We start from the raw sequence: 488,711 nt of genomic DNA on the forward strand, positions 1-488,711 counted from the left end.
TCAGCGCCCTCCACGCCCGCAGCTCACAGGTCCCAGGCCTCCCAGAACAGCCCCACACGCCGTGGTGGCGCCAGGGGCACCCGACACGGCAGCCTCTGCAGCTCCTTTGGTGCTGGGGCGGCGTGTTCTTGAGACTCGGCTTTATCCCTGGGCTCCACAAACAGGGAGCTGCAGTGCTTGGTTTGAGACGCTCAGCTGTGGCTAAGGACGTGTCCCTCTGTGAGACTTTTAAGGAAAACTATCGATGTCACTGGCTGCCCCTGCCATCCTGGCCTCCCTCCTCATCCTGCCCTGCAGCTCAGAGCCGGTCCTGCCAGAGCTGAATTGTTCTGTCAGTCACCCCTAATGCCTGGAATTTACTCAGCACCTGCTTCTGAGGAGCTCAAAGCCATTTGCAGATCCTGCTGGTATAATGGCTGTCCCGTGGTCAGCTGAGCTCTCTGCTAAATTACTTCTGGGCAAAGAGGCAGTTCTCAAAACTCACCGAGACCTGGGGTGCCTTTACCAGCAGGCTCTGTGCTGGCTGGAGCCCCAGAAAAAAGGCACAATTCGTCCAGGCATTACGGGATTATCCAGAAGGGACAGTGTTCACAATTATAGGAGCGTGATTACCTAGGTGAGCTGATGCACCTGCAGACAAAGCCACGCGCCGGGCTGTCACTCTTATGTGGGAGAGGGAAACTGAGGCAGGGCTGAACCTGAGAAAGTGGGGCAAGCTGGCAGCAGAGAAAAGGGGAGTGCATTTTGGTTGGGGAGGCTGGGAGGCAAAGCAGATGGGGAGAAGCCTGGGACACAAAGGAGGTTAAATATGTTTCTGTTTTCAGCAAGGGATCCCTTGGCGGTCCTCCCAAATGTGTCTCCCAAGCAGCCCATCTTGGGCACCAGGCCCATGTGGGCACGGCCTCAGACACCCTGTGGGCCCCACCCCTTCCCTCGGCCTGCAGAAAGATCAGGGGTGAGTGCTCGGAGCCGCTCCCCCCACCGCAGCCTCTAACCCAGCTGACTCCTGCTGGTCCTTCCTTTACTCAGGCCTCTGGACACTGTGCAGGGAGCAGAAGGCACAGAGAAGAGTGAGCTGCAGGCCTGCCCACAGGCTCTCAGTGCCAGAGCAGGCACACGGGTAGGATGAGCCTGAGTCCCCAGGTGAGGGCCGTCCACCTGGTGGAAACACCGGGGAGCACGGAAGTCAGGGCACAAGAAAGCCAGGGCGTGGCAGCACGGAGGGACCAGCCCCCAGTGGGTTGGGCAGGTACCCCTGGCCGCTGCCTCTCTCCACTGCTGGGCTTTCCCGACAGCGCCACTGCCCCATCCCTGTGGGTCTGGGGTTTGGGTCGGTGTCGGGGCCTGGCAGCGGGTGTGGGAACCGTCAGCGCGAGGGATCAGGCCTGGGAGCCAGCGTGAGAGCTGGCTCAGCGTTTGTGTGCATCTGTGATTCACGAACCTGGACATCCAGACCAGGCAGCGTCCCCCACGTGCAGCACGCAGGAAGTGCGGGTGCTGTCTGTCCAGGCTCCACGGGGCAGGAGAGGAGTTCAGGAAGAGAGGGAGCAGCCCAGTGACTCGAGGGAAGGGAAGTGCTCTCCGTGCCGGTCTCCCTCCTCTGTGCCAACAGGCACGGGCTCCCCGTGACAAGAGAGGCCGTGGATTTGGGAGCATGTGCCCGCCCACTTCCCACCTCGCCCAGAAGCTCCCACGAGACACCTCTGACGGCTGCGGCTCCCTGCGCCACCCGGGGGGAACCTGTCGGACCCACACCAGACCCCCCGGAGGCAGACGCTGAGGGGAAAGCCCTGGAAATACAGGCCTCTGACAAGCGCCTCTAACAGAGCCCGGCCGTCTGTCTCACTGCCCTTGGCTGACTTGGAGACTGAGGGTCACTGGCTAAGCCTGGAGTTGAATAAATCTTGTCATTTATGGTCCCCACTCCACAGGGAGCAATTAGCTGGGGCAAGACCTCCCAGCTCCGCAGACGGTCCCGCCCGGACTGCTGTTTGCTGAGTCGTTGGAAAGGAGTGTCACAGGGCTGGGTGGGTCCTGGCACCACCACCTGGGTGGGTCCCACAGCACCTCATCACCTCTCCACCCCTCGGAGAGGCGGCCTTCGCCATCCACCTGCCCCATGCACCCTCTCAGGGCCAGGAGAACCATGTGGCACCCTTAACTTTCACCAGCCAGAAGCTTCCATGGCCCTAGGACAAGCAAAGCCTCCCCAGTCAACTACAGAAGAGGAGGTGTGGCCACGGGGCCCTTCCCTGGGACCTACCGACCCCACTGGACCACCTGCCAACCCAGGCTCTGACGGTACAAAACCCCCAAGCTGAGGGGCCTCCTTTCTCCAGGGGCGCCTGCGGCAGGAAGCAGCACAGCCACTGGTTCGCCAGCTCGGGGCTCGGCCAGGCCTGCGGTGACACTCATGGCTTGGCCCCAGGCTGCTGGCCCCAGAGACTTAGACTGCCGGCCACTGGAGAGGCCGAGGAGAGAGCCGTGTCCTTACTTGGCCCTTCCCACCCCAAGCAGAGGGGCCAGAGGAGCAGCGGAGCTGGGCCAGTGCCAGGACTGTCCTGGCGCTTTGATGCGTGTGGTGACAACAGAATTCTAGAAGCCAGGATAAGTCTGGGAAAACTGCCACCACGGCCATCTCCCTCCCGACTTCCAGCTGCGCCTTGGGGCTCCCTCCTCGGGTTCAGCTCCGCCTCCGCTCCAGGCATTAGAGCAGCTCTGTTACAAGAGTGATGTGGTATCTATCGGAAGTGGTTGGAGTGGAGATACTGGGGCAGAGGCCAGGCTCGGCCACCAGGGTTTAGTTACCCCCGAGGACTGCGCAGCCCCACACGTGGCTTCCTGAAGCATTCCAGCTCTCAGAGCCCCACGCAGCTCTAGGAAGAAAGTTTCTAAGTTTGCCCCACAGCGGCGACAGAGCGCCCCATGGCCTGCACTGGGACCTGGAAGGGAGGCTCCTGGTGCGAGCAGCAGCCCCTGGGTGTGGCTACCTCTCCAGCCCAGTCGCCAACAACGCCAAGGCCTCTGGTTCTCCCACTCGGGGCCGCTGTGTTCTCAGCGTGGGAACCCATACACACTGTACCCTCTACGCCCAGCTCCACCGCCTCTGCCTCCCAGGCTCCAGGCTTTGATTCCAGGAGCATCCTTTGCTCCTGGTGGAGGGCGTCAGAGTCGAGCCTTTCAGTGGTGCTTTCATCTGAACTCCAGAAGGCTCCGGCACTAGGCCTGCGAACTGCTGGGAGGAGAGGCCCGTCTTCTCTCCGAGAACTGGTGTGAACGGTGGCTCCGGGTGGGTTTCCCCGGTCTGAGCAGATGCCCTTGCCAGGGCTAACTCGGGTCTGACCAGCTTACTGGAAACCCCTGGTCTGTCTCGGCCAGGCTGGTGCTGTAGCCCCGCCACAGCTCTCGGCCACACGTGAAGACCCTGCACCCTCCACCCGAGTGCCACGCAACCATCCGGTCCCGGCGGCGGCCTGCCGGCGGTTTGAAGCGCCCAGGCCAGGATCAGCACTGCGTTCTTGCCCTGGGGCTGCTTGTCTGGCATCTCACGTGGGCTCCACTGGAGCACAGCCCCCTCCCATCACCATGGTCAGGGGTGCCCCCACCCTGCTGTGGGGGTGCTGTGAGGGGCTGCGTTCTGCTCCTCCTCCCTGAGGTCCTGCCTGCTTGGAGAGCTGAGACTGCGGGCGACCCTCCCACCCCTCCCAGGCTCTCAAGTCATCAGGTCAGCCCTGCCTGTAAACCCCATGTGGTGACCAGCGTGCCTGACACACCCAAACTCTGAGAACCCCAGTTCCAACCTCCAGACATCTCCCCTTCTGTATGTGAACCACTTCCCAGCATCCCCCGACGCTGACCCTAGCGTCACCCCCTTGGACCCCACGAGAGTCCCACAGCTGCCGTCCCAGGACAGCCTTCCAGAAATCGCCCCGTCCTCCCTCCCGTTCCTCCCCTGTCTGGTTTGGATGCCCTTATGCCTGGGCCCCGGTTGGCCCAACCCTCTGTCCTCGAGGCCAGAAACTGGGGATGTGAGCCAGGGATTAATGGCACGGAGTAAGCTTCCGAAAGCCATGGGGGCCATCGGAAGGCCTGAGCTTAAAGATAATTTCCCTTCTCTGCAAAGGCCAGGCATTTAGTCCAAATGGGCAGAGTCAGGAAACAGTTGGCCAGCCAGGGACCGGGAGCAGCCACAGCCCAGATGGCCACCCGAGAAGAGCGAGTGACTGTCCCCAGCCGGAGGCACGAGACGGCCGCCGACCTCTTCTCCTAGAGGTAAGAGTTGGGGCGCCGGCAGCCTTGCAGGGGCTTCAGCGCAGGGCGTGGAGGGAGAGCAGCCTGGCCCCCCTGCTGTGCCCCTCAGACCCCCAGAAGGCTTGGGGGAGCCCCTCTCTGTCCTCACTGGGGAACTCCTGCCAGATGCCCAGCCTTGTGCAAGCACTTTCCTGTTCTCTTCTCTTGAATTTTGAAAACCACCTTTATTTTCTAATAGCAGAAGACACTCCTGGGTTTGTGCTTTTGTTTTTAACGTAAAGATTATAGGCGTTCATAGTCAGGAAGAGGTGGCAGTGCCGCTGCTTCCCACTCCCCCCACCCCACGTCACCAACTAAAGTCAGTCTTTCCAAATTCAATGAAACGAGGTATTGAAATTAAGTGACACGTGGGAAAGCCAGTCGACTTTCTCTCTCTGTTGGCTGCCAGCGCCTGCAGGGAGGATGGTGTTTCCCAGCCGCGCAGATCACTTTTTCTTGGAGGAGAGCTCGCTGCCAAGGAGAGACTCTCCGATCGTCCAGGTTTTGTCTTTGGGCCGCAGGGAGGCTGTGACCCCCTCACTCCCCAGCTCAGGTAGCCGGGGGCTTCCAGGGAGGGAGCTACACTCTGGGCCCCAAGGCAACTTGAAGGTGGATTTGGACTCGGAACTCCCTCTTCTGTGAGGACCCCACGCAGCTGAGTATCTTTGTAGGTGGGAGTCGTGATGATGGGCCTGCGTTTACTAAGCTGCCTGGACCTGGTGTGTTTGGAGGTCTCCTAACGTCTGCTCTTCCAGACGGGCTCGTCTGTCCCGGGGCGAGGGCCGGGCACTGAGGCTCCCCTGTGAGCCACCTGCTGCCAGAGTGGGCACCACCTGCTCTCCAGGGAGTAGTCGGCGCCCTGAGCACTGGGCACTGATTTGGCACTTGCAGACTTGAAAAATAACCTTCAGTCTCTGGATAAACGAAAGAGAATCTGCACTGATCAGAGGCATATACGAAAGGGGTAAAAATGCCAGTTCTGACCCTGGCTGGCTGAGTTCAAATCCCAGTTCCACCATTTACTAGCTGGTGACACTGGTAACCAGCTGGTGGCTTAACCATTCTGCCTCAGTGTCCTCATCTGTAAAATGGGGGCAAGGATGCCTCCCTCTTGCCCTTGATGTCATTAAGTCAGTTCATTCATGTTTGGCACAGAGCCAGCACTCAACAGTCACGACTGTGACTGACTCAAAGTTCCTATTACCAGCTGCTGGTCATGGAAAGTGGCCACATTTTTGCCCCACATCAGCTCAGTGACACAGGTACTCTTATCCCATCTCTGAGCTGTGGGAATTGAAGCACAGAGAGGACAGGTGACTTTCTCAAGGCCTTTCAGCCATTCATATTTTTCATTCAGCACGGTTTTAGTTTTGTTTTATGAAATATTTCAAGTGAAGAAAAGTACAGAGACCGCTTTAACCTGTACACAGGTGCCTCACCTGTCTTAGCATTTGGCTGTATTTGCTGGATTTCCTAACAGAGAAAATGTTGAGATAAGACCCCCTTGGTCCTCCTGTCCCACTCCCCTTTTCCTCCCCGCTTCCCAGAATCCACTGCTCATCTGAAGCCGGTGGGCGTGCCTCTCCGACAGTCCTGGGCGGTCACATGTGCAGTGAGGTACCGCTTTCTCTCTCTCAAGGCGTTCCCACTGACCTCACACCATATGATTTTGCTTTCTCCCACTCAGTGTGCTTTCGAGTGTTCCCCGTGTAGATGCAGGCAGATGTAGTTCACTGCCCTTGGCTGCTGGGCGGTCTTCCATCGGACGAATAGGTCCTAATAATATGCCACAGATTGTTTGTTTGTCCTTCTGACCAGCAGAGTATTTCCAAGCTCACTGTTTCACACAGGACACTGCAGGGAACAGCCCCAGGCCCCTCCTCATGCTCACATGTGCAGGCTTCTCTGGACACAGATCCTTCCATGGGGTGGCTGACAGAGCAAGGGGTGAGCTTCCCCAGATGGTGCACATTGCCCTACAGTCTCTGCATTTCTACTCCCTGAGCAAGGAAGGCAGTTCTCAGCTCTCTGGCCAGGACCAGCACTTGTAAGCTTTCAATGGAGTGGCATCTCCTCACAGCTAATTCATTAAGTGCTTACCAGCAGCCAGAGTTCACCAGGCACCGCACACAGTTACCACGTGGCAAAGCAGGGACCAGGAGCCCAGTGCCCTGAGCCCAGGATCCCACGTGGGAGACTGTAGACAGAGGGTCTCTGCTCCCCCTTCCTGCAGCCCTTACCAAGCTCTGATTTACATAATCGGTTATTTACAAGTCTGCAGCCACCACCCCCTTATCCCTCATCCCTGGGGCAGTGATCCCCTCCAACAGAAGGTCTCCATGTTACTATTTTTTGCATCTCTAGAACCGTGCTGTCCCATATGGCAGGCGGCAGCCACACGTGGCTTCTGAGGACTTGAAATGTGGCTAGTCCAAATCAAGATGCACTCTAAGTGTAAAATACACATGGGCTTTGGAAGACTTAGCATGGAAAGAAAGAATATAAAACTATCTTATTAGTAATTTTTATATGGACCACATGTTGAAATAATTTTTGGATAAATTGGCTAAATGAAATATGCTATTCTTTATACTTTTTTTAAACAAGGCTACTGGGAAATCGTAAACGGCACCTGGGGCTTGAGTGAGATTTCTGTTGGAGAGCAGAGCCAGGCTAGCGCCTTGTGGCAGGGCCTGGGAAAGTTTGATGAGTAAGTGAGTGACCAACGCTTTGAGAACAGAACCATGGTGTGTCTGAGTCCCCTGTGGCCCATTCCTGGTGTTCTCAGACTGTGCAGAGCAGCTGGTCCCTTACTGGAGACCCCAGGGGAGGGAGGGAGTGACCGCAGGAGCCGACAGCCTGTGGAGGGAAGACTAGGCATCTGCTGGGCCAGCCCCCTAGAGCACGGCCTCCCGGAAAGCCCCATATTGGCCAGAGAAACAATGTTCTGCAGAACAGCTCCGGCGCCTTTGGAGTCTGCCCCGTCCCAGCCGCTGCATGTGACACCCCACTCTCTGGCACTGTCCCCTGTAGGTTCATCCAAAGCCCTGGGGAGGCCAGGACCACACTGAGGGTTGCAAGCCAGCACTTGGCTACCCAAGTCCTCCCGGAAGAACGCTCAGCCCCGGGCACAGTGCCCTAGCCCTGCGCACCAGGCGCCCACTTTGATGCCTCAGAAAGGTTACCTTTGAAGATGCCAGTCCAGGCGGCTGAGCCAGGCGAGGCTTGAAAAATGAGCCCTAAGGCTCTAGCCCGCCGCATTCTGAGGAGTTGCCCCTGAGCAGATGGGGAGCCCAGGCTGAACTGGGGGGGAGGTCCCTCTCTTTCCAAAGATGTGAGGAAAGCTTTCCCATCTGGAATCTTTGGGAAAAGTCTAGTTCACTTAAGCTAAGGTTTCAGGTCACTGAATCTGACCCCTTCAGGCCCAGCGCTTAAACATACTTTAATGGTTTTAGATGGGAAATAGTTAACAATGGTGTTTATCCTTTTCTCTGTGATGAATGGTGACACCCCCAGGGTCTGTCAAGCACAGGATTGTTTGTCCCTCCACCGCAGTCCCCAACGGGCACACTTTCTGGGTCTTTGTTCTCCTTCTCTGGTACCAGGCTCTTCACCAGCTGGTGCTTCTGGCTCCAGCAGGGCCCCTGACTCCCGCATCCCCCCAGCTCACTGCCCCCTGGCTTTGAAATGCTTCTACTAAGCTGAGCTGGGAAAGCCAAGCTTATTCGAGAACATGTGAAGTAAGTCTTGCCTCTGACCCCTGCTTTTCTTCACTTGAAGATCTTTCCACTTCCAGACCTGAAGAGCTTTGCCGTTCTTTCTTGTGGCTGCAGTCTTGTTTGTTTTCGTTTACTGTTTTTCTCTCCAGCTCTGGAACCATTCGTAGGTCATGGAGAGCCCACTGGGCCTGGTGCAGCCCTGGTCCATCCGCCTGACCAGTGTCTCTCCCAGCCCCTCCAGCCCAGCCTCCCTGCAGCAGAGTGGGGCCAGCTTTGCAGCCCTCTAGTCTGTCCACCACCCGGCTGAGAACGCTGCCAAACTCCTCAACCCCCGGGGGCCAACTGGTCTGGCCCCTCTGACCTTCGGCATGGCTCACGCTGCCCTCCCACTCTGGGCTCCTCCGCCAGGCCTCCCAAGGGACTTCAAGGCAGGGCCGCCCTGTGGTCACTCCCATCCTGCCACCTTCCCTGCCTTCTTACCTCATCCCTGAACCCTGCCATCTGCCCTGCCGCCCCCGACCTTTGCCCCCATAGCTCCCATCGTGCTTGCCCCACACATGGCAGGGCTCTCTCCCCTCAGCCTGCAGACTCCACGAGGCAGGGTCCTCCTTGTCTTTCCCCCATACCACCAGCACCGAAAAGTGCGGGCACCTGGGAGGTGCTCCGCACGTGAGGAGCTGAAGGAATGGGCGGCTGCCCCAGCTCTTCTCTGGCACAAGTGTGGGCTGGGAAACACCAGACCTGGTTCCTCTGCCCTCGTGTGCCCCTCCCTCGGGGCCGGGCTGCCCAGCCTGCGGCGCCTCGGGGGTGCTCTCCGAGGTGCCGGGCGCCGCCGCCCTCTCCTCTTCCTCGCCCTCTCTGCCTCCATTCCTCCTCCTCTGTCTCCTTCCGTTCTCCTCCAGGCGCTCCTGCTTTGTGTTCCCTCTTCTTTCCACACCCCCTACCCTTCTTTGTGGGGGCCCAACCTTTGCCTTCCCGCTCCCCTCTACGGGTGCTCCAGCCCCTCCGTAAGACTCCAGGGCTCGCTTGCTCTGCTGCAGAGCTGCCCTCAGGCTGGTGGTGTGGCTCAACCACCCATACCTCTTAAAAAGCCCAGAGCTCCAGAAGCCCAGTCATTCCAGGGCCTGGTCCCTGGCGGGCCGTGCCTCTTCCTGCATCAGCTCTCGTGGCCGAGCCCAGGAGGTGTTAATGCGGCAGCTGGTGTCATTGCTGTTGTCATGTTACAGCCTTAATGAGGTGTAACTTACACACGTAGCATCCACCTGCTTTATGTGCCCAGCTCAATCATTTTTAGTAAATGTACAGATCCCTCTGTCCATCTGCAGTCCCTCCTCATTCCCAGCCCCGGCCCTAAGCAACCACCAGTCTGCTTTCTGTCTCTATGCATTTCTCCGTCAGGACACTTCCTATACAGGGAATCATCCTCAGTGTGGCCTTCCGTGTCTGCCTTCTTGCACTGACATGTTGGTTTTGCGGTGCACGCATGCCGTGGCAGGTGTCACTGCTTCCTTCCGACTTAAGGCTGAGTAGTATCCCACGTCCGGAGGGACACGGTGTAGGTAGCCCTGCTCAGCGGGGGGCTGTCAGGTTGTTTCCAGCTTCTGGTTCTTGTGGATAGTGCTTATACAGGCCTTTTCTTTGCATGGCCACATGTTTCCATTTCTCTTGGGCCGGTAACTAGAAGGGGAATTGATGGATTATTTGGTAAATAAATATTTAACTTTCTAAGAATCTGGCAAGCTGGATTCCAAAGTGGCTGCATCATTTTACATTCCCTGTAGTAATTTAGTAAGAGTTTCTCCACATCCTCACCAGCATTTGTTACGTTCCTTTCATTTTTCTGTTATAGCCGTCCTAGCGCACGTGAGGGCGGGTCTCACTGTGGTTTTGGCTTGCCTCTCCCTGAAGACTAGTGATGTTGAGTGTCCTTTCATGTGCCCCTTGACCATCTGTACCTCTTCTCTGGTGAAATACCTATGCTAATCTTTTAAAAAATTTTTAAATTTAAATTTCAGCTTTAATTGGGTTCTTTGCCTTCTGGTTATTGAGTTTTGAGAGTTCTTTATGTATTCAGTCCCTAACCAGGTATATGATTTGCAAATGTGTTCTCCCTGCAAGCAGCTTGACTTTTCATTTTCTCAACGGCGTCTTTTGAAGTTTTTAATTTAGATCAAGCAGCCATCGATTTTTGTGACCCTCCAGCTCTTGGTGGGCACTGCTTTTCCTGCTGGGCGTGATGACCTGGGCCTTCCTGGGGCTGTGTTTTGCTGTCTCTCTCACTCACGCAAAGGCCCTGATTTTCACTCAGCGAGCACTGAGGGGGGCACCCAGCAGAGTGAGGATATCAGGCTCTGTCCCTCATTAGCCCAAGACCCCGGGCAAGTAACAGCTCCTCTCTGGGCATCGATCATTTCGTCTATAAAAAGGGGGTAACGATAGCACCCACTCAGAAGGCCATGCAAAGTTAGTGCTTAAAACAGTGCCTAGTACCTACTTAGCTATGGATTCTTCCCTGCTAGTGAGACAGACCACCGGTAGTGGCGGTGTGAGCCCTTGGCAGCCTGCGGTAGCCTGGCAAATGGACACCTGCTCAGAGCTGTGAAGTCGGGAGGAGTTCACTGGACATGGGTGGGTGGGGGGAGGGGCATTTCAGGAGGAGGCGCCGTTCTACTGATCTGGTCATTTCTGCCTTCCTTGGGCCGCACCCTGAACCCAGAACCCCGCACAGCAAGTGTTTTCTCCTGATATTTACACGGCTCCCCGCTCCTCCAGGGGCTTAGTCAAAGGCCACCTTCTCAGAGTCTTTAATTGTCCACCTTGTCTAAAGCTTTAGCTCCCCACCCTTTATAGCCTCCTCTGCCGTTTTATTCTCCTTTAGCACTTAGACTCTAACATCCATAAGGGGCAAGGGTTTCTGACTGTCTCATTCACTCACTGGGTTCTCAGAGCCTAGAACTGTGTCTGGTACATGGCAGGTGTTGTCACCGCTGGAATCCTTGATGAATCATACACAGGAAGTTGCTCTCCAAGCCTTTAGCCCCCAGGGGAGGGGAGGGGTGGAACTGCTCTAATTACTCTCCTCCTACTTCCTCTGCAGACCCAGGGGCTCAGAAGGGAGGGTGCTGGGCACAAGTGTCAGGGACCTGACTTCACAAACCACTCCCGGGAGCCCACACCTCAGGAATCCTCCCTCCAGCACCTGCCTTTTCCCAAAGCTCCAAGTGATTCTGCTCACAGGCAAGTATGGGGCTGCCGCCCTGCCTTCATCTCCAGGCTCTGTGGGTTCAAGGCTGCCCCCTCCTCTCCAGTCGCTGCAGCTGCTTCCAGGTGGGTGGTAAACCCACTGAGCTCCACGCTCCTCCAGAGCCCCTGGGGACCCCAGCTTCCTCTCCCTGCCCCCACCCCAAAACTAAGACCAACTTCCTCAGGGTGGGCACCTCAAGTGGCTGCCAGGAAAAGTGTCCAAGTGGGCTCTCTCTCACCAAAAAACCACACACACACAAAAAAATCACTTTATTTTGGAAAATTTCAAACACAGAGAAAAGTAGAGAGACTAGTATAATGAGCCTCCATGTACCCATCACTGAACTTCAACAATTAACATTTTCCACTGTTTTCATCTCCCTTTACTCCTCCCACTCTCACTCTGCCACCTTTTCATTTTCCTAAGTCTTAAAGCAAACCTCATCATCACACTAATTCACTCATAAATGCTTTCCCATAGGTATTACTGACAGATCGCAGATCAAGGCTTTAAAAAAGTGATGCCACTGTCACATCTATTCATATTAGTGATAATTTTTTTAAGTTTTTTTAAGTTTTTAATGGATACTGGGGATTGAACCCAGAACCTTGTGCCCACTAAGCATGTGCTCCACCACTGACCTATACCTACCCCCCCAATATTAATAATAATTTCTCAATATTGTCTAATACCCAGACTGTGTTCAGTTTTCTACTAGTGTCACAAATACCTTTTTCTAGTTGGTTGGTTCAAATCAGGATCTGCCCAGGCTTCCCGCATGGCATTTGGCTGATTCGTGGCTCAAGTCTGTAGTCTTCCAAGTGGGCTCTGACTCTACATGTCCACACAAGCAGCCGATTAACGTTGCCTGGGAATTTTTACCAAACACCCATACCTGGGCCCTACCTGGACCATTCAGGTCAGGGTCCCCAGGGTGAACCTGGGTCTGGGTGTTCGCTTCATTCATTTTTATTCATTTATCGATTAAGCACCAGGACTGGGTACTACTGGAATACACTGAGGGGTTCTCAGCTGTGCCCCCCAGGGGACAGGTGGCAATGTCTTGAGATGTTTGTGGTTGTCACAACTTGAGGGGTGCGATGCCACGGCATTTAGGGGGTGGAGGCCAGGGAGGCTGCTGGACATCTTACAGTGCACAGGATGAGCCCCCATGGCAGAGAATGAACCTGCCCCAAACGTCAAAGTGCTGACATGGAGAAATTCTGATACTGAAGCCCAAACTCCACTGTTTTCAAGGGGCAGAGGCCTCCTGGGAGAGGAAGCAAATTAAACTGGATTCTTTCCACTCCTCCTCTCAACCCCAGCTGACAAAATGATCCAGGGGCTTCTTGTCATTAGCCCCTTGTCCCCTGTGCTGAGTTGGGCCAGGCTCCCTCAAGAGACTGGTGAGACTGGCCTCTCCTTTCTCTGCTTACAGGAGAGCAGGGCACAGGTCAGAACTCACAACTCACCTGCCAGGTGACCTGTGACTGTCCTGCGCCTCAGGCCCCACACCTGGGAAACAGAGAGGAGGGCCATCCTGAGCAGGGGTGACATGGGGCCAAGCGCAGAGGTGATAGTCAGTGCCAGTTATGCTGTTCCCTGTGGTACCCGGTGCCCAGCACAGAGTAGGTGCTCAAAAGGTGCTTGTAGAAATTAATGGATCCCACTTCTCCTTGTGGAAACCTGGGCCCAGAGACAGGCCGAGCTCACAGCCAGCTCCCAGCACTCAGCCGGCTCAAGGATTCTCCGCCAGCGGAAAGGGCTGCGTTTCCGCGACAGGAAGATGGGTGGCTGTGCCCGCTGTCCCTGGGGGCTTCCCTACCCCTCTGTTGTTACCATCACAGGAGACCATGCAGAGCAGCCCTGCCCTACAGCTCCCTGGGGAGGAACATGGACGAGGACCATCACACCCCACCTTCCCCCAGGATGATGGGGGTGGGGATGGGTAGTGGGGCACCCTGCCCCTAACCCTGTCCCACTCTGTCCTTCTGCTTAGGGGAGACAGGAGACATTTCCTGCCTGTCACTCTCACCTTGATGCAGTCAGGGGAACCAAAAGATTGCAATATTTTTAGGAATGACTCAAAGGGAGAACACAGCTGGGGTGCTGACTCTGTTACCTGCAACCTGATTCTTTCCTGTGCTCCCCAAAGGAGTGTCATTGTCTTGCTCTGAGACTCAGTTTCCCTTCCTAAGCCTTCAGAAGGACACAGAGCACAGGGTGTGGTGACCTTGGACTGGTAAGATGGAGCTGGTGTGACAGGCTTGTGACAATGACATGAAAAGCACTTGGTAGGGGATGGCTTTGTTATTCCTGGCAAGCTGGGTAGGTGCCTGCAAAGGCCTCCTCTCCGTGGGAGGCCTCCTCAAGAACCCATTTGGATAAAAGGTCTCTGCACCCACACAGTCGGGAACCAGGGAATTACTATCAGCTGGGCGTCCTCAAAACCTGAAGCCAGCCCGCAGCCAGGAGGCAAGTCCTAACACCCCAAGCTGGGCCGCACCGTCTGGTTCACCCCCAGAAGTAGGGGGCAAAAGCATGTGTGCAGAGCCAGAGGGCCAGAGTCTAACACCAGGCCATCTGAAGCCCCACAAGCCTGCGACTAAATGGGGTTGGTGGGGGAAGCTGCGCGTTGCTAACGTGTCCCCAGGGGCCCAGGGCAGGGGTGGGAGGCGGGGGGAGGGGGAGTGGCGATATGGTGGAGCCTTTCACTTCTCCCCTCCCCTCTCTGCAGCCTGGAGGTGGGGCCCTCTCAAGCACGGCCATCTGGTATGGGGGAACCCCCGAGGCCCACCTTCTACCACCCAGGGGTGCACGGCCGGAGCCTGGTACGCAGCCTTGGGGAGGGGCGCGCTGTGGAGAGCCCCCCCACCTCCCCGGCCGCGGCGCAAACTTGCCCCGGCTTTCACCCCTCAAACTCACCCGCCACCTTAACCTTACCCCTCCCCGCACCCCGCGTCCCGGCCGGCGAGAGGAAACTAAGGAGGGCAGGGGTACTCCAAGAAGCCGGAGGCCGGGCGCTGGGCGCGCCCCTGGCTGCTCCCCAGGGAGGTGGCGGGCCCGCGCCGCGCCCCCCGCGCCCCCGACCAGTGCGATCCTGCGCCCGAGGGCGGGGCGGGGCTGCTGTCAGCTCCGCCCCCCGGGGGCCGGGCGGGGGGAGGTGTGCGCGCGGCGGCGGCGGCTGCGGCCCGGAGCCCGGCCGCGGCGGAGCGGGAATCCCCGCGCACTGCCCGGCCCGGGCCATGACCCCCGCTGCTCTCTGTTGCAGGCTCGTCGCCGCGGCCCCTCGAGCCAGGCCGCCGCCTCCACCAGCTCCCGGGCGGGCCCCGCAGTGAGCCTATCAGGAAGCGGTGAGTGCCCCGCGCCGCGCGCCCGGGTGCCTGGCAGGACGTTGCCCACCCCACCCCTTCTAGAAGACGGTGCTCTTGCTGAGAGCCGCAGACCCGCGGAGCAGCGTCCACGCCCCGCCAGCTCCCGCGGCGGGAGGGGCGCCCCGGGGAGCGGTGCGGGACCCTCGCGGGTTCGGGCGTCCCCTCAACTTTTGCAGACTTTTCTGCGGAGACGCGGATTTGGGGAAACTTAGGCCCTCTGTGGCCGGGTTACAACTTACACTGGGCGGGGGGGGGGGGGTGGTCCCCGCGCGTGGAACGCTCTGGCCCCCTACTCTCCACCTGCGCCCCGCGCTGTCACGAGTTCCTGGGGAATGGACTAGACCGCCATTCCTGAAAGCTGGAAAGCAGCCCGGCCTGGGGGTGGGGGCAGGAGGCCTCAAGAGGAACCATTTCCCCTCTATCGAGTATTTCATAATGTATTATTTATGCACCGCCTCACTTAGGGGCCCCCTTCGCTCCCAGGGCATCAAAGCGGGTTTGCAACCGCAAAGGGCGACCAGTGTGAACGCGCTCGCGACTTCTCTCAGCCGGCTGAGCTCAGCGGAACCGGGGATAGGCACTCATGGCAAAGTGGGACCCGCCGCCCCACAGGGCCAGGCTGGTGGGCAGGGTCAGGGCCGTGGGGACTTCTCTCAGAGTGCCCCCAGGCTGTTAGGCCGCGACGGAATCAGAGAAGTCTGTACAGGCTGAGCCACCTCTGCCTCACTGAGAAACAGGGAGGAGGGGAGTGGAAGGCAGCCTGATGGAGGAACTTCTCTGATACAGCAGTCTTTGTGGAACAAACACCTCATCTTACAGATGAGGAAACTGAGGCTCAGAGAGGCACACCTGGATTGGCAGGCTATGGCCTTTCCTGCACAGCCCCCAAAGGTGCTTGCGGAGCCCACGTCCCAGGCTGGGCTAACTCCACAAAGCACTTCCTTACCTGTCCAGGCCACACCCACCTTGGGTTCTGGGTCCCCACCCTGGATGGGAGGGAGGCAGTGTATTTATGGAAACACTTAATCCCCCGGCCAGGCCCAAGGAGGCTGAAAGCTCCGCCAGTTTAATCTCCTCTCCCTGGAAGCCTCTCTCTTGCCAGTGGGGCGCTCTCAGTGGGCCCTGAGCCCAAGGTTTAGATCACCCCTGGAGACTTGAATGGGAACTTCCCCTCAGTGGACACGGAAAGACAGCGATACCTAACGTTTATTGCACTGAACGCTGGTGCCCATCACCTGTGTTTTCTGTTTTCCTTCTCTGACCATACATTGTTGTTATCCCCATTTTACAGATGAGGGCACAGAGACTTGTAAAGATACAGTGACTGATCCCAGGTCACAGGGCGGGTATGTGGCAAGGCCTGGCCTTGAACCTCTAGCCCTCATAGTGTAGGAGGTACACCAAGTACACACATCCTCCCATGAAAATACTGTTAAGATATACACACAAGAATAGGCACACATTGAAAGTGCACACTCAGATCAAGAAACAGAAATTCCCCCAGAATTCCCTCTTGCCCGTTGCAGCCACAGTCTCCCCTGGGAGCCAGGGGGTGGTGCTGGGTCTCCCACAGACAGTGCCACACTTTTTGTTTGGTGCAGAGAACAAGTTGTCTTTTCTCTTTGCGTTGCAAACCTGTCGTGGCAGGGTGGGGGAGTGGGGGGTTGGTTGGAGCTGGCAAGCCCTCACTGCTAAGGGCTGGTAGTTTGTGGCTCCTGACTTCAAGGGTGCTGTAAAAACAATGACATGTTTCCTAATTAACCCCATGATTAATTAACCATTAACCCAACTTCCAATAGAATACCCCTTTATTTTTAAATTAACATTTTTGGGGGAGGGAGGGTATAGCTCAGTGGTAAAGCACATACTTAGCATACATGAGGTCCTGGGTTCCATCCCCAGTACCACCATTAAAAAAACAGAACAAAACTCTGAAAAACGTTTTTATGGACCTATAATGTATGGAAAGTTGCACAAACCGTGAGTGTTGCACTGGATCTCACAGAGGCCCAGAGGGGCACTGGGCAAGTATTTAGCTCAGGCTTACATGGCTAATCAGTGGAAGCCCACAGCTAGACGCCAGGTGGCCCAAGACCCTGCCCAATGACAGCAAAGCAGGTGGGGATTTTGGTGGGCACCTTGCCCCACCCCACCCCCACCCTCTCTCTCTTCCTGTTGGGCCTCTGTGGGCCATTCAGTTGCGGGGCCTCCCCAAGCAGCCTCCTGCAGGTCTGTAGGCTAAAGCCAGGGAGACGCTGGGGTTTGCACTCTGTACCAGGATGGGAGGCGAGTTAACGCTTGTAGCATCTGTTCCCTGCACAGTCCCTTTGGCTGTTATTGTAGGGATTCTGATCCCGTGGCAAAAAGAAAGTGCCTTAAAAAAAAAAAAAGGGGAAATGGGGGAGGGTATAGCTCAAGTGGTAGAGTGCATGTTTACCATGCATGAGGTTCTGGGTTCAATCTTCAGTACCTCCTCTAAAAATGAGCAAATAAATCTATTTACCTCTCCCCTCTACAAAAAAAAAAAAAAAAAAAAAGAAGAAAGAAAAAAAAAAGAAAACCAAAACGTGCCATGTGCCTGCTGGGAGGCCCGACTGGCCATTCTGCCAGTACCACCTTCCTGGTGTTTGCTGTGAGGAAACAGGCACAGAGAGCTTGCCCAGAGTCCCCCAGCTGGGCGTGGGAGCTGATTCCATTTAGTCTGGTGGGTCCACCCACCCGGGCACACTGTCACACTCCTCAGCTGTGACTCTTCACCCCTGCCCTCTCCTTGGTCCTCAAGTGGGGTCTTTGGTAAGGATGTGAGGCTCCGTGCCCCGTGTTGAGCCATGACCTCCACGGGGCTATTCTGATTTCATCTGGGGGTTGATTCTGCAGAGACCAGGATCAGATCTCTCACCTGACCCTGCCTTTCCCTCGCTTTCCCTCCCTAGGCCTGCATGGTCTCATCTGGGAACCCCTCGTCTGGGTAGGGTCACCAGGGTTAGCAGAGCAAAATACAGGGTGCCCAGTTCAATTTGAAGTGCAGATCAGCGGTGGGTAATTTTTAGTGTATGTCCCATGCTGTAGGGGCATCCCGTGTTTTATATGGCAGCCACTTCCAGTTCCAGATCTGTGTGATTCATTCCGGGAAGGGTTCAATCCGTCCCCCAGAGCCCAACCTTCAGGAGCCCCAAAAAGAGAAACTGCAGGGAACTGGCCAGCGTTGGAGCCAGAATTCTAAAAGCAGTGTCCCTTCTGGCCCTGAGTGGTTCTTGTGTCTCCCACATGCAGGGCTCCATCTTAATTACTTTTTACTTTGTGCAGAGAGCACGTAAGTTGGCTGTTGTCTTCATGTGGCAGGCCTGCGGGGGGTGGGGGAGAGAGCTGGTAAGCACTCCCTGCCGCGGGCTGGGGGCTGGCGGCTCTTACCTTCAAGGCATCTATACAGGCTGTAACAGACAGCCTGGCCCTGTGGGTCCTTTCCCCTGGAGATGCTCGGGGCTGTAGAGAGGCTGTGTGGTGTGCAAGCAGCTCTCCATTTATTTCGCCGGCTTGGGGAGGGGCAGACCCCTGCAGGAGGAAGTACCGGTTTATCTCTGCCCAGGACTGAGAGGAGCCTGTCAAAGTGGCCATTTGGCGGTGGGGAGGGTTTTTTTTTTACCGGGTACAAGAAAGAACCTGTTCTCCTTCAAGCTGTTGTGCAAATAATTAACAATCTGATGTTTTGAAGGGGACGTAAACAGAGCCCGATTCAATAGGAAAGAGAAATTCTCACCCCCTGCAAATGTGTGAAAGAAAGAGAACATTTATACCTAATCGCACGGTTCTCTTGGGCCCCACTGCTTTCTCAGCATCTTGCCAAGCTAAGGGGGCCCTCTCATTAAGTTTTCTTTCCTCCCATTAAATCTTCATTTTCTAATTGTAAACATGTGTATCTTGGTAACAAATTCAGACAGTAGAGACCAGTGCATGTGGAATGCTGGCGCACTGAGCGGTGGAGGGGTCGGGGGCTCGGCCTCCCAGAGCTGCTGCTCTGAGCCCCATTCCCTCATCTGAGAGGCAGGGGTGACGATCATGGTATCTCGGAGGGTGGAGTTAGGGTTAGGGTTAAATTTCTGTGATGAACTCAGCCAGGACTCCACCTGTTGAAAGCATTCACTCGATATCTGTCAGCTGTCATGGTGGTGCCACTGAAGTTCATGGGGTAGTCACCTCCGTCCCCACAGTTAGGCGTCTGGCTTCCATTCGGACGGAGGGAGAATCACGCTTTCACACCTCCTTCCCAGACATCTCATCCCGTTTACAGGAGGGGGCTTCTCCTGTGAAAGCATCTGTCGTCTCTGCAGGGGGCTGGCCCTGCCCCAGTACCATCCTCTCGAAGCCCTGTTCATGGAGGGAGTGGAGTGGGCAGGGCTCTGTCCACAATCCTACATAAATTGCCCCTGGAAGCGCTTCCTCCTGATGCAAGAGGCCGCACCTCGGAATCAGGGACTACAGGACAGCACCGGCAGAGGAGCACTGGATCGTGACATTAGGATGCTGATAGTGAGGTGATGAGAGTGACGACTCTCCTAGGCCCTGTCCTGGAGGCTGGGTCAAGATGCCTGTTTTACAGGGTAGGACACGGAGCCTGGGGGCCAGAGCATCAGCATCTCAGACTCAGAGAGGGCAGTGACTCGCCTAAGGTCACACAGCTCCTACACACCCCCGGTTCCTCCCAGCCACTCCCACGCCCACCGCCTTCCTTCTGTGCTTGTGGGGAGTTACAGCAACAGGCACTGGGATAAGAAAAGTCAATTTGTGAAAGCTCCATTCAGGAAATTTAGAAACCTGAAATAGAAGCGCTCCACGTAGACGTGACCTCTAAATGCAGAGTCTGCCTGCCCCTGCCCCCCGGTGTCCCCTGATCCACACTGCGGCCACTCCCAGGTCCTCCTCCTTTATTGACTTCCTTCTTTCCCTGAGTGTTTTGAGATAGCTTTTTTTCTTAAGTCACTAGGCAGCTTTGGGGGCAAAACCTATGCATTTGGGACAATTTTCTGGGAGGTGCTGCTCCAGGCACAGTGTAACACAGAGCCTCCCCCGAGCCAGAGCCCTGTCCCGGCCGCCCCTCCAGCCCCGTGGGAGAGGTTGCAGGAGAGCAAGCCGCAGCCTGGGTGCCGCTGGGGGGCGGCGGTGCCGAGCAGAGGCAGAGGGACTCCACTTTTCTTTCCTCCGTTGAGTTCTTCTCTTGAAATAGTTTTGAGCTTGCAGGAAGGCTGCAGAACAGGAGATGCGACGAGCATCCTCCACCAGACATGAAGCTTTCCCCGCAGTTGTTTTCTTTGTCTGCCTGCTTGCGTGTTAATGATCCCTGGCTGAGCTCTTTGAGGGTTAAGTTGCAGAAATGATGGCCCTTGGCCACAAACACTTCAGTGTGTTTCCTAAGACTGAGGACCCTCTCTTACAAAAATCCAGCCCAATGATCAAAATTAGAAAACTCAACATTGGCCCCCTACTGTCACCTCCTAGACAGTTGTCTTTCTTTTGACCATTTTATTACTTTTCCAACTGACACAAAAGTATGTGATGAACTTCCATCTCCCAGCTGCAGCAGTGGACAGCACCCTGTGCCCTCCCCCTCACTGTTGTTGTTTTTCTGGAGTATTGTACAGCAGAGTCCTTCATCACGTCATCGTCAGTGAGGACTTTAGCATAAATCATTTTTACAAACTGTGGGGTGGGATGTCGTAAAATCTATTGGGTGGGCTGTGATCAACACTTACCCAGGACCAAGTGGAAGAGAGCAAACTGTAAACTCAGAGTGCGCTACACGCAGCGTCTGTATGGTTGTGATGTTAAGGGTGGCCATCGGGTCCTGGGTTTTATCTGTTGATGGTCCTGACCTCAGAGCTGTAGACCCCTTGGCAGGAGACCCAGGCTGGGTGGGGTCGGGTGGGGTCAGGGAGAGAGAGAGAGCTAAGCTGAGGTTGGAAATATGGGCTTCGAATCCTGACCTCGCCACCTGCTGCCCATAGGACCTTTTTGCAGGTTAACTGACTTCTTGGTGCCCGTTTTCCCATCAGCAAAGTGGGGATAGAATGGTCCAGTCTCAACGGGCTGTTGTAGGGATTAAGTGACCGTGAGTCTCTGTGAAGGAGCTCAGAAGGCTGCTGGGCACACGCGGATGCTCAGGAGAGGCGCCCATTACTCCCCCAGGCCTGGTCTGGGGCTCTCTTTCTGCAGCGCCAGCATCCCCCACCTTTCCCCTGAGGGAGGACACACTTTCCCTGGCATCTCATCGTGCACATTAGAACATTAGACTCCCCTCCCCAGGGGCTTTTGAAAATCCCAGTGCCAGGCCACACCCCAGGCCAGTTACCCGGAATCTCTAGGGGAGGGGCCCAGGCGTCAGTTTTTTTACTTCAGGTGCCCAGGCTCCTAGTTTCCGGCCCAGAGCAGAGCTGCTCCCACTTTGACCAGCACGTGGATCTCCAGGGGCTTTGTCAAATGTCTAGCCTGGCTCCGTGCAGCCAGGTGCGCCTGGGTGCTGCACTGTGGCTGCTGGTAGTGAGGGCCTGGGGAGCCCTGGCCCGCATGGGCCCCTGGAATAAAGACGCTCCTGTGTGCGCTCAGAGTAACTTCTCAACTACGGAACCAGGCTCTGTCCAGCTCAGTTCTGACCCTTCTGTGGCCTCTTGCTGCCTGGACTGCCCACACCCTGGTTCCTCCCATGGGCCACGCCCCTCTTGTGTACATTCTGTTCCTGAGACCTGGGAGGCTGTTTCCTACTTGGTCCACTCCTGCCTGTCTTCAGGGACATGGTCCCTAGGCCTCCCAGGCTGGGGCAGGAGCCCTCCTCTGTCCTCCTGACCTCAGTCGGCTCTCCCTGGGCTCACCACACCTCTGTCAGCTGCTCCACCCCTCCCCCAATCATCTGAACAGCCTGTATCAGGCACAGGGCCCCATTTGGCCCTATATCCACCTGTGTTGGGTCTTCTGGGACCAGATGCCAGGATGGGAGGTGTGCAAGAAGTGTATTAAGGGACGTAGGGATGGGGGCTGGGAGGTCTGTGCCCAAGGAATGGCAGAGGCAGAGAAGGCAGGAGCAGGGGGCATCCGAGGACCCTTGGCAAAACCAGAGTTGGCCATCGGGGCGCTTGTGTCTCCCAGTATTGACCTGCCTTAGATCCCAGCCTCCGTGCAGGATGAAAAAACTTGCAAGGGTGGGGCTCCCATTCCATCACACCCACATCAGAGGTCTGGGGGTGCTGCCTGTGGCCGTCCCCACCCCCTCACCCACCAGCCTGGCACACTGGTTCTCCCAGGAGTGAGGGGATCCCTGCCCGCAGCCTCTCAGAGACCCAAGGACCCTCCGAGGTGGAAATAAGGGCCTGCAGAGCCTCTGGGGTGGGCCGCAGCCAGGGGTCAGGGCAGTCCTGGGTTGGAATCCCAGCTCCACTCCTTGTAGTCAGCTGGGTGGCCTCAGGCAGCTGCCACCACCCTCTGAGCTTTGATTTCCTCCTCTGTGAAGTGGGGATGGTGATAGCACCTCCTAGCACTGTAACTGAGGCTGGAGAGTCAGGCGCGCCCTCAGGGGCCGCCTGTTTTATCAGTAACTCAGTGCGCAGGAGCCATCACGTTGCAGGAAGAGCATGGGAACGCTGCCTGGGAACACTTTAACACCCATGGGCCAGGGGCTGGGTTCCCTTCCTCTGTTAGATCTCCAAAGAGCCTGCATTTTGGAAGAGGGACAGCATTATAACAGAAGGTGTGCCCATCATAAGGGCTCAGGGCCCCTCCACAGCTCGCCCAAAGGTCCTCTTTTCCCTGAAAGAAAGGCAGGTGGTCCTGGTTCTGCCTCATCGGCCCCGGCCAAGCCGTCACCTGCAACTTCACTGGCTTGGCCGCCGCACTCGGCCTCCTCTGATATATTCAGCTTTGAGGAGGTGCCTGAAAGTTTTTTCTACCAGCACACACCCGTCTGTGAGCAAATTCAGCCCAGATGTAGTCAGTGGGCGCCATCAGGTCGCGGTTTCTCTCTGCCACTACTTCCTGTTGTGCACCCCTCAGTCCGGGGGTGGGGGCCTGGCCGTGTGCGGCCCGTACAAAACAAGCCTCTCCTGTCTCCCCAGGCTGCAGAGGCACCGACATGGGGCTTAAGCTGACCTGCCTGAAAGGTAAGCGCTGGCTCTTCCCCTCCAGCTCTTGTGGGGGGTAGGGCAGGGGCGTGGAGGTGAGGGAGGGAGGCAGGAGTCAGGGGAGACCCAGAGTCCCCAGTGTTGCTGCCTCAGGGTGGGGAGAGGGGACCACCACTGAAGGCAGCACCTGTATACAGTAGGCTGTGCGTAAGTGCGTGTTCTGACTGAGCATTCCTTCAGGGTTTCCCTTTCACTGGAGTCGGGTGATGGGGGAACGTCACCACGCCCCTCACACCTCGGTTCCCCCTGTGGAGGGATTGCTCCCAGGCTGTGCAGAGTAAGGGGGTGAAGGGCTGCGGAGGAAGGTTCCAGGCACACACCGAGGTGTTCGCTCTCCGCCCCGAGGGCCTGCTATCACCAAGGCAGGCAGTCCTGCCTGCCTGCCGGGTACTGGGGAAGGAGGACTGGGAGAAGGGAAGGCCACTGGGAGAGAGTTCCACAAGGACACAGAGTCACTGAGGGCACTGTAGGTGGTGGCCGAGGCAGCCCGGACCTCTGTCTTGTGCTCCGGACCTTTCTGTCCAGCATCTGAAAGACCTGGGGACATCCTAGACCAAGATGGCCCGCACAGACCCCTGGCCCTCCAAGCCCATCATTCAGTGACAAATGCTCCCACCCAGCGTCTCCCCAGCCTGGAATCTGGGAGTCGCCCTGTTAACCCTCGCCCACGTGCAGCGTGCCCCCCAGCCCTGACTCCCCACCTGCCTGTCTCAGGCCGGCCCCAACTCCATCCCTCTGCCACAGGCAGTCAGGAGGTACCTGGGATGAGGGACCAGCCTTCAGGTCCCCTTGCCAGGATGAGGGAACGCCAGGAGAGAGTCTGGTTGGCCCTCAGAGGGGGCGGGGCGTCTTGATGGACAGCTCCTCCAGGGTGGGAAGCAGTGGTTCCCCTGGAGGAGTGGGGGGAGGTGTTTGTTGAGCAGGTGGGCGTCCAGGAGGGTTAGGGGCCTGTGGTTGGGTCCAGAGCCCCAGCCCTTCCCTTAGCTCAAGGACCGACTTCCCTTAGACTTTGCTGTAGAATCTCCCTACAGAATAGGCATTCAGGACAAGCTTTTTTTTTTTTTTGGTTTTTAATTGTAATAAAGCAGACAATGTAAAATTTGTCATCTTGACCATTTTAAGTGTACAATCCAGTGGCATTAAGTACATTCACATTGTTGTGTAACTATCACCACCATCCATCTGCAAAACTTTTCCATCTTCTCTGACTGAAACTCTGTCCCCAGTAAACACTCACTCACCCTTCTCCTCCCCCAGTCCCGACACCCACCACCCACTTTCTGTCTCTGAATTTGCCTCCTCTGGGTGCCTCATATGAGTGGAATTATACGGCTTCTGTCCTTTTGTGTCTGTAATGTTCTCAAGGTTTGTCCATGTTGTAGCAGGTGTCAGAATAGTCTTCCTTCTTTTGTTTTCTTGAGGTATTTTATTGAAGTATAGTTGGTTTACTATGTTAATTTCTGGTGTACAGCATCGTGATTCATTTATACATATATATATATATATTCTTTTTCAGATTCTTTTTTATTATAGGCTATTATGAGGCATTGAATATAGTTCCCTGTGCTCTACAGTAGGACCTTGCTGTTTATCTGTTAGACTGTCCTTCCTTTTCATGGCTGAATAGTATTCCACCATGCATGCAGACCACATTTGGTCTATCCATTTACCCCTCAGCCGACACTGGGCTGCTTCCACATTTGGCTGTTGTGTCAGGACATCTTTAACAAACCAAGATCCTGGAGGGACCTGTGGGGCCACTTTCCTTCCCTTTCAAGACCGGGGGCTCGGCCAGGGGAGGAGACCCAGGAGCTGTAGGTGCTGAGAGTCCCTGGGAGACCTCCCTGCCCCACCCCCGCCCCCGCCCCCACCCCTGCAGGACTGATGCCCAGGCAGCAGGGAGCTTTTAGAACGACCACCTTCAGGCCCTGGAGGAGCTAAGTGCTGGGTTGGGTGCGGGGCCTGAGGCACCAAGCCAGGGAGCGCATGCATTTTTTATTGCTGGCTCTCTGGGGCCGGCCCACTGGCCTCTCCCACCCCCAGCCACCCCAGCCTTGGTCTCTGGAGGGGATGAAGTCAGCACAGGCTTGGGTGTGACTCAGGGCATGGGCGGGGGGCGGGGGCACAGAACCCCTCACCGCTCTCCCTGTGCTTAGCCGGGAGGACTCAGGCCCACCAGCCCAGGGGTCCTGCATCCTGCTCTGCTGAGCCTTGTTTTTTCGGGATTTGCCCCGGACGGGAAGTGGCGGAGGGCTGGACAGCTGTGCCCCGTGATGGTCACCCTGTCTATGTCCCGTCCCTTGCTGCCCGGTGCTTCCACCTGGCTGTCGGCGCTGGGTAGTGCAGTTCTGTGCGCTGCCTTGTGTTTTTTTGTATTTAACGTGTGGGTGCGAGCGCTGCACGTCTCCGGGCAGAAGCCCCTTCTTGGTTCTTTAAGGCCTCTATTCCGTTCCGCCAAGAGTCGGGCTTTGGACTGTTCACCACATGGAGCTTTTGTGGATAGTGCCATTTTGAACATCTTTGCTTTCTGATTTTTAAAAGTTATTTCTTTGGGATAAATTCCAGAAATCGGAATGACCTGGTCCAATAATAAGGACAGGCGGTGAATTCTTACTGGGGAGTTCACCTGGGCCAGGCCTGGTTTCGGGCATTCTGAGCTGGTCCACTCATCCGTCCCTTCTCCCGCCATGAAGTGGGTGCTTTGGGGGTTCCCGGTTTCCAGAGGAGGAGGCTGAGGCACAGAGAGGCAGTGCAGTTGCCTGGGGCCACACAGCTGGGACTCAGGATGGGTGTGAACCCAGGCAGGGCGGTCCCAGAGGCCTCGCTCCAGTCACTGCTGGTGTGGCCTCTTTAGAGGAAAACATTTTAATTCAACCTTTGAAGTAACCGCGGTAGCCAGGAGCTTGGTTTACGTCATCTCTTAAGTCTTCCCATTAACCTGTAAGATGGTGTTTTAGTTTCCTGGGGCCACTGTATCAAATGATCACAAACTAGGGGGCTTAAAACCACAGAAATCTATTTTCTCTCCATTCTAGAGGCCGGAAGTCTGGAATCAGAGTGTCAGCAGGGCCAGGCTCCCTCTGGGAGCTCTCGGGGAAGGCCCCCCACCCCTCCTCTTCCAGCTCCTGTGGCTCCAGGCATCCTTGGCTTGTGGCCGCCTCCCTCCCACCTCTGCCTCCGTCCTCACATGGCCTCCTCCCCTGTGTTTCTCTGTGTCCTGTCTCTTAGGAAGACATCGCAGTCTCCTTTGTCTTCTGAAGATGCCAGTCTTTCGACTTAGAGCCCGTCTTAAATCCAGGGTGATCACATCCCAGGATCCTTAGCTCATTATATCTGCAAAGACCTTATTTCCAAATGAGGCCATATTTTGAAGTTCCGGGTGGATGTGGACTTGGGGGGCGCTTAACCCACCACAAGTTCCTTCACCTCGGAGCCTCCTGCGCGTGAGATGAGAAGGCTCCTCTCTGTCCTGTTGCCTGTCTGCCAGTGCAGTGTCAGCCCCAGGCGGGAAATCACGACAGTGTAACACTGGGGAGAGGACCACAGCTGTGCTGAAATCCTTTTGTTTCTGGTTCCAAAGGAGGGCGGGCACAGGGGTGCACTTTAAGTGGGGTCCTTGTGCTCACGGGCCTGGCAGTAGCAGCTGTGCCCTGTGGGACTGGTCCACTGTCCAGAGAGCGTCCCCTTATGCCTTCCCATGTAAAGGTGGGCGTGTGCTGGCGTCCCTGTGATCCAAGCCCTGCTCCCTAAGCCACATCCCCTGAGTCACTCATCTCATCCTCACTAAAGCTGGGCAGCGGAGGTAACTTCACAGGAGCGGAGACCAAGGCACAGGGAGCTCCCACTGGCTCCATGCCCCACTGCCGGTCAGGAAGGGCTTGGCTCGGTGGACGGCAGGGAGGGCGCATGGTCTCCCTGATTCGTGAGCACTTTCTGTCCCCGTCAGCAGTGGTGGCCCTGCCGAGGGAACAGCACGGTGGGGCTGTGTGGTTCTCAGTGGGCAGGGGTCCCCGGACCTGCAGCCTCCACGTTACCTGAGAACCAGACAGATACTGAGAATTCTCAGGACCCACCCAGACCTGCTGAGTCAGAAACTCTGGGGGTTTTTAAGAAATCCCCTTTGGGGGATTCTGGCGCTCAAGGTTGAGAACCACTAGTGAAGTAGCTCTGGAATTAGAGATCCAGGTTCAAATCCCAGTTCAGTCCCTAACCAACTACAACCTTGTGCAGGATCACTTCCCTGCCCTGCCCAAACCCGTCTGTGAAATGGAGTGATGAGTGGCACCATCTCCTGGGCCAAGTTTCAAGAATGATGAGCACTAGAGACGGTGCCCTGGGTTTCCTGGCCCTTGGCGCCTTGCCAATCCAGAGGCAGCCCCAGCTGTGTGGGGACCCTAGCAGGGGAAAGTTCAGCTGGAGGTGTGGGGTTTCCCGCTGCAGCCACCTCAGGGCACTGGTGTGGTCTCTGGGAGTCCCCAGAGGATGCTAGCTCCAGCTCCTGCCAATTCCAGCATCACCATGGAGACAGGATCCTGCAGATGGGTCCAGGTGAGAACTGCAGGGGCCAGATGCGGGACAGGGAACTGGGGTTTACATCAGCGCGACGGGAGGCCCCCACAGAAGGGAGGCACAAAGGTGTTCATTTGGCTAATACATTTTGAGCATACCTTAGGGGTTTCATGCATTTGAAGGGAAGGTCCCATGGTGGGACCAAAGACAAATCTCTTAATTTACTGAGCCTTAGTGTGCCCATCTGTGAAATGGGCAGGGGCTTCCTGCCCATGGAGATCCTGGGGAGGGGAGGGCCCTAACCTCACTGCCAGCTTGGGACCAGCAGGGCAGCATGATTCCTGACCCCGCGGAGCCTGAGAGTGAGAGGAAAGGGAGGTTAATCCTGTGTGTGCCGTGGTTAGGGACCACGACTCCTCTCCCACCTGCTGGGAGACTTGAGGCCCTCCCTCCCTCCTTCGGGAGGACAGCAGGTGCTGGGTTTAGCTTAAGCCTGACAAGGGGCTAAATCCCTGCAGAGAGCCAGGAGGGCTGCAAGCTCTCCCGGGTGGCAGGGGGAGGTGGGGGCAGGGGCGGGGTCAAACTAAGCCCCATCTGCTTCAGCGAGCCCCTGTCTCCTGGGCCAAGATCTGTTCAGAAGTTTCTAGAAAGAGACCTGTATTGGAGCCTACACCTCCCTGAATCGGTGCTTTTTGTTTTTAACTGTGGAATGGGCTCAGTTAGCGCTGCTGGGCCAAGGCTGTTGTTGGGATGGGAGGGCGCGCGTCGGGAGCTGGGTACAGGGCCTGGGGCGTGGTGTGTGTGCAGAAGTGGCCACTGGGGGCCGTGGTTATTGCTAAGATGTGCCCACCCACTCTCCTCACTTTTGAAACATCTTTGAAGCTGCATTTATGCCCGTGAGCCAGGCCCTCCATGGCTGAAGCGATAGTCCTGGCGCCCACCCCGTGGTCACTGACTCAGCCAAGAGTCCCGCACACAAACAGGTAGCTGTCCTCAGTCTGTCCCAGGTGGCAGGGCAGACCGTGGCCTGGGGAGTGCTCGTGGCATCATGCCCACGTGGGCGGTGGGCAGCCGGGCTCCCACGGGTGGGGTTGGGCTTCCGTGTGGTTGTGGCAGGACCTCCACCAGTCCCAGGAGCTCAGGAGCTGAGATGACCCTGCAGAGCTGTCCTGGTCCAGGGGGCAGGGCTCTTTCCTGGCATCTCCCGGACATGGGGAGAGCTGTCCCTGGAAGGGTAGGGCTGAGACCAGGGCAAGGAGAGTGAGGCACGGATCTGGCCTTGCGAGCAGGTGCCTCGGGAAGTAGTGCCCCCTAAGCTTCTTGCTTGTCCCGCTGCAGGCCCACCCAGCTTGATGAACAGCTTTCTTGGGCGGAGGGTAGGTCCTGGGAGGGGCTTAGCCGTGAGCCATCAGCGGGCAGCGCTCTGGGCCGCTGGAGACTATCCTGGGCCAGGAGGGTGGGTCTGGGCTGCACAGCCCAGCATGTACTCAGGCCGAAGACGCAGAGCAGGCCTGGCCCTGCGGACCCCTGACCTTTAAGCCAGAGACCCCAGTCACAGCCACCCACCACAGCCAGCCTTAGCTCCAGGTCACACGCTCTGATAGCCCAGCCATGGGCTTCCCACTTGAGGGTCAGAAGGGTGAGTGGTGCAAGGCAATAGTCTACAGCTGTGAAAAAGGACCAGCAGCTCCACTGAACGCGTAGGAAGCCATTTCCAACACGGGCAGGGAAGGGAAGAGAGCAAGGTGCAGAACGGGGCCTGATGCCGCCGCTGGTGTTGGAAAGAGAACAGGAATATTCCTATGATCGTATGTACACATATATACACAGAATATTCCAGAAGGAAATACAAGAACATGGTAATCATGGCTGTCTCCAAGTGAAGAGGAGCTGGGTGGCTGGGGAGTGAGGTGAGAGCAGGACTCAGGTGGACTTGGGTCTCTCCCAGCTGCCTGTGTCTCTGGCCTGGGGAGGCTGGCTTGATCCCGTTCCTCGGGACTCTGTGGGCTGGACTCCCGGCTTCCCTGGGCTCCCGCGACCACACCCTGGGTGGCGGTCCTGAGTGGTTCAGGGAGAAGGAGTGTTCCTGGTGGTGTTCCCATCCCTTTCCTGTCTCTCCAGGCCTATGCTCTGAATTCTCCCGCAGCCCTCTCACTGCTTGTTACCGTCTCACCTCCTCACCTTGATCAAACCTATCCTGCAGTAGGAGTGCCCTACCTTCCACTTTTCCCCATTCCACCTACTAAATCCGTCTGTGTCAACATCTCCTCAGAAAATGTTTTATTTCTCTTTTTAATTATTTTTTTGACTGTGTAAACCACCTTCAGGGTACAGAACGTAAAATGTGCAGAAGGATCTGTAGTAAAAGGTCAGCCTGCACTCTCCTCTCTCCCAGCCACCTGCTTGGAAGCAGTCGTTGTTACCTCCCAGTCTTTGGTCCGCTCTGCTGTCTGGCTGCACCGCTCTCAGGCCTCTGCCACCCACAGCTGGGTGGACACGTCCCTGTCCCCGGGATCCAGGCACCCCCAGGATAGCACCACTCACCTCCTTCCTCTGGGACTAACTGGAATCTACTTGCTTAATTGCACAGTAATAACAGTAATGTTCTATTCATAGCAGTAATAACTGTTAATAGTAGCAATAACGATATGGCCCCACTAAACACCTGCTACTGGCCATGCTGCCCCAGACCCCTGCCGCCTGATGTCCCATGTCCTTACACATCTTTCTTCTGGCAGGGGGCCAACCACATGTAGCTCCTTTGCAGCCAAGGAAACAAAGGCTCAGAGAGGGTCAGCAGCTTGCTTAGCTCACACAGCTGGCAAAGGGCAGACTGGGGAGGCCAGCCCCTCTGGCCCAGGCCATCCCAAAGCCCCTTCCCGTGGCTCCAGCCATGTAGGTGTGCAGGGGGGGCCACTCGGGACAGAGGAAACCAGCAGCTCCCAGGCACCTGCTCTGAATGCCCAGATATGGTCTCAGTCACTAATGGCTCTGTCCATGGTTCTCAGCTCTGCGGGGATCTTGCCCCCCACTGGATAGAGTTGCCAGATTTCGGAGGAAAAAATACTGTAAAACAGGCTGCCCAGTTACATTTGAATTTCAGATAAACATGAACTCATTGTCAAGGATAAGTATGTTCCCCATATTGCCTGGGATATACTTATACTAAAAAAGTGTCTTGCATCTTACCTGGCAACCCTGCCCCCAGGGGACCCTTGCCAACGTCTGGAGACATTTTTTTGTCACAAATGACAGGAACTGCAGCATCTTGAGGCCGGGCATGCCGCTCAGCGCCCTCCAGTGCCTGGGACGGCCCCGCCACCAGGAATAACCTAGCCCCAAACGCCAGCGGCACGAAGGCCTAGGACCCTGAGCTGCGCACATCGCGCTTTTCCCACCGGCCAGGCAGGTGCCAAGTGCTTTGCGGATTTTCTTTGACTTCAGGTCTCACCGTCATCCTCTGAGGGCAGGTCTATCCCCGAGTCCATTTTAGAGACAGGTAGACTGAGGGCCAGGAGGAGGCCCGCTTGGCCCAGCACACAGTGGAGAGGTGATGGAGCCGGATCTGGCTCATCTGAGCCCTCACCCTGTGTGGCCGAGACCCCGAGTAGCCTTCCAGAGGGGCTGGTGCTGGGAGGAGTGAGGACCATCTGCCGGAGCCAAAAAGGGCTGGCGGGGAGGGAGGGACTGCCCGAGTCCAGGCGGAGGCAGGAAAGCAATTGCAGCCCAGGGAGGCGAACGCTTTCCCCACCTTGTTGGGCCGGAAGCGTCTCTCTATCTCTGGCTCCTCCTCCCAGGTTCTCTCCAGCAGCTCATCCCTGACGCAAGCTGGGGCTTTTTCCTTAATTAAAAAGAGATTTAAAACATCCACTGCCATCTCCATGAGGCCCTGGCTGCTTGGAAAAGGTAAAACCCCCTCCCACCCTGGCTTCATTTGTAATAATGCAAAGCTTTTCCCTTAATTGGAATTAAAAAAAAAAAAAGATTATGTGCATCTGGAACCCTCAGAGGCATTTGTCAGTTTGTTGTTTTGAAAGACCTGCACCCAATCCAGATACTCCATCATCTCTGAGGAATTAGTGCCAGCCCCAGCCTCCGCCCAGCCCCAGGGCCTTTGTGCATGCTGCCACTGACCTGAGTGCCCTCTCCACGTCTCTCCCGCCGCTCCTGCCACTCCCATCTCTTCCCTTGGGGAAGCCTTTGCTGACTCCCCAGGTCTTGCTCCTTCTTCCTCCTATCACTGGCCCAGGCTCTGGAAAGTATTTTTTGCTTCCTGGCCCCCAGGAGGGCAGGCTTTGCATCACATCCCCTGCGATTTCTTTGTGCCTCAGTGTGTCCATCTGAAAGATGGGCTTCTCACATTGCCAGCCTCACTGGGAGGACCAAATGATGAATCCCTGCGAAGTGCTCACGCAGCCCCCAGGCTCCCGTGAGCACTGTCCTCCCAGCTCAGCAGCAGGGGCCCCTCCCAACAATGGCTTGGATAATAGGAGACCCTCCCTATTAATTTTTCTGGCCTCCTCTGAGATCGGGGTCCCAGTTTGCTGCTGGGGCCTGAAGCAAAAGGTGGAGGAAGGCAGTGGGGGTGGGAGCAGAGAAACATCTGCTGAGACTGTGTTGTGCTCTGCTGTGTCCCCAGCACCTGGAACAATGCCCAGCGCACAGTAGGTGCACAACAGATGCCTGTTGACTGAGCACCTCCCCTGGGCCCAGCTCTGTGCTGGGGGCTTATCCCCACGCAGCAAGGGAAGGGGGCATCCCTCAGTGTGCAGGTGAGCAAGCCAGCGGAGCGAAGTCAGCAGGGCAGCAGGACGATGGGGAGTTGACTCAGTTTTTCTTCCTTCCCGAGCCCGTGGCCATGCCAACTCAGTGAGGAAAAGGATCTCCGAGTGTTAAGTTAGACCCAGGAATATCTTGTCAGAGTCACCCCACAAACAGCATTGAGCCTGATGCCAGCTGTGTGACTGCAGGGGTGAGACGAGATCCCTGACCTGCACTGGGGTGGGGGGGCAACACCCAGTAGGTGCTCAGTATTGGCTGAGTCAGTGACTAAGTGCTAAGGTTGGGCTCTCATGCTATTAATAACGGCTCACGTGGATCGTGCACGGCAAGGCTGGCTCTGTGGTTTCCTCACCGGCTAAATGGAAATAGCAGTCAGACCCCTTGGCTCTTCTTAATGCTCTCAGAGCCCCCTGGAGGTGGGGACTATTAAGTACCCCACTTTGCAGGTGAGGAAAGAAGGCCCTGGCTGCATTGAAGCCCAGGAGTACATTCTGGCCTCCTGCTGCACTGTGGGCTCAGCAGGACCACTGTGTGTGATGATGCTGTGGGGGAGAGTGGATGTGGTCCCCAGGACGTGGTCTCTGAGCTGGCACCAGGGTGCTGATCGAGCGCCATTTTGGAAAGAACCAGCAGAGGGCGCCCTTAAGCCACGCTGCCTGTAGAGGGGCTGCACCTGCTCTTGGCTCCAGCCCTGCAAGGCTGTGGCCTCTGGGTGGCCTAGGGGCCAGGAATGGTGCCTTGTCCTCCGAGCCTAGGGTGTCCTGAACAGAGAGCTTCTGAAAGATGAGAAGTGGTGTGGCTGATCCCAGAAGAGGTGATGTGGGTGCTCAGGCCCTGAACCATCTGGCCTCTGCATGTCCTCAGACACGTCACCTCCCTTCTCTGAGCTTCAGTTTTCTCACTGGAGAGTGGCCATGGCCCCAGCATCTGCCCTGAGGGATGGAGTGAGGATTAATGCTATAGGGGGAATGGCGTACTCAGCCCAAAGCCCAGCATGGGGGATGCTTCAGAAGGGGCGGCTGGTCTCTGGGAGGTGGCAGCAACCTTCACCTGTCCCGGTATTTACCCCCCAGAGCCCCAGCCAGCTGGCTCACCTTGGCCACTTCTCACACACTGGGCAGCCACGCGCCCCACGCCCAGTGTTGCATTCCTAGAAGGTTGGTGTCATAGTTCCACTTTCCCAGCCAGGGATGCCGCGGCTGGGAGAGGACGGCCTCGTGTTCCCAGGCACCCTCGCTCTGGGTTTCCAGCTCCGGTTGTTAGGCTCCCATCAGAGCCTGTTGAAGTCCTGGTGGCCCGTGTAGAGCGGTGAAATCAGGCCCCCTGGGAGCAGGGTCCCCCCAACTTGGTATATTTTTTCAACTTCCTACATGGTTGTAGGAGGCAGCCACGGTGGAAAACCACTGCCCTGGAGCCGGGCAAGGGCAGAACCAGGTTTCAGAGGGATTCCGCCTGACCTTATGTCACAAAGCCTCTGTGTTCCAGTCACAGGAAGGCCAGCTCCAGGAGGCCAGGGCTGTCTGGCCCAGCCGGCTCCGTCTCCAGCATGGAGAACTGTGTGTGCCCCAGAGCAGGGGCCTGGTCAGGACTGGTGACAGCCACCAGCCCAGAAGCTTCCTGTGCAAGCTCCTCGTTGCATTGTCTTCAGTAGCTCTGAGGATCTGGGATTCACTGCCGGCCTCCTCCCTCCTCAGGGCCTGGCCCCCTGGAATCCCAGCCAAGCCCTTCCCCTTAGGAAATGGGTTCTTAATGGCCCAAGACCAGCACATAATTAACAAATAACAATTCCGGCTTTAGCACAAATGAACTTCTTGTCTGGGACAGGGTTGGCATTTGTTTTTAATCCCCAGAGTCGGCCTTATCTCCTGAGAGCTGTTTCCTCCTGCTCAGCCACCTCTGCTCTGAGGCTGGGCCGCCCAGGAGGACTGAGAGGGGCTGGGGTCCCGGCATCCTTCTTTCCCACCTCTCCTCCCTTCTCTTCCCCATCCTCCCCATCTTCCTTCCCTGTCCTCCTCCTCCCCTCCCTCCCCCACCTCCTTCCTCCCCCCTCTCCCCCTCCCCTCCCCCTCTCCCCTCCCCTCCCCCTCTTCCCCTCTCCCCCTCCCCTCCCCCTCTTCCCCTCCCCCACCTCCCTCCTCCCCCCTCTTCCCCTCCCCTCCCTCTTCTCTACCTCCAATGTCTCTCCAGGGCCCACCAAGTGACCTGATGCTTCCCGATTAAGAATGTGGGCTTTGCCACAGAACTCCCAGAACAGGTTAAAATGCAGATGTGGGCCCTGGGAGGAGGGTGGCTTCTCTCTGTTAGCATTTATTTTAGGACTTGGGAATATTCAACAAGGAAGGGTCCTAGGAGACAGAGGGGGGAGGCTCCCTGTCACAGATATCAATAATCAGAGCTGGCTTTTGTGGCTGGTGCTCTGAGACGCGCCTTATGGATGATTCTAGAGGAAACTAGCAAGAACTGAACACCCTCTTGGCCCCCCTGGCTTGTTGGGCAGGTGCTTCCCAGGAATTCATTCATTCCATTCATTACATTCACTTGCTCAAGCCCACTGCCTGTCACCCCCCTGCAGCCGAGTTTGGGATGTGGGGTTTGCTTTTGGCATTAATGGGCCTCAGGCTTTCCAGGTTCCACTGTTACCTGTTAGAGCACCAGGCATATCCCTGATCCAAACTCTCCAACTCCTGGGTGTTATAGAGCAGGGACTGGCAGACCCTAGCCCATGGGCCAAGTCTAGCTGCCACTCCTGTTTTTTTGTAAATAAAGTTTTATTGGCACACAGCCCCACCTCATTTACATATTGTTTGTGGCTGCTTCTGCGCTCAAGGGCAAAGGTGAGAAGTCGCAGCAGAGACTGCACAGCCCCCAAAGTCAAACATATTTACTGTCCGGCCTTTGCAGAAAGGCTCCCGGCTCTGTTACAGGGTCGTGGTTGCAAGAAGCACCAGCTTTTGGTCAGACAGACTCAGGTTTGGGTTCAGATCCTGCATCCGCCACACACTAGCTGTTCAACTCTGTGCAAGTTCTTACCCTCTCTGGTCCCAGTTGCCACATCTGTGAGTTCGCACCTTACAGGGCAGCCGTGAAGACTGAAGGAGGAAGTGCTTTGGGGGCACCCCATGTCTAGCACGCGTCAGATGATCGTTAAATGCCGACTGTTACAGGGATAACACGATGGCTTCCTCCAAGTGGCTTCTTTTTATTTGCTTTACATTCCGGGTTTCTGTGTAAGATGGCAGGAAGAAATGGCTCTACTGCTTTAAAGAAGGTGTAAAAACCACTGCCTTCAATCAAGTTGGCAGCAGCCTTAGTGGGTTTTGAAGGATAAGTAGGAGCTCACCACCCTGACAAAGCTGGAAGGAGTGTTCCAGGCAGGAGGAGCAGCCCGTGCAAAGGCATGAGAGGGCTGGGGGGCCCAGGGCACTTGGATATCTGTGAGTAGTTTGGGGAGTGTGGGCAGGTGGCAGGGAATAAGGCTTCAGAATGAGTTTGGGCCAGATCGTGAAGGCTGAAAGCTGGGCTGAGGCTGACTAATTTATGATCAACAGTTCCAAAAGTGTATTTCATGACTCAGGGTTTTGTGAGCTGTTAACAGGTGTTCCTCCAAAAACGGACTTGAGGTTATTTAAGTTCAGGAAGCCTAGGGTTAAGCACAATTAAAGCAGCTTCCTTACTGCAGGACTTCTCAGAGCCTTTAATTCTCGAACATGCATGAGGATCTCCAAGAGAAGAATACAGTAGGTGGGATTCAGCCAATAGTCAAATATATGGGGTTCCCAAACTCATTTGATCATGGAATCCCCTTCCTGAGGGAGCCTGAGGAGGCCAGTGTTCCAGGGAACACACTTTGGAAAATGCTGCTTGTAGCTAGCTGTCAGGAGCCAGTGAATGTTCTAAGCAGGTACAAGGTGTGATCACATTTGCAGCTTCTGGCTGTCATTTGGAGAGTGGGTGGATGAGGGATAAGCCAGGAGCAGAGGCTACCTGGAGGCCAGAGGAAAGAGGAAGGATGTCACAGATACCACAGTGGTGGGATCTGCCGGCTTGGTGGTTGATTAAGTTGGCTGGAGGGTGAGGAGGACAGGAAAGAATTGTGGCCGAGGCTGTGGTTTCTGGCAGATGGTGGTGGCACTGACACACGGGAAGAGTGGAAGAAGGGGTCCACGGAGGAGATGGTGCGAGTACTTTTATGTCAGCCGGAGATCAAAACTGGGCTCGGCCGGGTTATCTGCCCTGAGTTCATGGGAGACCATAGGACAGCGAATTCAGCATCTTGAAGCGGACAAATTCCTTGATAAGTACAGCTTAGCAAAACGGACACGAGTAGAAACAGAAAATCCCCATCTCTATTAAAGAAACCAAATTTGTAATCCAAAGTCTTTGCACAAAGAAAATTCCAGGCCCAGGCAGTTTCTCTGCCGAATTCAGCCCAACACTTAAGGACTAAGCAACACTGATCTCACACGGCCTCTCCCAGAAAATAAGTGGTGGGCGCCGGCTCCCCGCACGGCTCCGAGTCACCCGGGCCCATGTTCCGTTTCCGGCCCTGTTTCTTTCATCCACTCTGAGTCCTGTCTTGAGTTACCTACTGTGTGTCACACATGGAGGTGACGTGAGTGAACAAAGCAGAGGAAAGAGACTTAGGCGAGCTGGGGTGGATCACTTCGCCCTCCTGAGACTCGGTTTTCCACCCCTGCGAAGTGGGGACGTGGAACCTTCGGGTCCCACGTTGCTGGTGGCGGGAGGCGGCAGGTGGTGGGAGGGGGCAGGTGGTGGCGGGCAGTTCCCAGCGGCCACTGATGCTTGTCTCTGTCATGTGTGTACATGTGTGTCCCACGACCTGCCCTCTCAGGCTTAAAAATGTGTGTCAGCAGCAGCGGCAGCCACGACGAAGCCCCCGTCCTGAGCGACAAGCACCTGGATGTACCTAACATCATCATCACCCCGCCAACGCCCACGGGCATGATGCTGCCCAGGGACTCCCGGAGGGCAGGTGAGGACCTCTGGCGGCGGGGCGGGTCTGGGGGTCTGGCTGGGCACAGCTCACACGGGCCACATCTGGACTGCATGTCTGCCCCATCTCCAGTTTATTAAAAATTTATACTTGGATCTGCATATGCTTCACCCGTGGGCCTCGCTGTGGCACCAGCCTCAGCAAGACATGGCCTGTTAAGTAATTAGCCAGACAGCCCCCGCCGGCAGCCGGCCGAGTGATGGCTGGGGCTGGGTGGCCGCTGAGGTGACTGACGGGCGCCCCCCCACCCTGCAGCCAGGGGCCTGGGGCTCCATGTCACTGGCTGCAGTGGTTCAGCTGGACAAGACGGGCTTGGAAACTCACCCACGCCCCGCCTAGGGCTGGTCTCCGGGCCTGGCAGGTGCAGCTCGCTGCAGGGAGAAGAAAGGAGGTGGGATTGTTCCCAGGGAGTGGGTGAGAGGGGGAGGACCCCACTGGCCCCTCTGTGGACACCGGTGGAGCCGGGGCTTCAGGTTGCTTTTATTCATGAGCAGATTTACTGAGCGGGACCTGTGCTGTGTGCTGCGGCTGCTGGTGTTAGTAAGAACAGTAATCGTAATAGTAACAAGTAGTGATTATGGTAGCAGTAAGTGTATTTTTCTCTTGAGGCCTCGCAGTAACTGAGTTAGGTCCAGTTTTCATCCCGGTTTATAGATGGGTAAACTGAGGTTCAGGGAGGTTGAGACTCATTCACTGCACAGCTGGTAAGTTGAGATTCAGACCCAGGTGCTGTGATCTGGAACTTGTCCTCCAGACCCCAGGCTAGACGCCCTCTCAGTGTACCATTGTTCAGCCAACTGACCGTCATGGTGTGAGCCCAGCCTGGCCTGTGCAGGGGACACAGGCCAACAAGGCTGGCGTGGGGCTCGTGGGGGTCTGGTGGGGAACTCGGGTAGGCTTTTCCAGAAGTTCTCAGTTTGGATGCCCACCAGGGTGAGTGACCTGGAGGAAGCCATGGGCTCTGGGCCGGGCCCCCTGCAGGTTCTGGGGCTGGGCCATGTTCAGTAGTGACTGATTGCCGTGGGTCACATTCCTGTGTCACCTTTTCAAGTGCCAGGCACTGGGCTAAATGCTTTTCACAAGTCTTATTTAATTCTCATTCCAACCCTATGGGCTGTGAGGATCACCATTCTCTCTACTTTACAGATAGGGAAACAGGTCCAGAGAGGGGCAGAGACTCAGCCAAGGTCACACAGCAAGGTGGGAGAAGAGCTGGGCTCTTGTTTCAGTGTCTAATGAGAGAGCTCAGCACAGGCAGCAGAGGCCCAGGCTCTTGGCTCTGACACTAAGCTCCCTTTCCTTTCTGAGCCTCAGTGGCCTCATCTGTAAAATTGGATCATGACCACCTTCCCTGCACCAGGGCCGGAGTGAGTGCAGAGGGGGCTCATGGTTACTCTACACAGTCTGTGGGGTGAGAGCCTAGAGGCCCTTGGTGCCCACGGAGACTCCTAAACCCCTTTACGCGTAAGCGGTCCTGGAGTAGGTTGGTGCAGGGGGATCGGCCTCCTGTCCTGTCGGTGGCAGAGCTCAGGTCTGATGCTCTGCTCTTCCCCGTTTAGAAAGGGGTGCAGGAGAAAGGGCACAGGCCATAGAGTCGGGAGCCCTGACCTGGGACCCTGGCCCCGCCAGGCAGCAGCGCATGGCTGTGAGCAGAGGGCTTTGCCTCCCTGAGCTCAGCCCCCCCGTCGCACAGAGAGCGACAGCGCCCCAGAGAGGCCGTGAGGATGCGAGACAAGGAGGGCCTGGCTTCCCACCCAGCACGGTTCCTGTGTTGTTGGTCTTCTCACCAGAGATACTTAGGGGAGAAGCAAAGACCCCCAGACCTGGACGGTGCTTCCTTCCGGGCTGTGGGCTCCGAGTGATGATCAGATACCTGGGGGTCCCCCGACAGTGAGGGACTGGGGAGAGGCCTGCCCAGACCACCCTGCTGACCAGAAGCAGGTCTCCCCATCTCTGGGCCTCCACTTCCCATCTAGAATGGGAGGTGGATGTGTTGACCTCCTGTCCAGCCTGGGGCTTGATGGCATCTCCAGGATGGCACTCAGAAGAGGCTGAGCCAGGGTGGGACCCCGGGGGGGTGGGCAGCAATCCCAGAGACTTCAGCCAGAGATCTGGGGGGCTCGGCACTGGGTGTGGGCAGAGGATGGGAGGGACGTCCCGTGAGACCCAGTGTGGTTGGGGTCCCCTCTCAGAATCTGCCAACATCACTGCCCATATGTGGAAGGGCTCGAGGCCGTGCTATAAGGCAGGGAGCCCAGGGGCAGCGGCCCTGGAGCTCCCGGGAAGGGGGCCTGGATGTGGTGGGGGGTCCATCCAGATGTTGATTCTCCCTCTGCTCCTAGTGTGGCTGGATGAGACGGGGTCGTGCCCGGAGGATGGAGAGATAGACCCTGAGGCCTGAGGAGGAGGCGTGGGCTGGGGATTCATCCGCACCGGCCCCTGCTCTGGCTGCCCTTCACTCCACGCGCCCGGGAGCCTGGGACAGATGCGCTGAGCAGCCGGATGGGAGAACAGCGACTCTGGCACTTGACCAGAGAGGAGTGGCAAGACGCACGGGGAGTCAGCCCTGCCCGCTTCCAGAACAACGTTTCCCAGGCCCCACTAAGTGGGCCAGACTCTAACGCCTACACGTGCTTGCTGACCCCCGGGGTCACGGTGACGGCCATTAGGGTGCCAGGGAGAGGCGTTCTTCTGGACAAACACAGACGCCCAGTGCCCTGGGCCATGCAGATGGCTGCCCAGGAGGTCAGCACACACAAGAACTTACAAAGGACGGGTTCCATTTTTCACAAGTTGTCTTACAGACAGAGAAACAGTCCAAAAGTGATTTATAATTTCCTTTTTGCATTATTATAAATAAAGACCCTGTGCCACGAGCAGTGGACCCTGCTCCTTGGGGGGGCAGAGGAGGTGGCACACAGAGGAGGTAGGTTTCTGAGAATTGCTTGTCACGGAGGGGCTGGTCCATCTGGTGACGGGTCTTTGGATGGTCTTGGCGCCTCGATTTGCTGATGGCCCAGGAGGCCTGGGTGTGTGTGGCCAAGGGCACGGGCTCTGAAGTCACATGGACCTCGTTCGAGTTCCAGCCCCGCCATGCCTGCGCACAGCCGCAGCATCCTGGCGATGCCGCGTCTCTAGGATGGGAGGTGGTGGGGTTTTTATGAACTTGCTGGTGTCGCCCTCTCCTCATAGACTGCTCTGATCGTGCACATGTGTTTCTGTTTATTTTCCGCTGTTTCTCCTGGTCCTGGTTTGCCCACTCTCTCAGCATTCTTCCTGAAGCAGGCCTGGGCCGTGCCTTCGCAAGCAAGAAATGTATCTGGGAGGTGATCCTGGGGTACAGGGGGTTGGGATCGGGGCCCCAAGGCCCCTCTCAGGCCCAGTGATTCACCAGAGGGACTCACAGAACTCGTAGTTTATAGTGGAGTTTATGGTTTATGACAGTGAAAGGATGCAGACCGAGAGGTGACAGCAGGCATGAGTGTCAGCAAAGGCACGCAGGCAGCACACATGGGGGTCACCCCTCCGGGACGCGCACCGAGCTCATTTTCACCGGGGGTTGGCCACGGAGACGTGCGGTGGCTTCAGTCTCCAGCTTCCCCAGAGGTCAGGCTGATGCTGCGGGACCCAGGCCCACCACAGAGTACACTGTTCAGACTGTCCCATGTGGCTGAGGCCCCAGGCAAACAAAGACACTCCTGTCAGGCGGGATATTCCAAGGGCCGAGAGGTCGCCGCCCAGGAGCGGAGGGCAAAGACCAGAGCTCGGGGGACACAGGAAGGAGGGAGCGTGGGGCTCCCGTCCGTCCGTGCTCCCGCTGCCCGAGGGGAGGAAGGGGTCTGCGCACGTCACCTCCACTGATTGCTGGCCGAGGGCCGCCCCGGGACCCCCAGCACTTCCTGCCGGGCTGCCCGTGGACAGTGGGCTTGCGGAGGAGACACGGGCACACCCTGGCCCGCTGACACGGTCAGGGCCTGCTCCGTGGGTGCACAGCCTGCAGGTCCCAACAGAGCCCACATTCTGGAGGCCCCACGCTTGGTTTCCTGCTCCGCTGTTGCCGTCCTGAAATTCTCTTTTTGGTATGTACATACTTCTATTGAAGTACAGTCAGTGTGCTACGTGTCAGTTTCTGGCGTACAGCACAGCGCTTCAGTCATGTGTGACCACGCAGACACTCGTTTTCATGTTCTTTTCCACGTGGGCTACCGCGAGGTTCCCTTAGCTATACAGTGTGAACTTGTCGTTCACCTATTTCATGCGTAGTAGTCAGTATCTGCAAATCCCCAAATCCCAATTTATCCCTTCCCGTCCCCTTCCCACCCCCATAACCATAGTTTGTTTTCTATCTCTTTGAGTCTGTTTTTCGTTTTGTAAATAAGTTCGTCTGTCTCTTTTTTTTAGATTCCACATATAAGTGATATCATACGGTATTTTTCTTACTCTTTCTGGCTTACTTCACTTAGAATGATACTCTCCAGGTCCATCCATGTTACTGCAAATGGCATTATTTTTATTCTTTTTTTATGGCTGAGTAGTATTCCATTGTATAAATACACCACAACTTCTTTATCCATTCATCTGTTGATGGACATTTAGTTTGATTCCATGTGTTGGGTACTATAAATAGTGCTGCTATGATCATTGGGGTGCAGGTGTCTTTTTGAATTAAGGTTCCCTCTGGATATATGCCCATGAGTGGGATTGCTGGATCATATGATAAGTCTATTTTTAAATTTTTTTTTGAATCTCCATACTGTTTTCCATAATGGCTGCACCAAACTGCATTCCCACCAACAGTGCAGGAGGGTTCCCTTTTTTTCAGAGGCAGAATTTGAACCCAGACCCCATAGTCTTACCAACCACACAAACCTCAGAGAGGTTGGATGACTTACCAAGCACATATTTCTTTTTTTTTCCCCAATTTTTTTAAATGGAGATACTAGGGATTGAACCCAGGACCGCATGCATGCTAAGCATGTGCTCTACTGAGCTTTCCCCCGATGGCCCCCAGCACATATCTCTTGTTAATTGTCCAGGCAAACCATCCCTTTCCTCCTGGATTCTCTGCAAGTGAACTGGCACTTTGCCCCAGTCCTGTTTCCTCTGGAACTCGGGGGGTGCTGGGTCTCAGGGCTGGGGCTGGGTGCTCGCCCTGAAGGCTGGCTCAGTCCACAGGTGTGGGGAGCCCCCATAGCTCCGTGGGTACTGTTCAGAGACCTCTAGCCCACTCAGCAACCTGCTGTGGCTAATTACCACTTCATCCCAGGCTGTTAGTGCCCATGGCAACAGGGAGAGGGCTGTGAGCTGGAGATGGGAGGCTGTGCAGCCCTAGGGTGCTGGACCTGGCTTTCTTGCAGGGCCCAGACGAGCCCGTTGCTCTCCTGGGGAAAGGCCTTGGGGCCCAAGGCACCCACACCTGTCTTGGGCTTTTGGGGCTTCTTGAATCTGGAGGGCTTGTCCCCAGTAAAGCCAGCACTGGGGATGCACCCCAGGACAGTGCCTGCTGGGTGAGGGCAGAGACACCCTTCCTGGCGATATCTGCGCCCCAGGCTGCAGGAAACCCCGTGACAGTACTCGCTGTCCAGCACCTGTCCCTGAGGTTCTGGCTTCTAGCAAGCTCTATCTCCCCATAAAGGAAGGGCGAGGTGGAGGGGCCCTGCTCAGTGCAAGCGCTCACCACAGAGGGCATGAGAGCAGGGGCAGAGCACCCCGCTGCAGCCCAGCACCATTCTTAGGAGCTAGGAGAAACAACAGAGGGAGTGGGTTTGAGCAAGGGCTTTGGTGTCAGCCAGACCTGCACTGTACAGTGTGACTTTGGAAAGTTATTCAAGCTCTCTGAACCCTTCCTGCACCTGTAAAGTGAGGATAACAGGACCTCCCACGTGGGGCACATCTGTAGATTAAGGGAAATAATCCATGTACAACCCTGCATGGTGCCCAGCACAGAGCAAATGGTCGATAAATGGGAGCCATGACCAGGCAGGTCACCTAACTCCCTGGGCCTCTGCTTGCTCATCTGGGGAATGGGGACAGCACCACGGGGACCTGAGGAATCCATGACATTGAGGGTGTGAATGTGGGGTAGGTGGCTAGAGCGACGGCTTTGGAGCAGAGCACCTGGGACCACATCCGCAGAGGTGTCATCAGTGCCCCGGTTTATGTGACAGCAGGATTGTGCCACAGCACCCGTATCTGCAAGGGCTTCCTCTGGTGCCAGAGCCGCTGCAGCGTTAGGGGGGCTTTCACGGCACCTGGCAGTCCCCCTGACCCCTATGGATGGGAGTTAGCAGATAGGTACCCCACCTTCCCAGTCCCTTGGGGGGTGGTGAGGCCACTCTAAGAAATATTCTCGTCTACCCAGGACTTCTGAGACTCGAATGTGCTCTCAGGGGGGATCTGGTTCAAATGCAGATTCCGTTTGGGGAGGTGGGGGGGTGGTCTGCTATGGTGCGTCTCTAACAAGCTCCCAGGGCAGCCATGTGGGTCCAGGGACACACTTCCTAGCTGCCTGAGGTTCCAGGGGTCTGAGCCCTGGGGGCAGCAGGAGAAATCTGCTCCTTGACCTGAACCAGCTCCTCTGGAGTATCCCCACCTTCCCAGGACTTCCTGGGCCTGCCTTCCTTCCGAAGAAGCCACTTCCACCTAAAGCCTGCCTCGAGGCCCACTTCCCAGCCTGTGGGTATCCATCCCTGCATTCGCACTGGTCAGCTGGGGCACCTGGAGCAAGTTACTTTGCCTCTCTGAGCCTCACCTGCTTCAGTCTTCAAATGAGGCTAGCAACTAGGTGGTTACGGAACCTAGAATCATGCCTGGCACAGGGTCTAAAAGTTCCTCTAGGATGTGGGCGATTAAGCTGATGTTTGCAAAGCCGTGTTTGAGAAGATCTGTGGTCCCAGCCTTTTGGGGTTGTTGGGTTCTACGGGAACGTGACCCTCCATGAAAGGTCAGGGGTGCTGTACAGGTCGGGGGGGCTCCAGAATGACAGTTTATTTTGAACCCCAAACATGGCTCCCTGATTCTTCTTTCTTGAGTCTGTTCTTCCTTAAATACATTCTGGGGGAATGGCTACTGATGTCTGCAGTTTATTTTTCATTTATTTTTAATGCCAAAGCCACACACACTGATGAAAACCCACAATGAAAAAGCTTGGTAAATGGCTCCCGGCAAAGTGTGTGTGGAGAGGCAGGGAGTGGGGCAGAGGTCACAGACCATGGTGGCCTAAGAGGAGTTAACAGCTCCAAGCAAGCCCATGACCCCAGCCCTGGTGTGTCCCGGAGAAGTTCCCAGGTCCCAAGAGGTGGGGGAACGTTGGGGTCCTCGACTTGGGATTTGTGCTGTTTGCCTCCAGGAGGGAGGGCTGGAGGGGAGAGAAGCATGAAAACAGATGGAAATGTAGTTTTTTAATGACAGCAGCAGATGGTGAAAAGACACACGGGTGTATTCGCACCGTGTTGGAGCCGTTTGAGAGCGGCCGGCTCAGCCGTGATGGGCGCCATGCGGATGGCGTGATGGTTCCCCCACCAAACCCTGGTGGCCAGCGGGATGCAAGGGGGCGGGGGGACACTGCTGGGCTGTGCAGCGTCACAGGTAGAAGGGGAAGACCTGTGGCCACCTTGGTGGGGTCCGGAGGCATCCCCGGCCTGGCTTTTCTGGACACCGGCAGGCAGTCAATGGCTCTGGTTCCCAGCAGTCCCTCCTCTTGGTCCCCGGGGCTGCTGCCCTAGGTCCAGCCATCACCACCAGCCTCCAGGTGAGTCTCCAGCTGCTAGACCGCATCCCCACTCCATCCCCCAGAGTTCTCTCTCTAAACTGCGAATCTGTTCATGTTTCTCCCCCACCTGTGTCCCTCAAACGGCTTCCCGTTGGGCTCAGGATCTCGTCCAGTTTCTGGGGAGCAGCTTACACAGCGGCCCTGGAGAGCTGGCCGCTGCTTGTCTGTCTCGCTTCACCTGCCACGCACCCAGCAGGCAGAACACCTTGAGGGCTGTCGTGGAAATATCACCAGGCGTGGAACTTCCATTCTGGGGCCCAGCTATGTCACTGCAGCTGAGAACCTTGCTTGCGTCAATCCCGCCCACCCTCCAAGGGCTCCAGGAGACGGGGATATCAGGACAGGTCACAGCTGGAGCAGCTGGGCCCCACCCATCAGAGCTGCTGCCGGCCAGAAACAGCAGGTGAGGTCAGGCTTGCAGGGGTCGTGATCACCCCAACCTCAGAGACCGAAGAGGTGCGGAGAGGCGCAGGCAGCGCCCACAGACGTTCAGGCCCCTGGACGTGGTAGGGGTCTAGTTAGGGAGGCAATCCTGTCCTACTGTGAGGGCCCTGCCCGGTATCAGCCTGTCGCCTCTCTCAGCCAGGGCAAGGGATGGGAGGGTTTGGGGAGGAGGTGTTTTCCATCCTGCATCTCTCTTTTGCTGCTATGACTGTAATTCTAGCCCCTCCTTAGACAGGAGACACCAATAGCCGCAAGTCACTGCTTCCCTGAATGTCCTCCGGAGACCATGGGAGAGCAGTTGGACCATCCACTGTGGCCGAGGCCTGGGCCCCACCCGGAGTTTCTGATTCCTTCAGTCCAGGTATGGCCAGGGCATCCAGCGGGTGATTCTCATGCACAGGCAGGGCCGAGAATTCCTGGAGCTTCTCAGTCACCTCTTCGATTCTTCATTTTCCTGGACCACAGCCTCCTCACTGTGAGAAAACCGCTCCCACGTGGCAGAGATTCAGAGCAAGAGGCAGACTGATCCGGGATGGAACGAAGGTGCTCGGGGTCTTTCCCAAATGTGCTCAGCCCTGGGACTCATCGAGGGTGCATCGAAGGCAGGAGTGAGTGCCCTTCAGAGGATCCCAGTCCCCCACAAAACTGTTTCCACCTGGGATTTGTGGCCGCCGTCCTGGACACCATGACTACAGGACATTTCCAGCATTGCAGAAGAATCCATGCCTTTAAAATCAGAAGTCCAGGTTGCTGCTGTTCTGTTCCGTTCTGCAGCCTAAATTCTACTGTGACCACAAGGTATGCGCAGTGCTGACCCCCTGAATGGGGCAGGCGTTTCACGGCTGCTCAGTGATTTAGGTGCCCTGGAACCGGCAGAGGAGGCTTCTTTAAACATTTTATTAAAGAGTAGCTTTAGATTTACAGAAAAGTTGCAAAGATAGAACAGAGGCTTCCGTATACTGCACCCCCAGCCAAGTTTCACCTGTCATTAACCCTTAATCTTGTGTTACGCTGGTCCATTTGTCACAATTAACGAACCAATTGTGATCCATGATTATTAACTAAGATCCATACTTTATTCACATTTTCTCGGTTTTCCCCTAATGTTCTTCTTTGCTCCAGGTTCCCATCCAGGATCCAAGTAAGACATTTAGTTGTCAAGACTCCTCAGTCTGCCCTGGACTGGGATGGTTTTGTAGACTTTCTGACGACCTGATGTTTGGAGGAGGACTGGCCAGTTGTCTGGAACTGTCCCTCTAGTAGGATTTGTCTGATGTTCTTCTCAGGATTAGCCTGGAACTGGAGGTTCGGGGAGGAAGCCCCAGGACAAAGCACCCTCCTCATACACCCTTCCGGGGGTGCCTGCGGTCACCACGGCGGGTCATGGCTGATGTTGACTTTGGTCACCTGGCTGAGGGCGTGCTGGTCAGGTTTCTCTGTTTTTCCCTGTTTCCGTCTTGTCCTTTGTGGAAGGAAGTGGCCACAGGCGGCCCAGACTTTAGGAAGTGGTGAGCATCCATACACACCATCTGGAATTCTGCCCCAGGGACTCTTCCCCATTTGTTTTGTGTCCAGCTCTTAATTCATTATGGGCCATTCTGACCCCTTAGGGGGAGGCAGGTTTTACAACAGGAGACCATGGTGTGGGGGCTCTGACTGCTCCATCCAAAGCAGGACCCCATACTCCCCCCTCCCCCACTTTACTTCTTGTCTGTCTACTCTCTCTTTCCCCCACTTTCAGAGGCCAGGCTCTCAGAAGTCCTCTCTGGGTCCTGGAGTGGCTGGGAGCTGGACCGGATTGGGGCAAATCACTCCCCTCCCCAGTTTTCCCAATTATAAGAACTTCCTGGGGAGTAGGGGGCATGTCAAATGTGTGATTACTGCATCAGAAAGTCTGAGTGTGTACCTTAGGAAGAGACATTTTAAATAAGTTTTATTAAGGAATAATTCACATATTATAAAATTCACCCTTTTAAAGTTTGCAATTCAGTAGTTTTTAGTATAGTTACAGTGTTGTGCAGCTACTACTAATTCCAGAACATTTCCATCACCCTCAAAAGAAGCCCCATGACCATCAGCTGTCACTCCCCACTCCCCTCCCCCAACCCTGGTAAGCATTAATCTAGTTAATGTCTCCATGGATTTTACATATTCTTCACAGTTCCTATAAATAGAAACATGGTTTTGGCATCTGGTTTCTTTCATATAGTGTAATGTTTTCAAGGTTCATCCATCCACACTGGAGCATGAATCAGTGCTTCATTCCTGTTTATGGCCGAGTAATATTCCATAGTAGAGACTACGTGTTGTTCATCCAACCCTCAGCTGATGGACATTTGGATGGTTTCCACCTTTTGGCTGCTGTGAATCGTGCTGCTTTAACAAGCCCCCCCAAGGGACCCTGATGTACACTCAGGTCTGAGACTCCAGGACACTACCGCTTTGCGGAGTGTAAGGCTGTAGCCCTTGCATCTGGTTCTCGCAAGGCCCTGCCAGGCAAGCAGCAAGCGACACTGTCCCCATCTTACAGGTAAGAACACCAGGACACCAGGCTCTGCCAGCTCTCCTACCCAGCCTGCCGAGGCCTCTCCCAACCTCAGCTTTCCCACCAGCTCTTTTCCTTTGCTCTTTTCCAGGCTGTGAAAATCAGGGAGGGAAGCCTCGCCAACTCTGGAACGCAAATATTTGCCAATCAAGAAAACATTCCCCCATCAATCAAAACCCAGACAAGCTGGCACAGACTCTCTGCAGATGCCTGAGGGAGATTCTATTTTAGGAAGGGACAGGTGGCCTGCAGCTTCCCCTCCTCCCCAAACATCCGGGGCTCTTTCTCTTCCTATCTTGCTTGCAGATGAGGAGACCGAAGCTCAGAGGTCACACAGCTTCCTGAGAGATCTTTTATTTATTTTCTTTTAAAGTAATGTCTTCATAAAGGACACAATGAAGAAAATCTCCAGGTCTGTAATGGCAGTTTCCAGTGCAGGCAAGCAACAGACAGCTTTCTAGGTGATGTGAGGGGCAGACCTCAGTTATGGTTTCGTCATCCCAACAGCCTGACCTGGGGCAGGTTTCAGAGGGTTAGAGAGGAAAGAGTGGGGTTTTCTAGGGTGGGGCAGCTTTCCTGTAGGAATACAGAACCCCGAAATCCTGCGTCACATGTGCTTTGTTTTAGAGCCTAATGATCAGGGTTTCAAACTCAGCCCCTTGCCTGATTCCACCAGTCCACCTCTAGTTGCTTCACCTCCTGGGAAGCTTTCCTAGCCTATTACTGACCCATCAGAATCTCTGGTTAAAGTTTAACCCTCTGTCCCCACCCTGGACCCCAAGCGTGTGCATGTGCACACTGGGAATCTGCTGGGAGGGTTTGAGAACCACTGCTGTTAGGTTTCACACTGTACAGGGGGCACCTGGACCAACCAGGAAATGAGCACTTCAATAGTATTTGCTGCAACCGAACAAACATGCCCCTGTACAAGTCTCACCTGGGGAGCCTGCCAATGTGCAAATTCTGAGCCTCTTTCCCACAGTTTCTGAATTGGAAGATGTGGGTGCGGTGGAGGAATGAGCATTTTTTTTAGATATTAACCCATGTGTGTAGGGAGGACTGAAGATTGTAAAGTTAGAAGGAACAATGCCTTCCCTCACTCTGCGACCTATTAAATGCACTTACTCCTGGCTCCGAATCCACCCCCCACCCCCCAGGTTGACTCGTGGTGTTGGCGGGAAGGCGCCCAGGGCAGGGAAAGGGACGCTCAGAGTGGTTCCACGTGCAGGAGGGCCCGCCCGCGGCGCCAGGTGCGCGGCCCACAGCTGGGTTGTGCGGGGACACGGGAGAGGGCGCGGCCTATCCACGAGAGGGCGGGGTCTGCGCGCAGCCTCTTTCAAGCTTGCCAATCGGCGGGCTCGCAGCAGCCGCGATCCCCACCTTCCGCCACCCCGCGGAGAGCGCTGCGTTCCTATAGGCCGGCTGAGGCTCCTTCCGGCCGTGGAAGGGGTGGGCCTCACGTGGTGGCGGGAAAGCGGTGGCCGCGGAGCGTCTTCCCGGACGCTGAGGGGCCGGAGGCCGCGGCGAGTCCCGTTCCGGCCGCTGGCGCCGCCATGGACTCGGCCGAGGTGGAGTTCCTGGCCGAGAAGGAGCTGGTCACCATTATCCCGAACTTCAGTCTGGACAAGATCTACCTTATCGGGGTGAGGAGCCGGCGCCGGGGAGAGGCCGGGGTCGGGGCTTGTGGGGACTCCGCCCGGCCTCCGACTCGTGCGGTCGGTTCTCCTTCCCAGGGCGGAGCCGGGCCCGGCTCCCACAGGTGCCGGCGGGCGGCGCTCGGGGCGCGGGGGGCGGGGGAAACGCCGCGGTCGGCCGAGGTCGCGCGCGGGCTCTTGTTTGTATTTGGGCTTCAGCTTGGTGGGCGGCGGCGATGCTCTGTGCCGTGTGACGGGGTGTGTGTCCTTGGGCAGGGCGACCTGGGGCCGTTCAACCCCGGCTTACCCGTGGAAGTGCCTCTGTGGCTGGCCATCAACTTGAAACAAAGACAGAAGTGTCGGCTGGTTCCTCCCGAGTGGATGGACGTGGGTAAGGATGTGGGGGAGGAGAGGGGGCCCTGGGGGCTGGGGGACACCCTCTCTCTGGTGGGGGCACGGGGTCCTTAAGCTGAAATCAGTGAATGGTTCCAGCCTCACCTCCCAGAGTCTGCTGGGAGCCACTGTTACTGATGGTCGTTGGGGTGGGGTTACCAATTGTAGTTCAGATTTTGATTCTAAGACATTTCGACTTGCTCTTAAAATTTTAAATATTATATAACATTAAAGGAACTTTTTTTTTTTTTTTGAGTTAGGGGGAGGGTATAACTCAAGTGGTAGAGCACATCCTTAGCATGCAGGAGGTTCTGAGTTCAATCCCCGTACCTCCACTGAAAAACCAAATAAACTTAATTACCGCCCCCCTGCACAACGCGCGCGCGCGCACACACACACACACACACACACACACACACACACACACAAGCATGCTGAAGAGTAGTGTCATTATCTTACATTACAGAGGATGCATGAAAATAACGCGTCATCTGTACAAGGAAATATTATATGACCACCTGAAGGGATGAGGTTGTGACACATGGTACGACATGGATAAACCTTTGAAAACATTAAGCAGGAAAAAAAAACCCCACACACAGAGACCACATATTGTATTATTCTATTCATATGAACTGTTCAGAGCAGGAGGATCCACAGAGACAAGGTAGATTAGTGGTCACCTAGGGGTGGGGGCTTGGGGGGGTGAAGGAACAATTATAGGGTTCCTTTTGGGGTGATGAAAATGTTCTAAAATTGATTGAAGTGATGGGTGCACACCTCTGTGAATATACTAAAAAGCCACTAAGTTGTACAATTTATATGGGTGAGTTGTATGGTAGGTTGATTATGCCTCAGTAAAACTGTTGGAAACAAACAATACTGCATCAAAGATGCAGACAGACTTATCCTGAAACTTTGCAGTTGTCACTTAGGAGGTATGAGTGGCTCCTTAGGGTAAACAATCTTAAATTAACTTTATTCGGGGTCGGGGTTGGGGAGCATAGAGAATTTACAAAGCCTGAGTAGTTTTGATTGTCCCCTTCACTTTGGGAGTCACCTGGAGTCCCCCTCCTAGAAGCAAGGACATGGGGAGCCAGGCACACTCAAGTATAGTTTAAGAAAGACTGCTTGCGCAATTTGTCTTCATCCCTGTCCGATTAGGATGAGTGAATCTGGTGGTGCTCGGACATAACAGGAAAGTCCAGTTCCTTCTACTCTGCAGGGCTTTTTTTTTTAGCAGGAACTCCAACAGACTCTGGTTCTGTTAGTACAGCATCCTTGTCTGGCAGTTTTGGCCTATTCAAACCCAAGGAGATACGGCACATGAACCTGCCAGCGTCAGAGAGAAGGTGCAGAGAGAGTCAGCCTGAGCTTTTCACAGGCCTGGGCCGTACTCTGGTGAGAAGTAGTGAAAATCACTGGTGAGCCCGCAGGCTTGCCCGGGAGCCAGCCACTCCTCCTCCTATCTGCCGGTTCCTGGGCTTTGTCTGAATGGAGCCATCTGGCGTGTCAGCTGACTTTTCTGACTTCTTAACACAATGTTTTTGAGATTCAGCCCTGTTGCGCGTGTGGTTGCAGCATTCTTCTATCACTGAGTCGTGTTTCATTCACTGAGTATTCCAGTTTGGTCACCCGTTCCTCTGCTGGTGGATATCTGGGTCATAGTGTAGGCTGCTGTGAATGAGGCGGCGTTGAACAGTCTCAGCTGAGTCTTTCTGTGGGTATGTGTTTTTATTTCTCTTGGGTAAATAAATACCTAGAGCTGTGGAGTTGCCAGGTCATGGGGCAGCCTGTACTTAACTTTGTTAGAAACTGCCACCCAGCCCTCCAGAGTGCTTGAGCCACTCTCATAACAATCCCAGCAGAAATGCAAGGAAGTTCCCGTTTTAAAGAAAAAAAAAGTTCCTGTTGTTCCACTCCTGGCCAGCGTTGGCTGTTGTCAGTTGATTCATTGCAGGGTTTGAACAGAGGTATTTCATACTCTGTCCGATTTAGATGTTAGGAAGGAAAAGAATCAGTCTGCTGTGTAGAAAAGATGAGTGTGGGGAGAGGGCAGTAGGGAGTTACCCTGGCAAGAGCTCAGAGTGACTTGACTAGTTAGTTGACAGAGTTGGGTGGAGTCTAGGCGCATTTGGAAGAAAGGATCAGCAGGATTTGCTAAAGGACAGGCTGTGGGACCTGAGAGATGAGAGTTAAGGGTGACCACCAGGGTTGCTGGCTCGAGCTGCAGAAGGAGGGGGAGGCGCCGTTCCCTGAGACTGGGCAGACTAGGGGAAGTTTGAGGGTTGGAGGGGGAGCCAGGAGATGGATTTGAACATGTGACATTGGAGGTGCCTGTTAGCTGCCCAAGTGGAGACAGTGTGGGCAGTCAGGAATTCTGGGGAGCGGCTGGTCTTGGAGATACAAATTTGGAAGCCACCACGAGTGAATAGATGGCATTTAAATGATGTGGGATGAGAACACACGGGATATAGGTTTAGGTGCGGAGAGGTGCCGGGAGCTGAGCTCTGTCCTCCAGTGTGTCGAGGTCAGGAGGGCCTGGAGGAGGTGGGGAGGTGGGAAGAGGACTCGGGGACAGTGGTGTTCCAGAAGCCAAGTGATAAATACACTGTGAGGATTGACCCCTGTCAGATGTGATGAGGCCCGAGTCGTGGCCATTGGGTTTGGCTGAGCAGAGGTGGTGTGTGTGAGCTGTTTCAGAGGGTGAGACAGGCACCCACCTGAATGGTTGAGGAGAGGCAGTTACCACCAGTGTCAGAGAGCCCTGAAGTTTTGCTGTAAAGGGCACAAGAAATGAATTGGTAGCTGGAGGATTTGGTGTCAGGGGAGGCTTTTCTTTTTCTGATGAAAGATGTTACATAGAGTTTGATAGAATGGTCAAATAGTGAAATACTGGTCACTAAAGAGTGAGAGACAGTTGCTGAGCGGTGGTCTGCAAGTCGGAGAGGAGGGTCAGGGCGGGGGCAGTTGCAGGGGGTTGAGCGATGTGGCCAGAGGGGGCGGGTGGGCGCCCAGTGAGGCAGCAGGTGAGAGATGAGGGGGAGGATGGGCGGCAGGATGGAGACCCCAAGGGTGAGCAGGGCCGGGAAGGGTCAGGGGCAGGACCGCGCAGAGGGGGAGGGTGGCCAGCCATTCAAGGTGAGACTTGGCAGCACAGTGGTGTCTGTGTGGCCCTTTGCCATGGTGGGCGCAGACTCAGGACTGGGGTTTTCTCAGGCGTGGGGGAGGGACAGAGGGGTGGGAGTGAGGCTGTTGCAGTGTGTGGAGCGTTTCCTGCTGGGTGGAGTTGGACTCTGCTGTTTTCTTCAGGTGTGTGGCTGCCAGCCCCCTATTAGCTGTAAGTTGTCTTGCTCTCTTCGGAACAAGGTTCAGTATAAATACGCCTCTCCAGTCACTGGTTCCTTTCATCCCTGCTTGCGTGTAGGTAGAATAATTTGCTCTTTCCCTAAAAAAAGAACTTCTGGCTCGGACATACTGTTTTCATTAATGTATTCTGTAGGCCAGAGCAACGACAGTTCAGCATGAGGGTCTATGTTCAATGCCTTAGAATAACCTCTAATGAAAAAAAAAAGACAAATGCATACGTGTCTATGCATGACGGCCGCTGTGCTGTAGACCAGAAATTGACACATTGTAACTGACTATGCTTCAATTAAAAAATAATTTTAAAAAAAGCAACAACAATAGCAAAAATTTACCACCTTCTCTAAGAGAAGTGTTTGAGGAAATAGGCCGTGAATTACCTAGTTAGCGACAGACATGTTATTCTAAAGTTTTCCCCTCATGTTGTTAGTTGATTGAGTAAGTAACATAGGTGCTTGGTAACTTTTGGAAGGTTTTAAAACTGTTTTGGTTATGGTCATGGTAAATTGTGTTTACTTTTAAATTTCAGAAAAGTTGGAGATGATGAGGGATCATGAACGAAAGGAAGAAACATTCACCCCTATGCCCAGCCCTTATTACGTGGAACTCACCAAACTCCTGTTAAACCAGTAAGTACCTCGCGCTTCCTGGAACCCACACGCAAGCTGGAGCTCGCATTTCTCACCCCCTCCTGCCGTGTTCCACACTTGTTACCGAGGCACGGGGTATCTTTGGCCACCCCGTTCCTCTCCTCGGTCAGTGATCTGGGAGTCATTGTGGGCATGCGCGCACTGCCCCGGGGCCTTTCTCTCCTTTCTCCCTTTTCCCTCTCTCCACCCTTCCCTCTCCCGGTAAACCCTTGGGTCTCCATTCTGCGTGCCGACGGCCACTTGATACCAGACTCCAGGACGGGCCTCTGCCTCCCTAGCAGTAGCCTTTTCCTTAACTGCACATGTTTTGTTGTAAAGCTGTACCCCTTTCTCCTTTGGGCATGTGCATTGGAGTTCTTGCATCTCTTTCATAGGAAAGGCCCAGGGCTCACAGTTGCCTCCGACCCTGAGCTCTAAGGAAAGTGCACTGGGGGCAAAAATGTGCTGTAGTGACTTCTTGTGTCCCCTCGTCCAGTCCAGGCTCCCCATCAGCTTCTAATTCATTCTCCACCTTCCAGCCAGAGTGGACTTTCAAAGGTAAAGCTGCCATGTATCTCCCCTTCTCCTGGGAGCCTCTCCAGGGTTTGAGGTCCTCATGACGGTCTTTAAAGCACCGCAGAGCCTGTCTCCCTCCTGCCTTCTCACAGCCTCCTGTGGCCCGCTCTTCCCTCTCATTGTCCAAGTTCCAGGCTCACGTTGGCCTCTTTCACTTCTTCACACACGCAGAGCTTGTGTGTCCCTCTGCCCAGTTAGTCCGTCTCGTCTCTGCTTCCTCCTTTGGTTTCACGTAACAGGTCCTCCCTCCCAGGTTGAGTGTGCCTGTCCCCCTGGCAGCTCTGTGTACCTCTGCAGCGTTTGTCGGTTGTAATTCTCTAATTATTGTATGCCTGTGCTGTCCCCCCACCCCCAGTTCTAATGGGCAGGGACTGTGTCTTGTGCGTGCCAGCACAGTGCCTGCTGCTGTTTGTTGAATGAATGAATGAAAATCTGTGGAGGGGGCAGGCAATTGTGGATACTTTGCTTAGGAGATACTTGGAGTATGTTATCTACTGTGGTCTTAAAGGGCTGTTCTTTTTTAAGTGGGAGCATTCCTGTGTAGACTGTGTGTCTTAATAGTTTTGTCATGAGGGCTGTTCTTAGTATGGATGGTCACCACGTCTTTCTTCCGTGCGTGCTGGCTGTTACCCCTCTGGGGGTGTGGCTGGTGCCGTGATCAGAGCCTGCCCTGATTGTTGTTGCGCGGGGCCTCCTTTTTCATTCTGTGGTTGTCACATTAGGAGATACTTGGAATGTAATTTGGAAGAAGTCAAGCTTTCGAAGCCCTGAGTACCTTTTCATTGATGGATTCAAGAGGGGAACTAGAACAAAAATTGGCAGCTCCCTACTGCCTGCCGTAGAGCAGCGAGGGTCAGGCGTCCGCCGAGCAGCACTGCGGAATTCAGATAAAAATGTGCATAATGTGGACTTGTCCTTAAGCTGATCCAGGGCTGCAGTTCACAACATTCTGAGTGTACAGTGTGCTAAACTGAGTGTTGCACTAGGTAGTGGAGACAGTCATGCAGGCTTGAGTCCCGGTTTTGTGGGGAAGAGCTGTGACCCTGTTAGCAGGTAGTTACCCTGCAGTGTCATAAATGCTGTTCGGAGGACATTGGATGCAAACCTAACACCCGGCGGTGCCAGAGGGGATCCCTGGCTTAGAGGAGGAGGGATAACTTACTAGGGGAGGGGGCAGCGTAGGTAGAAGGACAGAAGTGTGAGAGGCCATGGTGTGTCTGGGGGACCAGAGCTGCCGGGACACACCCAGACACGTGAGCCGTGCGGGAGGGAAGCCTGTGGTGGTAAGGTCCCTGGGCGGGTGTCACGGGGGATTGAGAGGACCACTGTGGCGGTGGGGGCAACTCAGGGGAGAATACAGAAGCAGAGGTGAGGCTTGTTCATGTTTGGTTTTTCAGTTCAGCACGTTATGTATGCTGTTCCTTTTGAAGCCCTTGTTTTATAATTCCTTACAGTAATTCGCTCAGCAGGGAGACCTTTGTTCTGCAGTTGTTAACAAGAACCCCGGGTCCTTTGTTCTCTAACCTGCAGTTCAGAGCTTAAGATCCAAATGTTTGGATCTCAAATAAAATCTGCGACATAAATTTTCACCACTGATTCTCCATCTACTAAATCACGAGCTAATTTTCGAATGTGGAAAGACCATCCATCTCTAGCTTCTCCTAGAATGTCTGGTGATGAGACGTGCTGGCTTTTGCTTTTGTCTTCTAGTTTCATTCTTCCTTTAAAGATGAGCTTTAAACTAAAGTGTGTCACCCAGGAAGGCAGGCTGTTAGTGCCCCGCACCTGCCCCCGCCCGGACCTGCCCCCAGCGCTTGCTGCTGTGCTGCAGATGCTCAGCTGGGACTTCTCCTGATTTCTGCAAATCTGTGTTTGTTTTCCCTGAAGAGTGGGACACCGCCTGTCCTTCAGGGCTTTTGTGGGGTGGGACTGCTGTGCAGTGCCGCGCAGTGCCAGGCAGAGGTGTGGTCTTCTCTCCCTGGTGGGTTGCTACCCTCTTGGATAACCGATGGGGTATTAGCGTTAGAAGCCATGACCTCTGAGCCAGCCCTTGAAAGAAACTGATTCTAGATGGAAACTCTACAGCACAGAACACTCAGTTATCCTGAGACAGACGATGACCAACGGAGAGCTAACTCTCTTTTAGGTGAGCTTCAAGTCCTGGCACCGCACCTGCCGTGGGACCATAAACAGGAACCCAGATAACTCGGTGTGGATCATGGCTGAATTTTCTTGGCACCAAGCTTAACCGCTAGAAATCCTTACATTTTAAAATGGGAAAAACAGAGCATAACCAATTTGGAGTCTAGAACAGCTTGTGCACTTTGCCTAAATCCAAAGAAACATTTAAAAAGAAACCACTTCCACCTGGATGTTGGTTTAGTTCACCGAGTGCTTCCTTATGCAATTTATGTCACCTTTGCTTCCCTTAGTGCTTCGGACAACATCCCGAAAGCAGATGAGATCCGGACCCTGATCAAGGATGTGTGGGACACTCGCATAGCCAAGCTCCGGGTGTCTGCTGACAGATTCGTGAGACAGCAAGAGTCACATGCCAAGGTGGGTGCACAGCGGGCCCGCCCACAAGGGCCTGACATCTGCATTTCGTCTGGGGGGGCCGTCGCAGGAAGAGATTACTGGCTGTGCTGGGCTCTCAAAAAATTATTTACTCGTTTATTTTTATTCAGTAGATTTGATCTTTTTCTCGAAGGCAGAAACTCAAACCAACCCAGCCTGTTCTCCCTTCTGTTTTAGCTGGATAACCTCACCTTGATGGAGATCAACACCAGTGGGGCTTTCCTCACACAAGTGCTCAATCACATGTACAAACTCCGCACAAACCTGCAGCCTCCTGGAGGTGCCCAGTCTCAGGATTTCTAGGGAGACTCTGGTTTGTAAAGGCCTCGTGTCTGCCGGCAGGAGGCTCCCCAGCTGGTGAGTGCGTGCTCAGGACTTGACGAAGGTACTCACATTTCTGGAGCGCAAGAACTACTTCTGAACGTGTAGGGGAAAAAAAGCGCCGTGAAGCAAGGAATGGACCTATAACATTGGGAAGCAACAGGCTTGTGCTTAGTCCCCAAGGTGCTCATTAATTCCCCGTCTGTATCTAGCAGCCAGCTGTCCTTTTATAGGGGTGGAGGAGAAAAAGAGCTTTGGCAAAACAAGTTATTTTCCCCAGCAGAGACTCAGGTCTCCTGCACAGAACTGTCACAGGCAGGTGAGTATTCACTGATGTCAGGCATTGCTTTTAAAAGATAGAGCCACAGTAGGAGTGGCAGTGGTGGCCTCGGCCTTTTTTCTTTCTTGCTACTGATCACTTGGATTTAATTCAGAATTTCCTTACAGAGGTAGTTCACAGAGAGGATAGCAGACGAGTGGCTGGTGACAGCGAGCCATGTCCATCTGAGCCCTGAGACATAGTAAAGATGGGTTGGCCCAAATCTCTGTTGGGTTTGTTTCCTGCATAACTACCCCCGACAGGGGCGAGCCAGGTGGCTAAAACAGCCTGATCGACCAAATAGAGAGGTAGGTAGCAGGTGGCCGTCAGCTTCAGCCCAGGACTCTGCACGTCTCATTCTCTGGTCTGCTCCTGGGTCGGGTCTAAAGGGTGGCTCGCCATCAAGGGGAAAGTCGGGGAAAAATTAATCCCGTGTTACTGAGTGTGAGGGTGAAGCTGAAACATGACACCAGGAGGGAAAGTGGGGACGTGGTGCTGGACGGACTATTACAGGCAGCGGTGGCTTGAAAGGTATTTTACTTTCTCCCTAGGAGAAAACCATGTAGCTGTAGCATTCTCGAATGGCTACGTCCCCTGTAGAAAGCGCCTTACCTGGAGAGGGGAGTGATGGTCTACTCGCGCGCGTGTGGGTTCAGTGAGCAGCTGTTGGCAGCAGTCGCAGCGGCGGTCAGAGGCAGCGGTGCACCAGCTCGGGGGCTTTTTGAGGCGTGGGTGTGCTTGATCAAATGAGGCTAGAGTGCCTGCTGGTCTCTGCCCTTCAGTGTTTCAAGTTACAAGCCTAAAGTTACTCAAGCACTGTTTCCCCAGCCCAGATTGGTGCCCAGCTGTCCCTCCAACAAACAGCTGGTGGCTCTTACTTGAGCACTGAGGGCCAGATGTGGAGGGATCAGGACCCAGAAGACCTAGTCCTGCCTCTTCAGCTCGCTCTTACGCAGAGTCCTTCAGATGTACTTTGGAGACTCTTCTACCATGAAACGAGCTACTGTGGCAGCTCGGGAGCTGCGCGTGTCTCAGATCTCACCCCGAATACCCTTCTCTTAAAACTTGGCTGAGGTACAATCCAGTCTGCATGTTTTACCTGTAAAGCTATAGAACTGTTGAGCTTTTATTTTTGAGGGGCTTTATTATAACATAAAAGATTTTTTCTCAACATGATTTAGGAAGATTTTATTTTTTGAATGTTGTCAGAAATTACAGCAATATATTCATAAATATCTAATTACTACATTCAACAAATAATATTACAATACAATTAATTCAAACAAGTACACTTAGAACAGGTTTAATTTCACAGCATCTAAACTGCCCCCAGAGTGACCGAGGCACCGTCCCTCCTCCCTCCCGTCCTGGCTCACTGTTCTAGCAGGTAAGCACAGGGCACAAACAGAGCAACACAACCGATCAGCGTGGGCTTCCTCAGGTCAAGGCAGAGCTAAGGGGTTTAAGTGAAGCGCTGGATCAAAAAGTTGGGGACAGACTAATGCAAGTAGTAAGAAAGTCAATAGCTTGGTTACTTGAAAGGAGCACAGGGACTGCTGCCAAGTGGCTAACATACACTTGAGGAGTCACAGCATGGGCGGTGCTGACCGTCTCCATCTGATGGTGGGTCCTTGGAACTTTCTACACCTCAAACCATGGCTCAGAGGGAAAGAGGGGGGTCTGATTTAATTTTTGAGATGTGGTAGCATTGTGAGCTACTTGAAGCACCATCCCATGTATGAACTTTAAGATTTCCTGTTAACAATTCTCTGCTGCTGAAGGTGTGGGCTCCTCTTAATAGTCTGAATTTCCCTGAGGGCATAATCAATGCCAATCAAGTGTTTTATTTACTGTAGAATATAGACTAAGCTGTTGAAAGTCTTATCTTGGTCACCTGTCTGAAATAATCGATTAAGATCATGCTATTTTATGTCAGTTTGGCTCTGATTATATGAAACAAAGAAAGCCTCATTTTCAAAGGATCAGGTTGTGTGGTGCCAAGTTTGGGGGAAAGCTCTGGGTGGTTTCTGACAATCTAACTGTACAAGCCCGGGATTCAGCTTTGGAAGAAATGCCTCACAAGGGTCAGTGAAAGCGCCTTCGGAGGACAGATGGCAGCGTCTCTCCCAGGTGCTGTGGGAAGACGCGCGGTCGTGAAGCACTGAGGTCTTCACGAAAATACTGGCAAAAGTTCCATAATCGATTCGATTCTAGGGCAAATGTGGTGTTTCTGAACGTTGTCATTGCAGTGTGAGCCAGCTGAGGACAGTGGCAGGGATTCCCTATTTGTGAATTTTTGTTAAGCCCAGGCTGGAGAGACTTAGATGCTCCTGCGTTCTTTCAGAATCAAGTGTTTTCAGGTTATTAACTGAAGAAGCCACGACTGGGTACTGTCTCAGTGGTGCACTTCTGTTTTCAAGACACTTTCTTACCTTTTTCTTAGTTTATTCATGCTGCCTCACTGGTTTACATCATATTCTGATTGTCATATTCTTGAGCCCGAGCACATTCAGAGAGCCGCACGGATGGGTGGGGTACCGTGCGGCAGAGCGATGGAGAAGCTCCGGGGGGTGGGGGGGGTGTCACTCGTGTAGAGGGAAAAGGTCGTTAGTTTAGCTCTTGGTGACACAGCTTCCCTGCCCCGGGCAGGCATCCCTTGAACCCTCCCGTAACCAAAACCCAGCTGAGGGGCTCCCCTCGGGTGAAGGGCTGGTCTGTGCTTTTCTTCCCCATCAACTTAAATGGACTACTTTTCCCTCAGTGCTGAGTAGCAGAGGCGGCCAGACCCCTGTGATGGAGGAAGAGGACTGGGGGTGAAGTGTAAGATGTAACTCAAGCCTTCAGACCAGGAACAGTAAGCAGATTATTAATAGAGAAATTCAATGATGTTTGGCCCTGATGGTCGGCCGTGGGGCTCCCTCTGAACACCTGTGCCCACCTGTGGAACACAGTGCCCTGCATCTTCGCAGGTAAGGAGGCCCACAGAACAGCCCTTAGTTTTTGTCAAGTCAAGTCATGTCTGCAGAGAAGAAGGTGCTGGCTGACTGCTGGTAATACTGGCGGCACTTTCTGTCTGAGTTTGCTAATAACGGGAAGAGTCTTGGCAGGCATACAGAGCAAACTGTGTGGGAACAGATAAAGCCACGCGCTGCCATCTGCCAGCAAGCTGTTCCACACAGCTAAGGTCTAGGGCTGAGGGCATGGCCACCGGTCACAGGGAATGGCCTTCCTGAAGGTCAACCAGCCCTTCCCTGGCCCAGGACCAAGGGGCTCCTCCCCTTCTTTCCCGCCAGACCAACCACTGGCTGCTGTGGCCTCTGGTCAGGCCCACTGGGGCATGAGAGCCCCTCCTGATCTGGATTCAGCACTGCTTGAATGAGCGGTGAGTGGGACGGGAAGGAAGCTCTCTCTGCCCGGGCCCTGCACTGATAGGGTGACGCCTGCTCCTGGCTGCTGCTGTGCCGTCACAGTAGGTTCAAGAGGAGTTCTGCTCAGATACCATTTATCCTGCTTTTAGGCTGTTAAAAAAGCTTTGCATCTAAAGCCCCTAAACTTGCTATTTTGCAGCTGCTCTCAGACTGGACACACAAACTGCTCACTTCCCAAAGCCCTGTGTCCGTGTGCCCGTGTGCCCGTGAAGGTGCACCACAGTAGCTACGGTGTTCCCACTGCAGACCAGCCTCTCCTCACTTAATAGCGACTGGTTAGCATCGCCGCCTGCTGTCCTGAGTGGGGAAGGGGCACAGGCGGAGGTAAAAAGCAGCGCAGGGCTTTCTACATGACCTTCTGGTGCGACTCAAAAATGAAGTGATCGCATAGGCGCCAGTGGTAAGCTCTTTTACTTTTCGTCTTCTTTAATTTTTAAAAACGCTTCAGTATTTTAATGTCCTGACCAGCAGCAGTACAAACACTAAAAGCAAGTTTTTGCCCAAAAAAACAAAAACAAATAAAACCCCCAAACAGGAAAACAAACAACAAAAATCCCCCCAAACCACATATTAAAAATGGCAGGCTTTTTTATAACAATAATTAAAGTAATAAAAACATACAAAACTTTGTTTTTTAATATATATACACAGTACAAGGCTGAAGCACCTTTGACTTTTCTCTCAAAATTTACGTTTGTATGAAAACACCACCCACTGCAGTAACAACGCGGGGTGAGTATGTGTATACACAGAGCTCGGTACGTTCTCCCCCCCCCCCCCCGCCCCAGAGTAATAAAAAGGTACCTTCAGTTTGTTGATTTGCTTTATCTTTAGGTAAAGAGCTTTTCCAGGGAAAAGCCTTTGGGTGAGGCTTCAGTACTCTTGCTTTGTGTGCTTTAAGGACCTGTTGCTTTGAAGGGAATTTTGCAGAAAAATAACTGAAACAAACAAATAAGCCCTTTACTTAAAACGCACCCCGCCTTCCTCCAGCTGAAGCAGGTCTCCTCCGCCCCGGGGAGGAACGAGACCGGCCCCGCCTGCAGCGAGAGCAAACTGGGTTCTCGAGGCCTGGGAACACGGCAAGGAAGGGCACAGAAGCCGTGGGGTCCGACCTGACGCACCCAGGGGCTACAAACGAGAGTTTTAGTGTTGGTAATAGAGCCTTCGTTTTCAGATTAAAAAATGATGGCCTGGGAAAAGAATAAAACCGCCTTCAAAAAGAAAAAGCTACGGGCATCCTACATTGGTTGCTCGCTGAATTACAAAGGTGATTCAATTGCATTGAAGTCAAGGCGAGTTCTTTCTTTTTCTGTGGAGCCTGGAATCCTTTGCTTCATGCATGGCACATTCTCATTTTTTTTTAAGCTTCAAACCTCCCAGTGAAAAATATTAAATATTCAAGGTAATAAAATAGATAATATTTCTATACTATAGGTTCGGCCTAGTGCAAGGGAAACCGTCACCTAGGATAGCCCTTAAAGTAGCCCCTAGGCCAATGCATTGCAGGCAACGCAAGGCACTTCCGTAAGTGATCCAGTTCTGCCTGGAGTCGCTCCCTTTCTGAAACAATCTTCTGTTTCTGGCTCCTCAACTCCTGGAGAGAGAGAGGTTCAGGTAAAACAAACTCATCTCACGCTGTGAGGAAATGTGTGGCGTGCGCTGGAGGCCCCGTGGGAAGGAAGCCCTCGCAGCTCGGTGTTCTGGCAGGGGCCTTGGGAAAGCCAGCTCCAGCCGGCCCCCAGCCTTGGGTTCTCACAGAACCCGTGTCTGCTGCTGTCTCGGCTTCAACCCTGCGAGAACCAGCCCTGCTACTAACAGCTGCTGCGTCAGGAGTGGCCACGGTGTGCGAGACCTGGCCCAAGACAGGTGACGAGGGCTGGGATGCGGGTGGGGAGGAAGCTTGTGTGGCTGTCGGGCAGGCCGCAGCGGGGGAGGGGAGCCTGTCCTGCCTCAAGAGCCTTCCTCCTTCCATCCTTCTTAACGAAGCACAGTAGGGGAGTCTGATAAAGGAAGTAAACAGTTCCCTCAAAGAGCATCTTCACCCTTGAGGATCAATATTCTGTGAATTAATGGCAGACAGGTCCTTCCTTAGGTGTATCTTGGGTCATTAACTGATTCTTGAATCTCCCCCTAAGACTACAAGTTTTGATCTCTCAAGAGCAGGGTTCCCTTCAGCAGTTGCCTGTATGGGCGCTCTCGAACCCAAACTTGAAAGGATGAACAAAAAAAGCATGTATTTGCTTTCGGAGACCCTCCCAGGAGCCCACCGGCAGCCCCTCCGGCCAAGGCAGGGCCCTGAGACTCACCGCCACGCTGTGGGAGAGCTGCTCCGCGCTGCGGCTGAGGCTGTAGTGCTGGGCCTCTAGCCGCCTGCACTGCGTCTGCAACACCTGCCGCTCCAGGTTCTGCTCTGAAAAGTCAAGCAATGTTGACACATTTTCTGCAGGCAGGGGCCACGGCCTGGTGGGCGTTCCCCTCCCAGCAGTCCTCTCCTTGGGCCACGCTGCTCCCAGCCCTTTCAATTGTGCTGGGAAATACTTGAGTGCCACTAAAGTAAATCCAGCCCAGTGGAATAAAGACTAAAGGATCTAGCGTCAAAAGGCATTTAAGAAATACAGGTTAGGAAGTAAGGGTAAATTTATGGCCTTAATAAGGATTTTTCAGAAAGAAAGATAAAAAGATAAGAGTTAGGCTTGAAGGCTTTTAAACTGTTAGAAAAAGACCCAAGTAAACTTAAGAAATATCAAGTATAGTTTTAGTTAGTAAAATCTCTGCCTTTCCAAAGGATACTGAACCTGGTTTTAACAGGACTTCAAACCTTCAAGAATAAATGCCTACTTTATATGAAATGTTTCAGAGAATGAAAACCAGGAAGGCTACCTAACTGACTTTACAGAAGCCAGAACCATCATGATAGCAAAATAAAGTACAATAAAATCAGTCTAATATCACTTAAGAACATAGATTAAAACCTTAATTCAGCTAAGAGGAAGCAACGTCAAAAAAAAAACATCAAAGATGAAAACAAGTAAGGTCCTCATCTTGATACATCTAGAAAATACACGTGAACTTTCAACAGCCACACAACCGTAAACCCAGCAGCAAACAGGAACCTTTATTCTTAGTGGAGTGTTTTGAAAGCTTTGCAAACAAGGGCCCCACCAGTGCCCCTATTCAACAGCCTTGAGATCCTAGGCAGTGCTGTGTGACAAGAAAAAGTACGAATTCAAAAGGAAAGAACTAAGGTTCTCACCTGCAGGTCTGATCATCTATGATTATCTAAGGAATAACAATGACGAGGTGATGCCTAAACTAAATCTGAGAAAAGTAAACTGCTCATTGAGAAAAACAGCAAAAATCTATCACAACTTAATGCCATATTTGTAGATGGACAGCACTATCGAAGATGTCCATTCTCGGGGAGGGTAGAGCACGTGCTTGGCATACACGAGGTCCTGGGTTCAAACCCCAGTATCTCCTTTAACAAACCTAACCCCCCCCAAAATGTCTAACCTCCCCAAATCTGTAAATTCAATGCAACTGAAAAATCTAGTGGGATTTTTTGGGGGTGGAACAAATAAAGTGATCATAAAATTCATTGGGGAAAGCCGAGGGCCAAGAACAGCTGAGCCATCAGAAAAGTCCCGGCGAGTTGCCCCAGGCAATGGGGGTGTCGCAAAGCCCCCCGTGGGGAGAGGGCGCCCCAAACCCACCAGATAACAGGGTGTCCAGGTGCAAAAGGTGGGGCTAGATTTCTACCTTAATCCATCCATGGAAATGGAGTCTAGGCCTAAGAAAAGCAGAACTTGAAGACTTAGAAGGAAATGGAGAGTATGTCCTTGGGGTAAGGAAGGAATTCCCAACAAGACCCCAAAAAGCCAACCTAGGAGAGAGAAACTTCACTCTAGTAAAATAAAATATGGTAACATGCAAAATGAGGATTCTAACTGAAAGAGAAAAAGCAAAATGTAGGTGTCGATGCTCTGACTGTGGCTACAGGGACATTCCTTTCGTCTGTACTAATAAGCTGGTTTTAAAATGCTTGTTTTAGGTGCAGTCAAACTAATAATTCTATCTAATAAAACTGGAAAAGGAGAAAAAATTGTAAATGCTTATTTCAAAGTATTACTTAAATGATCACGATAATCATGATAAAAACGAACACTCCTGTACAATATGGTAATAAACAGAAGGTGGCGGTGGCGGCCTAGGTTTTGCGAGCGGTGGCTGGCACCTCCCAACTCTTGTCGGAGCGATGCCTGGCACCGCCAACCTGCTGAGGATGGTGAGCGCAGAGGGGCCCCCGTGGGGTGCCTGCGTCAGCGCTCTGCCCCAAAAGGGCCCCCTGCCCGGTTCACTGCAGAGGAGGGGGGGACCTCCAATTCTCCCTGTGCCAGACTTAGACCACAGCCTCTGTCTAACAGGCACAGAGACAGGAGGTGGTGTGCTGGAGGCACAGTGACAGTGCCTGAGCTCTGCCAGCGTGGGCTGCCCCAGGCCAGGTGGGTCCACACTCGCAGCTGAGCGAGGACAGTCTGCGCTGATCCAGGACCGCAGTGCCTGTGAGGGAAGTCTGCTACCACCCTGAGATGCTTCCAGTGCGGCACAGGCTCAGGCAGTGACAGGCCTGCCTCTCTGGGGGCTCTGTGAAGTTAATCAGCGTTGCATTTTCTGGGACCCTTGTATGTAGCCACAAGTGTCAGGACTGACAGAATATTTAGGAGCGCAGCGAAAACAGCAGAGAGGGCAAGGCCCAGGTTCGCACTGTCATACTGCATGGGGACAGGAGCTTGGTGCTTAAATTCCACCAGTGAGAATGGCCTCAGTTTTGTCCATGAGGACTTCCATCATAAGGAAGCCGGAGGAATAGTTCTGGAAATAGTGCTGAAGAAAAGGTACCTTCTAGTGTTTGTTTCTACTTGTGTCCCGGGAGCCTCCATCAGTGGCAGGGAAATCTTGCACCGACCAGTCTATTAAGCTTTCTTGCACTTTCCCGACTGGGCCCTCAGCCTGCTCCCCGCCCCACCGCGTACCTTCTATGTGTTCCTGGTAAGCTTCAAAAATGGCCTCAATCCCTTGCCACTTGCGCCTGGGGGGGTCCTCATCGTCCTCCTCCCCGTCATCGCTGTCGTCGTCCTCTGAGTCCTGGTCCATCTCCTGCTGGAGGGGGCCCTTCCTCACAGCAGGGGGCTCCTGCTGCCCGTTGTGCTGGGGCAGGGGCAGCCGGCTCGAGGCCTGCAGCTCAGGAATGTTGTAGTGGACGGACGTGTCAACCTTGTGGTTCTGCTCTGCAGACAGCACAGCTGCGGTTCCTGGGGAGGGAAGACAAGCGCGTCACAGGGCCTGTGGGGGCCGCGTGCTGGGGGAGGGAGGGGCAGGGAGCAGGAGGAGAAGGGGCGACAGCATGACTACAGGTCTCCCAGCAGACAAGACGAAGTAAGAGAGGCCCGTACCCTTCCCACACCAAAGACGGCCCCATCAGAAGTGGCTGGAGGAGTCATGAAGACAGCGGCAGCTCTGGGCTCCCACTGACCAGACATGTCTGTGATCTCAGCTGAGCCGGTCTCTGAGCTGCCATGCCCTGCTCTGTAACACGGGAGTCTCAGCTGCTCTGGAGTCTAAGCTCGGCCCTCGCTAAGCATCACTTCCCTCATGAAATGCAGGCCCTTCAGTCCCGAGCACACCCAGGGCTCTGCCCTGACCAGGACTCCGCTGTCGCTGGGGCCTGTTGAGACGAGGTCCGCTCTGTGCTGGCCCTGCTGGAGGCGGCCTACCAGGTGCACGCTGCCTCCCTGTGGACGGCAGTCACCGCACTAGGACAGCTCAGCCTGGCAGGGGCTGGACGACTTTAAAATCCCGAGGAAATGGTCAAATGTAATACCGGAGAAGGGTTGAAATGGAGCAGGGAAAACGTGTCCACTGGCCACAGGAAAGCCTCTGTGGGCGTGTCCTAGAGGGGCACAGAGGGGTTTAACCTAGCCATCTAGTCAAAACATTTCCTTCTTGAAAAACATGATTCAGGGAACGTCACGACAAACACCCAGTAAAGCCCTCCTCCTGACCTGGGGAATTCTTTTTTTAAAATCACTGCAAAACCCACTGCCCTTTCTTTCCTTTTTGGGTATCATTTCTTCTCTCCCGACAGCATTAACTTACCTGAAGGACGCTAACGACATCAGACCTGTATGTCTAAAAACGCTCACCTATCTCCTCCGCTCTTAGACGTTATCACAGAAAACTGTCAACGGTTTTGGTGTGATAAGCAAGCTCTCTTTCTGGCTCCTGGGGAGCGCAACCCTCACTTATACTCAGTAGGATCCCTCATATTCACTAAGGGTTCTTTCCTAGTCAATTTCAGCCTAATCTGATTTGGTGGGAATGAAATGTAGTGACCTCTGTCCTCCGACCTGCAGGGGCTCCCACCAGAATGTCCAAGAGGCATGAATCTGGGGGCTCAAACGTGGGGCTGGAGCAACCATTATGTCACTCAGTGCTCGCCGTGTCTGATCATCGAAGGAAAGGCAGGTTTCCAGGCGAGTCTGTGTGGGGGACTCTGGAAAATGACTCCCTCGAGAAGCATGGATCCTATTTTTGCTGGAAAGGCACCTAGCCTGCCCTTACTGAAAGGGCGGGCCTTACTCAATTCAGATGTAAACTTCCTTCAAGTATAGTCAGCCAGCAGACCAGCATCTCCTGGGAATGGAGCATCCTCGGTCCCCATCCTGGACCCCCAGAGGCAGAATCTGCCTCTAATAAGAACACCAGGTGTCTCTCGCACCCCGCCCGAGGTTTGAGCGGCGCTCCAGAACAAAGCAGCAGAGCGGGCCCAGGTAGCCTCGTTACCTTTATGCTTCTGCAGGGCCTTCTGGGTGGACTGCAGGACGGACTCGTGGAACTGATGTGCAAACTCCTCGGCCACGAAGGGCTCCCAGGGCTTGTTCTTCCCGTTGATGCTGTGGGACAGCGGCACGGGGACGTCCTTGGGCGCGGGGCCCCGGATGTAATGAAGCATGCTCAGGCTCTTCCTGCCCCCGGGGGTCTCACTCAGCCTGGCCTTCTCGCCGCTGGCAGGAGCCGTCTCCTGGACTCGCGACGGCTCCTGGGGCCGGAGCTGTTCCAGTCTCCCAGGCTCCGTGGCCTTCGGGACGTCAGACAAGGAAGCAGCAACACCCACAGGCTTCTCCACATCCAGAGAGGCTTGCTGCGTGGCTGGTTCTTTTAGAGAAAGTAGGGAATGTGTTAAGAGCTGCAAGTGAACAGGCAGACCCTGACCTCTAGAGCTTACACTGAATAGAGATCTAGTGCAAAGGACCAAGAACTGGGAGCCATTTAATTAAATGTCAGTGCACAGTGTGGTATGTTTAGCAGCAAGTCCATCCTTGAAAGGTGCTGCCCCAGGAAGGCATCTAGGAAGAAGAATCTGCAGGAAGAAGCAAGTTGCCTCAGGTCATCCAGAAGGCAGAAAGTGATGTAGCCCAACCCGACAAGAAAGACCGCGTTAGGAGTCGAGGACAGGGCCGGAGCATCAACGTCTCCTGCTCCATTAGCAGCACAGCGAGGTGGAGTCAAGAGTCAGAGCCAGAGCAGAGAGAGGAGTGACAGCAGGTGGCGGAGAGGCCTGGAAGGCGGAATGAGCAAGACAGAGACGCCGGGAGGAGAGCGCCAACCAAGGGCCGACCGATGGACAACGGCCACAACCATGCTGCCCACCGGGCGGGGCTCTGCCGAAGCTGGGACCCCCCCTTAGCTCTCCGAGCCCTGACTCTGGCCGAGGAGGTCCTTCACACGCCCAGGAAGCTTAAGAGAGAGACGGAGAGAAGCGCACGCTGTTTCCAGGAGGAAGACGACCTGGAGTGGACAGTCCCGGTCAGTGGCGGATGGGCTGGCCTTACCGCTCAGGGAGACAGCCGGACTGTCCCTCGGAGAGTTCCTGAGCGGGTCTGCCACTGCTGCTGACAGTGCCTTCTGCTTCATGGCCTGGAGCAGCTCAACAAGTTTCTCTTTGTCTATGAGAAAAGCAGCCTGAGATTAACAAGATGGTTGCATCATTTCTGAGAGGGAAGGGGGCAGGAGTCTAGCCCAGGCCATGACTGGCAGGCAGGCAGTTAAGTCCTTTAAAAGGAGAAACAAAGCCAGGGGGACAGCCTGGGTTTAAAGGAAGAAGCTTCATTTCAGAGCGAGCCTAGATTCTTCCTGGCTTTTACTATGTAACATTTCAGATGTATTCCAAGAACAGCCGTGCGTGTATGGCGAAATAACAGGTATCAACGATCTTCTGAGGTATCTCCTGAGGATGTGTCCTTATTTATAAGATGAAAAAGTTGTCCCCAACACAGGAAACAACCCTGAAGAGCTGAAGAGCCACACCCCACTGTCCGGAAGCACAGGCCGCTTCCAGGCACATTCTCCTTTCCACCGCTCACGTCACGCGAGTGTGATTTCCACGACGGTTGCCATTTGGGGAAAAGAGACCCAGACCCTGTGACATTTGATGCCACAAATTCCTGGTGCACTTCAGGTACCTCTTGCTGACAAACTTAAGTGGCCACGTCACTGGTGGCTTCTAGCAATTAAGTCAGGAAAAAAGATGCTTTTTACAAACAAAACTACACACATTCTTGGGGATCTGTACTGAGAACAACGTGCCACTGCCCCTTTGAGGCAAAGCAAGAATTTCAGCTCGCCGGTTAAACACAAAAACCAAACTGCCACACCCACCTAAAACAAAGGAAAGCAACTAAATGACCGATAAGCACTTCTGCTTTCCTCTGACGTCCCTCCAGAAAGAGCTGACCCGGTGTCAGTGCGGTGGACTCGGAGGTGTGTGCCCCACACAGGCCAAGTTCTCCCCGAGCCACATCCTGGCACTGAGTGAGTGAAAGCGGATGCCCCAGGTGGCGTGCAGAACGCACCACTTCTTCTGCACCAAGGATTCCAGCCCAAGAACCGGCCCCAGCACGGCCCTTGGTGGCCAGACTGATCTGGAAGCATCTCTTCGGAGAAGCCGTCCACTCACAGTGGGTGTCGGCTCTGCCTGGCTGCCACGGACCACCCACCGCCTCCTGGCGTCAGAGTACCCAGCCCAGCGGCCACGGCAGCAGCCCGGAGCTGAGGAGCCTGGAGCGCCCAGCAGAGGAAAGGCGCACCTCCACCCCACGCCCGGGGGTCGAAGGCACTGGGGGAGCCGAAAAGGGCCAAGAGCAACCATCAAGCTTACGGCGGCTTTACAGAGAACAACGGCGAGTCCTCAGCTCCGCCCGGGGGGAGAAAGAGAAGATGGGCCTCGAATGGGGCGACTTGAGTTTCGGGCGGAGAGGAGCATGATGGCGAAGAGACAGTGGGGCAGGTCAGAGCAGAGGGGCTGCTTCCCTGGGGAGCCCAGGCCCCCCCCCCAGCTTCCCAAGGGGCACTCGGCCTTCCAGGCGGCCCCGCCCCCACCACGAGGTCCAGGCAGGCCTTACCTTTCCTCTTCTCCGCGCTGATGTGGGTCAGATTGAAGATGGTCAGGAACTTCCTCTTCTCTTCGAAGTTTGGGCTGCAGTTCATCTCATCGGGGCTGTAGCGGGTGGTCAGCGCCAGCCTCGGCGAAGGCGTCTGCCGCTTGCTCTGAACCGTCGGGGGCGACGGGCTCCTTTCCCTCAGCATCCGCCGCCGCTTCCTCCGCTTCTGCGTCAGCAATTCCTCCTTCTGCTGTTGGGTGGTCAAGCCAAAAAGTTGCAAAAACTCTAGCTTCTAGATTGGGAAAGAAAACAAATGAGTTTGAAACCACTGGCAGTGGTCTGCCTCCACTGACCCAAGGGCCCCTCCTGGGGTCCTTGAAGCCCATGTGCCATGGCCACTCTGTGCCGGGCCTCGAGGGAGGAGGACCCCGACGGCGGGAAAGCCAAGAGGCGGGCCCCGAGGAGGGTGCCAGCATCCAGCCCACAGCCTGACAGTGGCCACGAAACCCCAGATACCTCAGAGGATGTGTCCAGTTTGAGGGGCGGCTGCTCGGCCACACAGCGGAGGTGGGCCCTGACCTCTTCTTCGTCACTCTCATCATAGGAGTCGTCCAGGTCGTAGTAGTATCCTGGCAGCAAGAACACACTGCTTCAGCTGGGCAGGGAGCCTCAATCCTCCAGTGGATGTATAGAGAGCACCCCGTGGAGTGTGCAAACCCACCCATTGGCCCTACTGGCCCTTTGAACACCCCCAAACCTAGATTCCTCTCGTCCCAGGTGGAAACGCACACTAACCCCTAGTCCGAGGGCTTTTCAAGGCTGGGAAGTGGGGGGCAGGAGGCAGGCACCAGGCTTCCCTTGGATCCACAGCCCCCAAATGGTCAGGTGGTCCCTGGGCTGACACTGATCCCTCGGCAGGGGACCGTTCATCGCACAGGCCTGGGGCCGTGTCCAAGGCAGCCCAAAGCTGTCTTTGCACATCTGCTGTCTGCTGTGGCCATCTGGGTCCGTAACTCAGGAGGGGACAGGCACCCTCAGCTCCCCGCTCTCTCAAAGGCACAGAGCATGCACATAAACTCACATGCAAAACAGAACCTCTGCACCTGAGGGCACCAGCGCGCTCCCCGCTCCTCCTCACGAGGTGAATAGAGGACAGCCTTCTCAGGCCCTAAATCTAGCCTAGAACAACCACACAAGACTCACTCGGCCTCGGCCCCAGCTTCTGGCTAAGACACTGAATTCAGCACTGTGCAGAACCTGAGTTTTCCACAGAAGAAACTAGTCTGGAACTTCTCTGATCCCTCCTGGGCAGACGGGGGGTGCAGGTGGGTGCCGGCTCACCTGTTCTCTGGCTCTTTGGGGGAACCCGAGGAACTGGTGTTTAAGTGCCATCCCAGCCCTAGCAGGAGCTGGAATGAGAGGTGACCAGACCTCCCGACCCCCACCCCAGCCCTGGGGCCACCTGCCTGCAATTGTGACCCTGGCCCCAGTGAGAAGCCCCCGCTGGACCCTGGCCCGCTCTCCCAACAGCCTCCTGCTTGTTGTGCTGCACTGTTAATACTTAGGACTGTCTTACTAGCCCCAGTTCATCGTTTATAACTGTGCATGCTGAGTCAGCTTTGCACTATGGCAAGACAGGCGAAGGAGAAGACAGGGAACCTGCTCCCTGGAGCTGCTAAACCTCAGAGCAGAAGCCAGGAGTGGGAGAAGAGAGGCCGAGAGGCGAGAACCACCGCCCCCTGGTCCTGGGGGCGAGGGCCACCTGGGGAGAGCGGACCTTTCTCCTGGGCCTCCCGCCGCCTGCGCTCCTCCAGGTCCAGCTTGCTGACCAGCCTCCGGCGCTGCTGCAGGAGCTCATCGTAGATGTAGGCAGGGTCGGGGCCCCGAGAAGCTGGGGGCCGGGAGGGCGAGCCTGGCTTTAGGGGCCCGGTGAGCTCCCCGAAGGGGGCAGGATGGGCGAGGGAGGCCCGCTGCTGGCCCAGGAGGGTCTGCGTGGACTTCTCGAGCTCAGCCAGGAAGGGCGCGGACCCGTGAGGGAAGGCCGGCTGCTCCAGGCTCCCTGCCTCCCGAGGCGGCGGCTGGTACTTGTCCAGGGGGGTGGCCTCGCGCTTCCGGGGCCCCTCCTCTGCCTTTTCCGGGCAGTAGATCCTCTCCACCTTTACCAGTGGGACGGCCGCCTGGCGGCTGGGCTCAAATGGGGTGGGGTGGCTGTGCAGGGGATGGCCCTCTGGGGCACGCCTCGTGTCCAGCGTGCTGTCCATCAGGGACACCGGGTTCCAGAGGGCTGTGGGCACGGAGTGGTGCTGGGGCTTGGGCGAAATGAGGGGTGGGGGCCCTCCAAAGTGCTGTGGAGGGTCTCGGCTTCCCGGCTCATGGCGGTTTGGTCCCGGCCTAGGGAGTGAACAGAACCAGCCATCAGTCCTGAGAGGATGGTTGCCATCAGCCACCCACTGGCCCCCGGCTACCTGCCAGCACCTGGCAGCGAGGGACAACTTCTATGGCAGCCCAGATGGGAACTCACTTAGCCCGCCAGAGCTGGAGGGGAGTAAAGGCCTCCTGTAGGCCCCCATCCAGGGCCCCTACCCCACAGTGGAGGGACCACACCTCCTCGAAGACAGCCTAAGGCAGGTACACGCAAGCCCGCTCACGAGAGGAGACAGAGACTCCAGGTGGGCTCTGCTTGCTGAAGGCGCAGCCCCGCTCTGTCCTGTTTCTCACTCATGACCTGGCAGTGGCTCATCCTGTCCCACCACTCCCTAACTTCCCATCAACTCCGTGAGGACAGAGCCTCATCTTTACTTTCCACAGGCAGACCCACCACAGGGACACAAGATGGCTCTGGCGCCTAAGGTGTGGCCACAACTTCCTCTCCCCACTGCACGTGGACAGAAGCCAGAGAGCAGCTGCTGGAGAGACCCCGACAGCGAGGGCAGGCCTGGCTGCTGCTGCCCCCCAGTGGTCCCCGGCAGAACTGCAGCAACCCCACAAGCCCCTAAAACAGCAGCTACACCCAAAGGGTCTTCAAGGACCAGGCGGAGTGCCTGACCGGGGAGCCAGGCAGGGAGGGAACTGGAAGGGACCTTCCATCAGACAAGCAGCTTTGCCGGAAGCCAAACTAAATGACTCTTTCCTTGGTGCCTTTAAAACAAAATTCAACTTACAAAAGACAATCTGGGTGTTGTTTTTCCAAAGTTAGTATCTATTTTTTGAAAGAGAAGCCCCATGCCGCCAAGGTGACCCAGGGCAAGGCCTGAGGGGACGGAAGGTGCAGAGAGCACGGCGGGCGCGTGCCCAGGCTCTCAGAGCCCTCCCTGCCAGGCCAAGGAGGGGACGGTAACCACAGCCACCAAGGCTCCTTGAGTTATTCCCCAGCTCAAGCTGGGAGACAGCCCCGAAGCCGCTGCTCCTCTAATGGGCAGACAGACCCTCATTAAGTAAAGAGCAAAGGGATGAGACCCATCAGTAGAGTGAGTGTTTCATGCTCTGAAGCCAAGCACAGGGTGGCTTTCTAGCTTGGAGGATGACGGCTTCAAAGAGCATCAGGTTCGTGCTGCTGGAGGGCCGCGCACGCCGCCAGCAGCCACAGGCACCACCCGGGCCAGGGCCCTATTCCCCACCCAGGGCTCCACCAGGATCTGGGCAGAGGCCACCCCTGCTGGGGGCAGCAGCACATAGGCCCTGACAGCTGCGCTGGGACTCTGGGGGCCCCATGGAGAGGAAGACACCCTCTGGAGTCAAAGCTGGACTCCAGATTTATCCAGAGATGCTAGACGTGTGATGCTAGGAGATGTTGACTGCGCTCTCGGTCTCGAGTGTGCAGGGATTGGAGGAGCAGAGGGCAGCTCACAAGCAGACAAGCCAGCCCCTGTGTGGCCTTGGGGTGGGCCCAGAGCAGCAGGGGGACAGTCTGCAGCAGAGGGGACTCACTGCAGCCATACTGAGCAGGGCAAGCCGGAGGCTGCCGGAGACCCAGCCAGAGCCCAGCCACAGTTCACTCCCAGTCACACCCAATTAGCCATGGAATCTCTCTGGGGCCTAAGTGGGTGCAGACGTGTGGCTGCTGGGTGAGCCAGTGGCGCCTAGGACACAGCGAGAAGACCCACCCGTCAGCAAAAAGCTGGAGGAATGAGAGACAGGGAGCGGAAGAAGTGGACGTTAAAACACCTCAGACCCAGACACCCTAGTGTTTCTTGTCCCCAGACAGCACTTTGGACATTGAAGGCTGGAAGGATGCTCAGAGGGCCTCCCGCCCCACCTCCTTTGTGCACAACTGAGGAAAACGAGGCCCAGAGAAGGGGAGCAGGGTCCAGCATCCCTGAGGGCTGGCTGGACTCTCTCCGCCCACTCTACCTGAGGGTTAGGGTTAGCCCTTTAGAATGAGCTCTGGAGGGATGGAGGGTGGGCTGGGGGGCCCGGGGCCACAGCCGTGAGCTCACAGGGTGAGCGCTGGCAGCTGGGGGTCAGGCACAAAGGCCTCTAGGAAACGCTTTCATAACAAGTCCAGGAGATGGGAATTTTTTTTAAATTATGAAAACAGAATTAATTTTTTGCTTACAGAAAAATTAAAGGCAGCCCCTTCTCATTAAAAAAAAAAAAAGTCTGGGCAGAGAGAAACGGAAAGAACAAATGGAATTAGTAATTGAAGATCCTCCCTTGCCCTCTGCAGGCACCACGGGTGTCCCAGTGGGGGCGCAGCTGGGCTGCATGGGAAGGATCCGGTTCTGGGCACGGGCTTGGCGGCAAGGCAACCTGAGGATGGGCGCCTTCGGGCAACTGCCTCCTGTCCTCGCACTGCTCCCTCACGAGCAGGATGGGGGTCAGAGGACAAAAGGAAATAAGAAGTGACAACATTCAGCAGAAATAAGGCAAACCGTAGGCACTCAATAAATGCTAACCTCAGGGAGTTCCCACACCCTTGGCCCACCCCGCTCGCCAGGCCCCACCTGGTGCTCTCCGGCCTGTGCTCCGTCTCTGTGGGCGCTGGCGGCCGGCCCATGTCCAGGTGCTGCTCCAGCACCTGCTGCCGAAACTCGGACACCTGCGACTGCCGGTCCTCCTTCTCCTGCCGCAGCCGCCGCTGCCGCGCCAGCCACTTCTCCTCCTCGTTGGTGCGCTGGATCAGCAGGGCCGTGGCCGCGCTGCTGCCGGGCAGCGAGAAGAGGCCGTGGTTGGAGAGGAGGCTGGGCAAGCCGTGGTGGGGGGCGGGCGCCGGGTGCAGTGGGTGCTGCACGGGCTTGGGCGCCGGCAGGCCCGCGTCCTTCAGCTTCTCTGTGGGGGAGAAGGGCCGTCACAGCAGGATCTTGGCCCCAGGCTCCTTCCCTCTCAGCCCCCCTACCCCGGGGGCCCTTCAAAGGGTTCTCTCTACAGCCGGAGGGGCATGGATGCTCTCAGGAACTGGCCTTGGCCCTTGTTTAGTTGGAGACTGCCACCAAGTAATGGACTATGGGGCACCAAGGCTGACTGTTAAACATGTTGTTAAAAGTTAAGATTGTATATTTATAATTTTAAAAAAAAGTTACAAATACTCAAAACTATCCCTTCCTAAGACTTCTGCTACACCTTCCTGCGGTGCACGTCCTTAAGTTATCTGCACTGCTGTCTGTATCACACGCCTCTCTCCCCAGCCGCGCCCCCCCCCCAGCCTGACAGCGGGAGGCCTTGAGCCCGCACCACGCCCTCGGGCGGAGCCTACACAGCTGAGCCCCGTCCTCGGGGAGCTGCCACGGCACGTGGCCCCTGGCGCAGCCCTCCCCCTGGTACCTGCTCTGGTTGGGGCCAGCTGCTCTGGGGGCTTGGCCCGCTCCTCGGCGGCGTGGCTCCGCAGCCCGTGCAGCTCGGCCACGGGCAGGAAGGCTGGCTCCAGCGCCTTGGCGGCCAGCAGCTCCTTCTCGCGGGCCCGCTGCTCCCGCTGGCGCTCCAGCTCCCGCTCCCTCTCCCGCTCGCGCTCCAGCTCCTTCTCCCGCTCGCGCTCCTTCTCCCGCTCCCGCTCGCGCTCCTTCTCCCGCTCTCGGTCAGCCTCCCGCTCGCGCTCGCGCTCCCTCTCCCGCCTCAGCTCCTCATCCATCTGCAGCCTGCAGGGTGAGCAGACGGGGACGGTGACCTCCAGCGCACAGGGTGTGCAGGGACCGGGACGGTCCCTTAGGGAGCGTGCCCAGAAGTGAGAGGCTGACTCCCGAGCCCAAGGTTTTCGTGAAAACCCAGCATTCCCATCCGAATACTGATGGGAGGTAAGCCAGGTTCTGCTTCTGTTACTACGTAAAGAAACCCAAAGTCCATTAAATCAAAAGGTGTGTACAAACGCTCTAGAGCCACGAAGAGCTCACAGCCGGGGGCTGGTGACTCCGTGACTCTGAGGACAGAGCCCCGCCAGGCACCAGCCAGGAGCTCCAAGCACCCACTGTCACCGTCCCTTTTGTAGACGGGCAGACCGAGGCCAGGGTGGCTGGCCTGGGCTTCTTCCTGCTCTGACAGCCAGGGCTGGAGGAGCGGAGATCACCCAGCCCGGGACGCGGCTTACCGCTCCGCACCGAGGCTGGACATCCGCTCTGAGTGCAGTGCCGCCAGGGATGAGTGGGAGAGCTCGGGCGGGTAGCGGATCCCGGAGAGGTGGAGGTGCACGGCCGAGGGGTGCAGTGGGGGCAGGGAGCCGGGCGTGGGGATGGGGTAGAAGGGCGAGCGCAGCGCTGACAGGCAGTAGGAGTCGTCCATCCTGTGCCGAGAAGATGGGGCCCAGTGAGCACCGACGTTAAAGGGAAAAGGCAGGGCCCGCCATTCCACCAGGTGCTCCGGCCAGGGCACCTCCACAGAGGTCCTGCAGACGGAGGCCACACCCACAGCCAGCCGCAGAGCCCCTTCCTCACAGCAGCCGACAGGTATCAGCAGCTCGGGGCGCCAGGCCCAGCGGAGGCCTCCGTGGAGGACACTCCACAGCGTAGCTGCAGGCCTGTCAGGTGGGACTCAGGAAGCTTCCACACAGCAGGGGCACCGCTCCATCCCCACTGGGGCTTCCTGGTCACACACAAACTACGGCTCTGTTCTGTGACAGTCACATGCCACCAATGGAGCCAGTGGAAACAAAAGTGGGAAAGGCCAGCAGCTCAAATGCAAATTTTCTACCAGGGCAAACTTTTAACAGCTAATCTGGAAGGTTGGGAGGAGCAGCCCCCGGTCCTCCCCAGGAAGCTGGCCCCGATCAGTGTCTGGGTGAGGGTGGGTGGGGGACGCCTGGGGGCCCCTCACCTGAAGGCCGGGTGGGGGAAGGGGTGCGGGGCCAGGTAGCCAGGGTGGTAGTAGGCAGCAGCAGCGGCCGGGTCCAGGCCGAGGGGAGGCAGGGAGGACACGCGGAGGTCCTCGGCGGTGTGGTAGGGCCGGAAGCTCCTCAGGTAGTCCTCGGGCACTGTGCTGGGGGGCACCACGTGGTGCACAGGCCGCTGGAGGCTGCAAGCAGGATGGAAGGAGCAACCAATGGAGGTGAGCGGAGCTCCTGCTCCAGGCTGGGAAACAGGCCAACCTCCCCGCACCCCTCACAAAGACAAGTCTCTGGGAACAGGTCCAGGCAGGAGGCCCTGGGCACAGAGGTGGGCAGCTGCTGTCCTCACCAGTGGGCGCAGGCCTGCTACCTGAAGCCTGGAGAGACCCCCGGCCCAGGAGCCCAGGCTGGGCGTTTAGGGTTGTTGGGTGGGCAGCAGAGCCAGCCATCAGCTCAGCGGGGAAACGGCCGGTGGGTGCAGACAGGGCTGCCGGCCCAGGGCTGAGCCACCATCTGGCGGCTCTCGGCTCAGCTGGTGCGGACTCACACTGCCGGCTTCAGGAGCCCAGGCCCCAGCCCGCACATCCCAACTGCCGGGCCTCCGACCTGTACTTACTTCAGCGGTGGGAAGCGGGAGTCCTGTACCACCGAGCTGGGGGAGATGCCAAAGGGGTAGGGGGTGCTGAGCAGGTGGGAGGGGATGGCTGGGCCCCCCGCCTTCTCCTGGGGCAGCGGGGGCTCCACGATGAGGCGCTCCCGGCCGCCACTGCTGCCCCGGGAGCCGGCGTCCTGCTGGAGGGCAGAGAGCAGCGGTCAGGGCGGGGCGAGGAGGCAGGCAGCCGGCCAGCTTGCGCTGCTGCCAGCAAGGACGGGCTGGGCCATCCCCCAGACCCCCGGGGCGGGGGTGCTCCTTTAGCGCACGTTCCAGAGATGGCCTTTTCTCAGGGTTCTTGCCCAAGCCCGTGGTATGCGGGGCGTGGGAGGCACAACAGGAAGAAAAGCACACACGGGTTTGCGCTCTCCTCAGTCAACGGGCAAGGATAGACCCTTCAGGATCGGACACAGGTCCCCAAGCCGAGTGCCCACAAGGAACACAGCCACGCAGGGACCTACCCCGCCTCGCACACGCACCCATGCCCATCCAAGCACGATCTCCCACAGGGGCACGCCAGCTCCAAACTGAAGATTCCAGCACCCTAGGAAGAGAGCTCTGCCGACAGTGCGTGCACAGAACCGTCTGGAGGCCCTGCCTGCTGATCACCAGGTGCGCACAGGCACCCGAGGGGCCGGGACATCAGCTGTGCTGGCAGTTGCTGGCCTGCATCACAGATACCTCGCCCCCGATGCCCATGGAGAACGTGGCCAAAAAGCTGGCGCTGTCCCCGGGCTGAACATGCCGGCCTGCCCTGCCATCAAACCCTGGGTGGCCCTGGCACCAGCCAGAGCAGGCAGCTGTGGGGCTTCAACTGGCCAGACTTATCTTGAGGGTGCTGAGGGCTGTGCCCTGCCCCCCCCAGACTCCTGGACAGAGGGCGAGGCCTGGGGCCTGGCCGGCGAGGCAGACACCGGGGAAACAGAAGGGGCTTGCTCAAGGCAGGAACGGGAAAAAGTCGGCCCCCGTCACCCCTGGCCACACAAAGGAACATTCTGCATGCCCATCCGCAGGAGCGTGTAGCTCCATGACCGTCGAAAGGTCCTGTCGCTCTGGTTATTCACGCGGCTTAACGGGAGCCGCGAGGTAAGGTGCAGAGCATTGACCGCAGCCAAGGCTGCATCACCACGAGAGCCCTGCACAGCCTCGGCGAGGATGCTGCCGGCCCCGGCGGCCCCGAGCCCGAGAGCTCCGGAGCCCGGCCCTTCCTGGGGCGGATCGCACAGCACCCCCCGCCCGGGGTCAGGTCTGGCCACTCCTGACAGCAGCAAAGCAGGACACGAACCCAGGCCTGTCCACCTAAACCTGCGGTGTTTCCACCACGGCCCGGAATGCCAACACCCTGAGAAAGAGGGGGGCCAACACGCCTCTGCCTCCTCTCTGAATGGGCACGTACCCAGGAACGACCACCGCACACAAGGCAGCGACAAGAGCCCGTCCCCAAGAGGACGTCCTCCCCTGGTTCCTCCAGCCCCCGCAGCCCCAGCTCTGCCCATGGTCTCCCTCTGTCAGAGTCAGGAGACGGGGCAGCAGAGCCCCCCAGCTGACCTAACTCCCCTCGTGGGCAACAAGGGACGGACTGCACCCACCCCCGTGACCCGTCCTCCATGTCAGGAGGGGTGACGCCGCAGAGCAGGCAGGGCCCATCCGTCAGGCATATTTACCAAACAAGCCAGGGCCGGGCCACCACCCCGCCCTCCTCAGTCCTCCAGGAGACACAGCAGCGACCGTTAATTGAAGGAGACAGGCCGCTGATTGGAATTTTTAATGAGCGGCAACATCTGTTCCCTCCCCGCGCGTCGGCACAGCCCCTCCAGTCTCCCGGCGGGGTCCTTGCGGTGCGTGAACCCCAACTTGCCCTTCCCAGGAGGGGTGCTCACGAGGCAGGTGGCAAGGGTGGGGCACACAGGCGCACCAATCCCGGGTCAGGGCGGGGAGCCCAGAACTCCCACCTCCCGGTTTCAGGAGACGCCTACACGGGCTGGGCCAGGCGCAGGGTGGACTGCGGTCTGGTCCTGGAGACCCAGGACGGGTCCTGCAAGTGCCTGCTCCTCGGTTTCCCTGGCTGTCAGATGGGCCATCACAGCAGCCCTCACAGAGCAGAGGGGACAGCGTGCAGACAGATATAAGGGGGAAGCGGGGCGTGCACGGCAGCCGCGCCACCGAGCCGAGCCCCCTCCTTGTGCTCCTTATCCAAGGGACTGTTCCCAGGTCAGTACTGGGCCCCCCCCACACCCCTCCCTCCACTGGCACCAGCACAGGGCTGACTGCCCCTCACAGGGGCCACTGTGGGGTGGAGAGGCCCTGTGCCCAAAGTCTGGGGTGGACTAAACAAGGAACAGCATGGCCCTGAGACATTCTCCAGAAGGGGACACAGCAGCTGGAACCTGAGGGCCCCCAGGTACCAGCGCAGCTCCTCTGACAAATGCTGCGCTGATCGACAGGCCGGGTGGCCTGGGCTCTGCCTCCACGCTGGCAGCAAGGCCCCACTCCCCCTCGGGCAGGAGTGGCTGGGAGACAACAGCCAAAGGTGTTCTACCCTCAGCCCAGGACAGCAGAGTCCTTGGAAGGGGATCTCAATTTGAGGATAAAATCTGGGGAGAAGCTCTAGGCAAACCAGGCCATCACCCCCTTCCCCATGCTTCTGACTGTGTTTGCTAAATCCAACGGGGGGGGGGGGGGCCCAGGCAGCCCCTGCCACAGAGGAAGGGCCTGGATGCACCACCGCCCCCAGCCCAGAGACGTCCTCAGAAGCCCCCCGCAACCCTTGGCGGGACAAAGCCCTGCCTGAAGGCAGCTGGGCCAGATGGCACCTTCCCGGCTAGCTGCGGACAAATACGGAGCCGGGGGGGGGGGGGGGGCGGGGGCGGGGAGGGCCAGCGGGCAGGGAGTCCAGTGCCAGACCCACGCGTCTCCCGTCTGGCTGGCGCCCTGCCAAGCTTGTGACAGGCACCTGGGAACGAGGTCAGGAGGGTGGGCTGGGGCAGCAGCCCTCAGTCCTGGCCAGGCCTGGGAGGCTCAGCTGGCCCCCCCAAGGCCCCTGACTGCGGCGGCCAGGCCTGCACCATGGGGCATCTGCGGGCGGCTCTCGCTTCTGAGTGGCAGGCGGCCTCAGGCGCAGCTGGAGAGATGGAAGGAGGGAGGATGGGGGGTGGGGGGGAGAGGGTAGCGGGAGAACCCTTCATTCTCTGGTGATTAGGAAGGGTTCCACAGGCAGACGGGCAGACATGCCCTGTGAGCTTTAAAACAGACTATTTGTCATTTCATCTGTCCTCTCATGGCTCCCGCTACCCGGGAAATACCGGTGACCCCGGCGCAGAGGCCCCGAGGCCCCCCACGACTCCCTGCTGCACAGGAGCCCCACCCCCGTGACTCACGTGCCGGGACTTTAGGAAGTGACTCCCTCTCCTGTCCTCACGTCTCCCCTCCCCAGGAGGATTAAATTCTCCGCTGAGCCTTTGTGCGGGAGCTGACAAGCCGTACATCATCCGCTAATCCAGCTCTGTCCCCCCCCACCCTCCCTGGTGGCATCAGTGTTTCATGAACCGCCGGCTCGGTAAACGGCGGGGCAGACCCACCACGGCCCTTCCTCTGGGGTTACTGAGTGTTTCTAAGGCAGTCAGGACCCCCGAGGAGGGAGGGCCGTGCTGGGGGGTAGGAGGCCCACCGTGAAGGCATGTGAGCGTCCAGGAGGGAGACAGCTGGGAGGCTCCTGGGTCTGGAGGGGCAGCTGCTGTGTGCAGGACCACAGGGAGGATTCGGGCCATGGGCACCATCACCAGCCAGGGCTGACCCAGGGACGCATCAGGACCCAGAACCCGCCTGGGCCCAGTGAGTCACGAGGGTCACGTGGTCAGGGTCCTGCGGTCAAGGCTGACTGCCAGGGGGCCAGGGGACCCTCTGGAGGCAGGAGGCTCCGGCGAAGACCTCTTGTCCTCGACCTCAAACCAGGACTTGGGGGGGGCTCAGGCCGGGACCTGCCCGCCAGGCCCAGCCCTGCCGCCCCGTCTCCCAACTGCAACAAAGCCAGGAGAGCAGCCTCTGGGTGGGCACGGGGCCATGGCCAAGTGACCATCTGGGAAGGCCCGTCACCTCTGATGTGGGGGTCAAGCTAGGGCCACACTCAGCTGGGGGTACTGGCCTATTTCCAGGAATCCAGGGATCCACCTCTGTGGATGGAGGCTGGCTCCTCCAACCTCCAGGGCAAAGAGACCCTGAGTGATGACCAGGTGGGGCTCTGGTGCCCGTCCCCCAACTGGAGCCAGCAGGGCAGAGAGCAGGGTTGGGGTGAGGTGAGAGTTCCCCCCTCCCCCTTCCTCCACTTTCTTTGTGGTTTAATTAGTATTTCCAAGTGGTGCTATCCCTCTGGGAACTCGGCAGAAAAATCCAGGAGAGAAGTGCAGCACTAGGGTTCTCAATTAGGAAAGGCCCCTGCAGGCTGGGAGCACCTGGGAGCCGGGGCGGGTGGAGGCTGGCCGGGCTCAGCCCCGGGGCCGGTACTGAAAACCGCTCCCAAGGCCACTGGCTCCTTCTGCTCAACCAGGTCACCTGGGCAGGGCACATCTGGGGACCCCCAAGTGTGGGAAAGGGCCTCCTGGGGTGGGCAGGTGCCAGAAGTTAAGACAGAAACAGGAAAACGTGACGTGTGAAAATATGGGCTGGCATTTTCGCTACTTTAATCCTGTGTGTGCAATAAATAATAACAGCTATTGTTTACCAAGTGCTTATGATGTGCAAACACCGTTTTAAGCTTTGAGTCTACCCCAGATTCATGAGGTTGAGTCCTAACCCTCAGGACCTTGGAAAGTGACCCTACTTGGACACAGGATCTTTGAAGAGGTGATTAAGTTAAAATGAGGTCACTAGGGTGGGCCCTGACTCAATAGGACTGCTGTCCTTATGAGAAGAGATCAGGACACAGACACGCACAGAATGCGACCACGTGAGGACTCAGGGAGAGATTTCAACCCCAAATCCAGGCCTGCTCTGCGGAAGGCCGCCTTCCCAGGAGCTGTGGCCGTATCTGGCCGCCACCCACACACCCTGCACTCACCTGCCGGCTCTCACTCCTCCAGACGCCATTGACGGTCTTGGTGGGGGCGATGGTCACTACGGGGGGTGTGCTGGGGACGCTGTGGCCCCCGGGGGGGACAATGATGGGGCCCATGGGCACACGCTTGGGCGTACTGGCGGGGGAGCTGTGGTTGGTGGCTGGAGAGGACACGGGGGACGACTCGCTGCTCAGTGAAGACCCTGCGGGAGAAAGACACAGTAGCCTGAACAGGTGTCCCCAGCCCCAAGCATCACTCCCATGTGTAGTCCCCCCAGGGAGGTCTGGGGACTTCCAGGCTGGCAGGGGTCAGTTTAGTTCCTGGCAGTTCCGGGGGGGGGGGGGAGAGGCAGGGCCCTAGGGGTTGGGAGGAATTCATTTTGGGTCCCAAGAAAGAAGGCACCCATATTAAGCCAAGCTGGCCAGCAGCACAAGGGGCGAAGAGGAGGGGCCATGTGTGAGGAAGGGGTGACAGGGTTTAGGTGTGCCGGCTCCCCCAAGCCCAGCAGGCACCAGGCTCGCCCTGATGCCTCCTGCCGTGTCTCTGGTCCGTGACTGAGGCATATCCTGGCAGAGGGGTAGCAGAGTGGCCCCTGGAGCTCTGCTGTTTGGGGTGGCTTCCTGAGAGCCACGCCCAGGCCCAGCAAGGTTCAGGTGTGGGCATACCCACACCCTACACTGTTCTGGGCTGCAGCCTGGGGGTGGAAGGGACCCCCGCACATACTCACACAGAAGCCCCTCCGGCACGCAGGTCCGCGACCCAGACCCAAGGCAAACCCCACCTCATCTGAGAGCCACGGAGAGCTCCTGGGGCCCTGTGTCTGGGGCAGGCCAAATAGGGGATCTTCAGATTCTATTCCACAGCACAGCTTCAACAAATTCTAGGCACCACGTTTGCCCACAGTCACAGGGGCTGTGTGGGCTCATGTGGCCAGAGGTGGCGGCACTGGGACCTGAACACTCCTCCTTCTGGCTTTGACTTGGGGTGGGTGCCAGCCTTGATGTGGGCGGATCTGGCTACAGAGGCCCCCCATCTTGCAAATACTCCCCTCTGAGGGGGCCCACTGGGGGCTCCTGCAACCCTGGGGGTTGGGGAGGAAGACGGGCCAGCACGGATACTGAGGGCCCACAGCTGTCTGGACAGAGCTCTGCCCTGGCCAGGGTGCTCCCGGCTGGGCAGCTCCAGTGTGGACTCCCTAGGCTTGTGCACGGCTCACACACTGTACAGGGCAGCCCCACGAAGAGACACCAGGTCCAGCCAGATCTGCCCCCAGCCGAGCTGCTCGGCGACCGCGGGAACACCACCAAGTCCAGGCACCCCCTCACTCCCAGCTCCCACCCATCAGCGTCTGGCAACAAGGGCAGTGAGCCGTCACCTGAAGGCTGCTGCCCCTGAGGTGTGACCCAACTCCCCAGACGGACTCGCCAACCTCAGCCCACGCACCAGCAGTTCTGCAACCCCAAAGTGGCCAGGGCCAACCACTGAGACCGAGCCCTGGGTCCAGGTCCCAGCCATGCCGCCCAGTGGCTGGGGCAAGCTCCGTGGCTCTGGGTCAGATGTCATTACTGCCCACAGATAGCCAATGGCAGACAACAAGGCCACCTTCCTTTCCCAGGGGGGCAGCCCCCGAGATTTTGAAACAAGCTACGCCTGACAAGCGGATGAGAAGCAGCAGGAGGCGGGTCTCAGCTGACCCGGCCAGCCCTGGGGCGTGGAGCTGGCCGCTGCCATCCATCGCAAGTCAGCACAGGGCATCCCTGCTCCCTCACCAGGTTTGCTCAACTTGGGGACACTGGGTACATCTTCCCAAGCACCATCTCTGCCCACACCAGGGCCAGGTAACCCCTTGCCCGGGGACCTGGCTGCCGTCCACCAAAGACACAGGCCCAGCAGCTCTAAAGGGAAACTCAGAACGGGGGCCCCGGGGTGGGGTGGGGGGAGTAAAAAGCCACCAGAGCCCTCAGCCACGCAGGTGGGTGGCACAAATGCCACTGAGCGAGGAAGACAAAAAATGGGATCCAGATGCTGTACCCAGTGCGGGCAGAACGGTGGCCAGGGCCTCACCACTTCCTTATCAGGCGTGGTTCACTCTGAAAATCTGCCTTGCCGGACACTAACGTCTATGTACTTTCCCGCAGATACTTAGATTTTGGTAATAGTCTCATTTTAAATTTCAGGAGAAGGGAGGGGGGAACCAGGTGAGAAATCTTTCTCTTTAAAAAAGGAACTTCCATGGAATTCCCACTGCTCTTTTTTCAGTCATGATGGCTTTACTGAGCTGTAACTCTCTCGTCTGACGCTCACCCACATCAAGTACGCAATTCACCAGTTTTTAGTACATTCACAGCCGTGCCACCAGCACCAGTCAACACTCAAACCTCTCCTTCGCCCCAAAGAGAAACCCTGTCCCCATCAGCAGTCCCTGTCATCTCTGCCAGCTCTTGGCAACCACCCACCTGCTCTCTGTCCCCATAAATCTGCCTCTTCTGGACATTTCATGGAAACGGAATTTTATGGCCTGTTGGGCCCGGCTTTGTCCCCTCAGCATGATGCCTTCATGGCTCGTGTACGGGGACGCCTGAGTCAGGATATCATTCCTTTTCCTGGCCGAGTAATATCCCACCATACGGACCGACTGCATTTTGTTCAACCGGTCATCTGTCCGTGGACACTGGGGTGTGTCCACCTCTGGGCTCCTGGGGAGGGTGCTACCCTGACTGCTGCTCACACTCCCCCCACCCTCAGCCCCAGGTGCATGGACGCCTTGGAGGACCTACTGTGTGCCTGGCCTGCACCCCGGACTGCCCCGTGGAAACTCTGCTTGTGGGGGGAGGAAAGTACTGTGAAGCTAAAAAAGTAAAGAAACAAACAAAAACAAACACAAGGGCCCCCAGCAGTCAAGACAGAGGTTGCAGTGCCTGGAGGAAAAGCTGGGGTCAAGGTCAGGGGGCTCTGCTCCTTAAGAGGCCGGGCAGAGGGAGGGGAGGCTGAGAGCAAACCTTTCAGAGCCCCGCCTGCACCAGTCCCTGGGGCCTCGCAACCAGGAGAGTCTGACGGCTCAGGGGTCACACCATCTGCACGTGGGGACTCAGGGCCACCTGGCTCCCGCCTGGCTGCACCCTGCCACCTCTCAGCCCACCCTCCCAGCCTCTGCCCCCGTGCCATTAGCTCGGTCTCTCCGATTCCCCTCGTTTTTAAATGCGGGGGAGTGAGGAAGCAGGAGGGGCCGGCGAGAGACCGGGAGCCCAGGGGCCGGGTGTGCCCGCCCGCGGAGGCCTCGGGCAATCAGCAGCCTCGCCCCTTGGGGGTGGGCCAGACGGGCTGTCACTCCGCGGCCAGATCGATCCCTTACCATGCACCCGCCAATTAGTGTGATCGGCCAGACCCCCGTTCTCAGGGCGACTGCGAGGGCAGTAATTAACTGGCGGTATGTGGCCAGAGTCAGCAAGACGCGTGTGGATGGGAGATGACAGGCGGCAGGGCGTCACCTCTGTCATCTGACCTCACGGATTAGCGCCCGAGGCCGCCTGGGCACATGTAATTAACAGCTGAGACCCCAACATCGTGGCAAGGGGAGCAGGAGGAAGGCTGGAAATAAAACTACAGCAACACAGACGCCCATGGACTTCCTAGACGCCTGCTCGACCAGCCATGCAAACAGCCACTGAGCACCTACTGGATGCCCTTAACAAGGGCTTCTGTGCCAGGACCACCCCCGCCTGGCACACTGGTGGGTGGCGGTGGTGGGGCAAGGCCAGGCCTCAGTCACACTGCAGAGTGAGTCAGGCCACCTCACTCAGGGCAGGGACAGAGAGCAGATGAGGGACAGTGACAACCTGATGTGTTCCCTGAAACTGGACCCTTGGGACACCTTCCTGAGACACCCACTCCTGTGGCCGGAGCCACTCCAGGCTTCGCAGGGCTGGAGAGGCCCACGCCGCAGAGACAGCTGGGGTGCTGGCTGCAGGTGGCCGTGACAGGTCTAGGGTGGGGATCAAGCAGCAGGGCAGGCAGCCACCTGAGACCCTCCGACACAACCACGTGTGAGGCACAGAGACGAAGTCCCCACCGCCAGCCCACGGAGGCAGGGAGCAGGGTGAGAGCCCCCTGGACTCCCCACAGGCCTGGCAGAGGGGCCAGCCGGGCACTCGGTGTGCACAGGGCTGCCCTCGGCCGCACAAAGGTCGATGGCTCCACCAACCTACAGCTCAGGGAGAACCCCTGGGAAAGAGCCCCACAGGCTGCACAGGCCTGCTTCCCTCCCTGGCCCGGGACACTCCCGGCCGGCCTGCCAGCCTCTCCACGGTCGGAGCAGCCGGGGCCCTGTCCACCCACCACGCTGTCTGTGGAGCTCTCACCCCGCCTCATGCCTCCAGCCAGCGGTACGCTCCTGTCCCCAGCGCGCCATCATGTGATGGTCACTAAGCCCCAACCAGCAAAGGCAAGGGTGATCTTTATCATGAGATGCGTTTTCAGGGGCCAATTATTTGACAATGAGCAGGACTGGGGCTGGGAGGATGGTGGGTTCCCGTGTTGCCTGTGAAGGTACATGAGGGGCAGAGAGGGGGTACACGAGGGAGAAGGGGGGAAGGTGGGCCGAGGGGAAGCAGAGGGGGCTTCTGGGAGGTGTCAGGGGAAGTCACTGTTGCACCAACATGGCCTGGGGAGGTGTCTTGTCCAAATGCCCCAGAGCCAGGCATCACCCACTAACCCTTCCTCTCCCATCTGGCTCCCTGCAGAGGGCAGGCCCAGCTCCTTTCCATAGGACTCGCTCTCCTCCAAATCCCTGGCCTGGAAGACAGAGAAGGACAAGGTGCCAAGACGCCCCTAAGCTCACACCCATGCGACACGACAGACGGGGCTGCAGATGCCCCAGGAAGTGCTGCACCGCCAAGCCCTGCGGCCACGCACCCAAAACACATGCCGTGAGCATGCCGGGCGGGATCTTTTCTCCCCTCATCTGTTCAGCTATTTTCTTTAAAAGAAGCAGATTTCAGGAGGCCCAACAGGAGAGCCCCGCCTCCCGCCTCCCGCCTCACTCCGGCTGGCTGTGTGACGGCACCACTGCTGGGCAGTCACACCCCCAACCTCGACAGAGCGGGGCATGCTCCCTGGCCTCCCAGGAACAGGACCTCGGTCTAGGAGGCTCCGGGGGCCCAACGGAAACCAGACCCAACTGCAAAGCCAGCCACAAGACGAGGCCTGCAGACAGCAGCCGCCTGCTCCCCTCCAACCGCGCTCGGGGCTGACAGGTCACTTCTCTGGCAGGCGGTGGAATCGGTGCCTGTGCTCTTGGCAGACCAGCTCGGTGAGGCCGCTCGGCAACCCCCACGCCCCGCTGGGAGGGCTGGATGTGGGATGCAAATAGGCCTTGTGGCTCCAGAGCCCGCCCTGCCCCCTCTGCCCCCAGAAGAGGAGACTGGCCTCATGGGGACCAGAGGGGAACCGGTCAGGATTGCCCTACGTGCTCCCGGGGGTGGGGAGGCAGCACGGCCCTGAGTCTCACGCGCCATCCCTGAGCAGCGGCCAACACGTCGGGCTCCCACACTGCCCTGCAGCTGGGGAGCCCCCGCCTGGCACTGACAAAGGGTCTCATGGGTACAACCAGGACCACCAACGTGGGGTCAGACCCAAACTGCACCCCAAGGCTCCTTGCAGAACGTGCAGCGTGGGCCTGGTCAAGTCTTGAGACCCCCTTTCTCCAAAGACCGAAGGCGACGGTCTCTGGCACGAGGGTCTCAGGGGCACGAGGGTCTGTGGCGGGGGCTGCCCTGGGCCTGGAAGCACCCACGCTGTCGGGACAGGCAGCAGCAGCCCTGGAGGCCAGGGCTGACCCCCCACCTCAGCCCAGACGGGACAGGTTCTCCCTCAAAATGGGGCCAATTTGGGTCTCAAGACGCACACATGCGCAGCACTCTGCTCTCCCAGCCCCTCCCAGCGAGAGCCCCGGGCTGTGCTGCTGGGGGCGGGGGAAGGCAGTGGGGGCAGGGAACAGGGTGGCCATGGTTGGTGGACCTCATCTGTTGCATGCAGCGCTGTGCCTGGAGCTCGTGTTCCCCCCGGGTCATTAGTATCTTTAAGGCAGGATGTTATCCTCACCCTGAGAACAGAAGATAGCTCAGAGAGGGAGAGCGCCGTGCCAGGACACACAGCAAGGACATGACCAGAGCCTGCCAATACCCATGTCCGCCTGGCTGAGTGCCCACTTGGAAGTGGGTGACAGGGCCGCGCGGGTCCAGGCGTCCCCCTGCGCATGCAGTCCCTTCAGGAGTCCCCCAGGGGCAGACACGCAGGCCGACGGGGGCCCGAGCAGGGCCGTGTGGCTATATAGGAAAGAACGTGTCTTGGAGCCTCAGGAAAGGTAAAATTCCCACCTCCTCATGTCCTCTCTCGGGGGCAGAGCAAGTGATGCGGCGTGTAGATTCCTTCCTCGGAATTGAATTTTTAAACCGCGCCCCGGAGACACGACGTGAGGATAGACACAAGCCTGGGAAGCAGAGGGCAGAGCCGGTTCGCGGCTCAGAGTAAGACGCCTCCGCGGTGGGGGAAGGGGGCGGGGAGGGTCACGGGTAGCCGGAGGCACCCAGGGCAGAAGCCAGAGCCCGGGCGGTGTGCAGCCGATCAGGACGGCCCCACAGCAGGAGGGGGGCCCGCAGCCTCGCCTGTCTCCTCTGCACCGTCAGGCCCACCTCCCACCACCTCCCTGTACAGGTCTGGAGCGATGCTGGCTCTACCTGGGACCGCTCTGCCCGTGAGGACGGGGCTGTTGGGGCTTGGTCATGGGGTCCTGGGTCACCTCAGCCTCCAGATACTAAGATGCTAGCTCCTCTAGGGGCACAGGGGCGTTTTACCCCAGCATCCTGGGGCACCTTAAAGAGATAGGAGGCCTCGCCCTCACAGGAGGGAGGCCTTCAGCAGAGGCCCTGGCTCCCTCCCTATGAGGAGGGGGACATGGGCGTGGGGGGGCCTAGTGGGGGCGGGACACAGGTTCGCGGAGTTTCCAGTCTCCCCTCTGCTGCTTATGACTCAGGAAGCCAGAAGCTGAAAGCTAGGTTTTGTCCAGCGGCAGCAAGATGGATAGAGAGCAAAGGCCAGGCCTGCACTGGGGACGCAGTGGGGGACTGCCTGGCACACAGCAGGCGCTCAGTAGGCCATCACCGCCGTGATTAAGGAGGGAACAGCCCTCACTGGGGCTACCTCCTCACACACCTGGTGTCAGGTGTGAGGTGCCGTCCAACCGCCAGCTCATTCAGTCACCAAAACCAAAGAGACACCGGGCTGAGCGCGGGAGCCGGTCACGGGGCTGCACGAGCCCACAGGTGGCAGACATCCAGACAGCAGACTCAGAGACAGATCGTGGCTGCCGGGGCTGGGCAAGGGTGTGGGGACGGGGTGCTTTTTAGGGGTGACAAAAATGTTCTGGAATTAAGGGTGATGGTCACACAACTCTGAATGCAGGAAAACCCACTGAATCGTATGCTTTAAAAGATCAGTTTCAAGGGATGTGAATGATATCTTAAGAAATTAACAGGTTTAAAAAACTCACACCTTCTCCCCCATCACCAAGCCCAGCAAACATCCCCCTTGGGCTCTCTGGAGGGGCAGGGCACGGGGTCTGGGGCCTGCTGGCTCTCCCCTCGAGCCCTGACTGCATCCAGGCTTCCAGAAGCTGACAGCCCCCACCTCTCTCTGCACCCACCCCCACCCCACCACCAAGCACAGACCCTGCACCACTGTGGTGGGTGCTTGGGGGTGGGGCCGAGGCACCCCTCCCCCAGCCAGGGCCATGCACTCGGGCTTGCCGTCCTGAGTCCAGCTATGTCCACTTGGAAAGGCTTAAGATGCAGCAGCAAAGGACACACACAGGGCACATTCTTGCCACCTGTGTGACCTGAGGCTCACGCCTTGACCTCTCTGAGCTGCAGCTTCTCCATCTGTACAATGGGCCAACTCTGGGCTGCCAGCCCAATCTATAGGCAGGTGAGCTGGCCAGTCAGCACTGGGGCGACTCAGTGCGAAAAACGGGGACCAGGTGTGGGTGTGGCCCAGAGGATGCTCCAAGGAGTGACTGAGCTCATGTCTTCAACCTGAGGCCCCAGTGGGGTTGACCAGATGGAGCATCACAAATAGCGCTCTTTGCTGCTACTTTTAACTCTCAGACTTTGCTTGTGGCCAGAAATGGCGCGTGCCCAGGACACACAGCACGACTTCATACCAGGGCGGCCCAGGGTCCAAATACTGCTCCCCAGGTGCTGAGTCCCCCAGGCCTTGGCCTTCTCATCAGAATGATGGGGTTCACTTTGGGTCAGCCCGCGGCAGACACCACCCTCTGAAGACAGTATGAGCTCGGGCCAGCGTGGCTCACCCCTCTCCTTCTCCTGACCCTTTGCTGCAAAGTCCCTGGGCACCCTTCCCAGAGCACCACGCAGAACACTCGGATACAGCTGGGGGAGCAGGGCCCTCCCAGCGGCACACTCTGTTCCTGGCCAGTGAGGCACGGCAGCCTCTGCCACACTGGCTGCCCACTGGCCTGTCACTCAAGCCGGACACTGGAGCCAGCCTGGGGCAGCAGAGAGGGGACAAAGGCCATCAAGGCAGCTTTGCTCTGTGCCTGAGGCCCTCACATGAGCCATGTCTGCAGAACTCGCCACTGCCTGCCCTTGCACCGCCACATCCTCTGTGCATGAGGGGTGTCACCCCGGGACGAGCCCAGCTGCCAGCAGTGGACACAGCTGGTGGATGAAGCCCTGACACTCGGGGGTGACTCAGCCAGATGGAGCCAGCGTCCTCCCACGTGCTGACGGCCGTCTCTGAAAGCCGCACCGGCCCTGTGTCTCTGCCTCCTGGGATGCCAAGGAGGAAGTCAGTCAAGTCTGCTGGGCAGATTCTGCCCCAGGGGGCTTCTCGCAGACTCTGAAGAAACCCCCAGGTCTCAACCCCGGCTCAGGTTTCCCACTGCAGACACTTCTCCTGTGGGGCTTGCGGCCAGCCTGGGACGAGTGCTCGGTGGGGGGGGGGGGGGGGGCTGCACCGGGCCAGGCAGGGTGCTCACTGCCTCTCTGCTCTCCAGCTGTGTGGTGTGCGGTGGCCCGGAACGGCAGGGTCTCCGGACACCAGCGGGGCTCCTGCCGCTGGTCTTGCCCACATGCGGTCAGGGCGTCCCCTGGTGGGCGTGGAGGCGAGGAGAGGCGCGTGTGCAGGGACAGGGAAGGCCTGTCTGTCTGGGTGGACGGGGCAGCCCACTGCAGGCGGATGCCCGTGGCAAAGCCCATCCCTAGCAGAGCAGGCCCCGCGCATGGCCTTTCCTCCTGGGCCGATATCCACTCTGCCCGTCAGTTCCAGCCTATTCCCTCAACACTTCCTCCTCCACCAGTAACCACGGAAGCAGGAAGGGCCTGGGAACAGGTGGAATTCAGAAACTGGCAGATGCCGAGCCCACCCAAGTCAGGACCAATGTCCGTTCTGCAGAGCTGGAGGCCTGGGGTCTGTGAAAACAGAGTTCCCGCACTCATGTCCTCTGGGTGCCCAAGAGGGCCGCGGAGCCCAGGATCAAGCCTCGAACATTCAGGGCAAGCAGAGCACCCAGGGTACCCTCTTCCTCTGCCTGGGAGGTCGACTCCCTGCCTCTAGGCAGTGAGCCCAGAGGGTGTCTGAGAGGCCTGCACCAGAACCCGCAAGGACCCAGGCCTCCTGGCAGCAAACTGCTCCTGCCACCCTGACTCATCCAACCAGCAGCCCTTCACCAAGACAGGCTGACCGTCACCCCTAGAAGTGCTCAAAGCCAGTGCTGTAGCAAGTCTTGTGGTACAAACAGGAAGGCTGAAGTTCAGAGAGGGTCCGTGTTTGCCTAAAGTCACACAGCACATCACTGCCCAAGTGACACCACGGGATAGGGCTCTGGATTGCTGGGGGACACTTGTCCACGCCACCCAAAACTCCAGCCTTGGGGGGTTAAGCTGTGCCCCTCCACTCTGGGACAAGGAACGTTTCCAGAGACAGCATGCCCTGCCACGTCTGAGGTGGGTATCAAGGCCTGGAGTTCCTGGTCTCCCGGGAAACATGACGCCTGGGAAGAGGTTCCCCCGAGCAGGCTGGGGGCTCCTGAGGCGGGCAGCAGGGCCCAGCACGCCCTCCGAAGTCGCCTGGGGCTCCCGTGGCCCAGCACGCCCACCGCCTCAGCCACGGGCCACCGGACACCCCCGCAGTGGCTCCCGGAGCCCAAGAAAGACAGAAGCAGCAGAGCGCGCGAGAAGCAGGAGCAGAGCAGAGGTGCCGGGGATGGCGGGCTCCCAGGCTCCCGGGGCCCGGGAGGGCCTGCAGGCAGACAGCGCTGTCCCCGCCGGGACCGAGCAGCCCGAGAGAAACAAGAGTAGACGGGGCTGCAAGCATGTGGGCGGGCCGGCCCTGCCTCCGGAGACCTTCAAAGGCGGCGCGGCTCGTGGGAACAGCTGCGTCCCGGGCACCTGCTCCTCGCAGGAGCTGGCGAGGCCTGGGCAGGAAGGAAGGGGCTGCTCTCGCTCTCTCCCCCTCCCTCGTGCCGCAGCCTGGCAGGCGCGCCTCTTACCTCTGGGCTCCTCCGCCTGTTTGGCGAGCTTGCGCAGCGCGGCGGCAAAGCTGGAGGACGGCGCGGCCTGGGCCGACAGCGCACTGCTGGTGGCGGGGCTGCCGCTGGGCACCAGGGCGCCATTGAGCGGCGAGGGGGTGAGGGGGTTGACGGTGGCGGTGGTCCTGGTCGCGGTGGAAAGCATCCCTAGTGAAGGGGACTTGGGCTCATGGCTCATGCCTGAAACAGGAAAAGAAGAACCAGAGGTCACCCAGAGAGCAGGAGGGCCCAGCACCAGAGCGGGGTCTGCAGGGCCCGGGACCGGCACCAGCAGGCGGCATGCAGAGACGGCAGGAGACCCGGGCAACCCGGCAGGACAGGTGAAGCAGAACAGAGCCAGCGCTGCGGAAAGACTGGAGCCTCGCCCCGGCGATCCCCACCCTCTAAGATCCATCCACAAAGAACCCTGTGCCCAGGACCCTGGTGATTTTAGAGGCCAAACAGCTCGTGCCAGCACGACCCGTGGCACGACCCCACCACCTCCCCAGGGCAGCATGGAGATTGGAAAGCGCCTCCTGACAGGGGTCGGGGGAGACGAGGTGCGGGCCCGCATTCCTGCAAGAACTGCAGGAACACCCGCAGACAGAAGGGCGGCATCGGTGCTGATCACGAGAACAGCTCACATTAGAGCACAGCCTGCCCGGCCACCTGCCTGGCACTCTGGGGAGGCTGGCTCTGTACTGTGCCCATCTTCCAGAAAAGGAAACTGAGACTCGCACAGGCAGGCAGCACAGATCTAGGATCATTCCAGGGGATTGGCCAGAGCCCTGTGTGCCACCAACACACCCCGCTGAATCTCAAAGCCACCAGGGACCCGGCAGGTCTGCACTGAGAAGGCAGCTCGGAGGACAGCAGCAGGCGGAGAGCACAGCTGCCCGCAGACTGTGCCGGGGCCCCGCCCACACAAAAAAGACTATAACTGTGGGTCTGCACTGCCATCCGCGGAGAAGCCCCCTTTCCCCCAGGCTGGCTGGCCGAGGAGCTGCCTCCCACATGGGGTGACATCAGACGCCTTCCCAGGAGCCCCCATCCTTTCAAGTCCCAAGGAGGCTGGACCTTCTCCAGCCTCACCGCCCCATCATAAAGGCCGGCCAGGCCCCCTTGTGAGCGGGCGCAAGCAGCACCATAAATAAGTTTTCCATTAACATCTCCTGCCTTCTCGGGGGCACTGGCCCAGTCCCCGTTCCCTCACCATGAGTACATGCGAGGGGCGTGAACCCAGGCCCACGGCCTCACAGGGGGCAAGCCAACGGGCGGGCGTGCGCAGGGAGAGGCAAACCAACTTGCAAAGCCTCAGACGGAGACCTCAGGGGAGCAGCTCCAGGGAAGAGCATGGGGTCACCTGGAGAGGGGTCCGGGGGAGGCATGGAAGGGGAGGGCGGACACAAACACAGAACATTCAAGAAAATAACGTGGCAGGAACGTGTGCTTCCCCCGGCAGAGGCCCCCACCCCAAGAGGCTCTCTGCACCCCCCAGAGCCCTTCTCATCTCTGCAGGGTTCTGTGTTCAGTCCATCTGAAGTCTAACTAGAACCTGCTTCTTCACCCATCCCCATGGGTGGCCAGGTGAGCACAGGAGATCCCCACAGGTGGGCCCCAAGACCTGCCCTGCCCATCTGCTGCCCCCAGAACTAGCCAGGAGAGGCTGCAGGCCCCAACACACATCCCAAACACTGATTCTTGGACAGCCGGGCTAAGGTCGCCATCAGTTTCCTGCCAGGCAGGTGGGAAAAGAAATCTTGGGGGCATGGCCAGGTAAACGGCCATGGCAGTGGGGGGTGGGGGCTGGGGCATAAAAGACAATACCGAGGCAGGCGCAAGCTCGAGGGAACACCATTCTCCTGGGAGAGGGTCTGTACCTCGGAAACAAAGGGCCCCCACAAGAGCCCCTGCGCCCACAGCCAGCAGGCTGGCCTCCCAGCTGCTGGCGGCCACGTGGGCGGTGCCACGTGGGAGGGGGAGGGGGACGGCGCCGGCAGCAGCAACCCCGTTGAGCAGCTGGGGCAGCGCTGACCGGAGGCTGACCCTGTGTGTCTTCCTCTTTCTGGAAGAACTGGGGAGAAGGTGGGAGCGGGGGTGGGATCCACATGCCCACAGGCACCGCAAGCCCAGCAGGGAACGCAACAACCCAGTGGGGTGGGGGGTCCCTGCCCCAGGCGCCCGATGGCTAGAAAATGCAGGTTCCTAACAAGAGTCCTTTCTCAGCCAGCCTGGCACCCAGCCAGCTGTTGGAAGACCCTCGAGCACGACGGACACCGAGCTCTGGAAGGGCAGCCCCAGGCCCCTGTCGGTGCCCTCTTCTCCCAGGGACAGAGAGCGCAGGACTTGCACAGCTGGCCACAGCGCAAGGAAGCAGCAGGAGCCTAGAGGTCAGGGCTTACACCGAACAGGCTGCCAGACGCCGGGGCTCGAGTCCCAGCTCTGCGGCCTCTCGCTGTGCAACCTTGGACAAGTTACTCTGCCCCTCTGGTCTCAGCCTCCTCATCTGTAAGCTGCAGATAAAGACAGAGTCCCTTATGAAATTAATCCCATGAGGGGCTTCAGAGCAGGCCTGGCACACGCCAGGGGCCACTATTATCGTCATACAGCTAGTCAGCTACCGAGGGCATTAACAAACCCAGGTCTGGGTGGGTGAGGGGCTTGGCGAGTCCATACAGGTCAGGCTCAGCAAACTGGGACCCGAGCTGATGAATCTGTGCCACCTGCTACTAGCCCCCCCCCCAACCTGGGGGACCAGAGATGCGATGAGGAGAGGTGACTCGGTGTCAGGAGTCCGTGTGCTGTTTGGGATGGGCACCCCTCACCCCAACCTGAGAGCCCTCCCTGCCACTGTCCCTTGCTCCGACCAGGCCGGGAGCTGCACAGCCCAGCTCTCCACGTCCCTGAGTGGCAGTAGCTGGTGGAAGTTAACACACAGGACACCCCAAGACAGAGGGGGACCAGAGCTCTCGTCTTGCTGCCTGCAGGGACAAGGACATGACCCCAACACGAGCTGATCTGGGCAGCCCAGGAGTCATCCAAGTCTCGCTTGGGACCAGACACCCTCAGTGGATCAGTGGGGTTCTATTTTGGGGGAGGGTGTATACAACGAAGCACCGCCCTTGCAGAGACCCAGTCCCGGCACAAAGCGCACCAGGTCCTGGAGGTCCCACCAGCACTCGGAGGAAGGCACCACCATGCGGGGCTGCCCCGGGGACAGTTCAGCAGCACACCTAAGACTCAAACCCGACTCCCAGGCCCAGATACACGTCCTCACCACTCATGACACCACCTGCCAAGGCCAACCTGTGATGCCAGACCACAGATGCAAACACCGTCAGAGCTGGGATTTATGATGGGGGTTCAGAAATACGTCCAAAGTCTGTCACTCATGCCTTCAAGAGGTGGAGACAAACCCTCTTCTCTCAAACGTGCGCCAGACGTCTCAACTCTCCTGCTGAATAGGGTACAGCAGAGGTATGGAGTGTGCCTGCCAAGGTGAGGTCATCAGAGCCCCTGGCCACCTCCCTGGGCTCCTCGGACTCCTCTCTCTGTGGAGAGCCCCACGTCTGGGGAACTGAGCAGCCATGTGGGGCACCATCTTGGCAGGTGCTCACTCCTCTGACCCCGGGAGTCATCAGACGAGATGGTATCAAAGACGGAGCCAGAGCCTCCTGGCCAAGCCACTCCCAAATCCCACATTTGGCTTTGGGGCAGGTTTTTACGCAGCATCAGATAACTGGTCCAGTGAGCATCACGGCATCCTCCATCAAGACCCTCAATCTCTATTTTCTTTCTTCATGGACCCCAAGTTCAACCATCTCCATATACTCCTGTGTCTTTACCTAGAGCTTCCAAACAGGCCCCTCTGATGCCATCAAAGGCCATTAACCACCTCCCCGTTCTTCCTGGCATTCCTTCAAATCCTATCAACTCTAAGAGAAAAGCATTACTGTGCCCATTTTACAGATGGGAGAATCCAGGCTTAGGCCCTTGGGCCAACACACAGTCAACAGCAGGGCTGGGATTACCTGACCATACATATAGCTGGTCAGGTCCCAGATACACACCCATTCTGGGGCGGTGGGAGAGGGGCTGGCTCTACTCTGCCCCACAGCCCCCACTACACGCTGTCATGAGATGGCCGGGGGAGGGGGAGCAGGGATGTGACCCAGGCCACGCGGTCCTCCCGCCTCCCAGTGACCCGTCTGTCCCCCGAGCCCAGGGAGCAGATGTGAGGTCACTGCCTAGTGGCCACATGACAGGCTGGCCAGCTGGGACCTGGGTGGACACACTGTGGTGGCCAAGTGCCAGCGCTGGGCAGGATGGTACAGAGGTGCTGGAATAAGCAGGGGACAGCCACGGAGCAAGTCGCAGGCCAGACTCCAACACACCACACGCCCCCAAGGCTGTTGGGGGTGGGCTCTGGTGGCAGTAAGAGGCGCAATTTCCTCGTTTTTGGCCTTTTTACCTCCCTATGTTCTACCTTTTCTGTAGCAAACCAGGGTTTTTTTGTTTTTGATTTTAAAAGGGGGCCCTCAAAGAGACAAAGACTTGCCTCACGTGGCTGGTATAACCAACAGGAGCACGGGGCACCCCCCAGACTGGGGCCTCCCACTGGCCGGTCGCAGGAGCCCAGGGAACTGGGGCTGGCCCCCAACCCCCACAAATGGCCTTAGCCCTTCCTGGGTGACCAGGGTCTCAGCAGGAGGGTCCAATCTCTGCCTCCTGCCTCCCTGGGTCAGCTACCACCCGAATGTCATTGTCACCCCTTACAGGCATCCAGTGACACTCTACCCCCAGAGTCTGTCCTCCCTCTCCTCCAAGCCTGGAACCTGCTGCCCAGGCCCCACCAGAGGCCTGCAGCACCCGGTGTACAGCCCCCCTGGCCTCCTAGGGGTCCCCCAAAGCCAGCATTCTTGCTGTGGTGTCAGCTGTGGGCCCTGGAGCAGCTTCAAGCTGGGGAAGCTGCTCTGCTGATGTCAGGTCACTTAAAATAGAATTCCAAATGAACAGCTTCGTTAGGGGAGTCTAAAATTAGCATTCCTCCTCAGCAAGTGTGCATCAGAATGGCCGGGGAGGGGAAGCGGGGGCTTCGGGACCACCGGCAGCCGGGGTGACAGCTCCCTGGCACAAAGGACATGGAAGGACAAAGGCCAAACTCGAGGGACCCAGAGCCCATAACGGGTCACCCTGGACCTGCTGGTAACTGACACAGCCTCCGGGAGCCCACCCCGACCTCTGTGCTTCACCCACTAGTCACAGGCTCGGAGTCACTTCAGGGTTGCTCTGCCCCCTGCCCACCCAGGTGTCCTACCACTGAAGCCAGGCAGGTGCCACCATGACATAATGGACACCCCAGGGGCAAGTAAGGGGGACAGTGGGCCTCAGGGCAGCCCCCAGAGCAGGGGCGCCTACCCCTACCCCGCCCTCATTAGAGAGGTATTTATTAACTTCTGCGGTGCCTGGCCATGGGCTGAGCTGTGTCTACATTATCAGCTCATGTAAATTCATTATCCTAACAGCTGGGAACAGGCTCCACAGCGTGAAGGCCAGTGATGGATGAGGCCCGGGGGCTGGGGCGGCCCAGGGCAGGGACAGGGACGGGGCTCCCTCCCCGCTGTACCAGCCCCAGCATGTGTAGAGCTCAGATGGCCTCCCGGCCTTCCATCTGCATCACATGCTGCTGACCTCCTCTGGACAGGTGCCTCCTGCCACCGCTGGCTGCCCCCGCGACCCCCCAGGAGAAGAGAGCCGCCACAGCCAGATGCCCAGAGGCAAACGCAGCCGCGAGGCCGAGGGCAGGAAAGGAGAAGCCCCCAGCCTGGCAGCACCCGCAAATCAACTCGGCCCCTCAGACCGTGTCCCTCGGGTGGCAATGGCCTAACGCCCGTCCAGCACTGCCAGGGAGGCCCTCAGCCGCCCTGCTCCTTCCACCAGTGTGGTGGCTTCCATCATACTTTTTTCTCGTCTCTGCCTAAGTTTCTAGCACGGCCAGGAGCAGCACAAAGCTTTGGGGGGGGGGGAGCAAAGAAAAATCCAAGGGCAGAATGGTGAGCCCAGCTGGTGGCACAGAGGACATTTTCCAGAACCACCTTGTTCCCAATGCTTCAGAACAGACCTAGATCGATCGGGGTGCCTGCTGTCCGAATGCTCCGAGCAGCAGGACATGAAAAGGGGGGCAGGCCCCTAACACTCCATTAAACACGGCCTCGGCTCCCGCCCCCTCTGCGGCTCCCGCCCCCTCTGCGCTTGGCGGAGGGCGTTACTAATCAGCACGCAGCGGCCTCCCTCCAGCCCCCCGCGGCTCCTGTAATTACTGCCTCCTTTCATCCCGCTCTCCCCGGCACCAGACCTCAGGCCTGCTCCCTCCATGCTCTGTAATTACAAGCTAATAGCTGAGATGAATTTTCTGCTGGCTCCCGGTTCAAGCACCAATCCGCCCCTTCCCCCGACGGCCCCCCCTGGGGTAATTACACCCCACGAGGTTGGGCCCAGCAGGGCTTCACTTCCAGGCCCGCGTGCGCAATCTGGACTGGGTTTCTCTAATCACCCCTCTTGGTAATTTATCATTACCACAGAAAGAAATGTTTGTGAACAAATACAGGGCGTCCCCCAGCTCGGAGCCCCCCATGCCCCGGCTCCCCCTGCAAAGGGGTGAGGGTTCTGCAGCCCTGACAAGGCGGAGGTCACCTGAGCAGAGACCCTGGAAGGCGGCAGCAGCGGCGTGGGGCACCACGTGATCCCGGGAGCCTGAGCAGCTTCATAATAAATTCATTATTATATTTGTCTTCGGCTGTTCTGAGTTCACCCGCACGAAGCAGTTTTTCTTGGGGGTGGGGGCGGGGGAGGCGACTGGAAGAGTCGGGGAAGGTCTTCTTGTTCCTAGATGCACAGGGGAGCCTGCTGTCCGCCTTAACGTTCTTTTCAACTAAGGTTGTAGGTTTCAAAGGGGACGGGGCTTCTTCTGGCCCTGAGTCCCAGAACTGGACGTACTCCCTAAGGCTACAGCCCGTAGCTGGCAGGCAGAGCCAAAGCCACGGCTAATTGCTGGAGCAGGGGCCGGCCCTAGCAGATGGCCTGGATCCTGACCCGGAACCAGAGAGGAGGGTGGGAGAGAGGGGGGGAGGGGAGGGGAAGAAATGGGAGGAGGGGGAGGCCAGCCTGTGCGACCAGAGGGGACCCTGGCCCAGGAGTGAAATGAGTAACAAGGCAGCTCATTTTACAAGGAGTCTGCCATCCTCCCCCGCGCAGACCTATCTATCAGCAGCATTTATTAAGTCACTCCAGAGTAATGAGTGCAGGAGCCCATGAGCTGCAGGAACTGTCCAACAGGACCCCAGTCAATGAGAATGGGAGCCCAGGTGTGAGCCCACCGCCCAGCGCCAGCACCTCCGGGTGAGCTGTTGGCAAAGCTAATTTCTGGTGTCACTGGGCAGCCACTGCCAACAGGTCCAGCAATGCCCCACAGCTGCAAAGAGAGGGCAGCCACATTTCGGGCTCCTGCTGCAAAGCAGGTGGAGGTGAGAGGAGATCGAGGCCCGTGCAGGGGTTGAGGTTCAAGGCTGCAGACAGCCAGGAGTCCAGGAGGTTCCGGTGGAGGCAAAGGACGGAAGTCAGGCAACAGATGGCAGCGACATTTGACGGCGATTATCCTAAGGGCTGCTGCGTCTGGAGAAGCCTGGGACGGACAGATGAAGGGCTGGCGGCAGCCAGGGGGTGGCTGGGCGGCCTGGGAGGGGTGCGGGGTGGGAAGAGGCAGAAAACCTGCAGCCTCGGGGAAGCGCACAATTAAGACAAAAGAGGCTGAGAGACAGGGTCAAGGTTGGAGCCCAGGACCACTGAGGCGTTCCTAAACAGTGCGGGCAGTAACAACAACATGGCCTGGCTCTGCCCGGAGCATCAGTTACCCTTCGTAGCAACTTTAGGAACAGACCCTGAGCAGACAGGTCACCCAAGGAGCCTCTATACAACCCACTCCCTGCCCCCATTCTACAGACGGTTAAACAGAGGCTGGAAGAGAGTCGCACCCCTGTCTTTGGTTGCAAGCCGAGGCTGAGGAGCAGGGACGGGAAAACAGTTTTCCTTGCTGCTGTCCCGGCCACTTCCCTTTAAATGAGGAGACACTGGAAAGGACCCCCCTACTAGGGGTCACCTCCCATCCTGCAGGCTGCTGTGAGCACCCAGCCAGGGAGGAGGAATACAACTGACCTCGGGGTCCACCCGACCCCCGCGCCCCACATTCTGGCAGCCTGGGCTGGAGGGCACCCAGGACAACCCCAGGAGTGACTCCTTTGTGTGCCTGAGGCCCCTGAGCGAACCAGGCCACCTCCAAGCTGAGCCTCACTCACAAAGGAGCCCTTTGAGCAGAGCCTGGAGGCACAGGGTGCAAGATGTGGGTGGGGGTCAGAGGTGTCCAAGGCAGAGGTCCCAAAGGACAGGAACCCAACTTGGCCAGGAGATGGCCACTGGAAGCCTTCAAGTTTCTATGGAGCGAGCAGCAGGCTAGGGCCAGCAGGTGGGGAAACAGGCCAGGAGGGCAGGGGTCAAGACCAGGTCCTTCCTACAGAGGGAGGAAACCTGAGTGGGGGACCAGACTTTGAGAAGAGGAAGCAGGACACTGGGTGTTAGTACAGCTCGTGCCCCGCTCCCCAGGTGAAGTGGCAGGAACGGAGGATTCAAGAGCGTTGCCCCTTCAACACTGAGTGAATGTTGACAAAAGCTGTCTGTGCAGGGCAGGCATCCCACCTGCATCCCTAGACCCGAAGGGCACACAGTAGGTCCACAGCCTGCATAGGCACGTCAGCTACATCTTCACAGGTGCACAGCCGACCAGATTCAACCTGGAGAAAGGCGACACCGGGCATCCGTGCTCAGGCAGACTGGTAACTTCGGCGGTTACGACAAAGGACTGCACCCTTGGTTGGAAAACCAGCCAGAAGACCTGGTCCCCGGCCTGGCTCCCCCTGAACCTCCCGGTGCGGTCCTGTCAGGTCACTATGTGGTCTGAGCCTTGGTTCCCCCATCAGTACTTTGGGTGGGAGGGGGGACTAGACAGGGGGTGCCAGAGGCTAAGCTGGCCTCCTTTCATCCATCCACCTGGTTTGATTTGGCTTGAAGTCAAGACATGTTTAAATGTGAATCAATGGACAGTATCTTAAAACTGGAAGTTTCAAGTCAAAAGACAACATAGTTTCTCTTGAAAAATTAGGAGCCACCAAATCAGAATCCCAAGAGTAGCAACTGTCCCTTAATCTGTCCCTATGTCCCCAGGTTGCCAGAGGCCCCACTACACCCCACTGTCTCAGGCTGGTCAGCTCGCCCAACGCCGGGAGGTCTCTCCAGTCCAGAAGCGACGTGGGTTTGCCTGGGCGATGAACAGTGTTTGTAGGAGCTTAATAAATGCGTGCGCGACCAGGACACTCCACTCAGGTGCTAGTAACATCTGAATTCATCCAGATTCAACAGGAAGAGGTAACCCCATCCACCCTTAGCTTCAGAGGTGAGGGCCCACCAGGAAGGAGGCCGTGATCCCGGTGCGTGTCAACCACAGGCGGGTCCCACTTGAATCAAAGCCAGGACTTGCCTCAAATTACAAAATGTTTTTCTGGGGTAGCAGGTATAGCTCAGCAGTAGAGCACATGCTTGGCGTGCACAAGGTCCTGGGTCCAATCCCCAGTGCCTCCATCAAGAGGGGAAAGAAAGGTTTCTCTGCTTTTACAAAAGGTCCATTCTCACAATGGTTCCAAGTGGCAGATCAGATCCACTCCCCAGAAAAAAACCCCACTGAATTCTGCACTAACACCTTTCCCCAATATGTTCTACCTGGGCCAAAAGGATACTCAGTCCTTAATGGTGCTTCCACGGTCCAAGTTCTAACGGTGTTTCCTCTTCTGGGCTTATGTACCTTCTTCAAAGTCCCATGTACCATTTCCAGACATCAGTAAACACCCCATTGGAAAAAAACAACTACCCTGCAGCCAAAATGGGCTTCCAAGTAGGGCCACCAGGGAAGAGCCTGCAGAAACAGTCACAAGCCACCAGCCACGAACTCCCTCGTCCCAACCCTGGCACACGCCGGGTCAAGCTGGTCACCCTCCTCTGGCCACAACCGTTCTCCAGCAACTGCTGCCCAGCCTAGCCTGCACAACCCCTAACTTCTCAAAAGGAACAAAATCCCCTCCACAGCGCCAACTGGGAACTTGTAAGGCTCCAGGCAGGACGCTGAGGCCAAAACCAGTTCCCACGGGTACCGGCTTCATCCCCCAGGACGCCAGGCCACGTGGCAAGGAGCGACCCAGTCTACCCCTGGGACCCGCTGCAGGGGCAACAAAACCCAAGGTTGATCAAAGGGCTTTCACTCCTCTGTAGGGGGGGGAACGAACGACCTTGGAGGCCAAGGGCTGAGGGGCACAGCAGGCACCCCAACTAGCCAGAATCGGGTGCGTCAATGTCTGAGTTGTACAGGCGGGCAGAAGAGCGAGTCCCTGACATTCTTTCTGGAGGAATCTGGCAACATCTTTAAAGATCCGTCACTCAGCCCTTTCCCCTCTTGAAATCTCTTCAACAGATCAGTCCCGAGGTGTGTGCACACCCGTGGGGGTCCCCGTACGCGGCACGGACGCTGCTGGTGACTGCAGTACGAAACCCCGAGGCCCGCCAAGGGCCCCGGCAGGAGAGAGCCCGGCACGGACACCCCGCCGCGTACACTACCACATCAGGAAGACGTGGTCCTGCCCCTTTCCACTCGGAAACCAGCTGTTTGGTTAAGATGCACTCCCTGTGCTCATGTGACAGCTTCCCAGGTCTGGCACCCCTCCTTAGTCTTACAAAGACACATATTTAGGTGAAAACTGCACGTTGCAAAAAGCTAAGTTGATGTTTTCAGAAAGGAGAGGCCTGGACATCAATCTGACTTAAAACACACCACCTCAGCCCATGCTTCCGTCCCCCTCCATGTCCTAGCAGGGTCAACCAGAAATCCTCTTCAACAGACAGGGCCCCGAGAGCCCAGAGGGCAAGGCCACGGGGGCTGACTGGGGGCCTCAGTTTGCTTATCCTGTTAAATGGGAGCAACCAACCAACTAATGATCACGCAGCCCTTCCACCTCTGGCAGAAGTCCCTCCAACGTTCCCATCTGACGAAGAATTTTAGCTTTATCCACATCCAACTTTGTCTAGTCTAGCAAACCCTCATGTGTTTCAGGGAATACAGGAAGGCCTCACCTCCTACGTAAAAAAGTTACAAAACTGCCTTCAGAGATAAACGGACACCCAGAATTCAGGAGGATGAATTCGCTCATGTCCCTTGGTTTTCCATTTCATACAGAGGGTAGGTAGACAGACAGGCCCCGTGGTGCCTCCATTTCTCCCAGCTAATGGTCAATCCCTACCTGCAAAGACGGACAGCAAAGTAAGAGCACATCCCCATGTCACGTGTGTCGCATGAGGCAGTTGTCCCTCCTGCCCCCTAAACAGGCAGGATGGCGTGGTAGGAGGCGCCCCAAGCTCTGGCTCCGCTGGGGGGAGAGGAGACGGATTCACACGAAGGAGGCCCCCGCAGTCCTGGCCCTCCTCAGCGTGACACGTGGGTCTTCCCGTGTTTTCCTTTGGGACGGCTTAACCAGTCCCACGTCAACACCACCCGGAACGAGAGTCTGCCAGTCGGTACCTTTTATTGCTGCCTGTGGCCACAACCCACTCTGAGCACTGAGCACAGGAAGGGCGGGGCTAGGGGAGGGCTGCCGTTTCACCGCCCTCCTCCCTCCCCATTGGGAGGGGGACACAGTAAGAATTCGTGGTTTCAAGGCCCTGGGGGCAGGCGAGGCCCCAGGAGAAGCCGCCCGCTCAGCCCCAACAGGAGAGGGTCAGCAGGGGCCCACTTGGCACTTTGAGCCTCTGGGTCTTGGGGGGACAAGTGGCCGCAGCCCCTCCCCACACCGGACACTGCCAGGGCGGGGGAACAGATCCTTCCAGGCCTCTGAAGTTAAAATCCTAGGAATCCTAAAGCCAACAGGACGGGGATGATCTGGTGCTGTTTCTGACAAACCTGGACACAAGAGCCCTCAGTGACAGGCGCTGCTCTCTCTGGGTGCTTTGAGAGAAAGCATTTAACCCTCAACAGCCCGAGAATGAGGCGCCCGTCATCCCTACTTGACAGATGAGGAAACCGAGGCCCAGAAGCAAAGCGCGCAAGGCTGTGGGGGTTGAGCCACAGGTGAATGCTAACGCCCTGGCCAGGGACTGCCCCACAGATCCACAGGAGGAAGAGCAGACGCCAGGGGATCATGCCAGGTCCCCAAGGTTTTCAGCCCTTCCCCTGCATGGACCCCTTCAGGGCAGGCATGCAGTTTACGTTCCGTCATAAATCCTCAATTCCGAAAAGGCCTCTGCACTCCCAGTCTACAGGTGGGAAACAGCTGGTTACGGTGGGAGGACCTACGCTACGGCCTGCCCACGCGGGATGCCCCCCCTGTCCTGGGCCTGGCAGCAAAGTCACGGCAACGTGCAACTCTTCACACAGGTCAAGTTCTCCAGCTGGAGGAACCAGTTCCAGAACGGGAAGGCTGGGCCAGAGCTCCAGACAGACACAGAAGCCACCCATCCAAATCCACCTCTGCACTGGACAGCCTCACTAGGAGAGGGGCTCCCAGCTCACCTGGGGCAGGAAGGACACCTACCTTCAGGATTTTACCCGAGGTCAATGCAAAGCCCCAGGCAGCCAGCGACCCAGTAACGGAGTCTCCGGCACTGTTTATCCACTGCCTGCCCAGCCAGGGGAGGGGTGCTCGGCCCTATGCAATTCTGGGGCACACAGGGCAGACTCCAGCTTCCCAGTGAGACCCCACGTCTCAAGAAGCATCAGCCATACTTAAGTTAAAAATAAATTTTAAAACCTCCGCCCCCCACCTTCCCCACGGAAAGGAAGTCCTATCTCCTCCTCCCAACCCCCAGCAGGAGGCCCTTTCAGCTCAGCTCAGCTGGGGGCTTACAGAACGCAGATGTCTGGGCCCCACCCCTAGAGATCTGGGTCTTGTTTGGTCACAGACCCAGCCTGGGCGTTTTAAAGTTCCCCAGGTGAGTCTGAAGTGTAGGCAAGCACCTGGGCTGGGGGCTTCCTGCTCCCCATACATCTCCTTCCTCCGTTAAAAGTCACCTCCTGGAGACCTCCAAGTCCCACAGGGACCCCCCCCCAAGCCTCAAGTTCACCCAAATTCCCCTCTTCCCCCCAGATGTGTGCGAACTCTGGTACCCTCCCCTTCTCTCCAGGCCTGGCCTCCATCCCACCCTCTCCAGAGGCTGCTCTCACTTCCCCCAGCCCTACAGTGGCTTCCTCTCTGAAAGCGCTGAAGGCATCAGGAAGGGAGGGGCAGCTGGTCTGAGGGACCCCCGGGATGTGGAGCTAAGTGGAGAATTCCAGGCAGAGGAGAGCCCCAGCAAAGACAGGGAGACAAGGCACTGAGTATGAACCCCTGAGGTTTCATCCTGCTGGAGCAGGGGCACAAGCCAAGAGGCCAGTGGGGGAAAGACGCTACAGAGGCAAGATTAAAGCCACCCCCCCCCCCGTTTTGGCAGGCAGGCAGAGTGTTATCTGTGTGTGCACGTCCCAGCTCAATAAATTCTCATTGACTAGAATGCTCCCAAACGTCACCTCCCGCCCGTGGCCTCGGCTGAGGAGAAAGGCCAGCGCTGGAAAGTGGAGCCAGCGGCTCAGCAACCCGCACCACACTCAGCAAGAGGAGAGAAATTAAAGCGAGTGGCCAAGCTGAAATGTCACCCGAAGCACAGATCCCTGCAGGTTGGAAAAACAGCTCCCCCAGCACAGCATGGAAGCCGGGCGGGCCGGCCTCAGGCAGCCCTGTGGTTTGGAGGCTGCTGTGTTGCCACAACAGAGGGAACTGACGAGCTACCACCCAGCCCCAGCCCGGCACAGACTTCGAGTAACCCAGGCTGGGAATTCCAAGCCTTCGGATGGGGCCAGGAAAAACCTGCCTTGCTGGCTGACTCCACAAGCCCCTACGAGTTCCTGGGGCAAGAGGAGAGAGGTAGCAGCCAGGTCTTGCTCACCCGCGTTCTTCTGGGGAAGTGAGAGCTGCAGGCACCCACCCCTCTGGTAGGGGCTCCAAGCCCAGAAGTCCTTCTTCCTTCAGAGCAGGAGAAGCAGAGACAACTCCTGCCAAAGGGTCAAGGGCTGTTAGGGACTGAGTGGACTGGGGAGGTGTCAGGCTTGGAGGTGCAAGACCCACGATGGCCACAGAGTGGCGCTGTGCAGAGTTTGGCTCCTCTGGCCAGAGATGCTGAACCCAGGGGCTGGAGGCTTCTGCTCCCAAACCCCAAGGCTCTCTCGGAACTGCAGCTCCTGATCTTCCCGCAGAGGCAGGGAAGTTATCAGAGGCCAAAGGACTGCATAAGGGCATGGCTTGACAAAGGAATCTGAGCTCCAAAGGGAGCAGCTGCTTCTAGCTGTGAGCTTAGGCTCTGGTTCTCAGTTCCAGTCTGCACAGTAGAATCACCTGGGGACCCCCGAGAACTCCCCAGGCAGGGGCCGCGAACCCAGAGGCAGTAGCTTCACTGGGCTTGGGGAGGCCTGGCCACCTGCAACTGTAGAAAACCAGGTTGCAGGATCTATAAACCCATCTCAACTGCAACAAGGAGTTTCAGGATTCCGGAAGCTGTACCCAACAGGTCAGGGCCTGCGCTGTCAAGGACTGCCTGTTACCTTGTTCAGAGCCTGGCCCCACAGATAGGATGGGCCTCCCAGCCTCCCTTCCCAAGGCGGGGCTGACCCTGGGTCACCACCCTGGCTGCTCACCAGCTCCAGACTCTGCACCGCCCCCAAAGTTCACATAAAGGAAGCTTGAAGTGTCAAAACTCTGGCTGGCTGGCTCCTGAGGCCCCGTTCCCTCCTCACTGCAGTGCGGGGTCTACTCCTGCTCTGAGACAATGTGACAAAAGCCAATCCCACAGCACCCTCTTTCACCCTGGCATCAGGACTGCACTGATAGGGGCTGATGTGAAGTATCCATGTAGCTGTTATCTCTGAGCCTGGCCTGCGAGCTTCCTAGTCCACCAGGGCCAGGGCACGGCGGTAACTCCCCTGAACAGCCAGCAGCTGGGATGACACACAGGCGGCCAGTCGGAGCCTGCGCCCTGGGCCCCCTCACCTGTGGCGTGGCCCAGCTGAGTCAGGTTCCACCGTCCCTACGGGTGGAGGCAGCCCGTAAACACAGGCTGAGCAACACTTACATGTCCCAAACCTAAGTAACATCCAGAGGCAGCCTGCTCACCTTGGTCCCTTCACTTTCCACGGGGGGTGGGCGGGGTGGCAGCGCAGAATCCCAGGGGAGAGGACCCAGCCAGCTAACCAGGGGACATTTCTAAGTGCCTCACACCAAGACCTTCTGACCTTCTGTCCCTCTGCTTGGAAATCGGCTTAAGCGGGGAGGTTCCCACCCAGAATCCGCTGGGCCCTTTGTTCCAGTCTTTCACAAAAGCAGCCCTTTTTTTTTCGTCTGGTGGTCCCGCTTTTTGTTTCCAAACCACAGCCTGTGTGGGCCCCAGATAAGGCACTGCAGGGGTTAACAAGGGTTTAATGTATTTTAGACGCACTCCGCAGACAAAGGCTAGTTTACAAAACAAGAGCCAAATCGACTCAACTCGGCTAGTATCCACCACCCAGCAGGTGCTTCCCCGCCGAGCGCATAGCCCTCCAAACTTAAAGCCGGCGCTCGACCAAGGAGCCCCGGCACATCACGTGGGGGCGTCGCAGCAACCCTTCACCCAATCCGGGGAACCCTTTCTCCCCAAGACCCGCGACTCAACCTCCACTGCGCACTCCTAAGTGGTCCCCGGCCCCCCCTCCAGAGCTCCGGAGGGTGAGCACAACTCCCGCTCCGCCTCCACGAAGGGAATTTAATTAGCCTGCTGGAGAGGCGGGCGGGCGGCCGAGGAGGTGTCTCTGGTGCTGCAATATAATTGAATCGGCTCCACTCAGTCGGGCCACTCGCCGCCCATCAGCGCGGCCGCCGAGCTGGGGGTGGGGAGGCGCATCCAGGCGAGGCAGGAAGGGCCGGGGAGGAAAAAAAGGCAGCGCGAGTAGGGGGCAGCGGATGCAATCACCTCCCACCTCCGAGGCCGGGGCAGCCATCTTCAGCAGGGGGAGGGGCAGGGGAACTGCTCCAGCGAGGTGGGGGGGGGGTGGGCAGAGAGGGAGGAGAGAAGCGACGGAGCCCGGGGCGCGCCCTTGGGAAGCAGGGCGTGGGGGTCGGAGACCTGGGAGGCTGCAGTCCCGCCCTCCCGGCAGTCTCCCTCGCTCCGAGGGAAGGGGGAGGGGAGCAAGACAAAAAGCCAAACGGCGCGGCCCCAGGCGGCGAGCAACCCCCTCCCCAGCCGCCGCCAGCACCTGCCGCGGGGGCGCACCGCCGCCCCCCTCGATCCCTCCCCCGCCGCCGCAAAGTTTTCACTCCGGCTTCAGAGTGTCGAGAGCTCACCGAGAGCCCCCCAGCTCCCCACACGCGAGCTCTTAAGCGTCCCTCGCTGAACGCAGCCACCGAGCCCGAGCCTGCGGCGGCTCGAGCCCCCGCCCGGAGCCAGGCGGCCCAGGCTGCGACCCGCCGCGGGCGGGGGGGTGCTTTGGTCGCTTGCCTGTCCGCTCAGCTCTTATCGCCGCTCACACTCTGGGGGAAGTTGCCCTGGAGCCGTTGGCGGCTGCCCCCGCGGAACCCGCGAACTTGGAGGAGAGGGGGGCGCTGGGGAGGGAGGGAGCGCGGAGACCGCCCCCCCCCGCCCCCTGCCCGGAGCGGCGCTCTCACCTTTCATGCCAGGGCCCCGCAGCTCCGCCTCGGCTGACACATGCTGGAGCCACCGTCGCCCAGTGTTTGTCTAAACTGCTTATCTCACCCGGGGCTGCTCGGCGGCAGCGACGACTTGGGCCCGCTGGGGAGGTGGAGCTTCCGGGGCCCGGGCCAAGAAACACCTGCTGCTGTCGCCGCCGCCGAGGACACACCCAAGCGCAACGCCGCCCACTCCCGGGCCACTGGCTCGCTCCCGGCTCCCTGACCTCAGCCAGCGGGAGGTGTCGGGTTTCAGCCGCAAACACGCGCGCGCGCACCGACGGACGCCCGGGTACACCCGCGCGGGCACACGCCCCTCCCCAGCCAGGCCGGCCAGGTGAGCCGAGGACACCAGCTGGTAGGGAAAGTGCCACCCTCAGGCTCTCGGGGGTCCCTGGCTCGACTGGTCAGGGGTCCCCAATACACTGGTGTCCAAGCCTAGCCACTTGAGTCCAAAAGTAGGGAGCAGTCACTTCCAATACGCCCGCCAAGCGAGAAGAGCCCTTGTGCGTCTCACGACCGCTTCCCCGGCGCCTAGAACTGTCTGGAACAAGCAGGCCCAACAAGGAATGAACGGATAAACTCACGTGTTCCTGGAGGCCTTTTGGAGGAAAACTTTCTCGGAGCCGGAGTGTGTGTGCTGGGGGTGGGAGGGTAGTACAAGATAGGCTGTGCGTTTATCCTCCCCACCCCCACCCCTTACTATCCCAACTTGAAATGGCTGAATGTTAAGAACTCGGGCCTACGTGCCTTCCTCTCAAAATTCTAGGAACTCCCCTTTCTCGTTTTGTTTTAAGTAACTTTTCGGAAGGCCACAGTGCGGGGAGGGGCGGGGATAGTTCTTTTAAGAACCCATGTCTCAGCGGCTGGAGAGTCCACGGAGGCGCCGCTCCGCCAGGGGGATCATTAAGTAGCTGGGGTTGCGGTCAGAGGCGAGGCCGCCCGCCTCCAGAAACTGGCACGACCCACTGGGCCTCTGGCCCCGGAGCAGCGCCTCCCCATTCCTGGCACCCCCCCCCCCCACCCTACCTCACCCAGGCACTTGACAGACTGGAATGACTCAGGGAGCGTCCTGAAATTCCTGGGCACCCACAGGCGGCACGGCGAAGGACTGAGGCCCCAGCCTCCCCACCTCCCGGCTCCGCCCCGCCCCCACCAGCAGCGGCGCCGTCGACCCGCCTCGAGCCCACCCCCCACGCGGCCCGCGTCTCCAGGAAGCGCCGGGTTAATGGGGCAGGCCTCGCCCGACGCCCCAGGCCCTGGCGCGTTCCGGCGCCCCAGGGCTCTGACCTTGCGGGCGTCCAAAGCTCCCAGCGTTGCTCAGATGCCCCCGGGTCTCTCCCTGTACAACTCCTTTTGAAAATTCTCTAACCTACAGCTTTCACACCTTTAAGCCCGGAGGCAAACCAGTACCCACCGCCCCCTCCCGCACCGCCCCAAGCAGCCGCCCTAGCGCCGCGCTGCGGGTTTCAACTTTCGCCCACCGGTGCCAGCCCGCGCTTCTGCCAGCCCCAAACCTGCCCCGGGACTTGCCCGCGCCGCGCTTGGCAGGCGCGCACGCAGCCGTCCCCGCGGGCCTAGCCTCCCCCGCCTTCCCTCCTCCCTCTCCCTCCCTCCTCGCGCCAGTCCGGATTGCGACGGGAGGGAGCGCTGGGCGCCTGCCACCCCCCATCCATCTGTTCCCGATGACGCTGGCGGGCCTGGAGCATTCGGAGCCCGCGCCAGCAGGGAGGAGAACCCGCCTGTGTGCCCGCGGGGGGCCGAGGGGCAGAGCCCGGACAGGCGCCCCCAAACCACTCATTCCCCTGATCCACCTTCCACCGCGGGTCGGCCCCTCTCCTTGCACAAGTCTCCTGGCCGACCACAAACGAAAAGGGAAACGGACTCGCGAGGCCGGGGGCCGTTACTGGCTCCTACCTGCGGGCGCTGGCCGGCCTTGGCACCATGTGGGAGGGGCGCTTCTCCACCACCCGCCTCGCTCCGGGCCTAGCCTCCCTCCAGGGGGCCTAGGCCTCTGCCCGACGCTGTAATTTAGGCACCACACGGTGTCTCCGCAGCGCGGCCTCCGGTAATTTATCGCCAGCAGTGGCCGGCATATTCACCGCGGCCCTGGCGGCCAGGACGTGGGGGAAGGGGTGCCTCCATCCCGGTCTAGAGTCTCGGGTGGGGGGAGGGGAGGGAGGAGTTGAGAGACCAACTACCGGCCTAGGGCCTGAAAAACAAAATTAAAAACCTCTGGGGGCGGTTCCAGCCCTTTCCCACCTAGATTACAGGCTGTGGGGGGAGGGGAGTAACTTGCAAATGAAACAACTCGCACCTGCCCAGGAGTCTCCTCCCAGCCCAGTCTCCAGTCTGGGCACCCACGCCCAACCTCCAAATCTCTCTCACCAGGACATGGGCTCGCGATTATTTCCCTTATTCCTTGGGGGGCCCCCGGTGGTGGTGTTGGGGAAAGGTCAAGTTCTTCCACCTGTTTAAGAAGGATCACAATGGTCGAACAAAAAATCTGTGGGGTGGCCACTGCGGTTTATCATTTGGCTAATTTTTAGAACTGGCCGATCCCTCTCTTATAGACATCTGGTTCCACTGGATTGCGAGACGGGCAATCTGAGCCCCATTTCAAAGATGAGGAAGTTGAGGCCAGAGTTGCTCAAGGTCACGTAGGCACTGGTGCGATTGTTGCTGGCTGGGAGCTGCTCGCACCTGCTGGAGTCTCCCTGTTCGCAGCACAGCCGGCGGAGGCGGCTGGGAGCTGCAGGAAACCCCAGCGACCGCCGGGAGGCAGCAGCGAGCTGGCTGTGCGTGCCCTGGCTAGAAAATGCTGGCAGCCACCAGGCGGGCTGGCACGGGGGAAGATGGATGACACTCACTGTCAGTGCGCCCGGCCGGAGGAAATTAGTAATCCGGGAGCTGGCCTCCGAGTTTAAGGGTGGGAATTGCTCTCCCACAGCCCGCGCACTCCTCACTAACGAGGTTTGTAGCTTGACTCCTAATCTCAGGCTGGCCACCCTCCATTTCCCTCCAGGCGTGTTCTTTCTCCTCCTTGGCAGCTCCCACCCCGCAGCCAGTCGTGAGTTCTTCCTTGGCAAAGTGCTCCCTCCTTGCACTCCTCTCCCTCATTCCCATATGCCTGGAAACCTGGCAGAAAGAGGAGGTCCAGTGTAAGAGGGCAAGTTTTACCCAAGGCTGGGGCCAATCCTATGGGGGGCTGTAGGGGGACACTTCCCAGATTGAGGACACCTGCCGTGATGACCCTGCTCACCAGAGGCGATAGATTGCTGGCAAGTGCCTGCCCGCACCCCCAGACTCAGGTCAGTGAACAGTGCCTCCTGGAGCAGGAAGCAGGGGTCAGAAGGCCCTGAGCACTTACTCAGGTGCGTCCTTGTGAAATCCAGCCCACATCCAGGAGCTTGGGACTTGGGAAGCCTACCCAGCCAAAGGCATGAAAAAGCCCTCAGTTAAGGAAAAGCCTCAGGACCCTGTTAAACTTACCCACTGAAGCCCGGGACTGACAAGGGATCTCCTGGGAAGAAAGGGTTGACTCTAACCAACATGGTGGACATTTGTCACTCAACAAACACACTAGCCTTCCCAGATACACAACTGAAAATGCCAGGCCCAAGGGGGAGGGTGCTGATAGGAGGGGTACTTTGAGGCAGCAAGGAATTGAGAAGACAGGAGGGCGTGTTGGCAACTTACCCCTCACCACCACCACCACCACCCAGGGACCGTCCTGGGCCAGGTAAGGTTCCCAGGAGTTGGAGGCACTACTTGCCACTGTCCTCCGCTGAGTCTCAGCACAGGTGCAGCCCCTGGTCTATGATGGGCCCTGGATGCCAGGGACGGGGGTTCTGCAGTCCTGTTCTTTATCTTCCTGCCACTGATCCACAGGACTCATGGTCTAACAGTGTCCTCCACCCTAACCAGCTGTTCCTAGCACATAAGGGCTGCATGTCACCATCATTTTTCCATCACCCCAGACACTCCATTCAGCATCTGAATTGGCAGACAAGCATCAGGGACCTGGACTTCAGTGTGGGTGGGAAGGGAGGTTCCCTTCTGCTGTTTACCAGATACCTAACATGTGCCAAGGCAGCTCAGCTCCTGTCACTTAATCCTCTCAGGCCCTGCAAGGTGGCCTCCTGATCTCCATCACAAAGCCCAGTGAGGAGACCCAAGACGGTTAATTGACTCATCTAGGGCTCACAATTTCGACCCCAAGCCTGATCCAGACTGGGGGTGTTGCCTACACCTAGCAACATTTCTCCGTAGCCTCTGCTGCAGATACACGGGGAAGGGGTAGCTGCAGCATCTCTGCTGGCTGTCCCAGTGTCTGAAACCATTCTCCCTTCCAGGGGACTGAGGGACCCAGAGCCCAGCACCCTGGGATTTGTGCCATCCCTCTGCATGAGTGGTCCACTCACCCCAAGGCCACCGATGTAGAGGGCACCACCAGGGGCACCAAGGGCTGAGGGGCAAGGGGCCTGCCCAGCCGCCCCCTCCATCCCCAGCCCCTCCTGCCCTGCCCTGTGGCCAAACCTCCATCACTTGTACACTGAAGTCCCCTTTCTCTCTCTAGCCAGCTATCACTGGTCCAGAAATCCTCTCCATTCTTCAAAGCCCAGCTTAAATCTTATCTCTTCCAAGAAGGCTTTTCCCATCCCTGCCTCTAGAATTCATCTCTCCAGGGACTGCGTCCCACTCTTAGATAAAGATCGCACAGGGCAGCGGGTCTCAGATAACGGAGAGGAGGGGTGGGAGAAGAGTGTGCGAAATACAGGTTCCCAGGCCACCCTACAGTCTGGGTCAGGGCCAGGGAGCGCATCCTTAGCAAGCTAGGGGCGGCGGTGGGGGGGTGGGGGGTCCTGTGCCTCCCTGTGATGACTGGAGCCCTGGACTCCCCCCACCCAAGAGAGAGTCGGTGCCCAGCGGGGAAGTGACACAGCCCCAGCTTCCAGCCGGCCTCTGCACACTCACATTTCACGCAGACCCGCAGAAAGGGTAAAAAGGGAGGGAAAACCCTGGCAGCCCCTCTCCTTCCCCCTCCCCTTCCCTCCCCAGGCCTGCCCTCCTAGGGAGGAGCCAAGCTCTCCAGGGACTGGGGAGGGGGGCACGTCTAGGCCTGGCCTCGCCATCTCGGCCGGCTGTCCAGCGGCCAAGGTCACCTCCAGGGAGCAGGAAGGGTTAAGGCCCAGACGACCCCTGTGGACAAGGTGGCAGGAGTTTGCCTCTTAACCCTGGGCTGCCCCAACATTTCCTGCCCTTTCAGCGCCGGCTTCCAGGCTGCACCCAGCTCACAGCTGCACTCCTTTACAATCAGTTAACAGCTGTTTTGCATAGATTTTCAATTCTAATTGCCTCGCTTTGTGAGCCGCTGAGCCCCGGTGAATGGGGAAGCCGCCGCACGGCTAGAAAGCAGGCGGGGAGGGGGGACGCTCCAGAGGGACTAAAAGGAAGCCAGTGTGCGCGGGGCTGGCTGCTTTTATTTTTATTTTTTAATAAAAGAATACTCCCACCACGAACTGCCCCGGCTCAGCTCCTGCCTCTCCTTGCCTGGAATCTGAAGATGCCCCCCCAAACTTGGGAGGGATGCCCACCCCCTCCCCACTCTGACCCGGGCCCCACAACCTCCCCCAGACACAGTCCCCTGGGGGCAGCTTCCAGCCCTGGAGCCGCTGCTGGAGCCAGTGCTCCCCTCCCCCCACGCCCCCCCAGCCCCCTAGGCTCTCCAGTACCCAGATATGGGAAGCTAATTGGACAATAAAGTTGAGCAGCGAGGAAACGCGCTCTCTGGAGACAGCTGGCATCTATAAAAGAGAAATATTTGCATTTAAAACCTTTAAACTTTATACAGCGGGGCCAGGCCATGGCAGGGGAGGGTGGATGGATGAGGGGGTTGCTCAGACCCTCAGGGGGGCAGCGGCTCCTGGAGGAGGCAGCCCAGGCTGCCAGAGGTCCACGGAGGGCCTGAGGCTGGTAGTTCTGAACTTCTCTGCCACCCGCGACCGCGACCCCACCCCCACAACACGCCTGCTGTTCCCTGCAGGATACCAACTGGCAGACCCTGGCCTGGTGGCCTCACCACGGATCAAGCACAAACCCTCCTGGCTCCCTACCCACACAGGGGCCCAGGCATTTAATGGCAGTCGCAAGGCCTTTCCAGGTCAAGACCATGAGGCCGGAGTCCACACCCTCGTGGTGGGCCTGGCTGGGCCCTGCCAGGTAAGCAGAGCCTCAGGCCACTCCCCGTCACCCGTCCCTCCCCCTGGCTGCTGGCTGAGTCATGGTGGGGAAAGTGGCCCCCAGGGTGCAGCTTCTGGCAAGAAGACAGTTTGCAAGGAAGGCCCAGGGCTTCCCCACTCGTGTGTGCTCACCTCCGATGTGCAGCTGTGGGAGGACACACCCCTGCTGTGCTCAGGGCCCCTTGGGGCAGCGCCACCCCACTGCCTGGGTGAAGAAACAGAGGCTCAGAGAAGTCAACTGCTTGCCAGGGGCTGGCAGGCACCTCCCCCTCCACGCTGCTGCTGGGGGGAGAGGCAGTTTTCATTTCCGCACTCACATGCCTAGTTCCCATTTTTCATATTTGAGAGAAACCTGGCCACATTTTCCTACTGTCAACATTTGCAGTGTAAAGCCGGGAGAGAACATGTCCCTGAGTGGTCTTATTCTAGCAGGCTTTCATGACATCGTAGAGCACTCTGAGCCTCAGCTCCACGTCCTGTCTACTGGCAGGCTGACATTGAGGGGGTACGGGGTGCAGACTCCCAGCTCTGCCTTCCCGGGCAGCAGCGGAAACTTCCAGGGTGGAGGGGTGGTGGCAGAAAACGTGGCCAAAATCAACAGCACACGCGCCATTTTCAATAATGTCAAGTAAGCAAAAACCAACCAGAAACATCCCCTCTGTTCCGGAGCAGCCTGTCCTCACAACTTCTGTTCCCAGCAGGAAAGTATTTCCAGTCCCAGCAGTGCCAGCTGAGTTCCTGGCTTGGCGTTCAAGGCCTCGGGCAGCTGTGGTGAAACTGCCTTCCCCCCACCCACCCACCTTCTCCAGCCGCTGAGCTCCCACAGCCTCAGCTGACTTTTTCACCGTCGCTTCCTAAACACGACTGCCCGGTCATCTTTGTGTCAACCTCATTCCAGAATCAGCCACAAAGCCAATTGAAAACACGGTTTCTGAGAGAGCCCACTGGCCTTCGGGAGGGATGGGAGTGGGGCGGGGAGCGGGCCCGAGGAAAGACCCCTGGGCTAAGCCTGAGGGGCTGCGGCCTGGCGGAGCAAATGGCCTCCTCGCTCACTGGGCCCCAGTTCTGCCAGCTGTTGACATGCAAGCAACACAGTCCCTTCCCAAGCTTTAAAGTGAGGACGAAACATGACACTAAACCGGAAAGAGCCTTGCACAGTGCCTGGAACACAGCTGGAGCTCAAGAGAACTACTTACATTTGGTGTGAGAAGGAAATGGATGGCAAGGAGGCAGCAAATAAAACAGTTTTACAAGGAAGCAGGTGGGCAGGCAGGGAGGCCACGCCGGCACGATTTTGGGGGAGGGGGACTGAGGCGTGGGCCAGGGCAGCATGGGTCTGGCTAGAGGCCTTAGGGCATCACAGACCCTCCGAGAATCACGCCAGCCCTTCCCCGGGCACAGCCCCATGCTGGCTTCGGGGTCAGTACTACTGGTCGGTCACCTGCAGGGTGTGGGTAGCCGGATGGACAGGAGGAGAGCAAGAGAGAGCCACCAAATTTCTTGGGTTTGTCATTTTTTTAAAATGTTGACAGTATGCAGTTAGGACTTCCTTCTCAGAGATGTGTCTTAAAAATGACCTGGGAAGGGAGGGTTTAGCTCAGTGGTAGAGTGCATGCTTAGCACGCACGAGGTCCTGGGTTCAGTGTGCTGTACCTCAAGAAAGGAAGGAAGGAAGGAAAGAAGGAAGGAAGAAAGAGAGAAAGAAAGATTGTACATCAACTACAATTCAATAAAAAAATTTTTTTTGAAAATCATCCAGCCACCCCAGTGTCCTTCCACGGATGACTAGATAAACAACGGTGTCATCCATCTCTGCCAAGGATTATTATTCAGCCATAAAAAGGAGTGAAGTCCTGATACATGCTCCAGCGTGGATTAATACAGTGAGACTTGAAAACGTATGTCCACACAAAAGCTTGGACATGGATGCTTTTGGCAGTATGTTCAGCGCAGCCAGAAAATGGAAGCAACCTAACTGTCTATCAACTGACAGTGGATTTTAAAAACCTGTATGTAGTCTGTCCACCCAGTGGAATATTATTCAACCACGAAAAGGAAGCAAATACTGAGTGTGTTACAGCACGGATGAACCTTGAAAACAGCATTCTAAGGGAAAGAAGCCAGATACAAAAGACCACTTAGTGTGTGATTCCATCCACGGGAAGGTCCATCCAGAAGATACATCCATAAGGACAATAGATCAGTGGTGGCCAGGGACAGAGGGGCGGGGCAGGGACCGCTAATGGGTACAGGGTTCCTGTTGGGGTGAAAAACTGTCTTGGGCCGAGATAGAGGTGCTGGTTGCACAACTTCATGAAGGTATTAAACGCCACTGAATTGTTCGCTTTAAAATGGTTAATTTCACGTTGTGTGAATTTTACCTCAATTTAAAAAAAAAAAAAGATCCAATCTGAAGGCCCCCTAGGTTGGTCCTGGGAGACGCAGGGCAGGGCACAAGTTTCCAGAGAACCCCAGCATCCCCTGGGAGTTCCCTTTCATGCTGTTCGCCTTGGGTATTTCGAGAGAAACTCGTCAGGTTCGAGCATTCTCTGCTTCCAGGGCGTTTTCCATGCTCAGCCCCACCACTCACACAAACGTGGAACACACTCAGTGCTGTCCCTGCAGACGGGACCTCTGAGCCCTCGAGGTGGGGGTTGGCACTGTCCTCCCCCAACTGCGTTTTTCACCCCCATCAACAGTTCTCCAGCCTCGGGGGCGGGCAGGCCGTGCCCCGTGAGCTCTGAGCAGCTGGGGGTCAGGACACTGAAAGGCACACACCTGTCCTGGAGCAGCACTGCAGCTGGCTCCCGCCACCTGGCCACCGGGCTGGAAAGCAGCCAGCTGTGACCTGGGCAGGCCTAGGGGACAAGGAGGGAGTGGAGGGTGGGGTGGCATGGGGAGGCTAGGCCCCCAGAGATCACCAGTGGCAGGAGAGACCCCAATCCTGGACCCCTGACCTGAGGCCAGCGTGGCCCATTGGGGGTCGAAAGCCGGAACGCCCAGGGAGCTCCCTGCCCCATGTGCCCAGGGGGCAGGCACACTTCCGCCTTCTGAGCCCGGACACCCAGCAGATGCAGAAATCCGGGTGGTTCCCTCTTCAGCTTCTCAGGAACAACCCTCCTCTGTAAAAATTAACCCGCTGTCCTCCAGCCCGGTGAGGGGTTTTCCTTTCTTCTCGGTCTATCAGTCAGCTCAGAGGACAGGGCGCCAGGACCCCCACCCAAGTGGCCACACAGACAGGCCTCCGGCCCAGGAGAGCCCTGGGGCGGCGAGTCACCCCAGGCCCCGGGCCAGGCGGGGCTGGACAGGGCTCCGGGCCAGCCAGGCCCCTGGGGTCCCCAACAGCACCAACTTGAAAGGACCCCCAGAAACTTATGTGGGGGCCCACATTCCCCGATTCTCCTTGCACATTTAAAAGCCTTCAGAGTTCTTTATGTATCAAAAAGCCATGCTGAAGCGTACCCGTGGGGCCCGTGGGTTTGCGCCCACGCCTGCACCGGCAGGCTGCTCCCGCTCCCCCCCCCCCCCCGCCAGGTAGCCAGCAGGGCTCTGGGAGCTGAGATTTGCTGAGTGCCTACTATGTGCCAGGCCTTTGGCTTCTTGGAGCAGGAGGCTAAGGCTGGGGTTTGAACCCAGCTTCCACTCTAGAACTGCACCCTCCTCTCCCCTCCCCCTGCATTCTCCCCGCACCACCCCCATCCTTTCCAGATGGCAGAGCTCCTGATCATTTCTGGATTCATTATCCACTGCCTGCCATTAAAGTCCTAAACCATCACTCAGACAATGAAATCCCAGTTGCCTTTATCGCTGGCCAATTGGACAAGTTGGATGTGGGCAGAGGACTGGCCCTCACCCAGCCTCGGCCCCCACGGCCAGGTCAGGGGCTTCGGGACAAGTGCTCTCCTGACAGACACCAAAGGCTAGACCCCCTCTTCCAGGGTCCCCTCCTGGGCTGCCCTGTGACCTCACCTCCTCGGGCTCCTCTCCCACTGGATGTCTACACCTTCGCCTCTCAGGACCTCACGTGCCCACCTCTCCTGCCACAACTTACAAATCCAGGTGCCAGCCCACGTCTCCACCCTCCCACACACAGGCCTTTCTAGAAGAGTCTAGACACACTGGAATTCTTTCCTTTCTGTCCTGTGCTGACCAGGCTGAGCCAATGGTGGAGAGAAAACAGCCTTCCTTATTTCTGGACCCTCACAAGCCCTTAAATAACTGTTCGCTGAATTCATCTAAATGAATTTAAGAAGCCCCTGGGAGGACGCAAGCCCTCATCAGCAACAAATGCTGCACGAATCCCTCTTGCCCCAAAATAAACTCAGGACCCAGGAACCTCCCAGAATGTACGTCCTCTCTTCCTAGAATGCTCAGCGCCTGTCCAGAGTAGACGAGGACGGGTGTTTCCTAACAGCCCTTACAGAAGCCTACATCTGCAAGGCTGCCCATCCCTCCCCCAAAAGTACAGTATTCTGCACAGAGGCGCCAGGGCAGCAAACGCGGGGGTTCTGTTGTTGTCGTTTTTAAGGCTCCCAGACGACCTTAAAAGAAGCACGCAGAGAGGCACACCACCAGAGCTTTCCCAGCTTCAAACTCAGCCAGCCCCACCCAGCACCAGCCTCTCACCTAGAGTTCAGTCTCCTCTCCCAGGGATGACAGGGACACTGGAGAAAGCTCTCAGCCTGGCCCTCCTGTCGACTCAGGGTGACAGCTCCCAGCCCCTCCCCTTGGCCCACATCTAGGACTCCATTCCCTCCCCAGGCGCCCAGCTCCCCGTGCAGACCTGCCTGGCTAGCAATTTGAGCCCAGGGTGAGCACAGGCCAGCTCAGGAGTTCTATTCCTGGCTCAGCCGGCAAATTGCGTCGTGACCTTGGGAAAGTCCCCACGCTGCCTGACCCCATCTGTGAGCAGGCTCTGCTGGAAGCCATGTAGTTTCGAGGTGACCCTGCATCTCTCCTGGGGGAGGAAATGCTTACCCAACTGTGCCTCCGAGGCACAGGGGGCCGGGGGCACACAGCCGCAGCCTCAGATGCTCCCGAGGTGGGACCCTGCCTGCCGGAGCCAGACCCCTATCGCAGCAGGGAGGACGGCCATCCTCTGTGACTGGGGGAGCATCTCGGAGCCCTGCCCATGGGTTGGGGTGACAAGCTCACCCCTCCTACAGTCTGGCTGGGATCTTAGGAGGAAGAGGAGCCAGGAGGGGGAAGGGCATGGTTCTCCAAGTCCTCCGGCCACCTCCACCCACTTCTGGCCGTGCTTCAGACAGAGAGCAGGCCAGAGAGGTGAAACGCAAGAGCTGTGGTGACAGTTGGCCAGGGCAGAACCTGGACAGGAAGCTGGCTCTCCAAAGCCACCCCTCTGCTCCTTCTCTTAACCCATGACCTCCAAACTTCACTGTCCTCAACCAGGTCCGCAGGTGTCACTCCCCAGCTGTGATGTCCGTTGCCCACATTCTAATTTGGGGGTGGGGTTGGGGTGAAGCCCAGGAATTTGCCTTTTCAACAGGCAACCCGGGCTCCCTCTCCTGGGGGGGTGCCCCGGGGCTGCCCCTTTGAGAACCACCCCTTTATCCCAGCTGACAGATCATCTGACTTGTGGCGTGATCCTCTTTTAAAAATTAATTTTAATTTATCTCTTCCCCGCCTCTCTCCCCCAAAAGGCTTCGAAGCAGCATTACCAATCTCTGATATGGAGACGTGTTTATTATTTTTATGGTTTCTGCAGGAAGCTCCCCGGAACTCAAAGGGGAATTATATTCAGAAAGAATTGGGTCCCCAGCGCAAGTCAACATTATTCATTTAACAACTTCTATCGGCGCATGGAGATGTGAGCAGGGCCTTACCCAGAGATGTCTCCTGTGGTTACTGGAAGATTTAATTCACAACATCCAAGAAAAATAATTAGGGGAGTAGGAGGAAGGAGGGTGTGGGGAGGGGCCCACGGGCACTGCGGTTCCTGGTGCCACTCGCTGCCGAAAGTTCCCCCCAGAATTCCCATGGCTTTGACCGTGGGTGGCAGGTCCCCTCTGGGCATGTCTCATCGGGCACCCCACATGCGGACGGGGTTGGGGCTGGTGCCACCGAGCCTGTCAGGACAGAACTTTGGGCAGAAGGAATCTCCAGGCCCCTTCTGACCAGCCGAGCCTCCCCTTCCCGGCACTCAGCAGGTGGGGGAGCGGCCCTAGCCCTGAGCACCCTGCATGCAGGCTGCCCAGGAGCCCCCTCCCTGCCTGGCCGCCCAGGAGGCACACACCTCGGCCTTAGCAGGGATTCTGCGAGAAGGCTGAGCATGCGGGGGTCCAGGGAGGGGGATCAGAAGTCCCTGTCCAGCTATTTGCAGCGCTAGGGCTTTCTTAAGCTCCTTGTAAATTACACGGGCAATTCCTGAAAGATCAAAGTTGGTTTGGAGTGAGGACACAGAGCTCAGAAAGCCAGGTCTGGCTGGGGATAGGGGTCCTTCTGTGAGAGCTGATGCCTGCTGCTGGAGATGACCGAGGCCCAGAGCACACTGACCCCCTCCCCACGGTGGCCAGGTGTGACGGGGCAGTCGGGCCAGCAGCTTCGTGGTCAGGGCAATGATTTACAACGGAGAGGGGACAAGAGGCAGGGCGGGGACACCTGGGAGTGACCAGCCCAGGCCTGGTGCTGACAAACCCAAGGGCAGCCCCCAGAGACCCAGAAAGCAGGCATCTGGTACAAAGAAACTTCTGGGCCATTGTGTCCAGCCTCCCCTCTGAGAGATGAGATAGTGAAGCAACAGGAGATGGGACACAGGCCCAGGAGGAGAAAGAGAGAGAGAGCTAGGAAAACATCTTTCCTTGCACACTGTTTTGCCCTGAAAATGCCTAGGGTCTGGTCCAAGGAACCACAGCCATTTTTATGTTTTCTGTCACTAACAAGTATGGTTTCTTCTAGCCTGGGGAACACTACAAATCTATTTTGTCCCACATCTCACCTTCCTCTCTATGATTCTGAAAGACAGGACACCGCCTCTCCCAAAGGTCCCCAAATTTGATCTCTACAGCCCAGAGAGGTTAAGTGATCAAATCCAAGTCACACAGCACCACAGACAAGACGGAAATTCAAATCTGATTCCCAGCCCAGTCCTCCCTCCTCTATCAGGAGAATCCAGGAAAATCTAACCTGAGACCAGTAACAGCTGAGGACGGACCATCTTTTAATTATTTAAGACTCTGCATAAGTAAACACTTAAAACAGCACTGTCCAACAGAACTTTTTGTGACGGCGGAAGTGTTCTGTATCTGAGCTGTCCCATACAGTTGTCCCTAGCCACGTGTGGCCACTGAGCCCTTGAAACATGCCCAGTGCGACCAAGGTACTGAATCTTTCATTTCATTTACTTTTAACTAACTTAAATTTTAAAAATTAAATTTTAATAGCTACATGTGGCCAGTGGTTACCATATTGGGAGGCAGAGACATAGAATATAAAAACAACCACATTTTCTGAGCCAAAGGTTGAGATATTTGGGCCTGACAGGGACACGTGGGCTCATTGAGAAAGCAAGGCAGAGTATTTAATTTGGGGAGAATCCAAAGCTTATATCTTTAGTGAGTTCAGACCCCCGGCTGCCTTCGAGAGGGTCTCCTGGAAAGCTGGAGTCTAGAGTCATCACTGGAGTCTGAGTACACTCCTCCCCAGGGAACTGTGCTAAGGCCTCATTTCTCTAGTTAGTGACAGGGGTCTGCAGCTAAGGTTCACCAGGCAGGGGGCCACTGTGACCGTGTCAGACGAGGTAATGCATCCGTCCTGGGAGCTGTGATGTGCACTGAGTGAGGACGCAGAGTCCCACCTTTGGACCAAGTGTAAGGATTGTAAATGGATGGACAGACCGATGGAAAAACAGAAGACGTTTGCTTTCAGAAGTCCCAGCCACATGGACTGTGTCCAGTTTTCCCCACAGGCCTCAGTGGGTTTTCAGGAAGATACAAGTATTCCCTGGTCAGTAAGATCATGATGCCAGTGAGCCAGCAATCTGCCCCCAGGGGTCCTCGGCCGGGAGGCCACCTCCTCTCTCCCTCACTAGGTCTCCGGAAAGGGGCTGGCGCTCTCAGGCTGCCTTTTGTTAGGCTGAAAAGGACAAGAGGAGCCCTCACAGAGGAAGGAGGCATCCTGGATGTCTGAGACGCAAACCCCAGAAGACTAGACACACAAGGCCAGCAGGCTGCCTGTGAGGCCTGGGAAAGGGGCTGTGCTGTTGGGGCCGGGGCCGGTCTGTCCTAAGCAGAAGCACAGATGCCCTGGAGTCAGGGATATCCAGATCTAGGCGGCCCCCGCCTTTCCTCTGTGCACCACCTGGGCTTCCTGTCCCGAGCCCTGTCTTCCCTGGGTCCTGCTCATGGCACTGGGGGCCTCTCCCATCAGGGCCCTCAGCACAGCTCAGGGCGGCCACATCCCCCAGTGACCACACGTCCTGAGCATCTATTTAGTGCAGGCGTCGCTTGGTGGACTTTATCCCTGTCATGTCCTCTGATGCTCCCCCAAGCCCACTGGCAGGGACAATCATGATCCCCACCCTACAAACGAAGAACAGGCTCTGAGAGGTCACGGGGCTTGTTCAAGTTGCCCAGGGAGGTCGGGCTCAAAGGGACAAAGGCTCGAACTTACACTCATCACGCAGGAAGAAGCACACTGTGTGTTTGTTGAATGACTGCATGAGCCAGTGAGTGAAGGACGGACCATTTGAAGCAGTTCCCGGTGGGCTAGGGGACTGAGGCTGGGTGCAAGAGAAGTGTGAAGGCAGGCAGGCTCCCACAGGAGGCCCTGCAGAAGGCCCCCACAGGAGTCCTGGCCGGCCCAGGATCCCCAGTTCCTGGGGAGACTCCTGGGCTCACAGATAGGGCCTGAGACATGGAAGAGCAGATGGAGAAGCTGACCGCAGTGGGCAAGGAGACCTGCAGGTTCTAACCTCTGCCCACCTGCCCCTACCAGTCCCCTGGGATGGGGCCAAGGCCCTCAGCAGCGGGCCTCCTGCCCTAGCTGTCAGGGCCTCTCAACAAACCGCAGGCAGGCCAGGCCTTGGGCAGCCTGTGCTGGTCCACTCCTCCCCTAGGCTCATCTCCTCCCTCCCTTTTCTGCAAAGAAGTCAAATTTGCCACTCAAATGCATTAACCAAGCCGGTAATGAATGGCGACTGTGTGGTGTGCCCGCTTGGAGGGAGAGAGAGACGCAGGCCAGGCACAGACCCCAGCAACCGGGCAATTTTCCAGGCTCTGCTTCTGAGCCCCTCCATTCAACCCTCCTCCCACCCGGCCCCTCCTCCGGCTCCCGCACCCCCCCCCACCCCGCTCCCCATAAGAGAGAAGCAGCATGCTCTGTCATCAGAACCGCATTGTTCTGGCCAGAAGAAAAAACGGGTCCAGCAGATGGCAGGTGTAACAAAAGCAGCTTGCTGTGGCCAAACCAATTATTTATCTAATTATGATTTACCACTTAACCACATGATCTTTCTGCAGAGTTGTGGGCAATTAAAACCAGGGTGACTATGTGGATTATGCAAATGGGCTGGAGCCCAGCGAATAAAATTGGAGATTAGACATTCACACAGGCAGAAGCTGGCACAGGGCAGCCCCCAAGGGAGGGGGGAGTGGAGGGGCTGGTGGGGGGGAGGCTAAGGGGCCGGGCTGAGAGGTGGTCAGGAAGGATGGGGAGCAGGAAGGAGAGAAGAGAATGGAAGGGAAGGGGATGGAGGGGAGGAGATTCGGCTGTGGGAATCACCCCTCTCCCGTCAAGCCTCCAGGCTGCCCCTGGGATGACATCAGGCCCTGGGGAGACAGGGAAGTCAGGGCAGCCAGTGAGACAGGAGCTGCAGAGACCCGGGTGTTGCTAGGCCTGGGGGGAGGCACCTCCAGGGTGACTTGAGGCCTGGCTGGACAGGTCAAGCTGAGGATCCAAGAACCAAGCCCACGGGCAGCCACACTCCAGGACTGTGAGTGGCAGCCGGGGAGTCTCAGGGCAGGGGGATGAGGGGAGGGGACTTGGGCCCTCTGATGAGGTGACATTCCCCGAGGCTCTCTTGAGCACCAGCCCTAGGCTTTGCAGGTTGCTATGAATTATTTTGTTTGCTCCTCACCACCACCTTGGAGGTACAGCACCAGTGGCCCCATTTTACAGATTAGGAAACTGAGGCCTAGCAAGGCTCTCTGCCCAGGTGGCCCATTGGGCTGGTGTGGATGTGGCTGGCCAGGGCAGCCTTTGGACCTGTGCTGAGCCCTCAGGTGGCCAGGGCTGGCTGGAGGGGACAGAAAGGGTGTTTCTGTCAATCCCTGAGCCCATCCCTCCACGGGCTGACTCCGAGTGAGCGCCTCTCAGCCAGCTGCCTGGTGAGGACAGGTCTGTTCAGAGAGGTGGCGACCACCAACAAGGACCTCCAGACCAGGACTCAGGACAGCCAGGATCAGTCCCAGCTCCGGGGCTGACCAAGCAGCTGTGTGACCCTAGTCAGGTCACCTGTCTTTAGGCTCAGTTTCCAAACAAAGGGACCACAGATGATGGCTCCTCCGTCCCTCTGCTACTCTAAAATTGTTGCGATACACACCAACATCCAAATGTGATCCAGGGCTCCCAGAGGCAGCTGAGCAGATGAAAGAGAGACCTGGAGAGGGACAGGGTGCCCATGGGGATGTCCAGGGACCACCATCAGTTTCCTCTATTACTAATCAAAGCAAAAACTTGCAGAACATCCACGATAACTCCTGCTTCAAAGGCTCTGGGTGTCTTACCCCATAAGCCTCATAGCAACCCTGAGAGGTGGGGCTAGCGTTATTTCCATCAACTGAGGCACAGAGAACCCTCTCTGTAAGTAAGTTGCCCAAGGTCACACAGCCGGCAAATAGCAGAGTTGGGGTGGTCATGCATGCATGCATTCATTCATTCATTCATTCATTCAACAGATATTTGAGCAGACCCTGACATGCCAAGTTTGGGGCTGGAAGTTACACATAAAAAGCAACCTAGAAAAAGGTCCCCTTTCTTAAGGAGCTGTGTTCTGGTGGAGTGACGTTTTTGCATCTGCTGTGATTAAGCAGAGGAGGGGGCTACTTGCCAGAAACGCTCCTCCCCTCCCACTCCTGTAGTGAGGGGCAAACCCTCCTCCCACAGACCCATTTGAAGGTCCCCATGACACAGGAAGGGGGTCAGAAAAGGAGAACCACATCGAAAATCAGTTCCTAATACGGGTGTTTCTCCCACTGATCTGCACCTTCTAGGGGGGTGGCCACTGGCCCAGAATGCCTCTCAAACTAAAATAGAAATTACTTAAAATTCAATCAAACAAAAACTTCAGTTCCTCAAACTAGTCCTCAACAGCCACATGTGGCCAGTGGCTACCATTTTGGACATCGCAGATCTAGAACATTCCACCACAGTGAAATCTTGCACTGAAGCACTGCTCCATGGTAAGGTATGGGTGGGCAGGATTTTCGTCTGTTTTGTTCACAGATGAATTGCCAGCATCTAGAGCAGCGCCCAGCTGTTCACTTACGGAAGGAGTGAGTGAATGCAATGCCTCCCCTAAGAAGGACTGAAGTGCTGGTGTGGAAAAGGAGCAGCTGGAGTCCCGGTGAAGTCTGCATGCTGACCAGCTGGCCCCCAACCGCAGCTGATGTCCAGGCGACCTCCCCAGGACCCCCACCCAGCAAGGCCGTGGGGAGGAGGGATGGTTCTTTGTGAATAAGCCCATTCCCTACCAAGACGCAGACCCGGGGAGCCGAGGCGGAGGGAGGGGTGCCTCCTCTCTGAACTAGCCATCCTCAGTGCCTCCCTTACTGAGCCAGGGCCCTCGGATCAGACGCGTGTTGGGGTTGCGTTAGCAAGTGCCGCCCAGTAAGAACTTTGCACTCTGAGGATCTGATGAAAGCATCGGACTTTCTGCTCAAAGACTGTCAGGATAACCCTAACCAAGCTGCAGCGTCAGGGGTCTGTGACCTAATGTGTCTGCACACACTGGGAAGTTCTGGCCTCCCCGCAGCTCGGCCGAAGGCGCAGGGTGGTGGGGTCCCTGCTCCAGCTGGGCTTCAGGTGGCCTTCATGACACAGGCTGTGACCTTGGCCCCAACCTCCAATGCCAGCGCAGAGGGCTGGCAGAAGCCCTCACTGTCCCGAGAAGGGCACTCGCCCGCGGGCCACCGCGCCAGTCCAGCTCTGTGAGCCTGTCCCGTCCTCTAAGAACCTGGTCCTAAGCTCCCTCACTGCCCAGCCACGCAGTACGTGCGGAATCCCTGGGAGACAGTATTGTCTCCATTTCACAGGCTGGAAAACAGAGGTTCCCGAAGGCATGCAAACTGCTGAGGCCCACAGAGTCGGTGGGCGGGGCCGGGGTGTAAGCCAGGCCTGAGCTGGAAGAGGCGGCTGGGGGTCTGCTGGGTCCCTGCTCTGTCCCCCACACCCCTTCCACACTGGCACTCACACCCTCACACTTGATGCTTCCTAAATGTTATTTCCATGGAGAGCTGGTAAACAAACAGTAGCGACCCACCCCGTTCCACAGACCCCGGGGCAACTCAAACACTAGGAACTCCAAGAGTTCTTCCAGAAACGCCCAGAGCCCCACCCACCAGGTGCAAGGCCCCGCCCACCCTCGGCCCCGCCCTCACGGCCCTACCCAGCTGTTGCCCCGGCCCCGCCCACCCGCTGCCCGGGATCACAGGCCCGCCGCCCTCTCCACCCGCGCCCAGTTCAGCCTCTCCAGCGAGTCTGTAGTACAGTCGGGGCGGACGTGAGCCCACCCACCCCTGCCACTCGGAAATAGGGCCCTACCTGACCCAGAAGCCACCCCAGCAGGTATGGACTGCGTGCCTGGGTCTCACGCCTTGGCACTCTTGACCACACTCAAACCGATGAGGAATCTGGGCGGAAAAAAAAAGCTCTTTTAGCTCTTGCCTGGAGGCTGGCGGCACATGGAGGGGGGAGCACCAGGGGAGGGGGCGACGGGGGCCAGGGGGGTCAGGACGACCGTGCCCTCCGGGCGCGCGTGGGCTGGGGGAGGCCGCGGAGGGGCGCGGGCATTTGCCTCCCCTCCTGCAGCCCAAGCCCCCACCCCGGGGCCCCTCCTGACAAAGGCCTGCCTTCCTCTGGGGAAGTGCACCGTATTAATAACGCAGCGGCGGCAGATTCCGCCGCCTGCCTGAGTTGATAGGAGATTTATGCAGCCTGCAAAGTCGGGAAATACAGAAGTATTCCTGATAATACTTCTTGTCCTACCAAAGGTCACGGGCAGGGCCCATCAATCCCGCGAAATAAAGAAGGTCCCGGTTTTGCTTGTTCTTCAGCGAAGGAGGAGAAGAGCCTTTTAATCGCCTCATTTGGAGAGCAGGCTGGGGTTGTATGTCATCCGAATTACAGATTCAGCATTAATTGACCAGATGTGGGGGGCTCGCTCAGGGCCCCGGAGGACCATAAAGCCATTCCCACACTGGTAATTAGCACACAGAGCAGCCCAGGCTGGGCCACCGGCCCCCTAAGGCACACAGTGAGAGGGAGGGAGAGCACCGGATGCTGGGGGGGGGGGGGCACTGGTCATCCACTGAGCGTGTGCAGTGTCCCCTCAAGTCCAGGGGTCCCAGAGGCTCAGAGTCCACCCTCAATGTAGGGAGACTGAGACCTGCCGCCCAGTAAGGAACACTACATCCTAAAACTGCGGAGAAGGGGGTCCTTTCTCCATGGTAGCTGCCCTGGGTGCATCCAGTGGGCCGGCCGGGTTCTGCCCTCCTGCCGGGAACTCAGTGGGATGCAGGAAGTCAGCTGCAGAGCAGGGGCGGCCCCAGTGACCTGCAACAGTGGACACGAACCCACCACCAAAGGGATGGGCTCACCAGCTGACCTCCTGGCAACTGCAGAGGGTTGGCTGGAGAGGGAAGGGGCACGGCCTCCTCTGCAGAGAGCCGGGAGGACCAGAGGAGACAGCTTGGAGGGGCACAGCTACAGGAATAACATTGAACAATTTTGCAACCAGTCCAGCAAGGCCAGAGGCTGAAGCAGGGTCCAAGGCTGCCTATCCTGCAAAACTGTAACTCTTTACTTGATATGGGAAGGTCTGGGGTCGGGGGCCCAAGGAAGCATCGAGGAAGGAATGGGGATGGGGTGATGGGGATCAATAGCCCTGCTAGGACAACTCGGGCAAGAGCCAGTTTTCCCGTGGGAGACCTTCCTGGGGTCTTGAGAGCCTTCCCCTACCCTTCCCTGGGCCTGTGCTCAGTGATGGGGCAAAACCTACCAGGGGCCTGATTCTAGAAGCCCTGCTGCACCCAGGTGTGTCCCTGGACATACCTGGGCAGAAGGTGGGACGCACACCATCGTCCCCAGGACCCCAGCAGGTGCGCCCTCATCTCCTGCCCTCCCCCCTTGGGAGCCCGACCACCCAGAGCCCCACATGCGCTGCCGCTGGATCAATTCTGCTGTAATGTGTTTTATGAACATGCAGATGGCATGGCTAGGGCCAGGGGGAAGGTTTTACCTTGGGATAAGAAATTAACACTGGCAAATAGCAAATTTACTGCATGTATTTTCATTTTCCTAATACCAGCACCATCTGCTAGCAATTGGGGCTCTACATCGCCGTTTTCCCCCTTTATTTCTCCTGCCCGCTCTTTTTTATTTATTTTTTTCATTTTCCGCAGGCGGGCCCTCCAGATGCCCCCGGAGGTGGGGGTTTCATCATCCCACTAGAGAATCCAGGCTGCAGCCAGCAGCCAGCCTGGACCGAGGGGCATCCCTATTTCTGTCTTCTCCAGGCTGTGAGCAATGGAGGTGTCCCCCAATTCCATGCCTTGGAGGGATGACGTGAGCCCAACAAGAAAGACAGGCTTTAACCAACCCACACACTGAACTGAGGCAGCTCAATAAAATCCAGCTACATCAAGACCCCTGGCAGCCGTGGGCACTTATCTCTCCCTTGCTGCTTGCTGGAATTACTTAAAATTAAAAAGCTAGCTACTGTGCATTCCACATTGAGCTCCCACCAGGCAGGAGGAGTGATGTGGGACTGGGGGTCTCGGGGGCTACAGAGGGGCCTGGGGGCATGGATGACTCGTGCACAGAGAAAGGGGGGAGAAAGAAGCTCGAAGGTTCCTTGCAACACAGAGAAAGCAGCCTCTCTGCACCCAGCTGTGTGCCCAGGGTTCTGTGTGTGCACTGGGAATGCTCTCCGTATGCAAGGCCACAGAGCGGGACCGTGGGCACGACAACAGAGCTCAGCGGGACTGTGAGCACCTTCCAGGAGCAGCTATGACTCCTGAGCATGCAACCTTGGCAGAGCAACAGCTGGGGTGGCTGGGCTCCCAGAGGGAAGGAGTCCATCCTGGGAGCCCCGTTAGGACCCACACCTTGACACCAGCTGGTGGGGCACCTACAGGGAAGCACGATGAGAGAGAGGAGTGGGAAGAGAGAGCCCAGCGGGGCAGTGAGGTCCTCAACCCCCAGCAAGGCCAGGGTATGCTCACACCGAGAGCCAGAAGGATTCCTGAGTCCGAGGCCACGCTGGGCTTCAGTTATGGGCTGAACTGTGTCCCCCCCACCCCAACACCAAATTCCTGTGTTGAAGCTCTAACCCCAGGACCTCAGAGTATGACCTCATTTGGGAAGAGAGTCATTGTAGATGTAATTAATTAGCTGAGATGAGGTCATGCTGGAGTAGGGTGGGCCCCCCATCCAACGATGGGTGTCCCTATAAAAAGGGAACATTTGGACTCAGATGCACGTAGAGGGAAGAAAATGTGAAGAGACAGACAGAAGACAGCCCAGGAGAGAGGCCTGGTTCAGATCCTCCCCCCACGGCTCAGAAGGACCAGCCCTGCTGAGAGCCACCTTGAGTTCACACTACTGGCTCCCAGAGCTCTTTGACAATACATTTCTGTCCTTTAAACCACGCTGGTTGTGGTACTTTGCTGTGGCAGCCCTAGGTCAGCTGACCAGCCCTTTCTCGGACATCTGAATTGAAACCAGTGGCCACCTAGGTCAGCCTCAGGCTCCTCATCTATAAAATGGGGATCATTACTGTCTTCCTTCACAGGTAACAGAAAATTCATTAGTGATAATAACTGCATTCTGATGTTCTAGGCACTTTACATGCAGTCCTTGCAAAGCCCCACCTCCCACCGTGAAGTAGGTTCTTCTATTACCACCATTTGACAAGCAAGAGAACAGAGGCACAGAGAGGTAAAGTAACTTGCCTAAGGTCACACAGCTAGTAAACAGCAGAGCCAGGAAATGAACCCAGGCAGGCCAGCTCTGGGTCCGTGTTACTCACCACGTCCCACCCCTGAGCAAGAAGAGGTGTAGCCCAGGAACCTGGCTCAGTGCCTGGCTTGGAAACACTCAGGAAAGACCACTGCTGGTGTCCTCGCCGCCAGCTTTACAAAGGAGGCATCTGAGACCCAGAGAGGAGAGGTGACTTGCCCAAGGCCATTCGGGATGCCAGACAGCAATTACGAAGGAGGGTACTAGACGTGGGCTGGGAAAGGGCAGAAGACGCTCCTCCTCCCACCACCAACAGAGATGCGGCTGGGGAGAGAAACATCCCCAAACCAACAATGGGACAAAGCAAGAGTCTGGAGAAGCTCCCGGCCACGCAGGAGAGGGTCCTGCTGTCCCAGGCGCCCCTGCTGGTGTCTCCTGGAATGTGTCCCCCTACCCCAGCTCTGGGCTCCATCCCTGGTATCCTGAAAATGCCACTTGGGCGGCCACGGAGGAGGGCTACCAAAAAGGGGAGGGGGAGAAGGGAAGCCTCAGGTGGATGGATACGGCCATTTCAGGAGCCACAGCAGCAGGGCAGAGCGAGGAGCATTCCAGACACACCCTTGGGGACTGACGGGTAGAGACCTCTGGACACCCCAGGATGCCGGCGGCACACAGGCTTGAAAGACAGAGCCACGGAGGCTGGCACCTGGAGGCCAGGCATATCTCATTGTCCTGTCCACCTGGCCAGCCGCTGAGACCAGAGCAGGTGGAGGCCGCCACCTCTATCCCTCCCGGCAAACCACTCACTGTTCATCACGCCATTACCCCCACACCTTTTAAAAAAACTCCCCGGCAACTTTTCTTTCCCGCAAAAGGGAGGAGGGAGGATCCAGCCCCACACGGCGGGATCCGGCCCTGGAACACGTTCCCCAGCCTATCTTGGGTGGGTCTGTCACTGGTGTCAGCCCAGAAAATGTGGACAGCACTAGATATTTCCAAGAGGGTTCTGGATGGATGGTGCATGGGAGTCAGGGGGAGGGAGGGGATCGGGCAGGCAGGGAGCTGGCGGGGGTCTCAGCAGCCTCCACGCTGGCACGCGCTTCATCCAAACAGACGGCCCCACCTTCACCCCAGCTCAGCCAGCGCTGCCCCCACCAACTTTTCCAGCCAGAGGGAAGCCAGAGCATGAGATTGGAGGATAAATTTTGATTTGAAAGAATTTTATCGCTCAGCCCAATGATGGCTTTAAATATTAAAAAGGCGTAAAACGGAAGGGGAACGGAAAAGCTGTACCAAGTACCAGCCTCAGACGGCTTTTGCCAAATACGATGCCATCTGAGAAAGAACGAGCGTTCGGAGAGAAAAAAGTGTGCAGGGGCGGGGGAACCATTCTGCCTCCCTGATCCTCCTGCTTTGCAGACATTTTCAAAGCAGCATCCTGGATCTCCCAAACCTTACCAGAGACAGGTAATACATTCATTATTGATGGATCAGTACCCGGAGAGTGTAAATTACTGAAACAAACATGGCATAATTAGGGCATTAGAGGGAGCGTGGAGGGAAGGCAGGGTATGCCACACTTGGCTGTGGCTTTCATCTTTGCAGGTGTTCATCTCGATGGCAGCCAGCATCCCAGCCTGCTTACCATATGCACATCCCGGCTAGCCAGTTCTCAGCTGGGAGGTCCACTGGGAACTCCCTCCTGCCCAAAAAGAGGGGCCACGAACCAGCCAGGCATTTGGGGGAACCAGCAGAGGGGAAGAGAGGTCTCTAAGCACACGCACACACGCATATGCACACATATACTCAGGGCCACACACAAATGCAGGCACGCACACAAAGACCCAAGGCCAGTCTGTGGGCTGTGCAGCTGGTGAGCCTGTGTCCCCGTCCCCATGCGTGCCCTCAGGATTTCATGACAAGAATGAAACTGATCAGGCAGCCTCCAGTTCCATAATTAGGGCCAATTGAAGGAGACAAAGAAATCTATGGAGATCACAGTGGGAAGTGGTAGTGATGAACGCTGGCTTTGAAATAGCATTTTGTACTCACTGGACCATCACTGTCTTTACATAAAAGCTGCCTGCCTCCTTTCTCCCGCTCCCTCCCCTGGGGCAGGGCGGCCAGGGAGGCTGGCTCCAGACAGCACCTACCACCAATTGCCTTTTTGGGGTCAGGCCTCATCTCTGGTGGCATGACAAGGAACGGGGTGGGGAGGGGGTTAGTCCTCCTTTTTCGGTCTGGTCTGCGTGTGTGTTTTGGCGGTGGGAAAAGACAAAAGGCAGGCATGGAAAGCACGCTGTCTCCCAGATGCCTCTGAATTAGAGGGAACTCAGGAAGGTGATGAACTTACTGGCTTTCTGGAACAGGACTGTGCGCATGTGTGCATGCACGCGTGTGTGACTGTGTGCACACATGGGTGTGGATGTGTTGTAACCATGTGTGATGCCTTGTGTGGCTTGTGCATGCACTGCGTGCGGTTGTATGCATGTGTGCACACAAGGATGTGCACGAGTGCATGTGTGACTGTGTGTGCATGCAAGCTCCCCACGCCTGATGTGAGATGTGTCAGTGTGTGTATACGTATGTGTATGATGGGGGGACCCAGGTGTTGAGAACCTTGGCTTCTGAGCTCCTTTCTTGCTCTCAATGTACTTCCTTAAAAGTTAAGACAACAAAACCAGCCCATGCCCAGAACTGGAAACCTTCAGCCCCTGAGGACCCTGGAAGCAGACAAAGAAAGGTGAGATTAGGGGGCACTGGGGCTGCTGGCAGAACTGCAGACTGCAGGGCACACGTGGCCAGGGCTGCCCACGCTGGGCACAACCATCACTCCTCAGGATTCTGGCAGGAGACCCCAGCTGAGAACCGCCACCTGTCTCCTCAGCTGCCTGCTGCCCGGCTACAAGGCACGTGGGGTAGGGGTGCCAGCCTTGCCTGCCGTCTTCTAGAATTCCAGCCGGAGACCCCATGACACCACCCTCCGGAAGGCGGCTGCTGGGCAGCAGCGGCACGCCCCACTGGGAGGAATCAGGGGCTCCAGGAAGCGTCCCCGGCTGGCATCCCCATGATTGTGCCAACCTGCTCACGCACGCATGTGTGGTTTCCCTCCTCGTGCCCGCGGTAATCCTCTGACTTTACAGCAAATTATTAAAACTCACTTATATTTAATCTGCCTTCTGGAATTAATTGAATTTTTACGCTCAGCAAATGCCACAGTTTGTGCTGCCTCCCGATCGCTGACTTGGAACAGCTAAATGACAAGGCGGCAGACCAACCGCAGGCTCTGCAGACGGGCTCTGGGGGTAAAAAGGCATTAGGAGGTGGGGGGTGTCGGGGGGCCTGCACAGGACAGCCTGTCCCCACCTGACACCCTGAACCACTGAGCAAAGAAGCTCAGTGTATCAACACAGGGGGCTGGGAGGGAGACCTGGGCTCAGTACCTGGGGGTACCGTGCTCGACAGGCTCCCCCAGAGACAGAATCAAGCCAGGAAGGACCCCTCCCCTGGCCCTGGTTGACTGCAGGCCAGGGGAGCTTTGCCCTCTCCCAAGGGACTGGGCTCTGGCCAGCCCCCAAAGAGGCTCAAAGAATGCCATCTCCTTCCTCAAACCTGGCATTCACAGCAGCCCAGCACAGGGGGGCTTCCGACCCCTCTGAACCCCGGCCAACTCCTGCAGCGCAGTTCCACCCCGAAGGCGCCAAGGATCCAAGGTCACGTGGAACCCTGGCATGCTCCCTTCTTGCTGGGACACATTAATCTATGGGGTGCTGACACCTCCAGGGGAGGAGGGGCAGTGTTTGCAGAGCCCTGTTTGGGGTGCTAAGTGCATCCTCTTACATCTGCCAGGTTCAGAGTTCTAAGTGAGATGACACCAGGGCTCATGCAGAAGCGGCCGTGTCTGTCTACTCCCACCCCCTTGCCTCCTGATTTCCGCGCCAACAGCCAATAGCCCACAAACCAAACAGAGGCTAGCCACCGATTTAGAAATTCTGAGCCAAGCCCACCCTAGGCATCCCCACACTGGCACTGTCTGCTTCCTGAATATGACTCATTATCCAGTTGGGGTGGAAGGCTTCGAAAAATGCAGACACCCTGCCCCCTCCACCCCAGCCCAGGTCCCCTGAACCAGATGTGCTGGGTGGCAGGGGGCCTGGCGGGGGCACTGGTGGGGAGTCTGTGTTTTTTTTAACTCCGTGAAATTCAGATGCAGCCAGCTGGGGCTGGGAACCTCAGCCAGCGAATTACAACACTGGAGGGGCTGCACACTGAGCGAAGGTGAGAGGTCAGCCCAGTTCACCAAGTGCGGAAGGTCCACGCAGCTGTGCACACGGTGCGTTTAGTCCCTGGGATCAGAGACAGGAGGTACCACAGGCCCAGTCCCCACTGGACAGCCAAGTTACCTGGCCATGCCTGTCCCTGTCCCCTACGCACACACACTTGCGTGGAGTCAGGGAGCAAGGGCCCCACAGGAACAGTTCACCTGCGTCCTGCCTAGTGTCCCTTCTCACAACAGTGGTACAGAAACAGGAAAGACCCATCAACCCTGCCCTCCCCAGCTCCCCCAAACCCTAATCCCACAAGGCACACTCCAAGGTCTGTCTTGGCCCTCATGTGCCCGTCCCCTTCAGATGCAGCAGAGAGCCCAGCCTCCTCAGCTCCCGGCCTCCTGGGCCCGGCCCCTGGGCCCAGCAGGCTCCCACGACACCACCCCACGCGGCCCTGGCCCGGGCCTGGTCGAGGCGGTGCTGGTGTCTGTTCCCTGGAATCCCTTGTCACCAGACACACTGACCATTCTGGCTCCCAGCAGTCTGCTGTCAAAGCCACAACCTCAGTTGTCAACACTGTCACCTACTTAGTTCCCAGCATGGGCAGGGGAGGGGGGTGGGGTGGGAGGAAACAAGGAGTCTTCATCTCTCGGCCTCTCAGGAAGCCTCCATCTGCCTGACTCCAGCTCCTAATGCAGCAGGAGAGGGAGGCAGGAGGGGAGGAGGGGAGTCCCTCCCCAAAACAGGCCATAGGTGTTTCACCAAATCCTTATTAAAAGCATTCTCCAGGTCAGGCCCAGGGCCCGGCCCCGCCCGGAGGCCATCAGCCCACCTCCACACTCCTCTGCCACCGGGCAGGACCAGGAGACAATGCCCAGGTGTTGTATCTGGGGCCTTAGTCACTGTCGTGGTCCGCTCGGGCTGCCATAACAGAACGCCACGGCCTAGGGGCTTAAAAACAAGTATGTATTTTCTCACAGTTCTGGAGGCTGGGAGTCCAAGATCAAGGTGCTGGTAGGGCTCTCCCCTTGGGGTGCAGACAGCTGCCTTCTCCCTGTGTCCTCGTATGGTGGAGAGAGAGAGCGCCAGCTCTCTGTGGCTCTGCTTAGAAGAGACACTAATCCTATGGAGTTAGGGCCCCACCCTTACGCCTTCATTTATCTCTTAGTTACTTCCTTAGAGGCCCAATATCGGAATATAGCCACACTGGGGGTTGGGGCTTCAACATATGAATTTGGGGGGGGAGGCACACACATTCAGGCCATAACAGCGACCCCTTGACACGCATCAGCCACCGCCACCAGGCTGTGTGGCCAGCAGGACACTTGAACTTCTGGGCATCATCTGGTTATCATGTGTCAAACAGAGATAACAGTCTCTCTGGCAGGGGCAGGCAGGTCCAGATGAGGTTTGACAGGCTCCTTGCGCACCTCCCCGCTGGAGGCTAGATGGCCAGGAGGGCCCAAATTCAATAGCAAGGCAGAGACACCAGCCCTGCCCTCCTTCTCTGGGGGCTCAGCCGCAGCGCAGCTTCCAAGGCTCACCACCTCCTCCCAGGTCCTTCTCACATCTCTGGGAAGTGTCCCTCCAAAGGCTCTGCACGTGCTGCTCTTTCTCAGCTCATCTATTTCTCCCTCTCACCACACGTTTTTCCACTGCAGGGCCATAGTATCTGCAACCCAAGCCACCGCTTGTTCCTCTTTGCTTTCCCTATGACTTGAAGGAACTCACTACACATCAGCAGAAGGCTGCCAGTCGGGACACCTGGCAACTTAGTGCAGGAGCTGAGCCCGGTTCCAGCCACAGGGCCTTTGCACTTGCTGCTCCTGTCACTTGGCTTGCTCTTCCCCCAGGAATCTACTGGGCTGCCTCCCTCACTCCCATCAAAGCCCTTGCTCAGAGGCTTCCTCTGGCCATCCTATGGAAAACTCTGCCCACCACTCGCCCTGCTCTGGCCTTCCCCTTTCCCTGCTGTACCTTTCCTCTGTAATCCCATCTAACACATACCTTATCGATCTTGTCTGTTGTCTACCTCCCCAACTATTGTCAGGTCCAGGAAGTCAGGAATTTTCATTTGCTTAGCTCAGTCCTGGATCCCCAGTGCCCAACATTCAGTAGATACTCAATAAATGTTTGCTGACTACATGGAATGAGTGCCCCGTCCATGGAGGTATTCAACCCAAGCATGGATGATCTTTCAGGGCCGGTTCTGACCCAAGACTTGGCAGTTCTGTGAGTTTTTGAGACGGGCTCCTTGAGAAACCCTGCTCCCGTATGAGGGATTGGAGACCACGCAAGAAAACCAGCCTCCAGCAGTCTCCCACGCTCAGGTCTGGGGAGATCCCCTAACCTCAGCCCTAGGCCCCCTAGGAGCGACACAGCAGGACCCAGCCAGACCCTGCTGCCCCCAGGCCTCCAGGACATGTCACTTTGCCCCGGCCTGCCCAGCACACAGCCCGCGCAGGCATGGCTGACACAGGCCGCCTGGCAGCAGGGCCAGGCAGGATTATCATACATTAAGACACAATTACGCCGTGGAAATTTACAATGCAAAGCGCCCTCCCCAACAAGTTGGCTTCAGAAGTATTCCAAGAATACAAAGCACAGCTGTGTCTGTGACTGACCCACCCCCATCCCCACCCAAGCTGGCCCCAGCCAGAATTTCAAAAGAAGCGGGTGGATGAGACTTCGCAGAAATCCCATTCTGCCCCTAAGGCAGAAGCCCTGCCCACGGAAGGGCCCTCAGGGTCTCTAAGCCCCGCCCCAAGGGGAGGGTCCTCCACAGCCCAAGCCCCACCCAGGAAGCTCCATCCCAGAATTCCTCCAGCCCTGGAGGCTCCAAGCTGGCATCACCAGGGTCTCCTCTTCCTCAGACGGAGCCCTCTTTCTTAGGGGCAAGAGAACCACAAATCCCAAGCCACATGCTGGCTGTGACCTGCAGTGAGGCGGAGCTTCCCACTAATAGGTATTCTTGAGGACCTACTGTGTGCCAGGCACTGTGTTAGCGCCAGCTTGCTACCGTGAACAAGACAAACCCAACCTCTCCCTGTTCTGGAAGCGCCTACAGTCCATCTGGGGAGACACACAAGAAAATACACAAAAAATGCACTGTAGGTGTGTGAGGCAGACATGCAGGGTGGGAGAGGGTCAGCATGCACAAAGGCCCTGACGCAGGGCCATGTGTGAAAGCAGGCATGGAGCACAGCAGTGCCGTTAAGACAGCAGGCTTGGGGGTCAGGGGTAGAGCTCAGTGGTAGAATGCGTGCTTGGTGTGCACGAGGTCCTGGGTTCAATCCCCAGTGCCTCCGTTAAGTGGGTGAGGGGAGATTGCAGGCTTTATTCTGAGGTTTTGAGCAGGAGCCACTTGATCTGATCTAAGTGCTGGCTCAGTCTAGATAGGAATCCTTCTGCCACTTTCTGGCCACAGGACCTTGGGCAGGTCACTTAGCTCTTTAAGCCTCTGTTCCTCTCTGCAAAATACAATAGCCAAAGTTACCACATACTCACTATGCAGGACAGGAGAGAGGACAGAAGCAACGGGCTGGCACACGAGGGGGCAGTGGGAGAAAGCTCTTGGAGCCTCAGTTGCCCCATCTGTAAAATGGGTACCAGGGGCAGGGTGACCTGTGTCTTTGGCCCCTCACCTGGGACCCGAGGTGACCCAGAGCAGACCTCCCGTCCCCCTTATCTACACAGGGGCCCAGCAGCTATGCTGTCAGCGGTATCAACAGCATTAAGGTGAAAAAACTGACTAGGAATTATTTACCCTGCGGCCATAAACCCAGGGGCCGCCATGCAGGAGCAGCTGTCTCATCTCCACCCTCCCAGGTGTCAGCACGCAGTCTGGGGCTGCGCTAGCCTCCTGGGAGAGGCTCCTGCCAGTCGCCTCAGCCTGCTGGGCCCTGGCAGGAGGGGCTGGGAGGAGCCAGAGCTTATCTTAAGATTCACAGGGCCTTCCACCAGCCTCGCTGGCTCCAGGAGAACAAAGGCCAGCAGCCTCCTAACACCAGGTGGCTGACAGTTCAGCAAGAGGCTCAGAGAGGGGAAGGGGCTAGCCTGCAGCTACACCGCACAGGTCTGCTGTCTTTCCCAGCTGCCAACCCCAGGCTCCCCGGACATAGGCGCCTGCTGGACAGAGGAGTCGGCCACTGGGCTTCCGACCAGCTTGGCAGGATCGGCTGAGAATCAGAAAGTGCTGGAGACCTAGGGGGCTGGGTGGGGGGCACCCCGACTTCTCCCGAAAACTACAGGTGGAAAGAAACATCAGTTCCAAGTCAAAGGTAGTGCCTTCTGAAGGTGTGGCTCCCAGGGTGAGCGACGCAGACCTCTGGGCCACTGTCGCACCCTGAGCAGGCGGCACTGCCCTCCTCGCCTGTGCAGTGGGGATGATGCGTGGGGATGATGCCGGGGTGGGCAGAGGGCTAAGCGAGCTAATACGCAGGAACTGCAGGGCACGGGGCACACAGCAGGTGCTCAGAGGGCCCCCCCACACCCCTGCCCCCTGTCGCTGTCGGGGCAGAGCTGGGGGCGGGAGGGCGGGCCCTGAACCACTTCCTCCACCACGGTCAGCAGGGCAGTCTGCTCCTGACAGCAGATAAAAAATGAAAGTGTCTTGAATGCACAGCCCACTTCTCTGGAGGGTGGTCACCACGGGGTCCCCTGTCCCCCTGCTCTGAAGGGCTTTGCTGAGCTTCTGGCTGGCACCGCAGGCAGGCCACCCCACCTCCAGGACCTCAGTTTCCTGTCTGGGACAAGGGGGTGGAGTGATATCACGCAGGGCCTGCAGTTAGGGAGGGACCTGCTTGCTCTTACAAACCAACCAGCCCAAAGTAGGTGGGGGCTCCCCTAGTGGCCCAGTGACAGCCCAGGGGGCCCTGCTGCCCGTCCCCAGAGTTTATAGCAAGGCAGAAGCACGAGGCTCCCAAGGTCATGTGGGCATGGCCAAGGGATCCTGGGACCCACATCGCAACCCCAGGACACCACTGCCATTGAATTTCTCCCTGGGCCTCAAAGGAAGCAAAGGGGCTGTGACACCCATAACACAGCCCTGCTCTTGGGAGGACTGGGTTTCTTGGAAGGAAGAGTATGGAGGGACTTCCCGCTGGGAGCAGGGCTGGAACAGTCTACTGGGGGTGTGATGAAGGAAGCTGCTCAGAGGTCAGCCCTGGGGCTCCGCAAACCCAGCTTCCCCCATCACCGGGGAACCCAGCCCAGGAAGGAGACAGGCCGCGCCTGGCTTCTGCTGGCTTTTGAAAGGCAACCTCACCTCTGGACTCATTTTCTTTCAAAGTTCTTCTTAGGTAGATAAACTCTTTCCTCTTGGATTCTGTAAAACCCAGTGATTTTCAAATTCCAGTTATATCTGAGACCACATCCCTGTAGAATGTGCCTTTCTCTCCAGAATCCACACGACTCAGAAGCATTTGGTAATATTGTGTATTAAGGACGTGCCATAAAAATAAATTGCATTGTAAAAGGGGCCTCTTAACAGACAACCTCGGCTCTGGGGTTAAATGTCTAATTTCATACCATTATCCACAGTGAGATCAGACACATCAAAGGGGACCTGGGACTCTGGGCCTGCTCCCGCAGGACACCAGCCTGGCACAGAGCGGGTTAAACAGGGCCCTCGGGTAGGAAACCCCTTCCAGGTAATGCTTCCCCTTCCTCCCCCTCCACTGCTTTAATACCAGAAGACTCCTCGGGACCAAATGCTCCTGAAGACAGCTGTCAGACACATTATAAAACAGGAAGAAAACACACACACACACACACACACACACACACACCACACACACACACACCACACACACACACACACACCACACACAAACACAAAACGAGGCACCATACCAAATGCCAAAATACCATGAAAATTCAAACAGCTAAAACAAATATAACCATAAAAAGACTAGATTCCTAGAAAAGCAATCTCTGCAATTAAGCAGTTTTCTGCTATATAGTGATAATCACCTAATTATACTATTAATGACAGTTCAACCTGCTTTGAAATAAAAGGACAGTCTTCCATAACAGGATGCCAGCTGTTAGTTACAGATGTCAAACATCTTTAATGCATTATTATTAAGGGGGAAAAAAACTCTATAAAGTGAATACATCCGTATTTCTCCCCCAACCCCATGAAAAAAAACATCACCATGAGCCACGTTGCTTTGGCAGTACCCAGGTGAAAATGGGGAAATAAAACGACACCCCAAGGAGGGGGTCCGAAGGGCAGGCAGGGAGGGGGAAGCCGTGTCCCCCTCGCCTGGGTCTACACGGGGCGTTTGGCCAGACAGGCGCCCACCGCAGCGGGAGACGTGTAAGGGGGAGCTGTACACATTCTAACGGCATCTTTCACTCCTTCCAATGAAGTAATCTCCGGAACCAGGGGGTTTATGCCGGGACCAGACCTCTCGGCCATTCTGCCCGTGCTCCCCCAGTCGACACGCACAGTCAGATGCGTGCTGTGGGAAGCGCTCAGCGGCAGCTAAATCTGGAAGGACTCAGGTCACCCAAGGTGGCAGCTGCCTGCCTGCCTGCCCGCCCGCCCGCCCGCCCTGGACCCTGCAGACATGTGCGCAGGCTTACTCCCTGCCGAGATTTCTTCAAACCGTGTGCACCTTTGACATTTGGGAGCCCCGAAGTGTAATAAATATCCAACTTTGTCTTCTGACAATAGGTGGCCCCATTTAATTAACTGGAACATAAAAAGCTGGGAGGAGGGGGAGAGGGGGTGTGGGGAGCAGCCAGGGAGCTGGGGATTAACCGTTTAAGCAAGTGGCTGGCGGGGCGAGGGGGGCTTCGGCCTTGTCAGGAGAGAGCAGAGCACAGACAACCACGATAAATTGGAAACAGGGGCACTCAGGGGTCCCCCACACAGCAGATCCCATCACCCTGTCCAGATCCCTCGAGGGGCCCCCGCAGATCTCCAGGGTGACAGGGACAGACGCCAGGCCGCCTCCCGCCTTGTGCAGATGGGTGAGAAGGAAACCCTTAGGGCGAGTGGCATCTAGAAAGCATGAGAGAAACCCACCCAAATCTCAGCAGAGCTGCAAAGGGGACAGGCTGGCCTGGTGCTTTCTGGAAGGTGAACCTGCCACGTTCCCAAACCTGCTCCCCTGGGAGCTCTTGGCAGGGTGGCCGGGCAGCCCCTTAGAGGCAGGATGGAGATGCCTGGAAAGGAACTGGTTTGGGCATCTCTTCGGTCAGGTCGCTCTGGTGGCCTCATGACCCCAAGTCCTGTACAGGGAGGGGCAGCTCTGTAGAGTCTGGCTGCTGCTGACCCGCGGGGATTAAGCCTCGGGTTTTAATGGGATAGAAGAGGCTATGTCAGAGGGCAAGAGAGGATTTCAGAGCTGCTGAAAGGCACAGACTGCTCTCAGGAGGAGCCTTCCTAGCTCAGCTTGAACTTGCTGTGTGAACCCAGGCAAGTCACTCTCCCTCTCTGGGCTGCAGCTGAATACTGGCCACTGGGATTTTCCCAGGCTGAATTCTCACTGCAGAGCTGAGGAAAAGCATTCTGGAAGGTCATTTATCCATTTTACAACTTCCACGGCCGGCCCTCAATAGCTTCCTTTCTCTCCCACAAGAGCACCAGGGCCAAGCCAGCTCTGCACTAGTTGGACGTCCTCCAAGAAAAACTCAGGCTCGGGGGCTGCCTGTCAGAGCCAGACAGGAGGCCTGGGCGCTCCTACCCCAAGGGGGGTTCGGGGGGCTCTCTGAACCAGCTCTCCGGGAGCTGGTGGGCCCAAGGTGTCTTTCTGCCTCAGCCAAGAAGGCAGCACCACATCTGCCCAAGTTCTCCCCCAAACCCCCACCACGAGGTGGGTGGCAGAGTTCACCCACATGTCCCAGCCCTCATCCCTTTTTCTATGGAATTCAGCTTTGGAGAAATGTCTCTCAAATTCCTAGGAAGTTCCCTAGAAACGCAGGAGGGACACTCGCTCACAGTGAGTCCACGTGGAGCACCGACGGCCAGAAGAGGGGAGGGAGTTCCCAGGAAGGGACTGGCGAGGGCCGGGGTGCTGCTGGCCACCTGCTCTGGCCTCTCCTGCCGGGCAGCCCTGGCGTTGCTATGAATAGCAGATGTGGAAGTCATCTTTTAGTTTCATAGAGTTTCCAATGAATGAGTTGCTTGAGACAGAAAAACAGCGGGTCCCTGGGACACTGTTCCATTTCACAGCAGTAAAAACTGAGGCTCAGGAAAACAGTCTGGCAGGCTCAGCAGCCCCAAAGCTTAAATCTAGAGCCACCATGTGATCCAGAAATAAAAACATGTCCGCACAAACACATAGTACACAACACATAGGAGCGTAGCAACATTATTCACAACAGCCAAAAAGTGGAAACAGCCCTAATGTCCATCAGTGGACAAATGAATAAACCAAATGTATACCAGCCACACACTGGAACAGTATTTGGCCACGGAAAGGAATGAAGGTCTGACACCTGCTACAACATGAATGAACCTTGAGGACATTATGTTAAATGAAAAAAATCAGACACAAAAGACCACGTACTGTATGATTTCACATACATGGACTGTGCAGAACAGGCAAATGCATCGAGATAGAAAGTGGGGGTTGTCCAGGGCTTGGGTGATGGCATAAAATGGGTCCAGGATTCCTTTGGGGTGAAAAATGTTCTGGGACTAAATGGTGCTGATGGCTGCATACTTTGTACTAAAACCCACTGAAGCGCAGACTTTAAATTTGCTGTATGTGAATTATCTCTCAATAATTTACAAAGCCAGTGGAAACTCAGAGACGTGCAAGGTGGCAAGGCCTGGGAGGGGATCCCTGGGTGCGCAGGACTCCACGTGGGGGTCTTGTTTTGACATTATGTACAGTTTGGGGCCATGATCCTACAGGGAGGTGGAGGGGGTGACAACTGAGAGGCTGGAAAACAGGGGGGTCATTACTGCCTCTGGAATCCAAATGTCAGGGGCTCCACTACTTATTGGCTGTGTGACCTCGGGTAAGTCACTTAACCTCTCTGTGCCTCAGTTTCCACTTCTGTAAATGTGGCTGGTGATAGCAGTGCCTGGCTAAGAGCGAATGTGAACGTTGGAGGAACCAATCCATGGGAAGCCCCTTAAACCCCTTCGCCTGGGACTTCAGGCACCCCCACAGGCAGGCCCAACACTCACAGTCAAAACCATCTCTTCCCAGTCCAGGACTCCCCCTCCTTGACATCCAGGCTTCTGCCTGTGATCCCTCTCACGCAGATTCCCCAGACGGAACAGAAAGCCTCCTGGGCACGCAGAGGTGTCCCTTTCCGGGATCTTCGCTTGTACCTGGAAGAGGTCACTGAGGTCTCATGGCTGCGGGGACCCCTAGGATTGAGGGCGGTCCCAGAAACCAGAGTGGGATGGAGAGGGGGAGCTGGGTTCCAGAATAGCTTCTCTCAGGTTTGTGCTCCGGGTACATCGTTTCACCTGCTCTGGAAAATAAAGCTCCCCATCCTCCTGGGCCTCCCAGGGAGTAGTACGGATGGACTAAAGCGTGCATGTACGTGAAACAGAGAATCCGTTTGGAGACCTTCTAAAGAGACATCCCGCTCAGGAGACGAAGTGCGTGTGGATCTGCACATTGTAAATCACTAGAGCTGTGGTCCTCCGGGGCCCACCTGGCCCCCAAAGCCAATGCCACTTGACAACGGAGATCACTCCTTCCTTCATCAAACTGTCACTTGGTGGTTTCTGGCCCCAACCTCCATCCCAGCTCACTTCCCCATCCCACTGATGGGCGCTGACACCGTCTCTCCAGCTCCCACACACCCCTCCCTGGCCCTGTCACCCACAAGGGACACTGCCAGCCTGAACTCCACAATGGCTCTGGCTCTGGGAAACCCTGTTTGAGCTCCTGTTACCTCCGAATTATCCTTCCTGTGTTCAATGTTACAGGTAGGTCCAGGGGTTCCCCATGGTCCCAACACAGCAAAGAGCACCCCCTACCCCTGCCCCAGGCTCTGAGACCCTCCCTGTGAAGACTCAAAGGCTTTCCCAGGCCCCTGCTGGCGTTCCCACCCCCCCACCCCGGCCCAGGTCACAAGCCTGCACTGTCTGATGCACCTTTCTGTGATGATGGAAATATTCTCTTCCTGACCGTCCAGTATGGTGGCCACTAGCCCCACACGGCCATCGAGCTCTTGAAGTAAGGCCAGTGTGACAGAGGAATGGAAGTTTTGATTTTGTTTCATTTTAATTAATTTAATTTTCCATTTCTGTGGCCGCATGTGGCTGGGTCTGGCCCCTCGCTACTCCAAGTGTGGCCAGTGGATCAGCTGCAGCAGTGCCACCCGGGCCTGGGGAGGATGCAGATGACCTTGGAGCGCAAGGGAGGGAAAGTCCCCATCTGGTTTGTCAGGCACCACCTCGACCCACTTGAATCAGAACCTGCCCCTTAAGATCCCAGATCATTTGAGTACACAGTACACTTTGTGCCTCCTCCCTTCACACTTGCCCCATCTTCCCCTTTCAAAACCCAACAACTCTTGAGAATCTCTTTCCAACATCACCTCCTACAGGAAGCCCTCTCAGGTTGCTCCAGCCAAAGGGGAACTTCCCGTCCTCCAAATCCCTGGAGTCGCCTGCATCCTTCTAAGGCCCCAGAGCTTGCAGCCAGCTCGTGGCTCAGCCTCTCCCCTTCTCAGGTGGCCAGGAGGGCCTCAGAGCCTGACCTGTGACTTACTTTCGATCCTCCCATCAGCCCCTCCCAGGCCTGGCACCCAGAAGGTGCTCAGAAACTGCCTGAGCAGTTGCAGTTGCAAGAAGCCAACATCTTTCCAAACCAGGGCAAGGAGAACAAAGTTGGTTGCAGGCTATTTGCTTTATTATTCCTTCCACCAGGCTCACCCCACCGGTCTGACCCGCTGGCTGCCTCTCTCCGAGCCCAAGCACCTGGGAGGTGACAGAGCCCTGAGTCAAAGGCACCAAAACCAGAATGAAAGGCAGGCAGGTGGAGTTACTGGTTTCAATAAACCAAGCAAAGCCTCATGTGCTTTTCATGACCCTCTCTGCAAGCCGGGAGGAGTGCCGTGGCTTTGTCACACAGCAGGTGTCAGCCCTCCAAGATCTGGACCTCGGGACCCCAGAGGCCCCCGAGCATTGCTGGCAGAGGTGGGTCAAGGGCGAGATCTCTCCTCCTCCAGGGTGCTCCCACTCCCCACCACGCACTTGGCAGCCTCCCCTAAGTCCTGGGCTCTGAGCATCTCCCCCTACGCCAAGGCCTTGAAGACCAATGCTGACCGAGAGCCAAGGCTGCCTGGAACTCCCCCACGCTGACCAGACAAGGCCCCAAAACAGGCCTGTGTGCCTGGGACTCAGACAGGCCACATTTAATCCCATCTGGCAGCTCGGCCTGCCCCCGAGAGCCGTGTCTCTGAAAGCTCACTGCAAGGAGCCGCCTGTGAAGCCTGGGAACCCAGGGCCGCAGGTCATATCTTGGCTCTAACCCCGGAAGCCGCCAGAAACCTCGCTTTTCTGTGTCCTCCTCTGCCAGGCGGGGGATCGAAACCCCCGTCTCCACCCGCCGGGGCTCAGGCAGGAAGTGGCCTCAGCTCCACACACAGGCCGTCTCTGAGGTCTGCGACACAAGCGGGCCAGTCCAGGCGGGGGGCAGGTGCAAAGCCCCAGAGACTCACCCAAAGCCACACGAGCCCGCCGGGGCTCCCAGGCCCTGCCCGCGGCACACTGTGGCGACAGCGTGATCTGAAGTCATCGGTTCCCAAGAAGCAGGGAAGGCACACATGACACGAGACTGCAGTCACAGGCCCCCGCCTGTGCTCCAGCGCTGGGCTGGGGAGGCCTGCGGAGCCTGCCCGGAGTTCCGGTCCCAGCTGGAAACGAGATGATGGTGACAAGCACGCTAACAGCAATACCAACAGCAGGCGAACAGCCGCAGAGGGCCCGCTCCGCACCGTGCGCCCCGCTGGGCGCTGGAAATTACAGGCCCCTTTACTTCTCACAGCAAGCTCAGGAAGTGCCATCCCCCACGGTTTACACTTGAGTAAACTGAGGCACAGAGCGTTCCAGGAGCCTGCCCGAGGTCTCACAAGGGAAAAATGGCAGAGCCAGGATTCAAACCCTGGCCACCCGGCTTCTGAGTCCACGAGCTCAACTAGCAGGCTGTGCTCCCTTACATGTGACAAGCTGGTCGGGGGGGGGGGGGTCACTCCTGCCATCACAACCTGGAGGCACAGAGAAAGGAATACCCAGTGCTGATGGGTGAGCCCGGACTAAGCATGGCGGAGGGGCAGAGGTCAGGCTAGACAGACAGGCAGAGGGTTCACTCCCAACGGCCTTGCCTCCCATGCTCAGAAGCCAGTCTCCATCAAGGAAGAGCAGATCCCAGCAGAACCATTCTGGAAACGCTAACCTACTACACAGAGCGGTTCAATATGGCAGAGGCCTGTTAGAGTCCATCTCAGAGGCAGTTTCCATAAAACCAACCGGATGCTGTGCCAGAACCAAAGGGTGCCCATCAGAGGGCATCTCATGTCCCTGGGGCGCCCCAGCAATGACTCCTGGGAGATCCCAGGAGAGCAGCAGTGGCAGAGGAGCGTGGGCCTCGGGTTCCCTTCTGGCAGGTGTATCACTGTCGGTGACTCCGCGATGCCAGTCTCTGTTGTGAAACTTGGTGGGTCAGGAGCCCTCTGACTAATGCTCCCCTCTCAGGCCAGTCCTGGCGCTGGCCTCGCTGCAACTGTGCTGATGAGATGTGAGTTATCAGCCCCATCAGTGGACTGAGAAACTGAGGGAGAGAAGGGCGAGCGGTTTCCCAAGAGCCTCCTCTCCGGGCGGCTCGCCCGCTTCTGGGTCACAAGTCTCGCTGGCTGCTCCAGCCACTGAGCAATCCCTGCGTGTTGAAGTCGAGGATGAATATTCATGAGCCTGTCTGGTTCCACACTTTCATTTCTGGCCCAAATTAATAATTTACCATGGAGTTTCATAAAAATCAGACATAGCTCATTAGCAGCTCCCCAAAAGTCACTCCAGGCTCCTCACCGGTCCTGGTGAGAGGCCGGTCTTTCTTCTGTGACAAGTAACAAGGCTGTTACTTCGAGAAACAACCCTTATGTGAACAGGACTGGTGAACCCGACACTGGGGGCTCCCGCTGCCATGGGAGGCCACCCAGGTTTGAGCACTCCCCCCCCCACCGAGGCCTCTGCGTGGAGCTCCACCAGATCTGCCTTAGGACACTTCGGAAGCTGTCCCTGGAGGAGGACGGAATCCTTCCCCTGCTAAAGACAAGGCTGCCACCTAACTGGACATGGAGATGGTGGGGGGTGGCGTGCGCACGACAGACTGCACCCCACGTGCTGTTCGAGCACCTTGCTGTGCCCCTATCAAAACAGCAGGCTTCACCCTCCCCCAGCTGACCCTCGGGGGCTCATCCCTCACTTGTAACTAACAGAATGTGGCGTAAGTGACACTATGTGACTTCTGCGGCTAGGTCTAGGAGGCCATGCCACTTCCCCCTGTGAGCCAGGACCCCTGTCTTCAGAGCCCTAACCCCCATATATAGGAAGCACAGCTCCCCAGAGGCAGCCATGCTGTGAGGAAGCCCCAGCCACGTGCAAGGGCCCCACGGGGGCGCTCAGACCAAGAGCCCCAGCTGAGGCCTCAGCCAGCAGCCACAGCATCACCTGCCAGACGGGAGAGTGAGACGGGCCCTCAGATGATTCCAGAGTCTAGCCACCAAATTGCCTTCAGCCTTCCAGTCTCCCTAGCTGAGGCCCCAGGCCTTCAGGAGCAGAGACCAGTGGTTTCCCAACCTGCCCTTTCTGAATTCCTGCCTCACAACATCCATGAGTATATTAAAACTATGCTGTTTTATAACCACACATGGGCTTAAGAAGTCCCCCTCCCTCCCAGGGAGTCCTGGTCCCCTGCAGACCCACCCACCAGCCACCCAACTGTTGACATGGCCCGCCCACCCACGGCCAGGACCCTGTGGTTAATACAGAAGTAAGGATGGGTTAAAATCTGCCTGTGCATGAACCTTCCCAAAAGAGAAGTGGTGGGGGGACAGGGACATCCTGGCCCTGGGCCCTTAAGGCCCCAGATAAGGCTGAGACACTCACTCCCAGAGTGGGTGAGAAGCCCGTGTGAGCTGCCAGCCCTGCCTCACCTCACCCCGTCCTTTCTCCAACTGCTCGCAGGCAGGCAGCCCCACCCCGCTGGGCCCCTCCAGTGAGTTCAATTAAGACCCAAGCACTATCTCCTCCTCCCCTTCCTTTATGTTTCCTGCCTGCCCCCCCTTTCTCTTGTCAGATAATCACGGGAAACCAGCAAACGGTTGACACAGTTACCAAGACAACAGAAGTTAGGACCGGCGAGGAGGTCTGAAAGCTAATCCTAAATGAATTATAGGACAAGAGTGACAAGGGGGTGGGGACCAGTGTCGGGCAGCTTCAAAGAAGGCCCCAAGGTACGAGACAAGGTGCCGTCTGCCTCTGGAGGTGGGCTCTGTTGCTGGCTTGAGGGTGACACTGGAGTCCGCTGGGGGTGGGGAGGTCGGAGAAGGCATTCATTAAAATGAAATTCTCCACCAGAGACGATCTGGCCATGCCACCTACCATCCAGTAAGACTCAGGGCCCAGGGTTTACCCAATATAGATTTTCTGACGTGGGGGGCAGTGGGAAAAGGGCCAGGGCGATCTAATCAAGGCGATTCCATTTCTTCTTTACTTAGTTAGAACTTGCCATCTTGTGACCAGAGCGCTATGCACGGCCCCAGCTGGCCGACAGCCATTTCAAGAAGTTGAGCAAAGCAGCCTGCCCAGCCCCAGGGGCCGCAGGCAATGCCCTCCCTGCCCCGGCCACTGCCCTCATCAAGCAGGACTCAGCCAGGCCCCTCGGGAAGGGCCTCCTCTGACGCCCATCCAGAATCTAACACAGGCAGCACAAAGTCCACGGCCGGGAACTACGGATCCAAAGGTAATCGCAGCTAACGGTTCTACAGCACGTGGTCTGGGCTTCCACGGATGAACCTGGAACCATCGAATGCTCATGACAGCCCGAGGAAGTTGGCCCGCCATTGGCCAGGTTTAACCGATAAGTAAACTGAGGCCCAGGGGGAAGGGTATAGCTCAATTGGTAGAGCGCCTACTCAGCACGCAAGAGGTCCCAGGTTCAATCGCCAGTACCTGCTCCAAGCAGGAATCAATGAAAAAACCCAATTACCTGCCTCTCAGAATCCAAACAATACAGGAAACTGAGGCCCAGAGAAAGTAAGTAACCTGCCAGACTCACATGGCCAGGCAGGAGCTGAGGCAGGATCGCCCCCAGTGCTGTCGCCCCAGTCTTTGTTCCAGCCAGGGCTGCAGCATCAGAAGTTTGCTGATCTGGGGCCGGCGAGGCCGCCAGGGCCACCACGGAACCCCAGCTCCCGGCTGCTACCTGCCTCCTCCCGAGTGCAGGCCCTGGAAACCCACACACTTTTTTCCTAGGAGGCCCTTCCTGGTTATTCTACACCCTCTGCCCCCAGCCTCCCCTGACCTTTGTCTAGCTAAGGGCCCCGGTGATAATCACAACCCCATTCTCAAACGTCCCGGGGACCAGCTGCCCCAGCTCAGTTTCCACAGGCAGGCCGAAGTGTTAGACCAGTTCTCACACTTGAGCGAGCATGAGAGTTTCCTGGAGGGCTCGCGAGCACAGATTGCCGGACCCCGCCACAGAGAAGAAGGAGGCGTGGGGCAGCCAGGGTGTGGGCAGAGGGGGGCCACTGAGGCCAGAGACCTGAAGACAGGGAGGTGTTAGCCTCGGTAGGTCTTGTGAAGGGGTCCTCGAGAATCTGCAGCTCGAATCCCTCCCAGCTGATGCTAATGCTGCTGGCCTGGGAACCCCACTTTGAGAACCACAGAAGAGTCAGTCCGGGCTCAAAGGCCCCCTGCCCTGCTCTCTTCCTGCAGGACCCCATCACTCTGAGGGGAACCTCTGCAGACAGTTTGCTTCCACGAGGGAGGCTGTCAGGGCCACCTTCCTAAAACAGATGGGACAAGGCACACCACCATCTGACCCACCTGCATCTCCAGATCCCCCCCACCTCTCACTGCCTCCAGGCTGCCAGTCTGGTCCAGCCTGCCACCTGTCTGGCCTGAGGCCACAGCAGTCACCTCTACGTTGGTCTCCCTACTGCCTTCTGACCACCTGGACTCTCTCTTAGCTCTGCAGCCAGAGGAGCTGCTGAATTTGTACCACCTACCCCACCCCCCAACTCCCAGCTCCATCTCCCCTCCACCCTCTCCCCATGGCTCATGCCCTTCAAGGACTCAGGGCCTTTGTACATGCTGGACCCTCTGCCTGGACATCTCCCCTTCAGCTCTCTCCAGGGCTAACACCTCCCTGTCTTCAGGTCTCTGGCTTCTCTAGCCACCCTCTGCCCACACCCTGGCTACCCCCTGCCTTCTCCACAGCCAGCACTGTGGGATACAGAACCACATGCTCATTGCTAAAGCAGAGGGCACGGTTCTTGGGAGCTTCTTGGCTGTATTTCCATGTGCCTGGGCCAGTGCCTGGCATGTCATAAACATGTATGGAATAAACAGATGAATTTGGCTACTTTAAAGCCCTGGGTTCCCACCCACTTACAGCATTGGCCTCATGACATTCAAGCCCCGCCCCAATGCGGTTCAACCCACCCACTGGCTTCTCTTCCCACCACACTACATCATCCCTCCTCGTCAAGCTCTCCCCTCCCCAAAAACTATCCCTTCTGGCCCTGGGGTGCAGTGCAAGGGCCACCATCTCCCAGGGGCCTGGCCCAGCCCCACCGGGGTCATCTCTGCTTCCCACCAGCTGGGTCCTGTCCACCCTGCCCAGACTCTGAGGGCAAGGGCTGGTCCCAAGGCTGCTGCCTGGCCTCCGGGGTCTGGCACATGGGATGGAACAGAGAAGGGAGAAAGGCTTGAAAGCCCCCTGGGCGGCCAGGGAAGGCTTTCTGTGTGAGCCCCACCCTGCCCGCTCACTCTCTCCTTCCCATGCTTCCCGTCCAGGACCCACCAAGTCTGAAAGGGGCCCTGCTGTCTGGACACCCGCAAGGAGGGTCTTCATCCTCTTTAAAGGACGCACAGGCTTCAGAGCCCTGCCACCAGAGGGTACCTCTAAGAATCAGGGCAGAAGTGGGAGCCTTCCCTTCCAAGTGCTCAGAGCAGAAAGGCCAGCACAAACGTCATCTCCTCTCTGAGGCCTCCTGGATACTGACGCCACCCCTACCTCAAAACCAATCATTGGCTCCTCTGCACTCCTAGAAATTTCTACACACACCCCTGGGCAACATTTGTCACCCTGAATTACTCAATCCGCGTCCCCCACTACCACCAAAGCAGGGACAGCCCAGGGCCCCATTCTTAGCATGCCTGGCGTGAACTCTACATGCCAAATATCTTAACAGTGGCTTCCCTATTCTTGTTCATTCTTTCTCACTGTAATAGCCTCCTTCTACCCAGTCTCAACCTCTGCACCCCTCACTTCCAAGGCCTGCCTCCAATGCCACCTCCTCCACAGAGCCTTCCTGGATTTCTTCCACCAGGGTGATTGATCCTGGGAGACTTCAGAGCACTCCGTCCTTGCTCATCTCGCTCCTTGTGTATTCCTGAAGCAACCTGAGAATGAGACACAGACCTCCTTCACTGTTCCTGACAGGTCAACACAGGGCCCAGCTCCCCATGGGGCAAGCCTTGCCCAGTTCTGGTGGTGATACTTAGGAGGGACCAGATTTGTTTTGTGTCCCAGGAGGACAGAACTAGGTCAAATGCATGTGTGTGCTCCCTGTGAAAAGCAGTGTTCTAATGGCCCATGGTGGAGTGCTATGTCTGACCCTCAGTAACCACCAAATCGAAAGAAGAGAGGGGCTGGGCCATCTGACCTCAGAGATCCCTTCCAAGTCCAATTTTCTGTGACTCCCAACCCCGCAGGCCATTAAACAAGTGGCCAAATGCCCACTGGGCAGCGGTCCAGAGCTGGTCAGAGGGCGCTTCCTGTCTCTCTGTAGGAGGAGCCGGGAAAAAAACACGGAGGCACTGATCCTTCAAGACCACGGGCCTCCGCCGGGGGCCTGGGCTCTAGGGCTGGGGTTGCTAAGGCTCTGGGGGTGAGACCTGGGCCCAGATTAACTCAAATCCAGCCCACCCCCAGCAAGCACTGCCCAGCTGTAATCCGGGCTGAGGGCAACCATCAACCCCAGCGCAGACTGTGGAGGGCCTGGCATCGATGGGAACAAGCCAGAAAAAAAATGCACTTCCCCTAAAGACTTGTAAAAAAAATTCTCACTGATTTTTTTCCCTTTTACCCCAAGCTTTCACAGCTCTAAATATGCCACACTTAGTAATTTTACGAGCAAACTAAGCTATACATCACACGGTTTTATGTTCCTAAATTAACAAAAGGACTTTAAATCTATATGGAGCTCTTAAAAAAAAAAAAAAAAGCACTGCATCTATTTTTATTCCCTCACCCCCAAATTCCCCCTTCCGCTCTAATATACTCCACCCCCACCCCCCCGCCTGGGTGGCTTCGAAATTTCTGCTGATTGCATAGCTAGACCACCAAGGAGAGACAATTCCAAACACAGACGAGGAACTGCTTTGCTAAGGTCCCCCAAGAGGGGGGTCCACTGTCCTTCGGGAAAGGCTACTTTGGGGGCCATGAAAGCTTGACATTTTTTTCCTGCAAAGTGGAATATCCTAGTAGATAAACGCCCTATCTGTTAGGATAGGATGTACCCCAGCAGAAGAAGAGGCCACATCTACCAACCCAATCTCACCAAAAATCTAAGAATTAGAAGTCAACAGGTCCCTAAGGTCTTCTGACATCCGTGTTCTTAGCTGCAAAATGCAGGGCAGACTAGATGACTGGAGGGGTCCATTTGCACTTGACTGTGGAGAGAAGGAAGCACAGGGGGGCTGTTCCATTCACACATGTCCACGTCCAGGGGTAAGATGGACAAGCGACATGGAGCCCTGGACTTGGAACACAAGCCCAGGTCCAGACACTCCATCCTTCCCCTGGCTCTGTCTCTGGAGCTGGGTGGCCCTGGCCAGCTGCCCTCCAACCCTCCACCTCCCCTGGCAGAGAAGGAAGAGAATCCTCCCTGCCCCTGCCCCATTCTGGGGCAGGACTCCAGGTAGCATAATGACTGTTTGCTCCAAGAGCATAAAAGAGACTTCTCCAGACTCCAAGAGTCAAGGAGATAAGAAGTAGGAGAGTTTGCAACTGGGCTGTATCAGATTCCCACCCATGGAGTCAGAGCGACACATTTAAGCAAGAAAAAAAATCTTAATGAGAACCAAATTGAGAAGGGGGGTGGGAACCAGACCAGGCCCCTCGGAGAAGGGCTGGGCCGCATCTGGGACAAAAGGGCCCCTGGCTTTCCCAGCCGACAGATGGAAATGTGGTGGCCCCTCCCCATTTCTCAGGGGTGTCGGAAGGTTAATTGGTGACTGCCTGGAAAGTGCTAGATGGGAGACGAAATCAGACCCCATTAGGCCCAACCTGCTCCCAGAGCAGGCCCTGGATGGTTCCAGAGCTGCCCCCAAAGCCATAGCCCATTGCTCGTGGCCCGGCAGCTTCCGACAGTGAGCCAAAGCCAGGCATGAGCTTGGTCACCGCTGGCAACTGTGGTCAACCCGCCCCCCACCCAGCTTCAGCTCCTGAGGTGGCACCCCAGGATCTGGGCGCCGGCAGCTGGAGGCCCACGGTTCCTGCCTGCTCGCACCTGCAGCCTCATCCAGGGCTTCCTGGAAGCAGTCTGGGGGGTGAAAGTAAAGCCTAGGCAGCTCCTCACAGGCCACTTGGGCCTCAGTTCACCTTCCCAGGCACCCTCAGCCCCCAGCAGGGGAAGCCTGCCTCTTGCAAGCTCTGTCCAAGGATGTGGAGAGCGGGGTCTGGGCCAGCTGACCCTTGGGGGGAACCTGGGGGCATGGAAAATGTTCTAGGGAGACCAAGATTCTCTGATAGCAGACACCAACGGGCTGTGTGGCTTTGGGCCAAGTCCCAGCCCTCTCTGAGCCTCAGTTTCCTCACTGGAAAATCTGGAGTGTCCTTCCCAGCAGTGGACAGTAAATCTACAGGGGAAGCCCGGGTCACCCAGAGTTCAGCATGGGGCCAGGGTGGGGTCAGCTGACAGCCGAGGAGTACTCCCTCCACGAACTCCAGGAACAAGATAAGGGGGCCGGCAGCGCGCCACCGCCAACACCAACGGCAACTCCCTCCCTCACTCGTTCAACAAATATTTATGAAGCAGAGACTCTGGAGCCAGACTGCCTGGGGTCAAAGCCCGGCTGTACCGCTGACTGCCCGTGTGACCTCCACCTCTCTGTGCCTCAGTTTCTTCATCTGACAAGTGGGATTCCATTAACACCATGTCTGGTATGGAGTGGGCACCATATAAAAAGTGACTGCTGCCACTTCTTCCTCCTTATCATTTTTATTATTGTTATTATTGGTCTGATGCTGAGTCAGACCTTTTAAGAAACACACAGTCCCCCCTGCATGGAGCTCACAGCCTGGTGAAGTTCAGGAAAGGCGGGAGCAGGGCGCATGTGCACACAGAGGGAATTCTGAGAAGCCTTAGAGATCCCAGCCACCCACTGGTCCTGAGCTCCTTTCGCACATGCCCAAGTCCCCTTCTCCTGGTACAGGAAGTGTCCTCTGCTAGATCCCAACCCTCCCACCAGTGAATGAGCACCAGAGGCCAGACACTGCATCGTTGGGGTGATAGGCCTGGTCCAAACACCCGAGTTCCAGTCCCAGCTCTACTATTGAGAAGCCCTGTGACTTTCTACAAATAATTGCACCTTAATAATAATAGTTATTATTATAGCTATCACTTGCTAAGTGTTAACTTCACCCCAGGCACCATTCTGAGTGCAGTGCAAGGATTCACTCTAATCTCTGACACCAGATGTTGGCAAATTTCCCCTGTAAAGGACCAGATAATGTATTTTAGGCTTGGCTAGCCTTGTCACAACTACTCCATTTTGCTGTCATAGCTCAAAAGCTGCCACAGATAATACAAAAAAGAACGGGCATGGCTGTGTGCCAATAAAACTTTATTGACAAAGATCAAGCAGTGGGACGCAGATGGCCACCCCCTGCCTTATGTCCATACTGAGGTAAATACAATTATAGACCCCATTTCCCAGATGGCCCAGAGAGCTCAAGTCACCTGCCCAAGGTCATGGCTCGGAAGAGGCAGAGCAGGACCTCAAACCTACAGTGCCCGGCCTCAGGCCTGCGAAGCAGGGGGAGCCATGCTTGAAGCCAGCTTGGCTGTGAATGGACTGCCCCCAGGAAAGGCTGTACAGGCAGGTTCTGGGCCCTGGCTCCCTGGGGTGACAGATACTGTGACAGGGGACAGAACAGGGTCCCAGAGGCTCGAGAGCACCTGGGTGTCAGCCTTCTAAGGCCATGAAGCCCCAGCACACCAGGTTGGCCGTGTCCAGGCCCCTGCTTCCCAGGCCAGCATGGCGGGCAGCAGCCAGTTTCATGTCCCAGCTCCACCATTTCTGAGTTGGGCCAAATGCTAGTTCCTCTGAGCCTCACATTCCTCATCTGTGAAATGGGCAGACACCAGCACTGAGCTCAGGAGTGGGAATGAGAGTTACAGGACAGATTCCCGCAAAGCACACGCAAGGGGGCTGGGAAAGTTCATGAGAACCAGGTCATTCCTTTGACTATTCCCTCCACTACTCTAAGAGGACTTGGCCAAAGCCCAGGGAAGCAAAGCACTTGACCACAGCTCTTCCCAATTAAGCCTCTACACTGTTACAGCAAAATTATAAAGTACAAATCCTAGTGAGGCAATTGAAAAAAAAAAAAGAAAACTCTAGTGGAGGGAGGACAAACCTCCTTCCACAGGCAGAGAGGACGCGGGCCCTGACCTCCCTGGGGTCCCGACCTACAGCCCTCACCCTGCCGCTCAGGACTTCACACCAGCCAGGATTGATTTTGCTTAATTGCTCTGGATCCTAGCCTGACACTTCCTCCTTTTCTCTCTGAGGCTTCCAGTGTAAATAGAAAATCGGTCACCTGATGAATAAATATGCACCAGCAGCCACCCAATGGCAGGTGAAGTGGGGTGTAGATTACAAGCACCTGTGCTTTTAAGACGCCCTGTACTTAAGAAGATTCATTCTTGCCACAAATGCACTGAGTGTCTACAAGGCAAGGCGCAGCTCTGGGGGCGGCGCTGCAGGTACAAAGAGGAAAGAATCCTGCCAGCTTCTCAGCGGCTCCCAGGCCAGGGGGAGGCCGCCTGGAGACACCAGCCAGAGCAGGAATGCCGGGCCACAGCTTGGGTTCAAAGGGCCCTGGGGCATCTCACCAGGCACCAGCTTTCAGCCACCTGGGGTCTTCCTATGGGAGAGACTGGGGGCGGGGGGGGGGGGGGCGGCTCTGAGCCCAAGGACTGGGCCCTGTGTTAGAACACAGCCCTTTTGTAAATTGGGGATTCCGGTTCTAATTCGGGCCGGATCTGCAGAGGGTAATACAGAGGGGAGCAAGGGGCCGGATTTGCATTTCAGGCAGTGAAGGAAAGAAAAAAGAGATCAAGGGTGGAGTGCAGCCCCTGAATATTCTTCCTTTAAAAGTGGTGGAGACACCAAGAACGAGACACAGACCTTGTCAGTTCCTGGGAAGGGCTAGGGACCCAAAACAGCCACAGAGAAACTCACAAAGGGTAAACGTGCGGACTTCACACAGAACTGAGAAGTCCTTCCCACTTTTTCTTTTCCCTCCTAGCCTCCCCCTACTCTTTCAACTTGGTAAAAATATTTGCCCTGATTCAGGACCAAATCTCGCAGATCTGGGTCCTGCCCAGGCCCATTCCCTCCCCCACAGTCCTCCCGGGGGATCCAGGACAGCACTGGGAGCCACAGCCAAAGTGACAGGGGCTTCTGAACACAGAGGGAAAGAAACCAAAACCCAGCACCCAGCCACGTGCACCTTTCCCCAGCAAAACAGTTCAGAAATAAACCTCTACCGGCAGTGTCTTCTGCAGAATTTTCCAAGCCCCAACATGAAAAGCCCAGGAACTTCCCCTACAGCACCCCAACGTCTCCCCACCCCCAAATCCACAGACGCCCCAACTTCTATAGGAAATGTGTGTCAACGCCCAGGGAAGATAAAACTCTCAAAGGAAGGAAAGGGAAATAAAAACAGCTCATTCCTAGGACCAGCGGTCATACGCAGACCAGCCTGCCTGACCTGGGGTCACGTGGCACACCAGGGATAGGCCTGGTGAGTTACTCCCGACCCATGGGGCACTGAGGGGGGGTGACAGCGCAGCTGCGGGGAGGGCCCCAGGGATCGCCAAGATTCCCAACCCCCTCACCAGGAACTGTGGCTCACCAGCTACTCTTCAGCCTACATGTAATTATTTTTAAGGTTTCAAAGTCCAAATAAGGTGGACAGAAGAGGGGTTCCCCAAACCTCCGGCTGTCACCCCCGCTCCTCCTCTTTGGGCTGCAAGCGCGACTCGCCCCGAAACAGAAAGTTACAGGGCAGGCTGCTGTCAGCGCTCAGGAAGGTTAGGGAAACAGGAAGACACGCCAACCACCCTCCAGAGCTTCCCCCGGCCCTCTCCTCCGATCTCGGCAGGCACAAAACCTTCCAGGGAATCCCAGGCAGGAAGGGGGGCGGTGGGGGGAAGACACACCACGCTCACGCGGAGACCGCGCAAGGGGCTGGCTGGAGGGAGAGGAAAATAAGCCCTGGGACTCGGGGCGGGGGTCGGGGGGCGCATGCTACCCGATCGTGGCGGCCTGCAGGAAAGTAACTTCACACCCGGTGCTTAATTCACCTCGGAAGGCTTGAGTGCCCCGGCCGCTCGCTGCGCCGCCGCCACGGAGCCGGCTCCGGGCAGACAAAAGGAGCGAGACGCGCAACCCCCGGCGGCGGCGCGAAGCGGGCGGCAGGCCGGGTGGGCGCTCCTCGCCGCACGTAGCGCACACACCGCCGGCCGGACCGTAGCGGGAGCAGCGGGGGCCGCGCGCGCCTGCTGGTCCGCTGGGGGCTCGGCGGACCCACGGCCCCGACCCAGGCCGGGGGGATCTGGAGGGGTCGGGTGGGGTGGGGGTCTGGGGCGCGCCGGCGCCGCGCGGGACCAGGGGAGGCGCACAGAGCTCGCTTACCTGGTAAGTAATACAGAGGAGGCTTCAATCCAAACATGTTTCAGATTAGAATTCCATAGTGGCCAGAGAGGGATGAAGAAGGAAAAAAATGTTAAAACCCAGTGAGGAGACAAAAAGCGCCGTCCGAGCCACGGCGCTCAAAAATGTCCAAAACAATAAAATAAAGGCAGAAGAGCGATCCTGACAGCGACGGAAAAAAAAAAATCAGTCTTTTTTTTTTTTTTCCTCTCTCCCTAAAATGATCAAAAGGCTCTCTCTCCGGCCAGCACCCGAGCAGTTTCGGCCACCTTGGCCCTGGCAGATCCACAATGAGGTAACTGACGACCAGGGAAGGGCTGGAGCCTCCACGGCTGCCCGGTGTCTTCGCCGCGTGTGTATTTTCTGCCTTTTGGACTTGAGATGCAAATAAAAGAAGGAGGGGGCGCACGGCGGAGGGAAGCAGGCGGGAGAGCGGAGAGGAGCGCGAGAAAAATAAAGGGGGGAGGTGAGGGTGAGGAAATTGGGGGGTTAAGATCTTCAGGGATTACTCATTTGAGAGAGAGCGAGAGAGAGAGAAAGAAGCAGCCCCCAAAACGTGCGAGTAGCAATCTCTCCTCCATTCAGCCATTTGAATGTCAAGGGCGAGGGTCAAGGGACCTGTTTCCAACAGGGTTTCACGTTCAGAACCAGAAGGAAAAAGGAAGGGGGGGCGGCGGGAGGGGGTATCTCTTGTTGCCAAGGAGAAATCGGCTTTGTTTTCGTTTCCCCTTAGCTACTGGGTGAGGAGGGGCGGGGTGGGGGAGAGGAGGGGGTGGGGAGAGGGAGGGGAGAGGAGAAAATTAATACCCAAACAGCCAAGAAGTACCGAGGGGGAGATTTCTTCTCGTAAATAAAAGAGGCAGCGATTGCAAACAAGTCTCGGGCAGAAGAAAGCAGGCCGAGGAGCCGGCTCCCCTCCCCCTCTCGCCACCAACACCACCTCCCCCCACTTTTTTTTTTTTTTTTTTTTTTTTTGGTTATCTCCCTGGCCCGGCGTCCCACCACTGACTCAGAGAGCAAGGGTGGGGGAAGGAGAAAGAACTCGCGGGGGCTCGGGCTCCCGGGCAGAAGGAGCCAGGAGGAGAGCGGGCAGGCGAGAGCGCACGGCGGTGGAGAGACCCTCGATCAATTTTCATGCAAGAATCATTATCGGTAAATTGGAAAGCTGGCTGCCTGACAGCAGATTTGTCTCCCCTAATGAAAGCGAAAGGGTAGGGGCGCAGCGGCGGGGCGGCTGCAGGCGGCGGCGGCTCCTTCCGTCTCTACTCGGCATCTTCCAAGAGCTCCACGCTTCACAGGGCGATAATAATAGTTTCACTTGCGAGCTTCCCCCCGCGCGGCCGCCGAGCCGGGCAGCAGATCCATGCGGATCGGGATCGGGGCGCGGAAAGCTGGGCTCCCCTCTCCTAAGGCGGGGAGGGTGCTGCTGTTGGAGGCGGGGTGCTCCCCTCTGCCCCAAAGCAGGGGCCGTTTGCAAACTGTGGGCGGCTGCGGGCGCCGCCGGTCCCCCCCTCCGGCTGCCCAACTCCGCGCTCTGGCCGCCCGCCCGCCCGTGCGTCCTCCCTCCCTCCCCACCCACGTCTGACAGCTGCGGGAGCGAGGAGTTCACTCGCCGCTGGGGCCTGGGAGGAGGATCCCCAAATCGTGCCCCGGGAGCTCTATCCCGCCTTTTGTGAAACCCACACCGGGCTGCGGAAACACACTGCACCGGCCCAGGGTGAGCTCCTAAGGCGAGGAGCTTCTTTCTCCCCTTTCTTTTCCTCACCCCTCACCCCACCCCTTAAAAATCCCTGCTGCAAGTGTAATCAAATGCTTGATACCATCTCCCACACTCTCCCTGCACTGGTGCATTATCAGATCCGGGAAAGGCATGCTTCCAGGCAAATAGACCTAATAAATGCTATTACTGGGATTCTGCAAGCCCCGGCTGCACCATAGTAACGAGAGCCCTAGCTAATTTGGTTTAAGAAAACGACCAACTGTACAGAGTGTGTGAGTGAGTGTGGAGACTGGATCCCTCCTCCCCACCCGCCTCTCTTTCACACCAGCTCAAGAAGGCCCCATGTGATAATTCCCCAAATCGAAGGGGAAAAAACCCTGCCGCCAAACCACATCCTGTGCACTCATTGTCCAGCCCAGCGATTTTAAAGAGACAGGATCCATTTACCCACGCCCCGCCCCACATACACTTCAACGCGCGCTGCACAGCTGCCTCTTGATGTGACAATTTATTTTCAAGCCCTTTTACCTTCTGAAGGGCTCCTCAGTGGCACAACCAGCCGGAATCACGACTTGGTAACACTAAGGGGTCACCTTTTGACCCCAGGTACAATCACCTTCGTTTGAGGAACGGACCTGAGCCTGCAGGCACCCACCGAGGGGCACCAGGGTCACGCCAGGCTTGGGTTCCTGCCAACGCTTTCCAGCCGCTGCGTAAATTAGGGGTCCCAAGCAGAAGCTGGGGTCCCTGCTAAACTCGAGGGCTTCAGGTGACAATTGGACTCCTGGAATATGATACTCTAGAGGAGAGCTCAGGAGGGCAAATTGGAGGAGGTGGGCGGACGCCGCGTGTCCTTTGACCCTTTATGCCACTCACCACACCCCCACTCCACGTCCACCCCACCAGAAAATCTTAAATGGGCTGGGCGGAGCGCTCGGAGCCAAGGGGAGGGGTGGCGCTCTTCCCCGCCACCACCAAACAGCTGGGTGGGTGCAGCGCGCAGGCGGCTGCCTTCTCCGCCCGCTGGGCCGCCGCTGGTGCGAGGAGCGTCTTTTAATGCCCCACTCCCCGCGGCGCCCCGCCCGGCGCCCCCTCCCCGCGGGCGGCCGAGCGCGCAAGGGCACCAGGGAGGGCCCCGGGGCTGCCGACCTGGAGGAAACCGGCCGCTCGGGGCCGCCGGCGTCCGCCGCCAGCATCTGGCCGCTCCGCCCCGCGCTGACCCCGCAGGTCGCGCTCGGCCCTCGGCGGCGGCGGCCCTTTGTTTCCGGGGCTGCGTGGCGGCGCGCTCGGCGCTCCCTGCGCCCCCCCCCCCCCCGCCCTGCGCCCGTCGCCGCTGGCGGCCCTGCGAGGGAGACGACGGCCTGGCACGGCAGGGTCCGGGTCTAACACCTGCCGCCCGCCCCCGGATCGGCCTCTGCTTCAGTGCCCACTTTCACCTCCCAGCTATTTAGCACCCATTTAGCACCCGTCCAGTTGATAATCTGCGCCTCCCTGGGAGCAGGGGACACCAAGGCGCGCATCAGACAGCCAGGGTGAGCTGCCCCACCCCCTAGACCCCTCAGAAACATAGGGAATCTCTGATTCTGCTTGGGGGAGAAAAATATAACTTTTTTAAAGACCCTAAACTATCAGTTTCTGTTGTCATTCTTTTATTGGTTTTTAATTCTCGGGGATTACAGGAACAACAGTAGCAATTAATACCGAACCTTCCTCTACTGTATATGCTAATGGCAGGAGCCATAAAAATTAATTTGAAAACATGTCATTACACAATAGCTGTACAGGCAATAAACCTGTAATTATGGGCCAATCACAGGCAGGGTACAGAGGGAGGGATGGTCCCCCAATCTGCTGGGCGCCCCCCTTCCCCTACTAAAGTGGAGAAGATGGTGTCAGAAAGAAGCTTGCCTTCTGGGAGCCACCTGTGGAGAATGCTCCCAGACTGGGGGCTGGCAATGGGGGTCTCTAGTTCGAATTCCAACGACCCGGCTTCTCTGCAAGGCCCTCTGGAGACAGCTGCTCCAGGGCCAACCAAGACTGAAATTGTGGGAGGAGAGGCATGGCAGAGCCTTGGAGAGCATGGGGGCCTGGCTCGCTGCTGGTGGGTGAACATTAAAAGCAGTAGGAGGCAGAGAGAAGGGGAGACCCCACACTGGCTGACCAGCACCGCTTATCTTTGCTTCCCTGTCAAAAGGCAAACATCCCCCCACCAGTAAGTATTTGAACGCCTGCATCAAATTATCTCAAAATGCTCAGGCCAAGCCCTAATTGCTTTTGGCCACTCCCTTGGGAAGGAGGTGAGCACTAAGATTCTAGTGATACCCTAAGCCTCCTTGGGCCCTGGGTCTGGGTAGCTCAAAGGAGGTTAGTGACATTTCCTGGTGACAGAGACATGCGTAAGGGAGGAAAATATGAGCTCTGCCATGGAAGGGTGGCTGCACCGCAGCTCCCAACCCGATGCCAAAACAGCTGAAAAATGTAAAGCAACCCCTGCTGTGCCAAGCAGCCTGCTTAACCGGCTGACTCCCCACTGAATGGCTCGGTTGTTTGCCATAATGTGGCTGAACGGGGGAGCTGGAAGGATTTTCCCTTTCCCACCGGCCCTTGTGGCTTGGCTGGAGTTTTTGGAACCCATCACTAAGGCCATTCATTTCCAGGGGAGTCACCCCTCCTGTGGTGGTGCCTATGGACTGGCTGCGGGTGGGAGGGGCAGCCAATCTGGGCCAACCTGGACCAGCTGTCAGGTGCCCAGGTGAGAAGGATAACACTTTTCTGGGGATTTCAGCTCAGTGGGATTCTCTGCAAGGCTGGAATACCATCTCCATCCCCTCTTCTCTCTCAGAGCCTGGCTGTGGCAATACCCTGTCCTCCTGCTCTGTCAGCTCACTTCTGGGGAGCAGTTGGGCACTTACAGAAAAGAGGCAGCGATCGGTGCAAGCTGAGTCTCCAGTGTCCCTTCTGACAGTTGAGGCCACCGAAGGGCAAACTCATCCCCACCTCTCCGAAGACCCCTGCCCAGGTTGCCAGCCAACCCAGGGTCAGAGGGAAGCTCCAAGCAGTGTCAAGAAAGGCAAAGAAAACCACTTCATCTTTCGATGGGGAAACAAGCCGGGGGCTGGCTGCTTCCCTGGAGGTGGCGTGGAGCCCACTAGACCCCCACTAGTGCAGGGGGGCCCCCTCCTTCCCACTCTCCCCAGCTGCACTTTCAAAATGGAGGGGCCCCAGACTCCCTCTAGTGGGGCTACTGTTGCCACAGCATGGAGACAGCCTAGCCAGCCAAGAGCATCAGCTGAATGCAATAAAAATAGTCTCGCAGCACGTGCTGAGAACACAGACTGCGGACGGGGTCTGGAGTGTGCAGCGATGGGGTGTCCGGCTCTGAGCCCCAGAGCTCACTGCCTCTCTCTACCCATTGAAACACTTGTGGCTGCCTGGGCCAGGCTGCGACCTCCCCAAGGATTCCAGGGAAGGGAGGAGAGGGGAGTCTGGGAGACCACATGGCTAACCTGAAATGCCCCTTTGGGCATTTCACTGCCCCCTCCACTTCCCTCTCTAGGATAATTATGCCAGCTGATGTTCCCTGAGCACTCAGTCTGCGCCAGTTGCTGTTCTAAGCACTTTTCATGGATAACTCATTGGATCCTCATAACAACTGTGTTCAAGGTCACCATTAGGAGTTCCATTTTCTAGATGAGGCACAGAGAGGTTGAGCACCTTGCGCAAGGACACACAGTGGGTAAGTGGCAGTTTGAAGCTGAGCTGGGTCCAGAGTCCATGTCCACATGCATCCGCGGTGTGGAGTCAGACAGACCAGAGTGTTCAAATTCCAGCTGGGCTCCCACCCACTGTGTGCCCTCAGGCAGTGATGTCACCACCTGAGTTTCCTCACCTGGAAAATGGGATGAAATTGCCGCTGCATTCCAGGAAGATGCGGGTGTGTAACCACTCTGGTGTCCAGCACAGAGTGAGGACTCTGTAAACAGACCTGGAAATTATGCCAATGTTTTGGGTAACAGTGGTAACAGCGAAAACAGCAGCCACCACGGCGGGGGCCTCGGCACACCCAGGGCTCCGCGCTACGTGCGTTGCTAAGGATGTTATCTTACCTGGAACCTGCCCCCACCCCCCGGGGCAGACCTACACCGACCATCACCCCATTCTGTACATGAGGACACTGAGGCCCCAAGAGGTGAAGTCACTCACCCCAGGGCACGCAGGGAGCGGACACACCCACTTTCTCCCTTCATCCGGCTCTGGTCTTTAGGTGACTGGACGTGTGTGAATGTTCTGTCTCAAGATAAGCAAGTCTGACGTTGGGAGAGAAAGGGAGAACTAATGTCCCGTCAGGGTGACGTCTGCAGACCCAGGCTTCGTTTCCATCTTGGTGTGTTCACTTTTGCTTTCCTCGTACCCAGGGGCTCCAGGGCGCGCCCCATCCAGGGAGTGCTGTCCCGTCTCAGGGGTCTAACTGCGCCTCTCGCAGCCTCCTCCACCTGCCCCATGTAATGATGGGCTGAATGGTGGCCCACCAAAAGATATGTCCACCTGGAACCATGAATTTGACCTTAATTGGGAAAGGAGTCTGTGCAGATGTAATTAAGTTAAGGATCTCAAGATGAGATCATCCTGGATTATCAGGGTGGGCCCTAAGTCCAATGGTAAGTAGCCTTATTAAAAGAGAAAGAGGAGAAGACACGCAAGTGAAAAAGCCCACGTGGAGACAGAGGCAGAGACTGGAGGGGCGTGGCCACAAGCCCAGGGACACTTGGAGTCGCCAGGAGCTGGAAGCGGCAGGAAGGACCCTCCCCTAGAGCCTCTAGAAGGAGCAGAGCAGCCCTGCTGACATTCTTGATTTCAGATTTCTGGCCTTCAAAATATTCAGGAGAGACTACATTTCTGATGTTTTAAGCCACCCAGTTTGCAGTCATTTGTTACAGCAGCCACAGGAAACTCATACATCCTGTCACATCTGTGAAAACGGAAAGCCCTCTATCCTGCCAGCCCAGGGAGGCCCTGGGCCTTGTCCAAGGCTGGATGCCACAGGCCTCGAGCCAGCTGGGTCGATCTGAGCTTCAGGCCTACAGGAAAGGCCGGGATGAAGATGAAGGGCCCAAGGGCAGGTGTGTGCTCAAGCTGCCTGCTCTAGGTGAAGCTGAAGTCAACCCCCTTGACTAGGGGGCTTTCTGGTCACCTACCGGCCCTCTCGTCTCCCCTACCCACGACACACAAGTGTTGGCTGGGGAATGGGCAGCAGCCCGGGTGGCAGGAGATCACTGAGTATGGCTATCTGCTGGTGAACAGAGGGCTGGCCAGCCCAGCCACATTATCCTATGAACTGAGGGCTCTGCCTGCCTTCTGCATCCCAGCCGGCCCCACAAGGCCTGGGGCCACAACAACAAACTACAGAAGCCTGGTGGCCAGCTTTTCACCAAACCTGTTTCCCTTTCCTCCTGGGCTCATACCCAGACTACACTTCTCAGCCCCCCACGCAGATGTGTGGGGCCAGATGACCACATTCTGGCCAAGAGAATGTCTGGTTGAAGTAAGAACTTGCCACTTTCAGGCCTGGCCCAGAAAGGCCTCATGCATGAGCCTCCGCATTCCCCTTCCGGGTCAGCAACAAGGATGACCTTGACTCCACATATAGAAGACGCAGCACCTCCATCAAGCACCCCCAGGTGTTGGTGAAAGCAGAGGCCCCTTCCTGGCTCCCCGTCAATTATACATTATGTTGGGATGTGATTAAGAAATAAACATCTACTGTGTAACTTCCCTTGGGAGTGCATGTGGAGGGTAACTTCTAGTGCCAGAAGTCTTTGAGCTCTCAAGGCCTCTTTGTTAGAGCAGCGAGTGGTAGCTTAATACACATACCAATAGGTCTCCTTTATGGATATTTACTTAATGACTCTCACTGCATTGGATGCTTTAAGTACACTATCTTATTTCATCCTCACAATAAAAATAAATCTATCATCCCATTTTTCAGATGAGCAAACTGAGGTCTGGAGAAGTAAAGTGACTTGCCTAAGGTCACACAGCCAGTAAGAGGAAAACTCACATTCGAACCCAGACCCTGCATTTTAAACTGCTCTCGATGACAACCAAGCTAGCAGGAGCTGGCAAAGGGGCTTTTGCCCAGAAATCTGTGCTCCCCTCCTTTTTTTTAAGTGGAGGTGCTAGGGAACCCAGGATCTTGGGCATGCTAAGCATGCTCTCTACCACTGAGCTCTACCCTCCTCCAACCTTGGAAACCCTTTTTAAGGAAAAGCCAGGCAAGCAAACAAAAACACCAGGAAGGGCAAGAACACTGCACGTTGCTGTCTACACACAGAACTGTGTATCTGACCTCCAGGTTAGGGCTGCCACTGGAGCAGGCTGCCGGCAAGCTCACAACTGGGGAACTCTGCAATAATGGTTTTACAAGACAGACACTGTGATATGGCCAAAGTGCTCCCTCCCTGTGGGCTGCGTGGATGCCAGTGAAATCAGACAGAGACTGCATCTGGGACTGCCAGGGCCACACAGCATGTCCCTGCAAGAAGGCCCTCTGCCTGTCCTCGCGCGCTCCGCAGGGTGCAGGAGGGCCGCTTCTGCAGGCAGACTATTCGTAACCTCGGATGGCCCTGGTTGTCAACGTTCTGCTTCGTGCAGAGCCAGCAAGCACAGGGCTGGCAGGCAGCTGTTGGAAAGCACCGAGGAAGGTCTCCGGGGGTAGGGAAGACACGGGAGTCGGCGCGGCAGCACCTTCTGGGACACGGCGACAGCCCACGTGTGGCCTGCCTCTTCAGATCCTGCTGCAGCCGCTGTCCTGTTTGGCTGCCTGGGGGCAAGCTGACAAGGCTTTCTTCTCCCCACTGGTGCCTGCACACCAGGGATCAGGCGAAAAAGCCTGTTCAAGGGAAAAAGGCATCTGTGAACAGCCTTTCCCGCTGCCTGCCGCTGGCGTCTGCCGGGAAGGAAGGAGTCACCGCCGGGATGTAATTACCTGTTTGTGGATGATGCACAGACCTCCCGCCTCCCCCTGGGCCGAGCCGCTCCAGGTCCGTGCAGCCCTCTGGCTGACATGACATGGTGTTGAACGGCGGCTTCTGCCAGCTTCCCCTCACGCTGGGCACACTTTTCAGTGGGACAGAATCCAAGTGGGGAGCCTTGGGCCCCCTTTTTACTCTTCTCCGCCTTTACCTTGCACAGAAATCCTGGGCGGGCCCCGCCACTCCTATCCCTGTGCCCCTCCCCTGCCCAGCATCTCTCTTCGGTCCTCCGTGGCCTGAGTTGCCCTCTATTTTCTTTCTTTCTTTCTTTTTTCTTTTTTTCGGTGGAGGGAGGCAATTAGATTTATTTATTTATTATTTTTAGAGGAGGTACTGGGGATTGAACCCAGGACCTCATGCATGCTAAGCACGCACTCTACCACTTGAGCTGTACCTCCCCACTGAGCTGCCCTTTCTTTATCCTCCAATGGGTCATGTCTGAACTGAGGGAACTCCTGACATGCCCCCAAGAAGAGACTCTCCCCGCCCGGAGAACAGCTATTCTGCCTAGTCATTTGCAAAGCATGCATGTGGCACCGCTGACATTTGGAGCCAGACAGTTCTTTGCTGAGGGGGCTGCCCTGCGCACTGTAGGCTGTGTAACAGCAATCCTGGCCCCGACCCACTGGATGCCAATGGGACACTCTAGTTGTGACAATGAACATGTCTCGAGACAAGTTCAAATTTATGCCTCACCTGTGGGAGATGGTACCAAAATCACCCTGGTTGAAAGCCTCTGATGTAGCACAGAGGATCCAGCCAGGACGCTGAGGGACCTGAGTTTTAAACCCAGCACCACCGTTGGCCTCGGGCAAACAAATGCCTGCTCTTGGCCCCAGTTTTATCACGTAAAAAATTAGAGGGGCTGAATGGGGTGCTGTGGTCTTCCAGCTGTCTCTGATTCTTTGATGCTGCTTAGAACCAACGGTTCCAAAGTGGGGCTGAGCTTGTGATTCAGGAAAAAGGATCATAAGGAAAGGAATCCAGTGATGTTGTGGTGTTCATATAGAAAAAGAGGAGGGAGGAGCCAGTATGTTAAGTGGGCAACCCTGGTGCCTTGTGGCCTTTCTTCCACAGTCCTCTTTCTCTCTAACCTAAACAAAGCCTGCTCTGAAAAAAAAGTACCTGCTATCAGTCATTTACACTCTAGTATGATTTAGCCCCACTTTACTATCATCATAAAACCAAGGCTATGGCCCTGATTGGAGCCATCTCAGGGCTAACTGGAAAACAGCTGTGGGATATATTTGGGGAAAGCAGGACAAAGGAGCCATTCTGCCCACTTGGGTTGAAATGGTGGTTTCAATTTCATAACATCATGTGAGGAGGTGAACTTCCGGGTTCCCTGTGTTATGGCCCGTTACAACAGCTGCCACGGGGGAGGAAACAGCATCAGTCAAGAGCTGGGGTTGGGAGAAGTTATGCGGCTCCGAAGAACTCTGATAAACAGGCAGGTCCAGGAGGACCACCACCAAACCAGGCGCTGAGTGGCCAGCACTGAGCGGCCAGGTGCCCCAGGCTTCACAACCATCAGTCTCCTGATAGCACCTGGAAAACACCAGCTTGCGCTGAGCTGAACAAAGCACCAAGGCCAGAACATTCTCAGTTGGTGACCACAGTCCTGACCCATGGGTCTCAAAGACAGGATTTCCGGTTGTTTGTGGGGGTGTATTATCCCCGAATCAGTTCTGCTTCAGCTTTTGATTGGGAGGTAGGATGACTTCCTAGGGTAGGGGGAGCATCCACCTATTTAATCCCATAGAGTGGGAGGGGTGTGGGTTCGGAAGAGCGGCTGGGTCCCAGTGCAGCTCCACCCACCCCCATTGAAGGTACAGTGTGGCTGTGGCCATCTCTGGCCTTTAGTCTCCTCCTTGGTAGGATGCTCAAACTAAATGATCCCACAGGCCTTCCAGCTCCGCAAGCCCATGATTAATAGAACTCAGACACACCATCTGCTCACTCTGACATTTAAGAAACAGAACAGGTTTCCAAGAGAAAACTGCCCCGTGTAGCTTGCTTTTTCCTCCTTTGCCGACTGATCAAGTGTGGGTTCACACTCTCCCTGCATCCCAGCCCTGACTTGAAAAATCTCAACACAGACACACACACGATCACACCCAGAGCTATCTCCTCCGCTTCTCCGCAAAGGTCACAGATGCAGAAGTCAGCTGATGCCCCGGTAAAGCTGAACCACTGGCCCCCTTCTGGGCCCTGCACACTTTATGATGCCTTCTCCGGCTGGACGGCGGGCGAGACATGCATCTTGCTAACACAGCCCCAAACTTCACAGCTGAGCTGGCGCTGACTCATCTTTCCCACTGGTTCAGCTCCTCCTCGGTGCTGGGGAGTGAGAATCGCTGCCCCCTTCACAGACGGGGGCAAACTGAGCTCCAGAAGGGAAGGGTCTGCCCTGAGGGCATACAGATGACAAGCAGGGTGGCAGGGGCGTGACCTGGGCAGAGTACATGCATGTCACATGTTTGTGCCACAAAAGGCAAGTTCCCACAGCCTGGCTCATCACAGAGGATGCCCCCGAGGCTATGTCCTACTGATGGCCTTTCAAGCAAGGTGGCCTCACCTCTAACACCAGGTGCAAAAGAAATGGGTAACAGGGCCACTCTGCTGCCAGACGCAGAACATGGACCCTCTGTGCCACGCCAGTGGCCCTGTTGTGTCCACCAAGTGGCCTATGATCACCAGCACCTGAAGCCAAGCCAAGAGGAGGGAAGTGAAGGAGACATTCTGGGCCAGGTGAGACCCAGCCAAGCCCCAGAGCTGAGCCTGGGCAGCGAGGACATGGTTAGACCAGTGATGGCCACGTAGCAGCTAGGTGTTCTGATGGGCCCACTCTGTGGCTTCCCCCAACTGCCCAGGTCCTGCTTGGCTGGGCCTGCACAGGAGGGTCCTAGGAAAGCCCCCACCCAGGGTCTGTGACTCCGATCGGCTGAGACTCAGGGGGCCACCCACAGAGGGCTCTCTGGCTGTGGGTGGCCCCTGGGGAGCCAGCTGGTCTTCAGACTCTCTCTGTTGCACTTGGCCACCTGCTCCTGTCCTGACCACCCTGGACACAGCGTCTGCCACTCCTGGCCACTCTCCACGCCCAGCACAGATGTCCGTCTCGTGCTGTGTCCCCAGTCCTGCCCACTGCTCCCAGACTCTGCTTGGAGAAGTGGCCTGGACTTCCTGTTTCTCATAATGGCCAATAAAATCAACCCAGGGAGCCACATAAAAATATCCCTCCAGCTCCTTCAGCGCACCAAAGAGCTGAAAAGACAATAAGGAACCACCAGGCCAATAGGGACGGGGAAACTGGAATCGTCAGAGCTGACCTGAGGCCACACTGGCCCTGAGGGCGTGGACAGAGTCACTGAAATTTGAACTTAGGTTTTTATGGCCTTGAAGGTTAAGGAGGACAGAAAGCAAAGCCTGGGTCCCTCTGTACTAGTCAGGGGTCTAATAGGAAGACCCTCCCCACAATAAGTCAGGGCCCCGGAGAACTACCTAGTCAGGGTGAGAGTGATGGGGGAGCCAGCCAGCCCTTATGCAGAAGCTCAGTCAGACTGAAGTCGAGGGCGCCCCGGGAACATCAAGTTCTGGGCTGGATTAAGGAGGCTCCAAAGCGGTTGTGTCTCTAGGCACCCACTGGAAACAAATACACACCCTCCCAAAGGAAATCAGCTCCATCCTGGGCTTCAACTTATACGGGCAAAGTCTGAAAGAAACATAATGACCGTGCAGATACTAACTATATATAAGATACGTGAACAACAAGGTCCTACTGCGGAGCACAGGGAACAGTATTCAATTCTTGTACTTCACCTATAATGAAAAAGAATATGAAACGGAACATATATGTGTATGTGTGACTGAAACATTATGCTGTGCACCATAAACTGATGCAACATTGTAAACTGACTATACTTCAATTAAAACAAAAAACAACCCATAATGACCAGGCATCAGAAGTGCACACTCCTGGCAGGGAGTCGGCAGCAGCAACGGCGGACAGAAGCAGACCTGCAACGGCCCCAGGGGTGGGACTTACCAAAGCGTCCGCAGCTCTCGGTCAAGGGAGAAAAGATGAGCCTGAAGGACCCTGCAGAGAATGGGAAACCGAACCTGGAGAACCATCACATCTAAGACCTTGCCAGGCTGCAGTCTCCACCGGGGCAGGGCCTCTGCCTGTTCCTTGCCCCCTGACCCGCCAGAACCGCGCCGGCCCCACAGCCCGAGCTCAGGAGATACCGCAGGTACCTGCAGACCGCGCACCGAGCGCACATGGTACTCGAGACCTTCAGGGAGGCCAGAGCGTGGTGATCCAGGCTGGCTCCAGGTAGATCTGGTGAATCATTGTGGTCAGTGAGCAAATAGGTGAGAGAAGGTGATTAACCCCAAATTTTCCTTCACTAGTGACATTTCTCTGTGTGAAGGTAGAGGTGCTAATGAAAAAACAAACTGAGTCACAGAACGGCCTTCACAGTGGGAAAAAACACCCCAGAAGTGTAATGATAATGACTACTGCAAAAACGCTGAATCCTGGAGGCCAAAACAAGCACCCCCCCACCGCTATAATTTCGAGTATCCGTTCTTTATTACGATTCATGGCCTTGGCTCTCAAAGCATCTACCAGGGAATCTTTCTGTGGGGGCAATTTTGGTGCCTGCAATTAGCTGAACAGGCATCTTTTGTCCCTGCTAAAGCACTCAATTGCAGGTGTAATTAGGTTCCCTCACCCCTGAAATCTGCAGAGAGCCGCCCGCCTTGACTAACTGCACCCACAATTAAGTGCTTATGGGCATGTGGCTGGAGCCGGCAAACATGTGCACGCAGCTAATAGCGGGGGCACCGAGCCGGCTTTCAAAAATAGACACTGTGTTGGAGAAATCCAGCCTCTTTCCATTTGTTGCTCAAACGGCTCTGTCCAGCTGGGAATAATGAGAAAAGACAAACACGCCAATTAGGCGAGGTCCATACATAAATAAACCACACAGCTCCTTAATTAAGCCACTTACAGGAGTGGGCAAGGCTGGAGGAGATGGGGGAAAGGAAGGCCGTGGCCCGGCCTGGAGACGCAGGACGCCGATGCCATTCCGGCCAAGATGGCGGCACCAGGATGGGAGGTCTCCATCCATCACTGGGGGCTGCAGACCACTTCAGCCAAGGGATGCTGGCGGGCATGGGGGCCGACCTGGGGGCTAGAGGAGGATTGGTGGGGAGGGGGAGGGGTCTCCAGACGCACCCCAGGGCGAGAGGGAGATTGGGTGAGGGAAGGCAGTCAAGGCGGCAGAAATTCTACCACCAGGGGACAGCAGGACGGGACTGAGCCTCCTTTGTCCTTTTCCACGGGCTGGCTCGGCCTGGCACACGACCTCTTCCCTGAAAGCGGCCACATCTGCTCTCTCCTCCTCTGCCACCTCCTCCTCCCCAGGGCCTCCGAAGGGTGGCGAGGTCCAAAATCAAATCACCTGCCTGCTTCCAAGGTTGGCTCCCTCAAGGCACCTTCAGTGGAGACTCAGGCCCTGGCCAAGCCTCCCCAGCCACAAACCGTACCCATGTTATGTGGACACACATGGCCAGGGATGAGACCAGGAAGTGCCAGAGGGTAAATGGCTGTTGGTGACAATGGGTCCCCCCACCAGCCCCACCGCACACTTCCTACACTCCCTGCCACGCTGCTGTATGGTTTCTCAACAATAAAACCTAGCAGATTACAGACGCTGCAATCACGCAAGGGAGCAAAGCCCCCCGCTCCCCCCTCAGCGCCACTGAAAGCCATTTGCCTTTTGCAGCGCTCAGCAGTCCCGGCTGGAAGCAAAGGGCACAGGCAATGTTTGGATAATTGAAAACCCATTGCCGATGGGCCAGCCGGGTGGCCACAGGTGGCTTCAGGGTAGACCAGCAAGGGCTCAGAATGGCCAGTGTGCCTTCTCTCCTCCTCTTCCAGCTACGGTTGAGGGAGATGAGAGGCTTGGGAGGCAGGCAGGTAACCACTGGGAAATTCTGCTCCAAGAGGAATCAGGCTCAAGCCTGGGATTCTGGTGCCACGGTCCCTACAAGACTTGGCCCCAGCCCCGCCTCTGCCTCACCCCTGCTCCAGCCACATCAGCCTGCCTGGCCTCTTCCTGCCTCAGGGCCTTTGCACTGGCTGTGCCTGCTGCCTGGAACTCTCTTCCCTCAGCTATCCACACAGCTTCCTCCATCCTGCTGCCCCCTATTTAAATGTCACCTCCTCAGGAAGGCCTGCCCTGACTGCCCTCAAAAGAAGCTTCACACAGCCCTTCCTGGTCACCCCATCCCTCCCTCTACAGTGGGGTTTCTGTAGCACTTCATCCCTGAACTTACACCTTGTCATCTTGTACATCTTTCTCTGTGGGGCTTACCTGGCATCCCCACCACCAAGTCCCTGCAGTGCCTAGTGTGATGCTAGCACTCAGTGGGGACTCCATACTGAATAAGTGAATGAATGAATGAATGAACGATGCCCAGATTGGATAGAAGAGGAGCCCAGCGAGAAACCCGATAGGGAACGTGGCTCTGGAAGCTTCCAAGGAGTGAGGGTACCTCTCCACGGGAGCTGGAGTTGGAAGGCATCTCTGGCTGCAGCCCTCCTGCAGTTTTGTGGCCCCGGGCAGCAAAGGTGACCACAGGTCGGTCTGGCCGAGCAGCCTATGTCTCCTCATTTAGCCTTTGAATTTTTAAAGCTTGACCTGGTGCCAAGAATTACTGAGCTCCCGGGAGCAGAGCCTCACGCCTCCGTCTGACCCTCTTCCTGCCCTGCTGCTCCCAGCAGATGCCCATGAAAACCCAAATCAAGATTGGCTCCTCCTTACAACCAAGCCGCGAGTATCTGTTGTCAAGGGGACGGCGGGAGCAGGGAACACTGCAGCACACTGATAACCGAGGCCCCAGTTTTAGGCCCTGCACCCTCTGCCCCAGCAAACATCGCCCGCAGCTGTTGCTCGGTCCCCAAAGAGCAGGCTTGAATTTCATTCCCCCTAAAATTCCTCCCACCTCTGCTTTAACGGGGCCTTCCCAGGAGCCGCGATGGAAAGGCCTCCTCCTCACCCCACCTGGTGGGGTGGGTCCTGCTGTTGGGGTGGGGGGCACTGACTGCTTCGGGCCCTTTGTCTCCTGCTTCTCCAAACTCCTGGAGCACGTGCCCTGCTCCACACAGTACAGTCCTCACCTCACCGGCCCCCAACCGTGCCAGTCTCTGAGTTTCTGGAACCTTCCCCTGTCGTGACCGGTGAGCAGTCTCGATGTCTGACTGGTGGCCGACTGGAAGCCCCCAAACTCCCCACCTTTCCCAGGCCCTGAGGGAAACAGGGGGGACATGTAGCCTCCCGGTGGGGGAGCCTGGGGGCCAGGTGGCCTGGGTCCAAATCCCCCTGCCACTGGTGACCTCTAGGTAGCTCCCAGCACTGAGTGTGGGGGGAAAGTGTAGGACATTCCACCACCCCACCCTCTCACGTATCCTGTTGTATGTAAAGTGTGGCTAATGGCTCTGTGTCATGGGCCCCTGCCCAAGGCTGACATAGGGAGGGGCCACCAGAGCATGTGGTTGGCAAGTGGCAGACACCTCGGGATCCCCCCCTCCACCCTGGTAATAGAGGTGGTTTGGCCCCCAAAGCTTCAGGAAGGGCCCTCGCCTCTTCCCGCCCCACATAGCCAACTTCACTGTCGGTTCACCGAGAAGGTTCTGCTTCCCCTTTTCAAAGGAGTCTTGATCTAAGCCTGAGCATCAGACCACTTCCCTAAAGGAAACAAGCCAGTGGGGCCCCATGGAGAACTCAGAGTGTCCTGGCCTTTAGCCAGACCCAAGGAGGCTTGGCTGGTGACCTGGCCAATTCTACCAGTCCTTAGGCAGTTGCCTGGCCTCCCTCTTTGGGACACTTCCCCTTAGACAGCCCCTCCAAGTGCCCCCTGAGTCTCTCTCTCGGCCCTTGGGGGTCTGTATCGTCATGATCCCCTTTTGTCACCACTGTCCTGATGACCCAGCCTTTACTGTGTCTTCCATCTTTGAATCCAGAAGTCCAGGCCCAGGGAAGGTAATCACTGAATGCTGGCCTGGTATACAGCAGGTGCTCCATGAATGCATGTCAGGATACCGCATGAAGCCAAGGCAGGGCTGGGTCTTTGAGGCCCACAACTGAAGGAATTTGGAAAACCAATCTTCAGGCCCCATACTCACACAGTACCTTTCAGCAAAATGGGAGTAGGGGTGAATAAATGGTTCCCAAAGGGCCCTGGGCCAGGGGCTGATTTGCTCTGACCTCTCAGTCCCTGGGTCTGGGGCTAGGGTCTTGACCACATGCAGCTCCAGATTAGCGAGGGTCCCACCCACTTCTGCTTTCACTGGGTGTCACCACAAACCACCCAGGCAGCCTTCCTCTTATCAGCAGCTGTCACGCCCAGAGGCCCAGAGGGCTGCGGTGGCTTTGTTTTTTCATCCCTCCCTCAGAGGAGCCCTGATAAGGAGGCCAACCTTTACCCTCTCCTGCTTCCCCTGGTGACTTGGAAAAGCTTCCCCATTAAGGATGTGGGATGCGGCCTGGGGCTTCTGGAGGCTAACTCCACTGACCCCATCCCTAGCCTGGGAGGAGTGGAGAAGGAAGCAGGGAGGGCCCAGTTCCCCATTCCGAAGAACCTCATACCCCAGGACACCTCGCAGTGGCCCCAGGAGGCCAAGACGGTGGCCTGGAAGGGGGTGTGCTGGGCGGAAAGCCAGGCCTGACAGCTGGTGGGCCTCCGCGAGGAGGCCTGTTTACAGGCCTAGCTCGCTTGCTGGTTTATAATCTTGGCAGCATCAAGCAGGAACCGTGGAGAGAGCCAGAAGCAGACTCCCCCCGCCCTGTCTTAACGGCAGCCTCTCTTCCTTGTCTTGGTGCCCGGTGCCCTTAGGGGCAGAGGCTGGGTCTCACTTCCATCTGCATCCAGCACCCAGAGAAGCCTGGTCCAGGGACTGCTCAGAGAGGCGTGGACTTTGGGCAGAAGTGAGAGTCCTGCCCGATCAGCGGGCAAGGAGCCAGCACCACGTGGCGAACACCTGGCTCTCCAGGTCACAGCCCCTAACTCTCTATCCAGAACAGCCCCGAGTGTCTGTCCATCAGCAAAAGAACAGAACGACACCTGTGCTGACTCACCAAGGAACACCACGCAGCAACCTGGACGAGTGTCACAGACAGAATGTCGCACAAAGGCAGCCAGGCTCAGAGCACACGAGGCACAGCTCCACTCACTCGAGCGCAGGCGAAGCTCCCTGAGCGCAGACACAGAAGAACCAAAGGCGGGACCCACACAGACACTGGCACCCCCATGTGCACAGCGCTGCTCACAACGGCCCAAACGGGGAAGCAACCCAAGTGCCCACTGACGGACGAGTGGATAAACACACTGTGATACAGACACGCCGCGGACTATCATTCAGCCTTAGGAAGGAATGAAGCACTGACACCTGCTACCACGTGGGTGAACCCTGAGGACGTCGTGCTGATGAGAGAAGCCCGTCACAAAGGGCCAGACACCGTGGGTCCCACTCATAGGAGGTCCCTAGGAGAGTCAGATTCATGGAGACAGGAGGTAGGATGGTGGCTGCCAGGGGCTGGGGGATAGGTAACGAGGGGTGAGTGTTGACTGGGGACAGAGTTTCAGTTTAGGAAGATGGAAAAGTTCTGGAGACAGATGGTGGTGATGTTTGTACAACACTGGCCACACACTTAATACCACTGATCTGAACATTTGAAAATGGGTAAGATGCTAAACTTGATGTGCACAATAGGTAAGATGCACAATTTGAAAAGAAGAAACTAACCTAGGGTGACAGAAAGCAGGTCAGTGGTTGGGGTGGAGGTAAGTCTGGGCAGGCACGCCTGGGAACGGACTTTCTAGAATGACAGCAAAGTCCTATGTCTGGGTTGAGCTATTGATGACACAGATACACACATGTGTCAAAGGCCAATGAACAGAACTCCTTAAATGGCTGCATTTTAATGAAAACGGTACCTCAATAAAGTCGATTTTAAACGTAAAAAAAAACTTTGAACACTCATCTCAATACACGTATACTTACAAATTATTTTTATGTATTCTATGTTAATAATGTTATAAAATATATGTAAAAGGAAAGATTTTTTAGAGGTGAGAAAAATAAGACATCTAGCATATTCTTCCCGAGTTAGTGGGTTGCGCGGCCTTCCTTTGGAAAACAGCGGTCAGGGGCAGTCTGTGGGAGACGCCCAGTGTCTGCAGGAGGAGGAAGAGCTGGGGGGTGGGGACTGGTTTGGGGCACAGGGGCACAGGGGCACATTCTGCGGAGAATCACAAGGCTCTGTGCTCTGTTGATGATACCAGGAGACTGAGGCCACAGGCACAGGACGTGCAGGGGGGTCAGACTGGTGCCACATACCCCTTCTCTCTCCCACCCACACGTGTAAGAACAGATGTGCCGAGAGGAGGGTAGAGCTCAGTGGCAGAGCGCATGCCTAGCATGCATTAGGTCCTGGGTTCAATCCCCAGTACCTCCGTTAAAAAAATGAACCTAATTACTCACCCTCCCAAAAAAAAGAGCAGATGTGACACGCCCTGTTCCAAATACCCACATGGGCCAGTGCACCAGGATCCTCAAGAGTCCAGAGTCCCCACCAGAGGGATGGGTGTGTCCTACCTTTCCTGGGGGGGCTCAGGCTCTGCCCAGGGTGGCAGCTGGAAGCAACTCGGGGGAGGGGCAACCCCAAACACAAGGTGGGCAGGGGGAGCCCAGCTTCAAGAGGCAGGATGGGGCAAGAGTCCCCAGGCTCAGATCCCCCTCTGCCAACTGTCCAGCCATGTGGCCTTGGATGCACCCCTCTGTGCCTCAGTTTCCCCGTATTTAAGGGAGATGATGGTACTCCCCTGTGGGGTGCTCGTGGGAATTAAAGGTTAACATATGAAGCCCCTGAAGCAAACCAAGCGCTGGCCACCACTGGCTGTTACTTCATCTGGACACCGTCTCTGATCTCTGCCCTCCCCCCCTCTGCCTCTGTCTCCCGCAGGCTCCATGGGGCACCAGGGAGGGGTGTCTTGGCCACTGCTCTGCAGCTCAAGTTCAAGTCCACGGGGCGGGTCTGTGTTTATCTTTAAGTCCTCCTTTTCCTGCCCTGGGCCCAGCACCTGGCCCCCTCCCTGGGCCCATTGTCTCAGGACCCAGGGCCATCCGGTTGTCCTGGGGGAGAACCAGGGAGCCCCCCACCCCCATTTCCTCACACTGGCCTGGACTCCAAGTCCCTGACCCAGCCCTTGGCCCAATAAACAGCAGTGCACACAAAAGACATCCCAGCACAGGCCTCAGGGCAGTGAGGGGCAGCACCAGAGGGCGGAAGGGGCGGGCAGGGCACAGCTCCCAGAGCATTCCATTGATGATGCCACCAGGGCCCTCTCTGGGCTTGGGGGGGCCCCTACCCCACCAGCCCTTGGTTCCCCAGGAGCTGGAGCCCACCCAGAAGGGTCTGCTGGCAGAGCTGCCCGAGGACCCAGCCTGGATAGCTGAGGCCCTCAGAAGGCTCCTGCCTCTTTCCTACCCAAACCCACACAAAGGCCCCCGTGCACACGGGCCTCTCCATTCTCTGGACATCTGTGCATCAGAGTCAGAGGCTGTCTGGGTGTGAGAGCAAGGGCCTGTGCCAGGTGAGGGCTGCCCACTGCCCCAGGTTACAAGAAGCCACTGCTGCCATCAGCCCCCACCGCAGCCCCGGCTGGGTTACGCTGCACCTGACGCTCTCCGCCCCAGGACTCTCAGGGGTCCATCTCTCAGGGGTCCGCAGCAAAGCCAAGCTCCAGAGGCCTACACGGGGGCTCTTTCATAACCGCATCTCTTATCCCCACTGGTATCTCCTGGGATCACCTCCCTGCACCCAAGTCCTGGATCCAGAAAACCAGACCCAGCCAGAGACAGCCCTGCGCTACCAGCATCATGGGGAGGGGGGGGCCGCGGGGACGACAAACCCAACAGGGCCCAGGCATGGTTCATCCCCTCCAGACAACAGAGGTGCAGGGTGGGGTGGGGGGAGAGAAGCCAGAACAGTAAAGTGTCTGAGAGGAGAGCCCCTGGGGCTCAGCCCTGGGACAGGGGACAGGAAGAGAACTGTCCCCACTTGGACCTCAAGGCTTCTTCCTGCCTCAGACGGGTTTGGATTTTCTCTCCTCCCATTAGACCCGACTATCTCCAAAGGAATTGTGGGGTGGTGGCTGTAATTGCTTCCTCCCTATTCCATCCATTAACGGGAACTCAGATCCACAGGCTGGCTGCTTGCTGAGGCTTCAGGTAGCAATTTTCCATTTGTGTTTCAAATTTTAATGAACGCGCCTGTCCCCTGGGCCCCAGGCGCAGGCTGTGAGCGGGTCGCAGGCGCGACACCCAAGACTGGGGCTCCAACGGGATTTCTGCCAGGGCTTGATTCCTCCAGAGAATAGCTATCGAAAAATGGTCCTCACCGCAGCCTGCCCCCACCGCTGGCTCCGTGTCGAGCAGGCTGCAAATCGTGAGATTATTCTTTCTTTCCGACAGCCCCAAAGTATCCTATATCCCAAGATGGAGAGTAAACTTCAGCTCTGATAAGATTGCATCACTGGGGAGGAGACACATTCTCGCCCTTGCTCCCTTGGCCTCGGGCTAACATAATTCCTTTCTGATCTCACCCAGGGCGCCCAGTCAGGCTGGGAGGCAATGGGGATAATCCATTTTAGAGAGATTGATCAATATCTTTAGAAGCCTTTTAAATGGTTCCACAGGCTTCAAGGAGCCAAGGCAGACAGCTGAGCTGGAAACTGGGGGGCCGGGGGGACAGGAGGGCAGGCACAACCCATGGGGATTTTCAGACAGATCTCCTGTTTCCCACCAGCCCTTAGGAGCAGGTTCCAATCAGGGCGAGCAGGCTGGGCACATGTGGGCAGGTAGTGCACTGTACAAGGAGCTGGGCGGAGGGGCCTAGCAGGCTGAGGTCTCGTGGCTCCTGCACTGACACCGGGGCCTGGAGCGAATGGGAGGACACGTGCCCCTCCCGACACAGGCAGGGGCTGCTCCTCTCCCACTGACAGGTGCCAAGGGGAACACAGACCTGGTGGAACCAGAGCTTCAGGCTTTTCAAAGACAGGTAGAAATTTAGTTGTTTAAAAAAAAAAAAAACCTCCTGGTTTTTAAATATTGGCAATACATTTTTAAAAATAAATAAAACACTGTGTGGGGACCAAGTAAAACACAGCTGCAGGCCAAATATTGAGCCGTCCAAGGTCTTCCACCAGCCACAAGCAGGAGGCTCTGCTCCTTCTCAGAGACCTCCTATCCACCTGCCGCGGAGCTGACCCTGCGCCGCCCCTGCGCCGCCCCTGCGTCCTGGAACAGCTGCCTCTCTGCGCAAACTTTCCCTCAGCCCAACTGCCTTTTCTCTCTGACCCTCAGCATGATCCACTGCCCTTCAGCTCCTCCTTCAAAACATACTTGCAATTGCATTACCTCTCACCCTGTCCTAGCTCACCTGGACTATTGCAGTACCTCCTGCTGCCACCCGCGCCCCCTGCAGTCTGTTCTCAGTACAGCAGCCTAAGGGGGCCTGTCACACCAAAGGCAGATGCTAGCGCCTCTGCACAGAACCCTCCTTGGCTCCCATCTTATTCTGAGTAAATGCCACGCCCTTAAAACCCTCTCTGGGATCTTGTGCTATCTACCTCCCGCCCACCTCTCCCTCTCGCTGGCCTCTTGGCTTTCACTCTCGCCCCAGGGCCTTTGCACTTGCCCTTCCCTTGTTGTAACCTGGGCCACCTCCTCCAATGGACTTCCACATGACCATGATGAGGTTCTATTATTAATCACGTCGGAACAAGAGGCACAAATTGGGACCGCCTGCAGCAAACAGGACGTCCCCGACACCTTTTCTTTCTTCCAGGTTCTGCTAAGGGGTATCAGAAACGCCTTCCCTGGTCACCCCATTAAAAAAAAAAGCAGTCCCCACCCCCACTGCACTGATCACCCTCACCCTGTTACGTCCTCTCCACATCACTTTTCACCATCAAACCTTGGCCTTATTTCTCTGTTTGTTGTTGTTGTTTGTTTCTCATCTTTGGCCTCGTTTAGACTGTAAGCTCCGTGAGGGCAGGGATTTTTGTCTGTGTGGCTCATTAACTAATGTGCGCCCAGGCCGGAACAGTACTAAATGTCTCTCCGTTTCCTTCAGGGTCCCCCTGCAAGCTGCTCAGAATGCTGTTCAAGGCCCCTCGCATCCCTGCCCATCCCTCCAGCTGTATTCCCAGTTCTCCCTCCACGACGAGCCCCTGCAGTGTGCTCAGCACATTATGCATGGTCTTCTCTCTTTTCCCAGAGTGCCCTCCTCCTCCCCATTTACCAGGCAAGCTCCTATTCATCCTTTAAAACGCAGTGACAAAGTGCCCGCCTTTAGGAAACACTCCCTGACTTAGCCCTCACTCCCGACTACAATTAACCCCTCCTCCCGTCATCACTCCAACAGGTGCTGCGTTGGCATTTACTGCGCCCGTCTCTGAGGGAGGAGTCTGCTGTGTTCTGCAGTCAGCCCACTGCGGTCAATCAAAGCTCCACACTTCCAACCCAGGGGAGCTGACGGTCCCCAGAAAACTGCATTGTTGCCACAATCCCTCCCCAGGGCAGCCTGATTTGTGGGTGAAAGGAAAGGAACCGCTTTCCGGATGGTCTCTGTGCTCTCTGGCATTGAGTGACCCCCGTTCTCTGAGATGCCAGAGCTGCTGGGAGTGAGGGTTGGGAGGCCCCGCTGCAGCTCTGCGCGGGGCAGCTACCCTCATCCTCACCCTGTCCCTCCTGCTCAGCCTGGGCCGGCTCCTCCTTCTGCCCTCCCTGGGAGGGTCCTTCTTGTAGCAAACCTCTCCCTTCACTTTGTCCTCTCTGCTTCCCCCGCCCACAGCATGGGCACCACTTTTCCCATAAATCACCTGCCTACATGGCAGGCGGCCTCAGAGCCTCTGGTACGTGTGCACACAGCGGCGGGGCCGGGGCCTGGGAATCAGGGGAAGCCAGCAGCGGCCTGGCAGATGATCCCTCCTAAGGAACACGAGGCGCCCATTTTTGTCGCAACCAGCTCCCCTGGGGAGAAGGCCACTCTGGGGCGGGAGGGACCAGCCACACCCCTCCCCAGCTCCCTGCCCCCATCCCCGACAACATTTTTATAACACAGTTTTGGCACGTCCGCTGTGAACTTAATTTAACGTCCATATTGCCGCTACTTAATTAAATAGATGAACTCATTCTACATTTACAAGTCTTAATTCATCCTGAACAAAATTGGCCATGTTTGGTTCTTTATACACTAGCAGTTCCCTGGAACAAATGGTGGCCTTTTTGAGTTAACGGCGGGGACAGGTTAAAAGCTAATTATCAGCTCTGGTCGCCTGTGAGAGAGTGCGCACATCTTTATCCATCATCAGAAGGGAACGGAGTTCTGCCTTCCCAGCCAGAGGGTGGCCGGGGCTGGCAGGCCCTGCCTCTACCTGGGCCTGGACCCACGATGGTGGGGAGACGCTCCGGCCATCCTCAGCCACCACGCCTCTCTCCTTGGGCTCACCTCTTCCAGCCCACAGCCTCGGCCACTAGCATCACTCCTCGGGAGTTCCGTCCAGCTGGCCAGGCTGCTAACACGCTTGTGTTTGCCTGGGGCTCATCTCAGGGGGCTGGGACAAGGGTTCACCGAGTAACCGCTGGGGAGTGCCTGGACCAGGCCCTGGAACACAGTAGGTGCTTAATACCCGCAGCAGGTGCCAATGTGTCTCCTATTGCACAGGGTGGGGGTGCCAAGGGCCTGGCTTGCAGAGTCAGGGACCAGCTGCCCTGACAGGAGGAGAGTGAGACTGGCTGTCTCAAGGCAACCTTACCTGGTTGGGACCGTCCATGCCTTGGAGCCAGGGACTGGGGGACTGAGGAGAAGCTTGGGGGTCTTCATCTCCTGTCGCACGCCTGCCCCTGGGTTACAGGTTTGCAGAACGTGAGGTCTGTGGTGAGATGACCAAGGTGACCAATAGCATTCCGCCAGGTGCTGTTCTAAGAGTTTTCCTGACACGGACGCATGTCAGCCTCATGGCAACCCCGTGCAGGGAAGCACCACTCCTGCCCCACTTTACAGGAAGAAATTGGGCCCAGAGAGGTTAAACAGCTTGCCTGGGGTCACAAAGCTAGCCACTGTGGAGAAGAGATTCAAACCCAGATATTCGGGGGCAGAGCTCACAGTCTAAGCGCCCCCAGAGCTGTGTGGCTGTGTTTGGGCTCCGTCTGAGACTCTGACCCCTAGGCTGTGCCTCCCACACCCTGCAGAGCTGACCACTGGGCAGGCAGCTGGGCCCCTGACGCTGCTAGCTTTTCTACACAGCTGTCCTGCCCTCTAGCTGGGCTGGTCACCACTCTGCCTGCTGATCCTTTGGGGGTCTCCGCCAGAGAGGGCTCGGGGGTGGGAGGGCGAGTAAATCCCAGCAGAGGGGCCGTCTGTGCCACTAGTCTGGGGTAGAGACAAGTGGGCCAGAGGGGCCCAGCTGCAAGTAGGGATGTGCTCGGCGGCCAACAGCTCCTCTCAGGCCCCCTCAACTGGCTGCTGGCCCCGCCACTGGGCTCCACAGAGGCTGGGAGGCAGGGAAAAAGGAGCGAGGGCCAGCAGTGGCTGAGACTTAACCCTCAGGGTCGGGTGCCCAGCAAGCAGCCGGATCACCCAGGGGAACAGTTGTTTGTTTGCAAGAGGGGAATCGGCAAGGGCGGTGGTCACTCACTGGCTTTAATCTTGCTGTGGATTCACAAATGGCAGCCTCCCCACCCCCAGGGGCGGTGGGACAGCGCAGAAATGCCCAGATGAGGGTAAAGCTGCCCTGGACAAACCCTGAGGTGTTAAGTGGGTGTCAGTTTCCCCAGCGTGTGAACGCCCCGCCCCACCCATGTCCCCCGCCCCCGACAGATCTCCCCAGGGTTGTGTGTGGTGGGGGGAAGCCAGCTGGCCCCTGCCCTCTTCTCTCCGTCTGCTAATTACAGGCCTGACTCTGGCTTCCCAGCCCAGAAAAGTGAAGAGCTCAGAGCGTTATGAACATTCCTGCTTCCCAGCCCCCTCAAACGGGCACCACCCTGCCTGGCGAGGGCCTCCGGTGGGCTGGAAGCCTCTTTCTACACAGGCCATCTCCTGTGCTTCACAAGCAGCCCCCATTGCTAGATGAGCAGAGGCCCAGAGAAGCCAACCTCCTTTCCTGAAGCCACACCGCCAGCAAGAGTTGTGACTGGGATCAGATCCCCGGCGGACTGGGTCTCAAGGCCTGAGCGCCAACCCTGCTCCCTGCCCCCTGCCCCCTGCCCCCATCGCCTACTCTGCTGACATCCAAGGGGCAAAGCCCATCTAGCCTGACCCCCACCAGCCAGAGAGGGCAGGCCACCTGCGGGCTGCTGCGAGCCCTGGCCTTAGAGAGCTGGGGAGGCTGGGAAATGGGGGTGCCCCACCCCTCCGGGAACCAGTCCAGGGAATCAGGAGGGTGAGCGGCTTCTCTCAGGCCCCCGTCCCAGGTACTCAGGTGTGATAGAGACAGTGTCACCCCCTCAAAGCCCCAGTCCCCCCCCCCCCCCCAGAGCCTCGTCACTGAGCCTGGAAACCAAGTGAGCAACCTGGCCCCAGCCCTGGGCAGGCAGCGCCTCTGCAGCCCGGACCCCTGCTCTGCCTGGGCCGTTTACGCCCAGACTCCCCCTCCCAGAGGCCTGCCCACCTGCTTATTGTGCTGCCGTCTCACCAGCCAGGAAAAGCTGGGTGGGGAGAGGGTAAATCTTTCCCCAGGGGTTAGATAACACCGAGGCTGGACCTTTGGGATTCTCCATTCTCCTGATGTCCAGGGAGCCCCGCATGAGGTGACATCTGGAACCTATGGAAAGGTCTAGGGTGCAGGCAGCCAAGAGCCAGGGGCCCCATTCCTTGCTCAATTGCCTGGAATTGCATCAGCTCCAGCCCCCAGGGCTGGGAGTCTTGGAGGGGAGGCAGGAGGCAGCCCCCAGAGTCCCCCAGTCCCACTTCCTTCCCCAGCTCCTTAATCAGTCCCCAAAGACTCTTCCTCCCAACTCTGGCCCACCCGAGACAATTTCATCAGACAGTCAGTCAATAAATATTTACCCAGCACCTTCCTGAATGTTCAGAGGGCAGAGATGGGATTTTAACAAAAGCAGAAGACAGGGTTGTGCTGGAAGGTGGGGTCATGCTCTTACCACACACCCATCCACATCCACACACAACACACACTCACGCACATGCACACCACACACACAGGCTCTGGGGCCAGCCCTCTGGAGTTCAAACCCTCCCCCCACCCCTCAGCCGAGCTCCCGGGCGGGCAGTGTGCACAAGGTGCCTCCACTCCTCCATCTGTAGGGCGAGCACAGTCACCCCTCTTGTTGGGAGTGGTAAATCAGCTCTGCACAACGCCGCAAGGGGCTCAGGTCAGTGCTGCCTTGGGCAGCCGCCCCAGGACCTCTGCTGTCCCCACTCCCGGCCTGAAATACCCCACCCAGGTAGCACACGGTGAAGGCCGATGGGGTAGCGGGGTGAGCCCTGAAGACCTGCCGGGGAGGGCGCCGCACTGACCGAGAAGCAAGGCGGGTGGGGGCTGGCCACCCGGAGGGAAGGGAAGCCTGGGATGCGGGGGGCCTTGGGCCGTGCTCAGCCTTCACACCCACTGACACCCTGACCCAGCTGACCACCGCCCGCGGGCGGGCGTGGTTAAGGGTACGGGGAGAGCATGTCTGGGGCCTCTGCTAGCGAAGGCCAGCCCTGGTGCTCTGAGGTCAGGGGCACGGGAGGGGAGTGTGACAATTGCTTAGTTAAATCCTCACAGCCGCTGCCCTCCCAGCCCCCGTTCAGGTAGCCCCTGTTGCAAATGAGGGAACGAAAGCTCTGAGAAGGGAAGGCCGCCGGCTGGCAGGGCCAGGCCTAGCTTCCAAACGCCCTCTTTCCCCGAGGGCTCCTGGAATTTCGAGGAGGCCCTGGAGAGGCTCCACAGGAAGGCGGGTGAGGGCTGCTCCCCCATCATGTTCACCAGCTAGGAGACGCCACTCGCCTCTGTGAGCTGTGCCCAGTTTCTCGCTGGCACGCACAGGCACAGGAACACTTGGTGTTGCCAGGGCCCTCATTAGCAGAGGATCTTAAAACAGTATGTGGAAACCCTTCAAGACCCCCCGGGCTGGGTGCCAGCAGGCTCCGGGATTTACAGGCTGAGAACACTGAGACGGAAAGGCTGGCCTCTTCGGAGCGGGTGGCCCGAGTGCACAGCCAGGCCGCCCCCACCCCCTGGCCCCCATGCACGTCCTTCACTCCTCCTGCAGGGGTGGGGCTGCAAACCCCTTCCTGCCTGCTCTCAGATGCTGAGGGCGGGGAAGCTGCAAACACACATGCTTAATGCAAGGGAAGGATGCCAGAGCAGGAAGGGTGCTTTGGGGACATAACTGCATAGAAGAAGAAACAGAGGTCCACAGAGGTCCCAAACATGCCCAGAGCTAGTTTGCAGCAGATGAAGATGGGCCTGGAGCTCAGGCTTCTCGATGCCCACAGGCCAGCCCTGGGCAGGCCTCTGCACTAGGCAGGAGGGAGGGCCACAGTACCCAGAGGGCTGGCCAGGAAGGACAGTGCTGGGCCCAGAGGCAGGAGGCTTGGAACATGATTCTGGCTGAGGCACAAACTCGCTTTGGGCTCCAACTCCTCATCTGAACAGGTGAGCCTGGGACATTCTTAGGGTATAAGTCTCTCAATCTGGACAGAAAACCTGCTCCCAGGCCTGGGCACAGGGCCCTGTGCCCTCTGCACCCTGCCCTAGGACCCCAGGAAGCACCCGGGACTGCAGTCAGCAGTCAATGGGTGGGAGACCAGCACTGGGCAAGGCAGGCACACAGCCCCAAGGTCAGAGTTCCTGCTGTAACTGTGTTCCTCCTGAAGGCCTTGCTGAAGACCTCAGACTCACTCCCCAACCTTCCTCAACCCTGGAGCAAAGACCTCTCAGCCAGACTCTGCCAAGCCTGGAGACTTGGGGGCAGATGACCAACAGACTCACAGATAGAGCAGGAAAGGCCCTCCAGACAGCGGGGAGGCAGGGTGGGTGCCTTCTGGGTGAGCACCTCATGAGGCCGGGGAGAGCCTCACGTTGATGACGACGTGTCCTGAACACACATCAACCACTTTGTCTATACCCAAGAGTCATTCCCTGCACACCGTGTATTGTGTTTCCAACCAACTCTGAATCTGCCCTGTGTGGTATGCTGTCCCCATTTTACAGCAGGGAAAACTGAGTCTCAGTGCAGCGGCTGGTCTGAGGCAGAGCTGGAACCTGAATGTGGCCACCTGGAGCTCTTCTAGGCTCCAAGCTGTGTGGCCTTGGCCAAGCCACTTCCCTCCCTGTGCCTTGGTCCTCACCACGCCCTGTCCCCTGACGTAAAATGCTGATATTATGTCCCTGCCTAATGGACAATGAGATGATTTAGACAAGCACGCATCGTGCACCCACGCTGCAATGCAAGGGAGCAGGAAGGGGGCTTAGGGGACATGACTGCATAGAAGAAGAAACTGAGGTCCACAGAGGTCCCAGGTGGCCCATGTATCATGGCCATTTTATCGTGGCTCCTTCCATGACCACCGCCGTGGCTGGCTCTGTCCCATTTACTGGAGCATCCTCATTGCCCAGAGACACCCCCCCCACACTCTCTCCCGGACCCTCACACCTCAAGAGAACCGCCCCATCAGTCCCTCCCAAAGCCCCCTGCACGTGCCTGCACAGCGCCGTGGGATCACTCTGGACCGGGACGCACAGCTGCCTGGGCGGCCGGGGACGTGGGGGCATCACGGGCAGCCCCGCAGGGGCGCGATAACCGGCTGGCTTCCGCTCCCAGCACCTGACGCAGCCCTGCGGGTGGGAGCCCGGGTGGGAGCCCGCCCTGGCACCGGGCTGGAGACGGCGGCAGCAGCAGCGGGAAGGGACAGGGAGGCAAAGTGGGGAGACGGCCCCTCACAAAGAGCGCGTCCTCTGTAAGTGGAGATAAACCCTGGGAGGGAGCGGGCGCTAAATCAGTTGTTGAGCCGATGTACCACATGCTGACAGGGCAGATGTGAGGCCTTTCATGGCCACACGGCTTTCATTTGTCGTTATTCATGGAGGAGCCAGGCGCTTTATCTCCCTCACATTATGTGAGGCCACGAGGCAGACACTTGCTCCGGCGAGCGTGGGGCTCCCTCGGAAAATATTAATATGTAAATGTCACTCTCCCAAGACCAGAAATGAAATGGAATGACCGGCCGGGAGATGCTCTGCTGGCAAGATTGAAAAAAAAGAAAAGAGAGAGAAAAAGCTGCTCAGGGCTGGAAGCGAGGGAGCCGCTTCGAAAGGAGGGCTCGTAGGGGAGCACAGGATGTAGGGGGTGCGCACAGCCATTTTCTCTCTCCAGGCAAATGGCTTCAGCATAAGACCTCAGAGCGGGGAGGGGAAGCGTCTGGGCTGTGGCCCGATGTCAGGATGGCTCCACTGGTTCCAAGACAAACAACACAGATGCTAACATGTCATCGGGTGGTCCCTCTGCACCTGCGGATCTCCTGGAAGCATTTACCTGCGTGGATGGGTTCCTTAATCACTGCCAGCCCCACGGTCCCACTTCCCAGATGAGGAAGTCATGGCACAGGGAGGTCAAGTGGCGGGGCCACTGCCTGTGACAGTGCAGCAGGGGCTGGAACCCAGGTCTTGGGAAGCCCAGCCCCTGGGAGTGTCCTCAGGGGCCTCCATCTCCTCCCATCAGATCCCAAGCCAAGACCCAGAGGGCCCCCGTCTGAGGCCCCTTGGGTGCCAAGAAGACAGACCCCCAGGCTGCCTCTGCATCTCCGGGGGGGACACAGCCTGCCCCCTCCCACCCACCAGGAGCGTCAGGAAGCAAAGCCCACCCACTCGTGCCACCATGGCTTTTCAAATCAAGGCAGAAAAATGGCGGAGCAGCCTTACAGTACCTGGTCCAGCCCCTCATTGTACAGCCAGGGAAACAGAATCTCAGAGGACATCCAGCCGTCAGAGGAACGCCTACCAGCCTCAGCCAGGCTGACTTCCCAATCATCACCCCGTTGAACTCCTAGGGGCAGGGCCTGCACTGTCTCCTTGTCACAGGTAGGACAGAACCCACCCAAGGTCACACAGGGGTCACAGGGGTCACAGCCAGAACACCACCCAGCTCCCCCGTCTCCTGCCTCGGGGTCTGCACTGCCTTCCTCCCAGGAGCGAGCATTTGCTGGCTGGTGACCTTCCAGGAGCATGTGCAATGATCTGTCCCCAGGCAGGGACCCTAGACGTTGCTCTGATGACGTTCTGGCAGGAAGAAGGGACCTGAGCGCAGGTGCAGGATGCCCACAGGGCAGCTGCCCTCAGGGCTGGCGCTGTGCTCCAAGCCCCACGGCCTCTCTTTCCAGCCTAGCCTGCTGCCAGGGCCTCCTCTCCCTCTTCTCTGCATCCAGCCTCTGCCCACCACTATCCTGTGTGCCCAGTGGGGAGAAAGCTGGGCCAGGAGTGGGGTTCCGGGGTCCAAAGGTAGGGGGCATCCACCAGCCACAGGACTAGCACGGCAGCAGGCTGGCTGAAGGTCTTGGCAGAAGAGATGGGAGCCCTCTCCCCACTCCATATTTTTGAGGCGTGCTGGGGGCCCCACCAAAGAGCCCTGCTGTGGGCATGTTTGTCCCCTCCCCACCCCACTAGACCCTCAGAGCCCACTGCGGCACAGCCGGCCACAGGGCAACCTGGGAGAATGTGGGGACACTTTCGGCTCCCCACCTGTTCAGGGCATCTGCCCATACACAGAAATACCAGTTCTGAGCCCCGAGGAGACACAGGCATGAGCTGGGAACAGCCACTAGGACAGCCTCTGGCCCTTCCTTCTGAGGCTGCTGCCCTCCCCCAGCACCCCCATCCCGCTGCCCGGAGCTGGAAGGAGCAGCTGTGCTTCTTCCCGGCAACGCCAGCTCCCTACTTAACCCTGTCAAGCAGGGAGCCCACTGGAGGCTGGCACGAGAGACCACGGGCAAGGCGAGGGTGGGGAAGAGGGGGACCAAGGCCAGGAGGCCCCTGGATCCCTGGGCACCCCCAGGCTGGAGCGCAGGCCCCTGGGGACAGGGACAGGGATGGAGCAGGGGTAGAGTGGTGCCTGCAGATGGGAACTATTCAGAAAGCTGGAATGCTGCTTGGGGAACATCACTGCTCATTCATCACTGGGAGGCGCTCTGGGAGCTGGAGGGGGGCTCCTGGGCTCCCCAAGATGGAGCATGTACACACACCTCCTGCCCTCCTCACACACGAACACAGATACACACAGGTGCACACATGCACACACATGCATATGTAGACACAAGCACACACTCACGTGTGCTCACACACCCACACGCTCACACTCATGCACAGAGGTACATGTGCACACACGCACATAAGTGCACACATAAAGGAGCACACATATGCACACATCCTTGCCAAGCCTCTGACTCACCTCTGCTCCTTGGATATCTGCAGGCCTGCGGGCAGACCCAGGCGGAGGGTGGGGCTTGGGGGAGAGGAGCAGGGGCTGGGGGCTCCATAACAGAACAGTGGGGAGGGGAGCGGGCGCTCACAGCCAGGTCTCTTGGTCTGGACTTGAGAAATCTCCATCCCGTAATAGATTCTGGCAACAGGGGCCCTTCCCTGAACCATGGGCTGGAGTCTCTCAGTTCCGCGGGCGCCTGTGTGCTACGAGTCTGGGCAAGTCAAATGTGTGGTGTGTGAGAAGTGGGGTTTGTGCCAAACCTCCAGCTGGCCCTCTGCTCCCCACAGGGCTGGGCCAGGGGCTGCAAAGCCAGGCCTGCCCACCCCTCCTCCAGGAGCCACTCTTCGGGGGAAGGCTTGAGGGCAGGGAGCACCCTGGAGAGGGGCAGCACTCACCCTGGGGAGGGGGCTCGCAGTTTGGGTCTGTTTCCAGGGAAGCCCTGGGGGCTCCTGGCCAGAGTGGAGGCCTGGGTCCCTGGTCTTCCACCTCTGAGACTGAAGGGGAGGAGGGGAGGGGGAGAGGAAAAAGGGAGGAGGATTGGGGAGAGAAGGGAGGCGGGAAGAAGGAAGCTAGGAGGGGAAGAGAACAGGGGAGGGGCCGCGTGGGCATCCCCAGGAGAAACCTTCGGGAGCCACAGCCCTAACCTCAGCACCCAAGGGTGAGCGCCCCTCTTTCTCCAAACACAGCCCTCCAAGGCTTTCGCAGCCCTGGCTGTACCCTGGGATCACCTGGGAAGCTTTTCCAGGAGCCCCCAAGGATTCCAATCTGCATCAGTTCTCAAAGTGGGGTTCCCACACGTCAGCAGCAGCACCTGGGAGCAGAAATGCAGATTCTCGGGCTCTCCCCAGAGCCGTTTTTTACCACAGAATCCGTCCAGGAGATGCGGATGCTGGGTGGAGGGTGGGCCGGACCCCAACCTGGGGTGTGCGCCAGGGGGCCCTCCAAGAGCAACCTGCTCTCAGGAGGAAGGAAAGGGCCGGGTGAGGAGAGCTGTGGGAGTCCAAGCAGGGAGGGTCCCACTGCTTCCTAGGGGAGGGTGAGGCTGACGCTCAAGGCAGGAGTGGCCCCCAAATCCTTCTAGAAGTCGGGCAGACAAGGGACGGGGAGGCCCAATGAAGGGGAGGTGCGGGGACACCTGGGGATGTGCTCAGGCTGAGGAGCAGGGGTGGGAAGAGAGAAAAGTGGCTCCTACGGGGTGAGGTCCAGGGGGCTTCAGTGCTGGTGGGGCAGCCTAGGAGAGCCCCAATTCAGGCTGCAGCCCGTGACGACAACAGTGGCAGGACAGCTGCTGCAGCGCGGTGCCGGGCTGGCTTAAGCACTTGAGCAGCAGAGTCCTCCCACACTACACACAGAAGCAAATGAGCGCACAGAGAGGGCGAGTCAGTGGCCCAAGGGCACCCAGCTGGAAAGGGGCTGAGCGGGGAGGGAAGCGAACCCGGCACAGAGTCAGGGTCCACGCTTTCAACCACCCTCTCTGCAGACGGGGGCGAGGGGGTGGTGGCAGGCAGATCTGGGAGTCAGGAGTCAGGGCATGGCATGGAGTACCGACTGGGCGATGGCCAGGAGCTGCCCAGAATGGGCCAAAGGGCCAGAGAGCAGAGCCATGGAGGAAGCAGACAGAGGTCTGGGTGGAGGAGGGTTTCAAAGGGTTCCAGAGGTCCCCGAAGTGACCCAGATGCTGAACACTGGGCTTCAGGTCAGGAAAAGCGTGGGGCAGACTTCCCAAGACACTGGCTAGCGCCCTGCCCGACTGCCTGTGCTCGCCAGGCGGGGGACAAGCAGGTGAGCTCCAGGTCCCTCTGTCCCTGACCCTCTTGCAGACCTGCAATTAAATTAGCGTTCTGTCTCCACCAACGTCGCGCAGCTCATCAGCCCCCGCCCTCCCGTTCCTGGGTGATGGCAGCGCTTTGTTACTGGGCTGGACTCTAATGCGTGTGGTGTGAGGGACCCTTAATTTATTACATGCCAGTAATTGATGTTTATATAAAGTAGCTCTTACAGCTCCTCAAAGTAGGAGATGAAAGGCAATCCATCAGCCATTTGCCTCAAAAGAAAGGAGAAAACACTGCACATTTCAAAAGCAGCCCCCCAAAACATACTGGAAGGGGTCTGGGTTAGTACGTTCGCACTTTGAAGCTTGGGGTTCCAACCACACAGACAAGCGGCGATTGCCAGGACGTGGGAAATCATCACCAGGCCGCCTGCGGCCCTCGGAGCGGGGCGGGTCTCGGGTCCCTCCCGACAAACCCAGGTGGTGGTCCCGGATGCTGCCAGGTGGCCCAGCAGCCTCCCCTCAGCCGCCTGGCCCTACCACCTGCTCTGATTCCACCCTGGTCCCTCGTTCTGTCCCTCGGGGCCACAACTCCAAGAAACGTGCTCGAGGGGCAGGCTCGGTTTTGCCAGGACTCTGCTGAGCCCCAGGGTGACCCCAGGCTGAGTTAGACCCTGCGCCCCTGCCTCATGGCCGAGTTTAATGATCCCCACGGCCGGGCTGTGCTCCCTGTGGTCTCTCACATCCTGGTGCAGACCCTCCCCTTTCCTCTCCTACCTACCCTCACCCTCTCTCCCACCGTCCAAACCATCCCCAGCCCAGAAGATCCCACAGGCAGAGACCCAGACTCAGAGCACGGAGGGAGGCTGGCCTTTCGGGGAGAGGGTGAGCTTCGAGCTGCCTGTCCGGCCCCTGCCCCGCTGTTGGGGCTTATCCACGTGCTGTGTGAAATAGCGCCAGACGCCACATCAGTTTCCTGTGGTTGCCACAGCAAATTACCTCCAACTGGAGGAGTGGAACAACACACATTTATTCTCTCCCTCCCAGCACTGGGGGCCAGAAGTTGGAGATCAGTGTCACTGGGCTGATGTCGAGGTCTTGGCAGAGCCGTGCCCCCGACAGGGCACCGGGAGCATCCTTCTCTCCCCTTCCAGCTCCTGGCGGCCGCGGGTGTGCCTTGGCTGGGGGGCTGCCTCCACGGTCGCCTGGCCTCTCCACGTCTACATCTCACATCTCCCTCTACCTCTCCTGTGACTGCATTCAGGACCAACCTGGATAATCCAAGCGAATCACATTGCACAGTTCTTAACTTAATCACACGTGTAAAAACCCCTTTTCTGAATCACATCCCATTTACAGGCTCCAGGCATCAGGACAGGATGTCTTTGAGGGGGCCACATGCACAAAGGGAAAATCAAGCCAGGCTCCTGCTTCTGCAAATCCAGCTCAGATGACCACCAAAGCCAGACCCTCATTCAGGAACTCTGACCTGTCTACAACTTCCTGAGTGCCAGGCATGGATCTGCGCTTTGGGGATACGGCAGTAAAGGGAACAGAATGCGGCTCCCGTCTTCACACAGCATCTGTGTGTATGCGGTTCTAGAGAGATAAGTATGAAGTGAAACAAAGCCAGGAGAGGAACTCAGTGTTACGACAGGGTGGTCAGCGTCGGCCTCATGGAGCAGTTCACTCTTGAATAAAGGCCTGAAGGAGCCAGGAGCATGAGCAGGGTGGAGGTCTCAGGGAGAACACTTCAGCAGGGAGAACAGCAGGTGTAAAGGCCTTGAGGCTAGAGTGTGCTTGGAGTGTTCAGAGAACAGCAAGGAGGCCGGCGTGGCTGGAGTGAAGCAGATGAAGGGGAGTCGGAGGTGGATACAGGAGAGGGGAGTAGGTTTGGGGGGTCAAGGAAGGGTTTATAGTTCTAGTTATGACTTTGACTTTTGCTCCTGTGGGATGGCTCCTACAACAAGGCCAAAGCCACATGAACCCACACTTGGGGTCCTGCCTCCCTACCCAAGACGGGTTCTCTCCCCCTTCCAGTGTTTTCTTCCAGCAGCGACCAGCAGGAGCCACCCCTGGCCCTTGCCGAGTATCTAGTCCAGCAGCCTGAGCTCATGCACACGACTGTGGGCACAAGGTGAGGCCACCAGCTGTGGCGTGCATGCCCTGGCCAAGGCAGGCTATGCATGCTGCACGTACATGCGCACTCACGCACGCGCAGACACACACACACACACACACACACACACACACACACACAGCGCTGGTCCCAGGCTGGGGGTGAGCCGTGGGCAATGCTGTGCCTGCTGGAGCTGCGGCCTCCATTAAAAATTTATCAGCCCAGAGGGAAGTCTTTAGCTCTGGGTTTCCTGCGGTGGGGTCCACGGCAGTAGCAAAACTTTACTTCTGGGAATAAAATGGAAATTCAGCCCCTGGCCCCTGGAGTACAATGTAAAGCCGGCTCACAAGGCGTTTCCCTCTGAGCTGGGCCGAGCTGGGCCAGACTGCGGCCCCCTAATGACAGGAGGGCTGGGGGCAGGTGGGGACCCCAAGGCACCCCAGGGCAAGCACACAAGATGCAGCTGGGTGGGAAGCACCCGCCCCCTGGGCCCCACCTGCTCGGTGCCGCCTGGCCTAATAAACCCTCTCTCTTCGGAGTCACATTCGATGCGCTTCCAACAGGGAGCCATACGTCACCAAATCCAGCAAAAATCTGTGCTAAATTGAATCAATCCATCTTGGAAATGGCTCTTGTCAGGTTCTGTCAGGGAGACCGTCTGCAAGGGACGCAGAGATCAGGAGGGGTGATCAGGATGCAGAGCCGGGGGCGGGGGGTCCAGTTCCAAACACCTCCAAGCCGCCAGCAGCCGCGGACTGGGCGAGGAGGGGTGCGCGTGCCCACGTCCTCGTGAGCACGCTCGTGTGGGCCTGGCTGGGCTGCCCCTGCTCCACCTTAGACGGGGCCTCCTTGTTTCCCAGTTCCACGGGGTTCCACAGTGCTCAGGTGCCCACTCATTGCCAGGGAAGCTGATGGTAGGTGGTGGCCCAGGCAAGGCAGCCCAGGGGAGCCCAGACCCGTGGCTGCAGGACTCGAGGGTCTGGAGCAGAGGTGCCCTCTAGGTGGGTGTCCTCCAGCCGGAGCCAGCCTGCAGGGCTAGGAGGCTGCTGATGGCCTGAAGAGGCCCTTGGCCTCCCCCTCCATGTGCCAGGATCCTGGACAGCAGCTCCCATATTTGGAGCTCTGGGCTCCTGAGATGAACAAGACATGGGGTCACCCAGCCGGCCACCACCCCACTGCTCTGAGTAAGGCCCAGGCAGCCTCAAGACTGGGCCCAGAAACGGGACTTGGGGCCCTCAGACCCCCACAAACACGGCCTCCCCACAGCCAGAACTCTTGCTATCTCGCCAAAGTCCAGCTCTCAAAGCTGTCCACGGGCCCAGCTCAAACCCTTCCGGCTGCCGTCTTTTCCTCATGTGCCCACACAAACCTGGCTCCCGTCACGTGGAATGGCCACTTTCCATGAGTAGCTCTGCGTGGTCCAGCCTTCTAGCCTTTGTCTGCACTGTGTGCTCCCCATCACAGCCTCCCCTCCTCTGCTGAGGTCTTCCCCACACCCCTTTCCCTCGGGTCCTGGCTCAAGTCCACCCTCTACCCTCGTTGCCGCCGTCCACCTCTGGGAACTCCAATATCCATGGTCATACCTAATGAGTGCCAACCAGCCAGTACTCAGTTACCCTCGGAGCTACTGCCCCGCCAGACACTTGCGCCTGCCTTGTCCACATGGTCCGAGTGCCAGCCACACAGTCCCAGGGCACAGAGCTGATGGGCACACGATCCATCCCACAGAATGTGACATGAGGCTGGACACGAGATGTTTATAAGCTGTTTCTCTGAATGTCAAGTTCAGGGGTGTCAGGACGCAGGTAAAAGACAAAAAACATTACAAAGTTCCTGCGAATTTCACTCTGGGGATAAAACGAACCAAGAAGCCAACATCCCTCTGCACGTCTAGTTCGCAGGGCGACCTCTTCCCTCAGGCCTGTGTTTCTGGGTAATTGCCACATGTCCGTGAAGCAGCTGCCGGACAACTCAGCAGCTGGCCAGCCCCACCCCGAGGCACACTCAGGGCCCAGTCAAGGGGACAGCTGGACCGTGTCTCTTCCCGCAGGCAGCCCGCCTGCAAGTCCCGGGATGGCCCGACCCACTCCTGGAGCTGTTTCTGCTTCTCCCCCATTCTGCCCCTGGTGGTGCAGAAGCCACTCAGAACATGTCACTTCGGAACATCACGCGTTCTAAAAAATTACCTCTTGGGCTTAGAAGTTGGGGCATTGGCTTCCCCAGGGGAACACTGACTGACCAGGGGCCGGAGGGGGCTCCTGGGGACTGGCCACACTCCATTTCTTCTCTGGGTGCTGGTTACATGGGGAATTCAGCTGGTAAACACACATGAGGTGGGCATTTCTATGCACTTTTCTGATGCTCATCATACTTCACAGATGATTGGAAAGGGGAAATGGGGCCCATTACGGGCTGAGTTGTGGTCCTTAAGATTCCTGTGCTGAAGTCCTAACCCCCCGCACCTCAGAATGTGACTATATTTGGATCTTCAAGGAGGTGATTAAGTTAAGATGAGGTCAATGGGGTGGGGCCCTGATCCAAAACGACCAGTGTCCTTATAAGAAAAAGGATCAGGACACAGACACACAGAGAGGGTACCACGTGAGGACACAGGGAGAAGACGGCTGTCTGCATGCTCAGGGGAGAGGCCTCAGGGGGCGCCGACTCTGCCAGCACCTGGGTCTTAGACCTCCAGCCTCGGGAGCTGTGAAAACACTAATCATCTGTTGTCTCAGCCGCTGAGTCCTTGGTGCTTTGTTACAGGGTCCAGAGCCAAGCAGTAAGCACCCGTCTGTGGGCCGCGGGCCCTGCGGTCAGCCCGGCCACCTCCGGGGGGGTTCTGACAGGGAGAGACTGCTCGGTTTGGCTTCACAGGGTTGTTTTCCCTCAGAGTCACCCCCAACCCAATTTCCAAACCGGATCCCAAGTAAGCAGAACGCCTCGGCCAAGATCTACAGGGGATTTATTAGCAGGCAGAAGAAGACAAAGGCAATCTCGTCTGACACAAATGTAGATGAATGCGTGGATAGGAAGCCCACAGACTGGCAAATTAAACCGTGGTTGGGGCTGGCGAGCGTCGAGGACGCCAGTTGATGGATCTTCCCAGCCAGGCAGCCGGGCCCACCAAATATGTCACTGAGACACACTCTCGGGAAACCAGCCCCCACGCATGGACCTCGGGGGGGAAGGAAGGAAGGAAGGAGGGCTGGCAGGGCTGCGGACTCTGAGTGTGGGGACAGTGCGCATGCAGATCAGGTCTGGGAATTGGGAGGACAGGGGTATTGACTCAGGAAAAGTGAGTGCACGGGGAGGAGGGGAAACAGGAGGGGGCTTCACCGCTCTCTCCCCTCACTGAGCTGTCAGAGCCCGGAGAGGAAGGACTGCCTGTCCTGCTCCCCAGCAAGCAGCGGGAACTCCCTGGATAGTTGCCAAATGAATGAACAAATGACAGCACAAGGCACACGGAAGCACACGTGAGCTGTTGCGATCGGTGCCACTGCACCTCCACCACCTCCCAGGCCCAGAACTGCATCAGCGCGGACCACCTACCTGCACCACACAGAATCCCTGACCCGAGAAGGGTGTTCCAGGGGTTCCATCGGGGCCATCCTCACGCTACACCGGCCACTCCAGGAGTCTCCCCCACCCCAGCAGTCCTGCCCTTTGCAGCCCCATCCCCTTCTCCTGAAATAACCCTCCCTACCCTGGTGGGTCCCACCGCATCCCTCCTGGGCCCCACAGGTGACAGAAAGGCCCAGGTAACACTAATACGTGGATGTGGAGACACCTGTTCTCTGTCCACCCCCATCGCCCTGCACTCACGGGCACCACCCATGCATGCCTCTGGGCATCTCTCACACGGCTTCGTCACCCATGGCTCACCCTGCTCAGCGCAGGCCTGGCCTCCAGTGGCGAGAGCGCCCAGGAGTCCTTCCACTTGGAGCCATGAGGATGGAGCAGGTACAGAGCGAACACTTAAAAACCAGGATCCAACCTGGAGAATGAGTGGGGAGGGGCCCATGGCATCAGGTGTCCCTGTGTGTGTGTCCACGCACATAGGTGCATGTGGGTATATGTGTGCACGTGTGTGCTGTTGGAGGTACACACAGGTGTGTGTGGTGTGTGGGTGTGTGGGTGTGTGTGTGTGGGGGGATGGTTGGGTACCGCGGGAATTCTCCAGTGATTTACTAGTTCTAATTTCCTTTCAATTTCCATTTCCCTAAATTCTTCCTTTATCTACCAAACAAGCCCAAGGCTGATGCCCACCGAGGGGTACGGCCCACCTGACCTACCTCTGCACCCCTTGCCCTGGGATATTAAAGTCCCCTTAAGCCGGTGGAGTCAGGCCCCCTGACACCTGCAGCCCCAGACACCCCGCAGAGCCATTTACTTAATATTTGTCTAAACGGCCTCAAGTCACCACTTAAGCCCGGACACTCAAGACGCCACTGGCTTCACTGTTACTGTACATCCCCGGGATACACGCTAGAATGACAGCTGGGTCCCCCTTAAGTTTGAAGACGTGAATCCACACACCGCCTGTGACGGCCCTGTGGGCGGGACTGGAATCCACCGTGCACCTTGGGAAACGAGGCCTGCAGGGCCTGAAGGTCTTTCCAGTTGTAAAGTGTGAGGGGAGAGACGCGTGAGTATCAGGAAGCTTCAGTGCACTCGAGTGGGACGGGCTTCACAAACTGTAAAGTGTCGTTCTCAGCCCACACCTCTCAGATCCCAGGGAGGATCCAGGTCCCCAAGCCCCACACTGAGATGCCCTCTGCCGAGTAGGGGGTCTGCTCCACCATCCTCCTTCAGCCCCAGGGTGCACACACATTTGTCTCACTGAATCCTCTCACCCTACAGGGATCAGCGTCGACCTCAGTCTGGAAGGGCAGTGCAGACAGCGCAGCGGGAGGCAGAGGCGATGAGGACAAGGGAGGCTGCGCTTTCTGCAGTCAGCAGCCTGGGCTCCCTCCCACGACCACCACCACACCTGTCCCTCCTCCTAATGAAGGAAGCGGGAAGGTGACCATCCATCTTTGGTGCTGCAGGTCCTAATTAAGTGTCAGCAAATTCCCTAACCTGCCTGCTTCCCGTCCCCAGCATAATATGTTATTTACCTGCAGCTAATAGGTTCACGGGTAATGATAGTCTTCTGTCAAATGACGGCCGTTTGGCTTCTGACAGTTTTAAAGACCAGTCTTGGGGACACTACAGTTCCTAATTACGGGGTCTGTCACCGGCGAGGTTTGGTTCAACACTACTCCTTCTCCCGCGGGTGACACTCCCGTCCAGATAGGAAATTTAAGCTCAGCCGCGACAGTTAAGGTTAAAAATACTGCTCGGTATGAGGCAAGGGATCATAATTTGGGTCGCTGCCGTGTTTAATTAATTGGACTGCGGCAATCAGCACTCCGTGGGCCGTAATTACAGGCAGGGCGCGAGGCCCCGCTCCCCCTCGCCGTGTCTTACAGCTGTAATTTCGCGGGGGCTCTGACCTGGCTCAGAGCAAGGGGCCCTGGAGTTCTTTCAAGGCGCAGGGTACTTCATTAGGCGGCAGTGATTTGTGAGCAGGAGAGAGGAGCGAGCTCTCGTGCAGGGGCAGGTGGAGGCTGGGCGGGGATGCAAGAGGACCACACCTGCCCTCGTGCTTCCCAGCTGTGGGCTGCCTCCCCTGGGGTCACCCTGGCAGGCAGTGTGATGACAAAGACAAGAGACCCCTGGATGCCAAAGACAGCAGTAGGGAAGAGAGAATCCTGGGTCCAGAAATCTGGCTCTTTGGTCTGTGGTTTCCATGTCTTGCTGTTCTGCACAGGCCAGGCGAGCTCAGACCACAGGGCCTTTGCACTTGTGGCCCTCTCTGCCCTGACCCTGCTTCCCCATATGCCAACACAGTTTCCTCCCCATGTCTTTGTTCAGGTGCCAGCTCAGTCACCTCCTTAGGGGGGCCTTTCCCTGACCTCCCTACCCCCAGTGCCCACCCCTGCATCCTGTCTTTTCCCTCTGAACCCCCATCACCTCTGAGGCCACATTATGAGTGTATGCCCTGGCTTGTGTTGTCTTCCAACAGGACTGAGCCCTGGCCTTTCTTGGAATGAATGGCTCTTTATCACGCCACCTCCTAGTCCCCTGGGGCCACTACCCCCTGCAACACCACCTGCCCAGCTTGCACCTCTGGGCCTCCACCCCAGGTGTGTGCCCTCCCCTGGGGGTCTAAAGCAGCTTGCCTCTGAGCATTTAGCGCTCCTTCTCCCACTTCTCTAAGCATTTCAGGCTGGAGCAAGACCCTGAGGTCAGAGGACCTACAGACCTGGGCTCTGGCTCGGCCTCGGGGCTGACCGGCCAAGGGGAAGGCAGTTTTCCTCGGAGACAGTTAACAGCAGGGGCTTGGGGCCAGACGGCTCTCTGCCTGGATGTCCCGGGCCATCGTCCTGCCGAGCCTGCTTTCCTCGTTTGGAAAATGGGGACTGTCCTATTTCTCCCCACCGAGAGGCAGTTCTGAGGAGCGGATGAGCTGAAGCATGGGCAGTGCTTAGGAAAGGACAGCCTGGAGGACTTCCCGGTTACCTCGCCCCAGGAAGTCGGGGATGGGTCAGGCTGACCTCCCTGGGCGACTGCCAGGGTCAAAGTGAACGATGCACTTCCAGGTCCTCGTAACCACGGGGCATGAGCCTTCAGCGTGGCTGTTGGGAGCCTCAGCCCTTGGGCCCCCAGACCCACACATTTCTCTGCCTCTCTCAATGCCCAGGGCTGGGGGTTCTCGGTTACCCCGCCTCAAGCTGCCCTTCCCCTGCCTCAGTACCAGCAGTGCACACACCCCATCCCTGCTGTCCCCACGGAGCTGCCCCCACTTCTGCCCACTCCTCATTCCTGAGATCTTCCTGCTGGAGCAAATTCCCCATTGGCCCCCGGCTCCCCACTGAGCCTCCCAGGATGAGCACAGGGCAATCTCACAGCTGAAGGAGGATGATTATGAACGCTAAACGGGGCCACCACCAGGTGCTTCCCCCACTGCAGAACGTCACCATCCCACCCTCTGCCTGCCTCATGCCCACCCCACACCCTCCGCCCAGGTAAGACAGCCGGCAAAGGAGAAGGAGGGGAGAGGCCAGGGCCCCACAAGGGAACAGATGTCCATTCCAAAACCACACACAGAGGAGATGGCATCAGTCAGCGGCAGCCCGCCCCCTGAGGTCCCCACCCAAAAAGGGGTGTGTGGGCCGAGTTGTGTTTTCCTCAAAAGATACGGCGAAGCCCTCATCCTGGTACCTCTGAATGGGGCCCAATTTGGACAGAGTCTTTGCAGACATAATTAAGATGTACGATGAGAAAGGGTTGCACTGCACCAGGGTGGGCCCTTAATCCGGTGTGACTGGGGTCCTCACAAAACGGGAAGACACTCAGAGACAGACACACACAAGGAAGAAGCAACATGACAAGAGAGGCGGAGACCGGAGGGATGAGGCCACAAGCCAAGGAGCACAGAGGAGGGGCCACAACACCAGAGGCTGGAAGAGAGCAGGGAGGATCCGCCCCTGGGGGCTTCAGAGGGAGCGCGGCCCTGCCCGCACCATGATGGCTGACTTCAGCCCTCCAGAACGCCAAAGAACGGATTTCTGCTGCTTAAGCTGCCTGATTTTGGCACTTTGTCAGGCAGCCCCAGGACACTCCTGCAGGCACACAGGAGAGGAGCACGCCAGACTCGGTGACCTCTGCGGGGTGGCCAAATCCATCACTGCCACATGTGTCCCTCCTCCCGGACCCTTAGTGCACGGTTCCCATTGAGCCTGGGGGACCAAGGGGTGAGGGACAAACACGCCTGTTTATTAAGAATCGAAGGCTGGGCTGCTGCATCTCAGTGGAGAGCTGCTTTTGAAGTGCCGAGTGATTTATATTAGCCAATTACTGGGCCACTTCCCCTTCCTGAGGACCCCACGTAATTGATTGAAACCTATTGAAAACAAATTAGCCAGCACCAGGATGCAAAGATCTGTTTATCACTTCTCTGGAGGTTTTCAGGGAATCCATGGGAACAACATAGCACATCCGTGTCTGTTTTTCCCGTCCCCAGAAGGACAGGAGGAGAAGAAGAACAAACCTCTTCCAGGCCGTGTGGACCCCTCTGTGCACCTGATGGCTTGTTATTTATTCCCGATTCCTTCTGTCTCTGGGAGTATCGTCCTGAGAACACCCTAATCCTCTGCCATGCTGACATCAGTGCCTGTCGGGGGGACTGAAGGTGGTCCCAGTTTCTCACAGCAGCAAGTACATCTTCATTTCTGCTGCTCTGCTGCCTGCTTGTTTGTGAAGACTGATTTCTTTAGAATAAATCCCAGCATGGGATTTCTGGGACCCGAGCGAAGAAGCATCTCCGTGAGTCTCGCTACAACCCGCCCTTTTGCTTTTCCAAAAGGGCTCTTCCTGTCCTACTGCCAGACTCCAGGCGTCTGTCCATTTCACCACAACTGTGCCAGCAATGCATGTTATTGTTTTATTGCATTTGGGAGCTGACTCAGCAGGTATAAAACGGCTCAGGGGTGGGGGGTGGCTTTAAATGTAGGTGTAGGTGAACTTTTTAAAAAACTATTTTAATTGTGGCAAAACACATACAACACAAAACTGACTGCCTTAACCATTTTTAAGTGCACAGTTCAGTGGTATTAAGTACATTTACCTTAAGTTGCATTTTTCAAAAATTATTTTCCCACCTGTGTGAAGATGGCTCTGTGGCAGCTGGCTGCACACTCACTGGTGCCCACCTCACGTGCCCAGGCCTACCTCTCAGGAGCATGCTCCAGTCCCACTGGTACACCGGGCTCAGAAAGGAGGCTTCCTCCCCTACTCAAAACCCTGTAGTGCCTCCGCCTGCCCAGCCCATCAGATCTCAACTTCTTTTAGAAAAGCCTTGTTCCCCCCCGTCCACCAAGTGCAAGTCACTCTGGGCCCCCAGACCCATCCACTGGCCCCCTGATGTCAGGTTTCCAATTACTCAAGCAAGTGTTTGCTTTTCCTTACCCTTCTGCAAGCAAAGCGGGTACAGGGACCACACTGACCCTGCTGCCCCGTGGGTGGCCAGACACTGTCCCTTCAGCAGAGACGGGGCCTGACCAGGTCCTCCTGCATCCCAGCCAGCTGCAGAGCCTCTCTCTCCTTGGCTGCCCTGAACCAAAGGGGCCAGAGCTCCAGGCTCTGTGGGGACTCCGGCTGTCACCACTGCTGTCACCGCTGCATGAATCCTGCTGCTATTTCTGTCGCACCTCGCTGCTGTCAGCAGGAGCGGCCGGGTTGAAATTACAAGGTGGAAGCGTCCTACAGGGCACCACGCCCCGCTGGGCGGGCCTCCCCTGGCGCCGGGCATCCTCCTTGTCATCAGGACGTGGAGGGGCTGTGAACGTGCCACCCATGGGGAGTCTGGGAAGCTGGCAGACCCAGGCCCTGCCCCTCAGGGCCCACATCCATGCGTATGCATGTGATACGTGTATGTGCATGTTGTGTGTATTTGTGCATAATGTGTGTGTGGATGTGTGGATGCGCCGCGTGTGTAGCGTGTACACGAGCGTGTGCACAGGTGTAGTGTGTCTGTGTGCACGCATATTTGCATATGCGTGTGTCCACATGTATGCATGTGTGTGGACGTGTGCTTGTGTGTGATTGTGCATCTGTGTGTGAATGTGCTTTGCGGGTGGGAATGAGGAAACACGGGACAACCCAGCAGGTCAGGGCTGCGGACATGCAGGACTGGGAGGACCCTGGGAGGGGAATCGCTGCCTGGTCAGCGGCAGCAGCAGCGGGCGTGCACTGTGTCCTCCCCACACGCCCACCACCATTTTCTCCATCGGCGGCCCAGCCCCTGCCCACACATCCCTTGGATTCTGGGCCCAGGTACCCTGGCCCATCCACTGAAGGTGGCACTCATGGGCAGCACAGACACAGCAGGCAGGAGAGCACGACCCAGAGCCTGGGTCACCTGCTCCCCCAGCTCCCGGCCAAGAGACTTCAGGTAAAAGTGGCGGCAGCTCCCCGGGCCTCCATTTCCCCATCTACAAAATGGGGAGAACAAGAGCGCCACCCTCCCCAGGAGGCCTTGAGGGCTCAAACGCTGCCCACGCTGGGTGCTGAGACCATGCAGGCACTGGACAAGCGCAGTCCTGGGGCCCCCCATCCCATGACCTTGACCTGGTTGTGGGCTGTGTCCTCGTGCTCACCCCTGGAACCTCCCAGCAAACCTTATTTGGAGATTGTGTCTCTGCAGCTCTGACTGAGATGTAAGCTAAGACACGGAGGTGTTACCCACCTCACAATACCGCCGCGCAGAAGTGTGAGGCCAGGAGAAGATATTTAAATTAGGGATAGCGACAGAAAATAACACCCAGATGTCTTCAATGCCTTCCAGGGAATGTCGTGCTGGCACTGGATTGCAGAATTCACGCACATGATCTCATTTGTCCTGACTGTCCTCAATCCTACCTGACAGACCTGCAGCCCCACTTTGCAGATGAGGAAACTGAGGCCCCAAGACTGAAGGCTCTGGCTCTGGTTTCACGGCTTCAGCCACACAGGTGTGGGTATTCCCAAATCCCAATGTAAATAGGAAGTAGAGGGGGAAGGGGACCTCAGCAGACCAGGTGGGTCCCCAGGTAAGCCCCAGGGAACAATGCTAAGTGACAGCTTTGGTGGGACTAGAAAAGTCCAGACACAAAGGGGGCTGTGAAACACTCCACCACAAGGGCCATCCTGAACCCCCAGACGGCCGGGTGACAGCCAGCAGGTAAGGGACGTTTCCCAGGCAGGCTGTCCCGAGTCTTCGGGCAACAGCCGTCTCTGCTCCCACCCGCCCCCCTCCCCCGCGGCCAGCCACTCACACACACTCCAGGGAACCTGGCCCAAAATCAGAGGTTCTGAGTCTTTCAAACACTGACAGCATGGTCCCAGCTCTCCTCCAAATAAGCCAATTTCTCCCCAGTTCCATTTCTGCCCCCCACCTGCCAAAACCGCCCAGCCTTTCATGTGCTGCAGGGCAGGCCTGGTGGCCGATTCACAGACACACCCCAGGGCCCAGCCTTCCTGCTCCAACTGCTGTTCCGGTGCCCTTTAGTGGTCTCTTGGGCACGGTAATGGCTCCCTCTTTGGAAGCATCTCACGGCGTTTATTGTTCTGCTCTCTGTGAAGTCCTGTCCCTGGCATTGTCGGGTCCTGGTGGCACTGGCGTCAGCGGTGCAAACACCATCATTCACGTGGCATAAACCTGTTGTAGCAATTCCCAGCGCAGGCTCTCGAGAGGCCCCATCACTCATCCCCAACGGTGGTACTCGGAGGAGCAGGGTGGCAGGAGATGGATGGTTCTGGGAATTACTGGCGGCTGCAAAGTGGGGACCTCTCACCTCCGGGGAGCAGGGTCAAGTCACTGCCATCGTGGGCCCAGCCCCCAGGGAAATGAAGCAGGAGACCCCTGCTCGGGGCAGTGCCCTATCGCCCTCCCACATACTAGCATCTGGCTGGCCTGTGTACTGGGGGTTCCAACTCTGGCTCCAGGACGATCGATTCGCTGGGGCTGCCTGATGATGCGCTGAGGCAGGTGCCGCCGTAGCTTTTGACAAATGAGGGATCAGAGACTCGGGGACATTGGATGGATTACCCCAGGTCTCCAGGCTTCAGGTGTCCTTTCCAGCCAGCCCCCTCGGGTCACAGATTCGGCTTCCTTGCCCTCAGCCTCCTGGAGGCTACAATTTGGTTTTAACACTCTCTCACCAGTTTAAAGATTTCAAAGCATGTCCTCATTCAAGTCTCAAAACCCAGGGAGACAGGGCTGTCTTTTGTCAATAGTCTGAGAGTGAAGGGTCTAGAAGCCCTGAGGGTGTGAGCAACTTGCCAGGGGGCTGGGGTTTCATGGCTGGGACTAGGACAGGGGCCTGGACTCCGGTTCCAGTGCTCCCCGCCCTCCTGATGAATCCCTTTGCCTCAGAACCCACGGGAGAGGATCTCCCAAAATTAGCCTGACAGTGGCTTTTGGGGGATGGGTCACTGACATTCTGGACTTTTCCCAGTTCCTCTCCACCCCCTAACAGGGGCCACAGAACACCGGCATGGCCATGTTCTAAATAATGCAGTGCCAGAAAGAGTCCACCGTGATCACAGCCAGGAGGAGGGCTGCTGGCCTGACCTAGAAACTTCTGAGCCAGGCTGAGCCAGGCCAGACCAAAGCTCGGCCCACTCACCCTGCGGTCACCTCCCTACCATCCAGCTCTGTTTCCAGGCAGCACAATGCAATGCTTTCAGGCTGGGCAACGCAGAGAGCCTGGACCAGGCGTGGAGCCAAGCCTACCACCTCCTCACTGTGTGCCAGGAGGCCCCCGAGGCACCTCACCCACCTGGGCTCTGTTTCCTCATCATCAGATGAGAGGGTCTTGCTGAGTGTGTCCCAAAGCTCCTTGTAACAATCCAAGTCTGTGCTGGGGTGTCAGAGCATTGCCTCCAAATTCATGTCCATCCAGAACCTCAGAACGTGACCTTATTTGGAAATGGGGGCTTTGGAGATGTAGTTAGTTAAGATGAGGTCATCCTGGATTAGGGTGGCCCTAGATCCAATACGCCTGGTGTCCTCACAAGAAGGTGGCCATGTGACAGAAGCAGAGACAGGAGTGATGTGAGCCAAGAAACAGCAAGGATTGCTGGAGCGCCAGAAGTTGGGGGAGGCGGTCAAGACACTCCCCTAGAGCCTTTGGAGGGAGCACAGCCCTGCCCACACCTGGATTTCAAGCTTCCAGCCTCCAGAACTGGGACAGAGTACACTTCTGCTGCTTTAAGACACCCGGTTTAGGGTAATTTGCTGGGCAGCCCTAGGAAACTAAAAGAGTCTGAAACCTCAGACCAGGTTTACTGGGAATATGCTGAGGTGAGGGTCTGCCTCAGGCCCTTTGCACATGCCACCCCATCTCACTGGAACACTTTCCCCGGACAGCACAGGGCTTGCTTGCTTCCTTCCTTCAGGCCTCTGCTCAAAGTCACATGCACACAGACCTCCCCTGCTCACCCCACTGACATCAGCCCCTGGTTCTCTATACTCTGCCCCTGGCTGTATTTTTCTTCCTAGGGCGTAACCCCCCTGGACTGATTTCTGACCATTATCTGTGTGCTTTCTGTCACACACACCGCCCCTCCTTCCAACACAGAAGCAGAATATAAGCTCCCCCAGCAGAGGTGTCTACCTGGCTTCTTGCTGTGTTCCTAACTCCAGGCATAGAGCCTGATACACAGCAGGTGCTCAGTAAACACTGGTAGGATACACCTGGGTGACGTGGGCCAAGTACCAGGGCAGGCAACCTCATGAAGGGCTAGGAAAGGCACTGAGAGGTCCTATGGCATCACTGCTCCAGGGCAGATTCCTCTGAGAAGATGCCCAAGTGAGCATCATTTCTGGGGTGTAGGCTGCCCTGGCAGTTAAAGGCTCAGTACCTGGAAACGACCTAGACTCAAATTTCAGCTCTGCCACTTCCAAGCTGTGCAACCTCAGGAAAGTTACTGAACCTCTCTGAACCTCAGTTTTCCAAATGGGGATAGAAAAGTACTTGCCTCATGCAACTGCTGTGTGTATTACATGAGTTAACAGGGATGGGGCCCTGAGAACACTGGTGGCATTTCCTAAGCACCAGGTAAGCATTTACTGATGCTGCTGCTGTGGTGGGGATTTGTGGGAAAGACCGGGGAGGTGAGACACCAGGGAGACTCCATCAGAGGGGCAGGACTTGAATGGAAGACACCCACTAGGTTATTTGGGATGGGGGCCTCCTGGGCCAGATCGTAGGGACCCCTGCACAGGTCTATCTGGGTGGCCCCTGGGGAGCAGCAAACTCGTTAAAAGAGTCAGACTCAGTTTATTTCTGGGTCAAACAGCAAGACTGCAGTGTCCCTAGCTGAAAAGCTAGTTCTGATAAGCAGGAGCAAGTCAACTCAGTGCTTTGGCTGAGCCCGTCTGGCACCTGCAGCCTCCAAGGTGTGGGCACAGCTTCCGGTGGCCAGAGGGACCCAGCTCTCTCTGCCTGGTTCTGCCCAGGGGTCAGCTCCCCCATTTTTGTTTTGTTTTGTTTTGGGGGGGAGGTAATCAGTTTTATTTATTTATTTCTTAATGGAGGGACTGGGGATTGAACCTGGGACCTCGTGCACTCAAAGCACACGCTTTACCACTAAGCGATACCCTCCCCCAGGTCCCTGCATCTTGGTGGCGCCTGGCAAGCAGGAAGATGCCCCAGCCCCGCCCCGGGTTGTCCACAGCAGACCTGAGACCCCATGTGGGGACAAGGACAAAGGACAGAAAGCACCTCCTGTACACATGGGCCACAGGGTATAGCGGGGGACTGTGTCCCCCGAGTGAGGGACACTGTCTGGGCTGCATGCAGCCAGGCCCAAAATGCCCCTCAACCCCGATTCTCTGCCCCTGCTCAGCCCACACATGGTTCAAGGGTCCCCATGTGGCCGTGGCCAGGGCACCGCACTGCCCCATCCCAGGAGCAGGAGATCCTACCCCACCCCACCCCCAGCCTTTTTCTCACCTCTTCCTTTGCTAGGCCTCCCTGCCTCTGCCCTTCCCCTCCTCCCTCTGCACAACAACCAGAGGGGTCACGCCTGGCCCTGCCCAAACCCTCCGAGGATGCCTGTTCAGCTCCTCAACGCACCTGCCACACAGTCTGTGCCCCTGCTCGTCCCCATCGCCACGCTGTCCTCCTCCCCAGCCTTTGCTCTGGCTGCTCCCTCTGCCCCCAGAACCCTCCCCATCCCCCACCCCTCCCCACACCTCTGCCACCCCCTCACCGCCTGCAAATCATTGCTCAAACACCACCTCCCCAATACACTCTCGTCTACAATTGCAACCCATCTACGCCCTCCCCAGAGCATCCAAGTTTCCAACACTCCACCTCTTCTGCGGATGCACTGGGTTTATTACCTGTCTCTGAGGGCACAGATTGCTATCTGTGAAGTCTGATGTGTCCTGGGTGCTCCACAAATACCGGGTAAGGAGCAAACAGATCTTGGGTCCCTTCTCCTGGCCCCAGGGATGCACCCAGAGGAGGCCTCAATCAGCGCCTGCTGCCCACATGAAGGAGCCCGGGCAGCCCACCCGAGGCTCAGCAGGGAGGGGCGGGGAGGCCCCACACAGGGGGAGCCACCACACAGCGGCTGAGAAAGCTCCTCCCGCAGCAGAGAAGATTCCCCCAGGATGGTGGCAGCATGTGGCACCCACGGGAACCACCTGAAGCAGGGCTGGGGGAACCGGGCGGCCGGAGGGAGACCGAGAGGAGCCTGCCCTGCGGTCGGGTCCAGGGTGCGGCCCCGCCCCGACGAGAGCGGGCAGGCTCAGGCAGGAGCTAATGGCTGTGCCCCATCCAGCAGACTTGGCCGGCATTAATTTGACCATATATACACACGCTAATCAGCTGTAACTGTGGCACCCAGCTCAATTCAAATTGATTTACTGAGCCTGGAAATGGATACAAATGTGATTAAAGGCCTTTTATTTTACATAGGTTCTCTATAAAATGATCTAAATCAATTGCCCGGCAGGCCCCATGCTATTACTGCACAGAGCCTCCTCTTGTATTGATGGACACCGTGCTCCGGGCTAGAGCGGGGGTGTCAGCAACACTCTCCCGCCCGGCCCTGGGATCGAAGTTGGACGGTGCAGCACCGGCTGGGCTGACCTGGCACCTCCAAGAGGGCAGCAAGGGCAGGTGGGCCAGGTGGGCAGGCCTGGGAGCCGGCTGCCATCAACACGGCAACAGCCTTGAGCGCCTGTTGTCCGTGACACCCGCCTCTGGATCTCTGGGGGGGCAAGTTCGTAAGCTAGGCCTCCAAGGACGCTGCTGGAATGGATACCGCCTGCCACATCCCACCCATGGCCCCTTTTCACAGATGAGGAAACCGAGGCCAAGGGACGCAAACCAGTGAGCAGAGTCCTGGACAGACGGGTTTCCTGGCTCCCGGGCCACCCAATCCTTCCATTAGAGCCTCCCCACCCCAAGTGAACGCTGAATGGAGCCGTGGTGGTCTCTTCCAGCAAAGATGGAAAATACGAGGTGTTCCTGGAAGCCCCAGCCTGTGAGGGGCACTCAGCATGGAGCAAGGGACACAGTGGGACACCCAGCACAGGGACCACCAGGCAACATCCAGCTGGGGGCTTCAAACAACAGAAATTCATTCTTTCACGTTCTGGGGGCCACAAGTCTGAAACTGAGGGTTCAGCAGGGCCACACCCTCCCTGGAGGCTCTAGGGAGCATCTTTCCTGCCTCTTCCAGCTTCTGGTGGCTCCGGGCATTCTTTAGCTTGTGGCCGCCTCCCTCCCACCTTCTCCCCTGTGTCTGTGTCTCTCTCCTCTTCTTACAAGGAAGTCGTTGGATCTGGGCCTACTCCAGCCCGACCTCATCTTAACTTGATCACATACGCAAAGACCCTATCTGCAAACCAGGTCATATTCTGAGGTTCTGGGTGGATATGAATTTTGAGGGGACACTATTCATCCCAGTGTAGATGGGCTCTGAGCCACAACACTAGGGATACGGTTGGGAAGGGTCCACCCTTTTCTAAAGGAGGCCCTCGGCCGCTTAGTAACTGAACCCGCGAGGCCAGGCTCACAGCAGGTCCGAGGGCTGCACCTGCTTTTTGGAGAGGTGATGTGACACCCCCATCTCTGCCCCGGGGCTTCTGCAGCCTGTTCTGAGCACCTACAGAGGCAGGACGGCTGCTCGAGCCACAAGCCCCTGGCTCCCTGGCAGGCTCCTTCGGCAGCTGGGAGGAGCCCACGGAACCTACTGAGACGCAAGGGCAGCTGTGGGCAGGAAACACCTTGAGCACCTGCCTGCAGGGTCCTTGTTTAGAATGATCACATCAGCCCTGCTCCAAAGCTCATCAAGACAGGGTGTGGGGCCTCTGGGGGCAGGAAGGTGGCTTCATTTCCAATCCACAGCTCTGCTGCCCAGGACAGAACACCCTAGCCACAGGTAGTGATTTGAATTCAAAGTTAAATTTAATTAAAATTAAATAAAATTTGAAATTCCATTCCCTGGTCACAAGAGCCACGTGTAGCTCTAGTGGCTACCACGTGGGACAATACAGACGTGGAACATTTCCCACCATGTAGAAAGTTATACTGGACGGGCATGCCAGACTGTTTTTTTCTTGTGTATTTTGTACCACGGGCAAAAAGAATCAAAGCAAATTTAAAAAAAAAGGTAATAGTGAAAAACACGAACGCATACAGAGCTACTGATTTCCCAGTACTCCAAGTCCAAACCCTGGGGGGCTTTAGGACTCAGTGTTCTCACCTTTCCTCCCATCACTGACCGAACTGTACACACTCTCCAGGGTCTAGCCCCTGGCTCGACTCCAAGAGGTCATCCACCCACCGCTCCCTACTCTTCCCTAATTCTTGCCCTTGCCCATTTCCCTGATCTGCTCAAGCTCCTCCACAAGGCCCTCCTCCACAGTTTCAAAAACTGCATCCTCTGTTCTCGGCCTCACAAACTCCTAGGCATACTTCAAAACCCCATCAAATTCACGGCCTCTGGGAAGCCCGCTCCTACAACATCTTGTACTTCCCTTTCTCATGATGTCTCCCTCCACGAACCTGAGTCACTTGTGCACCTGTTTTCCTCTCCTTGGCTGTAACCAAACTCGTCAGTTTAATGCCTGGTAGAGAGCAGGGGGTCTGGATGTGCTGTAGGAGGAAGAAACCAGAATTCTCTCTCAACTAGACCCAGAGTTTCCTGCAGCCTAACCCTGCCCAGAGCCCTGAGGACCATGACAGGTGTCAGCTGCATGAATAAATGAATGAGTGGCAAACAGAGTCCAGGGGTCAGGTCCTACACCCTCCCTCCAGACGCTGAGCACATGTGTGAGCACACAGTAGGAGCTTCATAAACGGAGGGCAGCAGACAGGCTGAATTAAGTGGGGAAAAGAATGCAAGAAGACGAGGAAACAAGAGCTAGAAGGACCATTAAGACAACGAGGTGGGTGGGGCCTGCGTCCTCTGGGAGGACAGACCCCTCCCTGGGAAGCCTGCTCCACAGCTCTGCTTATCCTCTGCCTCTGTCCACGCGCAGACAGCCAGGTGGCCATCGCAAGGTCACGGTGAGGTTGGGCACCGGCTCCCTGTATCACTGAGGGTCATCTTTCCAGGCTCACCTTGCCTGCTCCTGCTTGCAGCCTCGGTGGCCGGGCAGCAGCGCCATCTACCTCCTGATCCTACTGATGCTGCCACTGCCCTACAGAGACCCGAGAAGTGACGGGGACACAGAGGGCATTGGGGACGGGTCACCACAGCCTGAACAACACTTTGTGCAGCTAGAAACCACAGCCTCAGGGACTGAACCACCATTAGCCAGAATGGCTCACAGAACTCAGGGGAACACTTTACTTTTCCCACTTATCACTAACGATACAACTCTGGGACAGCGGATGGAAGAGATGCCTGGGGCGAGGTCTGGGGGCAGACACATAGCGTCCACTCCCTCTCTGGGTGCATCACCTCCTGACAGAGGACGTGTTCACCAACCAGGAAGCTCTTGGAACTCTAGAGATCAGGGATTTTTGTGGAGGCTTCATCACATAGGCACGATCGATGATTAACTCACGCCCCAGCCCTCTCCCCTCCTTGGAGGATCGGGGTGGGGCTGAAAGTCCCAAACTCCCAATCCTGGTCCTGGTGACCAGACCCACCTTGAGGCTGTTCCCGAGCCCACCCAGAGTCGCCTCATTAGAACAAAAATGTTCCCATCACCTGGGAAACTCCAAGGGGCTTTGGAGCTCTGGGCCGGAACCAGGGCAGAGACCAAATATATGTTCCTTATGACATCGCACTTCCCTCCCTCCTCTCCCAGGGGCACAGCCCTGGCCTCTGAGCGCCTGGCTCCCGCTTCTGTTCTATTCAGGGCTGCACGGGGATCCCCCTGTGGGCCAGACTGCAGCGTTCAAGCCCCGCCTGCCACCACCAGCTACGCCTCCTGGGCAAGCCGCCGAACCTCTCTGTGCCTCGGTTTCCTGGCCTAACAGAGATAAAGTGGGAGGGACCATGAGGTTGCCATGGGACCTGGACGCACTCAGATGTGCCCGGCTCACAGAGAGCCCTCCGTCAAGTGTTCATTAAATCAACTCGCCCAGGGTACCAACAGACCTGGCCTCACCACAGCTGGGGCCAGTCCTGCAGCCCCCACAACTCAGGTCTGCAAAGTCAGGGTTTAAACAACTTCTCTCCAGCCACGTGGGATCAGCTGGACGAGCAGGAAGGTACAGCTTATGAGGCAAGATGAATGCACTCCTTCTGGGTGGAAAACTAGGTCTGAGTTCACAAGAACTTTCCCTGGGGGTGTGGGGTGGAGGTGCTGACGGCAGCCAGGCTCACGCAGGAAGTGATGACTCACGCTGCTCCCTCCCTGCTTTCTGTCCCCTCCCAAGTGGACTCAGAACCTCCCAGAGTCTCAGCAGGGCCCCTGTGCTGGGCGCTCAGCTAGCACCTGGCAAACCCCTCACCCCCACCCTGGAGGCGCACCCATGCCAGCCAGCCACAGGGAGCCACAGAGGGTTCCGCACAGAGGCAAAGCGACATCACTCCAGAATCGCGAACTTTTCAGACGGAAGAAACATCATCTCCCTGAACTGAGCCGCCTGCACTCGAGGGCTACTGTGACTCGTGCAAGACCACGTGACACCGAGGACAGTGGGGGAGAGGCAGTGCCGCTCCTGGGGGGCTTCCCAAGACTCGTGTGCATACGTGTGTGAGAGGAGTGTGAGTGGACGGGAGCATACGTGCACATGGATGTCTGTGACAGTACAGGTGAGTGTGTCAGTGTGTGCACCTGCGTGTGGTCATGAGTGTGAGAATGTAGGTGCATGGGGGGTTGTAAGGGAATGCGTGTGAGTAAGAGGGGACTACAGTGTAGAGGGGGCTGGGCGGGGGTGGGTCCCATTGGGTGCACCTCACTGTCAGGCAGACCCCCTCACTCATCTGTGAAATGGGGCCACGATCCCTCCCCAGCCGGTTTCAGGGCAAGAATAGGGGCTTGTTGAATCCAGGCCTTGGGGGGGCTCCTCCCCTTTTCAGTGGGCATGTGAGGGGCGGGGGGCCACAAACCACAGCTCCTAGGACCCCAGCCCCCTAGGGACAAGCTGGGTAGGGGTCGGGTGGGTAGGAAAGGCAGGGCAGGGGTCAGAGCGCAGAGGGCAGCTCCTGCTGGCCGGCTGTCCCCAGGGAGGGTGGCATCAGGCTCCCAATTACAGGAACAATTAGGGCACGCGGATGCACAGCCAGCCGCCTTGGCGCCACCGCGAGAGTGACAAGCTGGCCCCCGGCGGGCTGTGAGCCGGCTCTAATCCCGGGAAGGCTCTCCAGTGTTAATGGTGCAAGCAGGCTCATTAGCTGTAATCCATCTGTCCTTAATGCGGCGGTGGCGACGCAGGTCTGCGGGATGAAGGATGCCCTCCCAGGAACAGCAGGCGGGCACAACGCTCAGAGGGGCCGCCCCTCGCTCCCTCCTTCCCTGGTCTGAAAAGTGAAATGAAGGCAGGGGTGCAGGTACAGGGGAAGAGAGGACAGAGCCCCCACCTCTGATCTGAGAACCCAGTTGCAAAGGTGGGACCTGGCCATACTCCTGCTAGGTGACTGAGGGCAAGTGGATTTCCCTCTCTGGGCCTAGACCGTCCTCTGGGGAAAAGCTGGGGCTAGTATGGATGCCCACAGGGCACAGGAAACCATGAGTGGGCGGCCTTGGGGTGCCTGTCTCCGGGCTTGGCTGTCCCTCACTTGTCTGGAGGCGTATGGTGGCGTGAACATCACCCAGAATGTTCCGGATGGTTTGCTGACAACCATAAATCTCACTTTGGCCTGTGATGGAGGAAATGACCCTACCACACCATCTGGGCAGTGGGTGCCCTGGCAAGGGGCCTAAGACAGGTGCTGGGGAGTCAAGGTTGACTAAGCCTCAGGCTTGGCTCAGATGCGGCCGTGCCCAGGCAGCTGCAGGTGCCCTAGGCCCCAGGGGCGGGCCCAGGGGAGGTGGCACCCCCCACAGGCTGTCATGGCAGAGCAAGCAAAGCCCATGAGCTGGAAGGACTGCCCAGAGAGATGAGGAGGTGAGGGGTAGGAGAGGTGGCTGCAGAGAAAGAGGGGCTGGGGGCTCCAGGGGGTTCTGGGCCAGACTGCCTGATGTGAGTCCCCACTCTGCTGTGTGAGGTGGGGAGGTTAATTAGCCTCTCTGTGCCTCCATCCCCCTATCTGTAAAACAGCAAGTAACAGTGCTCCCCGGAGTGTCACAAAGGTGACTGGATGTGCATGAAGCCGATTCCAACAGGGCCGGCTCTTGGTTGCAGCCACATCAGCCACCACCATCCAAGCTGTAGCCTCTCCCCGGCTTCTGTCCCTCAGGGCCACTGCTCTGATTTCCACCACGCCTGTACACCCCCAAGTTACACACTTATTACGCCTTCAGATCAACCAGTTGTTCTGTTTCTGGAGGGATAATTTACAACAACTGATTTTTTTTAAAAAACAATTTATGTCCAGAAGGAAGTTGCCAATCACCAGGGGAAAGAAAAGGCACCACCCTGTCCTTGAATCCTCCCGGATCCTGTTGGCTGAGCCCAGCTTGTTCAAAGGGGATTAAGCAAAGGCTGGAGCGTGTGGGGCCCACAGACACCTGCCGGCCTTTCTCACCGCAGGATCAGGAGGAAACAGCAGAGCGGGGGAAGCCACAGGGTGGTTTTGCTTAAGGTTACATTCCTGTAGGACACACAGCAGTCCCAGGCCCCCCAGAAAATCGCATGGCATGGGATGCCACCTTCTGGAAATCCATGGGCCTTCATGGGTTCAACGTCACAATCCCTAAGACTTGGGCCACCTCCTCCCTTCATTCCGCCAAGCCCGGAACGCTGGATTCCAGGCCGGGGCCCTGCTTTTGAAATGCCCCGGCCTCAGCTGCCCAGTCTGGAGAATGGGGGCACTCGATCTATCCCTCTCCTTCTGGCTGTTGGGGGGTTTCAACCAGCCCCCAGGTCTGAAAGCCCCTCTGTCCTGTGTGGGTAAAGGGGCTACCAGCAGCGGAGACGGGCCCAGAAGCCAGCTGGCCACGGACGGGAGGAGGGCTGTTTCCCCGATGTTCTTCAATTATTCAAACAATAACCGCACCTTTATTTAAAGTCTAGTCTTGCATTTGCTGCATCCGGCGGCGACAAGCACCAGGGCCTGCTGGTAGATTTACACGGGGACAGGCTCCTTCTCAGAAAGTCAATTAATTAAGCAAACACTTCTAGGAGCAGCTTCTCAGGTGTGCAGCCGGGAGGTCCGCCGCCTCTGGGACACTCGATCCCATAGGGCCTGCCAAGCAGGCGGGGACAGTGGCCCAGGGCCGGGCGTTGGCTGGTGGAAGAGAAAGGGCACAGAAACTACTGTCCACGGGACACCTACTAGGTGCTGGGCCTGGGACAGCCTCTCGGGGCTCTTCTGGCCCTCACACCCAGCCCCTAGCCTCTCCAGTGCACAGATGGGGGAAACTGCGGCACAGAGTGGTTCAGTGACTGGCTCAGTGGTAAGTGCTGGGGTGGAGATCTGAGCCCAGCCACCTGGCCTTGGCCCTGCCCTGGAGCTGAGCCTCAGCTGAGCATTGATACCCAGGCACCCGGCACCTGCCAGGCCCAGCTCAGCAGTGTCCCTCCTCCAGAAGGAACACGCACACACTTTCTCCCTCTTACCTGGACTAACGGTACCACCCAGGCAGCCCCCAGAGTAAACGCAGTCCATGGGCAGAGACTTCTGGCATGTTCTGGGCCTGGACCACTCACCTCTCTGGAGAACAGCAGAAGCATGGGAGGGAACTGAGTTTACAAAGCCCTTCTGCAGCCACCAGGGCCTCCAAATGCATGGGACAACCAGGAGGGCTGTCAGCAACAGCAGCTCCATTTTTGGGGTGAGGATGTGAAATCCAGAGGTGAAATGACTCAGGCCAGTTCCCCTGCCTCCAAGGGGCAGAGTCAGGGACCAGGTCTCCAGACACCAGGCCACTAGGCCACAGGGCGAAGGGCCAGCCTGTCTGAGGAGGCTGTTAAGCATGGTGGCTAAGGATGCAGATGTTGGGGTGGGGGTCAGATTGCACCCCAGCTCTGTCACTTCCCAGCTGTTCTCCTCAGGCAAGCCACAAGTCATGACTCTGGGCCTCAGTTTCCTCATCTGTAGAATGGGGATGAAAACAGAATCACCTCCTCGTTTTGGTCGTTATAAGAATAATATAAGTGCAAAATGAAGCACGCAGCATAGGGCCGTCCTCACTGCACCTGTTCTGTGCTTCTCAGCACATCTCCCCAAGTGCCAGCATCTAGGGTGGGTGTCCTCCAAGACGCATTATTGGCTCCAGCAGCAGAATTAGCGGCATCAAGGCCAAGGGAGGTTGCCAGGCCCTGTCTCCGCCAGCTCCTCGCAGCTCCTGGACACTGACCGCACCAAGCACTTTCAGCAAACGCACTGAATTTCCAAATCCGGCACCTGCGCAGGCCAGAGGACTTCAACCCAGCTGGAACATCTTGATCAGCTCCCCACTTTGAAGGAAGAGGAGTCCATCTACATAGGACTAATTTGAGTTTCTTGCCTGGGGTTCCTTTTACCTCGAGTATCTTTCTATCCTCTCCTTATCCACTAAGAAAACTCCTACACACCCCTCAAAACTCTTCTCAAGCATCACATCCCTCTGCAACCCCTGACACCGAGTTACCACTGCTACTTGCTTGTCATCTCTGAGCCTGATGTGTGCCTCTCTCATCACAAGAACCGCCGACCATGAGCCAGACACTACAATGTGCCCTTTATGTGGCTCAGTCAATCTTTCAAAATGGGAAATGCCATTTCTCCATCTGCCAGATAAGGGAACTGACATGCAGGCTGCACAGCCTGCCAGTGGCAGAGCCTGGACTTGAACCTAGGAAGTCTAGCTCTGATCTCAGGGAGGTGGCGCTGTTTCAGGAAGAGCCAGTGTCAGGATTGGCTGGAATTGGTGAAACAACAAGGGGAAAATCGCCGAAATGAGGCAGGAGGCCATTCGGCCTAGGGAGGAAGCAAGGGCAAGCCAAAACACAAATCTGAAATCCGAGGAGAGGCAGCGCACGCTGTCCCAGGAGATGGGTGGCAGAGACCTGTGGTTCCTGCACGCGCTGCTCCCTGGGAGACCCGCCAGTGCTTGCTCGGCAGGGAACCCAGCTGCTCCGGGCGATTATTATTTCAGAAGCAGAGGGAGGTGGGTAGAGGGCTCTGGGCCTCAAGCTGAAACCTCAGGGAGCGGGTGCTGGAGGTGCCAAGCAGAAAAATCAGACTGGGGGTCAGGGACCCCTCCGATGGTGCCCGCCACCCAATCTGGCCCCTACTCTTCCCTGGGAGCTTTGGCCGCCGTCACCGCCTGACACACCTGCTGTGAAAATGACACCTTTTGGTGAATGGTCCCTGCTCTGCCTCCTGAGACAGCAATCGGACACCACACACAGAGCAGGAACAGGCAACAGGCCTCTGATCAGCATTGGGCGGGGGGGCCTGGGGATTGGAGTGGGGGCCCTGCTGGGCCTCCCAGGAGCAGCAAAGTTAGAGAGGTTGGCTTAGGAATAGGGGGGCAGCAGTAGGGATCCCCAGGGACCTGTGAGCAGGCAGGGGGTGGGGGTGGGGATGGAGACTTGCAGAGATTCCAGACTTGCCCCAGTAAGAAACCAAGACAGAGGCTCTGAAAGACTGCATCTCACCTTGCCCAGTGGGCCCCTGAGATTTCTCTCTGTCCCCGTCCAAACATCTGCCTCTTGCCTGAGCCCCAACATGTCAGGGTTCAGGTAGCAGCATCTGGAGCCAAAGTGTCCAAGTTCAACTCCTGGCCCTGACACTCAAGGCCCACGACCATGGCATTTGCTTGGCCTCTCTGTGCCTCAGTTTCCTTATCTGTCAGATTGGAACAGCACCAGTCCGCACACCAGCAGGGTGTTATGAGAGGCTAGAGATTTCAACCCAGGGCTCAGGACGGCCAGGGGACACAGGAGATGCTGAAGAAGTACCACCCATCACTGCATGTCATCTCCAGCCCCTGCCCCCACCTCCCTCCCATCTGGAAACAGAGCCTGGAGAACCGCGACAGGAAACAAACCCTGACGCTGTAGCCACAAGTGAGGGCCCCCGGGCCTCAGTTTCCCCGCCGAGCACTCGGCATGATAACAGCCCGGCCTGGAGCTGCCCGGGCCTCTGTGAACTGGCTCCAACCAGCACTGGGCACACAGCGACACTCCACGGTGAAGTTGGACGCCCGCAGCCACCCCCACTGCACTCAACGCGAACAGGAAGTCTACTGAACGGGAGGGGCAGTGAGTGACGTAAACACAGGGAGGCCCAGGGATCTGAAAACGCGTCCGCACACATTCACACAGCGCTCTTCACAGGAGCCAAAAAGTGGAAACCACCCAAATGTCCATCCACGGATGAATGGATACACAAAATGTGGTCCATCCACATGCTGGACTATTACTCAGCTGTGAAAAGGGGTGAGTTCCTGACTCACACTACAGGTTGGATGAATCTTGAGAACATTATGCTCAGTGAAAGAAGACACACAGAAAGCCCCCAATTCTATAATTCCGTTTATATGAAATGTCCAGAACTAGTAAATCCACAGAGACAGAAAGTAGCTTGGTGCCTGCCAGGGGCTGGGTGAGGGAGGAATGGATACAGAGTTTCTTTGTGGGGTGATGAAAGTGTTCTGGAATGAGATGGTGGTGACAGTTGCACAACTCTGCGAATGTCCTAAAAATCACTGACTTGTACACTTTAAAAGGATGGTTTATATGGTACGCGAACTAGATCTCAATAAAACCACTAAGAAAGCCCAACTCTTGTAGCCTGTTCTCTGCCTGGAGAGTGACTCCCAAGGGCCCAGGAGTGACTCCTCTCAGTCGGCACAAGGGCAGGGGTGGAACAGGCAGAGGCACTCACATGGGGAATGGCCTGACCAGGGTGGAAGTTGGCCCCTGGCCAGGACAGCCTTGCTCACAAGCAGGCAGCACTTGGTAGAAGATCTCCCAGCTTTAGTTTTGGCTAAAGAGTCAGGAAGCACATAAAACAGAACATCTACCCGGAATCATTTTTGAGCACCTCCTGCATACATGCTCCAGCTGCTAGGCATGATGGGCCCCGAGCCAAAGAGCTGACCCAGTCCTTGCCCTGGTGCAGCCCAGCTTAGCAGGGAGACAGCCGGAAGCACGGTGTCATGTGAACACACCCAAACCAAGCAGACCCAGAAAACGGGCTGGGAAACTCTCGACCCAAAGGAAAAGTTGGAGTCAGCAAGGAACATCATTACAGAAAGCGGGACCAGCATGTGCAAAGGCTGTGAGGCAAATGGGAACATAATGAACTAAAAATGGCTGGTGAGGCTGGACCCAGGGGGCAAGTGGCAGCTGTGAGGACCTAAGTCTGGGACGATGGAAATCTCCCTGCTCCATTCTGCACCCTGAACACTCAAGGTGTCCCCTCCAGACCGTGACAACATGGAGCTGAAAGCAAAACCTGCTGCCCAGGTTTGCAGCCTGCCCGCCTCACTGGGGACAGTCAGATGTGTGTGTGAGTTGGAGGATTAGAAAGCACAGGAGACCCAACTGTTCGCAGTTTGCGATTCTCTGAACGTCATGCGATCCTGCCAGGCCCTTCCAAGCTGCCAAGGAGCCCCCTCCAGGCATCTCAGGCCTTCATGTTCTGACAGGAACCCTCACAGGCCTCAGGAAGAGATAATTCCCACTGGGCTGCCTCCTCTCCCTTCCCAGCAGAAGCGAGATGCCCTATTTCCCTCCCAAGAGAGCTTCCTATCCGGGAAGCCACAGGCCCAGGCACCCAGACATGGGCTCCTGCAGCCACAGAGAGATGTGAGCCAGCAGCCCCAGATTTATAAGGCCCCAAATTGCCCGTCTTTGCAGACAGACCATGGTATGCTACAAATCAAGCAGCTTCCGACGGCTGGGCTGGTGTTATAAACAATCACCCCTCAGCGTAATCACAGGCTCTGAGACGGAAGCCTGTCTCCCTCAGCGTGGCAGGCTGGAAGACAGGCCCCCAGCCTCCTGCCCTCACTCACCCTTCCGTGTCTCAAGGGGCAGCAGGTGACTCGGCCTCCATGAGTCTGATGTGACCAGAAATAGTCCTCCCTGTGGGAAGGAAGAGCCCCCTCAAAGCAGTCTCTGGGCCTGGCCCCCTGTGGCCTGGTGACCACGGCCGGAGAGGGTCAAGGGACCGTGGGGCTCCCAGCGCTGATTAAAGATTTAGCAATACTCTTGTCTACGCTCGCACTCCCCTACAAACTGTCCTGCCTTGGCTGCCCCAGGTTGGGGACCTGGCTGGGAGGGGCAGAGATGAGGAAGATGGAGGTAGAAGAACTGGGACACGGTCCAGGAGGGGCTGAGAAGAGAGAGGTCAGCGGGACCCCAGAGGCGGGTCAATGAATCCCTCGGGAAGGTTATGACAAGTTAAAATTAATTGTCCCTCGGCCACATTAGCTGTGGCATGGGGGACGTGGGGTCGCCCCTGATTCAATCAGGAGATAAATTAGAACCGTCTGGAAAAAGAGCCAAGAGGGAGCTTACACCGAAATTCAGACCCAAGGTCAGAGCAGGGAGTCGGTCAGCGCCAGGGGTACGTCTGATACATCAGAAGAGAGCAGGACGGCAGGACGGTGCAGTAAGAGCACAGCATCATTTCGGAAACTGGCACAGGACCTGGCAGCATCCTGCTCCCCCAGCCCTGGGGGGGGGCCTGGAGGCTCAGCTTCCAGGCAGAGGGCAGCCTTGGGGGAGAGAAGAGGGAGGGGGAGGGAGCAGGAGGAGGGGAGTTGGAGGAAAGGAGAGAGGGGGCAAGGGCCGGTGAGGGACGTGGGGGAGGGATGGGGAGCAGGGGTCACGGTCACAGGGTCACAGTTACGCCTTGGCACCCAGCACTCAGGTTTAGTTGTGGGAAATGCTGCAGAGGGAGAGGAAGTGCACTCTGGGCTGGCACAGCCCCTCCAGCGTCCCTGTGGCCCAGGGTCCCCACCCTCCTCCCTCCCGCACCTCCAGCGTTCTCCCTGCTCCCAGGAACAACAGCTGCCAGCGTGGTGTGGTGGGGTGGGGAGGAGGACGGAGGGAGGAGGCGGGAGGGCTGTTTAGGAAGACAAGACACTCAGAAATTGATCCGAGAGCGGGCTGCCCTGGGTGGGAAGCTGCACTCAGATGCCTGCTCTTCCCCGAAGGGGAGCCAAACCCAGGCCCCTTGTCACCTTCTCCAGCCGAGCTGACACCTCTCACCCAGACTTGTGCAGTAGCCAACTAACTTGCTGGTCCCCAGCTTCTGTCCTGGCCCCATGCTTCATGCTTCATGAGGCACCAGAGGACCCCATGAGAAGGGGGGCTGGCTCATGTCTCCCCTCTGCCCAAACACTTCCAGGCCCCCACCTCACCCCCTGGAAAGGCCAATCTTTGACACCACTGCACACACACACTTCATTCTCTCCACACCCCGCTGTCCCCATGCCTTGGCTTCCTTGCTGTTTCTTGAACACTTTGGGCAAGTTCCCCGCTCAGGGCTCTGCCCCAGCTGTTCTGCCTGGAGTTCTCCCCCAGGCATCAGCGCGACCAGCTCTGGCACCCAAAAGATAGGCCCATGTCCTTACCCCTGGACACCTGCAAATGTGGCCTTATCTGGAAAAAGGGTCTTTGTAGATGTAATTAAGTAAGGATCTTGAGATAAGATCGCCCTGTATTAGCTGGGTGGACTCTAAGTCCTATGAGAAGTGTCCACATAAGAGGAAGAAGATGCAGAGGGGAGGCCTACGAAGATGGAGCAGAGATGAGGCCACAAGCCAAAGAACGCCAGCAGCCGCCAGAAACTGGGAGAGGCAAGGATTCTTCCCCGGAGCCAGAGGGAGCAGGCCTGCGGGGCCTCAGCTTCTGGCCTCCAGAACTGAGAGGATAAACGTCTTATTTAGCATCTAGTTTGTGGCGCTTCATTACTGCCGCTGCAGGACAGCTCATCATCCTGCATCTGAATCCGGCAGTGCCCCACGCCCCCAACTTGGTTTTCACAGCACCTGCACTTTCAGACCACACCACAGCAGGTGCTGCTTCCATCATTTACCACCTAGAACAGAAGCTCCCGACTGGAAGGGTGCCTGGAGCCACCAGCAGCTGGAAGAGCCAAGGAAGGACCGTCCCTGAGAGCCTTCAGAGGGAGCAAGGCCCTGCCTGCACCCTGATTCAGGCTTCTGGCCTCCAGAGCTATGAGAAGACACATCTCTGTTGTTTGAAGACCTTCAGGTTGTGGTTTTTGTTACTCACACTCACCTTAAGCTAGTGATTCTCAGCTGTGGCCACTGTGCTCCCCAGGGGATACGGGGCAAGGTCTGAGACATCTTTGGTTGTCACAACTGGGGGATGTTACTGGCATGCAGCAGGCAGAGCCTAGGGGCTGCTCAGCGTCTAACAACACACAGAACAGCCCCACCACGAAGCCTCCAGCCCCAAACATCAATGGTGTCCAAACACCTTAAGATGTAACTACCCATGTGAAGATTTCTCCCCCAAGCTTAAGTGACAGCGTGACAAAATTTTCATTCCTGAGCCATCAGGGCCCATCCCAGGTCCAGCCACCTGCAGAGGCCTGAAACACGTGGGCTGAATGAATGATCTGAGAGAGCGGTGTGCAGCAGGGAGTAACAAAAAGTACCACCTCCATTCCTAGGCTGTGGCCACTGAGACGGAGCCACAACCTCTTTGAACGCCACCACGGTGCAGCAGAACCGTACAGTGGGCTAAGATGCTGGGAACCCAGCCTCTCCACTCAGCTCAGCTGAGGGTGAGGTCTATGAAGCCAAGGGGCCGGGCTGAGAAAGCCCAGGGAGGGCAGGCAGGGGCCTCCGACGTGGCTGGGCTCACCGACGTGCCACAGGGACCATTCAAGGAGGGAGCACCTTGCTCTAGACTGCCGACAGGAACCCTTCCCTCCTGCTGCCCCCCTCCCCCACCAGCATCAAGCTTCAGTGGGCTTGTGTGTCTGCCAGATGGCAGCGCGCTATGTGTCAGGAGATAATCGCTATTAAAAATTCACTCGGTTTTATTTTCCCTGTTTATTTTTTTAGGTTCCGTTTGGGCTCTCTGCTTCCTCCTAAAGAAGCCACCAAACTGCCACCCGCCACACTGTTTTAATTGTCTCTAATTAAAAGAAACATTGGCTGGGTCACCGGGGTTTCTCCACGCTGGTGGCTGGGGGGGCAGCCCGGTGGCCCTAGGCCCTGCCAGCTCGCCCACCCCCGGGGAGCAGAGTAGAGAGGTGCCGCCCTCCGCGGGGGCACCCAGCAGTCCACACAGACCCTGTCACTCACTCCTGATGCTTGGCAGGATTACTTTTCTGCCCCGAGAGACTCGAGCTCTGCCGGGCGTGGGTCACCAGCAGGATGAGCTCAGCATCCCAACCAGAGGCAGCCAGGGTGAAGATAGCACTGGGGCGTCCCAGGGCGCAGTGGCCAGGCGCAGAGATCTGGGCGGCAGCTCGGACCTGGAATGGCAGCTTCACCCGGGAAGGAGACTCAGATCCCAGCTCCAGCCCTGTCCGCCGGGCCCCAGGCAAGCCCTGACCTGCACAGGCCTCAGTTCCTACGTCTGACCGGGGCCAGATGCAGTTGGTCGGATGGCCGTTGGGACAGGCGTGAGTTAGATCTGCAGGGCTTGGCGCTCCGGAGCAATGGGCTGGGTGCGCAGGCGGTGAGGTCGGGTCGGGTGAGGCAGGCAGACACCTCGCCGGCCCCACAGGTCCTTTCAAGTCAAGGATTCGGGCACCTACAGGTTCCAGCATGTTCTGGGTGCTGGGGATACCTCGGTGAACAAACCAGCTGGCTCACTTTCTAGAAGAGAGCGGGAGGCGATAAACAGCTGAGCGCAGACGGGGGTCCTGCAGACTCTGGCTCCAGCACCCGGGAGCCTCGCCCCGCAGTGAGGCCAAGGGCGGATGTGGGGGCAGGGGAAGCGGCAGCATCTCAGGCTGGAGCTGTGCAAGAATCACAGGGCGGCGGCCCTGGCTCCGCTCCCCGCCTCGCCCTCGCCCTCCGGGGTCCCTGTCTCTTGCAGATGGGCTGCGGCCAGGGCGGCTACTGGGCCAAGCCCGCCTTCTGCTGTGCCCACTTTAGACAGGTCAGGCCTTCCTTCCCTCAGCCCAGCTCATTTCTCCTGTCTGAACTGGAGACCAGAGAGGGAAAGGGAGGTCCTAGCCTCCAGGGCTGGGGGATACAGGTCCCCAAAGCCAGGTCTGTATTCTCAGCCATGTCACAATACTGGGGGCCTTCGGTATTTTTTATATATTTTAAAAATATATAAAGGGGGGGATGATGGTGTACTAGTATCCTGGGGCTGCAAGAACAAGTGACTACAGTCTGGGGGGCTTAAAACAAGGGACATGTGTTCTCTCACAGGTCTGAAGACCAGAAGTCTAAAATGCAGGTGTGGGCAGGGCTCACTCCCTCCAGAGGCTCTCGGGGAGGACACTTCTTGGCTCTGCCATCTTCTGGCGGCTCCAGGTGTCCTTGGCTTGTGGCCCCACCCCTCCAATCTGCCTCCATCTGCACACAGCTGTCTTGCCTCTGTGTCTGTTTTCTCTTATAAGGATGTCAGTCATTGGACTTAGGATCCACCCAAATCCAGGCTGATTTCTTCTCAGGATCCTTAGCCAATTGCATGTTTCCCAGTAAGGTCCCAACCCAAGGTCCTGGGTGGACATGAATCTTTGGAGACACCATTCACCCCAGTACAGATGACCTGCAACGTCACCAGCACGCTAACATGCACATTCCCCTACTTTCCTTCCAGAGCTGACTCTTCGCCATCAGGAGGTGGGAGAGGTGGTCACTGTTCTCGAGGACAGTGAGGCAGGGAGGGGGCTGGGAGCAGAGGAGGAGAGGGCCATTCCCTGGCTGGAAGCTCTCTGAGGTGAGGCCGAGGACTGGGTCCTCCCACAGGTTTGGAAGGGATGTCAGCCTTGAAGTGGCTCAACTTACCTGCACCAAGGTCTGAGTGGCTGAGCCCGTGACTCTGGCACTGTGGCCTGGGAGGGGCCAGTCCAAGCCATCCTCATGGAGCTGGGGAGGCAGAGGCCCCAAGAAGGGAAGTGCTTGTCCAAGGACACACATGTGCACCTGGATTCTTCCTGTTCCTCCAGGACATCCCCCCCATTACTGTGGCCCCAGGATCCCTGAACACGGACCTACAGGAGACCAGGCAGGTGAGAGGCAGCCCACCAGGAAGACTCCAATCAAGGTGGGAGAAATGGTCAAGGGTTACTTCAAAAACCAGAGGCTGGGCAGAGAGGAAATGGTATCATGAAAGCAGGCGGGCCTAGGACCCCAGACCCTCCCACAACCACTTCCACATGCTTTCCTCCAGCACCCAGTGTCACTTTAGATGCAAAGAATTTCTCAGGGACCTAGCACTGGGGAGAGCTAACATTTACAAGGTAATCGCCATGTTCTAAGCACAGTTTACACGTATTAACCACTTAGTCCAACATCCTTAGGAAACATGGAGGAGGGAGATTTGAGACGTGTCTGAAAGTCACTGCCTTGGGGCAATTTGTTACACAGCAATAGCTAACTAGAACAAGACAGGCGCTACTGTTATTTCCCCTTTTATGGAGGAGGAAACAGAAGCACAGAGCAGTTAACTGTATTGCCCAAGGGCACACACCCAATAAGAGGCAGATCTAGACGCAAATCCAGGCTGTCTGGCTCCAGACTGGCACTCTGAACTGCTAGACCAGGCACGGGCAGAGGCACGTGCCCCACCTTAACCAGCAGCGGCCAGCATGGCCACCTGGCTGCTGAGGCTGTCCGGAGCCCAGGACCTGGCAATTAAGCTACCTGCTCTGCCCCATTTCTTAATTCAGTTCTTCCTTCCTGGTGGAGGGTCTCTAGGGAGGTTTTTTTCAAATAGGGCAAGACTTGTATGCGAACCTGGCAATGGCACATCTGGTTTACTTACTGAAAGACAGAAGCACGAATGATGTCCCTTCCATCGCCTCCCCCAAGGAGCCTGCACCGCTGGCAGACGTGTTGCCACCTGGCTTTCTCTGAAGGGTTTGCAAGCGCCAACCCCACCTCTCACAGTTGCTGACCCGAGGACCGACAGGCTCTGCTGCCAGAGTCTGCCCTCAGGGCCCTCTGAGGCCACAGAATCTCAGGGGAGAAGCCTGGTCCAGGTCCTCCAGGGCCTGCAGTGTTTCTGACAGCCACCGCCCACCCTCTGGGAGTTCCCATTCACCTGGGACCCCACTTCGGGAATAATCCAACAACCAAGACTGTGTGCCGCTACCTCCAGGCTCTCATCTCAACACACAAGGACAGTGCTCTGACGCCCCAGCCCCTGGCCCCTTGTAGAGTGGCCAGCAGCTGGGTTACCCCGACCTGGCTTTGGGGGTGACCCCACATTCAACAGCTGACCACATGGTCCCCCCAGAGTGCCCCGTTCTAACATTCTCCACAGCTGTCCAGCTGTCCAGATGTGAGCCTGACCTCTCAGCCCAAGGAGGGAGGGAGCTCTCAGGGCCAGGGCCTCCCCACTGTGACCAGTGAGCTGTCCCCCTGGGGAGACTTGGAAGCCATTTGAAGGTGTCCCCAAGGGTCCACACTGACTTGGATGTTACTCCAGTATCTGTGAGAGCCAAGCGCCCACTGTGCATGGAGGAAGTGGGTCCAAACACCGATTGGTCTCGCCAGAAAAATGGCAGCCCTCTAGTCATCTGGTAAGCATGTATTGGACACCTATGGCATACTCAGCATCTTAGGAGACTGAAATGAGAAGAAAAGGATCTTTCCTCACAAAACTCTTGTCTGACAGTAGAGAGAAAACACGCACAAAGGTATGGATTCCACCTAGAAAAAAATAACATGGGCCATGAGGACAAGAGGAGGCAAGAGAAATGATTAATGGCTGGGTGGAAACTGGAAGGCTTCTCAGAGGAGGTGGCCTTGAGGTTTGGGTAGACTGCAGAGAGAAACTGGAAGGGCTTTCCAGATGGAGGAAGAAGATAGTAGCAGTTGACATTTATTTACCTGACAGCACGCTGTCACTATCAGTAACCTGGTTGATGCATCTATTCCTGAGAGGGCAGAACCATTATCCCCATGCTCCGATGGAGACTGTGGCACAGAGAGGTTAGGTCACCTGCCTAAAGTCACACAGAAGTGAGGGGGGTAGGAGGATAGGAACTCGGGGGTCTGGCCCTCTTTGCTTTTGTGCTCCCTGCCTCCCGAGTGGCCGAGGCATCAGGCAGAGAGAGGAATGGCTGGGCACGGCACAGACAAGACGTGGGAGTCAGCTGGCCGGAGGGCTGGGGAAGGCGGGACCAGAGTGGAGCTCAGACTTCTCACGTGGTGGCTGCATCCTACAGGCACAGAGGGGCCGTCCGAGACTGCCACGGAGCAGCCACCAGATCCTGCCAGAGGAAAGGGCGCCAGGCAGCCACAGATGGCTAAGCAGGGACACGGCCCCCAAGTGGGACTGCCCGGGTTCCCATCGCTTCTCCCTCAGCCCCTTACTAGCTGTGTGACTCTTAGCAGTGAGGGTAACCTCTCTGAGCCTCTTTCCTCACCTGGAGAAACTAGAGAGCACAAAGCCAGCGCCTCCCCCCTGCAGCTGCTGTGAGGCTCAAGGTGTGACCGCCAGCAAAGGTCTCTGAGCCCCGGCAGCTGATGCAGCGCTTTTTCTACAGGTCCCTCTGGCCAGGTTCTCCCTCCACCCCTCCAGCTGGGCTTCAGGAACAAGGTGAGGCCCCTTCAACCCCACGGAGGTGGACTCTTTACCTGGGGGCTGGGGGCAGCGGGGATTTCACCTTCGAGCACCGTGGGCCCGGGACCCGGTCCACCTGGCAGGTGGTGGCGCACACCCGCGTGACCGCCATCCCCGCTCACCCTGGGGAATCTCAGGTGTGACGTGCTGGGTGACCTGGCCAAGGGCACACAGCCGGTGAGGGGCCTCCTGGGGCTGCCAAGGTCCCTCGGGGTGGGACCTCCGTGACCCCCCTCTGCCAGCCCTGGGAAGAAGGGTGATCAGAGGGAATGATGACAAAACACCTGAGTGAGATGGGAGTTTTGTAGGTTCGCCCAGCTGAAAGGGAAAAAGCCTCCCCCTTCCTCTAAGCTGCTGCCCCCACCTGGCCCCCCCGGGGAGCACGGGAAACCGCCTAAGCCGACATCTGACGGATGGGATTTGTTTTAAGCCCTTTCTACCCACTGCACTGTAATCATCCACTGTTCACGACCTCTCCATGAGCGACTCTTCCCCTCCCTGAGTTTTCAAAAGGCAAAAACCTTTAAAAGCCTCAGTTCAAACAGGCAGAGAGGCATACACAGAGACGTGGGGCTGGAAGGGAGGCGAGGCGGGGAGGAGGGGCTGGGGACCTCAGCAGGGTGGGTGAGGGGGTGGGGTGGGGGAGCAGGAGGGGCACCTTAGGGTCACCAGCGGAGGAGCAGGTCAGGATGCCCAGCCTTACAGGGGAGGGGGGAGCTGTGCTGATGCCATCCTCCTACCCGCCCTCTGTCACTGGCACCACTGTGAAGGGACCTCGGCAACCTGAGTTACTGTCCGTGGCTGACTTCCATCACCCCTTCTGCCTGACCTCCAGCCGAGGGCCTCAGGGCCTCTGCTGTCCCCACCACCACCTTCAACCCTCAGCGTGCAGGGATGCTCTAGGTATCTCTTGGAGACGTACTAAACCCTCTTCAGCGGAGACTGATGCGGACACTGCCCACAGCGGGCTCCGAGACAGCGCTGGCCCTCTCACTGACTAATTAGTGCACAGCAATGCGAGGTCACAGCCTTGATACCCTGAGAAAGTTCCCTCACGAGGAGGGCCCAGGGAGATGCTAGCACAGCTTGGGAAGGGGACAAGATGGATGAAACGTAGTTTAAGCCACACATCCCACCCTTGGTACCCTCCTGTGTGCAAGAGGGTAAGAAATCTCTCCCCCCTCCCCCCGTTGTTTCTTCCTGGATCTCAGCCCCCTGGTTTCCTGCGGGCCCCAAGGGGAGGCCTAGGTTAACACTCTCATCCCAGGGTTGCTAATTAGCCATGATATCGCAGACCCCTGCAAGGCTAGTGCAGGCCGACCACCTCCCCGGGACAAAATCTGAAGGTGATTCTCCATGGTCTCACCGCTACACCCTGGATGTCCCAGGTATGGCCAGACAGGCGGGGCTTTTCTACTTTAAAAAAGAAATCTACTGGCTTCTTTTCTGAGTTGACAGGAAGAGGAGGTGGCAGGCGGCGCGCCTGGGGGCACGTGCATGACCTGGGGTAATCCGGGTCGGCAGTCAGCCCCAGAAAGTTCCAGCCCAGTCCCTCCCCGTCTCCCTCTCCGTGGGCGGCGAGCCCAGCACTTACTGAGGTTCTGGAGCAGGGACGACCAGGTCTTCATGCCGAGCATGCTGTGCCGCCCTCGCCGGGGCCCGCGGGGACCGGGGGACTCTAGGAGGGGCCTCCCCGCATAGCCGGCGGCGTGGGCTCGGAGTCACCCAGCGGCGGGGCGTCCACGCGCGCTTTGCGCTCCTCCCGCCCGCTGCACGCCGGGGGCTGGGAACCCAGGGAGGTGGCGGGGGGGGGGGGCGACGCCGAGGAGGGGGGCGGTCACGGGACAGCCGGGATGCCCCCAGAGGGGCCCAGGAACTGAGGGGTTGGAGCCCCCGGGGACGCCTGTCTGCCTGCTGGAGGGCCCCGGGAGGGGTGCTGTGGCGAGGGGAGGGGGCGGGGGGGGGCAGGCCCGGGGCGCCCGGGAGCCCCGCGCGGCCTCTCACGCGGCCCTCAGGAGCGCCGCGCGCCCCCTCGCCCGCGGCTTCATGCACCGCCAGCCGTGGCTGCGCGGCCGCCTGGCAGCAACCATTTTATTCCCTTCCCGCTCGGCTGGGGCCGCGCGCCTCCTCCCCGCCACCTCCCGCGCGCCGCGGCGCCCCCGTCGTCCTCCTCTCTTCCCCTCCCCTCCCCTGCGCCCCGCCCGCTCCCCGGGCAGCCCCCGCTCCCCTGCACTTGATAACGCGCTTGTCAAGACTGCTGAGTTGTTCCTGACCTCTCCCCCGCCGCTGCTAATTAAGGCTCCGCCGTGACAGTTCAAGTGCCGAGCATCAAGTTTGCAGAACCAAAGCCTCTAATTGGGGCCGCTTTTCATTTCTCCATCCCGCGGGCTGGGGCTCCCCAGACCTGGGCACTGGCGCATTTTCCTTTTGTATTTTTCATCAGGGAAGAGGAGAAGGAGGAGGACGGGCACCAGGAGAGGAGGGCAGGCAAACAAGCAAAAGGCAGGTGGGGGTGCAGGGGAGCCACGAAGGGGGCCCTCCCTGCCCCTCAACAGCCAGTCAGCAGCCACAGGCCACCTCCCTCTGAGCCCACCTGACATCTTTTCTAACCCAGGGGTCTCTGAGCTCCCCAATTTGGGGTTGCCAGGAGCTGAGCCCCACCCGCAGGAGGCCACTGCAGGAACACCCCACCTCGCCTCCCTTCCACCCTCTGGGACTGTGGCAAGGAGGGACAGCCCCCACGCTGTGTGCTGGGGGTTGGGGGGACTGTAGCCCAGGTGCTAATAACCCTGCAGAGGCTGGGAAGAGACTGGCTTGCCAAGCCCCCTCCCTGGCTGAGAGGTGTGCTCCTCCTTACACCCCAGCTCCCTCCCAGGGGCTGCTGGCCTCTCCTTTCCAGATAAGTGCTGGCGAGCATGGAGCATCGAATCTCTTAGTGACTCTTCAAGCTGCCTTTCTCCTCCAACGCCTACTAAATCAAGCCGGCGCTGAGAGCCACCGTCTGGGAGGAGAGGGGGAAGGAGGGGCCGCCAGGCTTCAGGCTGGCTCTCAGGAGCTAGTGGAGGGCCAGGGGCTGAGATAAAGTCTCCCAGAGGAGGAGGAGGTGGGGGAGGTGAGCAAGAGGCCCAGACCCCACGGTGGAAGAGGAGAGTTAAGGGGCGGGAGGCGAGGGAGGCAGGCTGGGAGGAAACCTAGTGGGAGGTACATGAGGTCCCTGCAAGGCTGGCTGGAATGGCTGTGGCAGAGTAGCCTATTGGTCCAGGGATGCGGGCTGCTTTCCCCCAGAGTTGGCTAGAACTCCCAGTGGTGGCAGCAGCACCCCACCACCCTTGCCTTGCTGATGGCAGGAGGGGTGCCTGCCCTTGCTTATCCTGTGCAGGGCAGGCATGGGGAGACCAGCCACAGGGCCAGGAACTGGGTGAAGTTGTGTCCTGTCTGTGTCCTGGGGTCCCCTCCTCTTCATCCCACAGAGAAGATAAAGTCGAACTGATGTGCTCAAGGTCACATTAACCTACAGGGCCTCAGTTTTCTCAACTGTACAATGGGCACACTGGGCTAAATGACCTTTTAGAATCCTCCGCCTCTAAACCACCCCTTGACCCACATTAACAGGTCTCAGCCAAGTCCCCCTAAACACATTGGCAAAAGACATCAACCAGGGCAGTGGTGAGGGCCACCCTGGTCTCCCCAGGGTGAAAGAATGGTGGGTGGTGTTGGGTCTGTGCTGAGTCCCTAGCAGCCAACTGGGGGTGGTGATGATGGGAGACAACAGGAACCCTGGGAGAAGAGTCCTCAAGTACAGTTGTTCAAGTTGTTCACTGCACAAGAGTATTTGGCTGAAATGGCAAATGAGAGCTGAAACCTAGCCTTCACTCTGCTCATAAAACAAACCTGGGAATGGGTTCTATCTGCCTGGAGAAAGAGGCACTTTCTAATTTGTACAGAAGATCTGTGCGGGCTGGTGGTGGTTCTACCGCTGCTCGCTAAGTCCTACCCTCCTGGTTCTGAACCCCTTTCCTAGGGATAGTCTTCCCCTGCACTCTGAGAGAACAGACTGGGAGTACAACCTCCCAGGAAGGACACAGACTCTTAAAATCATTCAAAGTGGTAAATGATTGATTCCCATCTGTTCCCAGGTGCAGGTGTAAACAGGACAAAGGAGAGCACCAGGACAGTGTTTGGGGTGGGCAGGGTTGTTACCTTAGATAGATCCTGCCTGCCTCCTGACCTGGCCCCAATGCCATACTTTCAGGGTGAATGCGTTCAGGCGTTACTTGAAACCACCAAGCCAGCAGCAAGGTGTCGCATACAGTAGCAAAATGGAAGCAAAACAAAGGACCAAAAATGGCACAAGCAAACCTGAACACCACCTTGCTCCAGAGACAGGAGCCAGAGGGCACGGCCTCAGCCTCCTCATCTATAAGATGGGGCCACTAGTACTACCCTCCGTCCTGGGATGAAATGAAGCAATGTGCAGACAGGCTCAGAATGCAACCATTGTGCAGCGAGGCTTTATAAATGCTGGTTGCTATTATTATTGTTGTTCTTGGGAAACCAGGGGGCAATACCAAGCCTTAGGTCATATTTTCCCGGCTCAGGGATGCTCCCTCGGCCCCCATATCTGTCCCCCGTCCATCCACGCCGAAGCTGGACCCCCTGGAGGGCTGAGGCAGAATGACCCCCAGTCTGATTCCTGGGGGATGAGGACCTCACTGGCCTGCTCACATGGGGCAGGAGGGAGGGGCCGTGTGCAGATGGCCAGGGGGACCCTGGGATGGAGCCCAGCCCACCCCTGAACCTCACCCCACTCCTCACATGCCCAGAGCTGGGGGCTTGCCGGCTCCTGGGGTGATGACACATTTTATCCCGGTGAGGGAGGCGGCAAGGTCTGCCGGGCTGACCCTCTCAGGGACAGGAGAGAAACCCAAGATGGCCTGTATCCTCATCCCAGGTCAGAGGTGCCTTCACCCCTGTGGCCGCCAAATTCTTGGGATTCAGGAGCAGGCAGCTGCAGCCCAGGCCTCTCAGGGGAGGCCCGCCCGCCCCTGCTTCCTGGCTCCTGAGGTCGAGGCACACTTGCCCCTCCTCCTCCCACCCTGGGTCTGGCCAGCTCTGGGGGCCTGACCTTTTCCAGATAGGCCCGACAGGGCCTCTCCCCGCCCCTATCTGGCTGTTGGCTGTATATTCCCAGGGCTCAGGGGGCAAACCCAGCTGCCCTTTCTTTTGGGGTCAGAGGAAAGCAGGGGGCAGGAGCGGCAGGCTCACCTCCTCAGCCACCCCGGGCTGATGGCAAGCCTGGGACACCGACGTCTGAGGTTCCTGTATCAGAAGGCGTCTCGGGAGCCCTGTCAGCCTTTCTGGGCGCACGTGATTCCCTGTGGCTCAGCAGGGAAGGGGCTGTTCTGTCCTCGTGCGGTGAAGGGCGGAATGGTATCCTCTTTGGAAAACACAGCTTGCCCCGTGGTTCCCCTGGGGAGGGGGCCTGGCAGGTCTTCCCTCCAAGGCCTGGGTTCTTACAACAGCCTCCCAGCAGGCCTCTCGGATGCCAGCACACACCCTACTCCAATTTTCCCTACTACAGATGCTAGCTGAATCTTCTCTGAATACCACTTAGCCACCTCGAGTGCTTCACACACACACAAGGCAGAAAGCACTCCCTTTCCTGTCCTCGGGGTCTTTGGGGATTTGCAGGGGTTCCCGGTCCCCACCAAACTCCACACAGTGTGCAATGCTGGGCTGTGTGTGCTGAGGTCCCAGAAGTTTGTTAATTCCAGAGCAGAAAACGGGAAGCACTGCTCTGGCACGTGTCCTATGGCCAGTCCCTCCCTCCTGGAATGCCCTCTCTCCTGGACTCCACCATCGGTCCCCAAACCCAGACAAAGAGAACGCTGACGACAGTCCACAGTGTACCACACGTCCAACACACCATGGGACTGGCACACAGCATCTCCCAAAATACCATCCTGCCCTCCGCTGACCTTCCCCGAGGCCAGGCCTGTGTTAACTCAGCGGGACACCTGCCTCCCCTGAACCAGGCCAGGGGAAGCTGAGTCCAGGGGGAAAGTCAACTGCCCAGGTTCAAATCCCAGCTGTTACTTAACAACTGTGCATCCCCGGGCAAGTCATTAGCCTCTCTGAGCCTCAGTTTTCTCATCTAGAAAATGCATATGCTTCAAGCATCTCCTTGTAGGCTTATGGTGAGGATGACACAAGTTCACATGGGTTTGTAAGGCACATGGAGCAGGGCCTGACCCGCAGGCTCATCCTAGCCTGAGGGTGGGGGATGAGTGCTTCAGCTTGGGGTGGGAGGCGGGTGGCAGGACTCCCGGCAGGCACGAGCCAACCATGAGGGCTTCCAGGCTCGGGATGAGGGTCCTGGAGCAGCTATTTAGAGGCTCTGAGGGGCAAGAGGGCTTCAGAGCAGAGCACCGAGCCGGTGGGGTCGGTCCTAGGGGTCTCCCTCAGTTGGACACGCATCTTCCCAGAACAGGCTGGGGTGTCATCTCGTTTTGCAGGTAAGGAAAATGAGGTGTCAGGAGGGAAGAGGACTTGGGCAGGGTCACTCACATGAAAGGTGAGGGCTCCCCCTTTCCCTGGCCCTCCAACTCCAGGCCAGGAACTGCCCGTCTGAGCTCAGCCTTGCGGGGCTGCCTTGGGGGTTGAGGGACACAGGTTAACCCCAGTCCTCAGCAGCTGGGGCTCCAGGACCCCCAACAGCCCACAAGGCGGCCACCAGATGGGACCTGCCCCATGGCCACCCACTGACTTCACCTAATTAAAGGGGCTGTCCTCCCACCTGAGCTTGGGGGCCCAGCTCCCACCAGGCAGCCCCTCAGCCCCAGTCGCTCCAGATAGCTGGCTCACAGCCTACTTTGTGGCCTTCCCTTTCCCGATTAATCATAATTATCAGACACCTGGAGCACACTGACTGCTCAGGGCCCGGCCTCCTGCACATGCGTTTGCTCTTGGAGGGGCTGTGAAAGAAAGGGGTGCAGAGCGTGGGCAAGCTGCCCAGGGTCCCCAAACCCTGGTGATTTTATTGCAGGGCTCCCCCAAACAGCTTCTCCTCACTCCCTCTTCCGCTCTGCTGATGCCAAAATCCAGAACCTTCATCCAACGTGGGAACAAGAGGGGCTGCTTTGTGGTGGGCAACTACCACCCCAGGTAACAGAGGGAGCCTGGCTCTGGGGTCTGGGCCTCATCTGAGGTGCTAAGCCGGGGTCTGTGCCAGAACGACCAGCAGCATCGGGGCACCTCTTAGGGGTTGTGAAGCCCAAAATACACAGGCAATGGGGGTAATTACAGCCAAAACACACTCCCAGAGAAGGCAAAGGTCTCCACCCTTGGTGCCCGCAGGGTGGGTGGAAGCCACAGAGCAGACCCCAGCCCCGACACAGGGGTCTCCACCCACCCAGCACCAACAGAACACCTGGCGGAAAGGAGGCGCTCAGTGTTTATTAACAAAATAAACGGGGGAGAGAAAATGCCTGGAAAAGCCCCCAGGCGTCCTGCCCACCAGATGTTTCTTTCTGGCAATGTCTATCTCAAGGGTCCCTGAGCTCAGACCCTTTAACGGGATTCCACGAGCCCATAAGGAGGAGATGACCACAAGCCTTCGTGTGGGGACAGCCTGCGCCCATGGGAGCACAGTGGGTCCAGGAAGGAGGTAGCATCCAGAAGAATCTGTCTCCAGGGGTTGCTGGTCAAACTCAACTGGGGAAGCTTTGAAAACTCCCCATGGCCTGGCCACAGTCCAGATTACCTACATCACAACCCTGGGGGAGGGGTGGTCCAGCATCAGTATCTGAAAGTCCCCAGTGATCCCCTAAGCTGCCAGGACCCGGAAACTGGAGGGAGGGAGAGGTGGGTGGCTGGGGTGGGAACACCCAAAGTCCAGATCCCAGCTCACCACCTCATGCTAATTACCCCGCCCCCCCACCCCCCCTGCATGTCCCAGCTCGTGAAAATCCAATAAATAAATAAACAACCATGCTGGTAGGGCGGGCAAGCACCACCAAATTAGGGATGCGGAGTCAGACAGCTTGACTCTCAAGACATAATCGGTTTAATTGCAGGGCCTCGGCGCAGGCCAGGGTGGTGAACTGCTCCCGCACTCCCATCCGTTTTATTAAAATCCAATTATTCGAGCTGGCCACGGGGCTCTGGCAGAGACAAAGAGGCATCTTCAGCCAAGGTCAGACCTGACTCTGGGAGACGGGTCCGGGGGTGCATAGACTTACTCCTTAGGGGACATGGGCCCTGCTCAGTCTCGCTGGGAACCAGAAAGGGGAGAAAGGCAGGCAAGGAGGGCCTATTCCGTGGCCTCTGTATCGCCATCCACCGGTGAGGGGGGGACGATGCCACAGGCTTCACGGCAGCGTGTGAATTGCTGTTGTGGACCAAATGTTTGTGTCCTCCCCAGATTCATCTGTTGAAGCCCTAGCCCCCAGTGCAATGGTGTCCGGAGGTGGGGCCTTTGGGAGGCAATTTGGGTTAGATCAGGTCGTGAGGATGGGGCCCCCACGATGGGATTAGCATCCTTGTGAGAAGTGAGACTCAAGAATGGTCTCTGCAAGTGCGCCAAGCAGCAGCCACGTGAGGACATGGTGAGGAGGTGGCCCCAGGCTGCCGGTGCCAGGGCTCGGGCTTCGAGCCTCGAACCCTGAGGAATAAACAGCTGTTGGCTAAGCCCCGGTTCATGGCACTCCAATGCAGCAGCCTGAGCAGGCAAAGACAGCTGTGGCAGAATTAAAACACACAAAGTAGACACCCCAGTGTCCCTCCACAGGCAAGTGGACACACAGGTTGTGGTGCATCCTGACCACAGGACCCCAGTCTCGACCACGACACAGGCACCAAAAACAGCGTGCGGAGAGGAGAAGGCCAGACCCGTAGTCTTCCCGCTGAACGCCTTCCCCCTACGACAGTCCAGCAGTCCGGCAAAGGCGGAGCCAGAGGGACAGAAAACAGACCTGTGGTTGCAGGGGTGGGGGAGGGGAACAAGGGGCTTTTCCGGGGCGGGGGGTGTTTTGTATCTTCATTGTGGTGGTAGTCTCACTGCTGCAAACATTTGTGAAGACTCACCAAACAGTGCACTTAAAAAGGGTGGGTAAAGCTGAGTGGTAGAGCGCATACCACATGCAGGAGGTCCTGGGTTCAAACCCCAGTATCTGCGTTTAAAAAAAAAAAAAAGAGTGAATGTTACTGAATGTAAGTTGTGTCTTTTTTTTTTTTTTTTGAGGGGGGAAGTAATTAGGTTCATTTATTCGTTTTTAGTGGAGGTACTGGGGGATTGAACCTAGGACCTAGTAAGCATGCACTCTGCCACTTAAGCTATATCCTACCCCCCAACTGTAAGTTAGGTCTTAATAAACCTGATTTTTAAAAAAGTAAGGAACCCACAATAGAGCTGGCCACAAAGTGAACCCATGAGAGAGTGGTGGGATGCAGCCAGGCAACTCAGACTCACAGCAAAGGGGCTGGAGGGGGAAGGCCACTGGGGCTGAGACCCTGCCCCTCAGCAGGCTGAGCAGGGAGCCCTCATGGGCAGGGTGGCAGGAAGGGGGCAACTGGTAACTTGCCAGATGTGGCACACTTTTCTGTCTTTCCACAGTATTATTATTGTCATTGTGGTCATCATCAGATCCTCAAAGTGGCTTTTCAAATCCAACCTCTACATTTTACAGGAGACAGGATCAGAGAAGTCAAGCTCTCTGTCCAGGGTCACAGAGCAATGATACAAAGCTGGGCACGCTGACCCCAGAGCCAGCACCCACAACCGCTAGGCTCAGGTGCTCAGTGTTCACCGCATGATTCTCAGCCAGGTAAACAAGGCAATGGGGCTTCAGAAACCTTGTTCCCGAGAGGAGAGGAGACACTGCTGGGCTCACGTTTTCAATCAATCTTACTTGGCAAGTGTTTCTCCAGTCATCCAGGCCTTACAGAAACTGGCTTCTCCAGTGACCCTGCAGCAAAGGTGGAGTGACAGGGCCTGATCTGGAAGCCAGGCCCCCCCCCACTCCCCACTGCCACCACTGCCACCCATCCCAGGGAGGGCCCTAGGTTTCCGAGCCACCCGGGGTTTGTTTTTCTAGGCTCTTTCTGGCCCAGCACCACCAGGAATGTCATGAGGCCAGAAACAGCTGCCTGGCGTGGCCCGAAAGTCTCAGACGCGGGCGCGGCGGGAGCCCCCGACCAGCACGCTGCCACGAGGTGAATCGGGCACCATTAGAGTCACAAAGACCAATTAAAACGAGAGGAAAAACAGCCTTCGGATCCCCCAGAGCACCCCGGCCAGCTGCTCCCTGCTCCCTGCTCCCACCTTGCCGGCCCCGCAGGGCCGCTCCCTCCCGCGCCCGGCCACCTGCCTCTGACAGCGGCAATATTGATGCCCGCCTCCGGAGCCTGGGCTTCGGCCGCCAGGGCCAAGGGGCGGAGGCACCGGAGAGGCAAACGACTCCCGGATTTTCGACTCAATTGCTGTGAGGAGAGATGAGAAATTGCCTTTCTGACCCAAAACCGGAGTTCACAGCTGCACTTCATTACGGATTTCTCCAGGAGGCCCGGGGAGAGGCCAGCTCGGGAAGGGCTCACCTGTTAACAGCAGCTGCGCCTGCCTCTTTCACGAGCACGTTGGTGGTTTCCTGCCCAGGGCTGCGGGGGCAGGGAGCGGGGGCCGCAGGCGCGGGCGGGCTGCCAGTGGTGCCCCAAACCCGCCCACCCCTGCCAGTCTGCATTAACTCAGTGGATGGAGGGAAGAAGAGGGACCAGATAAGTAAGCGGGAGGGAGAGGAAATGGCCACAGATCCGGGCCTTGCTCTTGTTAGAAGGCACCCCTTCCCCCGGGGTCCCACCTCATTCCCCTGGGTCTCACGTCCACTTCGCTGGGCTAACATGCACCTGTGTCAGAGGCCTGGCGCATCTGCGGGTGCAGAGCAGATGCTCGATAAATGCTCCCTCCCCTCTGCCCTCGCAGTTGGCCTCCCAGTGGTTTTGAAATGCCACCGTTCAACACCGGACAGTTATTTAAAGAGCTCGGGAGCCAGGGGTTCTACACCCTGGCTGTGTTAGAACTATCTGGAGGGCACGTGGAGCCCAGAGCCAGCTGCAGCAGGAGGAGGGGAGCTGGGCGCAGGAGGCAGCCCTCGCTAGCCACCAGGCTGCCCTGCCCTTCCTTGCCAGCCCTCCTGTCCTCCGACACGGAGACAGAGCAGGCCCAGAGCTACAGGGAACTGCTCCCCGAGCTCACTCCACCAGGAGAGAGCATGTCGGCCTGGCAGTGCGAAGCTGTGTGATGCCAGGCTAGTTCTTTAACTTCTCTGGACTTTTGCTGGCAAGGTTGGGTGCTGACTAGGTACAGACAGCCTCAAAGCTGTGCCTGGAAGGCACCCTAAGGTCTGGCCTCACACTAAAATCCTGCCTCATTTCTTCTTGCATTTCTGAGCTCTCTGTGGTCTGGAGGGAAATGTGGTGAGGGAATGGGGTTTCTTTCTTTCTTTCTTTCTTTTTTAATGGAGGTACTGGGGATTGAACCCAGGACCTCGTACATGCTAAGCACACACTCTACCGCTGAGCCATATCCTCCCCTCAGGAAATGGGGTTTCAATTCAGAAACTAGATTCCTGGACGATGCTAAAAGTTCTGAGCCCTGCAAAGCCTCGGTCACCTCATCTGGGAAGTGGGAAGAATGGAACAACCTCACAGGTCCTTATGAAAGCAAAACAGGCACCGAGCAAGTGCCTGGCCCAGCGATGGTGACAGCTAGCGTGTCCTGAGTCCTGAGACCTCACAACACACCTGCGGGGCTGGTTGTTCAGCAGCCCCATTCTCCAGATGAGAAAGCTGAGATCTGCAGATGTCGCCTGCCCAAGGTCCACTGGTGACGCTGGGATTCAAACTTGTGAGCCCAAAATCATGGCCCCCACGTACTCCTGTGGGCCTCCTTCTGGTGCCTCCTCTTGTCTTGGGCTCTCCCACCAGGGCCACTGGGACACACATAGGGCCCTGGGCCATGAAGGAGGTGGAGGGGGCACACTCTCACCCGTGCCCACCACTGATGTCGGGGAATACAGCAGGCAAGGCACGGGGGCCCAGAAAGAGGCAAGGGGGGCCCAGGGTGAGAGGCTACACGGGGCTGGTGCCTGGAGCAGCAGAGAGACCTAGTTCGGGGCTGCAGGACACACAGCACCTGACATGGTATAGGGAGGCTGGTGGAGGAACAGGGTCGGGGGAGGGAGGGAAGGAAGGAAGGAAGGAACAACAAAGGAAGCCCTGTGTCTGCAGAAGGAAAGGAGGTCAGGTGGGGACAGCAGGCAGGCGAGGGAGCAAGGCAGCCGGGCCAGGGGGGGTCCTTGAGGAGACACCAACGAGGACACCAAGGCTCAGAGAGGTTAGCTCACCTGCACGATGGTTCACAGGAAGCCAAGTGGGACAGAGGGGCCACCGTCCCCATGACACGCTGTGCCTTCCCTCCTTCCTTGGGCTGAGCTGCAGGCCCACCAGGGCTGGCACAGTGGGTATCTCCACTTCACATGCCAAGAGCAATGGTGGGCCGTGTACAGAGGACCCTTGGAGGCACCCCCTGCTCCGGCCACCGTCTCACTCCTGTCTTGATTCCCTGTCCCCACAGTGTCCAACACAGGGAACCGTCCACAACACCAAGAGCCGATGTTTACTGATGCCAACTATATGGTCCCAGAGCTTAAAGAGGGTCAGCGCATCTCAGCCTCTCAACCACGCTGCGAGGCAAGCTCTGCTCTTGTCCTCACGTGACAGCGGGGGCAGCCAAGACCCAGGGTATTGCAGCCGTGCCCTGGGCCTCACAGCTGTCAGTGCAGGACTGGGAGGCGGCCAGACCGCATAGCTCCAGAGCTCCCACCTTTACCCAATGGGTGGAGGGATGAACAGCAGCCCTGGTGTCCCGGGAGAGCCCGGGTCATCCCAGGAATGGGTCCCCTCCTCCCAGATCTGACCCCACACAGCTCCCCACCCAGCAGGATGCTGGGCCAGGCTAGGCTCTCTGGAAGCAATAACGCTGATAGTAATGATGATGGTGGTGGTGGGGATACCAGCAGCTAATATTTACATAACGCTCGCCGAATGTACGCCAGGCACTGTTCCAAATCCTACGTACCCCACCATTACTCACAGAACCTCGCAAGCTTGTGTGGGCGGGGAACACCATCATCTGCCCATTTCACAGATGGGGTGCCTCTGGCACAGAGAGGTTAGGTGGCCTGCCGGAGGCACATAGCCATTAGGTGTCAGAGCCCGGGTGTGAGACCATTGATCTGATCCCAGGGGCTGTGACATGGGGGCCCCTGGAGAAACCCCACAGGCAGGCACGTGATGGGAGCAGGCCAGCCGCCGCGGGCTGGGGGTAGTGGGGAGGGCGCTCTCCCTCCCGCCAGGAGAGGGCCGCCGGCTGGCATTCTCCCTGAGAGGCCAGGCCTTGCAAGGGAAGCAGAAATCTGTCGTTAGCACAGTGCCAAACCCAAAGTGGCTGCGCCCAAGCTTAAATCCAATAAAAGCGCGACTTGTCTATTTATCATCCTCGGGGCTTTTTATCACAGTGCAGATGGTGCCACCTTGGGAAGGCTCGGCAGCTCCCTGCCAGCCGCCCGCCACGCAAAGCTCAGCTCAGCAGAATCCAGGCCTGCACCTGCGCGGGGCCACGAGAGGTGGCCACCCAGGCACGCGGCGTCCGTCTCTCCCTCCTCTGTGCGCTCACCCCAGCCTGGTGCTGCAGCATCACCAGTGGGGCAGGGAGCGTGCACCCCTCTGCCAAGCCGGCCCAGGCCCAGCCACACCTGGTGTCGAGCCCCTAATTACCACACATGGCAGGTGCTCCTGGGAGGGGAGAGGAAGTGGCGAGGGGCCCCGCTGGGGGGCAGCAGGGGTGGAGGGGGGCCGTCTGCAGAGCATGCAGCACCCAAGCCCGACTCCGGGCAGGCGGCCGAACAAGGGGGCCTCGTGGGGCGCCGCCGGCGGTTCAGGCAGGAAGGTAAAGCCTGAGCAGATCAAGGGCGAGCCGTGCAGAAAAGACAGCACCGTGCAGCCTCCTGGCGTGTGTGTGGCTGGGGAGCCCGAGGAATTAGAAGCTGCCTCGACATCACTGGAGGCTGACACTCTGCTGCAAAGCAAGAGTCCTGCTGGGGCCTCCCAAGAAGAGGTGGCACCAGAAGGGTGGGGCAGGACTCCAGGGGGCTCACCGAGCCTCCGTGAGCCTCTGTGTCCACATCTGAAGCCCACGTGGAGCTGGGATTAGAGGGAGGGTGAGGGAGGACCCCGGCTCCACACTGGACAAGAGGTCAGGCCTGACCCAGGTGCTGGTTCCACTCCTCCTAGCATCACAGCTTTGTGTCCAGACAAGGCAGCTTTCTCCAGCAACAGAGCCCCAGCTGCAGCGTGTGAGCACGGGAACATCTATGTGTGGGGGTGCAGGGGCCGAAGGCTTCACCCCAACCAGCCTGTGATGTGGGGTACGAGGGCACTGCAAGTCATGACCTTTGTCCTCTGGGTGGTAGCCCAGGAAACATAACAACCACCAAAACTCCCCACCCCCGATGCTTCCCGGGCTGTTCTGAGTGTCCGTTCTCCAAATCAATCAGACTCAGCAGCTGTAAAAACGAACGGCCTTCTGCATCACGCACCTCGGGGATCCAGCTGGATGAGGGGCCTCTGATCTGGAAAAGGCATTGCACAGCCTTCCTGCCAACTCTCTGATCTTTCCCCCAGGACTGGAGGCTCTGGCCATCCTGATGTAGTCCCCCCAGCCCTGAGCTGTCGCTCCTGTCTGCCCCCGGGAAATGTGGCTTGTGCCCTTCCTGTAGCCTGGAAAGCCCCCTCCTCATCCCCACCCTTCAAGGCCTCGCTGAATTGCAGGAGCTCCGGGCCTTCCGCAGACGTTATTTCTGGCTGGCTGCGGAGGAGGGACAAGTGGACACAATCACCCTGTCAGCAGAAGCTCAGAGAGGTCAGAGTACCCAGGCAAGGTCACCCAGCCTGCCACATTCCCTGCAGGGCTGCTTCCTCCATCTTCCAAGTGCTAGAGCCCCTGTTGTCCTAGGCACTCAGTGAAGAGGAAAGCAGGGCCGGGGTACGTGTGCAGTATTCCCTTGTGCAGCCTCACGTCCCCGCCAAACACACACCATGTCTGCTGTCCACATTTGCCTCTAGGTTTCTGCTCCTTGTAACCACACTTAAGTTCTGGCCAGTAGTAACAGCGAACACTCACATAAGTAACACTGCAGGCCAGACCCAGATCTAAGCACTTCACATACACGTCCTCATTCAATCCCCTCAACAACACTAGGAGGAAGGTATTAACGCTCCCTCTGTCTTACATGTGGAAAGCAGCACAGAGAGGTAAAGAAACTGGCCAAGGTCACACAGCGGGAACCAGGATTCAAATCTCTACTCAAGCAGCCCAGCCATGCTCTTGACTACCTGCTGCACTGCACGGCCCTGATGGGCCCATCTCCAATACTATCTGGTCACGGCTGCCTGGACCATCTTTGGTCCAGACACCAGGGAACTGAGATTTCTGGGCTCCAGCTGAGGCTTTCTTATGGTCCAGGGGGAAAAGGTAGTATCAAGCCACTCGTCACCCAAGAATTCAAGGTGGCCAGCCTGCTGGAGACCACACAAGGAGATCTGTCCTGGACCCCCCGAGATGGAAGCTGCATCTACCCCCCAAAAAGGAAACTGACCAGGGAGACGTCGGATCTCAGCAGGCAGGGTGGCCACAGGGAGAGGCCACAGGAGGATGGAGGCTGAGGCTGTAGTGCCACAGCCACAGTGGAGGAGAGCCCGGAGCCGCCAAGGAGCTGGGAGAGTCAGGAAGGACCCTCCCCCAGAGCCTCTAGAAGGAATTCACTCTGGACATCTTCATTTTGGACTCCTGGTCTCCAGAATCGTGAGAGAAGAGGCTTTTGTCATTTCAAAGTCTGTGATGCTGGGTTATGGCAGCCCCAGGACACTAACATGGGGGGCTAGCCGGGCAGCCACCACTGAGGAAGGGTCCACACCCGATGGGCCGCCTGACCGGGACTCCCCACGGAACTTACCCTCTAAGTTCAAGGTACGGAATCTGGAGGCATCACATCATGCCTCTCTCCTGATCAAAAAATCTGGACGACCGTGTAGCATCAGATACTGTGCATCAGAAGAGCCTGTTTACCTTTGGAGTTAGGTTCAACCTCCTGCTCCCCAACACATTAGCCACTCTGAACTGGCTCTGATCACACCCGCCCTTCGTTCTTTCATTCAAAAAACATTTATCAACCAACTACTGGGCACCTGCACTCTTCCAGGTGCTGAAAATACAGCAGGGAAGATGATGAAGGTCCTGCCTGTGTGGGGCTGGTGCTGGGGTGGTGGAGACCGTCAGCAAAGAGGTAGACAAGTAACAAACATTTCAGCCCCTGAGGCCTGCTCAAAGGGAGGTAGACGCAGATGGCTGTCTTAAGGAGGGGTGGCCAGCAAAAGCCTCTCTGTCAAGGTGATATTTGAGCTGAGGCCCGAAACAAGGGAGGGATGGAATCCTGCAAGTATCTGGAAGAAGAGAACACCAGGCCGCTGGAAGAGAAAGTGCAAAGGACCTGAGGCAGGAGCGAGATCTGTGCGCTTGAGGACCAGCAAGGCAGTCAGTGTGGCTGCAGCAGGGCTCCATGCGAGAGAGGGGATGAAGCTGGGGAGAGCTGCTAGGGCCAGGGCACCCAAGGCCTCTAAGCCATCCTAAAGGGTTGGGGTTTTATTCCAGAACACAGCCCAGCAGAGGTTAACTGACTCCTGACCCTCAGCTCTAAACTCCGACGGCCTAGGGTATCTCTGCAGGCCAGACTTGCCCCAAGCCATCCGTTCATTCATTCACTCCTTCGACAAACATGTACTATGCCAAGCCTCAGGGAGTATGCTGGTGAACAAGACAGGGGATGGCCGTCTGCTCAGGGTTACACATGTAGGTGTAAAAGAGATGATAAGGAGGTTCAGATAAACATAGCGACACGACACGAGGGGGCAGAGCAGAGAGAGGCTGGTTCTCGGGGAAGAGACTTTGCTGTGGGGAGAGCACATGGGTGACAGCCAAGTGCCCTGCAGGAGAGAGAGTCCCCTCTGAAGCCCAGGGGCAGCAATCTACCTCCCGGTGCGCCGCGACCCTGAAGGCGAGAGCCAGGGGGTGAGCATGTGTGCGCGTGTGTCTGCGCATCTCTGTGCACGTGCGCGCATGTGCACACGTGTCTGTGATTGTGTGCTGGGGAGAGTCTTCAACAGGTAAGTCCGGATCTGAAGGCGCATCAGAAGCCCACCCCGGCAATGACACGGGCCCAGGGTTCCAAAGCACCCCAGAGTGGTGCCTGGCGCGTTCGTGCATGTGTGTGAGAGAGACCTGTCCTCCCCTTTGCAAGCGCCTCTGAACAAAGTCCACCCTCTACCTCTCTAGCTGGCCCGCCGCCATCTGTCTCTCCCCTCCTGCTGGGCTCCGCCATTAGAGCCAGTGGGGGGGCACCCCCCCCGACCTCCGGGGCTGGGGGAGCCAGATGGCAGAAATCAAGGCCTCATCTCCCCCAAGGGAGGTTGAGCCAGAGCTGCTGCCCCCTCCCCTGAGCCCCCCAGCCACCTGGGTCACAGGCCAGGCCACCACCCTCATCCTCGGCGCCTCCTAGCTGTCCTGACCCCTGTCCCTGGGCCTCACCGCCAGTGGCCTTTTGCCACCGTCGCATAAATCACCCTCCAGGTCAGGGTCAGGAGAGGGAGCAGGGCAGAAAAGGGCACGGCCCCCAGGGCCCCCAGACAGAGTGGCTGCCAAAGACCCCCGACAGCCCTGGCCAGGGACATCCAGGGGCCAGCGGGGAGGTCGAGAGGGTCCAAGGTTGCTCTGGGCCTCTGGGTGATGGAGGCTGGCCCCACCGCATGGGGAGGACGCCTTTGACCACAGGCCCTGGGCCAGAGACTCAGGTCAAACCTGCCCAGGCGGCCTCTGCGGGCAGCAAGCAGGAGGCCGCGCGGGGCGGCCCCAAGCAGCTGCCCGCACCAGCCGACGCCTCGGTCCAGACCTCTACACACGGCAGCACACTGTAAGGGGCAGCACAGGCATGGCCCAGGGACCTGGGCACAGCTGAGTGACCTAGACCTTCGTGTCTTCACACCGGCTTTATATGGGTCCCCTAAGAATCCTCAGCACGACTAAGAGTCATTCTTAGAGTCATTCAACAAACGGGACAGGCTGTGGCTGGACAGGCAGGCTATGGAACCAACTGCTTGGTTAGAATTCTGGTATCTTTCTTCCTGACTTGCTGAGCTTGAGCAAGTGACTCAGCTGCTCTGGGCCTCAGTTTCCCCATCTGTAAACAGGGATGCTTGCACCTACCCCTAGGCTCCCTAGGATTAAATGAGGTAGTGCTTGGAACAGGGCCTGGACCCAGTATGAACTACCCATTAAGGTCCTAGGGGGTGGGCACTGGGGGTACCAATAGTAATGGGGTGAAGGCACACTCTTCCCCCTCCTCTGCCCCCTGGAGACCACATGACCTCTGCTGTTCATTCATTCGCAGGCCCATTCCACACATTTTACAGAGTGCACAGGAACGACGGGGGCTCACAGGCTGATGGGGTAGGCAGAAGCAGAAAACACAGAATCCTACTCAGGCAGATACACACATGGAGAGGTAAGCGCCCCGAGGATGCTCAGGACAGAACCCCTTCCTCCAAGCCTGGGACAGCTACCCAGGAAGCGGACGCTGAGCCACATGATGGAAGTCCTAAGAGCAGTGGGCTGTTTTCTGCGTGCTCACCACTTCCCAGCATATTACTCCCATAACTGAACGAATCCCACAAAATCCTATGATGTGAGGCAGGTCCTTTAGGATCTAGGAAACTGGAGGCTCAGAGAGGTTCAGCGACTTGCCCCAAGACCACACACCTTAAAGGGTCAGAGAATTTCAACCCAGAGACAGTCTTGTCCCTGACTTGTCATCCAGCGGGCTCTAGGAGTGGCACCTGTCCTAGTGGATGGGCCCAGCAACGAATTTATGCCCCAAACTGGGAACCAGGGGAGTGAAAAGCACACTTACTTTGGGGGGGTGGACACGTAAGCCCGGAGAGGGAAGGGGCAGCCTAGAGTGACAGGCAGTTAGTGGCGGCACTGGGACGCAAACCCAGATCCCTTCCTGGGCTCTGATCCCGAGCAGACCTTGTGGCTTCCCCCTCCCTGCCCACTTCCGGGCCAGAGCCCACCGGGCTGTGTAGACACCCCCCTCCCCAGGGCCGGGGGGGCATGGGCGACGACCCCTAGGCGGCATTATTTCCGCGTCCCAGTCTCCAGGTCCAGTTGGAGGGCCCTGGCAACCTCAGGCTTTCCAGAAATAAAAATGAGGAACAAAAGCCTTTCTAGGAGGCCGCTTCTTGTATTTATATGTAAAAAGTTCTCCGCGGCGCTCCCCGACCCTCCCCCACTTCCTCTTGGGGCGGGGACTGTGTGGAGGGCGCGCAGGGGGCCTCTTTGACCCCAGGCACCTCCTCAGGGATCCAGGCGGAGCTTGTCCGCGGGGAGGGAGATCAGATGGCCGCGGAGGGGGAGGCGCTGCGGGGGTGAGGGGAGGCAGCCGTTTCCTTGCCCCCACCCCCTACAATGGGAAATTTAATGGGTGTGGTAACACGTGAGACCCGAGGGTTGCGCCTATGCCCCCCGCCCCCACCATCTGCTCAGAGGCCGAAAGTCGCCGGGGGAGGTGTGGGGCGCTGCTGGGGGCTCCGTTGCTCTGACCTCGGTGTTAACCTCCTCTCCTCATCCCCACTTTTTAAAGCAGATGTCTCCCATTGATGAGCTGGAGGTTCGTTCCAGTCGGACCCCACCACCCCCGGGGTGGAGGCTTCCGGCCGGGGGCAGGGAACCAAGCCCAGCCCACTCTCAGGCCCTCAGGCTCTCTCTCCAACCCGGGAAGGCCGCAGCGTGGGGTCCCAGCCCGGGAACCGGGCGCCTGGCCAGCGGGGCCCCGGCCAGGCAGCCATCCCGCCCCCCTCAGGCAGGAGACCGGCGCCCACGGGCCCTCCGGGGTTTGGGCCGCGCCCAGCTGGCCAGGCCTGGGGCTGGAGCTGGCTCCCAGGGACTCCCCGGGAGGTTAGATCCTCCCCTCTCTGGGCTGCAGAGGTCCAGGCCTTAACCCTCTGGGCCCAGAGTTTCATTTTTCACCCCTACTGAGGAAGGGAGTTTCCCTCTAACAGGGACCCTGTCTGCACTCTAGATAAAGAATTGCCCCAGTAACATGACCGGTTAACCCCTACTCCTGCCCCAGCAGAGGCTTCGATACCACCACTGGACAGCAAGCCAGAGCTGTAAGGACTGCAGGGAGAGGCGCAGCTGATGTCATCGCCCTGGAGTGACCACCGACCGAGCTGACGCCTAGCTAAGATCTGGGCTCTGAACAGGCTGAGCCAACTCTCAGCAGTGTGAACTGAGGCCAGTGTCTTGAGGTCTCTGGGCAGTTTCCCTATTTGCAAAATCAGGATAAGAAAAAACGACCTTGCAGAACTGATGATGTATTCTGACACCTCCTTGGAACCAAGCGCAGAGGAGGGAAAGGAGAGTTCTAACTGCCCTCCCGTTAACCCAGGGCCTGAGAGGCTCAGCAGCCCTGCCCCAGGCTCCCTGCCCCTCCCTGGAAGGCCGCAGAAGTTGGGGGAACCAACAGAGCCTTAAGTATATTTCCAAAGCACATCCCTGAGATTCAGGACTGGGAAGTCCAGACTGTGCCTGTCCTCTGGGACGGCTGGGGGACACCAGGGGCCTCAGAGCCCACCACCTGGGGGTGGAATGTGGCCTGATCCCACTGGCTGATGTCTGAGCACACACATGTGACCCCCTGGCCTCAGCTTCCCCCACAGGGAAATGGGGCCCATAGCAGTGAGAAGGCTCACCCGGTGCGTGGCCCCCTGTCAAACCCCAGCCCAGGTCTCACTGCACAGAACAGGCACACACTGGCAGAGACAGCTGGGGGGGCCTGGCATTAAGGAAAAGGACTTAAAGGGCTCCCCGCACAATTAGACCATTCTACATGCAGCTCACTCCCTCCCTCTCCTCTTCTCTCAGACACACTGCCAGGCCTAGATTACCCACCAGGACCCCCTGAAGCTGGAGCACTTGGGGGTCAGGGCAGTGGGAAAGCAAGCAGGCCTCACGCCTTCCCACAAGACCCAGCCCAGAGGTCAGGCTCTGTGCACCTGCTGTGGGGGCTTTGACAGATCTAGGGCGTGGGCCTGGAGCACATGGAGCCCCAGGGGAGCCCCACTGCAGTGGGGGGAGGGGACGCAAGGGGGGAGGGCTGGGCAGAGGGAGCACCCAGACCAGGCCCATCCTTGGGAGGCCACTGGCCAGAGCCTGCCTTCCTGCCTCTGCACACGGCCCAAGGTTCCAAGCATCCCAGGCCTGCTGCCACCTCTCAGCAGGCTCGGGCCCCGTCCCTGAGCTGGATAGTGTCCAGTGTGAAATGAAAATGTGGGGCCCCTTGTTCAAAAAGGATTGAGCATCAAGATGGCAACACCAGAGCCTGGAACCAAGCCTAGGGCTCCGTGTGACTGGACAGGTCACATGCCTACGAGGTCCCCCCTGCTGTGGGATCAGGGAGCAGGGCGCCCGCCCCAACGGGGCAGGGCAGGGATGAGCAGGCACAGGCCCCAGCCAGTCTGTCATTCTTGCCCTGACACTCCCTGACTGTGTGGCCTTGGGCAAACCACTCAATCTCTCTGTGCCTCAGTTTCCTCATCTGTAAAACGCAGATAAGAGCCCCTTCCTCACTGGGGTTTTGGGAGAAATCAGAGTTACATACACATGTAAAGAGCTGGCACAGAATACTCGTGATGCGAATGTTATTACTTTTGATTATTATAACCTTTGTTATTATGGGCAACTACCCTAGTGACCTGGGTCATAGGCTAGGTGAGGCTCGTAGAGCAGGAGAGGACCATGGGTGTCCTGTGGGAACCATACTGTGTTATAAGAATGACGCCAGGGTTCCCAACTCTGCCGTGAATAAATCCTGTGACTGCAGCAAGTCCTTACCCGTCTCTGACTCTCAGTTTCTTCCCTGGTATAGTGAGGGGTTGGGCCACAGTCCTTCAAACTGACGCTGCAGAATTTGTGCTCAAGTCATCCCTTCCACAAGGGAGATGAGGAATTATGGCTCTTCCTTCCCCTCCCAGAGTCAGAGATTCCTTTCCTTACATTTAGTCATCCAACAAACATCCATCCTTCCAACCAACATCTAGCCATCCATCATCCAACATTCACAACATCCATCGAACCAACCATCCATCTATCCATTCTTCCAATTCCATGCAAGTATCCATCCATCCAACATCTACCCAATCATCTACTCATCTATCCGTCCATCCATCCATCCACACAACTTTCATCTGGTTAGAGAGACAGGTATCAGTGCCAAGTGGAAGGGTCCCAGATCCTGCCAGGAGCAGGCAGCAGAGGGCCCTGGGAGTGGACAGCGGTCAAAGTCCATGCATACACTCAGCTTCCTTCTCTACAGCTGACAGAGGGCAGGACAAGTGACTTGGGGGTTAGAACAACAGAAAAAGGGATTGAGGTCAGACAGATCTGAGCTCGATCAAATCAGAGTTCCAGTTTATGTCTGGTGACCTGACCCAAGTGACTTCACCTACCCGAGTCTCAGTTTCTCTGTATGAAGGGCACAGAGCCTCCTCCTCTGGCTGTGTGCAGACCAAATGAAAAGAAGATGACAACATGAACCAAGCCAGAAAATGTGTTTAACCCAAAGCACGCTGGATGCCTTGTTCACATCTCGCCGCCCACTGCCAGTAACAGTGCCTGCCCGGGTGGATGCCTCAGCCTGCCAAGCCCTTGGGTCCCCCAGAACCTCCAGGTCCCTCCCAATTTCCCCAGAAAAGTCTCTGGGGGTGTTTATCACCACCTGGGCTCCACAGCAGAACCGAAAAAGCATAAGAAAAAAAGCAGGGCCTTTCCATCCATACCCAGTGTGACTCCTCTAGACCTTGGGGACAGCAGCTCAATCTGTGCTGTTAGACAGACCTGGGTTCAAATCCCTGCTCCATCACTAACGGTGTCTTCGGGGCCACGCTGCTTAAAGGTCCAACCTCAGTTTCCTCATTTGTAAACCAGGGGCACTTCAGGCACGTTCGAAGCATTGCAGAGAGTGACTGTAAGACACTCACCATCTAATTGTCTATCAATAAATACCTGTTATCACTAGAAATGGGACAGAGAGGGGATGCAGGGAACCAGGGAGACTCACGAAGGGCAGGACAGCAAAGGTGGCGTGCAATGGCCCGCGAGTGATACCTGCCACATGTACAACAGTGTGCACGACACACGACACACGTGTACCATGTGCGTACAAGGTGCAACATACAGACGTGTGGGCGAGACCTGGAAGGGAACGTGCAAACATGAGAACAACCGCGTGGAGACGTGCGTTCTGCGACATGGCACGCAGGTGCTGGGGCACCTGGAAGAGCAGAAAAACATGGCTGCAATGCCAAAACTGGGTCTCAGTTTCAAGCTGCTCGTTGCATTTTTCCCACCTGGTCTCCACCTGCCTGTGAGGCGAATGCCCCTGAGACTCCCATCTCAAGGGGGAAGGTTTCAGTTCGCAATGGACTTGGATTTCAGGTGCCTCCCCAGTTCCTAGCAATCACTTGATGGGGGTGGTGGGGTACGGCAGTGTACAGGCTGCCACCTTCCTGCCTCCCCCACCTGGGCGTGTCCACGTCAGCCACTGGCAGAGTGTTCTGGAAGCATCGCAATCCAGTCTGCATGCTTAGAGCCGCATAGCACTCTAAGGGTTTTATTAATAGCCTATTAGTGGGTAATTCATGCATTTTGATGAGAAGTCATCTAGTGGTAGTTTATGTGGGAGGAGGGTTTCGGGGCAAGTTGGGGGGCGTGGAGTGGAGGGGGGTCACCTCCAAGTCGCTTCCTGGCACCTGCGCAGGTGATGACGACTCCGCTGGGTCCCACCGTGGTGGCATGGCGGCGATGCCCCCTCCTGACAGCCCTGCCACTCATTAATCTTGATGAGTTTTCTGCTGAGTATTCTTCCAGGGCTTTCAAACCGCTCGCTAATTGCAATTAATCACTTACCGAAACAGATGTCAGGAACAATGGGAATGGGGAGGCTGGAGGCTTGATAAAGCTGTCAGGAGAGGGTGCGTGGGCCGCTGGAGGCGGAGGGGGCCCAGACACCCCCAAGGCCCTTAGGGTGTCAGGGATCCGCCCCTGCCCGGGTGGGCTTGGAGTTGGGCAGGAGACAGGCTGGCCGAGTGTCAGAAGGGAGCCAGAAGAAAGACTCCACACCCACCCCCAGAGGCCAATTTCCAGCCCTGATCTCCCTAAAGGATCAGACTAGGGGCGAGCGGGTGCTTGGATGGAGCACCTGTGCTCTGGCCTGCCAGCGCAGTTGGGGTTTGGTGTGGTTTTCGCTAGGTGGTAAGAATGGCATGGGTGCATTCGTTGCCAACTTTAAAAATCAGATTTGACAGAAAAATCTGGACTTCCGGATTCTCTGGAAAAATACAAAGATTTTTGCCATACGCTATCCTGCAGCAACAATCAGCCTGGCTGAGCAAGCCGCCCCCACGCCCCTGCCGCCCCATCATGTGGCCAAATGCCAGATTTTGCCGAAAACCCCTCCACGCACACCCAGGCTGCTTCCCCCATCCTCTGGTTCCCGTGCGTGCTTCCCTCAGCCACACTGGGACAGACGCGGAGGCTTTGCACACAAACGCCCCGAGAGGATCCTGGAGTCTGAGTCTGGCTCTGCACACTAGACGTAAAGGCTCTGCCCCTTGAGGTGGAAGATGCCAACCTTAGCTGCGCCGGAGAGTCTCTCAGGAGGGCTTCTAGAAACCCTCGTGCCCAGCGCACTCTGACAGACCGGGCACGCTGTGTCAGTGGCTCTCAAAGCAGGATCTCCATGCGGCGGCAGCATCTCGCAGAGCTTGTTGGAAATGCAGGTTCTCAGGCCCCACCCCTGACCTGTTGCGTGGGTGACCCTGGGCCTGGGGCCGGCACTCTGTGTCTGAAGGGACCCCCCGGGGGGATTCTGAGGCACATGCAAGTCCGGGAACCACTGCTAGACCTCCGTCTGGGTGGAGATAACCCAGGTGTACACACACATAAGTCCCCCCAGCTGTACATGTAAGGTGACTGCCCTCCACACCACCTCCAGATTGCTCCCCAGTAACCCATCCAGAACCCCTGGGGGTAGCAGCTAAGTGTCTGTATTGTGGAAAGCTCCCAAGGTGACTGCCACGTACAGCCCAGCCTGAGAGCCACTTTGTGACTGATGCCTGCCCCCCAGTCTCTCCCACCTCCTTCCACTCTCCAGGCTGCCCTCCCAGTGCAGCTTCTGCCTGTGTCCCTCCCAGGGTCCGCCGAGCTGGTCCTGCTGAGCTGAGCTGGGTGCCCTCGGGCAGATTGCTTGCTCTCTCTGTGTGAGCTTCTCCCCGCACCCATGAACTATGGATTAGGACCATACAGGAGGCGCACCCTGTGTCCTGACAGTTACCATCATTGGTCGTCATCGTTCACCTTTTCATTTGTGTCTGACTGCTCCAAACTACTGCGAGGGGCTAAATCTTATCCTCATCATAAGTCTGTTTCCTCAGCTGCAAAACGTGCTTCATGAGCCATGAGGTTGTGAAGATTAGACAAGGTAGTGCGTGCAGCCCCTAGCTCAGCCCCTGGGGCGCGGCGAGTGCTCAGGAAGCGCTAGATGTTGTTAACGATTCTGCTCTACAGCTGGCACAGAGCTGGACGCAGCCTAAGCCCCTCATCTGCTCACGGAGGACCAGGAGAAGAAGAGACAGAAGAATGAATGAAATCCACGGACACTTGCTCTCCCCACAGTTTCTACTGTGTACCTGCCAGGTGTCAGCCCTGTCTTCAGACCTGGGAATAGCGCTCTGAGTGGAACAAGTCCCTGGTGGAGCTGACAGTGCAGCACGGAGATAGAAACTTAGTAAATACACACATCCATGTGTATATCAGCTGTGGTGCAGAGCTCTGGAGAAAACATCAGAGTAGGTGCAGAGTCCTGAGAGAGGGAAGGAAGAAGGGAGGGAGGCCTCCCCGAGGCTCTGCTGTGAAAGGAAGGGTGGCCACGAATCATGCAGATACGTGTGAGTGAGAAGAGTGGAAAGAGGCAATGGGGAAAAAAAAACTTTTCATTGGAACACTCCTGAATTGTTTAAAAAAAAAAAAAAGCAGTGGAAACAGCAAGTGCAAAGGCCCTGGGGCATGTCTAAGAGTCGAGAGGAGGCCGTTGTGGCTGGACAGAGTGGGAGGAGACTAGACAGGGGGTAATGGAGCTAGGGGTGTGTGGGACAGATCACCCCAGGCCTAGACGCCAGAGCAAGGGCTCTGGCTTTGACCCAGTGACAGGAGCCACGGAAGGCTCTGGGCAAGGAGGGACATGACCATACCTCATTCGCAGATCTACACTTGTCACATGGCACAAGCTGCCCCCTGCCCACCCATTACCACCAGAGCCCCTTGGGGTAAACACTGGGTCCTTGGTGCCCTGTGCATGCAGTTTCCCGGGGGGACTTCCTGCCTGGGTGGCAGTTTGGCCCTGTCCCTTTAGGGGTACCCTGTGCCCCAGGTGTGCTGCACACGCACCTGTTACTGTATGGGATGGTGGGCATGTGGCCCTGCAGGGTGTCCTCTGGGGGCGCCCTGGATATGTGCTCGGGGCAGGAGTCCTGTGCTGTTTCTCTGTGTGTGTGGCTCTGCATGTTCTGTTCAAGGGTGGTGTTGCAGGAACGTGAGTGCCCATGAGCGTCTGCTGCTCCCACGTGTGTGTTCAGAAGTTACGTGGTGTATCGGATGTGTGCATCCTGTGTAGGTATGGCCTCCGAGCTGCTGGTGGGTCAAGTATATACAGAGAGAAAGCACGTGCCCAGCCATTCCCACTGTAAGGTCATAGGTTGCGGGGAGGTGGGGTAGACAGCCTCACCACTCCATTTCCCAGGGGAGCAAACTGAGGCTCCAAGGTCACTGAGCAGTAAGGGGTGCAGTCAGGATTCAAACCACAGCCCACACATCACAGCCCACGTTCTGTCCCACCCTCCCCAGTCTCTTCTTCTTGCACCTCTCACTAGAAAATAAAAGATGAGGATCTTTGAGCCACCAGAAGGGGGCTAAAGCCAGGATTAATTCAGCACATTTTCCAGTGACTGCAGATGCCTCTGGCCAAGGGGATAATATTCTGTTGTTTGTTTATTCATCTATCCATCCACCCATCCATCCATCTTCCTTCCTTCCAACCCTCTCTCCCTTCCTCCCTCCATCCATCCACTCATCCATCCATCCTTCGATTTATCTGTCCATCCATTCATCCATCCATCCATCCATTCATTTCCAACAAATTCTTAGGCAGTGGTGACTAAAAGTGTAGATTCTGGAGCAGGACTGTCTGAAGTTTGAATCCTGGCCCTGCTACTGATGAGCTGAGCGAATCTAGGCTGGTACCCTCACCTCTCCCTGCCTTGATGTCCCTATCTATGAGAAAGGATGAAGGGACTAAGCTGTCTACAAGGTATTATCTATAAGATGCCTACCGGCGTCCTACTTGCTGTGGATTCTTGGCCAAGGTGAAGGTTACTTCACCATTCAGCTTCAGTCTCCGCATCGGTAATTTGGGAGCAGAGTCGCTCCTTCCTAGCTTTAAGAGCCAGGGAGGTAAGACTGCCAGCACAGCTTGACAAACGGAAGGTGGGAAAGGCAGGCTGGCCTTGGAGGGGGTGGGGGTGGCGGTGTCTGGTACCACCCCTTGTCCCTGCAGCCCTGCATCTCCCAGGGCAGCAGCAGTGAAGCTCCACCCCTGAGTTCCCAGCAGGAAGTGCCCAGACCTGCCCCTTTTGCCACCATGAGATTTGCTTTGTCTCATGAGCATCAGCGATTCCTCTCTCCAGCTTCTGTTTTCTCCCCACACTCCCAGCTCCTGCCCAGCCACTCCCCGTCCTCCAAGGTCGGCCTCCCAGCTCTGGGGTCCCTCCTCTGCCAAACATCTGGCCCCCAGCAGCCCCAGCCTCTGTCCTGGCCCTGGGGGTGTGCTGCTTCCTGCAGGCACTACCTCTCTGTTACCTGCGTGTCCCCTTTTTGCCATTTGAGTCCTCCAACACCTGTTTCACCAATGCCCTGTATTAAATCCTCTCTGTTGAAATACCCGCTGTGGTTTCTATTTTCTGGCCGGCCCCCAGCTGAGATGGCTCAGAACAGACAGCTGTTCAACAGCTGTGATGATGTGGCAGATCCAGGGATGGGGGCACTGCTGACCCCCAACTCCAGAGCACCGAGGGTGGGCCTTCTGGAGCCTTGGGTAGGAGGCTGGGGTCCCCAAGCCCAGCCCCCCTGGTGTGTGCTGCCCACCTGGCTCTCTGCCTGCCCCGCTGTTCTCTGGGAAGAAAGCCCCACTCCAGCTGCCTGTGTGTGAGGCTGAGGCTCTGCCTACAACCCGAGGAGGCCCTGACACGTGTTAAAATAAATATTCTGCAAATATGATGTTCCATATGTATGACTTCGTGGGATGATGATTTTCCTACTGATAGCAGTAAGTGACAGCTGTGCAGGGAGCGCTGGAAACATGGGCTCGGTGGCCCTCGCGGTGCCACGCGGCGGGGTGGCGATGGGGGCGCCACGCGCAGGAGCATCTGGCGACTCGGGACACGCGCGGGCCCGACGCCTGTCAGTGCTCCGTGCAGGCACATTAGCTATTCCGAGGGACGGATGGAGCAGGTGTTCCCAAGCAGCCTGTTCGTGATAATTACTTTTAGATTGTTTTAAAGTATTCAAGCAAGATCCTGGAGGCTGGGAGAAAAGGAGCCAGGCGCGGGGAGGCTGGGTGGCTGGCCATGTCCCCAGGGATCAGCCTCCTGGATTTGCAGAGGTGGGTGGGGGGCTGGACCGCAGGACACAAGTGGGTCCCACCAGCTGGTGGGTCAATGTGCAGCTTGTAGTCGCTAGTCCAGCTGGGCCAGTTGTAAAAACACTGACATTCTTCCATCCTGTGGCCCCAAGTCCCAGCAAGCTGCTTCCAGAAGGCTTGGCCTCGTGACAGGAAAGTGCGTCTCCCCGTGACCCATAATGAAACGTGGGCCTGGGGCACACCAGGCAAAGCAGCTTGAACAGTGACCCTGACATCACATCTCAAGCTCAGCTTCACATAAGAACACTTGTTCCCTGCGCTGTGAGTGCAGAGGGTCTCGGGTCCACTGCCCACCCCAGTGCTGAGGACACACAGAGGTGCTCAGTAAGTCCTCCGTGAACAAATGAATGAATGAATGAATGAGTGAATTGATGAATGGGGACAGTTGTTAGTAGGGAGACAAGAGCTGCCTTTCTGGCTCCTTCAGGAGACCCTAGAATATTCTTTGTCTGAACAAGCAATGTGCCCGAGCCGTGGGGCGCTGGGGAGAGGGGCTCTGGTCTCATGAGGGGTTCAGCCTGGACAGGAATTAGAGCAGGAAGCTCTGCTCTGGAAGTGTCCTCAGGTCAGCCCCCAAGCCAGGAGAAGAGCTGGGACTGACACCCCAACTAGGGGCTCAGGAGCCCCTTCCTGATGATGCTGGGGCTGCCGGGGGCCCCGCCCTGTGAGCTAGGCCAGGAAGCAGACATCTGGGGGGAGCTCTGCAGGCACAAGAAGAGCTGGAGCATCGGTGGGGGAGGGAGGGTGGACAGACAGACAGACGACAGGTAGGTGCACACTCTCACCGCAGCTCTGTCAGCTTGGTGGAGGAAGGATGTTGCCCCACCCCTCCTGGCACCCTGCCCCCCTGCTTGATCTACTTTCTCTTCTGTCCAAGCCCCTCCCGACCCCCAGTGCATCACAGAACCCACCCTTCAGGGCCTGTAGCATTCAGGGCATAGCAGCCCCCCATGAACTGGCTGCTTGAGACAGATTAAATGGGAATCCCTGCAGGTGGGACTCTGCCCGAGGGTGATTCCAGGGGTCTAAGGCTCAGCAGACGGTGACCACATTCCAGAAGCAGTGACCTAGCCTCTGGGCAGTGGGGGAGGGTGGCCAGGCCTCCTGCTGAGGGGCCTGACCCCAGCACAGGCCTGTGGAATCAGGCAGTGCAGAAGGACAGAAGCCTGGTTCTGCATCAGCGAGGGTGTCCATACAGGGTTGGAAATGGCTCCCCAGATAGACTGGGACCTTTGCCCCTTTCTCTAGAGAAAGGTCCCTTCTGGCCATTTCCAGACAAAGGGACATCTACACTCAGGAGCAGGTCAGATGTTTAGGATTCTGGTTCCTGGGTAAATGACTCTGCCCCCCTTACCCTCTACAGTGTTTGCCCAGGCAGCACCTGGGGCCAGCCGCACCTGAATGCCCTCCTCGGGCAGGCATCAGAGGGCTGGGGCTTGGGAGCAGTGGTGTTTACAGCTGCTATTTAAAATCCAGGCAAGTTCAATATTAGCTCAGGGGTTTGTGCAATCTGTTGCCAAGATAAAGCAGGCAAGCAGGAGAGCAGGGTGCCCTGCCCTGCCCTGCTCTGCCCTGCCAGAGCCCAGAGCGACCAGGCCTGGTTAACGAGCAGCCTGGGGACTCCAGCAGCCCCTCCTTCTAAGCCAGCTTGCCAGAGTCTGCTGAGCCCAACCCCGACTCAGAAAAGAAGCCAGAGCCCTGAGTGGTCCTGGAGGCCCTGCAGGACCCGCCCTAATCCTTCCTCCATGGCCTCCGCCCCTCCCCACCTCGCTCTCCAGCTTTAGCCTCAAATGCACCAAAGCACATGCCCACCTCAGGGCCTTTGCACCTGCTGTGTCCTCTGCCCAGAATGCACCTCCTCCTCACCCCTTCAGGCCGGAAGGTCACCTCCTGAAACCTCAGCTCCCACCTGTCCCTCTCCTCTCTCCCTGGCTTCACTGTTTCCACAGCTCTTATCACACTCTGCCCAGCATCATGTACTCACTTGAGCACAAGTGTATTTTCTATGCATGTCCCTTCCCCAGGGTGGGACCTTGTCTGCATTTCTCCCCCACACCCTCCCCATTTATTTTGGCCAGAACAGCGCCAGGCACAGAGTGGCAGCTCAATAAACATGTGTCCGATGGGCCTGGACTCCCAGCCAGTGCCCCTCTGCCCCTCCCTCCTCAGCGCCCCTCCCCCACTTCCGGTGCAGCCCCCAGTCCCCCAGGGGAGGAAGCTGACATCCCTCATTTAGTGGCTCTGTGGGGGCACCCCCAGCTCCTTCCCCAGAAGCCTCTTACCGTCAGTCTTGCCCAGAGCCTCTGTGCATGTGTGAGGGAGGGTCCTGACAGCCACCCCCGCCGAATTCATCTTTTATTCATGCCGATAATATAAGCAGGATTGTGTCTGGAGCAAAGTCACTTAACCCATTAGAAAAAGCTGCTGCTGCGTCACAGCCTTGGATGCGGGAGGCAGGGACCAGAGATGGGGCGACCTAGGCCTCAGGTGCCCTGGGGACAGCTGGGTGCAGGGGTCCACAGATGGGCCACCTGGGGTCCAGGACCGCCTCCCCACGCTGGGTCATCCATTTAAAAATGAACGGTCAGGTCTGCGCATTTATCAAAACCACATCAGGAAGGGTGTCATCAAGAGGTGTTCATCAAGAAGGTCCCAGGATGACAACAAAGGCCCACCTCGTGGGGTGGGGTGAGGGCTGAGCAAGTAATGTGTGGAAAGAACAGAGCAGGGCCTGCCCCAGAAGAAGCTTCAGTGAATGTCAGCTAATATGGGTTCTCTTAGGAAGAAGGTCCTTGAGTCTGGACCCCCAGATAGGCCACTCTTAAAGGAAACATTAAGGATGGGAATACAGCTACCTGCTTTCTCCCCACCTCTGAAGCTGGCAAAGCAGGTAGGATGAAAAGTGACATGTAGCCAACACAACACGCGCGCACACACACACACACACACACACGGAGACCATTCACCAGGCCATGTCTGCAGAATGAGCAGCAGATAGTCAGGAAACCTGCCTTCCCCCCTCTGCCCATCAGAAAGTAGCTGTCCAGGAGTCTGTTGAGTGAGTAAGTGATAAGCTAGCCGGGGGCCACTGCTGGAGGCCCAGCTCTACCTCTAGGTCTCTCTGAGACCTGGGCCCATGAGACTCCTTGGGTCAGGGTCAGGCTGTGCCTTGGGGTGATTCACATCTCCACCCCTCGCATCACAGGTGAGGATTAAATGAGACACCACAGAGAGCGCATCGCAGGGTGGGTGGAGTCAGAACCTCAGCCAGCTGTGCATCCTTGGGCCAGGCTCTGCCCCTCTCTGTGCCTCAGTTTGCTTCTCATTGAATGAGGGGTTGGATGCCCTGCTTGCTGCGCTCGTTGGTGGGGTGCATCTCCCAGGGCTGGATGAGACAGAGGCACGGGGAATTGGGTGACTCAATGGAAAGCAGGTACCCGGCAGGATGTCCTGGGTTCCCATCCTCCCATACTCCGGGGCCGGGGCCAGGGCCAGAGAGACCCCCAGACACCTTTGTCCTGGGCCTAGGCTGCTGCGGGGCCTCGCTAAGGAGAGACCAGGCTTCCGCTTTCATCCCCATTGCCTGGCTTCCCTTCTGGGTTTTCTTTCACAGACACTTCTGTAGCACTCACCGCCTGCTGGGTGCTGTTCTAAACACTCTGCAGATGCCACTCTAATCCTCCCAGGGACCCCTGGGGTGGGTACTGTTCTTACTCCTATTTGACAGAGCAGGACACTGAGGCCCAAAGGGTCAGGAGACATGCCTGGCACAGGAGGCAGCAGGTGCCTCCAGGACGCCCCCTGCAGGGCGGGCTGCATCCTAGTGACGCCCCCTTATGGAGGCCTGCAACACTGCAGTACTGAAGCTCCAGCCTGGGCGCCCCCACCCTCTCTGGGGGCCCTGGTGGGAGGCCCTAAACCTCCAACAGGACATTGAAAAGCCACCATTCAGCCCCCTTATCCTTGGGCCAGCACGTACTGATCACAGGCAAACAGACATGCTGAGCCTCGGGGCGTGGGCAGGTGTACCGGGTCACCAGGGGCTCACTTGTTACCATCTCCATTACCAGGGAATCCAACTGGCCAGCAGTAGGAGGTGTGGTCGGGTGGGACCAGAGAGCGCAGGTGCACAGTCAGCCCTGGGACCACCTGGGACTCTCAGGGCCTCTCCCTGGTTTCCTTCGAGGTGAACTGAGGGGGAGGATAAAACCAGGTGAGAATCAAAATCTGCTTGGCCCTGTATGAGTCCTGCGTGGCTGTTGTAACCCAGCACCATAAATGAGGTGACCTACAAAACCAGGAATGTATTTTCTCACAGATTTGGAGGCCAGAAGTCTGAGATCAACTCTCAGGAGGCTCCGGGGGAGGAGCCTTCCTGCCTCTTCCAGGTTCTGGTGGCTGCCAGCAACCCTGGCCCCTTCGCAGGGCCTTCTTGTTGGGACATCAGCCTTGGGTTTACAGCCCGCCTTAATCCTGTATAACCTCATCTTGGCTACACCTGCAAAGACCCTATAGTTCCAGTTAAGGGCACATTCTGAGGTTCCAGGTGGACGTGCACCTGGGGGACACCACCCAACCAGCACAGCCCCGTCTTCAGCAACAACTCAGGCCACAGTCCGGTCTCCTCACCTTAACGCCCAAGCTGACCTGGCCCCTGCTGCTCCCCACAACTGCGTCCCACCGCTAGCACCTCATCCTCTGTCCCAGCTGTGTGGAGATCCGCCCCCTACAGCCCAAGCCTTTTCCCATGCCATTCCCTCTGTCTGGAATGCCCGTCTCCAGTTCTCCACATAGGGAACATCCTTTGCCTTCAAAGACCGGCTCAAGCATCACCACCTTCAGGAAGCCCTCCCTGATTTCAGGCTCAGCTCCCAGCACTTCTACCAGCCACTGTGACAAGCACGCTGTTTAGTGTTTGCCAAGGTAACTGTCAGACCCCTCTAGACACCAGGAGGGAGGACAGGGGACTCATCTCTCAGGTCAGGTCAGCATCCCAACACGGGCCTGGGCACTTCACAAACCCGTGACAACTGCCGGCAGAAGGAACGACAGAACAGTCCCAGCTGGGTTTTAGAGGGGACTCTCCAGCAAAGGTCCCGGCCCTGCCTATGCCCTGTCCTGCTCTAGCCCAGTGCCCCACGACCCTGGCCCTCCCAGAGTAGCGGCTCTCAGTCTCGTCTACAACTCGCAGTCACTTGGGAGGTCTCAAAACCCTCCCCACAGAAGCCCCAGCCAGCCCATTTCTATCAGATCTCTGTGGGTGGGGCCCGGGCATCTGGTGTTTTAGAGTTTCCCGGGTGATGGGAACAAGGATTCAAGGCTGAGAAGCACTGCATCACCACCAAGGGAAAGGCTGGTGTATTCGTAAACTCTGATCCCTCTCTAGATGGAGTCCCTGACGGTCCACAGCACTCTCTCTGGGGGAGCTGTCTATTTGAGGCAGGGCCCATGCACCCTCGCTGCTGTCCTTGTAGTGACCAAGACAGCACCCCGAAACTGTCAGTCTGCCAGGGCCCAGTGCTCCCCAAACACCACTCCCTCCCAACGTGTCTCCCCCAGGCTCCCAGCCTCACACACCATCTGTGCACCAAGGGCGCTGCATTTGTAGCTCCAGACTCAAATATCCAACTGCCAACTGGATCTCCACTTGGGTGCATAACAGCATCTCTTAATGCAGTCAGAACGGATCCCCAGCTCTTCTCCCCAAACCCATTCTTCCTGGCAACGCTAGCCTTCCAGTTGCTCAAGTCAAAACCCTGGACATGTTCTTGAGTCCTCTTTCAAATCCCACCTCCAATCCACCAGCAAATCCCGACAGCTCCGAGTTCCAAACGTACCCTGAATCCAGTCACTCCCTCCAAAGCTACCACTGCAGACCCAGAAACCATCATGTCTTCGCCGTGATTATTGCAACAAACTCCTAACAGTTCCCGGCCTCTGTCCTTGCCCCTTTTGTCCGTTCCCCACCCAGCGGCCGGAGGACCTTGGGCTGGGGCCTGGAAGGGATGACATGGGGATATGAGTCCTTTCAGCTCTGGACCACATCCTCGTGGTGGTGCCTGTCACCGACATCCCACAAGTGGCAGTGGCTTCTCTGCACTGGGGGGCTGGAGCAGTCAGAGAGGGCATCCTGGAGAAGGTGAGCTTTGTGCTGAGTGTTAATCTGGATGGGCAGCCAGGAGGGAGCGAGGCAGTCCACCTTGTCCAAAGAATGGGAGTGGAGATGAGCCACTTGCTGGGAAAGGCAGCAAGTGAGGTTCATCTTCCGCTTCTGAGGCATCCAGTTGTCAAGCACACGCCTCGGATAGCCGTGGGGCCCCAAGCCTCGAAGACTGGAGCCTGTCAGCCCCACCTCTATGACTTTGCCGCGAGACTCCTGATCAGTCCGTTCCCAGGAGCCCTTCCCCACCCTGACTTCCTCTAGCCCAGTGATTCTGTCTGTGGTCCTGGACCTACGGCGTCAGCGTCACCTGGGAACTTGTTAAAAATGCAGTCTCTGGCTCCGCTCAGACCTGCTGGGTCAGAAATGCTAGGACAGAGCGCAGCACCAGAGATGTTCACACACCCTCCAGGGGATGGTGATGCTGCAGGAGTTCGAGAACCTCGATCTAGCCCCACTGGAAGCTTGAGGACATCTGGGACCCGGAGGCCCATCCCTTCCATCCAAGGAACGCCACCTGAGTGCATGCTCGCTGGAGTCACCTGGGCCACCCAGGGGAACAGAGCTGCAAACCCAGTCACGGAGATGCTCTGGACCAGCAGCAACGGCGGTAATCCCACAGCTGTCCTGACACACCTGTGCAGCCCTTCTAGAACCACAGGAAGGTAAGCGGAGGAAGTCAGAAATCCAGTGCTCCGACCCCATCCTTCCATCAGTGAGAACACGGAGGCCAGGAAAGTTGAAATCCCAGGGGTGGCCAGCGGCCGAGCCAGAATGTGACCTCAGGTCTTCTGATGTTAAGTCAAGAGCCTGATGGACTATATCAGGGGTTCCTCTGGGGACTGTTTTGCCCCTGGGGGACAGCTGGTAACTCCTGGACACGTTCTGGGTAGTCACAACTTGGGGGGGGTGCTAATGGCATCTCAACATCCCACTGTGTGCAGGAGGGCCCCTCACCGAGAGTGATCGAGCCCTGAACAGCAGTGGTGTTGAGAAGCCCTGGGATGTATTCAGGTTCTTGGGCCCCCAAGCCAGCCCAGGACCAGGAAACCGGTGACCCCACAGAAGGCCATGTGCCAGGCCCCCATTCCTGCCAAACTCTGCACAGCAGCTGAAATGTCCTGGAAGAGTTTGCTGGGCGTCCTGCAGGTCAGAAGGGCACCATACCTCACCAGTGTCACCCCAGCCCCCTCCAGAGAGCTAGTGGGCATGCGCCCTCCTGGCCTGGCAGCTGACCGAGCCCTCCTTCCTGGAAGGAGCTGGGTGGGAAGCGTAGCCCTGGACATCCCGCCTGCTCAGCGGTGGGCTAGTCTGAGTCCGCTGCCTCCACCCCATCATGCTGACTGGGGCTCCGAACAGACAAAACTCACAGAGCAGAATCATACATTCAACCTTGAGAAATTAGGCGGCCCCTCCCAGCTCCGGGCTCCAAGCCCCCTCCCTCCTCTCGCTGGCGAGCACTGGCTCCAAGAGCGGTTCATATTTAATAACGCAATTTATATTCCACTCTCAACATAAACTATTGTAAAGGCGCTCTAATGTAAAAATACATCTGGCTTGTCAATAGTTTATCTTCTGGATCTGCATCTAAATCCCTGGGCCTTTTTGACTTATGGCTGCACCACTGTCTAATGAATAAAAAGGTGCAAATTATAGGCCCGGCTTTAATGCTCATCATAAAATTAGACGGTAGTTGCAAAAGCTGCATTCTCCTGCCCACAGCACCACGATGGAGAGCCGTAAATAAAGTGTATTTAATGTATCCCAGTGCTGTGCAAGCCCAGGAAACAGTGTGTTATCGCTCGGCCTTCGATGGGTCCGCCAGAAGTTCAATGAAGTGATAACGGATCTATCATGTGAATTTATGTTAACTGTCTCTGCGCAAAGCCACGGCCTCGACACTGTAAATAGCCCACAATCCTTCTAGCAGGCCCGCCTGCCAATAAAACTGTCACTGCTGGGCTGGCAGCAAGCACCTTCAGGACAGGGGGGCAAGCCATTAAGTTCTGGAGGCTGAGGGGGCCTCGCCTCCCATCCTCCCCACCTCTTCTGCAGGTCCGTCAACTGCAAAGGGAATGAATCTTCTTTCAAATAGCAGATCCCAATTACAGGGGTCAACAGAGGTTGGTGGTGGGAGAAGGGTTTGCTGGGGGATGTGACTGGCAGAGACGGCTGGCTGCCTCGGCTGCAGGCGGGGGCGGGACCCGGGACCCAGTCACTTCCTGCCCTGGTTTGCAGACTCTTTTTCTCTAAGATGTGAGTTTGATGGGACATCAGGATCCCAGCAGGAACCACCTGGTTCCACAGTGGGTTCATCATGTAGTCATTCATTCATTCATTCATTCATCCATCGTTAATATTCTATTCAGCACTTTCTATGTTCTGGGTCGCGTGTGGACGTGAAGAGGACACACTCCCCCCTCAAGAAGACCCAAGTTGAGAAGACAGGACCCCCAGGTGTGACAGTCGCCCCCTGCTATCCTGATATCTATGCCTATCTGATTTCCAAACAGCTCTGGGGCACTGACTCTCACCTTTCTTCTTCAAACTGCAAGTTAAGATCCAAGAAGGGGCCGTGAAATCATTCTGTGGCTGGGGTAAGGATCTTTTCTCCACTGCCCAAAAGAAAATAGGAGACACCAGCATCATCTGAGCACCGTCCCAAGGGCACACGTGCATGCGCAGAGGCTGGGTCATGATGTAAAATGTAAAATTCACATTGTGAGTCACAGATGCAGAAGTCTGGGAAACACTCGTCTGTAGCAGTCATTTGGCAAGCCATGCGGTTCCTGAAATCCAGGTTTCTTGGCCTGTGGAGGTGCCTGATCTTTCTGCATGAGTCCCATCAGTGCCCTGCTCCCTGCCAGGTCTTCCATAAGCAGAACCCTGACTTCACCCATGTAGGTGTCACTGGGATAGCAGTGTTGGGGAGGGCCCCTCTTTCCCACCTCACTGGGTACTCAGCACATTCCGGGGTGGAGGCTGTGATCCCTCAGGACCCATCTATGGTGGGTCAGGGTGCCAGGCCTGTGGGAAGGCAAGATTGACTTTCATCTTGCATGGGGACCAGAGATGATGGAGCTGGCCATGACACCCAGAGGTCCAGATGCACCAGTGGGATGGCAGCCCAGACAACCTGGGCCACTTTCTCAGAAGTGTCCCAGCATCATGGCCAGGACCAGCCCCTCAGAGTGCCCAGACCTGCAGAGCAGAGGGAGGCTGCCCAGTAGCTGTTCTCACCTCTACCACAGCCAGAGCCAAGGGTCACAGCAGAGATGTTTTAGGGGATTAGACAAGTGCCCCCTGCTCTGTGTTGCACCCAGCAGTGCAGCAAGTTCCTGAGCACCCCTCCCCACAGCAGCTCAGGGGAGCACCCCAATCGTACTCCATGCTCAGACTGTCACTGTTCCTTACGTACCAGTCCCCCAAACCTTGGATGATTCGCAAGATGGTCACTCGGGAGAAAGACCGCTAATTTTATCCCTCTCTTGTGACTCCCTGCGACCCCATCTCCCTGTGTTCATGCCCCTTCATGGACTGGACGTAGGGACCTGCACCTAATGAACAGAATACGGCAGAAAGGATGGGATGTCACTCAAGAGATTTGTTTAAAAGACTGGTTCCCTCTCCCCCAGCACACATGCTCTTGCCTTCTTGGCAGCTCACTTTGATAAAGCAGGTTGCCACGTTGTGAGCTGTCACATGGGAGAGGGCCACGTGGCAAGGAATCAAGGAAGGCCTCAAGCCAACCTTCAGCAAGGGACTGAGGTCCTCAGTCCAGCAGCCCTCCAGGGACTGAATCCTGCCAATGACTGTGAGTGAGCTGTGAGGCGGGTCCTTCCCTAGTGAGCCTTCAGATGAGACGGTAGCTTTGGCCAACACCCAGATCACAACCTGTGAGGGCTGGAGATCCCACTAGGCTGTATTCAGATTCCTGACCCACAGACACTGTGAGATAATAAATGTTGTTTGGAGTTGCAAAGTTTTGAGATAATTTGTTACACGGCAGTAGATAGCTGATACACCCAGCCAGACACACCCTCAGCACCTTCTCTGGGAAGTGCTGGCCTGTGGTTTTGTAGCCCACACTCAGCTGAGCTGTCAGAACCCCATCTCCTCATCCACACTCCTATCTCCAACCTCCTGCAGTGCAGCCTGGCCCCAGCCCTCAGTTAGAAGATGACAGGTCCCAGTCAGTATATTCTCAGCTGCGAGGCCGCTCTCTGTCACCTCTGCAAACTCAGCTCATTCCTCCAGGCCCCCTCCAGTCTCCCCTTCATGGCTGACTTCTTGGATCAACCATGTCCCATTGACTTCCCCGCTCCCCTGGGCCCCTCAGTATCTCTAGGTTCAGCTTAGAAAATGCCATGGTCCTCATGACAGGCTACTCCCCAGTCTCAGTGTCCATGGCTTGTTTCGCCTCCTCCCCAGACAGCAAGGTTCCTAAGGATGAATAACTCTTAACCAGCTCAACACCATAGGGCACCTTCTATGTGCAGGAAGCTGGGCTTACAGACAAACGGCACAGGATTTTTGCCCTCTCTGGGCCATCAGTTCTCAGATTTGGGGACTGCAGGGCTTGTGAGAAAACAGTTCTCTCAACGGGAGACCTTAGTGTGCCTGGGGTCCAGCGTTGAGAAGCCCAGGGTGTGGCACTCACTGCCATCCCAAGGAGAGATCTGTGTGAATGTAACTGCACATAGACACACACCCCGAGTCCCCAGAAATGCTCAAAGGGTGGTCGTCCAACAACAGAACATGCTCATGTTGGTTATGTTTAGACTGCCATCAAAGTGGAGAGTGCAAAGTTAAAAACTTCTGGTAGGGAACCGGGGGACTCCAGGCTGAGAATCACTCGGCCCCACACATGACTCATCTGGCAAGAACAGTCCGGCAGGGCAGGACGTGGCGTCCACAAGTGGGACAGGGGGTGTGCGCATCAGGCCAGGGCACAACACCATTTCCAAACCCTGACTGGGCTGATGGTCCAACAGTTTTAGGACAAAGGGACTGGGGAGGTGGGCCCTGCCCTGGACGCCGTGCAGGGCCTTGCGTACAGAACAGGTGCTCCATGAACACTGTCTGGGGGTAATCAGGGCCTCTCGCACACTCCCTGGCACCTCGCTCAGCACTTGGCTTCTGGGTGTCCCCCACTGCCCCTGCTCTCATCCTATGTGGGTGGTCCCCGCCCACTACCTTCTGGCCACAGCCAGGCCGCCCGCCCAGAGTGAGGCCGGCCCGGAGTGGGCTCAGCTGGCAGGACTGGCCATGCCCTCCCCCAGGAGCCCCCGGCCAGCCAGGGAGACAGCCGGGGCCTCTGGGCCAGCTCGCCAGCTCCTGTCCCTCCCACTCGGTGCCCGTTCCAGTGGTCCTGAGGACTCCCTAATAACAGCAATCCTAAATCCTCATGGCCAATTCTGCTCCATTTCTATAAATAATGTAGAATCTTTTTATTTACTGACAGGTTGTAAAAGTATCAGGGAGAAGAATGTGAACTCAGGAGCTGCTGAATAATGTATGATGTTGGCTCCCCTCCCCATCCTGCCTGGGCGGGGTCCCCACACCCCCAGAGACTGCATCCCGGCGGGGGTAGGGGGTGCTCAGACTTAGAGCTCCTGGGCCCTGGCACACTTGCTCCCATCCAGTCTTTCAAGGTCTAGACTCGATCTTGGGGGAGGTGTTCTGGGGCCACTTGGGGGCACGGGGTCTGGGGTCCACACCCTAGTGATCTGGATATTCAAACTAGGCCTCAGACCCAGCCGCCTTCTCTTGCAAACAGATATTTGCATGGTCCAAGCCAGGTCTCTGCTACACCCGCTTCCAAGCACAGGTGCTCAGACACACACACAGACACACAGCTACAACCATACCCACAGTCAGGTACACACACAATCATACAAAATACACAGCTGCAGACACATACAGAACACAAACACATGCAGACACAACCAGACATACACAATCACACACACATGTACAATCACACAAGATACACAACCACATAAACACAGAGACACACACAGATACACACAATCCCGCACACACAGACGTAAGACACACAGCCACACAGACACGCGTAGATGTCCTTACCACATCCAGAGGCACACAGACACACGGATGGATGGACACAATCACAGACAGAGATGAGACCTCCACAGGCACAAGATACATAACACACAGTCACACCTTGTTTTCTCACATCTTTTTGTTCCGTTGGAGGATAGTCAGCTTCCAATGTGGTGTCAATTTCACATTCCCCTGTCTTTGATGACAGAATGGGGAGGGGCTGGCCGAAACTTTGGTGGATAATCCCATATTTTGCCTCTTGTCTTGACTTTTAAAGAATTTGCATTCGTTATTCAAGGTGCTGGCCTGGCTAGGAGAGTGCAGCGTTATGGGCTGGGGCCCAGTGGGGACGCAGCACGAGGCCGCTGCTCCTCAGCCAGGTGTGCTGTCCGGGCAGAGCCGGCTGAGGCCGGGCTGGTCCAGGTCTGTCCCCCAGCCAGCAGTGACCTGCCAGCAGTCAACGAGCGGGAGCAGGGAGAACGCGCCCTGGAATGTGCACCCATGAGGGCGGGGGCTTCGTGTGTCCACCGCCAACACAGCCCCAGTGCTCAGGGCGCCTGGCCCGCGGCCAGCGCTCAGCAGACACGCACGCCTAGCAAAGCTCGGCGCCGCTGTTACGTCCACTTCCCAGCAACGAAGTGAGGCAGGAGGGCTGAGAGACCGGGGGGGGGGTCTCCCCAGGGGCTTGCAGGGGCTCTAACAAGCCCAAGGGGGCTGGCGGGGAGAGGAAGCACGCTGGCAGCAGTTCCTTCCTGAGGCTGGGTGCGTGATGTGAAAGAAGGGGCTCCATTCTCTGTACTTCTCTGCGCGCATCAAGTAGTCACACTGACACACGTAAAAGTCCTTGCAGCCCCTGTGGACTGAACCCCACCCCATGGGATCAGACCTTTCCAGACTGCATGGGGTCCTGCTTGGGGTCGGGGGGGCAGCTGGGGGGACCCCCAGGGCCTTCGGACGAGGCAGCCCCCTGTGAGCACGGGGCCAGATGCCGAGGCTGACACGACTCTGGAAGTTTCCCAATAGCACCCCACGAGTGCACGCCCACTGCACCCGTGTTTACACCAGTCAGATAGCACGACAAACACACATACATTGTTTGTACACACAATGCAATGCATTCATCAGTGTGTGTGCACACAGCAATGCAGCAAACACTGCCACATGTGCATGAAAGCACACACCCACACACATTCATATCACATGCACACGTGTGTGCCCCACACAATATCACCCATGTTTATGCATAGTTACACACCATGTGAGTATGCATACACTACACAATCACACATATCTACACATGCACACAGCCCCCCATCTAAAATACCTACACAAATGCACACACACCTACACACACGTGCACACATGTTCCCCTGAGCAGGACCAAGTGACCAGAAAAGACATTGTCCACTAGCTCAGCAACCTGGCACCAGCTGCGAGGTTTGGTTTCCCCTGTTAGTTGCAGGAACCTGAACTTGGCCCCTCAATTCTTGCCTAATTCCCCCGTTTTACAGCTGGGGACATGGAGATACCAGGTTGCCCAGCAATCTGTCTGAGAGGAAGGGAACTGGTTAGTTTCATGCTGGTAACCCAGCAGCTCTCACACGTTACCTCTATTCCTGCCACAGCCGCAGGTGGCAGACAGGTCCCCACAGTGCAGACATGGTGGGGGGGGGTGTGCAACCAATGACCCAAAGACAACCAGCAATGCAGCTGGGATGAGACACAGGCTGCCACCTCTGAGCCCCCACCTCCCGACCGGGAGGGAGGAAGCTCTCACATTTGCCTTCGCTCCTCCACCTGCAGACAGATGGCACTAACACTCCGCCCCAATTTCCAGAGGCGCCCAGCCCTTCACCTGCGTTAACTCACTGAGCCCCTAGGCCCATCTGTGGAGTCAGCACTACTGTCAGGCCCATTTTGCAGATGAGGACATTGAGGTATAGGCGGTGACACCACCCACCGGGGTCTGAACCCTGAAGACTCGAATGCAGGGCAGGGTGCAGCTATACCAAGGTTCTCACCGGGGTGGCCCATGGAGTCACCCAGGAGCCTGGAAAATCCACCACTCCTGGGTCCTCCCACCCTGAGATTCTGAGTGAACTGGTCTGTGGGGTGGAAGGTGGGCCTCAGGATTTTGGAAGCGCAACGCTGTGGTGGGGGGCAGCTCCCCGGGGCTCATCGGCTTCTGGAAGCCTCCTGCCTCCCTCCTCAAGGGCCCCAGGGAGGGTCCCGGGGGAGGTGCCCGAATTAAAATCAGACAACAGGAGGGGCTCCCTGCCCACGTCACTTTGGTCCCAACGCCCTAGGCCAGCAGGTCCCCAGAGAAGCGGTTGCGAAGACGACCAAGGTGTGAAGCTGACGGGTGTCCTTGAGCGGGGCCAGATGGCTGCTCAGCGGGCAGGTGGTGCCGCCCGTGCTGCCAAGAGGCTCCGGGGAGGCCCAGGGGCTCAGTCAGAAGCCCAGGCTCCCTGCCCAGAAGGTGACTTTGGAACCTTGTGAATTCAGACGTGACAGCTCAGAAGCTAGGAGGGCCCCTCTCCAGAACCAGCCCCTCTGCAAGCCTTGGCCACCAGAGACCATGTGTTCCTAGCAGGGACAGTGGAAGGGGACCCCAAGGCCGTGCAGCGGCCGGGGAGCGGGGGCAGAGCAGCACTTGCAGCAGGACGTGGACACAGGTGTGTGTGCATGTGCAGAGGCGGAGGGCCACGGGTCTCGGGCCAGCGGGCTTTGCTGTGTGGCTCTGGTCCAGCACTCTGCCTCTCTGAGCCGCAATTTACTTCTCCATCTGGGAAAGGGGAGAAAAATCTCTGCTTTGTCCCAGGGACTGAGAGAAGGTATTTATTTGAACCCCCGACCCAGGCATTTGAAACCAAGCCTCATCGCTTCCCTTCCTCCTCACCGAACTCCACAGGGAATTGGGAGTGAGGGAGGGCACCACGGGGTTGGCTTCTGCCTGCGTCCATCCACTCCATACCTCCCCTGCATCCTGGCATCCTCTCCCAGCTTCGCCAGCTGGAGGGGCCACCCCTCTCTCACAATCTCTTGCTCCCTGCCCACCCACCCCTGCTCCCTCTCTCTGCCTGTCTCTCCCTTGTCTTATGGTCCCAAGCCTTGTGGGGTCACAGGCTCCCACACAGACGGGACACAGCAGTCTCCCAGGCAGCAGCCACGCCAGTGCTCCCGGCCCTAGGGCCTTCCAGATGTGGCCTCCTGACACACCCCTGGTTCCAGTCCCCACAGGCCCTCCAAGGGGCGCTGTTCCACTTGGGCAGCCTCTGGATGTCCATTCTGACCCCTTGGGAGAACTTGGACATGGCCTGGACGCCCCAAACTGCTCAGAGCCACCCCCCTGCCAAGTTGGGGAGAGGAGGGAGCCGCCGGGCCCCGAGCCAACTGATTTCCTCTGCTGGCGCCTGGTGGTGGGCAGCCCGCCTCTGGCAGCGGCCTGGCATCGGAAGGTGCTGGCAGACCGCAGGCGTGGAGGGAGACAGTGAGCAGGGGCCACATCCAGCCCGCCCACGGCCCCCAGGACAGCAGTCTCTCCCACTTGGAGCTGGAAGTGGTGCTTTTGGAGGAGGGGCGTGTCTTCGCATCACCGTTGCAGTGAATCTGCTGTATTCTGGAGTTCAAGCCGGGACCTGTCTGTGTTAGGGCCTGTGGCTGAATATTTCCTGTCTCTTAAAACAAGAGACACCCGCCCACCCCCAAGCCGCCCCCAACCCCCCACCGCCAAGTGCTGAGCCGGCAGAGAAGAGGCTGCACTTTATCTATCTCCCTCACTGCCCACAGGCTCGGAGTGGCGGGGGTGGGGCCGGGGAGCAGTGTGTACATCCCTCCTCTTCTCATGGGATCTGAGTGGGTTTTCCAACATGGGATGTGAGCTTTGAGTGAGCAGGAAAGACTGATGCTGGGAACGGGCAGCCTGGGTCTGAGAGGATGCTCTCAACGGCCTTACTAGTATCTGTGAGAACTTTCTCCAGGAAGGAAGCCAGGGGTAAAAAGGAGGAAAACCCCTGAGCACCCCTGAGCTCAGTGGACGCAAGGAGCCCCGGGACAGCCCGCCAGCCCTCCGGGCCCCAGGACGGGGGTCTTGAGTCTGGTCTGGGGCAGCCCCAAGTCCGGTGGGACTCCCCCAGCCGTCCCTGCTTCAGGGCCGGGGTGTTTGTGGTTTTCCTCTTTCCTGATCTATTCTGGGCTCGCTCTGCTCCCGGCCAGGCTGGGAAAGGGGCTGAGGCCAGGGGAGGGCAGCGGGGAGCTGGAGGAAGCCGGGAGGAGGCAGGCGTGGATAATTTAGGAGCTGCTCTGGGCAGGCCCCTGGAGAGTGTGGGCAGGGGAGGGCGGAGGTGACAGATGGAAGGCCCGTTTATTAAGGGTGACTCAAAAGATGCAAAGGGTTTTCGTGGGAGCCCTGGTGGGAAGGGAGGCTCAGAGCCACTGTGGTGAGGGCTGGGCGTGGTGCCCAGCCCGAAGCTGGAGCCACAGAGCTGGGCACTGGCCCTGGGAAGTGTCTCTGACCAGCGTACATGCCAGCCTGTGTCTAGCCCAGCCAGGCCTGCAGGCTCTGCGACGCCCCTCTGCATTCCTGCTCCACCCTTGGGCAGACCTGGCCCACACGCTGGCCTCAGTTTGTCCACCTATAAAATGGGGAGATTCGTGCTGTCCTTCTCACATGGAAGAGCCTGGCACACAGCAGGGATGCAATAATCTCAATTTCCCCCTTTTCTTCCTTTTAACACACTCCATAGTTGAAGCTGCCCTGAAGCCCGGGCTGCCCCAGGCTGAGATTCTTCGGCTTGATCCATTCCATTCTCAGACCAGTGGTTCAGGGCAAGATCCATACTCTTAGCCTGGCATGCAGGCCCTGCCCCAGTTTACCCCAGACCCTCCCTCCTGCTCATCTCCCACCTTGCCAGGGCCTGACCTCCAGCTTCCCTTTTTTAAGGTACCCAAGCCCCATCCTCCCTACAAGCTCACCCCCCCCCCCCATAGAGAATGCCCAGCCGCTTCCCTCCACTGGCCTAACTCCTATACATGTCCTTTGAGGACTTAAGCATCACCTCCTCCAGGGAGCCTTCCAGGGATGCTTCTAGCCTGCCACACCTTGTAGAGTTTCCAGAGTACCTGACCTGGGCCAATGCTGAGCCTGGAAACTGTGCCAACAGAGCTGAGGCTGGCACGGAGGGTGTTCACAGTGCCTAGGGAAGACACGCTTTCTGGAGGCAGCGGGAAACTGGACAGGAAAGGCTTACTTTGCTGGGGAAAAGATGCTCTGGGGGGAGGGGGGCCTTTCACTCCAACGAAGACAAAAGAGCAATACTGACCCCTCCAGGGACTTTCAGAGGGGAGGTCCACACCTGGCTCCCAGCAGGGCCTGGAAGCTTGGGGTGCACCTGCAGAGGGGAGAGCCACCCCACGAAGAATGGGCACAGAGGATTTGCTAATCCGAGGACCCCCCACGTCACCACTTTGAAGGTGAAGCTCAAAGCCAGACCATCCTCCTCACGTTAACATGAGAAAAGCAAGTCCCCAACCTCCACCATGATTTGCGAATTCTCCCTCTATACCCATTGAATTAGAGTGTCCAGCGGGGCCGCGGGAGCACAGGCAGGTATTAAATTTTAATGAGCACTAATGGCTTTGCCCTACTTTGTGAGTGCCGGGCCTACATTTATGAACGTTTAATTTCTCAGGCCTTGACCTCTTTCTTTCCCTCTCCTGCCACCCTCTTGCCGACTTCCACCCTCACAGAAGTTTGCGGGCAGCAGGTAGGGTGGGAACCTTCCTGGACCACCTGACAGCCGGCTCCCTGAGCCCAGGGACTAAATACTCCTCCTCCTGGGAGGAACAGCAGAACTCAACAATCACCACCCACAGGCAGCGAGCAGCCGGCAGTAACCGTCAGTCTGATGCAAGGCAGGTGGCGTTTCATCAGTCCCTCTGCTCACAGGTAGGTTGACGGAGCACTGGGACAGCCAGCCCCTGGGACGGGGGTGGACATTACACCGATGCCTACAGACCCGCACCCCACCACCAACCCCCAAGACCAAAGTTCCCCAAGCCCAGCTCTGTCCCAGGGGCCCTGAATCAGGACTGCAGGGCTGGGGTGGCAACCAAGCCCCTGCTGCCCCCTGGCGGTGATGAGGCCCACTTGCCTGTGGAGGGGCGGTGCTGACCACAAACCCCTTGGCTCAGGCCAAGGCTGGGGGACTGCCTGGTTCTAGACCAGAACTCCTAGAAAGAGCAAAGCCTGGAGTCGGCTGCTACCTCGTGGGTGTGGGTCCCAGGGCCTTTGTGGGACCACATATCACACCGCAGCCTGAAGAAAGACTGATCCAGAAGGCTCCAGGCTTGTCTCATTCAGTGACAGGTGGCCCTTTGGGTCTCAGAAGTCATCTCTGCTAAATGAAGTTAACAAAACATCCTCCCAGCTGCCTCAGTAGCCCTGCAGCTCCAAAGTACGGTCAATGCCAGTAGCGCTTATTAAGTGCCTACTGTGTGCCAGGTGCCAGGCAGGACTGCGCTGTACCAGCAGCAGACACGAGTGCCAACAGGAGGCCTAGGGTGATGCAATCAAGACACCACAGCTCATTTGGCCTGGAGCCCCCGGGAGGGTGTAGGCCACTGCCTGCCCCCTGCCCCTGTGCACCCGGAGGCCCTCGGACACAGCTGAAGCTCACAGGGTCACTCCCCCTCTAACGAAGAGCCCTTGCCCTAAAGGTCAGGGAGGCAACTGCCTGGCTAGCCCCTTCCACCACCTTCTGGCTGTGCTATCTGGCTGGGCCTCAGTTTTCTCATCTGTGAACTGGGGACAGTGGGAGAACCTCTACCTTAACAAGACTGCCAGATAAAATACAGGGAAATTTAAATTTCAGATAAACGATGAATACATTTTTAAATATAACAGTTTCATGAAGATATAATTCACACACCCTACCCAATTCACCCATTTAAAGTATGCAATTCAATGGTTTTTAGTACATTCTTGGGTTGGGCAATTGCCACCACTGTCCATCTTAGAATATAGTCATCACTCCGAAACGAAGCCCCCTACCCACTAGCAGTCACTTCCGTTTTCCCCCAGCCCTAGGTCATGAATACGTTTTCAGCATAAGCATATTCCAAATATTACATGGGACACACTTGTACAAAAATGTGTTTTTTGTTTATCTGAAGCTGAAATTCAGTGGGGCATCCTGTCTTGTTTTTCTTTGTAAATCTGGCAGCCCTCCGCCCAGGCCTTTTGTGGACATTAAATGCGTTAACTGCCTCGCACAGAGCCAGTGATGTGCGTGTTGGCTGTCCTGTTATTATTTTTACTACTTGTATCGCCTTCGTTCGAGTTCCCCCAGAGGCAGCGCCTGAGGAAGGGGGGAGGGGCCACGATGAACCGTCTTGCTGGACAGCCTGGGAGAGAAGGTCCCTAGGGAGGACCGGAGGACGGGGTCTTTCAGCAACGCCTCTCCTTCTTGGTGCGATGTCAGCCTCCTGCCTGGAGTGGCAGCTCACGCTTTGAATCACAGGGATCTGGAAGCCACGGGGACCTTGGAGCTCTCTGCCGGTAGGCGCCGGGACGGGCGGAGGAGAAGCTAGCGGGGCCCCAGGAGCATCCGCTACAGGGACTGGGGCAAGCATACTGGGGTGAACGGTGTCCCCTCAAGTTCACGTCCACCTGGAACCTGAGAGTGTGATCCCTGACGGAAAGACGGTCTTTGCAGAGGGGGTCAAGTTAAAGTGAGTCATACTGGACCAGTGTGGGCCCTCATCCAATGCTCAGGGTCCTTAGAGGAACAGGAGAATCTGGACACAGATGCACACAGGGAAAACGGTTGTGTGAAAGCAGAGACAGAGACCAGTAGGATGCAGCCACAAGCCAAGGGACGCCAAGGATGGCTGGAAACCAGCAGGAGCTGGAAGAGACAAGGAAGGACCCTCCCCTGGAGCCCTCCGAGGGCTCACGGCCCTGCAACACCTTGATCTTGGACTTCTGGCCTCTGGAATCATAGGAGGGCCAGTCTCTGCTATTTGAAGCTGCCCAGTTTGTGGTCCGTTTTATAGCCCTGGGACACGGATACAGCAAGTCACTTTATCTCTGTGCCTCAGTCTCTTTCACTAACAAAAGGGATAAAAACGCCTGTCTCCTCTGGTGGCATGGGCATAGCACATTCATAAACCAGAGCGTTCAGCACGGTGCCCAGAACCTAAATCCTGGCCAGCACAGCGGAGGCAGGGCTGCTGGTGTGGCTTTGTCTTGTTCTGTCCCAGCCCCTCTGGAGTAAGCAGCACTGACAGCAACAAACTGTGTGAGCAGCCCCAGCCGGGGAGGCTGGTGCCCTGGTTCTGTCAACTCCTGGGGCGCCAGCGGTGGGGCTGGGAACTCATCCACTATCAGTCGCCTGCGGCACCCAGCCCCTTCGCCCGGCCCAACCTCAAGCTTATCATTCTGCCAGCATCACGCATCTCGAGAGCGCAGACACAAAATATAATGTCATAACATCCGCAGTCCAATAACCTCTGCTTCAGGAGACAGCTCCGGCTGTCAGAGGAGCCTGGAGGCAAGTATTTCAGCAGGCGGAGGCCAGCACGGGGGGCTTGGCCAGGGCCAGGCTCCCTGGGGCAGGAGGGAGGGGACAGGCACCGCCGGGGGACCGTTGGCAGGCATCAAACCTCAACCCGTTTAAAATACTCGCACAGTAAATCCAAGGCAAGTAAGCGGGAGAAGCTAAAGCAAGGATAAAATATGGGCAGATATAAAGCCAGACGCCTTTATTGTTCTGAAATGTCTTCCCACAAGTTATGGGACCACAACTTGACCCTAACCCATCATATTGTTATACAGCGGGACACAAAGCGGGCTCTTGGAATTAGGGCTCAAAGGGGCTCGTGGCCCTGCCTGCCAGCCTGGGCCCGGGTCCCCTCACTCGGCAGGAATCCAACCTTGGTGTTGCTGTGAAGAGCCCCGTCCTCCTCTCCTGCTGGGCACCTCCCCTTGGTCACCCGAATGTGCCCCCTGCCTGCCTGGGCAGAGCCAGGTGTGCGGCCTCCCAAAGCGCCAGGCACCAAGTATTTACTGAGCACCTATTACTCTCCAGCGATGGTCCCAGATTCTGGGCACACAGCAGTACGGGAAAGAACGCAGACTTTCCAGCCTGACCTGAGGGTGAATCTGAGCTCAGCCCCCAGCACAGCTGTGCTTCATTCTCTCCACCCCTTCTCAGGCCTTCTGGGTAAGATGGGCGAAGAGCCTACCTCTGTCCGTGGGGTCCACGTGAGACTTCAGTGCCCTGATCCATACAAAGTGCCAAGCCCCAGCCTACCCGCCACGTGGCTGCCTGTGAGTGACACCGCCCTCTGGGGCTCAGTTTGCTCCTCTGTAAAACGGGGGCAGTGGCTGCACCACCCCGAGAGGTTGTGAGGATTCGGGCGGTTAATTCAGGTGTCGGGCTGCTGCAGGGAGAGCTCAATGATGTGTCAGGATTATGCGTATTTACCCTGAAGAGGGGACCCAGGAGGCTCGGCCAGCAGCACAGGGTGCCCTCCTCCTGTTTCAGGGTCTCTGGGACACTGAAACAGGGTGGGTGGGGTGCAGGAGGAAAAGCAGAGACGTGACCACCTGAAGGAGCTCTAAACAACAAGGCTTGACGCCACCTGCGCGTAAATCTGATGCAAATGCACTTGTTCCCCTCACCGTGGCCCCGACACCCCCCCGCCCCGGCCGGGGATGAGCCCGGCAGCCTTTTGGAGAGGTTCTGCTCAACCACACAGCTCCAGACAATGCCAGGCGGGCCCTGGCTGGTGCCGGGCGCTGACTGCCTCTCTCCCCAGCACCTGGCTGGGGGGCCCCGGGGCCGAGTTCCCCTTCCTGGTCAGTAACGGCCACTCCAAGGTTCCGACAGGGCCCTCGACGTCACAGAGATTTTCTCCACCTTTTAGAAATCATGACGCACCTGTGACCTTGCCTGGAGGTGCTTCATCTAACCCATCTTATCGCCCACCTTGTCACCACCCAGCCACCAATACGGAGCCACCAGCCATCTCCCACTGTCCCCGTCAATGGGCAGAACCGGGTCAAGGAAGGAAAGAGGCCCAGGTATTGTCTGCCTTCTGGGTGGGGACCATTCGTCCATCCACCCAAGTACCCTCCCTGCCTCCCCCTCCTTCTACTCACCCGTCCTTCCTTCCTTCCACCCATTTGTGCAGCCAATTATATTTACTAGTCACCTACTATGCCCCAGGCACTATCCCTCTTTCTGGGGACACGTTAGTGAACAAAAGAGATGGACAAGCTCTCACAACAGTATGTTCTAACCAAGGGAGATTTTAAAAACCATGGAAACCAATGAACAAGACGATTTTGGGGTGACTAGTGCCGGTGTGAGGAAGAAAGCAAATCAAGGCATTTGAGAACAAGGGATCCTCGGGGGAGGCAATCAGATCGGGTGATCCAGAAGGGCTTCATGGAGGAGGTGACATTGGCGCTAAGGCCGGAAAGGCAAGGGGAGCCAATCATGCAAGGGTGTTCCAGGCAGAGGAAAGAGCAAGTGCAAAGGCCCTGTTGTAGAACCAGGAAAGAAGGGACCACAGGGGGTTGGCAGCAATGGGGCTCAAGTGGGGTGGGTGAGGGGTGGGTGGGGAGGAGGCTGCGTGCTCGGGAAGGAGTGATTCTGGGAAACTGGTGGAGGTGGGGGCTCGGCGGGGCCTGGAGGTGCAGCCTTCAGGTGCCTGGGCAGCGTGCATGGAAAACCTGCCAAATCCTGGACCAGAAAAGCCGTCTTGAGAGACCAGAGTTGTCAGACGGGAGTGGGGACACCCCAGCAAGGCTCCCCATGGCCTTCAAGGGGCTCTTGGTGCCCCAGTCTCAAAGTGTTGAGAACTCGGGAAGCTGGGTGAGGACCTGTGTGGCCCCAAGGGTCCCCAAGCCCCTGTGTTGTAAGGAGTGTTTGGCTCCTGTCCATGGGCCTGGCCCAGAGTCTCACCGTCGGGGCCTGTGACTGGGAGCCCTCCTTTCTCCCTCTCTGGTGTGCTATGGAAGATCCCAGGAGGGCAGCATGGGGTGGGGGGCTATTTCTGGCACCCAGTAACTGGGGCTAGTCTTTCCTGAGTGCTGACTCCACGGAGGCTTCCTTCTAAGGCCTTTCAGGAGTAGCCTGTTCAATCCTCTTATCATTTTACAAGTTGGGAAACTGAGGCCCAGAGAGGGTAAGCATGTGTTCAAAGGTCACACAGCTGGGATCAGAGCCTGCGCCGTGAACTAATGCTGCTGTCACCAACAATAATAGTAACACATCTCAATTCTGAGGCATTAGGTGCCCAGCGCTGTCAAAAGCACGTCCCGCTTATAATGCCCTTTATCATCACGAAACTCCACTAGTTATTATCCCATTTTACACATGGAAAAACTGAAGCAACGGAGGGTCGGCACTTGCTCATTTGCACAGCAGTTAAGATGCTGAGGCCGGGGTTTGAACCAAGCAGGACAGGGCTCCTGCTCTGCTTTGGAACCAACTGCCCCCTATCCTGCTTTGGGAGCAGAAGGGCTGATAAGGGGTGGGGGGGGGCCAGGCATCTGCTGCTGTTTCAATCTCTGTGGGCCACACTGCTGAGCTGGTGGGGGCAAGCGGGCATGCGAAGGATTCCACCTGCAGTTACCGGGTTTAAACAGGGTGGGAGGTGAGGGTGGTCTCCAAGCTGGCATCCCCTCCACCCTGACCTGTCACAGAGAGGCTTTGACCAAAGGGGCAGTTGCAAAGTGATGCCCACTCTGGGTGTCCCCAGGGCACGGGGGTCCGGCCCTCCAGTTAGGAAGAACCATCCGCTCCTGGTGCCCCCTCACCACCCACGGGGCCTGCGCCAACCCTGAAGATGTCCGGGGCCTCTCCCACTCACTCCCACATTCAGGGCGTGGCAGGCCCCGTCTGGATCTGGAGTCCGCACTGGAGCCGGCCTGGCCTGGGGGTCACTGGTGGTCATCCTTAATGGCTCCACTCTGCTGTCCAGCTCTGTCTCCACAAGGGAGTGATCTATGACCCCATTACTGCCGAGGCCTCTCAAGGGCTCCAGGATGGATTACCGGCTGCCTTGGGAGAGCAGGGAGGCGAAAACACAGGCAGGTGAAAAATGAACTTCATCAGACTCCCCGGGTCTCATTACCATCCATCAGCAGCCAGCCCGACCCCGGGGGGTGGGGGGGTGGACACCCCCTCTAAGCTGCAACGCTCAGCTCAGCCTTGCCTCCTGCCTCGTTCCCCAGGGACACCAGGAAGGAGCTGACAGCCTGCGGTGGGGGCAGGATCAAGCATCTCCCACCAGGCCCCGACTGTGCAGCCATGAGTCTGTCCAGGTGTCTGGACAGTGTACTCTGACAGTGGGGGCCACACTGCCAGACACAGCATTGACACGCTTCCTATCTCTGCCGAGGCCCCCTGCCCCAGACAAGCAGCCACTGGCTGGCACCCACCCAAAAACACCTGCTGAGGTTGTCCTGCTGGGCCCTGCGTGGGACAAGGGGTCTGCTGGGCGAGAATGGGCTTGCCTCCTGAATGGCAGAACAACCCGGGGCCTGGGACAGGTGACAGGGAGACAGCGACACCTTTATGAGGAAGTAGTCCTTGAGGTATCTGGTTGAGCTGAGGCTGGGTGGAGCCGGGCAGGTGCCCAGCACCCTAGCCTGGCCTAGCGGAGGCTCCGAGCCCTCAGGACACAGAAAAGGACCCCAAGACTCGGACAGGCCTGCTCTGTGCACTCTCCCAGCCTCTCCCCTGTGGGGCCAATTTTAAGTCGCCCCACTCCTCTGTCCACACACGTGTCCCCGCAGGAGGGCCGGGGCTTCATTAGACCAGCTCATCACGGTCCCGGAAGACGAGGGCTGCTGGGCATTCAGAGCATTCCACCCACGCGCCTGGCTGTGAGCTCTCGGCCCTGCTGTGGGCTGAGCTGCCACCCGCACAGGTTCCAGCTTGTATGAGAAGAGAGAGCAAGACCCAGGGGACAGGGGGACAGGTAAACGAAATCTTTTCCCATGATATTCAAGACCACTGGTTCCGTGCCTGCTCTGTAGGCCCTGGGCTGAGCCACCAGCAGGAGTTCACATGACCCTCCTGGTGAGGCTGTGGGTTGGTGATCCTGTTGGTTCCGTTTTATGGTGTGGAGGTGAAAGTTCAGAGAGGTGAAGAGAATGGTTGGAGGTCACATAGCAAGTAAACAGCAGGGCTGGGAGGGAAGCCAGCACCCTGTGCCTGTCGGCTGCGTTTCAGGGCCAGGAAGAGGTTCTCCAACCCGAGCCCGGCCCTCACAGGATGAAGGGGACAGCCCTGCAACACCCACCACATCCTCAGAGCCGGTGTGAGGAGGCCCAGTCCCTGTTCTCTCCTGGGGGGGCCTCCGGGGCCCCAGATCAGGGTCCTGGGCTGGGCGGTCCCCACTGTCTCATCGCTGCCCGTCTCTGAGCTTGTCCTCATCTGTGGAGGGAGGTGATTCTGCTTCTCAGCAGGGAGTGAGTTCTGGGGAGGGACACTCTGGGAAGCGGCTTTGGCAAAGGAAGTGTCCTCCGATGTGGAGGGATGGTTGGCATTAACTTGATTCTGAGGGAAAAACCAACCAGGATCTGAACCAAAGCTGGGGGTGGCTGCCAAGCCTCACAGGGAACAGCCAAGGATGGATGACAGCTGCCTCTGGGCCAAAGACACATCCCTGTGGCCTAGAGACCAGTGGTCCATTCTGACCTTAGGCTTTGCAAATAGGAGGCACATGGGGGTCCTCCCACCCCTGGCCTGATGATTTCCTGCCCTTGGGGGGTCCCTTTAATGGCAGACCCCTCTTACCCGAGTCCCACTCTCAAGACCCTGTGGCTTAAGATCCTCCCGGCCAAGCAGACAAACACCCACGAGGCAATTAGAGGGAAGCATGAATAGTCAATTGTGGGCAGCTTCTGAGGAAACTCACAGTCACCCAGGCTGGCCTTGGGGGAGGAGCATGTGTGTCAGAGAAAGAGAGAGAGACACCGTATGAGTGTGTGTGCGCGCGCGCGCACGTGCGTATGCTGGAGGCTCTATGTGCATGCCTGAGCGTGAGACAGGCTGTGTGTGTGTGTCCAGTGTGCATGTATGAGTGTATGTGTGTGCTTATGTACTGAGGCTGTGTGTGTGTGTGTGTGAAGGCATGTACACTTGGGAACTTTGGCTACGTTTGCACACACACCTAGACCCATGACCAGAGGTCCGTGTACCCACACCAGGCCCACGAGGCTAGGTGGAAGGCCCAGGGACAGCCGCGGGCTGGACGGGCTGGAGTCTGCCCTGCTCCCAGATGAGCCTCGGGAAGAGGGAGGGCTTTGAGGATTTCTGGTCTTATTTGGAAGCGCTCTGACCTGCTCTGCCCCCACACCCATCTGTCCTTCCAACTCACCCAGAGTCCAGGGTGGGCTCCCCGGCCTGGGTGCCGGCTGAGGGCCCACAAGCAGGTCCCCTGGTTGTCCAGGCCGCGGTCACAGAGAAATCGAGGGGCTGGCCTCCTGCCCTGCTATCCTGGGGCTGGGTGACTGGGAGGTGCTTTACTCAGTCACCCACGCTGCAGAGATGGGGTCTGAGTGTCTGGAAGGTTTAGGGGTCACCATGTGTCTTCTCAGACACAGTGCTCACAGTGGGGGCCTCCTGCCCGATCAGCCTTGTGTGGGGCGTAAACCCTGTCCCGAGGGTCCGGGACAGCCGATGTTCCAACCCCCATCCCACTTGCAGCCAGGGCTTGTGGGTAAAGGAAGGGCCCAGAACAGCAAGATAAAGCCCGACTCGGAGGGACTGGGGAGGGAGCAGCAGGCAGGACGGACGAGCCATCGGAGCTGCCTGCGCCCCCAGGCCCCACAGCACGTGTGGTGGGGGGATAACCAGGTTTCAGGGGGCGGCCAGGCCAGGGCCCTGGACCGCGAGATTGATGCACAGTGGGCGAGCTGACTGCCCGCAGGAGGGGGCATCAGCAGAGGCAGGGGCGCTGAGGAAGTCGGGGGCCTGGAGAGCGGAGCTGACTGAGAGCCTGCACTGCTGTTATTATTCCTGGGTGAGCAGCAGGGGGAGCCCCAGGGGGGTGTGTACCAGCCAGCTCCCAGGTCAGCGCAGAGGCCCCAGGCTGCTGTTGGACCAGGAGAGGTACCCACCTCCAGTTTGTTCTTGGTGACACTTCTCTATGAACAGACACGCCAGCCTCAGGCTTACCCAACAGCCTCTCAGGGTGGTTGACACAGGTGAGTCCTCCCGGGCCTGTCTGGTGTTCTGGGTGACCCTGAGGTGTGGTCACCATCCCAAGGGCCAGACGGAGCTGCTGGCCTCAGTTCTGTATAGTGGGAGATACCAGCTCTGACTGCCAGGTTCAGGTCCTGGTCTAACTGCCAAGCCTCCACTTCCTTATCTGTAAATGGGCCAACAGTCTCTACCTCGTAGGGATGCCGTGAATATGAGTGGCACCTAATCAGAGCACTGCACATTTTTATGAAATTAAATTAATAGTATGACCGAGCAGATTCCGCTCCTGGGCATACAGCTGAACCTTGAACAACACGGGTTTGAACTGAGCAGGTCCACTCACACTCAGGTGTTTCTCAGTAGGAGAGACTACGGTACGGCACAGTCCGCGGTTGGCTGCATCTACTAGTTCGGAGGAACCGTGGATGTGGCGGGACAACTGTAAGTTTCATGTGGATTTTCGACTTCTCGAAGGATTGGTGCCCCTAACCCCCATGTTTTTCAAAGGTCAACTGTATACCCCAAAGAACTGAAAACACAAGTCAAGTGTGTACATGAACGTTCACAGCAGCATTCATCATAGCAGCCGATATATGGAGACAGCCCAAATATCCGTTAGCGGGAGAATGAATACATAAAATGAGGCCAGCCACACAGTGAAATACCATTCAGTCATGAAAAAGGATGAAGTCCTGACACAGCCACGGCACAGATGCACCTTGAACACACGCTCACGGAGAGGAGCCAGACACAAAAGATCACATGTTATATGATTCCATGTATATGAAATGTCTGGAATAGGCAAATCCTTACGGACAGAAAGCAGATCAGTGGTTGCCAGGGGCTGAACTGGAAAGAGGTGATGGTCTCACAACACTGTGAACGTACTAAATGCCACTGAATTATCCACTTTAAAATGGGTAGCTTTATGTTACGTGCATTCTATCTCAATAGAAAAAACTTAAATTAACACACATTGCCAAGACTTTACCAGACAACCAGTGGGCTCCCACACCCATTCGGAAATTCACAGGTCCCCAAACCAAACGCAAAGACTGGGAGGAATGTGTCTCCCATCTGGGCAGGATGGTACCTCCTGGCTGATGGAGGAGCAGTGGAGGGTTGGTTTGTGAGGCTGGATGATGGATCAGGAGCTGACGACTCAGACCCCCCCGGTGAGTGTTAATTGGATACAATTAGACATGGGGCCACACCAAATGGAGCCAATTTGTTAACCATGTTTATGTCAGGATTTCAAACCACTACCATTTAAGGAAGAGCACAGACCAAATGTCTAAGTGTCAACTCTTAACCCAATCATGGTAATGGGCTGGGAGGCAGGGACACCTGGGCAGCAGACATGGGGATTCCTCACTTTACTTTGCCTCCGCCTCGGCTTGCTTATGACCTTGACCTTGAAGCAGCATCCTGGGTTTCAGTTTCCACGGGTTGATTCCAGGGCTCAGGGAGGAGATGGGCGAGGCGTTAACATGCCCACAATTCAGACGAGGCCCTGGAGCACCGCCCCTCCTGGCTAGAATAGTCTCCCTGTGTCTCCAAGAAGACCTCAACCACCCTTCTTTGCATCTTGGAATCCTTCAAGTCACAGCTCTGTCTCTTCTCCTCCAGGAAGCCCTCCCAAACTGCTTTGCGGTGCCCAGCTGGACTTTAAGATCCCTGAGGACAAGATTTCTACCTCTGAACTCCTGCTGTCATTTAGGGAGATGCTGACTGTCCATGGTAGAACTTCCTGGCCAGTCCTGAGGTCCTTATAATCCACCAGAATTTTCTGGAAATGACAGTGTTTTGACTACCCAAGGCCAAACACTTGATGTCCTATCTTTGGATTTGGAAAATAAGCCCCATTGCCACCATGCTTGGCAGGGTTGGGGCACCCAGTAGGTGTGCACTGGACAGGAAGTCCAGCAGGCCTGACACCCTCTTGATGGCCATGCTGTGGACCTACAAAGGGTCTTATGTCCAAGGAGTTGGAGCGGGAGGGTGACTGCAGTGACCTGCTTCCCATGCCTCCTGGACCACGGCCACAGGGCTCTGGCCAGGCTGGGGGTCAGGCAGCAGATGGAGCACACACCCAAGTGGCGGGACTCCAGGACCCTCACGGCCCTGCGGGGGTCTGAACTGACACCCACGGGCTGGGGCAGCAGGAAATGCCTGCCAGGATATGGGGCTCCTGGCTCTGTTTTGGTGAGACCTTGACTGGTCCCAAGAACCAGAGGCCCCGGGGTTGGAGCAGCTGCTCAGTCTGGACGTGGGGAAGGACGCCAAGACTCAAAAGCACCTACTGTGTGCTGGGAGCACCACCAGTCTCTTCGGGAGCGAGCTGAGAGTAACAATCAATTGATCAATAAGAGGACAAGCCTGAAGAAGCTCTTTGTTTTGTCTTGCTGATCAGCCATTCATTTCTGCAACAAGTATTTATTGAGGGCCTACTACGTGCTGTGTGCTGATCTAGGTGCTGAGGAGACGGAGAAGAACAAGAACAGATGGAAATTCTTGATCTCTTGGAGCTGCCCAGCCAGTGGAGATGACAGACAACAATCAATGAAAATCAGTGAAATCCATCACTAGGTAATGACGTGTGTCCAGGAGAGCCTAAGGAAGGACAGGATGTGATGTGGAAGAGGCTGTGGAGGGTGTGACTTCACCCTCAGACCTGAGGGAAGACAGGGAGGGCCCTCGGCTTTCTGGGAGCAGCCAGCAGCAGGGCCAAGGCCTGGGGGGGCATGCGGGGAGCATGGAAGGGACACATGCCCCCTGACCACGTGGCCCCCCACATCCCCGGAGGGCTAGGAGGCTGGTACAGGTTGGCAGCCAGTAAGTGCTGGAGCTGGGATCTGAACTCAGATGTTTAAATTCTCAAGTCGCCTCTCCGGATGCCTGCTGTTGGGGAGGGTCCAATTCTGCTACCCCCACCACTGGCTTAGGAAGACTGCTTCCCTCGGGGAGGAGACAAGAGCCACAACAGGGGGAGACAACGGCAGAATGGTGCTAGGGTAGCAGGATGGTCAGGGACCACAGGGACCATATTCCATCTCAAGTTGGCTGCCTGGTGTGCCCCAAGACCCAGGGTGTACACAAGGCCACAGGGCACAGGGTGGCCAGGCCTCAGTCTTCTGGTCTCTAAGATGGGTTAATAACACCGCATCTGCCTCATTCAAGTTGTGGGGAGGATTCACAGTGTGAATCTGTGCAAAGCACGGAGAGCAGGGCCGCCCTGTGCAGTAAGCGCTCCACACACGTGAGCTGTTGCTCTTAAAGGGGGTAGAACCACGTTCTCCTGGTCCTTAGCGGGGCACCAGGGAGGCTGGGCAGCCTTCTCTTGGCTCATCTCCCTGAAATGGGCTTCCCAGCTATGACCCTCCAGGCTCCCCTGGCTGTTCCCTGGGAGTTCAGCCCAAGAAGGCCCTAGCGGACGGGCAACCATGTGGAGGGCACCAAGTCCGAGGGCTGGGGATGGGGTTGGTGGGGTCTGAACGTCATGGAGTCTGGGAAGGGAGTCTGGACTCCTGGCTCTTCCTAATGTGCGCAGAGCCCGCCATGGAGGAGGGGACCTTATCAGGCCAACGTGGGTGTGCCCCCGCCCCCCCGGCCTCCCCCTCCAAGCCCCCTGCCACTTGACCACATGTCTCCCCAAGCCTGCTGGGGCCCAGATGACCAGGCTGATAAACCCTTTTCCTGGGGACAGGGCTGTGTGCAGAGGGCCCGAGATAAAGCTGAGCGGCAGTGCTGAGCCCACGGTTTCCTCCTCATGGGGTTGGGGGAGGGCGGGGAGGGCATGGTCAAAGGGGCAAGGGCAGCGTGGGTGGGCGGAGGGATGGGGGCCCACACCCTTCCCCCAGCTCCAGGAGAGGGAGGGCTCCCCCTGCAACCCTGCAGCTGCTTATGAATCCAGGGCTCACCTGTGCCAAGCCTGGTGTCAGCCGCCCCAGGGGGACAAAGGAGGTGAACCCCAGCCTCCCAGGACCTCCAAGCACTCAAGCAAAGAACAAAGCTGGCAGTTTCTACCAAGAGCACGTGGAGTGAGAAAGCAACTGGCATTTTCTCCATGCTATCCCAGATCGGAGCGCTTTCCATCATTATCTCATTTAATCTGCCCACAACCCTGTTACCTCTGCTTTTCGGATGAGGAAACGAAGGCACAGAGAGGTTAGGGAACCTGCCCAAGGTCACATAGCTGGGAGAGGTTTTGGTCGGCGTTTCTCTTTCCAGATTCTGTTTGGCCAGCAGCCCACAGGGAACCCTCGAGTTAAGACGCTGTGTCTCGGCAAGGAGGGCTAGGAGGCAAAGGAGAGAATGGGACAGCGGGTAGGGAGGCACAGTACCCACAACGTTCTGATGGTACACAGATGCCTGTGGAGAATGGGGTGCCCGGGGCGCTCAGACACACAGACATCCCTCTGACCTCTGAGGGACAAACCCAGCTTCTTGCAACCCCCAAGCCCCACACCATGCACAGCCCACGATGGGTGCCCTGTCACCCCCAATCATTCAACACATCACCCGCACCAACATTCCAGGCTTCTGATCAAAGGTGATCAGAATTCCAGAACCAAAGATCAAAATGTGGTAGGTGGAGAAGATGGGAGGGAGGCCGAGGCCACCACACACTGCCAACTCTAACCTAAGGGCCCCCAGGATGGCGCAGTGCACAGCCTGCACAACAGCAGGAGCTGCTCGGAAACCCAGTGGGACCTGCAGCCCTGGTGATGGTGGCGGAGCAAACCAGCCCATGTCGCCTGGATACCTCTCTCCCCAGAACGGAGTGGGGCAACTCTCTCCCCAGCAGACCCCCTCCATGCTGTACTCCCCTTCACACCTCCTCCCTCGCCCCACCCACCTCCTGCGCTGCGGGGGCACCTGTGGCTTGGCAGGGCCTGGCGCTGAGGGGCGAGGGAAGGCGCAGACATCCGCCGCCCCTCCCCCGCTCCTGGGCGCACCTCCAGCTCCCGGCTCCCGCGGTGACAGCCCGCCTCCCACAGCTCGGAGAACAGAGCCAGGCTGTGTTCACGTGTCTCCTGCCGGGACCACACGGCGGGCAGGAGGGCAGAAGGGTGGGGGAGCAGAGCCACCACCCCACACCGCAGGGCCACAGGCTCTGTCTGTGCCCAAACCTGCCATTAGGGAGATGTGAGGCAGCCAGACCAGCCCACCCAGCCACTGAGCCTACCCCAGATCAGCCCCTGGGGGCCAGGGCGGTCCTCCAGGATGGGGCCTCGGGCAGTGGCTGAGGGGCCTGGCCTTCCCAATGCCAGAGAAGATGAACACCCTCAGTTGTCCCCATTTTACAGCTGGGGAGACTGAGGCTCAGAGACAGTACACAGGTCTGCCGGCAGGGTCTGATTCCTGAGACTGCAGTCAGCTTTCTCCCCGTGTTCTGCTTTCCCGGGGGTGAGGTGGGGAAGCCAGGGAGGGTATGCCAGCTTGGTGGTGGGGAGAGGGCTAGGGGGGCAGCACCCGGAGACCTGGAGGGCTCAGGGAGCAGCTGCTCGCATCTAAAGAGGAGGCAGGCAGGCCCTCTCAGAGTGTGGAGGTTGGTCCCCGGTGGGAGTTCCTGTTGTGGAATTGCTGGGCTGCTCCCAGGCCTCAGGATGCCTGGGGCAGACCTCCCACCTCCAGAGACTCAGTTTATCTATAAAACAGGGCTAATGGCTTGAGAGCTGGCATGCAGTAGGTGCTCCATAAATGCTCCTTCCCTTTCTGCGCGCTGCTGGGGGAGAGGGAGAGAGGGCCAGGATGCGGGGGGAGAGGGGAAGGGCGCCTGGAAGCTGCTCCCAGGATACTGCTTTTCTGTGATTTCCGAGCACTTCCTTCACTCTGGACAAGGACTTTGTGTCTCACCGTGGCGGGCATGGTGGGGCGGGCTGCCTACCCACCCCCCACCGGGCCTGATGGGCTCCTCCCTGGCCCAGTCAGGGTCCTGAGATTCCTGCCTTTCTCCCCACCTGGAGGAAGTGGGCTGTGGGTGGTTGGGGGAGGGGATGGGGGGGTGACACTGTGACTCAAATACTCCCAGACAAGAACAGAATGACGAGGGGGACAGTGACAGTCAGGGTGCTGACAGCTCACACTGCTGAACTGTGTTGTCTTGAGGGCCTCAGGTTAGGACCCGCTCCACCCTCACGGCCCTGGCCAGCGAGGCTCACATCAGGAAGTGGTCCAGATCGGTCAGGCAGCTTGTCCAGGGCACACAACAATAAGCAGCAATACTGGGATTTGAACCCAGGCCAGCCGGGTCCAGAGCCTCACTTTTCACACATCTGGGACCCAAGGGGTGCCTGAAATGGTCTCTCGGTCCCCATAAGGGAAGATATAGTGCCACTGCCACCGAGGTGAAGGGGCAGAGAGGCTGGCCCTTGTCCACTCATCTGTCCTCACCCCACAGAGGACAGGGGCCTTCTTCCAGCCTTGGGTGGCAGTGGGCAACCCAGTAGGAGAGGACTTAGGGTCCCAGCCTCAGGGGCCTTCTCCTCTGTGGCCCCACCGAACCAGCAGGTCAGACGTGTGTCACGTCCATGCTGCTCACACCCCTCAGGGACTGTGGGCCTGGCGCCTGCCAAAGCCACTGTCTGCACACTAATTCCCTCAGCCCAAAGCCACAGAGGCCACCTCGCCCTCTGGGCCTGCTGGGCTCACACACATGCACAGTGACATGCACACCGAGCCACACATGCCCACAAACTCAGACCACACAGACCCTCTGCGGCAGCTGCTGCCAGCACTCCTGCTTCACAGGTGAGGAAACCGAGGCTCCGCTAGACAGGAGCAGACACGAGAGCCTGTGCTTTGAGTCTTTCTCTTTCCTTCTTTCCTCTCCCTCTTTCCCCCTTCCAGTTTTTTGTCCATCTTATTTGACAAGAAAGAGAGCCAGAGAAGGCAACACTCTAATGGCCAACAATCGTGGTCTAAGCCAGGCAGCCATGTGTCCTGGTTTGCCCGGGACAGTCCCAGTTTTCAGCTAACGTCCCCACCTAACACCTGCCCTGGTTCAGACCTGGGTGAAGCCAAGTGAGCTCCTCTCGTGCTCTGGAGCTGAGGAAAAGATGAAATTGAGAGAGAGAGGAAAAAAAAAACCAAAAAACAAAAATGGGGCGGTTATGAGGATGGGGCAATCATTGAAGGCTTCCTGGAAGAGGCAGGGCTGAGCTGCACCTGGAGAAAGGGGCACAATACCCACCAAGATCCTGTGCCCATGACCCAGGCCAGGGCTCAGCTTCCTTCCTCTGTTTAAGGACATTTTGGTTTGAAGGATCCCTGAAAGCATAGACACTGAGTACCAGGCAGTGTAGGAGACGGGGCCTGGGGCTGCCTTGGCGGGTGTGGCCCGCCTGTCTGCCAAGGATGTGAGGAGGCTGGAGTTGGTGCTGGGCCTTTGTGATGGGAACAAAGGCTCTGGCAGCCCCTGGCTGCCCTCCCAGCACCTGCAAGGCAGGCTGGGCCTGGGCCTGCTCCTGGGCACCCAGTGTCCCGCCCCACTGGGTGGACAAGGTGCCCCACCTCCCAACCCGACAGGTGCCTCATTGCTGGGCACCTGCCTGTCCTGGCAGGACCGGAGCTGTCCCTGGCCTGGCGGAGGACCTGGGGCCTGGAAAGGCACCACCCACTGTCTTCCCAGCCAAAGCCTTGCAGTGATTCTGAAGAAACTTTTGGGCTTCCCAAAGCTTAGGAAACATTTTGCTAAATGGGGTTGGACTTCCCATAATTGAGGATATATCCTATCCTGCATGGTGGGTCAGAATGCACACTCTGTGCCGCACTTTTCATCCCAGTTCTGCCACTCAACTGGCCAGCCTGGTGACCACTGGCAAGTCACCTGACCCTCCATGCCTCAGTCTTCTCATCTTGAACGTGGGAGAATAATGGCAACTACGCAAAGGGTGTGTGAGCTGGTGCCAGCTAAGGGTGGCAAAGAGCCTTGGTATACAGTAGGTGCTCGCTAAACGCCAGCTGCTGTAGTCCTTCTTGCTGCACATATGGGGCACAGAGAGGAGGAGAGACCTGGAATCTGAGACTTGGAAAAAATATTGTCCCGTCTGACCACTGCCCCTCCACAACCTCTCCAATGGGTTGGAGGCTCCTCCTTGAATACTATCGATGACGGGAAGCTCACTACCTAACCACTGACCGGCCTGTGGACCGGCAGGGGTGTGTGCCCCCCTTGTCAGTGCATTCCTCCATAATCAGATTACATCCAAACCAGGGAGTGGAAGGTCAGGACTAGTCTGTGCCTCCAGCCTCCCGGTCCAGGGCCCTGCATGTCACCTGAGCGTCCAAGAAGCTGGCCATGGTGGAGGGAGGGGGAAGAGCCCTCAAACCCCACCTGGTATGGGACCAGGAGCTCTGGGGCTTCAGCGTCACCTGCGTGTGCACACTTGTGTCCCTCCCAGGACCTTCTGGGAGGCTGTCCCTTGGCCTTCTCCACCTGCTCCTGGCTCCTCTCCCCACCACTTCTGGAAGCAGGAGGTGGCTTGGGAGAAGGGTCATCTGAGTTCTAGACCCTGCTCTGTCTTGGGTGGCTGGGCAGAGACAGACAAGTGTGCTCCCTCCTCTGAGCCTTAGGCTCCCTGTGTAGGAAAGGAGGGCAGGATTCAGTGACCTTGGTGGGCCACCCGGCTCTGCACTTAACCTCCACCAGCTAGGAGAGCAGGATCACCTGTGCTCGCCCTTGGGGGCCTCTCGGGGGCCCAGCACTAGTCCCCGTGACAGCCTGTGCCCCGGAACGCACAGTGGGAAGAGGAGCTGCCCTTGGTATGGGCACCGAGGACATGCCCAGGGGGGCCTCGGGGCTGCAGCACTGGCTGCCACACCTCAACGCTCTGCTGGGCCCCTTGAGGGTCCCAATGCCTGCCCTTCGGCCCCCAGGCTCAAACTGGGGCCATTATGCTGGCTTCTGGGGACACTCTGTCTGTCCCCTGGGCCATGAGGCTCCACACATGCATGAGCCGCCATGCCCTGCAGCCAGGATGCACACCCCTCACCGCCTCACAGCCCAGCATCTGCTCCCCCATCTCTGTCTTCTGTCCTGCGAGTCTGGGCACTGTCCCAGGACCCAGTCCAAACCCCACAGCCCTGCATGGGGCCGTCCCGGGGACTCACCCTGTAGGAGAACTTGCCATTTGGGGCTCTTCTGGTCCATCAGACCTGGCTGTCCCAGCCCCTGGCCCCCTGGCCTGGCCACCTTGGAGCAGCTCCCTTTGGACTGGGGGAGGGCTGCGGGGTGGAGCAGAAAGGCTGGGAGACAGAGGAAGCCTCTCTCCCAGGTCTGCAGACCAGCCCCAGGAGCAGACTCCCGAGAAGTCAGGAGAGAGAGAGAGAGAGAGAGCGTGCGCATGCAAGCAAGGGCTGCCCAGCAAGCCACAGCACAACCACGCGGCGCAGGCCCTCCTCCGGCCCCCAGCCCCCTCCCGCCCTGGCACACACCCTGCCAGCTGCAGACAGGAGCCATGCCCCGGAGGGAGGCGGCCACTTCCTGCCTCCCCACGCGCTCCGGCACTCTTCTCCTCAGCAGGACCCGGTGGGCCCGAGGGATTTACTGCCCATGGGAGACCCATGCCTTGGGTAGCAGAGGAGACCCCAGGTCCCAAAGGGAGTCACACCCTCCACCAAGGCCGCCCTCGCTCCTTCAGATAATCTTTCAGGCAGCAGGAGCCACACTGGGGGGCATTCGTGGAGAGAAAGGGCCCAGGAGAGCTCAGCTCAAGGGGAGGAAGGGTGCAGGCTTCCTGCCCTGGACCTACGGCTTCAGGCCGGTGCCCGTGGGAGGAGGGGCTGTAATGGGGTAGAGTGGCGAGGAGAAGGCTGGAACAGAGGGGCTCTGTTGGAGAGGAGGGGGCTGTTGAACAGGCAAGGGCGGGTGAGGTCCCGAGGCTCAGAGGGAATTCCAGAAGCTGGGGGTGTGGGCAGCACCCCAGCATGGGCTGTGGTTGCTGGTGACCCATAACGAAGCTCTCATAGGAGACTCACAGATGGGGAGAAGGGAGGAAGGACGAGGGGAAGGGAGGGAGCCTGTTGTCACAGGGGTCTCAGCCCCTGGGGTCTCCTCCCTGATTGGCCCCCCTCCTTCCTACAAGGGCCCAGAGGCCCAGTTCAAATGCTGCCTCCTCCCGGGAGCCCTCCTGGATACACAAGCCTTCTCTGTTATCCAGTCCTTGTGAGAGCTTATCTTGGCATATTTGTGGACAGAAGGGCTGGACATTTGCTGAGGGTGGGGACCACAACTCAGCTGCCTTAGGGCACAGGCCGGGTCCAGAGGGTTACCTGACATGCACAAAGGTGGGCCCATAGGCTTCCCACTGGGGTGCAGTGGTGAGAGGCTAGGGGAGGGGCAGAGCCACGTCTGGGTCTCTGGGGTCAATCCCCTTCCCTGTATCCAGGTGGGTTGCAGGCAGAGGGACCAGAGTTGGGAGCAACCCAAAGGCTGGGGCTTTGGACAGGTTTCTGGTGCTTTGTTGCGCCATCTCCTGGGCAAATGCCAAACTGCACCCAGAACTTCCTAGGATGGGAGAGAATCCAGCCTCTCCTAGGAAACCTCCCAACCAGGGTGGCCTGGGGAGCCCCCAGGAGGGCGCCCATCCCTACTCTAAATGCTGTGATTAGTGACTGAGGTCATCTTCATGCCACAGCCTCATGAGAAAGGTTCCACCATCACCCTCATGTTCCAGGGGAGAAAACTGACCCAGGGCGACAGGGTGCCCCTGCTGGGGCTGAACCAGCCATCTCAGGTCCTCTGGCAGCACGGCCGTGAGGCCCGAGGGCCAGTCCTGGCAACACGCCCACAACGGTACCTGGTGCAGGGCCAGTGCGCAGTAAATTCCTGTATCCCCATGCAGACCTCACCGGCCTGGCAGGCTGGGTCAGTCATGGGCATGGGCCCCAAGCCCTATGAGCAGCACATGGTCAGCCCAGCCCAGCAAGAATGACTGTTGTGCAGGTGAAATAATGGGCCCAGAGACGGCCACGTCCTCATCCCTGGAACCTGTGAATGTGTCACTTTACAGAACAGAAGGGACTTTGCAGGTGTGTGATTGAGTCATGGACCCTGAGGTGGGCCCGATGCCATCACAAAGGTCCTTGTACGGGGGAGGCGGGGGTGGGGAGTGAGAGATGCGATGGCAGAAGTGAGAGGCTGGAGTGACTCGGGACACAAGCCAAGGGACACAGGTGCCTCTAGAAGCCGGAAAAGGAAGGAAACAGATTTTCCCCTGGAGCCTCCAGAAAGAACCAGCCATGCGACGCCTTGGTTCTAGCCCAACGAGACTTGTGTCTGACCTCTGACCTCTGGACTACAAGGTAATAAACTTGTGTTGCTTTAAGCTGCCAAGTTCTAGGGGGTCTGTCACAGCAGCCGGAGGAGAATAATACAACCAGGAAGAAACCTGTTCCCAGACTTGCAGCACCTGACGTACAACAGTTGCTCAATAGGCACTCTTTTCCAGGTGCTGATCCAGGCGCCCAAAGCCCCTCCCCAGTCAGCCAAGTCCGAGGCGGAGGAAGGACCAATCGCTCACAGATGGCCTGGAAGTGTCCTTGACCCCAACATGATCACATGTGAAACCTCGAGGAAGAGTAGGCAGCTTGTGGTTGCTGGAATTTTACCTTAGAGCAAAGCCCTGGAGAGGGAAGAAAAGTCCTAGAATGGAGTAAGGACCTGCTCAGAACATCAGCTCTCAGCCCAGGAAGCTGGGGTAAACGTCCATCCCCGATGCCTACAGGAATCTCATTTCCTCTTTACCTTCCCCTTGTCCCATCCCCTAGCACAAGCTGACTTAAAAACTTGTATTCGGTCAACAAACATTGATCAAGCGCCTACTCTGTGCTCTGCAACAAGCACTGGAGAGATAAAGAGGACCCTTAAGATATGGTCCCTGCCTTCATAGAGAGAGCACGCATGCTGAGCACAGACTGCCTCAGGGCCTTTGCACTTCCCTTGGCTTGGAATTCTCTGCCTGATGCTTCCTCCTCAGCAAGGCCTTCTGGGACCAGCCCAGCTAAAGTTGCAACCCTGTTCCCCTCCCTTGTTCTGCTTCATGGCACCTCTCAGCACCTGGCATCACACCTGCTGCCCGGAACAGTCTTGGGCACATAGCACGTAATTAATAAATACTTGTGAACTGATGCACACACGTGAATGGCTGTGTAGAAGTGGGGACAGAGGTGTAAACAGGCAGCCATGGTGAAGACACAAGCAAATGCTGGGAGAGATGCCCAGTTTTCAAACGGTTTTTGCTCTAACCTCGAAGGTTGTGGGTGAAAGCTGCTGTGGACACAGGGAGAGTCTTACAGTGATGCTCTTCGAGCCAGTTAAATCCACACGGTGCCAAACGGGATAGCCGAGGTCCCTTGACTGCCAGCTTATCTACCACCTTGAACCCTGTTGAGGGGAAAGCAGGGTGGTGGGTGGCTGGGTGGAGGCCATGGCCAGTATGGCAGACAGGTGGACCCCAGGTGCAGTAGCCCCTGGGGGGTGGTCTGTGCCACCTCCAGCTCCCTGGGGTCCCCAACACTGCACCCGGGACATCACACCCTGAGCCCCAGAACAGTCATTTCTACAGCTAAGCTGATCTCTCCTTTTTTCCATCTGAAGTCTTGATCACACACTTATTTGGAAAGGGGTTAGAGTTCAGGGCAACAGACCCTCTTGGCCGAACTTTGCCAGACCTGGCCATTTATCTTCATGCCATTTTGAGCTTCGTTTAAGTCAACGCTCAGTTTATCGTTTAATTAGGTTGCCCAAGTTCTCTTCCCTTTTTCATGTCACAGAAATCTGAACCAGACAGGCACACAGAGTCACACACCAGCCAAGGGACCGGCTGAAAGCAACCAGACCCTGGTGAGCAGGAGAGAGGCAGGAGGGGTTCAGGCCCCCCGAAATATTCCAAGGCTTCTGGGGAGAAGCGACTTACAAGCCAACAGCCTCTCAGGCTGCCTGGGCCTCTCAGCCTCCTGCCCTGACTCACGAGCTCTGTGCTCCCAAGCGTTACAAGAAGTCCCCCAGAAGGCCAACACTCACTAGCTGGAGAGAAAACAGACTTTGGACCCCAGCTCAGCTGGAGACGCACAAAGGCAGAGACGGGGCGAAGGGAGCGGAGAGGCATTCCTGCTGCATAGAACGCCTTTCCATCGGGCCGGGAAGAGGGCCGGGAGAGCCGCCGCCAAACCCGGCTGCTGGCGCCTCCGAGCAGCTGCCGCTTGGCCACAGGGGCACAAGTCCTCCGAGCGCCTCCCGCCCAAGCGCTCAGTACCCTCACCTGCCCGCTCCAGGCCAGGCCCGCCAAGGGCGTGAGCCAAGTACCTAAGCGGAGGCCCTGCCTTCCTGGCATGGAGGCCCAGCCCTGCCGTCTGGGAGCCCACATGCCCAACGAAGGAGAGACAAAGCTGAGAGGGGGCCAGGGCTCCGGCGGTCACCAGCTCCCTCCCCCGGCAGGAGCCAGGGCCAGGGCCAGCCCCTGTGTTCCTGAGCACCAGGCGCTGTGCTCAGCAAGGGACATGGATCGACTCTCAGACCCTCACAGCCATCGCAGGGGAAACCAAGGCCCAGAGAGGTTGTCTGCCTTCTACCAAAAGCTCAGAAGGAACAAGGCCTGGATTTGAATTCAGAGAGCACCAGTCTGGATCAGAACACTTAAGGGTGTCCATACCCAACAAACACTGATTTGATTTAAACTCAGGGCTTGAAAAGACAAGAGGGAAAAAGGAAGCAGCCCGAGGACCGTCGCTGGCACCTCTCGTGGTTCAGCATCCAGCCCCTCACACTGCTGTGTCCTCACAGCCCTCCAGTTACAGCTCCCTGGCGTGGCCGGGGCCCCACAGACTCAGCCCGGGTTGGAGGGGCTCAGCTCCTGGGAAGCTGCCTAGTTCTCGGTGGTCTTGGGTGCCCTTTGTTCATGCACTCAGCTTAACCCCGGGGGCACCCTTCCTGGGAGAGCTGGCCAAGCCACAGCACCTGCGGCCAAGCCCCCAGCTTCAGCGGAGGAGGAGCCCAGGCAGAGGCCGGTTACACACGGGGCCCGGGACATGCATTTGCCATGCTGTTTGCAGATAGTGCCGAGTACACAGCCCAGGGAACCACGCTGTCTTAGGCAGTTTTGCAGAAGCAGACAAGGACGTGTGTGCAAGTGATTTATAAGGCAGAGCACCCAGGGAGCAGGGACAGGACAGGATGAGGAAGCAGGGGCCACTCCAGGTAAAGCCCCAGCCCGGCCCAGGGGAGCTCCGGATGGTAAGTTGCTCTTTTGCTGGAAGCTGAGGGGCTGGGCTTCATGCTCCCACACCTGCAGGTGATGAGAAGTCCCAATCCCTCCCCAAAGCACACAGGGACCAGGTGTCCAGGAGCAGCAGGACAGACTCAGACCTACATTCTCGGAGCTCAGGAAGCCGTGGATGAACTGCCCAGTGGGATGGACGGCCGGGTAGAGATGGCCAGCCAACCCTTCACCATGCCTGGCCCCTCCTGCAGTGGACAGTTGTCACTAGCCAGCGCCCTTCGATCCTGGAGAGGCCCATGGAAGGACACAAGACACCTCAAGGCCAAGGTGTGGGAGTGTCCAGTGGCTTTCTCCCCTGTGTCTGCCAGTGATGGAATCAGGAAACTCTGTAAGCCACAAGCTGGCAGAACCAAAGGCTAAAGGGAATTGGAGACCCTGTGTCACCCAACCAGGAACCACAGTGGGCGTGGGGCTCCCTGTTACAGCACCTGGCAGTGCTTGCCCTGACTAATGCAACTGACTTTATCAGGGATTCTGCGGTCAGCACAACAATGGCCATGAAATATATCCAGGTCCTAATCCCTGGAACCAGGGGTGATGCTCCCTTACTTGGCAAAGGGAAACAAAGTTTGCTAACCAGCTGACCTGGCGATGAGACAGTCTCCTGGATTGTCCAGGTGGGTCCCCGGAATCACAAGTGGCAGGAGGAGATAGGAAAGAGTCAGAGGAGCTGTGCTTGCAGGAGCGGGGCAGGGAGAGGCAACGCTGCTGGCTTTGAAGATGGAGGAAGGGGCCACAAGCCAAGGAACGTGGGCACCTCCAGAAACTGGAAAAGGCCAGGAAACGGAATCTCCCCTAGAGCCCCCAGAGGGAATGCAGCTCTGCCCACACCTCAATTTTAGCCCAGTTAGACTTCAGCCTCTGGGACAATAAGATACTAAAAGTGTGTCATTTTAAGCCACTGATAATCTGTTATGGCGGCAGCAAGAGCTAACACCCAACTCTTCCACGGTGGTGACAAGAGCAGGGGACGGGAGGGGCCTTCTGGGCCGGCTCAGAAAGGAGAGAGAAGGTGCGCTGTGCCTTCTCCTGTCAGCTCCTACCCCACCCTGCCAGCCCTGTTCCTCCTTTCCCCTCCCCACTGGGCCAGTGGTCTCCAAAATCCTGGAACGAGCACTAACGAGAATGGAGGCTTTCTGGGTGGGAGCAGAGCTGCAGCAGTTAGGACAGCAGGAATGCACAGACCATTCCCAACACGGGTGGCTCACCCCAGCACCCCAACATGGCCAGGGAGAAAGGGAGGAGCCCCAGGAACACAGCCATGCCTGGAGAATCAATCTTGGTCTGGCTTCTGGTGACCCCATCCCAAACCCATCAGTGGGGTCTGCAGCTTCCACTGTCTCTACTAGTGAAGATATTATTAACCACTTTATAAGCCATTCCGCACCTCAGGAGGGATGTCTAGGGCCCATGTGGCAGAACTCCAGGGCGGCTGCTCAGCTGTGCAACACGGTCCTCCTGATGGCCATGCAGGGAGCACAGTCACAGAGACCACAGCCAGAATGGCACTCCCTGGAGTTGTGCAGTGTGCAACCTGCACAACTCTGCACTGCAGCCTTGGGTGCCTCCTTGGTGTTCCTCCCAAGTCACTGACACTATGCTACAAGGAAGACTTCTTTTGTTATCACACCTACTTGGCAGTTGGAGCAACCAAGCTTTGGGAAGATTCTGAAACTTGCAAAGACTCCATGGCTGGGAAGTTGCAGTGTTGAGACTCAGAGACTTGGACTTGGGTCTAGGACACCAAGCCACACCCTCACTTATCACCAGATGGTGCTGCTTCTCTCCCAAGGAGGCTGTGATGGCACACAGATAATTGTTTAGGAACGCCTGTCCCCAGCAGCTGGTGATGAATTAGGAGTGTCCTCTCGCCAGGTTTTATACTGCCTGCTAGCGGCACGTGAAAAATGGATCCTCCTTTGACTAAAGGCTTAAGAATACTGGGAAGAGCTGGACCTAGGGGCTTGCCGCCAACTAGGGAAGGCTGCCTCTGGTGTGGTTGGGGTTGTGCCCTTCTCCCAGCAGCTTGGTCAGTCCAAGGTTCAGGCCTCGCTTGCCAGAGGCCTCCCAGCTCTGTGGGTCCCTGGTTCCCCTGCAGCCCTGGAGCTGTTCTCCCTGCAGCCAGCAAGTGACTACTCCCCAGGTGGGCTCTCCAAATGCGGTGCTCAAGAACCACACAGCTGCCTCCCCTGGGAGAAACCAAGGTTGATCATGTGTTTCTCCGGGGGAGCTGACCCAGTCACCCAGCCCGGCACAAGGGCTGCTGGTGTGACAGCTTCCATCACATGGTGAAGGCTGCTGTCCCTACACTCCAGAGGTCTGCAGGGAACTGGCAGTCAGAAATGGACTACAATGGGTAGTTGTCCCTCCAGGCATCATTGCCCGTGGCCACCTGCCCTTCTGGGAAAGGCCCCCGCCCCAGCCAGCGCTGGGGTGAACGTTCCCACACAGGGAGCGGGAGGGGGTTCAGAGCTCTAGAGAGGGGGAGCGACAGGGCTGTGTGCACGTGTGCGCGGGGGGGAGCATGTGTGCACACATATATTGTGTTCCCAGGTGTTTGTCTGCGACGTGTGTTTGTGTGCACGTGTTAGAGTGTCCCGGGGCCCATCTGTGCATGCGTGTCTGTATGTGTGTGTCTGCGTGTTCCTCGGCACAGGTACCCTGTGTGTCATGTGTTCCCCCGTCTGTGTTTGTCCTGAGTGTCCCTGAGCCCGTGCGTGTCCATGTGTCTGTGAGTGCTGCCCCGCTGCTCCCGCCCCGCCATCCAGCTGGCAGTGCGCAGCTGGCCCCGGGGGCTGTACCCGCCCGCCCGATGAGAGGTGGCAGGTGTGTAATAAACCATTAGTCACTGTCACGTTTCCACGCAGCAGCGGCAGCCTCCCTGGGAAGGGCCTGACTGCGGGATGGTGCTCCTGGCGGGTCTCCAGCTGTGGAGCTGCATTCCACCCCCCTCCTCAGGGGGCCTGACAGGGAGCAGCTGGCAGACGTGGGTCTTGTGCCACTGCCCTGCCCCGGGTGGCCCTAGGGCAGGGGGCAGGGCCTCGCATGTGCCAACTGGGGCAAGGGAGGGTCCCCGAGGGTCACGGTTTTGCAGGTTATTACCCAGAGCTGAGGGGCAGCCGGGGTGAAGGAGGTGGATCAGGAGAACAGCCTCAGGGATCCTCTGTGCTGCCTGGAGGAGGCACCTTGCTGGGTGACTAGCAGTTACAAACAATAGCGCTGACGCCAGCCGGAACTACGAGCACTCAGGCAGGGCAGGGGAGGGGCCGGGTCCTGCGCAGAACGGGCTCCTCTCCAGGCATTCAGTCCTCACGCCTGCCCCGCGGGCCGGGGTCTCTCGTTAGCCTTCACTTCTATCCCTCAGATGAGGACACCAAGGCACAAAGCAAGAAGTCACTTGTCCCAGGCTCTGAGTGTGCTGGGGGCATCCCTGCCCACCACCCGCATGTCCCCTTTGCTCCCTGACACCCCGTCCCCATCTGCTTGGGTCTGGAAGCCCCTCAGAGGGCCGGGTGGCCCAACAGCCCCCGGTTAGCCAGCTCCATCCCTGGCCAGCCCTTTCCCTTCCCGAGTCCATACTGCAGAGAGAAAGAGGTGAATACTGCTGTTTCCCTGGAGATGGATGCCCCAGATGGACGCCCAGGACCTGAGGACTGGGGGCAGGGGGAGTGCAGCTACCCCCATCTCCATCACTCACTCCCCCTACCTGCTGGCTCCAGGCCCTCTCACTAATAAGCAGTGTTTTCTGCCAGCTGCCCCTGCAGAGGGCTGGTACCAGGGGGGTCTTGGGACTCTCAGGGACAGTGATGGGGGCAAGATACACACAGGGACCCACTCTGAGGGGTCTTGGCCTACGGGGCTGCTCCACGACCCTCCCTAGGTAATAACGCAGGAGTCCACACACTGCTCCCAGCCCAGGGCCCATATGGCCCACCATAAACACCTTGGAGCTCCACACTCACACTCACGGGCCCAACAACCAAGGAGGGGGCCAGCCTCTCCATCATGGAGAAAGTGATGCGTCCGACGGGGCCGAGACAGGCGGACGGGGTCTCTGTGGCTGGGGCCGGGGGGGCTGTAAATGCCCACCCTGGAGAACGGTCGTACACCTTCGTCCCCCCGGCCAGGGTAAGGTTAACACCGAGAGCCGTGTGCGGGGCACCCACACGGCAGGAGAGCGGGTACCCGCACGGGCAGAGCTGCACCTCGCACAGCACGTGGCGGCAGAACCAAGCGCTGCGGCAGCTGTGACAACAGACGGACCTTGCAGTGCTGAGCCAGGCCCAGAAGGCAAAGCTCAAAGCTCAGCCCCCCAGAAACCAGGTGATGGGGTGTTCAGGCAAACACAGGTGTGACAGAAGAGCAAATGGGAGACACGGATCCCTCTGTGGGGTGGGGCATCCAGGTGGATGGAGCGATTTGGGGCTTGGGTTGGGTAGCGGTTCATGGAGAGCCATTACATTATTTTTTAAATTATTTTTAATTTTTTTTGGGGGGGTGGAAGGTAGTTGGATTTATTTATTTAGTTATTTAAATTATTATTATCTAACACTGAGCTATACCCTCCCCCGACATTATTTTTTAAATGAATGAATGAATATGATGCACACAGAGATTAAAAAAAATACAACAAAGGCGATTTGTGAATCGAGGATGAGAGAGTGTCGAGAAGCAGGAATTCTGGTGAAACCACAGTTTGGTTTAATTCCTGAGAAGCATGAAAAAAAATTCAGACTCGGGTAAAGGAGGGAGACTCAGCTTCCTGGCTCTCCCCTAGAATGCAGCGACTGTGGGGTGGGAGTCTGCGTCCGAACTGGCTTTGGGGACCCCTCACTGCCGGGGCGGCCTGATCCACTCTAGTACCCAGGCATAGTAACAAGCCGGCACCTACCTGTGCTGGTGAGGTCCGGTCCAGCCCCGTCCTGGCTGCTCTGCTGACACCAGGCTGGCCCCTGCTCCTGGGTGGTCCGGGGGCCCCTGGGCAGGCTCTCTGCTGGGGCATTTGGCCGGGGCTCAAGCTCCCGGGCAGGAGGGTGGATGGCCGCTGACGCCTCAAGAGATACAGAGGTGACCTGGAAGGACAGGAGGGGAACATGGTAAGTTTTGGCCACGCCTGCCTGGAGGTGCCCAGTGGGTGGGCCCCGTGGGCCACTGGGCAGCGCCTCCCCAGCGAAGGCCTGGCGTTGTCATCAGGGACTCAGCGTGGCCGGCTCAGGGCAGCGGCAGAGCTGGTCCCAGAAGGCCAACTCACCCAGCAAACCCTGCCTGGGGACATAGGCCAGCCACCACGCACTGGGGATCTCCCCCTGGGTCCCATCGCTGCCTGAGCCCCTCAGCTCTGCACGGAAGTCTGTAACGGTTACCTACTAGTTAGTTACAACTGTAACGATTAGCCTAGCTAGTCTTCAGTCCACCCTGCAGGGCAGTCCCTCCATCTGCACTTCCCGCTTTGTCTTAGGTTTTTAAATTGTAGTAAAACACACATAACATCAAATTTACCATCTTGACCATTTTCAAGTGTTCAGCTCAGTGGCATTAGGTCCAGTCACCATGTGTATCTATTTCCAGAACTTTCTCATCGTCCCAAATGGCAACCCCATACCATTCACCACTAGCTCCACACCCCTTCCCCCACCCTGGGCACCGCCTTCCTACTTTCTGTCTCGGTGACTGTGGCCATCCTGGTCTCCCAGCCTCTTTCCACGGATTCGGAAAGTGAGGCTCAGAGGGGGCGGGAGGAGCCTCACGTCACAGACCAGACGCCAAGGCAGGGTCAACCCAGGTCAGCAGGGCTCCCCACCCTGGGCCCACACCTCTGACCTCAGGGCCTGGGCGGGACGTCGGGGGAAGCCCCTCCCAGGGCTCCAGTTCCCTGGGGACCAGTCCTGGGGACACAACCCCCAACTCCACAATTACAAGCTCCGGTCCCTCTTGGCTGTGCAAAAGCAACTTCATGTTGATCCTGTTTATTCCGGGATTAGTGCTTTAAAACCAAAGCGCCCGAGAGAGATGGATGGCCCTCCATCCAGGCTCCCCCAGCCCCACATGGGAGAGACAGATAAATCTACTGTTTGTTTCCGGGAACGCTTTAATTTATGGGATCCATATGTTGACACTGCCCAGACCGCAGCCTCCGCAAATCCCTCAGGGGTGCTGGCGGCTTCGGCTTCAGCGGGGGCAGGAGGAGGCGGCGCCTGGGTCCAGCTCACTTCACTCACTCACTGGGTAGATTAGGGTCGGGGGCCCATCAGCACGTGGGGGACCTTAGAGCCCACAGATCCCTCCCCATCGGGTTTCAGCTGCTCGTGCAGCTGCCCCCATCTCTTCAGAAAACTGCCAGACGTAGGGCTGCTGGGTCCCCCACTAGTCACAGGTTGACTTGTCCAGCCACCCCCAGATACTGTCTATGGGGTGGCACCTGGTCACCAGGAAGCGTTCTTGCAACCCCCTGGGGGCGGGCTGGCGGGGAGCCAGGTAGGGCAGCACTGTGCCCCAGCCTTGACCCTGCTCACAGGCTGGTGGACAGGAGAGAGGGGCTGAGGCCCACCTCCTGCTTGTCCTCCAGGGGCCTGCAGGGGGAAGGTGGCTGGGGGACGCCTCATGGGGGTGGGGATGGCTTCCCGGATGGGGAGCTGTGGGCACGAGAATGCCGTTTACTGAGCACCTACCATGTGCCACTGTTAATCCTCCCAGCAGTCCTGTCTCAAACAAAAACATGGAAACACAAAGAGGCAAAGTAGCCCGAGCTCTCACAGTAATTGGAGGAGCTGGGATTCAAACTCAGGCAGTTGGGAGAAGACTCCGCTGTTACGAAGCAACCAGAGGACATAGCTCTTAAGTGGAGAACAGCAGATGGCAAAAGAGAATGCTACTGAGTGGGAGGGGGTGCAGAAGACAAGCACAAAGGAGTCTGAGGATGGAAGAAATCCCCCAAGGGCTAGGAAATCCAGGCAGGCTTCCCGGAGCAGGTGGAATTTGAACTTAGCCTTCAGGAGGAGCAGGCTTTGAAAGGGAGGGGGGACAGGAAGGATGAGAGATTCCAACACATACCCCCGTGGAAGCCAGGAGGGTAAACTGTAAACGAGGATCTGGGTAGACAAGACGAGGGGAACTGCCCCAGTCCCACCCAGCACCGGCCTCCCAACAGGGAGGGAAGCCAGCCCCATGCTGTCAGGTCCAACTTTCCTGGAGAAAGCTGGGAATCCATTTTTAACAGCTGCATTCTCATGACTATTAAGGGTTGAAACACTAAGCAAGCCCTCATGCGCTGCTGGTGGGGTTGTACATGGTGCAGTGGCCTTGCGGACGGCCGGGAAGTCCCTCAAGGGTCAAACACAGAGTCATCATTTGACACAGTAATTTCACTCCTAGGTAGATATCCCAGAGAACCAAAAATGTGGGTCCACGCAAAAACTTGCACCTGAATGTTCGAAGCAGCCTGCAGCTCACAGACAAATGAATCCTGCCCACAGTGAGCTTGGAGGTGGGCTCCTCCTAGGCGAGCCTCCAGTTGAGAGCACAGTCCTGCTGATGCTGGACCGGCAGCCTGTGGGGCCCTTGGCAGGAGACCCCGCTGAGGGGGTGGTCATACGTGTGTTGCTGCGGGCTGGTTACCTGTAGTCCTTTCTTACGCAGCAGTAAATAACTAATACAATCAAAAAGCTCTAGAACAAGGCTTGCCCGGAAATACACGCTCCCTGGCACCTCCGTGTGCCAGAGACCCTCCGGGTCTAGCTGTTCCCCTATGCTGACTCCCCTTGGAAGTCAAAGGATTCTAGCCCCTTCTCTGGCGTTTGTCAGCAGCTGCCTGGGACTCCTGGGGGCTCAATCACTATTAATGGACGGGGGAGGCTGCCAGACACACGTGGTGTGCTGAATCTGGATTATCTCATGCTGGCCGCATCTTAGGTGGAGGCAAAGGTTCTGAGCCAGACCATCACACAGAGGCAGAGAGCCGCCTTTCCTCACCCTTCAAGGACAAATTTACGACAATTCCTGACTAATAAAAAGCAGGCTCTTGAACCAATGTAGTCTCTACCAGTGCCAAGTGTTCCAAGCTCACAGCTCGTCTTACAGTGCCATTAGGACCAGGCCTGGGACATACACTGCTCCCTGCCTGGGGACCCTGGTAATTGGAGGCATCACAGAGCCGAGAACCCAGGCCAGTCGTCTGTCAAGTACCCAGCCCCTACTGCGCCGGCACCCAGTAGGTGCTCACCCCCTAGTAGGTGCTCACTGAGCGCCAGCAGGGCCTGGCTTCTGTACTCGCTGCCTCAGCAGACACACAGTGACTGGACTGTGGTCTCCAGCACGAAGGGTTAGGCCGTGCGGAAGGGGCAGTGGGTTTGCTGATGGGTGGCGACTGATTTACCTCAAGAGCAAGGAGGGAGGAAGAGACAAAACCGAGCTGCAGCTGAGGGGGGAGGAGACGCCAGCATCCTGATGGCACCAAAGGACACAGCATCGCCTGCCCTCTGCCCTGAGGATAAATCAGACACAGGCAGGAAGCCAAGTTCGGGGACAAAAGCCACCTCCCTCCCAAGCAGCCATGGCTGGCTGCCTGCCTTGGCTGGAGGTTGGGTGGGCACGGCCGGGGGTGTACCTCCGGCTCTGGCCAGAGACCTCTGCCACCTGCCGGGGACACGTGGGTCCAGGCCTGGCGCTGTCTGTCAAGAAGGGAAATCAGGACTCGGGCCAGCCCTGCACAGGTCCCCTCCTCCCCGTTTCTGGGCCCCCACAAGAACCCACCCACAAAGATGTGTTCGACCCCCTCTGGTAACATTTCCTGTTCCACACTACAAGCTGGTGCGTCAGAGGCCGAAAAACAGTATTTTATGCCCCTTAATTCCCTGTAATAGCCCCGTAATGGCAAGCGGAGAACTCCAAATACTACAATAAAGAGAACGATAAGGCGCCGGGTCAGGGGGAGATGGAGCTGCCAAATACAGAGGCCCCGATAAGCAGACAACGACGGGTTATTAAACGTGCGGTGCGCCCGGGCGTAATTGGAAAGTTATTAGATATGGAATACACACAGCACCCAGTAAATGAGTAATCAGGGACTAATTAAGCTCATGCGACACAGCAGATCGCGCGGGAGAGGCTGGTGGCTGGCACATCTGTGACAGCAATTAGGGCACTCCGGCTGCAGCGCTCGTGGGGAGGGGGTCACCGGCTCGGGCAGCAGAGCCACAGCCGGGGGTCTCAATCAGATTCTTCCCTAGCCGAGTCCCCTCAGGTGCCCCCACGTTTCAGGGGCCGGAGGGAGGGGTGGAGTGAGGTGCCAGGCTCATCCAGCCTTGAGAAGCCCAAGTGGACACAAGGTCCAGGACTGAGAAAAATAAAAAGAAGGTTTTGTTCCTGGCTTCATATCCCGCCAGGTGAAGACTCACTGCAGCCACCTGAGGGGATGGGAACAGTCACAATTCTCCATCTGAATGATTTGCAAAGCGTGTGCACACAGGCACCTCCCAGAGCTTTGCAAAGGTCCTGCCGGGTAAAGCCTGGTGGGGAGTCTGACCAGCCCATTTTATTGATGGGGCAACTGAGGCTAAGAGGTCTGGAAGTGGACAGAGATCACCCAACCTGGTTCCCCTTCCAGCAGGCACAGGACACCTCCCCCTGGGTGTCTGGTAAGGAGAAAGGCACTGGTGTTTCTCAGGAAGACAGTGGCCGAGCTCAGTGGAGAAAAGGGGCCAAAGGCAGTTACACACTCTGGGTTCCAAGGTGGGTGATCTTGGGCTCAACGCCCCTGGGCCTCAGCTTCCTCATCTAAAAAGGGAATGCTGAGAGTTCCAGCCACAGTGCGAGGAGGTTAAATACCCGAGGCTGGATTCATGCATCCTAGCCCAGGATCTTCTGTGCAGCACAGGGAACTATATTCAATATCTTGTAGTAACCTATAATGAAAAGGAATACGAAAACAAATATATGTATTTATATGTATGACTGAAACATTATGCTGGACACCAGAAATTGACACATAGAAAACTGACTATACTTCAAAAAAAGAAAAGAAAAGAAAAGAAAGAGGGAGAACCCAGTCCCACTTTCCATAAAGAGAACCAGAAAGCCCCTGGTTCAAGACCTGGGGCTGCCGGGAAGAAAGATTCTCTGGGTTCAGCTGAAACTAGGCAGTGTCTCCAAGCCAGGAGCCACTGTCTGTCCCTGTAGGGCTGGAGCAGAAGGGTCACGGGCCATAACCCTAAAGCAGAGGCTTCAGCATTCTTCAATATATATTGATAGTACCTACTGAGTGCCAGGCCCCAGGTCAGCCTTTGTGGGTGTCAGCCTCATTAAGCCTTAGTTCCTGGGGGTCGGAACTGTTAGGCCCTATTACACAGATGGGGCAACTGAGACACAGTGTGGGATGGGTAGGTGGAGCATGATGTCCCTGGGAGATTATTACAAAGCTGGAGTCTGCTGCTAACAGCACCCAGAGCACAGAGAGACACCCGGGCAGGCAGGTGCCGCTGGGAAGGGTGGGGCCACAGGGAGATCGGTAGGATATTCAGGCAGCAAGGCCAGTAGGAACTGGCCAGGGGCAGGCATGCCCAGCTTCTGGTGCTCTTGTGGCTAAAAGGAACATTCTAGGAGGCATGAGCCCAGCCCTCACTCTCAAGGGAGGCCTCTGAGCCGGCTGACTCCCTCATAAGGCCTGGGACAGGGCAGGGGGTTGGATGGAGGAATTCACCATTTCCAGAGGCCAGCATGCCTCCCTATGACTGCCAGGCAACAGAGCATGTGGGGGATGCTGGGGGAACCCAATTCAGAGCCAGGGTCAGGGAGAGAACCCTTGGGCATATGGGGGCTCCAGAGTCCTTGGAATTATCCTGGAAGGCCAGCTCCTGGAGGCCGGAAGGGGGAGCTAGACTAATCCAGACCAATCACTGCCCGACACCCCAGCTCTCCTGGGGTCCCCTTTCCCTCCTACTGTGCCTACCTCTTTTTGCCTCCCAGGGAGAGAGCCCCCCAAGGGTTTCTGGGCACACAGCTCTGCTCACTCCACTTGAACCACGGCTGGGCCTGAGCCCACTGTCCAAAACACCACATTCATCTGCCTACATAAAACCCTTCAGGGAAGTTCTGAGCCCTCCATGTGGCATCTAAGAGCCATGTGATTTAGGCCAGCCCAGTGTTTCACACATCTGTCATGCCTCACGTCCACCCACCCACCTTCCCAACCAACCACACATCCATCCACCCAGCCATCCACCTGTCCATCCATCCATCGTCCATCCAGTCATCTGTCTATCCACCCACCCACCTACTTATCCACCTGTCTGTCCATTCATCCATCCATCCAGCTGGCCATTTGTCTACCAATCCATCCATCCATCTGTCCATCCATGCAACTATGCATTCAACCAATAAACATTTATTAAGCACCTGCTATTGCCAGGCACTGTGCCTGAGATACAGTAGCAAACAAAACAGTTTAAACTTCCTGCCGTGAAGGAGCTGGCATGCTGGCTGGGGGAGACAGACGATAAATACATATTCACATGTCAGTTGGTAGGAGGTGCCAGAAAGACAAATTGGAGAAGGGGATGGGGAGAAGGGTGGGTGAGTGCAGGTAGAATTCTCCATTAGCTGGCCCCACTGAGAAGGGGACATTTGTGCAGACTTGAAGGAAACAAGGGAGCTAGCCACAGGGATAGATACCTGGGGGAAGAGTGTTCCAGGAAGAGGGAACAGCAAACGCGATGACCCTGAGGCAAGGAGCATGTTTGTAAACCTTTTCTGAAAAGGCCAAATAGTAAGTATCTCTGGCTGATGGACTGTGTGGTCTCTGTCAGAACTACTCAGCTTCGGCCTTGGAGCACCAAAGCAGACTTAAACAGCATGCAAATGGACAGTGTGTGGCTGTTCTAATAAAACTTTACTTATGTACATTGAAATTTGAATTTCATATAATTTTCATGTGGTGAAATGTTATTTTTCTTCCTTTGATTTTTTTTTGGCAACCATTTAAAAATGTAAAATCCATTTCTAGTTCCTGGGTGGTATGTAAGCAGGCTGTAGGCTGGATGTGGCCTGTGGGCAGTTTGCTGAGCCCTGTTCTAGAAGCAGCAAGGAGGTCTGTGGCTGGAAGGGTGGAAGTGGGTGTGGAATGACTCCTGAACACACCTGGGGGAGGAGGGGTCTGTGGGAGGAGGGGAGCCGAGCCATGACTCAGAGCAGAGGAGAGGCTTCCAGAAATGGGAGATGCTGGAGCACTGCTGAGGCTTGCTGTTTACTAAGATCCACCTGTGGGGGAGGGACTGCGGAAGGACAGAAGGATGTGGGCGCCCATCCGTGCGCCTGTACTGCTGGGCTCACCACCTTCCGTTCACCCCTCCGGGCATCCTGCAGGGGCTGAGGGCAGATGCAGAAATCATCAAGCCCGGTTCAAATCCCAGCTCTATTGCCCATGAGCTGTGTGCCTTCAGGCAAGTGACTCTACCTCTCTGAGCCTTGGCTTCCTCATCTATAAAATGGCGAGGGCTCCCCAGGTTCAGGGTTCGGAGTAGAAGCAACATAGAGGTCTGCTCATGAGCCACTGTCATGCCCGTGAGTCCCTCTTCTCACCCTGAAATGCCCTCCGCCCCTCCCCAATTTCCTGCCTTGTTTTCAGCCAAGGGTCTGCCCTGCTCCCCTGGACTCTCCGCAGCTCTCCTTCCCAGGCAGAGCCAGACCCCGCCTTGGACCACCTCCATTGGTGCCCTCATCTGAGAACCCTTGATTCTGCCCCTCCCCCAGACTGTCACTCCCCAGCACAAAAGTAACCTGAGCCACAGCACTCAGTAACCCCAGGGCCTGGCATAGTGTCTCCACGAAAGCAGAGAGGAGACATCTAAGTTATGGAAGGAGCCATGTGGTGGCCTGGGGAACAGTGTTTCCGGCACAGGGAATAGCCTGTGGAAAGGCCCGGGGGTGGCAGAGTCCCTGGTATGTTTGAGGAACAGCAACAGGGCCTATGTGGCTGAAGAGTGAGGGAAGTAATGGGGTCGTGTTATGGAGGGCCTCCCAGGCCTCTAAGGGACTCTGGCTGTCATTTGGAGTAAGACAGGAGCTGGGAGAGTTCTGAGCCAAGGAGAGATGTGATCTGATTTTTATTTTTGTTTTAATTGAAATTTTTTACAATGAGATGCTTCTAGATTCACATGGAGTTGTGAGAAACGATACAGGGAGATCCTGCATACACTTTGCTCAGTCTTCTCAATGGTAACATCTTACAAAACTACAGCACAAGGTCACAGAAGGAAACCAACAGGACACCTCATTATCTTATGCACATTTCCCCATCTGACCTGTACTTGTCCATGTGTGTATTTTGTTCTGTGCCGTGTTATCACTGGCGCAGGTTCCTGTACCCACCTCCCCTGCTGAGATACAGAACAGCCCCATCCTGAGCAACCCCTGTGACATTCTGTGGTAAGCACATCCACCTCCCTCCTGCCCCTGACACCAAGCCCTGGCAACCGCTGAGCTGTTCTCCATTTCTATATTTTGTCATTTCAACTATGCTATGTAAATGCAATCACAGTGTGTAACCCTTTGGGACTAGCTGTTTCCACTCAGCATAATTCCCTGGAGAGTCACCAGCTTGTTGGGCATATCGGTGGTTTGTGCCTTTTTATTCCGGAGGAGTCGTCCCTGGCGAGGCTGTGCCACAGTTTGTAGCCTGTTGCCTGATTTAGGTGGAGGGAAGCTGGTTCCCTGCAGGTTCAGCTACTCCCTCTGCCCTCACCCCAGGTTCACATCCTACCCCAGCCCTGTCCCAGCTCCCTCCTCCTGTCTTCAGGGTCTGCACTTTTCCAGGCTTTACCTAGTAAATCCCCAGTGAGGGTCTGCACCTCTCGCCGATCATAAATCACAGCCCTGTTCACCAGGCATGATGCACCCCACCTACACACACAACCCTCCTTCTACATGGCTTCCTTTGATGCCCCAAACTGGAGAGGTCAGGTGGCTTATCAGCAGTAACCCCTTTGGAGCGCTCCCTATTCAAATAGAGATCAGAGATGTTTAGCAACCTGCCAAACGCCACACAGCAGGAAGATGGGCCGATGCCCATCCTGGTGCACCTCAATCACTGTAAAGACAGATCCCGAAAAGAGGGTGAGAGCAGGGGTCCCTGCCCTGGGCTCTGTCGGGGCTTAGCTCGGCCCTGGGCCTCACCACAGGGGCCTTGGCCGCTGCAGGTGAACATGACATAATTCCTGTGGAGGGAACCGTGCTGTCTCACCCAGGGCAGTCAGTTTATCAAGCGTTGACAGTGCATTAGCTAAGTGATCGCTAGACTATTAATTTTCCCCCAGCCCTTGCCAGGGGTATTACAGTGAGAAACGGCAGCTTAACCGCAGGGAAATTCTTCAGGGCGACAAAAATAAAAATAGCTCTAATTGAAGTTGATAGAAATTATACCCTTTAAAAACACGTCCGGGTGCACTGGCTATAATGTAAATTAATGCCGGGGCAGGGTTTCTGTCACAGGATCATGGAAACACAGTGACAGCCACAGCAAACAGCCTCCCAGGGCATCACATCTGCTGGGTCACGGCTCAGCGACCCTCAGTGTCAGGGGGCGGCAGGCCGGGCTGGAGGCTGGCGCCTGGGGGCCTGCAGAGACGCTGGCCCGCTCGCCCAGCCCTTACGGAGGGACAGCGGGCAGGACATGGCCAGGGCCCTTCTTAACTCCACTGCTGGGAAGCCTGGGTGTCCTGGCATCCTGCAGGCCCGGGGGCACAGGTCACCAGCCCTTAGTAAGCCAAGCCAGTGCTCCAACACCACTGTCATTGCGGGGCCCTGCTCACCAAGCTGGACGCCGACTTGAAATTCACCCATTCAAACATGTTAATGACAGGGGCCCCAGACAACGAGACAGAATCTGTGTGTTCTGGTCACAGCAGTGAACCGTCTCCTGGCAGCCAAAAGGTTTCATTCGAGATATGAAGGAATGATAAATATAATGGCAATAAAATATGGCTAAACATAGGCATAGCACCTGCTCTGCGCTCCACACTGTTTTAAGTACTTCCCACACATTTTAATTCACTTAATCCTCGAAACAACCAGGGAGCTAGACACTGTCATTATCAGCATCGTTCCAGATGAGAAAGTGCGTCTGGAGGCCCAGAGAGCTTGTGTAACCTGCCTGGAGGGACAATCAGGGGCAGAGCAGGGGTTGAGCCCACTAAGCCTCGTCTAGAGCTGCCCTCCGAACCCCATGCCCGGCGCCTCTGAGCCCAGCAGAGGCTGGGCCCCTGCAGCTGCAGGCGCACAGCGACTGAACTCAGAACACAGCATACGCAGCTGCACTGGGGCCAGTCCCGCACACTCACATTTTTACATGGCTTGCGCAGTTTACTTCTATTTTGGCTGCACCCTCACCTACGGGATTGAGAATTCACCTAAACTTCCCATGGCCGCCAGTGGCTCAAAATTGTGCTCGGTGTCCACGGGGAGGAGGGGAGTCGAAGAACCAACAGACCCAGGAATTAATTTTTTTTAATTAAAAAAACTTTTCGGGGGCAGGAGGTAATTAGGTTTTTAAATTTATTTTTGTTTTAATGGAGGCACTGGGGATTGAACCCAGGACCTTGTGCATGCTAAGCATACACTCTACCACTGAGCTGTACCCTTCTCCCTGCACCTAGGAATTAATTTTAGAATATGTATCAGGCCCCTGCCCTGGGCCAGGCACTGTTCTAGGCACTGGGGTTTCAGAGCAAGATGGGGAAAGTTCCAGGCCTCTTGCCACTGACGTTTCAGGTTGGAAGAAGACATTAATAGCACAGCCGCTGACTCTGGGCCCACAGGCGAAAAAGAAAGTCATCAAAAATGAAAATCCAAGCATGGTCTCCTGATGTAAGGACACAATTCAAAAATCTAAGAGTCTGACAAGCAAAGGATTTTAAGCTTACTCTTCTAAAAAGAAGAATTTCCCACTCTCTCTCTCTCTCCGTGGGCACACATGCACACACCCCATTTCCAGGGAAAGAAATCTAATAATGGGAGAAACATTGAGGAGTGATTTTCAAAGCCTGGCACTGCTGTCTTCCCTGAAAAGATCTGAGGGGAATAATTGACTGGAGCGAGTCCTGATAGAGGTGGAAAGGGGAAAAGTAAAAATGGGGAATGACGTGGGCGAGTCACGCCAGGGCCGGCTGTTTGTTCAGAGAGATCACGGGAGACGTGAGAGCTGACCCCGGGGACAGCACAGACACGCGCCCCTTTCCCAGGAGGGAAATGACAGGCCAGCTGGCTTGGCACTGATACCGGCGCAGACTCTAGAACAAATCGTCGGGCAGCTGCGGGGGGCGGGGGCGGGTGTGGTGAATCAATTTGCAGTCCCGTAAGAGGGCACCAGGATGACTCCGCGGCTGCCAGCCCGGCGCGGGGAGGGGCACTGCAGCCCAGCCAGTGGAATCCCTTCTGTGGGCGAGGAAGCAGACGCGGGGGGACCTGCGTGATCCCACACTGTGTTCACTCAGCCCACGACAGCCACCTGGGTCAGGCCAGGGCCACCTGAGGCACAGATGCCCCGCTGTGACCTCACACAGTCACCTGCCTGACTGCTCAAACCGACAGCGCCAACGGGAAAAGCAGCCTAGCTCACTTCACACCCGGCTGTGTTCCACACACATCACCTCGTTTCATTCTCGAGCACCAGTATCAGTAATACGCAGGAGGTCGACAGCAGCCTCCACCTATTAAAGCGTGCCTGGACTCAGGCAGCAACTCCTTCACTGTGGGCTGTGTGGCTGCAAGGAAGTTACTGAATCCTCTCTGGGCCCCAGCTTCTTCACCTGTAAAATGGTCATGACAGTCCTCACTTCACAGGAAAAGAAAAAGACCCCAGACACAGCTGCTTAGAACACCGCCTGGCCCTTAGGAGCTGCTCAAGAGAGCCCAGATTTTATTTCTCCTGACAGCCACTCCTTCAGATAATTACTCAATGTCATTGATTTATGTGCCAAGCACTGTTCAAATACTTTATACATCCTAACTTGCTAGATCCTCCTAAAACGCCTATGAGGTAGGCTCTGCTGTGTCACACACCCATTTTGTGGATGAGAAGACTGAGGCACAGAGAGGGTAGGTCAGCTGCCCTGGGTCACACAGAGTCGGCTCTGCACCCCAGTGCTGTCATGCTGTCATCCTTAGTCTGTACCTTTAACCTCCACATAAAACTGCACCCCCCAGAACAGCCCAGAAAGTTCAGAGGGCACTCAGGTTACCCCCATCGTACAAAGGACATCAAGCAACTTCATACAAACAGCTGGTTAGAGGTGAAGTGAGATCTGGATGAAGGCAAGTCTGGAGACACAGTGGGATAAAGATCTCACAGTACGACAATCAGACAGCGGAACAGAGTGAACATGAAACGGGGAGGGGGCGACAAGGGTGAGTCAGCCCTTCTGGGGCAGCAAAGGGTCTGTGACCCCAGGGCACGAGCGAGGAGAGGGGGAGGGCGCATCTGGGAGCAGGAGGTCCTGGGAGCAGGAAGGGGCCTCCCTTGGTCCTGCGTCTATTTTCCAGATCTTTATTCTGATGCTGTGCTTCTTTTGATCATCATGAAAAAGGAAAAGCACCACCGGCACCTGGTGGGCAGAGGGGCTGGCGCGAGCGGGGGCAGCGAGCGGGCTGCGGAGGCACGGAGGAGCCGGCTTTGTTTGAGTAATCTCTGTCTCACTGCAAAGATGAATGGGAGCTCGGGAAGTCTCCAGCACCCCCAAACCTCAGAGCGGGGGCAGCCTGAAATGTCGTCTGCCTCGCGTTTCTCAAATTCCGGGATGTTTCCCATATGAGAGCAATTTTTATTAAAAGGGAATGGAATAGAATAAAAAAAAAAATACTGGAATGCACCACCTGCTGTAAAAACATCATTTTGTGAAACTTATCCTCCGGTTACTGAAGTATGTCAGCGTTGCCTCAGACCCAGACACCCAGGACCCCTGTTCCAGACCCTGTATTTAGAGTCCACCCCCATTCTGGTCCTCCCTCAAGTGTCCCCAAAGGCAAGGAGTCTGTGGGGCCAAGGGGGTGCCACACCCCACTGCCACCCTGCTCTCAGACAGTTTCAGGACCGGTGTCTCCCTGCTTGCATGCCCCAGTCCCCTCCTCGTCCAGTCTGTCCTCCTGAAGGGCGGCCAAGGTGCAGCACGGCTGGAGCTTGGACCAGCAGGCCAGGTGTCCACGTGTGTGAGCCCTGTGCCACGTGGGAACCAGGGCCAGGCGGGAAGTCTCTGTCTACTGTCCCCAGCAGCCCCACAGGCACCAAGGTCTGCACCTGGAGTGTGTGTGCCCGTGGGCGTGTGTGCACCGGAGCCTGTGTGTGCATGAGCATGCACGTACCCATAAACAAGCATGTGCACATGTGAACTGCACTGTGTCAGCCCGCACGTGTGCACGTGTGTATGTGTGCATGTGTGAACGCATGTGTGTAGGGGTGTGCATGTGTGTGATGTACTGCCCTTGTTCAGTAGCTCACAGTGTGGCAGCTGGAGATGGCTGCCAGGTCCACCGCGATTTGCCAGGGGCTGGGTGCTCTGATCCCACGCCGCGCCTTCCCTGTGGGGCTCCCTTGCTGCCGGCACCTCGGAGACTGTCTTCAAAGCCTGATGCTCAGACTGGGAGCTCCCTGAGCAAACCCTTGCCAACCTCCTGGCCCAGGGCCAGGCCTCATAAACGTTTGTGGAATGAATAAGTGAAAGAACACAGGCTCAAAATCCAGTGGCCAAGCCCCAGACACCACTGAGTCCCACACAACAGGAGAAGGGTTAATAAATGCTCCCAAATGACCCTGGTGATCACCAGTAACCGAGGCACAGGGAGTTCCAGAAGGACCCCAGCCCACACCTGAGTCAGAAGTAACCCCCATGCCCTGTTCTGTCACAGTCCTAAGATGCTGGGGCCCCAGGAAGGCCTGGGTCCTGCCTCATCAAGGCCCGTGAGCTGTGCCCTGGCCGTCCTCCCAGCACAGCCCAGGGGCATGAGGTGGCCCGCACCCTGTTGCCAGGATCCAGCCAGCCAGCGAGCGGTGGGGGCTCCACGCATCCCTAAGAGGGGAGCCCATCCGCTGGAGAGGGTGCTGCCTGCAAGTCAGGTTGGCCCAACAAACACTCGTTTTAAACTCCACACTCGATTATTTAGGACACCTGGAGGCACTGATGGAGATGAAGGGGAACTAAAGCCCCCAAAGCCTTTCCTTGGCTCTGCAGCTCACAAGGCGGGGATGCCCTGAGGATGGACATGAAATCAGAATCACAGAAATCACAGAAATCAGGCATGGCCAGCAGAGGGAGGCTTCCAGGTGCCCTGGGGAGGGAGGGAACGGTGGGGAGGGGCAGCTTCAGAGCAGCACAGAGCCGTCCCCGCTGGGGTGGGGGCAGAAGAGCCAGGCACCCACCCTTGGTGCGTGGCTCCGTCTCTGGTGACGCACCCCCAGACACAGCCGCCCAGCATCCTTGGAGCCTGCTCTGTACAGCAGCCTCCACCTCCTGCAGCCCCCGAGGCTGCCAAGGTGCCAACTCACTGGCTCCTTGCTAATTACTCATTTTTGCAGATCAAAGGCCTCGTTTATTAAAAAGTGGATTGAACTTGCCTGCTTGCCTCCCTGGGAAACAAAGCTAAGCCGGTGCCATGTCCGCCTCCCCTCCGCCTCTGAGCCCTACCCTCCTTCTGCCCGGCTTCGCAGAGCAGAGACCCCGTCAGTGCTGCCTGGGGCACCTGCGGCCGTGGGGCTGGGTCAGCAGGCCAGCTCTGGGCCAGCTCAGGGGACGGGCTGACCTGTATCTGGTGCCTGGCTGGTGTTGTGAAGCTGGCTGGTGTCCCACAGCCCCAAATAAGGGCTCCTCCATGAGCAGCTCACCCCATTCCCAGTGCCCCGACGCCACCATGCTGCCCCTGCCCCTCTGGTTGGGATGCCAGAGTGAGACTAGTGCTGCGGGAGCTCAGTCTCCTGGGATGAGCAGGACTCTGAGGACACAGATGAGAGGAAGGGATCCCAGGGAAGGGAAGCTGAGAAGGGGCACACTCACCAGGCATGAATCTGCCCAGCCCAGGCACAGGGGGACAATGACAGCAGATAAAGCCAGACAAGCCCTTTACGAGGGGCCAAGGGCACCGGCAGCCCCCAGGCTGTTCCCCCCTGTCTTGCTACTGAGGCCCTGTTCCAAAGTGTGGGTAACTGTCACCATGACACCCATTTTCCAGAGGGCAAAAGTGACGCCAAGAGGCCCAGGGCCACCCAGATGGGGAGCAGCTGCTCGAGCCACAGAATTCACACCCTTGCCCCCCTGCTGGGTTCCCGTGGCGCCAGTTACCCCGTGGGCAGTGGGGAGTCGAGGGAGGGTGGAGGGAAGGGCAGTGCCGTTGCCACACTGGTGGGCCAAGAGGCGAGGGCCGCGGTGCCGTCAGTGGTGGGAAAGGCTCAGTGAAAGCAATGAGGTCCTGGGGGGGAAACGGAACTGGAACTGGGAAGAAGCCAGATCCTGGGCACCACAGAGGCCTGGGGCCCAGCCCCTAGAGGAGGAATATGCTTTGAATCCAAAGCTGACCCCCTTGGGTGGGTGGGGGCAGGGGCTGTCAGCAGGGGGCGGCATCTGGCCCTGTCTGGAGACATTCGGGTTATCACGACTGGGGGTGCTCCTGGCATCTAGAGGGGAGGGACCAGGGATGCTCGCAATGTCCTGCAATGCAGGGGACAGCACCTCCACCTGGAAAAGGATGATCTGACCCCAAATGGCAGCAGTGTGGAGGCTGAGAAACCCGGGCCAGGGGACCCTCAGCCCAGAGAAGGACAAGGTGTGGGCATGTGGGGGTGTGGTGAGGAGGTGCCTGTGAGCCCCCTGAACTCAAGGGAAGTGGCACCCACAGGATACGCACCAACTGATGTGCAGGAAGCAGCCAGAGGTGTGGCCCCAGAGGAAAGGGGCTGCCCTCCCCAAGTCCTAGGGGCTGCCTGCACAGCTCCACTTCTGTGAGTTCACTCTCACCCAGGGAGCCCTTGTACCCTGCCCGGGAGGGGGCAAGCTACTGTGATTCAAACACTCCTCTGGGTCTTGCAAATGTGATAACAGTCCATAATCAGTTGGCTTTCAGGAAGGGAGATGGCTCTAGATTCTCCGTATGGGCCTGAGTCAATCAGGTGAAAACTTTGAGAGCAGAGCTGATGCTTCCCCGAGGAGGAAGAAATCCTGCTCAGGGACAGCAGCTCCAGCCCGGCAGCAGAGGTCCAGCTGCCCTTCCTGGGGGCCTGCCCTGCAGATTCCACACTCGCTCCACCAGCCCCACCAGCACTCAGTCAGTTCCTGACAGTAAATGTCTTCACATCCATCTCCGGCTGGCCCTGCTTCTCTGGTTAGACCCTGATGGGTAGATGGGCCAAAGCGGGCCGTGGACCAAGACTGGTCACTAGCAGTCACTAGAAGTTGCTGGTGGCCTCGGAAAGCAAATACAGCCTAGGAGCAGAGCTAAAAGCCTCGTTCAGGGGCCTCAGTGGGCAGCAGCCACCTCTGGGGGCTTGCGAGAAACGCAGACTCCCAGGCCCACGCAGCGCTGCTGCGTCAGAATCCGCACTTCACCAAGACCTGGGGGTTCAGATGCTTCCCACAGTCGGAGAAGCCTGGTGCAGACCACCCTGCAGAGACTGGCTGGGCAGGGAAGGAGAGGACAGGGGTGGTGGCGGGGAGGAGAGAGAGTTCTGAGGCTGGGAGTCCTCAGCACGGGCCTGCCTGGGACTGGGGAGCAGTGAGAATAACTTCTGGGGAAGAAGGGACTGAGCGCGGAGATGGGGGTTTCGGAGAGAAACAGAGGGGAGCAGGCAGAACCAGGGGTTTCTATGAAAGGAAAACAAGTGAATACAGCATGCGGGAAAAAAAATCACACATTCCTCTCCCGCTACGCAAATTAAGAATGGAGAGGAGGAGATGTCTTCCACAGTTGGAACAGAACACACCAAGGCGCTGGCTTCTCAGCTGCTGTCAGCCTGGAGAGGTAGGGGGGAGGGGAGGGGAGGGGAGAGGTGGAGAGGAGGAGGGAGAGGTGGAGAGGAGGAAGGGGAGGGGAGAGGAGAGGAAGTGAGGGGAGGGAGGGGAGGGGACGGGAGAAGTGGGGAGAAGAGAAGAGGGGAGGGGAGGGAAGGGGAGGGGAGACACCAACTGGTCTCCATTAGGAGCTCAGCTCTGGAACCCAACAGAGCTGGCTGTGAATCCTGCTGTGTGACCTCAGTCAAGTCACTTCACCTCTCTGAGCCTCTGCAGCTCCGTCTGGAAAGCAGGGCCAACGGGGGTCCTTATTTTGCGGGGTTGCTGGAGGACTCTATGAGTTCAGAGGTACACGGTGTGTACTCTTCATCCCCTTCTGCTAGTTTTATCATTATTTGGATGCAGGAGAAGGAATTACACATGTGGGTCCAGAAACCCAGATATCCCAGTGCATAGACCCAGGGGTGGATAGAGCAGTGGCCCCTCTGGTGGCCAACGGTGACATGGCCCTAGAAGACAGCGCACTGCAGCACTGCGTTTTTCCACCTCTAGGTAAGAGCCGTGTTTGGTACCTACCCCAGTGGCTGGATGTGACAGAGAGTCTGGGCCCCCGTCCTGTGCCCAAGGCTGCCCCCGGGGCTGCTAGTATAGGAGAGGGGTCCCAGGGGTCCCTGTCAGATGCCCAGAGCCTGGAGAAGAGCAGCTGAGAGACAGTCAGATGTGGCCAAGCTGGTCCTCCACCTTGAGGTTCCACATCAAGGCTGGAAGCACCCAGGGGCACCAAATCACCACACGGTGACTCAGGTGGGCACACTCTTTCACCCAGAGGCCCCAGGGCCTGACACACACGCTCATGAAGTCCCAGGAGTCCACCTGAGAAGGAGGCGCCTGCTTTGGGTCTTAACATCTTCAAGAGAGACTCAAAGATCAGAAGCATTTCCCTGTTTGCTACAGAAGAAGGCTGCGCTCAGAAAGGTTAGGTGCCTAGCCCAGCGTCTCACAGCAGGGTATGAATTTGGTCTCTCTAACTCCCATCTGATTGGTTGGATTAACTCCTGTCCCGCAGCCAGGCTGGGAAAGGGGAGCCAATAACAGCTCCTCTGTGCTCGGGGCTACCCAACTCCCTGCGGACCCTCAGACTCTCCAGGGGCTTGGTCCGAGCACAGGAAGATCTGGTTCCAGTCCCCCAAGGGCACATACTTGGCCACTAATATTTGCCAAAGAGGGGCAAGAGGAGTCTGAGAGAGAGTGCAGCATTTGGGACCAGGCAGATGTCCCTTAGAAACGTTTTAAATTATAAAATATTTCAAACATAACAGAAAATAATGTAGCAAGCATGCAGGTGCCCATCTCTTGTCCACATGTACCCCCTCCACAATCCAGTAGCGATGGACACCACTGTGCAGCCAGTATCCCTGCCTGGAAGCTTTGAGAGGCCCCCGCTCGCCCGTCAGTGGGGCTGGCCCAGGCCTCTGTCGTGGACTTGAGGGGAGTGACTCATGCAGGGTGGCTGTCACTTGGCAGAGGCATCTCGGTCTCTATAGATGGTTGCTACAACAATGATCACCAGCTGGGTCCTTCAGACATTGTCAATTCATTCTCTTACAGTCTGGAAGGCGGAAGTCTGCCACAGGTCTCACGGGCTAACACCAAAGTGTCGCAGGGCTGGGTCCTTCTGGAGGCTCCAGGGGAGAATCTATTTCCTCGTCTTTTCAGTGTCTAGAGGCACCTGCATCCCTTGGCTTGTGGCCACTTCCTCACTTCACTCCAACACTTCTGGCCGTCAAGTGTCCTACCTCCTTCCTTGTAGAATCCTCCTCCACCTCCCTCTTAATAAGGACCCTGAATAAGGACAAGGATGACATTGGTCCCACCCAGATAATCCAAGAACCCCCTCTCCAGATCCTTAACTTAATCACGTCCACAAAGTTCCTTTTGCCACGTCAGGTCACATACACATGGGTTCTGTGGATTCGAACAGGCACATCTTGAGGACTGTTATTCAGCCTGGCACTGCAGGCTTTAATAAACATGGCTTTGCCCCTATCATTACCCCACTCCTCACTGTCACAGGAAGAACATGTGGACCCTGATGAGCCCACCGAGGAGATGGTAGAGCACAGGCAGGTGGGGGTGGAAGCAAAGGAATGACAGCTGAAGGGCCAGGGGTCCAGGCTTGGGCTCTTGGGTAAAGCCCCTTGGAGAAGGGGGCCTTGCACCTGCCTCTCAAGCAGCCTGGCTGTGCCATGATGGGGAGAGTGTCTGTCTCCAATGCCCATTAAGGATTTTGTGCCTTGGGTTCTGTCCACACACAGCCCAGCCTCCCCTCCCCCGCCCTTCTTCCCAGGCAGCCCTGAGTTACAGTTTTAATGAGTTCCTTGCCCTCTAATTAGCAGGTGCGGCTTTGAAAGGAAGCGCCTGGTGTTTACCTTGCAAGGAGCCTTTAATAACCAAACCCAAGGAATTGCGGGCTGGCTCCCGCCTAATCCCCATCTGAACAGCAGGCTTAATGAGCCTTGGCACCAGTGAACCCTGTCCTGCCCTCTCCCAGGTGCCCCACAGCGCCCCTGGGGCTCGTTACTGAGCGACTTCAGCCCTGCCAGGAGATGCCCCAGCAGTGCAGGGGGGACTGAGGCTCGGGGACCAGTGCATGCCCAGATTGAGTGGCATCCTGCAGGCCACTCTGTGTCCCCGAGCTAGCAGGGCCCCTGCCTTTACAAGCACCAGCTAGACCAGGAGCCCAGACTGTTCTGAGGCTTTGCCTGTCCAAGTGGCTGATACCCTGACACCAACCCTACTGTCGTCCCGTGTTATCCCTGGTCCCTGGGGGCGCCCAGGGGAGATGAGACCTGTATACGCAGGGACATGGGCACTGTGCAGGCAGCTCCTGAACTAATTTCACTCACCAGCCCTGGGAGGCAGGCAATATTAACCCCCACTTTACAGATGAGAAAACCAAGGTGCAGAACAGATGGAGCCTTTGCTGGCAAATAAAGGGTGGTCCTGGGACTCCAGCTAGGCTTGGTATGGTTCCAAGACTGCAGCTTTTTCTGATGAACCCAGAGAGCTGTGGGTAGCAGCAGGGGCAGGGGGCAGAATTCAAACCTTAACACAGAGATGTCGCCAGAACCTCTGGTCCCACTGTGGGTAGGGGCAATGACCTCCCTTAGCCCACCACTGAATGCCTGTCTCATTGGAGGGTTCGATCCTGGAGAATCATCAGCCACCTCCTGCAGATGCAGAGGTCTCCTCCTGTGAAGCTGGGGGCGAGAGCAGGGGTAGGGCAGCAGGGAGGTCTGGACATCTCCGTCCTCATCCAACCAATTAACTGCAGGAGGCCCAGGGTGGGGTGGGTGGGGACGCCAGCCCCCCCCCGCCCCCCCCCCCACCCCCACCAAGGAACAGCCAGCCATGGGCTGGGTGGCAGCCTCGTAAATCACAGGAGAGGCGGAGCCATCAACAACCCCAAGGAGGTGGGAGGGGCAGGCATGGCAGGGCGGTGGGGGACTCAGGCCCAGGGCCTCTCTCCAGTTCCTTCCCCAGTGCACGGCCTTCAGGGCCCAGAATGGGGACTGCTCTCTGAGAAGGAATATGCTAGAACATGGGGTTTTTTGTTTATTTCTTTTAAAATAAATGGATCTGCCTCTGGGTTGCTGGAAGAAGGCAGAGGCACCTCCCTCCCCATTTTGTGCTGTGGTTACCTCCTCCCATTGCCTCTGAATAGCCCGCCAGTCAGCCGGGGAGCTTGAAAGGCATTTGGAGTGTTCAGGCGGGAGAGAAGAGGCCTCTGCAGGCTCCCTTTGTTGGGAAAGGGCCCCCGCTGGGCCTTTCTCTGGCTCTGCCCGCTCTTCCTGCAGCCGCAGAGACACCTCCAGCAGGGGGCTCAGGAAGCCAGCCCTCCAGGCCTCTCTTCCCTTCTGAGATAGGGTGGGGGTCCCCAGGCAGGCCAGCACCTCTAGGCCCTTGACTCCCGTGGTGGGTGGGCGGTTCGGGGCTCAGTTTGGAAGAGGAGGGGGCTGCCAGGCCCTGAGGTACCTGACATTGGTCAGGCATGAGCAGACTCTAAAGCACTGACTGAGCATTTAATGTATGCAGCACTGAGAGATCAACGTGAGAGGGAGACCTTGAAGGTCTGAGCGGCCTTCTGGGACCTGGCCTGGGGGGGGTCAGCTGGACTCAGGTGGCCAGGAATCTGATGCCCAACTCAGGGGAGGCAACTCATTGGGAGGGCAGGGGGGTATAAGGAGAAAGATGACTCCGCTCCTCCTCTCCAGCAATTTGCTATCAAACAGAAAAGATGGCATCCTTCCAAAACTGATATGCGACAGGGGAGAATCTGTGGACCTTGAGCACTCAGTTTCCTCTCAGCACCTCAGTTTTCCCCATCTTTAAAGTGGGTGCCCTCTCCAAATCCATCCAGCCCTGACCTTTCATGTCACATGAATGGATTACATTTCCCCAAATGGCCAGAGAGGTACTTCCGATCCCAGAGGCCCTCTAGAACTTTCTAGTTGTGTCCCCTTCCCTGAAGCCTGGAGCGGGCAGGGGTTTGGTGATGACCTCCAGTGAAGGGGTCTGGCCGAAGTAGACACTAGGGGACCAAGGAGGTCCTGTCATGAAGGTGGTATAACTTCTGCCCAGCTCTCTCTCTCTCAGGACACTTGGTCTGGGGACCCAGCCACCGTGCTGTGACAGAGCCCAGGCCACATGGGGCTGAGCTGCCAGCCCACAGCCCGCCCAAGGACCAGCCCTGTGAGTGGTGGGTGCGCCATCTTGGGAGTACGGAGCAGAGACCGGTCCTCCCTGCCAACTTCACCCAAGTGGTGGATTTATGAGCAAAAGCAATGCTTGCCATCGTTTCCTGCTCCCGAGTTTGGGGTGGCCAGTCACACAGCAAGATGACTAGTGGGAGAACACCTCCAGGCAGGCGAGGCACCTTCCCCTGCCTGGGGCCCCGCAGGTCACGTGCCCACAGAGGCTGGCTGATGGTCAGCCCTAAAACGTGAGATAAACTCAGACAGTGAGTACTTCCTAAGTGCCAGGCACTGTTCTAAGCATTAAACACATTTCATCTTAACAGCATTCATTTTCAACTTACAAATGAGGAAACTGAAGCAAAGAGAGGTTAAGGAATTCTCCTGAGGTCACACAGCCAGGAAGTGGTGGAGCTGGGATTCAAACCAGGCCAGTGGCATCCTTAGCTTTTAGGTTTTATAGCCTCTCCCCAGCACACAGCCTACATCCCTTGTGGGGCCCAGAGCAAGATGCAAAGGAGGCCCTTGTTCAACAGTGATTAGGAACGTCAGGGTGGCGACAGCACCAAAGTGCGTGTGGGGCCCTGGGTGACTGCAAGTGGCACACCCACAGAGCTGGCCCTGGACACGTGGACAGCACCTTGGCAAAGGCTGTCTCCAGGTCTCTGCCCTCTGCTCTGCTCAGCTGGGGAGGAGTCCGGGAGGTGGGGACCCACAGGGCAGTGTTTCTAGGAGTTCTGGCAGGTTCCACCCACAAAGGCCTGGGGATTGGGGTCCCAGGTTACAGGTCTCGGGTACACACCCCTCCTTTCCACCAGCCACTGACCCGTCTCCAAGCTGGCACCTTCCCTCCCAGAACCTCCTGCCTCTGGAAAGTTTCTTGCTTCTTCCAGAATTGGCTCAACTTTACAGCCTCCTTGGAATCCCGCCCCCACAACTCTGGTCAGCCATCACCCCGACCTCTAACCTTTCGCCCTTTCTAAGGGCAGCTGAAGGGGGGCAGGGGGTCCAATCACACCCACCAGCAGAAGGTTCCTGAAATGCTAAGTCTTTGGCACCAAACAAAATGCCCCTGGGCCTGCGTGACCCCGTGTTTGGTTTGGAGACAGTGGTCTTGGAGTCCCAGGCCCACCTGAGATTGACTCTCGGGCTGTTCTCCGAGGTTCTGTCTCTTCCCTGAGCCATAGATGCTCACAGGCGACAAGCCATGGCGCCTGGGGCTGTTCCCTTCAAAGGCTATTTCGGGAGGCTGAAGACAGAGCAGAACAAGCCTGGGGTTCACTTCAGACCCACCAGGGCCCTGTCCCCAGAGGACCTCAGGACTGTCAGAGCCCTGCCTTCCTCAAATGTAAGCTGGAGACACAGCCCTTCCCTGGCAGAGACGTCCTCAGAGCTCGGTGCCCGGGCCCGACAGACCCCATAGATGTTAGCTGCTGGCACAGAGGCCATGTAAATAGTCCCTGGTCACTGCATGTGGCAAATTCACATCTGATATGGTTTATGTATTTATTTTTCTTTGCAACAGGGTTTGGAAGTGCAAACAGTGTGGCCGGTTACGTTGTTTCCAGAAGCCTCTCGCTCTGGGTGGGCTGCCCTTACCCACCCTTGCACCCCCCACTATGAGGGTGCTGACCCGTCAGGTGCTATCAGACCGGGACTGGCTGCCAGGGACGGCAGAGGACACACAGTGTCCTGGAATGTGGGCCACGTGACACTGAGCTGGCCTCTGGCAGACGGTGATGTTGATCTTGGAAAGAGACACGGTGCTCTGGAAGCTGGGAGGGTCTGGCCCTTCTGACCAGCAAGTAGCTGGTGCAGAGCCCCGGGCGCCTTCCCACAAAAGCCCAGGGCCAGCCCTGAGCCACAGTCCCCCGCAGCTGCCCGGGGAAGGAGGAGCTGGGGTCTGGCCTGGTGTGGGGACAACACCCTGGGGTCAGGGAGCAGATTCCAGGTCTGGCTCTACCTCGACTGGCTCAGGAACCTCAGGCCTGTCCCTGACCCCTCCCCTGAGCCGCAGTGCCCTCATCTGTAAAACTGGGCTACACATCTAGATTGGAGGTTCGACTGGCTACAGGCCTCTCATTTCAAATAAGAAACAGATAAAGGCAGAACAGCTTGGGCATAAGGGGGTGTGGAGATGACCTCTTTGCTTCCCCTCCTCTCCTTCTTCCCTGTCCTGTGGCCCCCCGAGGCCTCACTGCTGAATAAATCATTATTTTAAGGAAACCATAGTATCCTTGAAGTCTGAACACCGGAGATCCATGAGCATTCATTTAGGCCACAGATTAACTGAGCACCTATTATGTGCAATGAACTATTCTAGGGGCTGGGGATCCAGCAGTGAACAAGACAAACCAGGTCACGAGTCTTCCAGACTCCTGGAGGCAGCAAGACCAGAAACAAACATATGAGATGCAGGGGGTGAGAGAAATTAAGGCAACTAAAACCACACAAGGGGGGTTAAGAGGGATGGAGTGTGTTGTTTCCAGAAGGCCCACCTGAGGAGACTCATGAGGGAAGAGAGGAAGGGGCTCTGAGAGCCTTCTAGGAAGAAGGACCAGCAGGTGCAAAGGCCCTGAGGCACAAGCACCCTTGGCGCTTTGGAGGAACAGCAAGAAGGCCTGTGTGGCTGAGGCAGCCGAGGAGAGTGGGAAGAAAGGAGGCAGGAGAGCTAGCTAAGGGGTCAGATCACACCTTGGCAGGCTAAGTGGACAGGGTTGAACAGCATCCCCCCAGTCCATGTCCCCCCACCGAACCTCGGGATGTGGCCTTATTTGGAAATAGAGTCTCTGCTGATGTATATTAGTTAACTTGAAGTCCCACTGGATGGGGTGGGCCTCAAATCCAATAGAAGTGTTTTTTATAAAAAGAGGAGAGGACACAGTGACATAGATGGGGAAAGGCCAAGTGAAGACAGAGGCAGGAGTGCAAGGGAGGCGGCCACAGGCCAAGGACGCCTGGAGCCACAGAAGCCGCAAGAGGCAGGAGGGACCCTCCCCTGGAGCCTGGCCCTGCCCACACCTTGATTTTCGAATTCCGGACTGCGAGAGAATAGATTTCTGATGCGTATGCCCCTAGTTGGTGGTCATTTGTGGTGGCAGCCCCAGGACCCCCAACACCCAGGGACGGACTCTGGTTTTATTTGGGGCGAGGTGGGGGTCAACACGGACACGGAGCGGGGGCATGGCGCTACCTGACTGGCAGTGTAAGGGGTTGTGTTACATCAAACTGCCTACTGCATCGGGCTCGGTCTCAGAGGAAGCTAACAGGCGGTGTTCTGGGGGAGAAGAGGAAAACCACTCAGCGCCTGGGCTCACCCGAGAGCCCTCCAGTGACAAGTCTGCTCAGCCACCCACACCGCAGGGCCCGCTCCCTCAGTGGGGGGTGACCAGGGCGCTGTTCTCCACCCGGGCCCCTCCAGGGCCTTGGGCCCCAGGAACAGAAGCAACATGGATCGGCTGGCCCCAACTGCTTCTCCCTGTTGCCCTATTTAAAGTTTCCCAGAGATCCCCCTCGGACAAGCCGGAACCCATCCTCGTGTATCTCGAGAACCTGCCGTTTTTCCCTAAGGGCGCACAGCCCCTAAGGAGGAACAAGTCAGCTAGGGATGTTGGCTACACACTCTGCGGGTGGTGAGCCCCAGGACGAGGTGGCGCAGACAGGACAGATGGAAGGCCACCCCCGACCGCTCGTCTGCTGCTCCCACACATGCAGCCTCAGCTCAGTCCGACGGTCTTTTACTGAGTGTGTGCAGTTTGTGAGAAGGTCAAGGAAGGTGAAGAGGGAACAAGGACCAAGACACAGGCCTCTGAGAGGTCACAGGGACGTTTGGGGAAACGGGGTGAAACACCATTGGGGCCGGCATTCGCAGCCCCATAGACTCAGCTCTGGGTGGAGCCTCTGCTGGCTCATCTGTGACGCGGTCGTGACAGCGGCTGCCTGAGCCTCCAAAGGTACCCACAGGCTCTAACCCACGAGTGAGCTCACGGCCGGTGCCCCCCCCCCACCAGCCAGGTCCAGGGAAGTGGGAGGACGAGGCCCACCTGCGGCAGCCCCGCTAGGACGCCATTCCATCCAGAAGCTTCCAGAAGGATTTCTGCTGCCCTGTCCCACAAGTGCTCCGGGTCGCACAGAGACATGGGTCACACGCTCACTTTCTCGGTGCTTCCCTCACAAATAGACGACCACTGACAGGAGGGCTGGGCTTTTCATTGGCTCTGAGAGCTGAGGCCGCCCCCTGGGATTTGGTCTCAGTGTCAGGGCAGGAGGGGAGCGGAGGAGAGGCGTGGGTGTACTGAGCGCCTCCTGGGTGCCGGGCTCCACAGTTCTGTGCTGGGTGTCACCCCTCCCATCCTTCAGAACTACCCTGGCTTTCCAACCGGAGAACTTGGCGCCCAGACCCTGGGCCACGCGCCATCTGAGCTCAGGGCTCGCCCCCTGCTGGCCTGGCTGGTTCCCTAAGAACCAGAATCAGCCACGTTGTGAGGCTGCTGGGCCCATTAGAGGTGAGAACATTAAGGCCCAAGGCCATTTATCGACAGTTCAACACGACGGCTCGAGCCCAGGGCTAAGCAGGCCCAGTCAGTCCTGGGAGTCCCCCCTATCCCGCCCTGTGTCTCCTGGCACCAGCTCTGGGGGTGCTTGCGGGGGAGGGAGGAGCCGAGAAGCCACATCCTCACTGGCGGTTTGTTCCAGAGCCTGCCCCATGGCCAACACCACTGCCACTGCCTGCCCCGATGACGGCCACACTCCGGGTGTGCCCCGTGCCCTACACTGCCCTGACTGCATCCACACACCACGCACACAGTCTCACACACACACAGTCACACACACACACGCACACAGTCACACACACACGCACACAGTCACACACACACAGTCTCTCTCTCACACACACACACACACACACACACACACACACACACGGCTGGGCCTAGTGCACTGTCGCATTGCTGCAGGACCTGCTCCCATCTCTTGGGTCTCCCAGACTCTCAGCCCCCAAGGTGGGCAGGTGTGGGGGTCCAGCAGGCCCAGGGTGGACACTGCCAGCTCAGCCTGGCTGGAGGGTGGCAGAAGCCAGGTCTGGGACAAGAGAGCAGCTCAGCAGCTCCCACACCCTCTCCCCACCACTGTCCAAGCCCCCAGGCCTTGGGGCCTGCCCAGGCTCTGCCCTCAGGGTCTGCTGAACTGGCCCTGGAGTCCTGCTTTGGGCTGAGGCCTCACTCCTCCCGGCCTGAGGCCGCTCGAGTGAGGCTGCTCCAGCTGTCCTGGGGTGACCGACAGGGCAGGAAACCCTCTCATGGCAAAGGACAGGATGCAGGGGGCGCAGGAAAGAGAACTGGGGGCAGGGGTGGGATTATTCTGCCTGGCTTCCTCAGAGCTGATATGAAAGGGCCCGTTGTCTACCAGAGAGACCGGAGGCCAAGATGGCCTGGCCCTAGCCCAGCCAGGCAGGCTCTCCTGGGATGTCCTCCAGGGTGGTCTTCGGGCGGGGCAGCCCCCCAAACACAGAATCACAGGACTACGGTAGAGCAAGGAGCCCCAGGGGCTTTGAAGGGGAGACACACAGAGCAGGGGTGTCAGCCAGAGAGGTGCGGCCACTGCTGGGGTGGCCACTTCCTGGATAGGAAGACGAGGTCGGCCAGGAAGGAGCAGAGCAGGGACTGGAACCCAGAGCCCACCCCTTCTCAGGGACAAGAGCACTGCTGGGCCTCCCCCCGCCCCCCGCCCTGAGAAAGTGCCCTGTCAGGACAGTGGGAGGGGCTCTGCCCCCGTGGCCGGGGTCTAGGGGCTGATGGCCTGCTGGGGTATCAGGCCTCACTCTGTGCTTCAGTGGACAGCGGCCTGGTTGGCCCGATGCCTGCTTCATCCCCTGCTTGCTGGCCCAGCACCTTGGGACATGCTCTGGCCCAGCCAGGCCTGGACGACCGGGGGAAGGGGCTGCGGCCGCCCTACCTCTGAGGGCAGCTTCAGTCTAGATGGACAAGACCTCTCCTCCTCCTCCTGCTTGTACTGGGGTGAACAGTGCCCCCCATATGCGTGTCCCCCCAGAACGTGTGAATGTGACCTTATTTGGAAATAGATCTTTGTAGATGCAATCAAGTAAAGAAGAGGTCAGATGGGACTAGGGTGGCCCTAAATCCAATGGCAGGGGGCCCATAAGAGAGAGGCAGAGGAGAGGCCACGTGGTGATGCAGGCAGAGATTGGAGGGGGCCAGCCACAAGCCAAGGAGCACGAGGAGCCACCAGACCTGGCAGGGGAGCCCTCTGCCTGGTGTCCAGGGCAGGACACCTGCTCGGACCCTCAGCCTGCCCAGCTCGTGCCAGCGTCAGTGGGGACCTAGGTATCAGCCCATCTGCTGGGGGAGAGAGCCCAAGAAACAAGGCCTCTACTGGGCCTTGGAATCTAAGGCTAAGGAGCAGGCTGTGCTTCCCCTCCCGGCTGCCCCCCGCTGCTGTCAGAGCTGCTGCCTGCGGTAAGGCCAGCTAATCCGCCCTGACAGCCCACCACCATTGCTGACTCCTGACAACTGCAGAGGAGAGGCTGGCGTGGCTATATTTAGTCTCCAATTGCTCTCGCCTTGGGGGCTGTGAAGTCCGAGGCGCTGAAGGATACCGGGTGGGGGCAGGAGAGGGGCAGGGTCGCAGCCCACCTGGCCACGTGACCTGGAGCTCTGGATGGGCGGCTGGGCAGCCCCCGGGCAGGCCAGGAGAAGAACACGGGCCAGAGTCAGCTCCAAGCACCCTCGCTGGGTGACCCCACACACTGCCCTTTACAGGTGGGGCTGGAAGCCCCCTTCCTGACCTGGCATTCTCCTCCAGCTGTCTCCATCTCACCCTGGGAGGCCTCGGCAGTCCTGACCCAACACTGGACAGAGTGGCTGATAAATGATGCCCAGGTGCCTGGGAGCAGGGAGGAGGGTGACAGCGGGAGAAGGAACAAGGTAGGGGTACAGGTGGGAGGGTCTGGGGAGGGAGGGGGGAGGGAGGGAGAGGAGGGGGATGGGCGGGGACAGTGGAAGGGAGGAAGGAAGGCTAATCCCAGTCATTATGAAAACGAGGGTTGGGATGATGATAATACTAATAAAAAATGATGGTTTAATAAAAATAGCCAGCTGGTCTTCACAGCCATCCAGTAGGTCTGCCATGACTATCATTCCATTTCCCTGATGGAGGAAACTGAGGCCTGCAGCAGTGATGGGTACCAGAACAGAGGGCTGCTCCCCAGTTCTCCCCTTCACCATCAGCACAGCTCTGCTTGGAATACTCTGCCGGGGGCGGGGGGCGCTGGTGGGGAAGCCAGCAGGAGGCACAGGCCAAGGCCGAGGGGTGGGGCCCCCCCAAGCCCAGCCGAGCGCCCGCTGGCGGGTCAGGGGTGAGGCGGCGCTAAGTGGCTTATGCCTCCGCGCAGAGGCCAAGAGACAGACGGCTGGATTAACAAAGACGCACTCTGTTCCCTAGCAGGTCATGTGGAAAGCACAGCCACGACCCCTGTCACTTCTCCTTTTTTATTTTTTTGTAAGAAGAGATGTTTGTTCCTGAGCCCGGGGCGGAGGGGGCGGGGGCGGCCGTCTCTTCGCCAGCTGTAAGTGCTTCAGCTGCTGCGGGCACAATGGACGCTTTGCCGGCACGTCCACCCCTCACCGGGAGCCCCAGGCCGCCAGCCGGCCCAGCAAACTGGCTCAGCCTGCTGCCCAGCTTTGCAGCAGAGCCACGCGCCTGAGTGCCAGCTCGCAGACCAGCAGCTGAAGACGGATCATTAGCCCCGAACGGAGCCCGCGGAGAAGGGGGCAGTGGGCGGGCAGGCCTTGGCAGCTGCAGACGCTGTTCCCCACCTGCACCCTGGAGGGCCACCAAAGGGGACACTGCCTCCTGCCTGGTCCTGCTGATTACAGCCCACGATGGTGCTATTTCAGATACCAGGTTAAATAAAATACATTCTTAAAACTAGCCTTCTTTTTACCTTTACAATGTGGTTACTCGACAACTGAACGTTACATATGTGGCTGGCGGTCTATTTCAGTTGGGTCCAGCGCTGCGCTAAACACAGTGGTCCAGACCCACAGCTGACAGCCTCCCCTGCAGCGTCTCAGAAATGCAGGCTCCCAGGCCCCACCTAGGCTTGCAGAATCAAACCTGTGTCCCCTGGCCAACTCTGGAGCCCCACAACCACTGCGCCTGTGACCTGTCTCCGAACTGAATCAGGCCTCCCGCACTGCCACGCGCCCATCTGAGCTCCTGCAGGCCTCAAGTCAGCGGAAATGCCCTCCCCTCCGTCCGAGGCAGCTCAGGCCTCAGCGAGGGGAAGTTACTCCTGTGGGTCACGGTGGCAGAAAGCATGATCTCAGAATGCTGAACTTGCCCTGGTCCCTCCAAAGGGCTTCTGGTCAAAACCCCTCTGATTTAAACGAAATGGAGAGAGACTGTCTAGCTTGCAGAACTCAAGAACTGTTTACCAAGAGCCTTCCGCAGCCAAAGCATTTAAAATATGTATATTTCATTCACTTTGGGTAGACACCGTTTGCCTTGAGGATCTTGTGGGTGCCAGTTTTACAAGAAATATTTCATAAGACAGATTTCTCATTAAGGACTGACTGCAGCAGGTACGCTGACAGTTACTTTAAAAGTTCCTGGGGAGCTTGTTTTCTCAAGCAGTTTAAAATAAGCCCCAGTGCCTTAGTCTATCATTGGCATCACATTTGTGGCTTAAAGTGTGTGCTGATACTCGAGGAGGCTTTCCAGGCCTGGGAAGCCAAGAGACTGCTTTGACACCCCATCTAGTGTCCCAAAATGTCCCTTCAGAGTCCTCCTGGAGGCTGGACACAGGGTCCAGAGACAGCGGGGACCCGTCAGCCCTTCCCACCCACTGGCTCTCACTGTGGACACATCAGCTACGTGCAGTGAGGCTGCCAGAGCTGAGGGTTCCTTTAGACACGTCCTTTGAATTTAGAGAGGAAATAGCTCTAAATTCTAGTTCAAGTGTGAGGAATCCAAACCTCAAGGCACTGATGCAGGGCCTCCCCTGAATCATGTCTGAGCCCTACCGCCCTTCCCTAGGGGAAGCAATCAGCCTTACTAGAGGAAACACCCCTCTTTTCCCGTGTATCAGGAACATGTCATCCACTTCAACAGAGCTGAATCCAAATTTCCAAAACTCCCAGGCAGTGGTGAGTAGCGAAGAGTGGACCATGTCCACAGAGGTCCAGCCTTGGCCCTTGGCTCCCAGGAGGCGACCTCCAGGCCCTTGGGATAGCTTGCTGGGGCCTTGAGCCACAGCACTGTCTATGTGAATGGTGTGACTACAGTGAGGGTCTTGGCCACCTCTGGGTGGGGCGGGCTGGGGATGAAGGTCAGCATTGTGGGTGGTCAGCCAAGGCCTTTGTGACCAAGCCCTGATATAAACTCTGGACACCGAGGCTCAGGTGAGCGTCCCTGTCGTGAGATTCTGTGCACATCACCACTGTTGCTGGCAGGAATAAAGGCTGTCCTGACTTGCTGGGAGGGGCAGCTGGAAGCTGAGTGTATGGGCCCCTCCTGGACCTGCCCCAGAGGCCTCTTTTCTTGGCTGATTTTCATCTGAATCCTCTTGCTGTCATGATCCACAACTGTGAGCGTAGCAGCTCTCAGCTTTGAGATCTGTAGGCAGATTTTCGAACCTGACAGTGGCCTTGGGACCTCACCACAGCCACACTGGTGGGAGAGGCGAGGGCAGACTGTGGGCCACCTCTGAACTTTGCGGATGGCTAAACCAGAGACGATGCAGAGAAGAAACAGGAGAAAGGAGGCAAGGAGCTGTGAGATCTGACGGGGGTGGGGGGTACCAGCATCCCCCACCCACACACACCACTGAAGTCCCTTAGAAGCCACATGTCAGCAGGTGAGCCAGGCCCCAGCCGCCCCCACCACAGGGGGCAGCGGGTCTACCGTAGCCTGTCCCTCTGACCTGAGCACAAACTCTGCCCAAACTCTGCTGCTGGGTGGGCCTGGCAGAGCCCCTCACCGGCCTTCACCTGCCCTCACCTTGGCGCGCAGGGCTAGAATCCTGGATGGCGTGAGCTGGGTCTGGACACTGGGCCTCCTCCTCCCCTAAAGCAGAGCTTGTGCCCCGGTGCACAGGAGACCTGGTGCCGGGAACCAGGGTGCTCGGGGGGGCCCTCCAACCTCTCCCACTGTGAAGCGTCTCTCTGAAGGGCCGCTCCCCTCTCTGGAAAACATTTGGCCTAAAAAGCCACTCTGTCAACCCCACGGCTCCCTCAAATCTGCCTTTGCATGGCCGAGCCCAGGGCCAGAGGCAGCCAGCTCTCTGGTTGGCCCCAAATTGCTAGAAAGGTCCCTCTCCTACTGAGTCAAAGCCCTCTGGAACACTACCTCCAGTCTGAGGGGGCCCTCAGCTCCATCCAGAATAAATCTGCTCACTCTTGACATGATGAATCCACTGTGCAAGAACAGCCGCCTGGCGGCCTGTGGTTAAGCACCTGCAGTCCACTCACCCTGACCTGGAGTGGCGTGGCTTCCAGCACCTGCGTCCTGGTCGGCCTCCCGCTCCAGACCTGCCCAGCCGGGCCAGTGTTCCAATGCGCTGCCACTTGCCCTCCCATTCCCCACCCTGAGTGGGGCGGGTTAGGAATCAAAGCTGGGCAAGGACGCAGCCAGAGCTGGAGACCACTGGCAGTGCTTCACGGACGCAGGCAGCCAATAAACTAGAGGAAGGTTCTTGATCGTTTTCTACAGTGGCAACCCCTGATGCTGGCAGCACACTGGAATCCCCAGGGGACGTCACAAAATATTGATGCCTGAGGTCCACGGTCATCAGAGATTGGTTTAGTTGGTCTGGGGTAAGGTGGGGAGGCCCAGGCACCAGCATTTTGTTTAAAGCTCCATGGGTGGTTGTAATTTGCAGGTGGAGTCGATGACCATGGCCCCCGAGCCCACGCTGGGTGGGGAGAATCTGGGACCCCCAGGGAGCAGCTTTGCTAGGGCAGGGCCCACCCCGCCACCACCACTGGGATGCACCTGCAGCACCTGATGGGCCGCAGAGGGACAGGTTTCCAAGAGGACTTGGGTTGCGCAGCATAGCCCTAAGCGGGCTTTAAGGAAGTGGGTCCTGCTCCGGGCTGGGTCTTGTCCTAAAGTAGGGCTGTTTGGTGTTAGGGGATCTTAATTTTTTCTAGAAGGCTAGAGTTGCCTCTGGCAAAGGAGCAGCAGCCATGATACTGGTGGAAGAGGAGACATTCAGCCCCCCAGGGCTGTAGAGTGGCTTGAGGCTGCCTGTTGCCAGCAAGGCCACAGGTGCCCTCTGTACCCTGTCTGTCGTCTGTGAGCGTGGCTTATATTTGCTGGGAATGTCACAGCCCAGTGGCCAGGGGCTGTTTTTCACACCGGGTCTGATGGACTCGAGACAGAGGACCCCCACCTTGGTGGTTGCCCACAGTGGCACCCCCAAAGCCCTCTTTCCCTTTCCTTTCTGAAGACACAGTCTGGGGCTCCTCCTGGCATGGAAGATGCCCGGTGGCCTCCAGAAAGAGGGGCCTCCACCCTGCTGAGTGCCTAACCTCTGCTAACCACGGGGCTACTCTAAGCTCCACACAAAACAGCAGAATGACTGGTCCCTTCCTCCTCCTGGGACTCAGTTTCCCCATCATGAAACAGGAAGGCTGTCTCCAGGTCCCTCTGTGCTCAGAAAGTCCATGATTTGGGGTGTCAGGTGCAGAAAGGACACAGAGCTTGGACAGTCACCCCGGAGGCACTTTCTGTCATCTCCTCCTGTCTAGTCCTCTCTCCTAGAATCTTCTCCACCCAGGACCTCTCCTGGTCCTGTTCTCCTTGTCTGAGTCGCTGTCTTCGCCTGGAGCAGGGAAGCAGACACTTCCTGTGGTCAGGCAGTTAGTGTGCCTGGTGAGCCCGAGGAGTGCGTGGAGAAGCACAGGGCGCAGCGCCCTGGGGCCTCGGGACTGAAGACCCCGCCCGAGAAAGCAGGAGCTGCGGCAGCCTCAGGGCTGTGCTCACCGCACTCGCATGCTTGCCGGGCAATGCACACACGTTCTCCCCTGTCATTCTCACAGCCGTCCTGTGGGGTGCAGCCTGTTTTCACCCTCACTTTACTCACCGGGAAACTGAGGCAGGGCCAGGTTAAAGTCACTTTTCGCAGGCCCCCCAGAGCACAGGAGGCCGTGTCGGCTGTGAACCTGGGTGGCCTGGCTTCACAGCCCTGCTCCTGGCTATCGTATCTGTCACCTAGTCTGCAGCTTGTGAGCTATGTGACCTTGGGCAGGCTGCTTCACCTCTCTGGGCCTCAATGGGAGCTGCTGCCCAGGGCTTGTTGTGAGGGTCAAATGAATGAGCCCAGGAAGAACCCCTGGCATACAGCAAGCGCTCAATAAGGGCCAGTTACTAGGAATACCACAAGTGCTAGTCCTAGTTCTAGTTCAGAGGATGGGGCATTCAGCGCCCTCTGGTGACAGGGAGGTCTCCTGCAGGAAGAGATGTGCAGCCCCCAGCCACTGGCCGCAGGTGAGCGGTGACACCAGGATGGGCTTCTATTCTGGGAACAACTGACTGTGACTCAGCACTGAAGCACAAGCCTGAAACCCAAAGCACCCACTTTCTGGGTGCTCCTGATCTTAGCATGACCATGGCTAAGGCATGTCCTGGAGCCCCAGAAACGAGCTAAATCTGAGTGACCACCACATGGCAAGCCTCCAGTCACTCGGCCACCTCACCTAAATGTCACGCATGTGCTGAGAACCCCGCCAGGCCTTGGATGAGGCAGAGACTGGCCAATACTCACCAAATCTGATTCACAGCTCTGGACACACAGCTAGACAATATTTTCCACCCCTTGCCACTCTGGGCTAGCAGTGGGGGTGCCAAGGTCCCAAGAGACAGCAGTGCCTGGGCCCCTGAACCATCTCACGGAAGACCTTAGGAATACCTTATCCAACTATGATGTAAATGCACATAAGCTTTTACTGCATTAACCGTTGACAACTGGGGGCTATTTGTTACAGCAGCTAGCATCACTCCCCCCTCCGCCGCCTAATACACGGAACTTCAACAATGGCTAAGGCCAAGATCCTACCTCAAGGAATTCACAGCGCTCTTAGGGAGAGCCATATGGGCCTTCTGCATCTGAATTACCAGGAGTGCCTGTTAAAATGCAGATTCCTGGGCCCCAGCCAATGCCTTATGAATCAGAAGCTTGGGGGAGGCCCTGTAACCCACATCTCAGGCCAGCACCCCCAGTGACTCTGATGCACAATGCATGTGAGAACTGCCAGCATCAGAGCAGAAAATTATGACCTCTCATTTGATGCCAGAGAAGGGAAAAGCTGGGTCCTCGTGCCTGAGCCCAGCTAACCCCCATAATGCTGTCCAAGAAAAGCCCTGACAGCAGCACCATGGGGGTGGGGAGGCCGTGAGTCACAGGCGGCCGATGGTCATTCAGTAAACTGAGCAGACAAGAGATTCATTAGGGTCCTTGCTCAACGCAATGACAAATTCATCGAATTCTGATAAGGTCGTCCCTTAGCAGGTGGGATAAATCGTGGCTGATCTCTTGTCAGGACGACTCTGAGTCATCCTGGATTAAATTAATAATGATTAATTGGGGCTCCTGAACGCTGAGGCGCCGAGCGAAGATTAGAGTGTGCGTTCGAGTTCTCTCTCTCTCCCTTTTATTTCCTCTCTCCCTTCCTGGGCTGTGTCTCCTCCCCCAGGTGACATTCTGCGACGGGAAATTGGAAGTGGAGGATTTGGAGATCTGGGGCAGTCATTAATGGCTGTTCAGAGGGCTGTTCAGCAGCTCAGCCGGGCGGGGAGGTCCGGGGAGGGTGTCTGCCTGGAGAGTTCTGCTGCTGTGTGAGTGTTTCCACCCACCGAGGAGGCAGAGCTGTATTCCTGGGTCACAGAACCCAGAGTGGCTTGCTCCCTCCCCCAGCTGCTCAGGCTGGCCTGCACCTGGCTTCCCTCCCGGGCAGGGCTGGACTCTTGGGGCCTGGAGGTGTGTAGGCTGGAGGGGGACAAGGTCGTAGGTTGTGTTGGTTTCATGAGACAAACAGCAGGGTCTGACGCCCAGGGCCTCTGAACCAGGTAGAAGGAGGGTGGGTCCACACTGGGGCTGCTGCCTGCAGGGGGACCCCTCTGCCCTGCCCTGGGAGAGGACCCAGGGAGGCGGGGCCGGGCTTCAACAGCACAGAGATGAGACACAGAGAGCAGCAGAGCTGGCGACGAGAGGCAGATGAGCGTCAGGAAGCAGCGTCCCCAGCGAGGATGCACAAAACAGAGAGGCCGGTCATCGGCCCCACGACGTTACTTGGGTGAACTTTCTTTCCGCTGCCCATTTAGGGCAGCTCGGGATAAACCGAATCGCTCCCATCCCAGGCCCTGCTGAAGGGTGGCTTGTACAGGTGAGGACAGAAAGAATCTGTGTTAGGGGGACAGATTTTTAGGAGGAGATTGTGTTTTCTGGAAACCACTCATCACCCCTAGAACCCGCCTCCCAGGGGCCTCCCCATTCTGGGGGCTTCTCCAATTGCTCTCAGGAATTCCACACATCCCCCCAAGTGAAGGCTGCTTCTGCCAGCTGCCTGGGTTATTAGCAAACATTCACAGAGGGCACCACTCTGCTGGGCCCACACGGCCATAAAATCAACACGGTCTCGACTTGGGAGGTTTAACCATCAACATTCCTGTAGCGGGCTTGGCGCCATGTGAGGTGAGAGGGAAGGGGGGGTCCCAGCCAGGCCCTGTGGCTTTGGGAAGGTTTGTGCCACTTCAGAGAGCAGGCAGCTGGAACTGCAGGAATTCCGAGCGATGGGAGGAGGCAGGAAGACGGAGCCCTGGGGGGAGGGCAGCTAGACAAGGTCCCATCTGCACTCAAGGGGGCCAGAGAGCAGAGTTAGTCCTGCAACACCAGCTCACGGGACCAGCTGCCCGGCTGCAACTCTGCCGGTGTCTCCCCCTCCTCCAGCCCCACCACACCCTCAAACTCCAGGAGGCAGGCCGGCTGGGGGGCTTATGGTATGGGTGTGATGGGCAACCACCCTTGGGTGTCCCAGCTCAGCCACACATGTGCAAGGTGGGTGGTCGAGGCCGAACTGCTCACCTGTATTAAGTCCCATCCACAATCTGGGGTGAGGCTGGGGCCTAGATCGCAGGGCTGTTGGGAGAACTGAGGTAGGTGCCAGGCACACAGTGACGGCTCAGAAAAGTCATCCTTAACAGATGAGTGGGTGAATAAAATATAATCGCTCTGAATAGTACTCAGCCCCAAAAAGGAATGGCGCACAGACACAGGCTCCAGCACAGATGAACCTGGAAAACGTCCTGCTGAGCGAACAAGGCTGGGCCAAACGGTCAGATGTTGTCTGATTCTATTTATAGGGCACATCTGGACCAGGCAGGTTCACAGACAGGAAGGAGACCAGCATTACCAGGAGCTGCTGGAAGGGTACGGGAAGTTATTGCTGAATGGGGACAGCGCTTCTACTGGAAAGATGGAAAGTTTTGGATATAGATGGTGGTGAGAGTGGTACAACGCAGTGAACGCACTTAATGCCACTGAATTGTACACTTAACGATTAAAACGGCAAAGCTTACATTATCTATATTCTAACACAATAAAAAATGTAATTGCTCAGTCTACAGTGAAAGCCATTTTAATTTCTGCAGAGGAAGGGGTAGGGCAGAGGCCTCAGGCAGAAATGCGCTGCACTTGAACCCTAAGAGCAAGTCGAGCTTGCTGGATGCCTAGAGGCAGGCCAGCTCTTGGACACGCCCCCTGTAGCCTCAGGCCTCAACTGTTTGCAGGGGGGAAGTGGGTGTGGACCTGCCCCGGCTTTCCCTGAAGCCAGGTGAGGGCTGGCTGGACGGAGGCACACAGGAAGGCAGCCCAGGACCCAGAGGCCTGGTCCCGTCCCCAGCTCTGCCACGCGCTGTCCTAAGACTGGCGGATTCTCAAACAGACACAAGAATTCTGCCATGCCAGACTCTGCACCAAACCATTAACAAGGCCCTGTTGGACCAGTGTATTTCCTAGACTTTCCAGGTCAACCCCAGTGCGTCTTCCTCCCTGAAGATGAGAAGGTACACGTAAAACCGTACGAGGTTTGATTGGAACCACGTTCACTGGACAAACTTGCTGACGAGAAGGCCATGCCCCATGGCGGGCTGAGATACAGGTCTGCGGAATGTCAGGAAGACAGACAGACAGATGGAGGTGTGCCCACAACCACAGGTGGTTGGCAGGACTGACTTTGCTGGCCAAGAAGGAAAATTCTCCGACACCAGGTGCATAAAGACCTGACTCCCCTGAGCCACTGCAGTGAGTTCTAGCCTATCCACCACCAAGTCCGCGCCCTGCCCATGACATTAACATGGCTCCAATCCACTTAATTATTTTAAAATATTATGTGGTCTCCTTCATCAGGGCTAGACAAAGAGATGTCCCTCCCAGAGGCCCATCTCAGGGACCAAGGATGTTGACCAGCCAAAGAGGGCGTTCCAGACCCCAAGGGCAACACGGAAAGAAGCCCCTAACAAAGCACCTGCCTGGAGCTTTGGGGTCCTCCATCCACAGAGGGGGCACATCACCCAGGCTGGCTGCTAAGTGTGGCAAACAGAGATTCCCTTTGGGCCAACTGACCTTGAGAAATGGAAACATGCTCGCCCAGGGGTGGGTCTCCACCTCACCCACCCTCCCTCACCACCCCAGGCCGTCCTTAGCCATGTCCCCTCGGCTCCTTGTGGCAGGGCTGCAGCTGGCCCCCTCCCTCTTCTCGGGGGGGGGGCCCTGGGTCCCTGGGCTCTAGTTTCTTTCCTGTCCCTCCTTGTTGGCCCCTACCTGCCCGACTAACTGGTCATCCAGGGTATGGTGGTCAGAATAAGGTCCCGCAAAGATGAGTCCTCTGAATCCCCAGAACCTATGACTGTGTGACCTGACACAGTCTCTCCTCGAGTGGCTGAGATAGAACGGAGTTGCTGGTCATCTGAGCACAAGGCGGGGTCCTGCAAGGAAACCCCTCTTCCCACATGGCTTCCCGGTGGGGCATGCAGGGACCAAGTCACGCACAGCCCTGGTATTGGTCATCCAGGTCCACACTCTGCCACGCCACAGCCGCTCAGCCGGCGTGAGGGCCGTTCCTCCCTCTGCATCCTGGCAAGTCTGCAGGTGGAGGGCAGAGAAGATGTGGAGGCTGCCTGCTAAACGCCAGCCCTGTGCTGGCCCCTGGCAGGGGACTAATACATGTCTATGGGAAGAGTTCTCCTGGTGTCACTTCCTGTCAAAAGTCATCACTGCCGCCTGCTGTCCACAGAATCAACTCCACCAGGAAATTTCCGACAGGGCCTCGACTTACATTTTCCCCTGCTCCCCTCCATAAGGGCCTGCTGCTGAAATCTCAGTGTCCCCTCCCCATGCCCAGAGCCCACTGTGCAGCCACCCACCCAAATCCCACCCAAACCAAACCTAGCAGTACAACTGAAGCCCCCACCCCCATAGCATCATCTCCTAGGACCACCGGGGCCATATCCCACCCCGACTGGGGGCTCCCAGGGCCAGCCTTGCATCTTAGACACACCAGCCCACCCTCTGGGCACAGAGCTGGGCCCTCTGGTGCATCAAGAACATCTGTCCTGCCTCCAGGAGCCCCTCAGGCCCACGGGAGCAGCGAGTCCAGCCCGGCAGGTGAGGGGTCATCACTGAGGACCAGCTCGGCACCAATATCACGATCAGACCATAACCCTCTTCCAGACCAGGACGCTCTTTCTTCTCATACTTCTGAGAAGCAGCTGTTCATCAGGGGCACGAAAAAGCACTCCGTGAAACCCATTCAGACAGAGAAAATGAGGAGGGTGGAGAGGGATTCCTCGTCCTTGGCTTAAGGGACCATGGGCCTGTCGTGTGGACCTGGGTACCTCTTCACCCCTCTTCTTTTTTCTTTTTGTGTTTTTTGGAGGGGAAGTTAATTAGATTCATTTATTTATTTATAATGGAGGTGCTGGGGATTGAACCCAGGACATCGTGCATGCTAAGCACGCACTCTACCACTGAGCTCTACCCTCCCTCCCACCCCTTTTCATATCCATGAAGAGGGGAAACCAGGAGGACCTTGCCAAGTTCCGGGAGCCCTTGCCTGGGACCTACAGTGACAGCACCTCCACAGACATCGGAGAGAAGCTCCCGCCCACCCATCTGCACCCCAGGATCCGGCAGCCCAAGTCAGGGACACTCAGGCAGGTGGAACCACTCACCCTCCCTCCCCCGCCTTGACAGCAACCAGGTGAAAATGCAGGGGCCAGGTCTACCTGCCTGCCCAACTGCAGGGGGGACGCTGCACCCCCAGAACTCCCTGGGGGCTGCTGCTCACGTCCCACCACCCAGAGAACCATCTGTTTGGGGTGGGAACCCTCCTGCCTGGCTGGAAATAACAGACAATCTCAGGTGACGTCTTGCCTGCAAGTGTTTTAGCTAAGATTTGGCTGTCTCCCATGAAGCCCTCAGCAGATGTAGTCAAAACCACAGCTGCGTGGAGGTGGGGAGAGGAAGATGGAGTCAGAAACATTCTAGAATCATCCCAGCAGGCTGGCGGTGGGATTGAGGTGGGGTGAGGTGAGTGACAGGGCAGCAGGACACTCCAGGGAGGGGCCTGGCTGGGCGGCGCCCTTGCAGGCTGGAGAGGGCTAAAGCCTTGCAGGCTGCAGAGGGCTAAAGACAAAAAGTTTCTTCTTGGGCATATCGGGTTAGGGGAGGAGGCATCTGGCTGAATGGATCAAGGCTCTTGACCTCGGAGAACCCTCCCACAAACCAGCGGCATCTGAATCGTCCAGAAAAGCGAAAGGTGACCTCAGCACTTCAGCCTGAAATTTAGCTGCAAACCCTTAGAAACGCCCCCTTGTAAGCACAGGTTAAAAAACGGGCACCAGGCAGCATCTGTAACAGGAGGTGAAGGAGCCAATGCCCTGTCCTCGGCAGAACACGAACCAATGAACGTCATCATGGAATGCCACGCAGCTGGGGAAAGGAGCAGCCAGATCTACACGACCCTGAGAATAAACCCCAAACCCTAAAGGCCGGCTCTGAAGGGCACAGACTGCCGGAAACCATTTATCCAGAGCTTAGAATCAGGCCAAGCTAAGCCATAGGAGGTCTCTGGTTACAGCCACCTGTCCTGAAAGTCTGAACTTTCAAACTTTGACAGAGGGTTGCTCTGGGGTGGAGAGGACACAGGGCATTCCCGCTGCTGCTGGAGAGATGCCGGCAGGAACAGGCAACTGAATCGGCTGATGCTGGCAGCCAGGCCATGCTCTGGGGTTTTCCCTCTGTTATTTCATTTAATCAATAGCCTGGGAAGAGGCGTTAGTGCCATCATCCCCACTGTACTGATGGGCAAACTGAAGCAGAGAGGTGCTGTCCTGGGTTAGATAGTGTCCCCCTAAAATTCATGTCCACCCAGAAACTCAGAATGTGACCACGGGGGTTGGGGGTATAGCTCAGTGGTAAAGCACGTGCTTGGTGTGCACGAGGTCCGGGGTTCAAGCCCCAGTGCCTCCATTAAGAGGGAGAAAAAAGAACTCAACCTTACTTGGAAATAGTTCTTTGCAGATGTAATTAGTTAAGATGAGGTCATATTGGGTTTGGGTGGGCCTAAAATCCAGTGATGGTATCCCTATAAGAAGGACATGTGAAGACACAGACAAGGCCTGTGACAAGGGCGGCAGGGATGGGAGTGATACAGTTATAAACCCAGGAACACTGAGGATGGCTGGCAGCCAGCAGACGTGGGAGAGAGGCATGGACAGATTCTCCCGCTGAGCCTCCAGAAGGAACCAGCCCTGCTAACACCTTGACCTCAGACCTCTGGCCTCTGGTACTTGAGAGGATACACCTCTGTTGGTTTAAGCCGCCAAGTTTGTGGGCATTAGTTATGCTGGCCCCAGGACACTACTGCAGGCCTAGCACCTGCCCAGCAGCTAGCAGGGAAGGACCAGCTAATCAAGGCAAACAGACCTGTGGCCGCCAGGGGTAGGGCAGGGAGACGGGGCTCACCTGATGACCAAAGGGCACACAGAACTTTCTGGAGTGATGGAGACATTCTGCGAAATGATTGTGGTGGCGGTTCCATGACTGCAAACATTCGTCAAAACTCACTGAATTAGATACCTGAAACTCATGGGTTTTAGTATATATAAATTATATCTCAATAAAGCTGATCAAAATGTTAAAAATACAACAAATTAATCTGCAGATGCACACACTACAAAATTATTCTTCACAGAAGAAGTAATATCTATGATTACCCCCATTTTATAGATGAGAAGTCAAAGCCCAGAGAGGTTAAGTAATTCACCCAAAGATGCACAGCAAACAGCCACTGGTGTGGGATGCTGGCACCTCCCAGGTTGAGGGTGATTATTCTGTTTACCTCTCTGCCTGAGGGGTCAAGGGCAGGGCTTCCCTATTTCTGTCTAAGTCCCCATAGCCTGACCCAGTCAACCCAAAGCCAGATCTAATAAAAGACGGAGGGAAATAAGGGCCCTTTGTGGGTAGAGTGACAAGCATACTGTTCTGTGCTGGGAAGGGGAGGAGGGCAGAGCTAGCCAGGAGTTTAACGACCCCACAGAGAGGCCTGGAGGCGGGTAGCCTCTTGCTACTAGAGGGCTGTGCCATCCCTGCCCTGCACCCCCAGCCTTCTGTATGGTGAGGACAGTGTGGGGATGGTCTCCCCGGGGTCAGGAGCTTGGTCAGCAGCTGGGGCTGGCAGAGGAAGAAGGGTTGGGATGAGGCCTGGTCGGCCTGCTGGGCAGAGGCCACACACTGTGCCCGCGCCATGGCCCTGAGCCCCGTGGGCACGTCTGCCTTCCACGCCGCGCCCCAGGATGCCAGGGCACGTGGGGGCCGGGGAGGGGGCGGGAGGCACGGCAGCCTCTCCAAGGGCTGCAGCAGGCCTTTTGGAAGGGAAGAATCAGGAAAATGCCGCTTGACTGCCTCAGGAAGGAAAAAATACACCAAGAGCCAGACAGACACAAAGGCACTCTTCTGCAAAGTGGCCACTGTGCTGGGCTTGTGCTGCCCCGGGGTTGGGGAGGGACAGCGCCCCCGTCCCCCGACCCCGGCCTCTCACCCACGCCCCAGACCCTATGTAGACAAGCCATGCCATAGAAGGGTCTGCTGTTGTTCCTGCGGTTGTTTGGGGCTGGCGGCCCTGCTGAGTTTGCTGATTTGGCTGTAACGGTGAAGAAATGCCTCCTGGTTCCCCTGCCCCAGAGCACTAAGCAGACACTGCCAGGCTGCCCACTCTCGGGGAACTGTGCCAGCTGGCGGTGGCTGCAGCAGGGGCAAAGAAGTACAGGAGTGGTCCCTGACTGTCATCTGGTCAGAACACAAAGTAACTCAGAAACTAACAGACAGGGTGTGAGGTGGCTGCCTCCTATCCTCTTCGTGTCCCTCTTGACCCCGAAAAGGCTTTTGCAGAGTTGTTAACATCACAGATTATTTCAAAAAGAGGAGCAAGGTGTATATTAAAGGTTTACATTAGAAAAAAAAAATGTGCTCTTGCTCCAAGACATGTAGTTTGGTATGTGGTGCATAGGCTAGATTTTCAATTGGTGTCCTTGTGCAGTGTGGAACCTGCACAACTGCACATGGGAGCCCTGGAATTATGAACAGAAAGCCACATGAGTGACAGAGGGTTTAAGGCACGTTACCTGATCTCTAGAGGCCTAGCATCTAGGTGCGGGAAAGAGACTCACATTTCAGTTAATGATGTGAGGCAGCACATGATCAGCACCTGATGGAACGGCACAGACTGAGGTGGTGCTGAAGCCTGGGGTGGGGAGGATCCCTGAAGGCCAGAGTGTTCCTGGTAGAATGGCAAGGCAAGAGGAGCGACGTGGACAAGGCTGAGTGGTCAGAGGACAGCTAGGGGACAAGCTGGGCCAGCTAAAGAGGCTGGGGCTGGGCCCAAGGGTAGGACAGGTATCCTCAGGTGTGACATGAAGACGGCCTTTCCTCTTGAAGGACTTAACTGTCCAATAACGGGTATCCAAACCACTTCCCCTCTGCATCAAGGAAAACCCACATGGCACTTTTGGGAGGGACAGGAATCCTCTAACTTCCCCACAGGGTCAGCCCGGACCCCAGACCGGCCTCAGTCCTATATCCAGCGGTTTTGCACACCAGGTCCCCGCTACTGGCCCTGTCCCCAAACACCTCCTCTCCACCTTCACCTGAGATGACACACACGAGGAAGAAGAAACTCTAGCAAAGGGAAGAAGAGCAGGCAGGTGGTCAGCTGAGTCAGCAAAAATCTTGGCTGGATGGAGAGTCTTGGCAGCCTGCCCTGGGGCCACAGGACCTCAGCCTCTCTGGGAGGGGAGGGAGGTCCTGGCTGTGAGCAGGTGGTCTCTGTTCCCTTCACAGCCCCGGGGGTGCCATCCCTCCCCACTCCAAAGACCTGGACAGCTTCTGATGGTGACCCACCCCCCCAGCCCGAGGAGACCAAGCAGGCCCTGGCTTGGAGGTGCCCCTCACCCCAAACCTTCAGGGCTCCCCACTTGGCAACGAGGCCCGAACCTCCATCGCCCTCGGTTCCTCCCTGGGTACCAGGGCTCTTCGCCCACAAACAGCCTCTGCCCATCTAGGCCCCCGGGGTCTCCACTCGCCTTTTTCTCTCCAAACATCCCCTATCTCAGCCCTGAGAACAAGCCAGCCCCCCAGGCATGGTTCTGGCCTGGCTGGCCCGGACCCAGGCGTGGGACGCTGAGCCTGGGAAGCCAAGTGGTTTCCCTTCTCACTCAGTTTTCAGAGTTGTAATCAAATCAGGCCAGAAGCCAACGTCCCCTGCCGCCTGGACCTGTAAGTCTAAATGCCACGTCACTACCCCGGGAAGCCCCTGACGGATGTCAGCTGCCCTCTCTGACCAGCCCACAGTGTCCAGCACCTAACTCAGCCCTTGGTAACCATCCACCACATCAGCATTAGCCTTATAACGGCATCAGGCAAGTGCTCTGTGCTTTCATAAGTACCATGTAACCCTCCCATTTTACAGATGTGGAAGCCGAGGTGCAGAACAGCTAAATTTAGCCCCAGGGACCCAGTGGCCTGACCCTCACCTCCTGGGCCTGGGTGCAGCACGCAGCTACCAGACCAGTCTGGCAAGGGCACTAGGTGATCCTGGGTCACACTAAGCACTCAAGGTCCTATGGTTTGGCCAGCACTGGCATGGCTGTGTGCCAGCCCCTGGGCCCACGTGGTGGGAAGATAGGCCAAGAAAGGCGCCATTTCACATCCCCCTGCCCACTGACCCACTGCCACCCTGCGCTGCGCTCCCTCCGTGAAAGGCTGTGGGGGTGCTGAGGCCAGTCTGATAGGAGCCCTGGGGCCCAGGCTGGCTTCAGGCTTGAATGTTCAGAGGCACAGTTGTTATTGCCACGTGAGGACTTGGAACCGAAATGAATAGGGGGCTGGCTCAGGGCCCCTCCTGAAGAGGGCCCCTTTGGGAAGCAGAAATGAGCCACTCTGAGCTTTACCCATGTCTGTGGAAAGGGGGTATCTGGTGGATGAGGACCCCAGGGGGACTTGCTCAGCACCCCTAAACCTCTCCAGCCCTTACCCATGCAAATCCCTCAGCAGCTGTCACAGCTCGTCTTGCAGGGCCAGCAGGGCCAGCTGGGCAGCGGAGCGGAGCAGTGGGGGCCTGGGCTCCCTCCCAGTGCCCCTCCCACACCACTTGCTTTGTTTTGCATGGGGGCTTCAGAGAGGCCAGGAGTCTCCGAGGGCCAGGAACAGACTCCAAAGAAGCTTCAAGCAAGGTTTTGAGGGCCTGACAGCAAAAATTCTGCTCTCCCTGCCTGACACACTCCAGAAGGGGAAGTAGGTGCTGGGAAGCCCTGTGAGGTCCTTTGAGCCCTGGTCATTAGATGTGCCCCAGTGGGTCGGGCTGCCAGGTTTGAATCTTGGCTTATCACTTCCTAGCTGTGTGGCCTTGGGCATGTTACTTGCCCTCTCTGGGCCTCAACTGCCCCTTCTGTATCCTGGGAACAGTATTGGTCTCTACCTCCCAGGATGGGGTGAGGAACTGGATGAGACAATCCTTGTAAAGCATTGAGAACAACAACAACTGACCCTGGCCTGGCGTTCAGAAAATGCTATCCAACAACAGCAATAAATGATGAGTGCCAATCTCCTGAACTCCCCCACTGCCGGTGTTAGACAGAGGCCTCACCTGACAGCTGAAAAGAAAGTGGAGGTTTCCGTATCCCAGAAGGGACAAAGACAGCATGGGCTGACCTACAGGGACCTCTGCCTACTGTAGGGGATATGGAATTTAGTCCAATGCCTCTTGGCTGTGTGACCTCGGGCAAGTTCTCAACCTCTCTGGGCCTCGGTCCTCATCAAGCAAACAGGGATGAGAAAGCCCTTCTCAGGAGGTGGCATCAGGAGGACTCAGAAGATCTGAAGAGTGCAGGTTCCACCCCAGATGGAGACTTGGTCTTGGTTTTGGGGTCACATAAGAGAAGGAGCCTTGTTACCTGACACTTGCCTCTCAGCCTGGCTCCACATGGCACCTACTCCTCATTTATTCCAGGCTCACTGGCAATCACCGCTGGCTGTTTCAAAAAATCAGTCCCCACCTCCCCAAGGTGAGAGCCTTATGGGCTCTGAGGAAATGCAAAGCTTCCCAGTGTTGCCACAGAAGGAGAGGAGGCCTATGAGTGCTGGCAGGTCACCAAGCTTGGGTCTGACTTGGGAGGGGGACAGCAGTGTTTGTGTTGTAAGCGCCATGTGACTATTTGAATAATTCACTTTGTCTGCTCAAAGTCACACACTGGCTTTCTTTCTTTGTCTGCCTGGAGCGCCCTGTCCTCCTCCATCAGACAGAGGCTTGTCAAGGCTCGTCTAAAATATTACCTCTTTCGGGAAGCCTTCCTGGATTGATGGTCCCCACTGGTACCATCACTGCTCCCACAGAAGTGCCACCCGCATTGTCCTGCCTTTGCCCCTTTGCAGCACCAGGAATTCCAATGGCGGGATGAGGCCTTTTCCTTCATCTTACTCTGGAGCCAGACAACGTAAATCAAATCAGCCACATGCTGCTCCCAGGCCCGGACAAACATGTTTGCTAAACACCTCGGCGATGAAACGGGGGTTAAAGCGGGTTTTAGGATATTACCTGTAATGGAACTAACAGCCAAAATTAAGTTTTAAAGATCTTTACTCTTTTCACCCCACTTTCACACACTCCATCTCCCCAGGACCTCGCCACGTCCCCCACCAGCTGTGGGGTTCCCGCCACCAACCCCACGCCTTCCTGTCTCCACCACCCTGGTGGCTCCCCCCTAACACTCACTTCCTTCTCTGCAACCGCCCAACATCTGCCCAACATCTACCAAGCGGGCGGACAAAACCCCAGGGCTTGTGCCGTTAAAAGTTGGTGATGTGCGCAATTAAGCCCAGCATCCCTGAAGGCAGGGCCCGGGGCATCAGTATTCTGCAGGTATCCCCAGTGGGCAGCAGCTGTGCAAACAGCCCAGCTTGGTGATTCTCGAAGTACATCCGTGGCCCAGCACGCTGGCCTTCCCTGGGAACAGGTTAGGAACGCAGAGTCTCAGGCTCCAGCACAGACCTGCATTTCTGCAAGGGCTGGGGGTTCGCGCACTGCACTGTGAAAAGCCTGACAACTGAGGGTGAGCTACGCAGGGGACACGCCCTGAGGTGGACGAGGCTGGCCTGGGTGCAGCTGTGGGAAGTGGAGCTGGGCGCAGGAAACCGGGGCACAAGTGTGTCCTGAGGGACACCTGCTTGTGTAACCTGACAGATGAGGCCTCTTGGGCCCAGGTGAAGCCCCAGCATTCATAGGGAGACAGACAAGGTCAAAATGAGTTCACCAGAGGGGTTTGGGGGATGAATGCTCCAGTGTACCTGGACAGTAGGTCTGCACTCGATCTGTTTAGGTCAAAGCCATGCCTTGCCAGACACCGGGGCTTTGCTGAAGTTTTTTCAAAAAAGAAAATTAATCTTGAGATTGGGTCTGATTGTTCTGAGGGAGATGGTCAGGGCTGCCACGGCACGGACCCCCCAGGTGGAGGCAGGAAGGGTGGCCTCAGCGTTAAAGGCTCATAGGAGCCAGACCCTGCTGCTCTCTCACCAACCTCCTCTGCTCAAGGTGTCCCAAACCACCCACGCCAAGTCTTGGGGCCAGTGGAGCCTACTCAGGTTTTGGAGGGACTGGAGGCGGATAGTCACCAAACAAGTAAAGCAGTATGTTGGGGACACACATGGTAAAGGAAAATAAAGCTCAGGAGGTGGGAGAGGAGTGGCTGAGTTGGGAGCTGGAATTTCAGAGAGAGTGGTTAGGGGAAGGTAACAATTGAGGGAAGTCCCCAGAAGGAAGCAAGGGAGCCAGCCACACAGGTATCAGCAGAAAACATTCCAGGTAATGGGAACAGCACGTTCAAAGGCCCTGAGGCAGGGACACAGCTGGTGTATTTGAGGAACAGCAAGAAGAGCAGCTGAGCGAGAACAGAGTGAGTAAGGAGAGGAGAGGAGGCCAGAGGTAGGGGTGTGGGCAGCTCAGGGGTCACTGTAAGGTTGTGAGTTGTCATTAGGCTTCAAGGTCCTCCAACAGGTCCTCCCGTAAAACCCTGGCATGCGTGGCACAGGGTAGGGGGGCAGGCGATGGGTGCCACCCCCAGCCGTCTGCTGCGGGCCCCACGGAGGCGGCCCCGAGGCCGCCCCGGAGCACAGGCCCCTGCAGCCCCGCCAGGTGCAGCGTGTCTTGCACAACTTCCGGGAGCCGAATCTGACAGCGCCATCTGCTCGAACAGACCCCAGCGCTTGCCTCCAGCTGGTCCCTCGCACGAGCCAAAGCTCTCAGTGACACCACAGAACACTCATCTGCCGTCCCTGTCCCCTGAGACGCAAGGGGAGACAGTGCGTGCAGCTGGGGCGAGGCAGTGGCACCCCCGAGGAAGCTGGAGGGACCGCCCGCCCGGAGCCCGCAGGCCCTGGCTCTTCTCGGAGCGGAGGCATACTCTGCAACAGCTTCTCTTTAAGTGGGCTGCTTCCCACAGGGCCCCGGAGCCCGGGAACCCCGAGCTCCACGCCGCAGGACAAGGGAAATGCTTGTGTCAGTTTCACTGTTTTCTTTCTTTCTTTTTTTTTTTTTTTTTGAAACTCCCTACACAGGGAATAAAACATTCCATTCTGGCTGATAATATAAACTCGCCTGACTTTAAACTTCCCAAGTGATGGCAGAACAGATGTTCCAATAGCCCCCTAATCTTTCATCTTTCAAAAAATAACCCCACCCAATCCAATCTGAAGCTGTTGGGCACTTGGACTAATAGATGTGTGCACCGCAGCGCCAGACAATTTTTGGCAAGCTGGGGAACTCATGATGCTGATTATAGCTCAGACGTGCCTGCTCTTAATTTATTGTAACAGGACCCAGCCTTCCGGGCCAGGCTCTCCACCATAATCTACTGTTGGGATGGATGTCTCCTGGTGCGAGGACCAGCATTTGGAAGCCACCTTGTGGACCGATACCCCGGCATGCCAAGTCCCCCATTCAGCGAGGTGGTGACACAGCGGTCTGAGGGGAGATGGGCCAGGCACGCAGACACTGAAACCCCCATTTTATTTTCCAGAGCTGTGCTGTCACACACTCCCTCAAATAAATGTTCTGTTTCTAGTGAGTCACTTGGCAAAGATACCAGGCGCCGATGCCAACACGTGGGCTGACCCGCCTGAACCCTTCCTCAGAAAACACCAAGTGGCCGCTGTGTTCCTGGTAATGAGCTTGGGACACGAGCCCTCTGCCTGTGCCTGTTTTCCATGGCTGGGTCTCCTGACCTCCTCCTGGTGGAAGGAGGTCCAGCGTGGGCCCTGGGCTGTAAACTCAGCAGCTCAGGATGAGGGGCTGAGATGTGTCAGGACATCTCCTTTTCTGCACGAACAGTCCGTGGGGCCCGCAGCAGACGGCTGGGGGTGGCACCCGTCGCCTGCCCCCCTACCCTGTGCCACCCATTCTCCCCAGTAACCTGCCCTGGTTTCCCCATTTGCCTCCTCTCATCTGCCAGGGTCCTGCCTCAAAGTTCTGGTTTCCTGCGTGGCTCCCTGTGATGTTGAAACGAACTGGATCCAACCTATACTCTCAGAGTTGGAAGGTGCAATAGAATTCTCTGCAGCCTTCATCGTGTATGTGAAGCACCCGGGGGTCTTGTCAAAGTGCAGGTCCTAGTCTGGGGCGGGGGGCCCGAGATCTGTATTTCTTCCACAGTCTGGGGAGGGGGCCGCTGGTGCACAGACCACGTCAACAACGGTTGCTGAAATCAGTGGGCAGACGCGTGTTGGGAACCAGGATCCTGATGTCGTTTCAAAGTATCTCTCCTGGAGATCTTTATGGATTTTGAAGGGGAAAGTGGTCACTTTAACCCTGTGCCAAGCGCTCAGTGTTACCATCACAAAAGTACCAGTGACGTGGAGGGGCCTCCTGGTATTACACACCGCGAAGGACACCATGTTACCTCCTGTTTGGAGAGCGTGTGCCTCGTGCCCACTGATTTTGTCATCCATTGATGATTCCTGCCTGAAATGATTCCTGCGCTGTTTGCAAACGGCGTTCTTCTATCTCCCTCATTCTCTCCGTGCTTACTAATTTTCTGATTCAAATTTGGGTCTGTTGTTATACATCTAATACAAAAAGAAACTCAGATACAGTTGTGCTAAAGTCTTAGCGATGCCTGTTTCCTGCCACTGTGGAAAGGCAGCCTCTGTGTGCACGGTGGCCGTGTGTGCCAGCCTTCCCTTTATGAGTCCGCGGGTCACCATTTCCTCCATGATCCCTCCAGCAGCGGACCACGACTCTCCCAGCAGCAGGCGTTTAATATCCAGGTAGTGGAACCTCACCACCCCCTCGCTGGCTCGAATACATCTGCACCAAGTTCCTGAGAATCATCAACCCAGCAAATCCCTTAATTGGTGGACATGAAAAAACCAAGCTGTGTGCAGCAATGACAGAATCCTGGGGCCAGGGATCAGGTGTCTGGGGCAGGAGAAGAGGGAAGGGCACGGGGCAGGTCTCCCTGGCCACCTCCCCGAGTTCTCGTGAAGGAGATGTAAGTGGAGGCTCCCAGGCCCGGCCCCCACCTGCTCTGCCCTCTCCCACCTTCTCTGTGTCTGATCATCCTCTGCTGTCATGTCTTTGTCCCCGAGCTGCATACTGTGATTACACACCAAGAGTCATCCCGCAGCGACAGCTAAAGCACAACCCATTGGACAGATCCTCAATTCTCCCGGCCTCCTGACCCGCGGGGCCTTCTCCTGGGCCGGGGGCAGCTCGAAAGCAGAACACCGTGCTTTGGAGGGCTGGCAGGCGGCTGTCTGCAAGGGAGAGCCGCAGTCACAGGCACGCACTGAGCTGCGGGAGGGAGCACGGGGCCTGTGCAGTCCTGCCTTTCGCCCCAACTCTATTTAGCTCATGGGAGGAAACCGAGGTTCAGAGGCACAGAGACCCGCCCAACAGCCCTGAGGCAGGAAGGATACAGAGAACTGGATCAGAGTGAAAACCAGACTGCTTGGGCTCAGATTCCAGCTCCAGTCTTTCCTAGCTGTGTGGCCTTAGGCAAGGGATTTAATTTCTCTGGGCCTCAGTTTCCTTATCTGTAAAATGGGGCCCACGATAGTCTGTACTCCCTAGGGAGGATGAGATGAGCTAACACACTCGGGAAGCACTGAGAACAATGGCACACACAACCGCGGTGCTCCTCTCCCCCTCGGCCAGGTACCCGTCCCTCTCGCAGTCCTCGTGCAGTGCTGTGGAAGTCAGCCTGCTGGGAGGGCATCCAAGGATTCAGCGCTGGCCCCACCCCACTCTGGCTACAGCCGGTGAAGATCCAGCTATCTGTGGACTGGATGCATGAGGGCTGTGTGGCCCATGAGCCCCCTGTGCTCCCAAAATAAACATACGTGTGACTCAGCCCGGCTGCAGCCCCACAAGTCAAGGGGGGACCCAGCTGGAGGCCAAGTGGCACTAAGAAGTGTGGGGCACGACGGGGCTGGCACACACTCATCTCCCACTTTTATGGCCCCCCCGCCCCCACAGGGCATTTCCAGCTTCTGCCAATTCAGCCGCTTGGTCAGGCCAGAGCAAGGAGCAGGTGTTGAAGGCCACTGAAGCAAGGGCAGGGACCTGTGTGGCCAGTGAAATACGGTGGACAGGACAGCCTGTGACTCCTGAGGCCAGGACATTGCAGGTTAGACCCCCTCCCTCCTGCTCTCCTGGGGAAGCCGGCCGCCACGTTGCCAGGCCCCTCAAGCCGCCCCGTGGGGGGACGCCCCACGTGGACAGGATCCAGCTCCCCTGCCGTGCAAGGGCATCACCCTGGAAGCCAATCTTCCCACCCTAGGCCAGCCTGGAGACAATTCCACCCCCAGCTGACGACTCAAGAAGCCTTGAGTTAGGACTACCCAGTCAAGCCACTCCTGAAATCCCAACCCAGAAACCATGAGAGGCAGTCAATGCTGGCAGTGGTTCAGGCCACTGGGTTTGAGGGAGATGAGTGATCTCGCATCAGTGACTGAATTGTACAAGTTAACTGGGAAACAAAACCTTGCAGGAGGCAATCCAGGTGAATCTGGACTTAAGAAACCTTGAAGTAGAAAACATAAAATTATGGACAGAAAGAAGGGAAGTCACAGTCATGATAAAATCCTCCCAGGAAAAACAAGAGTCTTTGGGGTCCCCCTGGCTCGAGCAATGTGTGTTGTTGCAAAGCCCGTTCCTCCAGGGGCTCTGTGTCCTTGTCATCAAACCGACCGGCCACCTGGATGCTGCTCTGGACCTTTCAGACTTGGCCATTCAGCAGTCTGGGATTTGTAGCCCTGACCTAGTTCTGCAAACACCCTGGGTCCCCAGAAGACCCAAGAAGTCTGGAGCAGACTTTTGGAAAAGCAACTTTCACAAACCTGGAGGGAGGAACTTTAATATGAGTCAACCTCAGTGGGAAGCAGGTTGCCAGCAAGTCGACAATGAGTACTAGTGGAAAAGCAGGGTGACCAGATGACAGGCCTGATGTGGCCCCCAGCACAGCCCGTGCACCCAAGGCCCTACATGGGGCAAATGCAAGCCCCGGGGCTCCACGGGGCACGAACCCAGCACCCCGTGATCTCTGACTGAACAATCCTGCGTGTCCCGGGGATCGCGCCCACTCAGACACGTGAATCCCTCCAGCAGGGCCCTCTGGAAGCAGGAAAGGGAACTCTAATCCCCCCCAGCCCCTGGAGCCCCCGCCCCGGGCTCCTATCCCACAAGGACGCCGCCCGTTGCCCGGACAGTGGGCCGATGCACTAAGACAGGTGCCCCTTGGGAAGTCACTGCCCCCAACCCCACTTCCATTCCATCGCGTCTGCTGGGATAGACCCGGTGGGACAGACTTTAGATTTATGTTCTTTGGAGGTTTTCTTTTGCTGGAGCATTGCATATGGTTTTTAGAAGACAACAAACACAGGGTCTTCGAAAGTAGTTGGTAACGAATAGCCCCGACTAATTACGAGGCAGGTTAGATTAAGCTCTGACGTGGAGAAACTTCTCCATTTGGCATTTCATACCCTCGCCCAACCCCGTGGGCCTCGGTTTAACCACCTACGGAGGGGATACAAGTAATAATTATCCCCTTTGGAGAGGTGCTGGGAGGGTTAATTAACTCATGGCTGGAATGCTTTGAGCCACTCCGCGTCCTAACTGGAGGGTGTGAACATCACCCCGAGGTTCCAGTAAGAAGCCATCCTTGTCTGCTGTCAAGAATTCATGACCTCGGACAAGTCCCCAGGCCTTGGATGTCGCCCATCCCCTACCAAGGTTCAGCACTGACGTCCTGTAAGACCCCTTAAGACCCCTTGCAGCTCGGAAGTTTAATGGTGCTTGGGCTGAAAGAGAGGGCGTCCGCTCCTTCACGTTCTGGGTCTCTCCTTAAGCAGCTTTAGAGCAAGGAGGCCCATTCCTCCCAAACTCGCCCACAGCGACCAGAGACAGGAGCACAGCAAGGGCACCTGGCCAAGCTCTTCCACCAGGGCTGGTCCTCCCAGGGGAGTTCTCACCTGGCCCTGCTGCTAGAGCAAAGTCAACCAGGATGGGCTGAGGAATTGTGATGATGATTCTGCCCTGGGGAGCCAACCTCACCGCACCAGCTGGGCCCACGGGCCCCACTCCTTGTCCCCAGCCCCTCCGCTTCTCTCTGCCTGGTTTGCCTGAGAAGCCAGATGCAGTAACACAAGTCAACGTCCTCAGTGGGCTTTGAAAAAGGAAAAACGTTTATGCAAATACAAGGAAGCAAGGGAGACATTTTGTAAACTAATGATTATAAGTTTGCAGGAACAATGTGTGGGGGAGGATCTCCAAACCAAAAGAAATGAGGAAAAAAAAGGGGGAGATCATGGGCCCCAGGGACCTCAGCCAGGCACTAGCCCCCAAGGGTCAGAGGCTACGGTGCTGGGAAGGCTCTTAGGCAGAGAAGCCTCATCTTGGACCAGTGAAGGGACTTGCTCAAGGTCACGGAGCAGGTGGACGCAGGAGCTGGGTGCAGGCTCCCTACACCCTCCGCACTCCCACCTCCCACCCCCACCCCCACCTCAGGCTCCACCTGCAGGGAAGCTGGTTTTCCAAGGGCCAGTTCCATCTCCTCTTAAATGACATGGGCTTTGGAGTGAGAGCTGCAGACCTTCTAGCTCTGGGAAAATGGCCAGCGGAAGTGCTGGCTTACGCAGCCCTGGGTGAAAGGCGTGCCTTCCAGGGCCTGGGCGGGGCTCCTTCTCCCTCTTCAACTCCGTGGGTGCAAAGAATTGAGCGATTCCTGGGGTCACGCACTTTAACTCCACGAATGGCCATCTCCCCAGCTCACGATTCCCTGGAGTAAAGTCCCCTATTTGCTCTGAGATGCTGTTCCTTCCAGCGAGAAATGGGCTTCTCCCAAAATCCAGATCCTAACTTGGGCAGGAGAGGCTAGGAGGCTCGGAGGCTCCAGGGTTTGAGTGAAGACAGGAGAAGCTGGAGTTCAGAAAGCAACCACCTCCAGCGCTGGCCTGGCTCTGGGCAGACGCACAGGTGTTCAGGTGCAGGGGCTCCTCTGCTCCCTGTTCACCCTGAGAAGCAAGCAGGGGTGGGGTGACCCTGGTTACAAGTGAGGACACAGGCTCCAGGCTGTGGAGCTACCTTCAGTGGGATAAGGGCAGGCTTGGCAGAGGCGTTTCATGGCCAGAAACCCGAAAACATGGGTCCCCTTGCCAGGGACTCAGACCTGGCGCTCCCCCTCCCTCCCTCGTCCTTCTGCCACTACGCTCCACACCTGAGCGGGAGGAACGAACCGGGCTGAAAGCCTCTCTTCGATACCATGTAACATTTGCATTTTTAAAAATTAGGGGTAAATGTGCAAAACATTTGAAGTAAAACAACAGCAACAAGCCCTTCAGGAATCCATGCTCATCAGAGAAGCACCAGTCAATCCAGAATCAAGTGCTTTAAAAAAAAAACTGCATTATTAAATGCAATGTCACCTTCCTCAAAAAAGCTAAGGGGAAGCAAGCACCCGGAAACAAAAACAGGAAAAGTGCCATCTGGTAACGGGCGCAGAGCCCCCCAAGCAGCAGGTCAGGACCACCACGGCCGCCGCCTGGCTCCACTGCTCCACGGCAAGGTGATGGGGCCTCAGCTTGGGAGCAGATCCTGCACTCCGGCCCAGGGAACTGGGCACCTCTCTCCCAGTTCTGTCATCTGAAAAATGGGTTACAATCATCACTTTCCTAGCGCAGCAGCTGTAAGGTTTGAGCGGGACCATCTAGTTAGAGCAAGAGCAGCGATCACTCTCCCTCCCTTGAACGGAGCAGAAACAGCCCCTGAGGCCGCCTGCCTCGCTGCCCACGGCCGCCCTGTGTGCAGAGACCCCACGGGGTCCCAACGTCCCCTAGGCAGGAAGAAGTCCCGAGGAGGAGGCCCAGAGGAAATCACAGGCCACCCCTGCCACAGGCCCTGCAGCCAGACATCCTGGGGTCACTAGGGGTCTCCCCCAGGCACACACAGCTGGGAGGCACTGGCCGGCCTGGACACAGGTCAAAACCAGGGATGGGAAAGAACTTTAGGCCTGAGCTGCTGGAGATGGACACAAAGGAGAGAGGAGATAGTCCATGAGGGGGGCCCGGTTGATGGAGGGGCCCCATCAGACCCCTACCCGCTTGACCCCTGCCAGCTGCCCAGCTGCACCCCAGGGCCTTCTCCAGGTGGGGGCTCAAAGTGAGGTCTAGACCAGCATTACAGGCATCACTGGGAGTTCAAAATGCAGAGTCTCAGGCCTTGCCCTGGACTCATGAGAGCCCTGGTGTCTGGCGAGCACATCTGAGCTGCACAGACCTGGGGCTGGGCCTCTATGGGCCCAGGAGTGCATTTCTGAGAAGTCTGGGTGACGTCCGTGCGGCTGCCTGGCCCCACTGTCCCCTGCCCTGGACCAGACCTGGAGTAAGGCTGTTCCCCACCCCATCTCTGCACCCTCTTCTGGGCCACCTGCCCCTGGTCACTCCTCATCGCCAGGCTCCAAAGGCCTCCCTGACCCCACTGCCCTTTCAGGATCCAACAGCCTTAACACTGCGCCAAGGCACTGGGCAGTCTTCTCCTGGGCCCTGCCGTGGCTGAAACTGCTCAGTGACTCATCAGCTGACCTCACTAGTGTCCTCCCTGGCAGGCTGCAGGGGCATGGGGAAGGGTGCTGGCACACAGTAGGTGCTCAGAAAATCCTGGGTGAATGGATGAGTCTGACCTGGTCTAGCTCTGAGCCAGACCTCCTGGTCTACCACGTGGCAGCTCTGAGGTTCCTGGGCTACCTTCCTCAGCTCCTTCTGCCTCAGTCTCCTTCTGGATTAAGTGAGGAGATCTGCATAAAGTGCTCCAACAGTGCATACAGCAAGCCTGCAGCAAAAGTCAGCAGCCACCAGGACGGTCTTCTAGCTGCCCAGCAAGGTGGAGACAACTGGCTTGGTCTAGACCTCCCAGCTGTGTGACCTTGGGCAAGTAACTCAATCTCTCTGGGCCTCAGTTTCCTTATCTGCAAAATGGGGACAGATTGAACCCTGCCAATGCAATCTCAGAGTTGGGACCACCTCTTCTGCAGCTCTGGCCACCCACCAGGTGCCATGCTAACACATAGGTAAATTATCTCTGGGCTTCCCACTCTGAAGGCAGGAAATGTGCCCACTGTTGGGATGGGGACCCTGGGGCCTATGAACTTAGCAGCACCCCCTCTGGCTGTGCCCACAGCCCTGCTAGAGCTGAGGGAGGGCCTCTGTCAGGCCCTGCACTCACATGTGCAGAAATAAACTGGGCCAGAGGGCAGTGGGCAGGCCAGCAGCTCAGCCATCTGCCTCTTCCCTTCCTGGGCCAAGGGCACCATCTGCTGGGGGGTAGTGGGCTTGGCACCCTGACGCACTCCTCTGCTCTGCTCACACCTAGGTCCTGGCTGGGTGGGGTCATGACTTGAATGTACCCATGATGGGCCTCTACAGTCCCTGTGACCTGACTGGCTCCCCACCCAGGACAGACCCCTGGGATTCAGCCTTGATGCCCATGAACCTGGCAGTGCACTGGAGGTGCGGGCTCTAGAAACTTCTCTCCTTTTGTTGGCATGGTTCAAACTCACTGGATATTTACAATGAGTCTGGGGAGGCTCACGCACAGCACGGCACTTCTGTGTGTAAGGTCCAGGCCCTCTCCTCGAGATGCTCCTGCCCGGGCCAGGGCCAGGGCCAGGGCCCGGGCCCAAGGCCCTCCCTGAGCCTGCGCTCGGCCACCCCCAGGCCTCCGCCCTCGCAGGGCCCAGGGCCTGGGCTTCCTCTCCCAGCCCCCTGCCTGCCCTCTACATGGCTTGCGTGTCTGGTGTTGAGTGGCTGGGACTGGGGCTCAGGCCAGCTGTCCTGCAGGACCTGTCCACCCTCCTCCCAATCCCTGGTGCTCTGGTATCTTCCTCTGCAATCTCCACCTCTCTCTAATTCCAAAACATTTTCATCACCCGAAACAGACCCTTTGTACCCATTAGCTGTCAGTCCTCATCCTCCTTCCCCAGACCCGAGCTCCTGGCAACCACTAATCTGCTTTCTGTCTCTCTGGATTTGCTTATCCCGACATCTCCTATACATGGAGTGGCCTTCAGGGACTGGCTTCTTTCACTCTGTATGATGTTGTCAGGGTTCGCCCACATTGTAGTCTGTCAGTGCTTCGTTCCTATTCATGGCTAAGTAATATTCTATGAGATGGATGGATCCCATTTTGTTTATCATCTGTTGATGGACATCTGGGCTGTTTCTACCTTTTGGCTGTTGTGAATCATGCTGCCATGAATATTCATGTGTAAGTTCCTTTAAAATGTTTAAAAGTCAGGTTGTTGAGGTGCAATTACATGCAGTAAAATCTGCTTTTCTCAAGTAGACATTTCACTGACCTTCGATGGTCCCATGTCTCCCCTTCAGCCCTCACACCCCTGTACAGTGGGTGATGTTTGTCCCATGTTAGAGATGCAGACACTGGGACCTAGAGAGGCTGAGTAGTTGCCCGGGGGTCCCCCAGCTCTGGGGGTGCACCTGGGGTCTGAGCAGGCAGGTGTGGCCGTGAAGCAGGCGCCATAAACCTCCAGGCTGTCACTGCATCAACTCCCAGACAGTCCTGGCTTCCACTCTCGCCTGAGAAGGCGCAGGGCTGCTTGGCACAGATATGGCTGCAGGGCTCCCTCCTGCTCCCCCTCCTGGCCCTAAACCAAGCCCCTGCGCACGGCCAGGGGGGCCTGCTGAGCCGGTCTCACCGCCCTAATGTCTGGCTTGCCGGCTGCAGCACGAGACCGACTGGGGGCTTCTCAAGACAGGTGCCAAGTGCCTGGGGGGTCAGGGCAGAAGGCACCAATCAGGCAGACGCTCTGAGGGTTTATGGAACACCACGTGTAGCTGAACGGCAGACCAGAGGAAGATCTCACCAAAACCGGACAGTTTTCCAAGAAACTAAAAACTGTCAAAATTGATCCAGGAAGCAGTAGAAACATGAACAGACGTCAAACCCGGGAAGAAACAGAAAAAGTTGTCAAAGGATTTACTCCAAGGATGGTGAAGGCCAGACGTGGTTCCTCGATCATTCCCAGGCTGAAGGCTATTTCAAAGCGTGGGGGAGGATGGAGCGCTCCCGACTTGGGAACGCCAAAAGCTGAGAATCGTGTAGGAGAACAGAGCCCGGGGCCTGTCTGTCCCTCGGCTCCCGGCGGACGAAAGGTGACAGTGATGAGCACGCTGGATCCGGGCCTGGGGACACCAGAGCACAGGGCACCTGCACACCTGTGCCCAGGCTGGCGGAATCACCCACCCGCAGTACGTGGGGAGCAACCTCCATAGAGGGGAGGGGCGAGGCGGGAGGGCATCTGGAAGAAGTCCTCGGAGAAGATGCCCTGCAGACAGCGGCCTGGCCCCGAGGCCCCTCAGGTTCTCCCAGGCCCCCACCCAGCCCTGGGGCCTCCGGCTGCTTCCCCAGAACGAGGCATGTCTTAGCCAGAATGTGACCCTCCCCTGGCTCCCTCTCCATCATCCCCTCCCTCCCCTGCTGCCCTCTCCACTGGGGCTCTGTCCCAGGACCCATGAAAGAGGGGCATGCGGTCAGAAGACCCCCGCTAGCCTGGGACCTAGCAGGCAACCTCGGCCCCTCTGGGCCTTATTCCAGCTGTAAACCGGGGCTGGTTCTGGAGGCTCCGACTGCCTCTCGGGATGGGACGGCACTGATTCTGCGAGTGACAGGCAAGCAGTCTGTAAACGTCAAAGACACCTCATGGCTGTCCTCTCTAGCCTGGAGAGGTTATCAGGCTTCGGGGTGCCTCCCCACTCACCCCCAGAAGGCTGCTGACACCAAGAACCTCAATGACACTTCGCCACTGCTCCCAGACCTTGTGTCTGCAGGCCACTCTGCACCCCACCCAGCTCCAGGGGCAGATGGAGACAGGACCCAAGTGTGAGCAGAGATGTGGGAGTGCAGGCAAGAGGGAGGGAGAAGGGAAGGGAAGGGAGGCATGTGGAGCAGGTCACCCGACCCCCAAGCCTACTGATCCCACCAGGAGCTCTGTCCTGGGAGCAGGACAGGAGGGGGCTGGGGGGGGGTCAATACACCAGTTCCCTGCAATCACCAGGAAGGGCGCTACCTCCAGCATCTCCAGCCACAGGCCAGGTGCGCTCAGAAGCACTCAGGGGCCAGGCCTGCGGGATGGAGGGAGATGGGGCCACGGGCGGGCCTGACTCCTCTGCTGTGTCTCCAAACAAACCCTGAAACAGGAACACCGGCTGCAGTCAAGAAACAGAGAAACCAAAGCCATCTGAGCCACTGTGAGAAGAGGCAGACCTCCGAAGCCAGGCGTGCCTGCCCCCGAGGCTGCCTGCTTTCCCTTCCTCCTGCCTTGGTCGAGCCCAGGATGGATGGGCTGTCGGAGGCTGCAGACAGGCACATTTAGAAACTGCTCTTTCTGGAGCGGATGGCAAGACCTCATACAGAACCGCTCCCACCCCGGAAACACCCAGGGCGACATTCTCTGCAGCTCGTGGAAGCTGGGCTTCCGAGGGTTATTAAATGGATTTTTCCTCCCTCTGGTGTGTATTTCCTTCAAGGCCGCACGCAGGACCAAACATTAACAAAGCAGCCAGCCCAGGGCAGCATCAATCCAACAAACAGAACAGTCTGCGAGCTTTGATTTAATAAAAGTGGCCCCCACTGGGCCACTTTAATTGTTTCCAGATTCTGAAAATATTTGAAAAGAGAATGCAAATGGAAAACTCCACCTCTGGCTACCGGGCATCTGGAGCTCGCTGTGCTGGATGTCCACATGGGCTGCGTCCCCAGAGTCACCTGGGCAGAGGGAGTGAGACCCTGATGTCACTGAGACAAGTGGCCCAGGAGGAGAGGGACACAGGGAGGGGAGGACCTCTTTATCCGTCAGAACAGGCTCCTGAGTGATGTCAGCGGGAGAGCAGCTGGTCAGCACGGTCATCGCCCTGCCAGGGAGCCCTGGAGCAACGAGGGTCTAGGCAGTGCCCCATCGGTCCCCAGAGACCCCAGGGCTGTGCTGTGGCAGGCAGGACCAGGGACTGGAGCCCCAGGAGTCTGCACAGGGAGCTGGTGGCCCAGGGAGGTCATGACTGAGCACCTATCTGGTCCCTTCTGGCCAGAGTGACCCTAGAGGAGCAAAGCCACACCAGGCCCTGGGCAGAAGACAACGCAGCAGCATCACAGGAAGGGCATGGGGGTGGAGTCCAGTGGACTTGAGTCTGGATGCCAGCTCTACCAGCTGTGCAGCCTCGGGCAAGTCACCTGCCTTCTCTGGGCGTCAGGGTTCAAAGCTGCAAAATGGGCTGGCTATGCAAACCCCAAAGTGTTCGATAGCATCCACTTATGGGTTAGTGGCAAATCGAGTGTGTGAAACGCAGGCACCCTGACTACAGAGCCATCTCTTGCCCAGAGACCCCGGGCAGACCTGCTGCCACAGGCCAGGGTGCAAGAACACTTTGGCCATTTTTCAGAAGACCTGGGAGTCCTTTCCTATGGCTTGGGTTTGAAGGTGGGCAAGGGAGGCTGGAGAGAGGGACTTCTCAGGGGCCAAGAGAGGGGCTGGGCAGGCAGAGCAAGGGAGGAAGCTCTGGGGAGTCAGGAGTCCCCTGTTCCATCCTGGTCCCCAGCCCTGTGTGCCACCAACGCCGCGTTGGTCAGGTTCTCCCTAATCAGGAAATACTGTTATTGCCGTAAGACACGAGGTGAGAACACACACACAGCACATATATGCGCGCGCACACTCACTCCCACCCCAAGCCTGACACAGATGACAGCCTGTCACGGTCTGTATGTTACAAGTCAATTACGCCCACCTCCCTGCCAGCCTCTGATGTCCCTGGGGGCAACCGTGGCACCGCATTGGGACACTGCAGAAGGACGTGGGATGCTCCCCCAGGAGAGGCCCCCCAGCCCTAAGGAGGCTACCACCTGTCAATCAGAAGGAAATTGGAGGTTGGGGGGGCTCATTTCTTTTCATCCCTCAACCTCCATATTAAATAGCATGGCAATAAAAAAAAAAATATGGTGTGGTTCCACTGTGGCCTCGGACAAGTTCCTGAACATCCCAGCCCTCAGCTTCTCCATCTGTACAATGGGGGGCCTGTGCCCACCCCAGGGCCACCCTACAGGGAGCCCTTGGCTCAGAGGATGTCAGGGCAGTCCCTCCCCATGCTGGAGTTTCTTGCAGCCTCCCCTTCTCCCCACCCGACCTGGACCTTGGTCATTAAAATCAGAGCTTAGTGGGAGAAGGGGGAAAGCTGGCACAGACATCTGGGGTGGAAATGGGTCTCCTGCTTTAGACCCAGTGTCTGGACAGCTTTGAGTGTGGAGAGGCCACCTCCCAGAATGGGGAGACCCGCTGCCCACAGTGCTCCCCACCGAGGACCCACGTGGTGGGAGGAGGCCGGTGGGGACAGGAGGTGAGGAAGTGTCGTGTGCAAGGTGCAGAGTATGTTAAGGGGCTTGCCACACAGTCCCTGTAGGATGGTCATCACGGTCATCACCATCACTAGTATGCGGAGGACCCGAGGGAGCAGCTGCCAGGCGTCAGAGCTGACAGACGCTCTGTGCTAAAGGGTCACACTATACTACCTCCTCTGGGGCCCCGCTGCCCAGCTCTGTGCTGCACACAGAGAACACAGCTCGTCCCAGGCCCAGCCACACACAACCCACCCTGGCAACAGGACGGACAGCGTTGTGTGAACACAGAGGCAAGAGAGAAGGCTGCTGGGGGGTGGGGAAGGGGCTGGGAAAACCACTTCTCCTCACCACCAGTGACAAACCCTGACATGACAGCCCTGGGCTATGGCAGGTGGGAACCAAGCTCATTCCACGTATGACTCATTGACCTTAAATGCAGGCGCTTCTGCTGTCCCCACTTCACAGAGGAAGACACTGAGGCTCAGAGAGGCAACTTGGCCAAGGTTGTTGGTTAGTCTGTGGCAAAGCAGAGTCTGAACCAGGCACCTGGAGCCACCTTCCCCACTGAGCCGGCACACGTCTCTCTTGTACAGCAGAGCATGTCAACGCAGTGCGCAGCTGTCTGAGGAGGGGCTGCCTGCAGAGGATTCTGAAGGGTGAATAGGGGTTGGCCAGCAGAGGAAACAACTCAGGGGTTGGGGAAAGTGTGCATGTGCTCAAGAGACTGGAGAGAAGTGAGTACAGGTGGAGAAAAGCAGTTATACGCCAGGCATACAATAGGTGCTCAATAAATAGGTATGGAACGAGGCACCGGAGGCAGGGAGAGCAGTGAGAAGCAGGCTGGGAGGGGTAGGCAGAGGCGTTTGGCTTTATCCTGCACACACACACACACACACACAAACCTGTGTGCACATATGCACCCCCCCCACTGCCCTCACTTCCTTCCTGCCCATCCCCAGTGGTGGCCCTGAATTGTCCGGGTCTGCCCTGCGTTGCCCCCAACTCCAAGCATCCTTGGGAAGATGAGAAGAGAGGGGACTCGGTGAACAGGGATGCAGCAGGAGTGGGGAAGTGAGGATGGCCACCCGCTGCTGCCCCCTCTTCCTGGGAATCTGAGCTCTAGGTGGGGAGGGGGCCCTGGGCAGAGGCCAGGAGTCTCAAGGGAGGCTGGCTGGGCGGCCACCACTACTGCTCCGATAACCTTCAGCCCCGACCTCATTTCCTGCCGAGGCCCATGCAATTTCTTCCAATTTTCCACATAATTAGCTGAGCTGGAGACGCATCCCTCCTCTGAGGCAAGAAGGAGCCGGCTGCTCCAGGGCCTGAGACCTGCGGCTGAGGGCAGAGCGGCCTGGCAGGCACCGGATGGCGGGCAGCGGAGGGGACAAGGTGGCGGGGGGGGGCAGGACACAGGCAGGGGCTCAAATCTCTGCTCCCCGACCTGCTGGCTGTGTGCCTTCAGGTCAGATGTCAGCCCCAGGCCTCTGAAAGACGCGGGTCGCCTACGGTCTTTCCCAGGATGGACTCACTCAAGACTCAAAGTGGCCAGTACCTGTAAGTCCCTGTTAGATCCCTGCCTACCCCACCTCCAGCCCATGTTCCCTCCTTTTTTCTGCTGCTCTCCCTCTTTCTTCCAGGTCTCCAACCACCGCCGTTCCCTCCTGGAGAGGTGGGGGCCCAGCAGCTAGGCGGGTGGGTGCGGGTTTGGCTTGTGACAGGCAGCACGGGAGAATCGCTGGCCCGGGTCTCGCCATCTGTGGAGTGGGCAGAGCAGAAGCCACCTTGAGGCTGGGAGGAAACAGGCCCCGATGTGGAGGCCTTGGCCCAGGCCGCCGGGCTCCTGGGAGCCCCTGGGGGAGCCGGGACCACGCAATGGGAGCACCAGCTCGGCTCCCAGCACTGCTTCCTTTCCAGGCATGCTGTCACCCCGGCCCGGTTCTGGGGCGGCCCAGGTGGCTCTGGGTGCCCGCTGTGAGCGGTGAAAAAGCAGGTGAGAAGGGGGAAAGGCCTCCGTGGTGCGTGCTGGCAAGCATTAACTTGTTCCTTAGGCCTCGGTTTCCCTAACTGGGCAACAAGCAAGGTCCTCCCCACCCACCTTCCGAATCACTCCTTCCTGACAGCAGAGGGCATCCCGGAGAGAGACTGCACACCTCCCAGCAGCCTCGCCCCACGGCAGGAAGGGGTCGAAATGGCCCCCAAGGAGCCCCACAACCACGGGCTCCTTGGAATGGCCTTCCCCTGACAGCATGAGCGATTCCCTTCCTCCCTCTGGAGCCGGCGCCAAGGCCTGGAATCCATCACTCCGTGTCATCTGTCTAGGGCTCCGCCGGCTGCCAGGACACTCTCCTGGGGGGCGCGGCGAGCGTCCTCAGGCAGCTCAGGGCCCAGGGCCTGGAGGATGTCAGGGCTGAGTGCTGACACCTGGACACGCACCTGCCCCGTGATCGTGGACTTGGGACCTCACCTCCTGACCCTGGGATGCTTACTGGAAAAACGCACTCACCCAGGTTCCAAAAGCCCCGAACATCTAGGGTGCAGCTAGGGACTTAGGCACCCCACTTCCCATGTGTAGCAGAAAGCTCCCCATGGCCTGATCAGAACATGCCTCCCTCACGAAAATCAGAACCTGAACGTGTGGCTCTCGGTGGCGGGGGTGAGCAGTGCCCTGGAGCCGGACCACATGCCCAGGGCGAATGGTTGCCCCCCGCCCTCACTGCAGGGTCTGTGTCGGTATCACGGGGCAACTTCCCACACGCCGGGGACATGGGGCCTGGAGGAAGGGGTCTGCAGCCCTGGGGGGACTATGAATCCCCATAAGGGCCTGTGGAAACCTACACCCCAGGTCCAAGGGGCGGCCACTGGGGAAGGCACAGGGCTAAGAAATAAAGGCGTCCAGTGGATGGGGGAGGTCAGGGAGGCCTTCCTGGAGGAGGGGGAGTGAGGCTGGCCTGGGAAAGAGATAAGCAGTGAGAAGAGAAGGTGGCCCAGGCAGAGGGTGAGGGGAGCCACAGTGTGACAGCATCTGTGATCTGGAACTCTCTGCATATGGAGATGGATTCCAGCAGGTCTGGGTCGGGGCAGGGGCAGGTGGTGATGCCCCGGGCGTCCGTAGAGGCCTCGCCCCCGTCTTTGTGCAGACTCCCACCCCTGGAGGGAGCTCTGAGGGAGCCCCTGGGTAGAGGGATGGCTGTCTTCACTTTGGCTTCCAGCACCCCAGCGGGCCTATGGTAAGCAGGGCTGATGACTGTAGGGCCCGGGGTCCTCTGTTACTCAGAGGGGAAGAAAGCAATGAATGGGGAGGGAAGCCCAGCTGGGGTCCAGTCGGTCCCAGGAGAATTTGGGGCAAAGGATAATACCATTCATTCATTCATCAAACTTAAAGCCCCTGGCCCTAGTGGTGCTGATCACACAGGAGAAACTGGAGACACAGGCCTTGACCTGAGGAGCTCACGTTACATGCGGGAGACAGATGTGAAACCAGTTACCAGGAAGCTGATTTGTAGCTACTGGTAAGCTATCATGGGAGACTTCCTGGAGGAAGTGACACCTGCAATGAGGAATTTTCCCAGAGAATAAAGGAGGGGTGCGGGGAATCCCAGTTATAAGAGACAGTTCAGGCATACTCTGGAGGCGGCCAGTAGGGGGTCTGAGCTCGGGGGGTCTACATGGGGTGGGGGTTCTGGAGACGGGGTCCCCAGAGGTCAGACTCAGCAGGAAAGGCGGCATTTCTGAGCAGTCAGCTCCCATTAGCAGCAGTCATGACTGCCTCCACCCACCAAAGGATGGCCGCAAGCTCCTTTCTGTTTTGTTTAGGAAACTGGCGCGCCAGGCAGCCACGACTGGTGACAAGCTTTTCCTGCTGCAAATATAAGCTGGTTTCAGCTCCCATCTGTACCCCCTGCATCTACCCGCAGGCCCTTGTTTGTCTGATTCCATTGCTCATTTGCTTTTAAGAAAACCAAAATGATATTTATTCCCCCTTCACATCACTCCCAATTTGGCGATGCTGGGGAGAAGCCCTCCCACCCCCACGAACTGTACAGTGGTAACAGCAAATGCTTACTGCGCATTTACAACACTCCAGACACACTCCAAGCACACTTGCCTGTTTACTCTTCACCGCAGCCCCACATGGCCATGGCACTGTTACTGTCCCATTTCTCAGAGGGGAAAGTGGAGGCACAGAGAGGCCAAATCACTAGACTGGCATCACACAGCAACCCAAGTCAGGACCTAGGCTGTCTGACCTCAAACCGCAAGGGCTTAACCCCACTGCCCCTGGCCCTCTTGGTCCCAGCCGCTGGCATCCTCCAGACACATCATACACCAGGGTTCTCAACAGAGGGAGGGACCAATTTCACATCCTTCTCCCTGACTCTCCACATGTTGGAATCGCTGCTGCTGGGAAGCTGGCAGGGAGAGAGGGCTCGAGCCCCCAGGATCACGGCACACAGATGGACATTACAAAGTGCAGTTCTTGGGGCTGCACCGGCCAGTCCTTTCCCTCCCTCCTCCTGCCCGAGGCTGCTCTGAAGGCAGTTCTCAGGTCTCTGTGAGAGCTTAAAGCCAAAGATGGAAAGTGGGGAGAGACGGGAGGGAGAGGCTCTGAGCACCACCAGGTCAGAAATAAAAAATAAGGAGATGGTGAGGTCATGGGGACTCAAGTAAATAAAGATTGGCCCCAGAAACCCAGAGTGGAGGTGTGTGATACCCCAACAAAAGCCAGCTCGGGGTAAGGCCAAGGCTCTCTGCCTGGACGAGCTCCCCGCCAGCAGTGCCAGGCCCGTGGGGTAGGGGCCTGGTTCATGCTGTTGCACTTGGCCAGTCTGAGATGGGGTCCCCCTGGTGGTTTCATTGTGCTCCAGAAAGGATCTTGGGGGAGGCAGAATCACACTCAGCATCCGGGACACACATCTGCACAAAGATGTCACACATCATCCATCCAGGGCCCCCCTCTGCCCTCAGGATGAAACTCCAGGAAGAAATGTCCCTGGTGGGACATTTGAGGCCCTTGGAGAGGGACCCCACACCCTGATCTAGTCCCCAGGCTCTTCCCCAGCAGGCTGTGCCCCATGGTCACTCACTCCTAACTCCCCTCCACCTGGAACACCCATCCCATCTTCCCCACCTGGTGGTACTGAGAGCCTATGGAACTGTCACTCAGGTGTCACCTCCTCCTGGAAGCCCTCCCTGAGGCCCAGGCTGGCTCTATTCCAGCACACGGGGTCCATAGGTGTGTCCTCCCTGGTGACTGGCAGCTCCATGAGGACCAGAACAGCTGTTTAGACCCAGCACATCTGGAGCTGAACCAAATGAAATGGAAAACGTGGTGATTTCATACACTTTGATCTGGGATGTATTTGTCCCCGGAATCAGTGGTTCTTGGTTCAAGCTGTAACATGTGAGCCAAGTTTATTCCCGGCCCAGCCCAGGGGTCCCCAGGCCGGCAGCATCAGCATCACCTGCGACCTTGTCATAAATGCAGATTCTGGATGAGGACCTCTGGGGACAGCCCGGCTGTGTGTTTAACAAGCCCTCCAGGGAATCCTGACACTGCTCCAGTGTGACAACCCTGCCCTAAAAAACATAAAGTAATACACTGTGCTTTTCTAACAAGCCAAAAAAAAGGTGGGGGTGGTTCATGATCTCTGTTACTCATCCTCGTAAACAAGCACAATACTAATAATGATCGATGCTGATGGCGAGCCTTTTCCTGACCATGCAGTTTGAAATGGCAACTTTCTCCCCTCCCGGCACTCTCCACCCACCCCATGCTTCCCTCTCCTCCAGGCCTCTAATCACCTCTAATTAGCTGTCAGGAGAATGCCAGCGAGCCTGGCCCCCTCCCTGACAACAGCAGGGATTACATAGTCTATTTCTCGGTTTGTTATTATCTCCTCCCTTCTAGAAGGTCAGCCACCGTTCTGTTCACTGCTCTATACCCCCAGTGCCTAGAATGGGGCCTAGCACACAGTAGGCGCTCAGCACATACTGGATCCCTGAACGGAGGAACCCAGACGCTTGCTTAGTTCTTTTGGCTCACTGTGCAACACATTCTCTGACAGGATGCAGGCCGCAGGTGTCAGGGAGCCAGAATGAGTTACACTCAAATTACAGATGAGGAAACTGAGCCTCGGGGAGGAGCGGACTTGCCTGAGGTCACCCGGAGCCTCAGACTCCCACTCTGGTCTGGGTCCTAATACAGAACCCTGCTAACTAGTGGCAAACTCGGTCCGCAGGGATCAGCCATGCCAGCCTCACCCTCCCACCCCGGTCAACAAGCAGGCCCCAGAGGGGCCACAGTCCAAGGGCACCACCAAAATGGAAACCGCCACCCCGGGCACCTCCGATCCGGGGATGCAGGTGGGAGGCCATGGCGTGCCTCTGAAGCCTTGGTGTGCGGCTTCAAGGCCCTGAGGCTGATGCCTGCCATATGAGAGACCCCCTGGTGCAAAGACACACAGCTAATTAGCTGTCAGGAGTGATGCAAACTCTAGCCTGGCCCCTCCCCGACAGCTTCTCCTGGAATTGCCCTCTGCCACTGCATGTCACCACATGATAAAAAGAAATATGTTCAAAGCTGAGCCACTAACAAGAGACGGGGACACTCGCAGAGGCAGAGAGAAGCAGATTGCCTCTGACACTCTCTGAGGAAAGAGGGATAAATTAAAGCCATTAAAAAAATAATTTGTCTTCGTCAGTTTGCAGAAAGGAGTTATTCTTGAAGAGCAGACTTCCTGTTTGGGGTGCACTGAGAGTTGGCTGGGAGGTGCCAGCAATGTGGCGGACGGCCTGGGCTCTGGATTCAGAACAGGCTCTGTCCTTGCCACCGTGTGACCCTGGGCAAGTGGCTCCTGGGCCTCAGTCTGCCCTTCTGTAGAGAGGGGGTGATCAGAGGCCCTACATTATAAGGTTTAGGGGAGATGAGTGCATTTTAAGTGTTCGCGTCACGGGAACGTTGTAAGTGCTTCTATGCTGCTGCCATCCCCGCTGAGCGAAAAGATGCTCAAATCCTTGACTTCTCTCTGGAATGGGGATGACAACAGCTCAGATCTCAAGAGTTCTCAGGAGAACTCAATGAATAAAAGAAGCAGAAACGCCTAGAACATGCCCGAGTAGACGGCTGCTGTTTTGATGAACCATTCAAGGGCACTGGCTGGGTCCCATGGACACCATCAAAGGTGGATGGCCTCAGGATAAGGGGCACCAATAAATGTCAAGTCCTTTCCTGCTGGTGGCCAGGGCTCCAGCAGACCGGGCTCAGCTAATCCCTCACCCTGAGCCGGCTCTCCCCTTTCCCATGCGGCCCCCGTGGAACCTGCTGGAAGTGCTGCCTGGTGGCCAGAACCAGCTGTGCCACCTTGGAGATGTGAGTGCCTTCTCTGGGCTCCCCTTCTCTGCAGGGCAGGGAGAAGCACAAGGTTTGCTGCCCCTCCCTGAGCCCTAACCGGAAGTCAGGCATGGTTCTAAACTCTACATGAATTCTCCCACAGAGTTCCGGCATCAGCCCAGGGTACAGATGGGAACACTGAGGCCCCAAGAGGCAAACTCACGTCCCCAAAGTCACACGCCTAGTAAGTGGTGGCACGGGGATTCCTGTCCCCCAAGAACCCTCATAGGTTGTCACAAGGATTCAGTCGTGCACATAAAGGGCTCCACATGGGAGCACACAGCAAGCACTCAATAAATGCTGGTTGGTGATGGGGCCACAAAGGCAGCACAATCAGCAGGAAAGCGCTGGCTCTGAGCCTAGGCTGCAGGAACACAAGCAGAGACGGGGCTTCCCAGGGCAGAGGACAGAGCCGGGATCACGGGGAGGGGAGATGAGGGTGAAGGGGAGGGCTGGGAACTGACGACGCTGGCTGAGAGCCCAATTCCCGCGAGGCCTGCGCGCCTGGGAGAGGACGATTCCCACGGGACATGGGCCGTCTTGGTTGAATCCTTGCCGAAATGCCGAAAGGCCTCAAGTCTTTCCACTTTATTTCTGCAGCCAGGCAGTGCGGGTCAACGGATGTCCCCAGGAAAAAAACAAGAGCCCACCTCGAGGCTGATAACCAAGGCCACACATGGATTGAGTCTCTGAGTCCTCGCAGACAATAGCCCATGCACTCATATCACAGGATATGGCGAAGGGGCGAGGGGGCTCCACCAGACACCATCCTGGCTGTTGCACAGCACAGCCTCAGGGGCAATGAGCAAGCCCAGAGCAGTTACAGCTCCTGCAGAAAGGGCTCTGACGGCGGACACGCCGGCAGGAGCCCAGAGCGCCTTCCTGGACCCGGGAGGGCCCAGGGGGCCAGGAGGCTCCTGTGGGTCAGCCCCCATTGCCATGGAAACCTGTTCCTGCTGGATGAGTCCACTGAGTTGAAATATTTGACCTGACAAGCGTCAAGGTCACTGAAATTAAAGCCACAGTGTACCCCCTGAGACCAGAGGTGACTGCAAGGCTAGGTGGTTGGGAGGGTTTGATGGAGGGGGTGGGGCTGGAGCTGCCCCAACCCGGTGCTGCTGGAAGGGCAGGTGGGCTGCCATGGGCCCCCTCCCATGGGCCACCCCAGCCTGGGACCACCATCCAGGGTCCTTTCAGGAGCTTGTGCGGGGAGGGGCGTGGCCCTGCCCCATCCCTTACTAGACCCCCACTTCTACCAGCCCTCGCCCTCCACACCCGTTCCTTCAGCTCCAGCCAGACTAAACTCCATGAGGGTGAGATCAGGGGCCCCACCTCCTCTGAGCTGCTCCGGTGCTCCCACTATGAGAGTTCTCCCAGCTCTGCACTGGACCCCTTTCTGCTTCTGAATCTCCTCCCCCAGTTCTTCCTCCTCTCTGGGTCCCCCATCTCCCACACTGATGTCTCCCACACAGTGAGAACAACCCTAGGAGGGAGGTCGAACTACATCCCTGCGCAGCTAACGACTGGTCAGTTACCCTCTCTGTGCCTCCCGGAGAGCCACCAATCCCCTGGGATAGCTGTGACTGTGGTCTCCATTCGGACACGCCCGTCTGGCTCCTTACACAAGGAAGAGTCTTCTGGTGCCTGGCCCCCAGTGGAGCGGGCTGGAGCACACAGTGGGGGCACACAGTAGGAGGGACACAGTAGGGGAGGACCACACAGTGAGAGGGGTCACTCAGTGGGGCTGGATTAGGCCTCCCGGTGCTGCACAGCAGAACAGGGTGCTGCACAGATGACTGGCTGGGAGGCATCAGCCAGGCCCTTGGAGACCCAGGGACACCCCCCCCCCCCACCTCAGGGTTCTTTTATTTCATTTCTCTCTGCCCTCCCCCTACCCACAGCTTCCCACCAACTCCCTGGCCACCCATGGAACCCTCATTCTTTGTCTGGTGCCCTCCACCCTCCTCTGGTAGGGGTCAAGGTCTGGCCTCTGGGGAACCCCCTTTTTTGCCCAGCAGCCCCTGGGGCCTCCCCAAAGTGACTCTGAACCCGGAGAGAGATGGAGAGGAGCAGCAGGCCCTGCTGACATGCTGAGGGGTTGCCATGGCAACCATGTAGGGCGGGCCAGCTGGCAGGAGTGGAGTCTGGCAGAGCAACGGGCCTGGCCTCCCACCAGGGCCGGGTCGGGCTGGGCTGCAGGGGCCTCACAAGGGCCAACATGACAAGGCCATGTCCTCTCCGAGGACAGTGTGGTGACATCTAGGGAAGCCCACCTCCCTTCCCCTCACACAGAGGGGTGGGGGCTCTTGCTGGAATTCTCTGATGCCTTCTGAGGCAAAGGGCGCCCCAGTAGCCCCCGCCCCCTACCCCTCTCCCAGCCAGGAGGGGCCAAGAGGCTGTGGGGTCCAGGAGGCAGGGCTTCCCTGGCCGTGCTCCCTATTTCTGCAGCGCGTAGTAGGTACCCAGTGAGATATGCCTACGGAAGGATGAACAAACAGCATGTTCACAACCGCCAGTGGCTGAGGGTGGGAGGAGGCTGCTGAGTGCAGACAAAAGACCCGCTGAGATAAAACTCAGTCTGCCTGACTCCTCCCTCCCCTGCCCTGTGGACGCGGGGGGCAACACCCACCCCCTCTGCACCTTTCTTGCTCTCATCTGCACCCCTGGAAGAACTCAGAGCCCTGCTCCGAGAACACAATGCCTGGAGAATGTGTGTTCCCAGGGAGCTCTGGGGCCCACTTCCCTCCCTCCACCCCACGACGGGAGAGCCGCGCTATTCTGGGCTGTGTGATGGGCCTGCAGTCAGATGGCCTAACTCAGGCCGGGCCGCGTGGCATCAGTGGCCAGCAGCAAGGCAGAGGGGCCTCTTAGCCCAGCTCTGTCCATTCTGCCTCTTCTCAAAGTGGCTCCCGCCAGGCCTTCCCCAGGCACTGCACATGCCCCCAGTGAGATCCTCAGCTCAGCCAGGGGTATTCTGCCCATTCTAGAGATGAGAAAACTGAGGCCTCGAAAGTGGGCTAAGTTGCCCAAGGTCGCTGGGCAAAGCAAGGATGAGAGTCCAGGCCCTGTGCTCCCTACCACCATGCCAGGTCCCCCGGATCTCCAAGCTAGGGGCCCAGGAGATCAGCTCTCATGCAGCTGTGCAAACTGAGGCCCAAAGGAATGATGACAAACGTCCCTGATGTTCAGAGAGATGTGTCATTTTAGTGTCTTTTTTCTTTTCAATAGAGGCAATCTGAAAAAGGCTTAACCAAATGTGGTTTCATTTTTCATGTCTTTTAAGACATCTATAAATCAATTGACAAATATACAAGGATTATCCTTCCCCAGACCGTGTGCTCCAGTTTGAGGTCTGGTAAAACGTAACAGACTGAGTTCCTGCAGAAATACGGCATAAAATGCAGAGTGGTTCCACTAGGTTCCCGCCTGCCTCTTAGATAAGAACAGCAAATGTCACCTACCTTGCACCCCTCAGCCTCCCCAGGAGGCAGCAGCAGCACTCTACAACAGAATGTTCTCTGATGATGGAATGTTCTAGATCTGTGCTGCCCAATACGGCAGCCACCAACCAGCCACGTGTGGTCATGGAGCACATGGAATGCGGCCAGTGTGATCAGAGAATGGAATTTCTAACTATTTCATTAAGTGGCCACCCACCAGACATGCTTTTACCAGAATAAACTCCTCTCAGCTCTACAACACTACATGTCAGGTATTATAACTCTCCCCACTTCACAGATGGGGAAACCAAGGCACAGAGAGGTTAGGGGACCTACCTCTCCACACAGCTCCACATAGCACAGCCAGGACTCAAAAGCAGGCACTGACGTTGCCCCATCTTACAGATGGGGAAACAGGCTGGGAGGGGCATCCTCAGTGGTCCTGGGTCGTGTAGCCAGGAAGAGGCTTAGCCGGGCTGGCAGCTAAGACTTGGGCGTCTTGCGTTCAGGCTCCAACCACTGGGCTCTCAGGCCTCCCAGGCAGGCTTGAGGCAGGGTGTTTTGGGGAGAAGCCTCTGGAAGGGCCAAGGAGGCAGGATGGGGGTGGGGGAGAGGTGGCAACAGCAGGCTAGGCTTCTGCCACTCGCTCCCATCCCTGCTTCTCACACCCGCCGCTGCGGGGGAGCCGGAAGCTGGCAGCACCAACTGTTGCCACCTCCTCCCCTCTCCCTGCCCATCTGCTCCCGCAGAGGATCGGGGTGGGCGTCAGGTCCTTGCTTAGACTGCCTGCTGCTGTCGTAGTGGGGGCTGGCCCCCCACCCTCCCCTTCTCCTGGGCCAGGGGACCCCCAGGGGAGACAGAGTGGTGGGCACAGTGAGCTGGATGCCCCTTCACCTCCCTGTCACACGAGTGATGGCACAGCACACACCATCGACATGGTGTCGAGCTCTGAACCAGCTTCCACCCATACCTGGGACCACTTCCTGTGTCTCCCTCTGTGGGTTTTCTGACCACAGGGCCACGGGTCCCACAACACTCCCACTACAAAGATCTCCTGCTGTCCCAGAAATACAGTTTTCCTCGCCACCTGCTGTGCGACTGAGACCCAGGACAAGCCAGGTGCGGGCGGACAGCATGTGTGGGAGGGGACCTTTGCGGCTCCCCAGCTGGTGGCAAAGGCCCGGGGAGGATGAGGGCCCAGAGGAGTCTGTCTCAACCTATACCACCCTTTGCCAGGCCTCCTGAGGACTCAGCGGACCCCTCCCCATGGTACAGCCACACTGAGGGGCCACCTACCAAGAACAGAACAGGTACTGGGTGCCTGCTGCATACAGGGCACTTTGGCAGAGGTAAAAGGACAACTTCTGAGGGTCAACACGTGTCTCCACACAGGCAGCCAAGATGACAAGGCCTGCAGGGTGTGTGGGCCAAGGGGGCCACAGGGAGGGACAGGGTGGCAGGTAAGGCTTTACAGGCAGAAGAGCTGGGCCTTGAGGGCTGGGGAGTGCTCAGTGGGCACCCCAGGACCCCTCCTCGCTTCCCTCACCTCTGACACGACCCTGTGGGAGGGCTCCATGCTGGCTCTGCCACTTCCTGGCTGTGTTACTGCAGGCCAGTTACTTGGCCTCTCTGAGTGCCAAGCACACCACGGATTAGAACAGCACCCCACTCTACAGTGACTATGAGGACAGGGTGAGGTGCACCTGGCACCCAGCAGGTGCTCAACACGAGGGAGGCTGTGGGCCGATGAGAAGGCTGCTGTTCCAGCTCCAGCCAACCTTCCCACGCCTGGCCAGGCTCCCACCACACCAGCCTCCGCCCCAAGCACCCGGCCCAGTCCCACCTCCTGGCCTTTGCACATGCAGGTCCTTGCTGGGAACACCCTTGGCCACCTTCCATCACCACTTGGCTAACTCACAGTCTCCCTCCAGGTCTCAACCCACACCCCACCGACTCCAGGAAGGAGGCGAGGCCGAGGGTCCACAGGCAGCCCCCCTGAGAGAGACCCCACCCCGTTTCCAGGGCCTGATTAGGCTGTGGTCCGCAGGATCTTGCAGAGGACAGCGACACCTAGTGGGCAGAGGTCATCACCCCAGGAGGTGCCCCAGCTCACCCTAAGTACCAAACAGAGCGGAGGCTCACCCTCCAGGTAGACCTGGGGTGAGGGGCGCCAGGAATTCGAGCAAGCACTGCGCATCGTTGGCGCCAAAGCAGGTCTCAGCTCCCTCTCTCAGAACGCCTGCTGCCTCCTCCCGTGGGAAGCCATGTTCCCGTGTGGCATATGCCCGCCATATGCTCTCCTTGCGACAGCATCCTCGGCGGGCCTGCAGGCAGCCTGCTGGCGGGGGCGGGGTGCCTCTAAACTGGAGCTCACCCCAACTACTACACGGAGCAAGCTGCACAGGGGGCTGCTCGCAGGAGGGCCAGCCCGCGGTGAAGGAGGCCAGTCTGCGATCCCACACTACAGACCGCCAAATGGAGGCTCAGAGAGGCTGAGCGCTTTGCTTGAGGCCACACAGCGTACAAGGACAAGTCCTGTGGCCCACAGCCTCCGACTGTGTATCTGTAACTTGAGAGGGGCTGGGTGGGACAACGCCTCGTGGAATTCTCTGGTCACTGGGGCTGGGTTTGTTCAAAGCTTTGCTTGTGTGAGTCCCCACACCAGGATTTCCTCCTCCCCATGGGAGCATCAGGGCCCTCTTGGAGACCTCGGCCTCCCCGGTCTCCTCTTATTCTGACGATCCCAGAAGAGGGGTCTCAGGGCACTCTTAGCCTGGAGGCTGAAATTGACTCATGCTTCTCAGTCTGCGTTCCCAGAGCTTCCGTGTTCTGCAGGTGGGCTTGGGGCCTGCCTGGGGAGCTGGCGGAAAATCGAGGGGTCATGGGCTTGTCCGCTTAAACCACAAATTGTCTAGAGCTGATTTCCACAGTAAGCCCATGGGGACACAGTCTGGAGTGATGGGGGAGGGGAGGAAGATTCTGGAAACTTGCAGAGGGAGGGAGGTAATACTGAGTGTGTAATAACAGGCCCAGTGCCCCAGAGCGCCAAGGAGCCCGGCAGAGACAGCTCTACGGGGAGCCTTCATCAGCAGCAGACGTTTATCAGCATCACTGAGCATGCGGCAGGGTCACTGAACCCCACGTGCAGGGCTTAACTCGGGGGCTCAGGATCAGAATCCCTGGGTTCAAATCCTGCCTTTGCTTCTTGTCAGCTTGTGTGGCTCAGGTGAGAGACTCTATCTCCAAAATGGAGCCAAAGACAGTTCCTACCTATGGATGACAGTGTGGGTGAATGAGCTCATGGATTGGATACAACACAGCTCAGGAGGCCAGCAGGCTGCAGCCGAGGTGTCAGCCGGGCCATGCTCACCCCGGAGGCTCTAGGGGAGGGTCCCTGCTGCCTCTCCCTGCTTCTGGGGTGGCCGGTAGTCCCTGGCTTGCAGCACCGTAGTTCCCGTCTCTGCCTCCATCTTCACCTGGCCTTCCCCGTGTCTCTGTCTCCACATGCCACTCTGTATCTGAAATTCTGCTCTTCTTATAAAGATGCTAATCATTGGATTCAGGGCTCCCCTCATCCAGTATGACCCCGTTTTAACTACCTACATCTGCAAAGACCCTCCCTCCCAATAAGGTCACATTCTCAGGTTCCGGGTAGACAGGCATTTGGGGGGACGCTATCCAGCCCACAACATCCATCTACTAGTTAAGAACAGTGCTTGACACACCGATTCTCATGGCCCAGCCAGCCACCCCATGTTTGCTGAACACCTACTTAGTGCCACTGCTGTGCTCAGGACTGAGACACAGAAGCAGACAAGCCCCAAGTCCTCCCCCGGAGGGACAGGCTATACTGCTCTCGGGCAGTCCCTGAGAGGACCAGACTGAATAACATCGGGGCAGAGCCCAGAAGATCTAGGAAAGGTTCTCTGGTGAAAACGGACCGGAGCCTGGAGTCGCCCAGCAATTCCACCCCTGCGGGTGTGAACCCAAGAGAAACGCAAACACATGCCCGCACTCTGTACCTGCGCGTTCACAGCAGCCCAGATGTCCACCAGTGGTGGCGGGTAGACCAAATGTGGCACATCTACTCCACGGATGGTGCTCAGCCATCCAAAGGAGTGTGGCACTGACACGTGTTACCACGTGGATAAACCTTGAAAACATTCTCCCAAGTGAAAGAAGTTAAAATACAAGAAGACACAAATTGTATGACTCCATTTATGTGAAATCTCCAGAAGAGGCAAATCCACAGAGACAGAAAGTAGATACGTGGTTGCCAGGGGCTGGGGGAGGGAGGAATGGGGAATGACTGCTAAGGTCAAGGGATTTCTTTTCGGGGTGATGAGAGGTTCCAGAATTACATGGTGGTGATGGTTGCATACATCTGTGACTGTTCTAAAATCCATTGAACTGTATGCTTTAAATGGGTACATTGTTATAAAATTCTTATTCTAAAAACTATACTTAAAATAACACTTTAAAGTACCATTTTTCATACATTTTGAAATAATAAAAATTAAAAGGAATGAGCACATACTGTTTTGTGGTCAGAGATATAACACAGGTGCTTGTGGGCACCCTGTTTTATGCAGCAAAGGGGTTTTCCGGGCAGGGCTGTGGAGGCTCAGGGAGGGGAGGCCTTGTCCAGCTTCCCCAGGAGGCAGCACGGGCCTGCAGCAGGAGAGGGGCGGCACCCAGTCCCCGCCAGCCCAGCTCTCCAGGAGCCCTGGAGACAACCAGCTGGTGCGGGGGAGGTGGTGGGGAGGACCCAGAACAGACGCCCCGAGGCTTCTGTGAGGCTTCTGTCTGTAAACGGTCAGCAGGTCGTGGAGGCCTGGCTGTGGGGGCAGATGTCTGGGCTGGCAGGGGTTCCCTGGGGACTTCCGCTGCAGGGGGTTCTCCCGGGCGGTATTCGGTTGACCACCAGGCCCCCTGAACACCAGGACCCGTGGAAAGGGAAGGCCACCATCTTTTCTCTCTGCAGAGGGCAGGAGGAGGGGCTTGGCCTGGCCTTGGGATGGTGGACGAAATTAGGATCAGCAAGAGACTGCCCGAGGCCACGGCCAATATAATCACAACATCACAGAGCGCGTGGCCTATGTTCCCATGGGTGCTGTTCCGCAAACCTCCCACTGCCCCAGCGAACCCACAACAGCCGGAGAGTAGGAATCAGTCACCCCTGTTGTACAGACAAGGAACCGAGGCAAGGAGGGGCCCCAGTCACATCTCTCAGTCCTACAGCACCTGCAGCTGCTGCAGCAGTGACATCTGCCACGACACTGGCCGTCCACACGGAGGGTGTCAGGGCGCCGGGCTGCGGGGCGCCTGCCTGCCTCCCGCCCCATCGCAGTGTGAGCCTGGCACTTGGACTCCCAGCATAACCCCCTTCCCCACGACTACCATCCATCTCTACTCATAGGACGAGGTGTCCGACAATTTAACTCAGTTCTGACACTAATTACCGGAGTTAGCACAGACCCCACGGTGAACAACGGCTCAGGCCCGCGAGGGGCCCCCACTTCCACGCCAACCACCAGTCCCGGAGCTCCCACGCTTCTAGCTGACCAGCTCTAAGTCGGGGGTTCCCATGACTCCCTCCTTGGGTCTGATATCTGCTAGAAAGGCTCACAGAACTCCAGGAAGCACAACTTACTGGAACTGGTTTACTGCAGTGGGGACAGCCACATGGAAGGCCCACAGCATCCTGCTGGGTGGACAGCTGGGCAGCGGGGGCCCCGACCAGCCCCCCCGGGCCCTGAGAGCCGGCCTGGAGGCCAGCCTGTCCCATCCAGTGGCAGGCAGCCCAGAGACTGGCTCTGAAGACCTGTTGTTTCCAGCGAGTGACTTCTGCCCTGTGAGGTCCCTGCCCGGAGGCAGGCTGCAACCTTAGAGAGAACTGCTCCCCACCCCCAGAGCTGGGAGTCCTGGTTTGCATCCCAGCTGTGCCTCTCAGTTTCTCAGTCTCTGAAACGGGCTAACGCCGTCCTCCCATGGAGGAGGAGGCCCATAAAACACTGGCACCCAGCCTGGGCGGGCTAAGTCCTCCAACGGCAGGAGCTCCCTGGCTCTCCCTGGGACTGCACCTGGCCAGGCCCCATGCCTCCTTCTGGAAGGCCAAGGGCAGGGTCTGAAGCAGGGGTTCCCCACTGCCCCATGGGACCTAGCGAAGGGGCCCTGTGGGAGTGGGATCTGACTAGCATCCTCCCTCCACAGCAGCTTTGTTCCACCTGACTGGGTACTTTGGGCTACTGGGTACAATGAAATCTGAACAAATACCACTGCTGCTTAAAAACCTTTCATGCCTGGGTAAGGCAAGATTTCTCAGTTGTGCCTCAAGCTGGCTGAGCAAAAGATGGACTCTGTTGATGTGGTAAGTGAAGAGTCTGGGGTAGAAGGACTTCAGGCACAGCTGGATCCAGAGTCTCATACACACATCACCTAGGAGCTGCCTACTGTCTGTCTCTGTCTCTTCTCCTCTTGCCCTCTGGCCTTGAGTTCTTCGATGTTGGCCTCACACTTGGGGGACTCCTGCCATACAATGCCCCCAGAGCACTAACTGGAAGGGATGCTGAGTGCCCAGTGACCACCCAGGCTGGTCCAATCAGATCATCCCCATCACTGAGCCTGTGCTTTCTGGGACCATCAGCCCAGGCCCTGGCATCTCCAAGCCCAATGACCAAAGAACTCCCAAGCGGGTGCCAACAGGGGAGATGGCACCAGCCAGAACTGCCTCTCCCAGATCGGCTCCAGCCAAGATAAGGCTCCCACAGGACTAATGCTGGTGTGTAAATATTAGATACTTCTGTCTCCTTCGAGACCAATTACACAGATCATGGTGGCTCCCGCAGGACTCTGCCTTCCACTTACTGTATCATCATTAACAGCCTATTAGGTAACAGCTGCTCAGAGAGAGAAAGTGGGCGAGGGGGAGGGAGGGGGAGAGGGAGGGGGAGAGGAGGGGAAAAAAGGAGAGAGGTAAGAGACAGAAAAAGGGAAAGAGACAAAAGGAGAGAAAGAGACAGAGACAGCAAGGATGACAGAGAGACATGGAGAGAGACAAACAGTGACAGACAGTCAAGGAGCAGGGAGAGATGGGCAGACAGCATAGAGTCAGAGACACAGACATTGGAGGGAGAGCCAGGGAGGAGGCAGCTGTGAGCTCTCCCAGGTGTGTGGGGATCCAGGGGCCCAGGCCCACCTGCCCATCAGGGTCCCCTGCAGGATACACAGGCAGGGCCCTGCCCATCCTTGTCTGCCCGCCCCTGCAGCTGGGCTCGCCCCATGCTGCCCTTGGCCCTGCAGGCAGGCAGGCCCAGCTAGAGGGCACCAGGCAGGCCCCAAGAAAGCCCTTCTAAGGCCAGGGCTGCCCACAGCGGGCCTTAACCCCACACCTGATTTATCCCCCAGGGATTCCTACAGCCAAAAGGTGAGAGTCATCACAGCACAGAGCCCCAGACCTTTCTATGGAAAGGCCTTCGGGTGCCTGTCCAGTCCAGCTGCAAGCCACACAGTGGGTGCCCAACACTGGTTAGAAGAGAAAGCCGGGGGTCGGAGTTCTCCATTGGCAACCACAGACCAGCCCCCCGGGATGTCTGCCATGCACCCAGCCTCTCCCTGCGACCCCTCTTTGAGTCCCTCGACCAACCCTGTGGGACAACCTATGCAGAGATGGGAAGGAAAGACACACGGGGGTTGAGTGACTGGCCCGCCCAAAGCCACCCAGCCGGGGACGCCATGTGAGTGTTCAAGGCCAGTAACCCAAGGTCAGAGCCACGCTCCTGAACCCTGGTACACTGCCTCTGGGGGCTGAATGTCTCCTGCTGGAGGCTAAGGAACAAACACAGTCCCCGGGGCGGAGGGCTTGAGCCAGTCTCCCAGAGGAGGAGGGAGAGAGAACCCCTGTGTGCTTGGCCAAGGCCAGGACTCCTCCATGAGCACGACATGGTCCCCCTGGCAGCAGACCCCTCTGGGTCCTGAGCAGTCTCCAAGGCCACTCCGTTCTCCCCACTCACAAGGCCCCGTTGCTTCTGGGCCCTGAGGTCATGTCTGCCCCAAGCCTTGGCCTCTTGGCATGGCTGTGGGCTTACCATCTGTCTGTCCATCCAAACCACAAATATTTACTGAGCTCTCTCTATCTACCGGTGCTTGTCCAGGCACTGGGGACAGCGGGAACAGGCAGACACGGACCCTGCCTGCATGGAGCAAAGGGCACCTGTGGTCAGCAACGAGGGCCCAAGAACACGGGTCAAGGAAGGCCATGGTGACAGCAGCCCTGAGAGGACACAAAAACGGAGGGAGAACTGACTTAGCATGTCTGAGAAGTGGGAAGCAGCCAGTGGTCGGGGGAAGCGGGCCTTGGGGGGTGGGGGGCTACAAAATGAGGTCAGACAGGAAGGGGGCACTCAGATCTAGAATTTCCTTTTAAGAGCACTGGGATGCTGCTTCATGGATCCAAGCAGAGGGTGACCCAAGCTGGGCCCTCTACAAAGCTGCTCGGGCTGAGTGTGGGGGACACACCAGCCATAAGTCCTTGAGAGGGAGGCTGAGTTCGGGGATCCCCCAAGCCCCGACTCCCTTCAGCACTCAGAAGAGGCGACCGATGTCCCCTGCCCCAGTCTGCTCCCCAGAGACCCCCACTTTCATCACTTCGAGGCACAGTGCCCTTGGCTGCCCACCCAGTCCCCTCTCCAGGCTGTGGGAGGTCTGGGGCCACTGAGGGTGGGGGTGGGGTAGGCCTGGCTACCCCGAGTCCCCGCTGGGATTTCAGGTTCCCAGCTCAGCAAAGCATTTTCTTTCTCCTCCTTCAGGGCTGGGAATAATTTAGGCAACCAGGAACATAAATCATGGCCTGGCCCTGTACATCTGCTAATCAAGTCTCCTGAGGATGGGTGGGGTGGGGTGTGGTGGGGGCGCAGGGTCCCTGCATCTGGGGTCTCCTGCAGGGAGGCCCACACACCCCAAGTCCACCATGCTCCTGGCAAGGGTGTGGGGGGGGCCGGTGGAGACTGTGTGGTTTCAGGTTCCCTGAAACTCACACATGCACACACACACAGGCACATGCACACAGGGTCCCCCCAGTGAGGACCAGGAAACTGCAGTTCGGTGTTTTGGCGCCACCTAGGGCCCATCTCCTGGAACTGCCAGCCTGGACAAGGCAGAGCCCCCGCACCCTCATCTCCTCCCTCCTGCCAGAGGAGGAAACTTCTTTGTATTAAAGTCCCCTCATCTGTACCAATTCTGGTACATGTGTAAATAAAAAGTTGGCCCCTTAATATTATCGTTGTTGTCCTTGGAGAAGGAGCTTCCTGACTGTGATAAAAACCCCTTTTTGGCCCCTTTTGGTTGGATTATTGAGATAAAGTTACACGCCTTGGTCTTTTAAGCAGTTACATTAAAATTTTTATATATTTAGTTCTTAAAATAGTCCTTACTCCTCCCTCCAGCCAGGGCCACTGCTGCCTAGCACGACTGTAGTGCAAGGCTTCCTTTTACAATAAATTTACTTTTCTCTCTGTTTTTTAATAGAGGTACTGGGGATTGAACCCAGGACCCTGAGTACGCTAAGCACGTGCTCTACCACTGAGTTATCCCCTCCTCCCTAAATTTACTTTTAAAAGGGGGGACCTTATGCAAATAAAATTATGAAGTGAATACTGGTATAAGTGTCATGTGAGGGTGAACATGCCAAGCAGAAGGTGGTGCCGGAGGCCTCCTCACAAGGGGGCTGTGTGTTGTGTCTGTCTTTCGGGAAGACTCAGTGGCCCTAGGAGGTTGATGGATGGCCTGGCAGAGCTGGACATCTGAACCAGGACGGTGTTCTGGACACGAAGTGGTCCCCTGGCCCTCAATTCATCCCCCTTGTGTGACGAAGTCTGGGAGGTGCCCTCACAAGGCTGACTGTCGCCAGACACAACGCTCAGGGACACTCGCCCCTGGGTTCCTCTCTAATCAGTGTGCCTGTGACTCAGTTTACCCCTTCATCCACACTGCAGCCTTTCTCACACCTGACGCTTGAGGTTTTCTCTGTCCAGACTGGACACCCAGCAGCACCCCCTCACACAAGCCCCTTCCAGGAGACCCCTGGCTGAGCAGTGAAACAGGGCAAAGCACAGCGGGCAGCCCTGCCAGCTCGACACATCTCAAGGACACAGCAACCTGTGTGCATCCGCCACCCGAGGTCTCCCGGGCCCTCCCTCCTCGTCCAGCGCCACCCTAAGGGAATGTCTAACCAGAAAAAGCCACCTCCAAGTTTCCGGCCTGTGAAGCAGTGATGGCCCCCTGGCCCCTGGTAACACTTCGCTTTACACCGAAGGCGTAAAATGTTAAATAGTGAGACACGTGATTTTTAAAAAGCCAGTCAGCACAGAACACTGCACCGTTACTTCCAGGAGAAGCCCCTGTCCGTGCTTTCGTGAGCATCTCTCCAAAACCCATCATGCACAAATGCTGCACAGAGGGCTGGGTTGATTTCACCATCCTGCATCCTAGCAGGGCATGGGTGGCCTGGGTACATGATGCCATAGCTGGCATCATGTACCCCACCTTCTTGGAATGTGTCAGGCTGCTCTGGGACATGGTGCCCCCCCCCCCCCCCCGACAGCAGAAGATGCAGTCCTGGTGGCAGAACTGTCAGGTCAGGGGTGTGCGTCCCATCTAGTATAGCCCTGCTGCCCTCCCACGTCTGTCCTCCCGGAGAGCCTCTAGAAGCTGGAAAAGGAAATGAACAGATTCTCCCCTGAAGCCTCCAGAAGGAACCAGCCCTGCCCACTCTGACTTGAGTCCAGTGAGACTGATTGTGGACCTCTGGCTCCCAGACATTACTGTTTAGATATTATCCAGACACACTAATTATTGAGATTATAAACGGGTCTTGTTCTAAGCCACTGCGTTGGTGTTTACTTGTTTCAGCAGCCACAGCAAACTGATACCCTCGTGTGGCCCATCGCTGGCCGCGTGTGGCCCATCGCTGGCCGCCCACTAGACCCACCTGGGGCACTTTACACATGCCCTGGCCTCACCCAAGACCTGCTGAATCAGAGCCCCCGGCAGTGCTGGCAGCTGGATTTTTCTAAGGGGCAACCAGGGTGGGGATGCGGCCCAGATCTCCTGTTCCTGGAGCCGCAGCCTGGGCTGTGAAAGCAGTTCTCCTCCCCAACCTGACATCTGCTGCTGCTGCAGACCCCGCTCCCCATCGTGCCTGGCAGGGGGCTCTGTCCTCTCTGAGCCTCAGTTTTCCCATCTGTAAAGTGCCAGTAATAGCATCCTCTGTACTAGGCTGCTGTGAGTCCAAAATAAGGAGCCAGGTGCCTAGCAGCGGACACCTGACACGTGGGTGTCTTGACTTCAGTCTGCTGTCACCTTCACCCCAGAGAGGATGGTGGGGGGCCACTGGGGGCATCCTGGTCCCTACTCACCCTGGGGGCCTCAGGCAGCTCAGGGCTCCGCTCCCACACCTTGAATCCTCCCGGTCCAGTGGCCACTGGTGCCTGAACATCCAATGTGTGCAAGGTGCCAGCCCCACACAGCAGCCCTAGCAGCTCTTTCTTCACCTATGGGACACGTGACCAAGACGTGTATGCAGAGCTGCGTCCAGCAGGAGGGACCACTGAGGTCTGTGGGATTCAGGAAGGAGGGGAGGGGATGGGAGGACATTTGGGCATGTGATGAGGAGGGCATCAAACTCCACCTCAGTGCTAGGAAATCACGTGAGGCATTAGGACCACACAGCTCTGAGAATCTGGGCTGCAGGAGCATCAGGACGGTGGCAGATCAGGTGGGCCAGGGTGGGAGCTGCGCTGGGTGAAGGGGAACAGACAGGGACCTGGCCAGACCTGGGGGCGCAGGCAGTAACTGGGAGACGTTACCGGCCTTCCAGGGGCTGGCTCCCTCCCTTGCCCATCACAAACGATGGGCACGATGCCAGTTCATGGCTGGAGAGGATGCCACAAAGGGCGTCTGGCCAAGCCTTAGTTCTAAAGCCAGAGGAGAGGAGAGATCTGGGGGAGAGAACCCTTTGAAGCCTGGCTGGGAGCCCCATCACCACCAGGAAGCCCTCCCTGACCATCTTTGCAGGCTGAGAACTTAAAGCAAAGGGCTCTGGATTCCTGCAGACCTCAGCTTAACTCCTTGTTCTGTCACTTGCTAGCTAGGTGACATGCTCCCAAATCCAGGCACTGGGTCCTGGGAGGGAGGACACACTGTGTAAACGACACAGTTCTTTCAGAGACTCAGACACCCCTCCCCAGTGGTGTGTGGTAAACATTTAACAATCAGCTTTCTGAAAAAAACAAAAACAAAACAACTCCGATTCGTAGCATCTGCCGATTTCCATGGTATAAATACTCCCACCACAGCTGACTTGGGAGGGGGTGTGCAGGGGCACACCTGGGAGGCGGTGGAGGGAACACAGCCAAAGTGGGCATCTGCCAAGTGCCAGGCGCTGGGCTGGGGCTCCTGGGTTGGGTCCTCACCACAGCCCTTCAGGGCGAAAATCACCAGCCCCATTTTACGAATGCAAAGATAAAGCTCAGAGAGGGAAAGTAACGGCCCCACGGCAAACAGCTAGAAGTGTCAGAGCCATGTTCAAACCCAGGTCTGTTGGTCTCAAAAGGGAGGAAGAGGGCTTATAACAGGGCCCTCAACCCCCACCAGGGAGATGGGGACCTGCTTCAACACACACTCCCGGCTGGAGGGAGGCTCCAGGACCTCAGCACCTCAGACAGCAGCTTTTCATTAATAAGGCATTTTTCAAAAGGGAGCCAGAACAGGTAAAAGCAGGGTTGGAACATCTCATCTGCCATCTATGGGGCTGGGGAGGGACCCAGCCCAGCAACAACAGGGTGACTGTGGGTGGCATGGAAACCCCCCGGGGCCGTATGTTTCATCAGAATAGCACTGCACTGCACCTGTGCTAATTCACTCCCAGGAACCCAAGGAAGGCAGCACCTATGCCCCCACTTTGCAGACAGTGACACTGAGGCCGTGACTCACACCAAGTCACCCAGCTCCGTGGTGGTGCCCTGGCCCGGGGGCCTGTGTCTTCCCACTGGGCCACAGACGTTCACAAACAGGTAAGTGCACACAGCTCAACGTCCAGCCCAGTGCTGAGGTACGTTTGGATGGACCCTGTGCCCAGCAGCTTGAGACAGAGAATATTTCCAGCCCCCAGGGCATCTCCGTGTTCTCTCCTGACTGACCGGTCTCATCACTGTCTGGATGGGCTGGCTGCCCGTCCTGGGAGCCAGTGGAACAGATGCTTGGCCCCCACCCCTGCCAGCCTGAAGTCCCCCCACTCTGGGATCTGGGATCTTCAGGATTCCAGTGTGAGGTTTCAGGATGTGGTGCAGCGGAGCCCAGAGCAGAGAACAGATTTCTGCTGAACTATGACAAACGGAAAATCACAGACCCTGGGGTGATGCCCCAGCCCTGTTTCAAGCGTTTACCCTGAAGAAGCCCTCCTGGCTCTGGGCCTCCCATCTCTCCAGGGCCCAGCCCACCTTCTGCACAGTGGCCATGGCCTCCCTGGAGAGCTGCAGCAGAGCTCAAGGGCGCACAGTGCTCAAGGGTGCGGTGTCTAGTCCTGATGGAGCCTGAGCCCCAGCTCCTGGAGAGGCTGGAGGGAGCGGCAGGGCAAGCGGGAATCTCAGCTAGGGGTGCCCCTTCTTGTGGCTCTTCCAGAACCCACTTCTCCCCACCCCTGCCAACCCTGTCCAAATTGCTCGGGGAGTGGCTGGGGCGTTTCTGCCTGCTTTGCTCACACCCCGCACTGCTCAATACACATCTGTCCCCGTGGACGCACATCAGCCACCTCACCTCCTTTCTCCGCAAGTCACAGTGGGCTGTCACACATGCAACTCTGGTCTCCGCACCCTCCTTGCTGCCCTCCTATGGCTCCACTGCCTTCTCCAGTCCTAGGCCCTGCTTGGCAGGTCTTGCCAGCCAGCGCATAGTAGATGTTCACAGAGTGTCTGCTGGATGAATTGACTAAATGAAAGTCAAAAGTGGGAAGGAGGAATGAGGCTGGAGGTGTGGGGAGAGGAACAGGAGTCAGCACACTGCACAGGTCCCTGCCCTGATCAGGCCCAAGGCCCTGGGCCACAAGGGAGAGCCCTGCATCCCGGCCTAGAGCCCTCCCCTGCCAAAGTTCTGACCCAAATCCTGCCTGAGGGGGTGCAAAGGGGTGAGGGGGAGCAGGGAGAGGGGCCAAGACAAGCAGAGGGCCTTCCAGAGCCCCTTCCTAGGACGCACAGAGGTGAGGGCTGCTCTCACGCATGCTCAGAATTCCACCAGCAGAACCAGGAGCCAGAGCTGACAAAACCCCGGGCGCCTGAGGATGCCGCCCGCCTGCCAGGGCCCCAGCCTCCCACACTATCCCCTTTAGGGCTGTGAGGCATGATGGGGCTGTGGAGGGCAGAGGGATGTCTCCAGAACACCACCTCCCTTGGATGACTGCCTCTGTGGGAGGCGATGGTTCTGGAAGAAAAACAAACAGGCGCTGGGGGCAGGGAGGAAGCAGGCAGCAGATGCTGGCAGGAGAGACACAGTGTCTGGGGGAGGTCAGGGCAGGCTGGCGGGTGGCTGGGCTGGAGGGTGGCCCCCCTGGGTGCCCTATGGCGCCAGGCCAGGGTTGGGACCCCAGGCTTTTCCGGCTGGGCCTGGCAGAGAAAGTGTCCCTGGCGGGACACCACTGCCCAGGAGTCCTCCCCCTGTCTTGTGTCTGACAGCACCGTCAGCTGGATGGCCCAAGCCAGGACCCTGGGCCCCAGTTCCCTGCTGTCCACCATCCTCCATGACCCCTGTCCATGCCAAGCCCTTGGCCTTCCTTCCTCGGCACCCTATCTTCATTCACTCAGCCAGTAATTAGAGGACTCCTAGGATGTGCCCAGCCTACTCAAGGCATTGGGGCTGGAGCAGCAGAGAGACCCATCTTGCCCCAAAGAGTTTCATTCACTCAACTTCAATGGCTCCCCCCAACCCATACCTTCAGGATAAGGCAAATCCCCAAGCATGCATTCAAAGCTGTCATCTCCTAGATTAAACTCCCCTCTCAGGATTCCAGCCCTGCCCACCCTCAGGTCATTGGGACAAGCCCCGGAGTGCATACCTGGTCAAGCTCACCCCTTCCTCCAAGCCTCTGTCCACACCAGTCCCTCTGTCTGTGGTCCCATTCTCTAGTCTCCCTCATCCTCTCCACCAGAGACTAGCTTTAAACTGAAGACCCCCGAGTGTGAGGTCTTGGTGACCAAAGCACTCGGGGTGTATGTGATTCACAGGAGGCCTTGCAGGAGAAGGGTGTGGGCCTGAGGAAGTGGTGGCAGGGGCAGCTAGGCAAAGTTCCCGGGGGGCCTGGTGGGAGCTGGAGTCAGTTGGGAGCCTTACAGGGAGTAGGGGTGGTTCCCTCACGGTCCCTGGGGCACTGGAGAGTGAGCTGCTGCCTGGGTGTCCCAGGCCACTCTCCTGCTCATGAACCTTCATGGGCTCCCCATGGCCTGGCCACGAAGTCCGAGATGCTGGGTGTTGGCTCCCGGAGCGAGCATTCCCAGCCGTCACGCTGGCCCCAAACTACCCGCCTGCCTCCACTCCAGATTCAGGCACATGCACCTGCTGGTCTCTTTGCAAAACACGCCCCTTTCTCTGCTCCACATCTGACTGTGCGTGTGTGTTTATACAGCCCTCTTCTTCCTCCCTCCCTCCCATCCAGCTCTGTTCTCAAATCCTGAGCCATTTACCTCCACAGTGGCGGCACACTCCTTGAACTAGGTACACAAACTAGCCCATTTTACAGATAAGGGTGAGGCACAGAGAAGTTAAGTCACATGCCCAGGTCATATAGCTTGGAAAGTGATGGTGCTGGGCTGGGAACCAGGATGCATTACACAGCTAGGACTGTCCCAGCACTGGCCTTGGGGACCTTGCTTTGCCTTTCATTCGTTACTGTGCCCCCGGCCAGGCCCCAAACCCCAGAGCTTCTAGCCCCGCCAGCCAGAGGTGAAGCCCTAGCCAGAAGGGGCGTGATAATGAACCTCGGTGGGCTCTATCAGACTCGGATCTGTACCATTTTAACACTGAAATCAGCATCTGCCCTACAACTGCCCACACCACAGGGGAGCTGCGTGGCCCTGGACAAGGCGCCTGGCCAGGCCTCAGTTTCGCCCTCTCTACAATGGGCGCCAAGCAGCTGGTCCCGAAGTCTCCCCACCTTGGAGAGAAAGCCACATCCCTTTGCCCTTTCCGTCCGGGGGGCCTAGCAGGGAGCCTGCCCGGGAGCCACACAGGCTGCCAGAGGAGGGAGGAGCCAGGAAATCCGGGCGGGGCGGCGCCCACCCCAGCCCCAGGCCAGGCGCCGGAGGGGGCGCCGGCTGCCCCCAGAAACGCGCTCCAGATGCACGAGGCGCTGCCAGCATTCCTGGAAGGTAACGCCAGGCCAGGCAGGGGGGCGGGGGTACTGCGGCAGACCGCTGCCAGATGTGCATCGCGCACAGCTGCCCCCGGCTAATAAGGTCAGCTCCTGGCTCCGGCGAGCCGCGCACTCACCGGCGGCCTCCGCCCGCCTGGCACCCGCGCCGCCTCACTTCCTGGGGCGGGAGGTGCGCCCCTACCCTCGTCCCCGGGGCCTTGGGGGAGGGCCCGGACCCACCTCCACCCCTGCTGCAGTGAGGGGGATCCCCAGACCCGCTCTGTGGTGACGGGGGAGGGGCCAGAATACCTCCCCACCCCATAGTTGTGGTGGGAGGGAGGGGTAAGAACGAACCCCTCTGGGAGCCAGAACCCCTTGCAGGTGGGAGGGGGGCAGAAACACCCAGCCCCGCCCCAGCCAACACTTCTCGACGCTTGTGTGGGGAAGGGGGGACTGGGAGTTTATTCTGATTTTCTGTTTTATTGGCTGTTTCCCTTCTGTGATGGAAAAGGGAGACCCAGTGCTACATTTGGGGCTGTGGCCTGAGGTTGAGGTACTGCATTTCCCATGCCCCCCAGGTTGGGGATCCCCTCTGTGGGCCAGGCAGGGGGCCTGGGAAGTGCAGCTGCAGGGACCCCAGGGCTCCTAGGATTCCCTGTCCCCCCAACGAGGGACCTCACTGTCCCCAGCCTACCCCCTCCACCTTACCCCTCCCCAGGAACACCCTGTCCTCCATCCAGAGAAGTGAGGTCACCACCCTGCAGGGTCATGGGGTGGGTATGGGAGCCAGTTTCTGATCAGGGCCCAGAGTCCCCTCCTCCCTAATACCCAGGTCCCCCACGGGGCTGGGGGCAGCCTGCTCCTGCCCCCTCCCGCCCCTCCCCACCAGATAAAGGCGCCGGCAGCCGCCTTTGTTTCTCGGGTGTAAACTGAGCCAGATGCACTCTAATCCCCCAGCTGGGCTGGATTTGCCTGCGGCTGTGGCTCCAACGGCTCCCAGTCCCTCCGGCCCCTCCCGTCTTGCTGTGCCCCTCTGCCTGGCGTTCCCAGGGTGCCTGGGGGCCAGGGGAAGGGGGGCACAGTGGCCTGGCAGCCTCAACCTCACTTTCTCCCACCTGAAGGCCAAGGGCAGAGTAAGATCTCTGGTTTGGGGATCATGCCCTCCTGGGCCTGGTGACCATGGGCCAGTCACGTGACTTATCTGAGCCTTTGTTTTCCTGTCTATAAACTGGGAATGTTGAGAACACAGGCCGTGGGTTGTGGAGGGCTCAGTAAGCCCGGATACTATGTTATTAGGACCTAGAATGAAACTCATACCTTCCTGACCACCCACTGAGCGCACATGGTCCCATCTAACCACGCAGCCCATCCCCAGGGCGTGAGACAGCAGTGACAGTCACTTAGGTGCCTATGGGACTCCTCAGACATGGCTCATTCACTCCTCCCAAGAACCTGAGACTGAGGAGGCTGGCACTAGTGTTAACCCCATTGCAGACAAAGAAGCTGAGGCTCAGAAAGATCCCAAAGCTAGTAAGAGATAGGATTATTATTAAAAATGAGGAGGTGAACAGCAAGTTTATACTGTATAGCACAGGGGACTATATTCAGTATCTTGTAACTTACAGTGAAAAAGAACATGAAAACCAATATATGTATGTTCATGTATGACTGAAGCATTGTGCTGTACACCAGAAATTGACACAACATTGTAAACCGACTATACTTCAATAAATATATATACAAAAAAAAGAGAAAGTGGCCCAGAGAGGTAAAGTGCCTTGCCTAGGGTCACACTGCAAATGAGAGGCCGAGAGAATGGATGCCCAAGGGGCAAATAGAGGAGGGGGCAGGGGAGGGCACCTTCCTAGCCTTTGCTTTCCTTGTAGCACTAGGTGGGTTCTTCAAAGTGTGGTCTGAAGCCCTCCAGAATCAGACCCTTGTGATACTTGTGTTAAAATGCAGATTCCTGGGCCTTGATCTGGCCCTACTGAACTAGAGTCCCTGGAGGGGGGCCCTGGAACTGCATTTATTATAAATATGTTGAGGGGGATTGAGGAGCTGCCTTCCATGCTGCTGCCGACGTGGTCTGGGCCGTGGATGAGGGGGATGGGTTGAAAGGGCCTAGGGCAGGCCAAGCTGAAAGCAGCTCTGAAGGGGGCTCTCTGTCCCCACCCCCCAGGACTCAGCCTACCAGCCCTGGCCACTGGGCTGGGAACATAGCTCCACCTGGGCTGGTTCAGCAGAGGTGGGCAGAGTGCCAAGCTCAGAACCTGCCAGCAGCGTCTGATGGACACGGCGCCTCCTTCCAAAGCCCATTAATCATCCAGAGAAACTCCCCATCAGTCCGTCTGTTCCCATCGCCTCCACCCATGCACACTGCACACACATGCACCACTTGCACAGACACACACACCACACACATGAATACACCCCCCCACAGGCACACACCACACATGCAAGAAAACACAATACATGCAGGCTCTGTGTGTGCACACATCACACACCCACACCTCCCCCATGTGCACCACAAAACATACTGCACTCACGCCACATGCATGCACACAGGAACACAAACATGCAAACACACAGATACATGTGTGCATGCACGTAGCTGTCAGAGCAGTTCCCACCCAATAAGGAGACAGACTGGGCCCCTGGTAAATATCCCCAAAGGTGGAGCAGCCCCTTGCAGCCCCAATTTGAGGGCCCAAGCCAGGTTCCAACTCCTGGTTCCTTTACTTGGAGCAGCAATTCTGACAACCAGCTGCCTCCCCCATGCTTTTCATCCCCATCCGAAGCTCTGGCTGGTGGGCAGAGTGATTAATAAAAAATGAGGAAATGAATTAACAATTGACTGATAAACGTAGTTTGGCTGACGCCTTGCCTTTGCAGCAGGGAGGGCGGTAACTACTTGGATTCTAGGGGCGAGAAGGCTGGTACTGTACTTCTGATGCAGTTCGCTGATGAGAACCAAGCCAGGGCGAGGGTGGGGGACATCCACAGCCAGCGGTCCCCAGGAGGGCCCTAGGACCACAGCGCAGGTCCTTCGCTGCTGCCTGCCCACCACCCTCTCGGACCCACACCCCACACCCGGAAGCCCAGCTGTGGGTGTCCTGTTCAGGCTTGTGTGCGTCACGCACTGGAACCTGGAGCCATTTGTCCATTCATCCATCCATATCAGAAAGAACACAAACACATGGTTTAGATCCTAAAGATGCAACCAGGGTGCAGAAAAGCTTTCTTCAGCTGGAGTAGTCAGGGAGGCCTCCAGGAGGAGGTGACATGAGCATTCAGTGAAAAAGAGCTGGTACTCTGAGCAGAAGGGCAGGAACCCCCACCCCCAGAGCCTAGGAAGGAACACCAAGCGAGGGCTGGGGGAGAGGACCACCTTCTCCCTGCCTGATGCCTCACACAGGAACTCAGCTGGCCCTTGCAAGGGCCTCCATGACTGCAGACCCTGCCTGAGGATCTGTCCGTTCTGTCCCCAAGCCCAGATCCTGAGCAGGACAAAGCACTGGGAGCAGCCTTGTCCCTCTTTACTCCAGACACGTACAGCCCGTCCACCCGCCCACCCCTCTGAGGGTGTCACACCTGGTAGTCTGGGCTCCCTGCCCTAGGGGAACAGACTGGTGCTAAAATGGGCAGAACATTCACATTCAGATGCAAGGGCTGGCCCCTTCAGAGTGTGCCCTGGGGAAGCACCACGTGGCTTCTCCGGGATTTGCATGTTCTTTGGGGTTCAGAAGGCAGCTCCCAAGGAAGAAGTCATAAAAATGCTTGGCTCTGTGTAGCCTTTTGGCAGCAAAAGATACCTCTGAAGAGATGTACCAAAGACCAACGTCTTGGCTCTGGTCTGCCTGCCCAAAAAGGTCATCACTGTTCACCCCCCACCCCCAACCGTGGGGAAGCAAGTCTGGCTGGGCCCAGACCCCATGAACCCGGCACTCCCTAAACCAAGGGCAGAGGGGACACCATCACTGGCCCTGGCAGCCATCAGAAAAGAGCCATGGAGTGACACCCACCAGCTGTCGGCACTGGGGGCCCCGGAGGCCACTATCATGCTGACTCTCCATTTGCTTTTGCAAGTTATTCTGTATCTTCCACATTTTCTGAGATGACCAGGCATCGTTTTATGCTGGGGAAGAGTAAATGTTATTAAAAACACTCATAGGAGGAAGGAGCAGAAATGACCTTGATACAGCAGTGAAAGGTTGAAGGTTGAGATGGGCTTTGGGGCCTGGGGAGTTAGGGGCCTGAGAGGAAGATCCAATGCAGCCATCATACTGCCCACACAGGTGGCTCTACCCTAGGAGCCCCTAGGGAACGGGGGGTTGCTTCAGCCAGCCAGCCACCCCCAACTCCAACCATCCATCCAGCTACTGCTCCATCTATTCGTCTGTCTGTCTAACCATCAGGACACTCAACCATGCATCCCTTCATCTGTCCATCTTTCCATCCATCCACCATCCATCCATCTATCCATCCCTCCATCTGTCCATCTATCTGTCCATCTATCCATCCGTCTGTCTAACCATCAGCACACACAACAATGCATCCATTCATTTGTCCGTCTTCCCATCCATGCACCATCCATCTATCCACCCATCTACCCATCGTCCATCCATCCTTCTATCCATCTATCCATCTGTCTGTCTAACCATCAGCATATGCAACCATGCATCTATTCATCTGTCCATCTTTCCATCCATCCAACCATTCATCCATCCAAATATCCATCATCCATCTATCCACTGTCATTCCATGTTGCTGTCCCTCCACCAATCCACTCACTCATCTATCATCCATCCATCCTTCTATCCATCCTTCGTCTTTCCATCATTCTGTCCTTCCACTCACTCATCTGTAGTAAGCAACGTTTTCATTTTTTTTAGTCTGTCCCTCCCCCACCCAGTGGGGCTGTCTGTCCATCAACACACTGCTTTTCCCTTTATAAGGTGGGCCAGTCAGAATCTTCCCTGGGACATTTGCTAGGAACTGCTCCCCCCTCCCCCCCAATTTGGAGTCACTAGACGTTGGCCTAGAACTGCTGGGGGCCATCTCTGACATGTAATGCGAATCTGCCCAAGAATGAACCCCACGTGGGAGAAAGCAGAGCTGAGAATGGAGACATTTGATGAGCCTCGATGCAAGAGTCTGGGGCCAGCTCCACCCTCACCAGTTACCTGAGTCAACAAACCCCCTTTTGCTAGAGTTGGAGTTGGGTTTGTGGCATTTTGAACAGAAACGGGTGTGAGTAACACAAACCCTTCCTATATAGTACAAGGTGGTTTAGAACCTTCTAGATGCTCATTCCTGAGTCAAATCAGGATGCCCAAAAGACAAACAATCCCTGTTCTGACCTGCCAGAGGCTGACCCCCAGCTGGAGATGTAGTTCTAACACAAACAAGGAGGAAAGCCACGCAGCCCAGATGCTGGAAGCCAGCATGGGGTCCAAAGAGGCCAGACAAAGCCCCTATCACTAAGCTTCAGCCTCCCTGTCTGTGAAATGAAGACGTCACCCCCTACAGTGCAAGGCTGTCAGTGACGGAGCAGACTGACTGGGCTGCTCACCCACCAGCCAGTCCTACCCTCTTCTTTTTTTTTTTTGATGGCACAACCTGCACTGCATAAAGTCTGAGAAGGTCAAATACTCGTGTTCCCAGTACCCTGCAGTTACAGATGGGCACATGACCCAGACTGGACAAGTAGGCCCAAATTTGCTAAAAATCTTCTGTAAAACACCATTGTCCCAAAGAGAAAAGGCCAAGAGAGCCCCCTGCCCCTGCCTGTCCTGCTTTTGGATGCTATCCTGAGCACGTGATGCCTGGAGTTGCGGCAGGCAGCTTGCAACCATGAGGAAAGGGACAAGAGAATTATACTTGGATTTACTTTGATTTCAGGAAAAGATCATCTCTTGGATACTTGGGGCTGTAGGCTACAGTTTACACTCTCACTATTGGTTGTGGGAGCTGGTCTCATGAAGCAGTTAAGGGCAATGGATTCTGGAGTCACCCTTCTTGGGTTCAAATTCCAGCTTTACTACTTGCTGGCTGTGCGACCTTAGGCAAGTTACTTAACCTCTCTGTGCCTCCATTTCCTTCTCCATAAAAGGTAAATAATATTTGTGAGTGTTAAATAACTTAGTACGCCTGAAAACATTTATTTAGCACCGTGCTTGGCACAAAGAAAGTGCCCAATAGACATTAGCTCTAATTAGCCATCGCTGTCAGAGAATGTGGGGGTTGTGGGGGGCCAGGCCAGGCCTGGGGGCAGCTGGGCAGGCACAGAGGCCCAGGCCCGCAGGAGCCGAACAGAAGCCGCAGACTGCTCCCAGCCTTGGCACTGTGGAGGCTGTGCTGACTTGCTCCGGGTTCACCCTGTCGAGGCCAGAGCAGCTGGCTCCAGCCTGTCGACGCCTGCAGGGAGAGACGCCCCATGACGCAGCCGGTCGCCTCCCTCCGCCCCTGCCGACCCGGAACCAGGCTGGCAGACCCCTAGGTGGGCGCCAAGCGGGCCTGGGGGGACCTCAGCCGGGTGCAGAGATGCCCCACCCCCCACTCTGCAGGCCAGGCTCCTCCAGCCCAGGCCAGTTAGCCTCATCTTCGTGGGGAAGGCGGGGTTCCTCCACCCCTCCCGCCAGAGCCAACGGGGGAAGCGATTCCACTTGGCAGCCGCACTGCAGTGACTCAAAAACAGTTGTTTGGCTTGTCGGATGCCCAGGCTCTGCGCAGCTCAGAACAGGCTGCTGGGCTGGGGGCCGCGTAACTCTCTCGGGTATGTTCTTGTCTCCCAGGAGGGTGGAGGCCCCAGGCTCCTCGGCAGCAGGATAAACTCCTTCTGCACCGGCTCCTCTTCTGAGCCGATCCTTTCTGCTCACTGGTCTTCTGGGCTCAAGAATGTGTGCCCGCTGACCCCCTTCCTCTCCTTGAGCTCATCGGGCACAGCTGAGCTGCCCTGCTGCCTGCCTGCTACCATGATTCATGTGGCTCTCACTGGCCCGAGGGGCGAAAGTCCCAGCAGCAGCCTCCTCCGTAGACGGGACTGGGCTGCTCACATGCCACACCCCCTGACGAATCCCTGGTGACCCCAGAGACAGGTGTCATAGTTATTCCCATTCTACAGACGAGGATACTGTGGCTCAGAGAGCGTGAGTCCCTTGCCTGGGTCACGCAACTAGTTCATGGCAAGGGAGTGACTCAGAGCCAGGCTTGACTGACCTCAAAGCCTGGGCAGTAACTGCGCTGACTCAGCACTCCCAGAAGCTTCCGGTCCCAAGCTTTGCCCTCCCCCTCCTGGCCATCCTTCACATCGCTGCCCAAGAACAAGGCTGACAAGCCACCCCTGCTCAACAACGTTCAGTGGCTCCCAGCACCCACAGGAAAACAATCCTCTGGAAAGCCCTCTCCATCTCTAACTTCTGACATCACTCCACTACTCCACTCTCCACCACAAACCAAGTGACAGAGCTTCTTGAGAGCAGGGACTACGCACTGCCTCCTCCAGCAGGGCAGGCCCACACCCATCACAGGGGCCTTTGCGCATGCTGTTCCTTAAGTGTCGCCTCCTCGGAGAGGCGACCCTGGCCCTCCCCGAGGCAGTGCTCCCTACTGCTCCCTTCTCCTGCAGGATTTTCTCCACCACATTTCTCACTACCCAGTGTGGCATGCTCTTGGCATTGATTTATGTTTAGTGTTTGATGCCTCCGATTACACTGTGAGTCTGTGAGAGCAGGATTTTGCCTGTCTTGTTTACTGCTGCAGCCCCTGTGCCAGCACATGGCCAGCGTTCAGGATATGCTGGGTGAATAAATGAGTGAGTGAATGAATGAATGAGTTCCCTTCTCCCAGGGCTCACTGCAGAGCCAGCATAGATCTGGAGTCCTGGCTGGCCTGAAATGAACCCCGCTCCTGTGTTCTCTGTCTACATTCATCCTCCCCAACACTCAAGAGTTCCCTCAAGGGGCCCAACCCCACCTCCCGACTCTGACTGCAACCTCCAAGATCCTCCATGACTCTCCTAGACGCTCCTCACTGCATAGACTTCCCCAGACTTGCCTGTGTAGTTCCTGTTACCTGAAACACCCTTTCTCCCTCACCTATCCAGCCAACTCCTGCACATCCCTCAAGAGCCCTTCAGGTATTCCATCCCTCGAAAGGCAGATCCGATCACGCCCCCTTTTGACACCCTCTGTCCTGTGGACATACCTACCGTGAGGTCCTCATGTGTTGGCCTTCACTGCTCACCATGCTGCACACAGCAGGTGCTCACTACACTGTTACAGAATAACTAACCACCTCCTCTCAGATCCTTCACAATGTACGGTCCTCCCTGACTGGACAGGAACTCTCTGGTGGCAGGGGCTGTTTCGTTCACTGTTATGTCCTCAGTGCAAAATCCAGTGCCTGTTGGATGGATGGATGGATGGATGGATGGATGGATGGACTGATGGACACATGAATGGGCAGATGGATGGATGAAAGAAAGGAAGGAAAAATGGATGGAGGGATAGGTAGATGGATTGGTGGATGGATATACAGAGGGGAAAAAAAGAAATGAATCGATGGATGAATGGAATGAAGGAGTTGGGTAAGACAGAGATATGAATGGGGGGGGAAGAGGGAAGGAAAGGTGCATGGATGAATGGATGAATGCATGTGTGGATAATGGATAGATGGGTGGGTGAATGGATGGAAAGAAGGAAGATTGGATGCATACACGCATGGGTTGGAAGGACAGAAAAGATGGATGGATGGAGGATGGAGGGGTGGATGGGTGGGTGGGAGGAAGGAAGGACGGATGCATGGATGGATGGGTGCATGGTCAGGCAGCCACTGGGTGGGGAGGATGACCACTGCTTGGGTTACTTACCCCTTCGTGGGTAACCTCAGTTTCCTGACCTGATGAGAAACCCCCACAAAGGAATCTTCTCCATCTTCACCAAGTGCTACCACTGCTCTGAGTGAGCGGGGTCGGGGGGGAGTGTGTGTCTGGTATCTCCTTAGTTGTCCATCTACACACACACACACACACACACACACCCCGGTTGTCACGAGCAGCCCTGCAGACCACGTGGTGAGGCTGAAAGCACTGTGCCACCTCCCTGCAGAGCACACTCACTGAGCCCTTACTGCCTATCCAGCTCTGTGCCAAGCCTTCCGTGAAGACCCCACCTGAGCTCCACAGGCTGCTCCCTCATTTTATCAAGAAGGAGACCCCCAGGAGGTGAGATCATTACTCACAGCCACACAGCTGCAGGGACTGAGCCAGGACTCGAACCCAGGCAGCCTGGCTCCAGAGCCCGCACCCTCAGCCACCGCTGACAGCAGGCCCCAGACTTGGCCATCACTTGGGATTTGCACTCTCTGGTCCTTCAACTTAATTAGTATTTACTTAGCATTTCTTACTTCATAATTTTCCTTAAGTCCATTCACTTCTTAAGTTTAAATTGGTTTGAATGTATACGACAACCCTAAAAGGAAAATCAGTATTGAACAACAGAAATAGAAGGTAACCCTAAAAACATATACTGTGAACACGCAGCAACGTTACTCATTTTAGCCAAATACTATTCCCAGGTGAAGGCTCTGGATCCAACACCTATTCTCTCTCTATTAAAAAGGGAGATCAGCAAGTGTTTAAAAACATGTCCGCAGATGCTTTGACATGCCCTCCTTGAAAAGGCGGGGTCCTGGAATATGGGCCAGACTTAGTGATTCGCTTCTGATGAATAGAACAGGGCAGAAGTGACAGTGTGTGACTTCTGAGACCATGTCATTGAGGCACAGAAGCTCCCTTCAGGTTCTTTCTTGGATCGATGACACTGGGCGAAGCCAGCTCCTCTTGGGAGAGACCCACATGGCAAGGGTCTGAGGCCTCTAGCCAACAGTCATGTGAAGGTGCCATCTTGGCAGCTGCTCCTCCAGCCCCAGTCAAATCTTTAGGTGAGACCACAGCCCCCGGCTGACATCCTGATTACAGCCTGGAGCCAGAACCACCCTCCCTGAGCCACCTCCCACAGAAACTGTGAGGTAATAAGTATTTGTTGTTTTAAGCTGCAAGTGTTTGGGGCATTTTGTTACACAGCACTAGATGACTTACACAGCAAGTGTCAGGGAGGCATTAAAGACAGCAATTCCAAGCTGAGACTCTTTGTGAAGTAATCAGTGATCAAAGGGCAACTGAAAGGGGAGTAAGTGGACCCTGACTGTACTCACTGTATTCTTGATGCTATGTCACCATGTCCAGGCCTGCCCCTTCCAGTCTGCTCTCCACCTAGCAGCCACAGGAATGGGGGTTACATGAACCAAGTCACAAATACCTGGGGAACTTCCCCAGTGGATCCCCTTCCCACTTAAACTCCCAAGGCCCCATGTCTTCCAGCCCCACTGACCTCTCAGATCTCCCCTAGGCTCTCCCTTCTCCCTGTTCATCGATTCCAGCCATGCCAGCCTCCTGCTTCATCTACAAAACCCGAAGCTCATTCCCCAGCCAGTACCTCTGCACTGACTGATTTTCTGTTCCTCCTGCCAGGACCACTCCTCACCTGGCCTGCCCCTCACTCCAGTCAGGGCTTCGCCACCCCTAGCCCCCGCCACTGACTACAGCATCGGTTAGTCGATCCACACATAGCCCCTGCTCCTAGACCCCCTCCAGCCCTCACCATCTCCACGTGATACCATATTGTGTATTTGTTCCCTGTTTTCTTTAACGTCAGGAGCAACTGGGGAGGCATGGGGGGAGCAGAGGCAGTCTGCCATGTTCAGGACAGCACCTGCCTTACTTGGAACAGTGCCCCACACATAGTAGGTGCTCAACAGACCTTCATGGAGTGAATGATGGCGTTTCTGGCTCCTGCCAAGGGCTCATCATCCAGGAAACCAGGGAGTCAGACTCGAAATGAACTAAGCCATACGCTGGAACTGGAACAGACCGTGCTAATCCGTAGAGCCTCCAGCTCAACCCAAATATAACGCTGTTTCTCGGCTGCCAACCAGACCAAGGGCTTTTATTTTAATGAGTTTGGCTCCAGGAACCTCTTGTCTCTGTTCCTCACCCCCCTTCCCTTGCTTCTCCCCTCCTTGCTCTCGCTCTCTGGACTCACTCCTGTCAGTGGCTCACTGATTTCTGCCCTGGTTTTCTGCTCCTCTGTCCTCTCTGCCGCGTCAGGGGCTGTCACCCCTACACAGGAGCCCTCTGTATAAGTCCTCCTCTGTGGGCCTCAGAGATGTGCCCTGTGCTGCCTGGGAAGTCTCTCTGTCTCCAGAACATCATAAAAATAGTACTGGAAATGGGGATGGAGCTTCCGTTTGGGGTGATGAGAAAGTTCTAGAACCAGAAGGTAGTGACCATTGCTCAACAGCAATGAATGCACTTAACGCCAATAGACTGCACCCTTTAAAATGGTTTAAACCTTTTAACAATGGTAAAAGTTACATGGTGTTTATTTTTTACACACACACAAAAAATTGTAAAAAACTGGTGCTGGCCCCAACGGTGCTTGGCCATTAAGTTTAACAGTTTGAAGATTTTATCATTTATAACACTGGTGGGTTTCAAGGCATTTTTCTGTGTTTTCCTGAGAGAGAACACATGGGTGCGATAGCTGTTGATTCCCGCCTGCCCAGTGAACCGGCTGCGCCTTTGTACAGCTCGCCAGAAGACAAACGGAAACGTCCACCTGGAAAAACCACCTACAAAGTGAAACTCAGAGAGTTTCACACACATGCTTTTGGGATATATAGTAGTTTCCAAATGTTTCTTTTCCTCTTTCTTACACAGAAGTTAAAACAGAAAGAGGAGAAGAAAAGTCACAGTGTGGATGGAGCTCTGCTCGGGGATGGTGGGCACAGGCGGAAGACCAGGGAGACAGAAAATAAACATATGAAAGCTTCCCCACCTCCACCTCCGAGGGAGCATTTTCCACGAGAATCACTCCCCTCCCTTAGTCTATGCAGTTTTTAACTGGGTCACATGTTCAGCCTCCTGGACTGTTCCAGAAGGCTCTAAGATGGTTACAATTTTCAAATTGTTTGATCTGACAGAGATGTTGGTGCACAGCTAAGGGAGGTGGGAATCAGCTGTTTTGAAAAACAAATATAAACCTTTTGAGAGGGTTTTTTCAAGATTTATAGCTGCTGGTGGGCTGGTTTCCACCCTCCACGACTCCCCAGCCAACTAATGCGACAGCACTGCAATGTGGAAATATCCCCCAAGGGGTGTTGTGGAGGCCATGGTCCTGTGACCAAGGGCGCTGCCTCCACCTTAACCTGTGGTCCCACCTCACCAACTCGCCGGCAGCGGAGGGATGCAGGAGTCCCATTCTGGAACCAGTGGAGGGGGCGCTCCGCACACTGCCGTACTGGACAGATCTGCTCCCGAGGTGTCTGTGGGCCCAGTTCAGGGCAGAGTCTGACAAAGGAAGAGGCCAAGGCCTCCACCCTAAAGCATGTAAGGTCATTCCACTGAGGACCCCAGCGGGGACGGAGGGTCTCTGGGGGCCAGGCCAGGTCCCTGACAGCATGGACCCAGCTGAGAGGAGGGGAGGCATGGAACTAGCATCCTGGCTTCTCCCTCTCCGCCAGGCATCCCTGGCGGACCCCCAGCTGCCCTGTGCCCAGGCTGGTGTAGGCCTCTCCTGACCTCCCCGAGGTGGCCCAGTGAGTCAGAGGTGACCCTGGGGAACAGAGGCTGAGATGGGCAGCTAAGTCAGCACCCACCAGATGAACCAGAGGGGAGGCAGAAAAACACCCCGGCCAGCTCCAACCAGGGCCTGCCATGGGGCCCGGCCCCCAGCCCAGGCTAGGGGCCATCAGCAACCCCTTCCCTTGGTGCAGGAGTGGCTGCGGGCCACGCCCCACTGGCCTGGAGAGCTTCCCCCTGGACCTGGGATTATTTACAGAGCTGGCTGCTATTTAAAGCTTTGGCTTGTTCAGGAAGCGGGCAGTGTGTGCTGGCCTCTTAGGGGATGAGGCTGGGGGTCTGGGGCCGGTGGGCGGTCCTGGGGCTGGCGAGCCTGCTGCTGCCGTTTGAACAGGGGACCAAGTAATCCCTTTGGGGGTGTGGGGGAGGTGACTTGGCCTGCTCACCATCGGCACATCGGGGGGGGCATGAATCCTGCCTGCAGCCCCTAGCTGACTTTCCCAGCCACAGAGCCACACAGTGGGCTCCTTAAGGGTGCCCAGGCCACCCGCCCCCACAGCAGGCACAGCTGCGGGCCGCCCCAGCCTCCCTGCCCCAGGCGGGGGCTGAGCCACTTGACCTCAGAGGGCTGGTCTGTGCCAGGATTTTACAGTTGGGGCCTAGTTTTCCCAGCCACAGTGTCTCAGAGAGGGGACAGCCCAGGGGATGCTGAGTGGCCACAAAGGTTGGCTGTTCTCCCATATGCCTGTGGGCTAGACGGGGGAGGAGGGCTGCTGTGGGGGGACAGGCGGGGTGGGGGCGGGGCAGGGAGATGCTCCAGGAATCCCAGGGGCCGGGAGGGCAATCTGGGACGGTTTCCTGAAAAAGGAAGCAATGGGAGAGAGAAACAGAGCCATGAGACACAGAGATACAGAGATTCAGAGACACAGACACAGACACAGACAGACTGGAGGACAAAGAAAGGTGGAGGCAGCAAGACAAAGGGAGCGCGGGGCGCAGGAGAAGGCGCGAGCGTCGGACATGTGTGTGGTGAGGCTGAAGTTCAAAAGGGAGGGAAGAGGTGGTTTGACGACCAAAGTCATTGAAAAATTTTTGGCGCAGCTGTCCCGAGGTTCCTGGCCGCGGGCCCGGCTCAGAGCTGAACTTAAACAAACCCCTGCAGCAGCCATCTGCTTGATTTTAAAATAAATCAAACAGTCTGCTGAGCCGGGATCGAGTTTCCATCTGCGCCGCCGCCCGCTCGCCGGCTTGGAGCCGCGCTTGCCTCTCCCAGCCAAGGCTCCTGGCAACATGTGGGCCGGTAATTCCTCCAGGAGCAGGGAAACCGGACCCCCGCCACCCCCAGCTCCTAACTGAAAGCAAGTGCTATTTTTACAGCCACCCACTGGAGAGGGGGGCCCGAAAAGGGCTCAGGAAACCCAGGCACGGGGTTATGCTGAGTTGCCTCGGCCCAGAGGGGTGGGGGACACGCCTTGGGATTCCCCCCTCTGCCTCCAAGAAAGGGGTGAGGGGCTGAGTGTGGGGGTGCTAGCCCCCCCGGGGCCAGGAGGATGCTCCAACATCACTCGGGAGCCAAGGTCCAAGTCCAGGCAGCCATGAACCACTGAGGGTGGCAGCAGCCCAGCCCCCTCACCCTGGAGGGGCTGAAAATAGCAGCAGGGCTCTCCCCCCTCAGGCTGGGGCCACCCTTGGAAGCGCTGCCCACCTGTCCCAGAGAAAACGCGTCACCCACAGGGCCTGGTGACCAGGGAAGCCTGCTTTCCCTGACCCAGGCCAGAACAGAGAAACGCCAGCCTGGCCGGCTTCAGTGAGCCCATCTGTGCAGTGAGCATAACGCCGCCCTTATGGTGGTCTTGGGGAGACAAGGATGGGGTCCTACGATCTTGGGGCTGCAGCTGGCACATGGGGGCTTCGTTTGCCATCTTGGAAAACATGGGAAGGGAAGACGTGACCACAGGAAAAGATGCCATCCTGGGGAGCTGCACATTCCCAGCCCAAGGGATAACAGGATGGGAGAGACAGGCCCGAGGCCCCCGTCAGGCAGAGGCAGGTCTCCACCTGCAGCTGGGTGCCTCGGTTCCACGGTGCAGACAGCCCTCTGACTCCTGCCAGATATTTCCGGATGCATGTGCTGGGTCCCAGCAGGGAGGTGCACGGGTGGAGGGGAACCCCAATTTCATATAGACTCAGTACGTAAACCAGGGCAGGGGCAGAGCATGCGGATCTGGACCAGTACCACCTTTCACACCCAAGTCCTGTTCCCTCTGAAAAGCACGCGGCCGGCGGGGATGTGGGTGGGAGGTCAGGGACCTGCCAGCCCCCACCTTGTCACATTCTGCATGGCCCTTTCGGGCAACCAACATTCAGATGCAAAGGCTTTTGTACGGAGAAGCTTCCTCTGGTTTCTGGACAAAACTTTGCTCCTCAGCCCCAAACGCAGCCCAGAAATGAAGACAAGCCAATTCCACAGGCATGGTGTGTCCTGTCCTTGTCAGGCACCCAAGCATGCTGTCTCCCACTATGGCTTGAGGTGCAGGCTTTGAGAGCCTGTGCGAGGCTCCCTGTACTCCTTCAAACCCAGCCACCTGTGAGGTTGGTGCTTTCATCACCCCCATTTTCCACATGGGGAAACTGAGACAGAGAAGGTAGAGTCAGTTATCTCATGACAGACAGAGAAGGCACACTGCCCTCCATGGGCCAGCTCACTTATTCCCCAAGGCCGCTCAGAGAAGCAGCACTGCAGACCCATTTCACAGCTGGGAAAACTGAGGTCTGGTAAGTTGCCCAAAGCCAGAGAGCCAGCAAGAAGCAGGAGAGGGACTGGAGCAGCGAGCATTCTGGCTGGGGCTGGGCCTGGCACAGCTGCCCTCTCCACCACAGCCCAGAAGCCAGGACGGGACAAGGAGGGAGAGGAAAACAGAGGAGGGGCAGTGGGTGTGTGCACTGGTGCCCCAGGACTGCCGTGACAAAGTCCCACAAACCAGGTGCCTTAAATGACAGAAATTAGTTTTCTCAGTTTGGAGAAGTCTGAGATCAAGGTGTGGGTGGGGCCACACTCCTTAAGGCTCTAGAGGAGGAACCTTCCTGCCTCTTGCAGCTTCTGGTGGCCACCAGCCATCCGTGGCATCCCTTGGCTTGTAGTTGCATCGTTCCCATCTCTGCGTCCACCTTCACGTGGCCTCCGCGTGCGTGTCTGTCTCTGCATACCATTCTCCCCGCCTGTGTCCAAACTCCCCCCTTCTTATAAGGACGCCAGGCAATGGATTTAGGGCCACCCTAATCCATTCCGACCTAATCATAACTTGATCGTATCTGCAAAGACCTTATTTCCAAATAAGGGCACATTCACAGGTTCAGGTGGACGTGAATCTGGGGGATCCCCCCAGCACGGTCCCCTAAAGTGTTGGCACCTGAGCAGATCTCATCAAGTGAACAGAAGACGCTAAGAGAAGGGGCCAGCAGGCATCCCGCTCACCAAACCCAACACTTGCACGATGTCAACGTTGTTTCTGTCTCTGGACTCCTAACAGCCAGAGCCTACTATGGGATATTATGTACCCGAAGGAAGGGCGTCAGTGCCAGCACCCCCACCTGGCAAGAGGCGCCCTGGGATGGCCTCTGCCCCACTTCACAGCGCTCTCTTTCTGCCCCTCCCTCTCACACAGAACCAGCCACAGAAGATCTTTGTGGGGACGACCAAGACCTCTGTTCCCACTCGACTGACTCAGCGCAGCTGCCAACAGCCCACTGACCTCCGCCCTCGGAGCCTGTGAGCCTGAGCCGCCTGCAGCCGCCTGTCTTCCCGCCCCAGGCTGTGGGGATCCTCCAGTGCTCCCTCTGCCTATGAAAACCCCAACTCAGAGTCTGAGCCCAGCAGACAATCTTCAAGGTCATGTGCTCCCCTTGAGGGCACTCCTGACAGGTGCGAGCCCAGGCTCTAGGCACCCCAGGCCTGGGAGTGTCTTCCTCACGCAGCACCACCAGTCTTGCTGACTAACGCACTCAGGGTGGGTGCAGAGCTATGTGCAGCAGCCTTGGCCCTGGGACATTTCTGGAAATGTATAAGAATGAAAACCATTCAGGTGCAGGAAGATAGTCTTTGCACTGTTATTTATAATAGTGGGGGAAACATGCTAAGTGTCCAACAATAAGGTACAATTAATAAAACCCAGACATCCCCCTTCACATGCTGCTGAACATCCTCAGTTACTACCCTTGGACACCCCTCATGGATGTCCACGGGGCTGTGTGTTGGTTTGCTCAGGCTGCTGCAACCAAGTACCAGGCCGGGAGACTCAAACAAGACATACTTTTCTCCTAGTTCTGGAGGCTGGAATTTGGAGATCAAGGTTGTTGGTAGGTTTGGTTCCTTCTGAGACCTCTCTCCTTGGCCTGCAGACGGCTGTCTGTGTATCTCACAGACAGTTTTCCCTCTGTGTGTTGTCTGTGTCCTAATCTCTTCTTCTTACAAGGACACTGGTCCTATTGGATTAGGGCCCATCCTAATGACCTCATTTTACCTTAATCATCTCTGTAAAGACCCTGTCTTCAAATACAGTCACATGCTAAGGTGCTGGGGTTAGCACTTCAACATGGGAATTTGGGAGGTACACAATTCAGACCCTGACAGGCATCCGCCACCAAACGGAAGCCATGCTGCAAGTGACACCGGCACCAAGGTGACACAGAGGCTTTCAGCCACCTTGTTGCACGAGACCCAAGAGTTCAAAGATCTTACTGGCTCCCAGGAAGGAAATCCTGTCTGAAACCTTCTACCCCAAGCGGCAACATCAAAGTCAAGGAAAGGGCCTGGGTCAGCTCCCAGCTCCAAGTCTCAGGAGCTATGTGGCCTTAGACGAGCCACCTCACACCTGCCTCATAGGTCTTCAGTATCAGAGGCCAAGCTCCCTGGGGCCTGCTCTACACCCCTCCACCCTCAATATCCTACCCAACTCTGGCCTCCCCAAGCTAGATGGCAGTGACCCAACTCCATACAGGATAACGGCTGTCACCGTGAAGGCCTTGCAAGGCAAGTCCTCTGGGTCCTTCAGCCCCAAGGGCAGTGGCGGAGGTGCCCGCCCATTTCACAGATGATGGAAGGGAGCCTCAGAGACGTCTGGTGGCTTGTCCAAGATCACACAGCACAGAGGTGGCAAAAGTGCCTCCCTCATACTTAATGCTAAGACAGCATGGTGACAACAGGTAAGTAGGTCTCAATGGGATGGGGATCCCATCCCCTGCTGAACACAGCCGCATCAGCCTTTCGGGTTCTCTTTCAGCTGCAACTTAGGTGGACATATTTCTTGAAGGTTGTAATCAAGACACATGTACAATTTTGTGTTCTAACTATTTTTACTCAGCATTAGATCATCAGGTTGTCTCTGTGTCATCAGGGCTCCATGCATTTTAAAGCCACATAATATTCCACACAAGGGACACTCAACAGTTTGCTGAACTGTGTCTAATTGTTGGACATTCAGAATTTCCCCACTATTATAAATAACAGTGCAAAGAACATCTTTGTGTGCCTCATCGTTTTCACTGCTGCAAGTTAATTCCTTAGGATGCATTTCCAGAAATGAGACGGTTGGGTCAAAGTATGGAGTATTTTTAAAGCCCTTGATACCTACTGACAATGGTTTGAGGGAAAGACAGTATGATACAGATCTGTGCTGCCATCGGCAATACGAATGAGCCGTATTTTTGCACCTTCATCAGCACCAAGTCTTACCATTTTTCTGGTATTTTAATAGTTTTCATGTATCTATTTCCCCATATATGTATTATTTGTGTTTTCTCTCATTTGAACTACCTGTCCAAAACTCTCTTTTTTATAGCCTGGGAGACCAGGAAGTTCAGAACCAGCCTCAGGTGGTCCACAGTTTCAGGACACCAATGGGTGACTTTCTGCGTCTGATCAATGACAGGAGACAGCTTCTCCTCAGGCCTCCACTGCCAGGGCAAGTCCAGCGGGCAGTGTCAGGCTGACTGCCTTGGGCTCCTACTCCCCGCCTCGGTCACATAATGTGGCTGAGCCCATGTGACTTGATATAGGGTTGCAGAATGCAGGTGGAGCAGCTGAAGGGACCTTGTGTGACCTGAGGGCTGGCCATGGAGAAGCAGGTGCTGCAGAAGCTGTCTATGGAAATTTAAGTTGCTCCAGTGGGTGTCTCCCGAACTTGGGGGCAGGTAAAGGTGGTGGGAATAGGATGGGTGGAGGTGAATGCGAATGAGGACGCAGGCCAGTGGTGGGGAAAAAGCCAGGAACAGAATCTGGGCTCTTTTTACATTAAAAATAATCAGGGTAGGGTAGAAGGCAGAGAAGCTAGCTGCCAAAAGCCATGTAGTGAGGTACCGTGGTTAAGACAGACGCTAATGGTCTGTGTTCAAACCCCATTGTTGCACTGACCGGCTATGAGACCATGGGCTGGTTTGCTAATCTCCCCGGGCCTCAGTTTCCTCATCTGTGAAATGGGATCACAGTGCCTATCACAGGGTTGTTGCCAGAGTCAATGGAGCCAATACGTATGCAGCTCAGCAGGCCCAGGGCACAGTCAGTGCTCAGAAAACAAAAACCTCGGACATGGGTGATGCACAGCCAGCCCACACCCCACCTGGATGGACCAGAGGAGGCCGCTGCCAACTGTAACCCACCAACCCACTGGCCAGCCCTGAGCTAAGAATGGCTTTTACATTTTAAAAGAATTGTGAAAAATAAGAATATGCAATAGACACCGGACTGGCTCACAAAGCCTAAAATATTTACCACCGGGTCCTTTGAGTAAAAGTTTGCCAAGCCTGGTTTAGGGCCACATAAGTTCCCCATGGAATCGCGGAGAGGGGACAGACAGCAGGGCACAAAGGCCTCAGGAGTTAGGAGAGGAAGCAGCAGGATGTTGGTGGCTGAGCAGAGGGTGGCACGTAAGGACCTGCAGGTCAGAGAAAGTGCTGGCTCAGCAGTGGGCACGTGTCCAGCAGGGAACTGGGCTGACGGTGCTGCCTCTGCAGTGGGGACAGCAGCAGCCACTGTGGGATGGGACCTGGCTATGTGGTATGGCCCTTCTCCACTGGAGCTCAGAACCCAGATCTGGACAAACATTGAGATGCCACAGGGTTGGACCTCAGGAAAACTGAGGCGAGACAGTACGGCTTTTCCAAGGTCACCAGCCAGTCAAGGACGAGAATCCAGGTGAGTCAACCCCCCAGCTGATGCTCCACACTGCCCAGGGGCCTGGGCACCTGCGACCCTCCTGAACTTCCTCTGTCCCCACAGACCCTGGTTGGACCCCTTTCTATGGAGCCACCCTGGCCTGGACAGGGTGCTCCTTGAGTGAGGCCATGGGATGGGGACCCAGGGACACCAACCTCATTCCCAGCTACACTCTGCATCACGTCTGTCCTTCCCCAGCCTGGTCCCTTGGGAAAGCTGACCCTGCTTCCTGCACCGCCCCTAAAAGCCACTCCCGTGTTCATTTGTCATCATGTGCCAAGCATGGCACACAGTGACCCCGAGCGGATGTTTGAATGAGAAAGTGATCAGCTCCATGAGGTCAGCTGTAAAGTGTCCCATTCCTCCTCCCATTTTACAGACGAGAGAGCAGAGGCTGGGAGAGGGACTGGGACAGTCTGGTCAGCAGCAGAGCTAGGATTTGACCCGGCGCAGTCTGGCTCCAAAGCCCGGCTCCCTCACTGCAGCCAGCCTCAGGGGTAACAGGGACCAGCAGGCACTGCAGCTGGGCCGGGAGGGGACCTCTGAAGGAGCCTCAGTTGCCCTTGCCAGGGGACCACCAGACCCGCCCAGCTGGGCAGCCACCCCAGAGGCCGGGGCCCCATCTGTCCTGCTCATTGCTGTCACCTAAGGCCTGGCACATGCCAGGTGCTCAGCGGGACTCTGCAGAGTGACTGAGTGACAGGCTGACCCAGCCAGCAGGCAAAAGGGCCCCCAAAGTGCTGCTGGGCCCTGATGACCTCCCCAGTGGGGCTCTGGAACCCTGGCCCACACAGGGCCTCCTGGGAGCCCAAGCAGGGGGCTAGGGTGCAGCTTCCAAAGGTGTTGTGGTGGGCGCAGTGCCCTCCGGGAGGGCAGGGGGCCCCTGGGCCTCAGCTCCACATTCTGCCTCCTTGACTGTAAAATAGGAGCGAGGGAGGGAGGGAGCAGGCAAGTACAGACACAAACAGCCCCCCAGCCGCCAGCCTGTCCCCATCACCAGGAACCCTCCGCTCGGCCCTGCCAAGAGCCGGGGCCAGCAGTGGGCCTGGAGAATAAACATGTCACGGCAAGGCCAGCCCGCCGGACCGCTGGAGCCAAGAACCGCCGGAGGCTGTAAACAGTCTCTCTCTTGGCCACAGACTCTGGCCCACCTCTCTGCGCTGGGAATTAGCACTTTGCCTGCCGTAAAGAAAGGGCAGGCCAGGGTGGGGGTGTCTGGGGAGGGGGTGGTGGGCAGGGAAGCTGGGTTGGCCCAGGGCCAGCACCTCCATCCTCGCGCCCTGGAAGTTCCCCCTTTCTGGAGGAGGCAGTGGGAGCCTATGAATGAATGCGCTGTGGTGTGGCTGCTGGGAGGCCCAGCCGGGCAGTGCCGGCCGCAGGCTGGAGAGGGGACAGGGGAGGGGTGAGGCCTTCTCTGGGGGCCCCGGCCTTGGCCAAGGGAGGAAGATACTTTTTCTAGCACCCCAAGCCCCACCTGGGGCTTCCAGCTGGATCTTGGGAAGGCAAGAGAGCTCTGTGCAGAGATGCCCAGGTCACATAGAAGAACCTTTTACCATCTTGAGAAACAGCTCACACCAGCCCTGGGAAGCAGCCCCTCTCATTCTGCCCCTGGGCGGATCCTGTTGCTGGTTCACATCAGGCTCAAAACCTGCTCCCTTCATTTTGGTTCCATGCTCCGGAACCATAAGGCTTCTCAAAAGGCAAATCTAGCCACACTGCCCCCAGCTGAAACCCTTCAGCAGGGCCCCTGCCCTTCATATCATGGTACTTCTAGCCCTGCCTGCCTCCTCAGCCTCCCCTCCAGACAGCCTCCCCACCATGAGCCTCTCTCCTGCCTCTGGGCCTTTCCACACACTGTCCCCTCCACCTTGAATGCTATTCCTTTCCCCCTTAGGCCTTGTCCACTTGCCGTTACTGTTCAGACCGTGGATCCACAGTCACCTCCTCTAGGAAGCCTCCCAGACACCACCCCCTCATGAAGTCAAAGGCCCCCGTTACCTCCTCTCCTCACACCACATCCCTCTCCTTCCAAACCCTTGTCCCGGCTGCAAGTTCACAGGTGTCTGCGTGTCTGGTGGCGAGCACCTGTCTCTCTCCCACCAGCCTGGAAGCTCTGTGAGGAAGGGGTTGTGTCTGGTTTTGCACATCACAGTTTCTTAACTGCCAGGTTCCTAACTGCACTCAGTAAATATTTGTTGGATGAATGAATCAGTGAATGAAGGGATGATGGGAGTGGCAGTGTCATGCAGAAAGGTCACCCAGGCTCAGTTCACATCCCCTCCCGGTCAGTGGAGCCTTCACACGCGGGCCGTGTCCCCTGCTCCTTGGAGCTCTGCACATCTCCTGGCCCCGAGAGAGGCCTGCATCCGCCGTAGACAAGAGCACCCCCCACCACTGACTGTCAGGACTGTAGGATGAAGTGGGTTAGGGGAAAACAAAGGCAGAAAAAGCAAGGCTCTGAAGACCGTGGGCTGAGCACGGACTGGCTGGCTGAGTTCAAGTCCTGGCTCTGCTGTGTAGCCTTGGGCCAGTGGTCTGACCTCTTTGGACGTCAGTTTCTTCACCCACAAAAAGGAGATGCTGATCACAGTGCCCAGCTCTTCATGGGCTGTGTGAGTGACCAGTGAGCTAAGATGGGGAGAAGTCCAACAAACGAGAGCCTTATGATTCGGGCAAGCCATCCGTCCAGAATGTTGGAGGGGGAGTGTCAGGGATTTTCTCTGGAATGCCCCAACCAGGGGCTTCGACCTCCTGGACTCCAGAACTCTGGGCCTGTGGTCCACCCACCCCACTGAGGTCTTAGCCCGAGGACTCTGTAAGCAGCTATGAGCACACAGTGCCCCCAGCTGGCTGGGGGCAGGGGAGGGGCAGGGGAGGGACAGGCTCGGCATCACAGGAGCTGCACAACCCCACCGTCCAGGAGCTCAGCCTGCTGCTGCAGGTGCTGGAGCCCCAGGGGGGACAGCCCCACGGGGCTAGCCCTGCCGGGGAGAGGGCACAGCCTCTGAGGGCAGAGACCTCAGCTCAAACCCCTCCCTGACAGTGAGGCACCACTGTGCCCACTCAGGGGCAGCTGGAGTCAGAGAGACAGTAACAAGCAGTGGTGAGGATGAGGGGAGATGGGAAGCCTCATGCACCACGGGCAGGCATGTTAAGCAGTGCAGCCGCCGTGGAACAGTCTGGCAGTTATCATGTGACCTGCCAATCCCACTCCTATGTACCCAGAGAATTAAAGCATTTGTCTGCACAAAACCTTGAAGTGAAGATGTATAACTGAATTGCGTGGCTGTACGTGTGAAACTAACATTGTAAATCGACTACACTTCCATAAAAAAATAAGAATTAAAAACAAACTTGACATGAATGTTCAAAGCTGCACTTGTCATAACAGCCCCAAAGTGGGAACACCTCAATGTCCATCAACTGATGAACTGAGATGCATCCATACAGTGAATGTTACTCAGCCATAAGAAGGAATGAAGTCCTGACACAGGCTCCAACACGGATTGACCTTGAAGACATTATGCAAAGTGAAAGAAACCAGATATGAGATGATTCCATTCATACGAAATGTCCAGAAAAGAAAACTCCACAGAAAGATTAGTGGTCACTTTATGGGAGGGGAGGGGGCGGGCGGCAGGGAGTGAGGAATGACTGTTCATGGGCACAGGGTTTCCTTTGGGGTGATGAACATGGTCTGAAATAGTGGTGATGGCTGTATGACCTTGTGGACGTGCCAACCACTGCTGAACTGTACGTGTTAGGTGGGTGAACTGGGTGCTGTGGGAATCCTATCTCAACAAAACTGTTACAACTCCAGTCCCTGGCCTCAGTTTCCTCAACTGTAAAACGGGGCAGCTCCTGGACCACCTCTCATGCTTGCTCCACCCACCATCTGCATTCCTCGAGATGAATCTGGGTGATAGGTATGGGGAGCCCAGCCTGCCAGCTTCAGGCGGGAAGGGCTGGCAGAGGAGAGAACGGGGTAGCTTCTGCGTCCGTCACCCAGGCCCTCCCTGCAGGGCCGTCTGTTATCCTGTGTCCTATCCATGGCGCTGCTCACAGACCTCCCTGGCTGCCCTCCCTCGGTCCCCAATGCTGCCCTTACCAGCCCAGGGAGCCTCCCGCCCTTCCTCTCCCTACACCAGCCCTCACCTGGGCACAGAGGGCCTTTGCTAAGTCCTCCTTGGCTGTGGACATGTGTGTGCATGGCTGTCAGGACCCTCCCTACCTGAGCAGGCCTGACGCTCACCCCCTGCAGTGGGGCTGCAGGCTGAGAACACCCACAGGTCAAGGCAGGCCTGGGAGAGGCTGTGTGGGTGGCCGTTGTAAACCAGGCACCAAGAAGGGCAGCTGGAGGGAAGATGGGGTGGGGGTCCTAGGGGAGAGGCGGGGGCTCGGGGCCCTAAAGCCAGGTGTGAATTCACAGCTCAGGTGTCCCTGAGGACTGGCTCCCAGAGGAGAGGACTAGGGCCAGAGCATCTGGGGAGCAGTCCCCTGCAGGGCCGGCTGGGGCTGGGAGCGCACAGATGTTCTGCAGGAGCTGGGAGGAGGAGGAGGGGAGGAGAGCAGTTGGCGGGAGAGGGAGAGGCCGAGGGCTGGCGGCCTCCCCAAGGAGCTGGGGCACAGCCAGGAGGCCTGCAGACTGTCGCCAGGGCGGCGGCGGGGCGAGGCCAGACCCCTGGCCTCCTGTCCCGCCTCGAGGCCCAGCCTAGCTCCGCTCCGGGCCTGGGAAGACCACGTCTGGGCTGTGGGGAGGGCACTCAGGCGAGGGTAGGCACAGGGAACTGGGCGTGATTTCTGTCTGACTCCAAACCAAGGTTCCCGTGTGGGCAGCAAAGTCATCTCCCCGCACACTCGGCCGCCAGGATCACAGGGGTCTTTCCAAGGGGCATGGGGGACCCCATCAGGACACTCCTGGCACTCTTGGGGGACAATTCCTTCTGCAGGTCCACCCTGAGGCTCACAGGGCACATTGAAGGCTGGGGGCCCCAATATTGTGACAATGAAAACATTCATATTTACAAGTGCTTCTGGGGTGGGGGCTCTGCCCGTGGGGACCCACAGCCTGGTTTGGGGTATCTGTGTTCTCCAGGGCAGTCTCCGGAGTGTCAGCCTCCTTCTCCCATCAGTACCTCCCACCCCACCCCACCAGCTCCCTAAGAGCCAGACAGCTGTCTCCTGGCCTCGGAAAGCCACGCAGGGCCTTCAGCAGGCCCCGCACTGATGTCGTGGGGTGTTACCTAGGCTTCTGCAGGGAGGTGGGGCCCGTGGGAAGCTCCTTGAGACCCTGGCCCTCACGCCCCTTCCTGGGAAGGTGTTGGATTCCAGAAGGCAGCGGGGCCTGGGGAGGAGAGGTTTTGGGATGAGGACAGCCCGCTCCTGCCCCTCACCACCCAACTCCACAGCTGTTGGGATTCAGCTCTGGAACCCAGCTCCTCCACACTGTGGACCACGGAGCCCACGGACATTGGATGGGGGGGTCTAGATGGAGGGTGTCACCCTGCCTCCCAACTTCCCTGAGCTCGGTTAAGTCCCCATACCCCCCACTGGGGCTATCATTTAAGCGAAGATTTCCTTTTCAACTCATTTTTTAAAAAACCTTTTAAAGATTCAAAAAAATCAGCACCATTCACCATCCACAGGTAGTAGCTAAAATGTATCTAGGAAGGACTTGGTTTTAAAGCACCATTTTTCTTCATCCTCAATTCTGAAATTGAAAAGGCTTTAAAGACTAAAAGCAACGCCTTTCACAAGTTTGTGGCAAATTTTATGTTATGTCCATGTGATCCCAATACATTTTGTTTGTTTGTTTCTTTATTGAGAGAAAGAGAGGGGGTGGTTTGAATAAGATGCTAGCCCTGAGATGTCTCCCGGTGGTAAGATTACAAGTGGAGCCCAGGAGGACAGCTTTCCCTCCGAGTGATTCCCAATCCGTTAATGCCGCACCTGCGGGCCCCTTACAAGACATCGGCCAGTGTGAGAGCACCAAGCACACTTGGGAAAGGCTGGTCCAGAGGAGAGAGCTCGGGACCCAGAGACCAGCATCCTGAGTTCAAGTCTGGCCTCCACAGTACAGCTGTGTGATGTAGGGGAAGTCAAATGACCTCTCTAAGTAAAGTTTCCTCGTTTCCTGGCTCTCGAAACAGAGTCCATGCAGCCTCTGAGACAAGGAGACCAAAACCCTCAGGAAACAATCCATAAATATCAATCAGCCCTATAATGACGTGAGGACCACAGAGATCAGTGATGCTGACCTGGCTGCCCGACTGGAGATGCGGAAAACGCCCAAGGATTCTTTCAAGAGGTCCCTGCCCCAAGGGAACTCAGAGCCCCAGAAGGGAAGATAAAATTGGCCCACAGGACCATCTGTGACAAGAATGAGACCTAGGTATATTTGAAGGTGGAAGTAAATGGGAAGAAGAGTGACGAGGTGTCAGGGAGCAGGCGAGGAAGAAGGTGGGGTTGTCCTCAGACAGCAGAGGGAAGGGTGACAGTCTTTGCTATTTTTACTTAGGGGAAAACAGAGCAGGGCAAAGTCAGACAGACTTGGTGAGCATGTCTTCTGGCCTATAAGTCAGTCTTCAGGCCTGACCTGTTGCATCCCAAAGTGACCATCCACGCCATCCCCTCATCTGTGCTTGGACTATTGCAGTAGCCTCCTCCCTGCTCTCCCAGCTGCCAGCCTCTGAGGTCACCCGGCCCTCCACACAGGGGTTGACTTTGTCTCTGGTCACATTAAGGCCGTGCTCAAAAGCCTTCCCTGCTGCCCGTAGCTAAGTGGACAAAGTGTGCTCTCTGGAAAGAATGTCCCCATTTAATCCTTTTTGGATCCTGAGCTCCAGATTTCAGAGAAAAAAAAAAAGGGCAGACATGCAAACTCTGAGTTCCCACCCAAAGCACTTTTTGACAGACAAGAAAAAATTGCATATTTACACAGAAATAAAGGCGGGGAATCTTAGTGAACAAACTTGTCTCTTTTCGCAGTTAAGCCAACACGCCTCTGACAACATAAACACAGCAGGACCTCTGTTGTATATTCTTGGAGAGGGTGATTACACTTCAGAATAAATACATCTCCCTCCCTTGAGTCTTTGGTCCAAAGGATTGATGTCTGTTCTCTGCTCCACATGAGCCAGAGGGCCGGGGGATGGAGAAGCCCCACACTTCAGCTCAGGCTTTGCCAACACAGAGGAGGCCTGGGCACGCTGCAGTGCCGGGACCCAAGCCCATGGAGCGAGGCACTCGGGGGTGTGTGATGGGGGTGTGGGGGCCTCTGTGCTGCTCATCGGAAGCACACAGTGGTGTCCAGGGTTGTTCAGGGGAATTTGGGGGCACCTCTGAAGCCACCAGGGCCTCCTCTGGGCGTCAGTGTCCCTCCCCAGGCCATGCCTCTGGCCAGCAGGACTCTGGGCCACCACCTTCCCACCCCCTCCCAACTGCCTCACCTCTCCCACCAGGCCACCGTCAGACGTGCTGCCTGCTCTGCTCGCCCACTTTGTTACTGCCTGTCTTCTTGGCTGCAGGGTCAGCTCCGGGCGCACAGGGACTCTTGTCTGTGTTGTTCATGGCTGTGCGCCCCCCGCCCCGTTCTGGACAGGGCCTGGCCAGCAGCTGGCACTTAGAAAGTGTTTGCTCAGTGAATGTGTTGCATGCACTTGGCCAGCCTCTTGTTCATCCATTCATCCAACCAGCAGAGGAAGACTCCTTTCCCTTTTATATCCAGGGACCTGTGAGCTCCTCTCTCTGTGAACCCTTGACCCCGATGGCTAGGGGCTGGGGTGACCTGTTCTGTGGTCCCGAGGGCCTCCCAGGGTGACGGGACAGCTGGGGGCTGGAGAGCATGGGCTGGAAGTGGCCAGGGTTTCTTGCTTTCCTCCCCCCTTCCCACCTCCAAACAGGTTCCAGGGGCAAGGACCCTGAGGACCACGCTGAACATCCCACCAGCCCACGCAGAAGGATGCGCCCAGTCACAAAGGCATTCTTAGTTGGAAGTAAGAAATGTTGACCCCCTGGAGGAAAACCGCCTGTCACTGATTGGCTCTAGAGATTGCCCCCTGCCCTCACCACACACTGACGGCAGAGTCAAAACAGACTTTAACAATCACACGGACCAGCTCTGCTCCAGCTGCCAGGCTGAGGGTCAGCCCTGGGCCGGCCTTGCTATGTCGCACGCCCTTTCTCTCTTGGCTTCCAGGCGGTTACTCGAGGGCACAGGACCACCACTCTGGGAGCTCTCGGAATTTTCCCATTTTGCCAACCAGGAGACAGAGGCACCCAGAACAGGGACAGCAGGACCAGGTTCCTAGACTAGGTGACACGTGGCCTTGATCCTGGGAGAGAAGTGCCAAGTGACCAGGCGAACAGAGGTATTTACTGTAGCTCTGCCAAGGGGCCGATGCCCGAGTGACCATCGGCAACTGGAGAAATACAGCTCGCATTACCTATCCTTCTGAACTGCACTTTGGTGAGCTGATGTCTTTTGGGTTTGAGGCCCTCAAATGAGATATAGATTCAAGATTTCAAAGCTGGAAGGGCTCTAGGGGTCATAAGCGTTCCCTGCCCCTCCCGAGGTAAGTGAGGGCCTTCCTGTTCCCAGCCCCACTGTCCTGGCAGCACCTGCCTGTCTGTCCAGTTTCGCCACCATGCTCTTAGCTCCTTGGGACCAGTACTCTCCACTGCACACAGTAGGTGCTCAATAAGTGGTTGATCAATGAATGAGCCACATCCACCCCTTCTTCTGACCCCGAGGAAACAGAGAAGTTTAGCTGCTGGCCCAAGGTGACCAGTTAGCCGACAGGTCCTGCAAAAGGGTCTTGAGAAGCTCTGTGCACTGCTCAGGCCCCGAGGCAGTGCAGCCATCTCCAAGATGCATGGCCCGTTTTCAAATGCTGTGGCCACACGGTCGCTTTCAGCATCCTCAGGAGAAGCCCAAGCATAAAGTAACCTTCAAATTTGGTTAAAAATGGATTTTGCTAACCTTCATAAAAGATCCATTTCGCTTCTGAATGAGGGAACACAAAGTCCAGCAGATCCCACCCCATTTAAACACGCCTCGTCCGGGACTCCCTCCCAGCGTTGCCTGAGAGCTTTTGTGCGGGATGGTAGCATGTCACGGGGGGAATTCACGGAGCTGCTCAAGGTCTGGGCAGGCCTGGCTGCCAGCAGCACAGGGAGCACAGGCTGGGTCCCCTCGTGAAGGAAACAAGTCAACGTTATGAAAGCTTCAGATCAAATCAAGAAAAACCCCCAATGCACTGGATACAAGGGGAGCCCCGGGCACACCAGGGGCCATTTTTGCCTTTTTTCCTAAAATTGAAAAAAAAATAACACACACTCACTGCATGAGTCAAACTGTGCAGGGGTGTATGGACAAGAAGTCGGCCGTGTCTCCCATCCACCCCTGTTTGGGGGTGGGTGTTGGATACAATCAGATCAGCTCCTTCCTCGGCTTTCTCCATCTTCACATAAACACAAGAGTCCAGAGAGGAGAGTGGCCTTCTCTCCCCGTCACCTAAACCAAGACTCTCCTACACCTGGGACTTGACATCTCACAGGCGTCGCTCCAGTGGAGGCAGTCCTAACCCCGATGCCCATGTCCTTACCCACAAGCCCCAAATCCAAAAGTTCTGGAAGCCAAAAGTATCCCTGACTTATTTGCCAGCAAAACCTGCCCTGCCTGGAGGCTACTTACAGTCTTGGGTTTTTTCCCACCAGGGTGTTCACATTTTGCCCCAGAAACAGGACAGGGTTCGATTCCAGGGTACTGCCCCTTCCCTCCCCCGCTGGGGTGTTACGTGAAATACAGCATCAGCACTAAAAAATCTGCCTAAGGGGCTGAAAACTTCTGAAACACTTCTGGTCCTAAAGGCATCCGACAAGGGATGTGGACCAGAAGCAACATGGACGGCAGCTGCTAACTTTTACAAGGACAGAGAGCTCTCCTTCCTTCTAACCTCCCCGTGATACTCCCAGTAGTGCCGTGTCCTGGGACATCCTGAATCTTCTCCGTCATGGAGAAATTCACAGGGTTAATTTCTGCTACCACAAGCGATGCTGCAGTGGACATCCTGATTCACACACACGAGTCCTGTTTTCTACATGGTGGGTCAGCAGTGCATACCTCAAATGGTGGTGAAGATACGCTGCAGGTGAAGACAGCTATGTCTCACATGGCAATGTTCCAAGATGCTGAAATCAGAGAGCTGAATCCAAGTCCCGGGTCTGCAGACCAGCAGCTGCATGACTCGGGGCAAATGGCTTAACCTCTCTGGGCCTCAGGAAAATCGGAAGCTGTGAGGCTGCTTCCAGCTCTCCCTTCTCAGCTCCCACCCCTGCCTAGGCCTGGGTGAGAGCAGCCACCTCCCAAGTGGTTGACAACTATTTCCTTTTCTCCTCCCAACCTGCCTGCCTAAAGCCAATCAGAAAAATCCTTCTTTTAAAACCACTTTCGTTACATTGCTCTCAACCCGTGCTCCAAATACACAATGGCTTTTTATTGCCCCAGTGAATGCAGCCCAACCTCCTCTGCTGGCTTAAGGGGAAAAAAAAGTCTTATATTAAAAATAATAAATCACCCGAAATTCTGTCCACCTAGGACAGCTGGCGTCATCTATGCGTGTTTCTCCCCTATCCACACACACAAAAGCACATGGTTGGATCGCGGTGGGTGGACAGATCTGTATCCCACTACTTGCCCTCTCTTAAATATTTCCTGGGCTGGGCTGGGGCCTTCATGTTCACCTGAGAGTGAAGGCCCTATAAGTGGCCCCTTGAATGCTCACTTGCAACCACACCAGCCTCTTCTTTAAAAAAAATACAAAGACTTCAGCCCCTTGTATCCCGCTTCTTGGGCACTTCTGCCCACCGGAGCCCTGGGAGCAGAGTATCTTGTTAAGCATTTCCTGAAATACATTGTGCAGAACAAAAGTCCTTCCCCTGCCAAGAGGGTCATAGTGCACATCAATGCATTAAAGGCACTGATAAGTCCTGCAGCACACGACCCTGTTTAGCTTTCTTTCGTCTACTGTTTCCCAAATGCATGTGAGGAAAAAAATCATCCTAATACTCGAGTCATTAGTGTTCCTTGGCACACACTTGGGGGCACTCCAAGTATCTGAGGTCACCGCGCACACTTCCGGAGTCATCTCCTGCTCAAAAACCTTCCCAAAGGCCCCTACCACTGCCTCCCTGGTAACTGATCTGAATCTGGAGCCTGGTGTTTGTGATCAACAGTGTCCTCTGTCCTTTCACCTCTTGGAAAAAGAAGCCCATTGGGGTGGCTGCCACGTGCAGAGTTGGAAGAAATAGAGCCAGATCAGCCCCTGCCCAGATGGGTGATGTTAGGCAAACCTATTAACTTCTCTGAGCCTCAGATTTCTCATCTGTGAAATGGAGGAGCCAGCAGCTCAGCACCAGCACCTTAGGTTTCCAGCCTGAATAGGGGTCTCAGCTCATAGCTGCAGCAGAAACCCAGTGGGGTTACTGAGTCCAAGAACAGCAGCAAAGAGTAGAGGTGATTTTCTTCCCTACAGTAATTCAGAGTGTCCGGACATGTGGCTCAGCTCTGCTGTGCCCTGACTGCCTCGTTCTGGGTAAGGCCTTGACCCCTGAGCTTCACTTCTTCCCTGTAAAATGAAGCAGGCCACAAGGACACAGAGACCCCAACATACACAGAGATGACACTGAACAGAGAAACATGTAAACACACACAGACACAAGCACACCTGGATGTGCACACAAGCGCACGTAAAACTGGTGAAATCTGAGTCAGAGGGGTGGGTTGTGTCAATGTCAGTCTTCTGGTTGTGACGTTGTACTATAATTAGGCAAGATGCTACCACTGGGGAAAACTGGATCAAGGGTTAGTTCTCACAACTATATGTGAAATTACAATCATCTCAAACTAACAAATTCTTAAGATGAAGCAGGCTGACACCTATATCCTGGGGACATGGCGAAGGCCCAACAAGACGGTGTATTTCTCACTCCCTGCACGCTGCCTAACCAAACCACACGGCGGCTTTTCAGGAAACAGATGAACTGAGTGGAGGAAGATAAGGAGCACACAGTAGGTGATCAAAATTTTTCCTTACTCTTTTGATAAGGTCTTATCAGCCCAGAGAAGTGAACTCATTTGGAGTCTGCTTGCTGGGTCCGCTGCAACCAGAGGTCTCCCCACATCAGAGGCTTTATTGAAACTTGCCAGCTGCCAAGGGAGTAGATCTCCTCCCCGTCCCACAGCCTTTCTGCCAGAAGCCAGCGGGGACTGGGGGCGTGGGTACAGGCACTGCCAGCAGAACCAAGAATAGGGTTCACTCTTGCTGGGGAAGGCGTTTATTCAAATCCCACCTCTCTCCCAAAAGGGTTGAGATGGTTTCCAGCGGAAGCCCAGGTGTGAGACAGGCCACCCCAAACCCCATGCTGGCTCCCCTCCTGCCCAGCCCCTTCCTACAGCTGGTCCAGGGAAGCCACTCAGAGGCTGCCAAAGAAAACTTCCCGCTCCTGGTCACCCAGTCCTCTGGCCACTTGCTGCAAGGCTAGCAAGGACGCTGGAGACCCCCAGGCTCCCCACTGCCCAATGAGGCCAGGCCAGGGCAGCCCCTGAGGTCACTTAGTAATAGCTGGCGGGGGGGGGCAGGCCCAGGGTGGAGGCAGCTGAGGTTCAAGAAGGCTTATTGCAGAGCTGCCACATCTGTGAAAATCCAGAAACAAGCTGGGTATTCAGCAACAGGTGTTCTGGGGTCACCACATTGCCCATAAAATCCCTATTCTCAAAGGATGCTGAGTGATGTGGGAACCACAGGATAACAGCTGGCACTCTGCTCTGACACATGCTGGCTTGTCTAATCTCCAAAACGACCTGATATAAACACTGCTATGACTCCACTTTACAGATGGGGAAATTATAGCACCAAGAGGTCAAGTAACTGGCCCAAGAACACACAGCTAGTAAGGGGTGCAGCCCCGATGAGAACCCAGTCGTCTTGCTCCACAGTCCGAAGTCTTAGCCCCTCTGAAAAATATTAATGATGCTCTAGGCAGAAAAGACTAGAAAGCACAACACACAGGTATGATCCACCTACAGGAACGTGTGTGTGTGCACACATGTGCAGAAGCGGCCGGAAGCTCTGAGTCACGGAATGATGGGTAACTTTCATTACTTCCCTTTTACCTCTACTGTCCACATTTTCAACATAGAACATGCTCAACTTCAGGAAAAGACCCAAAAAACTGTTAAGTCAGCTGCCCTTGACTCCCTAGTGTCACCTCCTTCCCCTTTCCAGGTGCTCTCCCTCTGCATGTTCCCACCCAGGCCCATGAGCTCTGGAAACTTTGCTCAGGGTCTAAGTCCTTCCTGGCCACTGTACCATACCCGCCCCCAAGGTCTGCCATGAGGTCAGGGAAAGCTTTTCAAGCCAAAAAGCTTACACAGCATTGCCTGAAATGCACTTTACAGTGGCATCAATTCTCTGCTCTACCTAAATGTTCACTCTTGGCAGTCGGGGGGGGGTTGGGGGTGGGTAAGTTACGGCCTTCCTGCTTGGGAGTCTATCACACTGACATTAAAATTATGTTTACAGCAACACTGGGAAATGTTTGTGCTGGTTCATTAAGTGAGTAAGAGCAAGCTGTCCAACTGTACACAGAGGTTCATTTCAACATTGAAAATGCCCAGGAGGAAACATACGACAATGTTAACAGTAGCTGCCTCTGAGCTGTGTTGGGAGCAGGTACTGAGGGTGGGCTGGGGAACCAGTTCTCCTTTATTCCTTTGTTTACTTCCCCAAATCCCTACGACAGTAATACAATCATAATGAAAATAATAGCCAGCATTTGTATGGGGCTTACTGCCAGATACCAAGCACCTTATACACATTAACTCACTAACCCCCCTCTTGGAGATAGGTACCACCACAAATGTTTTACATTAGAAGAAACTGAGGCACAGAGAGGTTACTTAACTTGCCCAAGACCACACAGTAAGTGCCAGAGCTGGGATCTGTCATCTTTAACAATGAAAAAGTATTAAAATCATCCTTTGATATGAGAGCTCAAGGACGGAAAAGAACTTTACTATTTATTAAATATGTATTGTTACTCAATATACAAACATAATGTGTCTACCCACTTTGTTCCTCTTTTCAAAGCAAATCACACATGAGAATCCTCATTCCTTGCCAATTGGAATATAAACCTGTGCAGCCTCTTTGAAAACAACCTGACAGTTTCTCAAATGGTTAGACCTAGAGTTATGCTATGACCTAGCAATTCCACTCTAGTGTACCCCAAGAGAAAAAAATACATTCACACAAAACCCAGTACGTGAGTGTTCATGGCAGCATTATTCATAACAGCTGAAAGATGAAAAGAACTCAGATATCCATCAACGAGTGAATGGGCAAATAAAACGGAGCCTATACATACAAAGGACTATTACTTAGTCATGAAAAGGAGCGAAGCACTGACACACACTACAACGTGGATGAACCCTGACAACATTATGCTGAGTGAAAGAAGCCAGACACAAAAGACCACCTAGTCTACAATTCCATTTACATAAAATGTCCAGAACAAGCAAACCCACAGAGACAGAAAGTAGATTAGTGGCTGCCCGAGGTTGGGGGGAGGGGAGAATAGGGTTTCTTTAAGGAGTGATGAAAAATGTTCTAACATTAGATAGTGATGTTGGTGGCACAATTTTGTGAATAAAAACCACTTAACTGTACACTTTAAAACAGTAAATTTTATGGTATGCAAATTTATCTTAATAAAGATGCTATTAAAATGTTCTTTTAAATAGAATGCAACTCACCCAGAAAAAAACTCCCTGAAGATGGAGGGGCAGTAGATTCACAGAAGGGTGCTGTTCACCATCTACACTCACCTTTGTGAGTTCCCCTCCTTTGTACCAAGTGCTGGGGATGCCACATGGGTTTAGCAGCTGGGACTGGCCTCTCATAGCCCCTCAAATTGCTAATGCAAGAAATATCAAGATATCTGTCACTGGAGAGATAGCCTTAGCTGATGAATTGGAAACGTCCCAGGGCACTGGCATTCTGCCTCAGCCTCGAACATGCTCTGTGTTCATGGGCAAGTCCCTTCCCCTCCCTATGCTTTGGGGTCCTCTTTGACAAAGGGAGGGAGGTTGGACTCAAGGATTACTAAACTTCCTCCCAAGTCTGATTCTAAAGAGACACTCTGAGATTTGATTGCAAAGACAACAGAAACAGAAGTTTCAGTCAGGTTACAGATGAAATATACTCGGTAGCAAAAGCATAAATGGACACAAACATTTTAAACAGTGGATACTCAGTTTAACAAAAAGTGAAACGTAGCATTATTGAATACATATGTTCCAAATAACAGAGCCACCAACATACAAAAAAGCTGGCAATCCTTCACAATCTGTGGTACTGAGATAATGTAGTTTTACATTTTGCATAAAAAAATTTAAGTCTAGTACCTTTTCTTACTTATCTTAGGTTTGATAAAATCCCCTCAAGCAAAAGAACATATCATCATGACTTCACCTGTGGAGGTCACAAGGGCAGGTTAACAGAAATGATTTTAACAAGCACTGGCTCAACACAGAGAGAGAAAGTCAGGCTTGGAAAACATGCCCTTAAGCATAAATAACTTGGAAAAGGCCCGGTAGTTTCACAAATATTTTGTCTATACCTGCAAAAATAGAACAAGAGAGGATATAAGTGTAAAAAGACATTACATTTCAAGCCCAAAAGGGCTGGTTCAAAACATTAAAGAGGCACAGTCTCTAAATATAAACCTTTTGGGAGATCGATAAAATTGATAAACCTCCAGCTAGACTGATCAAGGGAAAAAAGAAAAAAGGCACCAATGACCACTATCAGGAATGCAAGAGGGGATATCATTACAGAGCCTACAGACATTAGAAGGCTAATAAGGGAACGTTATGGAGGAGTTATGTCAATTAACTTAACTACCGAGGTGAAATGATTAAGTTCCCTGAAAAACATAAATTACCAAAATTGTTTCAAGAAGAAACAAACCTCATGGGAGAATTCTCCCTCAGCACCTCAAGATGACAGCCAAGTCAACCACCCACTGAAGAAGGTAATTCAGGAAAAGGCTAATGACTGGAGCAGGTTTCAAAATGTGGACGAAGCTGGTTTGTTTTGGCAATGATGTCTTCTAGAACTTTTATTCACTGTGGTTTTTAAAGCTATATACTTAATGCCATCTTTATTGTTTTTTTCCCTAATGCATTCTCTCTGAGAGTTTGACTTTGCCAACTGTGGCTCTGCCAACCACGGTGCTCTTCAGGAATGCATTCCCACACCTGGCAAGGAATTGCTGTGTACAACACACAAAGGGAAAACCAACGGAGGGTCAAAGGATAAAAATTCCAAGTTTAGCTATTTTCTTGACTTAGTTGGAGAGACGGCTTACAGATGTGAAGCAATCAGAAGACAACGTGAAACCACATATAATAAAGTGATTAATTATTACCAAGTGTGAAAAAGTTGCACACAGGCAAGGGCCTGAACCAGCCAGGAGAGCGGGCGGGATTTAGCAAAGAAGGCTTCCTGGAGTGGGAAAACAGGCAGGAAAAGCATGTGTCAAGACATGGTGGCGGGGACAAGTTGGACAGTTTCAAGGAGCGGTGAGGAGTCAGCTCGGGTGCATGGCGCTGTGAGTGTGTGTGCAGACAGGTGCATGTGAACATGGCTCGTTACCTTTTAGGGGGGAGACACCCCTTCGAGAGTCTAATAAAAGCCACTGATCCCCTCCCGAGAAAAATGCACCACAGGCACCAGGTTTCGCATAGAGTTCTGAGGTTAAGAAACCTGTATATGAGAGTTGGGGTGCAGCATTGAGAATGATGGATCTTCGTAAATTCCCTTACTTCCTGACTCTAGAGTGTGCCTCTGCCTCAGGACCTGACCCAAAATGTGCCCCCTTCTGGTTCGTCTCAACTCACTAATGGGGTCCAGATTCCCGTTTTTTTGAGGTCCATAGGTCAGTTCTCCAGCACCATCAGCACTGGAGAGGAAATTAAATGACAAATTGCAACACTGATGAGCCAACATTTACTGAGTGTGTAATATATACTGTGCCCTGGGACACACCCAGTACAGGCATCCCCACATACAGATGAGGAAGCAGGCCCACAGACAGACAGACAGACAAGCAGTCAGATGGCACGTGCCTGCTGACTGCCACCAAATACCAAAGTAGCTCCTCTCAGGGCCAGAAGTCACGTGAAGGACCATCACCTGACTGCCCCCTTCACCTCTCAGATGAGCTCAGGGAGGGGACCACAGGAGCTCAGATGCCAGCTACCTCTGCCCACATCCAGGTTTCCCACCCCCCTCCTCTGAACAGCAGCAGCCACGGCTTGGTGGTGGTCATTCTGAACAAGGCCCAGCTTCATGGGAGACTGACCAGGAGCTCCCGCTACTTACCAGGACGGCCTCAGAGAGGGGGCTCATGAGTGGGGCTTTTTGAGGGTGAGGGGCACTCATTCCACAGGCCTTTGAGGCCAGGGCTGTGAGTGGAGCCTCAGATTCTTACTCTCCCTCCTTCCTCTGTCCCCAGGAACCACAGCAAACATTTCTGGGGTCTTGACTGCTTGCCAGCCCCACTAGGGGCTTCACCTGCCTCCTGTGCCCCTGCGGGACGTCATAAGACTGTTCCTGCGTATGGGCAAGAAGCCTGGGGCTCAGAAAGGTGAAGAGATGCTGAGGCCCACGTGGGTGGTGGGGGAAGGTGGCAAGGTCTGACTTCAGAATCCCCTTGGCCAAACCACACCATATGCCTGTGGAGAGCACACCAGCATGGCCTCCCCACGGTTTCCTGGGTATCAAAGGCTTCCAACTTCCTTTTGTGTGGACGGCTGAGAGAGCTGGGTGATACTCAGTGGAGAAGTGCTTCATAATGGGGAAAGTCTAGGAAGCAAATTTCTGATGTTCTTGTTTCTCTCTTCCCAGAGCAGAAAGTCTCCTAAGTTTTCAGGCTCCTGGCAGGTACCCTGAACCCTCCCTAGGAGCTTGGTTTGGCCTGAAGCTGCTCCCAGTAGGGTGACGGGGACATGGAAGGTGGGGACACTGGCACTCCTGCTCCTGCCCCTCCCACCAGCCAGGGCCCCAGAGCCACACGGCGGCCAGTTTCTGCTGATGCTCTGTTCCACCTGATTAAAGCCCCAGCACCACGGCAGCCAGAATCACGAGAGCTCTCTCAGGCCCCTTGGGGCGCAGAGCCCTGGGCACCAGAACGCCACAGCATCAGCCTATCAGCTGAGTCACGCCCTGATGCTGCCAGTGCTGAACCAGGAGGTGGCAGAGGTAAGAGGCCTCTCCAGGCTGGCTGCCACCATGGTGCTCCACACAGCCGTGTCGCTGCTGGGTCAGCCCCAACGCGGCTTGGCTCAGCAGAACCCACCAGTCACCGCAAAGTCACCCAAGGGGGCCAGGAGGGAAGACAGGTGCCATCTTTCCTCACTCACCCACCTAGGTCCTATTCATGGGGTCAGTAAGACGAAGTTTTGCAAGCACCTAACGTGTGGTGGCTGTCACTGCTGTTTCCGTATCACCATGCTCGTTGCCATCATCCCATCTTACTGCATCTCATTGACTTGAAGACCCGGACTACCTGTTTTATATTTTAACCTCTCTGAAATCAGGACGAATCTTACAGTGGGTGGAGGACTGGTTTCATGAGAAGCACTTTTCTCTTGCTTAGTGGCACCGTGTCAAGGATTAGATAAATAACAGCATTCCCAACCTCCACCTCACACACTTACGGTCCATAACTCTTGAGCAGAGCATCTGGCGCATAGTAGGGCTCAGTAACACTCTGCTGATGAACCAACCCAGCATCCTTGTTTATGCTCTTATTTATAGCTTAAGGCAAAGATGTCCCCTCACTCTGTCAATTCTCCCCACAGATGTCTCCTAGGCAACAACCCTCCCAGGCCCCCTGCAGGCACTGGAGTTTCCCACAATGCCCCAGGGAGGTGGAGGCGGCGCTCCTCCAGACCCAGGAGCAGGGCTGGCTGGGATGACTCGGACCACTGGCAAGCGGCCTGCTGCCAGCGCAGAGCCCCCAAGGAGCTCCAGGCCGTGGGCCTGGCTGGGGTGAAGCCGCCAGGAAGTGGATTTGGCACAAGTTCCAAAAGGCCCACACAGACCAGAGAAGCCAGTGGAGGGGGGACATGTCTTGCCACCCGGAGAAATTCCACATGTGAGTCCTGGGAAGGCCCGCCCATCATGCTGGGAACAATCTCACCAAGCAGGGTGGGGAGGGGCCAGAAGCTGTGGAGCAGAGTTTGGCCAGAAGTTTCCACAGGGTGTTCCAAGCATGCTCAGCTGAGCTCCGCAGGCTGCAGGCCAGATGCTCAGCTCCAGTGGGGGCCGACCTCTGGGGCTCCTGGGGGCTCTTCTGCTGAGGGCGGGCCGGGACACAGCTCTGGCCGCCTGACAATCATGACATCAAAATGCAGGCGCCCAGAAAGTTAGCAGGAAGGGGATTCTCTCAGACCCACTGCCCTAAAGCAGCCAGTGGGGTGGAGAAACTACTGGAGCTCCACAGACGGTTTTGAATTGTACTCCCAGCAGTGACAGCTGTGTGGCCTTGGGCAAGTCACTTTCCCTTTCTGAATCTCGGGGGCCTAGATTTTCAGATGGGGACGACTTCAAGACACAGACATTGCCAGAGGTAGAGGGATAAGCCTTTGTGGTGACAGGGCCGATCCATCAGAAAGACAGAAAGATCACAAACGTGCAGGAGCCTCAAAGTTCATGAAGCAAAAGCTGACCAAATTAAAGAGAGAAAAAATAAAAAATAAATCCAAAACTGACAGATATTAACACCCCCTCTCAGAGAATGTGGGGCAGAGGTGGGGGGCGTGCTGGTGTAGGAGCGCGCGCACACACACACGAGGGGTGGGTGTCAGAGTGCAAGCGTGTCAACTTGGGTGTGAGAGAGAAGGTGAGTGTGTCGGGTGTCTGCATGAGTCAGTGGGGACAGGGGGGGTGGTGTCGGGAGGAAGGGCTCCATCCTCTTACACCCCCACCACCTGCTGTCCCTCCGATTCAGGGCCTCCAGTGCCCCCTCCTCTGCCTGCCCCCGGGGACCTGCCCCCAGAGAAGGTCTGGTGCATCCCCATCACCTAGCGAGTGGCAGGTAAACGGTGACCGGGGTCCAGGTTGCATCCACTAATAGGAAGGACTCCAGCCACCCCATGGCAGGGAGCTCCGAAAGCCAGGCCTTGCTTCCCCGCACGGTTTTGAAAAGCAAAGAAAGCGCAATTTCACAAGAGAAGGAGGGTGAGGGCAAGAGAAGCAACTCTTCCCCCTGCCAAGGGCCAGACCACCGCCCAGCAGCTGGGGTGACTGCTGCGGGGCCACACTGTGCGCAGGCCGGGCTCCAGGACCGCCCTTTGCAGGGATACAACACGTGGGTCCCGATGGAGTCTTGGCTCCTGTACGAGATGGAAGCAGGGCCTTGTTTCCAGGGTGGCATTGCCTCCCCCAACCCAACATCCCTGCAGGACCCAGGGGATGGTGCACAGTGAGGCTGCCTGATCTCTGCCTCTGGGTGGCTCCAGCCAAGCTGCTCTCCCGGAGCATCCAGGGGGTTCGGTGCAGACTCCTGTCCCGGGAGCCTCGTTCTAAATATCCTGGCCTCCCTGTCCAAAAGGCCTGGGATATCACACAATCACACAGAGAAAGAACAGCACAGGACTGAGCAAGACCTTCTGGAAGGGAAAGGACACAGGGAGAAATCTTGCTGTCAGAGGAATCAGGATTAAAAGAGCTGCCAACGCCGATCCAAGGCCACCCTCTCGGGCCGTCTGAGCCTCAGAGGCTCCTCCCGCCTCCCCTGTCTTGGACCGACGGCTGTGGACCCCAGGACCCCTGAGCCCCGTCCTGGTGCTGCTGTGTCTCGGAGTCTGCAAGGCCCACGGCTGCCTCCCACCTGCCTCCGACCCTACCCGGATGGCAGAACCCACACAAGCCTCTTAATCCCCATCTGTGAACCCTCCCGTCTGGAAGCCAGGACGACTTTACGGGTCTGGGAAGACTTATAAAACGCGGCTGCAGTAGGCCCTGCCCCACCCCTCCTCCCATAGGCCCCTCTGGAAGCTCGTGCAGGAGTCCCAGGGCAGCCTCCTTGTGGGGCCCCTGCCAGCCCCACATCCTCTCTCATAGGTGCCGCTCAACCTTGGGCAGAGGCCAAGGTCGGGTGTGGGACCACCCGCTCTCACACATTCCTGCTCTGCCATTTAATCCAAAACTCTCAGGGTCCTGAGCCTTGGCCTCCTCATCTGAGAAATGGGGCTGATGCCATCTTCCCACAGGGCAGGTCATGCCACCCTCCGTGGTTGGAGAAGGATGTGCCGTCTAGGGAGGAAGTTGGCATCTTACTCTAGGTCACCGAGTTAGCTGGTGGCAGCTGTGGAAAATGGAGCTAAGAGTGGAGCCACAGGCCAGGGATGAGCTGAACCTGCATATGACCCACCTCTTACCTGCTCTAAGTTTTCAAATTTTCTATCATGAAGCACATATTTTTTTTTTTTGATGTAAAATATAGTACAATTTGAAAATGTCTTTAAAACACTGAAATGGTTCCCACGGTACAATCAGTTGACAGGCAGCATCCAAGCAATACATTTAGAGAATAAAAAAATTAAAATTTGAAAAATGGCATTACTGGCATATAAATCCTGTAAGGGGAAGCCTTTTCTAGATTCACCACTTATTTAAATCCTGCCGATTTGAAGACCCCCATCTACGACTCCTTCTCCATGCAGCCTTCCCTGACTCCCATCCGCTCCAAGCCACCAAATATCGGCTGGCAACTACCTTAGGCCAGGTCCTGGCTGGGCCCTCAGCTGTCTCCCCCACTGAGCATACACACCATGGTCCACTGTTAACTGGGCAAACTTTTATCTCCCATGTGGCTACATCTTGGTACCCATTTGGGAGGCATGTGGGGGAGCAGTTAAGCTTCTGAATGCTGGAGCCAAACAGCCTGGTTAGAATCAGATTTGGTACTTCCCAGCTGTGTGACTTTGGGCGAGTGATTTCCCCTCTCTGTGCCTCAATTTCCTTATCAATAAAATAAGAAAACCTACCTCATGAGGCTAACAGAGGGTTGCATGAGGTTATACAGGCACAGAGTGAGTGCTCTCAATGTCATCTGCTAGTGCCATAATGTCATCAGCACCACCATCTCCTTAGACCTGTGTCTTCATCAGGACTAGGACAAAACCGAAATGACCTTTCTTGTCAGCAGCTCTGCCAACACCTGATACTCGCTGGTGGGCAACAGTGGTCTTGGTGGTCCCTGACCTTAAAGGGCCTCCCTTGGACCCTGGATGGCTTCTTCTCCCCACTTTACTCTCACCCCACAGCCCGCAAGGCAGAAACAGCTTTAGGAGGTAGCTGCTCCTGCCCAGGGTCCTGGCACGCCTGCCTGGCTCAGCTGAGCCAGATACCAACTTCGACCTTTGTGCCATTCATTCAAGGTTGCTGGCACCTCTCAAAGGCAATCCAATCCAGCAATCAATTTCACACAGGTTTCCACACTGAACAGGTCAGGTAGCAAGTAGCTGGGGCAGCCAGGGATGGGGCAGAGAACCTCAGAGCCGCTGGACTCACAAGGGTCTTCTCCATCCTCCTCTCAAGCCCACTCCTGCCAACAGGTGCAGAAAGATGAGGCAGCTAGTGCCTGACAGCTAGGCAGGAGCCGAGGGGCTCAGCTGCTCGTCCACCGTCATATCCCATTCTACAGAGGAGAAAACTGAGACCCAGACAGGTAGAGGGTCTTGCCCACTGTGAATGCTGGGGCCAGAATCCGGGGCTTCTGATTTCCAAGGGTATAGCTGGAGCAAGTCAAACACCCTAGGGGCAAGTGCAACCCATTTTTAATCCTTAGTACAGCTCCCCCTAGTCCCAGGGAGGAGGAGATCAACTCCCACCTTCAAACACATATCTGTTGATGGAGACCAGGCACAGGAGGTACAACTGTGGTCGGTGAGTGGACCAAACAAAGCTTCAAGGAGTCGCAAATGTGAATTTTTCAAGCCTAAGTTGTACCATGTTATCTGCTTGCCTGAAACCCTCAATGGGAAAGCAGAACTTACAGTGTAACCGAGGAATTACCAGATGACTCAGCAATTCACTCTAGGGTACCTACCCAGGAGAAGTGGGAACACAGGTCCCCACAAACACCTGTACACAAATGCTCACAGCAGCACCATTCACAACAGCCCAGTGTCCATCAGCTGACGGGTGGATAAACATGCTCCATCCATACTGTGGAATACTATTCAGCCATCAAAGGGGATGAAGTATTGACTCATGTTACAACATGGGGGAGACCCGGAAAACATAAGTGATGGAAGCCAGACCAGACACAGGAGACAAATACTGTATGGTTCCATTCCTAAGAAATGCAAAGCAGGTAAATCTATACAGACAGGAGATGCATGGTTGCCAGGGGCTGGGGGAGGGGGAGTGACTGCTAACGGGGACAGGGTTTCTTTCAGGGGTGACAGACTAGACAGTGGTGACAGGTGAACAACTCTTCAAATACACTAAAAACCACTTAAGTGTATACTTTAAAAGGGTGAATTTTGGGGGGAGGGTATATCTCACTGGTAGAATGTGTGCTTAGCATGCACGAGGTCCTGGGTTCCATCCCCAGTGCTTCCATCCTAAGTAAGTAAGTAAGTAAGTAAGTAAATAAATAAATAAATAAATAAACCTAATTCCCCCATGTCCCCCAAAATTTAAAAGGGTGAATTTTACAGTATGTGAATTACATCTCAATTTTTAAACAAAAAAAATAAAATAAAACAATGTCTTCTCAGGGTCACAGTCCTGACTTCCCAGCAAGGCCCACCTAACAGACCCCTGCTGGCCTCTGAGATGAACCCTCGCCCCCCAGACCCTGGCTTCCTCACTGTTCCGCAGTCCCACCTCAGGCCGCTTCCCATCTTCCTCACTGCTCAGGTGACAGCGCCCACTCAGCCCTCTCTCCGCCACCCTGGAGTCACCATCACAGCCCCTCCCCCCCCGGGCCTGGTTTGCTCACTGCTGGATTCTGATGCTCAGAACAGTGCCTGGCATACAGAAGGCACTTAATTAAGACTGAACAAATGAATAGAACTCCTTTAACGACCGCCATGCCATACCTTCAAGACAAGAGCCCCAAACTCCTAGGCTGTGCTCAAAAAGCCCTCACTCAGCAGTTGTCCCCCCTAGTGCTGGGATCTTCCGGACGCTTTAAACACCAGTGCCACGACTCAGAGACCCTGATTTAACAGGCTGGGCTAGTGGATTCAAATGTGCCTCCGGGGATTCAAAACCTTGCTGAACCTTCCAACTCCATCCCCTCCTCCTACTTCCACTAGAACTTTTTAAGGTTCTTCAGCAAATCTCACCCTCCACATCCAGGCCTTTGCACATGCTTCTCTGCCAGAAGCACATCACCCCCTTGTGGACCCCGCTGATTCCTTTCCAGGCTCTGGGACAGCTTAGGTGTCACCTCCCCCAGGAAGCCTTCCCTGAACATCCCCGTTTCCCACCATCCTGTGGGCTCCCAGGAGACCCCAGCACAGAACTCAACACATTGCACAACCATAGCCAGGTCCTTACATCCCCCCATCCCCCACAGGCAGGGCCTGCCTGATTCTATACCATGTCCTTGGAGCGCCAAGTGCTCACAGAGCACCTGGTACACTGCAGACGTGCAAACGTTTCTTTCGCTAATGGGCAGAATGTATACGAATGTTTCTCCAGATCAAGGGCAGCAGACATAACTGCAGCAGCACCCCTGAAAGAGGACTGGCAGAACTTCTTTCAAAACATATACATCTAACTAACTTGTGCTACTGAAAAAATAAAACAGCAAAAGTGGCCTTAGGCTGTGGATTTGTTGGTCCTTCTGGTACAGCTGCTTGAAAAGTGATGATCAGTGAGGATCTGATAACGTATCATCCTCCCCGGGACGGAACATCATGGTGTTTTAGGGCCCCAGCATGACATACGGAATTTAAAACCCAGAGCCCATGAAATAAGGAGACACTGAAAAAAAAGCCAAACTTCCAGTAACAAGATTAACAAGTTTGGGGATCTAATGTACAACATGGAGATTACAGTTAATAACACCGTATCACATACTTGAATGTTGCTAAGAAAGTAGATCTTCAATGCTCTCACCACGAAAAAGAAATGGTGACTATGTAGTGGGATTGAGGTCATTTTGCAATACATACATACATCTATTCAACATGATGCACACCTTAAAATTACATAACATTCTATGCCAATTAAATCTCAATAAGGCTGGGGAAAAAAAAGAAAACTGCTAATAAATCACTAGGTCTTCTCCCAGCAAGTCCGGACACAGCGTCAGCATCCTTCTCAACACAGTGCTAGCAGTCAGTCAGATACCATGCGTGGGAGACAAACCGCTGCGACCCCTGAAGACGGGACCTTTCATTTTGACAGATGGGGAAATGAGCAAAGGTCACATGGTGACTAGAAGCTCCTTCCACAGCCGCCCTTGGGAGCCTCCCATTGGTTGTGTGGCGGCCAAAAGCCAAGGTCCCAAACGCTCCTCCCAGAGGGCAGAAGTGACATCCCTCTCCATCGTCCCCTCCAGGATCCAGACCTGGGGCAGGAGATGGACCTGAATTCCAGACGTGGGCTCCTCCTCAGCCGAGAGAACATGCCAGGGAGGCAAATCTGTCCAGAACCTTCGATCCCTCCAAAGACAGTCATGGCAAAGTTAACTTCCCAAGGGTCAGATCCAGACAGACCTAAGCAGAGAAGGGGCCAGAAAGCTCTGGGCAAACTACCTCTGCAGCTTGGCCCCTGCCTCTTCCCTGCCTCCAGGGAGGGCTGAGTTTTGAAGACCTTCTGCCTTCCTAGTTGTCTCCGATCGCCTCCAGGTTTAAGACAAGGCGCATCTGGAAAGTTTACTCCTCTGAGCAGATGGTTCCCAACCCACCAAGGAAAGCACAGCCCTCCCCTTGGAGGTGGTCAGAGCTTGAGAAAGGCCCAAAGAACAGTCACTTCCCAGCAGCTGACAGGGAGAGGATGCCAGTGTCAGCCCAGCCAGGTGGCCTGTTCCGGCACCTTCCAGAAGGCTCCCCCATCCAACTGCCTTACCCAGGTGCCCCCTGGAGCCTGGACCCGGGGAGGAGGGGGTTGCCAGGCCCTCCCTGAAGAACAGGGAGCCCAGTGGGTGCAGAGAGCCGGGAACACAGGAAACAGATGTGCACGCGGCCCTGACAGGCGAGTGATGACAGACGCTCTCTGCAGGCCTCAGATGTCAGCGGAAAAAAGAAAGGCAGCCCAGCGGCAACACCTGTTCAGGCTTGGAGGCCACACTGGGGGTTGGGGGCAGCCCTGTGCGGGCGCTCCCCCACCTCCCAGGGTGCCGCTAGGTAAACAGCTGCACGCTCCATCGCCCGCAGCGCTCCCCAGACCGATGGACGGACGGAGTGCCGTGAGAGGGAAGGGCAGCCTGGAGGCCAACTCGCTTGCAGGGAAAGCAGAACCATCACGCGGCAGACCCACCCTCGACGGGAGCCAGCTTCTCCCAGCAGCAGAAGGCGGTCCTGGCTGAAATCTGAACACCTGAGCAATGCTGGGGGAGCAAACACAAGGGAGCCACTTATCAGCGAGTGGAGAAACGTGGTGGGGTAGGGGGAGGACAGCAGAGGCAGCCAGTGGGGGCTTCTCGGGGGCCTCTGGCCTCTGCAAGCTGCCTCCTGCATCTCAGCTGCTCTGCTGGCTGAAGCGGGGGGGCAGGCATGTGCAGAAGAAATTGGGACCCAGGCACCCCCCCACAACCCCTGCCCAGGGCACTGATACCTTTATAGCTGGAGCCCCGACGGGACAGAAAGTCCGGGAAGAGTCAAGGGTTGGAACGCATACTCCAAAGCCGGGCTCCTGGGTCAGATGCTGGCCCTGTTGTTGTTTGCTGAGTGGCCTTGGGCAAACTCCTTGACCTCTCTGGACTTGTTTCTTCCCCTGTGAAATGGGGATAGCAGCACCTCCCTATGTGGGGTTGTTGTGAGGATTCGGTTAAGCGTGAATACAGGTGAAGCCTGTGGCACAGCCTAGAACACAGAGAACATTCTATATCCTCATCATTATTATGTCCCCAGATGCCATTGCCAGCCGCCTGGCCAGCTGTGCCTCCCAGCTCCGAAGGGAGGGACAATTCCCCACCCGCAGCAGAAAAGTGGGGGCAGAGGCTGCAACGTTAGAGCCCATGGGTGCCGACGAGAGACCCAGCCCTCTGTTACAAGTACCTCGGGGAAGAGACAGAAGCGAGTGTGCTCCGCACCCCTGCTGCCCAACAGCTGCTCTCACATCTCAAACCTTCCAGAGGAAGGAGCATCTGCACTTCTCAAGGGCAGCAACTGAGGCTTAGAGAGGGCAAGAGTCTTACCCAAGGACACACAGCCAGCTCTCTAGAGAACAAAGACTGAAGCCAGGTTGGTCTTAAGGCCAAGGCAGGGTCTTCCTATGGCTCTGCAGAGCTTCCTGTTCTGGGGCTCCTACCCTGGAAGCATCCCCAAAAGGGTGGACTGAAGCCTCCTCAGCCCACCCCCTGACACAGCCCTATTCAAGAACCAGCTCACAGATATGGTGGCCACAAAGCAGGGAGCCCTCCTAGGGGCCAGGAGTCCAGCTGGTGAGAAAAGCCACAAACACGATCTAAACAGAGGGCATCAGTGACACCCTTCCTTCCTTCCTTCCTCTCTCTTCCACATTTCTTTCGTAGTGGTTAAAGTTGATTGAATAACGAATGAACACTTCACAGGAAACAACTGAGGCATCACGGGGGGGCGGGATAGACGAGGTTCTGGAACACAATGTCCCAGCTAAGCCGTTTCCCTGCACCACCTTCCAATGCCCCAGCCACTCACACCCGAATTCTCAAACTACACACCAAAGAGAGACACAGAATATGGATATGAGAACCAAGGCCTCAGGAGCTGACATCAGGAAAGGAGTGTGGGGGCCTTGGCCCCTTCCCTGGTGACACCAGCCATTCCTCTGCCCCTGCCAGCCCCTGCCTGGAGTCCCCTGGGTTTGTCTGCAGTTCCTGTGACCCTGCGCTCTCATCCCTGTGCCCACCCTGGCACTTGGCCTTAGCCTCATCCTGATTTGCTTACAGCTCTGCAGGAAGCTGTACTCTTTGCGGACTCTGTGCCCCCTTCCCCCAACACCGGAGGCTCTGTGCTGGCCACCAGACCCCTAGTGTCTGGAACAGCGCCTGGCTCAGAGCAGGCGCTCCACAAATATTTGTTAAATGAATGAGAAGGGGGAGAAGGGGGAGAAAGGGGAGGCGCAGAGACTGCATTTCCGGCGTTCCACCGACTTTCAATCAGGCCCTCTTAGAAGCAGAAGTTGAGGCTCCTCTCTCCCTCTGTCTAAAGGAGCCTGAGCCCCACACCACTGCCCTGCCACACACACGCCCGAGGCCCCATCGGCCACCTGGGTTGTTGCCATAGCCCGGCCCTGGGTGGAGCTCTTCCCAGCCCATTCCAAGCCTTCTTTCAAGAACTTTTTACTGCTCCGCTGTATCTAAACCCAACCTCTAGTTTACACCAACCTTACTCCCCTTTCTCCTGAATTCCACCCTCCTCAACAAATCCTCCCCATCTTCCAAGGCTCCACTTCTGCCAGGCAGTCAGCTCGGATTAAGACTTTGAAGTAGGAAGACCTGGGTTCAAGACCCACCTCAGCCACCTACTGGCTGTGTGACAGTCACCAGGGTCATCTGACCTCTGAGTCTCAATTTACTCACCTCTAAAATGGGAATAAAAAGGACTCACAGGGACATGGTAAGGAGTACCCGAAATAAGTTGCTTTAGAAACGGTGCAACAGTTAGTGTGATGTTCAGCCCTCCAAACTCCTGCTGACTCCTTCTGGGCAGACACTAGTCTGCGTTTTCATCCACACCCGGCTACCCTCTGGTCCCCCACTCCCAGCTGTACTGGGAACTGCAGCTTCTTTTGTTTCTTCAAGTTTCTATCAGTGAAGGCCTACACTGGCATCTCATCAACTCCTGATGAGTGAGCAAATCAACGTGAGAAAATTCACCGCAATTTGCATGTTCCGCAGAAAAACAGTGAGAAGCCTCACGGTGGGGAGCTCTGATTACCCGAGGCCTATCACCACCAAGCCCCAAATCTGCACCCATCCTGCAAACCCAAAGCCTTGCAAACAATCCCCCTGCACCCTACAACAATCTGCCCCAACATGTCGGGCTCACGTGAAGGTCCAACTGTGAGCCAAGTCCTTGACTTTCTGGAAGCGTTCAAATGCCCCGATCTAGTTAATTCTCACAATGCCCCACGAGGCAGGTGATACTTATTGCTACTCCCCAGCCAAGAAAATGAGCTCAGGGAGGATGAGAAGTGTACTCTCGGCAACTCAATTAACAAGAAAAAGGGCAGGACTGGAATCCGGCTCTGTCCTGCTCCAAAGCGGGGTTCTTCTCTGGTCCTGGCCCTTCTGACAGGCTGGACCACCACACACAGCAAACGAGAGGGTCAGCATCCACGATGGCGGGGCAGGCTTGGCCACTTTAAATGAGAGGCCACCCAAACACAGCTCTAAAGACAAAAGCCCCGGACCAGACCAAAGCCCCCAAAGACAGCACTGAGTCCAAAGGTGACACTGGCATTGAAGGAACCCTGGGCAGAGCCTGAAGGCACAGGGGATAGCATCTACTTTATAGACGGCAACCACTGTGAGTGAACACGCAACCCAGGAACCCTGCACATGTGCACACGCATGGACACATGGGAGGCAGGATTAGGAAACTTTCAAGCCGATGGCACCACCATTCCTGATCAGGAGGAGACACCCTCGCCTGTTCACACATCCCTCTGCCAGCCCCTCGCCAGCAGCTACCACTACTGGCGTCTGGCCAAAACAAGTCAGTGTCAGTGGCTTTGGTGGAAATTAGGATTCTTGGCCCTGGTGGCCATGGTGGAGACCACAACTCACAGGCAACTTCTTCCCCAGACCCACCGGGGGCTGTTCCTGCTTCAGTCTTCGCAAAGCCAGATCCAAAATTAACTGAGCCCCGTCTGGCTGCTCCCGGGCAGGCAGCGTGAAGGCAGGCGCCTTATAAACAGGGCACACACCAGGCCTCCCGCCCTCCCCCTGCACAGCTGACTTGCAGAGAAGAGAGACTCTCTTCCCACAGGGAGAAAAGTCTGTTTAGGCCACTCTCCCCTGGGTCCTGAACCCCCATGTCTGGAAATCTGTCTCCATCTGCTATTAAGCAGCCAGAGAGCCTCGGAGGAAAAGTGTGAACCTGGGTGGAAAATTCTGGAAAAGCTGAGCCAAGTGGGAGCTAGTGTAGAGGAACTTCCATCGCTTATGTGTTTCAAACCGGGTAAGTGCAGAGACCTCTCGGTGACCTGCATGGCTGGACTAATTACCAATGTTATCAGGCGGATGACAGACATGCCCCGAACTTCCTCTGTTTGATAGATTCCGCTGCAAACACACTCAAGTTCAGGCCCATGCCTGCTGTTTTCAGCAGTGCCCTATGCTTCTACGAGACCACAGTGGGCCCCCCAACTCCTCTGACCTGCCGCACGTAGAGTTCAGCCAGGCCAACACACACACTGAGCACCAGCCAGGTGACCCGGGGAGGGCACCTCCTGCTGGAACACACAGTACAGAATCAGGGCAAACTCCTTCCTAGCAGAGGCACAGAAACATCTCTGCTTTCCCTGCTCACATTTCAGAGATGAGCACTGCTGCTTACCTTCCTTGCCACTGCCACTGGGGAGCTCCAGCCCATGGGTCCCTGGCGGGTAAGCCCTTGGCCAGCGCACACCAGGGTCCCACACTCCACACAGGCGCCAATGATCAGCTGCCGCCCATCGTCCACTAGCAGGCTGTGGCTTGCTCGCAGGGTATAGAGAAACAAGGGTAACCGGGCCACCCTCACAGCCTTCAGCCCAAGACACCGCTTCTTCTCCTGCTGGCAGAAGAAGCACACGAACATCTCCACTTGGTACTGCCGAGACCAGGGGCTGATGGCGTGGTGGGTGCTGCGGGCCTCGTGCTGCAGCCACTGGCCCAGCAGGTCGTGGTAACAGAGAACGCAGGTGGCCACTAGGCCGGTGGAGTCAGCAGGCCTGGCGTGCGGGGCGGGCGGGTAGACGGTGAGGAACGGGAAGAATGGTTCTTTCTCACCCAAGCGGCTGGAGGGGTTCACATTGAGCTGGAACTCCTTCCCAGGGCCCAGCTCAGCCCCACAGATATAGCAGACAGACGCTGGGCTGCCCTGGGCTAATGTGGGCGGCTCGGAGAGAGCAGGGTCTGAGGCAGAGAAGGCCTGGTGGTACCTCCCCAGGAAGCCCTGAACGGAGGTGATGAGCTCCTCATTCTGGCAGGCCCGGTACAGGGCCCAGACATCCTCCAGGACGCTGAAGCACTTGGGGCAGCTGCGGACCTCACAGCGCTTGTTGGGGCCCTGGGCGTTGGGGGGGCAGGGCAGGAGGCTGAGAAAGGGGAAATGCATGGAGCCCCTGGCATTGCCGTTGAGGACCCTGGAGGCCACGGCCCGGGCATCCTGGGTACAGTCTTCCCCACAGAGGTAGCAGGCCTCTGGCAGAGCCCCAGTAGGCAGGCCCTCTTCCCTCGGGAGCCTCCTGCCCTTGGAGGCCATGCCAGGGGCGTGGCTGTTCAGCGGAACCACGTATAGCCGCTGCAGGACAGGCACGTTGGCCAGCTCGAAGCTCTGCCACTGCTGCATGAGGGATGAGAAGCAGCAGGGACACACCAGGGTGCTGCCGCCCTGGCTGATGGGCTGTGCCCCGGGGGGCGGGCTGTGCAGCCACAGGAAGGGGAAGAAGGGAGCCTGGGCCAGCTTCTCCTGCTTCTGCACGTGGATCTGGTGCTGCGAGGCCGGGGACAGTGCCGACCCGCAGATGTAGCAGCAAAGGCCCTCTGGTGGTGCAGCCCGGCTATCCAGGGGAGCCCTGGGGGCACGGCCGCCACCGTTTTCCTTCTCTTTGGGGCGGCAGGGGCCTGGGAGAGGCTGCTCCTTCCGGTCCTCTTCCTCGCTGGTGATGTTGATGTCACTGTCCTCAGACATGCAGTAGCCCCCTCGGGTCTCCCTCAGCGGTCTGCTCTCAGGAGTCTTGGCGGCCCTCACCGAAGGAGCTCCTTTTACGCCCTCTGCAGGGGCCACTTGGACTGCAGGCCCTTGCCAAGGGTCCTGAATGCCCCTCAGGACGCTGGCCCGGGCCTCAGAGACCCAGTGCCTCCCGGTGCCCTTCCGCCGGCGCCGGATGCCGGTCTTGGGCTCCCCGTCCACGTGGAGTTTCGAAGGGACTCCCTCGTCCTCCAAGTCTCCCGGTGTGGAGGTCTCCACGCCCTGTCTCTGAGCGGGTCCCGGCGCCGGCCTCCACTCCGGGCAGCGGCCCCCGTGAGGCCCTGGCCCTGGGGCAGCCCGCGCCGCTGGGGCCCCGTCCTGGTGGGGACTGGCAGCGTCGCGCGGGGCCGGGTCGGGCTCAGAGAGGGGATCGGTGTCCGACAGCTCCGACAGCTCCGAGTCTCGAGTCTCCTCAGCAGCCGCGCGGGACCCGGGGCCGCCGCTACCGTCGTCGTCGTCGTCGCCGGCCCCACCGCCCAGCGCGTAGGCGACGTTCCACTCACGGGGAGCCCCGGCGCCCCCGCGGCGCCCGCCCGCGCCAGCGTCGCACTGGTGGGGCCTCTTAAGCCAGTACATGCGCTTGTCCACGGGCGTGCGGGCGCGCTCGAAGGCGGCCCACTGCTCGCCCAGGAAGCAGCGGCACACGGCGCACACCAGGACGCACCCGTCGGCCGGGGACAGCTCGCGCGCGCCGGGCGCCGGCTCCTGCTGCTGCAGGAACGGGAAGAAGGGCTGCGCCGGGGCCCCCGCGCCCGCCGCCGCCGCCGGCTGCTTCACCTGCAGCTTCAGCTCCTTGCCGCGTCCGATGCCGCCGCCACAGATGAAACAGGAGAGCGGCGCGCCGCCGCCCGCCGCCCGCTCGCCCACGGCTGCCATGAGCCGCTGCTTGCGGGAGACCGGCGCCGGCCGCCCGCTCATGGCCGCGCCGCGCCGCCCGCCCTGGCCCCCGCGCGCCCCGGGCCGCCCTCACCGCCCGCCGCCGCCGCGCCCAACTTGGAGCATGTGTGCGCGCCGCAAAGTTTGGCGGCGGGCGGCCGGCGCGGGCGCGAACGCTCGGCCGCTCGCAGGGGCGCCCCCCCGGCCGGCCGAGCCCCCGGCGGCGCCGCGGCGAGCGCGCCCGGAACGCAACGGCGGCGGCGGCGGCGGGCCCCGGGCGGCTGGAGCGGCAGCCGCATGTGCGAGCTCCGGCGCCTGCCAAAGCGTTGGGTCATTTAATTGGGGAGGAGGGAGGCGGGGCGGCGGGTGGCGCGGAGGGAGGAGGGGAGGAGAGGGCGGGAGGGCAGGAGCACGGCGGGCGGGGGAATCCCTCCCTCGCGCCGCTTCCCCTCCCTTCCCCTCCGCCTGCCCGCCCTCCTCCCTCTTCTCCTCCTCCGCTCTCCTCCACGCCACCCCCCCCCCCGCCCGCGTCCCAAACTGCGCACAATAGCTCGCCGGCTCCTCTATCTATTTTGTGTCCAGCCGGGAGCCGAGCTCGATGATTCATTGCCCCAATTAGGGGCTTTCTCCTGCGCGCCAGGCTCGAGCCGTCTGAAGGGTCTCCTCAGGGACCCGCGGAAACCCATCAGCCGCTGGAGCTGGTCTTTAAGTAAAGGTCAAGCAGGACGCGGGAGGACCCAGGTAAGGACGCAGCCTGCATCCCCAGAGACCCAGGAGCCCGACCAGGAAGGGCAGCTCTCCAGAGGGGCAGCCTCAGCCCAGAAGTAGGGACGCTGCAGAGTGAGCTGGGATGCTCTGACCCCCTCCGCATTCTAAAGGGCCGTTTACAGCCCTGAGGAGCCGCGGGTTGGGGGCACGTTTCAGGGCCCAGGGTTCTAATTTTGGTGAGAGGGAAGAGAAGCTGTCTCCAGTCTCCCGGAGCACATTAGTGAAGGCACCATCCAGGGGACAGACTCCTCAGCCTGCCACACCCCTACCCAACACTGGCCAAGGGCAGAAAGGGTCCTGTGTCTGGGCTGTGTGTTCCAGGGCAAAGATTCAACAACTCTGGGCCCTTTCTTCCTCTTGTTAAACAGAAGCTCTGGCAGGGGATTAACTGTTTCCATGTATTTACTGCACATGTGTATAGATACATGCATTTATTAAACAAAGGAGAGAGAACTCAGCATGTGCCAGGTGCAGAATCTAAGCACTTTATACATATCCACTCAGTTACTCCTCCCAGTAACTCTGGGTTAAGTGCCATGGTCAGCCCACTTTACAGACGAGATAGAGGAGGCACTGAGTATTAAGGTACTCGTCAGGAGTGGTGGAGCTGAGATTCAGACCCCGGCAGCCAGTTGCAGGCCCCTGTTCACAACTGCCTGCCTGTGTAGCCGCACTAGGCGAACATCTGGTCTCTGTCATCCATCTGCTGATGGAGACTGTCCACGGCAGGGGACACAGGCAGGACCTCTCCATCCTCTCTGCTGCTCTGCCTCAGACTGGGAGGCCTTGTGCAAATCCAGGCCTTTCTGGGCCTTACATTTTCCATCTGCAAAATGCCACCCCTTCCAGCTTGAAAATTCTATGTCTCTGATTTCTGAGTAGTTGACAGCTGTCCTAACCTGCCAGCTGGAGCCCAGAGTCATGAGGACAAAGGTGCCAAGTTGCCCCCTGCCCTCTGGGGCACTGACATGTAAATAAAATTAGGCCTCCTCTTGGCGTGGAGGAGGGCCATGCATTATAAATAAATGGAATAAGAGAAAAGGGCCACCTCATTGGAATCCCGGGTGGCTGTTGCAGGGATCACAGTCCAGGGGTTAACAGGAAAGTCATCATCATCATCATGGCGAGAAATGCAGGACTTCGGGTTCTCACCCAGACCAGAGAAAAGCTGTGTCAGCAAAACTGTCCCAAAGGAACGTTGGGGGCTGGGCGAGGGGCTTTCCCTGCTTCTGGCATTTTTCATACCTGCTGAGAGGAGGGGGCCTGATTAGGAAAACTGTAAAGGGTGATGTCTGTGTCCTAGCACACCTCTCAAGCCCCACACAGTGCAAGAGGCTGCTGGTAAAACAACCCCTGGCTTAGGAAAGGCAGGTCTGCTGCGGGACTACACATGGGTCCCTTAAGGCTTGGCACATGCTGTTCCTTCTGTTTCAAATGCCTTTCCAGTCTGTCTTTGTGAAGCCAACTCCTCTCATCTTTATGGTCTTGGCTGCAGTGTCTTCCCCCAGAGGATTCCCTGCCTTCTCCATCTAAAGTAGTTTCCCCTGTTATTCTCAGTCTCAGCTCGTTGGCATAGGAATTTACCAATGATTTTATTTCTTTTCCTGTTGACTCTTTCCCTGTCCAGTTCCCCTGGGAGCCCGGGTGCTCCCTTCTGTGGGAACCAGGTCTGTCTTACCGTGTACATCCAGGCCTCACTGCTTGGGTCCCACATACCTAGGGCTCCATCCTGTCCCATCCCTCTCTAGCTATGTGAGCCTTGGGCAAACCTCTTAGCTCCCTAAGCCTCAGTTTTCTGCTCTGTACAATGGAGCTGTGATCCTCACCGGGCTTTTTTGCACGGATCACAGGGGCCTGGCATGTTGTAGGTGACTCTGTGTGCGTGTGTGTGTGTTGATCCTTCCTAGCTCTGTCCAGCGGTTAACGAGGTCTTGCTCCTGCCTGTCTGCACTCCTAGGTGAGGGGAGCACTGTGATGAGATCACACACGGTCTTAAGGAGGAGGGCCACAGGGGTCAACAATTCAAGAGGGAGATGGAGTTTTCTTGGCCAAGCTAGAATCATCCAGGGAATATCCTGAGTATGTGCCACATGTGTGAAAGTGTGTGTATTCATGTGTGGTGTGTGCATATACTTATGTGTGTGCATGTGCGTATGCATCTTAGTGGGCACATGAGTGCCTGCATTCACGTGAGTGTGCATTTGTGTATGCACGTGTTAAGTGTGCACACATGTGCATGCATCCCTGTGCTTGTGTATGCATGTGTTCACGTGTGTGCCTGTGTATAAAGTGGGCCGGGAGTGGGAGTAGAGAGGCACTGGGCTGGATGTTTTGGTTTCCTTCATTGACCTGGTGACTCAGGAGAGCCCCCTGGCACACATCTGGGGAGCCAGGGAGCAGGAGAGCACAGATCAGAGGAGGAAGGAGGCATGTGACGATGGACGGTCATCTGTAGGAGGATGACACAGGGCTGGGGCTACTTGTGCAGCTTGACACACCAGACTGACATCACAGCCCTGTCGTTTCTTAGCTGTGCAGCCTTGGCCTGCTCCTTAACCTCTCTGAGCCTCAGCTTCCCTGTCTGGAAAACAATGATAAGGAAAGGATGCACCCCACAGGGCTGGGAGGAAGGTGCATGGAGACAATCCGGGCGAAGCACACCCTCCAGACACAGAAATAACGGTAGTGCTTGTGCACAGCGATTCAATATTAATCACACAGGGGTCCCTGTCCCGCACAGAGGCAAAATGTCCAAATTTTTGCAACAAGCCAGGGAGATAGGTACTGCTATGTCCTCAATTTCCAGAGGAGGAGACAGAGAGGGAGGTAAAGGCTCAAGGGCCCGCCGCTGGGGGAGCTGGGGCCACAGCCCAGGCATCACGTCTCTGTCACTCCCTGGCTTTATCAGCCATTAACTTTGCCCAGGGTCCTGTGATGCCAGCTCGTCCTCACCTGTGTCCCCAGTTTCACACCTAAGGAGACTGAGACCCAAAAGAGGCTGAGCGTAGGCCAGAGATGAGGTGAAATCTCAAGGTTCATTCGTATTAACTTCATGTCGGAGCCACAGCCTCCCGACCCCAGCAGAGCCAGCCCCGCGGTCCTCCTTGCAGCTCGGGAGAGGGTGCCAGGCCCCCCTGAGGCCACATGAATCACCACCCGGCTCTCTCCACCTTCGTTCCTCGGACTCAAGTGTAGTAGGCTTGAAAAGCACTGACTGATGCTCACAGGCAGCCCTGGCCTTGGGAAGGGGGAGAAACACCCACCCCGGGTCATGTGGAGACCAGAAGGCCGTCAGCGTGGAACATCTGGGCACATCTCAAATTTGCGGCTTCCTGTAGGGTTGTCTTGGCCCAGAAACCGCAGGAATCTGCCCTCACACTGCGGGGGAGAGCAAGCCTCCAGGCTCTGAGCACTTATCACACGTTGTTCTGTGTGTCTGTCTCTGGGTGGCTCCCTTTGTGCCATCCCACAGCACCACAAGGCTGGGATATGGTAGGGGTCCAGTCTGTGCCTGAACATGGGATGCCAGGCTCGATCCAAAACCTCACTGCAGCTGCCAAGTTCCAGAATCGCCCGGCTGCTCCTGCCGGCTTCCAATCTTTCATTCTTCCAAGTGCCAGCAATCCAGACCAGACCCTCCCACGTGCCCCCAGCTTCTCCCGACCCTGAAACCCAACTTCCCTCCTCACTGGTACCCTTGCCTGTTTCCTCCTCCCTCTAGGCTGTGCGTGCACCTCTGGCACCCCTCCCAGGACCCATTTACCTTCATAGGCTGGTCCATCGTTCCTCTTTTAGAGGCTACGTGTACTGTGTGTTTGGCCTCTGGCTCACTGGGGACCAGAAAAACAAAATTTATCATCTGACTGTCCTATTTTTTTCTTTCTTTCCATTTTTTTCCCCCTAAGAATGAAGCAAGCATTTCTCTGCTGTCCTCAGAAAAAGCTTGAAACATGGCAGGCCACAGGCAAAAGCATATCCTCCTTCTCAGAGGGAAGGAATGTAACCGTTAACAATAATAATAATAAAAAAATCCCTAGGATTTATGGAAGCCTTGGGTTTATGAGCCGTCTCACATCCGTTAGCTCGAATGACACAGCCATCTAGGGGGGCAAAGCAGGATTCACCAGCTCCATCTCAGAGATGGAGAAACTGAGGCTCGAAGGCACAGATCCTAAGACCGGGATAAGCTCCCAGCTGCCAGGGCTGATGAAATTTCCTTGCATTTGTATGTTTACACATTGGGCAGATTTGTTCCATGTAAATATTAAAAATATATGGTGTGTCTGATGACCCTGGCTTCGCATCCCCCCCTCCTTTTTAAAATACAGGAGCATCAGAGGGTAGAAGTGAGAGGACCACCTTCCATCTCCGGGGCTTGACGCAGCCTACGCAGAAGCATTTTGTAAGGCACAAAGGGTTTTGTTAAAAAGAAAAAAATCACCGCTTGTGTTATACAATTAAGGATCAGGGCATGGGGTATAGAGTCTAAGAGCAGAATTAGGTGCTCCTGAAATCTTGCCTGGTTCCTGTGAACCTGAGAAACATTCCAGAAGCAAATAGCCCAGTCTCTCCCTCCTGTGACACCATTCCCCAGAACTCCTCCATCTCGAGACCCCAATCGCTGTGAACTTCAGGGCCTTGCAGAATTCCTTTGATAAATGATCACTGGGGTGGACCTGCCTCTGGGAATGACAAGACAGACACTCCACATAAATCTTGAGGGGACTCAAAGTCTCCCTTGCTGCTGGCTTCTCAATAGACCCCTGATTTGCAGCACAAAATCCATAGTAATCATTCATGTGGTTAGTTCCCAGGCTTCCAAGCCCAGGGAGGTTTTGGAGAATGTAGGGAAGGGGAGGTGGTAGAAACAAAAGTGGACCGTAGCGACTTCCAACTGCCTTGCCAGTAGGCAAGTACACAGTAGGCGCTCAAGACAAACCAGTTTGCGTCCACCAGTGTGTATGGTAGCTAAGGTTTACTGGATGCTGACTGCCAGGTACTGTGTTCAGAGCTCATATCATCATCTAGTTTAGATCTCATGATGGTCTGCAAAATAAGTATTAGTCTTTACCCAATTTCACCGATGGGGACACTGAGGCTCAGAATGGTGAACACACGTCCCCAAGGTCACAGAGATGAGCTGGCAGGGCTGGATTCAAATCCAGGCAGTCTGGCCCCAGAGCCTTGCTCTTATCTACCCTGCTGGGTGCCCAGCTCCTGGACTGCCAGGCCAGCCTCCTCTGGTTCTTGTCCTTGGCTGGGTCCTGCCAGGGAGGCTAACGGTAGGGCTTGCTGGACACCCCCGAGTCCTGCCTATGGCTCCACCAGTGGCCACAGCCCAGCCCAGTGTCCCTGGACCCTTAGCAGCCCAAGGTCTCAGGCCCTGGAATACTCGGTGGGCTGCGGCAGGTCCCCACTGTTGGCTAATGCAGGGTGGGGGTGGTTGGAGCAGCCACAGATTCTTTCCAGCTGTTCCTCTGAGTCACTGAAGGATATTCCAGACCCCACTGCCAGCCCACTTGCCCTGGTCTCTCACTTCTGCCGTGGGTTGTGCTGGACTCATTGATGGGGCTGTCAAGCAGGATTGGAGTGTGTGTCCAGCACTACACCAGGGTGTAGTGATTTTTAAGACCTCTCATTAGGTTTTTACCTACAGAAAAGCGTGTACATGTACAGAGAACCGGGTGCTTCGTCCTATGGGTGCAGCTTGTGGAATTTTCACAAATTGAGCACATCTGCGTCATCAGCACCCAGAAACAAGGCATGTCCAGCCTCCTAGGAGCCTCCCTGCATCCTCGTCCAGGCACTACCCCCGATTAAGGGGAATGACTTACAGCCAGAACCCCGGGCAACCTGACTTCTAACGCCAAACTGTTCTTTAGCAGTTTTATTGAGATCTAATTCACATACCACACAACCCACCAGTTCAGTGGCTTTCAGCATATTTATAGAGTTGTGCAATCATCACCAGAATCAATTTGAGAACATTTTCATTGCCCCCAAAAGGAATCCTGTATCCATTAGCTGTCACCTCCCCAACCCTCCAGCCCCTGGCAAGCACTGTCTACTTTCTGTCTCTATGGGTTTGTCCACTCTGGAGGTTTCATATACGTGGCATCATACAATATGTGGTCTTTGGTGACTGGCTTCTTTCACTTAGCGTGATGTTTTCAGGGTTTATCCATATTAGAGCTTGTGTCAGTACAGACTGTCTTTGTGTTTTATATAAATAGAAGTACATCATATGTACTCTTTGAGTCTGGCTTGTGGCTCTATTTTACATCTATGAAATTCTTCCCTGTTTTTGCACCTAGGAGTACCTGATTCTTTTCCATTGCTATATAGTATTCCATTGATGAGTATACCATAATATATTCAACCATTCCACTGTTGACTGGCTTTTCGGGAGCTCCCATCTTAGGCTAACATGAATATTGTTCTCTGAAAATTTTCGTCCAGGTCTTTTGTTGAAAACACAGGAGCTTCTGGTCATGGGGTGGGTATATGTTAGATTTCAGTGCACACTAAGATATTTGAAACTACATTCGTGGTGGCTTGTGGAACTCCCAGGGTTCCCTAGTCCCCGACCCCTCCTCTCAGGTGCCCACCCACTAGCCTGACCCTGTGGGCTGTCGCCCTGCAGGGCACCCACCCCCTGCCAGCCCCCAGAAGCCCACATGCAGCCCAAATGGGCCACAGAGGAAAAGGGCTGGGTGGCTGGTATTTTTGTTGGGTTGTGTGAGCACGCGTGGTTTCTCTGCCCTGGCTCTGAAACTGTGTTCCTTTCACAGGCCAGAAATACTTAGGCATGGCTTGCTCTAAAAGGGGAAACACATTTTAAAATTCCAATCTGCCCAGGTCTTAGAATGATTTAGAACATTCCAGCTGTCGAGAGGACAGCGCTCACCAGGAACAGTGACTTACAGTCCCTGGTTCCCACTTTGGGACCTGATTCCACTCCCTCCTGGGTTCAAAGTGCATTTCTTGAGCGCCTGCCCACCTAGGGGGCTGGGTTAGACGCCGCAAAGGCTCCAAACAAACGGGCAGCGGGATGGTGCAGTGGGAAGAAAGTGGGTCTTAGAGAGAGGTCATCCCAGACCCTCAGCCAGCCACTCTCTGTTCTAAATCTGCATCCATCCTCTCATTTAATCCTTCCACTGGCTCCATGAGGTAGAGGCACAAGTATTATTTCCACTTTATAGATGAGGAGACGGAAGCCCAGAGAGGCTACACTATTTGCCCAGGATCACACAGCTTCTCAGTGACAGAGCCAGAGTTCCAAACCAGGTTGTCTGGCTCCAGAGCCCACACTCTTCAGGGCTGCAGTATTTTGCCTCTGGCTTTCAACATCTGGATGGAAATCCCAGCCCTGCCATTTTTTCTCTGCCTGGCCTTGGGCAAGCAACTGAACTTCTCAGGCATATCTGCATAGTCAATACAAGTATGGGGAATAACCATGCTTATCACCTCTCATGGCCTGGGGGAGAGCAAAACACCCCTGTACGCAGAAGCACCCGGAACACAGCAGGTGCTGCCCCTTTCTGCCCTCTGTAGCTCCCCACAATGATTCCCGCCTTCAAGAAGTGTATGCATTGTGATATATCTGGAGGAAACTCTAATTCAAAAAGATACATGCACCCTAATGTTCACAGCAGCACTGTTTACAGTAGCCAAGACATGGAAGCAACCTGCATATCCATCAATATATGACTGGATAAAGAAGCGGTGGTATATTTACACAATGGAATACTACTCAGCCATAAAAAAGAATAAAATAATGCCATTCGCAGCAACATGGATGGACCTGGAGATCATCATTCTAAGTGAAGTAAGCCAGAAAGAGAACGAAAAATACCATATGATATCACTTACATGTGGAATCTTAAAAAATGACACAAATTATTGTATTTACATAACAGAAACAGACTTGCAGACACAGAAAACAAACTTAGGGTTACCAGGGGTAGAGGGGGTGGGAAGGGATAAATTGGGAATTTCAGATTTGCAGATCCGAAGTACTATATATAAAACAGGTAAACAACAAGGTCCTACTGTCAAGCACAGGGAACTATATTCAATACTTTGTAATAGCCTATAATGAAAAAGAATATGAAAAGGAATGTATATATGTGTAATTAAATCTCTGTGCTGCACACCAGAACTTAACACAACGTTGTAAACTAGCTATACTTCAGTTTAAAAAAAAAGTGCATACTTCTGGGGAGAGTTGAGACCGTAGACCCTCTCCAACCCACCCTTTAACAGGTAAAGGGTCCCAGGTGCAGGGTAGCCCTGACTTGTCCGAGGTCTCATGCAGTCTCGAGGGAAATGCTCAGCCTAAAGCTCTTTCACTCCTTAGGAAATGGGGGTTCATGGTTTTGAGGCCAAGGTTCCCTCACCCAGTTGTTCAAGAAATTCTTCCTGACCCATCTCTTCCTCAAGACCCCAAAGGTCAGCTCACAAGATGACTAGCTCCAGCTTTCAGAGAGAACAGAGCAAGTCTGATGCTCTGGGTGGCTTCCCGGGCTCCAGGCTCGCCCCCAAGTGGGCTGGGCTAGGGGTGGCGTGGGGGCAGGCCAGGAGGCTGGAAGTGAGGCCCCAGTGTCCCATTGCAACCCTGGCCGGGCACCCTGAAGTGCCTTGCAGAAAGACTATCTCCCAGCGGGGCTACCCTCGACACTGCTCAGCCATCAATATTTATCAGATCTGAAAGCTGAGCCGCTGGAGAAGCAAAAAACAGCCATGAACAGGTGCCTTGGTGGCGGGCACCCCAGCCCAGGCCACAGGCAGTTGGGGGGCTTAGTGGAGGGTGCGAGGGTGGACGAGGCAGGCTGAGCAGGGGACTTCATCTGGGGGAAGCAGCAGATCAAGGAAGCAGCCGCATCATTATAAGAAGGTGGAGCTCTCCTACTGTGGGTGTGCTGGGCCAGAGGGTGGGGAGACCGGGTCGGGGTGGGGTGCCAGGCCTGGGGCAGAAGCTGGGAGTTGTGGGTGGGATTGGAGGGGCAGCCATGGCCTCCTGCCCGCTTCCCCTCTGGGGACGTCTCACAGGTGCTCTCCACCCAGGGGCCAGCATGATCTGTTCCAAAGTGCAAATCTGGTGGTGGTCTCCATCCTGCTTAAAATCCTCAGGCTTCACAGCTCTCAGGTGGAAGATGGAGCTCCCTGTTTCTGGCCCTGCCCAGGGCTCCAGGAGACCTCAAGACCTCTAGGCCTCTCGTGCCCTCCTGGTGCCTTGGCCTTCCCAAGAGGCCTGTGCACTCTGCATCACACAGGGCCTTTGCACATGCTGTTTTGGCTGACAGGAACTTGATGCCCTCCCCTCTGTGCCTATTTAATTCCTGCTGTGCCAGATGTAAGCCATTCCTCACCCTCCTCCCGCTCTGCAGGCCAACCCTGCAAACAACACACCGCAGCTTCCCCTGCCTTCAGCCTTCCCGTTTGGTTCAGCCAGTGGAGGCACTGGAGGGAGACCCAAGGGTGGGAGGAGGGGGAAGCCATTTCTTCCTCTCTCTTCCCCTCTCCCTTCCTCCCTTCCCCTCTGCACCTCTCCTCCCAACCTCTCCCCCTACATCTATCCCTCTCCACTTCTCCATCCTCCCCTCCCTCTTCGGGCACTGTCTCTAGAATGGCTGTATCTCTTCTGTGGCTCCAGCAGCAGCTCCAGTAACTGTCTCCTCTCTGTCCCTCCAGCCTGAAGGTGACAACAGCTTCCTGCCATTCCAAATCTCCCCTACTTGCTCTATCAACTACATTCCCACCTTTGTAACCAGGTCCCTTTATTTGATTCCCTCTCTCGAGCCACCTGACTTTCCTGGCGGCTGTTGGCTCATCCTTTGACTCCTGCATGAGGATCCAAGCCCCACAGGAGCCTTCCCTGCCCCTGGCCTGGCTCGGAAACCTCTGGGATATGCTGGGTGATTTCTTCTCCTTCTGGGCACTTATTGCTGTTTGCAATTATGAATTCATGAGTGTGGTTATTCGATTAACATCTGTCTCCCCCCAGATTTGCAAGTTCCACAAGGGTAAGGGCCAGACATCTGGTTTTGCTCAACACTGTATCTCCAGCACTAGAACCTGGTATAATGCCTGGCACCTAGGGGCACGCAATAAACATTTGCTGACAGAAGGAATAATGGATGAATGAATGAGGAGGGGTGTGAGGAACTCATTCAGCCAGAACCACTTGTTCCAGATGAATCTTGTTTCCTTCTTTCATAAGGTTACTGGGTAAATTGGTTGGAGAAACTTCATTCATTCATTCAATTATGATTTATTGGGTACTCACTGGGTGCCATGATGCATGGATGGATACAGGGATGGATCAGTGGATACATGGATGGATACATGGATGGATGCATGGATGGTAGGAGAGAGGAAGAGTGGATGGATGGATAAATAGAAAAATAGACGGTGGGAGGAAAGAAGGATTTATTCTTAGAAAAAAGAAGGCAAGGAGGGAAGACAGGCAGGCTGGATTAAGATAAATGACACAACCATTCTTTTGAGAAGAAGCAGAGGGGCAGGGAATGGCAGCGCTCACATGGGAATTTTGTGCTGAAATTTACAGGAAGGTCACGTCCTGAGAAAGGAGCAGGCAGGGAAGGTAACTTCTGAATGGAGCTGCGACTCCCTCATGGTAACCAAGGTTAACAGCTTCGGTCTGGAGAGCCCATTCCCAGCCATGGCTCCGAGACCAACAGGGTGTGCCCGGTAGCCTTGGGCTGCCCCAGAGACACAAGGTTCCTGAGCTGGCAGCCAGGGTTGCCCTGTCCCTGGTAGCAGGGGATAGAGGCAAAGCTGAGCCCCTGGGAGCCCCCGAGCACACGTCCACTTGGAGTTGGGCAGCATTTCTCCTCCCCCCAGTCCCTGGGACCCAGACAGGCTCAAACCTGACGAGTCCCGGCACCACCTGAGCCCGTCCGGCACGCTGCTGCCTGTGGCCCTCCCCGGGATCTGGGTCGCCAGCCGGGCGGGGCCTGGGCATCTGCATTGTTTTAATGACCATCCCGGGATTCTCATGCAGGCGGCTCGTGACCCATAGTTTGAAAAACACTGATAGTGGTGCCGTCTCAAATCACATCAGGAAAGAGCAGGGCACAAGGCAGGGAGGCAGTGTGTGCTAGAACTTGGCAGCCAAGGATCTGGGTTCAGTCTGGATGGAGGAGCTCCCTGAGCCTCCGTGTCTCCATCTGCAAGCTGCATACAACACCAGTGTTTTATCTCTCCCTGCTGACATGAGTATTAAGCACAAAACACCCGCAGAGTGTTACATCCAGCAAATGTAAGCTACATTTGAACACATCCAACTCAGTTAAAGTCTAGTACATCCAGCAGAGGAGCTCCAGAATTCGGAATTTTGTGGATTCCAGACACACAAAATGCTGCCTATGCCCAATATGACCATGTACCTCAGTGGGGTCTGCGCAGCACCCTTAACCAAGCTCGCTGAGATCTCTGTAGCAAAATACATGAATCTTCATGCCAAGGGGGAGCCGTGGAGGCTATAAATACCCTCATGTCAGCTCAAGGCAGGTTTTTGTGGCCAAATGAGTTACAGAAAACCTTGGTTTTTCCAGCTTTTGCGATTTTAGAACTCTGGATAAGGGACTGAGCCCTGTATAAAGAGGTAGCCATCCAAAATGATGCTATGAAAAGTTTTAAAAATAATGCTCTGGCCACGTCGGTATGGACTGAGAAGGTGATGAATGCCATATTGTGAAAGTAAAATAAGAGGAAAAAAAGTTACACATGTGTACATGGAAAAGAGACCAGAGCAGCAGACACACCTGACACCGGGGGCTACAGATGGTGGGGTTGGGGGGGGTTTGCTTATGGGTATTTTCAAAAGTTTCTACCTTGAACCATGAATATATACTGCTTCGTGGTTTTTTCCCCAATAATATTCCAATTATTAGAATTCCAAAATCTTTAACTGCCCAAAGACTTGGGGAAATGACCCCCTCAGGGGGCAGTGGTGGGGCAGGAGTATCAGGAGACTCAGGGACAGCTTAGCCACAGCCCCTCTCGGAGTCCTGTCAGAAGGTGGACAAAGCCCCTTGCCTGGCTGCTAGGGACCTCTCCCTCCCCCAGCCCAGAGAACCAGGCTCTCAAGGGAACCAGCCTCAGTGTCTCCCCTTTCTCTGAGAGTCCCAGGCCTGGAATGTATGCCCTGGGGGCCCAGAGTGGAGTGGGGAGGCAGGTGGGAGGGAGGGAGGGGAGCGGCATGGGCGGCAGAGAGGCCACTGGGCAGGAGCCGCTGATTCACAGCCACCCCTCAACAGGTGGCCTGCCATCTGCTCCGGCTCCCTGCCCAGGCCACGTGTCCGGCCCTCTTGAGTTTAACTCTGGCTCTGCACACAGCCTGAGTTCATACAGCCAGAAAAAGAACTTGCCGAGAGCGGGCCGGGCCGAGGACAGAGCAGGGTCACTTGTCCTCTGGAAGCAAAGCTAAAAATGACCAGGGACCTTGGAAAGTCCCTGTGCTCAGGCCCGGCCCTGCCCTTCTCATCACTGGGTCCCTGGAGTTTGATCTAAAAGCTTTTTAGAACTGGATGCGCCCACCCATTACCTGACAGGTATCGAAATGCAGACCCAGAGAGGTGAAGGAGCTGGCCTGGGGCCACACAGCTTAACATTCATTGATTCACTCGTCGATTTCTAACTGTCCAGCCGGCTCCGTGCCAAGTGCAGAAATAGGGCCTTGGGGAGCCTGTAAACCCATTGAGGAGACAAGTCATATAGACGCCGAAAGTTTTAAAATGCAAGCGCTTCCCAGCTCTATGGCCAAGACCCTGAGAGACAGCCTGAAGCCCCCTGAGCCTTAACTCCCTCACCTGTGAAGTGAGAGTAATGATGACAGCGCCGACCTCTCAGAGCTGACGTGTGGAAGGAGGTAGCGCACAACACGCCGTGGATCCAATCTCTTCGACTTTAGCCTCACATGCTATTGTTTTAGTCTCACGTGACCTTGTGTGGTCAGTATCAACAGCCCTTTCACATGAGGGGCGGGGCATGGCAAGTCGTTTGCCAGTCTGCCCAGGGCAAGCCTGGACTTGGCTCCCCAGCTGCCCCACCACTGGCCCTCCTAGGGCCCCCTCCTTCCTCCTCACTAAATCTGCCTCCACCCTGGAAGGGAACATGCTGGAATCTGTCCCCAGGGTGGGGCCCAGCTGTCACACTCCCAGCTGCTGGGACCCTGGTGTGTGGTGCCCCGTGCCAGCCTGCAGGCGGAGGCCCGGGAGACACACACAGCTTCTGACCCATCAGGGGCAGGGAGGGGGACCCAGTGAGCCAGCAGGAGCCACAGTTAGTGTGTTCTCCCCTGCGCTACCCCCTGCGCTACCCCCTGCTCTCTCTAACAGGCACCCTCTTCCAGGCAGCCGGCACTGCCTGACACCTTTTCTCCCGCAGGCCAGGTACCTCTCCTGCACTGGCCTAACGGCACTCATGGAGAGTTCCCGTTCCAGGATGGGCACTGCCTGCCCCTGACGGAATCTTAGGAGCCTGGGATGGAGCTGGGCCATGTGGGGGCTTGTCAGTACAGGTGGGTTTTCACGAATACAGTTGGAAGGACACTTTGTGAAGATCCACTGAAAGGCTGTGAGCATGTGTTGTCCTCATTAAGGGCAGAGCTGGCCTTTCCCATCAGGGTGGTAGGTGGGCAATGAGGAGCTGATGTCCATGCGGCTGGGGGCCCTGTCTGTATCTCAGCTTTCCTGGGAGATGGTGACCTTGAACTTGGAGACATGTAGAACTGACACTGGGGAGATGGGCTGTGAACCCAGATTGGTGGATCCCAAAGCCATGTTTAGCCCACTGGGCTCTGTATTCGTAACAGATAGCTGTTCTGGGTGGGCTGTAGTGCAGCTCAGGCCAGCCCTGTCCTGACCGCTCTGACCTCGGGGTCCTGCCAATGGCCTCACCCCACAAAGCTGTCAGAGGCTACCTAGCAGCTCATCCAAACAGGAGCCAAGCAGTGCAGACAGCGGTGTGGGAGGATGGCCGGGGTGTGACCAGTAGGGTCCCAGGAGGGCACAGGAGGACAAGGCAGCACCGAGGGGGGAGGCCCAGTCCTCACTCTCCTCCCCTCCCTCAGAACCCCAGGTCTGCCGGCTGGGGGTGCTTGCATGGAGGGCAGCAGGCAGGTCCTTCCCCTGCAAGCACTCAGGGCCCCAGAGACCCAGTGAGAGGGAATTTATCCTACAGGCGTAAAGAGGAAAGCCAGCCAGCTGCAGTGGGCGGGGAGCGGGCGGTCCTGTCCCAGGAAAGGCCTGCCTGCCAGGCCCTGGCCTCCCTGGGCTGAATGCCTCTTCCCGCCGGCCCAGAGGCGCCAGAGCAGGCCTGGGAAGGAGCCGCGCCAGGTCAGGGCGGGCCTGTCCCCCTCCCTCAAGTCCCCGCCCTGAGAAGGGTTTTCTTCCCACCGGAGCCAGAAGCAGGAGGGGACGTGGTGATTCTGACCATGCAGAGACAGAAACACCAGATAGAGACAGAGACAGAGAGTCTGAGAGATAGTGATACAGAGAGGCAGAGACAGGGAGAAACAGAGATACAGAGAGGCAGAGACAGAGACAGAGATATATAAAGAAAGACAGAGAGAGACAGAGATAGAGAGACACAGAGACAGATACAGAGAGAGACAGAGGCAGAGATATAAAGACAAACACAGAGATACAAAGATAGACACAGAGGCAGAGAGGGACAGGGACAGAAGGAGACAGAGAGACATACACACATAGACACGTATACAAGACCCTGCACACAGAGAGACACAAAGATAGAGTCAGAGACACAGAGCCCCCCAAGGCCCTCTCAGCCTGCCAGCCTCATCACCCCAAATCAGCTGCTTCCTAGTGGAGCAGCTGGAGCAGACCAGCAGACACTGGGGCTGTCCTTCCGGCAGTGACCCAGAACACATGGGGCCCCAGACACCCAGCACCTCATATGCCAACATCAGTGTCCTATGTCCTGACCCAGCCAGACGGCTCAGGGCCAATGCTTCCAGCAATGCGGGAGCGGCAGATACACAGGGGCCAGCAGGCAGCAGCCTGCATTTGAGTCCTGGGTCTACCCCCATCCCTCCTCGAGACCCGGGTCATGGACATCACCTCTCTGAGCCTGGGTTCCGTCAGCTGTGAGGTAGAGGGTGGAGACTGGAGGAGGGCTGCAGAGTGCAGGAGAAAAGTGAGGAACCTTGGTGGGTGCCCTGGGTAGACGATGTCCCACCGGGTACATGTGTCCCCACCACCAGGGCAGAGAGAGCTGGCAGCTGGAACTGCGGGGTCCAGATGAGGACCTGGCCTTCAGTCCCAGGGGGACAGTAGTGAGCCACGCGGCCCTGGGCTTGGGCTCTGAACAGAGTCCTCGCAGTCCTGGGCTCTGCCCGCATCCAGGCAGAGTCACGGCACGCGGTGGGAAGTCCACAGACCTCAGTCAGCCTACAGCCACGCTTTCCAGCAGGCCTACTGTGTGCCAAGCACCGGTGAGCTCAAAGATGCTACAAACTCAGGGACCATGCGAATAAAGAGACCCAGGCTGTGTGGTCCAGAGAGCAGGGGCATGGAGGACAGCAGGTGGGAGAGGCTGGGACACACAGCTCTTTTCTCAAACCGCCTTTACAGAGGCACAGCTCATATAATGAAATACATCCATGTAAGTAAGTTTGGCACATATATACACCCGAGTAGCAACACTCAGATCAAAATAATCAACATCTCCATCACCCCGAAAACCCTCCCTGGTGCCCCTTCCCAGCTGGCCCCCCACCCGACCCCCTGAAAACCACAGTGTGTGCTCTGTCACTGTGAGTTGCCTTTCCTAGGCTTTCAGACGAATGGAGCCATACAGCGTGTTCTCATGCCCAGGAAGTGTTTGAGAGTCTTCCAAGTTGCCACGTGCATGGGTCCCTCCTCCTTTCATACTAATGGGAGGTGTTCCAGTGTCCGATGACACCCGTTTGTGCACCCGTCCCCTGTCGATGGACATGTGAATGGTTTCCAGCGTTGGGTTACTGTGAACACAGCTGCTGCGGACTAGCAGTTCTTGGTGTGCAAATGGGTTCCCCCTCCTCTTAGATAGGGTCTTCGCTGGGTCCCAGGCAGGTGTTGAGCCAGTAGCTGGTTTGGTCCCACTTCCCTTGTATTTAAATGAGGATTAAAAAAAAAGTAGAAATAACCCATATACCCATCAACAGATGACTGAATTAACAAAATGCGGTCCGTCCACACACCGGAGTTATATTCAGCCTTAAAGAGGAATGAGGTCCTGACACAGGCTACCACGGGGATAAACCACCAAGAAGCACCACGCAGAGTGAAAGCAACCAGACACAAAGGGCCACGAAACGGAGGATTCATAAGAAACGTCCCGGATATTTACAGAAAAAACACAGAGGGACAGAAAGGAGATTAATGGCTGCTCAGGGCTGGGCAGGGGAGCTCAGGAGTGACTGCGAATGGGTACAGGGTCTCCTTCTGGGGTAATGAAAATGTTCTGAAATTAGAGGTCAGGGTTGTACAACCTTGTGACTATACTAAAGGCCACTGAATTGTACACTTGAACATGGTTAGATTGGTAAATTTTATGTGATGTGCATTTTGCTTCCATTTTTAAAAGGGGGGGGGGACAGTTAGCCTGATTATGATTGTGCTTCTTTGCAGGATTTCTGTGAAGGGGAATGAGATACTACGTGGAAGGACTGAGCCCAGGGCTGGGCTCACAATCCCCAGACTGAAAGCTGGAGATGCTTGGGGGTTCTGTCCACTTATTCACAGATGTGGCTCTCTCCCCCATGCCTGGAACACTGCCTGGCACACAGTAGGTGCTCAACAAACAGTCTTCAATTCATGAAAGCCTAGATTTATGTCATGATCTCCCCAGCTTCCCAGGTAAAGCCCTGCCAGTGGGGGTGGAATGGTAATGAGCCTGTTTGCAGCTGCTACTCTGACCTTCATTATTCTTCAAGAAATCTTCAAAACAATCCCATCAGATGGGAATCTTTTAACATTTATTGTTATTAATTTCCCCGTGTTTACAGAGAAAGAAATCAAGAGAGGTTAAGGAACCTGCCCGAGGTCAGCCACCAGGCTAGCAGACTTCCGAGCCCTCGGGGCCAGGTGAGCACACAGCATGGTCGGTCAGCAGGCCAGCATCCCAGGACACTCATCCTGGGGCCTCCATGCAGGCAGATGTACCCTTGGCCGTCTTTGCAGAGTGAGGACCTGCCTCTCTCTGACTTTCAGGCCAGATTTTAATAGATCTGGGGGGAAGGGAGGCCACACTGTATCCCTAAGAGCCTGGGCTCCCGGCAAGGGGCAGGATGTGGTCCACTGGGGTCCCTAGTGACCAGGTAGAAGGCCCTCTGGGAGGCCTGGCCGCTAGGGTGTTCCCAGGGACTCCAAGTCAGCTCTGACTGGAAGGGAAAGAGGAGGTAAGGAAAATGCAGCAACAACAAGCCAGGGAGACCCACTTGCAGCTGCCTGGGTGGGTCTCCGTCCTCAGGAAGCCAAACGTCTCCCGTGACCTGAGCCACTGGCCTCTCATCCCTAGCCCTCAGTGGCATGGGCACATCTCATCCTCCATCTTGAAATTCTCCTGAGACCTGGCTCCTGGCTGTGTCCCAGCCTTGCTGACCGCTCCCCTGGGCCATCACACCACTTCCTGCCTGATTGCAGGACAGTGTCTCCTAGAGGCTCTCCCCCTTCTCCCCACTCCACGCACAAACCCAGGTGCCCCAGCCAGCCCATCAGCAGGCTGCTCCACACCCAGTCTGCCAAAACTCCACTTTGTTCACATCACTACCCTGCCCTCAAGCCATCTGTGGCTCCCTAGTGCCCCAGAGAGGCAGTTTGGAAATTGACAAAAAGGAAGGACTCTATAGTCAGGGGACTGGGGTTCAAATCCCGTACAAATTGAGTGACATCATAAATTCCCCCCTGCTTCTGCGCCTCACTCTCTCCAACTGTACAGTGGAGTAAGGATGGTGCTTCCCACACCAAGTCACAGGCAGAGTAAATGAGCTGACACCCCGTGGGGAGTGTTCAGAGGAAGAGCCAGCTGGTCCTTTTGAGAATTACAGATCCTGGGGATAGAGGCAGTCCATCTTCTTAGTCTGGCCGAGGCTGGGGTGTCCTGGATCCACCCCAGCCAACCAGCAGGCACAGCCCCCATCTGGCCGTCCTCGGCCAGCCCCAAACAGCTGTCCCCATCACTATGACGTCTGCCTCCCGCCTTCCACTCCATGCTCCATGCATTACAGAGAGGACTGGCAAGCTGTGCCAACAGAAAAAGAACAGTGGGCGCTCACAGAGGCTCTGCCAGGCCCCAGGGCGGGGCCACTTCTAAGGGTGTCCCACAGGCTGATTCATTTAATCACCGTCACAATCCTATGAGGTAGGTACTGTTCTCCCCTGACTTGGCAAGTGGGGAAACTGAGGCACAAAGAGGTGAAGGGTCACTCAGTAGCACACGAAGAGGCAGGACTCACAGCAGGTGCTCTGTCAACGCACAGGTCCCTCGGGTGTGAATCACAGCCTGTCCGGGTATGCGGGTGCATGTGGCAAGAACTGGGCCCGTGGTGACTCCGGGTGGCTCATGGGCCTCCCTTGAGGGCTGTTCTGTGAGGACTCCTGGGGCCCCGAGCAGGAGGGCAGCACCCCCTCCACTCACCTCTCACTGTAGCTACTGTCCTGCACTTAGTCACGTCTCTCCTGGGAGTCCGATGGCCCTGGTCACGTGCCCCCCGCCAGGAGGCCAGCCTGACCGCACCTGGGACTGTCCCCTGCACCGTGGCCCTGGGGCGGGAGGACCCACCCGGCGGTCACCGCCCAGGTCTGCGGGCTCTGCGGCTGCCCCTCCCAAGTCGGGTTCGCTCAGGCCGTTCATCAGGTCAAAGGGCTCTTACGGTGGAAGGGGCACTTCCGGGAGAGGAGGGCCTCTGAGCTGAGCTCCAGGCCTCTGCCCACCCTGGGCCCCGGCCGGTGGCTCCGTCCCCGGGCAGAGCTCAGCGGCCCTCACCTCTCCCCTCTGAGGCCCTCTCCCCTGCCTGGACCAAGGTCCCAACACTGGTGCCCCCCGCCTCATTTGTTTGTTCATTCTACACACAACCATTAAGCACCTACTGTTCCCCAGAGTTGTTCTTCTTGGGACACCCTTTACCTTCTCAGCTTGTGAGACGGTCCTGGGATGGATCATTTCACCCAGGTGCGGCCTGACCAGCACACTCCCATGGCACAGTCTCCTCAGGACCTGCACAAGATGCCCGTGGGGTCAGCTGCCCCTGCAGGTTAACCATCTCCTGTGTGCTGGGCACTGTGTCGGCAATCCCATTGCACTCCCCTAACCCTCTCATGCCCCCTGCTCTTCACCTGCAAAGACTGAAGCTCAGAAGGTAGCGTGACCTGTCCCAGGTCACACAACTGGCAAGAGACCAAGCCAGGGCTTCCCCACCCCCACCAACCTCAGCTGTCTGTGCAAGCTGCATGTAACAGTCACATCCGCGGCGATTCTCTGCGGCTCCTCAGCCCTCTCCAGCCCCTTTAGGGAGCAGCTCAGTCCTGTCGCCCACCTTGACCCTGGGGTCCTGGATGCCCAGCCCCCAAAATTCCACCTAGATATTGATCTGCAGTCAGCTGAATAACAACCCCCAAGGCGTCCACGTCCTGCTCCCTGAAACCTGTGAATACGTGACCTTAGATGGCAAAGGGGACTTGGCAGATGGATGAAGAGAACGATCTTGAGATGGGGAGACTGTCCTGGATTATCTGGGTGGCCCCCACGTAATCACAAGGTCCTTAGAAGAGGGAGGCAGGAGAGTCAGAACCAGAGAGAGAAATGTGAAGACGCTGTACTGTTGGCTTTGAAGACAGAGGAAGGAGCCACGAGCCAAGAAATGTGGTGGCCTTGAGAAGCCGGAGAGGTAGAGAAACAGATTTCCCTTGTAGCGCCCAGAAGGAACCAGCTCTGCTGACACTTTGATTTTAGCCCAGGGAGACCAACGTCAGATTTCTGACTTATAAAGCAGTAACAGAAAAACCTGTGATGTTTTAAGCCAACACATTTGTGGTCATTTGTTTCAGTGGCCACAAGAAATTCCCATGATGCCCTGGACGTCCCCTCTTGCTGTCGGGGTCCTGCCCATGCCTTCCCCACCTCCACCCGGCTCAGGCAGGGCCTCGCCTGCCCTGGGCTCCTGCACCCTCACTGTCTGGTCCTGCTCACTTTCCTCGCCTGCCTGCCATTGTTAGTCACCTTATCACGCTTCTGCATCTCACCTCAAATCTAATTGGAATTTCCTCAAAGGCAGGAAACCTGATTTAGGCATCTTTGTCCCACAGCACCCAGCGTGGTGTGGCTTCAGCCACAGCACACATGGTCTAGCTACCCTCCTGGCCCCCAGGGGGTCTGCCCTCCCCTTCCTCATCACCGCACTCCAGGCGGGTGGCCTATTTCAGCCTCTCGGCAGAGTGTTTGCCCAAGCAGCTCCTGGAGCGCTTGTCCCCTCTCAATGCAAAGCTCTGCCTGTTCCCAGGGCTCAGCAAGGCGGAAATGAGGATGTCACCTCTTCCAAGAAGTGCTCCCTGATTGTCCATCAGAGGTCTGCTCACATGGCATGCCCCACACTTGGAAATCATTTCCTTTATTGCTCAGCTTTTGTTCTAGAATCTTCTTGAGGCCAGCACTGTGCCTACACTGAGGAGAAGGATCCACAGAGCCCTCACAGAAGGTGAAGACCGATGTCCTTACTTCCAAGCCCTCCTGACCAGTTGGGTGATCTTGAATGGGTCACGACCCCTCCCTGAGTCTGGGTGTTTCACCGGTAATGTGGCAATAACAGCACTTGCCTCTCTGGACATTGATGGCTGAACAAGACGCCCAGTGTGCTGGCCCCGCACAGGCTGGCACACAGTAAGTGCTCAGTTAACAGCGGCACACAGTAAGTGCTCAGTTAACAGCAGCACTCCGTTCCCTTGACTGTTCAGTGGCCACCAAGGTGACCCGATCCACAGGCTAGGGAGGTGGTCAATTTCTCTGGCAATGGAAAACACAGCCCACGGAAGCCCTTTCCTCCTTGCAGCCTGACTGAGGGCCAGGGGAGACCCACAGCTGAGTGGTGTCAGCTCTCAGGGGGAAGGACACTTTCTAGGTGAGGTCACGGAACTCAAAGTCATGCATCCAGACTTCCAGCCAGCTCTGTCTAGTTTCCCCCGTGGAGTATCGCTGTGGTCCGCAGGAAGACAGCAGGGTTCAGGAGCATTTTGTAGGTGGATGGAAACATCCTGATCTGTCCTTGGCTCTGCAGTAACAAGGATCCCAGGGGCAGCTCAGTTTCCCAGCCTGGCCAGGTGTGGATGGGCAGAGCGGGGACAAGGTGCTCCAGGTGCAGGGACAGAGGGACCAAAGAGACTAGGGGGCTCAGAGAAAGAATCCTCCAGCCACCCCAGGGCAGAAATCAGGTCCCTGACACCCAACTGCAGCCCAGGCCCCGCCCCAACCCCTTGCAATCTGGGGCCGGCTGGATCCAGGCCGTGGGGAACACATCCTGGCCACAGGAGTCAATGACAGGAAGTGCGATGTGACCTTGGCTGGGTTTGGAGGCTGCCTCCGGCCAGGCTGTGCCTCTGGGTACTGTGGCCTCAAACTGCAGAGCCTTCTGGAGAGGTGGCAGGCCATAGTCAGGGTGGGAGGCCCCTCGCCCCTGGCCGGGCTGGGCAGCAGGGTGTCCTCCCTTTGAACACTGTGCTCCCTGGCCCCCTGACACCCATTTACTGAGCCCCCTCTGTCTGCTCAGCACTGGGTGGACACTATTTGTATAAATAAAATTCTGTTTTGGCCTGTGTGTCTCTGCCTCAGCCAAAGGCTGGTTAGAGGCCAGGAGTGACAAGATCTAGCTGTCACAGGAGGGGGCGGGGGGGGTCGAGGGTGACCTTTGACAGCTTGCCCCCAACGTCTCCAGTGGAGGGGATCGTGCCCCAGCCCATGGGAGGTGGAAGTGAGGCTGACAAGGAGCAGGACACGGCCCCCATGAAGGTCCCTGACATCGCAGATGACATTTCTGTTGAATGGAGGCGACCACGGCCACCTGGGGTCACGAGCTGGCAGCCACCACCACCGGGTCAGGGGAGGCTAGGAGGTGACCCACACCCAGAGCCAGGAGGCTGGTGGACGGGCTGCAAAGGCCCCCTCAGCCCAGTAAGCAGAGAGCATCCACTTCCTGTGAGACCCTCTCCCCAAGGCCCCAGAGCAAACTCCCCTCCGGCCGCCCCTGGGCCTGACCCTGGCCAAGCAGCACGGGGCTCTCTGGGGAGGGTTTTCACAAAGACCCGTCCAGGCCCTGGGCTGCTGCAGGAAACCCTGGAGGCCAGCATTACAATGCATTGCTTCCGGCCACCGAGGGGCCCTGGGCACAGGAAAGAGGTGCCGGTGGCCCTGGTGCTTTCCAGAGGGACTGGGCCAGGTGGCCCCTGGGAACTCCATGGGCCTGAGAAGGGGACAGAAAAGCTGCCCTGGGTGAGGGTGATAGGCATTTAAGCCTGTGAGGGGCAGCCTTCCTAACACCCTCTTTCTCATGTTCCTCCTCTGTTCACTCACCTTCTATGGCTCCCCATTGCCTAAGGAATCAAGTCTAGACACACAAACTCGGCATTCAGGGCTCTCTCAGGCCTCTCCACCAATGGGAGCCTCCTCCCCAGCTAGGCTCCTCTCAGACACCCAGTGTTCCAGGCCTGACTGAGGCCTTTGTCTGGGAGACTGTCACTCCTCTCACCATCTCAGCACCAATTGTCAGCCCAGTTCATTTAGTGCTAATTGTGATCAATTATGATAGCTCCTCCACCTCCAATGTTGACTGAAACCTCCTGGGTCCCGGACGTGGCCCCAGCTGCTCCCACAGGGAAGATGTGCATGGTGTGGTCAAGAGAGCCAGTGGGGGTCCTGGTCCTGCCTCTGCTGTCCTCTGATGCCCCACTGATGAGATGGGACCCCTAGCTCTCTGAGGGTAGCCATGTGGTTGGTACAAAAAGCACAGTGCCCGGTGGGTCAGAAGGAATCAGTAAATGTTAACTACTGTCATCATGGTCACCAGAATAACAGCTCCAAAGATGTCCACACCCTCATCCCTCAAACCTGGGAATATGTGATCTTAACATGGCAAAGGGACTTTGCAGGGATAATCAAAGTGGGCTCCTGAGACAGGAGATGATCCTGGACTATCCAGGAGGCATCATAGGGGTCCTCAGAAGAGGGAGGTGGGGGTCAGGGTCAGAGGAGATGGGACAATAGAAGCAGGGTCAGAGAGAAAGGAACTGCAAGATGACGTTGTTGGCTCTGAAGATGGGGGAAGAGGCCATGAGCCAAGGACTGGGGTAGGCTCTGGAAGGCTGGAAAGGCAGAGAGCCGTCTCCTCTAGAGCCTCCAGAATGAACGAAGCCCCTTTCTCGCCTTCACATCAGGGCGACTGACCACCAGACGAACAAGACAAGGTATCTGTGCTGGTCCAAGCCACGGCATTGGTGGGATTTTGTGACAGTAGCCACAGGAAATTACAGTCATATCCTCACTGCTGAGCTCATTGGGCCTCTGAGCAGTCCTGGGATGGAGATGGGGTGAGTACTCCCTGGTCGGCTTCGCACCCCATGGTCCCCCCGTGCCGCCCACCCCTGGGAGCTTGCTTTGTTTTTGAACCTTTGCTCATAAGAGTATTTGTATTTCATGTCACATGTCGTGTCATGCCAACAACCTGCCCTTTAGCCACACTCAGCCTCCTCATGGCATGTGCCTGCTGCACCCTGAAGCCTGGGGGCAGGATGTGTCCCCCCGGATCCGTGAATGTGACTGGTGGGAGGGTGCACACCAGGTGCTTCACCAGCCAAGTGGAGATGATTGTGTTCAATCTAACAAAGGTCCTTAGTCCACCTCCTTTAAAATTACCTGGTGTGGGGAGTGAAACAGCTCAGTGGTAGAGCACATGCTTATCTTAGCATGTACGAGGTCCTGAGTTCAATCCCAAGTACCTCCATTATAAACAAACCAACCAACCAACCAACCTAATTACCTCCTTCCCAAAAAAGAAGTTTAAAGTTTTTTTTTTTAAAGAGAGAGAAAAACATAAAATTACCTGGGAGAAAAAAAAAAAAAACTACAACTGATTCCCAGGCTGCACCCTGAACACATCAAATCAGAATTTCTGGTAAGAGCATGTTTTAAAGTCCACAGGAGCATCCTGTGCCTAGTGGGGCTGAGAACCTCCACCTTCTGGAACTGTTTCAAGGCTTAAAAAAGCAACACGCGCCTATCACAGCAGCTAATATTTATTGAGCACTTATTATATACAATCAAGTCCTTCACCTGTATTTGCTTATTTCATCCTCACGGCAACCCCATGAGGTAGGGACACTCATCACCCATATTACACACCTGAAATGAGTGAAGCACAGAGAGGTCCAGCAACTTGCTCAAGGTCCCACAGCTAGTAAGCAGTGGGGCCAGGGCTTCAACCCAGACACTTAGCTCTTCAGTCCACTCTCTTAGGACCCCAGTAGGGCATGGTGGTAGAAGAAAGATTTTATCATTTGTTTGGAATAAAAAGCAACTCAAAAACTGACAAGCAGATCCTAAACTGCATATGGAAATGCAAAATTCATCTGGAAAATTCCAAGACAATCTTGAAAAAGAAGAACAAAGTTGGAGGACTGGACACCTGCCTGATTTCAAAACTTTCTACAAACCTGTAGTCCACAAGACTGTGTGGTTCTGGCCTGAGGACAGACTCAGAGATCAGCGGAAGAGAATGGGGAGTTCAGAAATAAACCCTCACATCTACAGTCAACTGGTTTTTGACAGGGGCCAAGATCACTCAATGGAAGAAGACTGTCTTTTCAATAAATGGGGCTGGGACAACTAAACATTCACATGCAAAGGAATGAAGTTGGACCCTTACCTCACACCATATACTTAAAATAAATCAAAGACCTACATACAAGAGCTGAAATTATAAAACCCTTAGAATAAAACATAGGGGGACTCTTCATAACCTTAGATTAGGTAGTGGGCCTCAGAAATGACACCAAAAGGACAAGCAACAAAAGAAACAAGGAAACTGGACTCTGTCAAAATGAAAACCTTTTGCACGCCAAAGGAGACCATCCAGAAAGAGAAAAGACAGCTCACAGAATGGGAGAAATAAGGTGCAACTCACATATTTGATGAGGGATCTGTATCCAGGCAGAATTAAGAATTCTTACAATTCAACAATAAAAAGACAAATAACCTAATTTTTAAATGGGCAAAGGATTGGAATAGACAGCTCTCCAAGGAAGACATAAAAATGGCCAACAAGCACATGAAAAGATATTTAACATCATTAGTCATTAGGGAAATGTAAATCAGAACCACAGTGAGATAGTATCTCCTACCCACGAGGATGGCTAGAATCAAAACGAGAGCAGTAAGTATTGGTGAGGAGGCAGAGAAACTGGAGCCCTCACACACTGCTGATGGGAATGTAAAATGGGGCAGCTGCTTTGGAAAACAGTCCAGCAGCTCCTCAAAATGCTAAACATACAGTCATCATATGACCCAGTGATTCCACTCCCACATATCAACTCAAGAGAATTGAGAACACCCATCCACACAAAATCTTGTCCACAAGTGTTCCGAGCAGCTTTCTTCATAATAGCCCAAAGTGGAAACAGCCCAAATGTCTATCAATGGATGAATGGATCAGTATATATGGTCTATTCATACACTGGAGTATTATTCAGCCTTAAAAAAGAATGAAGTACAACACAAATGAACCTTGACAACATTACATCCAGTGAAAGAAGCCAGTCACGAAAAACCACACGTTGTATGATTCCATCTACAGGAAATGCCCTGAACAGGCAACTCCCTGGAGACAGAAAGCAGATCAGCAGACGCTTAGGGGTGGGGACTTGAGAAAAATGGGGAGAGATTGCCGGAAAGGAGTTTCCTTCTGGGTTGGTGAAAATGTACTGGGATCAGGTAGTAGTGACAGTTGCACAATCTGTGAATGTACTAAAAACACTGAATTGTACCGGGTGAACTCTACGGTATGTGGATTATACAGCAATGAGACTGTTACATATTAAAAAGCAGATGGCCTTTTAGTTGCTTTGTTGTGAAGTTCTCTAAGACAAACGACGCCCCCATCACCTGCCCTGCTCCCATGGCCCTGGGCTCAGTGACTATGCCTCTCACCTCTGCAGACCCACCTCTGTGTGAGCCCCAGCTCAGGAGGGACTCAGAGCAGGAGCGAAAGAACTGGCCTCGTCTCCCCAGGCCTCTCCCCGGGCCTCTTCCCGGGCACTCGTGGCCCTGCGGCCGCCCTCACTGACACCTCAGACACATACCCATCATTCACACGCACGTCCTTTCACTCCGGTGACCTGCTGGGCTGCCCAGACCCCCTCAAAGTGGATGTGTCCTGATGACGGGCAGTGCTGTCAGTAGACAGCTTAGCGGTCGCCCCTTAAAGCGAGCTGCACCCGGGTCAGGCCCTTCCCAGGTGTCCCGGGCTCAGTGACCTACCAACGCTGGTGCATAAAATCCCAGCCATCTCAGCTAAGCTGGGGTCAATTGCAAGGGCCACTCCAGTGCCACAACTCCCTGGGGGTGGGGGTAGGGGCGGCCAAGCCGCCCTCTTCCACCTGCGGTGCTGACCCAGGAGGCCCTCCAAAAAACACCTACACATCAGCGACCTCCCAGAGGGGACGTCAAGAATGCTGTTCAATGTCCTACAGGGCACAGGACAGTCCACTGCTGAGGATGAGTGGCCCTGCTGCCCGCAGCCCTGAGCTTGACAAGGCCAGACAGCCCAGGGGCTTTTGGACTTCTGTATATTAATACACATAAACATTACTTAGTAATAGACTCTCAGGACGGTGGGACTCTCTCCAAGACAAACAACCCTGTTTCTTCAATAAATACAGTGTAATGCAACAAAGAGGGCAGAGGAGAGACTGAGAGACAGAGAGAGACACACACAAAGAGACAGCAGTGAATGGAGGGGGACAGAGGCAGAGAGAAGCGGAGGGGAAACCTATGTATCAGAGTCTATATATTAAATTAAACCTTCACAGTGCGGACCTTATTTGGATCCTGATTCAAACATAGCCCAGGTCAGGCTGTTGCGGGGGGGAGTGTTAAGAATGGAAATAGATGGTGTGAATCTTTATCCCCCAAGCAGTCTGAGCAGCACTTGCTCCCCAGAGAAGGCCCCTGGCGGACCCCAGGCTGACGCTGAGTTCGGCGGGCTCATGATGCTAAAGCTGTAGTTACGGGGTGCCAACGATGAGCCTCGTGAACATCGGTGGGCCTAATCCCTGTAATCAGTGTTTCTCCTTCCATCTCATCCGCTTCTCCAAACCCTGCTTTTTATGACCCAGGGGCCACATCATCAACCAGCCTCAACCGCTGCTCCCAAAGCCCCCCACAGGGAGGCACTTAATTGCTTTAAATATTTTAAAGTTTTTTTCAAAAGTTAGGTTACTCATGCAAGAACTTTAATGGACAACGTATTCTTTTTTTTTAAATGATGCTTACTAAGTAGCCTTGCTGTATTGAAATATCTCTCTTACTTTTTTTTTTTAACATTATTGAGTAATAGTCATTTTACAATGTTGTGTCAAATTTCAGTGTAGAGCACAATTTTTCGGTTATACATGAACATACATATTTTCATTGTCACTTTTTTTTTTTTTTTTGCATAGGAAAAACGTATTCTATATGTTCCTCTTTTAATTAAAAAGATCCTGTTCCTAGTACACCAGACATGGCAAGTGATGCCATCACCCACATCTCTGGGATGCTCTGAGGTGGAGCCGGGTGAGTCGGATGCAGGTGGGCTGGACCCAGGCCACCATAAAGCACCAGACCCAGGAGGAAAAATTCAGCAGTCAGAACTCCAAGACCATAAAACAGAAATACCCTCCTGAAGCCGCATCTCACCTCACTCAACCGACCCATCTGTCGCTGAGCCAGACAAGAGCAGGACTGGGGTGTGAGCTTGGGTCTGCCTAACTCCTGAACCCACTGTGCCCTGCATGCCACCTGCCACCTTCCAGGTGAGGCCTGTTGGAGCTAAGCTGCTCGGTGGCTGATTCTCCAGGGAGCAGTTCAGAAAAAGCAGCAGAGTTAGAACTGCCTCTTCTGGGCATGTCTCCCTCATACCAATGCCATCTGCAGCCAACAGGATCGCTCAAAACCACAAAACTGATGATGACACTGAGACTTAAACCTTCCAGTGTCCCCTGGAGCCCACAGAACAAAGTCCTACCCACTCCGTGACCATAGACCAGTCACAGCCCAGCCCTGGCTCCCAGGTCTCACCTCCTCACTGCTGCTTTTGAAAGCACTGGCCTGCAGGAGTCCTCAAACGCACATGCTTCCTCTTGTCTTCAGCCCTTTGCCTGGAACAGGACTTTCCCACTGCCCCAACCCCCTTTTCTCCTGGCTCTTACTCATCTTTCCATTTTCAGCTTTAATGTCTCCTCCTCCAGGAAGCCCTCCTGGTTGTTCCAAGATGGGGTTGGATGCCCCTCATGAATGACTCCTCAGAGCTGCCTCTATATTTTATGTTTTTTACTCTGTCTTGTAAATGCTTATTTAATTGTTCCCCTTGCTTGCTACCAAAGCCCTTACGAGGGGGGACCCTCTGACTTCTCTAGGTTTAGGCTGCTGTTCTCCACATCCAGGGCATCACCCATCCACGCCACCATCACCTCTGCTTAAATGTTTACAGTCGACTCCTCCTGGCTCTCTCTGCTCTCTGCTGCCCCTCCTACACCACTCCTACCACCTGGTGAGGGGTCTTCCTTTCCTAAAAGGTAAGCCGATCATGATGCTCCCCTGTGTAAGCTTACATAGTGACTTTACCACTGCTCTTAGAACAAAGCCCAAAGTCCTGGCCAGGGCCCACAGGGGACCAGTTATCAGGCCCCAAACCCCCAACATCCTCTTGTCCCTCTATCCTTCTTGTGCATTCCATTCAGATCCTAGAAACTACCAAGCTGTTCCTGCCTCAGGGCCTTTGCATGTGCTGCCCCTGCTACCTGGAACATTCTTCCCACTCCTTATAAGACTGGACCCTGTCTTCCTACCCAGCCCAGGCTGAAGGAGCCTCTGCTCTGAAGCAGGTCAACTTTGGACCCATGGGCTCTGGTGCCTTTATTGGCTCACCCTCCTTCCTAATTGTCATCACTTACATTTACTCACTTGGGTTTATTTCTAACATTCTGCTAAAATGAAGGAGGTAGGGACATTTCGTCTTGCACACTCTTATAATCCACATATCTGATACATGCCTTGATGCCCAGAAGGACTCAGTCAATATTCGTGAAACAAATAAATGAATGACTAAAGGGACACAGAGAATGTTCCCGGCCAAGCTTTGGGGATGCTGAGAGCCTCAGTAATACCTCAGGGCTTCTCTGCTGCTCTGGGCTTTGAGAAGACCTGGGACCAATAGCATCCCATCCCCCAGCCATAGGAAGGCCACCCAGACTCCCCTGGTGAGGTTTTTTTCATTGGAAAGAGCTGACGCTTGCATACAAAATAAACATGTCATAATAAATAAATAAAGCCTCCTGGTGTTGATGGAGGATTGAGCAGGTGGCTGATGGAGGGAGACACAGACAGATGGATGGATGGATGGACAGAGGGTCAGCCAAGTTAGGGGCTGCCTGGTACCCACCAGCTGGGGCTGGTGGGTTTGTGGCTACAGCTGGAAGGGCTCCTTAGCACCTCAGCCTAGTTCACGGCTCTGTTGAGATCTGTGCAGCCCTTTCCGCACCCGTGTTTGCCTCCGAAGCAAGCATCTGCCACTCATGAGCATCAGGAAAGCTCTGGGCCTGTAGTTGAAGGCTGAAGGGTCATTTTTCACTTTTAAAGGCCCAAGGAGAAGGGCACTCAACACATGATGGAGAGAGGTGGGCAAGACACAGCCAGCTCCCCTACCTATCCAGTTATCTTTAAGCACAAAGACCAGGTTTCTCTAAAATAATGCTATTTGTTCAGGCTCTTGCTTTCAGCTCAGTTTCAAAGGATGTGCTCTTTGAGTGGGAAAATTAACAGTCATTTCAAGGAGAAGAGAGAGGAGAGAAAAGGAAAGAACAAAGGAGAAAATAAAGAAAGAAAAAGAAGGAGGAAAGGGGGATGAGAGGAAGGAGGGAAGGAAGGCAGAAAAAAGACAGAAAGAAAAAGAAAGAGAGAGAGAGGAAAGAAAGAAAGAAAAGGAAGGAAAAGAAGGGGGAGAATTAACACCTCAACCCCTAATCAGAGAAGCCCCACTGTCCCCTGTCCCAAAGCCACCCCTGAGGCCCATTTCTGGACTTGGCAGGCCAGGCTTACTGGTGGGACCCCACCCTGGGCCCAGGCGGTCCCCTCCCTCCTGGACAAGGCTGGTTACACAACCCCTCTGTGGACGCTGTCCAGGAGGCCAGTCACATGGGGCAGCTTCGGGGGTGGGGGGAGGTGCTTCCCAGACTCAGGCTGCCCCCACTGCAGCCCCTACTCCCCCGCTCCCATGAGCTTGGCCTAGGAGTAGGCTCTTCAGCCCACGGCTTAGCCAGACTGATCCGAGAGTGTTCCCAGATGTGCACTGCGGGTAATAAAAAGGCGAACGGTTCCTGTCAGCAGCAGGAAACTCCAGGAGGGCGACCCCCAGCAGTCAGCAGGGCAGATGTTTGCAATGTGTGCTCTGGCGGCAGGGAAGGGAGGCCGGAGGCACCAGGGCCGGCACAGGGACTGCACAGGGGATCTCACTGCACCCCTTCTCCTTGGACATGTGGCGGAAGGGGGTGGGGTCCCCATGCATTCCCCTTGCCGGTCCCGCCCACTTGGCTCCGTCCCACCCTGCTCCCACCCGACCTTGGACTTACCCTGACTGTGGACATCTGGCAGTTGGATTTTCCCCACAGCCCCACTCCCTACCCCGTGGAACTGCATCCCTGACCTGGGAGAGTGGCTTCTCCCACCCAAACCCCAAGATTGGGGGGGTGGGGGGCAGGTAACAAATACAGTATTTTGCCCTTGCCCCTTGGCAACCAGGGAGATCATGTGACCCAGTCCTGACTGATCACATTCACCCCTTCTCCTAGCTCTGTGATTGGTGTAAGGATGGGCATGTGACCTAACCAGGACCAATCAAAAGCCTTCCCTGAGACTTCTGTATGTGGACAGAGGTGGAGGGAAGTACCACCCTGAAGGTGGACTTTGTGAGAGGTGGAGCTGGAAGGATGTCTGAGGTCACTGGAACTGCTCCTTGGACAGGGAGATGGGGTCCGGAGCTCGCACAGCAAGTGGGCGGCAGAGCGTGCTGGTCTGGGCAAAGGGTCTCTGAAGCGGCCTCGAGGGGGCTGCGGTGCCTCCCAGTGCCTGGTTCCTCAGCTTGACTTGCGGGGAGAGCAGGAGTGGGCGGACCATGCTGAGCGACCCACTGACCTGGGGCCTTAGAGCACCATGAAGTCGGAGCACTGGAGGGGCTGCAGCGCTGCAGCCGCACAGGGTGGGCAGCGGGCCATCCCGGGTTGTGAGGGGAGAGACCGAGTTTTGCCTTAAAATCCAGGCTGAGGCTAATCAAACCAACTGGGCCAGGTTAGGCCCTGGCCAAGCAGCTGAGGTGACTCTGGGCAGGGGAGGGGTTAAATCAGGGCAGGCCTGACCAGCCAGTTTGGAACAGGAAGTGGGGCCAAACCAAGGCCAGGCCCTGGAGGAAATAGAGAATTCTTTCCCTCAACCCTCAAACTGACCTTTTGGTATGGCCTGAACGGTCTTACTTTTTTTTTCTAATGTGTATGAGCACCAAGAAGCACCCTAATCTCCTCTTGATAGCTTATCTATTCCTCACAACCACCCACGAGCTAGGAACGATGTTTTGCTCATTTTCCAGATGAGGAGACTGAAGGTCAGAGTGGTGATACATCTGCCCAGAAACACCACTGCTAACAACTGCAGGACTGAGGCTCTCCTGACTCCGGAGCCAAAGCTCTCTCTCCTCCGCACCCGTGGCTCCCACTGACAGGGCTGGAGATCCGGGATCTGCAGGCAGACCCGTCCCTCGGCCCTGGGGAACCCCCACCTGAAGAGCCATGCCTTCTCTCTCATCAACCCCCCTGGTCTTGTGGCTTGACTGTGTTCCCTGCCTGCCTTCTCCTCTCTTCTCCTTCCAACCCCTCCCACCGTCTGCTCCCATCTCTGCTCTGACAGCCAGGCTCTGAGGAGACATCTGTCCTCCAGGCGTAGGTGGTAACACACACGCGTGCGTGTGCACATGTGCGTGCACACACACACACACACACACACACCCCGACTGTCCTGGAGAAACTTCAGAAGGAAGCAGCACAACCGCTCTGGTCTCCCCTGTAAGAACCGCTGTTTGGGCAAAGTCCACTCAACTTTCTGGCTTGTTCAGGCGGTTTTGTTGGATGTTACTGGAGCCAGGAATTGGCAAGGGTGGGGGTGGGGAATGTTCTCTCTGATTCCAACACAGTCCCAGGCATCTCCACCGGGCGTGAGAATCCCAGATGCAGCCTGGGCGAGCGGGCTGAAGTCCTGGGGCTTGCAGCCTCCACAGGGCAGGCTGGTAGAGTGGTTAGACCCTCCCAATTTGGGGGCAAACACGCCTGAGCTCAACCTTGCCCACTTTTGGTAAAAGTTGTGTGACCTCCTCAAGTCACTCAACCTCTCAGAGCCTCAGTTTCCCTACCTGTGTAGTGGGGATGATGACACTGGCCTATCCAAGGACTGCTGAGCGAGGCCTGAGTGAGTGTGGAGGGCACCCACACAATGGCCATGACACAGATGAGCATCTCTGTCTCAAAAGCACCCTCAGCGAGCATGTGACATGAGTCAGCTGCACAAAGCCAGAGCTGTCAACCCCCCACCAGGCCTCATTACTCCCTCCCCTCCTTGGGGGCTGAGACCTCCAGCCCTGTGCCCCAGGGGAATATTCTAGGAAGGCAGGGGTGGTGGTGGGCAGACACTGGAGCGGCCAGGCCAGCAGGGCGGGGGCCGGGAAGAGAAGGGGCAGCCACAGGAAAGGTGTGGCCGGAACCCCTGGAGCCAGCAGCTGGAAGGAAAGGGTCGCCAGGTGGGCCCCGCCCTCGGCAGGCAGCGCCGGGTGGGCAGAAGGCCAGGGCGCTTGGCAGGACCGGCCCAGCCTCCGGAGACCCCGGGATGTCCTTCGGGCCTGAGGGCCAAGCATTGTCCCTGATCACAAGAGGTTCTGGCCGGTGGCGTTGACACAGCTCACTGTGTCCCAGGGCCCGTGGGAACTGGCTCCTGTTTCCCTGGCTCAGTGGGGTTTCAGATTGTGGCCCCTCTCTTGGCCAACGTCCCTGAGCTCAGTGCCGAGGGGGATACAGACAAGAAGTGAGGGGAAGGGAGGTGGGCTGAGCTTTTGTTCCTACAGTCATTCAGTCAGTCTGCATTCAGGATGCCCACTGGGAGCCAGGCCCTGTGCCTGGACCACGGGGAGAGTGATACAAACTGTCTCTAATCCCTGCACCTCTGTTCCTTCTATCCCTTCCTCTAGGGTTCATCTGTGCTCTCTATCATTAGCGGTTAGACGCTGGGATGGGGCCAAATCAGCCAATCAAGCCACGGGACGAGCCTGGCCCAGGCTCTGGGAAGACAGCCTCAAGCCCAAATCTGCTTATTCATCAGGGCTGCTGTGTTCAGTTGTTTAGGTTGTGCGTTGCACAAGGTGCCATATCTAAGGGGATGCTGCTCACACAGAGACATTATTGTATTTTTATTATAGCTTTATTGATGCGAAAGACAGGCTAGTGGCACATCTATCTGCCAATGTTCTGTCCAACTCGTTATAACAAAGTTGGCGTAGCACAATTGTCTTAATTATTCCTAAAGGTTATTCTGAAAATTTTGAATTCCCCATTATTTTATGTTCAACAGTTTATATAGAATGCCTTTATGTTTGGCATACTGTTGTTATTAAGAAGATAATAGTTCAGCTTAAAGTTATCTAATGGGGAAAGAGGTGGCTCTTTGTATGTAAGGAGCCTGGGCCAGACCGTTTTCCTCTCCAAGCATCAGTTCGGTCCACATCTGTCTTATGGGCCTAGTGGCCAGGCCCTTGCAGGGTCTGCTGAGGACGCAGGGAATATACTGGAAGCCTGTGATGCCCACCCAGCAGGTGGTCCTTTCGGTCGTTCTCATCCAACATGCAGCCCTCCCGGAAACTTGCTCAGCAAAGTGAAGGTACCTTGGTGCCTTGGTTTAAGCACCCCTCCCCCCAAGAAGCAGACGCAGCCCTCCCCAGGACCACCATTAGGGGAGGATGTTCTGCCTGCATAGAGAGGCCTATTCCTGCCTGGGCTGAAATGCTTGGCCCTGAGTTTCTCCAAATTTGGTCCTGCTCAGACTCTCGACCTTGTTTCCTGCCCCCGCCCCCGCCGCTGCCCCTCCGTGCTGGCCGCCAGAAGGGCCGCCACTGATGGGGGCCCTCCCCAGAGCCCCCAGAAGCCGCCCAAAGAGGAAATCCTCTTCCTCCTCTTACAGGCTGGAAACTACAGAATGTTTCTTTTGGAATTTTTTGGCTTGCACATTGCAGAATGTTCTAGCCTCATCAGCCACAGGCCCTCCTCCTCTGCTGGCTGGCAATTCTTCCGCCAAAGACGTGCTAGGACCTCACCTCCCCTTTCCCCACCCTTAGGTTTGTTGCAAGCCAAACAAAAATGCCAAGGAGCCCTGAACAACCAACCGGAAATTACCCAAACTCGCCTACGGTTGATCCTTCCCAAAACTAGAGATGCCGGGGCAGTGGGAACACGACAGCTGTGGCCCCCGATCTGACACGAGGCGGGGCGGGAGGACAGGGAGAAATCCGAAAGCCTCGGTCGGATCCCGCCATGGCCTTTGAAAAGAAAAATCCAGCTCTTTATTCATTTTGCTCTCAACCCTCCCCTCTTGGCAGCAAAATAATTAAATATTCATGTATTTTCTCCTTCCCTTAAGAAAGTGATAAGTCAGATTTCTGCACATACATAGAGAAAGTGCCCCAAGGCGAGGAGGGGCTGGAGCCAAATTTCAGCTGAAGACAAAGCCTCCACTTCAATTTACAAATGAAAACACCCTTCACCTTTGCTGCTGTGAATTTCCTAGATACACGCGGTCAAGACAATCTGAGAATTATGAGGCTCCAGGACCAATTAGGGCTGTTTGTGTTGACGTAAAGTCTGGGGGAATTTTTTTTTCTTCCTCTTGCAAGTATTTATGATACCGACAGATGCAACAGGAAAAAAAATCCTGAACAGGAATAAGCCTTGTGGGGCCCCGTGGATAAGGATTTCATGTGAACAGCAGCCCTTGGTTTTGTTTAAGCCACAGATCTGCCTGTGCCCAGGCTCGGCCCCTGCCCTGCCAGGTGAAGACAGGGAGAAAACAGCCACTGCTCGCACCAGCACACACCCCGGCGGGCAGCAGAGAGGAGGTGGTTCAAGCCGCACCGCAGACCCAAGGGCAAGGTGTTCACCCCATTCTGCAGGTGAGGACACTAAGGTCTCAAGCTGACAGTTGAACGCTGGTTCTCCCAGCAGCAGAGACCATGCTGTTTGGAATTCCAGTCCATTCAGGTCCTACTGTGTGCAGAGCGCACGGGGCAAGGAGGGTGCATGTGAGGCTCCTGCTGCACCAGTGGCCAGGGGGAAGCAAAGGCTGGCAACCTTGGGACTCTGTCCTCAAACGAGCCTCTTCTGGGCACAAAGATATTTGGCGGGGAGCACCAGAAGGGGTGAAGGCCTCCCCCCCATAGGACTCCGTGTCTGAGCCGGCATCCCAGGGAATGCAGCCTTCTCTACCCCACCCCCACTGCCTCTCACAAAACTGCCTGGAGAGGGGCTGGGCGCTGGCGCACTTGAATGCACCCAAGCCTCACTCAAATAGGCATTTATTCAGCACCTACTGTGTGCAAGGGTACTGTGTGTGGTATAAGTGTGGCCTCCTCCACACTGGGCCTCGCTCGAGCCCTGGACAAGCAATTGAGCCCTCTGGACCTCAGTGTCCCATCTGGAAAATGGGCACAATGAGAAGCCCTCGCAGGGTGTCACTGAGACAGGGGAGCACGAACCCCGTGGGTTTCTGCAACCAGAGGCCTGGGTGCAAATCCTACCTCTCCCATTTGCTGTGTGGTCCCAGGCCTACAACCTACCCTCTGTATCTCAGTGTCCTCATCTGGAAAATGGGAAGGTAATAGTGACTACCTCATGGGGCTGCTGTGAGGGTTAAAAGTGCTTATAAATTGTTAGATAGTACATACATGTTTTGTGTAGTTTTCCGTATGTGTCTTATGCTTCGTAATATAAAGATTGTGTGTGATGGGGAAAGAGGCGTTGCAGACAAAACCCTTAGCACAGTCTGCGCACATAGTGAATGGTCAGGATATGTGAATGCTATTCATCTTCTTCTAATTTTTATACTGTGGGTCAGTGGGAGCCATGGAGAGTCTCAGAGTGAAGGGTGGGGGATCACACTTAGCAAAGTTCTGTTTTAGGCATCTTAGAAGTAAAGATACAGGAACCAAGACCGCTAGCCCATGAGTGCCTTTGTGTGTGTGTGAGGAAAAGCTTCCCTGCTGGGCGACAGAGCCGTGTGCCAGGGCACAGGACTTACTGGACACAGCCAGGTCCTGCTGCAGAGTAAGCAACCTGCCCAACGGTACTGGGCAGCCCTGGTGGAGAAAAAAGACCGGAACAGTTGCTGGTAAGGGCCTTCACCTCTGAATGTCTCTGCCTCTCCGGCTCAGCCCCTGCCCCCTCCACAGCATGGGCAGCCGGAGCCGAGAAGCCCACGCAGCAGATGGAAAGGCTCCCCAGCTGGCATGTGTGTGGGTGGGTGGAAGGGGGGCGGCGCAGCCATTTCCTGTGCCCCAGTCCCAGCTCGCTCGCTCCCTGACCACATTTTTCCACCTCGCTTTTCCCCTTATAATGCGCTCACACGTCTTAAGATCTAGATTGTTTTTGTGAATGGAATGTAACTTGAGAGCTGGGGAGGAAAGTCCCGGTG

General features: G+C 56.7%; 3 protein-coding genes, 1 long non-coding RNA gene and 1 other non-coding gene across 13 annotated transcripts; 4 read left to right on the top strand and 1 right to left on the bottom strand.

Annotated features, from left to right (window-relative positions):
• The first annotated feature begins 14,415 nt into the window (after nucleotides 1-14,415).
• Nucleotides 14,416-39,970, top strand: C23H16orf74 (chromosome 23 C16orf74 homolog). 2 transcript variants are annotated; one of them, XM_031436610.2, is made up of 4 exons: nucleotides 14,416-14,606; nucleotides 22,724-22,768; nucleotides 36,933-37,073; nucleotides 39,437-39,970. In XM_031436610.2, the coding sequence occupies exons 2-4, from the start codon at nucleotides 22,741-22,743 to the stop codon at nucleotides 39,493-39,495; spliced, it is 228 nt and encodes a 75-aa protein (XP_031292470.1). In that variant the 5' UTR covers nucleotides 14,416-14,606; nucleotides 22,724-22,740; the 3' UTR covers nucleotides 39,496-39,970. The 2 variants fall into 2 exon arrangements, with proteins under 2 accessions (XP_031292470.1, XP_031292471.1); XM_031436611.2 differs by lacking the exon at nucleotides 22,724-22,768.
• Nucleotides 39,971-49,309: 9,339 nt separating this feature from the next.
• Nucleotides 49,310-59,140, top strand: GINS2 (GINS complex subunit 2). Its single transcript, XM_031436608.2, has 5 exons — nucleotides 49,310-49,497; nucleotides 49,765-49,879; nucleotides 53,777-53,876; nucleotides 56,885-57,011; nucleotides 57,207-59,140. The coding sequence occupies exons 1-5, from the start codon at nucleotides 49,408-49,410 to the stop codon at nucleotides 57,330-57,332; spliced, it is 558 nt and encodes a 185-aa protein (XP_031292468.1). The 5' UTR covers nucleotides 49,310-49,407; the 3' UTR covers nucleotides 57,333-59,140.
• On the bottom strand, nucleotides 58,843-450,264 carry GSE1 (Gse1 coiled-coil protein). Of its 8 annotated transcripts, none has more exons than XM_031436597.2 (17): nucleotides 448,635-450,264; nucleotides 308,400-308,580; nucleotides 94,054-94,272; nucleotides 83,492-83,691; nucleotides 78,403-78,578; nucleotides 77,777-77,974; nucleotides 77,055-77,246; nucleotides 76,298-76,608; nucleotides 75,481-75,805; nucleotides 72,315-72,928; nucleotides 71,054-71,166; nucleotides 70,559-70,787; nucleotides 68,990-69,103; nucleotides 67,941-68,312; nucleotides 66,131-66,409; nucleotides 63,404-63,507; nucleotides 58,843-62,691 (listed from the first exon to the last, which is right to left on the bottom strand). In XM_031436597.2, the coding sequence occupies exons 1-17, from the start codon at nucleotides 449,970-449,972 to the stop codon at nucleotides 62,557-62,559; spliced, it is 5,100 nt and encodes a 1,699-aa protein (XP_031292457.2). In that variant the 5' UTR covers nucleotides 449,973-450,264; the 3' UTR covers nucleotides 58,843-62,556. The 8 variants fall into 8 exon arrangements, with proteins under 8 accessions (XP_031292457.2, XP_064333741.1, XP_031292456.2 ...); XM_064477671.1 differs by having other exon boundaries at nucleotides 58,843-62,035; nucleotides 70,559-70,829; nucleotides 448,635-450,263; XM_031436596.2 differs by having other exon boundaries at nucleotides 70,559-70,829; nucleotides 78,403-78,575; nucleotides 448,635-450,262.
• Nucleotides 349,714-349,785, top strand: TRNAT-GGU (transfer RNA threonine (anticodon GGU)). The gene has a single exon. It is a non-coding gene; the product is annotated as a tRNA-Thr (tRNA).
• Nucleotides 450,265-451,459: 1,195 nt separating the features above from the next.
• Nucleotides 451,460-473,503, top strand: LOC116148169 (uncharacterized). Its single transcript, XR_004131702.2, has 5 exons — nucleotides 451,460-451,649; nucleotides 465,090-465,222; nucleotides 468,335-468,562; nucleotides 468,712-468,790; nucleotides 472,323-473,503. It is a non-coding gene; the product is annotated as an uncharacterized LOC116148169 (long non-coding RNA).
• Nucleotides 473,504-488,711: the final 15,208 nt, after the last annotated feature.

This window comes from Camelus dromedarius, chromosome 23 (genome assembly GCF_036321535.1).
Source record: "Camelus dromedarius isolate mCamDro1 chromosome 23, mCamDro1.pat, whole genome shotgun sequence".
NCBI lineage: Eukaryota > Metazoa > Chordata > Mammalia > Artiodactyla > Camelidae > Camelus > Camelus dromedarius.

What these genes read in the sequence shown, in the direction of transcription:
- C23H16orf74 (XM_031436610.2), top strand. Translation starts at nt 22,741, where the DNA reads ATGGGGCTTAAGCTGACCTGCCTGAAAG. An exon ending in TAAGCTGACCTGCCTGAAAG is followed by an intron (nt 22,769 to 36,932) that starts GTAAGCGCTGGC and finishes CTGCCCTCTCAG; the next exon opens with GCTTAAAAATGTGTGTCAGC. An exon ending in CAGGGACTCCCGGAGGGCAG is followed by an intron (nt 37,074 to 39,436) that starts GTGAGGACCTCT and finishes CTCTGCTCCTAG; the next exon opens with TGTGGCTGGATGAGACGGGG.
- GINS2 (XM_031436608.2), top strand. Translation starts at nt 49,408, where the DNA reads ATGGACTCGGCCGAGGTGGAGTTCCTGGCCGAGAAGGAGCTGGTCACC. An exon ending in ACAAGATCTACCTTATCGGG is followed by an intron (nt 49,498 to 49,764) that starts GTGAGGAGCCGG and finishes GTCCTTGGGCAG; the next exon opens with GGCGACCTGGGGCCGTTCAA. An exon ending in ACCAAACTCCTGTTAAACCA is followed by an intron (nt 53,877 to 56,884) that starts GTAAGTACCTCG and finishes TGCTTCCCTTAG; the next exon opens with TGCTTCGGACAACATCCCGA.
- GSE1 (XM_031436595.2), bottom strand. Translation starts at nt 449,972, where the DNA reads ATGTCTGAGGACAGTGACATCAACATCACCAGCGAGGAAGAGGACCGG. An exon ending in AACTGGACACATCCTCTGAG is followed by an intron (nt 70,830 to 71,053) that starts GTATCTGGGGTT and finishes TTCCCAATCTAG; the next exon opens with AAGCTAGAGTTTTTGCAACT. An exon ending in TTACCAGGAACACATAGAAG is followed by an intron (nt 63,508 to 66,130) that starts GTACGCGGTGGG and finishes TTGACTTTTCAG; the next exon opens with AGCAGAACCTGGAGCGGCAG.